General features: G+C 48.4%; 11 protein-coding genes, 3 long non-coding RNA genes and 2 pseudogenes across 32 annotated transcripts; 4 read left to right on the top strand and 12 right to left on the bottom strand.

The window, feature by feature from the left end:
* Positions 1-9,537: 9,537 nt before the first annotated feature.
* Positions 9,538-20,929, bottom strand: KLF17 (KLF transcription factor 17). 4 transcript variants are annotated; one of them, XR_008550177.1, is made up of 4 exons: positions 17,196-17,377; positions 11,039-11,897; positions 10,391-10,702; positions 9,538-9,757 (listed from the first exon to the last, which is right to left on the bottom strand). XR_008550177.1 is itself a non-coding variant. In XM_037499124.2 (3 exons), exons 1-3 carry the CDS (start codon positions 20,833-20,835, stop codon positions 10,458-10,460), a joined length of 1,155 nt encoding a protein of 384 aa, XP_037355021.1. In that variant the 5' UTR covers positions 20,836-20,929; the 3' UTR covers positions 9,538-10,457. The 4 variants fall into 4 exon arrangements, 3 of the variants coding, with proteins under 3 accessions (XP_037355021.1, XP_037355023.2, XP_054547019.1); XM_037499124.2 differs by lacking the exon at positions 17,196-17,377 and adding an exon at positions 20,785-20,929 and having other exon boundaries at positions 9,538-10,702; XM_037499126.2 differs by having other exon boundaries at positions 9,538-10,702.
* Positions 20,930-49,667: 28,738 nt separating this feature from the next.
* On the bottom strand, positions 49,668-56,248 carry LOC129145166 (uncharacterized). The gene is made up of 4 exons (XR_008550334.1): positions 55,982-56,248; positions 54,432-54,570; positions 51,674-51,734; positions 49,668-49,937 (listed from the first exon to the last, which is right to left on the bottom strand). It is a non-coding gene; the product is annotated as an uncharacterized LOC129145166 (long non-coding RNA).
* A 26,640-nt stretch (positions 56,249-82,888) lies between these two features.
* On the top strand, positions 82,889-131,098 carry SLC6A9 (solute carrier family 6 member 9). Of its 5 annotated transcripts, none has more exons than XM_054690983.1 (14): positions 82,889-82,907; positions 107,002-107,117; positions 118,456-118,612; positions 119,229-119,360; positions 119,696-119,966; positions 124,984-125,116; positions 125,335-125,469; positions 125,557-125,660; positions 126,021-126,258; positions 126,362-126,496; positions 126,605-126,704; positions 126,804-126,904; positions 129,482-129,652; positions 129,780-131,098. In XM_054690983.1, the coding sequence occupies exons 2-14, from the start codon at positions 107,088-107,090 to the stop codon at positions 129,972-129,974; spliced, it is 1,902 nt and encodes a 633-aa protein (XP_054546958.1). In that variant the 5' UTR covers positions 82,889-82,907; positions 107,002-107,087; the 3' UTR covers positions 129,975-131,098. The 5 variants fall into 5 exon arrangements, with proteins under 5 accessions (XP_054546958.1, XP_037354204.1, XP_037354206.1 ...); XM_037498307.2 differs by lacking the exon at positions 82,889-82,907 and adding an exon at positions 100,533-100,538; XM_037498309.1 differs by lacking the exon at positions 82,889-82,907 and adding an exon at positions 100,721-100,737.
* Positions 130,981-134,735, bottom strand: CCDC24 (coiled-coil domain containing 24). 4 transcript variants are annotated; one of them, XM_037498311.2, is made up of 9 exons: positions 134,621-134,714; positions 134,340-134,512; positions 133,941-134,128; positions 133,689-133,805; positions 132,863-132,988; positions 132,317-132,371; positions 131,839-131,908; positions 131,653-131,747; positions 130,981-131,567 (listed from the first exon to the last, which is right to left on the bottom strand). In XM_037498311.2, the coding sequence occupies exons 2-9, from the start codon at positions 134,463-134,465 to the stop codon at positions 130,995-130,997; spliced, it is 1,350 nt and encodes a 449-aa protein (XP_037354208.1). In that variant the 5' UTR covers positions 134,466-134,512; positions 134,621-134,714; the 3' UTR covers positions 130,981-130,994. The 4 variants fall into 4 exon arrangements, with proteins under 4 accessions (XP_037354208.1, XP_037354209.1, XP_037354210.1 ...); XM_037498312.2 differs by having other exon boundaries at positions 133,941-134,116; positions 134,621-134,713; XM_037498313.2 differs by having other exon boundaries at positions 131,294-131,567; positions 131,653-131,731; positions 134,621-134,735.
* A 439-nt stretch (positions 134,736-135,174) lies between these two features.
* B4GALT2 (beta-1,4-galactosyltransferase 2) lies at positions 135,175-144,149 on the bottom strand. Its single transcript, XM_037499609.2, has 7 exons — positions 143,881-144,149; positions 142,465-142,820; positions 142,024-142,259; positions 139,013-139,203; positions 138,738-138,860; positions 138,519-138,623; positions 135,175-136,047 (listed from the first exon to the last, which is right to left on the bottom strand). Exons 1-7 carry the CDS (start codon positions 143,913-143,915, stop codon positions 135,897-135,899), a joined length of 1,197 nt encoding a protein of 398 aa, XP_037355506.1. The 5' UTR covers positions 143,916-144,149; the 3' UTR covers positions 135,175-135,896.
* A 1,449-nt stretch (positions 144,150-145,598) lies between these two features.
* On the bottom strand, positions 145,599-148,842 carry ATP6V0B (ATPase H+ transporting V0 subunit b). Its single transcript, XM_037499381.2, has 8 exons — positions 148,672-148,842; positions 147,915-147,963; positions 147,643-147,726; positions 147,439-147,516; positions 147,171-147,240; positions 147,011-147,062; positions 146,619-146,809; positions 145,599-145,896 (listed from the first exon to the last, which is right to left on the bottom strand). Exons 1-8 carry the CDS (start codon positions 148,736-148,738, stop codon positions 145,870-145,872), a joined length of 618 nt encoding a protein of 205 aa, XP_037355278.1. The 5' UTR covers positions 148,739-148,842; the 3' UTR covers positions 145,599-145,869.
* A 1,003-nt stretch (positions 148,843-149,845) lies between these two features.
* DPH2 (diphthamide biosynthesis 2) lies at positions 149,846-153,727 on the bottom strand. Of its 3 annotated transcripts, XM_037499379.2 has the most exons (6): positions 153,368-153,727; positions 153,063-153,175; positions 152,592-152,815; positions 151,715-152,398; positions 151,456-151,632; positions 149,846-151,377 (listed from the first exon to the last, which is right to left on the bottom strand). In XM_037499379.2, the coding sequence occupies exons 1-6, from the start codon at positions 153,512-153,514 to the stop codon at positions 151,253-151,255; spliced, it is 1,470 nt and encodes a 489-aa protein (XP_037355276.1). In that variant the 5' UTR covers positions 153,515-153,727; the 3' UTR covers positions 149,846-151,252. The 3 variants fall into 3 exon arrangements, with proteins under 3 accessions (XP_037355276.1, XP_054546920.1, XP_037355277.1); XM_054690945.1 differs by lacking the exon at positions 151,715-152,398 and having other exon boundaries at positions 153,368-153,725; XM_037499380.2 differs by lacking the exons at positions 152,592-152,815; positions 153,368-153,727 and having other exon boundaries at positions 153,063-153,141.
* A 1,977-nt stretch (positions 153,728-155,704) lies between these two features.
* On the bottom strand, positions 155,705-176,268 carry IPO13 (importin 13). Its single transcript, XM_037499076.2, has 20 exons — positions 175,531-176,268; positions 173,085-173,821; positions 166,964-167,104; positions 166,714-166,855; positions 166,443-166,609; positions 166,110-166,230; positions 165,879-166,026; positions 165,269-165,450; positions 165,142-165,168; positions 164,846-164,980; positions 164,546-164,689; positions 163,142-163,222; positions 162,280-162,417; positions 161,993-162,089; positions 159,040-159,092; positions 156,837-156,903; positions 156,691-156,749; positions 156,455-156,544; positions 155,963-156,144; positions 155,705-155,872 (listed from the first exon to the last, which is right to left on the bottom strand). Exons 1-20 carry the CDS (start codon positions 175,612-175,614, stop codon positions 155,776-155,778), a joined length of 2,892 nt encoding a protein of 963 aa, XP_037354973.1. The 5' UTR covers positions 175,615-176,268; the 3' UTR covers positions 155,705-155,775.
* A 7,464-nt stretch (positions 176,269-183,732) lies between these two features.
* On the bottom strand, positions 183,733-186,557 carry ARTN (artemin). The gene is made up of 3 exons (XM_054691200.1): positions 186,519-186,557; positions 185,492-185,717; positions 183,733-185,423 (listed from the first exon to the last, which is right to left on the bottom strand). The coding sequence occupies exons 1-3, from the start codon at positions 186,555-186,557 to the stop codon at positions 184,936-184,938; spliced, it is 753 nt and encodes a 250-aa protein (XP_054547175.1). The 3' UTR covers positions 183,733-184,935.
* Positions 186,558-191,059: 4,502 nt separating this feature from the next.
* On the bottom strand, positions 191,060-378,240 carry ST3GAL3 (ST3 beta-galactoside alpha-2,3-sialyltransferase 3). 4 transcript variants are annotated; one of them, XM_037500212.2, is made up of 12 exons: positions 378,185-378,240; positions 355,497-355,641; positions 296,412-296,459; positions 283,054-283,096; positions 263,426-263,518; positions 220,946-221,040; positions 216,900-216,963; positions 216,001-216,096; positions 215,527-215,713; positions 197,524-197,670; positions 197,206-197,352; positions 191,061-192,112 (listed from the first exon to the last, which is right to left on the bottom strand). In XM_037500212.2, exons 2-12 carry the CDS (start codon positions 355,609-355,611, stop codon positions 192,023-192,025), a joined length of 1,125 nt encoding a protein of 374 aa, XP_037356109.1. In that variant the 5' UTR covers positions 355,612-355,641; positions 378,185-378,240; the 3' UTR covers positions 191,061-192,022. The 4 variants fall into 4 exon arrangements, with proteins under 4 accessions (XP_054547505.1, XP_054547506.1, XP_037356109.1 ...); XM_037500213.2 differs by lacking the exon at positions 296,412-296,459; XM_054691530.1 differs by lacking the exons at positions 197,206-197,352; positions 197,524-197,670 and having other exon boundaries at positions 191,060-192,112.
* LOC119236387 (uncharacterized) lies at positions 192,208-193,856 on the top strand. Its single transcript, XR_005123043.2, has 3 exons — positions 192,208-192,407; positions 193,460-193,563; positions 193,721-193,856. It is a non-coding gene; the product is annotated as an uncharacterized LOC119236387 (long non-coding RNA).
* LOC119236386 (60S ribosomal protein L26-like) lies at positions 266,092-266,528 on the top strand (annotated as a pseudogene).
* Positions 347,872-350,289, bottom strand: LOC119235815 (elongation factor 1-alpha 1-like; annotated as a pseudogene).
* Positions 378,241-378,571: 331 nt separating the features above from the next.
* On the top strand, positions 378,572-380,051 carry LOC129145136 (uncharacterized). The gene is made up of 3 exons (XR_008550242.1): positions 378,572-378,911; positions 379,082-379,154; positions 379,964-380,051. It is a non-coding gene; the product is annotated as an uncharacterized LOC129145136 (long non-coding RNA).
* A 1,747-nt stretch (positions 380,052-381,798) lies between these two features.
* Positions 381,799-425,253, bottom strand: KDM4A (lysine demethylase 4A). 2 transcript variants are annotated; one of them, XM_037501283.2, is made up of 22 exons: positions 425,141-425,253; positions 422,142-422,318; positions 420,833-421,008; positions 416,308-416,422; positions 414,301-414,494; positions 412,168-412,217; positions 410,258-410,361; positions 409,739-409,876; positions 408,857-409,101; positions 408,012-408,211; positions 406,879-407,252; positions 396,797-396,917; positions 393,250-393,431; positions 391,324-391,528; positions 390,780-390,856; positions 390,080-390,135; positions 388,317-388,425; positions 387,799-387,984; positions 385,854-386,024; positions 382,528-382,647; positions 382,208-382,300; positions 381,799-382,057 (listed from the first exon to the last, which is right to left on the bottom strand). In XM_037501283.2, the coding sequence occupies exons 2-22, from the start codon at positions 422,277-422,279 to the stop codon at positions 381,917-381,919; spliced, it is 3,195 nt and encodes a 1,064-aa protein (XP_037357180.1). In that variant the 5' UTR covers positions 422,280-422,318; positions 425,141-425,253; the 3' UTR covers positions 381,799-381,916. The 2 variants fall into 2 exon arrangements, with proteins under 2 accessions (XP_037357180.1, XP_037357181.1); XM_037501284.2 differs by lacking the exon at positions 425,141-425,253 and adding an exon at positions 424,852-424,928.
* Positions 425,254-439,784: 14,531 nt separating this feature from the next.
* PTPRF (protein tyrosine phosphatase receptor type F) lies at positions 439,785-522,275 on the bottom strand. Of its 3 annotated transcripts, none has more exons than XM_037500359.1 (33): positions 522,056-522,275; positions 515,522-515,601; positions 509,004-509,139; positions 500,654-500,799; positions 500,335-500,476; positions 488,341-488,529; positions 479,971-480,081; positions 470,523-470,792; positions 468,561-469,142; positions 468,174-468,310; positions 467,570-467,714; positions 463,466-463,771; positions 462,667-462,860; positions 458,372-458,489; positions 457,716-458,294; positions 456,970-457,067; positions 456,551-456,804; positions 456,371-456,464; positions 455,617-455,835; positions 455,119-455,273; positions 452,548-452,663; positions 448,407-448,504; positions 445,246-445,369; positions 444,916-445,091; positions 444,144-444,263; positions 443,700-443,854; positions 443,334-443,619; positions 443,062-443,240; positions 442,732-442,858; positions 442,441-442,566; positions 442,019-442,173; positions 441,795-441,930; positions 439,785-441,445 (listed from the first exon to the last, which is right to left on the bottom strand). In XM_037500359.1, the coding sequence occupies exons 3-33, from the start codon at positions 509,092-509,094 to the stop codon at positions 441,377-441,379; spliced, it is 5,697 nt and encodes a 1,898-aa protein (XP_037356256.1). In that variant the 5' UTR covers positions 509,095-509,139; positions 515,522-515,601; positions 522,056-522,275; the 3' UTR covers positions 439,785-441,376. The 3 variants fall into 3 exon arrangements, with proteins under 3 accessions (XP_037356256.1, XP_054547653.1, XP_037356257.1); XM_054691678.1 differs by lacking the exon at positions 522,056-522,275 and adding an exon at positions 521,293-521,310; XM_037500360.2 differs by lacking the exon at positions 463,466-463,771 and having other exon boundaries at positions 522,056-522,125.
* Between the last annotated feature and the right edge of the window lie 50,228 nt (positions 522,276-572,503).

The following is a 572,503-nucleotide window of genomic DNA, read 5'->3' as shown; positions in this document are numbered from 1 at the left end:
CTAATTATCTTGATATTGTATTAATCCGAGATCCTAAAGTCAGCTAGCAGTTAAAGTGATCATCATCACTACAGGATAATGCAGTCACTATCAACAACAAGAATCTGGCAGAGAAATATAACTCCTAAAACTTTATCCAGTTAGAATAGTTAGCATACTCCAAAGGTTCACATAATTTTCATTTTCGTCTGTGATTTACAAGGACAGAATTTAAAAGATACAAGTTACTTAAATTATGATTCAATTTAATTGTAAAAATGTTTACATTTAGAATTCTTAAGTATTAGTGTAAACAATAATAAACTATGACTCATAAAGCAATTTAAAGGAATTTAGGTGATTCTTAATTTAATCTTTTTATTTAAAACAAATCCTGAGTCTTACATAAGTTAAAATGACACACTTGCATGTTTATTATTCACAGTGGTAAAATCAAGAAGTCGCAGACAATTTTTTAAGTCCCATACTCCCCAAACAATTTAATTTATCAAAGGATTTACCTTGATTAGGTGCATATAATTAATTTTAATGAAATTTTAATTTCCTTGATTTAGTTTACTTTCTAAATCTCAGTAAAAAGTATTAGTACAAAAAGGTTTCTTCAAACCTTTTTTGTGACTATTAATTGTTGACCTGATATCAACTTGCAAGTCTTCATTTTTCATTCTTGGACTCAGCAGGGACATGAGAACCAACAGCCAAAGGTAGTTTTTCTTATCAAACAAACTCCGTAGGCAAAGGAATTATATTAGAGAAATACTATTTACAATTTTGCCAGTTACTTGGTTGTTTACATGTTTATTTACATGAAGTTCTAAACTTGTAGTAGCTTTCAAACAAAGCTTTAGAATTAATTCTAATCCATTCATTTTTTTTCTTTTTTTAAAGATTTATTTATTTATGCATACTAGAAGAGGGGTACAGGCCAGAGTTGTGGGGGGTGAAAGGATTCACCAGAGACAGAGTGGGGAACAGAACAGGCAGATTGACTGAAATACACTGCTGAGGGGAGCAGTGGGCAAGTCAGGAGAGGTCTGCTGCACCATGTGGGATGTTCCCTGGCTGGGGATCGAACTGATGCTGCAGTGGCAGCAGCGAGCTTCATAGGTTGCATCTTAACCCCTTGCACCACCAGGGAGGTCCATTCAATTTTTTTTCAGTTGGCAGGCACATTTGTTTTTCCAAAGAGAAAACCACCATAAAATCAGACTAATTTCCCTAACAGAAAAAAAGGCAAATTTCTTCAAAAATAAAAGCAAACTCTATTTACGGCGCCTATTCAACTGATCAATGTAATCAGTAACACTGAATTTGAGAGGTGTGAACCCTTCCTTCCTTACTCAAAGGTAACTTGGAGGGGAACCCATTTTCCTTTGCCCTGGAGATGTGTTTACACCCAGATGCTTCTGTGCTTGCCCTGCTTGGGAAGCAGAAGTCTGTCTCCAGGGCCTAGTCCTTGTGGAAGTGTTAGGGAGAAAGGATGTCCTGAGCTAATCCCATACAGGCTTTGTGGACTCCACCCCCACTCCAGACTAAAGCCATCAGGACATTGGGAAAGACAAATCCCATCACCACCAAAGGGAGGGTGGCTGGGACCTGAGGGTGGGCTTAAGCAGCCAGGTTGGGTATAAAAACCAAACATGTGGGCCTTGGGGGGCTGGCTATCGCTCGCCTCCCTGCTTCACGGCTCCTGGCCGGTGGCCAGCTCTCAGGGTGCCATTTTAGGATTCCTGATCCGCGGATCGGGTAGGACTCATTTTAAAACTTTGTCTCCCACTTTTCTCCCTGAGCTGTACATCTCCTCATTTCCCCTTCCCTTGTAAATAAACCTTTTATTAACCTTTCACGTGTGCCTGCAGTAGAGCATTGATAAGTCCTTTTAAGCGCGCGGGTGAGGACCCACAGTCAGGCACCCCGTTTTGTATCGGGGTTGCTCTACAACAGAAGATGCTCCTCATTCTCTACTCACACCAGAAATAAAGCCGCAGTTAAAGGGACTGTACTAATGCTTTATCCACATGACTCGCTCTCCGATGAAAAAGGCAAATTTCAGAATATGCTGAATGATGCTGCTTCTGGAATTTAAAACCACCAGAAAAAAAAATATTTCTCTATAGTTTGTCATTTATGTACATGTGGAATAGTGACAGAAAGCAGACCGAGGCTCACCTGGAGCTGGAGGGCCGACCGAGAGCAGTCTGGATTATAATTTTACCGCATGGAGCAGCTGCCTGGAAGGGTCTGGAAGGCCTGCGGTCCCACAAGGTTCCTCTGGAGAATCCCGCCTCACCCCTCAACGCATCGTGGGCCCCACATGGGGCATGGATAACTCGTGTTAAAAATGTCTATAGACTAGGGGGTGGGGAAGGAGGTGGCCCTCAGGAGGGACGTGGGGGGTGGGAACCCAGCCCAGGCCTGAAGCAGAATCAGAAGTAGGTCAGAAGTCACTCATGCTGGTCGCACTCTGCTGGGATGAAACTGTTTCTGGGATTTGTAGGCTGTGGGAGAGGAGATGGCCTTCAACACCTTCCATTTACTGCTTGAGCAAAAGATGTTTGAGTTCAAATCTAGAATCAGCAATTGACTCACTTTGTGACCGCTAGCAAATCAGTTAACCTCTCCGAGCCTCAACTCTCACATCCTATAAAATAAAATAAAAATCACGTCATTGGATTGGGGTGAGGATGAAATGCACTAATATGTGCACATCGGTTGAACTGCTTCCCTGCGTCGCGGGAACCCTGGAGAAACCGTAGTATTAAAGCCCTGAGGCACTTTGTCAGTAGGCAACCTGTTTCCAGGTAAAGGGATTAAAAAACGTGCACTAAGCTCCACCCTAAAGGCGTGGCCAGTTTAAGGCTTTGATCCTTGCACTTCCGGCCCAGCACTATATAAGCCAGGCGCTGCACCCAAGGGCTCAGTGCCTCCTGCCACGCTCTCTGCCGCAACACGGTTTCTGCCGCTGCGCCCGCCACAGGCTTGATTAACTAACATGGTAAGTGTACCTCCAAACGCGGGGGAAGGTGAGGGACTTGGGGTTGAAGATCCAACACTGCTGGTGAACAGTTGTGAATACTGGTAGGGGGGTCCATTTATGGGGTTCATTTCTTCCTGGCTATATTCACTGAGCACCTGCAGGTGCTTACCTGCCCAGAGCATGACCAACTCCAGACAGACGGGGCGGCAGGCCAGACAGTAGTGGGGCTGGTCCAGTCAATGCTGTCCTTGAAGGCTCTTTGGGGTGATGGCCACTGCCTGGCTAGCCCCCCAAATCCCCCAACACCACCTGGCCCTGGGCAACTGCCAACCTCTAGAAGGAAGGATGCTCAGTCAGTGAGGAGAAAAGATGGAGGGGCTTGGGCAAGTTGGGTTAAAAAGATATCAGCAGCCATTGAAACAGCCATTTATTGTTTTAGTGTTTATTTTATTTATTTAGCTTTTTTTATTGTGTATATTTAAAGTGTACCCCATGAGGGCTTGGTGTAAGGACAGTGGCCTTCCATGTCCCCAGGGTTTACTTTCTGTGGTTTCAGTTACCCTTGGAAAAATTTTGGTACAGTAAGATATTTTGAGCAGGAGAAAAAACACATTTATGTAAATTCTGTTACAGCATATTGTTATAATTGTTATACTTTATTATTTTAATCTCTTATTGTGCCTAATTTATAAACTTCATCATAGGTATCTGTGTACAGGAAAAGACATTATATACATAGGAGTCCATCCTATCCCCAGTTTTAGATTGTAAAATGATTACTATATTCGAGGTAATTAACACATCCATTACGTAACATGGCTATCTTTTTGTTTTTGGTGAGATTATTTAGGACCTCCATACTATTAGCAAATTTGAAGTGTACAATGCAGCATTATCGATTAGAATCACCACACTATACATCCCATCCTCAGAACTTCATCATTTATAACTGAAAATCTGAACCCTGTGACAAACATCCTCCACCTCCTCTCCCATCCCCACCCCACCCCCACTGCCTCCAGCTACCAGCAACCACCATTCTACTCTAATTGCATGAGTTCCACTTATTTTCAGATTCCACATACAAGTGATACCATACAGTTTTTGCCCACATCTCTAAGATAACAAAATCTGGGGCAGCAAAGAATCTTTGAAAAGTTTTCTGGGGAAAGATCTCTGCAAGAGGTGATGTGCATTCATGCATCCCTCTAGGTCCCCACCTCCCATGGTAGATAGAAGTAGCATAGAAATCTGCTACATTGGAATGTGCACTTTAGAAACGTTATCCTGGGCCTCCAGGGTGGCGCAAGGGGTTAAGTTTGCAGCATTATGGAGCTATCTGCCAGCCAGGTAGCTAACCCACTTGGTACAGCAGACCTCTCCTGTCTCACCCGCCCACTGCTCCCCACTCTTGTCTCTGGTGAATCCGCTCAACACTCCCCGCATCTCTGACCTGTACCCTGTTTCTTGTATGCATAAATACATTTTTTTTTTAAAGAAACGTTATCCTATATGGCAGGCACATTGGTTGGAATCAGGGAGGCTGATGAAGAGGTAATTGTAGATATTTAGGCAAGGGTGTATAGAACTGGGATTTGAGCAGGTAAGACCCTTGAATTTCTAACTTCCTTTTTTTATTTTGCAGGATCTTACTCAAGATCTACTTCAGTCATCAAGCAACAACAAAGAGACCACGAAACACTCCTTCCTTGAGCTATTAGAGGAAATTGAACTTCTTCAGGATCTCTTTGAGACACAGAAAAATACAGCAGAAACAGAAAAGGCTGTGCCAGAACCACAGCTCTGTATGCCTCTGACTGTCCATGATGAAGACAGCCAACAAGAGACAACCCAGAACTGGGTGAAAGCCCTTACTGTGCCCCCTGAAGACACAAGTGAGGCTTCTCCCACGAACCAGAAGGTGGTCTCCTCTGATCAGATTCATCCCACAGCAACCTCCTGGATGACAGATGTCACTGATATCCCGAAGACTTTCAGTGCATACCAGAACTTCACTGAGTGCCATGCAGTGGCTTCCAGTAGTGACCAGACCCTCAGTGGGAGCCAAATAATTGTCAGTGGTGACCAGATCCTCTGTGGGGGCCAGATGGTGAACCCCTGTGATGATCAGGCCCTGTATAGATGCCACATGACCAATGGGAACCAGACCTCTTTTGGGGACCCAATGAACTTCAGTGGTGGTCAAATAAAGCCCCTGAATATTGACCAGACCCATAATGGAGGCCAGATCACAGCTCTTACAGAAAGCACAATGACTTTCATTGGTGACCAGACCTTCCCTGAGGACCAGATGTTAACATACATTCATGACCAGACCTTCTATGGGGGCCAGATGATGACTTTCACTGGTGACCAGGTCCTTTGTGGGGACCCCCTTCTGGGGGGCCATATGACAATCTTCACCAATGGCCACAATCTCTATGGAGACTATATGAGGCCATATCAATTGTCATCTTACCCAGGATTCCTGTACTCTTCAAGTGCCCCTTTGATCCAAAGACAATCCCAAGAAAAGCAGAAGCAGAACCTCAAGAGTAAGAGATGTTGGTTCCAAAAGAATTCTGGTGCCTTGAAGCCCTACAAATGTACATACCAGGATTGTGGGAAATCATATTTAAAGTCCTCCCATCTCCGAGTCCATGAACGTAGCCATACTGGTGAGTGAGGGGCCAGGGATGGGGAGACTAATGATATATACATTTATAAAGCCTTGGGGTCATTTGAGATTGTTGCCACCTCCCTCTAAGCCTGGGTCCCCAGAAGGTCCCAGAAAAGGATGGCAAATTTGAAAGGGCGGATAAAGCTGTCCTAGGAACAGACTTGTTAAGGCCTAGAGCCAACCTGACTGCAGCCTTTTGCGGTGTTGTGTGGGGGTGGTGGGATAAGTAGAGGGATGTTTGCTCTCTCAGGATCCTGATCCTCTCTCTCCTGGGCCGTTACTCATGGCCATCCCCTTAGGCCCAACAGAAACCCCCTCCCTCATTCTCCCACTCACCCTCGCTTCTCCTATTTCTTTTTCTCTTCCTTTTCCTTCGGTTTTCCCTCACCTTTCCAGCTCTTTGCTGCTCTCCTTCTATTCTTTTACTTAACCTCTCCAGTGTCATGCCATGGCTCTCCCACTCCACATGCTCAAACCTTTTTCTTCTCCATTGTCCTGTGTTACCCTAAAGCATAAGTCTCTCTCTCTCTCTGTTCCAGGGGAGAAGCCTTATGTGTGCAATGTGGAAGGATGCTCATGGAAATTCTCCCGTTCAGATGAACTCAGCCGACACAAGAGAAAACACACCGGGGAGCGACCCTATGTGTGTATTACATGCAAGAAGGATTTTGCACGATCTGATCACTTAAAGCAGCATGCAAAAGTCCATAGATAATTTTTACCTGTGACTACGTACTTATTTGCTGAAGACTTTGCTTGGAACTTACACTGCGCCAACACATAGTAGGTAACTATTTGTAAACTTTTAAGAAGGGAGAGGAAAATGACCCTCTAACCTGGAGTGGAAATGCATAAACACAGATGGCCCACATTGCCCAGGAGGGGGCGCCTGGCTATTGCTCTTAATTCTCCTGGTCAAGCTTTGCCAGCTTGCCTTTGGCTGATTTTACAATGTCCAGGAACTTGTCAGTTCAGTCTTGAACTGTGTTGTGGGCCAGCTGAGTTAGCCTCACGAAGATCATGGGACCCCAGGACCAACAGCAGAGGCCTGCTGAGGACCAACAGGCAGGGTCTCTGACAGGTTTTGGTCCCATTGCTGAGGACCCAGAGCAGTGGCCAGGGAATGCCTGGAGCTTTCTCAGAGTCCCTTTGGATTTTTGACACACTGGGTGAGTTCAACCAGGGAGCTGAGGGCTAAAAAAATGTTCCCTCTTGCTGTTCAGAAGTTTCTGGAATAATCCGGTAGCAACGACAGAAGCATCCCGTGGTGCCCTCTACCTCTAATTCTTCCAGGATGTCTGTGTTCCCAGCACTGAGACTCCAGGGCACCCAGTACATTTTTGATGACCGAATGAGAATGTATAATGACGCTGAGCAGGCTCAGAGAGTGAAAGATCCTTGAAATGTCTTTTCCTCTCTCTAGGTCTCATTGAGGAACACCAGGTGAAAGAAACAACCTGTAGGATGAGAGTTGCCTATGTTCAAACAATTTGGCCCACCACACTGACCACAAGGCACTATGCTACTTGAAAAGCAATGGACCCTGACTCATGGGGAATTCTATGGCAAAGAAAAGGAACCAGTCTCCTGGGTGGATGGAGCTAGTAACTTTGTCTCATCCTCCCAGTTCCATCCCAAACTGCCATTGCACCATCTGGAACTTGTGCATAACCTGGGAACCACCCCACACCTTCCATCTCTGAGAAGCCCCTCTTCTGCCACGTCTCTGCCTTGTGGGAATCTTGGGTTGAGACCCCACCCTTGGGTCTCAACTACGATGCTACTTGGGCATTTCTTGGTTAATTTTGTCTTTTATTTTTATGATGAAAATATATGAGCCAGGTGGATCCAGTTTAAATGATCATAAGATAAAATTTACCTCTATGGAGGATGGGGGTGGAGATATGATCAATTATTATTGTACATATTTGTATTTTTACACTGTTTTTTGTATATGTATTAATTGTACATATTATAATAAAATAGCAAATACTGCACTTTGTCTGGTTCTTCCTTTAACACAATCTAGAAACCTGGAAGTTATCCTTAAATCCAAATCCTGTTCTCTGCCTTGACTACCACACCTAATCCAAGCCACCTTCCAGCTCACCTGGAGCACCAAAGTCCTGCTCTTCCTTAAGCCAATCAAACCATTTTAAAAAGGGGATTTATCCCATCTTCTGTTAAAATCTATCAGTTTTGCCCCATTTATTGTCTAAGCAACCAAGGGTAAACTGCCCAAGGCCAAATAGCCAGGAAAAGGTAGAGACAAGTTTCAAAAAGTCTAGTGATCTTACTGAGGGAGGGCCCACCAGGTCATCCACCCACTGGGAAATTCTTAGCCAGTGCCTGCAAAGAGTAATGACTGATAAAGGACAGACTGATCTCTTTTCCCATTCACCCCCTCACTCCTAGTTAACCCATAATTCTGAATTCAAGCCACACCATTTCCTCACACTTTGAACTTACTATCCTCCTCCATTAGAAGTGACCTCTACCACATGACACCCCCTCGCCCACTCTGTCCCCCTTCACCCTTGGGTGCAAGGGTAGGTCACCACCAGACTTCTTGCCTTGCTTTCCGTCAACATGCAAACTTTCTATCTACCCCACCCAAATGACTGCTTGCGAGGCAGGTGGGGCAGCAGGCACCAGGCTGGGCCACTGCCCTGCTCCGGAAAAGGGACTGAGTGCCCAGGTGGGAATAAGACTCAAGGTGACAGTGCCTGGGGCCAGTAATTGGCCACAAATGAGCATCCTGTGCCCCTATTATTTTAAAAATCATTTCTGCTTCCCTTAGAGTTTGGCTGCAAGGCACCTGGATGCCAAGTCCAGGTGTGCTAGAGTCACAGACCAAGGTGCCACGCAGCGGGTGGTGGAGAGGCAAGCACAGACAAGGTTTTAGATCTCCAGATGCTCAGACTAAGTTTGAACCCAGAAGTTCAGCTCCTCTCCCTGACATCACTGAAGCTTTCAGTTTTTGTCCGTGATCTTTCAGCCCTGAAGAAAGACACCATCAAGTTCTTAGCGGCTGGCACAGAGCGCAAGTGAGGGTAGACATCCGGGACCTGGCTGACACTTGGGAACCCTTTAGGGCTGATTCAGGGCCTCTAGGGGAGTCTTTCTTCCATGAAAGACCCTTTCCTTGTCTTTGTGACCCCATAGCCATGATGGCTGTCTGTATTGGGCGCTTGGCATCATTTGCCATGGACAGTAGAGCAGTCGCCAGGTCCAGCGTTCTCACTGTCTGGAGCACTGTGTCCTCTTCACTCACCTGCTCAGCTCATTTCATGGGGGCCACTGAATGTTACATGCACAGCTTGCTGAGTGCAGGCTGGTCTCCCCAAGAAAGCCTTTCTGGCCTTTCCTTTTCTCCTTTCCAGAGAGGAGTAGGTGCTCCTCTCTGGGGGCCACTGCATTAAAGTGGACCTCTCAGCTCCTAGACCAAGACGGCCCTTTGACCATGAGAACCAGACCTGATTCACCTCTCGCCAGTCCTCTCCTGTCAGTGCTGGCACCATACTGGGCTCAGGCAACACCCGCAGATGGCATCATCTCACACAGATGCTGCTTGAGATCCAGCTCTGCTACTTGACAACTTGGAGGAGTCGTTTTCTCTTAATGTGTTACCTAATAAAAACAGCTGGCAAAGAAGCCCAGAAAGGGGGTGCTGAACTACCTAGCTGAGTTATCAGGATGGTCATGTCCTTGGTGCCCTCACCCAAGGGAAGGAAAGACCTTGCTATTTGGTAGTCCAGGAAGCTGGCCTGGGGGGCTGGGGGTAAAGGAAATTACAATGAGATTCATCCTCTCCCCAACCTAACGTCCTCCACTACTAAGTCACCTGGAAAACAAGGGTTAAAACAAGAACTAAGTACTGATGTTTTATTTGGTAGGTACAAACCCAGGACACTGAGGGTGAGAAAAGGGAAGCAAGGCGGGGAAGAATGGGAGGTAAAGCAAGGGAACACCCGGTTGGGTCCTGCTTCACGACAAGCCTGGAAGCACTGCAGGTACGTCCACTGGCTACCTGGGAGTTCTTCGCAGTACTGGCTACGTGGGAGTTCTTCCCAGTGTGGTACTGCCTGGAGAAACGATGCCTTGTAGCAATTCAAGGAAGGGAAGGAAGAAAAGGGAATTTATCTGCCTGGCTCTCTCCCATTTCCCATTAGTCAAATTTTACCCAAGGGGGGAGCAACTCCCCCTCATTCTGGGCTATAATGGCTACCTGAGATACCAAATCCCAAGCCCTGTGGGGGAGTTCTGTCCAAGTCTCTACGTGGTAGGAGGAGACAGGAACTCTGGGCATGTGCTGGTGAGTGCCGGATAGAACCTGACTCAAAGACCTGTGTCCAAGACAGGCCAATATTTTTTTCTCATTTTCCATAAAAGGAAAGAAGGCAGAGTGATCAAAGTCTTTCCCCAAGATCACATGGCTAGTAAGTGGTAAATTCAGGAGTTGAACATAGTCTGGGCTCTGGAAACTGTGGAAGACTAAGATAAAGAACTTGGATTTTATGAAGTAGGCAAAGGAGAGTGACTAAAAGGTTTCAAGCTGGGGAGTGACATAAGAACAAGAGCTTTTTCCATAAAGATCCAATCTCTACTTTGCTCCATCCTCCCACGTGGCTAAACTCAAAAGACGGTGTTTAAGGAGTCCCTGGCTGGGTCCAGAGCTTCACATGGGCTTCAACCCTGCCTCATAATCTGTCTTCATCCAACCCTACACCTACCAAAGGGACTAGATGGTCAGAAGCAGGCAGGATCTGGGTGGAGAAGCCAAAATGAGGGGCAGACCGCCTAGAGGCCAGAAGCAGGAGGACCAGTCATGTGTCCACTGTTAGCCTGTGGATCTGGGGAACACGGCATGCGCAGATGAGTCCTTTGATGTTGCCTGAGATGGTCAGATCTCATGAACTGCCGGCCACACTGATCACATCTGTGTGGTCGGTATTTGGTGTGGATCCGAACATGTCGTCCAAGCTCATCGGAACGGAAGAAAGACCATGTACAGCCTTCCCAACTGCATTTATAGGGCCTCTGGCCTGTAGGGATGACAAGAGAGAGAAGGAATTAAGTAGAGGAATAGACCAGTAGGTGGGAAGGGAAGGGGCCTGAACTTATGAGGCACAGTAGTGAAGGCTGAGGAATCAAAAGAAAAAACTTAAGAAACCAGTGAGGAGACAACAATCACCAGTTCCCCATTATATCTTGACGCAGTTGTAACAGACTGAACATGCTAGTCAGTCGGGCCGGTATAGCTTGGTCCCAAGTTTGATGGAATAATGCCAAACCACGACAAAGCAGTGGTCCAGTGCAAATCTAAATCTCAGAGTCTCCCCACCCCCACTCCTGGCCCACTTGTCTGCTACCACATTCACCTGTGTGTTTGCGTTGGTGACTCACGAGGTGGGAGCGCTTAGTGTAAGCTTTTTCACAGTTCTCAAACTGGCAGAGGTAAGGCCTTGAAACCGGAGATCTCCTGGGAGCCCTTTCCTGGGGCCTGGAGTTCTGTTCTGCTCTCTGTGGTGCAGGTATGGGCTGCTCAGGTAGGAAGGGATCTGTCTGGGAGGCAGGTTGGCTTACAAGAGAGTTCTGGGATTCTAAAACCAGCAATGATGAAGTCCTAGCTGGGGGCATCCCAAGATCATGAGGATTTCTAGGGGGCAACATCTGAGTCAAACAGGGATGCATTGCCTGCCCCTCCGCAGAAGGCATGGTTGGGGTCATTAACATTTTAGGTGTTAAAGAGTCTCTGCTAGAGGGTACTACAGGGGTGCCACAATAAGGCATTGCTGGTGCACTGATGGGGGGCATCATTGGACTTCCAATGGGAGCTGAGATAGGTGGCACATTGGGGGTCATCCTTATATTCCCACCGTAAGTCATGGCCATCCCTGGAATATTGGCTTTTCCTGAAGGCATTGTCTGAGGGCCCTCAAAAATCATCATTTCAGGCTGGGAGGGAGCTACTCCCTGACAGTAAATATTCTGGGATGGAGTGAGAGTCACTTGGGGGCAGTAGTTCACACCATGCTCAGGCATTGGCATATTGAACTGTTGCCGCATTTCACCAGCATTAAGTCTGGCTGCCTCTGCAGAAGCCAAGGGGGTCTTCTCCAGCTCTGTACACTGAGGGAAGTTTTGAATGCCTTGTGGATCAGGATTCCAAGAGGTGTGCACGCCACTGTTTCCAGGACAGGTAGACGTGTCCAGGATGGACACTGACTTCTCGGTATCCTTGGAGAAAAAGAGTCAGACATAATTCATCCATCTCAAATTCCACTTCCATATGTCTTCCCCCACCCCATCTCCAAAAACCAATCTTAGTTCAGTCCTTCAAGCTATTCCAATCTGGGCTACAGTGTAGACCTAGCTGATAGGAACATGGAGGAAACCTATGTGACTCAAGCCACTTTTCCCCCTTGGTATGACTGTCTTTTATTTCATAAAAAGCAATCAAGAGCAGGGGCCTCCCTGGTGGTGCAAGGGGTTAAGACGCAACCAATGAAGCTAACCACAGCCACTGTAGTACGAGTTCAATCCCTGGCCAGCCAGGGAGCTACCCACATGGCATGGCAGACCTCTCCTGTCTCCCAGCCGCTCCCCTCAGCAGTGTACTTCAGTCAATCTGCCTGTTCTGTTCCCCACTCTGTCTCTGGTGAAACCTCTCACGCCCACACCTCTGGCCTGTGCCCCAGCTCTTGTATGCATAAATAAAGAAATCTTTTTTAAAAAAGCAATGAAGAGCAAATAAAATATTCCATTACCTACACCTTCAGGAAAAACTCTGAGAAAACACTTAAACTTAAGTATAGGATGAAAGAAACTCCCAAACCAACAAAATGGGTACAGAAAGCCATGAAGGAAGGAAGAACGGAGGCTTCAGATTGATCCTGGCTTTAGGAAAACTTACAAGCCAAATGTAATTATTAACATACAGAAGAGGGTCTAACAGTGGAAAATGGAACAGGTTACAGACATTGGAAAAGACAAGAAAAAGAGGCAGATAAGAAGTTAATAAGGATAAGGAAAATGAAATAAATAAGTATTAGAACCTTTGAAACAAGATAGAATCCAATAATCTTTTTTTAAAATGGCTGTCCACCATTGTAACATAGGAGCCCAGGAACTGAAAAATTGGCAAAGATATTCTATCATCTCCCACCTACTCCTCCACGGAGAGGGTCCAGAAAAGACTGAGCCATTCAAAAATGAAAACCAAAACAGGGTTGAGCAGAAGGTGCCATTGATATCCACAACATGGCCCAAACGATTCAATGTAAGGATCCCAAGAGCTGGGACATCTACTTAATGCTCTTGGTCAAGCTGTTCAGGTGTTTCTGGCCAGGCAAACCAACTCCACATCTGGGCCCTTTCCCAGATGATCCAGAAGATGCTACCTGGCTAGAAAGGGACTGTAACAGATGGCATGTGTGACCAGGAGGTGCCCAAACTGAACATATGCACCCTGCATGTGAGTACCTGCAACCACACCATCAAGGTGGGAGCAAGATCCTCACCTTCAACAGAAGACCCTATAGACCCCAAGGGCTGTGGAATCATCTGCTCTCTGGTCTGCACAAAGGCCAAGAGGTACATAGGCATTTCAGCAAGGTGCTGAGAACCCCACACAGCTATACCAAGCCCTAAGAGTTCTCCAAGGGTCATAAGTTCAAGTGTGCCAGAGGTCAACCAATCAGCTGTGACTACAAAAAACTAACTCCAGATTCTGCGTTGTGATTAAAAAGGTTTTGAATACTGAAAAAAGGGGAAAAAAAGAAATACAGTAACATGGAACATTCTCCAGGATAGAAAATGTTAGGGCACAAGACAAATTTAAAAAATTTATGACTGAAATTATATCAAGCATCTTTTCCAACCACAATAGTATGAAACTAGAAATCAATTACAAGAAGAAAACTGGAAAATTCACAAATATCTGTAGATTAAATATGCTATTGAACAATGAAACAAAAAAAAATTTTTTTTTTTAATAGAGGCATGCTTTATTTATTTGTTTGCTGGTTTGTTTGTTTGTTTTGTTTATACAAGCACGGGGTACAGTCAGAAGCGCGGGAGGGTGAGAGAATTCACCAGAGCCAGAGCAGGGAGCAGAGCAGGCAGAAGGACCGAAGTACACTGCTGAGGGGAGCAGCGGGCGGCAGGAGAGGTCTGCGCGCCATGTGGGACCCTCCTCCGGTGGCCGGGGATCAGCCGGGGATCGAACCGGCGCCACAGAGGCCGCGGAGCAGCTTCGCAACCCAGCGCTCAACTGCTGCGCCACCGGGGAGGCCCTGAAACAAAAAAAATTTAAAGAGAATTTTTTTTTATATATTTAAAGAACAGGTTTATTAGGGAAAGGGACAGGTTTGCTGAGAGAAGCCTGCATAGTTGCAGGCAGATGGCCTTGAGGAGAGCTGCCTCCATCGAGGGAGGTCAGTGAAGAGAAGTTCCAGCATGGTACAGGTCACCGGCAGGCAGCAAGGCTGATGCCCTGCAGAGGAGAGAGTTGGTAAAGAGAGCTACCTGCATAGTCACAGGTGGGCAGTGGGAGTGCTGCCTAAAGAGAAATTTTTAAAAAATCTGAGACAATGTACCAAAACATATGGGATGCAACAAAAGCAGTTCTAAGAGGAAAGTTCATTGCAAAAAATGTCTACCTTAAGAAATGAGAAAGAGCTCAAGTAAATCATCTAACTTTATACCCCAAAGAACTAGAAAAAGAAAAAAACCTGAAGTTAAAATGAAGGAAGCAACAAAGACCACAATGGAAATAAATGAAAAAGTCTAAGCAGACAGTAGAACAGATCGATGAAACTAGAGCTGTTTTTTGTTTTTGTTTTTTTTTTAAGATTTATTTATGCATACAAGAGCTGGGGTACAGGCCAGAGGTGTGGGGAGTGAGAGGATTCACCAGAGACAGAGTGGGGAACACGGCAGGGAGGTAGACCGAAGTACGCTACTGAGGGGAGCAGTGGGCGAGTCAGGAGACTCCATTAGGGTTGCTCCCTAGGTGGCCGAGAATCTTGCTGCAGTGGCTGCGGATTGCTTCATAAATTGCATCTTAACCCTTGCGCCACCAGGGAGGCCCAAAAACTGTTTTTTTTTTTTTTGAATAACAAAATAGACAAACCTTTAGCTAGACTTACTAGAAAAGACCATCATCACTGATACCAAAACTAAGCAAACACTACAAAAAAAAAGAAACTACAGTCGCCCCAAGATGAACAAAGATGCAGAAATCCTCAATAAAATGCCAGCAAATTAACAATAACTTAAAAAGGCCATATGTGGGCCTCCCTGGTGGCGCAGCGGTTGAGCGCTGGGTTGCGAAGCTGCCCACAGCCTCTGCGGCGCCGGTTCGATCCCCGGCTGCTCCCCGGCCACCAGAGGAGGGTCCCACATGGCGCGCAGACCTCTCCTGCCGCCCGCTGCTCCCCTCAGCAGTGTACTTCGGTCCTTCTGCCTGCTCTGCTCCCCGCTCTGGCTCTGGTGAATTCTCTCACCCTCCCACGCTTCTGACTGTACCCAGTGCTTGTATAAACAAAAACGAACAAACAAACAAACAAATAAATAAATAAAACATGCCTCTATTAAAAAAAAAAAAAAGCCATGTGATCAAATGGAGTGTTTTTCAGGGATACAAGGTTTGTTCAACACACACAAAATCAATGTGATACACCGCATTAACAAAATGAAATTTAAAAGTCATATGGTCATCTAATAGATACAGAAAAAAGCATTTGACAAGTCAACATCCTTTTAACAAAGTGGGTATAGAAGGAACATACCTGAGCATAATAAAAGCCAAATATGGCAAACACACTGCCTACATCATACTCAATGATAAAAAGCTGAAAGCGTTCCCTCTTAGGTCAGGAATGAGGCAACAACGTTCACTCTCGCCACTTTTACTCAACACAGTATTGAAAATCCTAGCCAGAACAATTAGGCAAGAATAAGAAATAAAAGGCATCTAAATCAAATTTATCAAAATCTAAGACTAATAAACTCATAGAAGAAAACATGGGGGTAAGCTTCATGACATTGGATTTGGCAGTGATTTCTCAGATATGATACCAAAGACATAGACAAAAGAAAAGATAGACAAAATTGTACTTGATCAAAATTAAAACCTTTTTTATAACAAAGGATACTATCAACAGAATAGAAAGACAACCTACACAATAGGAGAAAACATTTGCAAATCACATCTGATCAGGAGTAATAACCAAAATATAGATATAGTTATTATATTAACCTATAAAATTTAACAGAAAAACTTGATTCAAAAAGGAGCAAAGAGGGCCTCCCGGGTGGCGCAGCGGTTGAGCACTGGGTTGTGAAGCTGCCCGCAGCCTCTGTGGCGCCAGTTCGATCCCCAGCTGCTCCCCGGCCACCAGAGGAGGGTCCCACATGGCGCGCAGACCTCTCCTGCCTCCCGCTGCTCCCCTCAGCAGTGTACCTCGGTCCTTCTGCCTGCTCTGCTCCCTGCTCTGGCTCTGGTGAATTCTCTCACCCTCCCGCGCTTCTGACTGTACCCAGTGCATGTATAAACAAAACAAACAAATAAATAAATAAAATAAAACATGCCTCTATTAAATAAATAAATAAATCCTATTAAAAAAAAAAGGAGCAAAGAACTTGAACAGAAATTTCTCTTAAGACACACAAATAAATGACCAATAAGCAAGTAAAAAGATGTACATCACTCATCAGTAGGAAGTGCAAATCAAAATCACAAGATACCAATTCACACCCATTAGAATGACATTATCCAAAAAAGAGTGTTGACAAGATGTGGAGAACCTGGATTCCTGTTCACTGCTAGAGGAAATGGAAATAGCACAGTCACTATGGAAAACAGTATTGTTACAGGGCAGGGAGAGGGGCAGCCCAGACCCGGCAAAACTGCCTGCTCTAAAATAGGTTCTGCCATCCGCCATATTGACACAAAATATATGACTTTAATGGGAAGGAACTTTAATACAACTAGGAAACCGTACAGGAAAGGCAAAGAATATAGTTTCTAAATCAAGCACCCAAAGTTACCCGTCCCCTCGTGGGTAAAAGTCCATCCAAATGGGATTGGCCCAGAGCAAGGCCCCAAAGCCTGCCACAAGTCTAAAGCATCTTCCAGTGGGGATCCACAGAAAAGGATCAGAAACAACCAGATAAGTCTGGAAGGAAAAGAGCAAAATCAAAATCAAGACAAAAACCACCATTGTCAGGCCTCCCTGGTGGCGCAGCAGTTGAGCGCTGGGTTGCGAAGCTGCCAGCAGCCTCTGCAGCGCCGGTTCGATCCCCGGCTGATCCCCGGCTGCTCCCCGGCCACCGGTGGAGGGTCCCCCATGGCGCGCAGACCTCTCCTGCCGCCCGCTGCTCCCCTCAGCAGTGTACTTCGGTCCTTCTGCCTGCTCTGCTCCCCGCTCTGGCTCTGGTGAATTCTCTCACCCTCCCGCGCTTATGACTGTACCCAGTGCTTGTATAAATAAATAAATAAATCTTAAAAAAAAAAAAAAACACCATTGTCACCTCTCTCACCCACATCTGTGTCACCCAGTCCACAACCAAAAGGCAAGCGTAGTTTCTGCACGTGTCTCTCGGCTCCATGCACCTCCTCCAGGTCTCCTTCTGACTCTCCATCCTGCTTCCTTCCTTTCTCTGTCTCCTCTGCAGCTTCTTCTCTCCCGGCTCAGCTCCACCCTCCCTTGGGTGGGGCAGGAAACCTGGAACCTCCCCCTTTCCTGGGGACCACCTTGTTACAGTATGGCATTCCTAGCAAATTCAAGTAGGATCACCCTATCATGCAGCAATTCCATTTCAGGGCGCAAAACTATAGTTAAAGACGGGGACTGCAACAAATTTGTATACACATGTTCAAAGCAGCATATTCACAATAATCAAACTGTGGAAATGACCCAAGTGTCCGTCAACAAATGAATGGATAAACAAAATGTGGTATATAGGCACAGTGGAATATTATTTAGCTTTAAAAATAGAAGGAAATTCCCACACCTGCTTCAGCGTACACGAACCTTGAAAACATAATGCTAAATGAGATAAGCCAGTCACAAAAGACCACATGTTGTATGATCCCATTTACATGAGGTACTTGAGTCAGATTCAAAGAGCCACGAAGTAGAAAGGTAGTTACCTGGGAAGGAATGGGGAAGACCGGGAATTTAGTGTATGGTGGCTAAGGAGTTTTCAGTTTTGGAAGATGAAAGAAGTTGCGGAAATGGGTGGTGGTGATGGTTGCACAGAAAATTGAACATGCTCAATACCACTGCACTCTATGCTTAAAAGTGGTTAGAATATTTTTTTGCTACATAGATTTTACCAAATTTTTTTAATGTTTAAAAAAGGGCACAGTAAAGATTCCCATGGGCCAAATTTGTGACAATTGGAGAATCAAAAAGTATAATGATTAATTTTAATATTAATAGGTCGGAATCTATGAAAATTCACGAGCCCAAAGTGACAAAGATCAGCCATTATCTGAGCTAAGTGAAGTGAGAGAATTAAGCATTTATTTTGCCTTTCTGTAAGAAACCTACTTCAAAATCACCAAGTGATTCTAAGAAAATTTCTACTTTACAGAGCTCAAAGTAAAGAAGACTTGTAATTTCAAAGAGACTAATTACCAGATGCATGTAATGTGTGACCTTTAATTGGATCCTAGTTTGGACATTATCAGCTATAAGGGACATATTAGGGAAACTAGGTGAATTTGAATAAAAATTATATCTGAAATAATATTAAGAAATTAATTTTGATAGATTTATGTTTTGACTACTGACAAAAAATTAGTCCTAGAAAGACTGAGAAGATCAGGCCTCCCTGGTGGCGCAAGGGGTTGAGACGGAACCTATGAAGCTGTCCGCAGCCACTGCACCATGAGTTCGATCCCTGGCCAGGGAGCTACACTCATGGCGCAGCAGAACTCGCCTGTCTTGCCGCTGCTCCCCTCAGCAGTGTATTTCAGTCGATCTGCCTGTTCTGTTCCCCACTCTGTCTCTGGTGAATCCTCTTACCCCCCCCCACACACCTCTGGCTTGTACCCCAACTCTTCTATGCATAAATAAATAAATCTTAAAAAAAATATTGAGAATTTCCTGTTTTATTCATCACTATATATTCAGAAAGAAACAGAAAGCAGGCCCCCAAAAAGTGTTTACTGGATGAATATTTCCAGAGTATTCAGTCTCTTTTCCCTTCTTCTCAGTAATGAGCCTATTATTTTCCTCATGCTTCACAGCAGTCTTTTTATATGTTTAAACACTCCTTGAAACCATTGTGGTCTTTTCTGCTTATCTTGCAAGAACAGTAGCAAAGACTTTAACAACGTGACAAAAATACCCCCCCTACCCATTTTAAACAAGGAGGGAGGGGGGAATTCTGATTTTTCTTAAATTGACAAGCTGTTTCAAAAGCGCAGACCTATGAGTGTTTGCTGTCCTCCAAGTGACTGGAAGACAGAGCAAGACGCCAGACTCATGGTTAGATGGACAACATTCAGAAGGGGCGGGGTGCTCAACCTATTGCAGTTCTGGACCCAAATTTGAATTACATCATGATTTAGCAGAAAGCAGCCCATCAGAGTCTACCAGCTTGCATTGTTTATACTTGTTCTTCAGTGCCATAAAGATTGGCCAAAGGTCTGTCCTGTTTCTGAACACTTGCCTGACTCCTTGTTTGACTGGTCAAAAGTTTCTTACTCCTGGGCATAGTCTTTTTAGATGTTTCCTTCCTTTGGATTGAGTCACAGCCCCTTTCCTGGTTTTTCTCCTCTGTTCTCTCTAGCCCTCCTCCTCACTCAGTCTCCTTAGTGAGTTTCCCTAACTCTTCTCTCAGGGCCATCTTTCTCTTGCTAATGGAGCTATTTCTGTTTATATTCCAATCATTCTTAAATCAATAGCTCCAAGGCATACCTCTCCAGAAACTTCCAGCAGCCTAACATTCAATCCATTTGGATAGCCCACACGTACTTCAAAAGGACTAAGCACAAAACTCACAGGCAACCTTACCCACCCCCATTCACCTCCAGGGGAAAAAAAAAAACAAACAAAAACCACTCAGCTATTAATCTTGATCCTCCTCTTGTGCTCTCAGAAAATGTCAGCAGTATTCTCAACCAATTGTGTAGGCCAGAATTTTGGTAAGCCACCCTCACCTCCCAGATCCAAGTCATTACCAATTCTTACGTAATTCTACTAATTCTACTCCAAATGGAGCTATTTCTCCTCCAAACATCTACTCCAAACCAATTCTACTCCAAAAACCTCTCCAGAATTCATTCTATGTTTCCCATCTCCACTTGCATCGCTGCCAGTTTAATTACTGCCTCAATTATCACCATAGCTTTTCTAACTATTGCCTTAAATTTTGCCCACATCTGCCAGGACCCTCTTAAAAGTGACAGTTTAAAATGTGACTGATCATGTTGGAACTCATCGAGCACATTATAGACTCTTGGAATAACCAACTCAAGCCCTGCATGACTGCCATTGTGCCCCAGGTCCCGGCTTCCCCTCCTCTGGAGCCACTCTCTTGGCCTCAGCTTTAAGGTCCAATTTTCACTTCCTCCAAGATGTAGGTGTACCATCTCTGGCCTCAGGACCTGCAAGCCTTCAAATAATCTGTCTCTCCGGACCCAGACCAGATCTTCAGCTGTCTTCCTACCTTTGGAATCAGCTCTGCTATTTTTCTCATGGTCCCAATATTTTTCCTGCACAGCTGCTGTACACGTCAATCATTCAACTATTAATTAATAAAATGGTGAGTGTACTATCTTATAGAAAAGTCGCTGTTGTATTCTCAGGGCCTGGCAAAAGCCTACCACTTAGCGGGGCTCCACTTAATATTTAATTTTTCCTCCCAGCCCACTTTCCGCTGACTTCCTCACTTTGTCTTCTTTCCTCCCTGTTCGAGTCCCGCTCCTGGAAGTTACCTGAAACATTTCTACTTCCAGCGCCCAGCACAGGCATCAAAGTCTGGTGAATACAGCCCTCAGTGCCCTCCTCCACTCCTTCTAACCTGGCCCCTCCTCGAACTGCCAATACCCCAGAGACTGCCTCCCTCCACGCCCCGGACCCACGCCCAGCTCACACTCCGGACTCACCTCTGCCAGCAGGTGCTGAACCGCCTGCCACTGGCGCAGCGCCCGCTCCATCTCAGCCTGGGACCGGCTGTACTCGGGAATGTGCGCAGGTCCAGACCCACATCAGACCACAAGCGAGACCCGTCGCCGCGGGGTCGCAGGTCGGGTGTCCTGGCACCACCACGCCACAATCACCCGCTCAGCTTCGACCTCCAGCGGCGCCGGGGGGGCGGAGTCAAGGGCCGCACCCACCAACCCACCCTGCAGCGCTCCCCACCCCACCCCGCCCCACCCTGCCCCGCGCCAGCCAGCACCTTGGTCCTCAGCCTTCTTAGACGCTAAAGGGGTCACTAACTGGGGGCCTGAGACCTTTACCACTTCTGTTTTACATCTGCCGCATCCTGCCTACCACCTCCGCCCTTCAGTCTGAACATCTGTTTGTCCCAACTGGAGGTTGAGGACGGCAGGTTTGCAGTATCTGGCCTGGCCTGGTTGACCTCGGAGTGATGCACCCACCGCCAAAGAGGCAGGGGCTTAGGGTCTCTGCAGCCAGGAGACCCCACAATCCACACCCACCCTCCCAATTCCCACCACTAGGTCACGGCCAGTTAGCTCAGGGAGGCCTGGTTCTTCTGCTCTAAGCATGCACCTGTCCTTTTTGTATATAAGCCCTGGACCAGGAGATTCCCTGCACAGTCTCTGTTCCATGATACTTAGGGAGTTTAGGGGTCACTTTTTTTTAGAAGTGGGGATACAATAGCAAAGGAGACAGAACAAAATCCTTGCTCTCAAGAAATGTTCATGGTAACAGACAAGTGATTATAATGAATTCAATAATTAATATAGTACTTGATGGCGATGTGTGCTGTGGAGAAAACAAACTAGGAAAATGTGAGCTGAGAACTAGTGCCTGAAAGGTTCTAGTTAGGGGAAGACTGGGTCTGAGGTAAGAAGGGCCTTGGGATGCTGGTGGGGAGCTGGGCAGCCAGGTAACCTCTGTGAAGTGAGCAGGCGGGAGTGCAGAGATGAGGATGGAGGTAGGCAGGGTCCTGGAGACCCTGGAAAGTCACTTGGATTTTCTAGTATGGTTGGAGACCATTGAGGGATTGTCAGCAGGAAGTTGAAGTGATCTGTGTTTTAACAATAGTCCCTGGCCTCCTTTGAGGCTCATGGATTCTGGGAGACAAGATGGAAGTAGTGATACCTATAAGAGACCTCGGTGTTTGGTGATGGGTGGTGCCAGTGATTAGAGAATATTTTAGAATGAAAAAGAACAGGATTTGGTAATGGATTGAAATAGTAAACACTAGGAAGAAAAATCAGAAGTGCCTAGATTATTGGTGTGAGCAAATGATGAGGACGGCCCGCTGTGGTGACATGGGAAGAAGGGAAGGGGAACATATTTGGAGACAGTTGAAAGTGTTGATTTTGAGATGTCTATTAAATATGCTCAGGGAGAATTCAGGGTTATAAATATAAAGTAAGGTGTTCTCAGCATAGAGATGGTGATTAAAAGGCCATTTGTGTGAATGACATCAACTAGAGAGACAGATAAGAACTGAGGATAAAGCCTTAGGATTCCTACATTTGACCAATACTTAGCGCGTGTCTATTACAGGTAACTCCCTCTCGCTCAGGTTGGGGTCACTCCTTCCAGGAAACATTTGCTGCTTCTGCAACAGGGTGGTCCCCAGGAAAGGGGGAGGTTCCTTGCCCCACCCAAGGGAGGGTGGAGCTGAGCAGGAAGAGGAGAAGCGGAAGAAGGGACTGAGGAAGGAAGCAGGATGGAGCCAGAAGGAGACCTGGAGGAGGCGCATGGAGCCGAGAGACACGTGAAGAAACTGCGCTTGTCTTTTGGTCGTGGATGGGGTGACACAGATGTGGGTGAGACCCATGGGGAGGTGACAATGGCAGCTTTTATCTTGATGTTGATTTTGCTCTTTTCCTTCCGGGCTTGTCCAGTTGTTTGTGACCCTTTTCTGTGGGTCTCCACTGGAAGATGCTTTAGACTTGTGGCAGGCCTTGGGGCCTTGCTCTGGGCCAATCCCATTTGGATGGACTTTTACCCACGAGGGGATGGGTAACTTTGGGTGCTTGATCTAGAAACTAGATTCTTTGCCTTACCTGTATTGTTTCCTAGTTTTATTAAAGTTCCTTCCCATTAAAGTGTCATATGTTTTGTGTTGATGCGGCGGATGGCAGAACCCATTTAGAATAGGCAGGTTTGCGGGGTTTGGGCTGCCCCTCTCCCTGTCCTATAACACTTCCACATCCTTCTCCAGGGAGTGATTCTGGAGTGAATTTCAGCAACCAGTTGGAATTCATCCTTAAGTGGCCCCTGTGGCAGCCAAGTTTTCTAAAAGCATCATTTGGTTAAGAGGTGAGTCTGGAGTCAGGACCCGGTTGGAATCCCAGTATGCGTGAGCACACACACACACAAGGAATCCCAGCGCCAGCTCTGGTTAAGTAGGTTTTGGAATCTATGACTTTGCCTTATTGATTATCACTTTCCTCATTAGCAACCAACACCTGAGAGATTGAACTTTGTGATTTATGAGTGATCCCTTAAAGTTTTTATTCCCTCAACCCTCGGGGCAAAACAGGACAGATTAGCCAGCCCCACCCTTCACTTTTTAAAAACCATTTTTTCAGGTATCTCTGGAACACCGGGAGGCTAGAATAGCTTACTCTGTGGCCCTGCCTCCTGCCCCAACCTAAAATTATATCCCATCACTAAATGACCATCCAGAAAAACATGCCTGAAGTCTGGGAGTGATTTGGGAGCAGGTGTGTCCCTATCTTCCCTGACACCTCCCAGAATCTGGGTCTTCCCGCTTTTAAGGAAAAATTTCAGATCAGTCTGATTTGTCCAAGGACTAAAACATGCTTGAGTATATGCACTTGAATTTTTGCGTAAAAGTGCTTCTGAGCTAGCAGTTTCTGTGAGAAAGGGTTTTTGTTTTCTTTTATCCACTTAAAGAATTAGAAATTTAGCTTCTTTGTTTTCTAGGAGTTTTGACAATATTGGATTTATTTAAGCCCTTGATTGTCTCTAAAAGCCAATCAGTACATATCTCCTTTGAGTTGAAAGTCTTTCTAATCTCATTTGTTAATGTTCTGGACAAGCAGGGAAATATTCCACACTAACACAATGAGATTTACGGTCTTTCTCAGGTGTAGGCCTATGGGCTCTAGGAGTTTGCAGTTTGTTTTATAACTTCACTCGCCAGTCAGAGTAGACACAGAACCACAAAAACTCACCAGTCAGATCTCAAAGGGTTCTTCTCTTTACCCTTGGACACAAAATATTTTAAGTAACTTAATCTCACAAAAAACCAACCAGACAAACAAAAAATAAATAACAGACCAGGTTCTCTGCCATCTCTCCCCCAACAGAGAGAGATCCACCCACAGAGATCACCAATGATCCAACCATGAAATGAGGCTTCTAATCATTGCCACCACACATGGGGAAAACTATCTAAGCAAATCCACCCCTTGCCCACAACGACTGCCCTCCGTTCTGGTCTCATGGTCTGATATCCTCTGTTCATGACACAGCCCAAAGGAAAAGTTAGACAAATCACAGACAAACAGATCTGGCCAGTCACCAGAAACAAAAACAATGACACCAAGGGGGAAATAGAGTTAGCAAAAGTGAGGTCCCAGTGCCTCTTGTGTTCACCCTAGGAGTGAAAAGACATGGCTAAGTTTAAACAATCGTGCTGTTCCACTACGAGTCCTAACAGAAGGCAACTGGCTGGAGCTGCCACTGCTGAATTCCTAGCTCTAATACAAGAGAAGAAATTTTTTTGAAATATTCTCACTGTGACTCTGAGGAGGAAATTTTGTATGCAGGAACCATCAGTCTTAATAGTCCCTAATATCCTCCCAAACGTTTAGAATTCTTTATGAATAGTGCTCAGTTTTTACTCTGGAGGATGTGAGAGTGGAAAGGAGTTTCTACAAATCTCAGTAAGTAAATTTACTTATTCAATTTCACAGGGAAATCCAGGTTTTTAAAAAAGATTTGTATACTTATGCATGCAAGAACTGGGGTACAGACCAGAGGTGGAGGGGGTAAGAGGATTCACCAGAGGCAGAGTGTGGAACAGAACAGGTGGACTGACCAAAATACACTGCTGAGGAGAGTAGCGGGCAAGACAGGAGAGGTCTGCTAAGCCATGTGGGTCACCTCCCTGGCCAGGGATCGAACTGGTGCTGCAGTGGCTGCTGATAGCTCCATAGTGCTATGACTTAACCCCTTGTGCCACCAGGGAGGCCCCAGGAAATCCAATTTTTTAACATAAAGGGTAACTTAGCTTTTCTTCATCGTTTGGCACCTTGTGATTTTTTTTTAAAGAATAATTGTTAGTAATTTCAAACGACTATCATAACTTTCCCCCAAGTATACATTGCTGCAGTTTAGCTTAAGTAAACAGATTTTTTGAAGGCAGAGAGTAATAATCACTTGGCTGGTGGGTGAATTGGCTGGAGTTTCATTCATTCTTAAACTTTTCCTTCCTTCTTTTATCTGTGACTACACCTGGCAGCAATTACAGAGCCTCTGACATGGCCTAGATCTCACCAGCTCTAAGTCTTTGCTTATCTCAAAAGCAATAGAACTGGGAAGGGATTTTTTTATGTGGCATATACATACAATGGACTATCATTCAACCTTAAAATGTAGACTCTGATTCCCCAGATCCAGGGAGAGGTAGGGATTCTTCATTTCTAACCAACTTCCAGTAATACCTACATTGCTTGACACAAACCATACTTTGAGTAGCAGAGCTAGAGTATATCCATGTGGAAAGTCAGTATAAGGTTTTTGATGAATAGTACATGTTTGGGGGAGAGTTACAGCAAAAGTTAAGCATGCGGCAAAGTATTAGGACCAGTAGAAATTTTTGCTCTTCCAGAGATGAAAACTTCCCATTTTCCCACAATGGTCTATAATTATGCATCTCTGAAGTGGAACAAGGAATATATATATATATAAATCACAGCAGATTTACAAGCTACACAGAAATCAACCAGAGCGAGGGCAACAAGTTCAACGTCTGCGCACAATATATGAAAAGCCGAGGTGCTAGTGGGCAGATGAGGGGCCACACCAGGACACCCAAACTTGCATGTTTGCAATGGGCTCTGCCACCCGCCCCATAAAGACAAAGCATTCTCTAAGTGTGAAAGAACTTTAATGGAATTAGTGTTCAGAGAGAGAGAGAGAAGAAAAAGATATCAGTTATCAAATAAAAGGATATAGTTCCCAATGAAACACCCCAAGTTACCCATCTGCTGTGGGTAAATGCCCAGCTACATAGGTTGGCCCACAGCAAGGCCACCGAGGCCAAAAAGCCTGCCATGAGTCTGAGGATCTCCTGGCAGGGCCCCCATAGGAAAGGGGCAGAAGGGGCCAGGCAATTCTGGGGCAAAAGGAACAAAACCATAGTACAAATCAAGTTAAAAGTTGCCATTGTCAGCCACATGTCTCTTACCCGTGTCTCATCCAAGTGTCTCCGCATGTCTCGACTCCATGTGTCTCTTGCATGTCCCTCAATTCTCTGTGCTAAATCCCAAGCTGAGAAGCAAGTACAACTTCTTCACATGTCCCTTCAGGTGCTCCTCCAAGTCTCCTCGCCCAGTCTTCAGCTTCTCCCCACTCAGCTCCATCTTTCATTAGGCAGGACAGGGAATATGGACATCACACTGAACAAAAGGGCCCTTTTTACAAATCCCCACTGAAATCAAAACTTCCTATGTGGAACTTTCCTTGAGAACTTCAGAACCTGTTGGAGCTGGAAATAGATGGCATTTAAGAAGGGCAATTTTTTTTTTTTTTTTATAGAGGCATGTTTTTTTTTATTTATTTATTTGTTTGTTTGTTTGTTTGTTTATACAAGCACTGGGTACAGTCAGAAGCATGGGAGGGTGAGAGAATTCACCAGAGCCAGAGTGGGGAGCAGAGCAGGCAGAAGGACCGAAGCACACTGCTGAGGGGAGCAGCGGGCGGCAGGAGAGGTCTGCGCGCCATGTGGGACCCTCCTCTGGTGGCCGGGGAGCAGCCGGGGATTGAACCAGCACCACAGAGGCCACGGGCAGCTTCGCAACCCAGCGCTCAACCGCTGCGCCACTGGGGAGGCCCAAGAAGGGCAATTTTTAAGGAGCATATGATCAGAAGAGCTATTTCATATCTGATCTGCCAGTGCTGGAGAATGTTAGCTAGCACAGAAAAGGAAGGAGCCGCTGCACAGCAAGCTTCCATCACCGCAGCTGCTGAGCTAACCCACACACGCAGAATGGCACACCTAAGACCTGTGGGCTCTGCCAGACACCCAAGACAGACAGCTTCCAAGCTTGCACAAGTGTTTGCAGAACTAATGAAGAGGGAATATTCTTCACATCACTTTATGAGACCAACACTACCTGGACACCAAAACCTGACAAGGACGCTTTCAGCAGGAAAGTTATAGGTCAATCTCACCCATAAATATAGATACAAAAATCTTTTTTTTTAGATTTTTTTTTATATATGCATACAAGAGCTGGGGTACAGGCCAGTGGTGCAGAGGGTGAGAGAATTCACCAGCAACAGAGTGGGGTACAGAACAGGCAGATTGACCGAGGTACACTGCTGAGGGGAGCAACGGGTGAGTCAGGAGAGTTCTGCTGCTCATGTGGGTTGCTTCCTGGCCGAGGATCGAACTCATGCTGCAGTGGCTGCTGACAGCTTCATAAGTTGTGTCTTAACCCCTTGGGCCACCAGGGAGACCCTAGATATAAAAATCTTAAACACAGTATTAATATGTTGCATCTTTGCTCTCAATTATTGGTGTTTCACCCTATATGAGGAGTATACTCCTCTCTATGGCCATCAGGCTAGCTCCAAGGACATGCTTTAGCCAATAACATCGAAGCAAAAGTGACATGCCAATTTCAAGCAGAAGCTTCAGGAGCCATTGTGAGGTTCTGTCATTGTGCCTTCTGTGACATAACTAGGTTGTCCCAGGTACGGACTGTTTTACCTGGCAGAGTTCTGAAAGGATGGAAATGTGAATACTGCAGTCAAAAATTCACATAAAGAGAAATAAACCTTGTTACTTCAAACCACTAAGATCTGGGGTTGTTTGTTATTGCAGAATTGGAGAAAGCTCAAGAGAAAAATAAGCTACTCAGCCTGATGATCACTGGTCTGGGTGATGATGTCTTAGAGGACCATTTGCTTCCTCTGGGTAATATGAACCAAAAAGTCTTTGTGTAAGCCTGAAGAGCAGGCTAGAAAGGCTGCATGCCAACTGGTACAGCCACTATAGAAAGCTGTGTCAACGACCCTCAAAACTGAAAATGCATCTACTTATGATCCAGTGATTCCACTCCTAGGAATCTACCCAAAGGACACAAAAAAACACTAATTAAAAAGGAAACCTGCACTTCTTTCTTTTTTTTAAATATTTATTTATTTATGCATACAAGAGTTGGGGTATAGGCCAGAGGTGTGGGGGGTGAGAGGATTCACCGGAGACAGAGTGGGGAACACAACAGGCAGATTGATCGAAGTACACTGCTGAGGGGTAGCAGGTGAGTCAGGAGAGGTCTGCTGTGCCATGTGGGTAGCTCCCTGGCTAGCTGGGGATCGAACTTGTGCTGCAGAGGCTGCGGACAGCTTCACAGGTTGTGTCTTAACCCCTTGAACCACCAGGGAAGCCAAACCTGTACTTCTATGTTTATTGCAGCACTATTTACAATAGCTAAGATAAGAAATGACTTAAATGACCCAAAACAGGTGACTGGATCAAGAAGATGTGGTATTTATACACAATGGAATACTACTCAGCAATCAAAAAGATAAACTCATGCCATTTGCAGCAACACAGATGAAGCTGGAGGGGATTATGCTAAACTAAATAAGTCAGAAGGAAAAAGAAAAATATCAGATAGTTTCACTTCTAGGTAGAACATAAGAAAACCAAACAAAGGGTCAGGAAAAAGACAAAACTAGCAAGCTGATCATAGATTTGAGGCAAACAGCAGGGGAGGGAGAGGGATCAAAAAAAGGGAGGAAAGAGCACAAGAGACTGTGGTAATGGGGTCACTAGTATGGTGGTGGGAGAACTACAGGGACTACACCTGAAAGGAGAGCAATGATGTAAGAAAATAAATTTTTAAAAAATTAAAATTAAAAACATAAATAAAAAGGCTGCAAATCATTGTTCACATACACAGTCTCAGATGACAGAGAGTTATGATGGATAGTGGAATGACAAAGTAGGAAACTAAATTATTATAACAATGGGCACCCAGGCATCATTCCATCACTCTCAGCTTAGACACTGAACTTCTAATGAGGGGGCAAGAATGCCTCCCTCATTAGCTCCCAGTTCCTAGATGTGCTGTCCAGAAAAATGTCAGCTCCAGACGCGATGTGTGGATCCATGGGAGTTTTTGCTGCTGTTTCACGATGCCCTGTATAAACATCTATGGCAAATGACTGTGTTCTAGTACCCAGCTCTGCTCTCCCCTTCTTGGCATGTGCTGACCTAAATTGTATGCTGTAAACCTCAAAACAAACCAAAAAAAAAACCTCTTTCAGTGCAGTGACAAAAGTTCTTCAGAGCACAGGGTAGAATTAGTCATTCCTTGAAACTGATAGCATATCTGATATATTAGATAATGTTAAAAGAAAACCACATATACGCACACATACCACCTTAATAGCAGTTTTATATTCTTCTTTTTAATTACCAAAGGCATCCCAAAAAACCATGTAGACTTAATCAATCCCCTTTGCGTTTTCAAGTCAATTTTCCTTGATCGATTGAATTTGTAAAATAAAATTTTTCTTGGATGTAAATCAGGTCTTTTATTTCCAGAAGTTTTCTTGGAAAACTTATATATTAGTTCTATTCAACTTTTTTGTTTATTCTTCATGTATTCCAGTGATATGAGAGCTTTCTTCCTTGCCTGTCTTCCATCTCAGCTACTATTTTCATTTAGAAATAAAATAAAGAGACCAACAATCCACAAAACTAGTAGAGATCACTTCAAAGTGAAAACATCTGAAATACGTTAGATAAGACAGAAATCTTATCTGAACTTATCCTATCTGACTAAAGCAAAACTTTAAGAGAGACTGCTATCACAAAGTCTAGGGTCAGAGAGACACTGACCTTGGGCACCACAGCATTCCAAAAATAGTAAAAACAAGGCCCATCAGAACCTTCCAGAGCTCCAAGCTCCACCCCCCACTCCTTTATTAGGCTGGTATGTAAACCTTCATCCCTAATTATTCAGGGGATTCATTTCTCTATAGGGTACTTCTAAACCCCTAATACATTTTTCTCCTGTTAATATGTCTATTTCCACTTAATTTGCAGGCCTTTCCCAGTAAGACCTAGGTTTGCACAGTTTTTCCTTCCAATATTTCTGTATGTTATCATCATCCTTTTGGTTTTTCCTACCTTTCTTCAGTGTCCTTATTACATTTCCATTTGAGTCTACTTTCCCTTGGGCACCTCATAATTTAGTTTTCATTTCTGAGATAATTTTGTCTTTTTCTTCTGTCCCGAGTTTAACCAAATTTTTCCCCTTTATTTCTTTAGAGGGGGAAGTTGTTCATTTCTGTTTTTAAGTTTTGAATTTCTATTTCAAGGTGGATTTTTCATACTCCCAAATGCTTGTTTGAAGACAATTAAGTTTGGGGTATCACAGCTGTGCTACAGTTTTCTTCTCTGGGGAGTGGAGAGGGAGAGGTGTGGAAATATTCATCACCTAGACTATTTCAATTCTCATTTTTTCATTTCATTTCTTTTTTTTTTCAGGAGTTCAACTTTTTATTGGACCTGTTACAAAAACCTTTAAAAGAACAAAGTGTATGTCATCATCAGACTCCTCAGATTCTTTTTGTTGTTGTTGTTCCTTCTTGGCCTCAGCAGGAGCAGCAGGGTGGAAGTGTAACAGGGTGGTCCCGAGGAAAGTGGGGAGCAGCATCCCAAGCTGCTGGGCAGGCCCACCAGCCGCTACATCACAGACAGATCCCCAGTGTGTCTTAGGCCACGGCCTTTGCAAACAAGCCAGGCCAGAAAGGTTCAAACTACACCCACTGCTTTAATGAAAGCATTCATCTTATCCCTCCCCATGACTGGTGACTGTCACCATCATGCAAGATGAGGGTGGAGTGAATGCACGTAAACTTGGGGTCTATGGAATTGTGCCAGGGTGCTGGCACATCCAGGCCTGTCACTGCCAGGCTCAGAGCTATTGGCCCATGAAATGAGGTCTTCTTCCCAACCAGCTAAAGAAAGGAAGACATTTTCTAATTTTATTATAGAAACTTTGTGTTATTTTAATTTCATCTGTATGTATTTTGTATTGAAGGGTTTCCAAGATTGTTAGTTCAATGATACTCCCTTCTCGCAGTGAGTGAAATATACTTTCTTTTTTTTTTTAAGATTTATTTATTTATTTATTTATTTATTTATTTATACAAGCACTGGGTACAGTCAGAAGTGCAGGAGGGTGAGAGAATTCACCAGAGCCAGAGCAGGGAGCAGAGCAGGCAGAAGGACCGAAGTACACTGCTGAGGGGAGCAGCGGGCGGCAGGAGAGGTCTACGCGCCATGTGGGACCCTCCTCCAGTGGCCGGGGAGCAGCTGGGGATCGAACCGGTACTGCAGAGGCTGCGGGCAGCTTCGCAACCCAGCGCTCAACTGCTGCGCCACCCGGGAGGCCCGAGTGAAATATACTTTCTAAAACTCAGCGGTTCTCAAAGTGTGCCTCAGACCCCTAAAGGTCTCTAAAATCTTTCACCTCTCATCCCCCTCCCCGCATCTCTGGCCTACACCCCACTTCTTCTATGAATAAATAATGAATAAATATTTAAAAACTAATTGAGTTAAGTTAGCAAATGATGGATAAGCTTATAGTTGCTTTTAAATTAATTTCTAAAATATTTTAAATTCTCAGTTTTAATATCAAAAATAATAAATATTGAAAGATGTAATCCACAAATACAAAAGCTCTTCAAAGTAATGCAATATTGTGATGGATATGCTCACGTGCGTTTGGACAGGTGGAGACCTGTCCACAGTTTCACACTTCACAAAACCCACCAACTTACTAAGCGTGAAGTCAACCAAAGAATGTCTTGTTAATTATGTTACTGTTGGAAAACCCCTACAGTTGGGGGCTGGTAGCTGTAGCGCCAGTCACATGTGGCTAGATTAGCGAGTTGGAACTTAGTCCTGCTGCTACCACCTCCCCCTCCCCATGGGAGGGAAGAGGAGCTGGAAATTGAGTTCAGTTAGCAATGGCAGAAGTTAATCAATCATACTAGTGTAGTGAAGCCTCCGTGAAAACCCAAAAGGGCGGGGCTCGGAGCTTCTGGGTTGGGGAACACATGGAGACGTGAGAGGGCATAGAAGCCCACCCTACACAGTGCTTCCAACTGGATTGTCATCATCCTTTCAGTGGTCTTTCCATCCATCTACTGCAACCATTCATTCCCATGTTCAGAACCTAGACTTTGCCATTACAAATTACTGCAATTCCTCTAATAATCCCAATTCCATAAACCCCACTTTCCAATCAACTATATTTCCAGCTCACTTCAACCCCAAAGATCCTTAGGTCTGACCATTACCTACTATTTATTAATCATACCACCTTTACACTGTCCCCAAATCCCTCACGTACTTCCTCCTTCTTGTTTTGAACTGAACTGTGTCCCTCCAAAATTTACATGTTGAAATTCTCCAACATGACTGTATTTAGAGATAGGTCCTTTTCAGAGATAATGAAGATTAAATGAGGTCATAGGGGTGGAGCCCTTACCCAATGGGACTGGTGTCCTTGTAAGAAGAGGAAGAGCCACCAGAGAGCTCTTTTGTTAGCAGCAGGCACAGAGGAGAGGCCACATGAGAGGTAACTGCAAGTCAGGAAGAGAAGCTTTATTAGAAGCCAACCCTCCTGGCACTTTAATCTTAAACTTCCATCCTCCAAAACTGCAAAAGTAAATGCTGTGGGCCTTCCTGGTGGCTCAGGAGGTTAAGCACCGCACTATGAGATAATCCACAGCCTCTGCTGCGCGAGTTCAATCCCCCGGCTGGCCAGGGAGAAACCCACATGGCCAGGCAGACCTCTCCTGTCTCACCCGCTGCTCCCCTCAGCAGTGTATTTCATATGCCAGTTCTGTTCCCCACTCTGTCTCTGGTGGATCCTCTCACCCCCTGCATCTCTGGCCTGTACCCCAGCTCTTGTATGCATAAATAAATAAATCTTAAAAAAAAAAAAAGTAAATGTTGTTTGCCCAGGGGCAAAGCATGGGCGCGGGGGAGCGCGCCGCCTGGTGGCGAGGCGGGGAAATGCGGCCAACCCGGGAATAATGAGGAGGCGCCGGGTCGGAAAAGCCAGGGCTGGCGGAGCAGGACGCCCCTTCTCTCACTGTGGGGCAAGCAGTGGGTTTTGGGGGCCCTCTCGGGAAAACAATCCTGAGCGTGTTTTTAATACACATGGACACGATTTGCTGTTTTAATGGCTGCGGAAATTTTAGGGTAATAGTTTCAGAGATGTGGGATATTCGCCTCCAGTTCAGTTTGATTTTCTAAACTTAAGCTGCAGCAGGACTGGAGGGGGCGGCCCCGTGAGCACCCAGACTTTCCCCTCTGCCCTGCCCCTGCAGCCCCGCCCCCACACACCTGCAGCCCCTCCCCGGCCCTGCCCCGCAGCCCTGCCCACCGACCCTGCAGCCTCGCCCCCGTGCCTGGCTCCTGCCTCCCCAGAGGCTGGGGTCGCCTTGGCAGTCGCTTCCCAGGATTCGGGGTGAAATTCTTGCCTGCAGGAACCCGCTTTCTTCAGGAACCACCCCAAAGTGAGGAGAAGTTGAGGACATCTCCCTGCCGGTGGCTGACTGCAGAGCGGTGAGTCAGGGGACCCAGGGCTAGGCGGGCTGGCTGTGGAGAGCTCTGCGCGGGTCACTTTGGGTCCTGGAGGAACATGGGGGTCAGGTCATTCCTGAGTGTGACCCCGTGGGTGCCCAACGTCCCTGACGGGAAGCGCGTTCCCCCCACCCCCCTCCGTGTTTGCTCCCGGCTCCTCCCTGCTGCACTGATCACCACCTGGGGTTGGTTTTCTGGGCTCTCCGTTCTGTTCCATTGATCTGCGTGTTTTATTTCTGTAGACTTATAATTTCGGGAACGTATTGTAAACTTTTCTGGGGCTGACATCCCCCTCCCGCCCCAGGTCTAGCAGGCAGGAGGGCAGAGTCGCGTCCAGTCTCCCGGGGTGCAGGTTCTGACCAGTGGGCTGGGTGGCGTCTGGGGCTCTGCGTTTCTCGAGGGGTCTGAGATGCTGCCCGTGCTGGTCCTGGGCCCACATCTGAGCGCTGAGGCGTCACTTCCCTGTCGCGCAGCTGATGTGGCCATTCAGAGCCTGGAAGGGGGAGTTTAACACCGGAAAATGCCTCATGAGGCGACTTTAGACTCTCCCTTGAACACAATCCAGGCTTTCCTGAGCCTTGAGAGACCAGGAGCCACACTATTGCCACACTCTGGCTACAAGTCTCTGGTTTTCTAAAATGGCTCATTATTAACCAATTCAGTGTAGTATATCAGTGACCCTCTCTGCATCACCGAGGGACACACCCAAGAAACCCCATAGCAGGACATGTGGGCATTGTCACCAAGGGCAGGAGGGGGGTGGTGGTGGAAAGTTTCTTGATGGCGAATAATCTGACACACTGATGGGCCCTTTCCTAAGCTCTTGAGATCTTTTCTCTACTGATATCTGGTGCTAAAGGGATTCCTCCTATTTCAGGGATTGAATAAGCCACAATCACTTATTCACCTGGGAACTGGACATTTTGTAGATATTCTACTTTACTTTTTAACATTTATCATGTGTTAAACTGATTTTACCTCTCCTCCCAAATCCTTTTATGATTGCTTTGGTGAGAAGTTGGACTCTTCAGGGAAGGAGAAAGAAATCAATGTTTATTGAGCACATGCTGGAGATTACCTGACCCTGTGCAACAAATTTATTGCTTAAGTTAGGTGATCTCCATTTACAACACTATGAGATATCATTTCTACTCCGTAGTTGAGAATCCTTCCAAAAGAGACCATGAACTTATGTAAGATCATACAAATAAGGACAAAGGTCAGGTGTTTTTGGACTCCATATTTTTGGCTGAATCAGAGGTTGTCAGATGAGCCTCAACTGTAAAGCCCCTCAGAGGCCAGGGGGAAAGGAGGGGACTGGGCAACCTGTGCATCCTCAAAACAGCTCCAAGGGTGTTGGGCGTCCTCCTTCAAAACAGCTCCATGGGTGTTGGGCGTCCTCCTTCATAAGGAAGGAGGCTCAGGTTAAAACAAAGGTTTAATGTATCATTGTGTTACATGCAGATGCTGTCTTTACTGTTGCACATGATTTACTTAATAGTTTTAGAGTAGCTCTAATCCCAGATGTGATTGCTATTTGTAAGGGACTACATTTCAAAATAGCCTTTTCTGTAATTATTCCCATACAGTAGGCTTAGCTGCTGTACCTACTAGAGGGAATTCCTGGAGATCTAGAACAATTGATAAGAAAGGGATGCCTCAGCAGTGCCTGCAGTGTTATTTAGGATAACACCCCCCTTTAATTATTGTTTCGATTTATCTTATCTATACAAGTGGGAAACATACTAGAAGCAGTGACTAGTGTCCTTAGGATTTTGGTATTCATGTTGATTGTTTTGTTATTCATGTTTTTTCTGTTGACAGATTTCTCAATGAACTTGTGTTATTTGTGATTAGATTAAAAAAGATTATTTACATAGTTCTAAAAGATTCTTGCATATCGCTCTTAGTAATTCTCTTTCCAGTAGTGAAGAGCACACATCCATTGTCTGAAATGATATTGATTATTTTTATCATTACAACGAGCCGAATTTAAAGTTGAGTGTGCCATACATTTGATCTTCAACACCATGGAAATGGTGGCAAAAGTGAAAGGGGGGAATTGTTAGGGGAAAATAAAAAAAATTAAAAAATAAAATGTATAACAATTAAATAAATAAATAAATTTGAGTGTGAAGATGCATGTCCTACTTTGAACAAACACCCTGGAGATAGAGGTCCCTTTCCCGCTCACTTATGTCTGTGCAGGTGTTTCTTTTGACAGACCTTTTGTGTTCACAGCTCTTTCTGCCCACTGGTGTCTGTGCACTGTCCTTTACTTACCTTTGCCTTTGAATTGTCCTTTACATGAAGCAAAATACAAAAAATTCTCTGGAGATAAAAATAGTTCCATTTCATCATGACACATGTTCTTAAACATATTGTGACAGGTGTTTCTCTATCCAAGCCCCACCTGTGATCACCTCCTATCTCTATTAGGTTTGCCATAGTGGGTGTAGGGCCAGCTCCAAACAGCAGCCTTAGCAAAATACATGTCTTATCTTTAATCGGTGTACTTACACTGCACCAAATAAAAGCTGGTACAGGCACAACTTGGGGATATTATTGGTTCATTTCCAGAATACCACAACAAACCTAATATTGCATAAATTAAGTCACTACTTCTTTGCTGGTTTCCTGGTGTGAATAAAAATTGCTCGCCCTACAGTGTAGTCTACTAAGTGTGCAATAGTATTTTGTCTAACGACAACATACCCTAATTAGATATGACTGAAACATGAGGTAAGCATATACTTTTTCGAAAATAGTGCTGCTGGACTTATCCCAGTCCAGGTTGCCACACACCTTCAATTTGTGAAAAGCAGCATCTGACAGGTGTGCTAAAGTGACACAAGAAGGACGGGGTGTGCCTTTTATAGACACTTCTGAGAATGATCTTTTGGGTTTTTATAAAGTATACACATCTGGATAAGTGGACTCCAATTTAATGATGATATCTTTGCATAACTCTTTTTCAGCAGTTACATCAGCACTGGAGAGTGTGTATTCTTTTCCATGATAGAAAGGACTATGAACACTCAAAGTAGTGAACAAGGGTTTGCTAAGTGCATGCAGTCTGCCAGGGACTGGGCTATACACACACAGCCTTTTCAAAATTTATTGTGTTTTTTATAAAAATGTAAAAATCATATAGCTACCATTGGTTGAATGTCAGTTGTAAGTAGAAAATACAGACTTTAGTTTTTATGATGTTATTGAAGAGTGGCAGAGCAAGCAGAATGGGAAACACGTATGACTTGGCTTCTGGTACAGGTCTTCCCCAGGCTATAAATCCATGTGTCCACAGGGAGAGAGCCAGTACTTCCTGCCACACACGCTGATCCTTTCGCTCCCCAAACCAGACAATCGATATTTGGGATCATGATGCCATTGCTGTGCTTTGTTGCTTTGAGCCATTGTATTTTTTGGATTTATTTTCATTTATTTATGCATTTGTATTTATGCCTACAAGAACTCTCTACCAACTTCTAATTCAAGTTTGTTTTTCCTTTTGTTTAAATGTTTTATTTATTTATTTTTTGTGTAGAATAGCTGGGGTGCAGGCCAGAGGTGTGGGGGATGAAAGGATTCACCAGAAATAGAGTGGGGAGCAGAACAGATGGATCTACTGAAATACACTGCTCAGGGGAGCAGCAGGCAAGACAGGAGAGGTCTGCTGTGCCCTATGTGGGTCAGCTCCCTGGTTGGGGATCAAACTCAGGCTGTCTGGTAGGTCATTGTGGTGATAGCGCTGAGACTTAAGCCCTAGGATACCAGGGAGGCCCTCAAAGTTTGTTTTGATGTTGGATAAGCATAATTATTTGTTGAGCTCATTTAATGTTATGAAATACTAATATGAATGTTTAAAAGTTATTTTTGAAGATGCACTAAACATATTTTCATTATGAATCTGATTGTGGGTATTGTCTCAGAGGCTTGTGAATGTTCTGAGACCTGTGGAATTGGTCGCGTTCTTTAGATGCAGACTTTACAATTTGAGGCCGATTGAAAAATTGGCATCTTCGATATAATGGAAGATGTAGTAATCATTGTATTTTAGATTAAATAATTTAGAATATATAATAGCTAATATTCAGAATAATCTGGAACACAACTGGAGAGCTGAGTCTGTGTGGATTACTGTGGTATTATTTTCTCTCTGTGTCCAGGATAATCTATGTGCTATTGCTTGGACATCCACAGTGGCCACTTTGTTCTGGTGGGTTTAGAGTGAATCTCCTCTGTTGTTTGTTCCCAATATTTGGGGTTGAGCTTTCATGGTTTCCACATTGTGGAAAATAAGCTAAGGTCATACATGTACTGACACTAAAAGTAGACTTTCACTTGCGTCTGCAGTTAATGAATTTTATAGAGCAACTTGTAGGGTGCTTATTCATCATTAGTGTACATAGGAAGACTGTGACATTTGTAGTGACAAGTGCCTGTTTTCATTAAGCACTGGAAGCGCACAAGAAGAATTTTAACATTTCAAAGATTATAATTTTTGTATAAAGAATTTTTATATGAGCTAAGCAGGCTGAGGCCTGAGCTTCCCTAGACTTAGCTCAAATGAAAATTCTTTATACAAAAATTATAATCTTTGAAAGAAAAGATAGTCTTGTCTGTTAGCAGTGTATCTGGGTGTTTCTGTCAAAATGAATAAGTCTTATGTGGACCTATGTGAACCACAGATATTAAAGAATATGGAGAAGTTACTTTCGTTGAGATTGCAGGAAGATAGGGCCTCCCCTGGTGGCACAGGTGGTTGAGCACAGCGGTGTGAAGCTGTCCGCAGCCTCTGCAGCGCTGGTTTATCCAGGCTGGCTGGCGAGGGTCCCACATGGCAAGGCAGACCTCTTCTGTCTCTCCCGCTGCTCCCCTCAGCAGTGTATTTTGTCAGTCTGCCTGTTCTGTTCCCTGCTCGGTCTCTGGTGAATCCTCTCATCCTCTCGCACCTCTGGCCTGTACCTCAGTTCTTGTATAAATAAATAAATCTTTAAAAAAAATTGCAGGAAGATAATCAAAGGTTACATGGAGTGGCCATCGTGTATGGTTCACTTAAATGACTATGAAAGGAATCTTGCAGGTTTTACATCACTGATTGGGGATGAAGAAGGTTGTGCCTTACAACCCAGGCTGCCCAAACTGCTACAGCCTGTGTGCTCATGAACAAAAGGGCATTGAGAAGCCAGTGTCTTGTCCTGCATGCCTTCCTGTGCAGAACTCAGTACCCCAAGGAAAACTCAGGTGAGTGTCTGAGTTGATGCTTGGTGAGCAGCAGACCTGGTCAGCTTGCCAAGGAGTAGCCCTCAGCCGTGTTCCTCTTACTCCTTGGAATCACGGAGTTATAAGGATGAGGCAGCTTTGGAGTTGTGGCTGCCTAGTCCTTTCCCTATCAGAATAGCATTTGATAATCATATTATTTACCCTCTCAATGACATCTTTTTGAAGTGTACCTGCCTACTGTGCAGAAACTCTTTACTATGCTATGAAGGTGAGTGTGTACCTTGATTCTTCCATCTACTCAATAGATCAGGTGGGCACTGCTGACACCTCTCCCTGGAGGTGGCCACTTCCGTGACACTTCCTAGTCCTCCCAGTTGCTCTTCCTGCTGTTAGCTCAGGCTATCTCCAGAGCGTGCTGACTTAACACAGTTTTTTTTCATTAGGCCTATGCGTCTTCTCCTTTCTCGCTTGTTTGGAGTGCTACAAGAATATAGAAGTACCTTCCTCCAATCCTACACATTCTATCATCAAGACATTCTCAGTGGTGGCAGTAGTGACTGGAATAGGGTGAAAACTGATTGTTGGAGACAGAGGAAAGGTTTTATTTGTGTGTGTGTGTGTGCGCTTCAACAGATAATTATTTGTGGCATTAAAATTTCATGATGATTAGGAAAAAAACCTGCTTTTTATTTCTTTACCCTTGTATTTTACTTCCCAAACTTTGAGATAGTTTAATTTTTTCATTTGCTAGTACTACTGAGCTAATGTTCCTTTTTGAGAGTCTAAAGTATTTATTGCTTATATATGATGGATTTTTTTGTGTACTCGGTTCTAGTGCAAAGGTAACATCAAAATCTTGAAGAAGATTGATAGACAGAATGAAATGTTGGCAAGGGTGAGGTGAATTATGTCCTTTCATTCATTCCTGAGAAAAGAATAACTGTTCCAACATTCTGCAGAGAAATGTGAGCTTACACTATTTTTACTGCCTGTCATAGCAATTCTTTATTTTTGGGAAATGACCTAAGGAAATGCTGGAAATACTGATAAAAATCTTTACCTGTAAAAATGTTGACCAACACCTGCTTTATAGTAACAAATGTTTGGAAGCAATCTAAATGAAAACCCTGGGGAATGGGTGAATAATCACTATATGTCCACGTGATGAAGTGCAGCAGTTGGAGGGTAGATCCTCAACCCTGGAGGGTCCTGGAGGGGCAAAGGCAGCGAAACGGCGAGGGCGCCCCCTGGCGGCGAGGCCGTGAGCGGGCGCAGCGGAGAGTGTTGGCGGCGCCGGGGGCGGGGCGGGGCGCAGCGGGAGGAGCTGGACGAGGAGCGGGGAGGGGGCCGGGCGGCAGGACGAGCGCGGAGGGGCCCGTCGTGAGAGGCACGCAGGGACGTGACCGCAGGTCGGGGGACGGGGGGCGCGAGGGACCGAGAGCGGCGAAGGAAGGCGGGGCCGGTGGGCGCGGGCGGGGGTGTGGCGGAGGAGGGGCGGGGCTGCGGGCCTGGGCGTGGCCACGGGAGCCCCTGGGGGGCGGTCGCGCCCAGACCCACTGCGCCTGCGCGCCCGCCCCGCCCCGCCCCGCCCCCGGCGCTGGGCCCGCCCCGCCCTCACCTGGAGCCCCGCCCCCGGGCCCTGCGGAACCGCAAGCGGGGACAGGTGAGCCCCGAGCGGGGCGGGGGGCGGGCGGCGGGCGCGGGTCCGGCCGGTGCGCGCTGTGGGCGGCTCGGCGGCGGCTCGGCTGTGAGCGCCTCTAGCTGCGGTGAGGCGGGGTGCGGGGGGGCCGGGCTGCTCCCTGCTGGGGTGGCTGGGACAGCGCCATCTTGGACGAGCGGCCTTTCCCGTGGGCGTCCGGACACTGGACACTCTCGCGCCCACTTGTGCCTTAGAAACTGTGTTCCCCGGTTGGTGAATCACCCCATTGTTGTCCCCTGAGCCCGAGTGGTCTCTCACGAGTGCACTGAGGGGAGACCCACAGACGTGACCTGTCCCCTCCTGGGCGCTGGACGGTCTCCGGCTCCCCAGAGGCGGCCGCTCCGGCGGGACGTCGACCCTCCCCACAGCGGCCGCCCGCCAGGAGGAGGCCGTGTGGCCTTCAGGCAGGAGTCCAGGCTGGTCTTCTCCCCCCCAAACACTGCTAGTCTCTGGGCAGGGGAGTCTCACGGTAGACACGGACGCACAGCACCTTTATTACACGAAACACAGTGAACAGCAGTCTCACCTCGTCAGACATCTGGCCCTGTCCCTTAAGAGGAGCGTGAGGGGCCCCCTCGGAGCCGGGGTGGCGCTCATGGCTAACGGATGGTAAAAGTGGGGCTTTTTGCACCCCATGCCCTGACCCCTGAGCAGGGGCTGCTGGGCAGTGGTGGCGGAGCGGAGCCACCAGACCCAAAAAACCCAAACACAGGTGGGCCACTGTGTCCTTGTTGGTTTCTGGTTGCACCCACGTCTCCTCCTGATACTATGGCGGGGGAGGACAGACAGCACCCTCATTGCAAGGGGGGGGTTCCAGGCTCCCTGCCGCACCACCCACTAAAGGTGGAGCTGAGCTAGGAGGGGAAGCTGAAAGGAACTTGGGAGATGCGTCTGCCTCTTGGGGGCCTTGCCCTGGATTCTTCAGCATGTGGTGAGGACTCCTAACCTGGGTCAACCCTTTCCTTCAGGTTTGCCCTGTGACACCTTCTGGGGCCCGTTCTGTAAACTCCTCTGGGTATGCGCCAGGATCCTGGAAGGAGGAAAAGTAGTTTCCCCTCTATCCTGCAGGGTTCTTGATGGAGACCTTCCTGTAATAAAGGGCTAATAGTGGGAGAAAAATACATTTGAATGAACATGGATACCTCCTTGCACACCTGGGGAAGACCCAGGAAAACTGAGTAACTCGCCAACATGGGCTCAGCTCCCCCCTCAATAACATCTTAAAATACAAAGGGCAGAGGATGGAGGGTCAGCTCTGTGGGGGCACTGGGAAGCCCTGCAACAAGGGCATGGGTGATGCAGACAGAAGATGCCTCCTTCTCCTCTGATAAGGGATGTAGAGATTTGGTCAGTGTTCGGGAACATTTGTGCATAGGTTTTTCTATATATATTTGATGGTTTCAGGTCTTATATACAAGACTTTTAGCCATTTTGAGTTGATTTCCATGTGTGGTGTGAGATAATGGTCTAGTTTCATCATTTTACATGTGGCAGTCCAATTTTCCAGCACCATTTATTGAAGAGGCTTTTCTCATTCCAGTGTATTTTAAGAGGCTTTTCTCATTTCAGTGTGTTATAGAGCAGCCCCGATACTGAACGGGTTGCCTGGCTGTGGGTCCTCACCTGCGCCCTTACAAGGGACTTACTAATAATACTCCACTACAGGCATACACAAAAGGTTAATAAAAGGTTTATTTACAAGGGAAAAGGAAATAAGGAAAATGTACAACTCAGGGAGAAAATAGGGAAATAAAGTCTTTAATGCGTCCTACCCGATCCGCCGACCTGGAAACCCAAAAAGCACTCTCCGAGCTGGCTGGACTCTGCGAGCTGCGGAGAGTCAAAATGGGGGACCCCTCCAAAGCCCACGTGTCTGCCTTTATACCAACTTGGCTGCTTAACCCTGCCCTCAGGTCCCAGCCACCTTCCCTTTGGTGGTGATGGGATTTGGAGTTCCCAGTGTCTTTGGCTTTGGCCTGGGGTGGGGGTGGAGTCCACAAAGCCTGTATGGAATTAGCTTTAGGACATCCTTTCCCCCTAACAAGTGTACTTTAAAATTTTAAATCTTAATTAAAAGGTATCTGACACAAATATTGTGATGCCTGATTTTTAATGTTCTCATTCCTCTAAATCATATGAAAGATTTTCTTAATCTTGACTTTCAGCATCCTTTAGGTTTTGCTGTGTGCTATGTATTCACTCATGTGTACTCTCTCCTCAAGTGAATCCTTTCTCTCTTAAGTTTATTATATACAATATATATGTGTTTGTTTGACATCTTATTTTCATATTTTGTTTTTCCAGAATCCTTTCTGTATACTGTTATGCGTGTCCAATGTTACTAAAAATTAATTTTGACTTTTATAAACTAAGAGCTGTCTAGTCTGTTCTAATGGAAAATTGATCTACAAATATTAATCATATATATTTTTTCAATACCAATGCCTAGAAAGAAACATTAACAATGGCATTCTTTTTTTTTATGCAGAGAAAAATATTTTTTTAAATAAATTTTATTTTTGTATTCCCCATACAATTGCAACCCCCTTATTTTGATCCCAATCCCTCCCCTCGCTGCTCCCCACCCCTCATAGAGTGTCTCTGGTTGATAGTTTTTTGTTGATTTTGATTTTCACTTTCTTACACTTATTCATTTTCCTGGTCCCTTATTTAAGTTTTCTAGATTCCTGCTATGAGTGAGACCATCCGGTATTTTTCTTTTTCTTTCTGGCTTATTTCGCTGAGCATGATCCCTTCCAGCGCCATCCATGTTGCTGCAAATTGCATGTGTTTATCTTTTTTGAATGCTGAGTAATATTCCATGGTGTATATGTACCACATCTTCTTGATCCAGTCATCTATTTTTGGGCATTTGGGTTGTTTCCAAAGCTTAGCTATTGTAAACAGTGCTGCTATAAACATAGGGGTGCAGGTGCTCTTTGGAATTGATGTTTCTGTGTCCTTGAATTGCTGGATCATATGGAAGCTCTATGTTTAGTAGGTCCAGAAATCACACAGCTCTCCATAGTGGTTGGACCAGTTTGCACTCCCACCAACAGTGCAGGAGAGTTCCTTTTTCTCCACATCCTCGCCAACATTTGTTGTTGCTAGTTTTTTTAATATGTGCCATTCTCACTGGTATAAGATGGTATCTCATGGTAGTTTTGATTTGCATTTTCCCTGATGACAAGTGATGTTGAACATTTTTTCATATGCCTGTTGGCCATTTGCATTTCCTCTTCAGAGAAATTTCTTTTTAGCTCTTCTGCCCATTTTTTGACAGGATTATTTTCTTTGTTGTTGTTGAGTCTCATCAGCTCTTTGTAGATTTTTGTGATCAGTCCTTTATCATTAGTGTTGTGTGCAAAAATGTTCTCCCAGTCGGTGTGGTTTCTCTTTGTTTTGGTTATTGTCTCTTTTGCTGTGCAGAAGCTCTTTAATTTGATGTAGTCCCAGCTGTTTATCTTTGCCTTCACTATCACTGCTTTGGGTGATGTTTCTGTAAAGATGTCTTTGAGGTGCATATCACGTAGTGTTTCACCTATATTTCCTTCTATGTATTTTATGGTTTCAGGTCTTATGTTTAGTTCTTTAATCCATTTTGAGTTGATTTTTGTATATGGTGTGAGGTAGTGGTCAAGCTTCATTCTTTTGCATGTAGCAACCCAGTTTTCCCAGCACCATTTATTGAACAAACTTTCTTTGCTCCAATGCATAGTCTGCTCCTTTGTCAAAGATTAGTTGACCATAAATCTGTGGGTTTATTTCTGGATTTTCTATTTGATTCCATTGGTCTGTGTGTCTGTTCTTGTTCCAATACCATGCAGTTTTGATGATTATGGCTTTGTAGTATAGTTTGAAGTCTGGGAGTGTGATGAACAATGGCATTCTTAAAGGAAATGGGAAAAAGCTATCCCATAGTCTTCCAACCCCTCTTCAGCATCTCCAAACCCATCTAAATCTTCCTTGTTTCTTTGTTTGTATTATTTTTAGTAAATAATTGAATCATTATTTTTAGTAAATACTGAGTTTTGAAAGCAAAACATTGTAAATTATTTAAAAATTGTTCTATTTGTAAATTTATTGTACTCTAAGTTGCTTCACCATTTCTATTTTTATTATTGGGATGTACCAATCTTTAGGTAATGTTAAATTTCCAGTTAATTTTTAGAATTTTACTTTTTTTCTCTTTTTTCAGTCTTGAATAATAACTTGCTTCAGTATAGTCAATCTCAATCTTTCCTTCTTCAGAAATCTGCAGAACCTGTCCCTTTCACTTCTGCATCTAATATTTCCAAGAAGGTGTGACTTTATGTATTTCTTTACAAGTGAACAGAATTTTCTGAATGATTGCTGGAAATTTAGAAGATTCTTTCTAAACTTTACCAAATTCATCTATCTATATTCTATGTTTATCAATTGACCTATGATCGATGGATCGATAGATTGAGCTAACCATCCATCCCTCTGCCATCAATCAATCAATTATCTATTTAGTGTTTTCACTTTGCTTTTTGTTTTTCTTCTCTTGTACAGGCACAACAACAGTTTTTATGTTGATTTTCCATTGGTTATGTTCCCTAATTAAAAATTTGTTTTATGTCTTTAATTAATTTGTATTTTTTTAACTTTTTTTTAGATTTTATTTATTTATATAAGAACTGGAGTACAGGTCATAAGGCGCGGGATGGTGAGAGAATTCACCAGAGACAGATCGGGAACAGAACTGGCAGACTGACAAAATACACTGCTGAGGGGAGCAGTGGGCAAGTCAGGAGAGGTCTGCTGCGCCATGTGGGTTGCTCCCTGGCCGGCCAGGGGATCGAACTCGTGCTGCAGTGGTTGTGGACAGCTTCATAGGGTGCCTCTTAACCCCTTGCAACACCAGGGAGGCCCCAGTGACTTCTTTTATTTGGAAAAATTTAAATCTTTCACTCTCGTTTTTTTTTTGTTTTTTTTTTTTTTTTTTAAGCTATTCTCTGTCTTGGCCAGAAGATGGCGTAGATGTTCCATTTACAGCTCCCTGTGCTTTAGAAGAAATTCTTGTTGGAAAGAAATTGCTGGGTAAGTCAGAAGAGCCTCCGCCCAAACTGGGACGTGCAAGAAGAAACAGGAAAGAATTTTTAATAATGGGTGGTGTCAGGTGTCGCATCCCCATACAAATCTCTCTTCTCTAGGGAAAGACAAGTAGATTTTGGGTCGGTCCTCAGAACAAAATGGGCGCTGGCCCTTGGACCAGGGCAAGGCTTTGGGGTGGGAACAGCAGCCAGGGAAAAAATGGAGGAGCCAGCCCCAGGGTAAAAATGGAGGAGCCAGCCCCCGGGGCAGGCAGAGACGAGAGGAATGCTGCACAACCCCCTGTGAGTTCCACCTCTTCCTCACGGAGCCCTAGGTCAGGGGAAGATTCATCTGCTTGAAGGGAGAGTGGAGGGTCAGTGTTCTTGATCCAGCTTTTTCTCATGGTCTTTTCATGCACAGAATCAGTGGGCCACAGTGGCATATGGGTGGGGGCGTATTCTCCTCCCTTGCAGGTAGGTAGATGGTGCACGGACAGGGGTGCAGACTGCTGCGGTCCCTTTCCATATTCCCATGAAGACTCCCGTTCAGAAAACGCCCTTTTGGAGGGATGTTTGCACTTGGGCGATGTCCCCACAGTGAGTCCGGCCATCACTCTGTAGCACAGGAAAGACTGAAAGGTGTTGTGGGCGAGGAAGGGGGAAGACAAGAGACCCCTCATAGCTCAGGCAAGTTGTTCTGGCGGGTTCCAGGACAGACACATGTGGCGGTGGAGACTCCAACAAAGTCTCCTCAACTACTCAGAAGCCTGAGGACAGGTCAGGGGTGTCCTCTCCCCCTGCAGCCCCTGGTGGGGGCACTTGTACAGAGGACTCAGCAGGCGCTGCCCAAAGCCGGGAGGGGAGTCATCACTGTGGTGGTCACGGGACTGTGACCCCGTCCTGTTCTCCTCTTCGCCTTCTTCTCTGGCTTCTGCAGCTCATGTGATCTTGGCTGGATTCCTGAGGCTTGATCTGTGAGCCTCAAAGATAATGGGCTGTTGTGTCCCCTGTCCACCTCCTCATCAGGATGTGATCTCTGTTCCGCTCTTTGGAATTAGCAGGAGCACCTCTCTCCTCGGCTCCATGCATACAACCACAGCAGAACACCAGGCCTACCAAACACAGGAGGCGGCTATAACTTTTTGACAATAGATTTTGGGCCGTAGCTATTGTCACTGTCCTTTACTGAGCTGTACTGAGGATGAAGACAATGTAAATTGAACTTCTCTTAGATCAAGCTCCGGTAATATTGTAAACACCCTCAAATACTTGTTTTTTAAAATTCTTTCTTCTCTATGCTGTTTTGTTTTCTTTCTATTTTGTAGTCAATTTTTTAGATTCTTCCCATCACTTGCTATTAATGTGATCAAGCCCCTCTGCTGTATTTGTTCTTTATTTTTATTTATTGATACTTATCTCCTGACATCATTGTTCATTTTGTAGACTATTTGACTTCCCCCCTCAGGCGTAGTCCCCATAATTCTCCCCCCACCGCAGCACTTGTGTACTGTCAGCATAGTCCCTTGTGAGCTTCCCTCCCCAGATTTCACCCCCTCCACTGCTATATACCTCAGACCTATGGGTGCCTGCAAGTTCTGTCTCTTTTTTTCCTGACCCTTCACTCAGCTTCCCTATATTCCACCTATAAATGAAACCATCCGATATTTGTATATTTCCTCTGCTTTATCTCACTTAGCATCATCCATTCCAGCTCCAACCATGTTGCTGAGTGGCATGAGTTTATCTTTTTGAGTAGTAGTCCATTGTGTATATAGTCCACATTTTGATCCGTTCATCTGTTTGGAGGCATTTAGGCTGTTTCCATAATTTGGCTATTGTTAATGGTGCCGCAGTGAACATCGGAGCACAGGTTTCCTTTCAAATTAGTGTTTCTGGGTCCTAGGAGTGGGACCCTGGGTCATATGAGAGGTCCATGAAATATTATTTATTAATGGACAGAACAAGCTGAATACCGCATGGCCACTAAAGAAGTCAAATATTTAGGCCACTTGTCCTTGGGAACCTGGAGTCGCCGGGCATAAGCTTCGGGGAGCAAGGACACTTGGCCTTGGCCACCCCTGGGGTGGAGTCTGGAGGCTGAGTGCCCCCATCATTTATGGAATAATCTATCGAGTTCTACTTTCTGTTACAGACAGGAATGTGTTTTATGTTCTAAATTCTGGATAAGAATACCTGGGTCTATTTCTAGACCATCTGAAATGGAAGCCCTGTGGGGACTGGTCACTGCAGGTTTAGAGAGTGTTTCTAGTCAGGAGAGCCATGGCTGGCTGGCAGCTCACACATGGTCACGCGTGTGTGCTTGGCTCATATATTGTTCTGTGGGACCCCCATGTGTGTGTGCGGCACCCCACCTAGTGAGGGACACCCCTTCATTTAGACCAGGGGTGGTTGACCATGTTTGGGGACATCTGTGGGTGTCACAACTGGACGTAAAGTGAGGAGGCCACCGCCATCCAGGGGGAGAGACCAGGGACACTGTGAGACCCCAGTCATGCCCAGAACAGCTCCCTCCCGGCAAGCAGCCAGAGCAGTGGTGCGGGGCCTGGAGGCGGCAGCCATGCACCCTACCCATGGTAAAGCCTGGGTGCCCGTGGGAGGAGTCTCTGCATGGGGGCTGTGGGAGGCAGAACCTGCCCTGCGCCCCAGGGCCTGGCAGCCGTGGGCAAGGGGGGAGATGACAAGAGAGTGGGGGGGTGGGGGGAGGAAGGAAGGTCCATGCAGAGGGGGCAGCAGGAAGCGGGGAGTTTGTGAGGTCAGAGCCTTGGAGATGGGGAGAGAGAATGAAATGGAGGCAAGTAGCAGCTGACATAGGGATTCTTCTCTCAGAGACAAGAACAAATTTGTATGCCCTTCTGCGGGGAACTTTGAATTTAGAATCTTAGAATTGGGAAGTGTGTGTGTGTGTGTGTGTGTGTGTGTGTGCGCGCGCGGCACGCGCACGCGCGTATTGAGGAAATGACCTAAGCAAATGCTTTGAACACAAATACAAATATTTATTTGTAAAAATGCTAACCAGCACCTTCTTACACTAACAAATACTTGGAAACAAATTCAGTCAAAATCCCAGGAGACAAATATAGGACAATAAATGTAGCAACTAGGTACAATAATTCTGAATAGTTTTCAATGACTTGAAAAATACTTATAATGTTAAATGAAGACTGATACAAAATTGCAAAGATATTGTTATTCCAGCATGGAATAAGATATTAATGAAATAATATACTGTGCATGTAGAATAGAAGGGAGAAGTTACTTTGCATTAAGTAGAATATACAACAGTGAAACTACAGAGACTCTAGCTAAATCCAATTTGTGGGTCATCTTGCCTACATGTTGTTGAGTGAAAGAGTCAAGGCATAAAATGAACATTTTATGATTGATTTAAATTTTAAACACTCAAAATTGAAATCATGTGTTAAGTATACAGTTAGTGACACACACTTAGGTGATGAATTGTCATGATGGGCAAGGGAAATACTTATGACAGCCACATATTTGTCTTACTCAGAGAGGAAGATTATGATACAGTGTGGTCTTGTGTTTCTTCACCCAGTTAACAGAATTCATTTGGTAATTCTAAAATTTCCCATTTATACTATCTGCCCTTGCACACAGGTGTTTGAACAGTGAGTCTTCCCTTAACCCAGGAAGGGCAGCTCATCTCTTGTAATTACTCTCGTTACCTCAACTTTCTGACTGACGCTCAGCTGTCAGTGCCATCCTGCTTAATGTGCTGTTTACCCAGTTGCACACAATGGATACAGCACCCAGAGCAAACCTGGAAACTGCGTCCCCTTCCAACCACCTGCCCCTGCCCCATGGGAATCTTGTGATCACCCCATAGGAATAGAGGATATTACCACGCATGACACAGACACCCAGGAATAGGGACGCCCCAGACATACTGAAAGTGACAGATGGCCTGTTATTATCTTTTTTTAAAAAAAGATTTATTTATGCATACAATAGCTGGGGCACAAGCCAGAGGTGTTGGGGATGAGAGGATTCACTAGAGACAGAGGTGGGAACAGAACAGGCAGACTGACTGAAGTACGCTGCTGAGGGGACCAGCGGGTAAGGCAGAAGAGGTCTGCTGTACCATGTGGGTTTCTCCTTGGCCGGCCGGGGATTGAACTCGTGCTGCAGAGGCTGCAGATTGCTTCATGGTACGTTGCTTAACCCTTTGCACCACCAGGGAGGCCATTCTGGTGATTTCTTTTTCCTAAACACACACTAAAAATATGATGTAAGAAAAGAGAGCTATATTTTGGAGATGAGTTTGTTTGAAAAATTTTGTTTTATTTATCCTTTGTGCTGAGCTATAATTTATATAATCTTTTAAAAAGATTTAGTTTATTTATTTATGCTGCAAGAACTGAGATGTAAGCCAGAGTTACAGGGGGTGAGAAGATTCACCAGAGACAGAGAGGGGAGCAGAACAGGCAGATCTACTGAAATACACTGCTGAGGGGATCAGTGGGGAGTCAGGAGAGGTCTGTGCGCCATGTGGGACCCTCCTCCGGTGACTGGGGAGCAGCCAGGGATGGAACTGGCGCTGCAGAGGCTGCGGGCAGCTTCGCAACCCAGCGCTCAACTGCTGTGCCACCGGGGAGGCCCTCTAGAGGTTTTAAAATGATTTAAATGGGATACTTACTAGAACAGTAAGGACTTTAGTTTCCATCTCAAATTAGAAACCTCCTTAATTACCCAAACAAACAAACTTAAATGGCTGTATTGACTTAACTTGAAAAACTTAAGTTGTTTTAGGAATTAGTCTAGCTTTGTCTTGAAAAGGTATATCGTTTTGGTGAAACTGTCCACCCATCCAAAAATCTCTTCTAGGAATTTAAGGAAAAATATGGACTTAAAAAAACTCATATTTTTATGAATATTCATTTTATGAATATTCAAAAAATATGAATATTTTTATGAATAATTTTTATGAATATGAATTTTGGGGAATATTCTGCCCCACTTTCTTTAGAACCTAAGGGCATTCTTACATATAAAACTTGAGAAATGTTTTAGAAATGCGCCTCCCTGGTGGAGCAGCGGGCTGAGCACAGCACTGTGAAGCTGTCTACAGCCTTTGCAGCACCGGTTCGATTCCCTGCCAGCTAGGGAGATACCCACATGGTGCGGCAGACCTCTCCTGTCTCACCCGCTGCTCCCCTCAGCAATGCTTTCCATCCATCTGCCTGTTCTCTCCCCACTCTCTCTGGTGAATCCTCTCACCCTTCCGCGACTCTAGCCTGTACTCCAGCTATTGTATAAATAAATAAAATCTTAAAAATAAAAGCCAGGGCCTCCCCTGGTGGCACAGCAGCTAAGCGCTGGGCTGTGAGGGCCTCTGCAGCGCTGGTTCATTCCCCGGCCGCCGGCGAGGGTCCCACAAAAAAAAAAAAATAAAACAACTTCAAGCTCCATTTTTAAAAAAACAAAACTTGAGAAAAGTTTTCTTCTCTGAAGGAGTTAGTTAAAAATTATTATTTAAAAGTAAATAATTGTTGTCAGTGTTGTCACAAATATTGGTAGAATAACTCTCTATAAAAATTAGTGCAAATGGCCCAAATTCTCAATGAGAGATCTCGTGTCTTTGTTTTTGCCTTTGTGTTTTTTGTCTCCAGAGGGCTGCCTTGTTAAAATGGTGCCATTATACATTCTAATTGAAAAAACAAACAAACAAAATTTTGAGATCCTGATCTAAAAATTTCTGATAAACAAAAATGAGTTCAAAATGCAATGGTTTAATTAAAGCATAAATGTCTTAAATTTATAATGTTGGGAGTTAATTGTTTTATTGTATGTTTAAATGTGTTTAATTTAAAAAAAAAATGCTTGGAGTAGTCAAAAAGAGTTACTGACCTGGTCTATGTTAACAGGAATAAATGTGGTTTTGTTTATATCCAGACTTCTTTTCTTCTTTTGGTAAAATTCTTTTCTAAAAAGACTAACCCACTATTTCTTACCCGTAAAGAAGTACCTTTGTTCCTCTGGTAAACACCTTCATTGATTTTTCCTCCCCTTGTCCTAGCCAAAAAAAAAACAACAAAAACAATAAACAAAAACCTCTGGCATATGAAATTGTTTCATTTGTATCTCTGCAGTTTGAACTTCCTATCCTAAGAAAAACTAAAGCTACTTCTGGTATCTCTATCTTAAATCTGTTCTTTTTATCATTTTTTTTTTAATTATTTATTTATTTATGCAAGCACTGGGTACAGTCAGAAGCATGGGAGGGTGAGAGAATTCACCAGAGCCAGAGCGGGTAGCAGAACAGGCAGAAGGACCGAAGTACACTGCTGAGGGGAGCAGCGGGCGGCAGGAGAGGTCTGCGCGCCATGTGGGACCCTCCTCCGGTGGTTGGGGAGCAGCCGGGGATCGAACTAGCACTGCAGAGGCTGCGGGCAGCTTTGCAACCCAGCGCTCAACCGCTGCGCCACCGGGGAGGCCCTTTATCATTATTTAAATGGTGGTATATTTCTCCAATAAAACTAAGGCTCTACTAAGTTTAATAATGAAAATTTGTTGACTACTTAATGAGCTTTTGGTTTATATTTCTTACTAGACTAAAATGATATGACCCGGTGAACTCAAGAACTGTGATTTTTGAATGACACTGCACACAGATTCTTCTAGATATTTCCTAATTATGTTTATAAATGAGCTTGATCAATACACTTTACATGTTATTCAGAAGAAAATAGACTATATATATAAAATATACTTTTTATTAAACTATTAACTGTTCTTCCATCAACATTCAGCTAATCTTATTTATTAAATAAATTACATTCCCAAATATTTTGTTTTGTTTTATGCTTGTCAGGCAGAATTTTATGTTCATTTTTATTATATTCCTATGCATAATGCGAAAGTTCCTGCCAGAATGCAGAGGTAATTCATACGAGGGAAAGAGGTTTTTTTTGGTGGGGGGCAAGAAGTGAGACATTCTTAATTATTTAAAAAACAAGAAACTCTTAGTGTCATCCTGTAAATGCTGTGAAAGCTAACAACAAGGATTATGTCGATATCCATTATTCTAAGGACAAAGACTGAAATTTATCCCGGCCCACAGACCCTAGATTATCTGTTTTCCATCCTCCTTCCATTAAGTAAATAGAAAAATATACCCAGCTCATAGGTTGGAGGAATCAACATTGTCAAAATGGCCATCCAACCCAAAGCAATTTATAGCTTCGATGCAATCCCAATAAAAATCCCAATGGCATTCTTCAAAGAAATAGAACAAAGATTACTGAAGTTCATAAGAAAACACAAAAGACCCAAAATACCCAAAGCTTTCCTGATATAAAAGGGGGGGGAATGAAGGTATCACACTTCTGATTTCCAACTATACTATAAAGCCATAGTAGTTAAAGCAGCATGGTAATGGAAAAAAAGCAGACACACAGACTAATGGAATAGAATTGAGAGCCCAGAAATAAAACCACCTGTTTAAGGACAATTAATATACAGGGCAGGAGCAGAGTACATACACTGGAACAGGGAAAGCCTCTTCAATAAAGGGTGCTAGAAAATTGGAACTGCTACATGTAAAATAATGAAACTAGACCATCATCTCATGCCACACATGAAAATCAATTCAAAATGGATAAAAGACTTAGATATAAGACCTGAAACCATCAAATATATAGAGAGAAACCTATGCAAAATGCTCCCTAACATAAATCTCAGAAACATGTAAAGGAGAAAGTAAACAACAGATACTATATTAAAACTAAAAGTTTTCTGTACAGCAAAAAAGACAGTGACTAAAACAAAGAGACACCCTCTGAATGGGAGAAAATACCTGCACACCCTATATCTGATAAGGAATTAATATCAAAGACCTACAAAGTACTTATGCAACTCAACAAAATGAAAACAACCAAATCAAAAAATGGGAAAATCAGCTAAATAGTCACTTCTCCAAAGAAGACATACAGATGGCCATCAGGCACATGAAAAAATTCTATCATTTATCATCAGGGAAATGCAAACCAAACCATAATGAGACATGACCTCACAACTGTAAGAATGGCCCATAATTTAAAAAAAAAACAACACACAAACAAGAAGTGCTGGTGAGGATGTGGAGAAAAGGACCCTCTTACATTGTTAGTGGATGTGTAAACTAGACTGGGCACTATGGAAAGAAGTGTGGACATTCCTTAAAAGACTGAAAATGGATCTTCCACATGACCTAGCAAGTCTACTCCTAGGGATCTACCCAAAGAACACCCTGGTGGAGCAAGGGGTATAGTCTCAGCACTATGAAGGTGCTAAATGCAATCCCTGGCCAGGGAGCTGAGCTACATGGGGCAGCAGACCTCTCCTGTCTCCCTGATGCTCCCCTCAGCAGTGTATTTCAGTCAACTGACCTGTTCTACTGCCCCACTCTGTCTCTGGTGGATCCTCTCACCATCTACCCACATCCCATCCCCATCACTCACACACACACACACACACACACACCTCTGCCCTCCATCCCAGTTCTTGTGTGCATATATAAATATTTAAAAGAAATCTTGATTCATGAAAATGTCCCCTGGCTTGCTATTTACAAGGAGAAATGATTGGAAACCATCTCAATGAAAACCCCAGGAAACAGTCCACTCTATCTCACAGATATATCAAATGTGACCATGTTCAGTAAGAAAGTGGGATATAAAATCCTCAAGATAGTGTTATTCCAGCATGGATAGAAAACAGGAATGAACTCACCTAGTGTGCATGTGGACAAGAATGGACTTGGCGTCCAGTGGAATACGATACAACAGTGACAGCAGGAGGCTCTAGCTGCAGCCAATCCTGGGGATCACCTTGCCCACATCTGGTTAAAAGAGTCTCCATAGAAAACGAACTGAAAAGGATTGATTTCTATTTCACATACCAGACAAAATGAAAGCCATGTTTTCATGCTACATTTCATAATGCACCATTATGTGAGAACGTGTCGTAAAGAGCATGGGGAATTGTTATTGTAAAGTTCACCTATTGGTGCGAACTCAGAGAAGATGATGACATGTGATGGTATGTTTCTTCCCCCAGTTCATGGGAGTTCATGTTGTGATTCTGAAACTTTACATGGATACGAACTGCCCTGATACACAGGTGTTCTAGGTCATAATTCAAAATAATGGAAAGCACTGGGAAGAAAGTCAGCTAACTCATAAAAGTGTTTCTCTGTGCATGAAAGATCATCATTGGCCATAGGTCATTTTATTTTCATCTATGGCTGAAATTTCCTAGAATGTACACAGCTCTCTCTGGGCATCAGAACCAGTTGACTCTAGCTCGTGAAAACTCACCGGTGCACTTATATCCCCGATCCTTCGCAGGTGAAAAGGAACCAGTCAAATTATTTTCAAAGTGAATCATTCTACTGTGGTCATAGAAAAACTACTTTAAGGGTAAACTATGGCCTTCCTGCCAGTCAGGCAGGTTTGGGTAGAGCAGATTTACTTGGAGTGAATGTCAAGGTCACCTCACTGATGTTAGTGAGGGGGTTTGGGTTTCTGGCCCGAATCTAGGCCCCTGCTCGTTCGTAAATCCAAACAAACACATTTTGCCTTTTTTTTTTTTTTAATTTTTAAATTTAGAAATGTATTCTGCTTAACTCACAAGCTTTGTATTGCTTTGATTAAAAAAGAGAGACAATAGGAGACTCATTGAAAGTCCAGACCCTTCGAGCTTTCCAATACAAGAGTTCTGAAAGCTGTACATACCTATGGAAGGAAAAAGGCCAAATGACAAATGGAGCCATGATGTTTCATCAAACAAGATTTGAAGTAATTGAGAGATCATCCCTCTGCCTAGTTCATTGGCTTTACCAAAAAACAAACCACGAAAAAGAATAGGACAGTATAGAATGAAATTCCTGTGTTCCAAATCAACTCGCCCCACATTTACAGCCATCCCCAGGGTCCGGCCAATGGCACGCTGTCATTTTCTGTCTCTCCTAGAGCTCAGATTCTGATGATAGTAGCAGAAATTCCACAGTCAATAAGAAAGATGGTGGCAGCAACACAGAAAGTTCCGCTTTTGTGGAACTGCAGCTGTGGGCTGACTTCCAGGCAGGCTTGCCATCCCTACAGAGCCAGAAGCACTGTCAATATTTGGGTGCTAAGACTCCAATGAAGTAATGAGAAAGGGAAAACACATCTGGGAATAACCAGAGCCCTGTCAAGGAGCTGTAAACACGCCAACATTAGGGTTCCCCACCACAGAGTAGGAGTAACATCTCCATAGTGTCATTAATGGCGATCACTCACTTCAGTCATGCGTGCATTGCAGGGCCTCAGGTCACCTCCAGCAGGTGCTCAGTAAATGAAATTCCTTTCTCCTTCCCTGAGGAGCCCAACTTCTCCTCATAACAGGGGATTGCAAGGAAGGAGGTAACATCACTTTAACACATTAGAACAGTTAAGAGGCAAAGTGGATTATCTACAAAATGCCCAGTTCCCAGGTGAATGAGTCACTGTGGCTTATGCAGCTCCTGAAATAAGAGGAATCCTCTTGGCACCAGGTGTCACAGAGAAAAGATCTCCAGAGCTCAGGAAAGAGCCCTTCAGTGTCTCAGATTATCCCCTATGAAGAACTTGCCACACCCCATTGGTGACAGCCCCCAGCTCCACCTGCTGTGTTTTTCGGGTGGGCCCTTTATTGAAGCAGAGAAGGTCACTGCTTTCACTACACTGAGTCGGTTAATAACAACCCATTTTAGAAAACCAGAGACCGGCAGCCAGAGTGCGGAGGCCCTGTGGCTCCTGGTCACTCAAGGCTCAGGAAAGCCAGGAGTCTATTCAAGGGAGAGTCTAAAGTCGCCTCATGAGGCAGTTTCCAGGTGTCAAATTACCCCTTCCAGGCTCTGAATGGCCACATCAGCTGCGAGACAGGTAAGTGACGCCTCAGCCTTCAGATATGAGCCCAGGACCAGCACGGGCACATCGCAGACCCCTTGAGAAACGCAGAGCCCCAGATGCCATGCAGCCCGCTGGTCAGAACCTGCACCCCGGGAGACTGGGACGCGGCTCGGCCTCCTGCCTGCTGGACCAGGGGCGGGAAAGGGGATCGGCCCCAGGAAAGTGGAAAACCCGCCCCAAAGTACACTGTAAACCCGCGGGGATGAAAACGCACAGGCCGGCGTGGGGATCTGAGGGCCCAGGACCCGCCAGGGCGTCCTTGAGGGCCTCAGTCGGGAGCAAACGCCTCGTGCAGCAGCGGGGCCACGCGCAGGAGGGAACCGGACCCCTGCGTCCTGCCGACCCCAAAATGAACCCCCAAAGCCCCAGTTCTCCACATCAGCCCGCCGCGCTGGGGCCTCCCCGAGCCCTCGCAGTCGCCGCCGCCAGGAGATGCTCGCGCCTTCCCTGCGTCGGTCTCACCTGCCCGCTCAAAGGCCGCCGGTTCCCCAGATCAAAGGGCAGTGGCGCCCTCACTGGGTTCCTGAAGGACCAGGCTCACCCCAGCCGGAACCTCACCCCGAGTCCGGGGGCGAGTAGGGCCAGGGGGCGGGCCTTGGCTACGCGCACGCGCGGTAGCGGCGCAGGTGCAGCCAGGTGCGCTGGGCGGGCTGCGGGGGGCGGGAGCTGCCGGCGGCCACGCCCTCCCGGCCGCAGGCGTTGGCGGGACGGTTTGCAAATAAACACTGAGATGCAAATATGGCCCCTCCTCACCCAAAATACTGTGACCCTAAATTATCCGCTAGTCATTAAAAGGGCAAATAAGGTTGCTTGAATTTCTGGAAAAGACTATTTTTTTTACATCATTCTTAAAAATCCCCTTACCTGAAGCTGACTCGAAAGCATGACTAGGGGCCACCCTGGTGGTGCAGGGGTTAAGTACAGCACTATGAAGCCATCCGCAGCCTCTGCAGCAGGAGTTCGATCCCCAGCCAGGAAGGTGACCCACAGGGCGCTGCAGACCTCTCCTGTCTCCCCCACTGCTCCCCTCAGCAGTGTATTTTCGGTCAGTCTGCCTGTTCTGTTTCCTGCTCTGTCTCTGGTGCATCCTCTCACACTCCCGCGCATCTGGCCTGTACCCTGCTTCTTGTATGCATAAATAAATAAATCTTTAAAAAGAAAAACAAAGGAAATTAAAGGCCCGTTAGGTGGGTCACTTCACTGGGAATACCAACTGCCAGAAAGGAAGGGCCTGGGCACAGAGGGTCTGGGGCAGGTGGCACAGGCAGGGCTGGTGGCACAGGCAGGGCTGGGGCAGGCAATGCTGGCAGGGTTGGGGCCAGAGGGGCTGGGGCAGATGTGGCTGGGCCAGGTGGCACAGGCAGGACTTGGGCTGGAGGCACAGAAAGGGCTGGGTCAGGGGGCATTGGAGAGGTTGGGGCAGGCGGGGCTGAGGCAGGTGGCACAGTGGGGCTGGGGTAAGGAGCACAAGCTAGGTGGGGATGGTGGCACAGCTGTGTGGGGCAGGTGGCACAGGCTGGGCAGGGGGCACAGTTGGGGCTGGCGGCACAGAAAGGGCTGGGTCAGAGGGCACAGTGGGCTGTGGCAGGTGAGCTGGGGCAGGAGGCACAGGCAGGTCTGTTGCAGGCTCCGAGACTCCCAGTCTTTCACCGACAGTGTCCACCGCAAGTCATTAAAACAGCAAACAAGTTTGCTTAAATTTCTGGGAAAGATTTTTTTTAAATCATTGTTAAAAATCCCCTTACTTGAAGCTGACATAAAAGCATGACTTGGAGCCTCCCTGGTGGCACAGGAGTTTAGCACTGCACTGTGAAGCCATCTGCAGCCTCTGCAACAGGAGTTCGATCCCCAGCCAGGAAGGTGAACCACAGGGCACAGCAGAACTCTCCTGTCTCTCTGCTGCTCCCCTCAGCAGTGGATTTCAGTCACTCCACCTGTTCTGTTCCCCACTCTTTGGTGAATCCCCTAACCCCCCACCTCCACACCTCTGGCCTGCACCCCAGTTCTTGTACTCATAAGTAAATAAATCTGTAAAAAAAATAAATAAAATAAAATAAAAGCATGACTAAAACATCATTTACCTGCAGATCCTGAAATGGATCCTACTGCAAACATTAAAAAGCAGCTGTTATTCAAAATACATTATGAGAAAAATGAAGGCTCTCACTCCACATATAATGTTTCTCTTTGCAAATCATGGTGCAGTACAATACAGTGTGGCCCAGACTTTGACATCACTGAGTCTGTTCTGTGGTTTGGTGGTGCAGGGGTTGGAGTCAGGCCAAGCTGCAGAGACTGGGGGCAGGGTACTCTCCTGCTATCAACAGTGATGAAGAATGAGTCAAAAAAAAAAAAAAAAAAAAAGAACACACCCTTGCCAAACTGCAATTGAAAACATGTCTCAAATTTAGTTTCCTACCTTGGAAGAGTTGATGGAGGACAAGAGTGAAAAAACTGGAAAGATGGTGCCCCAAGACCAGAACCTGACTCACACAAGGAGGAGGGGGTAGAGGAAGTAAAACAACCATTAACCCAGCTGTAGAAATCAAGACCTTCAGGGGCAGTGCCTTATCACAAGGCATAAGGTCCAAACAGGATCAGACTGCTTTAGAGAGTGGAGCATAGGCCTGAGCGTAAAGATATGGAGATGGGTCCATCCTAGAACTTGTGGTCCCTTTCTAGTTTTGCCAAGTTATCCAACATCAGCAACAAACAGGCCACTCCACAAAGGAGTGACCCCTCCCAAAGAGAAAAGGACTATATCTATGCAGTCTCTGCCCTGGCAAGGGCAGCCATCCCTCTCCCCACCCATGACTATGCAGGTGATTCCTGTTACCAAACCTCTCCCTCTGCGAGGCAACAGCCTCATGCCTGCCCATGCCCTGTACCTGCCCGGACTTCTTCTTACTGACCTCCATCAGTGGAGGCGGCTCCCTTCAGGGCCCCCGCCTGCAACCATACAGGCCTCTCTCAGCAAACCTGTCCCTCTCGCGGCAGCTCTTCCTGCCCGCTGGTGTCTATGCAAGTATCTTTTTCTCTGCCGTCCCTAATAAACCTGCCTTTTAAATATAACTACCATCTGCCTCATGGAGAAACTTGCCTGGGAAACTCAACACGTGCCACTGAAAGGGGAGTTCTGGTGAAACCTTTCCCAGAGTGAACCCAAGGACCCTGCACTCCAAACCCACTAACTCCAAAAACCACATCATAATAAGTCCTGGGCATGAGCTATATTTGCAGCTGCCAAACACATCTTGTGGTGGAAAAGAACAGGTGTTGGTGCAGGACACCAAATGTTTGTAACAATATCACCCCATGGGGCTCCCTGGTGGCACAAGGGTTAAAATGCAGCCTGTGAAGCTGTTGCAGCCTCTGCAACACCATTTCCATCCTGGCCCACCAGGGAGCAACCCACATGGTGCATCAGACCTCTCCTGTTTTGCCTGCTGCTCCCTTCAGCAGTGTATTTCGTCAGTCTGCCTGTTCTGTTCCCCACTCTGTCTCTGGTGAATCCTCTCACCCCCCACACCTCGGGCTTGTACCCCAGCTCTTGTATGCATAAATAAATAAATCTTTTTTAAAAAATTGAGAAGGAAGGGATAATACCAAACACGTTTTATGAAGCCAACATTACACTAATACCAAAACTCAATAAGGACAACACACGAAAAGAAAACTACAGGGCAATCTGTCTAATGAACATGTATGCAAAAATCCTCCATAAAATTTTAGCCAACACAATCCAACAATGTATCCATAAAATAATTCACTGCAACCAAACAGGATTTATTCTAGGGATACAATGATAGTCAACATCCAAAAATCAATCAATGTAATCCAACATATCGACAAAAAGACATATAAAAACCATATGGTAATATCAATAGATGCTGAGAAAGCTTTTGACAAAGTACAACTCCCATTTATGATAAAGGCCCTTGAAATTCTCGGAATACAAGGAACATAAAGGCCATACATGACAAGCCCATAGCTAATATCATTCTCAATGGTGAAAAGTTGAAAGCATTTCCCTTAAGATTTAGAACAAGAGGGCCTCCCCGGTGGCGCAGCGGTTGAGCGCTGGGTTGCGAAGCTGCCCGCGGCCTCTGCGGCGCCGGTTCGATCCCCGGCTGCTCCCCGGCCACCGGAGGAGGGTCCCACATGGCGCGCAGACCTCTCCTGCCGCCCGCTGCTCCCCTCAGCAGTGTACTTCGGTCCTTCTGCCTGCTCTGCTCCCCGCTCTGGCTCTGGTGAATTCTCTCACCCTCCCGCGCTTCTGACTGTACCCAGTGCATGTATAAACAAAAAACAAACAAACCAGCAAAACAAATAAATAAAGCATGCCTCTATAAAAAAAAAAAAAAAAAAAAAAAAGATTTAGAACAAGAAAGGATGTCCACTCTCACCACTGCTTTTCAATATAATACTGGAAGTCCTAGCCAGAACAACAAGACAATAGAAAGACAGACAAGGACTCCAAATATGGAAGGAAGAAGTAAAACTATCACTATTTGCAGATGATATAATTATATTCATAGAGAACCCCAAAAACTCCACAGAAAAACTAATCAAACTAATCAACCAGTTTAGTAAAGTAGCAAGATACACAATCAACACACAAAAATCAGTAGCTTTCCTATATGAAACAATAAATCTGAAGCAGAAGAAATCAAGAAAACCATCCCTTTTATTATTGAAACAAAAAAAATCAAATACTTGGGAATAAACCTAACACAAGAGTAAAGGACCTATACAAAGAAAACTATAAAACACTGTTAAAAGAAATAGAAGACACAAAGAAATGGAAAGACATATCCTGCTCCTGGATTGGAAGAATTAACATTATCCAAATGGCCATCCTACCAAAAGCAATTGACAGGGCCTCCCTGGTGGCACAGCGGTTGAGCGCTGGGTTGCGAAGCTGCCCGCGACCTCTGCGGCGCCGGTTCGATCCCCGGCTGCTCCCCGGCCACCAGAGGAGGGTCCCACATGGCGCGCAGACCTCTCCTGCCGCCCGCTGCTCCCCTCAGCAGTGTACTTCGGTTCTTCTGCCTGCTCTGCTCCCCGCTCTGGCTCTGGTGAATTCTCTCACCCTCCCGCGCTTCTGACTGTACCCAGTGCATGTATAAACAAACAAACAAACAAATAAATAAATAAATAAAACATGCCTCTATTAAAAAAAAAAAAAAGCAATTGACAGAGTCGATGTTATTTCAATAAAAATTTCAATGACATTCTTCAAAGAAATAGAACAAATATTGATAAAATTCATATGGAGTCACCAAAAACCCCAAATAGCCAAAGCTCTGCTAAAAAAAAAAAAAAGGGAATGGAGGTATCTCACTCCAGACTTCAAATTATACTACAAAGCCATAATAATCAAAACTGCATGGTATTGGACTAAGAACAGACACACAGAACAATGGAATTGAATAGAAAACCCAGGGAAAAACCCCACAGATTTATAGTCAATTAATCTTTGACAAAGGAGCAAAAAATATGCAATGGAGCAAAGAAAGTCTGTTCAATAAATGGCTCTGGGAAAACTGGCTGCTACATGCAAAGGAATGAAGCTTGACTACTACCTCACACCATGCACAAAAACCAGAACTAGACATGACCTGAAACTATAAAATATATAAAGGAAATATAGGTGGAACACTACATGACATACACCTCAGTAACATCTTTAAAGACGTATCACCCAAAGCAGTGATAGTGAAGGAAAGGATAAACAGCTGGGACTACATCAAATTAAAGAGCTTCTGTACAGCGAAAGAGACAGTAACCCAAACAAAGAGACACCATACCGACTGTTAGCAAATTTTGCACACAACACTTATGATAAGGGACTGATCACAAAAATCTGCAAAGAGCTCACGAGACTCAACAAAAACAAAGTAAATAACCCAATCAAAAAATGGGCAGAAGAGCTAAAAAAAAAAAAACTTCTCCAAAGAGGAAATTCAAATAGCCAACAGGCACATGAAAAATGTTCAACATCACTTGTAATCGGGGAAATGCAAATCAAAACTACAGTGAGATACCATCTTACACCAGTGAGAATGGCACATATTAAAAAAACTAGCAACAACAAATGTTGGCGAGGATGTGGAGAAAAAGGAACTCTCCTGCACTGCTGGTGGGAGTGCAAACTGGTCCAACCACTATGGAGAGCTGTGTGGAGATTCCTCAACCTACTAAAAAGGGAGCTTCCATATAACCCAGCAATTCCACTTCTAGGACCCCAAAACATTAATTCAAAGGACACCTGCACCCCTATGGTTATTGCAGCACTATTTACAGTAGGGAAAACCTGGAAGCAACCTAAATGCCAAAAATAGATGACTGGATCAAGGAGATGTGGTACATATACACAATGGAATATTACTCAGCAATCAAAAAAGATAAACTCATGCAATTTGCAGCAACATGGATGGAGCTGGAAGGGATTGTGCTCAGTGAAATAAGCCAGAAAGAAAAAGAAAAATATTGGGTGGTCTCACTCATAGCAGGAATTTAGAAAACCCAAATAAGGAAAAAGACTGATTATAATAAAGTAGAAAGCAAAATCAACAGGTAACTATAAACCAGAGACACACTACAGCAGGGGGAGAAGGGAGTAGGATCAAAACAAGGGTGGTGGGAATTTTACGAGGACTATAACCAAGATGAAAATGCATAGTGTACAAAAATAAAAATGATGTAAAAATATATAAAATTTAAAAATTAAAAAAAACCTTCAATTTAGGCAAAAAAAAAAAAAAATTCCAGCGAAACACCCAGAGTCATCCCTACCCTGTGGGTAAATTCCCTCCCGACAGGGGTGGCCCAACAGGAGCTGCGGCAGTCTGAGGCCCCATCTGGCAGGGACCCTGAGAAAGGCGCAGGAGGGGCAGGATTGGCTGAAGGAAAAGGAGCAAAATCCAAGCACAAGCCCAGGGAAAAGCTGCCATGGCCGCCTCCCACGGCCCTCCCTGGAGGGCGCTGGCACAGGGGCCGGTGCGGGCCGGGCTCCCCCCGCCTCTCGCCGCGGCTCCCCAGCCAGGGGCTGCCCCTGCTCTGGGCGACCCTGCGCTGCGGCCAGGGGGGCCAGCCCGGGGTGTGGCCCGAACTCTGTCCCCTCAGCCCTGCTGCTGCGGGGGCTGCGCAGCCCGAGCGGAGGTGACTAATACAATTCCTTGCCCCGTTTACATTACACCATCAACCATAATCAACCAATGCAAGCCCCCTCAGCAACCTGGGCCAGATCTCACTTTGTATGAAAAGTGGAAAAACCCAAACCTTGGCAAAATCCAATTCTCCCAGTTACTCCGTCTGCAGTGATGCCACCAAAGAGGGCTGGAGAAAAGCCACTGTGTTGGCTGCACTGCTTTAAACTCGTGGCCATTGACCTCACGTGGGCACTTAGCTTCCTTGCAACTATTCTACATGTTTTTAGTCCATTAACTCTCCCACTCTCTTAATTATCTCACATCTCTTCCTCCCTCTTCATGCAGGTTCCATCCTAACTCCCCGCTGATGACCTTGCTCCTTGTTTCACCAATCGAGGCCACCAGGAGAGAATCTCCACAGCTCGCCTATCAAGTCCACCCACCTGCCAGCACCTGTCAGCTGCCTCTGCCTTCGCTGCAGGGCTGTGTGCTCATTCTGCTGCTGCAGTTTCCCTACCTCGCCCCAAGCATTGATGTTCACTCTGCTGGATAACTGCCCGCAGCCTTCTAAGATGCAGAATTCTCCCCCAATCCTGGAAAGGTCAGGAAACTAATAAACGAAGAGTTCCCTTCGCTTAGTTCCCTTTCTAACTATTCTGAGGTCTCTACACCCTCAAAGTCCCTCAAAATAATATTCTCTGCTCACCAATCTCTCCGCTTCTGTTTGCCTCTGGACCGCCTGGGTCAGGTTTTCACCTGTGGCTTGTCCAGAGCTGGCCCACGCTCCAACCTCACCTTACTCAACTCCCAGCAGTGTTCATGGGCTTGCTCACCCTCTCCTGTCAGAGTATATTTTCTTCACTTGGTTTCCAGAATAGTCTCCTGTTTATCCATAACCTCAGTGACGTTTTTACTGGTCCCTCATCTCTCAACCTCCAATAACAAGAACACACCAGACCATTTCTCTCCTTTTAAATAGACTTTGGGATACAGAATTTATTTTTCATGATTTTATCGTGCTCACCCCTCAGATTTCCACATGGCTCACTTTTACCTCCTTCTAGCTTTATTCAAAATCCTCTTCCCAGTGATGCCTTACCTGGCCACCCTCTCTAAAATTTCAATCCTCTTGCCACCGACCACATGCACACCTCTATCCCCTTCCATTGCTTTGCCATTCTCATTAGCACTGGGTACCACCTATCATGACCTATATTTTAATCCCGTGCTTTGTTCGTTTTCTATATTCCCAATAGAATGTGTACTCTATAAGGAAAGGAATTTTTGCCTTTTTAGTCACCACTTATCCCTAGGACCTAGACAAGTGCCTGTTATATAGAAGGTGCTCAATAAATATTCATTGACTGAATGGTCATGCCAACTTGCCCATAAATATGAGTAGCTCATTCATGATCACAAGGACATTTGTAAATATTCCGGTCGTTTCTACCTAGGCCAAGAAATGTTCATTTGCATGTGCCTGGGTAATTTGTTATGTTTTTTAAAACAGAAAGAAACTCAGCAATGAGCAAAGGCTTATCAGTCCCCATTCATCGAAGACTTACAAAGGACTTCACCCCAAGCTTAAGGAACTTTCTCCTTCAACAGTAATCAAGGCCCTTGATACTTAACAAAGGAAGCTGAGAGTTGACCAGTTTGTGAGCAAGGTAAGAAGTTGCATCTTTAAGAAGATTTCTGTCACTAGCCTCTCTTTTGCATCCCCATGGTCCCACTGCCCCTTCTGATTGCACAAGTTTGGTTTAGGGATTTGTTTCTGAAGTAACAAATGTAACAAGTAACAAAACAGAAAACATGCCATTCTGTCATAAAAGGATCCTCCACTTAGAAAGAAAAGGACTATCCAAAAGACTAGAAAAATCCAAAATGCTTGATGGGCCTCTGTCTGATTACTATTATATGGCTCTTGTGTGTATAAAATCCAGGGATTAAAAATATAACACTTTGGGGGTCTCCCCGGGTGGTGTAGGTGGTTGAGCGCCACGCTGTGAAGCTGTCCACAGCTTCTGCAGCGCAGGTTCGATCACTGCTACCCTCAGCAGTGTATTTCGTCAGTCTGCCTGTACTGTTCGCTGCTTTGTCTCTGGTGAATCCTCTCACCCTGCCGCGCATCTGGCCTGTACCCCGGTTCTTGTATAAACAAATAAGCAAATCTTTAAAAAAAATAACACTTTGCTGAAATTATTCCTTCTGTTCATAAAGAGCCTTCGTATGTGTTGCATCAATCTCAATGGGACACCAAAGATTCCAGACGCCCTCCTTTAGGAAGACATTTTTTGTTAAAAAAAAAAAATTATTTATACATACAAGAACTGAGGTGTAGGCCAGAGGTGCCAGGTGCAAGAGGACTCACCAGAGACAGAGTGGGGAGCAGAACAGGTAGATCTACTGAGGGGAGCAGCGGAAGAGATAGGAGAAGTCTGCTGCGCCTTGTGGGTAACTCCCTGCCCAGGGATCAAACTCATACTGCAGTGGCTGGTTATAGCTTCATAGTGCTGTGTCTTTAACCCCTGTGCCACCAGGGGTTCTTCCCTTCTAGGAAGACTTTTGCAGCCTCGTAAGGGAAAAATCCTCCAAATCCTGCAAAATCCCCAGTGTGAATTCCAGAACTTCCATTTTCTTTCCACAATTAGTCATGACCATTAAAGGGTTTTAATGTTTTATTTAACCTGGATTAATTCCTGGGCCAGTAGCCAATGTAATTGTGATTAAGTGATGTATTAATCCTTATGATATTTCCCTGAATTCAATATATTACTGTATCTTAATCTTCTCCTGTTCAGTTGCTCAATTGCCCACTTAGACTGTTGGTGACCATTTATGGGGACTTATTTCATCTGTGGTACATGAGCTAACTTTTGGCACCCAACAAATTGGTCTGGTGTGTGTGATTATGAGGACATTATTCTGGTTCTGCACCACTTCCAGTCTTTCCCCTAAGCAAAATTAAAGAATCGCAGAGAAATAAGTGAAACAGAAAGGATTTGGACATTAAATTTCTCAATATATGGTATTGCCAGGTCCATTAAGAAAAATTATTTAACATTTTAGAATAAGTTGGCAATGTCACATATAGTAACACCCTAGAGAAATTACAACAGAAAACCTTCTGCCCCCAGACATGTGGCTCAATAAAGATGCTGAAAGGCTGTCCTGCTTAAAAACTTATTAATACTGGATAAACTTGAACAAAGAGACATTTGTATTCTTTGCTAGGACCTCAAGACACTAAGGAAAACCTCCAAGGCCCTACCATAGACACAAAGTGGTAGAATCAGTGATACCCCAACATGGAAACCAGGCTGTCCTGGGGAGGTGCCAACACCATAACCTAGATATGGGGATAAAGAAATATGGGAACCAGGGGCTTCTAGTCCTGGGCCTACCCAATGCAGCGTTTTATGGTCTGTCTCTGCCATGATTTTGAGTGGAAGTAGTAATAATCACCTTCCCAGAGAAGTTTGAACTATGAGCAACCCCGTCATGAGTCTGGGGTTCAAATTTGTATGATCCTAATCTTACAGGTAATCTAGCCAGATAAAAGCAAACAATAAAAACAAAGATCGGGCCTCCCTGGTAGCGCAAGGGGTTAAGTCTCAGCACTATGAAGCTATCTGCAGCCACTGAAGCATGAGTTCCATCCCCAGCCAGAGAGCTGACCCCCATGGCACAGCAGACCTCTCCTATGTTCTCTGCTGCTCTCCTCAGCACTGTATTTCAGTATATCTGCCTGTTCTGCTCCCCACTGTCTCTGGTGAATCTTCTCACCATCACCCCACACTTCTGGCCTATAGCCCAGTTCTCGTAGGCATAAATAAATCTTAAAAAAAAAAAAAAAAGATGTGCCACATGAGACAGAGTCAGCAGAAATAGCAACAACAAAACATTTAACATATAAAAGCAATCTATATGATGTCTCATAGATTAAAGAAGAAAATAGACCATCTCATCAAAAGTAGAAAAAAAAATTTGGTAAAATCCAACATAATTTTAAAGAAAATGAAAATGGAAGAATGTGCTTTACTAGCTGTCAATACTTACTATGCCTTATGATAATTAATACACAAAGACTTTAGTGCAGATAAAGACAGATAGAAAAATGGGATAAAATATATATCCTAGAAGCTGACTCAGCATATATAATTGTTGATCTATGACAGAGGGAAAATTGGTCTTTTCACTGCATGGTGCTGAGACTATTTACTATCTATATGGAATCTCATAACATGTAAAATCATATGGTATCATATCATCATTCCAAGAATACAACATAAAGAAGTATTAACTAGTTACCTGGAGACTAACTAGTTAGAGGAGTAAAAAACTCCATATAGGGGTACATATTTGGAGTCTAAGCCCCCACCATGGCAAGGCAGAGTATCTGAGAAAGGAACAAATATGGAAGAGAGGTTGAGATGCAGTCCTCGTTGGAAACTGTGTAGCTGTGCTCCACTGGATGGGAGAGAGGGCACCATTGACCAGGGCTGGCAGGCGGAAAAGTACCCACTGGGGTGCTGGGGAAATGTGCTAGGAAACCTCCTGTCTGGTGCCAGCAGCACCCTCTGGGAAGCCACCTGATGTCAAGGAAGCCACTTATAGGCAGTCACGCCTAGAAGGAGAAAACATCAGCACTAGGAAAAGTATCTTCTTGCAGTGTCCCCCCAGCACCCTCTTCTGGCAAGACCCAGCATGTGTCAGCTGGCAAAGGGAAACCATTTACAAGGTCCAGATCCAGTATTACAAAGAGGACACAAAAGGGTGGGCTTGGAGCACAGCAGTTAAGAAATATACAACTGCAGGGCCTCCCTGGTAGCACAGGGGTTAAAGACAGCACTATCAAGTGCTATTAAGCTGTCACCGGGCCACTGCAGCACGAGTTTAATATCCCAGCCGGCCAAGGAGGTGACACACATCCCTAGCCTACACCCCAGTTCTTGTATGTATAAATAAATAATTAAAAAAAGAAATATATAACTGCATAATACCTAAATGTGACAGGCAAAATGATAAAGCTTTTTACACGATACTCTCAAAGAATAACTTCATGGCTTCATTATGTTTGTGACATCTACAGCCACCACGATAAAGGAAAAGATTGCTCTTTTAACTAAATTAAAATAACATTTTATTCCACAAAAGATATTATTAAGACAGTGAAAAAAAAGTGGCAGATCTATAATCTACAGCATATATAACCAAGGAAGGATTAGCATCCAAAAAAATATAGAGAACTCTTAATATGTGGCAGATGTGTTTTCCAAAGATGTGTCTTCCATTCTGACTTTGTACTCCTCCAAAGGAAAACCATTTACAGTGAACTGTTACAGTGAAATCCAAGAGTGAACTGGAACATCTAGCATATCAGTAAGAAAAAGAAAAAATACAATATAAATTGGGTTAAAATTTTAAACAGAGACTTCATAAATGAAGAAATCCGCGGCCAAAAAGCATATTAAAAGTTGGTCAACACACTAGTAATCAAGAAAATGCAAATTTAAACAACAGTGGGATACACCCAACAGAATGGCAAACTTTTTAAAATCTGCCAATCAGAAAAGTTGGTAAGTGAAGTAAGAGGAATTTTCTTAGCCCAGACCCTCTAGAAAGCAGAGCCTGAGACAAGGATTAAGATGCTAATGCTTTATTTGGAATCTGCCAGCAGAGGGCAGTAGAGTGAAGGAAAAAGAAGGAAAGCAAGAAAAGAGAACACAAAGCGATGTGTTATTGCACTGGTTATTGCTTTGCAACAGGATTCACACAAGTTTTTCGTTAAAGGTGACCATTCTTCATGGGGGCAGGGTTGCTTGAGTGCCTCCACTTCAGAAGAACGGAGGCTCCTGGCTCACTCCTTTTCCATTTCCAATAGCTGAGATTGATGTCACATGGAACTACTCTCCCACACTTCCAGACTGCTTCCCATGGGCCTCTGGTGATGTCCATGGTGTGGATTTCACCCCCGTCTGGAAGTGGTTAATGAGTAGGTGCAGTTCTGGTGCTCAGAAAGAGAAAGGGAGATGGGTGAGGGAATCCAGGAAAGCACATGGGGTCTGTGTCACCATAAAAGACATTCGCGGAGATGGGGTCCTGAGTTGGTGCAGCCACTTCAGGAAAAAGTTTGGCACATATGGTAAAGTTGAAGATGCACATACCCTACAATCTACCAATTTTACTTCTAGGCTCATATATTTTGGAAATCTCTGCACATATGAACCAAATCACAGGAATAAAAATGTTCATAGCAATTTTATTTGTGGTAGACAAAAGCTGGAAATAACCCAAATGCCCATCAACAGGAAAATGAACAAATAATTGTTTGTTCTTACTGAATTATTCTATACATGCTGAAAATGAACAAACTGCAATTATACACATAACCAAATGGATAAGGTCAAGAACCAAATGCTAATTGAAAAAACCCATATCACTGAAGCATATGTACATCATGAGACCCTTTATATAATACTCAAAGATACACAAAATTTAACAATATATTTTTTTTAAGATTTATTTATTTATGCATACAAGAGCTGGGGTGCAGGCCAGAGGTGTTGGGGGTGAGAGGATTCACCAGAGACAGAGTGGGGAACAGAACAGGCAGACTGACCAAAGTACACTGCTGAGGGGAGCAGCGGGTGAGACAGGAGAGGTCTGCTGCACCATGTGGGCTGCTCCCTGGCTGGTCAGGAATGGTACTTGTGCTGCAGTGGCTGAGGATAGCTTCATAGGTTGCATCTTAACCCCTTGTGCCACCAGGGAGGCCCCTTAACAATATATTTTTTAGGGTCATATACATTTTACAAAACTGTACTAGAATGATAAGAAAATCAAGGGAGAGTTAGAATCATTATTAACTTTGCTGAGGATTGCAATTGGGAAGGATCTTCCAGAGCTATAACTATTGGTGAGCTATAAACTTAACTCCCTGGTGGCACAGTAGTTAAGTCTCAGTGCTATCAAGCTATCACAAGCCACTGTGGCACGAGTTAGATCCCCAGCCAGGGAGCTGACCCACATAACGTAGCAGGCCTCTCCTGTCTTGCCTGCTGCTCCCCTCAGCAGTGTATATCAGTACATCTGTCTGTTCTGCTCCCCACTCTGTCTCTGGTGAATCCTCTCACTCCTTGCACTTCTGGCCTACACCCCAGTTCTTGTATGCATAAATGAAAATAAATCATTAAAAAAACCCAAAAATCTATTGGTGAGACTCTTCTTCCTTACCTGGAGGATGAGTTTTAGTGTTTGCTTATACATCATTTCCTTATATATTGTCATTCCATGTAGTATTGTTATTTGTTATATTACTCTTTGGAATGTCAAAAAAATTATTTCATGATTCATTGCAAAATAGAAAAAAAAATGTGTCACTCTAAAGGATCTCAGTAGTATGGACCTTGAACAAAAGAGGATTCTTAGAGGTGATTGGTAATTTGGCCATTTTCACCCAACCATTATATAGAAAGTGACTCTACATGCTTGTTCTCAAAGACAATGCATCCCTACTTTAAAAACCTATATTAGATCCCATTTCAAATAAACATTTTATTTTATTTTTAAAGATTTTATTTATTTTTGCATAGAAGAACTGGGCTACAGGTCAGAGGTACAGGGGGTGAGAGGATCCACTGGAGACAGAGTGGGGAGCAGAACAAGCAGATCTACTGAAATACACTACTGAGGAGAGCAGCAGGCGAGACAGGAGATGTCTGCTACGCCATGTGGGTCAGCTCCCTGGCCAGGGATTGGATTCGTGCCGCAGTGGCTGGCAATAGCTTGATAGTGCTGAGACTTAACACCTGCGCCACTAGGGAGGCCCCCAAAAAATTTTTATAAGTTAAATTTATACCCAACAGCAATGATAGCAAATTCATTGTAGTTATTACAAAATCATATGTCTCTTGAATTTATTCTAGCCAAGAAAAAAGGAGTTTTGCCCTTGTCGGGTGGCGCAGCGATTGAGCGCTGGGTTGAGAAGCTGCCCGCAGCCCCTCCCTGCAGCGCCAGTTCAATCCCCAGCTGCTCCCCGGCCACCGGAGGAGGGTCCCACGTGGCGCGCAGACCTCTCCTGCCACCTGCTGCTCCCCTCAGCAGTGTACTTCGGTCCTTCTGCCTGCTCTGCTCCCCGCTCTGGCTCTGGTGAATTCTCTCACCCTCCCGCGCTTCTGACTGTACCCAGTGCTTGTATAAATAAATAAATAAATCTTTTTAAAAAATAAAAAAAAAAGAACACTACTACACATTTCCAAAATTCCAAAGAAAAAGTATCAAATACTAGATTGAGAATTAAGACCTATGGTATTCTACCAAGAGAACTAGGAATTGTAATTAAGGAAGGATTCATAATTATATCAGGAAAATTATTTTGCTAATTTATGAGAGTAGCTAGTCATAGAGTAATTATAATAATGTCATTATTATAATATTTATTGTATCACTCATTCAGAGGTATACATATTCTTATGTAGCCTTGACTAGAAGTGATTTCTGGTAGATCTGCACAAATTGGTATGGCAGGGGGAGGGGAGGGCTTTAAAAAGAACAAAAACTCAAATAACTGAAAATACTTTGTTGATTCAGGTGCTGGGTTGATAATTTCACTGGGAGATAGGTAAGGAAAGATACAAGTACTTATAACCCTGTGAGAAATAAAGAGCCTTGTTAGCTAACCAGTCGGTCTGAACCAGAGAGCAGAATCCCAAGTGAGATTCAATTTGAGTTGCTCTGTTTTTTTTTTTTTTATCACTACGTACAAACACTCTCCCAGTGTTGCCTGACATCAGAAATTAAGAAGAGCAAGGCCCTCTGAGAAGTCAGAGTGTTTTTCCCACAGAAACTGTCTTAACCTCTCAGGCTCAGAACCCCTCATCCCAAGACTGTGATGATGCCAGTGTTTATAATGCATACTTTAGACAAGTTCAGAAAGTGATTTATTATGTCTAGCGCAGGGTATAGCACTGGTTTATAAAATACACTTGTTAGGCCTCCCTGGTGGCGCAAGGTGTTAAGACGCAACCTATGAAGCTGGCGGCAGCCACTGCAGCACGAGCTCGATCCCTGGCCAGGGAGCAACCCACATGGCGCGGCAGACCTCTCCTGACTCGCCCGCTGCTCCCCTCAGCAGTGTGTTTCTGTCGATCTTCCTCTTCTGTTCCCCACTCTGTCTCTGGGTGATCCTCTCACCGCCCCCACCCCTCTGGCCTGTACCCCAGCTCTTGTATGCTTAAATATATCTTTTTTAAAAAGCTCTTGTTAATGTTTACTTAAGCCACCATGAGCAGAAGCAGTTCCGTCTGTCTGTTTCCCGCAGCGGCCTGCACTGACCACGGCCCTGGCCATTTCTCGCCAACACACTGTGCAATACAGGGTGACGGGGAGATTGGCGGTGACGGCCATGGCAAAGGGAGTGGGGAAAGGACGATGCTGGAGATGGAGACTGCATGTTGGTGGCGAGAGGATGGAATGGGAATGGGAACAGGGTGGAGCAGGGACAGTATTGGCAGCAGAAATACGAATGAGGTAGCCATGGTGATGGGATCAGGATGGGGAGACAGCATGTTGGTGGAGGACAGGGCTGAGATCGGAGTTATCAAGGGAATTAAGATGGGGGATGCAGGAGATAAGACACGGATGAAGGGCCTCCCTGGTGGCGCAGGGGTTAAAGACAGTGTTATCAAGCTATGGCCAGCCACTGCAGCACGAGTTCGATTCCCCAGCCAGGGAGCTGACCCACCTGGCACAGCAGACCTCTCCTGTCTTGCCCACTGCTCTCCTCAGCAGTGTATTTCAGTTAATCTGCCTGTTATGTTTCCCACTCTGTCGCTGGTTAATCTTCTCACCCAGCTCTTACATAAATAAATAAATAAATAAATAAATAAATAAATAAATAAATAAATAAATAAATATTTTCTTGGGTAAATGGAGGAGAATGGAAAGAGGTGAGGGTTGTGGAAGAACAGAATAGAATAAGAACGGAATGGGACCTGAATGAATTACATGGGCCTGGGGGAAGGGTTCACAGATTCCTTCTTCCCAAAATATATGCTGAGTGGTTGCTGTGTGCCCAGCACCTTCTCCGAGTTGGGGAGAGAGACCACGTCTGTTCCCACACAGCACCTATACTCTAGTGAGGAAATCTGTTCTGTACTATGAATAAGAAGCGCTATGAGTGACATTAAAACAGGGCAAAAGGTTAGAGTGGTGGGCAGGAAAGATCCTCCCCAAGGGGCAGCGGCAGATGCCAAGCAGCTCCCAGGGCTGCTGCCCCGGCCAGACTCTGTGCTGGGAACAGGCCCTTCTTTTTTCTCAACCACTCACGCGTGCTGTTCTTCGAGTATTTCTTGTCTCTTGCTGTGCCAGTCTTCTCCTCTGGATCAATACCACAAATACACAGAAATAATCTGCTGTTATTGACTCCATTTAAAAAGAAAAACAACTTATGCCTTAACTCAGCCTCCGCTAGCACCCATTTTACTTCTCTTACCACTTCACCTTTTCACAGAAACGTTCCTGAAAGAATTGTCTCCCCGACTAACTCCCCTCTCTTTGTCCTTTTTCTCTTGGAAATACTCCCATCAGCCTTTGCCCGTGCCACTCTTGTTAACGCGAATGACCTTCCTGCTATTCAGTCTAGTGGCCGATTCGTAGACCTTAGCCTTTTTGCTCCTCGTGACAATGGACCATTTCTCCTCCATCAAATGCTTTTCCAGCATGTTCTCTGGGTGCTCCACCTTCCTGCTTTCCCTCCTACGTGGTGCCTTTCCCTTCTCAGTCTTATCTCCCAGCGCCTTAACATGGGAGGCTCTTGGCCTCGTCGACTTTCTTTTTTCTTTAATAATAAATTTTATTTTTATATTCCCCATACAATTGCAACCCCCCCTTTCTGATCCCAATCCCTCCCCTCCCGCCCCCCACCCCCCCAAAAGTGTCTCTGTTTCATAGTTTTTTTGTTGATTCTGATTTTTACTTTCTTATAGTTATTCTTTTTCCTGGTCCCTTATTTAAGTTTTCTAGATTCCTGCTATGAGTGAGACCATCCGGTATTTTTCTTTTTCTTTCTGGCTTATTTCGCTGAGCATGATCCCTTCCAGCGCCATCCATGTTGCTGCAAATTGCATGTGTTTACCTTTTTTGAATGCTGAGTAATATTCCATGGTGTGTATGTACCACATCTTCTTGATGCAGTCATCTATTTTTGGGCATTTGGGTTGTTTCCAAAGCTTAGCTATTGTAAATAGTGCTGCTATAAACATAGGGGTGCAGGTGCTCTTTGGAATTGATGTTTCTGTGTCCTTTGGGTAAATACCTAGGAGTGGAATTGCTGGATCATATGGAAGCTCTATGTTTAGTAGGTCCAGAAATCTCCACACAGCTCTCCACAGTGGTTGGACCAGTTTCTATTTACCCCCCTTCCCTCCATATTTTCACCCAGGCTCATGGCTTTAAATTCCACCTCCACACTGATGACTCACAAGTTTACAGCCTCAGCTCACTCAGTGCCGCGATCCAGACTCAGACGGAACTGGCTCTCTATCAGTTATGTCCGTTTACACATCCCAAATTGAACCTCTTATCTTCTCACCCCACCCCGCTCTTCCCACCATTGGTGGAACATGCTCTTCCCAGTTACTCAGCCAAAACCACGCACCTGGGGGTTCTCCTGGACGGCTTCCTTTTTCGCTCTCCCACTTGTAAATCCATCAACAAGTCCTGTTGTAGCTGCCTTCAAACTATGTTGAGAATCTCACCAATTCTTAGCACACCCACCGTCACCGCTCAAGTCCAAGTCACCATCACGTCTCATCCGGGCTACTGTTGTCTCAAAAAAGAAGCCTCGGAAGGGAGATGGAGATTTAGTTGGGAATTTTGGCTGAGTCCTGAGTTTTAGACTTATGGGGGGGGGGAGGGGAGATTATTTCACTTTCTTTTCCATATCACTGTTCGATATTACGATGAAGATATGTTTAATAAACAATTTCAGCCTTAAAAAAAAAAAAGGATCTGGTGGAGGGTGAGTAGAACTTGTGCACATATAGAAGAGTAAAAAAATGTAACCTGCCAAAAAATTTAAATAATAATAAAATTTAAAAAAAAGAAATCCTCAGCCAGGAGCAAGTGGGGGGAGGGGACAGAGGGAAACGCCATTAAATACCACTGGAGCAGAGAGTGGGCAGCAAATAGTGGGGAAAGCTAAGGTCGAGGTGGTGTCAGGAAGAAGAATGTGGAAAGTCTGGAATGGCACCCTAAGGAGCTTGGGTTTGCGGTTATCCTGAGCCAGAGTAGAATCCCTGGAAGAAACCTCATTAGATTGACATCAGCGAGGAAAATGCATTGAGCAAGTACATGCTGGAGAGACCGAACTGGAGGCCTCTCTTAAATATACTTGACAGATAATGGTGACCGGGGCTCGGCTGGTGGCTGTGAAAATGAAGAGAAGTAGGCAAATTCAAGATATTTAGGTGTGACCCAGAGCACAGGAGGGACAACTGAGGACCTCCTCTGGCCAAGTCCCTCCTCAGGAACATTCTGTCTCCCTGTTGAGACTCCCACCCAGCCGAGTCGCCCCCTGTCCATCAGCTGCAAAGACCGGAGAACTGAATGTCCTGAAATGTCTCCACTCAAGCCTGTTTCAGCCTCTGAAATTTTTCCACTAGGGTATGTGACTCTGAGCTCCTATCAGAGAGCTCAATAACATATAAATGTCTGCAGGGGTGCACTGGCCCCTAAGAGGACAAGGGAGTGTGTGCAGATGGCATCATGAAGTCGCCAGGCTAGTGATATCAACAGTGGGTACCCTAGAAAGTCTGGATTGAAGGGCAGAGACTGGCAATCATGTTATAAAGGGGGTGACCCAGGGACACACTATTTTTGTTCAGATTGTGCCTTGAAAGGTTTGGGGGACAATGTGGAAGTATACGCAGCCTCTAAAACCCTTCACGAGGATCCCTTTGGTGCCACCCTGGAGAAAACAATTTTTAGTACCCCTGGCTCTGGCCCTGGAGAGTCATGCTTGCAGTGCAGGGTTAATGCCTCCTGGTTTGTCCTCCTAGGAGGCCAGAATGTTCCACTCTAGAAAGGCAGGCCGCTTGGGAAAAAACTCCCCATCACCCAATGAATCAGACACCACATGGAAGAGAACACCCTCAGAGCCTGAGATCAAGGCCAAGGCCAGGGTGGAGGTGGGGCTGAGGGGGGGCGTGGGAGGGAGGGGAGTAGCTTGCTCAGAGAGAAGTCTCAGTTCTCTCAGCCCTGAGTAGCAGGGAGGGTGGCCCTGCTGACTGGGAGTGGGGAGATGAGGTGCTTGGCACCCACTGGAGTGAGACGCTAAGGGGAGGGCTTGGCCTGTCCTCTGCATGTCCGCAAAGGGAAGAGAGGTCACTGTGCAAAGCCCTCAGGGTCTCAAGGAACCCAGGCTTGTATTTCCAGGGTGCACAAACAACCCTATTTCTGCTCCCTCCAGCCTGTGTGCCTTCAACAGTCACCCCATACTGATCTGCTCATCCCCACCCTTCCCAGTGAGGTCAGTTTGGTTTGGGGTCACTGCCCTAATCAGTGTACCCAACCCCAGCCACTGCTCGTTACTCCTTCTTTAAACAGTATCTCTCAGCCACATGGGAATCCACTCCCCTGGGAGATTACACACTTGCCCAGAGCACAAAGGGCCAGCCTATCCCACTTGCCCAAAATGGGAATCTGTTTCATGGCACAATCCACGCTCTGGTGCTCAGTGTATAGTCAAGTTGGGGACAGTGTCCAGATGAGATCAATTCCACTTGCTTATCTTCCTACCCTGTCCTATTCTGCATCTCTCGCCCACCTCCTGTGTATACCCCTCCAATAAGTCATTTAAACAGGAATCTCCACAGCTCCAAAATCACCTCTCAAAATTTACCTCTACTCAGTACCTAATGCCTTGTAATACATCCTGTTCCACTTTATTGCAGATTCTGTGGTCTGCAACCAAGAACCTTGACCAATGTAATAATTCATACCAAACATGGGGGGAGAGCCACTAACCCTCAAGGCCCTGGAGTGGTGTCAGAGGAACAGAGAGGAGCAAACTCCAAGTCCTGAACAAACTCACCCCATCAACACACCAGCGAGCAAGATTTCAGGTGCCAGGATTACAACCCCCAGCATGTCATCGACCTGACTTCCTATGGGGGGCTGCTGGGGACTAGGAGCTGGAACTGAGCAGCCATTTTGAGCTTAAAAGACTGAATACACGCAAGCTCACTCTTTTGCTTTGGTAACTTCAACTTGTGCCCTGGTCTCAGCGCAGATGGCGCTGCTGGAGAGAGACTCAGTGTCCAGCCACATGCTGGCCAATTAATCTTCTCTCTCCTCCTCCTTCCTCTTTTTTATCTACACCCCCCCCACCCCTTGTAAATAAGTCTTTTCTATTTCCCTCTCCATGTCTGCCTTTGGGTCTTTTCCCAAGTTCTTAAGCATGCAGATGAGGACTCATAACCAGCTCACCCCATCCCTCCAGGGTTTCCCTGTAACAGTGGGATCGGTGATCTAACCTGGTTGTGTCTAAGGGCAAAATCTCCTATTAGTGAAGACTATTTATTGTTTTTAATTTTTTTTTTTTAGTTTTTTTTTTTTTTATAGAGGCATGTTTTTATTTATTTATTTATTATTATATTTGTTTGTTTTTGTTTATACATGCACTGGGTACAGTCAGAAGCGCGGGAGGGTGAGAGAATTCACCAGAGCCAGAGCGGGGAGCAGAGCAGGCAGAAGGACCGAAGTACACTGCTGAGGGGAGCAGCGGGCGGCAGGAGAGGTCTGCGCGCCATGTGGGACCCTCCTCCGGTGGCCCGGGAGCAGCCGGGGATCGAACCGGCGCCGCAGAGGCCGCGGGCAGCTTCGCAACCCAGCGCTCAACCGCTGCGCCACCGGGGAGGCCCAATTGTTTTTAATTTTTAACAATACAGTGCACACCCATGAGTCTGCCGTATTATCAGCATCGTTGGTCTCCCCATGTACTCCTCCCCTATAAAGCACTCAGGCCTTCCCAAGAGGTCACTGCTGTTTGAACATTTTATTACATGTAGAAGAAGTCTAATTAAATATTGTTTTGTTTGTTTTTGATCTTCATGAAAAGAGCAGTCTTTTTTTTTTTTAAAGATTTATTTTTATTTATACAAGAACTGGGATACAGCAGAGGCATGGGAGTTGTGAGAGAATTCACCAGAGACAAAGTGGGGAGCAGAACAGGCAGATGGACCGAGGACACTGCTGAGGGGAGCAGCGGGCAACGCAGGAGAGGTCTGTCATGCCATGTGGGATTCTCCCTGGCTGGCTGGGAATCGAGCCGGCGCTGCAGAGGCTATGGACAGCTTCACAGCGCGGCGCTTAACCCGCTGTGCCACCGGGGAGGCCCTGAAAAGAGCAGTCTTTTGAGGTTCCTCTCAAAATGATGTCCCTAAGATTTCCCATGTACGGCATGCCATGTAATAGCATTCATTTTTGCTGCAGGATAGATCTCCACGGTAAATAAACCACAGTCTATTCATTCTGTGGTCAAATCCATTTGACGTGTCCCATTTTTCTTTTCTTTTTGTTCTTACAGATAAAGCTACTGGTAACATGCTTGCCACATGTCTCCTGATGTACATGGCAAAAATTTCTTGGGTGTATAGCTAAGAGTCAAATTTCTGGGGATGTTATGATTCAATAGCATAAGATAATGTCAAGTTGTTTTCTGAAAAAAATTTGTTCAATTTGCACCTTCACCATTAATGTATGAGAAGTCTAAGTGATCAACGTTCTCTTCAGAAAGTATTATAGGACTTAATTTTTTCCAGTTGAATATAAAATGGTATTGCCTTCTTTTGATTTACATTTTCCTGATTCTAAATAAGTTAAGCATTTTCCATCAATTAATTGACCATACATGTTTCCTGGAATGCCTTTTGTCAACTTTTTTATTGAATTACTTCTTTTTTTATTGTTTTAAAGGAATTATTTACATGTAATAGACATTCATCCTTCCTTGGTTATCTATGCTGCAAATGCTTCTCCCTGGCTTGTATTTTTATTTCTTCTGAGATATCTTTAAATAAGCAAAAATAATATATCAATTCAAAATTATTTTATTTTATTTTATTTTTAAAGATTTATTTATTTATTTATACAAGAACCAGGGTACAGCCCACATGTGTGGGTGAGAGGATTCACCAGAGACAGAGTGGGGAACAGAACAGGCAGATTGACGAATACACTGCTGAGGGGAGCAGCGGGCGTGACAGGAGAGGTCTGCTGCGCCTTGTGGGACCCTCGCCCACCGGCCGGGATCATACCCACACTGCAGAGGCTGCGGACAGCCTGCACCACCAGGGGAGGCCCTCAAGATTATTTTAATTAGTGTTATGAGCATACTTACACCAAACAATTCTCCAAAACTGGAATTATGATAAAAATCTAATCACTTATTTGTACTATTTATATCTAAATAACTTAGCTCTAAATAAAGTTCTTGGGTCCTCCCTGGTGGCACATGAGTTAAAGTCTCAGCACTATCAACTGCAACTTGAATTCCATACCCAGACAGGGAGCAACCCACATGGCTAACCACCCCCCACTCTGGTGAATCCTCTCACCCCCCACATCTCTGGCTTGCATCCCAGTTCTTGTATGCATCAATAATTAAATCTTTTTTAAAAAATAAAGTTCATGACGTTAAAGAATATGAAGACCTTAAAACAGTACAAAGTTTTCCAAAAGTTACCTAGTTAACATGTCTTCTCCTTAAAATTGCATTAACTGTTCATCTTAATTATTAGAAAGTGTTTGATCATTATTTTATGGACTCAATTTGCAGTTTTCAAAAATTACATTAATTATTACTGCAGTTTACTCATAAAATATTAAACATATATTTACAGAACTCCAAATGACAAAGTTTTAGCATATAAAGAAAGGACTTTTTAAAAAAAGATTTATTGTATTTATTTATGCATACAAGAACTGGCATGTAAGCCAGAGGTGTGGGGGAGTGGGGCGAGAGGATTCACCAGAGAGAGAGTGGGGAGCAGAACAGGCATATCGACTAAAATTCACTGCTGACGGGAGCAGCGGGGGAGACAGGAGAGGTCTGCTGCACCATGTGGGTCAGCTCCCTGGCCTGGATCAGATGGCGCTCAGGCTGCAGTGGCTGTCCATAGTTTGATAGCATGAGACTTTAACCCCTGCACCACTAGGGAGGCCCCTAAAGACAGGACATTTTTACCAAGCTACATCTTGAAAGTGAATATTCAGATATTGGCAATAAATCCAAATAACATAGTTTGTTTCATTTCCTGATATTTTTAAGTTGATGAGATGTGATGGAAACCCACACAGATATGATCCTGGGCCACACACAACTCCAGAGATGTCAGAAATGATGCTGGAATAGGCATCTGGCTTTCAGCCTTCTAAGGGTTTGGGCCAAAATCGCAGTTGAATATTAGATGTGAGTGAAATACCAAGTCTGCACCTAAGCTTTGGCACTGCACCCTGTGAAATTATTTCACATTGCACATCATAAAATTCTTTCTCTCTAGCCTTCTCTGTATATTTGCATGGAAAGAGTCAAGAATGATGATCAAAGATAATTGTTCTGAGGGACATAGTGCCATTTGGGGCAACTAAAAAACACTTTTAGTACTTTGAGTATTAATTTTTATGATAAGCATATATTTTCTATGAGAATTGACCTGGGGATATTTCACAACGACAGTATCAAGGATTACACTGAAGCAATGCAATGTCTTTGTTTTGTTGCTCACTGCTGAGTTCCACATATCACGCCCTGTTTTTCAGCTGACTTTTCTCATTCATTTTTCCATTCAGCTGAAGTACTTCTTTACACTTGCTTTGGATAGTCTCCATGTGCCCCTTTTGGTCCACTTTCTGTTTTTTTCCACCTTATGCTGTGCCCGCCTGGAGGCTGACCTTTCAGAATGGCAAAAATTCTGCTGTGTCCCTGCTTCCTACAGCGTCCACTGCACAGTTTGCATCCCTAAGACCAAGTCCAAGTCTCCCTAACTGAGACAGTCCTCAGGTTTCTTTAGGGTACATTCTCCCTGCAGCAGTGAGCTCCCTCAGCACTTAAAGATTTTGGCAGCCTCTGCAGCACGAATTTGAACCCTGGCAAGGGAGCTGACCCACATGGCACAGCAGACCTCTCCTGTCTCGCCCGCTGCTCCCCTCAGCAGTGTGTTTCAGTCAGTCTACCTCTTCTGCTCCCCACTCTGTCCCTGGTGAATCTTCTCACCTACCCCATTCATGCAGCCTATACCCCAGTTCTTGGAAGCATAAATAAATATTAAAAAAAAAAGACCTTCAATAGAAAAGCACATTAATAGAATTAGTGTGCAAGAGAGAAGAGAAATAATATAGCTTCCAAATCAAGCACCCAAAGTTACCCATCCCTGCTTGGGTAAATGCCCAGCCAAACAGGGTTGGCCCAAAGCAAGGTCACTGAGGCCGGAAAGGCCGCCACAAATCTAAGGCTCCTTCTGGTGGGGACCCGTAGGAAAGGGCAGAAGGGGCCAGGCAAGTCTGGAAGCAAAAGAGCAAAATCAAAGTCCAAGTCAGGATAAGAGCTGCCATTGTCAGCCTCCCCACGAGGAGGTGTCTCCTGCCATGTCCCCAAGTTCCTGCGAACCAGTCCAAGGCAAGAAGCAAGAGTGGCTTCTTCTTCACAAGTCTTTCCCCAAGTCTTCTCTTTTCTTCATTTCCCAACCTTCTTCTCTCCCAAACTCTTTAAGTTTCCTGTCAATGCTCAGCTCCACCCTTCCTTAGGTGGGGCAGGGAACCTGGAACCTCCCCTTTCTTGAGGGATTACACTGTTCCAGCATTTCCTTGCTACACTGCAGAGGCAGCTCACACAGAAAGCAGAGAGGACAGCACCTGCGAAGCACTGACTCGGCGACATGGCTCTTAGTAACAGGCAGATGCATGATTTCCCCCTTTTATTGGGGTATAACTCAGATATGGTAAAACATAAAATAATTTACAATACATATACTCCAGTGTGATCACCAGCCAGGTGAAGAACCGAGAAACTCCAACTTCCAGAAGCCTTCCTCGTGTCCCTTGCGAGACAGTACCACGAGGTAAGCTCTATCTGGCCTGGACCACCGTACGGTGAGTTATGCTACCATTTAACTTTCTATAACTTAAGCCTGCAGTGTGGACTCTTGTGCCTGACTTCTTTCAGTCAAAATCATGTGCCCCTTACCTGTGCTGTAGCATCGGTGCTTTGTGACAACTGCGTAATAATCCATCTCATGACCACATCACAATGGATTCATCCATCCTACCCTTAATGGGCCACTGGGTCATTTCCAGCACAGATTATCACAAATTAAAGTTGTTGTGAACATCCTGGCCGGTGCCCTCTGGCAGACAGAAGCACCTGTTTCCAGGGGCTATACCTCTGGAGAGTGGGGGTGGGGGGGAACAGGTGATCACTGGGAATTGAGTGTATGTATCTTGGCTTTAGTAAATCCTGTGGAAGTTTTACAATGTGTTTGCACCAGTTTATGCTCTCACCAGCAATGTAAAGAGAGTCATGGTTTTTCCTTATTCCTGAGATTGAGATATATGATTTTTTAAAAGCTGAAAAATATCATCTTAAATTTTCTTATCATTTTAAAATTTGAGGATTGGATGTATAAAATAAGGGATGTTTGACTACCTGTCAGATTTGCCTCTAATGAAATAAAAATCATCTCTCTAAATGCTATCTTATGTTAGAATTAAAAATACGTTCCATTAAAATTTTGATCTTTTGGGCCTCCCCTGGTGGAACAGCGGTTGAGCGCTGGGCTGCGAGGCTGCCCACAGCCCCTGCAGCGCCGGTTCGTTTCCCAGGCACCGGTGAGGGTCCCACAAAAAAAAAAAAAAAAATTATCGTGATAGAAAACAGACAAACAATGGCAAGGAGTGGGAAGCAGGAACACTTGGAGTTTTTGTAGCAAATGAGTATGGGCAGTGACATGCTCTCTGAGAAAGAGGAACTGATTTACAGAAGTATCCTACTTCTATGATATTTTGCCTTGACTCAACATTGCTGGTGGGACTGTACATTGCTAGCACTTTAAAAAACTGTTCAGGAGGCCCCCCTGGTGGTGCAAGGGATTAAGATGTAGCCTATGAAGCTATCTACAGCCACTATAGCACAAGTTTGATCCCCAACCAGGGAGCTACCCACAGGGTGCAGCAGACCTCTCTTGTCTCACCCACTGCTCCCCTCAGCAGTGTATTTCGGTAGATCTGCCTATTCTGATTCACTCTGTCTCTGGTGAATCCTCTCACCACCTCCCTGCACCTCTGGCCTGTACCCCAGTTCTTGTATGCAGAAATAAATAAAATCTTAAATATATATATATAAAATAAAAAACTGTTCGATGATACCTGTAAAATTAAACATATCCATATGCCAGGAGACATCAACTCCACTCCTACTTCAGGTGTGTGCCCGAAAATATATATTATTTATAATAGACAAAAACTGAAAAACAACTTTCATAAATACTATAGTCATACAATAGAATATTATACAACAATGGGGCCTCCCCGGTGGTACAGCAGTTGAGCGCTGGGCTGCGAAGCTGCCCGCAGCCTCTGCAGCGCCAGTTCGATCCCCAGCAGAGGGTCCCACATGGCGCGCAGACCTCTCCTGCAGCGCCCGCTGCTCCCCTCAGCAGTGTACTTCGTCGGTCTGCCTGTTCTGTTCCCCGCTCTGGCTCTGGTGAATTCTCTCACCCTCCCACGCTTCTGACTGTACCCAGTGCTTGTATAAGCAAATAAATAAATCTTTTTTTAAAAAAGAATATTATACAACAATGAAAATAAATAAGTTGCTACTATGTACAACCACAAATGAAAACTAGATCTCACAAGCACAAAAGAGTATATACTATATAATTCTAACTATATAAAGTTCAAAAACAGACAAAGCTACTCTATGGAGTTAGAAGTCAAGGAGACAGTTACCTTTGAAGGACAGAGAGGTAGTGATTAGGAGGCATTTTTACTAAATGGTTATTGGATGGAGGAACAATTGTGTCCCTCCAGCTCAACCCCCCAGCTGAAATTCAATGCCAGGGTATTAGGAGGTAGGACTGCAAGGATGTGATTTGTCTTAGGTGAGGTCATGAGAATATCTGTCCTGATAATGGGTTCGTGCCCTATAAGAAGAGACCAAAAAGTAAGTAAATCAGGTAAAAGGAGTTATAGGTGACAGATGGAACCTAGACTTTTGTGGCAAACATAAGGTTGTACACCTGAAACCTATATAATGTTATAAACTGAAGTTACTTCAATAAAACTAACTTTCTACAAAGGTGAAATCTGACACCCCTCCCCCATATGAATGCACAAAGAGAACGCAACCTTCTGGAAGCCTGGCAGCAGGCTCTCATCAAGAACTGAATCGGCCAGCTCCTTGATCTTGAACTTCTCAGCCTTCAGAACTATGAGAAATAAATGCCTGAAGTTGAGCAACCCAGTCTATTTGGTTATAGCAGCCTGGGCAAACTAAAACAGTTATTTTTACAGAGATATGTTCAAATCATAATGATGCATTAAAGCTATCTATTTATGATTTACAAATTTTCTGCATGACTAATTTCAATTAAAAGTTTATTAAATAATGCATTCATGTATTATTTGCATACACAAAACTAACAAACAACATCATTTTCAGAATTAAAATTTCAACATCTGTAATTTATAGATAAATTTCACTGCATTCATAAATTAAATTATACCTTGGCCAGTCAAATACATAAAGACAATTTCACCAAGAGAAATTTAGGCTTATAATAAAGCAATTCATCTATATAATTGAGAAGTCTTTCAAGCAAAAAAAATTTTCTAAATCCCAAATGATATTTTTTAACCAACTCTAAATCTAATCATATCAAAAAAAAAAGTTTCAGACTCAAGAGACAAAGAGTATATGATCCCTTCTCAGAAAGAGACAAAGTGAAACATATTTTGAGACAAAAATTGATCATTAAGAAGAAATCTCCACATGGAAGATGGATGAATCAAAAAATTGGGTGTGGCCACACTGTAGAATATTATATAGCCCCAAAAAAGATGAATTCCCTTCAACAAAATGAAGGGAATTTGAGAGATCATATACAACAAATTAAGTCAGAATAATAAAAACAAACATTGGACATTCACATAACAGACAAATCAACAACCTAACACACTTTCAAAAGCTAGTAAGCAGCACTAAACATCCTGAGAAGCTGAGGTTAAGAGGCAGAGGAAGGGAAGGGACAGGGATGGAGTTGGGGAGAATCACAGAGCTATGGCTGTTCACTCTTGTGTGAAAAAAAAAATGAAGAAAAGAAATCTCTAGCTGATCTGCTAATACCCTGCTCTTTTCCAAAATCCTATTTCCTCATTTTGAGCAAAAATGCCCCTATCTTTCACTGTAGATATGATAGCTCTTGGTCCTGTGTCTGTTTCCAGGGGATCAGTGGATTCAGGATTTCTCAGCTCAACTGGAGATCCAGAACTACCAGAAGCACACATTCACTTCTGCTTAGAAAGTTACCTTCTCTTCTTATCAAAACCACCTATGTCATCTACTTAAAGATTGAGGGGATGTTCTTAGCTCCACAGCCTTTGACTTTGCCACATTTTAAAATAGAATTTGGGGACCTCCCTGGTGGCCTAGCAGTTAAGTCTCAGCACTATCACTGCTACCGCCTGAGTTGGATTTGATCCCTGCCAGTGAGCTGACATCTCCTGTCTCCCTGCTCCCCTCAGCAATGTATTTCAGTAGATCTGCCTGTTCCTCTCCCCACTCTGTCTCTGGTGAATCCTCTTCTCCTTTTCCCCACCTCTGACCTACACCCCAGTTCTTCTACACCAAAAAATAAAAGTGTTTGGACCATTGCCATTGACTACTCCCACATTTTGCCTCTCTAACCAGTTCCTCCAACTTCTTCAAGGTGAAGTTAAAATAACACACACACACACACACACACACACACACACACACACACACACATTCTCTTATGGGTCTGCTTTTCTTTTTCTTTTTTTAAGATTTATTTATTCATGCATACAAGAGCTGGGGTACAGGCCAGAGGTGTGGGGGGGTGAGAGGATTCACCAGAGACAGAGTGGGGAACAGAACAGGCAGATTGACCGAAATACACTGCTGAGGGGAGCAGCAGGCGCAACAGGAAAGGTCTGCTGCACCATGTGGGTTGCTCCCTGGCAGGCTGGGGATCGAATTCATGCTGCAGAGGCTGCGGATTGCTTCATAGTGCGGTGCTTAACCCTTGCACCACCAGGGAACCCCTGGGTCTGCTTTTCTAACTAACCCTCTGATAAACCATCTTGCCTTTGATAGAGTTAGATTTAGTTTACCCAATCCGGCACATCTAAAATTTGATGTTCTTAAAGTTTCCACTAGGGGACAGTATAACCCCATGTCTGACATCAATTTGCTGCATAATAGCGACTGAATTCCCAGGGGGATCATCCTCTGCCTACTTTACCCACCCACTTTTTAATCTGATTATTCCTTCTCCCAAGCACCTGAGAAGGAAGTAGGTGACATGAATAAGGAAGGAAGTAGCACTCCTAGCCATCCCCCTCTTCTCATGCCCCTGGCCCCAGAGCAGGATACTCTCACAATCCAGGCATTCTTTCCTTCAAGATGCATGTGACTGGTGGCAGATGTGTTATTAGTGACGTTGATTTGACTATGCTGGATCCTCCAATGCTCCAGGAATAGTCAAAGTGTTGAGTTGGGTCTTTGGGTCTTCATCCAAACAGTTGTCAGCCTTGGCAGCCTTATCTCATGACCAGGTGAGTCCTAGCTAGACCTGGTTCTTCTGGTCACCAATCCCTCCCTCTTCCTACCTCCTCTTCCCCCCACCCTCCACCTCAGAAGCAGCTCTTATTTGTTTTCTGTCCCCAAGGTTTTTATATCACATCTCTCATTAGCTGGTTCAGAGGAATGGGTGGCTTACTGCTATTAGTACAACTGCTTTGTCTTAGGCAAACAAAAGGGAGCAAACTTTCGTAATGAAAACATTTCTATGATTGAGCCTTGTTAGCTAATAAAACATCAATTCTTATTGTACATTTTAAAATCAGAACTCACCTATCCAAACATGTGACTTGAGAATATAAGATTTTGTTATTATATTATTTTCTTTTTTAAAAAAAGGTTTATTTTATTTATTTATGCATATAAAAACTGGGGTGTAGGCCAAAGTTTCTGGGGGGAAGTAGAGGATTCACCAGAGACAGAATGGGGAGCAGAACAGGCACATCTACTGAAATACACTGCTGAGGGGAGCAGCGGGCGAGACAGGAGAGGTCTGCTGCACCATGTGGGTAGCTCCCTGGCCGGCTAGGGAACTAACTCATGCTTCAGAGGCTGCTGATACCATCATAGTGCTGACACCTAACCCCATGCACCACCAGGGAGGTCCCTATTGTATTATTTTCTTATGTGAACTTGGAAAGTTACTTAACCTCTATGCATCAGTTTCCTAGGCTGTTAAAAAAGGAAAGTAAGAGTAACTACTCCGTCAGGTTGTTGTGAAGATTAGAAGAGTTGATATATAAAGTGAAACTGACCTGCCCCTCGTCAGCACTCAGTGAGTGTTGGTTATTACTGTCATCCTTCACCAAGCCTTGTGGAACATCCCCCAGCTGGCTGATGTCTGTTCTTATTTCCTCATATTCCAAGAAGCAAGAGTGATTCCGTGTTGTTGAGCATGTGTCTAGAGAATGTGAGATGGAAGTGACTGTGGAAAGTACATAGATTGGATGAAAATGGGTTCTGGTTAATTAAAGTGGGATTAAAATTATTTAACTTAGAACTACATGGGCTACGTGTACACTGGGCTGCAGCTGAGGAAGTAGCTGAATGACATAGCTTCTGGGCAAGAGAAAGACTAGATAGGACTGTTTTCATGACTAGGGTGTGGGCAGCAGTGTGCTAGTGACTATTATCTTTCCAGGGAAAAAAATAAACTCTGAGTTGTAGCCATTTCCATATGCTGTCGTGTCAAAATTCCCCATCACGGCAATTTCAGGCAGCAATGAGGTATCATGATGAGCCACTTGGGGCGCAGAGGAAAAGAAGGCCGTGTTCCTCGACATGCCTGGACTCGGTACTGTAGAAGAGAAGCAGTCTGGGAAGGAAGCTGGGAAATTGCTGCCAGAGGGGAAGGAGGGAAGTCAAGAGATTGTGCTGTCAAAAAAAGCCAGAGAAAGTTGTCATAGAGAGAGAGTGCTCAGTAGTGTTTCTGAGCGGGTGAAGTGAGATTAGCTCACAGCAGCCCCACCCTGGGGGGCAGTCCTGCCTCCTCAGTTCACCCTCTACACCCTGGCCTGCTGGGCTGCCCCTCCTCCTTGGGGGCAACATCCCCTTCTGCAGAAAACAGCTTTCTCTGACCACAGTCATGGCGCAAACTTGGACACGGTCCTAGTGAGACCAGTGGGAGCCGCTCCTTCACTCCCATAACACTGAGCGGCATGAGTTGAGGCAGGAACTGCCTTGGGCCCAGTGGTTTCCTGCCACCTGGAGCATAACTGCAGTGAGAGACAGAGGATGTTCCAGGCCCTGAATCCAGACCTACCCTTGTTCTCTCCAGGGCTGTGCTCACAAGCAGCTCCTAGGAGGGGCCATGCATATTCTAAACACTCAACAGTAACCGTAGAAGTCCTCTCCATGTTGGAGCTGAGGATATTTGCTTGAGCTCACGGGGTGCGAGAGCTGGGATTTCAACCCATACCCCTTCCGCGGGCTGGTCCTGCGTGAGAGTCGGCGTTTGACATTTGGGCCGGATCCTTCCATGTTGGGCTGTGTCCCGTGCTTTGCAGGTGTGGAGCAGCATCCCTGGCCTCACCCCACTACATGCCAGAAGCACCCCTTCCCCCTGTTTGTGAAAACTAAGCATGTCCCAGATACAGCCAAATGTCCCCGGAGCAGGGGGGAAATCACCCGGGTTGACAACAGTTTCTGCCGCTCTACTGCTCCCCAGATTCTTCATGAGTTACTAACATACTGTGTCCCCCAGATTCTGTGTTATCACAGTTCAAGATCACCCCATCTATGTGCCAGAATCAACCTGCTGTCCTTCAAGCCCTGAGTCACCCACAGCTCAGTGCCCCCCAGGCCCTGCTTTATCTAAAATCCCAAGTCACCTACCACACTGTGTCCCCAACATATGCAGTCACCCATAGTCCTGTCATTGAGAGCTGTGTCATTCATTACCCAGCGGGGTCCATGCCCTCTGTCACCAACATCCGTCAGGGCTGCAGAGCTCGTCACAGAGATAAGACATGAAGTCAGAAATCCAGACATGCAACTCAGAGGCAGGGAGGGGCAGAGAAGCCCACAGAAGCCAGGAGACACCAGCCCCAGGCCTCCCGGGTCATGGCTGGTTAAGCTAAATGGGTCACAGGGAACCCACCAAGACCCAAGCCTGGTCTGGTGCCTTCAGGGCTTCCCCCACCTCTGGATTAGACCCAGAGGTGAAGAGGCTAGAATTCTAAGGGTAAGGAGCTTAGACCCAACAGGGAAGCTAATCATCCACACAAGGCCTCTGTCTAGGTCACACAGCCCTGTTCAGGGTTCCCCCAGCCCCCAGCCCTGCTCCTCCCAGCAGGTGCTCCATGACCACCTCTCATCCTGATACCTGCAGCCCAGGGTTCAGACCTCCCAGCCTCCCCACTAGCTCTGCTCCAGTCTGCAAGAGGAGGTGGGCGGCAGCCACTAACATCTATTGTTGGTGGGAGCAGGGAGAGGGAGAGGACCCCGAATAGAGAACTAAAGTTTCCCCCTAGATTGTCTCAGGAAGGATCTCACTTAGGACCAGAAAAATGTCTTTTTCCGAGTTGAGAGACATGGTGGGAGTGGCTGGTTCCTTCCTTTCTGGATCCCCAATAGGGCCCCCAAGAATAACCAAGATGAGGGAATTAGGCCTATGTTTTGGGGCAATGAAAGACTTTAAAGCGCCACACACCCTCCCCCCCGCCCCCCACCCCCCCCACCCCCGCATGCCTGGCCTGGTTGTCACAGTGATGCCCCTTTTGCTCCAGAGGTGGCTGCTATTCCTTGAAGTGGAGGGAGGGGCTCAGTGGGTCCCTGAGCTGAGGCGGGTGGGGGTGAGAGGTCAGTGCCGTCTGGGAACATTCTTGACGGGTGGGCTAGGAGTGCTGAGGGCCTATGGTTCCTCCCACTCCTGCTCCTTTTAGCTCATACCCGTTCCCACCCCCGGCCATGCCTGAGCTCACGTCTAGGAACTGTCTCAGGGTCTGGTGTTCAGTGTGGGGTTCTGGTGTAGGGGCCGATGGGCGGGTACAGGGATGTAGGCTGAGGTGAGGAGCTCAAGCACATTGTCCAGGTAAGGGCTCAGGGATGTTCCACATGGCCTGGTGATAGGGTGTGAAGGCTCAGCATAAGAATTCTAGGCAAAAACATCCAGGCAAAGCTCTGGTGGAAGGCTCAGGTCTAGGGCAGACTCACCCTCTAGCAGCCTGGGGCTGAAGCAGGGCCTCAGGGGTGAGGACCTGAATGTGGTATCAGGTAGGGTTCAGGTGTTAATGCCTGGTGGTACAGGGGTTAAGTATCAGGGCTATTAAGCTATCACCAGCCACTGCTAACCCAAACAGCAGACCTCTCCTGTCTCGCCCCGCTGCTCCCCTCAGCAGTGTATTTCAGTAGATGTGTCTGTTCTCCCCACTCTGTCTCTAGTGAATCCTCTCACCCCCCCATACCTCTGACCTGCACCCAGTTCTTTTATACATAAATAAATAAAAATAAATCTTAAAAAAAAAAAACCACCAGACTTTAGATGAGTCACGTTTGTAATGCACACATTAAAAGAGAAGGAAGTTCAGTAACATTCTTTCAGGTTCCTCCTAACTGCTCTGAGTTTGAGTTTTCTTTTAAATTTTTTTTTTTTTTATTGCGGTAACATTGGTACACAACACCATATGTGACTTAGGGGAACAGGTCCACACCCACCACCAAGGCACCCAGAGTCCTCCACTATGATTCACTGGGGCCCTCCACACTTTGCTCCCCACCCCCAGCTGAATTTTCTTATCTGTAAAGAGAATAATAGCAGTATCTAGCTTGTAGGTGCATTGTGAGTCTTAAATGAGAAAGTGAATGTGAAGTTCTTAACACAGAAAGTTCTCAATAAATAATAGCTTTTAAAAAAAGAAAGGTGTGCCTGGAAACGGATGAGACAGAATGAAGCAAGAGGCCATCATTAGGCAGAGCCCAGCCAGCTGATTTTATCTTTGCAGAGGCAGGGGCTCTGGAGGGGTCAATTTTAACTTCTCATTAAAGGCAACCAGGTTTTATGGGAGAAGGTGATAAGGTGCACATCCTACCAGGCAGAGAGAATGCCACCCGCCTGGGAGGGTGCTTAAAATCAGTAGTTTCTTGATGTATTGTAATGCAGTCAGGAATGTAAGCTTATTCTTTAAGTACATTAACATTAACAAAGGTCTAAGGCAAAAAAAAAAAAAAAAAAGAAGAAGAAGAAGAAATAAAATTGACAAACATTATGCAAGCTTAAGGTGAACAACTTAGGGATTTGACACATCTATACTGCAATATGACCGCCTTTCTCAGCCAACCCTCCCATGGCCTCACATCATTTTGTTTTCTTCTAGTGGTGAAAACATCACAATCTAGTCTTTAGCAAGTTGAATCTTTAAAATACCATTTTGTTGTCTTTTTTACATAAAACTCTAATTGAGTGGTTCTGAAACTTTTTGATCTCAGCACCCCTTTACACTTTTTTTTAAAGATTTATTTATTCAATGTATACAAGAGCTGTGGTACAGGCCAGATACGTGGGAGGGTGAGAGGACCCATCAGAGACAGAGCAGGGAACAGAACAGGCAGACTGACGAAATACACTGCTGAGGGGAGCAGCAGGCGAGACAGGAGAGGTCTGCCGCACCATGTGTGACTCTCACCAGCCGGCCGGGATCAAACCCGCGCTGCAGAGGCTGCGGACAGCTTCACAGCAAGCACTGCACTCAACCGCCTGCGCCACCAGGGGAGGCCCACCCCTTTACACTTTTAAAAATAACTGAGGACCCAGAGTTTTGTTCAAGTGGGTATTATCTATTGATATTCTTTGTATTGGAGGTTGAAACTGAGGAATTTCTAATTTGTATTAATTTAAAATATATATATATGCATTATATTTTAACAGGGAAAAAGATATCTATACTTCTCTTCCAAAACAAAATTTCTGTTGAGATAGTGGCATGTTTTAGACTTTTGTAAGTCTCCTAGTTGTGTGACTTGATAAAGGCAGCTGAATTCTCATATCTGCTTCTGATTTAATGTGTCGCAAATGTGATTTTGGTTGAAGTATATGAAGGAACCCCAGCTTCAGAAAGCATGTGGTTAGAAAAAGGGGAAGGATTTCAATAAGCTAGTCTTATTCAAAAAGATAGTCTTCTTTGACAGTACACCAAAACTAAACAGGTGTATATTTTTTAAAACTTTATTTATTAATGCATATAAGAACTAGAGGTGCAGTGAGTGAGAGGATTCACCAGAGACAGAGTGGGGAGCAGAACAGGCGGATCTACTGAAATACACTGCTGAGGGGAGCCGCTGGTGAGACAGGTCAGCTGCGCCATGTGGGTCAGCTCCCTGGCCGGGATTGAACTAATAGGAGCTCATGCCAAAGTGGCTGGTGATAGCTTGATATCACTGTGACTTAACCCCTGTGCCACCAGGGAAGCCCAACAGGTGTAGTTTTGTAAAGACTAGTTTCAGGAGGAAATGACAACTCTATCAATGAACATTCCACACTGTTACATTAAAGCCCTCTCTCTTTCTCTTTGGATGGATCTTTTATCCATGATTTTGTAACATCATTATTGACCATCTGGAAAATATTGGTTATGCATATCTTCCAAACATCGACACATTTCATTATATGACACCAAGTCTTCAACCAACTAATAAAACAAACCCGCACGTTCATTAATGTCACTATCAATCTCACTGAAATTGGGAAGCTTTCAAACTCACCAGAGCAGGTAGAAGTCTTCCAATTCCAATTTTCACTGAAGAGCTCTACTTTGATCATGGGAAATAAACAATAATAGTTTTATTCCTTGATGTGATAGGCTCACTTCATTCACTTGCAAGAAATGTATGCTAAATACCCGAGTCTGCTTAACTATTTTTTGTCATTTGTTCTTTTAAGTAAAGCTCGTGTTCAGAGACAAAAGTACCTTTTGGCTCACAGTTCAGTCTCACAATTGAGATGACAATCCTACTTCTGCATGGAGCAGGCATACTTTATAATAACTTTCCATATTGTCACATGAAAATATTAAAAAGACACAAACCCCAAAATCAAAGGTAATCAAGTTAATAATTTTATGGCTTCATTGAGGACATGTTCAAACGAAACTGGACTTCTCCCTCCCTTGCTCCCACCCTCTTTTCTCTCTCTCTCTCTCTCTCTCTCTCTCTCTTTCCCATGTGTACACAGTACTGGAGAAAAATACAAAGACCACTGGCACTGTTAGTACAGTTGTGAGCCAGACCTTGATATTCCACTTGGAGTTTTACTCACCACCCCTCTTGTGTCTCCTGCGCAAATCCCAATGATGTGAAAATGGCAAATAACAGTGAGTGATTATTATGAAAATTAATTTTGTTTCGTGGATCCCCTGTAAATGTCTTGGGGGAGTAATCTGTGAGCACCACCTTGAGAATATCAGTCTGAACTGATATTCTCGTTCTAATTAAAGAACTAGAAGAGCCATACTTAACTTTTCTTTTTAAATGACTTGTGTTTTCCTGAACTATCACTCAAAGGTTTGTAAAATGCTCTCACAAATATCCCATGGAAAAATTGAAAACAACTCCATCTGTGGTACTATTTGCTTTACTTCCTCAAAAGGGGTGGCAGGGGGGAGAGATCTAGGAAGGAGGGCCCAAGGGAGCGCATCAGGCATGTGAGGTCATCCATCATGCGTGCCATGGTGACAGACACAGTCCTGGGGGCTCACAGCAAGGGCACTGGGAGCGCAGCCCCTCTGTCACCTTCCCTGCACAGGCTCACTAGCGACACACACACACACACACACACACACACACACACACACACTGCCATGGCTAACTGCACACGAGTGACAAGCCCAACCTGTTGGTTACACTCACACAATATAATCACATGGCCACACAAAAAGTGCCTATGGCCCAACATTCAACCTTATTGTGCTCAAAACCAATCCCCACTATTTAATATTCACAGGTGGAGAATTTCAATGGCCACACACCAGACCTTAGTTACACTCGAACTATCAGTACAGGCCAGAAAGCCTCTGTGGTCCTGGTGGTCACAAGCACACGCCCACAGTGGCCTGTGCCGATTGGGCACGAGGTGAGGGCATATTTTTAGAGACAGGCCAGCCTAGGTTAAAGTTCAAGTTCTGCCACTTACAGAGTTCTGTAACCTTGTGCAAATTATTTAATCTGCCAGAGCAGACTAGAGCCAATTCTAGAAAATGAAGATGATCCTCACTTTGTAAACTTGCTGTGAAGATGACATAAAATCACCAGATAAGGGAGAACACCTTGTCTGGCCAGATGTGCCCTACAAATCCAGCTGTCACTGCCATGTGTGGCTTTTGTCACCAGAGGGCATCAGGGCTCCAAGGCATCTGTGCCACTGCAGAAGGAAAGGTTTCCAGAAAGAAGAGAGCCCTGGTTTCTGGAGGTGAGTACCCAGTGGGAAGGAGGGGCTGCCACACCCCACAGCACAGCCTTAGCCTCTGGACACCCCAGCGAGGCCCAGGTCACTAGCATGTGCCGAAAGGGAAGCAGCAACTCCTGGGGAGAAGCCTGATCTCACTAGGAGGGAGGAGGTGTACTTACTGGGCTCTTCCATGCCCAGCCCACACATATGTGACCATTAAATCCTCATAAACATCTCTGATTGACGGTCACTGCAATTGTGTTCTTGCCGAGGCACATCGAGGACACAGGGGTCCCCATCCACCCAGGGATGAGCGGAAGACCCAGGGCATGAATGCACACAGCCTGGCTTCAGAATCCCCTCCCTAACCACCACCCCACACTCTCCCAGGAACACCTCACCCTCCTCCTGGGGCTCTGCCAGGACTCTCTGACCCCAGCTGTCAGCCTTGGCGCTTAGCCAGCCCCCCCACCCCCAACCCTTTCCCCTCTGCCAGTCTGCTCCCGGCCAGCTCCCCAGGCAGCCCTAGGTGAGAGGCTAATCAGGCATGTGCGGGGAGAGATAAGACAGGGACCCCAGCACAGCCTTATCCAGTCCTGCCATTTGCGGCTGCTGGGACCTGTGGAGAACTGCCTGCAGGCCCAGCCCCTCCAGTCCAGGCAACTGTATATCACCCATACCCAGAGTCTGGCATCATTCCCTGTGATGTCATGGCTCCAATGACATCATCCTTTATAGTGACATCATTATTCAGTCCCTCCTTCAGTCCAAATGGGTTGCCCAGTTGGGAGCTGGGGGAGTGGAGTCAGCCTGAGCCCTCCCAGGCTCTGGGTCAGCAGGCCGGGTTGGGCTGGACTGGGAAGAGGGGGTGGTGTCACAGGATCCTCCCCAGGGCGATGGTTATTTTTGGTGTTGGCTGCTCCACTTATAGCCACCCCTCTTCCTGTCTTCCAATCCAGAGGGGCTCTGGGCTCCGCGGAGCCAGGGGCAGTGGGAAGAATCTCCAAGCCCGCTGCAAGGTGGCCCGGGAGTTGCCACTAGCTCTGAACCAGCCCCTGCTCCCAACAGGGAGGCCTGCTCCTCAGCCTGGGGCTCTGAGGGAAGCAGAGCCTTACATCCCACTTCTTGGGAAAGCAGTGAGGCAGGGAAAGATTATAAGGATGGCTAGACAAGCAGACAGAATCAGACCCACAGTGACACATGTGATCTTGCCAACATAGTCTGTGCTCATAGCTTCACACCACACACACCAACAGCCATTCACTCTCACAGCCAGGCCCGTGGCCACACCTGGGCCACAGATGACAACACGCTGACCTAGGTGCGTTGTTACATGTCCTACTGAGAGAGCAGAGCTGTGCTACGCACAATCACATTACCCTGTGCATGATCCCCAGAACACAGTAGGCGTAACCCCACAAGTGGAGAGTAAAGAGACCTTTGGTTACACAGGTGCTGTGACAGGTACAGCTCCTCTTGCCTCTCCAGACTCAGGACAGGAGCATCAAGGCCGGTGTTCTGGATGTGGGATCCCCTGAGCTCCTTGGATGTTGGGCACTGGGGGCTCTGGGCCTTGGGAACCCTAGTTTTGGGTTCTCTACAGTGTTGAAAGTCCTGGCACCCTTTGCAGTGAGAATTCTGGACTTTGGAAGCTCTACAGTCTTTAGGAGGCTGGGCTTTAGATGCCCTGGACACTGGGGCTGCCTCTCAGGACAGGGTCAAAGTCAGTGCATCCAATTTGTGTGCCTAATTTCACTGGGAGCCCCTAGAACCCCACTCTGAGTCTCATGATAGTCCAGGCTGCCCTCTGGACTGGGGCCAGGGAAAGCACAACAGGATAGCCTGAGGGGTACACAGAACCCCAGAGACGGCTCTTGGATCTGGAACCAATCTAACCTGATCCTTTGCATGAACTGGATAGTGAAGGGGCCAGGCACTGACCCCTGGGCTCCAAGTTGAAGGGAGGAGGAATCTGAAAGCACAGCCCTGTGGTCAGCTCCCAATAATGCACCCCAGCTCCTGAGACTGGGGCCTCAAAGAGGTAGAGACCACAGGTCAGGCCAGGCTACCACTCAAAACAATATCCTCCCTTCCCCAACTTCTCAACAGCGACCCTCAGCACCCCACCACTAAGGACCCCAATGCTTCCATCTCCTACAGTGCCCTTCAGAAGCGACCCAAGTCTGGCCCTGTTTCCCCAGACACATGCCGAAGTCCACTCTGTGTGTCCCAACAGACGCCTTGAGCCTGCAGGCTGATGACCACAGACAGGGAAGCCAGCCAGCACTGGGGGTTCTGATGCTGGGTACAGTCCTCCCAGGAAACAGTACTGTAACTGGAGGCTCCTGAGACACGCCTTAGCCCACAGTGGGTGGGGCTCTCAAGGCCCAGGAAGGGGCAGGCCCGCCGGGCAGGGCTGCCTGACCCATCAGTCCTTCAGCCAGTCCTCAGGCTGGATCCTCCCACTTTCCCCACTGTGGCCCAGGCTGGCCATGCGCTTCCCACCCCGCAGGCCAACTGCCCAGGACCAGGAGCTCACAGCCAGGGACGAAGGCCATCCCAGTTCTGACCTGGGCTAGGCCCAAACCTGCCTCCCTTGGGGCCTCATTCTGGTTGGGAAAAAAAACAGCTGTTCTAGTCCAGACTTTCTCACAAGCTTCTCCTTGGGACTCCACTCACTGTGTGGCTGCCTGAAGCCCCTTCTGGATGAAGGTGGGTAAAATACACCCTCCATAAATCTATCTATATGCATGCAAATATACTTTGTGATAAGTCATCTGTTTGTCTAGTAAATCCCTCATGGGCAACATCTCCAACTTCCCCAAACACCCCAGGGAAATCTTCTCCCCACCCTGTGGGCTAGCGTGCTCTTTCCCAGCCCCAGAGGAATCCCAAAACTCTCTCTTCCTAGTAGGAACCCTGAGCACCCTCCCACCCTCTCTTCTTCCAACCCCTGCCTCTTCCCCACCCCCATCCCAGGCCTGGGGGCCTTCTGGGGTCTAACAGCGAATATGGAACTTGCCTCCCTCCACCAGAGATGAATCGTCAAGCAAGTGGGAAGTTCCACTTTCCCTGGGCCAAAGGATTCTCATCCCCTTCGCTGACACTCTCCGTGTCCTTCCCTCCAAAACCCGGTGTACTGTGTCCAAGGGCAGGAGGCCCCTGCCCCACTTTCCTAGCCTTGTCCTTGTCCCCCCCACTCCACTACCTAGGGATGGGCCTCTTTCAACAGCCTCCATCCTGCTTTTCCTGCTCAGTGGTCCTTTGTGAAAACCCTGGGAGAGGTAGAGAGAGACCAGAAACAGAATTTACGTCCTGGTGGGAGAGGCAAGGAGAGCTGGGCTCAGGCCTGCCCATTCCCCAAAGTCGTGCACACTCACACTCCTCCACAGACACCACCCACTGGTCAGGGACACAGACACGGTGGACTGCTCAGGCAGAAGCACACACCACACACACACAGAGCACCTGTAATTTGTTCACAGGAGGATATATATATATATCCCAAACATACTAGATTTGCTAGATTTGAGGACAAAGTAAAAATGAAAATAATCTTGCTGATGAGGCCAACACATCTTCCTAGTCTGATCAAGTCTCCACGTAAATAGTTGTAAATTCCTAGTGACGGTGGGGAAGCTTTGTGGGATCATGGGCTGTGTGTGGCCTGAGCTGCTCCCATGGCAGGAAGTGCCTGTGCCTGATACCTGTTATCTTGCTCCATGTCTCCAATTGTAAATTAATAAAAGGGATTGCACTCATCAATCAATCTTGTGAATGTGCTGCATGTGCATCAGCTTCTTGGAGGCCGTTTATCCCCTAAGGAACAAATAAAACTGGTTTTCCTGGGAAGAGGATGGTGAGGAAGGGACTGGGGTGCAGAGGGGAGACTACTGCTCCAACCTGGGCCCTCTCCCAAGCAGATGCTTTGCTCAGGATGGGCAACCACACTTCCTCTCATAGCAAGTGCTAACTGGCCCTTCTCCCTGAAAGCTGGTGTCTGTCACTAGGTGAGCAACCGTAGGAGCCCCTTTCTGCCAAGTGCAGGCAACGCCGCCTAAAGGCAGCCTACTTTAGCCTCATCCTCTCCATTTCTCAGGAGGAGGAAACTGATGAGACTCAGCGAAGCTCCTTTTGGCAAACTTCTAGCTGGGATTGGAATCCAGGTCCCAAGGAGTGAAGAGTGAGCCCAGGTTGGTGTCAGCAGCCCCTGCAACACAGGGGCCAGAGTCTGGCTGACCAGACCAGTGGTCAAGGGGGGCTCCCTGGGGAAATAATTGTCCCCAGTCCTCCAGTTCCAAAGGGTAGGACCTCAGGCCTTACCCAGCTGTGCCCAAAGTCCCTAGCAGCGCTGCTCCAAAGGGAATGGAATTTGCTTTGACTTCTCTCTAGGGGGAACGCAGGCGCAGAAGGCCGGGGGCCAGGCAGGCTAACTTCAGCCCCAGCCCCCCGAAGTGCCCCAGGCCTTCTGGCTACATTCCAGCATAGCCCAAAGGGAACAACGTCTGCTTCCTCCGAGGGCCGCAGCTGGGGGGGCAGCGAGCAGGCGTGGAGGAGGGGGCTCCTTTCTGGAGCCCACTTCCAGAGTTTAGTGGGGATCGATCATTTGAAAGCTGGAGTGACTTGTAATTTTATTCCCTGAGAGGAGGAGCTTGAGAAGTCGGCCAGAGGGGTGGGGATGAGACTGGGGCGGGTGGGGGAGAGGGGGGGAGTTGGGTGGGAGGAAGGCCGGCCAGGGGAGCTGTTCAGGGAGGGGAGGGACTTGGCTAGGTCTCTCAAGCCTTCTCCACTCTCCAAACTTTCACCAAACTCTTGGCCCCCGCCTCCCCGAAACCAAAACACAACAAGCTCTGGAGGAGCCGCGAGCGGCGCGGCGGGGCGGGCAGACTCGCAGCGGCACTGAGCCTCGGGAGGCTGATGCAACTTTCCCTTTAAGAAGCCACCTGGGCGCTCCGCGGTGCGGACCCAGCGCGCCTGGGCTGGGGCTGCAGCATGGTAAGGGGGTCGGGAGAAGGGGGTGCTGCGGCCCGCTTCTGTCAGTCCTGCCGTCGGTCCGGGTGTGTGGTGGCTGAGCCCCAGGACCAGCGCGCGCGTGTGTGTGCGTGTGTGTGTGTGATCGCGCATGCATGCGGGCATCTGTGGGGAGCGGTGTGGGCGCACGCACGGGGATGCCTGTCTCGCAGCGGAGGTCGGGGTAGGTGCGCGCGTCTGGGTGTCTCCCTGTCACCAAGGCGCCGGAGCGGGCGGGAACGGCGCGTGGGGGGGCGCTCCCCGGAGGGGGCAGCTGCGTGCAGACGCCGGCCGGGTCGGGGGCGGCGGGCGCCGGGCTGTGCCGGGAGCCCCGGAACCCGAGCGTGTCACGGTCCGTCTGGGGCGCCACTAGGGCTGCGCGCCGGGGGCCTGCGGAAGCCGGGAATCTGGGGCCGTGTCCGCGCCCCGAGCGCCGGCTCTCGCTCCATCTCCGCGCGCCGCCGGCCTGGCCGCCTATCTGGCCCCTCCAGCCGGCCGGCCTCGCTATCTGCCCGCCCACCCGCCGCCGGCCGCGGGTGCCCGCGCGCCCTCGGGTCCCGGGAGCCGCGCTGGGGAGCCCGGGTGCTCTCGGGCTCTTTGTCCGAGGCTCCCTTGGCCGCGGCTGTGGGAAAGGATGCGGACGGGGAGTTATTTTGGGGCTGCCTGGAAGAATCTGCGCCTCCCCAGCCCAGCCTCATCCCCGGAGCGCGCAGGGCGGGCCTAGGCGGCCGCAGGTGAAGGTAGGGGCCCGGAGCCCCGGGGTGCCCACCCCAGCTGGCGCCCCGCACCCCGCAGCCGCCGCCGGGCTGGAGAAGGCGGCGGGGCCGCGGCGGGCGGGAGGGGGGCTCGCCCGGAGGGTCGGGAGGGGCCGGGGCCGGCCCGGGGGCGGGGCAAGGGGGCGGGGCCCGGGCGCCCCGGTACTTTTCCACCGCAGGGGCCGGGGGCGGGGCCGCCGCCTCCACACCAGCTGAGAGGCCCACACGTGGCGGCTGATGTAACGCCGCCCCCCCGCATCTCGCACCCCGATCATAGCGGACGCACCCCGCTTCGAGGAATCGGGGCGCTCCGGGTGGGGCCGCAGCGGCGCAAGCGACCGCGCCCCTGCCCGCCGGTCCCGGGCCCCCTAGCAGTCGGCCGGCCGCTTCTTAAAGGAGCCGCGCCCCCTTTTGGGCCTGCTCTCCGCAGGCCACGCCCCCCTCGGTCACTCTTAAAGGAGCCGCGTCCCGCTCGCTGACAGCTGCCGCACAAAGCATGGGTTCATTTCTTTGCTGAAACAAGCCTGGTGCTGTGGTCGCTAAGAGATAAAGGCTGGGGTGCGAGCAGTGCAGAAAGAGGGGATTTGCGAGGTTAAAGAGGGAATATTAGAAGGTTGGAGAGTCGTGGGTGAGGGGATTTGTTCTAGGGACTCATGGGCGACACTGAGCATGCCCAAATGTTTACAAGGACCGCAGAGAAAACGCCCCCTTCCTCGGCCTCCTCCGTGACTGCAGTGAGACCCCCTCAGTGCTCAGCCCTGGAGACATGGAGGAATCACACCTCTGCTCTGGAAGATCTCTCCAGCAGGTGGGGAGCCAGACTTGGATACAAGTAACCTTGCCGCAGAGCTACGTGTGATGAGTGTTTTAACTAAATGTCCACAGCATGCGTTGAGGTGCAGGGAAGGTTGACTACAACTGAGAAGGGAGGGGGGAGACTTCTTGAAGATAATTATGTCGGGACAGGGTGTTGTTTTTTGTTTAAGATTTATTTATTTATGCACACAAGAACTGGGGTGCAGGCCAGAGGTGTGCGGTGAGAGGATTCACCAGAGACAGAGTGGGGAACAGAACAGGCAGACTGACTGAAATACACTGCTGAGGGGAGCAGTGGGCGAGTCAGGAGAGATCTCAGCGACACGTGGGTAGCTCCCTGGCCGGGGATCGAACTCGTGCTGCAGTGCCTGCGGATAGCTTCATAAGTTGCGTCTTAACCCCTTGCGCCGCCAGGGAGGCCCATGGGAAAGGTTTTGAAGATGGCTAGCATGATTATACAGATGGAAATGAGGACAAGGGTGCTCCAGGAACAGGGAGCATGGCGACAGGAGTCCTCTGGGAATGCTGAAGAGTTCCACTTGGCCACAGGTGACTATGGGTAGCACACTTGGGCTCCCTAGCAGAACTAAGGAACCTCTTCTCCTCCCACAGCCTTTCCACTCCCTTCATCACAGAGAATGGAGATTATGCATCTTCCTCTATCTTTCTATTAAACTGTGAGGTCCTTGGAGGCCGGGAGAGAGCCTGACACTTTTCAATCCCCAGTGACAACTCCAGAACTTGGTCTAGAGAGACCCCTAAAATCACTTGTCCTGACAGTCCTGTTTAAGTGAGAGGAAAGACGACAGCAATGAAACTGTAGTGGAGGGCTGGGTCCTGTGACTGCCCTGGGTGGATCACAGGCAACTCAAACCCAGCCCATGTTCTCCCTACTCCAAACTTATGGCATTCCCCTCATCCCTGACTCTGAAACAGGCAGCAGCAGAAATCAGAGACCCCTCCTGTTCCTCACCCCCGAATCCCATTCATCACCAAATCTGTGTGTCTCTCTTGTCCCCATCTCTGACCCAGCCTATAGCTAATTGTGTCCCCCACTTCTACGCTCCCTTCCTTCCAGTCCTTTCTCCACACTTAGAACAAAGAAAACCAAAATACAGCCCCCCAAATCCCTCGCCCTGCTAGTCTGTCCTCTTTCATCACTGGCCACATTCTCCCTGGCTCTCTGATCCCCAACCTCAGGGTTTTTCCACATATTACTTCATTTATTTGAATGTCTCTTCCTCTTCCCTTCTTCACTATTGCTGCATTACCTACTTAACTCCATCTTACTCTAAAACATCACTTCCTCAGAGACTCAGAGTGTTAGGGAAAAATGATGTCCTGAGCTAATCCCATACAGACTTTGTGGACTCCACCCCCACTCCAGACTAAAGCCATTAAGACACTGGGAAAGACAAATCCCATCACCACCAAGAGAGGGTGGCTGGGACCTGAGGGTGGACTTAAGCAGCCAGGTTGGGTATAAAAACCAAACACGTGGGCTTTGGGGGGCTCCCTGTCTCTCGCCTCCTGGCTTCAGGGCTCCTGGCTCGCGGCCAGCTCTCAGAGCGCCATTTGGGATTCCTGATCAGCGGATCGGGTAGGACTCATTTAAAAAACTTTGTCTCCCACTTTTCTCCCTGAGCTGTACATTTCCTCATTTCCCCTTCTCTTGTAAATAAACCTTTTATTAACCTTTTGCGTGTGCCTGCAGTAGAGCATTGATAAGTCCTTTTAAGCTCACGGGTGAGGACCCACAGTCAGGCACCCCGTTTTGTATTGGGGTTGCTCTACAACAAGAGGTGCCCTTTTTACTCTTGCTAAGGCCAGGGTTGTAGATTCTCATAAAAAGACGTTCCTCCTTCACACCCCTTCATCTCAGTCTTTAGCCATATACATTGGAGTTTCTGGTTTCATGCTCTCCCCTAGACTGTAAGGTGGGGCGGGGGCAGGGACCCATGAGTTTTTAGTGTCTAACACAGGTCTGGACCAGAGCAAGCCTGCAATAAATATTTGTGGAATAAATAAATCAAGTTGTGGCCAGTCTTAAAAGCCTACTAAGCAATGTAGGCCTTCTCCTGCTGGCTGTGGAGAACCTTTTGGAGGGAATTGGGGTTTTAGGGCTTTGGAAAGACTAATGGATTGAAGGGGAAGAAAGTATGGATGACTTGTAAGAGAATCAAAAATAAAACAGGAACTTCAGAATTTCTAAGGGAAGTATGATGACCATCTTCCATATTGAGAAAACTGAGACTCAGAAAGGTTAAGTAACTGGTGTGAAGTCACATATCTCGTGAGTGGTAGAGAGAATTCCAGTGCTCCACACCCACTCCCCACCCCCTCCCCAGAGCTCCAGCTCTTCCTCACGTTAACCTGACTGACCCATTATCAATGGATGCCTGTATATGAATTAAGGACCTATCTGATGCCTGGGTAATGTGGAGCCTCAATACCTAGAAGGCTGCATGGTGCCTCACAGGCGTTCAGTTGCTACTTTTTGAATGGATGGGTGGGGCCATTTAACAGAAATGACAAAGGCAGGAGAAATGAAAGCTTTATACCAGTCCTGGAAGCTGCCACTGAGCAGTCTTTTCCCCACCCCCTGTGAACTCCCTGGGGGCAAAAACTGGATTTGCATTGGATGCTGGGGGTAACCAGGGTGAGTACTTAAGTTCAAGGATCCTTTCCTCTGTTTATTCACCTAACCGGAGGGCAAAATAATTGCCAACCTATCAAATGACTTGTAATAATGCCACCTGCAGTGATTGACATCATTACTGTCATTATTATTCATTGCCTGAAGAAAACAGCTCTGGGGCAGTCAGATCTCCCATTTGCTGCCTGGAAAGAGGGTTTCAGTGAGTGAGGAGAACTAAGATCTGATCTTGGAAGGGAGTGCACCACCCCTCTTCTCCTGACTGCCCCCAGAAGATCAAAGCTATGAGTGGGAGCCTCTTTAGGAAGATACTTGAGAGTCCATCCTGCCCCTGCCCTGGGGAGAAGGGACTGCAGGAGACCTGTAGTGGCTGGGCAAAGGCCTACATACGGAAGCCAAGAGTTGATTTGCATAGGCAAAGAACTTCTTCCTCATCTCTCTGTAGTCTTCCAGTGACTTCCTGGGCCTGTGGGTAAGAGAGGGCCTTGAGCAGGTGACTGTGGGTGAGACAGAGTCACATATTGATAGAACAGCTTTTGAAATAATCTCTTCTCAGGAAAGTAGGGAAAGCCCCAAAGGAGGGCCCAGCCCTTCCTGAGACCAGGCCCTCACGCCTCTGATCCAGGGTTTTCCTCCCATGAGAGAGTTCTTTGGTGTTTCCTGAAGGTTCAATTCCTCTTCTGTAACTGTTAGGGGGGAAAGGATGTCCTAAAGCTAATTCCATACAGGCTTTGTGGACTCCACCCCCACCCCAGGCCAAAGCCAAAGACACTGGGAACTCCAAATCCCATCACCACCAAAGGAAAGGTGGCTGGGACCTGAGGGTGGGGTTAAGCAGCCAGGTTGGTATAAAGCCAGACACATGGGCTTTGGAGGGGGTCCCCCATTTTGGCTCTCCGCCAGCTCACAGCATCCGGCCAGCTGTGAGAGTGCCTTTGGGTTTCCAGGTCGGTGGATTGGGTAGGACGCATTAAAGACTTTATTTCCCAATTTTCTCCCTGAGTTGTACATTTTCCTTATTTCCTTTTCCCTTGTAAATAAACCTTTTATTAATCTTTTTTGTATGCCTGTAGTGGAGTATTAATAAGTCCCTTGTAAGCGCGCGGGTGAGGACCCACAGCCAGGCACCCCGTTCAATATCGGGGCTGCCCTATAACAACACCTCTCAAAACTACCTTCCTTCCGTGTTGCGTGAGCTTAGCTGTGTACTGCTCTTTCTGTTTGTCTGCTGCCCCTTCTACCTCACCAGCCCCCCATTGCCTTCAGATGAGATCAAATAGATCTTGAGCTGAACTAGACCCCCCCTTTCAGGATTTCAGCCTTGCCCACTTCAATTCCATTTTGCTGACACTTCTCGCAAGCAGAGCACTGTGCTAGGTGCTGGACACAGAGGGGTGAACCAAGCACAGACCTAAGCCCTCAGGGAACTCACTGGTGTGGCTGACAGGCTGCTAAGCAAATAAGTCTAGGAAGAGCTGATATGGGCACCAGTAGAAGTCCGCACAAAACAGAAAGGAGGAAGCTCTGTGTCTCTGCGTCAGGAAAGACTACGGGAAAGCAGTGCCATTTAGCAGGGCCCTAAGAATTTGAGATTTTCACCTGGTGACCAGGGGGGAAGGTGGAGTGGCGGGGACGGCCCGGGCAGGACCAGGGAGGCGTGCCCGCACATGGTATGTTGGGCGTGCCCAGAGCTCATGGTCCAAATTAGTAACATAACAACAAGCCAGCTGCCCTGGAGCCCAAGCTGAATGGCACCAAGATGGGGAAGGACCAGCTGGGTCTGCCTGGCTGGGGCGAGTTTGGGGAGCATGTGCTGATCCAAGCTGACTCCTCTTTAGGGGGAAAGGTTGAAGCCATTCACACAGATGATGAAGGAACTGGACCCTGTCCCAGTTTTGTGTTCATTTTTTATCTTGTATAGAATTGGGCATCTGGAGAGTCAAAAATAGACCTTTGCCCATTGGGACAGGAAGCCTGGAGACCAAGGGATCCAGGGGAAGGGTTGGGAGAAATGCTAGGGAGCAGCTGGGTGGAGGGAGGGTCATCCAGAAAGGAGCAGGATGGGAAAATGGCTGCGTCGAGGGGCCAACAGGGTGGGAGGGAAGCGGGACTTGCCAGCTTGTGGTCTGTTCTACTTGTTCTGGATGGCCCTGAAGGCTCCACGCATCCTGCCCCTGCCTCTGGGCCCAGGGCCTCAGGTTGCTCTCTGTTCTCTCCATAGCTCTTGAAGTCTGTGTTCTGAAAAGTGCTGGAAGCAAAGCCTGTGAGTGTGGTCCCAGACTCCAGAGCCCCCAACCCACTGCCGCCATGGTAGGAAAAGGTGCCAAAGGGATGCTGGTAAGTATGGGGACCAGATGTGGGAGGAAGGGGGATCCTGAGTGCTGACCCTCTGGGACCTCTGCCAGGGGCTCATCACAACAGGAGGGTCCAGGAGACTCCATGGAGGCCCAAGTCTGGTACTGCCAGAGCTCCTGAATGCCAGAGTAGCCCCAGTTCCTGGCAGCAGCCCCTCATCCTCCAGCCCCTTATCTGTGGTGGGGCAGAAGAGAAGGTGTTGAGGACCACGCATGTAAGCCAGTGGCACTTGGGCTGTGGTAATGTGTGGTTTCTATCACGCAGATATGGTTTCTGTCACGCAGATATGTAGCAAGTGGTCAGCCCTCATCCCCCAGGTCACCTGGCGCCGCCAAGCCCACAATGGGGCAGGTTCTGCCCGGGAGCCTGCAGAGACATGCCAGGAGGCGGGAGGCTCGTTTCCATCCTGTCACAGCAGATACCCTGGGGAGGAGGCCACGGCTTGTCCTGCCGGGGGGATGGCAGCAGGGCAAAGCTGGCACGTGGGCCCCCCATTGCTGTAAGCAGTGCTCAGTGTGTGCTGGTCAAGGAGTCCTCAGAACCTGCCTGGTGTTTCTCTACTTCTCTGGTTCCTTCTCACTCTGAAAAGTAACAAAGAACATTTCATTCTGTATCTTCTCCTGAAGCCTGTCTGCAAACCTCCCTGTCCCCCATCCCCAAGCCCTGACCCTTCCTTGCCCTCTGCCTCAGCACAAGGAGAGGTAAGGGTGAGGTGGAGTGAGAAGCCGAGGGCAAGAGCAGGGCCCGGGTAGAGCTGCAAGGAACCAGGGAAAAGGTGCCAGGTTGCACCCCAAGCGCAGCGGTTCTATTTCTTCCTTCAGGGTCTTACCCAGGGACAAGCTGGAAGGGGCACCTGCCGGGGGAGGAAGCCAGTGACTGAGGGTGGCCCCTCTCTTGCTCCTCCCGTGGCCTCACCCCTCTCAGAGAAGCCTTGACATTGGTGCGGCCTGTCGGCCTGTCACAGGAGGTGGGGGTGGCTCTGCCCCTTCCTTCTTGGAGATCCTGCCCCCCTCTGAGCCATGTGCCCCCTGGCTGCTCTTCTTTCTCTGGAGTGACCCTGAAAGGACTGTGGTGGGCGGGCTGGAGAGATATGGGCCCCACGTGGGCAGTGCTGAGAGGATGAATCACAGGGTCCCAGAGTTCCTGCTGGAGCCCAGCTTCCCGGCCTGCGCTCTGCCGCCGCCAGCCCGCCGTCTGTGGAAGGGAGCGCTGCCTTGGGACTGCTGTTCCCAGCACCAGGATGTGCCTAAAGATAGCAGGGGCTCCGCTTCCTCGTGCCCTCTGCCCTCTAGTTCTGACCGCGGCAGTGTTTGAGGCTTATAGCCTCTGTCCCCTGGGCACCCCCAGTGGTGGCTGGAGATTCTATTCCTGCCTATTTTTTCAGTTCTGCTGAGGACGTTGGGCTACTCTATTCTTGGGCCCCAGTTTGGAACTGAAGCCACCTCCACTCAGGGCTTGTCTCTAGGGTGCAGACTGAGGGGTGCCCTTCCTCCCTGACAACCCCAGCAGCTAAGTGGCACTAGCCTGGGTGCCACGTCCCCTTAAGGGCAAATGGCTAAGGACAGCCCTCCAGACCCCATCTCTGCAGCTGTGGTGGGGCAGAAGAGAGGTTGTTGAGGACCATGCATGTAAGCCAGTGGCACTTGGGCTGTCATATTGTGTGGTTTCTGTCACGCAGATATGTAGCAAATGGGCAGTAGGTGCCTCCTTGGGGCCCTCGCTGCCTCCCTGTTGACCTTAGGCATGTTATAAGGACTTAGGCCTCTTGTGTCTCTTTAGTGTTGACAGACGCCGTGTGTTATCCTTGGGGCCTCCGCAGGACCCTTCGTTTGGCTGGTGCTCTGTGGTGGAGCAAGCCACTTCCCACACGTGCCCAGGCCCACATGCCTGCTGCACACGCCCCTCCTCAACCCGCGGCCAAGATGGTCTCTGCCTGGCCAGCTCAACTGCCTCCCTCACGCCTCAGCAGCCTTGCAATAGCCCAGTTGGCCAGGGTGCCTTCAAGCCTGGGAGCAGCTGGGATGCTTGGGGGCACTGGGGTGGGTGAGGTGGTCCTTTCAGGGAGACATAGTGCCCCATAGTGTACACTGTGGGGCAGGACTGTCTGGACCTCCAGGGATCTGGAAAAGTGGAACCCAGGACAGGAAGCAAGAGAGCCTCCCTGGGCCAGCCTTAATTGCATGGCTGCAACCAAGCTCACAAGCTGCCACACCCCTTCCTTCCCCTGTGCTGCTCCTCCCTCACACAGCATCTTGGGCAGTAGATGCCCTGATGAGCCCTGTTGGCGTCACCCCTTGTCTCTGTGCACTCTGGTTGCTTCTATACTGGGGAACCTCATGATAAACAAAGGCAGAGTCACCCAAGTAGGACCCTGAGTGCCTAAGCATCTCAGTCCTCCCAGAAATCTGTGCAAGCCCCAGAGGCTGCCTGGGGCTGCCCCACCCTGATCCTGTCTGGTATGCGTTGACAAGAGGGTTTGGATACCTCTTATCTGCACAGGATCTGGCACACAGTGGGTGCTCATCCAGCCCAGGTCCTGGCATGCAGCAAAAGCTCAACTGGTATAGGCTTGGCACACACTGGGCACTCACCAAACAAAGGCCTGGCACACATTGGACACTCCCTTGGTAGAAAGCTCGTCACCTGCTAGGCACTCACCTAGCACTGGTCCCAGCATGTGGCAAACACTCGACTAGTACCAACTTGGTGCGCACTGGGTGCTCCCTTACCTAGAGCTTGTTGCACAGTGGGCCCTCAGCTGGTGCAAGCCAGGCATACCATGGGTGCTCACCCTGCTCAGAGCTGGGTACACAGTGGAATTGTCCGATTCCAGTCATCCTCACCTGGCACAGATTTTGGCATACATGGTCACCATTGCAGGACCATGGGGGCTTCCCAGTGTGGGACTGACACACAGTGGGTGCTCTCTTAACAAAGAGCCTAGCATAGACTACGAGCTCCCTGCATTAGACTTGGCATATAGTGGGCATTTGCTAATATAGGTCCCGGGGTGCCACTGTAGGTGTTTTCCTAACACAGGATGTGACACACAGTAGGTATTCTAGCTCAGGGACTGGCACACAGTGGGAATGCTTTATATAAAGCCTAGCATAGAGGAGGTGTTCTCCTGGCCAGGACAACTCAGACCATTTAGCCAAGACTCAAATGATCAACTAAGTGCTCCTAGATGACCCTAAATGTGCAGCCACCCCCACCCCAGTGAAGTAGACAACATCTACATCCAGAGGAAAGGCCTGATCTTCCTCAGGCTTTCTCTCTGGACCTAAGATCCTGGTCTCCCTTTCCCTTGGTCTTCTTCCCCTCCACACCGTCCCCGCAGCCCACCTCCCCAGTCCTGTACCCTGCTCTCCCCTCACACGGCTTCCCTATAGTCCCTTACCCCCAGCACATCTCAGTCCTAGCTCAGCAGGAGCTTTCCTCAGAGCCACAGGGCACAGCAAAGCCCCTAGACTCCTCGCCCCTCTGGAAGTGTGCCCACTCTTATTAGGAAAAGTCAGAGCAGGAGCTGGAGGAGTCGGTCTCCCTGAGTGGGGCTGGAGCAGCTGGATCCCACTAATGAGGCCTCATTACGGCCAGGGCCCAGCTGGGCTGCTGCCGCCTCCTGTCCCCATGGCCAGAGCCAGAGAAAGCCGTCCAGCCAGGGCTGCCTGTTCTGGGCACCCAGCCCAGGCCAGGGCAGCCAAAGCCCAGAGCCCACCCTGGGTGGAAGTGAGCATTTGGGCATCATGGGTGACTGGGCCTTCCTGAAGCCAGTGGCCCAGCCAGTGCCTTGGCCCTCAGTCTGTGCCCACAGGAAGTCAGCGGAGCGTGTCTGGGGACCTGACTGCATGAGGCTGGCCCAGGAGCTGCTGAGTCAGTAGGGTCTGAGGCCATTCCTAGGAGACTTGCATGAGCCAAAATGGTCCCCATTTTCCCCCCCAAATGGGGCTAGTAACACACCTACCTAAAGGAGTGGTTGGAAGGATTCAATGAACATATATGCATGTGTGTTTCTATGTCTATGTGTGTATACAACACACACACAAAGCATTTAGGGCAATGTCTCACTTGTAGGAAGCACTTGGTGCCTATTATTGCATTACTATTACTAACGCCCATTAAATTCAGGGGTGGGTGGATACTGTCTCCATTTCAGAGATAAAGAAACTGACCAGACATACTGTGTGGCCTGCCGAAGGTCATATGTGGCAAGATACTGGCAGAGCTGGGGTTTGAACCCATCAGGCCTGTCTGACTCTGAAGTCTTTATTTTACCCCTTTTTTTTAAAATGTCATCCACCATTTTCCTTTGGGGTCACCACGATGACGACCTCTCAGGAAAGCAGTTCTCTGCAGCAGAATGCACACGTGCTTCCACTTGAGGCGTGTTTACTTAGACCCTACCTCAGGCCAGGCCATCTGCCGACCTCTCACTTTCCCAAGGGAAAATGCTTTCCCGGGACCAGGCCCCTCCACCCACCTCCCCTCCATGGCCACTGTTTTGTGTCATCTCAACATCTGCGGGAGACTGACCAGCGTGTGTGGCCTCCAAGAAGGGGGATTGGATGGACATGGGTGACATCCCACTCCGGTCATGGTGACACAAGCTGGGCTGCCCCCGCCCCACGGCACATGTCCCCAGAGAGAGCACCTCAGGCTCCGGGCAATGCAGTTCAAATAGCCCAGGGTCTATGTCTGGACCCCAGGGTGACCACCCTCTAGGCTAAGGCCAACTTTCTTCACGCGGGTCACAGTGCTGTTCTCCAGACTAGAGCTTTCTGGCGCTGTCAGCCGCATTCTCCTGTTGGGGATGACATTCCCCCAGGCCCTATGTCCCCCAGGCCATACCACTCTGGGAAATCTGAGATGCTTGGGGGAGTGCTCTGTGGGCTGCACCCCCTCCTCCCTGCCCCTCACCACCTCCAGCGCTCAGTGGCACCCAGCCACCTGCCAGGAGTCCACCCAGCTCCGGAGGCCCAGCCCTGGCAGGAGAGGAGCCACCCTCTCCCTCGCTCCCATGCTCCCTCTGCCTCACTCTGTGGTTGTGAGCGCGTGTGTTTTTTGTTCCAATAACTTGCTGGGAACAAGGAAAAAAACACAACAAACCCCACGCCTCGCTCTCGCTCTGAGCACCGGCCTGGGCGGCAAGGGGACTGGCCCGAGGGGGAGGGCCAGGGGAGGGCCAGGCCGGCCGAGCCTCGGGAGGAGATGAGGTGAAAGTAATGGACGCTGCCCAGCCGGCAGTGGCGGCAGGGGATGCGGCAGTGTCCCTGGAGCTGGCAGAGGTGTGAATGAGCCGTGGAGACACGCGGGCTCCCGGTTGGCTCTGAGTGCTCACCCCTCACCCCGGGAAGGCCGGGATGGCTGCAGCTCGTGGGCCTGGGGTCCCCTCCTCCCCAGAGCAGGTCAGTCACCTTCCAGAAGGTCGAGCCCCCTCCCTGGTGCCAGGCAGGCCGGGAGGCTGGGCTGGGGGTGGGGAGAGGGGCTGAGTGGTCCGTGCCAGGGAGGGGCAGGCACAGGCAGTGAGCCAGCGAGACAGACACCAGCAAAAGTGACCCAGAAAGTTGTAACTGTGCAAAGGAGTGCAGGAAGAGTTAGCTGTGCGGTGGGGGTGCAGGGGAGGAGAGTGGGGGTGTGAGGGCTCCCCCAGCCCAAGGACCTGCTGAGAATCTGCTCAGTGTATCAAAGCTGCATTGTCCTGGCTCCCGGGGAGACGGGCCGGAGGTGCCCAGGAATTGTACTAATCAATACAGCCCCATTGTCTGTGCCACAGCAGTTACTCCTATGGGGAGAGTGGGTGAGGGGGCAGCGGAACGTGGTACAGGGGCTCGGTGGTGAGGGTGGGGGAAGGGGACGGGTGAGAGTCTCGGCTGGAAGGAGCGAGACCCCACAGAACATTGGCCAGTGTTGGGGCAAGTGCCCAGGTGGCGTGGGCCCCCGCATCCCTGGAAGCTGGGGACAGCAGGGATGTCAGACACAATGAGGCTGATGGCAACGAGGATGAGGGGGCCAGGAAAGCCACCCACCTCTCCTGTAGGGCATCCTGACTTGACCTTCAGAAGGCAAGAGAAGGAAAGTGCACCGGGAGTCGCGGGTTGAGTTTGGGAGAAGCATCAAGCAGGGGTGCCCTGAAACCTCAAGACTGCTAGGGCCAGAAACCAAAGTCACTTCCCAGAGCACCAGCCTGCTGCCAGCCGACTAGGGTAGAGACAGCCCATGACCGCTGCAGCGAGGGGCAGGGCTCCTGGCTTCTCCAGGGCAAAAGCAGGCCCACCCAACGTCTCCCATCATGGTCCCCAGGGCCTGGGGCGAAGCCTGGCGTGCCTGGGGGATGCAGCTTCTGTGCTTCATCCGCAGTGTTGGCATCAGGGCTCTGGCATAAAACAGCATGGGGCATGCCCTGCTATAGGAAGGCCTGAGCTCCTACAGGTGCCCAGAGGCCGCTCTGAGGTTGTCAGAGTGGGGAGCACTAGTAGCCCCTGTGTGCTTCTTAGACCCGGGGAGGTCCTCCCACCCTGGCCCTGACTCCCCCACGTCAGGAGGAGCGAGCCGGTGGAATGCAGGCCAGGTGCTACCTAACGCCAGTCTAGACCCTGGACTGATGGGAGAGAACTTGGGAGAACAGGAACTGAAGGGGTGGAGGGGTGTCCCAAGGCAACCACAGTTTACTCTAATGGCTGTTCTGCCTGCTGAATTCCCCGCTGGGGCTCAGAGAAAGTCGCCAATGATCTGGATTTGGCTCAAGGTCAGTCTGGGATGTGGGGTCTTGCTCGTTCTCCTCCATAAAGTTTGTCTTGGATGGGACTTCATCCCATGAGCAAACCCTGGGGCTGCAGAGTCCTGAGCGAGAAGGCTGCTGGATCCCAGAGGGGCGCCCCCAGCCAGGGCAGCTCCAGGATTCCTCCGTGTCCAGAGAGAGCAGGAGGAGGGAGCTCACAATTCACAAAAATAGCCAGGGGACACGGATCCGGGAGGGGCGGGGGTCAGCAGCTGGCGCAGTCAGAGAGAGCCAGGCTAGAAATCTGGGTTCTGCGTCTGTGATGAAGACGGGAGAGGCTCCATCCTGAGGGGGGGTGGCCCATTTGGAGAGCAGGCTTTGCAGCTCTGTTTCCTCTTTACACTCTACTGTGCTTTCCATTTTTTGTGTGTGATAAGCTTATAATGCTCTTGTAATCAGAAAAAAAAATACAAAACCACCTTTGAACAGGCAATCCAGAAAGCCTGTGGGAAATGCAGGGGGTGTCAGAAATGGCAAGTTCCGGACAAGGAGGAACCAGACTGCTGGGTGGGTCCAGGTTGCCCAGCGTCTTCATCTACCAGATCCCTCGGCGTTTTCTAGCCTGGCCCCTGATTTCGTAGGTGAGGCTGCTGAGAGGCTGAGAGTGGAAGTGACGTGTGCAGGCTCACTGGAGGAGCAGGCTCTAGAAGCCCTGCCCCGGCATAGTGGGAGCTCCAGATTCGGCCCTCAGAGCTGAGTAGCCCTAATTCCAGGAGTTCCTCTGGGGCAGTGAACAAGCCCGGCAGAGGGGGAAAGGCGAAGGACTTATATAAGCGATACTGGTCATCAGGGCTCACCCAGACAGGGCGGGAGTGGGAGGGGGTGGCTCTCCTAAGAATGGCCGCAAGTCTTGCGTGGGGATGGACACTGCTGTCTCCAGTGGCTTTCGGGAAAGGGGCGTCTGTGGGTCTGTGTACCTCAGGGGTCATGGGAGATGGTCAGCCAGTTCACCCTGCTCTCGCAGGGAAGGAGAGCCCCTCCGCCTTCATGCTGCCCAGCCCGGTGGAGCTCTGGCACAGGACAGGGCGGTCTCCAATCCAGAGACCAGCCCGTCATGGGGAGTCAGAGGTGAGGGTGGGGCTGTCTGTAAACCTGGGGAGGAGAGACTGACCCAGAGGGCTCCAGACCACTGTAGTTTAATTTTCCACCTAAGTGTGAGCAAGGGAAGGAGGGAGAGGGTGAGAGGCAGACTGTGGGTGATGGGCCATCGGCAGCAGAAGCCTGGAGCTCATCCAGCCCACAGGGCTGAGCTGGGTTAAGCAGACGGGTTGCCAGTCTGGGTCAAACTGTGAGCACAAAGGGGTTCTTTCGTGGCTACTGCAGAGCTAACGACCCCTGCAAGAACAGCTCATATCGGTGACTTACCCAGCAGATCAAGAAGACAAGAGACTTAGAACAGGGAAGGTTATGCAAGGAGGAAAAAAAAAAAAGCTATGTAACATTGAAAAGGCCTCCAGCCATGGGCTCAGCTGCCCAGTGAGGAAGCGGAGGGGAGCCCCCAGGGAGGGTGGGCTAGCGATGGAAGAGAATTGGAGCCCCCAGGAAGCCCACAGCACATTTGGAGGCCCCTGGGGAAAGTAGGTGTCCTCTGCCCTCCTGAGAGCTAAGGCCTAGGCAGCCAAGCTGCCTGTGCGAGCCTCTCACCGCGGGCTCCCACGGGCCACCCCAGCCACGGCTCCTGCAGTCAGCGCAATGGCCTGAGACCAGGCGCCCAGGAGCAGAAGGTGGCGCAGCTTCAGCACCACTTGCCAGGTGTCACTTCATTGACCTCCAGCACCTTCTGCACAGCAGACCTCTAGTGTCGGCAACTTCCTCCCAGAGCCCAGTCACCAAACGGTCCATCCCCGTCTGGGGAGTGCTCAGCCCACCTGGCTAGCACCTGGCTCAGGGGTGTGCCGCCCATCATCTGGCCCATGGGTCCAGTCAGGTCCCCTGGGGCATGTGGCAGGGGCTTCATCTCCCTCCCTGCCCCACTCATGCCAGGGATGGGGCAGACCTCTGAGATCCAAGTCTGGTTCTGGTGCGCTTGCGGGGACAGAGGTATCTGTCCCTGTTGCTGCCGGAGCCAGGAGAGAGGTCTCAGATGTCAAGCTTTGGGGACCTCTGTGCAAGGAGCCTTGCTTGCCCTCGGCCTACCCACGAGGCACCCTGGACCCGGGGTTGCCCCCTTAACAGCTTAACCCCTGCTCCGCGACCCCGCCCACATCCTCTGCAGCTGCCACAATCCCCCATTGTGCCCCTAAGTAAACAAGCCTCAGACAGAATAAAACTGTTATTGTGAAGTCCACGAACAGGAGGTCTCTGGCTGGGATTTGTTTGGGAATAGATAAACCACCCCAAATCGACCTCACACCCTCTGAAAAAATGCCCACTGGACCCTGCAGTATTCCTAGGCTGCCCCAAAGAAGGCCCGGGGGTGGTGACAGGCTTGGGCAGGACTCAGGGCACTGTGACAGGGCACACTTGGGCTTGAGCCACCCTCTCCCAGAACCAAGTTGACCTTCAAGCCCTTTCATCCTGGAAGCCTCCCCTGACTCACCCTCACCCCACCCCATCTCTTATCCTCTTTCTGTGCTCATGTAACATGAGAAATCCCCCTTTGTGGTCAGTGACGCTGCCATTAAGAATTATGTACCTTTTATTTCATGGATGGCTTGCTCGCCCACTGGACTTCAAGTTCTGAGGGACTGGGGTGTCTGTCTTCACTGCTGCGTTCCCAGTGCTGGGTGGGGGCCCAGCACACAGTAGGTTTCTGTAAATCTCAAGGTTGCATGTATGAATGAATTTGCTCTGAGTGCTCCTTGAAGGGACCTATGGTTTCTGGTGCTTTATCTTCACTCCTTCAGCCCCCCGAGGGTGAAAGGGTGAGCGTCTGCGTTGGGGGCAGTGCTGGATTGGGTGTGCCGGACGATCTCTCCACAGGGTCACTGCTGGACTGCCTGGGGTGCACAAGCCCAGAGAGGCCAAAACATGCCCCCCATGGGAGCAGGGGCGGCATGCTGGGGCTTCCACCAGGCGCTGGGTCCTCCTGGTCTTTATCCCAAAGGGCCTCTCCAGAAGGCCGTGGATCGAGGCCATTCCTCCCCTCTGTGGTTGCTGCCCACTGTCGGTCTGATGGCATTTCAGAGCCAGCCTCTTTGTTTGCCGGCCAGCGTGACTCTTGTCCTTCAACATTTCTCCTTAGGCCGAGGGTCAGCGTCACTACAGCATGGTCCCTTGGAGGCCATGCTGCTGTGACCCAGGTCACCTCTAGGGTCTTCTGTCCAGTTCTGTCTGGAGAACATCCCATATCTAGGAGGCTCTCTGTCACCCAGGAACTGTATGTTTCTTGGGGGTCCCGATATCTTTTAGGGACCCTTCTGAACCCCTTGGCTCTGGCTCTGGTGCCTGATCTCCTGCTGCCCTGGGAGGGGGTGGAAGGGGCTTGGTGCAAGGAAAGAGTGTTGAGCCAGTTCCAACTTCGGGGTTGGTGTTCTGAAAGGGGCTGCCCTCAACAGGGCCTCAGGCCACCCAGTTCAGCTCTGCAGCGCCCCCAAACAGGTCCAGTATCCTTCCCTGGGGGCAAATGCCCTCATCTGCCTCTCCGGCCCAGCCCCGCCCCCTCATCTGCAGCCCACCCTCTCTCAGCTGAGACCCTTTTCCGGGCCACGCCCTCTCTTTCCCCTAGCAGTCTGCCCTCCAACTTTGGCCTGGTGCCTACAACTCTGGCTCCTCTCCCCACCCACAGCCAGTACCACCCAGCCCAGGTCAGCTCCCCTGGGACCCTTCCCCAGCTATGGGCAATACAGATGACTCCCCTGGGTCCCCCATCCTAAGCCCCAGAATGCAAGCCCTCCAGGTCTGGCCCACTCTCCTGGCCCTCCTCCCCCCACCCCACAGCTCTGCCCACCCTGTGCCCCCAGAAAGAAGCCTGCAGCTGGGGGAGGGGTCAGCCGCCTGCCCGTGGGCAGCGTGCTCAGCCTGGCGATGTGGTAGGCGGCGGGTGGGGGGGCTGTCTGGACACAGGCCCCTTTGTGCCCAGCCTGACTTGGCTGCTTGGTGCAGGGAAAGGGTGCATTCACACTTAGAAGGGGATTTGCTGAGCCAATTCCAACTGTGGGGTTGGTGTTCTGAAAGGGGCTGCCCTCAACAGGGCCTCTGGCCACCCAGCCCAGCCCTGCAGCGCCCCCAAGCAGGTCCAGCTCCTCACCCAGAGGGGACAGGGGAGGCTTTGGAAGGGCTGGGGCTGGGGAGCTCTTGGGGCTAGATTCTTCTTGGTGTTCCGCCTCTCGGATGCTGCTAACGGTGCCTCAGGTGGGCCGGTGCACCTGGCCCGGGGCGCTGGGGGGCTAGTGAGGGAGGCCACGCTTGCCGCCCTCTGGCAGGGGCTCCTCCCCTTTCCTTTCCCCTGCCAAGCTGCCTGTGCTCCTGCCAGCCAAGGGGAAGACAGGGGGCAGGGGAGGGATTGGAGGGTCCATGGTTTGCCCTCTGGGGGAGGTCCCGAGGGTCAGGCACGGGAGCACAAATGCCTTGCTGATGGTGGCTTCTCTCCTGTCCCCACAGAATGGTGCTGTGCCCAGCGAGGCCACCAAGAGGGACCAGAACCTCAAACGGGGCAACTGGGGCAACCAGATCGAGTTTGTACTGACGAGCGTGGGCTATGCCGTGGGCCTGGGCAATGTCTGGCGCTTCCCATACCTCTGCTATCGCAACGGGGGAGGTACCCAGTGGGCACAGGGCAGGGACCACCCACTGGGATACAGCCCACCCACCAGGGCCTGGGCTGCCCCCTTCCTGGCACAGACCCCACTCCAGACAGGCTGGCCTCTGGCCCTGATCTCCTTTGCTCCCGGCCCTGGCATAGGTACCCTTTACCTGAGGCACAGACCACCCCTGACAGGCTGCTGTTTGGGCCTGAGCCTGCCAGCCTGCTCCCATGAGGCTAGGGGGGTAGAGGAAAGCACCCCGACCTCTTGAGGTTGTCTGCCTTATCCTCTACTGTTTTAACAGCACCCCAGTACCCACACAAATGGTTAGGGGACATTTGAGTATCCCAGGGGTTTATGTATGTGAAATGGCGTGGCTAAGCCATCAAATCCCACCAAATGTGGAGTCTTCTGGGGCCTGAGTTCTGCTCAGAGCAGACTTCTGGGAGCCTCTGTCAAGTTCGAAGACAGGCTGTGGGGGTGTGCCTCAGACCCCGGCTCCTGCTCAATGCATGGCACACCCTCCTCCAGTCCTAGCCAATTGCAGAGGTTTTGCTGTTGGGCTCTGAGCAGGAAAAGGGTGGGATCCCCCAAACCCACCTCTGAGCCAGACCTCTCCCTGCCTGCCAGGCGCCTTCATGTTCCCCTACTTCATCATGCTGATATTCTGCGGGATCCCCCTCTTCTTCATGGAGCTCTCCTTCGGCCAGTTTGCAAGTCAGGGCTGCCTGGGGGTCTGGAGGATCAGCCCCATGTTCAAAGGTGAGGCCTGGGTGGGGTACACACATACAGGCCTCTGGGGGCCAGGCTGACCCACCCATCTGTACAAACACTGCCAGCCCCATGGAGCCCTGGTGCTGACCCCAGGCCCACATCAGAGGCCAAGGCGATGGACACACGCCGGGATCCTTGTTTTCTTGCTCTCCGTCCTCCTCTTCCACCACGTGTATACACAAAGCCCCTCTGCTCGCCCCTGCCAAGGCCTTGACCTGTCTCTTCCGTGGCCTTCCCTGAAAGCCTATCCCTTGGGCCCTTTGACATTATCCGGGCCTCCTTCAGGCATGTGTGAGCTGTTGTCCGCCCCGCCCACCCCCCAGGTGTAGGCTATGGCATGATGGTGGTGTCTACGTACATCGGCATCTACTACAACGTGGTCATCTGCATCGCCTTCTACTACTTCTTCTCGTCCATGACGCACGTGCTGCCCTGGGCCTACTGCAATAACCCCTGGAATACGCAGGACTGCGCCGGGGTGCTGGATGCCTCCAACCTCACCAATGGCTCCCGGCCCCCCGCCCTGCCCAGCAACCTCTCCCACTTGCTTAACCACACCCTGCAGAGGACCAGCCCCAGCGAAGAGTACTGGAGGTAAGGCCCCCACCAGACCTGTGCTGGGGGACGCAGCCCCCGCAGGCTAGGCAGAGGTCAGGCCCGGAGGGGCGCAGAGGTTTGGGTAGAGGCACAAAGAGCTCACAGCGTGGTTCAAGGCAAGAGGCTGACACCCTAGGGAGCAATGGCAGGCAGGATGCTGAGTTGGGGAGTCCTTACAAAGTAGCAGTGAAGGAGGGCTTCAGCTGTCAGGCAGGTCCGCAGGGAGAGTCAGGGAAACGTGGCTTGAATCCTGGTGAGGAGAACAGTGTGAGCAAAGGCCTTGGGACCCAGATGAGCAGAGGCCAGTCCTGAGACTCGGGGAAATCTGTTCTGATGGGAGAAGCAGGTGTTTAGGGCGCTCATACCACAAGATGGTCTGGAGGGGCCCTGGCCTTCTTGGAGAACGTACCAGAATGGGCTTAGCCTGGCTGCGTGGTGCACGAGGAGCTGCTGCGTGGTAGACAGCCCGAGGTGAGAGGGACAGGGGCCTGGGAATATTTGAAGTCAAGGCAGGTCAGCATCTCCTAAGCTGGTTCCTGGGGCTCAAACCCCTCATGACCAATCCCCCCTGGGTCAACCTCTGTGCAGACCTAGCGTCATTCCAACATGGGGCTCACGGTATAGACAACAGAGCATTCGCCCGTGAGGAGTGAGCAGGTCGCCTCCAGGCATGCTCAGTCACTCAGCCCCAGGACACCTCATTTCTTGAGCACCTTGTAGGTGCTGGACATTGCACTCAGGGGTGAGGCCGAGCAGGAGACACCACCTCACATCCGGGGGAGAACTGAGCTAATATCTACTACACCCCAGGCCTAGTGTGGTTTGGGCAACTTGAACTAGGCTGGGGACGAACCTTCCTGGAAGCTCGCAAAAGCACAGCCTCCCCACCCCCACTCCCAACTGCATTCCCACTCACTTGGGGACCTTCTGTCCGGGGAACCCAGGCTGGTGGGACCACCCAGAGCAAAACTCTGATTTTATCCAGAGCAGTCAGAGGGCAAGAGCCCTCTGATGGGGTGGGGTGCCCACTGGGTGGCCAAATTCTGTTCCTCAGCACAGGCTGGAGCGTAACCCGCCCCTGTCCCAGGCAGGATGCCTTTCCTGCAGGATGGCTCCCTGCTGCCCCCTCCTGGAGAGCCTGGGGAAATGGCCCAGCGAGGGCTGCCCAGGCTGACTTCAGCAAGGCAGTGGAGGGAAGGAGCGAGCCAGTTTCTGGCCACCTACTGTGTGCCAGCCGTGCTATCTCTTATAGTTCCTAGTTCTCAGATTCGGAGACTGACGTGCAGAGGATAAGGAGCTGGGCCGCAATGGAGGCGCCCATGTTGGTCTCTCTTGCCCCACAGTCCTCCCCTTCCGCATCCGCCTTCCTAATCTTGTTTCGCAGCCTCTGTGTGCTGGCCCCCTTCTTGCTCCAAGGTCCCAAGCTCGGGACCTTGCTGTGCTCTCTCACCTCCACAGCCTCCATGTTCCCAGCACAGCGCGTAACACCCAGGGAGACTTGGACCCCAGCACCCCTCTCCCAGGGTCTGCTTGGCAGCTCTGGGGCCACACAGACCCTGCTCGTTTTACAAGTTCTGTGGTCTTGGGAGGTCACCCGGCCGCTCTAAGTCTCATACACTGGTGGTGGCTACGGCACCTTGCTTATTGTTATCAAGATGACATGAGGCAACGCAGCAGAAACCCTGGGTGCTCGGTGAGCACCCTGAAGGCCGCCGCCGAAGACACAAAGAAAGAGATCAAGGCATCCTCTTGTCAAGGCATTTACTGTCTGGTTGAAGAAATGAAAAAATAACACAGAATAATTTCAGAGAAGTTATGAATCAAGGGCCAACTTGTAAATACGTTAGTTCCAAAACTTCTTGAAAAAAAAAAAGATTTTATTTATTTATGCATACAAGAACTGGGGTGTAGGCCAGAGGTTGAAGGGGATGAGAGGATTCACCAGAGACAGAGTGGGGAACAAAACCAGCAGATCTATTGAAACACACTGCTGAGAGGAGCAGCAGGTGAGATAGGAGAGGTCTGCTGCGCCATGTGGGTCAGCTCCCTGGCCAGGGATCGAACTCAGGCCCTAGCAGTGGGCTATTGTGGTGGTAGCGCTGAGACTTAACCCCTAGCCACCAGGGAGGCCCTAAGCCTTCTTAGTTATTTGTTTGATCTCAAAGTTACATGGTCCCAAAACAAAATACAGCACCACAAAAAGAGAGGCCAGGTGAATCATCCAGTTCCCGGATTTGCCCTCCCTGCTCTTCAGTCCCTAGTCCTGGAGGGCTGTACTCTTGCAAGGAAAACTATTACTAAACACCACCAGCTTCACATATGCATTTAGGTAAAGTTTTAAAAAATCTTTTTTGAACAAGAGGTGATTTCTTTACCTTGAATGCTCGTGCTGGGAGGAAGGCAGCTACGGGTCCCAGCAGAAGGGCCCTGTGACTATCCTGGCGGCCTGAGCTTTCCAGCTCTAGGGAGCCTTGAGTAGATGTGCCTGGTCAGGTGGGCCTGGGTAGCCCACACCTCCTGCCCAGTTACCTTCAGATGTGAGTGTCCTTGTCAATTTTTACCCCCACAGACCAAAAACATCTCGTTTTTAAAAATCGAAGTAACATCGGTTTATGTGTAGGTTTCAGGTGAACAAATGTGTATCAACATCTGTATATACTACATTATGCTCATTACTTAAAGTCTGGTTGCCATGCACCACCACCACTGGACCCCTCTTAACCACATTACTACCTCTCCCCCGCCCCTGCAAATTTTGGGGTGCCATGAAGAAAAAAAATGGAAGTACTGCTGATGGGGGTCAGGAGCCTCTCCTCCATGGTCCCACAGCTCCAGAGCTTCTCCCATTGACTAAGTCCAGGGGGTTTCTAGCCCTGACCTAGGCTGAGAAGCCCCGCAATCAGGGGTAAGGGTTGGGTAGCGGAGGGTGGTATGGGGCAGCGCCCTCTGCAGGTCATGGCTTGAAAGGGATCCTGGGAGGAAGATTTGAGGCTCAGAGGAGGCAGGTGAAGGTGTTTCCAAGTCGAATGGTCAGGCCCACAGGCCAAGCAAATACTGATTTCTAAGACTGCAACATTGTCCCATGCAGGTCCAGAGTAACATCCCATCACAGGATATTAAAAATGTTGCCGTGAGGTTTGAGAACTGATTTGGGGGAAAAAGAGGTGAAAACAGCAAAGAGTAATAACTGATAGCTTATGGATGGGAGCTATGCTGAGAATCCTAGCTGTAAGAGGGTAAAGAAGGGAACCCGCGTTTACTTAAATTTATCTACAAAATATTCCAGATTAGTGTTACAATCCCTACTTTACAAATTAGGAAACTGAGGCACAAGAATTTATCTCTCTTTTTTTTTTTAAAGATTTATTTATTTATTTATACATGCACTGGGTACAGTCAGAAGCGCGGGAGGGTGAGAGAATTCACCAGAGCCAGAGCGGGGAGCAGAGCAGGCAGAAGGACCGAAGTACACTGCTGAGGGGAGCAGCGGGCGGCAGGAGAGGTCTGTGCGCCATGCGGGACCCTCCTCCGGTGGCCGGGGAGCAGCCAGGGATCGAACCAGCACTGCAAAGGCTGAGGGCAGCTTCGCAACCCAGCGCTCAACCGCTGCGCCACTGGGGAGGCCTAAGGGACTGCAATTTTAAACAGGGTTGCCAAAAAAGTCCCCTTTGAGAGGAGGATGCATGAATAAAAGCCTAAAGGCAATGAGGACAGAGGGAGCCATGTTGACAAGCCCAGCTACATAATTCTTGGGTCCCAGTGCAAAATGAAAAGATATGACCCCCTTGTTCAACTGCAGTAAGAATTTCAAGATGGCAACAGCAGAGCTTTAAACCAAACACAAGGCCCTTTTAAGAGTGGGGCCTTTTGTGACAGCACAGGTGCCACTGTCATGTGTACTCCTGGCTACTTGGGGAAAGAGCACTCCAGACAGAGGAAAAGTGTGTGCAAAAGCCCTGGGGTTGGGGCGTGCCTGGCATATCTAAGGAACCCCAGGGAGCCCAGTGCCACTGGAGCAGTGAGCAAGGGGAAGAGCAGGAGGTCAGAGAGACAGAGGGTAGGGGGCAGTCCATCACATTACGTCCTTATAGGCACCATAAGGGTTTGGCTTTTCCATGGCAAGAGACAGGAGCTATTGCAAGGTTGTGAGCCATGAGAAATCCTGAGGGGGCTCTGATAAAAGCCCTGCAGAGGCTTCCCATTGCTTTCAGGATGAACGTCAAATTTCTCAACCTTGACATTGTGTCTTCTTATGATCTGATCCTTTCCTAACCCTCATCCTCTCATCCCTTTACCGTCTCTTCCAGCCTTCCCCAGCTACTGACATGGCCAGGCTGGGCTGGGCTCTCCTGCTGCCTGTTGTTTCCTCAGCTGGGCACACACTTCCCCTCATCTTCACCTGCCTCCTCCCTCTTCCTCAAACCTGAGTTCAAGCTTCATCTCTTCTGGGAAGCCTTCCATGTCCCTCCCCATGTTGCTGAGGCATCCTTTTGGCAAGGCCCACAATACCTGCTCCACATCTATATGCCTAGGACTAGCCAAGACCTGGCATATAAAGGTCCAGGTGCTTGGAAGAGCACAGCTGGTATGGTGTAGAGCTCCAGAGAACCTCCATCTCTGGGCTTCAGAGCCTCCAGCCTTTACTCAGCACTCCACTGCCTCCCTATGTTCATCAAAGATGAGTGCAGGCGCAAAGCCCCCAGGCTTCCTGGAGGAGGAGACACTTGACAGGACATATCCAGCATGGCTGAAGGAGAAAGGCACAAGCAAAGTCTGGGGTGGTCTTGAATGGGAGGATAAGGAGATTGGTCCAGGCTAGGGTGTGGCCTCCAGCTGCCCTGGGAGGTCCTGGGAGAGGTGGCAAGCAGTGGACTCCTGGGCGCAGCGGGCAGAGGGGCCCCCACGGCAGCTCCCCTCTGCTCAAGCGGATGCTAAGATGTCAAAAGGAAGGAGGGAGCGGCCGTGGGGATCTGTCAGCAGGGACTGGCCTCAGTGACTGTCTCCTTGCCCCCAGGCTCTATGTGCTGAAGCTGTCAGATGACATCGGCAACTTCGGGGAGGTGCGGCTACCCCTTCTCGGCTGCCTCGGTGTCTCCTGGGTGGTGGTCTTTCTCTGCCTCATCCGAGGGGTCAAGTCTTCAGGGAAAGTAAGTATCCTCTCTTGGCAAGGTCTGTGCCAGCCCAGAAAGATCCTGCCTTCCCTACCTGCTGTGTGTGGGGGGGTTAGTGGTTGGGGGAGGGGGTTTGATGAAGGGACACCGGACAGGGAGAGAGACCAGAGAGCTGGTGGTGTTGGGGCCAGGGAGGTGACCCCAGGGTGAGGAGGGTCCAGAGGAGAGTCAGGTGGAGCCCATCTCACCCTCAGGTGGTGTACTTCACGGCCACGTTCCCCTACGTGGTGCTCACCATCCTGTTCATCCGCGGCGTGAGCCTGGAGGGGGCCTTCACCGGCATCATGTACTACCTGACCCCACAGTGGGACAAGATCCTGGAGGCCAAGGTGGGATGCCAAGACCACCTGGAAGAGACGGTGGGGGCAGGGAGGTGCCTCCTCTGACCACAGCTCCTCACCCCACCCCTCCCACAGGTGTGGGGGGATGCAGCCTCCCAGATCTTCTACTCGCTGGGCTGCGCGTGGGGAGGCCTCATCACCATGGCTTCCTATAACAAGTTCCACAACAACTGTTACCGGTGAGACTCCCGGCCGGCCCTGGGGCTGCCCCTGCTCCCTGCCCTCTCTGTGGCCTGGCCCACCGGGGCATCCCCTGGCACACACAGCCTGAGGTCCTGGGAGTGCTGGTTCTGGATCAAGGAATTGGAGAAGGGAGAAGGAAGCTTTGGCAGGAGAGGGCAGGGGGAGGGGGACAGAGGTGCCGCAGGAGTGCCTGGGGGCACTTAGAAAGGCTGGGGCACCCCGGTGAAGCAGGGGTGGGCGCCTTTGCTCCCGGAACTGTCCCTGTCTCCAAGTCTTCCCTGGGCCCAAGTGGACTGGGGGATGGGGGGAGGAATAAGCTGCCGGTCCTCAACGCCCCCTCTGGGTACCCCTGCCAGGGACAGCGTCATCATCAGCATCACTAACTGCGCCACCAGCGTCTATGCTGGCTTTGTCATCTTCTCCATCCTCGGCTTCATGGCCAAGCACCTGGGTGTGGACGTGTCCCGCGTGGCCGACCATGGCCCTGGCCTGGCCTTCGTGGCTTACCCCGAGGCCCTCACGCTGCTGCCCATCTCCCCGGTCTGGTCACTGCTCTTCTTCTTCATGCTCATCCTGTTGGGACTGGGCACTCAGGTACGGGCTGCAGCACACGCGCCAGAGGCTGGGGGCGGCGGGGCCGGGCGGGAGGAGGCAGGGTGGGGAGAGTTAGGCCCCTGCTTGACGCCGTATCCCGCAGTTCTGCCTCCTGGAGACTCTGGTCACGGCCATTGTGGATGAGGTGGGGAACGAGTGGATCCTGCAGAGGAAGACCTATGTGACCCTGGGCGTGGCTGTCGCCGGCTTCCTGTTGGGCATCCCCCTCACCAGCCAGGTAAGAATAAGGAAAAGGCTGGGCTGGAGTTTCCAGGGTAGGTGGGGATAATGGGGAGGGGACCCCAGCCTCAGCACCCCCCTAACTTAGCCACCCGCTGGCCCGTAGGCAGGCATCTACTGGCTGCTGCTGATGGACAACTACGCGGCCAGCTTCTCCTTGGTCATCATCTCCTGCATCATGTGTGTGTCCATCATGTACATCTACGGTGAGTGCCCGAGCCCCCGGCCTCCGCGTCCCACCCCCCGCCTGCTCCCCCGGCCTGCTCCCCCTGGCCTGCGGGCCCACTGACCTCCCCTGTCTCCAGGGCACCGGAACTACTTCCAGGACATTCAGATGATGCTGGGATTCCCTCCGCCCCTCTTCTTCCAGATCTGCTGGCGCTTTGTCTCTCCAGCGATCATCTTCGTGAGTTCCTAGGCGGGCCCTTCCCTTCCCCGGCTGCCCCTTGTCAAGTGTCCTTCTCTTGAGAACCAGCAGAGGACGAGCCCCTGCCCCCCAATCCAGCTGGCAGGGCTGCTCCTGCTGAGGAAGGGGAGCGCTGGCGGGCAGCGGCTGACCGTGTCCCTGCCTCCCTGGCTTCCCTGCCTTGATCCCCAGAGGGGCCTCAGGAGCATCCATCTCCAATCCCTCACAGCCCGGTGCTCTGGGTGGCTGAGGTACATGGTGTGTGGGCATTCCAGAAATAGTTTGCAAGTCAGATGTCAGTTCAGGATAATGGGTAACTTTGTAGCCCTTCCAGGTATGGGAGTGGGGTGGGGACAGGGAGATTTGGTTTTCACACTACTCCACCCCAGGGAAATGTCCATGAGGGGGCTGAGCCCGTGGAGGTAATGCCTGCCATGGCAAGGAACCAGGTGCTTTCTGCTCGCTGCCATAGGTCAGCTCCCATACTACAGTTCTCCAAGGTATCATTATTCCCCGCTATCCAGAGGAGGAAACTGAGGCACAGAGCTGTTAGGTAACTGACCTGCATAGCTAGCGAGAAGCAGAGCACCATTCAGAATACTAGTCCAATCTGCAGGCTGTGTCCAGCCAGCGCTGCCACAGAAGCCGCCACCGGAGAGAGGGATGGTCCGCGGGCTAAAGCCCATCTGATTTGGCTCCTTTATGCTGAGGGAGGGAAGGTACACAAGACATTGAATGGTGTTGTGGTCACACCCCAGAGAAGCAGCAGGACCACCTCGAGGTAGAGGGGCCACTTGCAGGGCAGCAGGGCAATGTGGAGTCGCTCCTCTCATGCCCAGGGCCTCTGGCCACGGGGAGTTCAGCACCGGATTTCCACTTTGGCTCATGTTCCTGGAAAAAAAAAAAAAGGCCCCTGAGGGCTGAGGCCTGCACCACATGGGGTGTGGGATCTTCCCCGAGCCTGGCACGGGCACTACCTCTGGCCACTGGCCCAGCCTTGAAACAGGAGGAGCGGAAGTCTCCTGTAAGTGGTGGGAGGCCGGGGAGGGAAGGTGCTCTGCCAAGTGCTGTGCCCCCTGGGGGTGTTGCTGAGCCCCAACTCCCCACCCCCAGAAGAGTCAGTCTCCACAGCTCCCAGGAGAGACCTGGGCACTAGCCACATAGGGCAAGAGTCAGGAAGGAGGGGCACAGGAGGGGGCTGTGGGAAGAGCCCCAGCCTCGGTCCCATATCTGTGGGAGATTTGAGGCAAAGTGGGCAGTTTTCCTCTCTGTGCTCAGAAAACCAGCTAGAGTTACTACAAGGTGTGGACTCGGGCTCTGTGGACACAGGCTTCTAAGCTGTCGTGTTTACTTTGGAGGCTTTACCTCTTTATATTTCTGAAAAGATCTTTTGACAAACTCCATCTTTTTGCCAGCTCAAGTTAATGACTTGTCCACACCTAGACCAGGATCTAATTCCATTCAGGAAACCTGTTACAAAAGCTTACTATGTGCAGCATCACAGGAGGAGCCCCTGATGGATGTGGGTCTTGTCCCCAAGAATTTGGCCCCTGGGAAGGCTGGAGCGGCTGCGCTCTGGAGCAGCTGAGGCCTTAGGAGGCAGGTGTGGAGCCCTCCTGGCCAGCCGCAGTGCACACCCAGCACCTCCAGCACCCCCCAGCCCACCAGGTGGCCAATGAGACACCGGCCCATCTCTCTGTTTCCTTTACTTTTTTTGTAAAGTAAAAAGCTGCTGCAACCCCAGGCTTTATCTCTTATCTCACTCTTCTTCCAAAGCAAATCCCTCGAGCACCCCAGCCTGGAACTCACCATTTATTTCTAGGCTGTCACTATCCCCACAGCCATAGATAGGCAGGGCTTTCCCCTCTCCTCTCCCCTACTGTTCCTATTTTTCTGCACAGGTCAGTTCAAATCAGCAAATAAGATTGTGCCAGGCACTGGAGACCCAGAGTCGATACAATCCCAGGAGCTCCAGGTCTACAGGAAACATCGAATAGATGCTTAACAGATGGGAAATGCTATTGAGAGCCCTTTTAGGAGGAGATGAGAAATCTCGACAGGCTTCTTGGAGGAGGTGGCATTTGCATAGGGTTTGATAGAGGAACATGTGGAAGATTCTCCAGAATAAATATAAAGGGTAGAAAACAATAGCTGTAGCTGAGACATTGAAACAGGGGTAACAGTGCCAGAAAGCTCGGTAGGGTGCTGAAAGCCTTGAGACTAGGGTAGTGACCTTGCTTCACGAGGTAACAGAGAGCCACTGCAAGTCACTGCAAGTCACTGCAAGTCAGGTGCCTAACTTCCACATGTGACAGCAGCTGGGCAGTGCCCTGGTGGCTCAGGACTGTGGTGAAGACAGACCTCTCCCTTCCACAGTGCCCTTCTGACCACCATGGCCCAGACCCCTGCTTCCATCTGCTTCTTCTGCCCAAACCTTGGCATTCCCCTGCCTTTCTCAAAATGCCTTTCTCTTTTGGGGAACTGGAGAAGAAGGGAAGGGGTGCTGATAGGAGGGACAACCTGAGGGCTGGCAGGGCTGGCAGGCCTCACACTCACTCCTGCCCCCACCCTCTGCAGTTCATCCTCATCTTCACCGTGATTCAGTACCGGCCAATCACCTACAACCACTACCAATACCCAGGCTGGGCCGTGGCCATCGGCTTCCTCATGGCACTGTCCTCGGTCATCTGTATCCCACTCTATGCCTTGTTCCAGCTCTGCCGCACAGATGGGGACACCCTCCTCCAGGTGAGGGGTGGGGCCAGGAGGCAGCCAGGTGAAATGGGGAGGGAGGCTGGGTGGGGCTTAAGGGCTGCTCTTCTAACGTGCACGACCGACCTCCACCCACCCACCCACGTATCTACCTTTTTTGCAGCGTTTGAAAAATGCCACAAAGCCAAGCAGAGACTGGGGCCCTGCCCTCCTGGAACACCGGACTGGGCGCTATGCCCCCACCATGCCACCCTCTCCTGAAGATGGGCTTGAGGTCCAGCCACTGCACCCGGACAAGGCCCAGATCCCCATCGTGGGCAGTAATGGCTCCAACCGTCTGCAGGACTCCCGGATATGAGCACAGTCGCCAGGGGAGCATCCCAGCCCCACCCCGTGCTCCCACCACAGAGACTGGGGAGGCAGTGGACAGGTGTCACCACCTGCCCTTGTCACGCCCTAGCCGGGGCGGCTGCTGTCACCTTGGCCACCACTGCTAGCTCGGTCATTCGTGCTCGTGTCCCCAGTGTTTACAGGTCCTTTGGATGTCAAGATGGCAGCTGGGGGTGGTATGGATGACGGGAGGGCTGATGGGGGTCCCAAAGCACTTTGGAGGGGACTGGGTCAGGTCCCCAGAGGCCTGCGGGGCTTTACATGACCTGTGATGCCCCCACACTCTGCCCCGAGCTGAGGGTCTGGATGGGCCCCCCACCTGTCCCCATCCTGGGCCTCCAGCCCCTTGACCAGTGTTCCTGCCCTTAAAGCAGGTCCCAGCCTCTGCCCAGGCAAATTTGGATCTTCCCACTCAGAGGCTGGAGGGTGTGTCGTGTTACTGTCAGGCTGTGCTGCCCAGCCCTGTTTGTCTGTGTAATTATTTTTGTAAAAACTGTATTATCTGTGGTTGCCACTCCCTTGTCACCAGCCTTGGGCTCCATCTGTCTTCCAGGCCTGCCTGCACCTTATTTGGTGGCTTGGGGTCTCTGCACCTCATTCTAGCCCTGGCTGTCAGGCCTAGCAATAGAGGCCCATGATCCAGTAGCCTGCCCAAAGCGCTAGTTTGGGGGCAGGGAGGGGAGCACAGGGGTGGGGTGCTGCTCACAGGAGGCTTGCACCCAGAGCCCTGGGGAGGGGACTCCACATGACCCAACCTTGCCCTCCCTCCACCAGGCTAAAGGCCCAGTCTTCCCAAATTGGGCTGACCTTATTCATGTGCCAAATGGCCCCAGCCCGCGTGCCCCATCCCTCTCCCGAGCCCTGCAGTGTCTGTTTGTCTATCCTCTGTGCCCCTCTGTGCAGTGACAGCCCTGACCAAGCCGCCTCTAATCCTCTGTAGCAATAACGGTGCACCACCCACCCGCACCACCCGTGCACCACTAGGATTTTAAAGTCCATAGATTTTAATGAAATTTCTATTCCTGTCTCTGAGCTGCTGCTGTGCTTTGTCTGAATCCCCCAGGGGGACAAGAGTCAGGGCTGGGATGAGACCTCTGCCTGCCAGGTCTTTGTGGAGGCCTGGGAGGAGAAAGGCCACAGGCTTTGATGGTCTGGCCAGAAGCTGGGCTTGGGGCTGGGGTGAGGGCCTGATACAATGAGTCTTGGAGTCCCGGTGAGAATCCACCCAAGGCTGGATATGAGGGGGCTGGGCCATAGCAGCTGAGAGGGCAGCAGCAGATGGGGTGAGTTCCGGCAGAAATTGGAGACTGCTCCATGGCCAGCCCCTCAGCTTGGGGCCTGGGGCACGACACTGGACATTGGAGTAGAAGTTGGCCTTGTCCTGGGGCTGCACTGAAGCCTCCGTCCCCAGCGGCAGGTGGCAGATGGGCCTCTGGGGCGGGGGCAGCTCTCCAGAGGAGGAGCGGGCAGGTGGCCCTGGAGTGGCCCAGCCCAAACTCCCGCAGTCCCACGGAGACAGGGCAAGGGTCTGAGGCTCTGGCTGGGCCCGGACGGCTGCCACCTGGACACAAAGGAGTTGATGTGAGGGGGCTTTGGACTGCTCCTCTGCCTGCTCTGTCCACCTCTGTCCACCTGCCTTGGCTTACCTGTGGCTGGGGGACATGCGGGATGGCATCAGAGGCGCCTGCAGCTCCTGTTGCATGGCTGCCTTCTGCTCCTTTAGCTCTGAAGAAGGCAGTTTCTAAGACACAGCACCCAGCTCTGCTAGGTATGAGCAAGTTGGGGTGGGGAGCAGAAGGCTGAGTGTTCTAGGGCTTGCCCAAGGTCCTCACCTGCCAGGGTGGGCTCTACGGTTGCCTCAGAGGACTGGGGTGGCCCCGTGTACTCCTCCTCCAGGCAGCGCTGCAGAGGGAGCTGGCTTAGTGCCCCAGTTGGGGAGGGGTGGGGCAGGGCAGGATGCAGAGGCCAGATCCCCAGGGCAGGGCCCAGGAACCAGCCCATGTGGTCCCCTTACCATAACCACCTCAGGGCAGCCCCTGGGCAGTCCCCCTGAAAAGCTGAGTTTGGAAAAGTAGCCTGGGCTAAGAGAAGGGAAGGAGGTGAGATCCAGCAGGTTAATCTGGACATAAGGGCTCAGCATAAAACCTCACACTTCTAGGGCTCACACATGAGGCTTGCACATGACACACAGGGCTCACAAGCTTTACACGCATGTACACAAACGTGTGTGGGGGTCTCATACCAGGTTAGAGGCAGGTGCGCCCACATGCAGCAGAAAGGCACTGAGGGGAGGCCTGGGGTGCAGCTCACCTGCAGGACCGGGATCTCCCTCTCCAAGGTGCGACACTCCTCCTCCAGGAGGCCCCTGGGACACAAGGGGTGTGGCACCCAGAGCCAGTGCCACAGAACAGAGTCTCAGCTGAGGCCTCCGCACAGCTCCAAATGCACAGCAGCCTCACTGGGCACCCTCTCCAGGCCCCCCAGCCTCCGCCGCCCCAGCACAGCCTTCCAGTCCTGCCATCCTCCTCCTGGGCAGGATATAACTTCTCCTTGCCCAGGTCACGGCATCCAGGCACCCACCTGGGCAGAGACCAGTCTCCCTCTGCACTACCGCACTGGGCTGATTCTGAGGTCTCCCTCCTGCCCCCACCCCCATCAGGATAAAGCTCCTCCCTGGTGGCATCTGTACTCAGCTCCTTTCTTGGCAGCAACCTTAGCAGCCCTGAAGGCCCTGCCCTCTTAGCCTTACCCTCACAGGTCTGCCCCCAGGTCTCCTGTCTCCTCCCACAGTGCCAGACTCCAAGATTCCACCCCAGCGCCACCCCGCTGCCCCGAAAATACACTCAGGGGCCTCACCGCAGGTGCCCGGCAACTTGGTCAATGTCAGACACGTTCAGTTGGTCCTTCATGGTGCTGAGGTCCCTGAGATGGCTGCTGTCAGCTGAAGTGGCCATCACTCTCCTCGCGTCGCCTCCCCCATGCCTTCAGAACACAAAGGCCCTCCTCCTAGACAAGTCTGTGGCTTTCCCCACAAACTTTGTAACACAACATTGTGCCAAGAGGAAGAGTGCTGGAGCCTGGGTGTGCAGAGGGGTTCTGCCACACGCTTGGGTGTGGCCAATCAGCGATCCCTTCTGAATTTTACTTCCCTCATCTGCAAAATGGGGACATCATCTACCTCGCAGGGATGTGTGAGAACTGGAGAAGCGTTGCTACCATCCACTTAGGAACATGCACCTGCTCACTGACCTCATTCAGTCCCCGGATGTGAATACCACCTGCTCCCTCTACCCTCAGCTCTCCCCGCCTCTCTAGCCGAGCCCTCACTTCTGTTCTCCAGGCCCAAGGAACAACACTGACCAGTGAACAGGCTACTTTTCCCACAGATGCTTGCATATGGTGATCTTCTTCCTGCAAATCTCTCATCTGGCTGGAAATCTGTTCCTCATCTCCAAAACCCAGCTCAAACCTGTCGCTTTCTCCAGGAAGCCTTGCCAGCCCTTAGGCCGGGCAGGTGTCCCCTGGGCTCCTGCAGTCCTCATGGACTGATTCCTACCACAAATGGCTGCAGAAGGTCCAGCCCCCAGCCAGGAGCTCCTCCACGGAGCTGGGACGGGCCCACCAGTTGGTGTGGCCTTCTGCCAAGCAAGGGCAGAACCCTTTTCTCCTGCCACCACTTTACCTGGATTCACCAGTTTTCATCGGGAGTATCTCCTGTTCTGGCACATCCCACCTGGGCGCCTCCAAGGCAAAGTGCAGGACACTGGGGCTGTACTGGACCCAAGCCTGGGTTGTGTCCCTGTGTTCGGTGCACAAGAGGGAAGCTCAGGCATCCTTCCAGGGAGCCACAGGACAAACGGGGCGCTTGTCCGGTGCAAGTCAGGCCCATTTGAGTTATGAGGAAGGGACCCAACCCCAGGTCTGGGGTTCCCACCTGCCCTCGCAGATGGCCTTCTGGTGGAGACCCTGGAGCAGCTGCCGGAGTTCCTGGCGCACTAAGTCCCTTAGGAGAGGCGGAGGTGCCAGGAGGGACCAGGGGTCGGAGGTGGGGCGGGAGCTCTGGGTGTGGGAGGCCCGAGTCTCCTGAAGCAATGACCGCAGCGTCGCCACCTGCAATGAGAACTGGGACACCTTGCGACTGCGGAGGGAAGAGTAAGGAGTGAGGGGAGCTGGGGCCGTGAGGGGCAGTTCCGAGTCAGAATGGAGGGGGCTGGGCGGACAGTGAGGCCGGGGAAGACCCGGGCGGTTGCTGGGCTGGGCCGCAGAGGGCGCGGGGAAGTCTCCCGCATCGTAGGGCTGTCCGGGGGGTGTAGCCCACCTTCCCATGCCCCACCTCTGCCCGCAGCTCCCGACTCAGTTCCACCGTGGTCTCCCCCAGAATCCGCTTCACTTCGAGCCGCTCTGGGAGCGGAACATGCTCCTCCACCAGCTCCCACAGCGACGGGGCGTCCCGGGGCATGGCCTGCCCGCGCTGCCCTGCGCCGTCACCAGGCACCAGGCTCGGAGCTGCGGGACGGCGGGTCGAGGCGCTGAACCCCCCGGAGCCCGCGGGTCCCCAGCGTCGGGCCCGACCCGCGCGCCCCGCCCGCCCCGGTTTCACCGGCCACGCCCCACCTCGTCGCCCTCGCCGGCCTCTCCCAAGCCCCTCGGCAGAATTCACACGGTCCAGAGCCGCCGAAGCCTGGCGCCCCCTCCGGCCCGGCTCCTGGGAGGCTCTCGGGGGCCGCGGGTCCGGGTCACGGCCCCCGGGAGCCGGGCGGTGGGAACCAGGGGCCCGGCCCGGCCCGGCCCGCGCGCCGTCACCCGGGAGACCGCGCCGCCCCCCCAGGCCCCGCCCCGCATTCCAGGTCGGGAGGGCGGCGCCGGCTCGCGGGGAATCCGAACCATTCACGGAACCCCGGCCCAAGGCTCTTGGGCTCTGGCCCGGCCACCACTTGGCCTCGGGGCCGGGAAGAGACACCCGAGTGCACTGGGCTTATTACTCCGTTGCCTCTTCTGACCGGTAGGTCAGCGGCCGGGTACAAGAAGCCCCGTGCCCGCCGCTGCGCTTGGGGGGCCTGGCAGTCAGGACAGACCCCGGCTGGTAGGTCAGACGCCCTTCCACCACGCAGTCAGAGACCTGGGCTCAGGGACCCAGATTCCCATCCCCAGACACACACGGGGGCTGCTCCATTCACGTTTTTTACTAAAGCACCCACACAAGTTTCTGTGCAATGTACAAATACCAGCCAGCCCCGGGGCTACTGCCTTTTCTCTGAGACAGGGAGGCAGAAACAGACTGATCCAAGCTTCACCTGCCCCCCCATGCAAACCCCAACCCCAAGATCCCAGGCAGCAACACAGCACCCCCTCTGGTCCCCTCCTGGGGCTGCTCCTCAGTAAGGGGCACACCAGAATTTGCCCCCTACAATGCTGAATGAAAAAGGTTTCCCCTCCCCTGGGAGCGTGGGGGATCCCTAGGTCTGAGAATTCCCCCTGGAAGAGACACTGCCCCCTAGTTATGACTTCCCACCCTTCCAGGCCCTAGGGGACTCAAGGGGGGAAACTGAGGCACAGAGAGGTGGAGTGACCTAGCCCAGGCCACTCGGTGAGGCAGTGCAGGGGCTGGCCCAACCCTGAAGGTGAGGGAGGTTGGACTGGGGAGGGAGGGGCAGGTAGGAGGGCTGACCCCAGAGAGGGTCACACTTGAGAGGCCTGCCCAGGACGCAAGCCCCCCAAAGTAGGTTCTGAAACTTCCAGGTGCAGCTGAGGGGCCTATCAAAGATCCTTGGAAAACAGAGCCTACAGTCTTGGTCCTGGGGGGGTTCCCCCAAAGAGCAGTCACCAGCCAGGCTGTAGGTCAGTCCTCTGGCAGGCAATCCTTGGCAACAGGAGCCTTTGTCCATGAGTGTTAGCCCCGAGGGGGCCACGACGGGGGCCGCCCAATGTCCACCGTGATGTTGGTGAAAAGTGGTTGCCGAGACACCTCCAAGACCTGGTAGCGTACTGAGCCGATGCCGTCTCGTTTCATGGTCAGCTTCGTGTTTTGAATCTTGGTAAACCTAGACAGGATGGAAGTGGGTCCAGATCAGGGCTAACCACCAAAATCAATACGGGATCTCTGGGACCAAGCCTCAAGCCATCCGGGCATCTTCCAAGGATGACATGGTTTTCTTTGCCACTCCTGCCACCCCCCCCCCACCTACCTAGAACCCTCTGACTCTTGCACCTGCCCTCAAAACAAAGAGCTCACCCCTCTTTAGTCAGCAAACAGGATTGTGACACCTCACAAATCTCTCGGCTCAGACCATTCTGAGCCTCAGACCCAGACATCGGTGTCTGTCCCATGGCACCTCAAACACGATGTCCTCTATCAGATGCATCATTTTTACCCCCTAAATCCATCATCCGTATTCCACATCCTTCAGTCACTCCTTCACCTTCTATCGAGGAGGCCTCCTGTGCCAGCAAGGTCATTCTTCACTAGGGAGGTCAGGAAGAGAGAGGAGAAACCTCTAAGGGTAAAGGGAGACCATGCTGGCCATGGGATAGGGTGAGTCCGTGGCATGAAGCTGACAGCAGGGGAAGAGCAATCCAGGCAGAGGTACCAGCACAAGCTGACCTTAAACCAGGGCTGCACACTAAGCCAGAGCTTCATGGGCCAAGGGAAAAAACAGAGTAAGATCAGCTCGGGGGTTAGAGCATGTATGGGCAGGGCTCTGTAAGTCAGAGTAAGCAGTTCTTATTTTTATTCAGGGAGTGAGAAAACACTGAGGGATTTTTAGCCCAGTGTGGGGGAGGGAGGGGGCAGGGGCATACACTGTAAGTGGGGAAACCCGTGAAAGGCCACCGCAGTCATCAGGTGAAAAGTGGATGGGCTCAGATATATTTTGGGGGTGGCACTAACATAACTAGATAGTTTGGACACATGGGGCAAAGGAAAGAATCCAGGAGAACGCCTAGCTTTGAGGTAAAGAAGCAGGTAGATGGAACCACCATCCATAGAGTTCCTTAAGCCGGAAATTTGAAATTTCTGACCCTCCTGCTACTTCCCCACCCAAGGCACACATCACTAATTGATGACGGCACTAGCATGCCACTGTTCAGACAGACCTAGGCTGGTGGTATGTGCTTCCAGAGCTCCGCTCCCACCCTTATGCCCCAATTGTTTGGATCATCCTCCCCTGAGCCATCCAGCGCTGAGCACTCTCTAGATGCCAGCCTGCAGGCCCCTCCCCTGCTCACATGGGTCTTTAACTCAGCTGCTTTTTCCTCCGTTCCTGGTGCTCCTGGTGTGGCTTCATGCTTCTGCCAAACCACCACCCTACATCAGCAGGGTAGCCCATGTAGCTACTCTCACGCTGGCTCAGGGCAGAGAAACCTTATAGTCTATCTGTCCAAGCTGGGGGCACAGCAGCTCCCTAGGTCCTCACCCCAGCACACCCCCAGGCCCTGTCAATTCCTTTAGGCCCAGTTGGCTTCCCTCCTGCTCCACCCAGCATCTCTGCCAGGCCTTCGTCTTCAAACCCAAAGGATGATCCCTCCAAACACAAATCTGAGCCTACCTTTTCCCTGCTTAAAGTCCTTCTGTGACCCCCCCAGTGCCCCCAGAACAAAGTGATGTTCCCAACCTGGCATTTGAGAACTCTAACACCCAGCATTGACCCCAGCCTTCAGAGATTTTACTACCAAAGTGCTCAGACTCTTAGCACAACCGTGCATGCTCACATACCAGACTCTTACAAACACTATTTCTTTTATCCAAACTGGCCTCCTCCATAGCCTGGTGAATATAGCACTGTGCCCAAAGTGGGCACGTGACAAATGTTTGTTGAACGACTGACTCTTCACAAACCCCAGGTGATTCCCACCTCCTCCAAGAGGCTTCCTACGACCACTCCCTTTTCTGCCCGGGGAGCACCTTGCCCTGATCACCTGGTGCTGTAGCTGCTGACCCCTCCCTAGAAAGAGCTTCATGTGGCATAACCAGGACTGAGGATGAATGCTCTGAGTCCCCCCTCCCCAAAAGGTTTGGCACCAGACAGGGTAAGAGCAATGCCAGCAGCCCTGTTTACATTTCACATGCCCTTGGTGACTATTCCCAGCCAGCATTCCCGGTCACCAAATATTGCCATCTCCTCAGAGACTCAGTCTACTCCAACCCCAGAGAAGTCAGCACTGTCTCCCTTCTTCCCAGGCCTGGAGCTGCGCCTGGAGTCTGTTCTCTCCAACGCTAAGTGGTCCAGCACATGAGAGGTCTATGAGGGCATCAGTAGAAACTCAATCCACTCGCTAACAACTGGAGCCCTTTCCTTTAAATTAGTTACCCCCAGGAATCAGGCTAGGGATGAGATGTCGGGTGAGGCTAAGCTGGGGGTAGGGGCACAGGGATTGGGGACGCTGGAGTCATCTCCAAGAGCTGAGGGCCAGTGGCCTTGGGACCTCCTCTGGGGATTAGTGGCACTGGGAAGTCACCTCTAAGGAGTCAGGGGTTAGGTTAGGGACACTGGGGGCGAAGGGTACTGGGGGTCACCTCTGAGGATTGGGCTCGTTATGCTTGTCCCGGTCGTGCTTGATCATGCGGTAGCGGCCTATGCGGATGTCTGGGCGCGAGATCTTCATCCCAGTCAGGGAGATCCTGGGGACGGGGACAGACGGACTGGAGCAGGCACCAGGAAGGGCAAGGAGCCCCACCCAGTCTGTGCCACACCCTCACAGGCCCCCATTCTACTCCCACACGGTCCCTACTCACCGGTTGAAGATGTCGTCATCCTCACCGCCCCAGCCCCAGTACTCGTTGGGGAAGCCATTGATTCTCAGAAACTGGGCTTTACTCAGGCCCGACACACCTCCAAAGTAGCCAGCATATGGCAGCCTATGGAAAAGGAGGCCAGGCATCAGAGTGGGTCCTGCGGGGACACCAGATGGAGGACCAGGGATGGGGTGGGGGTGAGTGAACCACAGGGGTAAGGTGTGGGGGGACAGGTGTGGTGCAGAGGCAGGGATGGGTGCTAAGGGGGCCCTCACCGAAAGCCAAACTTGTCCATGGCAATGGCAAAGTGGCGGGGCTGGTCACCGCAGCGGTACAGGTTGCGGTCATCCATGGGGACCAGGTCCACGTCGCTGAAGATGAAGCAGTCGTAGGCGGCGTCCTCCTTGAGAGCTTCTAGGAAACCCACATTAAGTAGCTTGGCCCGGTTGAAGGTGTCCTCACCATGCTGGGGGCGGGGAGGAGCACAGGTCAGCTCTAGCCCTGTGACCAGAGGCACCTGCACTACACCACTGTCCAGAGCAGTCCCCAGGGGCTACCCTCACTACACCCTCACTACAGCTCCCCCAGATTCTCACCAGCAATCCAGATTCTCTGCCTGGACCTGGCCTCCCAAGGTCTTTCATGATTGGCTCCTCTCTGGCCACTGCCCACTGCCCCCAAGACCCAGCACCACTACATTCCTCTGCAGCCCCAGAATATGCCAGGTTTGTTCTTGCCTCTCGGCATTGGTGTTAGCAGTTCCTCCTCAGCTTGTCACACTCACGCCTGGAGATGTTTCCCCACCCAGCATAGCTGTGCATTCCCTCCCGTGTGCCTCAGTAGGCCAGTGTACACTCAGACTGTGATTCAGATCTCTCGCTCTCACCCGTTCATTCAAATACACCCTGTGGCCCTCTCCTTTGTGCCTTCTCCGTGCTAGTGGGGGTCCTAGAGATCAGCAGCCCTGGCCCCTATTCCTACTGAGCACACTGTCACTAAGCGAGGCGAACCACGAATGCCACGAAAGAGCATGCCTGAGATGCAGGAGTCACAGACGCAGCGCTGGGCCTCGGGCACTGGCCCTCCTGCTCCTCTGCATCACCAGCCCACGGCCTCTCCCTGGGCCGTCTCTGAGGCCAAAACAGGACAGAGCTACATTCACTGTCCAACCCTCAAGCCCCCCCAAAAAAGACAAACACAGGGTCCATAGGCAGTTCTGGCCTAGGTGCCTGGGGTCCCCTGAGAAATGGGGCTGCAGGGCCAGGACTCCTTGAGGCTGGGCTCCTGGTCGTGTAGGCCCAACTGCCAAATTCCGGCCAGAGCAGAATTCCACAGTAGGAGCAAGTCCCGGAGTGCCTGCCCTGAGCCGTGATCTCCAGGCCGGAGCCGGAGAGGTTCCTGGGGCGGGAGGTGTGTGAGTGGGCCCGCCTGCAAGCAGAGGAATAGAGGACCTGCCCCTCCACCAGCCACGCTGCTCTGCTGACCCCGAATGCCTAGGCCTGTGCGCTCTCCTCCCCTTCCCCGGCCCGTTTCTCCCCCACCTGCCCTCCGAGCGACGTCCATTTTCTCTGGCTCAACAGCACTCTTTCTAGCCCCTCACCAGCCAGGAGCCCTAGGTTTCTCCCACATCAACATGCTCAATTCTCGTCCATTTGAAAAACAAAAACAAAACCTCCCTCTCGCCACCACCCTACCTTTTGTCTTCCCTCCTCAGCAAAGATTTTTTGTAAAAAAGAGTTGTCTCCATTTGGCTATTTCCATTTTGACAAATCTGATTCCTTCTTCAACCCACTGCAATCTGCTTCCGCCCCCACCCTGCCCCTGAAATGGCTCTTACTAGGCCCACCTTGTTGCTAAATCCACTGGACGCTTCTTGGTCCTCGTCCTTCCTCACTCCCCCGGCAGTGCTACGCAGCTGCCATGCTTCCTTCTGGACACTTATTCCAGGGCTTCTGGACACCACACTCTCCAGGATGCCCTCCAACCCTTTGGGCCAACCTTCGCAGCCTCTGTTCTCTCTCCTCCCTCTCTCCATGGCCCCTGCCGTGCCGGCTTTCTCCTCCCTGGCCAGGCTGGACAGGACCATGCACATAGGGGTGGCTCCCAACCCCCCTCTTCACTGCCCACCTCACTCGGCATTCACTTATTTGTCCAACACTTCCCACTTCCCAGCCACTCAGACTCATCAGGGGCAAAAAACAATTCCGAGTCACAGTCACGTCCCCATCTCGCTCAGAGGAGCAGACACGTACTCTGCAAGCAGCCAAGACAGAACCCCTCGAGGTGTCCTGGCATCTCTCCCCTTACTCTCCACAACTCGCCTCACATTTCTCCCTCATCCCCACAACTACTTCCCACCACGCCTGCATCTTCACATCTCTCCCAACATCACAGCTTCTCCCCACTGGCCACCCTGCCTCTGCTCCCTGCTTCCAGCCCCTTCTCCACATGCACTCACAGCCAGGTTTCTAATCCGCAAACATACCTGTTACTACCTCCTTAAAGCCCCCACCCCCATGCTGCCCTGCTGCTTTTAGTTCAGATCTCCCCACTTTCAGGCAGTTATTCAACCACTTAATGTGCCTCCTCAGGCCTTCTTGATTTGGCTTCTATCACCTCCTCCTCCTTGTCCTGCCCACTCCAGCCAACAGTTCTTGAACATGGGAGAGCAGTTCTCCTGCCGGGCCCTGGTTCCTCCAGGTCCTCTGATCTCAGGACCCATCTCAACGATCGCGTCCCAACCCCAGCGCTGCCCAGGGACTGCCCTGTCATGCACCACCATACTGGAGTCTGTAGGAACGCATGTCCAAGTCTGAGAGTCCTCTGTGCGGAGGACCCGTGTCAGATCCTTTCCAGCCCCAGCGGCCAGCTCTAGTCAGCCCACCGCAGGCTCTCACACTGAGCCAAGTCCCTGCACCTCAGCTGTGGCCAGCACCTGACCTGAGGTAGACGTCACCCTCTCTCCAGCTCTAATTCTCCCTGTCCTTGGGTGCTCACTATCTTGTCAGAGCCCGCACACCCCAGGCCTCTACCACCATGAGCTGGGGCCTGCCAAGGACAGACAACGGGCTCATCCTTCCTGACACTAAGCATCCTCCCACCAGTGTGCTGCCAACATCCGCACGTCCACACAGCCCTGGCCACACACCCCAGCCCACCTGTATGCGTGCCGATACACACAGCCTGCATCCACACAACCATAGGCAGACAAGAACCCACGGATGCCTCAACTCTACACACATGCCCATGTGCACATGGGCCCCCCTGGGATCCACAGGCAGTGCACCTGGTTGATGACGTAGATGCCGTAGCGCAGCCGCTGTCGCCTCAGGATGGGGTGCAGATAATGGAGCCAGTAGCGTAGGTGGTGCTCCCGGTGTCGAAAGGGGATGATGACTGCCACAGTCTGGGCTGGGATGCAGTCGGGTGGTGTGTAGCGGCCGCCCAGGAGCACGCCGGGGTTCTCCCGCTGCACCCGCTCCAGTGGCATGGGTGAGGTGAACTCAATCAGCAGTCGGCCCACTGCAGGTAAGATGGTGGCAGGCATCAGGCCTTCGTCACAATCCAGGGACACCAGCCCTCTCCCTCAGCCTGGGGCGGGTAAGGAAACTCCAGGAATAGCCTTCTCACAACAGACACGGACCCCTGGTACTCCCATGGGTCAAGTCTCAGTTCCGCAAGAGCCACTCTGCCCACCCCACAGGGAGGCCCTACCCCGTGGGCTCACCAAGGCCAGGCGGTAAGTCAGGACAGGGTGGCAGGGCAGGAGCCGTGGGGCCAGGCCGGGCACTGGGGGCCTCGGGCTGCCCGGAGCTGGGGGCAGTGGCGTTGGGCCGAGAGCAGTTGGAGCTGCTGCTGGCAGCTGGGTGCAGGGCACGGGCAGGGCCACGGGCACTGAAGCGGCTGAAGAAGGCCAGGTGCTGAGCGTAGACGTCAAAGTAGAGGATGACGGCCACGAGGAAGTGCAGCAAGCAGAGGAGGAGCACAGCCTTGCAGACGCGCTCCAGCGTCCCCCCCAGCAGTCTGCTCATCCCGCAGGCGGCCGCCGGCCCGCCCAATGGGCCCGGGCATCCGGCTGCCGGCCTGAGCAGGGAAAGGAGAGAAAAGCCCAGCAGGTCAGGGTTAGTTGGCCAAGGCTACCCACCCACATCCTGCCTACTGCTCACGCTCACAGACCCGCATCCTCACGCTGACGTGCTCCCACTGACCGACATTCAGGGACTCACATTCTACCTGGAAATCTACACAGACACAATCCCTGGCAACTCAGTACTCACATATCTTCACTCACCTAAGCAGTAAACTGACATTTTTTTGTCCTCAACGACACACACCCACACATAGGCACAGCCTCACACCCTCACACCACTGCTGCACAGCTTTACACACAGTTATAGGTTCCCAGGAATGTGGCCAGGTGACCTCGGATAACACTATTCATACCTAAACACAGAAATATGTTTCCCTACAGACTCGCACATGCACCTGCGCTCCAAGAACAGACCCCTGGGCAGGACCCGTGGCTTGCGGGGGTGAGGGGAACACCATCCACTCAGTACATGCCACGCAGGAGCACCCATACTCGAGACTTCATTGAAGTCCTCCCAGGAGCATGCTGGGTAGTGGTTTGGTCAGACAGGCCAGCTCAGGCCAGACTGGGAAGTGGCCCTCAGCATCCAGGTGCCCCAAACCATAGATGGTCCAAATACAGCCTAGAAGTTTATGGGATCCCTCTTACTCCCTCTGGAGTAAGAGGTTAAAATACAGGATGGGGCAGGGAATACAGGGTGGGGCAGGGAATACAGGGTGGGGCAGGGGACACCTCTCTCTAAAGACCTCAGTGACAGGGATTTACTCTCTGGGGCCTGCCCAGCACGGCTGGTTCTGACTCCCAGAGTGGGCCCCTGGAGACAGAGTGCAGCACTCCGCATGGCAGGAAAGGGGCCCCAGCTGTGGTTCCAACAGGGCAGCACTTCTGGCAGTGCTTCAAGGAGCTGGGTGAGTCTCACTCACAGATACACAGTACCGCCCCGCAAGCCCCACTCCCTTATCCCAGCTACCTTCACCCACACTCAGACACAGAGAAAGCTACATATAGTCAGACACACCCGGCTGACAGCAGAGCACAGAGTGACACACTCACAAACAAAGCCGCTGGTCCTGGACTTGCACAGCCATACATACAGGCTCCCGGGCCACTCACAACAGCTGGACCCACGTGCAAATATCCCCTCCTCTCCCTCGGGGCAGGGGTTCTGGGTCAGGCTGACCGCCAGGCTGCGAGGGGCCAGGCTGCGAGATGCTTTTGGGCAGGGCTGAAAGGGGTCAGTGGCCTGAACACGTGGCACCCCGGGACGGGGGAGGCAGCACAGAGCGGGTGGGTGTGGATCGGGGGTGGGGGGGGCGTGGATTGGGGGAGTGGATGTGGGGCGGGGGGCTGAGGCCAAGGGGAAACGTGAGTGGAGCGCCTCCCGGCGCCACGAGGCCGGGGCGAGCGAGGACAATAAGGGAAGCTGGCCGGGGGCGGGTGGAGGAGCCCGCGGCGGGGCTGTGGGGCGGGGAGGGGGGAAGCCGAATGATGGGGGTGGGGTGGGGTAACGCCAGGCCGGGGGTAGCGGCCAACGACTCCAACGACTCTCACCCGGTCCTGGGCGGGGATCTCGGGGCCGCGCTCGGGGCGCCCCTCTCGGGGCGGCTCTGGAATCTAGGGGCCCTGGGCTGGGAGCCGCGCGCGCCCCTCTCTCACCCGGCGCTCGGGGCTCAGCAGGGGGCGCCGCTCCGGTTCTGGCTGGGTTCCGGGCTCCGGCGGCTGCGGACCGCTCCGTCCCCCATGGCCGGGCCCCGCCGCCTCCCGCCGCCCGGTCAATGGCCCCCGCGGCCCCCGGCCGCCTCCCGCCGCCGCCGCGGGCCATGGAGCCGAGCCGCCCCGGGGGGCAGGGCGGGGCCGGGCGGCCGGGCAGACCCACAGACCCGCGGACAGGCGGACCACAGTGCGGCCGCCTCCCTCCCGCGCTACGGCGCCTCGGAGGGGCAGGCCAGGCCGGCGCGCCCGCGCGCGCGCTCCCGCGGCCCCCGCCTCCAGCGCGCCCGCACCCGCTGCGCGCCTCCGAAGCCGCCCCAGCCAGCGGCCAGACACAGCGGCGAGGGGACAGAGGTGGCACAGGACCGGGCGGGCGGACAAGAAAGTGCGGCTTATCTAAGGCGTTGGATTCGAGGTGGGTCACAATACGGGGCAGGGGGGTCTGGGTTGACGCGCGAACCCAGCCAAGGGGCCCGAAGACGGGCAGACTGGTGATGGATTCGTCAGCTCGGGCAGCCAGAGCATCATTAAGGCTGGTCAGCGGCCGGCAACCAGCTGAGAGGGCTGCTAGTGGGGCAGGACCCTTAAAGGTTGCGGCAGAAATACGTGGCAGGGAGCTGGAGTGGCAGGACCTTCTAGACTAATAGAAGGTTGGGGAAAAGACTGGACAGGAGTGGGAAGAGCTGGACAGGGCCATGGGAACCCCAGGAATCAAACTAGTTACTGGAAGGGGATGGCGCTGGGATAAGCAGAGGCAAATGAACAGGCTCCAAGCCCCACAGGATGTGCACTATGGCTGCCTGAAGGTCCTGTGGCAAGTAGGTGTGGCTAGGAGGATCCCTCCCCACCTCCAACAAATACCTGGGCCCACACCCCTAGACTCCTCTCCCTTCAACAAAGATGATCAGCACTACAGTATCATTACCTCCCCACCCAGGAGGGAGCTCTGTCCAGAGAAGAGACAGTGTGTGTCAGAAAGTTGCCAAGAGGCTGGCATGAGGTTGAGGCCAGCAGGCTTACTGGCCTCTGAAAGGAGGTGAAGAGGGCAACAGAAGTAGCACTGACCCAGACAAATACCATGTTTATTTCACAAACACTGGGAAGATGAGCTGGGGGTGGAGGTGGGATACAGCTGCACAATCATCAGGGGCCCACTTTCCACAATGAGGATCCAGCCAGGCAGTGCCTCCAAGTCAACAGGCAGCAAAGACTGAGTCCAGGGAGGGCCCTGAACACCAAGCCCCCCTGACAGGCTAAATGGCACAGCTCCAGCTGTCCTGGGGAAACCACAAATAAATAAGAGTAGGGCACGGCCCCACCCACACAGATCATCTAGTCACCCATCTTCACTCTGGAGGTCTGCAAAAGAACAAGAAAAACCAGGTAGGAACAGAGAAACAGATAAAACGGTAACAAATGACAGAAAACCACACCTAGCAAACCCAATGGCTGGATGGACAGACCACAACAGAGAGGTTACTGGACCACAGTGGACATGCTATGATAGGCACAGATGAACAGGGACAGTTGAACAACCACAGAATTATGCTGTGGGACAGAGAGATGGAGGGAAGTGGCATATGGACAGTGCCAGTCACCAGGAGCCAACCTGAACATAGGCAGGCACCCACAGTCACACTCAGACCCTCAGCTGATTCTTAGCCAGAAACACACACTGTCAGACATGAATCAGACATGCTGTCCTACTGACAGAACAAATACACACACAGGCCCTGAGAAGCCCAAACACACCAAGACAGACTGATACGGACAAAGACGAGATCCCAACCCAGTTGAGACAACATATAAACAGAAAAACAGAGTATGAGACAGAACATAAAGGGAAAGACTAAATAAAGATACACAGACACAAAGCAACAGAGAGAAAAAAAAATGAGACAGTGCAGTGATACCAGATTGGAGACAAAAATGAAAGTTTCAAAAGGGGAAAACCAGAAGATGGGAATGAGGTAGTGGAAGCTGGTCAGGGATTCTATGGTTATGATAGAGAATACTGTGGATCCTTAGGAAGGAGGGTAAGGCTGGGTTGGGGACAAGAGGATCCCAGGGAGATTGAGCACCTGAAGGATTGCAACGATGACCCCAAAGAGGCCGATGGCGCTGCCAAAGATCTCCACGATGAGAATCTTCACAAAGAGGCTGGGGTTCTGTGCGTCAGCCAGGGCGGCTCCACTGCCCACGATGCCCACACAGACTCCACAGAAGAGGTTAGACAAGCCCACTGTGAGGCCAGCCCCAAACATGGAGTAGCCTGGGGGAATGGAAAGGGAATGCTGAGGCCAATCCAGGTAGTGAGAGGAGAACAACATGAACTGATGGGGTCAAACACCTCTGAGCTCTGCAGAGCTGGCCCAAGTAGACGAGAGAATATCACAATGAGAAAACTAAGCTGGGGTGTGGGAGGGGGAGTAGGTGTGAAGCCCCAGCTCTTTGTCTTCACACATCTACCTACCTGCATGGTAGTTTCGATGGCCAATGGCCTGGGGGTCAGTGGCAGTGAAAGGCTAGGGGAAACAGAAAAGTAATTAAAAACTACCTCCTACCACCCAACATCAATAAATCAATATATGTAACATGCTGGACTATATATACCCCACCCTCGCCTTCCATACCTCAGCCATGTTGCTAATGACAATTGCCATGATGATGCCATAGATGGCCACAGCCTCACAGAAGATGATGCTGGTGGTTGAAGTAAAGGAATAGGGTGGAAAGAAAAAGAGTTAAAAAACCAAGCTTCCTCTCAAGCACTCCTTACCCTCACTGACATCCCCCAACCCCAATGAAGGTGGTCAGGAACAGCAAGTCATGTCAGGTGAAACATACAGGCAGTTCCCAACACAGGTGGTTCTGACAACCTTCCAAGGGCTCTATACTTACCTGACCAGATTCTTGGTCTTGATCCTAGGGGCCTTCACCCCTCCCCCAATGATGGATGAGCCCGTAATATAGATGCCCCTGTTAGAACGGACAAGAAACTGAATGGCAGAGCCCAAGCTTGACCCTGCCCCCCAGATGACTAAGGACCCAATGACACCACCTGCTATGATTCAGTCCCCCCCCTTGGTTCCACCATCCACTCACCATGCTGCCCCAACCACGGACAGAGAGATAGCTAGGCCAATGCCCAGGTTCGACCACATGAAGGGGGAGGTTTCCGTCAGGAACCTGAGGTGGAGAGAGGGAGGAAAGCAATTCAGCCCTGGTGGAAAAGTGGGGACAGCCCCAACCCCCATCCCCACCTCTCTCCAGCCCCACCAGTTCTAGATGGCGAAACAGACTTCATATCTCCCAAAGAAGTACCAAGGCCACAGGGAGGCAGTTCCTAAGGGAATCCTCTCCCAGCCCTCCCTTACCATGCCACATCAAAGCGGAAGCCCAAGTCAAAAATGGTGTAGCAGATTCCTGCAGCAATGAGAGAAAAAAAGGTTAGCAGTTGCTCTCTAGAGAAACTCCCTAACTTAGACAAGAACTTGCTCCCCAGCTGATGGGCCACTTTCCCATATACACTTCGTTCAAGGGAGAGTCCTCAGGCCGGCCCCCACGTGAAAGCACAGCTGTCCAGATCCCTCTGCTCAGGCCTCCATTTTCTGCCACTCCCTCAGTAACATCTCCCTCAGTGACACGTCCTCCCAGAGCAAGCCCCTCGGCTAGCAGCCACCCCGGCCTAAATACCCTGAAGGGGACAAGAGCTCGGGCCCGGCCCCACCAGATCCCGCCAGCCCAGTCCGAGTCGCTGTTTACCCAACAAGCTGTGGGTGGGGGGAGGGCAAAACGACCGGGAAAAGAGGAACTGAAGCGGCCTGTCCGTGACCCAAGGAGGTCGGTCAGGAGCAAGGGCAGGAGGAGAGCTGAGAGACCAAGGTGTGCGACTGCAGCGACAGAATGGGACGAGGGCTACTCCCGCAGGTCCCACCTACGCCACCCCCCCCCCCGCATGCAGCTGGAAATCTAGGTCTCGGGGGATTAGAGGCCCGAAAAGGCCTGAGGCAAGCCCCGGAGACCAGGGTACAGAGCCCGCGCTGGGAGCCATTAATTCCCAGACCTCACTTTCCCCGCTCGGACCCCACCTCGGTAGGGTTGGTGACCCCGCCCGCCAGGGCCCGGCCTCACCCACGACGACCATGCAGGCCCAGAAGGCCACGAAGACCCCGGAGTACAGCAGCGCTAGCCCCGTCATGGTGGCGACGACGGCGGGGGGTCCCGGGCGGTGGGGGCCAGACCTAACACGGCGTCCCGGCGTCCACTGTCCGCCCCGCAGTCTGTCCGCCCGCCCCGCAGCGTCACCTGACCACCCACGTGACGCGCGCCCTCACGTGACCTCACGCCAGGTCCGGCGCTGGGTCGTTGCGTCGCTGCGGGTCCAGAAGGGCGTCGCGGGAACCGCAGGCGCTGGGGATTGTGGTGGTTGTAGTCCCGCGCCTCGGAAGCGGCTGCGGCGGGCTTCTGCCCACCTCCAGCTCTGCCCTCTCCGGGGGCGCTGCTTCTCAGCCCCGGCACCCACCCCGCTTTGGCCCCCTAGTTCTGCTCGGGTGTAAAACCCGAGCCTGGCATGCAGCCCTACCCAGTCCCAGGAGGGTGTGATGCTCTTCACTTTGCTTATGCTGTTTCCTCTGCCTGAAGCGGGCTTCGTGCTCACCCCATACCCGGCTAACCCCTATCAGTCTTTTTTTTTTTTAAGATTTACTTATTTACACATACAAGAACTGGGTTACAGGTCAGAAGTGCGAGGGAGGGGGTGAGAGGCTGCGGATTGCTTCATTGCTTAACCCCTTGTGCCACCAGGGAGGCCCCTAACCCTTATCAGTCTTTAGAAACTATTCTTCCAAGAAGCCTCCCCTACCTGGGGTGGCGTGCCTTAAGAAACTTCAACATCACGTCATTCCCTTCTAAAATGCTCCCTGGGTTCCACTTCATTGGGAATAAAATCCCAAGTACTTACATTGGCCTCTACTGATGTGGCTTCCCATGCCCCTTACCTGACTTTATCGAATACTCCCCCACTGTCTCTCCAACTGCACTGACCTCCTTGAACTTTCCTGAACATACCAGCCCTGTCCCCACCACACTGCCCTTGTACTTGCTCCCTCTGCTTCTAATTGATTCACTTACAACTTCCTTTTAGGTCTTTGCTCACCTCCTTCAAAGGGCCTTCCTTGACCACCCCGTTTAATATTGCACTCCCTCACCCCTACATCCCTTCCCAGCTACATTTCTTCGTAATATTTACTTATGACCATTTGACATACTAAGTATTATATTCTACTCCCCTGGCCTCCCCACCCACCCAACATAAAAAGAATTTTTCAGTGCTGCATTTCCAGTGCCTGGCACACAGTGGGTCCTCAATACATATTTACAGAATACATGACTGGTGCCTACCTTGTCCCAGTTACTATGGTCAGTTTATAGATCTACCTTTGCCTGTAGCCTGGGCACTCCTTGAGGGCAGAGGCCACATCTCCCCTGTTCACCTGCTTCTTCAACAGCTTGGACAATGCCATTATGTCAACATTCTTAGTAAATGTGGGGCAGGATGAGGTGATCATTTCACTTCACCCCTTCTGATCTTCAGGGTCCATCAACTCCACTTTGCTTCCAGTACCCACCATGCTGATGTGCCCTTTGCTCAGATATCCTTTTCACTTCTTTTCTCCTGCCAATTTTTCTCAAGAGATTAAGTTTAGGTATCATCCCCCCAAACCACCTCTGGACTCCAACTGCCCCTGTGGGTGTCCCCCCTCTCAGAGAATACTGTTGCACTGAATGGTAATTGCCTATTTAACTGTCCCTCTACCCAAATTCACTGTGAGGACAAAAATCCTGTCAAATATAACTCAGCTCTCCATCTAGAGAATCTGTGCAGGACCTGCAGTGTTTGATGAATAAAAAGAAACAAAGGAGAAAAAGTCTCTGGTTTATTCAAGTTTTCTGTGATCTCCCTGAGAACAAATCAAAGTCAGTGTAGACCAACACTATTCCAACAGAACTTTCTGAGATGGACATGTCTGACAGCTGCGCTGCCCTTCATGTGGCTGTTTGAGCACTGAAATGTGACTAGTGTGGCTGAGAAACTGAGTTTTCAATCTTAGTGTAAATTTATTTAAAAAGAGCCACATGTATCTTGTGGCTACTACACAGGATAACAGGTCTAGACCAATGGTTCCAAATGGGGGCAATTTTGTCTCCACAGAGAACATTGTCAATGTCTGGAAACATTTTTGGTTATCATGACTGGGGAGGAGTATAATATTGGCATCTAGTACATATGCACAGGACAGCCCCTCATAACAAAGAATCATTTGGCCCCAAATGTCAATAATACCAAGGTTGAGAAACTATGGTCAAGACCTTCTAGAACCTGCCTTTCAAAGGACAGACCCTTAATTGCACATCAGGAACTGTAACTGGCCAGGGGCTCGGGCTGCTCCCAGGAAGACAGACGGGCCCAAGTGGCTTCAAGAAAGATCCAAGTCAATCTCCATCACTCAAATAACAGGCATTCACTAAGCACAGCTTTGTGCCAGTGCCAGGACAGCACAGAGCTGGATCCTATCCTCAGTGAAGGGCTGCCTGCCCTCCCTTCATCCAGGCTCCTTCAAGGATCCTGGCAGAGGAGTGAAGTTGGTGCAGGGGACACTAAAGGTCTTAGCAGTGATTCTAAGTCCACCTGTGTCTCTGCCCCTACATGGTATCAGCTGCTTCCTTCATCCTCATAGGCGATGGCAATCCCCCGTCTTCCTCTCACAGCTCCTATCACTGGCGTCTGACCCAGGCAGGGTTGCAGCCCTTGCCAGCTCCGGGAACTAAGGAATGAGGCTGCCAAGAAAGGGAGTTGAGACTAAGTAGGCTGAATTTGGGGGGAGAATTAGCTGGGAGTAGAGTTTGCACATTTACCTGCAGGGCTGCTCTCAATCATTTCCAGCTGAGGTCTCTGGGTCAGGGCTGAGCATCCAGGATCCTTTAATGGCTTCCAGGCAGGTGGGGGTCGGAGCTCCCCAGTAATGAGCGACACATCTGGGGTGTCCCACAGTTCTGAGTCAGGTGGCGGCAAGGGCACATGGAAGGGAGAACCTGAGAGGGAGAAAAAGGATCCATGCTGGTCCCAATTCCACATCCCTAGCGTTCTGGGTTCAGGCAGTGGCCCCCAACTCACCAGGCAGTAAGTCGGCATAATGTGTGAGGTAGGGAGCCAGGCCTGGAGGTGGCCAGGCAGGGTTGCAGGCAGCTTCCAGCTCACAGGGTGCCAGTACAGGCCGGAAGAAGCCACCAGAAGACTGGGGGGCTAGGGCACCCAGAGGACAGGCTAACAGCACAAAGACATCCACCTCAGGAAAGTTAGCAAGTTTGGCAGGTGTGGGCCGCCCCAGGGCCAACACATAGCTACGTTTGCCAGCAGCCTGAGTCAGCTTCTGCAAGTGTGCCAGTGCCTCACGGTGTCGGGCCACACCTAATGTGCCTGCCAGCAGCCCAACCACACGGGCATCTCTGGCCTTCTCCACAAGATAGTGTCTACGTGCTCTTAGGCGCCCAGCTCGGGCCCCCTCATCCTGAGCCCGCCCTGTGTCTGGGCAGCATGAAGAGAAGGGTTGGCCTGGTGCCCAGCCCAAGAGCAGCTGGATCAGGTCAGGGGTGAGGTCAGGGTCAGGGCTGGCCTCAGAGCCCCCCACATAGAAGGCCCCATACTCTTCCAGACGCCTCCCTGGAGCCAGTGGGAAGCGACGTCCAAAACGCTCCAGGGGCTCAGGCTCTGGATTGAGGGAGCCCACTGGCAGGGGAAGAGCTGGGCTGGAGACAAGCAGGTCCTGGTACTGTGGACGCAGGAGAGTGGCCAAGGCCTCTGGAAGAAGGAGGTGGTGTCAGCTTTGAAAGTTGCAAGGCAGGAGTCCCTCCGTCCCCAAGAGACCAACTATGAACCAAATGCAAAGACTAGACTCAAGCCCGTTACAAGAGCTCTATGCCAGTGTACCAGAATGGGGAAATTAGGGCACAATTGGTCCACCCTTCCAGCATGCACAGGCAAAACCCCTCACCCAGGGCATGGGCGCAGGCCGGCTCACTCAGCAGCACCACAGGGGCAGTGGGGTCTGGGTTCTGGGCCTCAAAGGCCTTGGCGCAGAGCTCCAAGGCCACAGAACGCTGACCAAGGACGAAGGCCACAGGGAGTGGACGGGCTGGAGGACTTAAGCAGGCAGGGCCAAAATGCACGAGGGCCTGAACTCCAGCTTGCTCAGCACCCAGCACGTCCACACAGCAGCTGCAAAGGAAATACCACCAATGAGAGAGGTTCTCCTCAAGAGTTACTGTCATCAATGGCAAATATGGTCAGTGAAGAAAATGATGTTATAAAAAGACAGTCCATTAACGGAGCTAGTTATCAGGAAAGGCGTCATCATGAGAAAGAACAAATGGATTGGGGACAGATACCATCAGAGAGGGGAAACACCATGAGCCCTGGACCCCTCGACTTATGCCACCCTCCACCCTCAAGCTCAAGTTCACACCTGCCATAAGCCGTGTCCCCCAGAATGAACATCTTCGACCCCGTGATCTCCTCCAGTCGTGCAGCCACGGTCCCAGCATCGCCCAGGAGCTGATCAGGGAACTGCAAGGCTACCTATACGTAGAAGCCACGGAGTCAGGGACACTCCCCCACGGAGAGCCTCTTCAGGAAAGCCTTCCGGGAGTCGCCACATAACCTTCAAGGCCCTCGTCCAACTCAGCCCTCCCCAAATTCTCCTTGGGAGAATTTGGGAGTCCCCCTGGGAGGCCTAGGAAGGTGGGCCAACCCTCCCTAACCTGCCCTCACCCGTTGACAGCCCAGGTCGCGCACGAATACAGCGACTCGCTCCAGCTCGTACACTTGGTCCAGGTCTGCGAGAGGGGTGGGCAGCCCCGCGGCGCCCGCCTCCCGCTGCATCGCCGCCTCCGCGGGGCTGCTGAACGTGGACTCCATGAGGCGCTGATTGGGGGGGGCGGGAAACAGAAGGGACGCCCTCGGCTAGCCGCAGGTCCCGGCTGCTCCAAAGCTGCCCTCAACGGGTCCGAGCGGGCTCCGAAGCGCGGTCCGAAGCCGGCTGGGCAGTCCAAGGCCGGCGGGCCAGAGGAGCACGAAACCAAACCCGTGTTTTTCCGCCACCCACGAGCCTGCTGGCAAGAGTACTTCCGGGCCTTTGAGGCGTGGCCGGTGGCAACCTAGCCAATCCCAAACCAGCACAACACTCTCGCCCTCCAATCCTCGACAAGTCTTCCAGAGGACCAATGGTCTGCCGGAGCCCGACCGGAAATGCCTCAGGAAGGCGCGAAGGCTTTTGGGTGTTGTAGTTTCCCCAGCCCCCACCCCCACCCCCAGGAGGTTCTTCGATTCACCGCACCACCAAGAGCGTTCTCAGAAGCCCTGACACCCAGAAAGGTACTCCAGTTTGAGCAGCTCCTCTCCGCTGGATACTGTTAAGGACTTCATGCGCATTCTTATCATCTGGCAGGTAGCTTTATGTAATTTTTAATTCAGGTGCCAAATTGCCTGGGTATGAATATTAAGCTCAGTCACTTGAGTACTTGCTGAGAATCTTAGGAAAGTCACCTAAGGTCGCCACGACCATTTCCTCATCTCCAAACTGGAGTCCTAACAATAGTACTCCTAATAGGATTGCTGGGTGACATCAATTTAGATCTAAGATTTGCATATCACATGTACTGGAACATTCACCATTATCCTCACAAGCAATCTGCTCAATCAGGCAAACACTGAGCACTGACTGTTGACCAGCCGCCATGCTCTTAGAGTAGTTTACAGTCTTTGAAGTAAGAATTGCCCATTTTACAGTTCAGGAAACAGGTTCAAAGAGGTTAAACAGCTAAGGAGACACAGCAAGTCAGTGGAAAATCAGTAACAGAAGATATTGTCTGATATCAGAAGTTGGGCTCTAGGACCTTCCTTCTCCTAGCTTATATGTTACATTTAGTTACAGGAGTGGGGAAGCCATCTGGGGACACCATATAGGAAGACTAAAAGTATGTGACCCATCGCCACATACCCAGAAGTGGGAAATCAACAAGGTGAGAATGAGACTAAGGAGGAGTAGGAGAAGGGGAACAGGGTGACCTCAGATGACTGATGAGAGCGGGATGATGTTGGTTGTCATGGGAAGAGATTGAACAAGGAGGGAAAACATAGGACACAGAATTTGTGCAAAGACTGGGGAAAAACAGGATGGAAACAGTGGAACTAACGTGGCAGCAACTAATTTTCCTATCATCTCCAAGGAGAGTCATGGACGCACACGGATGGAAGTGAGGAGCGCCCACTCCTGCTTCAGCTCTTACTAAGGGGAAGACTGGGGTGCGTGGGAGCCAGTCCAGTGCAGCTATGGAGGAAGAACAGAAAGGAAGGGAATCACACTAAGGGAGGAGAGCAACTGCAGGAGGGGCGCTGTCCCTGGTCCTGACCAGGCCCCGACCATCCTGTGCTGGTCAGGTACCACAGAGGTGGGGAGCTACGGGTTCACAGACAACACTAGGTAGCACCGTCCTCTTCCTCTGGGAGCTGCAATACCTCTTTCCACACACACTTAACCCTTGTTTCTATACCTCTCTACAATCATGTGAAGTTTAGGCGCCTCCATAAGTTCACACCAGAAACCCATCCTGGAACTTAAAGCCACACTCCATTTCTCCCCTCACAACTGGACCCAAACCCAGCTCCCTTTCCTGCCCAAGGTCCCCTGCCTAGAAGTCTCCCAATCCCATTAGCAATGAAACTTTATCCAGCCACTTCCCTCACTCTCCTCATGCTCCCAGCTTAGCATGGTAAGTTTACCTTTGTTCAGACAAAACAAGGCATGGCAGAGCTAGAGGCCCAGTAGTCAAGACTGTTGATTAAATACATGCATGCTTTCATGCATGTTGGGGTGGGATGGGGACATAGAAATCCACATTCTCACCTCAAGGGCAATGGAAGCATTCTGCATCAGCCCAGATGGCACGGTTACCACAGTGCCCCTTCCATCACAGGAACCAGAAATTGCCCCCACTGCTCCCTTCCAAAGCCTGGCTCCAAGTATCCTCCCATCCTTCCCCAAGGCCTGCTGGGGTCACCCAGTTAGGTGGTGTTAGCAGTGGAAAGGAAACAGAGACAGTGTTGTAGTGAGGGTGTAGGTTTACTCTTTGGGGAGAAGAAGGGGAGAGGAGGCGGCATGGGTGGGACAGGGATGCCCCTCAGTAGTCAGCTGTGTAATCTGTGCCATGCAGCCCCCTGCACAGCAGTGTGAACTCCTTCACCATCTCCTTCACCCGCCTCTTGTTCACTCGCTCACTGAGGAGGGAAGGGAGAGCCAGTTAGCACCACTTACCATCACTGCCTCCTCCTCCCCACCCAAGCCTAGGCCCTGCCAGCTCTGCTCACCGAAGGATCTGCTGGCTGAAGGTGTCCTTCTGTTCAGGGCTGAGGCGGGCAGAGGGAAAACCAGGGGGCTGCAGTGCCTCCTTGATCCACATGCTCAGGAGGCTGAAGCAGTGTTTGTTCAGGGCAAACAGGATGTCGGCAAAGCAGTCCATGAGGCTGCGAGAGGCCTGGCCCCCAATGGCCTGAAGGAGACAAGTTCTTAGCACACCAGGGCTTTTCCCCTTCTGCAATAAGGGTGCCTAGCCAACCCGTCCCCCGCAACACCCCCCAACCCAAGTTCCTCGGCCAAACCATATATCACAAGTGAGTACTGCTTTTTGAAAGCCAGCTGATCTTCAAGCAACCCTACAACTTTTGGACATTTAATTGAGGAAGAAACAGAATTAGAGAGCTAGGGAATCAAAGGTTCAAGCTTCCTAGTAGGGCAACTGCCTCAGCAAGGAGAGTGACCCCCCCCCCCCCCGGCTCCCAAACACCACCTGAGCATCTCACCTCCAGCACTGCTATGAGCAATACACGGCCATCTTCCTGCACCACTTTTCCCACAGGCTCTACTTCCCCACACCGAGGCAGCAGCTCTGTCTACAAAGAATAGAGAGGCCCTTCAGCCCCAGCTCCTTCCCCACTTCCCCCTAGAGATAAGATCTGTACCCCATTACTCCTACCCTCAAGTGCAGGGGGAGGATAGGGCTAAGTAGGGGGTAGCAGGGGGTCAGCATGGGACTCACAAAAAAGCCACAGGAGGCCTTGACAGTAGGTGCCTCGGGGAACTTGAGGGCCAGCACAGCTGTGGAAGAGGCAGAGGCATATCAGATGGGGCCTAAGGATCCCCCCAAGAGGGCCCAGGCCCACCTGTCCATCTAGCCCCACTTACCACACTGGAACACAGCTTTGACATCCAATCGTTCACACAGGAACAAATCTGGCTTCCGCTTCAGAGCCTGCAGGAGGTGGAGCTGATAAGCCCAGCCCCAGCCAGCTCCAAGGACCATCCCCCCACTCACCTGCCACCCCATCCCCCAACCTCAACCCCAACCTCACGCACCACAGGTAGAGGCTGCCAAATTCAGCAACCCAGACATCTCTTGGGGACCCAGATCACCCCAGAGTTCAGCAGGTCAGAAGAGGAGCAACCAAGTGATATTATGTACATATATGTGCACATGGACGCACAGTGTATTTGAGAGAGGTTGGAGGCTCATGATGCAGAAAGCTTGGGTCCCAGGTCACTCCCTGAGCAAATACTTTCCCCTGTCCCCTCCATCAGGGCCAGACTTCCTGCAGGCTCCAGGTAGCCAGCAGTGACTTTACTTTGATTCACAGAAGTAGTTGAAGTCCCCGGATTTGTTAACAGGGCAGTTGGAAGAAGTGATGACAGCTGGATGTGGAGCCCAGTCCAACAGCCCCCCTTCATTTCCCGCTTGCATTCCTCAGATGCCCTCCAGCTCAGGAAGAGGGAAAGTAGGGTAGAAACCTTGGAACCACGACCCCATATCCAGTCCTTCTCAGTCACACCCCGCCCACAAGCCAGTGCTGCCATGGTGGGGGGTGTTAGGTGGAGTACAGGGGCAGACAGTCTACCCCAAGTGGTACCAGGACATGACTGGCACCTCCTCAGGTCACAGGAGATGCTCTACATGGCAGCCTCACACACTGCTGTTCCCCAGAAGCCTCCCAGCGCACACCACAGACCCAATCCCTCCAGCCCCTTATACAACTTCCACTTCCCCAAGTTCACTCAGGTATAAACACCCACATGCACTTCACTTCAAACACCCTTTTTACTCTCAAACACACCTCTACCACATCCCTTACACATACACTCCACATCAGCAATGCACCCTCACTGCATATTCACACCCCACACATCCCAAACCATGTCCACATACCCACAGCCTCATCCTCCCAAGTCCTCTAGCACATGTACTCTCCCAACACACCCACCCTCAAATACACACTCAAATGACCTCACCCCCCAAAGATACAACCCCCACACATCTATCCAAGCTCAGAATACACTCCGCATCTCCCACTCCTGCACCTCCCCACCTTACTACTAGAAGGTAAGTTCCAAGAGAGTAAGAACTGTACCTAGCACAGTTGCAAGCATATATTACACACTTAATACATATTTGTGGATTAAGCCAAGAAACATATTTACCTCAACTCACAGGATTCCCCCAACCCACATGAACCCCTTAATGCACAGAAACCCCCATCACACTAACCCCATGTTCCCAAAGCACAAAACACACGGCCCTCATATAGACATAGCTAAACACAGTATCCACTCCACCACTCCACAACACGCACTCCCACAGCCCACACACGCCTCCACACATGCTTATCAACACACCAGATGCCTGTCACACATCAGCATACAGCACAGCATGCATCAGTGCCCAACTTCAACTACACATGTATCCCAACGCCCAACATGGAACATACTACTTTGAGCGGCTACGTGATTTCTGTTCCCTTCCCAAACCAAGATCAAAGCATACAACACACACCAGACACAAACACATCCCGACACCTTGTCACAATGGAGCCAACACCCCACCTCCCACAGCACAGCGGCACAACCTGTCCGGCAGCCCGACTCAGGGCTCCACCGCAGCACATTCCTCTTCAGCCCTCCCTCTGGGGCCATCCCAGCCCACCTCTCAACAGCAGGCCGGGGGCACTGAAACAGGTCGTTCCCGGCAGGAGCACGGGGACAATGAACCCCAGGCTCTTCAACTCCAGTCCTACCCCCGAATTTCTTGGGCACCCCAACTGCATAGGAGCTGCTGGGCACAGCCCCCACCCCCTCCCTCCTGGCCACACCCAGCTCCCTCCCTTTGGGACCAGCCTCTCCCTGGTCTTTGGAGAGGACTGAGCTAGTTGAGGCAAGGGGGCGCTAAAGGAGGATGTTGGGTTGTCAACTTCCACGGAAACAGATGAAGAAACTCTATTCAACTGAACAGAAAAAAAATTTGTCAACAGAAAGCTAAAAATAGGCTTAAATTGAATTTCAACATAAGAGAAAGAGAAAGAGAGAGAACAGAACGTGAATGAATAAAACTAAAACACACCTGTGCCAGGAGTTGCATAAATGAATCAACAATATCAGGATGATCCCTGGGCCCTAAAATATAATAAAGATGGAACTTAAGAAAAAATTATACAAACAGCAACTCAACCTCATATAGTTATGTGGGACTGAGAGCCTGCAGGGAGACAGCGTGGGGGCACATGAGCAGCAGGAAGCAAGATAAAGAAACAAAACATACAAAAACCATGAACTGGGAGAAGCCCAACAGAAAGAGACGGCAAAGTGAAGGACGGGCCTGCCCCAGCTCCCTCCCAAGGGGCCTTCCACCTACTCCCCACTCCTCCTCAGGCCAGTCTCCCAAGTGATCCTTCGGTGCTCGAGCAATGCTGGACTCCACGTAGCTGAAGAAACAGCCCCCACACTCCTGCTGTGGTCTCCAGCAGGCTGAGGTGGCACTACACTGCATCCCACACGTCCCTCCCCATCATTAGCCATGGAAGAGAAGGGCAGAGCTGGTGGGAGTTCAGTCTGTGGTACCTCCTTTGGAGGCTTGGCTGAGGCCCTGAAATGGCCGTGGTATCAGGGCCTGAGCAGGTGTCCCCTCAATTTGATGCCCTTATGGTCTGGCCAAGGAAAGGAATCTATTGGGTCTACTGAAACCAAAGCACTTGTCTTGGGTAAGGCAGTGCCCAATTTACTGTGGGGATGCCTGGGCAAGCCACTGGCAGGGTCTTGAAAACTGCATCATGAGGCCAAAAATGAGATCCCCACCCAGCAAAGCCCCTCCACATGGACACCGACTCAGCAGATTGCCAGGCTGATGACCAGCTCCCACCATCTGGACACATGAAGAAAGAGGGAAACCAGTCAATGTGTCACCCCATGGTGCAGTGGGAAGGCAGAGCCCAGGGAAGGGGTGGCAAGACTGGGACAGCATAGCAGGTCAGGGGGCCATCCTGTCCAGCAAGACAACCGACAAGCCCAACAAATATGCTCTTGGCCCTATTCAGCCTCCAGGTCTGATGACACCTGTGGTAAGGACAAGGCATGCACCTGGAGCTCCTGCCCGGCCGCTTCCCTCCCAGGACAAGGTGCTGCAGGAACATGTGCCTGAGACACCACTTAGGAGCTGTGTGATCTTGCGCAAGCCACAAACAATTTCCTGAATGTAAAGTATATGGCAATTGTCCCTGCTTCCTTCTCCAGGCTATGAGGAGCCACTGATAAAGCCCATCCCTTTCAGATCTGAGCCCCAAGTTATTTGAGTCCTGGAAAGTGAGGCCCAATGTGCCCCACGCCCGGGTGCCACTGTAACAGCAGGTTTTACATTCAGCAGTTGCTCTGCTAGCAGTTGCCAAACAGTGAGGAAGGAAGGTTGTGAGGGCAGGAGGAAAGGGAAAGCCTGCCTCTCTTCAACAGCATCTGATGCCTGTGCTATGCTAGCTTTCTCTGAGCACTGGGGATGCAGAGAGGAGAGCCAACCCTGCCTTTGAGGGGCTTAGTGTAGGGAGACAGACAGACATTAAATCTGACTACTGTTTGTGATCAGTGCTGTATCAGCAATGTGTGCACAATGCAGCTTCAGCACAAAGTTAGAAGCACCCTATTCTGCCTCAGAGGAGCTTCTGCAAACCACTGCGTAGGTAAGGTGTGAAGGAATGAAAGGGCACAAAGCATTCTAGTCAGAGTACTAGGGCACAGGGGCAAACGGGGCATGGTTAGGAAAAAGTCAGGGTAGCTGCACAGCCAGAGTCATGAGGACAGTGGCAGGAGAGGACAATGAGAAGTATGCAGGAGCTACATCATGAGCGGGACAATAACCTGAGGTGGTGGGATGCGGCAATGAAAGGGTTATAAGCCAGGGAGGGAAAATACTCAGATTTGTGTTTTATAAAGAACATTACGTCTGCAGGGTACAGAATGCACAGGAAAGAAGGGAATCTGTCAGCCAAACCAGTGAGAAGATTATTGAGGTAATCCAGGTGACACCTTACACTGAAGCAGTTGCCATGGAGGGGGGTCACTCTGAGGGATAATCGGGAGACAAGACCACCAGGACTTGTCCCTACCTGAATATGAGGAGTGGGAGGGCAGAGTTGAGAAGGACCACACCTAGGTTTCTGGCTCAGGTTTCTCCCTACTTGGGACCAACCCATGGCCAGCAATACGGGACCAAACACTAAGGATGTAACAGGGAGCACTAGGGCTTCAGCTGAGACCCTGGCTGAGCCTCAGATCAGCTATAGCCATAAATCCAGGCAGGACTCCTGAGGTTGGAGGAGCCGTGCTATTTCTTTTCCAAATTAGAAGCCTGGATTTGACAGCCGGGAAAACTGGCATCCCTGCTCCCAACTGCAAGGTAGAGGGCCACCGTAAGTAGGGGGGCTGCAGCAATACTCAAAGGCTTTTGGCCTAGAAAGAAATAAGCCTCAATGCAGGGAAAGGAAGCAACACTGTATACTGAATACATCATGTACAAAAACCCCAAGCCGGGGGGGCCAAAAGATGCTACTTAAATACTGATAACAATCCTAGCATATATATGAAATCTCCATGTCACAGATGTGGGTTCTGGAAAGGTAAGTGACTTGCCCAAGGTCACACAACTAGTTGGTGGTGATGAGCTTAGAATCTAAGTTCATCTAGCTTCAAGGCCCATGCTCTTTCCACTTTTTATTATATACCAAAGAAAAGGAGCTAGCCTGGTGCCCCATAACCCTCAGAGCTTCAGGCCCCACCTTCCTCCACATCCAGACTGGCCCTGAGCCCAGCAGGCCAGTAGAAGACATCATTCACTCTCTTATCCACTGCAACCTAAGGTGTCAACTATTTGTAAGGTGACAATTGCACTGTGCTTAATCCCATAAATTTCCCATCAAGTCCCATATGCAACTCAGGGGACAGAGGAGAACAGAGTGGGCAGCTTTGGCTCCCCAATTGGGGTAGCAGAGGCAGTGGCAGCAGCAGCAGCAGAGCCCCAGGTCAGGACCTACCTTGCTGGAAGAGAGTGAGTGTGACGGAAGTGACGAGCAGGAAGAGGGCCTCGATTGGGGGAAAGTGGGCAGGCTCATGAGCAAAGATGTGGACCAGCTATAATAAAGCAGGGAATGTGGTCAGTTGAACCCCTGCCTCACCAGGACGAGCCAGCTTACCTGGAATGCAAGTGAGGACCCCTGCCAGGGCAGCCATCCACCCTACTCAACCTCCCCACCCCACCCCTGGGTCAGATCTCTGTACAGGATGAAACCTAAAACACTGCTGCCCCAGTGAGAAGGCCTACCTGTCGAGTGAGATCAAGAGCGGAGGCCTGGGGGATGGTGCTATACATCCGACCCAGCATCTCACACAGCTGTGGCACCATGGGGGCAAAGTCATCCAGCAATGTCTTAACAGACTTCTCAAAGATAGCACACACCGCCTTGGAAAGAAAGCAGAGAGGTCCATGAAATAGACATTTACCGTAATCATCAAACTTGCTAAGAATCTTAGCACTTCCAACCACTGACTGATGTGATGCCTGCTCACTACAATGGCAATTGTACTGCTTAAATTTATACAATGTTATATGCTGAATACATTTCCATTAAAAAAAAAAAAAAAGGAACAAAAGCAAAGGGGCCCTAATCAGCAGATCCATTGGCTGGAGTAGAACTGAGACCCTGCACAGAGAAGGCCCAAAATGGGGCCCTTACCTATAAGCCTTGCCTGATACTGTGAAGAAAAACAGGTCAACAAATCTGACCCTTGCCTTGCAAGGCAGGAGGTAAAAAGGTCCTTCTCAGAGGCACAGGATGGAACTTTGTAACTTAACTCTTGCTACTTACTTCCATCTCCACCATTTCCTCTCAGGGGGCAACAACAGCAACAAAGTCCTGAATTGAAAAGGGGTCAAAGGCAAGTCTGACGCTGAAGCAGATCCCTATCCCTGACTGTCATTCAGCCCCATCCTCACAGTCCTCTGGTTGGCCACCTAGGGCCCTGGGGATTCTGAATGTCTTCCCAAAAGGTCCCTTGTACCTATGGGGCAGGATTCACCTCGTGTGTCTCCTCCAGACCACTGCAAGCTTAAGTGGGCAGCAACACCTTCCTCCTGCCTCTGAGCAAAGTCACCAGGGGGCCGGAAAGCAAGGGATGGGGCTCACCTCTACCACCTGAGCATCATTCAGCCATTTGCTCAGCACCTTCTGGATAAGCTGGAAGACCTGCTGCAGCACCACTACCACCTGAAGACACAGAAAGAAGTGAGGTGCCCCCACCACCACTGTCACTCACCCAGGAAGGACCTCTTAATAGAGTATAGGCCAGGAATTCAAACTTCTTACCCCAGAGTGCACACTGATGGGACACTGAGTGGAAGGAATGACTTGCTGTACCTGTGCCTGCCCCTCCCCTCGCCCCGCCCCAAAACAAGATATCCTGAATTCTAGGGATCATCTCAGAGGAAACCTCAAACTGCAAATCAGGGATATCATGAGTGCCTTATGAGATTATTAAGATGTAACATTTAAAAAAATTACTCCCTATATATATCTGCTCAAAAAAGCCCATCTAGTGCCCAAAGCCTATGGGCCCGTCCCTGTAGAAGCGGAGATGCTGCCTCTCCAACCAGGCTTAGGTTAGAAAGCCCCAATGGAGGCATGATCACAGGCAGCTTATGGTGCAGCAGGGAGCAGATGAGGGTGCTGGGAAGTGGGGAGGGTAGGATAATGACTACTGAAGGAGAGTGGTGGGACAGTGGCAGCCCAGGCTTGGTCTGGGGTCAGAAGGGTAATGCAAATGGGGTGGGGAGTTGAACAGAGATTCCAAGATACTGTGGTTTCCTTTTCTCCAGAGAAACCCTGGAGGGTACTGAGAACAATGATCAAAGCAGTCCCACATATTAGTACAGAACTTTACAGTGTGCAAAGCACTTTCACTCGAGGCCACATGTACTACCCAGCACAGCTGTATGAAATGAATGAGCCAGACACTTTGGTGTTCATAGTTTCAAATGAGGTGAAGGGCGTGTCCCGGGTCAAACAGCTTATAAGTGGTCATTTCAACGCCCTGGGCCAGAGCTTACCATATTACTTATCATACTGCCTTGCAACAATCTGTTTATATGCATGTCCTCTAGACTGGGAGCAACTCGAAGGCAGAACTATCATTACATGGGGAGCATGGAAGCCTCCTCTGTTCCCACAGGGAATGCTAAAGTAGAAGGTTCCATAGTGTTAGTGGTTAAACAGGGACACATCATTGTATCACTTAATAGTTGAAGGATAATGTCAGTGTCCCCCCATGGGGCAGAGGAACCACAATGACATCACCCCAGTTGGGTTGGGAGAAAAGACACTATCACCCAAGGGCTTAAATAAAACAATGACATCACTCCCTACAGAGTGGGGGACAATGATAAGGTCATTCATGGGGGCAGAGGACCAAATGTAGCATGTCCCATGGGTACAGGGCAACAATGGCAGTATTACTCTTAGAGCTGGGAGTGGGGTGACAATGACATTCCCACAGGGTTTAGGGGTGGCAATGACAATGACAACATCACCCACGGGGTTGGGTCCCTGCGGCACTGGTAACTTCCGGAACTCAGAGCCTTCATGATCATCCTCATGATGACTGACATCCAGCGTGGTGAAGAGGTTGGAGAGAAGCCCCAAGATATGGACAATGGCCAGCTTGTTGGAGGGATTAGGCTAAGGGGAGAAGAGAACCAAGCTGTAGATCTCTCAGCCCCAGCTTGCTCCCCCAACCCTAGCCTTCAGCAGCTAGAGCCCATAGAAAGGGGAACTGCAGAATCCCACCCATGTTCCATGCCCCCCAACACCACCACACACAATCAATTCACTCACTATTTCCTCTGCCAGCTTCTCCAGTTGCTGGATATAGGGCGAGATGAGTGAGTGTAGGTTCTTAAGGATCTCTTCCACCTGCAGAGCTGATAGCAGGAAGCCCAGTGCCTGCATCAGCCACATGCACTGGCTTGTCTGTAGGACAGAACAATAAAGGGTCAGTTTTGGACTTATCTAGTTGAGGAAGCTTCCAGGATCGGAGAGTAAAGGACAAGAGGTAGGGGAAGACAGAACATAGGATTTCTACAGATTCCCACAATACCACCAAGGAGCCCCCTAGAAACTTGTGAGCTCACCTTGTGGATCTGTTTCATCAGCACATCCTGGGGATAAGAGGAAGGAACAGGTGTCAAGAATATGGTATATTTCAGTGCAGTGCAGAGCGTACCCTGAGGCCAAGCTCTATTCAGGACACCTGCATACCTGGGAGACAGCCACGATGTTAGCAGCATAGGGAGGCAGGTCATACTTGCATTCTCGGCAGATCTTCTTAAGGGTGGACACAGAAGAGACAGAGAGCTCAGGGTTGCCTAAGGCATGCAGTACGAGGGGGAGAACGCTGTTGATCATGACGGGGTGGTCAGCCAGCCACTCAGAAAGAGCTCCTAGGAGAAGAAGAGAGAGGGAGGATATCTGAGGCCAGTCAGGCTGGCTTTGAACCAGGTCCCTGTGAGGCAGACAGACAGACTTCTTGGCAGAGTAGAGTTGCAGCTCCAGTACAGAGCACTGCTCATTCAGAAGACTGATGGCAAATATGCACACAGATGCTCAAACATGAGCCTTGCAGCTGAGAAGCAGGAGGAAGGTATTCAGCAGAGGCCTAGAATTGCTGTCCCACTGACAGTGAAGTAGCCTCACCAAACTGCAACTCAGTACACTATGTGGGCCAAGACAGTCGGTTGATTATAATGCTGACATGTGTATAGGGAGGTGTGTCTCTCTCATTTTGGAAAGAACCCAGCAGGCTGGCTGTGGCTGTGGCTGGGTCCCTGTGGCTCTGGGAGTATATTGATGGGTGTGTGCCAGGTCTCACCAATGGTGAACATGACAGTATCCGCCAGCTGCACGTTGCTGATGCTGATCCGTGGGATGAGGCCAATGAGCCCAGGCACCACATCAGAATAGTTGACATCGATGGTCTCTGCGATGGATTGGAAGCCATAGAGCAGGGCTTCTGTGTGCTGGGGAAAGAAGGTACTACTGGCTTGGCTGAGGAGAGTGGGATGGGTCTGGGAGGGCTGAGGGACTCAGGCTTGGGAGGTACCTGCCAGGAGTAGGGCTCCTCTGAGCTGGTGAGCAAACGGCCCAGCTTGTCATAGAGGTTGCTGAGCAGCTCGGCCCCCAGCATCTCATAGACATACATGAGCGTGTCTGAAATGTCCACCCTGAGAAGCAGATGAAGGCCTTACACACTACCTGAATCCTGCAACCCAGCCCAGGAGCCCACCCCAGTACCCTCACAACCCTGCAAAAGTGCCTAGGGAATAGAGAAAGGTGGCCCAGGATTCGGTAAGCCTGGCTTTGGGCCCCTCCCCCTCACTGTCGTCATTATTTCAGGACTCCATTTAGAGCTGGAATTGGCCTGTGCCACCATCACCTGTAAATTCGGAACTGCTCCTTCTCATCTGAGGACCAGAATCCATATTCCTCATCAGAAGGGAACTGGGCCTTGTGTAGAAGCACATCCACCAGCTGGAAGTAGACTGGCCGGTACACCTGCTGGTACACAGCCTGTTTCTCTGCCTCAAAGGACAGAATGTCATCCTGAGAGAGTCAAGGAAGAGAGTTAGTCACCTTGCTAGCCACAGAAGCCCATGATCCACTTACTTCCTCATGGCCCAGTCCTACAGGAGGTCATGCAGACACACCTGCAGTGTGTACCAGAAGGTGAGGGTCAGGGAGCTGGTGGTCTCATTGACAGGATAGTGGCCAGGGATGCCCGTGCAGAACATGATCATGTTGACAAGGGCCAGGAAGCTCTGCCAGTGCTCCACTTGGTCCAGCAGGGCCCTGAGAGGGAGATGACCGAACAAGGTCATTCTGCCTCCCCCGGGAGGGCTCCATAAGCCCACCCCTTAGAGAGCCCTGCTATCCACTCCCACCTGTCCCTCTCCTCACCGGGAGTGGTTCTCTCCGAGGGCCACAGCAATGCGACAGATGCCATGGGAGGTCTCCATGTCCCCATTCTGCACTGCCTGTCGCAGTTGATCCTGTAGTCCTAGCACGAGTGGGATGAGTTTCAGGAGTGTGTTCACGTACCTGGGGACGTGAGGTGAGATCCATCAGAACTGTCTACCCATTCCCCACCAGCTTTCAGAGAAAGATACATTCTCCCTGTTTTCTATCAAAATACCCCCTCCACACATCAAGTCCAAAACAGGTCAAGGTCTACATGGCAGGTTTGATGATGTCTATGTTATGAAGAATCTGAGGTCAGAGATCTTCAGAACTTTGGGAAGGAGTGTGAGGTTAGTGCTATGGGTTTAATTGTGTACCCCAGTTGGACTCAAGAGTCAATACTAGAATTAGTTAAAACTTTGAGGGAGGTTGGAATGACATGAATGTATTCTGCATGTGGGAAGGACATATTGGAAGAGAAGGATACCAGAGAGCAGACTGTTATGGGTTACATCGTCTCCCCTAAAAGATAGTTGAAGTCCTAACTGCCAATATCTGAGAACATGACCTCATTTTGAAATAGGGTCATTACTGATGAGGTCATAGAGTTGGGGGGCGCTAATACATATGACTGAGATCCTTATAAGAAGACACCCATGTAAAGACAGGCCTACAGGGAGAAAAAAGCGTGATGATAAAAGCAGGGATTGTAGTCATGCAACTGCAAGTAAAAGGCTGCGTCAAACCACCAGAAGCAGAGGTTTCAGAAGGAACCGATAACTTGATTTTGGATCTCTGGCCTCCACAGCTAGGAGACAACAAATTTCTGTTGTTTAAAGCTCTTCATATACATACGCCACATAAAGTAGCAGCTTTAGGAAATAAGAACAGTCAGTGTGAGAGAATAAAAAAGGATGTGAGACAGAAAAGCTAACACAGGCTCCACAGCCTTGTTAAAGACTTTCAGTGGCCACAGCTTCTGAGAGCATCAGTCCCCAACTTCCACTCCATTCCCTTCCACCAATCTTAATGCCTCCCTGTGACTATAGGAAGGGAGAGAAATAAACGATGAACTGAGACTGCTACGGGGAAAATGGACAGGACTTGATGACTGACTAGGTGTGAGGATGGGGACACGTCAAGGGCAACTCTCAGGTTACTAGCTAAATAACTACATGTAGATGGTGGAGCTGTGTGAGGAGACCTGGAGGGAGAGAGTAACAAACTGGATGGGAGGTTGGAAGGTGATCAGTATCATCAAAGTTCAGTATCTTCTTGAATCAAAGGTATCTGGTGAGATGTGCAAGTAGAATTGTCCAGAGAGTTGGGTATAAAAACCCAAAGCCCAGCAGAGGTTAGAGCAGGAGACAGAGATTTTTGGAGTCATCAGTAAATAGCTAGTAATTGAAGCTATGGGAATAGATGCGACTTGCCAAGGAAGGAAATGCTGAACAAGAGAAAAAAGAAAGCTCAGGTCAGAGCCCTGAAGCACAGTGGTCCCTAAAGGAGGAGCAGAGGAAGCACAGTACACAAAGGGGGTGGAGAGGCTGGCTCCTTTCCACCAGCCCTGCCACGGCAGCCTGCTTTGTGGGGGTCAGACTAAGTAGAAGTGATACTCTCAGGGGGATCAGATGCTTGAGGACCCTCTGCTGTCAATCAGCATCACCACAGCAATCTGTGGAGGAATCTGTGAAGGACGGGAGGTCTGAGGGTCCGGTGGAGAACAATGTAGACTTGCCCCAAGCAGGCTGCTAGACAGGTATCATCATAACCTTAGGAGGAGGGGGAGGCAACCAGTCCAGGATATTGGCCTTCCCAACATCTCTAATCTGCTGGGACAAGGCGTTCATACCCGGATACCCCCAGCTCAGAGACAGCTCCAGAGGGTGCTGCCTGGAGACAGCTGGATAGCTTCAGTCTCATGACCCTGACACAGGCTGCACCACCAGACAATGGGCACCTTCAGGCCAGACTCTGGGACAGCGAACAGGGGCAGGGCCAGGGGCCATGGCCTGAAAGCTCCCAAGCAGCTGAAAGTTCCCTACTCCCAAAGCATTCCCACTATATTCTGAGGTTTCTTCACACCTGCGATAGTTCAAGTACACAGCAGGGATTCGATGAAAGTTCTTAATATGTCTTATCTGAGCCCCACAGTAGGCTAAATCCAGAAGGACTCAGAGTATTACTCAAGGTTAGACAGAAACTTAGAGATAGATTTCGGGTTGAGAGAGACAGCCCCTTATACTGCTATAGGCCTGTTTCTTTTTTTCATGACCAAACCTGAATGTCCCCAAAGGATCTATGCAAATCTCAGCCCATATCTCAAGTCCTAACTAATAGGAGGTCCTAAGAGCATGTCTAATTCACCTTCTCTCTCTTGCCCCTGTCCCTAATGAAAAGCTTTTCCAGGATTAAGAACGTATTTCAGAAAAGAAAGCTTTATTTTCAAAGGAGCAAGAGCCAGGAAGACAATAGCAGTTGTGGAGGAGCGGGGCAAAAAGCTGACTTGAGCGGAAGCTCAGGCAAGGGGAGGGCACATGTAAGGACACCTGGGAAAGGCAGTGACTGGATGACCTACGAGTGAAAACCACTTCAGGTCACTTTCTCAAGTCAAAGTAGACTAGACAGAGCAAGACCTAAACTGATGCTGGCCTAGTGCAACCCATCCACCGGGGAACTCTTGCCAAACCAATTTATACCAGAAATCTCATTGTGCATTTTCTCTGCTTAAAATCCCATAATATCCTACTACCTGGCACCTATGCCTGAGTTCTGTGGTAGACAGAAGATGTCTGAGGTCCCAGAGGTTTCTAGGTTTGGGGAGGAAGACAGAAAGGATGCGTTTAGGACCTGGCTAAGACTGGGTTCAGGAGACCTGGCCCTAGTTGGTCAGTTCAAACAGCTGGGGCAGGGCTGCTGGGACTCACTGGCTGCCACTCACAGTGAGCTCAGCCCAGACCTGCAATTAGAGCTCAGGGAGCAGAGCTGAGAAAATGGGGAGAGTTGCTAAGCAACAAAAGGGGGCTGCAGCCAATGGGCGCCGAGGAGGCTGTGGATTCCCTCACTGACTCCTTGCAAGCCTGCTCATTCGTACAGAGAAGAGGCATCAATTACCTACCAAAGCCCTTGAGACTGGCTGGGAGGGCAGACCTGGGTGTACCCAGGGATACCCCACATCACCTACCCACTGGCCCTTGCCAATTCCCTTAGCCACAAACTGTACACCCCTAGCCAGAACTGAAGCTTCAGGTTACCAAGAAAGGCCTTGACCTGGGCCTTGGTACCCACCCTAAGTTAGGAAACCAGGGAAAAGGGATCACACTAATTCCCCATGCAACTGACACCAAATAATAGTAAGCACTTTTGTGGAGTGCTTAAGAGCCATGTCGAACCTTTCGCACAAATTGTTATATTTAATTCTTATACCAAAATATTCTTTATAGAATGGTAGGGGCAAGCCCTGGGCATGTTATATTGTTTAAACCTCTACAACTCTGTAAGGTTAATATATCAGACCCATTTCACTGATGAGGAAATTGAGGTTTAAAAGTGGCTTATTCAAAAATCTCAGGTCTAGTGAGTGGAATATCTGGGATTCAAATTAAGATGTGACTAGCGCTAAAGATAGAACCTTAACCACACCCCATGTGATCTCTTTCAGTGTTTTTTCCCTCTCCAGCTCTGTCTAGTGTTCCTATCCCTGAAATGTCAGTGTCAGCCCTCCATTCTTAACCTTGACAATCCAATTGATATCATAAATCACATCGTGCCATTTTCTCTGCTTAAAATCCCTTAATATCTTTAAATCAAGCTTCAGGATGAAGACCAACATTTTAAGCCTGATCAACAGATCCTGCATGATCTGAGCTCAGATCCCCAACAACTGGCCCTTAGATCCTGCTCTCTAATCATACCTACTCACCAGACTTTCTCACACCCTTTCTTTGCTCATGCTCTTAGGCCTGCCTGGTATATCCTTCTCATATCCATCACCTCAATTCTTAACCAACTTTCAAGAACAGCTCAGTTGTTACCTCCTCTGGAAAGCTTTCTTCAGCCTTCTGCTTTCTCTCTGAGAACATTCATCACGTTGACTATATTTGCCTATTCATGTGTCTAGTAGATTATGAGCTTCTGACTTACAAAAGTGAACCCATTTACCTTTATGTTCCCTCTTCTCAGCACAGGGCCTGGCACACAAGTAGACACTCCACAAGCGCACTGAACAGCACGAACAGAACTTCACTACACTCACCTTCTTTTGAGTCTTTGGATGTACCATGGTGCTGCCCACCACAGGCCTTTGCACCTGCTGTAGATCCTGAAGCCTGGGACCTCTCTCCTTCTGCAACTCCTACTTTTCATCCATTCAAAAACTACTGAATGTTACCAAGTGCTGCCCAACACAATGTGACAAAATAAAACGACAGTCCCTGTCTTCACAGAGCTGAGGGACTAACAGGAGAGATATACATTTACTTAAAATGAAACTGTATTATAGGCTACAATGGGAAAACACCGGGAGCTCTGACACAGACCAAACTGAGTCTCAAAAATCATGAAGACTGGGCCTCCCTGGTGGCGCAAGGGGTTAAGCACCGCACTATGAAGTAATCCCCAGCCTCTGCAGCACAAGTTCGATCCCCGGCAGGCCAGGGAGCAATACACGTGGCACAGCAGACCTCTCCTGTCTCACCCGCTGCTCCCCTCAGCAGTGTATTTCAGTCAGTCTGCCTGTTCTGTTCCCCACTCTGTCTCTGGTGAATCCTCTCACCCCCCGCATCTCTGGCCTGTACTCCAGCTCTTGATGCATAAATAAATAAATCTTTAAAAAAAAAAAAAAATCACGGAAACTTTGGGCCTCCCTGGTGGCGCAAGGGGTTAAGTCTCAGCACTATGAAGTTATCACCAGCCACTGCAAAATGAGTTCAATGCCCGACCAGGGAGCTGACCCACATGGCACAGCAGACCTCTCATGTATCACCCGCTGCTCCCCTCAGCAGTGTATTTCAGTAGATCTGCCTGTTCTGCTCCCCACTCTGTTTCTGGTGAGTCCTCTCAACCCACCCCTCTCCCAAATTCTCTGGCCTATACACCAGTTCTTGTATGCATAAATAAATAAATCTTGAAAAAAAAAAATAATGGGGGCCTCCCTGATGGCGCAAGGGATTAAGACACAACCTATGAAGTTGTCCGCAGCCTCTGCAGCAGGAGGTCAATCCCCGGCTGGCCAGGGAGTAACTCACATGGCGCAGCAGACCTCTCCTGTCTCACCTGCTGTTCCCTTCAGCAGTGTACTTCCGTCAATCTGCCTGTTCCCCACTCTGTCTCTGGTGAATCCTCTCACCCCCGCACCTCTGGCCTGCTTCCCAGCTCTTGTATGCATAAATAAATAAATCTTAAAAAAAAATCATGGAGACTTCCCCAGGGATCTGAAGTTTAAGCTGAAGCAAAGGTGATGTGTTAAATGCATGTGGTGTTAAATGTATGCATGAGGCTGAAAGGACATACCAGAACTGTGAAGTCTGTGAGAGTAAGAGAGCAAGGAATATAGCACGAGACGAGGTTGGAAATGCCATATTGTGAGGCACCTGTGTGAATCACACTCAGGATCCTGAACTTGATACTAAGAGCAGTGAGGAGGTCACTGAAGGGTTTTGAGAAGAAAGGGAAGATTAGACTCTCATTTTCAAAAGATCACATTGGTTGCTGAGTAGACAATGAAGGGTACAAGAGCAAAATCCAGTAAGCTCTGCAATAACAAGGGGAGAAAGATGATGACAGCTTGGGCTAGGGTGGAGGCAGGGGAAATGGAAAAAATAGATTTGCAATATGGTCAGGAGCAGAACAGCCAGGACTTGATGACTGATTGGTTGATAGAAAAAGAGTCAAATATTTTAACTGAATAATTTGTTGGATGATTAGTTGTTTAATGTCTGTCTCCCTCTCTGAACCGAAAGGACAGGGGCCACGTCTTATTTGATTCCTTGCTGTATCTCCAGCATAGGACCAGGCATGCAGCAGGCACTCAATTAGTGTTTACTGAATAAATGGATGAATGGATGGATGTGTAGCTGGCCAAGCAGACTGTCCCTCTCTGGGAAGGTAGGGACCAGCTCACCTCTGGGCATCAGGCTGTGAGATGGCATTGACTATGGCCTCCACACTGCTGTCAAAGAGCTCCGAGTCCTGCAGAGCAGCGAAGGCAGCCTGAATGAGCGCCTCACAGTCCTGCAGCGGCACCTCCAGCTGTACCCAGCTGGAAAAGCACTTGAGCACCTTCTGACGCACACAGCTGGGTGAGCTGGGCTGCTGTAGCAGCTGCTCCAGCAATGGGAAGACAGCCCCACACTCCACTGCCAGGCTGGCCCGCACCAGGCCTTTGCGATACTGGGGCAGGCGGCTGGTCTGAAACTCTTCCGGTAGCACTGTGAGCAGCTCTAGCAGAGCCAGGCAGCGGCCCTGGCCATCCACTGGTGAATCTTCAGCCTGGAAGAGCCGTACCATATCTGCCACAGCACATGGCCAAGCGTCAGGCATCATGCTGAGAGCCAGTGAGGCCAGAGCTACACACAGTCGAGTCAGCACAATCTTGGAGCCACTGGCAAAGTGGGTGATTTGGGTGAAGAGTTGGGCCTTTAGACTTTCATACTGGTCAGTGGGGATATCACTCCAGTATCGAGATATCTTGATGTGCAGGGCACTGGCCCCAAAGTACTGGATCTCGGGCACCTTGTCAGGCTGCAATAGCTGCCAGCTGAAGTGCCAGGCCTGTGGGGACACCTGGGCCTGCATCAGCCACTTCTGAGCCAGGTTCTTGTTCTCGATGTTGGGGTCGTAGTAGAGTTGGTGCAGCGCCTGCAGGACAGTACAGGACTGAGCAGATGCTGGCCACTCTGGATCCTTCCAGAGCCCAGAACAGAGGATGAGACTTGGTCTTTCTGACTCAGGGGCTGAACAGAAAGTGAGAGCTCAGGACTCTGCAGTGCTTCCTGGGCCCCGGATCCTGATGTTGTCTTGAGAACCTACTACCCCCTGCCCTTGTTCTACCATATCCTTTTCTCTTTATAGCAAAATATTGAGGGTTCAGAGAGTCAAACCTCCATAGGAAAGCAGAAAAAGAGGAGGCTGAGCTCCTCAAAGGGGACATACTTGCGGTAAAGGGCAAGGCCCAGGTGGAAGGAAAGACTCCTCAGGGATGAAGCTAAGCCTGAGAAGAGCATGCAACAACCTGAGTTGATCCTTCCAGGCACAGCTGCTCCCATCAACTCCTATAGTTCCATTCAGCTCCCCCCAAGATCATCCCTAGGTCACTCCAGATGCTGGCACCAAAGCCAGTGTGAAATCTGAGCAGGACTAAGACTCTGCCAGGAAGCGCTGAGGCAGAGACATACGAGAGGGGAGGGTAAGAACATGTGAGGGTCTAAAATGCTGGTTCAGAGACGTCTTAGCCTGCAGCCTTGACAAATGCCTACTCTAAAGCATTCTACTAGCTGAATCCCTATGGTCCCAATTCCACTGGGACTTTACACAGTAAGAAAACAGTGGTTTATCTCCCCGGCAGCACATGGAACGTGTGCAACCATGCCAACATTGCCTGGTCCTGAGGGCTGGAAAAGTGAGGCCAGGACTCTGACCCCCTACGCAGGCACCATACAAGCAGATTTAGCTCTGTCTGCACCCCTGACAGACAGTTATGGCCGCTGTCCCCAACAACCAGCTTGGCCCTTCAAGAAGCTAAGGGCAGGCGGCAAATAGAAGCAGAAGGGATGCATCCTCACCACTTGGTATGGCAAATAGGAGTAAAGAATAACAAATGAATATCTGGAACCATTCCCTGCTTTCCAGCAGGGTAGCCACATCTCCCCATGCATCCCCCGGGCATGCATTTCTGCATTCCAAGCCTCTGGGGACAGAATCCAGAAAAGAGCCAGAGAAAGACAGACTGGGCAGTGTGGAAGCCTGGGAGGGCCATGGCAGGAAGATTTATGGGCAGGTGAGTATGCCAGCTATGAGGCTGCCAGCAGGACCTGGCCCTGTAGACCCAGGATAAAACAAAGAGGGCCAACCCTACTTCTGACTGCCCAGGACCGGTTTGTCTTCTGTCCAATGAAGGACCCTGCTCCAAGGAAGAGTGGAATGATAACCCAGATTGTTTTAGTTCCAGATTATTTTCTGAGACCCTGGCTCAATGAAACAGGTCATCTGGTTCATGGAGACTGAGCTGCAGGTCTCCTGAGTTCCTGGTTTCTCATTGCACACTCATGCAGTTCCTATGGAGCTGGAAAATAGCGAATTTGGCTGGAGGTCTAAGCCATCACCATCTTGAGGGATGATCCCAAGACCCTAGAGTATCTATCTACAGAGAACATATGTCTAAGGATGACCAAAAATAGCCCATTAGGACATCGTAGCACTCCTGTCCTGCCTACCCAGAGATAGCAAATGCCAGGTGCTCTAGGGCACCATCCCAGCAGGCACCCAGCCCAGGCCTGGGCTCTGCCATTAGTGTCAGTCCCCAGAACTTCTGCTCTGTCACTGGAGTGCCCACCCCAGGGCCCTCATACCTTCTCCACGTTCTCCACAGTGAAGTCCAAGGCTGGTGTTGCTCCAGCCCCTGCAGCCCCCGGCTGCTCCTCCCGCCGCTCCATCTTTGCTCCCTCCCCAGCAGGGAGGTGGACCCTGACCTGACTCCTGCCCCAGCCCTTTGGCTGCTGGCCCCCTGCTAGACCCCGGCTTGAGTGCCCAGGGAGTGGTGGTGTGAGAGGGCGCCCAGGGCGGGCATGGTTGCGGAGGCCTCCCCACCTCGGTTGGGGTGGGGAGCTCGCCAGAGAGCAAAAGGGGTGCTCTTAGGAGACCCACAGGCGGACTGGGAGGAGGGATCGTCAGTGAGGAGTGCTCAGGCGGGGATCCTAGTGGTAGGTCACGGCTCTGTTCCCAGAATCTGTGAGGAGGGAGTCATAGGGGAGGGAGGCCTGTGGGGAATACCGCGTCCCTGGCCCGTGAAGGGTCACAGGGTGGATGGCCTGTACCCACACACCCTCGTCTGGGTGAGTTCTCCTGGTCCTATGAGGAGGTCAAGGGGTGGGGAGTGACAAGGGGAGAGAGCGCTTAGCGGGTTACGGAGGCGTCCAACGAAGCGCGGGGGCGCAGCTTTGCGATTCTGGGGCGAAGAGTCCGGAAAGTTGAGGGCTGTGGCAGATCCCCTCCTCTCGGCTAGGCCCGCGCTCTTCTCACCGCCGGGAACCGGCCCCGCTACCGCCGCTGCCTCCGCCCCAGTGACTGACAGGCCAGCCGGCCCGGCCGGAACGGGGCGGGGACCTCAGCGAGGCACGGGCTGCCCGGAGCGCCTGTCCCCAGCACCGCCGACTCGGGCGCCGTGGTTCCCCCCTCAGTGCCTGCCCTGGCCCGACCCGGCCGGCACAGCCCGGCACGGCTCAGCGGAACTGCGCGGAAACTCATTCCGGGTCCCTGGTCTTGTCCTCGCGCCAGCCTGCGCGCCCCCGAGCAGGCTACGGAGCGGTGCGCCGCTCTAGGCCCCTACCGACCCAAGGCCCCGCCGCTCTGCACTCTGGGAAATGTAGTCCTCATTGCGCCTCGCTAGAGGGCGGTGCCTTGCGGTGGAGACCGGGAGCACGTGGACTGGGGGGGGGGGCGGTGATCGGCGGAGCGCCGCAGAGCGGGCCTACCTGGGCCAACGGCCCTCGGGTCAGACGTGGGGGTTCGCTGCGGGCCAGCTTCCGAGGCGCACTTGACTCAAGGGCCGGTGAATGGAGGTGGAGTCCAGGCTGACAGATAAGGTTTGTGTGCTGAGGTGGGGGTAGGAGAAACAGGTCACTCTTCTGCCCTGCTAAGGGTGCATCCCGGGGCCCACTAGAGGAGCTGTCTGCGGAGAAGGCATCAGCGCCACTTCTCTCTGAGAAGAGAGAGGGCTTGGCGCGCCTCGGGAATGAAAAAGACTGGCCTTCGGGACCATCGAGTGAGCAACCAGGAAACCACATACCATGGACAGTGCTCAGAGAATTTCCTATGGTTCTTGGAAGCAACTTCTCTTTGTGAGTAAGTAGGACAGGAAGGGCTTACATTTAAGTGCTAGGAACAGTATTTTGCATATCTTGGGGCCAGTTCTCTCGACAGCTCTGAGGTGGGCATTTTTATTTACCATTCTCAGATGAGGAAACCAAAGTTGGGGGGAAATGGCGTTTATCTTGTTCCTGGGATATCTGGTCAGGTCCCTTGGGTTGTCCTTTATTCATTTTGGCCAGCATAGCAGCAGGGAGGAAAATCATCATCAAAAGGGAAAGGACTTCTGTATTTGTGTTCAATGGATGAAATTGGCAATAGCCTCTGAGGCCTGAGAAAGTGGCTGAAAGCTTACCCGAGGGGAAACTTTATCTGAATATAAAAAGAATAGAGAGACTGGGGAGGAGGGGGGCTTGATTTCCTGGCAAGCAAAGTCCAGTGGGAATCTAGTGAAACTTTTATCAAGAAAGTGTTTGAAGCTGGTAATTTGTGTTTAGTGTAAGGGGATGTGTGTAGGGTGAAGAAGGGGAAGGGATGAGTAACAGGTTGAAAGACAAGTTAAGAGCAGTAGATCTTTTTTTTTTTTTTTAAGATTTATTTACTTATTTATTCATACAAGCACTGAGTACAGTCAGAAGCGCGGGAGGGTGACAGAATTCACCAGAGACAGAGTGGGGAGCAGAGCAGGCAGATCAACGAAATACACTGCTGAGGGGAGCAGCAGGTGCAGCAAGAGAGGTCTGCGTGCCATGTGGGACCCTCGCTGGGGGCTGGGGATCGAACCGGCACTGCAGAGGCTGCGTGCAGCTTCGCAGCCCAGCGCTCAACCGCTGTGCCACCAGGGGAGGCCCAGGAGCAGTAGATCTTGAAGGAGTTTGGAATGGGATGGGATTTCAAGTGAGCAGTGATGTTTAGATTTGTATTTTACAAAATCTGTAGTTTATAGGACACATTGAAGGAAGAAAGCGTAGAGGCAGAAGACATGTGGAAGAAGAGAAAGCCAAAATGAAGTCACTGATTCCCAGTCAGTGCTTGGGTGTGTGAAATGTCCTGGCCTTGAAACAGACTGGAGATGGCAATGCGGAAGTGGGAAGGGGAGCAAGGAGGGTTAAGACTTAGCACTGGACTAAAGACTGTGTTCAAAACCCATCTCTGCTATCAGACCTTGACTTCTTCTGAAGCTCACTTAAAAAAAAAAAAGAGCTAGAGAACAAACTGAGATGATATATGAATAGGGCTGGGCCCAGAGGCTACAACTTGGACAGTGTGAATTTTCTTTCTACTTCTAATCCAGAGCTGCTTCTCATGGCTGGGGGTTCCCCTGAAAAAGAAACAATCCAAGTCTCACCAACAATGGCTCCTGAACTTGCTTTATAAACATCACCTCCGACCTACAAATTGAAATAGGCTCTGGAAAGGGACAGGGTAAGAGATAGAGGGGGCAGAACCTGTGACAACCCTGGAGAGGTCCCCAGATTCAGGAGAGAGCATTCCGAAGCCCAGAAAAGGAGGAGAGGGAACTTTGGTTGGTCCCCAGGAACCACTAGCAGTCCATGTCCACCACAAATTGACTTCTCAGTTTTCCATTTTTAGCCTACTAGAATGGTGTGAATTTGGTCTGCAAAACCAGAGGAGGGCCTGCTTATTGTTGAGAATTGTCAGGGGAGGTTTCCCCTTCCACTTAGCACCAATGTTAAATGGAGGCAGTTTTCTTTTCAGTCCCCTGGATTGAGGGAAAGAGGTTAGGTATGAAGGTGGCAGGATGGGGTGGAGAGTCTATTTATACTTCACTCTTTGGGGTGCTGGCCTTATGGGGGAAATCCAAGTTAACTCCCCACCATATGTTTAGGGATCCCTCACAAACCAGTGGTCACATTCATCAGGTAAAATGAAAACCAACTACCGAGTCTTGCTTACTTTGTGGCTTCCTGCAGTCACATATTTGGGGGGGTGCCTGAATATTTCTTATGTGTTTGCCAGCTCATGGATGCATTTATTTTTATTTTTTATTTTTATAAATATAGATTGTATCTATGTATCATTTTATTGTATGCTTAATAGGGACTTTTCAATAGACTTTTTTTTAAAGATTTATTTATACAAGAACGAAATCTTTTTTAAAGATTTATTTATTTATACAGAGATGCGGGAGGGTGAGAGAATTCACCAGAGAGAGCAGGGAGCAGAACAGGCAGACAGACCGAAGAAGCCGCTGAGGGGAGCAGCGGGCGAGGCAGGAGAGGTCTGCTGTGCCATGTGGGAATCTCCCTGGCTGGCTGGGAATTGAACCCGCGCTGCAGAGGCTGCGGACAGCTTCACAGTGCAGCGCTCAGCCTGCTGAGCCACCGGGGAAGGCCCTGATGCATTTACTTTTAAAAGCACATTTTTTTTTCAGTCTTCTTCATAGACCTGTCTCTCTCCTACCTATTCCTGAAGTGTTGGTTCTCCATGCCCCAGCCTCTGCTTCTCATCTTATCCCTCAGAATCTCACCACTTTGGCTTTGCGCTGTGACTCCTAGATCTCTCACCCAGACTGTCCTGAGTTCCAGCTGCCACCAGCCTCCCCTGCCCTCTGAAGGTGTCACAGGCACCTCAAGTTGAACATGGAAAAAACCAGACTCATGACCAGTAAAGGCCCTTTGTCCCTCCTCCACCTATTTTAAAATGCAAAAATAAATGCATCCATGAGCTGGCAAACATGTAAAAAATATTCAGGCCCCCCCCCCAAAAAAATGTGACTGCAGGAAGCCAGAAAGATTTCATTTTCCAGAATAAATAAATAAATAAAAAGATTTCATTTTCCGAGGCTCAGTGCATGTGCCATCTCCTCCACAGACTTTCCTGGCTCTGCCTTTCCAACCAGGTAAAACTGATTTCTCCCCTTTTGTGAGAGTGGGATCCTCCCTTACCCTGACACGCAGAACCACCCCAGGCATACTTCTAATGGAAGACTTCTGACGGTTGATTGCATTATTTTTCTTTGTTTACCCCACCTCGATTTGCCAAAAAAAAAAAGAACATCCAATTAAATCTGAATATCAGATCAAAAACAACAAAAATGTTATTCTTTTTAAATTGAGGTAATGTTTGTTTGTATAATTGTTTGTATTCTGAACAAAAATATTTTAATTATGTCCCAGTTATTACATGAGACATACTTACTAAAAAGAAGGATTGTTATCTGAAATTCAAATTAAATTGTCTGTCCTGTGTTTTTATTAGCTCAATCTGACATCCTGCCCCACCCCCAAGGTAGTTAGTGGTAGGTAGTGCCCAGTCACTGTTAAGAGAGTAGTGATTTCTCTGGCTGCAGGGTTGAAAATGACTGGAAGAAGTTGAGACTGGAGACAAAGACAACGGTTGGGAGGATGAGCAATAAATCATTCCAGAAATCATGAAGGCTTCAAGAGGATAGCAGGAAATAGAGAAAGGGGTGGTCCTGCAAGCTCCAAGTGTTTGAGGATAAATGGATGAAATAAGTGACCGAGCTCAAGGCGTCTAGGATGCTGCCCGCATTTCTAGCTTGTGTCACAGGATGCAGGTTGGTGCCATTTACTCGGGAGGAAACACTGAAGGTGTGGAAACTGGAGAGCAGGGAATCTACTTGATTCCGAGAGTAGAGAGTGGGTCTGAAGGAGAAAATAAATGTATCCAGGGCAGATATGTTAAGTTTGGGTTTTGAAGCATATACAGATCGAAGTGATAGAAGTACAGATTTGGAGCTTAGGAGAAAGGTCTAGGCCAGACATAAAATGTGTATGTCATCAGCATGGCGGTGGTACCTTGGAAGGAGATAATGTTGCTCTGGTTGAAGGTAGAACTGGAAGAGAAGACAGCCTGTAGCTGAGCCCCAGAGATGCTTAAGAAGCAAAGAGAGGAAAAGGAACACAAAAGTAGCCTGAGAATGAGCAGCTGGAGGGGTGGAAGAAACACCAAGACAGCGTGGGATCCAATCAAGGGCTGGGCAGGTTTCCAAGGAGGCTTGACAACGTTGAGGACTTCTGGGAGCTCAGCGGATTAAAGGTTGAGAAGTAGCCTTTTTTTTTTTTTTTTTTTAAAGAGGCATGTATTTTTATTTATTTATTTGTTTGTTTGTTTGTACATGCACTGGGTACAGTCAGAAGCGCGGGAGGGTGAGAGAATTCACCAGAGCCAGAGCGGGGAGCAGAGCAGGCAGAAGGACCAAAGTACACTGCTGAGGGGAGCAGCGGGCGGCAGGAGAGGTCTGCGCGCCATGTGGGACCCTCCTCCGGATGGCCGGGGAGCAGCCGGGGATCGAACCGGCGCCGCAGAGGCCGCGGGCAGTTTCGCAACCCAGCGCTCAACCGCTGCGCCACCGGGGAGGCCCGAGAAGTAGCCTTTGACTTAGTAACGAGGAGGCCACTAGTGACCTCAGCAAGAACTCTCTTAGTGAAGCAGAGATGCATGTATTGGCGACTGCAGTGTCTATGTTTTTAATGATGTTATATATTTGCGCAAATGTAAATGCAGAGGGCAAAGGTTGAAGAACGGGAGGCATGTGAACAATGGAGGCAGGGAACCCTCCTGATTCGGAACCCTGAGTGCAGATGGAGGAGTCAGCTAGTCATGGGGGACATTACTAATAGTGTGGAGAACAGAGCATCATACTTGAAGCCATGGCTCCTCGAGCATCTCTGAATGAGCTTCAGGAAGACTGTGGACTCCCTTAAGCTGTTTACCAGATTTATATTTCAGTGGATTTTGTAGGATATTCTTTGGGGTGTGGGGAGAGGATCCTTGGCTTTTATCAGATTCTCTTGAGGACTCTAAAGCTCCAAAACAGAACAGCTTCTGTGAAGGAGATCTCACATGGCCTGAGATCTTTGATCTAGAACTTTGATCTCTTGGCTTCCTCTCCTTTTCAAGATGAGCACTCCGTTGGTCAGCCAGTCCACACACACTGTGCTGCAGGGTGCCCAGCCGGGGAGATCAGAAGCCCTGGACTAGAGATGAGGAAGGCGAGCACATGGAACCCTGCACTGTGATTGCTGGCTGAAGCAAATTGAGAGGAAAGTATTGGGAATTCACTGAGCCATCTTCAAAGCTACCTGAGTTTTTTCTATCTTGTAAGATGTAATACCCTTTTGGAGGAGACCAGCCCTTAGTTCTGAGACCACTCAGTACAGTTTAGCAAATTGATGATTACAGTAAAAATGGACGGACCAGAGCCACCTGTGGCCCCAGGAGCTCCAGTGCTCTGCCCAGTGGGGTCACAGCATTTACCTCTGCAGAACAGTAGGCAGAGAAGCGAAGCTGTGCACCTTGTTTCCTTTGGGGGGAAATAGCTTTATTATTGTTATTTTTAAAATAGGAATTTGGGTTGTCTTAAACGGCAACCTGAAGCCAATTCCTATAGGAAGCTGTTTCTCTTGGAGAAGTGGCTGTGAGATGAGGTTGGGTGCAGTCTCTCCAGAATGCAGCCTTGAGTTGGGGGTGCAGGCTCCTCCCTCCAGTACTGGCAATTTGGGGAGTGTTGAGAGCCAGCACTTTAGCTCAGGCTCCTATCTGGTCCTCTCGCTGTGAGCACTGTCAGGGATGACTTCCACCCATCTCCTTTAAGTGGTCCTGAGAGCAGAGGTATTTACGGGGAGGCTGGACTTGGAGGATTTGGGAACTTGGCCAAGCTTCCAGTTCTTCTTCTTCTTTTTAAGATTTATTTTATTTATTTATGCATACAAGAGCTGGGGTACAGGCCAGAGGTGTGTGGGGGGTGAGAGGATTCACCAGAGACAGAGTAGGGAACAGAACAGGCAGACTGACTGAAATACACTGCTGAGGGGAGCAGTGGGCAAGACAGGAGAGGTCTGCTGCGCCTTGTGGGTCAGCTCCCTGGCCGGGGATCAAACTTGTGCTGTGTAGTGGCATGTGGTGGCTGCTGATGGCTTCATAGTGCTGACACTAATCCCTTGCGCCACCAGGATACCCCAGGCTTCCAGTTCTTTCCAGCAGGAGGCTTCTCGGCCCCAGTGACTGAACCTCTACCCTCAACCATGGCCAGGGCCTAGGCCTTCATGTAGTGTGTACAAACTGTATGACATTGGTGCTGTTTTCTTTAGAGAGAGGGAGGGAGAGAAGTTGGAGACTAAAGATCCTGAGTTGGTTTGGGGCCAGAAAGAGGGCCTAAGGGGGTGCTTGAGATCAGCACAAGAGCACCAAAGTTTTGGGAGCACCTAGAACTCCTTCTTGACTGAGAATGAGCACAGCTTTCCGAAAACTCTTGTCAACTTCACCCTCTAGCCTGGGCCAAGGACGATCTTTGCCAAAGCAGGTAGACACATGGACAATCTAGAAGGAATTTCGATGAGATGCCCAAGGGATCCTACCCTGAACCTGCCTTGTTCTTGTGCACCCCTGGCTAGGGCTTCTGCCCCTGTGCTCACAAATGCCAAGTCCAGTTGCCCAGCACTCTCTCCTCAGCTCCAGGCCATGGTGTCCCACTGCCTCCTGACAGCCCCTCTCAGTGTACTACGGTTCCTCAGACTCCGTCTCCTCTCCAAATATACCTTTTTCCAAAGAAGAAAATCATACAAAACAAATCCATAGGGCTGAGGAGACAGTTTCCCAGGACATGTAGAAGGCTCAGGAGGGTTGCAGTGACTCTTTGGAGATGACTCAGGGACAGTCCTAACCTCTCCTCCCTGCCAGAAGAAAGTACCTCTTAGATTCTTGTCACTTTTTCATACTATTTGCCAAATTGAATTTAAATATTTATGTAATGATTTATTTATTGTGTATCTCATGGTTTAAGCTTAAGGGCAGGGGTTGTGTCCCTTTCACTCTATCTCTGGTGTCTCCACAATCTCTGACATGTAATAGATGCTTAATAAATGTGTGTTGAATGAATACATGAGTATCTTTGTTTATCACCAAAGATGCAGATCCCTCTGGGGACCCTCAGTCCATTCCTGCCATCTTATTCCCATGATGTTCTGTGCTTCATCCCCCAGGTCAGCCTCCCACTGCACCATCTTCCCCATCCTCAGCCTTCTCAAATGTTCTCTTGGCCTGGATGGCTTCGTGGAATATGGGGGCCGAGGTCCACATGCTGGACCCTTCAGTACAGGCAGAACAGGCAGTATATGCACCTGTCGGGGGTCCTGGAGAGCAGGTCACTGATTAGTGACATTGGGATGGGGCAATGTGTGGCTCTCCATGCCTTTACCAACAACGCCAGGCCCCAGGGATGCCTGAAGTCACAAGGGTAGGTAGACTTTCTCCACTGGTCACCCAGGGCCCCAGTGCTGGTGACTGTACAGGAGACTGAGACCTGGTCTGCAAGGACTGGTGGGTGTACCTTTGCCCCCCACTCCATCTGTGTTCCACACCCCTGAGCTGCTGGATGGGGTCAAGCAGTTGGAGATCCAGAACAGGCCCTTGACTGCTGAGTCACCTGAGGCTGTGAGCGGCATTGTCAGGGCAGGATCCCCCTGCAGCTTCTTCTACCCTTCTAGCCCCCGCTGCTCAGGAAAGAAGCTGACAAGCCACAGAAGTAAATAAATAACTTAGAAATAATAAATAGGGGTCCAGCTTCCAGGAGGGAGTACAAGGTGCGCTCCAGCACAAGGCACTTCGGCAGGGTAAATGCAATGTCTCCTCCAAATTCTGTCCCCCCAGGGTCTGGGCTGACGCTGAGACTTCAGAGCTGCCGGGTTGTCTCGGAGGCCTGGGTCCGCGACCTGGTCTGTGCCAGAACCTGGGAGAAGTGCATCCTATGGTCTCCACCGCCGAGGGCGCGAGTCTGTAGGCCTGGGACTCGCAGGGCGAGGGCCAGGGCGGCCGCCGGCTGGTGCTTCCCTCCATCTCTCCAGAGCTGGTGTCCGTCACTCACCGGGCGGCCGGGGCCTCCATCTCTGGCTGAGGCCCCAGGCGCATTCCTGGCGGGCAGCACCGCGGGTAGGGTCCAGTCTGCAGGGCCTCGGGGAGCGCTCTCAGCCCAGGCAGCCGCAGGCGGTGGCGGAGAGGCGGTCCACAGTCCTCCAGGTGCTGTTGACGTCCATGAAGGAGACCGCCTCGTAGCGCGTGGGGCGGCAGCAGGGCTGGCTGACCGGCCGGGCGCCGGGGGGCAGCGGCAGGACCCCGGCGTCCAGCAGGCGGGCCAGGCTGAGGTCGTGCGAGGTGCGCGCGCGGCGGCAGGAGCCGCTGCAGAAGCGGAAGCGCACCAGCTCCTCGGAGCGGTGGCCCAGGCCGAGCGCGCTCACCGGCACCAGCTGAGCGTGCAGGCTGCAGCCCCGCGCCCCCGTCCCCGCGGTCCGAGCGCGGCTCCCCGCGCCGGCGCGGCCCCCCCGGCCCCCCGCGCGCGCCGCGCGGCCCCCACGGGGCGAGGCGGGAGAGGGCGCGGGCGGCGGGGGCGCGGGTCGCGGAGGCTGGGGCGCCGGGCGCCGGGCTCTTCCGCCGCACGGACGGGCGGCGCGGCCCCCTGGAAGGAGACGGCGTCACAGAGGGGGCCGGGGCCAGGCCCGGCTTCCCCTTCGCCGGGTCACTTACCGGGCAGGTGGCCGGCGGGGGGCGCCCGGGTGGGCGCGGGGCCTTCGCGGGTGGCCGGGCTGCGGGGCGCGGGGCCCAGGGAGGCCTCAGCGATGCTGCTCAGCAGGGCCAGAGCGACCAGGGTGGGCCACAGCGCGGGCTGCGGGGAGGCGGAGGGAGCCTCAGGGAGGAAGAGGGCGCCGGTGGGCTCAGGGTGCGGGAGATCAGAGAGAGGATGGGCTTCCAGCTGGGCGGGGGCAGCTCAGGAGGGCTGAGGCGGAGGGCTGGCAGCTCAGGAAGGGCTGAGGCGGGAGGGCTGGGAGCTCAGGAAGGCTGAGGCGGGAGGGCTGGGAGCTCAGGAGGGCTGAGGCAGGAGGGCTGGCAGCTCAGGAGGGCTGGGAGCTCAGGAGGGCTGGGAGCTCAGGAAGGCTGAGGCGGGAGGGCTGGGAGCTCAGGAGGGCTGAGGCGGGAGGGCTGGGAGCTCAGGAAGGGCTGAGGCGGGAGGGCTGGCAGCTCAGGAAGGGCTGAGGCGGGAGGGCTGGCAGCTCAGGAAGGGCTGAGGCGGGAGGGCTGGGAGCTCAGGAAGGGCTGAGGCGGGAGGGCTGGGAGCTCAGGAAGGCTGAGGCGGGAGGGCTGGGAGCTCAGGAGGGCTGAGGCAGGAGGGCTGGCAGCTCAGGAGGGCTGAGGCGGGAGGGCTGGCAGCTCAGGAGGGCTGGGAGCTCAGGAGGGCTGGGAGCTCAGGAGGGCTGAGGCGGGAGGGCTGGGAGCTCAGGAGGGCTGAGGCGGGAGGGCTGGGAGCTCAGGAAGGCTGAGGCGGAGGGCTGGGAGCTCAGGAAGGGCTGAGGCGGGAGGGCTGGGAGCTCAGGAAGGGCTGAGGCGGGAGGGCTGGGAGCTCAGGAAGGGCTGAGGAGGGAGGGCTGGGAGCTCAGGAAGGGCTGAGGCGGGAGGGCTGGGAGCTCAGGAAGGCTGAGGCAGGAGGCTCAGACCTGATGGACCTGATTTTGCAGCCTCAGTAAGTGGAGGGGAGAGATCCCCTGAGGACAATGACCTTCCGCCTGGACAAGGGCTCCGGGTCCGCCCAGACCATTTCCCCCTCCCACTTCCAACCCTGATCAGGCCAAGCGGTCCAAGCCCTCTTTCCTCAATACCAGGTGGGAGACACCGCAAGAACCACTCACCTGCCGCCTATGTCGGCGCCCGTGGGGCAGCACAGAAGGGCCTCCAGGGCCAGGCTCCATCTCTGTCAACACCAGGAGCTCCCATCAAGGGCTGTTGATGTGTTCCCCCACCCTTCTCTCGAGGCCACTTAGAACATTGAGAGATGCGTTGAGCAAATCATCTCTCCAGTGTGGTTCCTCCAGGCGGGAAACAAGTTTTGTGTCTTGGATAGCTACACCCCCGGGAGGAAGCTGTCTCACTGCCTTGCACCTGTTCCCTCTTTCCGTCCTCATGACTCCGGGGAGTAAATGGTATAGCCCCCCTTTCGAGATGAGCAGACCAGGCTGAGGGAAGCTCAGTGACGGTCTATAGTCACAAGGCCAGACCCACACGATCTGGGGCAGGGGGAGGTGCTGGAGGGGTTGTCTCTTTTCCCAGGACCTTCCTGCTCTGTGCTAAAGGGCTGGAGCTGCCAGGACTGGCTGCAGAAGGGGGCAGTTGGACACAGGTGTGGTCTGGGGAAGATTTAGGGTGCTTGCTGGTTGACCTGAGAGTTGTCTGGTGACAGTGAGGCCCAGGTTTCATCCTGCTGCACCCTGTTCTCCAGTGTTCTCTCTAGATGTCTCTCCAGAGCCAGCATTTGGTGGGGGTTGAGAACTTGGGCCCTGGGCCATGGCTTCCTATGGCCGCCAGGGGGCAGCATCCGATAAGTGTGCAGACTCAAAGAGCGGGTGGGCTTTTCCCTACCCTAAGCCAGACTCAGGCCTGTGCATCAACCAGGAGGGTGGGCCTCCACACCAGCCTGGTCTATAGAAGCTGAGCCATCCTGCACTGGTCCAGGCCTGACCCCCTTGTTGCCTGGCATCCTAGCCCTGTGCGTAGAAGTTTTCCCCGTAAACCATCATTCCAGAACCCAGGCAGCCTTTCTGAGCCCCATCAGACTTGGTGATCCCATCTTGGTTGGCACTCCCAAACACCCTCTGGGTCCTTCGATCCCTCCTCCTCCCCCAGCCCTCATGAGCTCTCACTAACTGGCCTGCTCTTGGGTGCCAGCTGTTACCTCTGTCCCACCGAGCAACGCACAGAACGCTTGCATACCAGTAGGCCAGACCTCCTTAGGACAACTTGGTGTGGTCAGCCAAGGCCAGATGTGCCTGATACGCTCAGCTAACTGCGTAGGAGGACCGAGGGGCCAGGCTAGTGACTCTTCTCAAGGATGGAGAGAAGGCTGGACTAGGTAGCCTTAAGGCCCCCTGCACTAGGGGGAGCCCAGGAGCAGGGCCCTCCAGGGCAGCTCAGGCCCCATCTCCCCTCCTGGCAGGCAGTCTAGGCAGCCCCATCTCCCCACCCATGCGCCAGTCCACTACTCACCACAGGGGTCCAGAGCTCTGTCCTAGGCACCTTTCCTGGGACCAGTGCTGGGCTCCCGCGCCACTCAAAAGGTTCATGCCCAGAGCTGTGCACCTGGTGGCACCTCTTTAGCCAAAAGCCTGGCCTTGGCAGCCAGTCTGCACCCTGCAGTGGCAGCAGCAGCCTCACGTTACACTGGGCCAGCAGGGCTCTGCAGTCCGATAAGCAACAAGAGGGACTGAGGGGGCTGGGAGGGGCGGAGAGCTGAGCAGCGGGCCCAGGAGAGGGAGGATGTGATGAAGGAGGGGAGGGGGGGGCCATCCTGTGTACTCCCCGTCGCCCCGGGACTGGGGCGGGGTGGGCAAAAGGGTCCGCTTACCGAGGGTGCGGGGCTCTGGGTCCTGGATGCAGCAAGGACTGGGGCCCGAGGGACCTGCTGCTGGCCGAGCCCGTGGGCCGCGTCTGGGGGCCGGGCCCAACTCCATCCCTCAGCAGCCTCATGCCAGCGCCGTCCGGTGTCAAATTCCAGCCCCCGCGTCACCGGATCCTGGGGTGGGGCCCCGAGCGCCCCCGCCCCGCCCCACCTTTCAGGGCTCACCTGGCTGCTCCACCCGCCAGGATCCCGTACCCCCTGCCTTGGCTAGGTCCCCCAAGGTAGGGTAGGGAGGAGTCACTGGGAAGGAACCCCGGGACACGGAATAGAGAACCGGGGCAGAGAGGCGAGGAAACTAGGCGTTCAGTCTGTAGACACTCCAAGTAGGGAGTTGGGAGGCTGGGCTGAGGGCGGGAGAGGGAGGCTGGGGAGGGAGGGGAAAGGCCAGTCCCTGGCTCGGGCTGCCGGCCCCCCGGGCTCCAGCCGTCTTCAGGGTCGGCCGGCGGCCCTGCAGGGACTGCTCTCTGCTCCGCCACTAGTTTCTCCTCTCGACAGACCCGTCGAACTCAGATCCATCAGGCTCTGCGCTGGGGCTTTCAAGGTCTGAGCCTCCGCTGGCCGTCCGCGCTCCCCTCCGCCAGGCCTAGGGCAGAGACTCCCCTGCAAACACCACCGCTCACCCTGCCCAGCACCCTGAGGGCAGTGCTGGTAGGAGTGGGTGCTGAGAGCTGATGCAGGGGAAGACGGGGAGGGTCACAGAGCAGGAACATTTGCTCTGATCTTGAGGTCAGAGCAGGAGGCTGTATTTCTGATGCCTACTTTCTGGCAGTTGGGCAGGTGGGATGGCGGGTGGGTGGGTGACAGGGATAGAGGGACGGAAAGGTCGGATCCTTGTGTCATACTAGTAAGTCTGTGCTTCATCCCAAAGACACAGGGCCCGCTGAGGCGTTTCAGGCAGGGGGGTGGTGTGATGGTGTGATGGCATGATGGCATTCGGGCACTCACTCTGGCTGCAGTAGCGAGGTGTGGGCAGGACCGGGGTGGCCAGGGGGCTGCTGTGGGGAGGGGTTGTGGGGCATGCATGGGGCTACACGGGCTCTTCCAGGACTACACCTTTGTGAAAACTCAGTAGATGCCTGATTGGGGGGGGGTGAGCAGGTGGGGTGGACGACGGCGTGTCTGGCCCGCGCGCCCCGGTGGAGGGGACGCTTTCTGGGAGCTGGGCCTCTCTGTCGGGGTAGGAGTTCATGAGGTCATTGTTGGGCATGTTGAGTGGGAAGTGCTGTGGCTAATGCTGGTGGAAATGTTCAGGAAGCAATTGACTTGTAGCCTGGAGCTAAGTGGAGAGAGCTGGGCTGGAGATGGCAATTTGGGAATTATCCACCAGTTGACAGTTGGGAGCCGTGGGTGGGGTGAGTGCTCAGGGAACGTGTGTGGACCAGCTAATCCCTGGCTGTGCATCACAGCCACCTGTGGACCTTTTAAAACCACCCACAACCCGGCCCCACCCCAGACCTGAAGCACAATCTAGGGGTGGGCATGTGCAGTTTCTGAATCTGCACAGGTGATTCTGGTAGACAGCCAGGGCTGAGAACCACAGCTTTGGGCAAGCAGGTCCCTGCAGTTGTGTGTGTGTGTGTGTGTGTGTGTGCACATGTGCAGGGAAGTACTGGTGGTGGTGGAAGTTGTCCGCAGGCTTGACAGGGTCCCTGTGGGACAGGAGGCCAAGTAGCAAGCTGCTCTCCACCCTCTGTTGCCCCCACGACCACTGCCTAGTGAGGGTGGCTTCCCTGGCCTCGCAGCCTGTGCCTCTTATGGTCACTGCAGTGGGTGCCATTCCCTGGGCTGCAATGAGGAGCGGGGCACCAGGGCAGTCCTGCTTCAGAATCCCAGCGGAGCCCTTGAGTTACCTGGCCCTCAGTCAAGGCTGCGTTCCCCCCTCAGCTGAGAAGGCTTCCGCCCGAGGACACACTGCAGCAGTCGGGGGCAGGCGGGAAGCCAGTGGTCCTCGCGATGGCCAGGACTGTCCTACTGGCTCCCTAGTGGAGGGCCCAGGGCTGCTAGCACTCTGGGATTGGGACGGTAGGTGGGGCCGGGCAGCCCCACTTTCGGCCCGGTGGAGCTCTGGCAGGAAGCTCACTCTACTGGCTGCAGGTGCATTTGTGTTGGACCCATTCTCCGGCCTGTTGAGGTGCTGGGGAAAAGAGGGCTCAATTCCAGGGCTCTGAGGGGGTGAGTGGCAGGAGAGTCCTTTCTGAAGTCTGCCAGCTGGTGCCCAGAGCCGGGCTTGTGTGCTGAGGGTGGGGGCAGGGCTGTCCCCGCGAGGGCTGAGCCAGGAGTGGGGAAGGTCTGCGGGCCTGGGTCGGGAGCTTGGCGGTGACTTTCCCATGCTGGCAGGAATCTCTGGCCCTTGCCCAGCTGGGGCCATGCTGACGCGGGGACTGAGCTAGGGCTGTGGGCTTCAGTCCCCTACCCTCTGGCTCCTTTAAGAGGCACCAGGGTAAACTCAGGCACACTGCACACCACATCTGCCTCTGTGAAGGCAAAGTGATGCAAGGCTGCATGGGGCAGGACAGGCTCCAGAAGGTTCGTATGGCTACCCAGGCCTTGCCGTTGACTCTCATAAAAGAACCTAGGAATTTGTGGGCCAGGGAGATCGCCCTTGGGTGTAGCTGAGGCCCCAGACTACTGTTTCTTACAGGAAAGTCAGAGAAAGCAAGAGGAGGCCAGGTTCAGGGAAGAGCTTTATTGCTTCCATGATGGCTGCCCAGCCTGGGTAAGTGTCTTGAGCCTCACTTCCCTCAGGTCCAGGCTGAAGGCAGACCTGGCAATCTCACTCCTGAACCTCAGAGGAGCTGCCAAGTTGGTCAGCCTGGGCCTAGGGCATTGTCCTGTGGATCAGCTGCAGCTGGAGAGCGAGGCAGTTCCCACTGGGACAGGCCAGGCCTCCCCTCCTGATTCTGAAGTTCACTCTGCTCCAGCCCAGGGGCCATCTTATTGACTTAAAGAATGGCTGCAGAGTTCCCCTGTGGGGCAGCTAGGGACCGCTGAGTGGGAATACCTCATCATCTCTCCAAGAAAGATCAAGAGTGTCATGAGCGGGCAGGGCCTGTTGTGAGATCCTGCCCCCTCCCTGTAGCCCGGAGTAGGGTACAGGCTAATCCTGGCACCTCCACCCCACGGGGAGACCACTGGAACCACTGCCTGATTGGCCTCGAGGGGGCCTCCTTCTGCGTGGCCAGTGGACCAATTGACATCTAGAACCTTATTTAAAAATAAATTATCCCTCCCCTCCCTCCCACCTCCCAATTCACAAAATGATAATACACCAAACACTGATTGCAGAAATGATTTTGGCAGCAGCCTTACTGCCAAGCGTCCCACCTCCTGCATGCTGGGCCTGCGGGGCACAGCCAGAGGCCTCCGGGCCCTCTGGCTTCAAGGGCCCGGCTGAGCGGGAGGCCCAATGCTGGTGCCTGAGCAGACACAGCTCTGGCTGCTCCCCAAGGCCTTGCCACCCCTGGGGTCACTTGGCACTGTCCTTCTCTGGGCCTGAAGATTCCCGTGCCTCTCAGGAGGAGCCAGGCCATGGTCAATGAAATGGCAGATGGTGGTGACTGCTGCTTGCTCCTGGTGGTGCCTGGACTCTGTGGCCGCGTGCTGGGCCCCCCTCAGATGCCACTGGTTAGATCAGTGATGACACGCGCTTTCACCAGCTTCCGCAGAAACTCTTTCTCTCGCTGAATATTGTGCGTCCAGGACTGGAAGGGGAGAGAGGGAGAAGCCGTCAGATGGGCAGCTGGGCCATTGCCCTGCTGCAAGCTTTAATGCACCTTCTCCCCGGGCTTCACAGGCACCTCCTGACCACCTCCCTTCGATGTTCTGTGACCATGGGAAATCAGACACTTGTTAGTTGTGCCAACAATGATGATGATGCTCTAGAAGTGCCTCGGCTCATCACCCTCCCTGCCCAGGATTTGGAGAAAGTAACTCTCTAGCCCCTTTCCCCATCCCAGAGGGACTGTGCCTCTTCGCTTCTTCCAAGTCTTAGGAGATGTAAGCTTTCCAGACTTGTTCCTACAGACTCCAGCTCCCCAACCCCCATGGGGCACCTAGGTCCTAGGCACCTGAGGACAGGCAATGTGAGTCACTGAGGTCCAGCCCCGGCCCAGGGTGGGGTGGCTTAGTCACACTCTGTCCTGATGCAATGCACTGTCAGGCCTGGGGCAGCTGATGAAACCCTGCCTTGCAGATCAGAGCCAGGGGCCTGAGGACAAGAGGCTAGTCTTACTATTTGGTAGAAATGACAGGGAAGATGCTGCCTTCCAGGGCTTTCCTGGGGAAGGCTGTGCCCAGGCCCAGCTTCTTTTCTATCCTAGTGCTCTCACCAGGAAGTGCTGATGACTAAGTCTTTCAGAGAATGAAAGAGGATCGAGAGAATGAAGGAAAGCCAACAGCCTTATCATAGTTTGTGTTCAACTGACATTTACCAGCGCTATTTACTGATGTAGAATTTTAGGGCTCTGTCAGCAACTTATCCTGATCTAGTCAACTCTTTCCAACCTTCCAAATCTTTTCTATCTGAAACTCAGGCAAAATTCCCTCTATTTCTATCCTCTGACCATTCCCTTCAACTTTTCATGCTAACCACAAACCTGGCTGCCCCTGGGGACTGTATCCCCCAGACACACACGCTCCCAGTGGCAACTCTAATCCCCCCGCCCGGCTCTTCCTCAGAGTACCCAGCCCCTAGAGGTGCCTCCCACCATTGCGGCACTACACAACTATCCCTGCAGGCTCTCTGGAACCTCCAGCTCCTTTGGGGTTCCTGTACTCAGACCCTGCCACCTGTGAACTGCCCCTCCCTCTTACAGACCCCCAGGTGATTTGCACTCATTCCTTCAAGAGTCAAGCATCTGGCTCACTGTCTCTTTGAAGTGTTAAAAAAATAAACAGGTCTGAAGAATTTTTTTGTAGTGCCTTTCCACTTGCTTTATTTAATAAAGCCAATTAGATCTTTAAAACTAACTTGGTTGGATTTTTATTTAACAGAAGGGGCTACCTATTTAATAGTAGGTGTTCCCCAACTTTACACTGAATGAAATTAGATTTTACAGGCAAGAAAATGAAGGTTTGGCTAAAGGCAAGCACCGGCTGGGTGGCTGTCACTGGAGGGACTCTCTGGCTCTCAAGAAATACTCCTCCTTTTCAGGTGAGTGATCTTGGTGGATCTCCATGGAGCTTATTCACTTGGGGAACAAATAAAACAGGACAAAAAAATGGAGGTTTGCAGGAACAGCAGGGCCAAGATTCAAGCAAATGTGGAAACTCATACAACTCTTTACTCCTCCCTCCTTCATCATCTCCAGGGAGAAATAACCAGTCTAAGGGGCCAGTTTCAGCAATGCCCACTGGCAGCCTCTGAGAATCAAAAGGACGGCAGGCGGCTGGCTATTTGATGACATTAAGGAATTACTGTTCATGTTTTTTGGTATGACAATAAAAACATAGCCCTTCTCGTTTAGAGAAACTTGTTGAAATGTTTATGGCTGGAATGATATGCTATCTGAGACTTGCTTCCAAATAAATCAGTGAGAAGGGAGAGCATGAGAGCATGAGAAGAAGAAGAGGAGCGACAACTAGCCACCTGTTGATAATTGGGGGTGGGGTGTCCCAGAAGTGGGAGTTCACTGTATTATTCACCATACTGATGAATATGTTTAGCAATTCTCATTAAAAAAAAAAAAAAAAAGAGTAAACAAAAAAAGCCAAACCTGGGAGGTAGCTCTCTCTCTGGTGCACTTTCCCTGATTCCTCCTCCCATGCAGACAGCATAGGTGCCTTCCAGAGCCCTCAGCACTCTGCTGTCCATGCTGGCTTCAGGCCGGGACCAGATTCTCATAGTCCTGGGCCCTGGTCTCACTGGAACCCGATTCTGGAGGGTTCCTACTTCTTCACCTTCTCATTAAGCAAGGGCACCCCCAGGTCTCCCTGGGAAATCTCCCCCATGTCTGCTTGCCCTGAATCAGCCAGCGGCTGTGCTCATAACTCCCAGCTCCCTTTGCCAGCACTCCCACGGGACCCTCCCCCCCCCCCCCCCCCCCGGCTGCCTGCCACTCAGTTCCTCTCCTCCCTTCCGTCTCAACTTCCCCACATGGCCTGGACTCCTGTTCACATATGAGCCCCTGGGTGCTGTGCCACCTTTCCTTTGACACCACTCTCACCAGGGGCAGTGGGGTCTCCTAACTGCTGCATCTCAGTCACTTCCCAGCCCTCACCTTACTCGACTCCTCTGAGGCACCTGAGGGGGAGACACTGTCTCCTTGAAATAGGGCTCCTTTGGGCTCCATGACCTGGAGTCTTCCTACTTCTTCTCTATTTTCACTTGTCTCCTTGCTGAATTCCTTTGACATCCCTTACATACCCCCTCCTCCTTGCATTCCATCCTTGCTCTATTGTCCTCGCAGCCCACACGCTTACACGCTCTCTCAGGGCCAGAGAAGATGCTGGTCAGTCAAGTGGAAGGGACACTCCACTTGAGGCCAGGGTGCTGAATGACTCACTTGCCTATTGAGGACACCAAGGTGACGGCAGGGATTCTAAACCCAGACACCAGCACTAACACCTATGAGTGCTTACTAGATGCTAGGCTTTAGCTCGAATCTTTCCCAATCTAGAAGGCATCATTACCCCTATCAGGGATAAGGAAAGGAAGGCACAGAGATTTGACTTCACACCTGTGCTCTTTAGCCCTCTGGATGGAGGCAGCACAGCACTTCCCATGAACCTCAGAGCCAAGAGCTTCTGCAGGACAAGGGGGGCAGTCGCTTGAAAATGGAGATAAGGCAGGTGGAGTCCTTCTACCTCATTCTTGCATGGAGGCAATCCCCAGGCTGTGTCCATTTAGAGTCCTGTTTCTTACCTGTCTTCCTAACATCACTGAACAATTCCGGTCCGCAGTCTTCCTCTCTCGCCTAGACTGCTGGGACAGCCTCCCAGGTAGCTTCTCTTCTTGCCTTGCTCCCTTCTCTTTCACACGGGGTCACAGTGACCCTACCACATGATACTCCCAGCCTAAAGTTCTCCTGTGGCTCCCTAGGGCCTTCAGAGTGAAGTTCAAGTCCCTTATGGCAGAGAAAACCCTTCATGATCTGGCTACTGTCTAGGTAGGACCTACAGTTTCTCACCCTCAGGCTCAAACTTCCACAAAGTTTACATACAAAAAACATAGGAGACTCAAGATATAAGTAAACAGAAGGCAGGTAAAAGCTACGAGTGCAGCCTGGAGGGGTTGCTGGGGGAGGGGGTGGGACCAAAGAGGCAAGAAGATACATGGGGAGTGGGGGGAGTGAAAAGCCCTACAGGATCCCAGTAATAAGGAGGGAGGCTGGGCCAGGTGGAGGGAGATGGACAATTCTGGAACTTTCCTAGACCTAGGATGATCTTCCCACGTCGGAACCTCATTCCAGGCAGCAGGAGGTCCAGCTGTAAGGCTGTTTCTGTGTTCCTTAGGGATCCCCAACTCTCTCTTATATCTTTGAACTAACTCCTAATCCCTAATTCCATGGTCTCGTGAATGAGCCAAAAAAGTGTAAAATAACACAGACGGTCACTGAAGTCATGGATGGGGATGCAGAGCTCCCGGAGAACACGTAGCGCGAGAAGAAGCTTGTCCAGACTGGAGGCTTAGCTAATGCTGATTCTTAAGGGGTGGGTTGAAATCAAGGACACGGAGAAAGAGAATGGCTAGTGCAAGAAGAGGAACACTGGGGTCACCGCCTCGGAAGTCTAAGTCAGAGGGTTTTGGAGAGGAAGAATGGGCAACATAGAAAGCGTTACTGAGAGATCAGGAAGGGGAGACTTATGTGTGTCCATTGGATCTGGCAGGCTTGAGGTAATCCCTGGGAGCTTGGTGGAATCATGTCAGGCAAAGGGAGGGTCAGGCTGTGAGGGATGAAGTGCCACGTGGGAGAAAGGAGTGCTGGGAGAGGGCCCAGCAGGCATGGAAGTTTTCTCACTAGAGAGAGGTGGGAGCTTTCAGGAAGTGGAAGGCTCTGGAACAGTGTGTGGGGTTAGTGAGGGCATATAAAAAGACGGCAAAGCAGGAATGAGGGCTAGCTGGGATCAGAACCCCTGCATTTATAGAACTATGACTCAGCACAGCTGGGTGAGCCACCCAGATGTAGGAGTGGAGAGGCTACTGAAAGCTCTAGTCCAGACTGCCAGGCGCCAGCAAGTGGCCGAAGCCAAGGTATTGTAAAAGGGCTTCAGGCCTCCCCATGGGCTCTGGGATATGAAGGGAGAGAAGTTGGGAGAATCTAAAATCTGGGGGGAACTTCAATGTCTCTTGAGCTTTAAGGGACCTGGATCTATGGACCACCTGAAAGCAACTGTGGGTGATAAAACGCCTCAGTGCTTGGCCACAGTGAAGGGCGGTAGAGGGGGTGTGCTGAGACTGAAAGGCAAAGTTTGCAGATTTTCTGAGGGGGCCAGGAAGTTCCCTGGGGAAAGGGAGCATTGTGGTAGAAAGGATGGTTCTGGGTTGGGGAGAGTGAGGAGGCAGGTACAGGGCCAGGGCCAGGGCAGGAAGAGCACGGGCCGTGGAGAAGGTCGAGAAGAAGGGGGCACCAGGTTCAGAGGCGCCCTGGGGAGAGAAGCACAGGGGCCGCTTGGTGGTGAGAACTGCAGGAGGCAGGGCCCTCCAATGACTCAGCTGAGAGTAGGGCAGGGCCTTCTTGGGGAGCTCTGGGCAGCCAGACCAGCCAGTGGCTCATCCCTTTAAATCCGGTTGTGCTCACTCAGCCAGAGCCTGTCCTGTGCCTGAAGCGCGCCCTCCCTCTGCCCAGCCCCGCACCTCTTTGATGGCGGCCATGCGCACGGTCTCGTAATAGTGCAGGGGTGCATTGGGTGTGCTCATGTCGTAGCCAAAGCCTGCAACTGCCACCTCATCACAGCCGTGTAGTGCCATGGTCACTGCCACACTGCCAAGGGTCGGGATATTCTGGAGGAGGGAGGGGGAAAGGGAGGGCTGAGTGAAGCTGAGACCCTTGCCTAAGCTTCCCAGAGCGCTCTTTCCAAGCCCTCTGCCCCCACCCTGCTGCCCTGGCCTTCCTTCCCCAGGCACTTCTGACCCAGGTACCCTCCCCCCTCTCCCAGGGCCTAGCTCTCTCACCCCTCGGCCCATGAGGCCATTGTTGAAAGGCAGTCCGATGAGGGTGAAGGCGGCCTCCTGGATGAAATATGGGTTGAGGATGCGAATCTCAGGGGGCTCCTTGGGCACTCGAGTGGCCACAGATTTCCAGAAGCCATCCGATGCACTCTGTGGACACAGCATAAGTGGGCATGAGCAGGGCACACAGCTTGTGATGGGACTGGGTGAGTGGCAGGGACCCAAAGTGTGTACAGGTGAATGGGGTGGGGGGCAGAAGGGGGGTGTGGTGGTACATGAGGCCTACATGTGGAATAAACACGGCAGGTGGACTTGTGTGTGGTGGGGACCACTGAGAATTTAGTGGGGCCACAGATTATAATAGAGGACACAAAAGGACACAAAGGGTGGGGGCCCAGGAAGTGGGACTGGAGTGTGCTGCTCCGGCCTGAGGGGGTTCTTAGGTCAGTCCGAAGATACAAAGACCCAGTTGCCTCTCCTCCCCTTTGAAAGCTACTGAAGGGCCCAGGAGGATCCTCTCTTTCTCTCCTATCTGCTCTGCTGGGCTTGCCTCCTTTCCTTTCTGCTCTCTCCTTGCTCTCTCAGTCAACTGTTCTAACGGGAACCTGAAAAATAAAGACAGAATGTGAGCTAGTAAAAATCCTACAATTCCTTACTGAGACATAGAAAAGGATGACTTTAAAGAAATGGGAGACAAACCATACTCTTGAAAGTGAAGGATGAATAACACAAAGCCAATCCTCCCCAGATTAACGCGGACCTTAGACGAAGAAAAATCCCAGTGGAATTGCTGAAATTTACCAAAAGGATTCTAAACACCCATCCAAAAGATTTAACAGATAAAAATAGCCCTCCAATAAAAATTATTAAAGTATACTATGAGGGCCTCCCCGGTGGCGCAGCGGTTGAGCGCTGGGTTGCGAGGCTGCCCTCAGCCTCTGCAGCGTCGGTTCGATCCCAGGCTGCTCCCCGGCCACCGGAGGAGGGTCCCACATGGCGCGCAGACCTCTCCTGCCGCCCGCTGCGCCCCTCAGCAGTGTACTTTGGTCCTTCTGCCTGCTCTGCTCCCCGCTCTGGCTCTGGTGAATTCTCTCACCCTCCCGCGCCTCTGACTGTACCCAGTGCATGTATAAATAAATAAATAAATAAATAAATAAATAAATAAATAAATAAATCTTTAAAAAAAAAAAGTATACTATGAATTTGCAATTAAACAGTGATAGATGTATAAGAATAAACACAAAGATCAATGAAATAAGAGCCTAGAAGCAGATCCCCATCCACCCATCCATCCACCCACCCATCCAGCCAGCCAGCTAGCCAGCCCCTCATCCATGCACCCATCCATCCACCCATTCACACATCCATCTTTCCAGTTATGCTGGAGGAAGCTTTACTGTCAATGGGAACAAGAAGTCTTTCTCAGCAAGTAACATTTAAAAGTTTGCTAATTAGAAAAAAAAGATCCATTTACTTTCTCTCCTCCCACCATCCACAAAATAACTAAATGCTAGAAAATACAACTCTGAAAATAAGTAAAAAAGAAAATTTAGCTGTATATTTTATCACTGAACTTCCTAACATTAACGCAAAATTAATGTTTGACTTTTTAACATTTTAAATGCTTTGCTACATCAAAAATATTAAAAAGCAAAAGAGAAAAAAATAAGTGGGAAAATTTTGTAACAAATAGTAAATATATACTTTTAAAAATGATGAAAAATCAATGAAATTCCATAAGAACGGGAAAAACAAAAAAGTTATGTAGACAAACAGGATTACATCAACTAAAAAAGGTTTTGTATCGTGAAAGAAACCTTATAAAAACAAAAAAGACAACCTACTGACTGGGAGAAGATATTTTGCACATCACATTTCTGACAAGGGATTAACTTCCAAAATATACAAGGAATCCATATAACTCAACAAAACAACCCAATTAAAAAACGGGCAAGAGACCCAAATAGGCACTGCTCCAAAGAAGACATGCGATGGCCTACAGGCACACAAAAAAATGTTTCAACATCATTTATAAGGGAAATGCAAATAAAACCACAATGAGATCTCACACCTGTAGGAAAGGCTCCTATCGAGGGAAACAAGTGTTGGTCAGAGTGTGGAGAAAAGGAACTCTCGTTCACTATTGGTGGGAATGTAAATTGCTTCAGCCTCTATGGAAAACAGCATGGAGATTCCTTAAAAAACTCAAAGTGGAGCTTCCCTAGTACCCCTAGGAACCCTTGGCTATCACTGCTACAGTCTGAGTTTGATGTCCCGCCAGGGAGGTGACCCACATGGCAACAGCAGACCTCTCCAGTCTCTCCCACTGCTCCCCTCAGCAGTGTATTTCAGGAGATCTGCCTGTTCTGCTCCCCACTCTGTCTCTGGTGAATCCTCTCACTCCCCCCTGCCCCGGCACCTCTGGCCTACACCCCAGTTCTTCTATAAATAAATAAATAAATAAATAAATAAATAAATAAATAAATAATTAAAAAACCCCTCAAAATGGAAATACTGTATGACCCAGCAATGCCGCTTCTAGGTATTTATGCAAACAATATGAAAAGGCTAATACAAAAAGATTTATGCACCCCTATTTCATAGTAGCATTATTCACAAGACATGGAAACAACCAAAATGCCTACTGACTATTAATAGGTGAACTCTTGCCTTTTTCAACATTACCGATGAGGTGATTATTCCAAGTGAAGTAAGTCAGAAAATGAAAGACAATTACTGGATAGTTTCACTCATTTGTGGAATATAAATAATCAAGGCAAATGAACTGGCAAGCAATTAGACATAGAATCTAAAATAATTTAGACTCCATGAAAAGTAGTTATCAGAGGGGAATGGGGAGGGGGACGAGAGGAAAGGTCAGGGAGTCAGCATGATGGTGTAAATGACACTAGATCCTGGGGGCAGGGGAGTGAAGTATACACAGATTTGGAGACACGAAGATGTGCTCCTACACTCTAGTTTTGTAAATGAATGGCCAACCAATAACATTTAAAAAACAAATTTATAAGCATGAAAAACTCATTTGATATTGCCAAGAAATGCAAATTAAAATCAGATACTGTTTTTAATCTCTAAAACGTGTGTGTGTGCGCGTGCGCGCGCGCGTGTGTATCCTAGCACTGATGGTGGCACAGGGAGGCAGAATGCTATGCTGTTATAAGTGTCAAATGGTCAACCGTCCTAAAATGTCACTTGACAATATGTATCAAATGCTTCAAAGTTGTTTATACTTAGTGACTCTAACGTTTCTCTTCTAAATGTAATTAGGATGGTGAAATGCTTTGTAAAAAGTGGTTTATTACATTATTATAGAAGTGAAAAGCCAGGGAAAAAAATCCTTAAATTTAGAGGTTTGGTTAAGTGGTACATTTATATAATGAAATATTACAAATAATAAAATTAGGTTTTCTAAGAATTTTATCACAGGGGTATCCTGTAATTTATTTGACCAATCCTCTGCTGTTCAACATCTAAATTATTTCTAGTTTCCCCAGATCTGCTCTTCCTCCTGAGTTCTTATCTTCTACTGTCCATCTAATTTCCCAAACCAGAAACCTAGGAATCGACATTTGATTCTTCTTCATTTCTCCAGCCCATCCTCTCCTACCTACCAGTCATTTAGTTCTTTTTGCGCTTCTTCGGATCCCACAGATTAAGCCCTTCTGCCCAAACTCATGCTCCGGCTCCCGCCACACTCAGAGCATCTGTTCTACTGCCTGCCAAACACCCCGAGCCCAGCAGAGTGACTGGGATATAAAGGCACAAAAGAGTGGAGGCATATTCATTCACTCAACAATGTAATGAGCGCCTAGAGAGGGCATCTCTGCCTCCCTAGCCACTCTGCCCAAATGATCTTTGTAGACACGTCAGCTCACGTGAGCACTGCCCGGTCAGCGCCTGCCACTTCACTCGCACCGGAGCGTATCTGCAGTCCCCACTTGCTAATTCATGCTCCACGCTCCTGGTGCTCCTCCATCCCTTGTGGCTTTCCATCTCTCACCACCTGGCCCATCCAACTTGTTTAATCAAGACTTACTTGTTTAAAAAAGACATCTCCTAGTTCCTCGTGTCTTTCCTGACCTGATGCCCAAGGAGAAGGCATCAGGAGATGGGGCCTTTGGGAAGTGATTGGGTCATAAGGGCAGAGCCCACAAGAATGGCTCTGGTGCCCAAGAAAGACCCCTGGCCCCTTCCCACATGAAGAGGACACCATGGAAAATGGTCATCTATGAACCAGGAAGGCCTCACCAAACACCTTGATCTTGGACTTGCCAGTTTCTGGAGAGGTGAGAAATAAATTTCTGTTGTTTATAAGCTACCCAGTCTATGGTGTTTTGTTACAGAGCCCAAAGGAACTGAGACAGAAGATACAAGGCCTGGCTTCAGCTTCAGTTCTGGTGGCTCAGAGCGGAGATCCAGGGCAAGGAACTTTCTGTTTCCGGATGGATAAACCAGGGATGCTAACAGTATTTACCTCATCGGCTATTGTGAGTATTAAATGAGATAATTTAGGTGGAGTTACCTGGTCAGCTTTAGGGGTGTTTTGTAAGCCTCCACCCCAAGGGCCGGGGCTCACATCTGATTCATTGCCATAGCCCAGCCCTGCAGCAGAGCTCCCCAGTGGCCAGCTCCTCTCAAGTTTATCTGAGGCCTTCAATGGATTCTCTCTGTTCCAGCCCTCCCTCCTCATGTCTCCCCACCTCCATGGCAATTTTTCTCTTTCTGGCAAATTCCACCTATCTTCCAAGGGTCAATTCAAGTGACAGATCCTCAGGCAAATTTCTGAGTCCCAGTGAGACCCACAGCAGACCCCAGTCCATCACTCTCCTATGTCCCTGTGTCCAGAAAGGGTGCATGTAGGGCAAGTCAGGTGGGGGTAACAGTACCCAGTAAGAAAGGTGGCTAAATAGGCAAGCTCTGTGCAGAACTGGGGAGGGGTCCCTCCTGGGTGGGCCTGCTGTGGAGTGAGAGGAAGGTGAAGCACAGCCCCTTCCCCTCTACAGAGCTTGGCAGGCCCCAACAGTTCCCCAGCCAGGGCTCCTGCCCACACATGTCTAGAGAGGAGAGGTGCAGGGGCGGCTTGGGAGGGGTAGGGAGAGCCAGGAACGGGCGAAGTTGGGGCTGTGTGTGAAGCTCCAGGCTGATTTTCAGACTCTGCTTTATTTAACGCCCTTCAACTTTCACCCACTTCACAGATGCAGCAGCCAAGATGAAGCAACATGCTTGAGGTCATGCACATGGCAGTGACAAGAACCGAACCTGAGCGCTGTGACTCCAATGCGGGTGTTCCTCCTGCCACACCACTACCACCACACAACTGTGCACACCCAGGCGTCCGGGGACCGCAGCCAAGGGGATGGCGAGCTCTCCTCTGCCTTCAGGAGATCCAAGGCCAGTGAGGGGTCACTCTGGTTGGTGCCTCGCATCCCATTTCATGGTGGGGACAGAAATGCTCAGCACACGGCAAGCGGGGCAGGGACTGCTGGATCCAACTTCAGAATCCAGTTCTTTCCAGCCACGAACCGCCACCTCTGAAACAATGTCACTTGGCTTTTCCCATGAGCTAAAAGTCCCATGTGTGACTCTATGTGAAGCTGCAGGAAACAGCTCATTATCTGGAATCTGACAAAAGCCCCAGCGGAGAGGGGAAAGCTTCTGCCTCTCCCCATCTTCATTCTCTCTTGGGCACTAAAACGACTCACCTGACTGCTCAGAACTAAGGATAATGAGTCTGTCCCATCTACTGGGGTGAAACACACACACAGCTCTTTTTGACGCCTTGCTCCTTGGGGCTATGGGTAAACTGAGGCAGAGTCTGCCTCCTTAGACCAAGCCCAGCACCCCAGTCCCTGCCTCTGCTCCCCGTGTGCTGAGCACTGAAGCCCTCACTGTCCTGGGGCCAGCAGTCAGCAGCGGGGAGAGCAACGACGAGGCTCTGGGGGAAAGGAGTGCTGAGTTGGGGTCTCGAACCCCAGAGAGCCCTGCATTTGCTCACTGGGACCCACACATAAACAATTCAGTGCTCCTGTTTAATTTTTCCCATCTGTCATTGTCTTGATGCAGAGCCCCCTTAGGAATTTCAGAGAAAGGAGGAATAATAAGATCAAGATATGATTTGGGCATTGCCACTTCCCAGTCATAAAAATATCAAGTACCAACAAAACCCCAGCCTGTCTCCTAAATAAAAGTTATGGTTTCTGTTTCTGTAAAAACATACACAGGCACATACACATGACGTTTTGCATACCATCGCAGGTCACAGAAACCCTGAAGTCAAGGCAATTTGCTGGCTTCAGATTAAGGGTGGAAGAGACGAGAACCTTCACAGAACCCTGCGAACACCAGCACGGAAGGGGGGGTGGAAACACAGGGTCCGGGAGGAGGGAGAGGGAACAGTGAGACCTAGGGAGCATGTGAAGCAGTGGCAGATCGTGGGCCTTGGAGCCTGGACCACTGGGGTCCTCATCTGGGTCCACATCCCAAGTCCTTACTGGGTGACTTAGGGCCTGCCACATCATCTCTTTGAAGTAGCAGATTCCTCACATGTAAAATAGAGAGAAGACCTATTTTCCTGAGGATTAAATGAGAAGATGCATGTTTTAAAGGTCCTGGCACAGGGATTGGCATATAGCAAAAGCTCCATAAATCTTATCTGTTATGTTAATGAGAGCCACGGAAGCCAAGGCAGGGACACAGAGGGTGTGGTCAGCAAAGTCAGATCCAAGAGGGACCAGTACTCAGACAGACATCAAATAGGGGAGCCAGCTTCCCCTCTGGTCCCTCCAGAAGGGCAGTGGGCACCATAGACCTTCTGCTCCTGAGCGACACTGCCAAGCCTGCCGCCAGAATATAGCCCTTCCCAGAAGGCCTCTCCAAATCTGGCCCAAGACTCTCATTTCCCTGACCCAAAGGACCCAACACAGAGCCTACGAAGTCAGTCAATGGAGCTGGCCCAGGGATGGTCGAAGCACTCTTCAAGGCCAGCCCGGGCTGCATTCTTTGTTGAATCCCTCCTCCTCCAGGAATGTCCCTGCCTCAGTCAAGTCTGGACCCAGCTCATCTGTGCGGAGCTGACAATCTCCTGCTGATGCAATTTGCTCTGTACTCATCTAAACAGCTGGGAGCCAATGGGGGAGAAGCGTTAGGGAAGAAGTTCCTTCCCAACCAGCTCCTGCGGTGGCTTCACTGCACCCTTGCGGGGTTCTTCTGCAGCCCTTTCCTCCCACTGTTTGGCGAGCAGCAGTCAACGTGCCAAGACGAGTTTGGGAGCAGAGACTGACCACGGACGGGCCTTGGGCAGCCAAGGGGAGGGCAGGTGTGTCCACTCCTGCTCTCTGTACTACTGCTTTAGGACAGGTCATTGACTCTCACAGGGTCACTGAACGGCCACTAGTCCCCCTGCCTCCACCTTGCCTTCCGGCAGCCCCTGCACTTGCACACATCTGATCTTGACACTCTCAGGGCTCAAATCTTCAGTGGCTTCTCACTGCCCACTCAGATGGCTTGTTTTGGTTTTGTTTTCCTTACCCATGTATACATAGGAGACATATCCAAAAAATATTGCATGCATAGTACATAAAATAAGAGGGTGAGAGAGGTGACATACTAAGAGAACTATAAGCAAAATGAAGAAGAGTTCAAAAGAAGGCTATTTTACAGATGTAAATATTTCAGAGCTAGTGATTAATCCGGACCAGCCAGTCAACAGATACAAGAGTGCCTGTTAAATATAAACCATTTACTTTTTGTACAAATACATTTTATATTTTAGACAACCAACAGTCCACAAAACATTAATTGTAACCAAACAAAGAGATTTTTAAGAGCATCTGGAGCCGTCCCCTACCACTTCCCCTTCCCCATCAGCCCTAGGGGCCAAGCAACCACCAAACCTTTCGCTTCACATAGGCCCACTGCACAGCTTTGTCCTTCTCACTAGATTGCTGTGACTATTCCACAGGTCTGTTTTGAACCCTGACACCCTATCTTCTGTGTCTCTCAGCAAGTTCTGTATGCCTTTGTCTGCTTATCTGCATCTATTAAATTAGAGAACGAAGACCAGTTCTCACTTCTTAGTATTTTGTGCTTTGGGAGTTAAAAGTCAGGCACATAAAACATCTGGTACAAAGTTGGCTTATTAGCTTGTGCTATTATTACTCCTCAGAATAAAGTCCAAGCTCTGTGATGTGACCGGCTCACAATCGGTCCCCTGCTTGCCCAGCTTCAGAACCAGCCATTGCCACTATATCCACGCATTGCCACTATGTCTACATTCGTGGGAGTCGGGGGCAACATTCCCAGTGGATGTCCACATACATGTCTACACTTTAGATTCTAAATATCTGAAGTTATAACTCATGGTATCAAGCCATTAAATAAATTATATCCCACCCTCCCTTGAAAAAATGTCCTAGAAGGCCAGGTTTTAATTTAGAATTCGGACTCCTGGCGATGGGCTGGACCATAGTGGTGGAGGGAAAGCTGGCCCTTGCCTGGCTCCCTGCCCTTCCATGCCTGGTCCCACCCCACTGTGAGAAGTACTGTGCACACGTGTGGTCCCCTAGCCTGCACATCCAAACTCTGGAATAGCCTCTGCAACAGCCCTCCCCTGGCTTGGGGGCAAGCACAGGGGGTGTAGTCTACCCTGAAGAGGATGGAGATGGACTTGGCACTGCTAGGGCAAGAAATTCTGCAGTCCCTGGTCATGGTCTGACAGGCCATGTTTTATGTGCCAGGATGGGTCTGGGGTAGGTAATCCTTCTTGACCTTGCATATTCCTCTTCACTCCATGGCAAAGGGTGTGGTTGGAGGACAGAAAGGCACCCCTCTTGCCCAGGCCTAAGGGCTGTACCATACCCAGGCCACACACATTATAGTAATCATCTTCAATTCACTTAATGTATCATAATTGTTGTCAATGCTGCTTTCTGAGTCCCAAACTTCATCTTCACCTGGCCAAACTTCATAGAAAGTCAGTTAGGGTTCAGGGTTTAGTGTCCTGGAGCCAAGAAATGGCGTAGTAGACCTTTTTATTTTCTTTTCAGATATGCAAAATTTTATTTTTTAAAAATTGCCTTTATTACAAATTTAAAAGTCTGGGGAAGCTTCTTTTTTCCCCACCCAGAGTTAATGAACATACATGCACAGGAGAACGAACTCATTTTGAAAAGAACATTATTAAAAAGGTAAAAGGCCTCCCTAGTGGTGCAAGGGGTTAAGCACTGCACTATGAAGCAATCCGCAGCCTCTGTAGCACCAGTTCGATCCCCTGCCAGCCAGGGAGCAACCCACATGGCGCAGATCACTCCTGTCTTGCCCGCTGCTCCCCTCAGCAGTGTATTTCAGTCAGTCTGCCTGTTCTGTTCCCCGCTCTGTCTCTGGTGAATCCTCTCTCACACGCACACCCCCTTCACACCTCTGGCCTGTACCCCAGCTCTTATATGCATAAATAAATCTTTAAAAAAAAAAAAAAAGGTAAAAGATGATGGCCACAGCCACTAGTCCAGTTCTTAGAGGCAGTGCAGTCGGTGCTTAGGTAGCCAGAGTACCAAGGCTAGTAAGGTTGCCTGACCCTCTAGAATTTACAGCTTAATTTCTTAAGACCAGGGATAAAAGAATTATAATATATAGCCCAACGAGGGAAGACCTGTTCCTATATGACCTTCTTGGATGGGTTCCCAAGTTTTCTACTTGAGATGATGCAGTATTTTTTTGAGCCACTGGCCCTTTGAATGTACAACTATTACTATCTATGACTTTTTTGCATAAATGTGAATGAATGCTTTCTTTGATTAGAGTATGGTATTGGCCTGTTACCTCTACTATGTAAAAACACTGGCTCATACATACGTGATTAAACTTTTAAGGAGAATGCCCTGCTGGCGTATGTAATTCCTGATGCCACAGAAATAAATATGTAGAGGAACTCAAAGTAATCAAGCAGCACCCTGTTTCCAAGATAGCCAGTTCCTGGATGCATCTCATAAATCTGGGGGTGCATGTCAGCTATAAACGATGCTCATTCAACTATGACCTGAGCCAGCACTCAGTATATGTTACAGACACACCTCTGATACCACAACACAACACAAAAAGCAGGCACCCTCTTCACACCAGGTCTGCATGCTGCAGCTCTCAAGGGTGGTGGACCTCGAGCAGGTGGCATCTGCCACCCTGTGCACAGGCCCTGCTGCTCTCCCTGACTTGTTTGTACCTGGCCCCCCAGGCCTGGGCTTCCTGCCCAGTAGGCAGGCAAGACTTGCCACTGAGCCTCACTTGGCAGAGGTGCTCCTGGCCTGCAATGAACACAGCATGTCAAGCTCTGTCGTGTGCAGGTCTCACTCCTTCCAACAGGGAGCCATGCAGGGGAGCTTGTACGAGTCCTCTGGGCTTCTGTATAATCTTACTCACTTGAGGAAAATGAAACTTGAAGATGTGGGCTGAGGCACTGGCTAGTTTTTGCTCCTAACACTGAATCAGGTGCTGCTTCCCCGACCTCACCTCCACAGCAGGAGAGCACTGAGAGCCGTGAGGGTTCCAAGCGCCCACACCTCTGCAGGGTCACTGGGTGGCGCTTTCCAGTCCATCAAGTGGTTGAACCATAATTCACATAATAAACCCTGAGGTTATATTTGGATTTGGCTAATTAAAGATAATAAAAATCTATGTGCAGATTTCCCTTTTCTTGGATGATGATGGATCTTGAAGTGGGGCATCATTGCCTTTTTAGAGAGCTTCCCCCTTCGAGGGCACCTGTCACCCGCTCTTGCCAGAGTTGGGTATTAGAATTGAAACTCATTTTCTAGGGGTGGGCCTAAACTGGAGCTAAATGGCACCCCTTTACCTCCACCTGAGTCCCCCTGACTGCTAAGAAGGCTAACCATGTTTCTGTTGGTTACTAGTCATACTCCTTTCTGTGTGACTGGCTTGGTCTCCTGTCCATTATCTACTAGGGCCCTAATGGTTTTCTTATCAACATTTATGATAGTAATAATTTGTTTGTCATATTTCCTAAATAAACTTTTCAAAGTTTTGTGGTATCCAGGGTGTTTCTTTTTTTTTTTTTTTGTGGTGGCTAATTTAAGTTTTCATATGTTATCAAATCTGATTTCTTCTAGCACTTCCATCCCTTGAAAGTTATTTTCTCTCCAGGGATCTGATTTTTATTCTACTTTCTTCAAAATTTCCTTTGGCTGTATTTTTATATTTTGCTTTTTAGTCCACTTGGAATCTATTTTGATGTATGATATGAGGAGAGGGTCAAAAAACCTTTTTGAGAGCTATATTTGGAAAAAGCAATGAACAAAGATGAGTCGGCGTGGGGCCGACTGTGAGATGCTGACAGACAACTGGGAGAGGCAGAGAGCCAGGGACTGTTTAGTTTTCATTTCTTTATCACTGACAATGATCTTGGAATTGTAGAAAGATCAAAAATGGCTAAGAGGAAAGAGATGCCCAGGAAAGGCCAGAGGAGACCAAAGGGCACCAGGGCAGAATCTGAAAGAATGCTCTCCCAGGGCAAGAAGAGGGAGGTGGCTCGCCGCGAGGAGGAGCCCTGGGCTGAGGGTCAGAAGATTTGGGTTGGAATCCTGACGCTGTCGGAAGATTCCACCTTCCTCTGTGACTCTCTTTCCACATTTATTCATATGCCAGCTGGTTCCAAACACTGTGGACGATGGACCGAGAAATAAACAGGACATTTCCTGCCCGGGGGCATAGGAGTGGGCAGAGATGTAAACCCTCACCTGTGCTGAGGGGAGTATCAGAAAAGCCCCCAGTGGCGCCTTGGGAGGGGAGCGGGCAGGATGGGGAGGTGTAAGCGAGGCTCCATCTGCCAGCACAGTCAGAGTGCAGAGCACAGGCCCGGTGAGAGAAAGAGTGGCAAGGACAAGGGAGATGCTGGAAGGGGCCAGATCAGAGAGTCCTATGCTAAGGGTCTGGGATTTTTTTTTTTTTAGAGGCATGTTTTATTTATTTATTTATTGGTTTGTTTGTTTGTTTGTTTTCTTTATACATGCACTGGGTATAGTCAGAATCACGGGAGGGTGAGAGAATTCACCAGAGCCAGAGCGGGGAGCAGAGCAGGCAGAAGGACCGAAGTACACTGCTGAGGGGAGCAGCGGGCGGCAGGAGAGGTCTGCACGCCATGTGGGACCCTCCTCCGGTGGCTGGGGAGCAGCTGGGGATCGAACCGGCGCTGCAGAGGCCGCGGGCAGCTTCGCAACCCAGCGCTCAACCGCTGCACCACCAGGGAGGCCCGGGTCTAGGATTTTATCCTGCAGGTCAGTGGTTCTCACACCTGAGCCAATACCAAGTACCTGCCCTGTTCAGAGGAAATGCCCCCCTCCCTCGATGTGTGCTGTTCCTCCAAGGGGAGGCCAAAGGCTGGACGTGGGAGCCAGAAGGTCATTGGTGATAGAAGGACAGGCTTAGAAAGGTTTCAAAATAGAAGGTGAAAACATGGAGATGCACCAGCCACAGACATGACTCTTTCCAGAAACTTGAAGGAGAAGGGAAGGAGGGTGAGCCTAAGCTAAAGTGGGGTTTCTTATATTTATTTATTTATTTACTTACTTACTTACTTATTTACTTATTTATTTATACAAGCACTGGGTACAGTCGGAAGCGCGGGAGGGTGAGAGAATTCACCAGAGCCAGAGCAGGGAGCAGAGCAGGCAGAAGGACCGAAGTACACTGCTGAGGGGAGCAGCGGGAGGCAGGAGAGGTCTGCGCGCCATGCGGGACCCTCCTCCTGTGGCCGGGGAGCAGCCAGGGATCGAACCGTCGCTGCAGAGGCTGCAGGCAGCTTCGCAACCCAGCGCTCAACCGCTGCGCCACCAGGGAGGCCATGGGCTTCTTATTTTTAAGGTGAGAGGGAACTGAACAAATATGTAGATGTGAGAGGATAGTTTTGCCAGAGAGTAAAAAGGTGAGAAAGGAGAAAAATGAGAGAAGACAGTTCCCAGGAGATGGGAGAAGGTGCCTTGAGGACCAGAGGAAAGAGCAGCCGAGAGGGGCGCAGGGAGGCAGGTGGCGGAGGCCAGCAGAGGGGATGCAGGTCTGTCTGTAGACCAGAAGTCTGTTAGGTGAGAGCGCCTGACCAGTAACCACCTTTATTTCCCCTGCAGAGCTAGACAGGAGCTTTCTGCTTAGAATAGGGAGGGAAGTAGAGCAGAAATGAAGATAATGGTGGGAGCAAGGTCTGAGAACAACAAAGAGGGGTAGGACAAGGGAGTGGCCAGTGGCATCAAGTGGCTAGTAAGGTAAGGTCACCATGGTCTCCACCCAGCTCTGTGAATGCTGGCTGGACTGGCTGCACGTGGAGGAAGTGGGGGAGCAGGGGCTCTGGAGGGAGGCAATGTTTGAAGCACAGGCTCCCTGCGATTTTGGTGATTGATCTGGAGTTGATGAGTGAATGAATCATGAACAAGTGAGTCAGAGCTGGGTCTGAATTTAGCTTTACCATTTAGCTAATTGTGTGATCCGAGCAAGTAATGCATCCACTCTGTGCCTCAGTTTCCGAATCTCCAAAATGGGGTTCTAATAGTACTGACCAATAAGGTCATTATGAGAACTGAATGAAAGAATTCAAAGGAACTGGCACTGGAGGGCTGAGTAAATGACAGCTATGCGGATGCCGGAAGGAGGAGGAAGAGGAAAAGGAAGAAGAAAAGAAGTCAAAGAAAGGCGAGGAGGAAGAACAGAGAGGCAGGAAGAGATGACAATGTCCAGGATTATGAGGCAGAGTAACCAGAGGTCAGAGGTGACAGTAATGGAAGAGCAGAGGGTGGTGATGACATGAGCAATGAGGGTGGAGGGGCAAGGGCTAGGGTGTCATAGCAGGGAGAGCGTGGATACTTCCTGGGCCTCACAGAGGATAAGAGCTTGCTGGACAGCTGGGTCTACGGGAGATGGCTGCAAAAGAAATGGCAGAGCTTGTCTCAGAGTTTTGGAAAGGAGCCTGGAGGTAGGGACCATGAAGCGGCTTAGTGGAGGTCTCATCAAGCAGCAGGAAGCCATAGTAGCACCCTGCCACCCTTCTGAGGTGCCCTGCACTGTCTCCCAAGGTGAGGTGGTATTCCCCTGAGTTCCTTCTGCTCAGAGCCTTAGGGCCCCACATCCCTTGCAGGCCTGGCACAGAGCACAGGGCATCTAATCCCCATCCTGGGCATAAGGACCTGGTGGCCCTGTTTGTCCTGTGGACATCTAGACTGTGAGCTCACCCCTGCTGCCTTACCCAGGAGGCCCATCGCTCTGCTTCCTCCAGGCCTGGCCTCTGACCCCTGCTTTTAGGTCACTTCCTAGGTCAGACCCTACTGTCTGGACAAATACTTCACCCCCTCGTGTAACTGAGTTCTCCAGCAGGACTGCCATCTGCAGCAATACAACAATAAATAGCATTATCGTCAGGACAGACCAATAAACAGCCTTATCATTATGAAGTATCAAGCACTATGCTAGGTCCCTCTGTTTTTTTTTTTTTCTCTTGGTTAATTTTTAAAACTACCCTGAAGGATGAAACTATAGATGAGACTTTATAGATGAGACTAAATCTAAGAGGTCTAGTAATTTGCCTGAGGTAATGCAGCTAAAAAGTCAGTCTAAACTTAAGCCCAAGTCTGTATGATTCCAAGGTCTCAGCTGCTCTTAAACCATTTGGCCTCTCCCAAACCCAGTGGCCCAGCACCCCAGTGCATGATTGTGGGGCCCTGGCGAGCCCCCTTAGATCCCTCCTTCCTTCCCCAAGGACTGAATTACAGCTGGACAGTCAGGCTGTCCAGAACAACTCCCAGCCCTGTCTTCTCCCTTCCCTGTGCCCGGCTCGGACCACACCCACACCAGCTCGCCCAGGCCTCCCTGAACTGAGCACCAGCAGCAGGCCAGCTCTCCAGCTTCAGGGGCAGGGGGGAAAGGGGGGAGCAGGAGAAAGAGGCAGTCAAGGGTATTGGGAAGGCATCTCCTGGGGTCTCTGAAGCCCTGGGTTACCAGGCATCATGAGCAATGCAAGAGGATGACCAAGGTAGAGGGGATGGGGCCTGAGTGACTGCAGGGGATATTTTGTGGCTCTCACATATAACCCAGGCCCAGGCTCTTGCCTTAGGACAATGGAGGGGGCGTCTCCGGCCTTCATCAAACACCAGGAAGATGCTCCAGCCCTAGCCCTACCACATTACATCACAATTCCAATTTCAGGCCTGTCTTTCCCGCTAGCCTGTGAGCAGTTCAGGGTCAGGAACGGTGTTTAATTCATCCATGTGTGCACAGGGAGCAGCCGACTGCCAGCACAGAAAACACTCAGGGATACCTGGCGAATGCATGACTACAAGGAGGGATGGAGCCAGGGGTGCCTCTGAGAAGCATCTGCAAGGGCTAGAGGTTGCCCCCTCTCACCAGACACTCAGCTACTGCCATAGCTCCATGTCCCTAGCACCATCCTCAGTCCAGCCTGTTTCCCCACTGGTGCTCTTCTGAGCTGCGTGGGTACATGCACTTACTGCCCACAAGGTAAGTGACAGGCCAAAGCCACGCTGAATTCCAGTCCTGTCCAGCCCTGGCTCCTGAACACAGAGCTGGTCCTGCTAGAATTCTGCAGATGAGGCTGCAGACAGGGCAGAGAGCAGCCCAGAAGCTGCAGGGTGAGAAAGAGTGCTGTAGGGACAGGACAACCCTGTGGCAAGGAACCAGACAGGAGGCCTGGAGAGCAGCCTCTCCCACACTGGCCTGGGTGTCAGATGCCAGAGGAGTGAACAGAGCTCAGGAGAAGTGGTGAGAACGCATTTGGTCCAGGGCATGGGGTAGAGAAGAGCACTAAACAAGAGGTTTCTGGGGTAGCCAAAAGGGCCTGTGCAGGACCTAGCCGGCAGCAGGGGGAAAGAGGCCAGGGCATGACTGCCTCTCCTCTGGCAGCCCATTCTGGAGACCTAAATTATCTTTGACTTTGGAGTCAGTCAGATGGGACTTCCAAGGACTCCTCTCCGTCTCTTCCCTCCTCCTCCCATTCACTTACCAACCCTGAGAAGTCCTCACTGACACAGGGCTAGATCTGGTTCTAGAACCCTGGCGGGACCATGATGGTGAGCGCGCCCAAGCACAGCCCACACTTCCTCATCCAACTGCTTTGGTGTCTTTGATCAGACTGTCGCCAAGGCGAGGCCAGTCAGTGAGCAACTCAGAGTCCCCCTGGGAAAAATGAGGTCCTGCTGTCTGCTCCCCGAGTGCCCATGTCTTCAGACTCTTTGGTTTCTTTCCTTTTCTTCTTTTTCTCCTTATTCCCTTGGATGAACTGTAAGAACGCTGGAGGAACTGACCTGGGTGTTCCTGGAAGGAGCATGCACCACCATCCAACTGGCTGCCCTGACCACCCCATGGCCTGGCCTCCCCAATTGGAATGCCTGTGCCACCCCAGTGCCAGGTAGGAACTTGTGTTTGAGCTGATTCCAAATCATTTATGATAACTGGACTCTGTAGAGTAAAAAAAGTCTATGGGATCAGGTCCTGCCCTCTGGGCACTCCTTTGACAGGTGTCCAGGGGCAGAGGAACAATGTGATAGACAAGGTGGGCAGATGGGCAGAGGCCAGGGTGAGAAAGCAGCCCCCAGCTCCCTGGTGCTCACCCGGGCAGATCCAATTCCCTCCCCTCTCTCTGTGAAAAGCGCCTAGCTGGGATGCCGATTTTACCGCCTTCAAAGCAAAGAGAAGATCTCAGAAGACATTGGACCCCAGCACTCTGAAAACACTGGGGTGCTCCCTCAGCCCCAGTTCTCTGCCTGATTTGTGTGGGCAGTGGGCCTGCTGACAGCTGCGGGGGGCTGAAACCCCCTCCTCCCCTCTGGGGAGTCAGGCTGGTCCCAGTAGAGCCGAGCTGCTTCATCCAGCCTGATTCTGAGGCGGGCTCCCCTTTCCCACTGTGCCACCTACCTGCATTTCGGGACCTGACTTCTGTCTTCTCTCTTGCTCGCTACCTACTTGAGACTGCCTGCCTTTGGCCTGGCTTGGGAAAGGGCTGTGGAGTTAAATCAAATTGCACTGAGACCTCCAGAGGCAGGTTAAGCTGTTCCCACCCCCAACCTCTCCTCTAAGCCTCCAGAAGGAACAACCAGCTGACTGTAGATGGGGGCTGTCTGTCACCATTCTCCTCTGGTGAAAGGCTTGGCGAGGGAAGATGAATGGCCTGAACTCCACTGCAGCCCTCCCTTGAGGTGGCTGGTGACAGCTGGGCAGGGGGCAGGGGGGTGGGTCTGGACAAGTTGGCAGGTGTCCCTGTAGGCCCAGAGCTGAGAACTAGAGGACCTAGGAGGGGACTTGGTGGGTGGTCCACTAAAGAGCAGTCTGACGCTAGTCGGTCACACAAGCTCCCTAAAAGAACCATCTAGATCTCTGCCTGCCTAGAACAATAAGCACAGACTCTGATCATTCCCAAAGGGTAGACCCAGACTCAGTGGCAGGTAGAGGACCCCGACAGGTCAATGGTACAAAGTGGAGAGAAGTGAGGACTCTGAGTTTAAGAACTGGCACCCTCAGGTTGAGGGGTCCTGCTGTCCCTGCAGAACAGCCCCAAGATCCAAGGGACTTCCTTCCCTGGCTGAGCATGAGGGCGGACCCACAAAACCAGTCAGGAAGACAGGCTTGTGGAGGGAAGTGCAAAGTTAAGACAGGAGTTTTGCTTACAGGATCCAAAGCCAGAGAGGGGCCCCCAGGGGCTGTTGGGGAGGGACTGGGGTCTGCCAGAGGAGGCTGAGGAGGAGTCTGCAGCGGGGTTCCGGAGGCAGGCAGTAGTAACATCTCCAGGAGCCTGGGCCAGAGACCCTTGCCATCTGCTGGTCTCTTGTCCCTTGGTTGCATTTGGGAATCTTTCAGCTTTGAGTTATTAATATTCCTTTTAAAAAGTTCCCACCGGTTTCTTGCTGGGATGAGGGGCAAGGGCTGTCTTAGAAGCTGGGCGAGGCTGGGGAAAGAAGGGAAGGAGCTGGTGCACAGGGTGCTTACCACTCTCTCTTTGTAGACGATGTACTTCAACCACTTGAAGTCCTGCCACTTGAAGCCAGCGAGGACAAAGAGAGAATCCCGCTCGTATTGCTCAGGCCGCTGCATGGCACCTTCCGGGTAGGTGATGCGCAGTGTGGTTTTGCTGCCCACGTCCTTCTCAAAGCCTTTCACTGGTGCCGAGTTCAGTCTACAGAGAGCAGGTGTCAGAGCCTGCTCTGGGCTCACTGCAGGACCTTGGGTCTATGTATGGGGAGGCACCATGACCCCAGAGTACCCCAGGGGCAGAGAATGGGGAGCCCAGGTCACTCAGTGCCACCTAGCTTTCCAGTCTAAAGCCCTCCAACCCAGAGTTGTTCTTGAGGCTTCTGTTGACCTCCAGCTTAGCTGGCCAGATGGACAGACCATTCTCAGGTTCAGGGACCAGGGCTTGGACCAGAACACACAGGCGCCTGAGGCACCGTTTGGGAAGCTCACCTGACCACAATATCATAGTCATCAATTCGTGACCCCAGAGACTTGTTGGCAAGGACACCTCCATTGCCCACGATGATGCAGCGGCGACAGCTGAGGCTGAGGGGAGAGAAAGCAGAGACCTCCAGAGAGCTGTCCATCATGTCTCCTAGCCCTGCCCCTTCGGTCCTTAACCACGTGCCCTTGGCCAGACCCAGGCTGGGAGAGGAAGAAGACCAAAGGACTTCTGGCAGCATTTCTGCAAGGAGGCCAGAGCCATACTGTGGCTATCTGGGCCACTTGGGACTGACAGATAACCCTAGTTCCTGACAGTTGTCCAGGAAAACATGGCTGTGGAAGAGTCTGGCACTAGCTCTGGTGGTGAGGAGAGAGGCTCTGGGTTAAAGATTCCCCAGGGGCAGGTGGGGTTTAGGCAGCTTTCAGGAGAGAGGGAAGAGTGGGGTGAGCTTTAGGGTTATACCAGAAAAGCGAGAACAGGGGGATGGATTGGAGGGTTGGGCTTATTTCCAATTCAGAAGCCCCCATGCTTCCATAGGCACTAGGGAACCCAATGCATTATTTTTCCTGCCCTTGACCCACTGCTGTCTCTGTCTCCGGATTTAAGCCCTGGCCCTTCAGCTCACCCACCACCCAGACCTGCTGGATCAACCCAGCACAGTGCTTTCCACTCTTACCCGCCCCTCAGATGTCTGTGGTGTCTTGCCAAGTGCTTATAGCCCACAGGGGTACAAGCCCTGTGGGATGGTCTCATTTATCTGCTCACCCGAACCAGTGTGTCCCGTGCATGCAGGTGTGTGTATGCCGGAGAATCTGCCTGTGGCCAGGAGAGGCCTGCTGGGCTTGGATAACTCTGCACATACCAGGCAGGCGAGGGGCAGGAGGCTGGGCAGCAAGTGGCTCACCTGTCCAAGGCAGGGGTCAGGCGGTACTCTTTGGTGACTGACAAGATGGCTTTGATCAGATTGTCTGCAGACAGAGGAAGAGGTCACCATTAGAGGTCACTTAAGTTCTCATGTAAGGTTTGCCAATCTGATTTGAAGGTACATGTTCCTGTGGCTGGGTGGGGGTGGGAGGGGACCTATGGACATAAGGCTGGGCTGAGCCACTGACCTAACTTCACCCTGAGAAAGAGAGAGCGAGGAGAGAAGCAGGCATGCCCAGTTCTGCCTGCAGCCCACCCCAGCACTGGCCTGCAGTGCTGCCCCAGCCCTTCCTGGGAGTTGCATCTGGTTTTCAGCAGCTCAACAGTTAGGGCCTCAGGGCATGCACCCCCAGACCTGGGATTTGCCCAGTGGTGCCGGCACCTGGGACTCCCACCTGAATGGGATTATCTGCTCAGAGAACACACCACCTTTGCTCACCCCTGTGCCCTCGCAGGCAGACCCTGGAAGCAAACCAGAGACAACCTAGAACTGAAGAGCTACAGTGGTGCTGGCCAGCTTCTACCCTGCAAGATCAGGCAGCCTCATTTTCTCATACAGTCTTCTTCTTACTTCTTCTCTCTAATACTGCCAAGGCTTAATCCTGCAGGCTAAGCTGTCTCTCCCTCCCGACCTCCTCACTTCTCCATCCCTGGCAGCCTGGCATTTGCCCACCTGATGCCACACAGGCTGCCCTCAGTCAAGACGCATGACCTCTGTGCTCTCAGACCCTGTCACCACTATTCAGACCTCATTCTTCTTGGCCTCTCTCTGGCTTTGGCAATGACAACTGCTCTCCTTTCAAGCTCTGTTACAAAGAGAGCATTATAAAAATGTGTAATATACAGTGACATTGGTTTGGGAGTAAAATCCTAACTCTTGGGCTCTAAGCTCTGTAACCTTAGAGTTGAGCTTTAATCTCTGGTTTCCCTAACTTTACAATGAAGATGTGGACTCTGTCACCATCCTGCTGCTCTGCCCAGGCCACAGAACAGGCTGGTCATGGAGGAGGGGCAGTGCCCACCTCTTAGCCCACAGCACCTGCCCCGCATGCACATCACCTTGAGGCAACAAATGGAAGCTGAAGGAAGTGGTGATGTGATTGGGGAGCAGCTGCCTGGGTGAACAGTGACTCTGCCGCAGAGATGTGCCCCACATGCAATCATCCTCAGGCTGACGTCATGCAGTTGCAGACCCGCTCTCGACAAGTGCTAGGGTGCCCGGTGTGGGCACTGCGGGAGGGACTAGGGCCAGGCTGCCCCAATGGTGTCAGCGCCTGCTACTTTTCCCCCAGAGTGGAATCGCAGCCGTGAGAGTGAACGCTGTCTCCTGGGGGGGTCTTTGCTGGTGTGTCAGATGGCTAACCCTTTCAACATGGCCAGCCAGAGTGTCAGGAAATGGAGCCCCTCTGACAGTTAGTGGGTGAACTCACTGATGTCCAGGGAGGTGAGCGTGTGGAGCTAAGCACGCTCTGTGTTGGGTCCTGTTTATTTACCTTTCACATTTATTGGGCAACTGACCAAAATAAAATGAAGATAGTAATTCCTACTCTGCAAAGTTGCTGGAAGATAAAAAAGATATGTACATACAGACCTGAAGGTAAAAGTAAATAAACTGGTACAAACAAAGGGGAGAGCATTTTAATAACAACAAGTAAAGATGTGACTGTGCATAGAATCAGACCTTACAACTCTACTCCTAGGTGTATAACAACAACAAAAAAAACCCCATACATTTGTTTAAGGAGCTGGTGTAAGAATGTTTATGACAAAATACTGGAGGCAACCTACATGTTCACCAAAGAAAAACAGATTAAATGTAGATGACAAGGAATATTACACAGCTGTTAAAAAGATCAATGACCTAGAGCTCCATGTACCAGAATGTAGAAACTGCAAAAGCAAAATAATCAATTTGAAAACACACATAAACACACACACACACATATACAATGCCACTGTAAAATTTAAAGATACGCAAAAACAATACCACATTTGAATGAACATAGAAATATGTTATAGGAATATTAGCAGGTATTGGAAACATAACACTAAAACCTGGAGAACAGTGTCCTGGGAAGGAGGCAAAGGGACTGGAAGGGGTATCTAGAGCTTAAAGTATCTTATGTTTTATTTTTTTAACTTGGGTGGACATGGGTGCTCATGATATTACTTTTCATGTTTTTTTAAGTCTGAAATATTTCATGTATAAAAATGATTTTTTTTTAATTTAAATTTTAAAATTTTGTAAAAAGATGGGCTGGAAACCACTGTCAGGTGGGGCTGAGAGGTCAGGCTGAGGACTGGAACATATCCTCTGGATTTCATGGGGGCGACTGAACAATTTCACTGGAATGGCAAGGGGAGAAGATAAACTCTTGCAGTAAATGGCGAGAAAGAGGAAATAGTAGGCACAGCTAAACTTTCCAGAAGTTGAGTGAGAGTGGGGTAGAAAACAAACCTGTAAGGAATGTTCTATATTAAGAGCTTTCAGATATACCTTTTGGTGGACCTCAGAGAAGGCCACAGATCCCCTCCCTTCTCACTTCCAATTTCACCTCTAAGGAAAAGCAAATTACTGCTAATTGGCTAAGGTCAAGAACATAGATTGAGGGCCTCCCCGGTGGCACAGCGGTTAAGCGCTGGGTTGTAAAGCTGCCCGCAGCCTCTGCGGCGCCGGTTCGATCCCCGGCTGCTCCCTGGCCACCGGAGGAGGGTCCCACATGGCGCGCAGACCTCTCCTGCCGCCCGCTGCTCCCCTCAGCAGTGTACTTCGGTCCTTCTGCCTGCTCTGCTCCCCGCTCTGGCTCTGGTGAATTCTCTCACCCTCCCGCGCTTCTGACTGTGCCCAGTGCATGTATAAACAAACAAGCAAACAAACAAAAACAAACAAATAAATAAATAAAACATGCCTCTATTTAAAAAAAAAAAAAAAGAACATAGATTGAGTTTTGGTTTTCTTGGAGGGGAAACTTAGCAGAAAGCATAAATGGTCTCCCTGTGGGCCAATGGGCTCTGTATTGGCCTTTGTAGTTTAGTAGGATCAAGTCTCCAGTGAGGACGAGGCTGCTTGGCTACCTGAGCCCAGGTAACAGGAGTTCTTCATGTGATTCAGCCCAAGCCATAGACTTGCCCTTGGAAATTTGGGGTCAGAGCTCGAGCTCAGGAGTGCTTTTATTGGCTGCTGCCTTTTTTTTCAGGGACAGGTAAGCCAGCTTAGTTTTGAGGTACTGAGCCCTTGGTCAAATAATTTATTTAATTCTGATCACAATCTAATACAAAGTCCTATTTTCTCTATTTAACTGATGAAGAAACTACAGGTTAAGTAATTTATCCAAGGTTACAGCTAGTCAAAAGGTAATACTAGGACTCCGATCCTTCTATGTTTGACCCCACAGTCTAAATTCTATCATGCCAGGAAACAGTGTAGGCACTTGACAAGTAAACAGAATTGTTACAGTATAAGGGATGAGAAAGTCTTAAGTTGGAAGGGAACAGCCTGTGTCCCGAAGGCAAGGAAATATACTCTTGAGAGTACGGGGGAAAGGTTAGCCTGGAACAGGATAAGAAAGGACTGGAGGGAAGGGGCCCAGGTAAAGGTGAAAAATATCAGAGGGGATGATGGAAAAGACTAGGATTATTTGTGGGGGATGATCTCTATTCTCTGTGGGGTTTTCCCTCATACCTGGCCCTCTAAGGGAATGTCTCTGGCACTCCTTTTCTGGGATTTCACAGCATGTGATGTTCTGTCATTAGAGAGCCTTGCAATCTAAGGATCTATTTCCACTAGACAGAAGTTTTTGGAGGAAAAGCACCGTATCTGTCTACTCCACTGCTGCATACCTAGTCCCTGCTTCTGAGTAAATACTCCATTAGAGCAGGAAAAAAGGCAGGAAAAGAGCGAGACGAAGTAGGCATAGTTAGGCATGCATGGCAATTTCTGAGGGCACAGCTTTGCCTTGAAGTGCAGGGAGACAGTCTCTAGGGGATGAGATGCTAATGTTGAGTGAGTCGAGGTTCCCAACATACCTTGACCTTTGATTCCAAAAGGCGGCACAAATTCCCGGATCCTAGCCCACTTGCGGAAGGAGTCATCCAGGAACATGGGTGCTGGCTTGGAGAACCTGGAATACAACAGAACTGGTGAGCATCCCCAGATGCAACAGGCCGGAGCGCTGTTGGGTGCTTCTGTACATCTGTATTGGCCATGGGTCTGCTGGACGTCACCCTCCACATTCCAGCCCACCCTCCCCACCCAGGCCTGTTCTCTGGATAGCTCTGTCAGTGGGGTCTGACACAGCCTGCTCGGTGGCGCCTGAGTGTGAAGGAGTGGGCCTGGCCAGCCCTAGTGTGGCCAGCTGTGGGAGAGCAGAGACAAGATCCCCAGGGTGAGGATCAGCATCTCAGAGCTGGCAGGTTATATGTGGACACATCCATCAAATAGTCACTTGTTGTCCACACTGTTCCTGCAATCTGAGAACACTGAGATGAGAAACTGTCCTTTTTGAGCAGAAAAATATCCCCAAATACAGGCAGTGCAGGGAGACAGACTTTCGGGAGGTGGACCACCCAGGCTGAGGTGGAAGGAGAATTCATGAGCAGAGGGAAAAGTAGGTGAGAGCCATAGTGGAGAGAGCTTTGGTAGAGAAGCTTTGGCAGAGCAGGGCAGAGGGGAGCTTAGAGGAAGAGGAGCCTGAGCCAGGGACCTGGTGGCAGAGGGCAATACAGTGGGGACGTGTGCTGCCCAGGAGGTGGGGGAGGGGTGAACCATAGGGGAAGGGGTATTTTTGGCCTAGAGGAAAGAAGAGGAACAAGGATAGGGAAGGTAGGGTGCAGGAGTGGGCAGGGCAGGGTGCAGTATGGGGAGGAGAGGACAAAGGGATGCAAGAGAGTGAGGGCAGAATGAGAAGAAGCAGGAGGAACCAAGCTCTGTGAGATGTTTGGACAGAACTTCACATGGAATCCAGCACCTTGGTTTCTTTCTTTTTTTTTTAAAATATTTATTTATTTATTTATACAAGCACTGGGTACAGTCAGAAGCACAGGAGGGTGAGAGAATTCACCAGAGCCAGAGTGGGGAGCAGAACAGGGAGACTGACAGAGGACACTGCTGAGGGGAGCAGCGGGCAGGGCAGGAGAGGTCTGCACGCCATGTGGGACCCTTGCCCAGCGGCCAGGGATCAAACTGGTGCTGCAGAGGCTGTGGGCAGCTTTGCAGCCCAGCGCTCAACCACTGTGCCACCGGGGAGGCCCAATCCAGCACCCTGGTTTCAAGACATTTCAGGGCCCCGGCAGCCTGGATGGCCAGCCCAGCAGCTTACTGGGTATTGAGTCTTGCTGCAGGCCTGCTGAGGGCCCTGCTGGGCAAAAATGCATGTGAGGAGACCTAAGCCTCTGTAGGTCTGATTTTATTTTTTTTGGGGGGGAAACTTTGATTTGTCATTGGTTTACAAATCATTCTTGATTTCTAACTCAACCCAAATCAGCCCAGAAGCAGGAACTTACCTCTAATGTACTCTAACCACAGCACACATTTCTCATTCTCACCCCATCACTAACATTACAATCACCATACCTAGGAGGAGTAATTTCAGCAACAGTTTGGCAGTTCAATATTTTTAGAGGTTATGAAGTGAACTTGAGAGAGGCAGAAAATCTTCAAGGCAGAAAACCACTCCCTCCCCGTAATGGGCTGTGAGGAAGAAACTGTCAACACTTGGTAGCATGGAAATGTCGTTGGTTCCTGCACAGCGGCTCTCCTTTGGACTTCTGAGTTAGCACGCTTCCTTTCTGTGCATAAGGGCCATGCATATTTTTCATACCGAGCATATAAAACCTGTTAATTAATATGCTTAATGTTTTACTGGAGGCACTGAGGCTCCTGGCTGGAGTCTCTGTGTTACAGAAAAGGAAACAAGGTCCCGGGATAAGCCTGCGGCAAGACTATGTGTTGGGACTGAGCTTATAAAATATTTGCAAAGTTTCTCAGTTAGGCTTGGACAGGGTTTTATCTGCTTCCCAATGTGTACTGGATATCATATGCTAATAAAATCTCCTAAGATCTAGCCAAATAGTCTTTTGATATATTTTTCTCTGTTCCTCTCCCTTCTCCCTTTCCCTCTGCCGATTAAAAAGTTCATTATTGTTCACTTTTGCTTTTTAAAGAACCTTGTTTTTTGGTGTTATTTATAATGTGTTAATTTTTTAAAAGAAGATTTATTTATGCATACAAGAATGGGTATATGCCAGAGATGGGGGGGAAAGAGGATTTACCAGAGACAGAGTGGGGAGCAGAACAGGCAGATCTACTGAAATACACTGCTGAGGGGAGCAGCGGGTGAGACAGGAGAGTCTGCTGCACCATGTGTGTTAGCTCCCTGGCTGGGGATCAAACTCATGCTGTAGTGGTTGCGGATAGCTTCATAATGCTGAGACTTAACCCCTTGTGCCACCAGGAAGGCCCAATATGTTAATTTTTGGGAAAAAATATATAGGGACACAAATAAATAAAAAATACCTGTAATCCCACAATACACAACCCTTCAGGATATATCTGTATTGGTTTTCTTTTCCCATTATTTTTTTTTAAATATTTATTTTACACAAGAGTTGGGGTACAGGTCAGAGGTGCAGGAGAGTGAGAGGATTCACCAGAGACAGAGTGGGGAGCAGAACAGGCAGACAGACCAAAAGCACTGCTGAGGGGAGCAGTGGGTGAGAAAGGAGAGGTCTGCTGCACCATGTGGGTATCTCCCTGGCAGCCCGGGAATTGAACCCGCACTGCAGAGGCTGCGGACAGCTTCATAGCACTCATAGTGCTCAACCCGCTGCGCCACCAGGGAGGCCCCCATTATTATTTTTCAGACTATGCTGTAGACCAATTTTTTTCACCTTATGACATATTGCTATGCAAGTGGACACAACTTTCTCCTAATACACAGAAATTGGGCCTCAAAACAAAAACCATAAACTTCTGGTAACATGACACCAATCAGAGCCCCAAAATTACAGGTACAAGAAAGACAAATGAAAATATGAACAGCTGGGCCTCCCCTGGTGGCGCAGCAGTTGAGCACTAGGCTGTGAAGCTGCAGTGCTGGCTCAATCCCCGGCTGCCGGCGAGGGTCCCACATGGCACGCAGACCTCTCCTGCCGCCCGCTGCTCCCCTCAGCAGTGTATTTCATCGGTCTGTCTGTTCTGCTTCCTGCTCTGGCTCTGGCGAATTCTCTCACCCTCCCGCGCTTCTGACTGTACCCAGTGCTTGTATGGATAAATAAATAAATCTTTAAAAAAAAAAATAAGAAAATACGAACAGCTGTGCTGGGCTGTGTACCCACCATTCTTAAATTGAAAGTTCATCCCCACTGTGATGGCATTTGGAAGTGGGGCCCCCTCAGGAGGTAATTTGTGGGATTAGTGCTCTTCCAAGAAGAGGCCCAAGAACTAGCTTGCTCTTTCTGTCATATGGGGATGTAAGAAGTCAGCCATACCTGTGCAACCTGGAACCCAACCTTGCTGTCACCATGACCTTGAAACTCCAGTCTGTAGAATTTTGAGAAATAAATTTCTGTTGTTCACAACACACTCAATTTATGGTATTGTTGTTATAGAAATGAGAGTTAAAACAGTAAGTAATGGGCAAAAAAAAAAAAAAAAAATACATGAAGAGGATTATGGCAAAAAGCACTAAATGGGCCAGATAATGGTTTCTTAAAAATCTCTGCCTATGGTGTGTAATGTTTATTTCTTGTATTATATCTTCAAACATTCTCCAGTTCCCCTCCTTCTTCATGGGCCCTGCCTGTTTCAGTGCTTGCTGTGCAAGCTCGCTGTACATCCTTGAAAGGTGGTACCAGTCCTCCTCTATCATGTCATTCTGCTAGTTGGGTGCATCTTTGTGCAGAGAATACTAATTTCCTCCTATGTAAAAATTAAAAAATGTTTACCAAAGTAAAAATCAAACAATAATAAATAGTGATACCTCCACGGGCACATCACCCAGGCTCAGCAATGATCACAACCACGGCCACTGTGTTTCTCTTATAGTCCATTACTTTCTTCCTATATTATTTTTGAAAATCCCAGAAAACAGGCCATTCATCCATAAGATTTCAGCACTGGTTTCTACAAAACAAGGACACCTTAAAAACCACAACTGCACCTGAACAACTCTTAAAATCATTATCATGCCTAAAAATTTAACTGTAATTTCACAACATCAACAAATACCCAGTTTGCAGATTTCTCCTATTATTTCATTCATATTTGTGGTGGTTGTTTAATGATTGGTTTATTTAGAGCCAATGAAAGCATGGTCCACGCATTCTACCTGGCTGCTCTCTACTCTTTTAAATTCACAAGTTTCTTCTTCTCTCTTTTCCCTTTTGGTCTTGGCTCCTGAATCCTTCTGACACACCCCAGTAACCTTAGATAATGTCCTTGCTTTCTAGTAAAAAAGATGTTCCACAAGAACAGACATACAGACCAATGGAATCGAATAGAAAATCCAGAAATAAACCCACAGATTTATGGTCAACTAATCTTTGACAAAGGAGCAAAGACTATGCATTGGAGCAAAGAAAGTTTGTTCAATAAATGGTGCTGGGAAAACTGGGTCGCTACATGCAAAAGAATGAAGCTTGACCACTACCTCACACCATACACAAAAATCAACTCAAAATGGATTAAAGAACTAGACATAAGACCTGAAACCATAAAATACATAGAAGGAAATATAGGCAAAACACTACGGGATTTGCACATCAAAGACATCTTTACAGACACATCACCCAAAGCAGTGATAGTGAAGACAAAGATAAACAGCTGGGACTACATCAAATTAAAGAGCTTCTGCACAGCAAAAGAGACAATAACAAAAACAAAGAGAAACCCCACCAACTGGGAGAACATTTTTGCACCCAACACTAATGATAAAGGACTGATCACAAAAATCTGCAAAGAGCTGATGAGACTCAGCAACAACAAAGAAAATAATCCAGTCAAAAAATGGGCAGAAGAGCTAAAAAGAAACTTCTCTGAAGAGGAAATGCAAATGGCCAACAGACATATGAAAAAATGTTCAACATCACTTGTAATCAGGGAAATGCAAATCAAAACTACCATGAGATACCATCTCACACAGGTGAGAATGGCACATATTAAAAAAACTAGCAACAACAAATGTTGGCGAGGATGTGGAGAAAAAGGAACTCGTCTGTACTGTTGGTGGGAGTGCAAACCACTATGGAGAGCTGTGTGGAGATTTCTGGATCTACTAAACATAGAGCTTCCATATGATCCAGCAATTCCACTCCTAGGTATTTACCCAAAGGACACAGAAACATCAATTCCAAAGAGCACCTGCACCCCTATGTTTATAGCAGCACTATTTACAATAGCTAAGCTTTGGAAACAACCCAAATGCCCAAAAATAGATGACTGGATCAAGAAGATGTGGTACATATATACCATGGAATATTACTCAGCATTCAAAAAAGATAAACACATGCAATTTGCAGCAACATGGATGGCGCTGGAAGGGATCATGCTCAGCGAAATAAGCCAAAAAGAAAAAGAAAAATACCGGATGGTCTCACTCATAGCAGGAATCTAGAAAACTTAAATAAGGGACCAGGAAAATGAATATAATAAAGTGAAAATCAAAATCAACAAAAAACTATGAACCAGAGACACTTTTTGGGGGGTGGGGGGCGGGAGGGAAGGATTGGGGTCAGAATGGGGCGTTTGCAATTGTATGGGGGAATATAAAAATAAAATTTAATATTAAAAAAAAAAAAAAAAAGATGTTCCAGGCTTGTCTTGTACATTTCTTGTCTCCACCTGGAATCAGTCATTTCCAAAGGAATTCTGGTTTCTGTTAACTGAAAATGAATTCAGACACCACCACCTGGGTGGCCAGGGATGCTTGTATTGTGTGGCTTAGTCATCATTTCCAGGCCTTTGCAGGGGCAAAGCTGGGAAGCAATGTTTTAAAGAGGAAAATACATCATGTGTTTATCCTGGCATTCTCAATTCAATTCAAAATTACAAGGTTTGTATTTACCTTCTTTCTCTTTATTAATAGTTTTACTGAGAAATAATCCACATACTATGAAAGTCATCCGTTTACTTTCTCTGATTTTATATTGGTATCTCTTTCCTCTTAAGTTGGCATCCTTGTTTATTGTGACATCAACACTGATTTATTTGCTTTATTCTAGCATACATATAGAAATGTACATAAAGAACATCTTTATGTTCAAATATATGATAATTTGAGAGTAACAATGCCATTACATTGCTAACACCCTCAACACTAAAAACAATTTAAAGTCTCTTTGCAGTTCTTTTTGCCTTAGGGTATACCATCCTAGAAAAACACAAATTACTTTGCTTTTGCCATTTGAAATAATCCTCCTGAGTTTAATTCACCAACAATACATAGTGAGGTTCATTTGTTTCATTCTGCTTTTGCTTTTTAGGGATCACTTATCCTTCATTTTAATTTAATTTTGTTTTATGATGATATAAAACTTTACATACTTCCAAAATTAAATTCTCATAAAACAAGATAAATTCAGAGAAGTCTAATTTTCAAGTCTATGTCTGACTCCTATTACTTCCATTCCATTTAATGTTCACTTTTAATACTTTTATTTTATCCTTCGTTGGTTTTTTGATGTAAGTAAACATGTACTCTTATTCCCTTCTTTATTCAATAAAAAGGTTATGTTCTATATGTACTGTTTCACTTACAAATTTTTTAACTGTACAAAACTGGTGCTCACTCCACAGTAGTATATAGAGAACTACTTTAAAGTATTATAGTTATACACTCCAGGACATTCCATTATGATTCTAGACCGTATATTATTCAATCAGTTCTCTGGGTTGTTTCCAGTCCTTTGTAAAATAGGTTCCACCAACAGTAGTTACGATGAGTAATTCATGCACGTCCTTTCTATTAGCAATGCAATTTTGGAAGATTCCTAGAAGTGGGTTAGTCAAAGGGATCAAAGGGAAAGTACATACATGTAATGAGCTTCGTATTGCCAAATGCCTCTTCACAGGGACTGTACCATTGAAATATCCAACAGCAAAAATATGGAAGAGCCGTTTCCCCACATCATCCCAACAGAACACACTGTCAAACATTTCAATGTTGCTAATTCAATGTTCAATGTTTCAAGGAGAGAAATAGTATCTCAGTATGATTTTTATTTGCATTCCTTTTAGTGGAATTGAACATTGTTTTATGTATGGAAGGTCAAGTGCAGTTCTTTTCCATGAACTTTGTTCAGATACTTACCTAGTTTTCTAGACAGTTATTGGTCTTTATTTTTCTTCCCCTACTCCAGCTTTATTGAGGTATAACTGACATATAAGATTATGTGTTTAAGGTGCACAGTGTTGATTTGATACACTTAGACACTACAATATTACTACCACAAATACTACCTAACAATCTTTTCTAGTTCATAAAGCTCTTCAGGTATTAAATATATAATCCCAAGAGATGCAATTACAAATATTTCTCCCAATTTATTTATTTATTTGGTCTAGTTGTTTTCTTGTGTTCCCCCCCCCCTTTTTTGTAATAAATTTTAAAAATGTAGCTAAATTTATTAATTTTTTTTCCTGATTTGCTTCCGAATTTTGAGTGATAGAAAGTTTTCTTCATTCCCAGGTTTTATCTCCTTCCTGGGTGGAATCCCATCCATTTATCTTTGCTGGCACGCTTACCTCCTGATTCCATCGTCTTTCTGTCTCATCATTCAGGCAAAACCCAATAAGAGATTAATCTAATCCTATACTATTGTACTTTTTATACCTGAAGTGTGCCAGAGTGTGGGCGTGCACACACACACACACACTACTCTCTTTCTCTCTCTCTCTCTCTCACCTCCCCCCCCCCGCCCCCATCCCTCTCTCTCTCACGTGGACTGATACAACTACAAATTCACGGACTTGGTTGGTTGAACCAACCTTAGTTGTTTCCTCAGCTTTGCTCGGTAGCCATTCCAGACCTCCTCCATTCTCCATAAACTCTTTCCAACTTTCCAGCTTTCTCTAAGCAGACAATTCTTCACATATTATCACTCCTGTATATATTTCCCCTCAAGCAGATAATCGAGTCCAGGTCTGTTAGGTAAAAAAAACGTTCCTGACCGTGTACCCCGCTTTCTCTCCTTTCATTGCAAAACTTCTGGGAAGAGCAGTGGATATCATCTCAACTTCCCCATCTTCTTTTCACCCTTGACCTGATACAATCTGGAGTTGACTCCTCAGAGACTACCAGGTCCCACCAATCAGGGAGAAGTGTGTCTCCCTGAAAGCAGGTTAGGTCGTCATGCATTTACACATGCAGTCTCTGCCTGAGATGTGGCGCCCCACCCAACTCCCTGAGGATCTATTCCCGCCCCCCCTTCCTTATTTGCCTGGAAAATCACTTATTTTTAAATTCAAATGCTACTTCCTCTGCACAGCCTGCCCTGGCTCCCCAGGTAGACATGTACTCTTCTCCAGGGATTCCACTGCACTTTGTTCAGCCCCCATGAGGTGGCTTAGCGCTGGCAGAGGCCTCAGAAGCTGAGCCGGGGGCCATAAAGAACAGGAAATGGGGTGGGGTGATGGATGGTAGAGGTGGTATATGTGTGTGTGCTTGTTGATTCTGCCGGTAGCATGGCAGGCTACACCTGGAATAGAATCCAGGGGCTGCTATACAGAGACCAGTGTGGGGGCCTAGCCAGGGTGGAGGTGGCCCTTGAGGTACAGAATGACTGGTCATACTTGAAGGGGGGGGGTAAAGGAGTGGGTAGGATGCCTGACCTGTTTGCCCTGGCCTAGGGGGTAGCAGGGCAGGGTGGGGCAGGCTCCAGCAGACAGGCCTCAGCCCGCCAGCCCTGCAGAAAACCCAGCACGCGAGGCAGCTTCAGGATTAGGTTTCAGTAGGGTGTGTGAGTGCGTGAGAAGGAACAGGGGGAGGAGGGGAACGGAAGTTGCCTTGGGACCTGCCTATCTTTTCTTCTTAGATCCTACAGTACAATAGTTTGGGGGCTTGAGGCTCTAGGAGGGAATCTGTTGAGGGTGGGTTAGACCCCTGTACCTCTCATAACAAGTCTGGGACCCCAGAAGTCATAAGACTTCCTCACCCAAAGACTCTCAGCTGCCAGGATGGGCAACCTGGGACCCTCTGAAGGGATCTTCCACCTCAGTTAGTACCCAGTAGTGTAGCTGAGGTGCAGGTGAGGCTGAATGTCCCTGACTCTGGCTGATGGACCCACACTATTTCCTCAGGCCTCAAATATCAGTCCATGCCCAGACACCTGACTGGGGCTGGAAAGCTGACTGGGGCTGGAAAGCTGACTGGGGTTTATTGGGGAGGGAGCAGTTGTATGTGGGCACCAGCAGACCCAGAGCAGGATCTTCCTCCAAGTTCCTATGAGCTAACTGAAAAAGGTACCTCCAGATTTGGGGTTGCTGGAGCATGGCAATATACATCTGTGTCTGTGTGGTTGGTGGCTAGCCTTTTGGCCACTTTTTCAGTAAATGTGAAGAGTCCCGGGGGCCCAGGAGACAAAAGGAAGGCACAGGCTGGAATTCGTTACATGACCAGGAACCATGGTACATCTGTCTGTTACATTCAGCCACAGGCCTCAGCACCCAAAAAGTGAGGTTGTCATGCAGCTGGGTGAAAGACAAATCCACAGATCCACCTTTCTGGAACCTGCTCTGGGAAGTAGTGGGTGGACAAGGCAAGGGGACATGGTCCCAGAATATAACTGGTCTGGTTTGGGACCTTGCTGTGGTAGCCCTGTCATAACAACCCTGCACAATAAGGCCTTGGATAGGCGTAAGCATGCAGATGAGCACTCCCTAAATGCCTTGTCAAGCTTATGTCTTACTGTCACTTCCCTTGCTGACCACAAGATTGGATCCCATGGGAGAGGAGGAGTCTGAGGAGAAAGGGTAGTAAATCTGCAGGGTAGGTGGGCATATTTCCAGGGAGAAGAAGCCCACAAGTAGAGAAGACATACAGCAGGTACCAACCAACAAGTACTGTTCCACGCATCAGCACAAAGCTCTTGCCTCCATGTCCTATGTGGGCCTAGACAGGGCTGGAAAACGCAGCCATCTTCAACAACTACTTCCCTACTCAGTGCCAGGCTCTGTGCCACGCAATGACTGGGGACCCAAAGATAAATTTGCTCTGGTCCCTCCCTTAGGGAGCGAGTGGAAGATACTGGTAAATAATCATAAGACAATCTATTTTAGAATAGGGAGGGGTACAAAAGTCTTCGATTGGCTTAGTGGTATAGGAAACTCTTCTTGGAGAGAAAGACAGTGAATGTGAGCCTGATGGAGAATGCTGGTAAGGGTAGTAGAAGAGATGGGCAGCCCACACAAAGGCACAGGATGGAAGAATGCTCCCTTCAAGTCAGGGAGAGATACTCTGAGGCTAGACAGAGTGAAGCAGTGCACATCGAGGACAGAGGTGCTCTGGCCAGGCACCCCCACCTAGCAGATCAGCCCTCCAGTCCCACCCAGGAAGGTGGGTGGGGCAAAGTGTGAGGAAGGGATGAGTGAGCAAGGGAGCGCATTCTGGCTAGGTGTAAACAAAGCAGCTGAGGTGCAAACACTGCATGGAGGGAAAAGGCTGGGCAGGGCATGCGTCAGCACTGCCAGGTTGGCCTGGTGCCCTGAGGCTATGTCAGACCAATTTCAAGCTGGATCACCACTGGTAACTTTGGGCACTCAGTTTATGCTCTTTCTTGTTGGCACCTCAAGGTGGGTATCCATATTCTCCCCCCTTCTTCTGTAACACCCACCTTTTCATTTCCTGTCACCCTAGTTGAGTTGGCTGCCACCACTGCTACTGCCCATGTCCCATGTCAGAGGCTTAATATCTGGACACGGGATGATGGGGGTGTCTTTCCTCACCTATGCTAGTGAGCTGTAATGACTCCGTGACCCTAGAACAGGGCTGTGTAAACTACATGCCCAAGGTTGGCTGCCTATTCTAGAAATAAAGCTAATTTATTAAAACACAGCCACGCTTATTCAATCACCTCAGTCTATGGCTGCTTCACACTGTAACAACAGAGCTGAGTAGCAGTGAGAGAGAATATCTGGCCTGCACTGATGAAAATATCCATTATCTGGACTTTTAGGAAAAATCTGCCAACCTCTAGTAAGCCTAGAACTCCTGGAGCCATCTTCTGTGGCTACACAGAGAAGCTGTCCACTGAACAGTCGAACTCAGAGGAAAGCGGAGCCAAGATGTGGGAAGAAAGACCCTGAGTCTCAGATTCCAGTGGGTATGAAAATAGCTCAGCACTGAACTTAAAACCAATGAGTTATATTAACCAATCCATTTCCTTTTTGTTTGAATTCGTTGACTGCAGGTTACTTAGAGGATCAAGTTTTAGAGCTTTAGTCTGGTTTACAAAGCCCTGTCACCTGGCTCCTGGCTGCCTTTCCTGCTCCAGGTACCCCCTCTCTTCTGCAACCATCTCCAAGTAAGTAGAATTTCCGACATTGCAGGTCCTTTTGCACCCCCACGCCTTTACGCTCACTGTTCCTTTGGCCTGGAGTCCCCTACTGTTTTCATTCACCTGCTGGATTTCTGCTCATTCTTCAAAGACCTGACTCCAGCATCTCCACCTCTCTATAAGCAGACGTCTTCCCTGAGCCACACAGGACAGAGCGGGCCCCCTCCACTGGTGTCCCTGCACTTTGTCCTCATGGTACTTACCACACCCTAATTATAATCGCCTGTTCCCCCCACCAGACTGTGTGGCACCCCCAGCACACAGCCGATTGCACAGCAGGTGTGCCCTGGAAGCAGGAGAGGCCACTGGGCATGGCAGGCTGCACAGCATGGATTAGCCCAGACCGAATTTTACCTCACCTGTGTTGGTCTGGGGGCTGCCTTTTTGTGGCACCTCATAGATCCTTTGGTCTCCCTGCAACAAAGGGTCAGGCTTCCAGTGGTGTCTCTACCATTCACAGCAAACCCCTCCCGGATCTGAAATGCTGCCAGTTACTGGCCCTCTGCCTGCTTAGGGACTGTGGTCACATCTGTGTCCAGACAGGCTGGAGCCACATGCATGACATGTATGACAGCAGAGAGGTCTGTGTTGAGGGAGGAGAGGAGAGGCCGAACCAGAGGCCCCCCAGGGGGTAGTGCCTGGGCTCCTACTGACAGGGCTCCCACAGACTCTGCTGACAGCCTGGGACCAAGCGGGGAGGAAAGGGGCCTGTACTTCCTAGAAAGGGGAGAAAAATATGGGGATGTGGAGGAGGGAACTGTGAGCTGAGAAGTTGCTATGACAGGCAGGCGTCCTTCCCCCAGTGAGAGACTGGATGATGTCCAGACTGTCTACACACAGCCCAGAGCCCCCCGGCACAGTCCCATCTGTCCTCGATGTCCACCATCCATTTCTCCAACATGTGCTAAGATCCAGCTTATCCCAGGAGCTATTAGTCATTGGGCTATGACAATGAACAGCACAGAATCCCTGGCTTGGTGGGTAAATGGCTGAGGCAATCAAGTACAGAGGTGAGTGTGGAATAGACTGTGCTATAATAATAGTACTAGCAAGTCACAGTTACCGAGCTCTTCCTATGCTCTAGACAAGGTTCTAAGTGTTCTAGGCACACTACCTTATTTCCGCCTCACAGCAACCTCCTGTTCATGTCCATATCACATTCCCTTTGGACACACAAAAGCCACTGGTTCCTTCAGGAAGTGCACTATCAGGGACAGCGAGAGGACAGAAACAGACAGCAGGGGTTTGAGGAGGGAGAGAAGTGAGAAGCGTCCAAGAGACATCAGACAATCTCTAAAGAAACTGGGAGTGAAGGAGAGGACAGAAACAGAATGGAAGCTGGAGGATGCAGTGGGACAGGGAAGAACTGAGCATGTTCGTATTTGTGCAGGAAGGAGACACGCAGAAAGGCGAGGAAGGGGCACCAGAGACAGGGGTAAGAGTGGAACAAGGCCGGAGGCGGGACGGGGATGAGATGCAGACTACAAGAGGGGTGCAGACGGCCTCTTTCCCCTGGAAGAAGTGGGGGTGAGGGTGTGGAGATGGTTGCTCTGACAGGTGGGGGAACCAGAGACAACCCTCACCAGACTTCTCTGGGAAATTTCTGAGTTTGGGGTTAGGGGGTCTCGTGGGCTGCAGTGACATAGAAATGGGAAAGGGTTTGGAAATGTCACCAGGGCAAGTCAGCAAGGGATGGGACTGCCCAGCACTGCTAAGCACGGGGCAGAGGCTGCAGGCTGTGAAGCCACAGTGGGTGATGCACGTGTTTGCATCCTCTGTCAACAGTCCAGCAGCCCAGAAGCAGAAACCACAGAAGTGGCTGGCTGGCTTCCACCAAGTCAGAGTGTTACTGTATCGGGTTTGTGGGAAGACAGGAGTGTGATGGTGCCCAAGGAAGTGGCGAGAACATCAGTGAGGCACACGACTGTGTACAGGCGGGAGCTCTGGCTTTGATGGAACAGAAGCAAGGTCAGGCTAATGTAGTTGATTAAGCAAAACAGCCTAAGAGTTATTCTTTTTCTTGTTTAGTCCCATTCACCCAGGATCATCACATTCTACAAAGAGCTACAATTTCCAGCTTGCCAATTAGATGGTATCCCTCAAAGTCATTTCTGACTCATATTTTTCTTGAATACCCCTGGTCCACTTCATCAGCAAATCCTATTAATCTTTAAATATCCTAAATCCAATCACGTCTCTATCCCAGCGCCACCAGCCAGGTTGAGATGATCACTTCTGGAATATCGCAATGGCCAGTGGCCAGCTGCCACTCTTGCCCTCCACCCATTCTCTAGAAAACAGCCAGAATGACACTTCTAAATCATTAACCATGTTCTACTCCTATCCTTAAAACCTTCCCACTGCCCTCTGAATACCAAGCCACAGGTCACGAGGCCTGATCCTCCCCTGGCTCTACCTCGCCAGATCCCACAGTACAATGGCTTTCTGTCCAGCTCTTGAATACAACAAACTTTCTCTGCATCTGGGCCTTTTCAGAACAGGCCAGTTCTTCCTATTTCACACAGGTCTCTATTCAAATGTTACCTCCTTAGAAAAGTCTTCTCCGACTCCTCTGTTGAGACTGGGTCTCCTCCTGTCAGGGTCATACCTGCCTCCCACCACATCTACAAAATCACCTGCATCTGCTCTCAGTCATCCTCCTTCCCTCTGGATAAACATCTATCTGTGATCACCGACACCTCCTCCCCACTTCCTCTCCTGCTAGTGTCTCCCTGCTCCTGGGTCACAGCCACCGACTTGCTACCTGAGGGCTATTACTTGAGTTGTTTCTCTTCACTGGATGCCAGCAGCCCCCAGAAATGCAATGAGGACAGGAATGGACAATCTCCCAGAGCATCATAAAGGGAATTGGCTCTGCTGACATCTTGATGTCAGCCCAGGGACAAATTTTGGACTCTGGCTTCCAGAACTGTCAGAGAATAACTTGTTATACAGCTACAGGAACTAATACAGATACCTTATTTTCTCAGCCCCACAGGTAAATAGGATTCCCAGAAGAAGGTCTCAGCCATTCTGTCCCTCTGCTCATGAATGAGACAACATGACAGTGAAAGAGCCAAAGCTGACCTGCACCTTCAGAAGAAAGGGCCGGGAGGCAGCCGGGGGAGGGCACAAGGCCAGTGACTGCCAACTACCACCTGCCTGCATCCTATCGCTGCTCACAGTCCTAGGAAGGACTGGAAAGAAAAGACTGGAACATGTGATGGCTCAGGAGGATGAGGTTCCAAACATCCCCATGTCTGTGCCCAACCAGAGGCTGCTAAATCATCTCAGATTCAGACCTGCATCCTGAAATCAAAACTTACATGTTCAACAGCATCTGGAACATCTTGCCCACCATAACCCACTGACACCTACGTATTTTTTTAAAATACAAGTTCATAATCTTCCCCTAAACCTAATTTTCCTTTCTTTTTTCCTTTAGTGAAGAGCACCCAATCACAGACGAAGGGGCAACCTACCTAGCTGTTCATTGTCTTTGGGGCCTGAGTGTGGCCTGGTGCTTCTCCCTTCAGGGCAATGCAAAGAGTGTGCAACTGTGCTGGCCAGGGAAGCCTGAAGTCCCGAGCCCAGGGTGGATTATAGCACACAATTTTTCATTGCCCCAACCTGGGCAATGCGCTGACATAGACTGCTCTTAGAATTTCCCATGCACACTCCTCTTGGCCCTACAAATCCTCCAGCTGCTCTCTTTGGTCCAGGGGCTACAGCATTGTTTTTGACAGTGGAGACCTGGGATAAGGCTGCACAGAATTCTCTCTCCTCAAACAACTGATCAATTGCCAAACAGAATGGGTCAAACTAGTGATAGATGGGAAACACACCCACTGTCAAGACCCATCAGGAGAAGTGTCTCACAGTAAGAGTTAAGTAGACCTGTTAGACAGTAAGAATTATTCCAATAGAGGCTGCTACTGTCTTAACTTCTGCCATCTGTCACACTACACCGATGTCCTGTCCCTGCACCCAAGAGGTCCTGTGTCTGAACTCAGACAAGCTGAGAGGTGCTCTGAGAGGTGGATTGTCTTATCACTGTCTTATCTTTACCACCACATTCTTAAGACTTAGAACAGTCCCAAAACATTATAGGTAACAGATGAGCAAATGAATGAACAGCCACAACAATGGGCCTTTCTGACCTCTGTCAGCCTTGATGCGCGCCATAGACTGCTAATGACCTCTACTTCTGATGAAGTCCAGCACCACCTGCCTTAGCAATTCTCTTTCCACAAGCTCTGTTCTCTCACCTGTCTGCACTTAGGCCTGCATCCTCCTTCCTTTTCTATTTAAACTCATAATAACGAAGGCTAACTTTTGTCCCCAAGACCTTATACCATCTCATTTATGAAAGGACATCACTCCAGGAAGTCTTCACTCTGTAGCATCTCATTTCTGGAATTCTCCGATTAGGATACAAATATGCTCTGGCTCTCTCTTTAAAGCTTTGGCTCTTTCACTTTCCCAATTCTATATCATGAAAAAAATTCAAACCTACATGAAAGTTGAAAGGATAGTACCATAATCACCTACACACCTACCACCAAGATCCGGCGGCCCCCTATTCACTTTTTTTTTAAAGGTTTATTTATTGATTGCTTTATGCATAGAAGAACTGGGGTGTAGGCCAGAGGTGCAGGGGGTGAGAGGATTCACCAGAGACAGAGCAGGGAGCAGAACAAGCAGATCTACTGAAATACACTGCTGAGGAGAGCAGCAGGTGAGACAGGAGAGGTCTGCTGCACCATGTGGGTCAGCTCCTTGCCGGGGATAAACTCAGTCCATGGTGATTGATAGCACTGAGACTTAACCCCGAGTGTTGGGTGGCCCAACATCCGAAATCAGCGCACTCCGGGGGGTTGGGTAGCCCAACCCCGAGTGTTGGGAGGCCCCACATCCACCTTTTTTAATGGGAGCACACTTTTACAGAGATATAGACACTCACCATCTCCAACCCCTCCCTGCTGTATGCTCGTATCCATTCAATGACTCCTTAACAGATCCTTCAAGGTCACCAATTACTTTCATGTTGCTAAATCCAATGGTCAGTTCCTACTGATCTATCAGTAAAGACACTATATAATACTCAGACTATGTTGGATGATGTGTCTTATCTTACACTAATTATTATTTTTTAAAGATTTATTTTATTTGTACAAGAACCGGGGTACAGGCCAGATGCACGGGAGGGTGAGAGGATTCACCAGCGACAGAGTGGGGAACAGAACAGGCAGACTGACTGGAATACACTGCTGAGGGGAGCAGCAGGTGAGGCAGGAGAGGTCTGCCGCACCATGTGGGTTTCTCTCTGGCTGGCCACGGATCGAACCGGCACTGCAGAGGCTGCAGACTGCTTCACAGCGCTGCGCTCAACCGCCTGCGCCACCAGGGAGGCCCCCTACAGTAATTATTAACAGTGCTCTCTTTCACTCTCGAAAGTCTGGGCAATGAAATACTTTAACTTGGTTTCCAAAATACCACACTTTCCCGGTATTGATAACACTGGACATTCCTCCTCCTCATTCTCCTTCATAGGTTCCGAACGCCTCCTCTCCCACATCACTAAATGCTGGTATGCCCCCAGACTCCCCACCCACCTCCACTCACATATTTGGCCCCCTCTTCCATTTTCATAGCTTGGACGTCTCCCCTGAGTACCAGCCTTGTACATTCTTCCTGCCCTCCTGATACCTCTATTTGGATGTCTAAGAGGCATCTCAAACTTTCCATGTTTAAACTTGAGTTCCTAATACTTCTCCTAAAACCCTGTCCTTTTTGCAGTCATTTCTCCATCTCATAAATGGCACCTTCATTCTTCCAGTTGTTCAGGGTAAACACCTGAAATCAACTTAGATTCTCCTCTTTCCCTCATTCCCACATCTGAGCTGTCAGCAGAGCTGTCAACACTATCTTCAGAATCTACCCTGAATGCAACAATTTCTTCACCGTGGCTCCTACCGCGGTCTGAGTCACCATGGTCTCTCCTGCAGACTATTACGGAAGCCTCCTAACTGAACTTCCTGCCTCACAACCGTCTATTTCCATCAAGGCAGCCAGAGTCATCCTTTAAACCCTCTATCTGTATAACTGCCTACAATGTCCCCACGTGTTCGAGTCTCCTAACTCTCTGTCTCACCTTTCATTATTTCCCACTCTGGCTACACAGGCCCCTTCGTGTTTTTTATTTCCACCTCAGCTTTACACTGGCTATTTCAGCTTGGAAGGCTCTTCCTCCAGATATTTGCACAGCACCTCCCTAACTTCTTTCAGGTTTTGCTTAAGTGTCACCTTCCCAGGGAGGTCTTTCCCACCTTATCTAAAATGGTCACCCTTCCTTAACTGATATTCCCTGTTCCTGCTTTATTATTTCCCAGCACTGACACTATCTAATGCAGTACACATTTTATTTGTAGATTTGGAATTTTTTTTTTTGCCCAGAATATAAAAGCACCATGAAGGTAAAGTGTTCATCTGTTTGGCTCACTGAGAGGTCTCTGGTACCTAGAGCAGCACCTGTGGTACTCAGTAAGTAATTGTTGAATGAATGAATGTAAAATGGGGTTAATACTACCTCTCCGCACAGATAATTTTAAGATGAACTGAGATAAGGAATGCAGTTGCCTTACACCAAAACATGGCATACCATGTTGCCAAATAAACATCAGTTTCCTTCACCACCCTCCCTCCGCTCCCAGTTTTGGTATCAGCCATGCCCTCTTTCTCCCTCAGGGAGTGTCGGGTCAGAGATCAAGTTGATGGCGGTAGCTGCCATACCAGGTGCCACCACCAGCACTGGGCCAGGCTTGGCCCTGCTCCCAGACTGGTGAGCAGTCTCTACCACTCTCCATAGTGGCCTTACAGACATTCTCCACTGTTCTCCAACTATTATCCTAGAGCACCCTTCATATTCAGCACATGGTCTCATCTCCTGCTTTCTAGAGAAAAATCAAAAGGCAATCCCTTCACCTTTATACTGTATTTACAAGCCCATCTGGATTGCCTCCCCTGCTGTAAACTCAAGAAGTAGCCCTCTTGAGATTAAAGGCCAATTCTTATGCTCACTGTCCTTGGGGCCCTTATTGTGTCACTTACCCCATCATTCCATTTCCTCTTCTCTCTGTACAGGAGCCTTCCCATTGGCAGTAAAGACACTTTCTTCTTCACCCTCACAGCTGCACCCTCCCTAGCTTCAAGCCACCTTCCTCCTCCCTTCACAGGCACAGTCTCCAGGGAACAGTCCACACGCACTGCCACCGGCCGCACTGGCCACAGGTCCTCGCCTCATGATGGAGCTGTGCTGCCCCCATCCCCAACCAACATTCCAGAGACACAGCTGTCACCAGGACCTTCTGTGTCCCTAGTTGCAGCCTCTGAGGTTCCATTCACACCTTGTCTCCTGCTGGCTTCAAGCCTCTTATTCTCAACACTTGTCTTGATACTGAACAAGACTAGTGAAGGTTGAGGGTTCTCAGCCTGATTCTGGACCCTCCTGGGAAGCCCTTCTCTGCCTTGCCCAGGGTCGCTGAGTGCTGATACCCCTGCCCCCGGTCTGCCTCCCTTGTCCCTGGCACAGCCTGTGACTGCTATGGGCTATGGTATATCCAAACCTACTTCTGGATCAAAATTAACAGAATTCATGAGACTCCTGTTTATATATTGCTAGATTTGCTTTTTGGTTTTTTTTTAAAGAGACCTTTAAAAAAAAAAATTTTTAAGGTTTTATATTCATGCCCCATGATGTTCTACAAATGTTTTTGTGTGTATATTGCAAGCATCCTCACACCAGTGAGAATGGCACATTTTAAAAAAACTAGCAACAACAAATGTTGGCAAGGGATCTGGAGAAAAAGGAACACTCCTGCACTGCTGATGGGAGTGCAAACTGGTCCAACCACTATGGAAAGCTGTGTGGAGATTCCTCAACCTACTAAAGATAGAGCTTCCATATGATCCAGCAATTCCACTCCTAGGCATTTACACAAAGGACACAGAAACATTAATTCCAAAGAGCACCTGCACCCCTATGTTTATAGCAGCACTGTTTACAATAGCTAAGCTTTGGAAACAGCCCAAATGCCCAAAAATAGATGACTGGATCAAGAAGATGTGGTACATATACACCATGGAATATTACTCAGCATTCAAAAGAAAAAGAAAACTACCAGATGGTCTCATCATAGTAGGAATCTAGAAAACTGAAATAAGGGACCAGGAAAAAGAATAACTATAAGAAAGAAAAAATCAAAATCAACAAACAACTATGACCCAGAGACACACTATGGGGGGCGGGGGGCGGGAAAAGGAGGGGTTGGGGTCAAAATAAGGGGGTTGTAATTGTATGGGGAATATAAAAATAAAATTAAAAAAAAAGACGGGAATAAGTATCAGGCCTGTAAATGTTAGTGTAACCTGATTGAATGTATTAACAGATCCAAATAAAGAAAGTGTCAATCAAAACAAAATAAATAATTGCAAGCATCTATCCCCACAAAGCCAATTTCTTCTTAGATCAATGTAGTATTTCTAAAACAAAACAAAAAAACCTGATCTAGGCTCTAAAAACTAAAATGTTTAATATAAAATCAAGAGCAAAATACACAGAGTGAGGGAGAACCCAAGAGTCTTTTCAGTTTAAAAATGGTGGGAAATAGGCAAAACTTTGACAGTTTGGGGAGTTCCGGACATCTCTGGGCCACTTCATGAAAACCACTAACAATCCCCGGGGCACTGTGAGAGACTGCAATCTGAGCATGACCAGAGGTGAGATTCAACCTAACGCACACGTCTCAGACGGGAGTGCCACAGACACGGCTCAGACGGGAGTGGACTGATTTCAGTGTCCCCTGCTCTAAGGTATTCACAGAAGCAGGGAAAGTTTTTTTATTCACCCTCTCTCTTCTCTCCCTCCTCCTCACAGTCTTGGTCTTCCACTTCCACCTTTTTCCTGGCAACTTTCAAGAGACCCTTTGGGCCATCAAATTTCCCTTTCCATTTTAGAGTCCACAGTATCCTTCTTGTATTCCTTTAGCTTTGCTGCTTTATTGTTGTTAGGCTTCTTTTCTCTGTCACTTGTTATTCCACATCTCACCCAGCTTCTTTGCCATGGCTCCAGCAGAGATGTCAGGGGTGGAATTCTGAGCATTTTTCTTTCCTCCCATAGCTGGCCCATAATCCTTTATTTCCCGATCATAAACGCCTTTGCCATTCCATCAACCTTAAACTTCTTCCACCTCTCTGAGCACTTCTTGGAAAATTCTGTAAAACTGACAGGGACCTCGTGGTTTTTCTTCCTATGTTCCTCTCTGCACGCCTTCATGAAGAAGGCAAAAGCAGACATGTGCGCTTTGGTTCACTGGGGTCACTTTAGCCATCCTGACTGGAAGGTCCACCAGTCTGACCTGCACAGGTCCCTCACCTCCTTAACTTAGGTAAATTCCAGAACATTTTATTCTTTTTGAGGCAATTGTCAATGGAGTGGTTTTCTTTTTCTTTTTTTTTTAAAGATTTATTTATTTATTTATAAACGCACTGGGTACAGTCAGAAGAGTTAGAGGGTGAGAGGATTCACCAGAGCCGGAGCAGGGAACAGAACAGGCAGACTGACGAAGTACACTGCTGAGGGGAGCAGTGAATGGCAGGAAAGGTCTGCACGCCATGTGGGACCCTCACCCGGCAGCCGGGGATCGAACCAGTGCTGCAGAGGCTGCGGGCAGCTTTGCAGCCCAGCGCTCAACCATTGCACCACCAGCGGAGGCCCTGGAGTGGTTTTCTTGATTTCTTTTTCTTCTGTTCGTTGTATGTTAAAATGCTATGGATTTTTGTATGTTGATTCTGTAACTGAAACTTTGCTGTATTCATCTACTTTAGGCTTTTCTCTATATATCATCTATGGATGGTGAGTTTCACTTCTCTCCTGACTTGGATTCCCTTTATTTCCTGTTTTGTCTGATAGCACTGGCCAGTCTCTCATACTAAGCTAAACAGAAGTAGTGACTGTGGGCATTTTTGTCTTGTTCCTGATCTTAAGGGGCAAGCTTTCTATTTTTCACCATTAGGCATTAGATTGGTTGTTGGCTTATAACACAGGCTTTTATTATGTTGAGGCAGCTTTCTTCTGTTACCGTCTTTTTTTTTTTTTAAAGATTTATTTATTTTTTAAAGATTTATTTTTTTTTATACAATAGCTGGGGTACAGGCCAGAGGCACAGGAGGGTGAGAGGATTCACCAGCAATAGAATGGGGAGCAGAACAGGCAGACAGACAGCAAGCACTGCTGAGGGGAACAGCGGGCATGACAGGAGAGGTCTGCCATGCCATGTGGGAATCTCCCTGGCCAGCTGGGAATCAAACCCGCGCTGCAGAGGCTGCGGAAAGCTTCACAGCGCTGTGTTCAACCCACTACGCCACAGGGGAGGCCCCCTATTACCATCTTATTTAAAGTTTTTATCATGAATGAGTGCTGAATCTTACCAAGGCTTTCTTTGCATCCACTGATATCATCATATGATTTTTACCTTTACTTTTGTGAATAGTTGACAGATTTTCAATAAAGGTTTATAAAATGATTACTATTACCTTACTTTTACTTACTATTTTTCTTTATACTACACTCTTTACCCTCAAAAGCCACACAAAATGAGTAGGGTAGGCATTTCACCTAATTCCCAGATGAAAAAGGCTGCAATTCAAGAAATAAGTGATTTGTCCAAGGTGAGAGGGATTGAGCTAGATCTAAAATTGGGATTTCTGATTTCAAAGTCAGTTCTCCTTCTAGAAATCCTCAGTGCTTATTTAAAAGGCGAGACATATGCATGGAACCCTCAGACAGCAGATATAAACTGTGATAAGGCTCCAGAAGAGCCTGGTATGAGAGGGGAGCAGTGTGGACGAGAAGACAGGGTGGTGTGAGAGTTTTGAATCTGTTGGATGATTCTGTGCACTGCTTACAGGGCAGTGGCAAGAGTCTGCTTTAGGCTCATCTTGGTCATTTTTTTTTTTAAGATTTATTTATTTATGCATATAAGAACTGGGGTGTAGGCCAGAGATGCGGGGGTGAGAGGATTCACCAGAGACAGTGTGGGGAATAGAACAGGCAGACTGACTGAAATACACTACTGAGGGGAGCAGCAGGCAAGACAGGAGTGGTCTGCTGTGCCATGTGGGCCAGCTCCCTGGCCGGCTGGGGATGGAACTCGTGCTGCAGAGGCTGCCGATAGCTTCATAGTGTTGTGCTTAATCCCTTGCGCCACCAGGGAGGCCCCTTGGTCACTGTTTTTATTACAGTTGACCCTTGAACAACTCAGGGGTTAAGGGCACTAATAACCATCTCTCTAACCCCACCACCAAAAATCTCAAAAATCCTCATAACTTTTTATCTTTTTACTACATAGACGTGATTAGCATCACATGGAACTTTTTTTAATTTATTTATTTTTCTTTTTTTTAATTTAAATTTTATTTTTATATTCCCCACACAATTACAACCCCCTTATTTTGACCCCAATCCCTCCTTTCCCCACCCCCCACCCCCCATAGAGTGTCTCTGGTTCATAGTTGTTTGTTGATTTTGATATTTTCTTTCTTACAGTTATTCTTTTTCCTGGTCCCTTATTTCAGTTTTCTAGATTCCTGCTATGAGTGAGACCATCCGGTATTTTTCTTTTTCTTTCTGGCTTATTTCGCTGAGCATGATCCCTTCCAGCTCCATCCATGTTGCTGCAAATTGCATGTGTTTATCTTTTTTGATTGCTGAGTAATATTCCATGGTATATATGTATCACATCTTCTTGATCCAGTCATCTATTTTTGGGCATTTGGGTTGTTTCCAAAGCTTAGCTATTGTAAATAGTTAAGCAGACACTTAAAGTACTTGAGCTCACCACAAAAGCAACAGGAAGTGAGAACAAAATTATTACAAATATTATTACAAAAGTAGTATAAAATGCAGCACAATAGTCAATTTTATGGTTATTATTTACATATATTTATGCATTCATGACATACCTAAGTTTTCCTTTTTTTTTCGCTATTTCTAGGTTAAGCAGTTAGTAAGTTTTTTCAAATTGTCACAAATCCCCCCCAAAATTTTCCAATATATTTATTGAAAATAATCTGCATATGGGTGGACTCACGCAGTTCAAAATCCTGTTATTCAAGGCTCAACTGAATATTGTTTGGACAAGGCTAAAATTACTTAATCACCAAACTTATGGAAGACAGAAAGGAAAGATAAAATTTTTGTCGAAGTCGAAGGAAGACCAAAAAAGATCCAGCAGCTACGTGGCCAGTCCTGATGCGAGGCCAGAGGTCTCCTTACCCATGCTGAGCAAGAAGGGGACAGCGACTTGGCAGCAGCATGTCTAGTATGGGCTGAGGTCAGTGTGACATCATCACTAAAGTAGTGGCTCTTGGATATCAGTCATGACCAGGAGCATCAAAAATGGGGAGATGCTGATCCTGTTGTCCTTTCAGGCCACCTCTAAGAAAGCCTAAACTCCACTCTGGGTGCCTCCTAAAGGAAACAATAATAAAGCAGAACTGACCCCAAGAGAACCCCATTGAGAGGGAGGCCCTATGGCGCCCCCTGAGAACAGAGAGAACAGAGAGAACCTGAGGATACACAGTCACCAGCTCCAAGTCTCTGGACATCTGACAGAGAAGAGGGATTAGACTTACTCTGGGTGGCCTGGCAGGCAGAAGTAGGAGGAAGCTACAGAATGGCAGATTTGGCTTTCTTAGTTAAAACACTGCAGTCACTGAGTATCTTAAAATGGATGGGCCTCCTTTGGAGGTTAAAAGCCTCTGGCTACTGGAATGAGGGACGGACTGGGGAATCCCATGATTCTGAGACACAGGGGTTCTAGACCCACCGAGCCATGGCATACGCTCAGTCACTTGGATGTCTTGTTTTCTCTCTTTAAAAGGAAAAACTTTAGAAAGGGGAGAGGTTGTGGGAGACTATTTCCATCTCGGGTGTCCATCCAAAGTCCTGGTGTTTTGCCAGGATTTAAGCATGGTATACACAACACTGTTAAAAATAGCTCCTTGATTGAACAGAAGGCATGGGAAGGGGATGGCCATGCAATGTTGCTAGGGGTGGGGGAGGTGGGGAAGAAGAGGAAACTTATGTCCAGAGACCCTGGGAAGGCTTCAGAAGAGTTAAGTAGACTCAAAGGGACTAGGGACCAGGCAAACACTGTCCCTAACTGCTCCTTTGCAGGAACTGCCAGTAAGTGCCCTTCTTTGGGTATGCCAGGATATAAACAAGCTGTTAGTTTTGAAGGGTTCTCCCAGGATTGAGTATGCCATTTTTCAGTCCTGAGTGCCAGTCTACAGGTCAAAGGTCAGGGAAAGACAGCAAAGAACAGATGCCAAGAAAGGTTAACAATGTCAAAAACCATGGAAAGGTCAAAAGCACAGAGGCCAGAGAAAGGTCTACTAGATTTAGCTATTGGGAGGTTCTTGTGATTTGTGTGTGAAAGCTTCCAGACTTTTCTGTCAATAACTAGATATTTAACATAAATGGGATCATATATATATATACTGTTTCATAACTTGCTTTTGAAAAATTTAACGATAAATTCTGGTGTCACATCAGTAAATATAATCTGACTATATTTTCATCATTCTTTATGATTACATATTATTTTACCACATGGACACACTATATTTAATCATTCTCAACTAAGAAACATTTATGTTGTTTCCAGATTTATGCTATTATAAACAAACTTCAACAAGCATCATATTATAATAACTTTCATGAATAGATATGATTATTTCCTTATGTTAAATATTGGGAAGTGGAATTGTTGGATCAAATGGAATCCACATTTTATACTTTGTTACACATTGTTTACATTGCTTCCCACAATTTGAGAGAGAATAAAACACTGTTCTTGTGATTTCCTCCAATCTCTTTGGCCATTCTTTCCCACTGTCCTTCATTCTTTCCATTCATCCCTCATGACTTGATATTCCCTAGAGTTATGCCCTTCTACTTTCTTCTTTTTTCCTTCAAAAAGTACAAACTTAAATGCTTACAAGAGCCAAGAAGGTACCATAAACACATGGATTGGGCCAGATGTAAAACAAGAAGTGGCAGGGTTACATAGCACGACAGAGTGGACACACCACCTGAGAATTCACATTATTTGAAAACAGTACCAGCCACACAAAGTATGTCGGCAGGCGGATTAGGCTTATATGATGCCAGTGTGGGGCCCACTGGGCAGGCTGGTGCTGTTGCCCAAGCCACTTCATCTGCATGCTGATACCTCCCACTGCTTCATCTTTTTTTTTTTTTTTAAATATTTATTTATTTATTTATTCAAGCACTGGGTACAGTCAGAAGCGCGGGAGGGTGAGAGAATTCACCAGAGCCAGAGCGGGGAGCAGAACAGGCAGAAGGACCGAAGTACACTGCTGAGGGGAGCAGCGGGTGGCAGGAGAGGTCTGTGCGCCATGTGGGACCCTCCTCCGGTGGCCGGGGAGCAGCCGGGGATCGAACCGGCGCTGCAGAGGCAGCTTCGCAACCCAGCGCTCAACACTGCACCACTGGGGAGGCCCCCACTGCTTCATCTTTAAGCTGACTTCCTGCACTCCCACATGCAAATGGCTACTCTACATCTCTCCTTAAGTGTCCCAGAGGAATCTCAAACTCTTTATGTCCTCAACCAAATTCAAGATCACTGCCCTGTCCTCCCCCACTGACAGAAGTCTTAAGTTTAAAACCTGAAACAACTGAAGAGGCTCTTGGGTTCCCTCCCTAACTCAAAGAACAGCATCCTCATTTTTCCTATCTTTGGAGCTAGAAACTTGGGAGTCATTCCAGATCCTGTCCTCTCCCAAGCCTTCCATACTGTTAATCATCAAATCAATTTGTTAGGCACAATAAACACTTTCTAAGTACCTAATCAGTGCCAGGTACCATGAGGGGTAAGAGTTGGCCACAAAGAACCCCACGCAGTGCCCGTCCTGGAGGAGGAGACCGGTAACAACGTTAAGATTAAGATCAGATAGGGTGGTGGTGGGAGAAATGCCACACCAGATGTTCTGGGAGGAGAGGGGAGACACTTTGATTCTATTTCCTAAGTGTTCATCTCTTTGCTCTGTTCTCATGGGACTGCCTTCAGCAGTTACTGAGTCTTCTAGCTGATCTTCATGTTTCCAAGCTCCTTCCTCCAATACCTCTTCTGTATGGGTTAGAATAATCTTCCCAGACAGTAAATCTGACCATGTCATTTTCTTGTCTCCTGCTTAAAACATGTCAATAATTCCCCTTGTCAATAGGTCCTTCAGGATAAAATAAGAATCTTTCTAGAATGATCTGTAAGTTCTTCCAGGATCTGGCTCTGGATGACTTCTCCAGCTTTGTCTTCCAGCATTTTAGGAAAGACCACTATGCCCCAGATATGCTAAAGTACTTACAGTTCTCTGGATGTTATTGTGTATCTGTTCTTGGTTTACACATTCCCTCTATCTGGAACACCTGCCCTGTCAGTTTTCAACTGTCCAATTCCTATACACTCTTCAAGACTTAGGCAAGGCAACTTCTTTCAAAAGTCATTCTCTGACCACTTCACCCAAAAAAGATGGCTTCTTCAGGTGTCCTCTGTCGCACACCTCCCAGTGCAGCAGGCTTGGAGAGGGAGAGAGAAAAGAACTTTTACGGCCCTTTTGCCCAGGCTGTGGAAAGAGGCCATGACGTGTCTTTTGAGAACAGGTAGTACTGAGAAAATCTAGGGGTGTGGGACAGACCGTGAATGATTCCAGAGAAGGTCAGAAACCCAGGAAAAGCACAACTCTTTGGTTCTGGTTGACTGTGGCCTTGAAGGCAAGGGGTGGTCCATGAAAATTTTAGGTCCATAGACAACCTGTTTTGCGGAATGACAGAAATGATCTAATCTACCCACTCATTCCTGCCAATATACAGGGGCGGGAGGGAGAAAATTTTTAACTGAATAACAGTAGGAAAGCACTCATCAATGGATCAATGAGAAGATCTTCTTAACAGCTTCTAGCTTTTAAGTGCTAGAAGCAAATTATTAGAATAAGGGCCAAGAGATACTGTAAATAATGGCAGGAGAGGAGTGAACCCAGAAGTCCACCAGACATCTATGCCTCCCTTAATTTAATTGGGTGTCTGCTTCCTGTATGTCCATGGTATCCTATACTTTCATTCAGCATGCCATCAACACTCTAGATTCCAATTTTCTTTTCTTGTTTGGTACTCCTTTAAACTGAAGTTTTGTGGTTGGGACTGCGTATTATTCCACATGCTTAGTGTCCAGCATGGTACCCCAGTATATGGAAATGCTTAAAAGATAAATAATGAGAAAAGGAATGGGAAGGAAGTTTAGACAAAAAAGATCTCAAGTTGAGAAATCTGTTGGGACAAATACAACAAATCAGTGTGATATCAAGAATAATTTTTTCACTAGGTCAGAGACATAAGGAAATTTCCAAGGAATTGCATAAAGACTTGTTTATAAGATCATTTTTCATAGCAATGTGGTTTATAACAGAAAGAAATTGGCAAAACTAAGAGGCCATTGGTGTTTCACATCCCCACCAGATGCTCCACAGGAACTTTAAGCTCACCATTTCTCCAAACGAACTAAGAGCTGCCCCTAGACCTGCCAGTCTTCTCCCTGTGCTCCTTAGGTTAGGAAATGGAGCCACCATCTCCCCAGATGCCCCAAACAGAACTGGGGATCTGTTTTCACTCCTCCCTCCCCCTCATTCCTACACAGATCACCTACTGTCATTTCTCCTCTCCTACAATCTCACCATTAATGCCCTTGCAACCCACCGCTGCCCCCTAGGAGTCTCCCGCCTCCGTCTACCCTCTAGTCCTGTCCCCTACTCCAGGCAATGACCTTGCGAAAGCACAGACCTTGCATCTGAAGTCTTGCTAACCTCACAGTAAAGAGCCACCTTCTCAACCTTTCAAGGGCTCATCCCATGTCCCCTGGGCCCAAGCTACTTGCCAGCGCATCTCCTCTCCTCAGCGTGAGTGCTTCTCCTAGATTCTTTTCCTGGTCAGTTTCTCAGCCTTCCAATAGTCAGCACAGGTGGCACCCCCTCGAGGACGCTTTCCTCACTGCCCCTAGCTTGGTTAGGTGTCCCAGTCCGTGTGTGCTCAACTCCTTGGCTTGCTCTATTGTTGCAGTCACACGTCACTGGTCTTGCTCCCCTAACCACTGTTATCTTGGGAGGTGGAAATGGTTCCTTATTTATTGCTGTCCCTTCAAAGCTTTACACAGGCTTGCAGAGATGGGTTGACCTGGGCTAGAGAAAGAGCAGGATCTACCTTAGGTCCCTGGCACTCAGTTCCCACAGCAGGGTCCAGATGGAAATCTGTGAGTCCTGGTCTGGCCCCACAAGGTGGAGGTTGGGGCAGCAACCACTCCGGTGCCCTGCCCTGCACTGCCCTGCGGGGGGGTTCTGCGGATTAAGGCTGCATGCTGTGCAGACCTTCCCAATTCTACTTGGAAGACACTGGCTTACTGATGGAGCCATGCTTTCCCCAAACTATGCTTCATTCTTTATGGTCTCTGAATTGCAGAAATAGAAATTGCTCACCCTCCTTCTGAAGCTTTTCATGACTTATGCAGAAGAAATGTCATCAACAGTCTTTTGTTTGGGCTTGACTTGGGTGAACATGCCAAGAAGTCTCGCTCAGAAGAGTCTTTTCAGATGTCATTTCTGCCTTTTGAAAACCTGCTCCATGGAAGCTATTCATAGCCAGCTTTTCTGCAGCTACAAAGCTGTCATCCTTTCAGTCCTGTGGCAGCCCACAGAACTACTGTGTGATGTTCACTCACAACAGCGTGGAGTCAGCCAGGGCCATGCACTGAGATGCCGCCCACAGTGAGGGTCTCTCACTTTTCAACTTGGCCAAAATATCACTGGAACCCTCAGTACAGCTTCAACTTTTGTCCCCCAGATGGTGATCTGGTACCATGTCTTCATTTCTCAAAACCATTTCCCCAGTGCCCAACGGCGGCACTCAATAAAGATGCATTCAAAGAGAACTGAAGTAATTCTCAATTATTTGAGCTAATCAAGGGAGATTATCAAACTTAATGAATCAAGAGAAGAATTATCTAGAACTTAATATAGTCTCTGAATCATCTTAGACTCTTCCCAGTGTTGATGCAGGTGGTGTGGCTGCTGGGAAGGAAGTCCAAAGTGAATGAGAAGGTCAAAGTCAGCTGTGATGGGGTGCTGACGACAGAGAGAAGCAAGGGCAATGGGGCTGTCCCCCATTCATCTCAAGTAAGTGGTGACACAGGGTTGGGGGGAAAGGGGAAAATAAACTAGGATTAGTGGCGGACCCAGGCAGGAGCTATGTTGCAATGTGTGAAGCAGCACAGAGAGGCACAGGCTAACTGCTGGGGGACCAGGAAAAAGCTTCACAGAGGAGGTGACAGCTGAGTTGGAGACTTCAAGGTGGAGAATGTGGGGGACACTACAGACAGCACATTCATGTGGCCAGCCCCCCAATTTGAAGGAGGTCCTCGTTCAGGCCCCTGCTGAGGGAGAGGCTACCACTAACAGCTCTCAGCACAGAGCCTGCTGTGCTTCGTGCCAGGTGACACCCAAGTTGCCTGTAGAAGTAGCAGCTCTAAAGCAGAGGATTTTGAGAGCATTCTGGGATGGGGGATGAGTACGAGTACCTGCATGGCACCCAGGTGTAAAAGACCATCACTCAGTATGGCCAGACCCTGGTTAGGGCACCGGTTGGCATCATCACGGCTGCTCTGACAGCTCTGTCAGGTGGTCAGAAGCCTTTTTAGTAATTACAAGTTATCAGTTGAGTCCTGTGTGACTGGAATTGCCAAAAGCCACACTTCCCGATATGTGGAAGCATTCCTGTATCAACAAATGCCAATCACCTGCGTGCACAGCTGTGCAAGTCCCGACGGCTCCCAGCCGAGACACATACCGGAAGGTCCCAGTGACAGGGAGGCAGGAGGGTGTGAGGACTGAACAGCCACTGCAGGCCAGTGCCAGGCCACACGCCTTGCAGAATCCTCACGACTGCCCACAAGGTAGTGACTGTGCAGACGAGGAGATAAAGCTGGGCATGTCTCAGGAACCCTTTCAAGGTCACACAGCTAGTAAATGAGTAGAGCTGGGATTCAGTCCAGGTTCGCCTGACTCCAAAACTCAAGCCTTTTTCACTTGCTCAGACTGAGGAGGGAGAGCCCCTGGCCCCACACCATTTGAGCGGAGGTAGCAAGAACGAGCCGCTGTGGACCTGGCATGGTCACAGCAAGGCCCGGCCCTCAAGGTGAGGTGAAGTTGGGTGGTAAAGGTGATCTCTCCCCTCCTCCCCTCAGCACCAAGTGATGACAGTGAATACGCTGGACCTCTGGTACCCCGGCTGCAAAGCGTTCCATTTCCTGAAATCAGGTCTCAGAAAAGGGCTGAAATGTAGGCAGGGATGAGGCCCCATCATGGCCTGGCAGAAAACAAGCAATGTCCCACCAGAGGGCACGTGTGGCAGGAGCCAAGGAGCTGCATCTGGGCCCTTCCTCCCTGCACCCAGTGACCAAGCTCTGCCTGTGGAGGGCTCGCCCTGGACAGGAGGTCGGCCCTAGACATGCAGACGCAGGACAGAGAATGACTGCCCCTTTCTTTCTTCCCAGCAAACACGCCCCACGGTGTGAGTCCTTGCATGAGCCATAACACAGACAACAGAGCCAGGCTCACCCCTAAATCTGCACCGTGTGTAGTTGGGCCTGAGCTCACGGCTCTCCTTGGCCAGACTGTAGGCCCTGAACTCTTTGTTTTTTCTGAGCAGTTTTGAGTGGCAGCCAAGGAATGTATCTCCATGAGGGTCAGTGGCTCTGCTGGATCCCAGTAGCCCCTACTGCCTCGAGCCCAGGTCACGGGCTTAGCTGTGCTGCTCTTCATTCTTCCTGAAGGCTTGGAACCAGCAAAACTGGCTACCCTGGAGGCAGCTGCTGACCATATTTGAAAAAGGTCATTTCTTCTAAAGAAGAATTCTTCCCATGGGGAACCACTTGGTCTCATAGTACCTAGGCAAACAAGCGGTCATTTCCCTGCATCTCCCTCTGGGCCGGGGAGGGACTAGGTATCAGGAGCATCTGAACGCCAGCAGCCTCTGCCCCAGAAGAGAGGCAGAGGAGAACAAGCCGTGACCTAGAGAGGTAAAAAGACCCAAAGGGCAAACACAGAGAGAGTTCTGCCCTCACCCCTTCTGGCTAGTCCCCAGGAAGTGCAGGAGGATGGAAGGTGAGATGGGGAGGAGATGGCCCTTTACTCCGCCAGAGCCTCACTGACAGTAGCCACCTTGGCTGCATGGGTGCAGGACCAGTGGAGAGAGCAGGCACAGAGCTTTCCTGATCAGACCCCGCAGAACCGGCTTCCAAGCCCAGGCCCCATGCGTATGCCTGGCCTTATTTGGGGATCTTGCTCTGCTTGGGGCTACCCTTCTTGGTGCCTCTGGGACAGACTCTCTTTCTTGAGAGGCTGAGGAACAGAATAAAAGGTATCCTTTTATTTTTCCAAACAGTGTTTTTTCAAGTTGTTCTGATGCAAGAAACTTCCCATGCCAAGCTTTCGAACACAGGGAAGGTGAGGGGTCTGTTCCATCACCAAGATGTCACAAGGTCAGCTGTCAACAGGCCTGCCTTCGTGATGCTGCCAGCAGTCAGTGACACTCCCATGAGGGGCTCTCATGAGCAGAAGCCATGTTGCCCCCTGCCTTCCAATCCTCATTGCCCTAAATGATGCCACCCATTTGCTAGGGGTTATATATGGGTTATCTCCACTGCATCCCCCACTCCAACCCAGATCTCTCTTGACTCACTGAACCCAGGTTCCCTGGGTGGGGCTGTGGCTTCTACTTCATTTGCCTGGGCCTGGGCTCTTTGCACAGTGTGGGGGCAGAGAATAGAATGTTTTCATGATGGCGGGGTTGGGGACAGGCAGGGACTAGTGCTCTGCCTCCACCTGGAGGAGGAACAGCTTCACCTTTGCTTTTCCCCTTGAGCTCTGGCGATTTATTTGGGGAGTCCATCATATGGTGACCACCTCTCAGACCGCCAGGTGCAAACAAAGTAGGCAGAGCAGGAATAAGTCCTGAAACTGCCAGCATCCTCCTCTGCAGAGCTTCTGCCTCAGTCTATGACTTGTGTGGGTGGGTCAGACTTGGGCCCTCCCTTTCACTGAGGAGGGGAGCACGGCTGCTCCTGGCCTGGAGCCTCACACAACTTGGGAGAAGGGCCAGGATCACGTCCTGTGCTTTCACCAGCTTTTGCTCTTCACAAGCAGCAGAGCTCCCCACGTGGGGATCTTGTACCTGAACCAAAAAAAGCAAAGCTGCTAATCTGACAAAATCAACCTACAAATACCACAGGAATGCAGTCTGCCTGCCTGCCTGCTCTCACTGGGGAGCACGCTTCCATGCACCTCCAGGTTCCTGCTCTCTGGTATAGCCTAGAGCTGGGTCTGCCAGGAAAGAAAGTGCTCCCCACTAGGGTGTCTGACCTCACTCCTCAAGTCCCCTCATTCCTGGAATAGCCCAGGTTATCACCTTCCCCACAAATCCCCCAATCTATCTCTCATGCTCCTCCCCCTGTGCCTGCCCCCCAGTACTGATAGTCCTCTGTCTTCACCCCTTATGGAGCACATTTATCTGGCTGTGTGTCTGTCTCCATGTGCTGCTTCCTTAACCCTGAGGTCAGTAGGTATGGAACAGAAAAGGGAGGTCCAGAGGGGTTAAGCCAACCCAGCCCTATTCACTTCCAAAGTCTATGCTCTTATCACTACAGTCCAATGTTTCTCAAACTATCTGTGAAGGACCAGTTTGTTTTACTAAATATCAATTCTATCACAGAATGATACTTTTATAAAATATAATGAAGGCCTCCCTGGTGGTCTCAGAGCAATCACCACTACAGTCTGAGTTCAATCCCTGGCCAGGGAGCTAACCCACATGGTGCAGCAGACCTCGCCTGTCTCACCCACTGCTCCCCTCAGCAGTGTATTTCAGTAGTTCTGCCTCTTCTGTTCCCCACACTGTCTCTGGTGAATCCTCTCACCTCCTGTACCTCTGGCCTACACCCCAGTTCTTCTATGCAAAAATAAATAAAATATTTAAATATATATATATAATGAAAGTGAATCAGAAAAATTATGATTCATAAAATAGAAAAATTAAAACACACACACAAAATACAAGCTTCATTTAAAATTATCAGATTTCCCAGTGATGACAATGAATGAACGGATAAAGATGTGATAGAAATACCTAATACGATTCAGCCATAAAAAATGAAATCTTGCCATTTGCAACAACATGGATGGACTTGGAGGGGATTATGCTAAAAAAAATAAGCCAAAATGAGAAAAACAAATATTGTATGATCTCACTCATGTAGAAGATAAAGAAAAACAAAAACAAAAACCCTTAGACTCTGACAATAGAAAGGTAGTTACCAACAGAGAAGAAGTGGGTTGGGAATGAGTAGAAAGGGCTGATTTGTTGGTGGTACATAGTGGCTGGACATTTGGTGGTGAAAAGGTGTACTCCTAGGACCCATACAGTGCTGCAAGCTAACGTTACCTCAATAATATATAAATCTACATATAAATAAAAAAGCAGTCATCAGATTTAACAAATATAAACTTACTCTAATTGTTGTAATCATTTCTAAAACTTTATTCTCCAGTTCTCAAAAAGCCTGCTGCAGACCAGTTCATGTCACTTTTTTTTAAAGATTTATTTTATTTATGCATACAAGAACTGGGGTACAGGCCAGAGGTACGGGAGATGAGAAGATTCACCAGAGACAGAGTGGGGAACAGAACAGACAAACTGACTAAAATATACTGCTGAGGGGAGCAGTGGGTGAGACAGGCGAGGTCTGCTGCACCATGTGGGTAGCTCCCTGGCTGGGGATCTAACTCACACTGCAGTGGCCACGGGTAGCTTCATAGGTTGCGTCTTAACTCCTCGCGCCACCAGGGAGGCCCTTTTGAGTCTACAGCACATAACAGGTTCCCAGCTGACTGAAGCCCTGCTGGAGCCCTCCTCCACCAAGGGTTCTGCCTGGCACCCATCTTCAGGAGCAGTCAGCAAGAGAATAAGATATAACCCATCAGGTCTGGAACTGAGGAATGCGAAAAGACACACTGTTACCATCAGGAACAGTGAGCTAACTGAAACTTAGCACTTTACCTGCAGCAGATAAATTTATAACCAAGCAAAGCCCAACAGTATAGGTGTGAAACATTCACCTGTGCAAAGATGTGTGGTTTTCTAGGGAAGATTTTTCCAAAGAAAACCCAACTTCCAGCCAGCTACTGCAGACCTACTGACAAGGGCTTCAAGACAGAGTGAAGAGGAAGGGGATGGGTGCACAGCTCTAGGACCCTGGAGAATGGGGTCCTATTGTCCTTGAACAATGGAGGAAGTAGAAGAGTAGAAGCAGAGACAAGAAGTGGAGATAATTTAAAAACAGGATATGGATTAGTTCCCAGAGGAGGTCAGAACAACTGACACTGAAATGCACATGAGAAAAAAAATGATGGCAGAAAAACCCAAAGGTCACAAATGGCAAGTCCTCCAGCTTCAAGCTGGACTCCAGGTGAAGGACATCCCTTTGGTCTGTCCAGCCCAGGCACAGCTGTCAACCCTTGCACACAGTAGAGAAGCTTTAGGTCCTGAGATCTCTGCTCTTCCCAGAAAGGCTCAGCTCCCAAGAATTTCACCATAGCAGGTACCTACTAAAAGTAATTAAAACATTTCCAATCAAAGTAATCTGCATTCCCTTACAGATTCATGGTATTCATGGTTGAGAGACAAAATTCAGGACATCAGATGGGATTGGTGGGTTGGATTTCTGGCTCTGTGCTACTGTGACCTTTAGTAAGTTACAGCATTTTCATTTTTAAAATGGACATAACAAAATTTATTCCAGACAATGGTTATAAAGACTAAATGGGGGGCCTCCCTGGTGGCACAGTGGTTGAGTGCTGGGTTGCGAAGCTGCCCACAGCCTCTGCAGCACTGGTTTGATCCCTGGCTGCTCCCCGGCCATGGGAGGAGGGTCCCACATGGCGCGCAGACCTCTCCTGCCGCCCGCTGCTCCCCTCAGCAGTGTACTTCGGTCCTTCTGCCTGCTCTGCTCCCCGCTCTGGCTCTGGTGAATTCTCTCACCCTCCCGCGCTTCTGACTGTACCCAGTGCTTGTATAAACAAAACAAACAAACAAACAAATAAATAAAAACATGCCTCCATTAAAGAAAGAGAGAGAGAGAGAGAAGAAGGAAGGAAGGAAGGAAGGAAGGAAGGGAGGGAGGGAGGGAGGGAGGGAGGGAGGAGGGAGGGAGGGAGGAGGGAGGGGAAGGAAGGAAGGAAGGAGGAAGGAAGAAAGGAAGGAAGAAGGAAGGAAGGAAGGAAGGAAGGAAGGAAGGAAGGAAGGAAGGAAGGAAAGAAGGAAGGAAGGAAAGAAGGAAAGAAGGAAAGAAGGAAAGAAGAAAGAAAGAAAGAAAGAAAGAAAGAAAGAAAGAAAGAAAGAAAGAAAGAAAGAAAGAAAGAAAGAAAGAAAGAAAGAAAGAAAGAAAGAAAGAAAGAAAGAAAGAAAGAAAGAAAGGAATAATGAATATAAAGTGCTTAGCAGTGACTGGCACACAGTAAGTGCTGTGACGAGGATATTTACACACACAGGCTGCCTGTGTTTATCAATGGGATGGCTGCAGGGAGAGTTATTGTGCATCTTATATAACGCTGTATAGCATTCTAGTGCCCAGAAAAAGGGGTTGGTATATAATAGGAATGTAATAAAGATTTGTTGAATGAACAGAATGGTAGCTATTTTCTTTAGTTTATAGTACAGTAGTCAATGTAACAACTTTTTAAGGAATGGGGGAAACTTGAGTATGATTAAATAGTGATATGAAGAAGTCAGTGAAGAGACTGAAGATCCAGGTCCCTGAGTCTTCAGCTCCAAAATCCAGGAGAAGTTGGGGAATCAGGGCACAGCCAAAGGGACTGACATCAGATAAGAGATATTTTGGAGGATAGAAGTGCCAGGACATGACAACTAATTGAACATCTGGTGAGAGAGGAAGGAGAAACAATAACTCCAGGATTTCTGGCTCAGATGATATAGAGAACAGTGGTATTATTCACTGAAATCAGCAATGTGGGCTCATTAGATTCGTAAGAGATTCAGTAACATTGAGTTTGAGATGTTTGAGTCATCAAGTGGAGCTGTCCAGCAGGATGATGCGGAGAGAATGGACTGCAAATAGACTTAAGAGTCATCAGCACACATATAGGTGACTGAAGCAATGAAGTGCAAAGAGGGCCATAACTGAACTCTGGTAGTTTTTTTTTGGACATCCACATTTAAGGGTGGTTATGGGAAAAGGAGATTGCTTGTGAAACAGACTGAGAAGGGGAAATCAGAAGAACTGGAAGGGAGTTTGGACAAAGAATTAAAAAGAGAAGAGTTTCAAAACAGAGGAAGAGATCAATATTGTTGAAGGCTTGAAAAAGGTCACTGCACTCATTGGTCCTTTTGAGTGATCTGGAAAAGGCATTTCAGAGAAGGGAGGGACAAAAGTGAAAGTCAGAGCACAGAGATTCAGAGTTAGGAGGACATGAGGAAGTGGATAAAGCAACTGTAAGGATTTCTGTGCACACTCCTGGGTGGCAGTGGCTCAGTGTAGAAGGACAGTGATTCTGCAGAAGCGGATAGAGCTCTATTCTCCTCTGTAATTTATGATATAGGACAAAGCTTAGCAAGGATGCCTCTCAAACTTACACCCCTCCCTGGTGTTTTTAGTGATGAAAGTCCCAGGATCTTTCTCTGGAAGGGCAGAAAGGGAGGGGCTTTGGAATGTGGGGATACCAGATACCCAGCTACCCTGGCCAGGAGCCCACAAGCTTTCAAAATCCCCAGGGCAGTGCAATAGGCCTCTGTACCTTCTCACGCAAGGATCCTAAAACAAGCAGCTGGGACTCTGTCCATACTCCAGACTTCCTGCCTCAGAGTGCCCAGCAAGGTTTCAAAGGCCATCCTTGAGCTCTGGGGAACTGTCAGCTTGGACCACAGCAATGATTCATCAGCAGTATGAGAATCACAGACACACACAGTCACAGATCCACACCACATACCCTGGCCTTCCTAAAGCAAAGCATGTCTCAAGAGAGGTGTGGTTTTCCCCTCCAGAGCTGAGCAAGGAGGCAATTTCTATACCAGTGCCTCATTAGCCGCACCAGGCATCTGGTAGACCTCTGTACTTTGGCCACTGGCCAGTCTTTCCATGAAACAGAAGCTGTGAGAGGAAGCAGAATGTGGTTGTTAAGCATGTGGCTGAGTGCTTGCGTTTAAAACCCAGCTTCATCATTTCCTATCTGTGTGACCCCAGGCAAATGGCTTGACTTCCTTATGCCTCCATTTCCTTATATTTAAAACTGGAATCATAACAATACCTGCCTTATACAATTCAAGTTGGGAAGATTAAAACAGAAAAAGTAGGGAAAGGTCTTAGCACAGGACCTGATACATCTCTATCTACATAGCAATAAGTTTAGCTGTCACCATTGCATCTGCTGCTGTTACTGCTCTGCAGTGTGGCCACAGCCTGGATCTGGGTTGTGCTTTCTGCTGAATTACCTGCCACAGGCTTGGTGTGCGTATGCCACAATCACCCCCAATGCTGAATGGCTCCACTGCCCACCACCTACACAGGTGTGACACTCAGCTTTTCACCAAAGCAAAAGAAGCCACTCATATGTAGGTAGCAAAGTGGTGCCAGGAAATTTCATGGGGCGTGTCATTTAAGGTTTAATGAGTTATATTTTTTCTTTAAACCTACACTTTAAATGTCTGCCATAATATGCCATAATCTATTCTGGGATCTTTATTTCTTCCTGAAGAAACTTATCTAATTATAATGCAAGTCATTGAGAAAACAGAATTCACTTAGTGTCTAACATTAAATTTTGCTGGAATGATCTAATGTTTATAGCTCCAAGATACATCATGTTCTTGATGAATGAGTTAAGTAATGCTTAGACTTTTCCAGGTTCACACAGCCTTTTTAAGCAAAGAAGCTATGAGAACTTTCTTTCTCCAAATCTCATCTCTTTCTAATCTCTCATGTATTGGTATATATCAAAATAGTTATTTTTCTTCAGTGACTCTCCTCACTGAAAAGCGCATTTTATCAACATTTCTCATACCCTCTGACTCTCAGTCTCCTGAGGACAGAAATTAATACCCATTCATAAAACAAACATTATGTGCCAACTATGTGGCTGAAGTCTCCACTGAGTATTGGCAATGGTGATACAAGACCATGTCTCCATGCAAAAAAAGGTCACAGCCTATTGTGGGAGAAGAAACAGCAACATATAACTACGAGCACAACAACAGGGGCATTAGTGTGGTGCTATGGTGGAACAGGCCAAGGAGAGAGTAACTGGGTGTGCAAGGGGGTGGACGTCAGAAAAGACTTTCCATCCATGAGACCAACAGAGAAAAGGCCCTAATCTGATGTCTGAAGTACAGCAGGTGCCTGATAAATTTGCATTCCTCTGGGCCCAATGCTAACTCCTCCCCATCTTTCTCACTAGAGGGAGATGTATACAGGCAGGCAATTCTTGAGGAAGGAAGGGAGGCTTTCCCAGCAGATAGTACAAATGCTGGCTTCCAGAGAGGAACAGGATTCTGCGGCATGGACAGGTTGTCACACCAGCACCCTTAGGGTAGAGTGAGCACGCGTGCTTTACGTAACACTTGGTGACAAAAATAAAAAGACAAGAAAAAGGACTATAAAGCATTCAGATTGGAAATAAATAAATGATATTAATAGAAGACACAATTATCTATATATGTTTGAGTGCAAGGACAGAGAGGAATCAATGAAAAAGGACAGAGGGAATCTAGAAACAGACACACATATGTATGATTAACTGGTTTTCAACAGACATGCCAAGGTAATTCAAGGGAAATGGATAGTCATCAACAAATGGTTCTGGAAAAATTGAATATCCAAATGCAAAAAATGAACTTCAACTTTCACTTCTCATTATATAGAAAAAATTATTTCAAATAGGTAACAGATCCAGATGTATGTTAACCTATAAAAAAAACTAGAAGAAAACATATGGGAAAAAAAATCTTTTGTTCTCAGATTAGGGAAAGATTCCTTAGGTAAAACACCAAAAACAATTCAAAAAAGAAAAAAAAAATCGATGAATTGGCCTTCATCAAGATTAAAGACTACCACTATGTGAAAGACACTGTTAACAGAAAGAAAAGATAAGACCTACACTGGAAGAAAATATTTGCAAATGACCTATCTGATAAAGGGTTTCTATCCAGAATATGTAAAGAAGCCTTATTAACTCATTAAGAAGACAAATCACCAACTACAAAAATGACAACAGATTTGAACAGTTCCCCCAAAATGAAAGAATGCCAAATAAGCACATGAAAATGATACTTAACATCATAAGTCATTAGTAAAATGCAAATTCAAACCACAAACTAGAACTACAAATCAACCAGAATAGCTAAAATTAAAAAGACTGATGGCAGGGATATCGAGCAACTGGAACTCTTAAACACTGCTGGTGGGAAAGCAAAATAGTACAGTTGCTTTGGAAAACAATTTGACAGTTTCTTATAAAGTGAAAAATATAGTACACAAATGTCTATAATGGCTTTATTTATAATCACTAAAAACTGAAAGTAACCCAGATGTCTTTCTTTTTTTTAATTTTTTAAATTTTTTTATATGTTTTATATCATAACCCAGATGTCTTTCAGCTGCTGAGCAGATAGACTCTTACTTCAACACAGTAGAATAGTATGCAGCAACAAGAAGAACAAATAAGGCACACAACACATATGAATCTCTAATGTACTACATGAAATAAAGGTAACAGACTCAAAAGTCTATATACTATATGATTTCACTTACATGACATTAAAGGAATAGTACAGGGACAGAAAACTGAAAGGTGGTTATTAGGGGCTGAGGGCTACAGGGGAAGATTAGCTGCAAGAACCTTAACTGCCTGAGGGAACTTTTGGGGTGAAATAGTCAATTGATTGCTATGGTAGTTACTCAAAGATATGCATTTATTAAAACTCATAGAATTATACTAAAAAGTAAATTTTATGTATATAAATTAAAGTTCAATAAACCTTTTAATAAAATTATAACATATCCATATAATTTTATATTATGCAATCATTTAATAAATATGATTTCCATATATGCCAGTAATAAGATAATCTATAACATACATTGCTAGGGGTAGGTAGGAAGGTTTTAAAATAGGCCAAAATAGAGTATGCTCTCTGGAGAAGGGATCTGAATTCATACCCTTTTGTATTGTTTGGGTGTTTTTGTTATTTTTTTAAAGATTTATTTATTTATACAAGAACCGGGTACAGGCCAGATGTGCGGGAAGGTGAGAGAATCACCAAAGACAGAATGGGGAACAGAACAGGCAGAGGGACTGAAATACACTACTGAGGGGAGCAGTGGGCGAGACAGGAGAGGTTTGCTCGCCATGTGGGTATCTCCACAGCTGGCCGGGATCGAACCGGCACTGCAGAGGCTGCAGACAGCTTCACAGCACTGCGCTCAACTGCCTGCACCACCAGGGAGGCCCTGTTTTGTTTTGTTTTGAACCCAATTTGTATTACCTTCAATTAGAAAAAGTAAAGGAAACCTATGTACAGGTCAATGAAAACCCACATGTATCTGGCCCCAGGTACTGAGAGGTGCAGGCCTGAGAAAACGTGTAAGAACACTGACACTTAAGAGGCACTGAACAAATCACTGGGGAAGCAAAATATGTGGGATCAGTTCAGAACAGAGACCCTGGACAACGAGGTCTCCAGGTGAACACCAGATATTCAGTCCGCAGTTTTATACATGGAGCTTGGATTGCTCATGTTAGAAAAAGTAAAAGAAAAGGAGCATGAAAACCCAATCTCCTGGATCCACTTTTGGGCAAGCTGCTCTCAGCATTCCTTTGCAAGCACACCACGTGCCCTAACCTCAGCCTTCTAAGGGAGAAGACACGAGCCCTTCCTCCAGTGAGCAGGGCCCACCGCAAGAGACCACCCTAGGGCTCCTCTGGTGGTCCAAGTGCTCCGTCCCACCTTTTACAGGGTGGGATGCTTTTCCACCTGCCCTCACAAGTCAAGACACTCCACTAACTTAAGGAAGGAACAAAATGACCTTGACGGTCTCACTGCACAACTGTGGACAAGACAACCTCAGTCTTTTTCCACACTGAGGCTTTAGGAGAAAACCCCAGCGGAAAAGGAAGATACACAAGTAAAGCCTCTTGTTGGAATTTGGTAAAAGAAACTCTCAGGGTTTGGCACAGTCTCTTCAGTGAGCCTGTTATGGAAATCAGAACTCCAGAATGCAAAATGGACAAAGAGGGAAGGTGCTAAAACTCAGCCAGCCCCAGAAACTGCTCTTTGTTCCTGCATTATTTGGATATGCTTCCCTGAAGCCAGCTAGTTGATCCTAGCTTCCAAAAAAGCTAGGCCTGACACTATGACTAGGAGCTTCTGTGCTTTGTAGCTTTGTTGGGCTGCCTCAAGAGACCTGGTTTCCATGGGCAACCACACAGGCTCTAGGTTCTCCCTCCCACCACAGATACAAGTCATGCAGGCAGGTGCACACACCAAGAGGCAGGACACGTAAGGTGTCGCGAGGGCACAGAGTGGAGTTGGGGTAGCAACCAACTAAAAGCAAAGTCCTTCCTGTGGACCCACAGATTCGAGGGCACGTGCGGGATGTTACAACAGAATCCTGTATTCCCAGAAGCACATCAATTGCCACCAGGACATGGGTTCTGACTCCTGGGTCATGGACCAGGTGGAGTACGTGGTGGGAAGAAATGGGCACTTACCGGGGGAAGATGGCAGTCATCAAGGCTGAAGCATAGCCGGGCTTGCAAGTTCCCTCTGAAAAGTTTGCGTACTTGGTGGCTAATTCAGCAGGCCTGTGGGAAGAGAAGGAAAGTCACAGTTTGCCAGACACTGAGTAGTCAGTGCCTATTAATTCATCAAGGGCTGTCGGTGTTTAAATTTTGAATAAAACTTCATCCCTATGATCAGCACTTCAGCTCCTTTTCCGCATCAAGGCATCCAGGGGGAAAAGCAAAACAGAACAAAAACTCTAAGGGAACAGGTAAGTAAATAAACAAAGCCCCTCAATAGAATATGGTATCTGCCCAATCCAGTATGGGTGCTGCAGATTCTATGCAGTAAGCCTGATACCAAGAAAATCAGAAACACCATCCAGGCTCCCAGACTAGGAAAGTGGAGCCTGGAGACCTACAGGAGAAGATGCTCAGGCTTGAAATAAAATCATTAGTCTTCCTTGCAATGTTCCTATATACCCAGGCTTACCTGCCCTGTCTCTGCACACACACTATGACCCAGCCAGCAGAGCCACTCACAGTGCCTGGATACAGGTCACATGGATGTGGTAGGGATTACTGTAGCCATCAAGAATTTAGTTGAGGGCCTCCCTGGTGGCGCAGCGGTTGAGCGCTGGGTTGCGAAGCTGCCCGCAGCCTCTGCGGCGCTGGTTCGATCCCCGGCTGCTCCCCGGCCACCGGAGGAGGGTCCCACATGGCGCGCAGACCTCTCCTGCCGCCCGCTGCTCCCCTCAGCAGTGTACTTCGGTCCTTCTGCCTGCTCTGCTCCCCCCTGTGGCTCTGGTGAATTCTCTCACCCTCCCGAGCTTCTGACTGTACCCAGTGCTTGTATAAACGAAACAAACAAATAAGTAAATAAATAAAACATGCCTCTATAAAAAAAAAAAAAAAAAAAAGGAATTTAGTTGAGGATGCTCTCCTTAACTCTCTGCCTGGAATGTTCTTCCTTGTCCTTCTCCACCTGGCTATGCCGACTGGTCCTTCACAAATGGGCTCAGTAGTCAATCTCACTACTGAGATTGGGCAAAGTGCCCCCTCTGTGCTCCCACAGTCATGCCCTGCCACCTGCAAGACGTGCCTATCCCCATCAGCACCTGCCATACTGTGCTGAGGTTGCTGGTAGTATCTCCCCCTCTTTTTATGGAGGGAGTCTGGTTTAGAGTCTGGTTTATCCCTGCACAGGGATGGGTACATAGAAGACCCCTATAACCTCTGAAGGACCATGATGACCCTGAAAGTCTCACTGCACTTGGCCTGGAAACAGGCGAATCTCTGGAACCCACAAGTTAGAGATTACTGAATATTTTCCTAAAGACATGCATGTTCTAGCCCTGGCTTTGCTGTGTGACTGCAGTCTAGTCACCTTGCATCTTTGGGTTTCAATGTCCTTGTGTCTTTACTATGAGGCTGGAGTCACCACCTTGCCACCAAAAGCCAATGCAATCCAAGGAAAACCTCAAGGGAAGAACAGGACACGCTAACTGGCTGCCAGGAGGCCCGCATGCTGGGGCACCCAAGTGAGCCCTGGCAGTTCGCCAATTTCCAGTCCCAACCTCCTCTGCCTCCACCCTTGGGCCCAATGCCAGCACACTGATGCCCAGCTGCTCTGCTGTGCTGGGGCCTGTGGCAAGCCTTCCCTTGGGGCTGCCGTGGGCAGGGACTAGGTGAGGTGGGGGAGGGGCGGGGTAGCCATCTCTGTATGAGATAGCCGATGATGTCACTGCTAGCATGTGTCATGCGTGATTCATCCATGTGCCCCGGTGGGTCTTACATGGAGTGGCTGCTCACTGAATTTTGACAAACTCATCTGTATCCATATGCAATTTCGTCTAGAAATCTACATTTATTTTAGTCTTCTATACAATGAAATGGAAAGTCTGCTATGCAAAAGAAGATGCTGACTGACAAGTTAGACTTGGGACTTTCTTTGGTAAGCAAAAGAAAGTCAAAGATTTAACAAGAGAATTTATATAATAATATTTTCTATGTAAAGAACTACATTTTAGAAATAAAATATAAACTCCAGTGTAATTACTAAACTTACTGGGACCTTTTGTACTAGGCACAGTGATTAAAATACTATAGATTTTTTTCAATTACTTCTCTATTAATTAATCAGTCTACACATGAGGCTCAGAGAGATGAAGAGAGACTACCCAAGGGCAGACTGCCAGCACAGATACTGGACTTGAACTTGCTAACAGCGGTACAGGACACTACCCTGGTGTGGGCCCCAGTGAGAGCTGCCACAGAGCGAGCAGGGATGGCACACAGTGGTTGTGTGGCTGGAGATGGATGCAGAAAAGGGTAAGGCCACATACAGTTCTTTGAAATATGTACACAAGCAGGGAGGCATTTTGAGGCCCTTATATCCTTGTCTCTCAATCCCCACCCTCTGCTCAGCTGGCCTTGTACTGAGGGTTCCTGAGGTCTTTCTAAATCCCAGAAAGTTTCACAAAGAAGATGAAAGATGGTTGATCTTTTAACACAGTGCATTGCTGAAATACGTGTGGCAAATGTTGAGCAATATCTTTCCTCTCTCTGGTTCACACCATCAACATCTGGCAAGGTGCTTTAAGAACAAGGGCTGTGCTCTTCCCTTTTGCGGCCATTGCTGAAGCCCAGTGACCAAAATGAGGTTCAATCACTTTGGGACTTCTCACAGGAGCAAGAACTGTCAAAGGCATTTCAATGCACCCTCCCACATTTGTAGGATGCTCATGTCTTCCCCTCTTCCTAAAGAGCTGAGGCAGAAGCCCAGAGTCTGATCCATGCCCATCCAGAAGGATGAGGAAGTTCAGGCTGTTGGAGGACACTATAACGGGCAGCAAATCAACCTAGTATCCAAGTTTAGAGGAAGAAACATGTCACCTACATTGAACGAGTGCAGAGGGAGAAGGCCAGTGGCACAGGCAATCATGGGGGCGTTCACCCCCCCAGAGGTGGTCATCACTAGACTGAAACTGGACGGAGACGGCAAAAGGTTCTAAAATGCAAAGCCAGACCTCACCAAGTAGGAAAGGAAAAGCTCAAACACAAGGAAGAAACATTTGAGAAGATGCAGGAATAAAGTAGTGTTATATACAACTTTCATTACTAAAATGAAAAAAAAAAAAAAGAATAAGGACTGTGGACAGCCCAGGATCCCTGGGTTCAGGGGACATTTTGTGGAGGAGAGGCTGCCCTGATAGCTGGAGCACCTGGGAGGCCAGAACCCAGTAGGAAGGCTCTCCCCAGGCTGAACAAGGCAGGGAGACATCAAAGATGAGCAGCTCTCACTCAACACCCATCTAGACAGCAACAGTGACTTCTACAATACGCAGCTCCAGGACAGTGGGCCAGTCAAGTTATTACCAAATTAAAATGCCTTAGAAATGGCCTCCTGACTATCCCAGTGAGAGAAGAATAGGGGGAGTGTTGGGGATTCTGAGTCATACAGCAAGCTGGGACCTCTGGGGCAGTCAGCGGTCAAAATCACCAAGATTAACAGTCGCCAATTCCCTGAGGCCAGAATAGTTAGTTTCTCTAAGGCACTCACACTCCAAATGCCAGGAGGCCCCACAGATGTCTGATCAAATCATTCAGCCCTTGTTCTTCTCATACTCTGCAGATGGCCTTTCATTTGGGGAGATTTAGTATTTCAACCCGTAAGAGCCTCCATTGTCCTGCAGACGTGACCACCACGTCCCTGGGGCGAAGCGAGGAATAAACGACTGCACTCTCAAGAGGAAACCCAGATGGAAGACTGGAAGCCAAAAGGAGTCAGACTAACACCCTCCCGCTTCACCCAGAGCACTTAAGTTGAAGCAACCAGGCCCGGCGAGGGGTGGTAAATGGGAGGAGCGAGGATCTGGAAGCAGAAACTTTGACAGAGGATATCTGCCTCCTTTGTGCTCCTGCGCAAGAGATGGAAAATCTGACTCTCAGGCTCCTCTGCTGCAAATGGGAACCACCAATTCCCAGGGAGCTGGGAGGATGTGGTGGGACAGCACAGTTGGAGGGCTGGCTGTCCTCGAGAGCACCACCCACAATGGCATGAAAGACAGGGCAGCAGGGGCAGGCAGGCTTTGCCCACTTGGCTCAAGTATGGATTTGGTCGGAGTGGGGCAGGGGCAGGAGCGGTGGGGAGCTGGGGAGGGAAATCACTTAAGTATTTCCAGGGACTATGCCCTGATGGGTGTCACTGTAAAGATCAACACTTGGGTGGTGAGGTGCATCACTGCAGGAGGCTCACAGGAGCTTGGGACAGAAAATCCGCAGGAGAGAGTGATGCCTCAGTTCCCAAGGGAAGGCAGTGTCCGAGAAGGATGCGGGGACAGGCTGTGCCGAGCACTGCGGTGGCCTGGTAAGGCGAGAGGATCCAGTGACAGGGACTTCATTCCTTGACGAGAGCCATGTCACTGGAGTGTGGTGATGAGATTTTACTGGATTTAGGAAAAAAACAGAAAAACTGGTGTCATGGAATATAGACTGTTCTTAGGAGTTTTGCTATAAAGGGAGACAGGAATGGGGCAACAGTTGGAGGGAGAATGAAGGGAAAGATAACGTACTTCAGGTTGGGAAATATCTTGGCAAGTTTATAAACAGGCTGGACAAAGAAGAAGACTCAGATGCAGTGGAGATGGGGTAGTTGTACAACTGTCCTGAGTAGGCAAGGGCGGGGGGGAGGGGGAGTGGTGGTGTCCAGCATGAAAGCAGCAGGGCTCGCTTATCTGCCTGCCCAGCCTCCCCCCACCGACGACTACCTGTTCATTTCACAACATTCACTTTAGGCACCTCTTGGTTTATGGACACTTTTCACAGTTGCTTCCTCTCCTCAGTAGAACCAACCTCTGAGCTCCAGTTCACCTAGAGCTAATTTTTACCTTATTTGGGCACACTTGTTTCCATACTTTCTCTTTCTCCTCCTTCCCCTCTTCCCTCTCATTCATTCACTCACTCACTCGCCAAAATATTTAGAAGCAACAGGGTCACTCTGCTTGGAATTGTACCCTGGCTCTATCCCTGACTAGCTGTGTCACTTTGACATGTCATTTAATTGTTCTCTGCCTTAATTTCCATATTTTAAAAACAGGGATCATACTAGTACTCAGTAAGTTGTAGTGAGGATTATGTTGAGAATAAAGAACTGAGTAATATATCCCTCGACACATGCCAATTGCTAGTCTGTTGCCATGTGGACACTGGTTGGGATTAGGGTAGAATGATGACCAGGATGTGATTAAGGCCTAGCACTTGTTAACTCAGAGAATAGCTGTGCATTTAACTATCTTTCTAACCTAGACCATGAAAGCTGAGCCTAATGCACAGGAGAGTACACAACTACCCAAAAAAATATTCATTGGACTGAATTCAATTGATTACCTTGACTTGGAGTGACTGACAGAAAGTGTAGAGAAGTGGTGATAGCTGGGAAAATGAAGAAGGGACTTTGAAGGTTATTCCTGAGGACTTTATAGAGCAATGATGAGCATCACGTGGTCAGAGGTCTAATTTCTAGAACCCTCTCAAAGGGACTCAACTCAGCCCCCCTATGAGGCCCTGTTCCTCATTCCATGTGCTAATTTAGTGATAGGGTCAGAATTCAAGGCACTTGTGAGAATGAAATAAGACCATGTATGCAATACCTGGTATGCTGCCTGACAAGAAATAGTCAATAAGTATTAGTTTCCTTTCAAGTGAATACAGCAATTTAAAGCTAGCTATTATTACTGAGTCAGGAGGCTATGCAGGAACACAGAGATGAGAACCATAGCACAGAGCTCACCCTTGCTTCTTCAGTTCTGTCCTCTTAAGCGTTCTGATAAAGATGCTTTTCTCCAATTATAAGAGGCTTGTCTCTGGGACAATGACATGACTTGGGAAGTGGAAGCAGTAACTTCAATTACCTTAAACAATCCTTTTCAGTCATTAAAGATTTTATTTTTTAAAAAAAATTTTTTAAATTTATTTATTTATTCAAGCATTGGGTACAGTCAGAAGTGCGGGAGGGTGAGAGAATTCACCAGAGCCAGAGTGGAGAACAGAACAGGCAGACTGATGAAATACACTGCTGAGGGGAGCAGCGGGCAGCAGGAGAGGTCTGCACGCCATGTGGGACCCTCGGCGGGGGCCGGGGATCAAACCAGCACTGCAGAGGCTGTGGGCAGCTTCGCAGCCCAGCACTCAACCACTGTGCCACGAGGGGAGAACCCCATTTTTCATTTTTTATTTCCACCCAGCCCCATTATTGTAAGTCTGCTGGCTCTTGCTTTATCTTCAGTGTCTTCATTCACCCTTGGTGGTAGGGAGCTGCTGATCCATTCTGCCTGGAGCATCAGTGGCCCTTTGCTCTCTGTGGACTCCAAAGCTGACTTGGGTTTCAGTGCAGTCTTTGCTCCACTTAGAGCAATCTATGACAAACCCAACAGCACTGTCAAATGTCTTCTTCCATCACTGTAAGAGGGACTGCTTGATCTGAACCATCTGGCATTTGTCATATTTCTCAGCTCTGGAGGCCCTGCCTTTCAGCTTTTGCTCTGGGGCACTGCAATATCTTTTCCACAAACCAGCACCCTGCCGTTTGATCGGCAATTCCACAGCCGACATCACTGCAGCTTATCTTTGTCTCCAAGCCTTATAATTTACTTCAACTTGGCTCAAAGGATGTATTCCAGTAAGCTCTTGAAAAGACTTAGCCTCAGCTGCATAGGCAATCTCAGTGGCTCTCAACCAGAAATCTGCTTCAATTCAATGTTTCTATACTTTAAAAAAAAAAATCCTTTTTCTGGTGGTAGTGAAAAGAACAAGAGAACTACCATTTATTGAGCATAAGTCATATGTCAGATAGTTAATTAGACAGTTATCTAATTTAGTTTTAGAGTAAACCTCTAAAGCAGGACAGCCCTGAAACCCAAACATGCAGGGCATAAGGAGCCCAAGAGAATACATGGTTGGGAGATGTGTTGTTCTAGGTTTACATCCTAAAACCTCAAACAATAAGTTCTGATAGGGATTGCTTTGAATCTATGGATAGTTCTGATAGTAGATTTCTTTTGGACATTTTAACAATATTAATTCTTCCACTTCAAAACCATGAAATATCCTTCCATTTATTTGTATCTTCAATTTCTTTCATCAATGTCTTATAGTTTTCACCTTATGGGTCTTTCAACAAATTTGGTTAAATTTAACTCCTTGGTTAAATTCCTAGGTATTTTTGAAGCAATAACGAATGGAATTTTTTTTTTCCTGTTAGTTCATTTTAGTATATAGAAATGCAACTTGATTCTGGGTGTCAATTTTAAAACCAGCAATTTTACTGAATTTATGTACTAGTTCTAACCATTTTTTGGTGGAGTCTTCAGTTTCCTACATATAATATCATGTCAACTACAAATACACAGTATTACATCTTCCTTTCCAATTTGGATGCGTTTTATTTCTTTCTTTGCCCTAACTGCTTTGGCTAGAACTTCGAGTACTATGGTAAACAAAAGTGGGGAAAGTGGGCATCCCTGTCTTGCTCCATATCTCAGCACTGAGTACAAGGTTAGCTGTGATATGGGCTTTACTACGCTGATGTATAGGGTTCTCTCTACATCCACATCATAGAGAGTTTTTTCATGAATAAATGTTGAATTTTATTCAACATTTTGTTGAGAATTTATATTTATCAGCAATACTTGCTGGCAATTTTCTTTACCTGTAGTAACCTTCTTTGGTTGTGGTATCAGGATAATCTCGGCCTCATAAAATGAATTTGTGTTTATTTTATGAGCAAAAAAAGTGTTCCCTTCTAATTTTTTGGAAAAGTTTGAGAATTGTAATTATTCTTTGAATATTTGATAGAATTTACCAGTGAAGCCTGCTAGCCCTGTACTTTTGTTTGTTGGGAGGTTTCTGATTAATGATTCAACCTCCTTGCTAATGACTGGGTTATTCAAATTTTTTATTTCTTCGTCACTCAATCTTGGTAGTTTATTTTTTTTTAAGATTTATTTATTTATGCATACAACAGCTGGGGTACAGGCCAGAGATGCGGGGGGTGAGAGGATTCACCAGAGACAGAGTGGGGAACAGAACAGACAGACTGACTGAAACACACTGCTGAGGGGAGCAGGGGGCGAGACAGGAGAGGTCTGTTGTGCCATGTTGTTGTTCCCTGGCCGGCCGGGGATCAAACTCGTGCTGCAGAGGCTACAAATTGCTTCATAGTGCAATATTTAACCCCTTGTGCCACCAGGGAGGCCGAATCTTGGTAGTTTAAATGATCATTTTAATATGACCAGAAAACTAGTTACCATTCACATTTCCCTGCCTATCCTGTGGGAAGCCTGGTGTTTGTGATCATCACCAACAAAGCAGAGTCACAACCCCTAAGAGTCGCTGGAACCAGTACTGCTGGGTGGTCTGTGGAGAAGTCTATGTGGTGTCATGAGAAATGAGGTAACAGCATGAAATAAATGGTACTGGAGGGCTGAAGAGACAAGAGAGATATTGTTTCTGTAAGACAGGGTCCAGGGAGCCACGGCACTGTGATTAATAGTGGTATTGCCACCTTTATCTCATGGTGGGAGATGTGAAATTAAGAATGATGCGCTCGACAATAAAAAACATGAAGAGATGCTTCATGAACAGAAAGTGATGGCTTCTGGATGCTATGACGAACCTTCACAACACTGACTGGATAATAAGCAAATACATCAGTATCTTTTCTTTCCCTGTTGTTCTAAATCCTCACCAATAAATCACTGTATCTCACACAGCCCTACCAACGTGCTTATACAGCAGAGGCTGAAATATATTTGTCTGGGGCTTGGCACATCCTTGGAGTGGCCTTACTCCAAAGGAGTACCATCTCTTTCTGGCCAGAGAAACTGACTCTAAACTATCCTGTTCTCACCAAAGCCCTGCCTTCTTTGGCAGAAAGAATAATGGATATAAAGGTAAAAAGACCAGAGTTTAAGTGACAAGCTCTTCCACTTACTAGTTATGTAACTACAAATAGGAGATCATCAGTTTCCTCTTAACTCTTAAAATTGTTACAATAATACATATTTTAATAATCTTTTTTTTTAATAGAGGCTTTTTTTAAATTTATTTATTCATTTGTTTGTTTGTTTTGTTTTGTTTATACATGCACTGGGCACAGTCAGAAGCGCGGGAGGGTGAGAGAATTCACCAGAGCCAGAGCGGGGAGCAGAGCAGGCAGAAGGACCGAAGTACACTGCTGAGGGGAGCAGCGGGCGGCAGGAGAGGTCTGCACGCCATGTGGGTCCCTCCTCCGGTGGCCGGGGAGCAGCCGGGGATCGAACTGGCGCCACAGAGGCTGCGGGCAGCCTCGCAACCCAGCGCTCAACCGCTGCGCCACTGGGGAGGCCCAATAATACATATTTTATAGGACTGCAACACTGTTATATCAGAGGCAGTTTTGAAGATATGCAATTACTCTTTCTACTGTTTTAAACTTTGATTTATGCTTTTATCACTTCCAGATTCCTCTACTTTAAGGAGAAAAAAATTGGTTCTTTTCATTTTTCCTACTTGGACTATTCTCTCCAAACTCCTCATTGGCCAGGAGGCCAGTACTTGTTGTTGGGGTCTTTTTAATGTGTCATTCTCATGGGTGTGAAATGCTATTTCATTATGGTTTTAACCTGCACCTCTTTTGGAAGCAATGACAAACATTTTTTCATATATCTATTTACCTTTCTGGATATCCTCTTTGGTAAATTGTTCAGAGAGCTGCTGCCCATTTATTAATTGGGTTGTTTGCTTTTCTGGGGTTGAACTGTATGAGTTTTTATAATGTATCTTGAATATTAACCCCTTGTTGGTTACATGTTATGTGAATATTTTCTTCCATTCAATAGGATGCCTTTTTTTTTTTTTTTAAAGATTTATTTATTTGGGCCTCCCCAGTGGCACAGCAGGTTGAGCGCAGTGCTATAAAGCTGTCCGCAGCCATTGCAGCACAGGTTCGATTCCCGGCTGGCCAGGGAGATTCCCACGTGGTGTGGCAGACCTCTCCTGTCATGCCCACTGCTCCCCTCAGCAGTGTATTTCGGTCATCTGCCTGTTCTGCTCCCTGCTCTGTCGCTGGTGAACCCTCTCCCCCTCCTGCACCTCTGGCCTATACCCCAGCTCTTGCATAAAAATAAATCTTTTAAAAAATTTTATTTATTTATGCATATGAGAGCTGGGGTACAGGCCAGAGATGCTGGGGGTGGTGAGAGAATTCACCAGAGACAGAGTGAGGAACAGAACAGGCAGACTGACTGAGATACACTGCTGAGGGGAGCAGTGGGCGAGATAGGAGAGGTCTGCTGCGCCATGTGGGTTGCTCCCTGGCCGGCCAGGGATGGAACTTGTGCTGCAGAGGCTGCCGATTGCTTCATAGTGTATTGCTTAACCCCTTGTGCTACCAGGGAGGCCCTCAATAGGATGCCTTTTTAACCTTTTTGTTTTTCCTGCTACATGAAAATTTTTGAACTTGAGGTAATTATTATGTAATGTCCATCTCTATCTCTTATTACCTTGTTTAATTGGAAATCTATTTTATCGGATATAAATACAGCTGTTGCTGACTTTTTTGATTACCATTTGTTTGCAGGACTGTCTTCCAGTTTTTAACAATAAGTCTGTGCTTGTCTTTGTTGGTAAGATGGATTTCTTGTAAACAGCAGAAGGTTGGGCTTTGTTTTGAAATCTATTCAGCCACTCTACACCTTTTGACAAATGAATTCTAAAATCATGTTTGAATTGTATCAAATGCTGTTTCTACACCTATAGATATGATTATTTTCTTCTTTAGTCTACTGAAATGATGGGTTACATTCATTGATTTTCTAATGTTGACCGGACTTGTAAACCTGGAACAAATCCCGCAGAGTTGTGGTGTATACTTATTTTTATACTCTCAAGAACCCTGGGAGTATAAAATTTCCTGTTGTCCTCCTTTTAATTGTTAGTAAAATAATTTTAGTTTTGCTTAAAGGAACCAAGAGAAACGGCAGGATTTTTTTTTTCTTGTTTGTTTTGGTTTGGGTCTCTCTCTCTCTCTCTCTCTCTCTCTCTCTTATGGTGGCAGTAATTCTTGAAAAGACAAAGCCTCCAGGAGACGTGAACTCAAGACCCCAAGGGCCGGGGCCACTCTGTCATCCTCATCACCATATTTCCCATTCCCCAAACTCTTCCACTATCAATACTTGGAGGATCTGGGTTTTTATGAGTGGCACTATTCTCTCATCTTCTCTTCCTCTGTGCTTAGTTGATTTAATGAACATTTACTATGCATCACAAACACTACTATTCTGGAAATAAACCTGTGAGCACGACATTCATAGTTCCTTACCTTATAATATAGTTGTTTAAACTTAGTGTGAATTTGGGAAAGACAGTGTGAATTTGGGAAAGATAAGGGTTAAAATACTGGTTTATTCACAGGAAGTTCTGGGAATATAGGTAAATTAATTATTGCTCCTATGGTAATTTTCTCATTTGTTAAAATGCATTAAAATACCATCTACTTCATGGAGTTGCCCAGCATTCATTCATTCAACAAACATTTATGAGTGATCACTAAGTACTAGGCATTGTTTTAGATGTTAGCAAATAGTAGTAAACAAAATAGACAGTCCCTTCTGCTCTCCCTCTAGTTGGGAAGATAGATAATCCTCAAACAAGTAAAACATGGGATATCCAACAATGATAAATAATCCAGAAAGGGGAACAGAGGCTGCCAATGGAAGGTGGGATTTTAAATGGCATGGGCTGGGATGACTTATGTAAGAGATGGCATTTGAGCTAAGGTCTGAAAAGGTGGGAGAATGTGCAGTCTCTGCAGGTATTTAGGGAAGAACATTTCAAACGAATGAGCAAATGTCAGGAGTCTGAAGCAGGAACAGACCTGGCATATTTAGAACACAGCAAGAAATCCACTATGGAATAAACAAGGAAAGTAGTAAAGACTAGGGGTGTAGACTGTGTAGGGCTCCAGTGCACGTGACAAAAACTCTGGCTCTTACTCTAAAAGCAATGAGGAGCAGTCAGAGGTCTGATCAGAGGAGTAACAAGACCTACCTCGTATTTTAACAGACCCACTTTGGCTTTAGTGTGGAAGTAAACCATAGGGCAGCACCATGATAAACAGGAGCATAACAACAAGGAGGCAGATGATGGTAATTTGGTCTGAGTGATAGTCGTGAAGGTAGAAAGAAGTCATAGGATCTGAAGATATTGAAGTAAAGGGTTTGTGGATGACCAGCTTGGTGTCAAAGAGTTTTTGACCTGAGCAACTGGAAGGATGAGGTTCCCACTTACTAGGGTAAGGAAGATTCTGTAAAGTGAGGTATGTGAATGAGAAATTTGGTTTTGGACACATTAAGCGTGTGATACCCAATATACATGCAAGTGAAGGCGGTAACTGGATAAACAGTGTGGAGTGCAGGGAAAGAGGAGTGGACTTGAACTCTAAATCTAGGAGTCATTTGCATGTGGATGGCCTTAAAAGTTATGAGACTGGGGCCTCTCTGGTGGCCTAAGGGTTAAGTCTCAGTGCTGTCACCACAACGGTCTGAGTTTGATTCCTGGCCAGGGAGCCAACCCACATATGGGAGTTCTCCTGTCTTGCCTGCTGTAGAGCTCTCCTGTCTTGCCTGCTGCTCCCCTCAGCAGTGTATTTCAGTCAATCCTTCTGCTCTGCTCCCCACTCTGCCTCTGGTGAATCGTCTCACCCCTCACACCTCTGGCCTATACCCTAGTTCTTCTATTCAAAAGTAAGTAAATAAAATCTAAAAAAAAAAAAAACAAAAAAAACCCCATGAGACTGGATGAGATGATCTAAGTGGCTGCTGTGAGGAACAGGTAACATAGAAAGTGTCCAGTATGCACTGGGCATGCTAGGTGTTCTACACTTTCCACTTGCAGCCCAGGGAACAAGGCAGGGTGTCCTGGAAACAACAAGTGTGCCTCAGGGGATGCAATCTATAGCCCCACGTCTACAGACCTTTCGTAACTGGCTTAGGTTTCACAAGTGTCTGTGGGTTTTGGCTTCTTATCTTCCTGTCTTCCATGGAACTCTTTATGAAACAATCTGAGCATTAAAGCTCCGTCCTCTCCTGGCTGGCTCCACAGGGCGACTGTACAATGTAGTCTGGTGGCACCAGACAGGTGTTTGCCCACAGCACAGAGCAAATGCATGGAACACATACCAACCCCAACACAAACAGATGACACCTCCCCTTAATAAAATCGGCTCCCAGAAGCCTGACGTCAGCTCAGGAAACACACCTGTCCACCACGGTCTGGTTCCTGCAGGCCTCCAGATGGAGTCTCTCTGCGGGATGAATGGGCATTTTCCTGGATCACAGTATCAGTCCTCATAACTGGGACAAAGATTTCCCTGGGGTTCTGTCAGAAATGCTTCGCCTCCAGAGAATGGCAGAGCTGCTACACCTTCTGTTCCTTCAAGCCTCTCGATCTCAAATGTCAGCTTCCCTATGAGGCTTATCCCATGTCTCCCATTTAAACTTGCAATCTCCTCTCAGAAGCATTCTCTGCTCGATTTTCTTCCATCACATATAATTTCCACAACACTGAAAACTTTAGTTATTACACTTTGTTTATTTCCTACTTCCTTAGATCATAGAATACTGCCTGACACATAGCAGCTGCTCAAGAATTTACTGAATGAACAAGGAAGTGCTCATCTTGATATTGGGGCAGCAGCCTTTATCCCTGAATCTCCCCCCAAGACCCTCAACTTTAAACACCACCACCCCCCCTCCCCACCAAATTCTGTTCATTGCTTGTATCAAGAATACTATCTTGGAATATTCTCACTACCCCACCCCACTCACTACCTTATAAAGATCCTTTCTACCTTTATAGATCCTTTCAGAGAACCAGAGCCTACCAGGGACCACACTTAACCCCCAGGAGGTACCACTGAGCCAGGCTGTGTGGCTGAGTGCACTGAACAGCCTGAGTGCCCACCCCCAGGGCACACAAGATTGAGTCTTAGGTAACCTTCACGCCAGCAATCAACATCTTACCAGCCTCACAACCTGTTACTCTTTTCTCTCCCTCAATTATAGCCTCATCAGCTTTGTTACCTTTAAGTTACTCTGCCTGTTCTGGGTTCTCCTCCCCGTTTTCTCAAGTATATTGACTATACCTAACTTTCTACTATATCCCACGAAGACTTGTTCCTTTATAGCTTCGCCTTCTTCAGTGAATGTTCCTCCAGTCTTCTGCTTTCATAGAGACCGGAGTCTCCCCTGAAAACAGCCCTGGGCAGTGCAGACTGCTCTTTCTTCTATACCACATAGACTTGAGGATCTCTTCTCTCCTCTTTGTACTCCATGTATGCTTCCAAGGCCTCAGTATGGCATTGTTACTTAAAACAACCCCCCCCCACCCTCCGCCAAATTCTGCTCATTGCTTGTATCAAGAATACTATCTTGTAATATTCTCACTACCCCATCCCACTCACCACCTTAGCTCACAAGACATCCTTTCCAGCCAAGCTTATAGACTGTTCATATGGCTTTGAATTTTCAGTTTTATCCCAATTACAAACACATAGGTGGTACACAAGAAATATTAGCTAAGTGGGCGAGTAAAGAAATGAAATCTAGGGCTCGGAACAGGAAGGGAGCTAAGTTCCAAACTGCATTTTGGGGTTATATCTTCACATACTGAGAAGGGTACAGGATAGATTGACTCTCATCCTTGGGCAATTACAATTATCCCTACTTTATAGTGGGGACAGGCTTAGCATTTAAATAACTTGAAATTATAACTAGTAAGACATGGAACTAGACTTTAAAATCCATCCCAGACTCCCTCAAAATACCGCCCTTCTGAACAAGAACCTGCAGTTAAAAGAAAAGGTTTTTATATCTCACTTCATGTAAGCATTCTGAATAATTTTCACAGCACTGGCAAGAGACTTTGTTATGTAGATACAAGCAGCAGGGAATAAAATAAAATTTCAGTGTCTATAAATAAAGTTTTATTGGAATACAGACTACTCACTCATCTATGTGCTGTCTGACTACTTTTACACTATGACAGCAGAGATGAGCAGTAACAACAGAGATAAAAAAGACCCCCCAAAATACCGTAATATTACTCATCCAGCCCTTTACAGAAACATCTGCCAACCCTTGCTATAGATTTTTTTAAATCATTTAAATATATATATAAAACATCATTGTTCTTTTTTTATTTTAAACAGTTTGCTTTTTTAAAAAATTTATTTATTTGAAATTTTATTTATTTATTTATTTATTTATTTATACAAGCACTGGGTACAGTCAGAAGCGCGGGAGGGCGAGAGAATTCACCAGAGCCAGAGGAGGGAGCAGAGCAGGCAGAAGGACCTAAGTACACTGCTGAGGGGAGCAGCGGGCAGCAGGAGAGGTCTGCACGCCATGTGGGACCCACGCCATGTGGGTCTGGCCAGAGAGCAGCCTCAGATTGAAGCAGTGCTGCAGAGGCTGCGGGCAGCTTTGCAACCAAGCGCTCAACCGCTGCGCCACTGAGGAGGCCCTGCTTTTTTTCTTTTTCTTTTTCTTTTTTTTTAAGATTTATTTATTTTATACAAGAACCGGAGTACAGGCCAGATATGCAGGAGGGTGAGAGGATTCACCAGAGACAGAGCGGGGAACAGAACAGGCAGACTGATGAAATACACTGCTGAGGGGAGTAGCAGGCAAGACAGGAGAGGTCTGCTGCGCCATGTGGGATTCTCACTGGCTGGCAAGGATCAAACCCACGCTGCAGAGGCTGCGGACAGCTTCACAGTGCAGTGCTCAACTGCCTGCACCACCAGGGAGGCCCAACAGTGTTTGCTTTCTTTTCTCAGGTGTAGTCCCCATAGAATTTATACCACCAATTCACCCATGCACCATCACCATAGTCCCTTGTGCTCTTATAGATCATTTCTTTTTACTTATCTTTCAGTTCACTAACTCTATCTTCAGTTGTATCTAGTCTATTGCTAAATCCTTTGATTGAGTTTTGAATTTGAGTCACTGAATATTTTTAATTCCAGAAGTTCTTTGTCTTTCCAATCTTTTTTTTTGTCTTTCCCGTCTTTTACATTTTATACTTCCCTATGCCATGCATATAGTTCAATTTGTCTTTTATTTTCTCAGATACAGTATATATGATTGCTTTAAAAACTGTCTGGTAATTCAAATTTCAGAAGTCTTTGTGGGTTCCTCTCTGTTGTCTGTTGTTTTTCATGGTTCTCACCAATGCAGTCTCTTTTCTTTGTATGCTTGGTTATTCTCCACGCATTGCTCATGTTATTTGTGAGGAATTCATGTCTTCTTTCAGAGAGGATCTGCATCTGCTTCTGCTGGAAGCTTGGAGACACTGCTAGCCTGGAATACCTTCAAATGAGTTCATAGATCACTTGAGTGACAAGGACCCTAGCTGTAAAAATTAAATGGTTCTGCTTCATTAACTTATTGCCCAGATCCACCCTAAATTCTGGCAACCTTTCCTACAGACCTGGTTTGAGGTGCAGGTTTAATTCTAGTTTATCCTTATGAGAGTCTTTTCATTCCAGTTTAATGTGGAAAGGATCAAAATGGAAAATATGGAAGAGAAATTAATAGATCTGGAGGCCAAAATGAGAGGCTGGAGTCTAATATTTAATCAGAGTTTCCGAAGCAGAACAGGGAGACAAAGTAATATGAAGGCACTATGTAAAGAGATAATGGCTGAAAATTTTCCAGAATCTATGAATCCACTCAAAACAAAAATAAATTCTTATTATTTGTATACTTACACTTTATAGATTCTTTTTTTATTCTTCATAAAACCTCAAGAAGTATTATTATCTACCTTTTTCATAAAATTGGGATTCAGAGAGGTAAAGTGAACTATCTAAGGTCATGTAATTCTAAGCACAGGTAGAATTCAAACCCAGGTCTTCGGATCCAAATTCAGGTCACATACACCAGAAACAGAACACAATTCAAGCAGAACACAATTCAAACAGAACACAATTCAAGCAGCTCAAGGGGAGCTGATCTCTGAATACGGCTAAGGAACTCCCCCATAAAAAAGAATCCTTAATTTGGAAACTTTTCCCTGGAAGCAAGTCAAAACTTTCCCCTCATATCTGTGCTTTCTTCTGAAGATAGCATTGGACTGGAAAACTCTTTGCAGTAACAGTAAATTGTGAGTTAAATCAAATAAGGCCAAACCAGTTCCCCAGGCTAAAGACCAAGTTGACTCAAATGGCTCATGGAACCTGCATGGTATACAAAAGCCTACTGTGGCCCACCCAACCAGAACAGCAGAGTAGCAATGTCCTAATTCTTCTCCTTATGCTGCTGAAGATAGCTTAAAAACTGTAGTTAACATATTCTGTATAACATGTCTTTTGTTCATCAGTGTGATTCAACTTGGTAATTGCTATATCTCTTCTGTTCTGGTGGCATTTCACTTGCCTAGAACTTACCCTTGATTTGTTTTCTTCTCAGAACACTAAATTAAGGATTTTCTAAAAGTAAAGTCCGTGACGTACTAGCATAATCAAGTCCCATACCACCAATGTAAACATGTGGCTGATAACTCTCTAAAGCTTGATAAAGAGAACATCATTCTTCTCTCATAATCATCATTCTATGGTGTATAAAACCTAGGAGAATGACAACACCTGAACTCACAGAATGAGGCACCAAAGCCAAGAGGTCAGATGCCAGGAAAAGGGGCTAGATGCCAGACAATTTGGTGAGAAAGGCAAAAAGCCCCAGGTTTTACATCTTATATGGAGGTGGCCATCACCATCAGAAGTGATTCAAGGGCCTCCCCGGTGGCGCAGCGGTTGAGCGCTGGGTTGCGAGGCTGCGCGCGCGGCCTCTGCGGCGCCGGTTCGATCCCCGGCTGCTCCCCGGCCACCGGAGGAGGGTCCCACATGGCGCGCAGACCTCTCCTGCCGCCCGCTGCTCCCCTCAGCAGTGTGCTTCGGTCCTTCTGCCTGCTCTGCTCCCCGCTCTGGCTCTCGTGAATTCTCTCGCCCTCCCGCGCTTCTGACTGTACCCAGTGCATGTATAAACAAAAAAAAAAAACAAACAAAGAAACCAGCAAACAAATAAATAAAAGCATGCCTCTATATAAAAAAAAAAAAAAAAAAAAAAAACAAAAACAAAAACAAAAAAAAACAAAAAAAAAAAAAGAAGTGATTCAAGGCATCAAGCAAGAGAGGAAAGAAAGGAGGGGCCTCCCTGGTGGCGCAGGCAGTTGAGCGCTGCACAGTGATGCTGTCCGCAGCCTCTGCAGCACGGGTTCGATCCCAGCCGGCCAGCGAGAATCTCACATGGCGTGGCAGACCTTTCCTGTCTCACCCGCTGCTCCCCTCAGCAGTGGGTCTACCCTCAGCAGACTATTTTGTCAGTCTGCCTGTTCTGTTCCCCGCTCTGTCTCTGGTGAATCCTCTCACCCTCCCGTGCATCTGACCTGTAACCCAGTTCTTGTATAAATAAATAAATCTTTAAAAAAAAAGAGAGAGAGGAAAGAAAGGAGACACAAATCTGATCTTCAAGTGTGTCTGGTACATGACAGGGGTACAGGCATATAAAGATGACTAACAGCAAAAAGGCTCACAGGTAGTTTTGTGATCACTTATTGCACATTTGTTATGTGAGAGATCCTGTGTTGAGTATGAACACAGAGAGGGAATGGATCTTAAAGCATCTTAATCTAATGGGGAAGTATACAGTCATCCATGCATCCATCCATTCAACCATCCATGTGTCCATCTATCATACATCCACGTGTTCAGTGTTTACTGAGCACTTAATAGTATTGACTAGGAGGTAGGAACAGCAAGAAGGCCAGAACAGGAAAGGATTCTGGGAGAAATAGAGAGCCTACGCCCCTATAAATCAATCAACTGAAATAAATCCTTACAATAAACCTGTGAGGTAAGTAGGCTCAGAGTGATTAAGTAGTTTGTTTCAAATCACAAGGAAAGTAAATGGCAATGTGGGATTTGAATCAAGCTTTGTCTAGATCTGAGTCTGTATTCTTAATAAACTAATAATTATTACATAGTCAATTATAGTATAGTGAGATAATTGATGATGGAGGTAGAAAATTTATAGGAAGCATAGAGGAAGAGGAGGTGGCCTGAGTTTTCCTAGAATATAAGCTAGGAAAGGAAATTTTAGCAAAGCTAGAGAAACAAAGAGGATTTACCTGTGGGAGTGACAGGAATTAAATTGAGAGAAGACAGGGGCCTGATCATAGAAGGCTTTGCATGCTAGGCTGCAAAGCACCTTTGAGAGACCACTGCTTCCTGTGACTCAACCATCTTCTACTGAAGCCTTTCCTGGGGCCACACTGTCCCCCAAACGCCTCACAATGGCTCCTTCTATAATGAGCTATATGTGTGAGTCAAATCTACGGCCTTATGTTTGTACCCACAATTCCATCCTCTCCAGGATCCTGTAGACTGTAACAGGCTCCACAATATTGTTGAGATATTGAGGACAGAGGCCCCAGTGAATAAGAGCTGATCCTTCAAAGTTGGAACCCAGGTCTCACAGACATGTCTATCACAGAGTCAAGCATGTTCTCACTTTACTCACAGTTTAGAGTCCAGCTTCAGGAGGAAGCCCAGACGATCATACTCTGAAAAAGAAAAGCAGAAAATGTCACCAAGGTCAAGTCACTGTCGACACTAGCAGATTGCATACCCTGGACCTAGACAGCGGGGACAGATGCTGCTTCAAAGAGCAGAGCCAAATACATAAACCTTAACTAAATTAAGTCATAATACTCTCACTGAACACCGATTTTGTAAAGCATCAGGTTCAAAGCCAGGTATTCTCCAGGCCTTCTAGGCCAACCAGGCCTGTGCTTCTATGCAACTGCCTTCCTGTATTAATGTAGTACTTGAAACTGAAATACAGTAACCCACACACTGGATCCCTGGAGAAGTGAGAGGGTGGGAAGCAATCGCTGCTTCCTCTGAGCTCTAAGCATAATTTTTCTAAATCAGCCATGTTAACTATGGAGTGAAGATGTGGCCTCAAATCCATGGCAATGATCCTTTTGTGGCAATGACAAGGAATTGACAGACAGGAGATTTAAAATAAAATTTAAAAACAAACTGGCAAGACAATTGCAACAAGTGATAAATCATTGAAATTTTTTTAAGTTCTTCATAGCTTGCTTCTTCATATATTCACAAAGGTGAAGCAGTTTTACAAAATTGTATGAAGAACTAGAATTTTAAAAAGAAGAAACCTGGAAAACAGCATGGGGAATAATAACATGTAGCCAGGAGAAGAACAAAAGTGATGTCCAAAGGTCCCATGGACTTGCTGGTGGGAAATTACAATAAACAGAATTTGAAAAAAAAAAAAAATACAGATCTATCCCCAAGATTTCTCACAGCTAACACTAAGTGCAAAGCACTGATTTAACACTTTACAGCATCCTCAAAATAAAGCAGGATAATCACAGCTATTCCTGCATAAGGAAAATGATAGGAAGTGTCGTGGAATTGTTGCTTACAGTCTGTTCAACTACTGGAGAAGGGAGGAGAAGGGGAAGTGAGTGTGTGTGTAGTTGTTATTCCAAAATGGTCTATGAATGCAGCTCTCAGCTGGATTAATCTGAAGATAAAACAGAATACCAAGACCAAACAACTGGTTAGAAAAGACCAGGCAGCAGGGATCTTGAGGAACTCAGTCTTGATAAGCACAAATGGCCAAGACAGGGAAGTTCCATGTACTGACAAGCACTTCATAGAGCTCATTCTGCAAGGCTCGCTAAGGCCAGACGTGTGCACTTCACAAGCAGTGAAGTGCAGTGAGATTAACTCCTCCCCTTAAAATTGAAGATGCCAACTGGGTCACACAACGCAACAGAAGATTCGTCTCCCTAGAGAATGGGGAAAAGGAAGTCTTTCCTCAAAACAATTCTGGTTTTGCTTTAACTCAGATAAATGGATGAGAGACTTTCTTTAAGATAGCAGGAACTTTTAAAAATCAATACAAAAAAAAAAAAGGCTTCCATTTAAAAACCAAATGTAAAAAATTTACAAAAATTACTTCCACCGTTTAATACTCCTTGAACAGTCCTGTTTCATCATTCCATGAAAAAGAAAACCTCATTAGCTTGCCAAACACCTGTCGATTCCCCCCCATGTGGTCGTAACCACAGGCATTCCTGCTACTGCTTAGAGACAGTCAAGACTGCTTTGCACATAAACCCATGTTTTGGTGGGTTCCTCCCAGAGAAGTCAGAGATTGTTTTCTCCTTGCTGCAAACACAAATGTCAGAGGCCAAGCAAGAACATAACATTGATGAGGGAAGTAAAAGAATGTAATGCCCTCTCACAGGCGCTCACGCTACTTATTAAAACTAAAACAAAACAAAAAAACTAAAACAAAAGTTGTATTAAAAACAGATCCTTTTGAACTGCCTTGTTTTCATCACATATGTCCAGTAGAATTATCATAATTATATGTGTGGGTTATTTTCCAATGACATCTTAAGTTTTGGTAATCATACATACAACATGTTAAACATGTAAGAATGCTTTGCATTTTTAAAGAAATTATATCTCCCTTCCATGGCTCTTTTGGACTAACTGCTGTTTTCATTCTTTTGTTAAAAGATCCAAGTAGCAGGAATATTTCACTTTACTCTGTAAGAAAAGGTAACTGTGTGAGTCTGAGGATGATAAATGGCAACTGACTGAGTGCCCTCTTTGTCAGCGCCCAGAGGGGATGGTGTCCATCTGGAGACCATGCTCCGTGGTGGAGGGCCGGCCTCCAGCTAATGATCTGGAACAGTGAGGCAGGCCCTGTGTTGCCATGTCTTTTGATTTTTTGCAAGGCAAGAATCTGAGTCTTTTAAGTTAAATTTCCCCAATTTGTAAATATTGGCAACAAGTTTAAGAAAACTTTAAAGATTAGGAGGATCAACCAAAATATGTCTATGGAGTCGGCTAGCAGCTTCAAGAGTTCATTGAGTCTGTCTCTTTTGTGGCTGCGCAAAGTAAATATTAAGTAAATATGTGTTTACTGCTGTTACCAGGATTATTTGGTCAAAATGGTCATAAATCCAAATTAAATTGGTCTACCAGGATGCTAAAAGAGAATGTTTTTGTCACACCTCTAAGTGATAAATTTCAGGTGCTAAAAGTGTGGTGCTAGACTAAGATGCAGATTTTCAAAGGAAATATCTGAAAGTGCATGTTACATAATAAAGGTCTCTCTACATCAACTATAGAAGTTAACTGTAATACGAGATTATGGGAGAGATGATTTGAAAAATTTCCTTGGGGATAGCTGTGTTACGAACCCACCTCCCTGTAGGGGAAGAACAGGCAGTAGCTGTCTCTCAGGCAAGCCTGGTGAAGCAAGTTCAACACATAGCCCTTAAACTATAGGGACACGGTGGATGGCCCATGGGCCCCTTCTCCTGACCTCTCTAACCACAACAGAGGTTGGTCACAGGAAGCAGCTGCACTGGAACTGGCCTGCACTCCGGAAACTGTTGCAGAAGATGAATGAATGAATTCATAGGAGGCTGTTTCAGGTGTTCCAGAGATGTGCCCAGGAGGCAGACAGGCCCTCGGCAGGGAGGCCCAGCGTAAGCTTTGGGAGTCCCACAAGCTGAAGAGATAGTGAGGGGCCAGGCTTAGGTGACCTAAGCTTACATGACCCACATCAGGGGAACTTCAGAGGATGTGTCCAAAACACTCCCAAGAGCACCCCACAAGCTTTAAACACTTGCCAGTTTAGAGTGCCAACAAGATCTTTTGTCTTTTCTGCTCACATTCTCTCCCCCACCTTTTTCATCAATTCCAGAAAGTCCAGAAATGGCACCAGCAACTGGAGAAAAACCAAAGCAGGCACACGCCCTGCCCTGGTCAGGCTCTCACTGGTAAAGCCCTAATATGGGGAGGGGAAGTTACTGTAGCTTTGAATGAAGTGAAAGCTATGCCTATTACATAAGGCTGGACACTCTAATTTTGGAATCGGTGATTCAATGTGACCGTAGGACTCTTATTACCTCAGACATATCAAAAAATGCCCAATTTCCAACACAGAAAATATTTTAAGGGGACAGAGGGAGACAGATGAAGGTGTCTGATATTAACCCAATGTTTCCTGCATGTTCACTATACTGGTTGCACTAACTTAGCTGCAAATAAGACAATTTAAGGCTTCACCGAAGCAGGAAAGGCCCAGGGTGCAGACTGCTTCCGGCACAATCAGAACTGACAGGAATGGGCCTCCCCAGTGGCGCAGCAGTTGAGCGCTGGGTTGCGAAGCTGCCCGCGGCCTCTGCGGCGCCGGTTCGATTCCCGGCTGCTCCCCGGCCACCGGAGGAGGATCCCACATGGCGCGCAGACCTCTCCTGCCGCCCGCTGCTCCCCTCAGCAGTGTACTTCAGTCCTTCTGCCTGCTCTGCTCCCCACTCTGGCTCTGGTGAATTCTCTCACCCTCCCGCGCTTGTGACTGTACCCAGTGCATGTATAAACAAAACAAACAAACAAATAAAATAAATAAATAAATAAATAAAAACATGCCTCTATAAAAAAAAAAAAAAACTGACAGGAATGTGTATGGCCTCTTACTCTCCCTGACTAACTTTCCTTCCAAGTTGGGAAACATGGCCACAGTAACTTTCAGACACACATCACCTACCACTGTATGGGGGTCAAGAAGTAGCCTCTATACTAATGGCAAAACTCTGAGGGAAGAACCCTGGCCTGGCTTATATCAGCATCTCACCCCTTCATACTCAGTGAGCAAGGAGATGGGTTTTTACGTTAACCAGGGCCAGTTTGTCCTGCTCACACAATCCTAACCTATAATTATCAGTCTCTCTCGCACCAAGTGCAGGGTCTGGCACAGAGTTGGTGTTCTATAACTGTGCTGAATGAAAGAACAGATGGCGTGACTAACTAATCAATGGAGCCTGACAAGTAGCCCCAGACCTGATTGTTTGTCTTCCTCCATGCCTTGCTGCAATGAGACGATGCTGGCGACAGTAGCCACAGCTGGACCACCCTCCACAGTGGTGCTTCCCTTGCTCTGGCCATTCCTGGCTCCCAGGCGTCCAGTGACTACATCGCAGCTGCCAGCCTACAGAAAGTCTGCCCTGCTCTCCTGAGGAACTCCTCCTCAAGTCAGTTTCTGTTTTTTACTTCAGAGATCCCTTTTGATGACTCCAAATTTGCCAAGGTAATTCCCTTCTGTCATTTACCAAAGCCTAAAATGCAACCTTCTCTACAGAGTCTTCTTAAAGCTCTTGAGTAACTATGATAGCCCCACCTCCCACCCAGTCAGGGATCATACCTGAAAATCACTCTACTCTCAGGCCCAGCTACACATTCCTGAGCTGTTACTGCTGGTCTAATCCGTGCTCACTGTCTCATGGAGATCCCTGACTAGCAGACAAGCTCGAGCATAATTTTTAGCAAACAGCTTTGTCTGGGGCCCAAGAAGGGAAGCTTCAGCAAAGCAGGATCTGAAGGGACACTCTCTGGTCCCCAGAAGCTGTGAGTGTGTGACATCTACTTAAGCACCTCACTGCTCATGGACACACAGAAGCCTGTGAGGCAGCTGGAAGAGTATGACTCCCCAGTGCTGCTGGAGCAGAGTCACCCAAGATGCTGTGATCCGGGCATGGCTCCAGGTGGAGCCCAAAACACCTGTGCTCAGCTATCTCCATGACCTCTGTATATCTGCAGCTAATGGCCTTTTACAGTCACCAAGCTGCTCTAAAAAATGTGCATTCTGTAACAGAGCATCACACTATTTTGAAATACTTGATATTAAAAAAATGAGACTAGATTTGAAATCCATTTGTTCTATTGCAAGAAATTTCAACACTGCAATTTTGATAACGAAAAGGAAGCACCATTGGATATTGCAAACATAGTTTCAACCGTTGTAAGCTTTTGAATGAGTGTGAAAATGCTTTTACACTTTTTATCAGTTACTTGTGTGGACAGTATTTCTCTTTGATGCAACTAAGCATTTTTTATTTGTTTGTTTTTTTTGTTGTTGTTGTTTTTATATAGAGGCATGTTTTCTTTCTCTCTCTCTCTCTCTCTCTCTCTCTCTCTCTCTCTCTCTCTCTCTCTCGCTTATACATGCACTGGGTACAGTCAGAAGCGCGGGAGGGTGAGAGAATTCACCAGAGCCAGAGCGGGGAGCAGAGCAGGCAGAAGGACCGAAGCACACTGCTGAGGGGAGCAGCGGGCGGCAGGAGAGGTCTGCGCGCCATGTGGAACCCTCCTCCGGTGGCCGGGGAGCAGCCGGGAATCGAACCGGCGCCGCAGAGGCCGCGGGCAGCTTCGCAACCCAGCGCTCAACCGCTGCGCCACCGGGGAGGCTCCAACTAAGCATTTTTTAAAAGTGCATCATTAAGAAGTCTTACCTGGAGTTACATAAAGTCTTTTCAGGCATAACACTGATAGACTGGGCTGTTGGAAAAATCATGATATATTTTTTTCTTTGAAGAACACAGAAAAAAAATGTGTCATGATTTTTCCAACAGCCCACTAAAAATTTATGAACATAAAAACAAGTTTAAGTTTTTAACTACAAATCTTAATATATTTATTTTTGTTTTGTTTTAGTCTCCATTTATATTCCGTAATACTCTGTATTTCATTTTGCTCATAATTCTCTGATATAAAGGAAATTATATTTTTATAAGCACTATTTAGATACCCTAATTCCCCTCATGTTTATCTTAGCATACATACAAATGCTGTCACTTTCTACCTCCGCTCCCAAGTGTAAACAGCCCACACTGCTGTGACAGTTTCAGTATGAAGAGTGACCTCCCTGAAAGCTCTCCAAGCCAGGGCCACTCAGCCCATAAGGAATGTCAGGGAACAGAGCTGCCCTGTGTGAGCCAGCCCTGTCACTGGCATTTCCAGGCACCAGTGAAAACCACTGCAAACTCCCATCCACCATCACTGCGCTTTGCACAGAACAGATGCTTATTAAACATCTGCTGATGCTGAGAGTGAACACTTCCCACGAAGACCAGTTGGAGGAGTATTTTTAATATCTATAAAGCTTAGCATTTTGTAAAAGTTGTGGCATTTCATATCGGAGCGTACATCTGTGCGGGACAGGCCACTGGGCAGGAAACCCCACCCCAGCAAGAGAGGTCCCGCTGCCAGCGGTCTTGAGAGGGGTCTTTGGTGCCACTCTCTGAGCCACAGTGAACTACTAAGTACAAAGGACACGGGGGTACATGGAATGAGGACCTGTCCCAACTAAAATAGGCCACTCATTGCTGAAGAAATGGCCCTGCAGAGTCTTCAATAATAGTCATGCGGGCCTCCCCGGTGGCGCAGCGGTTGAGCGCTGGGTTGCGAAGCTGCCCGCAGCCTCTGCAGCGCCGGTTCGATCCCCAGCTGCTCCCCGGCCACCGGAGGAGGGTCCCACATGGCATGCAGACCTCTCCTGCCGCCCACTGCTCCCCTCAGCAGTGTACTTCGGTCCTTCTGCCTGCTCTGCTCCCCGCTCTGGCTCTGGTGAGTTCTCTCACCCTCCCGTGCTTCTGACTGTACCCAGTGCTTGTATAAATAAAAAAATAAAATAGTTAAGCATATTAAAAAAAAAAGAGACACAGATTTAAAAATAAATAATAATAATAATAGTCATGGGCTGGCGGAGACATAAGTTATACATCAGGGTGGGTAGAGGAGATGTTGGCAGCAGTCCCCAGCGTCAGACATGCCAGACGGGGGGAAACCTGAGGGAATCACTATTTATTCTGCATCCAGTGCTGCTCTCAGGATTCTTACCTACACCCTTGATTTCATTCTTACAACTCTTTAAGGTCAGCATCTCCATTTTATAGAGGCCCAGGAAGGGAAATAACACGTCTGGCTCCTCAGCTCACATGTGGAATTGCTGGGTGGTGTTGGAGTAGTCCGGGCCTAACTCTGAAGCTTTGGGCCACACTGAGGCACTGAGGAAATGAGATGAAGCCGACCCTCATCTAAGGAGAAAGGCAGCCATGAGGGCCAGCATCCCAATCACCATCTACCTCCCACCCAGGGGCATGTCAAAGGCCTCCCATGAATCCCGGGAATCTTCAGAAGCCAAGGGGGCTGGTCAAAGTGCAAACAACTCCCACATCATCTCAAGGCAGAGAAATAAATCATATCATGGGCTCAATTAATCAATGACAAACTAAAATAGGAAAAGCCATTTTATAAAATAAACACAGAAAAATTCACTGACCTAAACTAAATTAACTGACCCAGTAAAATAACTAAGAAGTTTATAAACTAAGAAGTTTATCACAAATGGGTGTATGCTGGCACAGCAAGAAGCTCCAGATGAGGGCCTCCCTGGTGGCGCAAAGTGTTTAAGGCACAACCTGTGAAGCTATCCGCAGCCACTATGGCACGAGTTCGATTCCCAGACAGCCAGGGAGCTACCCACATAGCGCAGCAGACCTCTCCTGACTCACCCACTGCTCCCCTCAGCAGTGTGCTTCCGTTGATCTGCCTTTTCTGTTCCCTGTTCTGTCTCTGGTGAATTCTCTCATCCCCCACACCTCTGGCCTGTACCCCTGCTCTTGTATGCATAAGTAAATAAATCTTAAAAAAAAAGAAGCTCCAGATGAGAACCCATGACTATGAGCCCTCCACCAAGTGCAGCTCAGCTCTTCCCTATGGGACACCCGGACCCATGGAGACAGGAACCTCCTTTGGTAGGTGACATCCCATCCCCATCAGGCAAATGGTCATGCACAACTTTCCTTCTACCCTGGGAAAATAGCAGATGCCTCAAGCTGAACACGCAGTGCATTCAATTCTATACATGATATTGAGTGCGTAGAGACCATGCCAGGGTATCTTGCAAAAAGTTGCAGAAGGATTCCAAGGCACAGCTGCCAAAGGAGCAGCTGGGACAGGGACATAGAACAAAAAGGCTCAGTTACTGTTTGTATCTTTAACTTTATGGAGCGTACCACCTAGTAGAGTATGTAGGTACAAATTACTACCAGATAATCATTACATGAAACAGAGTCCCTCTCTCCAAACAGAATTAATTTATTTTTTCCTATTGTAGAAATAACAGGTTTACTATAAAAATTCAAATGAAGAAATCTTATAAAGAATTAAGTAAAAATCATTCAAAAATCCCATCATCTAAAGTTTATCACTATAAACATCTTAGTGACTAGTTTTCCACCGATCTCTCTCTCCATAGTGTTATGTGTAGATGTACATATATTATAATTTTACTTACTTGTGACCTCCATCTACATGCTGTTTGTTCCTGTCTCGTGTACTCAACAATATCCTGGACATCTTCTGTGTCAGTAAAGATACATCATCAATTCTAATTACCACACAGTATTCCACTGTATGGGTACACCATTATTTACGTGACCCTTAGGTGTCCATTAAGTGATGGACAACACTATTTCTAATTTTTTACTCTTCATTTAACAAACTAAGCACCTATTACTGTTCTAAGTACCAGCAACATAGCAGTGAACAAGAGAGACAAGGTCCCTGGCCAAAGGAAGCCTAAAGTAGGGGAGACCAACAGTTCCCAAGTAAAAAAGCAGGTAAATAAGAGTGCTGAGAAGGAATAAAGAAAGACATAGCTTCTTTTTTTTTTTTTTAAAGATTCATTTATTTATGCATATAAGAGGTAGGGTATAGGCCAGAGGTGTGGGGGACGAGAGGACTCACCAGAGACAGAGCGGGGAACAGAACAGGCAGACTGACTGAAATACTTGCTGAGGGGGGGCAGCGGGCGAGTCAGGGAGAGGTCTGCCTCGCCATGTGGGTTTCTCCCTGGCCGGCCGGGAACCAAACGCATGCTGCAGAGGCTGCAGACTGCTTCATAGTGCGGTGCTTCACCCCTTGAGCCACCAGGGAGGCCCCAAGACCTATCTTCTTGGTGAAGGACTGCTTGTCAAGGGAATAGACTACTTCAGATAAAGTAGCTTGGGTGCAGAGGTAACATGTGAACAGACCTGACATTAGTGCAGAGCAGGAGGTAAGAGCACTCCAGATGGAGGGAGCAGTGAGTACAAAGGCCCAGGGACCAGGTCTATTGATGAGTAGCAGGGATGCCCATGTGACTTGAGGCCAGTGAGGGGAAATGCAATAAAGTGTTGAGATAATTCCAGAGAAAGTGTAGTAGAAGCCACAACAAGGACCCAGCAGATCATGGAGTTTGGATGTTAGTTTAAGTGCACCATGAAGTCAATGAAGAAACTTTTGTCGGAACAAGATATGATCTGTTTTACATCTTTAATATGGTCACCACATCTGGCACTCCTTCAAACATTTCTTCTGTTCTGCAGTCTTTGTCTTCTGGGACTACAATGACAAAGACTGTAAACCTTCTGGTATCGTCCCACAAGTCACTAAGCTTTGTTTAACTTTTAAATCTTTTTTCTTCTGCTGTCCGACATAAAGCTCCTATGACTTTATTTTAAAGTGCCTTGATTCTTTCCTCTGTCATCTCAGTATTGGCAAATTTGCAAGTTAAGATTTTCCTGGTTCCTTGTGTGATTAATTTTGTATTGTGTCTTGAAGATTTTAAATATTATATTATGAAACTCTAGGTCTTGCTAACATTCAATGGAAAATATTGATATCTTTGTTTTACCAGACAATCAACAAGACTGGGTTAATGTGGCAAGTTCTGACTGGCCTCGTGTGAGCTGTGGTTTCAATGCCAGCTCCATTGTCAAAGCCTATTCAAAGGCATTCCTGGTGTGTGCCTACCCTGTACCCACTGTGGGACTTAAGGGGAGGCTGCCCCTGAGTTCAGTTCTCAGAGTCTTTGGTATGCTGCTGTTATATGGTACAAAAGAAACGTGGACACCAGGGCTAATAAGAAGCAGGTTTAATGTACCGGTACTGACTCGCATCCCAAGGCTGAGCTCCATTTATACAAGTCAGGGGCTTACATACACTTTCAGCTTCTAGAAGGTTCCAGGTAGGTTTGCACTGGCAGCTGTACAAGGTCAGATATGATGTGGCCACACACCAAGAGGTGAGTTGTATAGCTGCATACCAAGGAGTAAGGGGTCAGTCGTCATGGGATCCCCCTCTTGGCAGTACATGGTTTAACATGAAGCAAGATTCATACCAGGGACTAAAGTGCATACCAGGAACTAAGCAAAAGGTTACTAAGCCCCCCAGGCTCCTTATCTTAGGTCACCATGCTTCACTGCTAGAATCAGGTGCACACATCCACAGCTTGGGGTTGGCCCAAGCATTCACAGCAACTTCATGGAACAGCTGTCCTGAGATTCTCTGCTTTCTTCTTGTACTTTCCCTTCTCCATCCTCTGGTCAAAAACCTTGGGATTTAGTTACACATTCTGGAATATATATATATTTTTTTAACAGCATCTTTTTTTTTTTTAAAGATTTTATTTATTTATGCATATAAGAGCTGGGGTACAGGCCAGAGGTGCGTGGAGGGGATGAGAGTATTCACCAGAGACAGAGTGGGGAACAGAACAGGCAGACTGACTGAAACACACTGCCGAGGGGAGCAGTGGGCGATTCAGGAGAGGTTTGCAGCTCCACATGGGCTGCCCCCTGGCCGGCCAGGGATTGAACCCGTGATGCAGTGGCTGCTGTTAGCTTCACAGGTTGCATCTCAACCCCTTGCACCACCAGGGAGGCCCCTGGAATATATTTCTTGAACTGAACCCAAATCTGGGACCAAGTAGCAGGAAGACAGAGAGAAAAAAAAAAGCAACCAAATTTCACCTTCCCCTCTTTGGATGACAGTTCCTCTGACCAGAGGTGAGGGTTCCCCTCCTCAGTTTTAGGTGCTTGAGACCCCATAGCTGTTGTTTGAGACTCCACAGCTGCCACTGTCATTACACCAGCCTGGAGACTGGGGCACCAGGGAGGAAAAGAAAACAATCTTTGGGATATACCCATCTACTTGAGCCATAGAGGCCATTTCTCACCCCAGAGCCATAACTAGAGATCTTCTTCTGGAATTATCTGTTTGTGCCCTGGTATCCACTGCTAGATTCCTTCTGCTTGAATGCAAGGCAGAAGATACCAGAGAAAAAGTGAGAAAGTCACAGCCAATGCAGTAGGACTTTCAATTCTGCCATCTTTCCCAATCGGATTGCTACTTATATTTTAGGCCATGTATTCTGTGCATATATCCTAGAATAAATATTCATGCTGGGAATATAGCTAGGGGAGGATCTGCCAGGTTGGGGATATGTGTAGATTCAAACTTAGCTAGATTCTACCATGTTCCTCCCCAGTGGTTGAAAACAACTTATCCTCTGACCAGAAGAGACACAAAGTTTTCACTGTACCCCATATTCACCAACACTATCAGGCTTCTCAAACGTTGTGATTTTGGTAGTTGAGCTGTGGTAGCTCACTGCCACCATGCTCTGCAGTTCCCCAGGTATTAACACATCAAATACCTTCTCGTGGTATACTGACCAAGTGGATTTCCTTTTTTGTGATGTGCCTATTCAGCATTTTGCTTGTTTCTATACTGGGTTGTTTCTTGATTCCTACTGATTTTTATAGTTCTTTGCTCTGGACACAAGCCTTTCTTGCTTATTTGGGTTGTAAGTATCTTTCTTGTCACCCTGAGTTGCCTTTTCATTTCTCTTAATGGTATCTTTTGACTAACAGGAGTTCTAACTTTAATGTTGTATCACTGATAAATCTCTTCCTATATGAAGATACAAATGTAAATTTATTTAACAAGTCTATCTTAATAGATGACCTCTCCTGACTCAGCATGTTGGTGAGGGATGCTTCAAACACACAGAGCCTAAGACAGCAGGACAACAAGGTAGAGAGTGGCCTTGAGAGCTGTACAGAGGTGATTGCCCTGTGCCTATTATTTCCTCTCTTCGAACATTCTGTATCTATAATCAACGATACACTATTCACCTGGCAAGATGTGTGTAAAGTTCTCAGCATGATGTTGGCACACAGTAGGCTCTCAATAAACAGTGGTAGCGGTGGTCTTTTCTGAACATCTTTCCCTTGCCTCACTACCACAACTGCCTGAACTTCAAGGCTGCTTTGTCAAACCTCACTCTCTCGCATTCAAGCACAGCAAAATGCATGAACTGCCCTCAAGAGGTCAGCAAAGTCTCCCTGTCACTCACAGGTAGCACCCACAGTGCAAGAAGCACCGCCTTCAATGAAAAACAAATTGTGAAAGTTAAGTCATTCTGGGCTCCCAAAGGGAAGCAAGGCAGTAAGCTAAAGAGTCACAGTAACCTCTCTTTCTGCTCACCACCAAGAGGCATAGCAGTGTGGAGTGGGAAGACTTCCTTTAGACAAAGGAGAGTCAAGCACCACTGAGCTTGGGAGATTTGATGTCAGGAAGGCGGGTGTGCCAATTTGAGTGGAAGTGTGTTGGTCCACATACATTCGCACAAGTGTACAGCAAAGGGCACCTCCTGGAGGAGTTGTGTTTTGAATATACAGGATGTGTGTGCAAACATGGAAAGAGGTGTATGTCCTCAGAAAGCCGTGATGTTCTCGCCAGCCTGGCACTCTGCTCGACAGCCCTGATGGTCATATACTCTAACAGGCCAAGAGCTTGGGGTGTCTCAATTCCTCTCTCTGCCTCAATCGTCTGAAAAGGATATGTACACAGCAAATAGATATCCTTTTATGTGAACCTAGACCACTCTGGAAGAGGAAGGAGCACCTACTGCAGACGCCGCAGTGCAAGCTTTGAAAGCATCTGGCAAAGTCTTCAGATATTGTATCCCACTATTACTTCCTAGGTCAAGAGACCCTAGAAAAGTCTTCCCAGGATACTGAGATATTGCACTGACCTCCCCAGATGCCTTCTAACTCATTAGGCTCCACTTCAGATGTGGCCAATGTTGAGTGCTGAAAGGACGATGTGGGGGTGGGAGGGGTTGTTGGGGGTTGGGGGATAGAGAAGGGAGATTGGTACCTGAGCCTAGTGTCTGTCCAGCGGAGTCAAAGGAAAGAACCACTGAATCTGTAACACAAGAGGACAAGTTCATTTCTTTCTCCTTATAGGAAAAATAAAATAAAATAAAATAAAATAAAATAAAATAAAATAAAAACAAGCTCCCACTAGCTCTGCCCAAATCCTCCCACAATGAAAAGTCAACTGGAGTAGACATCAGCTGCATTGACAGCCTCTGCAGGTCACACCCACCCATCCACTGGGCTTGGAGGCCCCGCCCAGCCAGCCCCCCAAGACTCCAGCCAATGGGAAGAACATCTAGGGGCATGGATAAGCCCCAAAATTCTTCATAGGCATTTCCTGACAAATTAAAGGCAAATTTATTTCCTTTTCCTTCCCATAATGAAAATAAAACTAAAATAAAGCAAAAGAAAACTTTCCTCCTTTATCTGGTAAAAGGCACTAACATTTCCCTTTGACTTCTCCCTTTCTTCTCCTACCCATGGCCTATTATTCTCCCTCCAAATGTGTTAAAGTAAATTAAAGGGTACACAATGGAATTTAAATAATGAAGAAGTCAAGGAGAGAAGACATATTATGCAGTCAGGGGAATGTTAGTGCACAAAACGCATGCCATGAGGACTGACACAGATGCTACAGAAGATTCCAGAAGGGCTTGCGCTTCCAAACAGTCAAATGAAAAAAGAAAGTAAGCAGCTACAAGATTCAGTGCATTCATTCATTCATTCATTCTCCCTTCAGCAAGTATTTATTGGGCATCTACTATGTGCAAGATATTATACTATGACTCTGAGATTCAATAGCAAACAAAAAAAGCATGGTCTCCCTGTCATCAATCTAAGAGAGGAAAAAAGTTACTAAACCAAAAATTATTCAACTAAAAGCTAATTAAGTGAGAAGGAAGAGTGCTATAAAGCTTATTTTAGGAAGACCTAGTTTAGAAAGGGAATAGGTATTGGTTACGGAAAGCTTTCCTAAAGAAGTAGCACTTGAACAAATAGCAGAAGGGTAAGTAAGGGTTAAACCTGACAGGTAAGGAATGGGGGCCATTCCAGGCAGAGAGAATTCCACATGTAGAGACCTGAAGCAAGAAGGGGCTGGGTGCTTCAGGGCAAGTAGAAGACCAAAATATAAAAGCAAATACCATACAGTGATCATAAAGACATTTTCCTTGTGGTCTTAATAAAGGACGATGCTGTATGGAGTTGACTGTGCCTCCTGCAACATTTCTACAATAAGCAGTTGTGAATCTTGTCTGGCTATTTCTTAGAACATGAGCCAACACAAACTGATGGCATAACGCCAATGAACAGCTCAACAAAAGCAATTATAAGGAACAGGAAGATAATATAAGACTCAGGATAACCTAAGAGACCCCAGATGCAGAAAGGGATCATATTCAAAAGACTCACACACTACAAAAGAATGCCAGCTGGATGCAGAGCACCAGTGCCTAGAGCCATGTCCTTCAGACCTAGAAGTCCAACACAATGGTTAGTACAACACAGAGTCATAAATAACATCCATCCCCACTGCTAGACTAAGGCGGACACTCTATCTGCTGTATTCACTACTTTATTACCAGCATAACACCTGGCACGCAATCACTCTTTGCTGAGTAATAGTGCCTAGAGAAATGAATGGACCACAAATCCTTCAGGCAATCCTTCATAAATATTTTTCTCACAGCAAGTGTTTGCTAAGAACAGGATGGTGAGAGCTAGAGAATATGATTTTGGATCAGGACCCAGAGGCAGAAATTCTGTACCGCCAGTTAAAGGGAGTCCCTATGCTTTGAAACCCACTGAGTAAGGGGTATGGTTGACTTTTTTTTTATATATACAAAAATGTATTAGGACAACAGGACACTTCACTGAACACACAAGTGACCATACTATCTCATATAAGATACAAGCAAAATCTCACTCTTATAAATTCTTTATCAGCATTTCTTACATGTGTCTCCTCTCAATCCTATTACCCTTTGAGAATAGAAATCTCTCTCTTTCTCTGAAAGAGCCTTATATAGGCTTAATTCACATACTATAAATTCACTCATTTTAAGGGTACTGCTCAATGACTTTTTAGAAAATGCCCAGAGCCAGAAGAGCTAAAAAGAAACTTCTCTGAAAAGGAAATGCAAATGGCCAACAGACATATGAAAAAATGTTCAACATCACTTGTAATCAGGGAAATGTAAATCAAAACTACCATGAGATACCATCTCACACCAGTGAGAATGGCACATATTAAAAAAACTAGCAACAACAAATGTTGGCGAGGGTGTGGAGAAAAAGGAACTCTTCTACACTGTTGGTGGGAATGCAAACTGGTCCAACCACTATGGAGAGCTGTGTGGAAATTTCTGGACCTACTAAACATAGAGCTTCCATAGGATCCAGCAATTCCACTCCTAGGTATTTACCCAAAGGACACAGAAACATCAATTCCAAAGAACACCTGCACCCCTATGTTTATAGCAGCACTATTTACAATAGCTAAGCTTTGGAAACAGCCCAAATGCCCAAAAATAGATGACTGGATCAAGAAGATGTGGTACATATACACCATGGAATATTACTCAGCATTCAAAAAAGATAAACACATGCAATTTGCAGCAACATGGATGGCGTTGGAAGGGATCATGCTCAGCGAAATAAGCCAAAAAGAAAAAGAAAAATACCGGATGGTCTCACTCATAGCAGGAATCTAGAAAACTTAAATAAGGGACCAGGAAAATGAATATAAGAAAGTGAAAATCAAAATCAACAAAAAACTATGAACCAGAGACACTTTTTGGGGGGTGGGGGGCGGGAGGGGAGGGATTGGGGTCAGAATGGGGCGTTTGCAATTGTATGGGGGAATATAAAATAAAATTTATTATTTAAAAAAAAAAAAAAGAAAATGCCCAGAGCTCTGCAACCATTGCCATATGCAGTATTATATTTCCATTACCCAAAAAAGATATCTTGTGTCCATTTTTAGTTACACCCTATCATGGCCTCTAGTCCCAGACAACCCCTAATTTACTTCCCCTCTCTATAGATTTGAATTTTCTGAATATCTGCCTTTTTTCTTTTCTTTTCTCTTCTTTTTTGCTGGTACTGTTCTATTAGCCCCCTAACCAGACGCCTGCCTGCAACTTAGTCCACTTCCACCATCCTTTACATTGCTGTATAGTTTTTCTAAAGAATATACCTGACTATGTCTTTGCTTTTGATTAAAATCTTTCAGTGGCTTCCTGTAATCTGTATGAGAAATCCAAACTCTGTCATTCAAAGTTTTCATCACTTTGCCTAATATGCTGCCTTTAATTTACCTCATGTTCCAGATATTCCAAACTACTTCCATTTCCCCAAAGAGATAGGAGTCTTTGTGTCTTCAGATAGCAGACATAGTGTTGCCTGTTTGGATGAACAATTCCCACTGTTTCATTAAGACCCAACTCCATCATCCCTCTTCTGGAAGCTTCTCTGATCAATTCTGCTTACTTCTTAGGCTGCCACTGATGCTCTGGTGGCATTTACTATACTGCATTACAATTTTTTTAAAAGATTTATTTATTTATTTATACAAGCACAGGGTACAGTCAGAAACACAGGACGGTGAGAGAATTCACCAGAGCCAAAGCAGGGAGCAGAACAGGCAGATTATGAAATACACTGCTGAGGGGAGGTCTGCGCGCCATGTGGGACCCTCGCCCGGCGGCCGGGGATCAAACCAGCACTGCAGAGGCTGCAGGCAGCTTCACAAGCCAGCACTCAACAGCTGCGCCACCAGGGAGGGCCTGCAATGCAATTTTTTTTTTTTTTTACTTCTCTTTTTCTCTTATTAAACTACACGTTCCTTTTAGGACAAGGAATATCTATTATTTTGAACTTTGCATGCTAGTGCAGTAGCCAACACACGGAAAGTGGGCAAGCTGTTTATTAAAGGAATAAATTAGTAACGTCCTTGCTTCCTTTCAAAGGTGCTGTTATGTGAGTGATATTTTAGAGAGTTGGGGCAGGCGTAGGGGGATGCATTCTATGTATAGATTCTCATCATTTCAAGTCAACCTTGATTTGTCCTTGTATATAGAAACTTCAGAAGTTCAAGCCTGGCTTCATCCTAGGCAGATAAAATCATTCCCACAAATCAGAACAGGGGAAATAAGAAAAGTGCCCAAGGAGCTTTCTAGGTGAGAGATCACATTCCCCTGGAGATTAGGAAGGGCATTCTAAGGCGCTGACTGCCTAGATGAGCAACAATAAAAACAGCATCTCAAATTTCTATTGTAGTTGACAAGTATTTTTCCAATTGCAATTTACCTTCTTTGTATTCACAAGCAATTCTGAAATAATTTCTTTTAAATTTCTTAATCTGAATGAAAAGGAAAAAAAGGCTAAGAGTATAACCAAAACATTTCTGGGTGAAATACTTATAGATGATGTTTATTTTCTGTGTTTTTGTAATATTTCTGCAGTGAACATATATTACTTGTATCACCAAAGACAAAAACCAAAGTTAAAAAAGGAATTCTCTAATCCAGCTCTAGGATTTTGTCAGCAGAATCAATACAAAAGGAAGGAAGGCTCTTGATTGTCTTCATTACGCACTGTTCATGATGAAAGCTGTTCAGCTTTTCCCTTTAGTTACTGCAGTCACTTTATATTTCATACTTCAACTACATTAATTCCTACACAGACTGGGACTTTTTTTTTCTTTTATCTTCTTTCCTTCTCACAAAGATTATCAAGTGCCTAGTGGTGCCAGGCTCTGTGCTATTATAGATAGCAGAGATAGGAAGCCAAATTAAGAGACAGCTTTTGCCTTCTAGCCAAAGAAGACAGACAAGTTAATAGGCACTTAAAATAAAAATAAAGTATGATAAGGGTAAGCAAGGGGTAAGCACCAGAGGACAGTCTGACTGGAAAGAAAAAGTGAGCGTTTTTGCAAGCAGTGTCTGCAGTGGTGGTGGGGTGTTCCCTGGGGCACATGGTTGTAAACTGCAGAAGACTGCAGCAAGAGGGTAGACGTTTCAGGAGTAAATTAGCAACATAATCATGTTTTATGTAAGTTTTGATAGATTTGGCTTTGCACTTTAAGGCACAGCCTGGAGAATCAGCTTGGCCATTCATTATTTGTGTTTACTCCAAAGGATGTAAGACCATTTTAGTTATAAACCACTTTGACAGGTCAAGGGAAAATTCAGTATTCAACAAATTGAGAAGTTTGCTTTGTAAGAAACAGAGGGAGAAAATCCAGACTGCTCCTTCTTAGGCTAACAAATGGGTCATTTTTATTTCAAGCAGCCCGGGCTCCAGCTGTTCCTGGCTCCCAGGCCAGAGACAGCCATGTGGTATGCTGCACGAGTGCCCCGACAGAATTCCAGACCAAAGTGGAGAGCAGCATTGCTGCACGTGACTTTCTTCAATGAGGAAATCTAGAATTTACTGGAAATCTTTTATTATGGTCAGATGTTTCCTGTGTCTGGCTTCTCAGGTGGATAAAAGGAATACAACAAGAGTATTAAGAATAGGGCTCAGTCTCTCCAGCCACTGGACAGGCTTCCAAAACTCAGATTATGCAGTGAACCAGCTACACCTTTGCTACTACCTGTTGGGGCACACGCTCAACACCTCTCTTTGCCATCTACCAGGTGGCAGCCCTAGAAGTGCAAGAATAAATTTGAAAAGAAATTGTTCCCTCAAGGAGTACGCAACCTACCAAAATAAAAACCCTAATGAAACTAAGCATTCTACAGGTAACAATACTGCGTCGCATACTTGAAGTTTGCTAAGAGAGATCTTAAATGTTCTCACCACTCACATAAGTAAAAAAGCATATCTGTGTGAGGTGATAGAAATGCTAACTTACTACAGTAACCATTTCACAATCCTAAATACATACTGCAAACCATTATGTTGTACACCTTAAACTTACACAATGCTGTCTGTCAATCACATCTAAATAAAGCTGGGAGGGGGAAGCTAAGAGCTGGAAATAAGAGTAATTAAAGGAGATATTGCACTGGTCAATAACAATATAGCAATGAGGCAATACTACACAGGGTGCTTCAGGAAGGCTTTTCTGACCCAGGCTGAAACCTGAAGACAAAAGTCAGCTAAGAAAAGAGCAAGAGTAAGAATAGGCCCAGTCAGAAGGAAAAGCAGGACGAACACCCTTAGGAGTGGGGAGAAGGCCTGTGCTGCTGGAGCACAGAGTAGGGCAAACTCAAGCAAGGTGGGAAACTGAGGCAAAAGCCAGACAAGGCCCATGTGTGTAGGCAGCTTGTGGTGGAGGCCACAGAAAGATGCCTGCATTGTATTTCAATAGTAGTGAGACACTCCTGCTTAAAACCAGGAAAGTAACGTGATCAGATTTATATTTTTTAACATAAATTTTGACTGCTGTTTGTAAATTGACTATTCTAACAACAGAATAAAAGTAGGTTGGGGAGAGACTGAAGGCGGGAGACTGATAAGGAGGAGAATGCAACATTTCAGATAAGAGGTGATGGTGGCCTGAACCAAGACAGTGACAACAGAGAAAAAAGGATGGATGCTAAAAATGGTTAAAAGGGAAAATCGACAGGACTAGCGACTAGCGGGACATAATTACCAGATTCTGAAGAAAAACTGTATCAACATTTGGGCTTAGGAAAACAGATGCTAAGTGTTTTTGCTTAGGAGTGGCCTTCATTTCAACCCGCCTCTCCTCTGATGAGTGGCCCTCAGATGGGGCAAGGGAAGGGAATCAACAGACTTATCATCCAGTCATCTATAAAGAAGACAGACTCCAGCTTTTGGAAACTTGAATTGGGAGGTAGAAAGAATTGGGGCTATTGGTCACAAGCAGAGGAAGGTAGGACAGGGAGGGAGGAGAGTAAGGAGGGAGGGAGGAAGGGTGGGGATGGAGAGGTTATCGGCTGACCTTGGTGCTAAGCCCTGGGCCCCACAATGATGTCAGAGCATCAGAATAAAGAGCCACAACCCTGAAGTTGAACACAAGACAGCTTGAAGAGCTTGAAAAGCTACTTTAAGTCCAGAATGTTCTTCCAGTGCCAGTCTCTGTGGATCATCTTTCCATCAGATCTTCGAGTTTATTTTTTCCTCAATTCCCTGATATTTGACCTATAAATGAGATTCTCTCTTTCATGACTCTTGCCATCTTACGCTGTCTATAGTTGGAGTGGGCTGACTTCTTCTCTCTCCCAGTGCTCAGGTGTAATACTCGGGCGCAGGCACTCTCTGCCTTCCTAATGACAGGATCTGAGTAACGGACCTCATCCAGGCTGAATCTTCTTCCAGCACAACTCACCCTCAGAGTCTGAGTCGCAGAAGTATAAGGCCCTGCCTGCACTGGGCCTCATCTATGTTCTCCACCCAAACTTATGACAGAGCCCTCGACTTTGGGGATTTCTTGGTCCAACAGCAGAATTGATACTTTAATGGTCACAAGGCTACCTGTGCGTTGTTCTAGTTTCTCCATTGTTTAAATTCTGGAGGGAGAACCTCTAGTCTTAGCCCCTCAGTTTCTTCCCTCTAGCTTTAATTCCAAGCAAACAAAACCTAAGTAAATAAGATTCTGAAGACAGAGTGGGGGGAAAGTTTGAACACAGAATAAAATATAGACATTAATTTAAGGGGATGTGGTGCTATCTCCAACAATGAGGTATATAGGGGAAAAAAATCAGTGAAAATACAGAGGCAAAGAGAGACAGAGGAAGCGAGAAGAGTTAAGAATTAACTACAGGAAGGAGTATCCAAACGTGGTACAGAGGTGAAAGAAGCTGATGGTAGAAACGATCCGGCAGAATTATTCACTGGGAAGGCATTTGTAACTTTAGTGGGAAAAATTTCTGTACAATGATTAGATTGCATAGACTCAGCTGTGAATGACTAAGTGAATAGTCATTTTTCATATAGCAGACTTATTTCAAGAAGTTTTTCCCCAGATTTATTTCATTAATTTAACTTACCAAATATATAGAGAGTTCTTACAAAGCTCAAAAGGCAGAATGAAAAGATTAGATATCGTTCCGGACATGGAAGTGTTTATGAACCATTGGAAGGATAATATAAATACATGAATAAACATATTACACGCCTCTGGAGAAGTGACTTTAGGAGTTGGGATGCAAGAGGGAGAGTTTTTGCTAGGAGAACCTGGGGAGTCGTGGTGCGGATATTTGAGCTGGTATAAGTCAACCTTAGAAGACAGGCTATGCTGATAGGGTGGGAACAGCTGAGGAAAAGCACTGAAGCATGAAAACTGAGGGGTGTGTGGTTTCAGGAAGGTAAAATCATACCTAATTAATATATTAGGGTTTCTTTCAGGAGGTAAAAATACATGTGACTAAAAGGGAACTAGTCAATACATCTGTTTAGACTTTCAAAAAAGGCTTGACACATCAAAGACTATTTTTAAAAAGTGAGTCACTATGAAATTGAGGAAGAAACTGCTATGTCATCCAGGAGACAAAAGGCACTTGGCTGTGGATCAGGGGCAGGCCACCCCCCAGGGCATCAGCACCCACAGGGAGACCAGGAAGTCTGGGAGTAGCCTCTGCCCTCTAGAGGGTGGGGGAAGGAAGGGTGGCACCTTACAAACACCTGTGTGTGCAACAGAAGAAGCTGGAATAAAAATGAAATTAAGCATATGCTGAAACTGGCAAGTGTGATGTTGGCATGAGGTTTGGAACTTCAGGGACAGAGGAAAGTTTGGCCCTGGGGACTCAGGAAAAGGAGACAAAAGGCAAGAACAACAACAACAAAAAGGCAATATTGTCAAGCACTAATTAGGGCACAACCTGAAATTGACAGATCATTGTGATTAGCCAGCCACTGAGTCCAAAAGCAGAAGCTGAGAGACAAGTGAGCAGATTTGGTCAGAGCTGGGTATTAGTGGGACATTTTCAGGACAAGGGGATAAAGGAATTGAGTTCCTATTGAAAGAACCCAGCCTGGATGGGAAGGGCTGGAAGGGAAATCAGCAAGGGGCTAAATACTGAAAGAACAGGCAGCAAGGCCAAAGTGGCCAATGGCAGGGAAGGTGGCAGAGGGTGAGAGGTCTGAGTCTGGCTGCCCCAGTCCTAATCATGGTTCCAGCATAGTCTCCCCTGAATGACTTTGAGTAAACTGCCTGATCTACTGAGCCTTGGTTTTCTTATCAATAACAAAGATACTACAAGTCCAAAATCTCTACTCTGAATCCTTTGAAATTATAAGTATTGGAAGTTGGGGCCTCCCTGGTGGTGCAAAGGGTTAAGACGCAGCCTGTGAAGCTGTCCGTAGCCTCTGCAGCATGAGTTTGATCCCCGGCCAGGGAGCAACCCACATGGCACAGCAGACCTCTCCTGACTCGCCCACTGCTCCCTTCAGCAGTGTACTTTGGTCAGTCTGCCTGTTCTGTTCCCCACTCTGTCTCTAGTGAATCCTCTCACCCCCCACACCGCTGGCCTGTACCCCCGCTCTTGCATGCATAAATAAATAAATCTTTAAAAAAAATAAGTACTGGAAGTCAAAATGTAGGGAAGGCTATATGCTGCGCCAACCCCTGTCACAAAGTCCCCTCCCCAGTGAGGTTTGGGGTAGCATCCTATCATTAAATGTGAATGTTTCTACTACAAAATGAATAGATTTTACGCTAAGTGGGATTATAAATAAATTCACATCATTTCAGGTCAGATTTTGCTGCCAAGTGAGTTCTGACATGAACATGATGGTGAAAAGTGATTTAAAAATAGATCTGGAGTTCCTATTTGCGGTGGTGGTGGATCTCTAACAGAACCCACCTGATGGACTGTTATGAGGACTAATTCATTCACATACAGCACTCAATACATGCTGCTGTTGGTGATTTTAACTTCATCACTGTCATCATCAACATCATTGATTTGGCGGAAGTGAAAAGGGGAGTAAGAGTGGGGAAAGACAGTAAAGCAGAAAAGGGGTTAGTAAACAGATTGGCAAGGCAGGCCAGATCAGATGTGCCTGAGGAATTTGGATTTTACTGAGAGAGTAGAGAGAGTATAAAAGAGGCACATTAAGATTTTCAGAAAGGTGTCAATATCAAGAAATTTGTTTTGGAGCATCTGGCGGTGAAGGCCCACAGGTTCTGGGAGCAGGGCCCTTATCACTGAGCATCCTCTGATCCCATTGTCACTGCCACTTGGGACCTTTCTGACCTTGTGACCCAGAGCCCCCAACCAGGAATAGCTCATCCCCAACCTTGCCATGAAAGAGGTCATCCATGCCTTCATCTCTGAGAACGGCTAGCTGGAGGGCCACTGACCACTTTGCCTGGCACCCCAGTCCAGGAGGCCCTTGGGGCAGTAGCTCCCAGCCCTGTACATAGTTTGTTGTGCCTCCCCACCCCCAATCAGTTCTGTTGCTGGGCCACAAGCCTCCCCTTTCCCCCTTCTAGGCCAAAAACAGCAGGCAACGGTGGGCTGGGCTGAGGCCACCACTGACACTGTTGTCCTGTAACAAAATCTGTGAGTGTGGCAAAAAAAAAAAAAAAAGCGGGGGGTGGGGGGGAAGAGACATTTGTTTTGGGAAAACGACTGTAGTGGCAATGTGAAGACGGAAATAAGGAGGCTAAAACTTGTCAGGAGGGCTGTATATAAACCAGTACGAGATGATGAAGGTTTAACACAAGACTGTGATGGAGGGAATGGAAAGAGGGGATGAAACGTCAGAGGAAGAATGGGCAGGATTTGGAAATTGATGAGATGTGAGGTAATGAGGACCAAGAGAAAATGGTATCACAGAATACAAAGGAGTAGAGATTCTCCAGAAATAGATGGACAGAAATAATGTTAAATATAACCAAAAAAGGTCAGGTTTGAAAAGTATTCTCTGGATTTGGCAATTAGGATAATACTGGTGATCTCAAGAAGAACAGGCGCAAGTAAATTAGTTAGAATGGAAGCCAAACAATATAAATGCCATAATGGAGCCAGGTCAAATGCTAAGTAAGAAAACAGAATAGTTATGAGTTTAGTAATAAAAAGATCTTCAGTGACCTGCATCATTCACTGCAACTTGACTTAAAGAAGTGGTATTGGTAACCTATAAAACTGCAGTGGTTTACAGGGACAAGAAAGTGAACGGTGGATGCCTGCTTTATTTTCTCTATAAAACAGCATGCAGTCATTGGCTGTGAGCTAGGGAGGGAAAGACTCCTCTTCCAAATAAATCTTTTTCAGTGAGCGGCCAGTAAATAGTTTAGGCACTGTGAATGGCTTATAAACTGTCACATACCACCCCAGGTGGTGTTGTTTTGTTTTATTTTGCCTAACAATCCTCTAAAAATGTAAAACCATTTTTAACTCAAACCATCCAAAACCTGCTGTGGGCTGGGTCTGGCACAGGATCCAGTTTACCAAACCCTGAGTTAGGTGATACAAACACCATTGCACCCTTCCAAACTCTCCCCGAAAGGACAGAAAAGATTGTTATAAAGCAGAACAAAGACCAAGACAAAGAAAGTGGGAGAGGAGACACCAGCAACAAAAATTTGGAAGCTTGATCCATATGATCCAGCAATTCCACTACTAGGCATTTACCCAAAGGACACAGAAACATCAATTCCAAAGAGCATCTGCACCCCTGTGTTTATAGCAGCACTGTTTACAATAGCTAAGCTTTGGAAACAACCCAAATGCCCAAAAATAGATGACTGGATCAAGAAGATGTGATACATATACACCATGGAATATTACTCAGCATTCAAAAAAAATAAACACATTCAATTTGCAGCAACATGGATGGCGCTGGAAGGGATCATGCTCAGCGAAATAAGCCAGAAAGAAAAAGAAAAACACTGGATGGTCTCACTCATAGCAGGAATCTAGAGAACTTAAATAAGGGACCAGGAAAATGAATAACTATAAGAAAGTGAAAATCAAAATCAACAAACAACTATGAACCAGAGACACTCTATGGGGGGGGGGGGGCGGGGAGGGGAGGGATTGTGGTCAAAATAAGGGGGTCGCAATTGTATGGGGAATATAAAAATAAAATTTATAATAAAAAAATTTGGAAGCTTGAAAGCTAATAAACAAGTGGAACCAATTCCACAAAAGCCAAGAAATCTGATTCCTACACCAATGGTGACAAAAGTTGAAATGTTATCTAAAATATACAACAGAAACCCCAAAAACTCAGCACCATGGACCACTGGAGCAGGGGTAAGACACTAAAAACTAGACACCACATCCTTAAATATGGGCTGACAGCCAAGGGAGCCAGCCAAGACCACAGGGCATTAGAGTAAAGAAACTAATGTAAAGAGCGAGAACAAAATAAATGAAAAATAAATGCAACCTGGATAAATAAAATAGATATGGAGGTGAAAACTTAGGGGAAAATCATCAAAATACTCAAAGAGAATAAACAAGTAGGAGATGACATTTTTATTTTATTTTATTTTATTATTTTTTTTAAAGATTTATTTATTTTTATACAAGAACCGGGGTACAGGCCAGATGCGTGGGAGGGTGAAAAGATTCACCAGTGACAGAGCGGGGGAGCACAACAGGCAGACCGTCAAAATGCACTGCTGAGGGGAGCAGCAGGCGAGACAGTAGAGGTCTGCCCCACCATGTGGGACTCTTGCTGGCGGGCCGGGATCAAACCCACGCTGCAGAGGCTGCGGACAGCTTCACAGTGCGGCATTCAACCTGCGGCCTGCGCCCACCAGGGAGGCCCAAGGAGATGACATTTTTAAAGTACACTTAGTGAATAAAAATCAAAAATATGATAGCAGAAATGAACTGGAAAATAAATCAAGAAAATCTTAGAATAGAAAGGAATAGAAATAGAAACCCTAGGGTTGGTTAGGGTTAGGGTTAGGGTCAGGGTCAGGGTCAGGGTCAGGGTCAGGGTCAGGGTCAGGGTTAGGGTTTCTATTCTATCTTAGAATAGAAAATCTCAGAATAGAAAGGAAAAGTCAGAAATGGGAAATGAGAGAGAAAAAACATTTTAAAATTAGAGAGCCAGTCTAAGAAACATAACTGAATAGAAATTCTAGGGAGACAGGAGAAGGGAAAAAAAAAATGAGAAAATATTCAAAAAAGTATTTCAATAAAATGCCTACTTAACTAAAGGGCTTGTTATTGTGAGTTTGAAAGAGGCCACAAAGTGTCCATCACAATATGAAAACAACCTTCCACCAAAGCACATCATCATAAAATTACTGAAATTTTCTGAAAACTTCCAGGAAGAACTGAAACAGGATCCCCAAGGCTGCTACCTGGGGGTGTGATCAGGTTTAAGGGCTGACAGCTTTAGCAGTTTACAGTCAGCCCCAAGGTCATGGGCACCAGCCTGGTTCAGGGCAGCTCTGACAAGCATCCTGCCCTGCTGAAGGGCTCCAGCCTGGCCTCCCGCTGAGGAGACCACCTCACTGTAGGCTGGAGATTCACTCTTGAGACTATTAAGGATCATCAATGGACCGGTCTGATTAGAGTTTGACAGGCTTCAATCAGACAGAAGAAGTTGTCAACAGACTAATCAGGCTTGAAAGGTAGGAGATTAAGCCGAGGTTCCAGGGGGCTAGGGATTCAGACCCATCCAGACCTTCTCCCTGGAAGACCTTTGCAATCTCACTTGTCAGGAAGAGTCGTTCAGTCCTCCTGGCAAGAACTGAGAACTTCATTGACTTCATAGAACTTCATAGACTGCTCCTGCCTCTAGCCCTGACTTCAACCTCACCTGCTGACTGGCATCCCTGGCCTGTGCCCATTGGTCTCTGCCCTGTGTCTCTGAACGGACTATCTTCTGACTAGATCAAGAAGATGTGGTACATATACACAATGGAATATTACTCAGCAGTCAAAAAAGATAAACTCATGCAATTTGCAGCAACATGGTTGGAGCTGGAAGGGATCATGCTCAGCGAAATAAGCCAGAAAGAAAAAGAAAAATACCAGATGGTCTCACTCACTAAATTCCTCATTCATAGCAGGAATTTAGAAAACCTAAATAAGGACCAAGAAAAAAAGACTACTTATAATAAAGATCAAAATCAACAAGCAATTATAAACCAGAGACACACTACGGGGGAGGGGGTAGGGGGGGAGGGAGTAGGATCAAAACAAGGGGGGTGGGAATTGTATGGGGACTATAACCAAGATGACAATGCATATATTGTGCAAAAATGAAAAATGATGTAAAAAATATTCAAAAATTAAATTAAATTTAAAAAATAATAAAAGGACTATCTTTGATTGGTTTATGTCAACAGCTCTCAAAGGGATGTAACACTAGTGTCTGTACTCTGGCACCAGCAGAACTGTTGCTGTGTGTCTGGCTCCCAGTGAGAGCTGTCCACCACTTCTGATCCTCTGGCACTGCTTCCGAGCACTGCTGTCTCTAGCACTGGCCAGTCCAGCCTTCTAACAGGTATTGCTGGTTGCTGTGGTGCCACCTCAGCAGCACCACCTGTGAACATCTCCAGCTACTGCTGTGGTTGGATCCTGGTCCACCATCTACCAATATGTCACCAGCTCCAGGCTCTCATCTCAACATCATCTAGCATGAGCAGCCTTTGGTTTGGACTATTGGACACTGTGGACACTATCTGGGGTAGGGCAGCTGGTCATTTGTGGCCTCAGAAACTCTTTCCTTTTCCCCAATTACCTCCTTCTTAAGAAACCCCATTGTTGTTGCACCCTGAGCATTTGTGGTGTTTTGCAGTTGTAAGTATATGGGTGAGAACCCACAGTGACCTGTCCCCCAGCCTTGGCAATGTTTTAGTTAGCACTGTTTTAGAATAACAAGAAGCATATTCTTTTTTTTTTTTAATTTTATAGGACAGATTTATTAGGAAAAGGGGGGAAAAAGAGGCACCTGCATAATCACAGGCAGGCAAGAGAGCTGCAACAACAAGCAGATTTTATACAAATAAATAAATAAATAACAGAATGGCATGAAATTCCTCAACAGGAAAAATAAAATAGAATACAGTGAGGCAGTATTTTTAAAACTTTGAGGGAAGGTAGGGGCCTTGTTCTCCACCTTTCTCTTCTTTCTGCTGATGCTACCCAGCTGTCATCAGCCTGTGGTCTTCCACCACGCTGAGACCAAGCACCATGCTCTCAGTTAAGTTTCAGAATTCTGATGGAGAGATATTTGAAATTTATGTAGAAATTGCCAAACAATCCATGACAATCAAGACAGTGTTGGAAGACTTGGAAATGGATGATCAGTCCCTCTACCAAAGTTTATGCAGTAATATTTAAAATATCATTCAGCGGGGTACCCACTGTAGAATGAGACCTCCTCATGAGGATGATGAGAACAAAATAAAGTGGACAGACATTATCCCTGTTTGGACCAAGAATTCCTAAAAGTTGACCAAGGAACTTTTTGAACTTGTTCTGGCTGCAGACTACTTAGACATCAAAGGTTTGCTTGATGTTACATGCAGGACTATTGACAGTATGATCAAGGGGAAAACTCCTGAGGAAACTGGCAAGACCATTAGAATCAAAGATGACTTTGATTCACTGAAGCAGCAGCAGCCCCGGTAGGAAAAGAGAACCAGTGATGTACAGAGAAATGAAATGTTGTACCTGACAAATACTGGTCGCACTATTCTGTTTATAATTGTTAATATTAGACAGACAAATGTAGCAGCAAATCAACTGTATCAGCAGAATACTGTCCTCATTGCTGTGTAGTTTAAGTACAATTCCAGACCTATGGTTGAGTTTCTTCTAGTATGATCAAGTTACTTTTTTCTTTGTTCTGAATAAAAGTGAACTGAACTTAACTCTATAGAAAGTGACACTTTGGGTTTTCCCTCTTTTTTTATAAAGTGATTCTGTCTAACTTACTGTCCAATTAACTTTAGTGACCTTTTTAAAGTTAGTATTGTACAAAATCAACACACAAAAATCAGTAGCCTTCCTATACACAAACAATAAATCTGAAGAAGAAATCAAGAAAACCATTCCTTTTATTATTGAAACAAAAAAAAATCAGATACTTCGGAATAAACCTAACAAAAGAAGCACAGGACCTATACAAAGAAAACTCTAAAACACTGTTAAAAGAAATAGAAGTAGACACAAAGAAATGGAAAGACATCCCCTGCTCATGGATCGGAAGAATTAACATTATCAAAATGGCCATCCTACCAAAAGCAATCTACAGATTCAATGCTATTCCAATTAAAATTTCAATGTCATTCTTCAAATAAATAGAAAAAATATTGATGAAATTCATATGGAGCCACCAAAAACCCCGAATAGCCAAAACCCTCCTGAAAAAAAAAAAAAAGAAAGGAATGGAGGCCTCACTCTCCCAGATTTCAAACTATACTACAAAGCCATAATAATCAAAATTGCATGGTATTGGAACCAGAACAGACACATGGACCAATGGAACCTAACAGAAAACCCAGAAATAAACCCACAGATTTATGGTCAACTAATCTTTGACAAAGGAGCAAAGAATATGCACTGGAGCAAAGAAAGTTTGTTCAATAAATGGTGCTGGGAAAACTGGGTCGCTATATGCAAAAGAATGAAACTTGACTACTACCTCACACCATGCACAAAAACCAATTCAAAATGGATTAAAGAACTAGACATAAGACCTGAAACCATAAAATATATAGAAGGAAATATAGGCGAAACGCTACATGACATGCACCTCAAAGATATCTTTACAGACACATCACCCAAAGCAGTGATAGTGAAGGCAAAGATAAACAGCTGGGGGCCTCCCCGGTGGCGCAGCGGTTGAGCTCTGGGTTGCGAAGCTGCCCGCGAACTCTGCGGCGCCAGTTCGATCCCCAGCTGCTCCCCGGCCACCGGAGGAGGGTCCCGCATGGCGCGCAGACCTCTCCTGCCGCCCGCTGCTCCCCTCAGCAGTGTCCTTCGGTCCTTCTGCCTGCTCTGCTCCCCGCTCTGGCTCTGGTGAATTCTCTCACCCTCCCGTGCTTCTGACTGTACCCAGTGCATGTATAAACAAAAACAAACAAATAAATAAATAAAACATGCCTCTATTAAAAAAAAAAAAAGATAAACAGCTGGGACTACTTCTGCACAGCAGAAGAGCTTAAATTAAAGAGCTTCTGCACAGCAAAAGAGACAACAACCAAAACAAGCGAAACCCCACTGACTGGGAGAAAATTTTTGCACACAACACTAATGATAAAGGACTGATGACAAAAATCTACAAAGAACTGATGAGACTCAACAAAAACAAAGAAAATAATCCAGTCAGAAAATGGGCAGAAGAGCTAAAAAGAAACTTCTCCAAAGAAGAAATGCAAATGGCCAACAGGCATATGAAAAAATGTTCAACATCATTTGTAATCAGGGAAATGCAAATCAAAACTACAATGAGATATCATCTCACACCAGTGAGACTGGCACATATTAAAATAACTTGCAACAACAAATATTGGTGAGAATCTGGAGAAAAAGGAACTCTCCTGCACTGCTGGTGGGAGTGCAAACTGGTCCAAACACTATGGAAAGCTGTGTGGAGATTCCTCAACCTACTAAAGATAGAGCTTCTATATGATCCATCAATTTCACTCCTAGGTATTTACCCAAAGGAACAGAAACATTAATTCCAAAGGGCATCTGCACCCCTATTTTTATAGCAGCATTGTTTACAATAGCTAAGCTTTGGAAACAACCCAAATGCCCAAAAATAGATGACTGAATCAAGAAGATGTGGTACATATACACCATGGAATATTACTCAGCAATCAAAAAAGATAAACACATGCAATTTGCAGCAACATGGATGGAGCTGGAAGGGATCATGCTCAGCGAAATAAGCCAGAAAGAAAAAGAAAAATACCGGATGGTCTCACTCATAGCAGGAATATAGAAAACCTAAATAAGGGACCAGGAAAAAGAATAACTATAAGAAAGAAAAAATCAACAATCAACTATGAACCAGGGACACACTATGGAGGGGAGGGAGACAGGATTGGGGTGAAAATAAGGGGGTTGCAATTGAATGGGGAATGTAAAAATTTAAAAAATTAAAAAATACATTTAGTATTATAAATAAAAGCAACTTTCTTTTTTTTTTAAATATTTATTTTTTTTATACAAGAACTGGGGTACAGGCCAGCTGCGCTGTAGGGTGAGAGGATTCACCAGAGACAGAGCGGGGAACAGAACAGGCAGACCAATGAAATATACTGCTGAGGGGAGCAGCAGGCGAAACAGGAGAGGTCTGCCCACCATGTGGGACCCTCGCTGTCCGGCCGGGATCGAACCGGTGCTGCAGAGGCTGCGGACAGCTTGGCAGTGCGGTGCTCATCCACCTGTGATACCAGGGGAGGCCCAATAAAAGCAACTTTCAAAAGCTTTCTGAAATAGAATTAAAATGTATTATCTTTACTTATAAATACCCTGGAAAAAGGTTATTCAAGGTAAATGTCATGAGTGGAGTTATGAGAATGGCTTTGAGCTTCCTGGAGTGAAGGAGTACCAACCCAATATATAGACCTGATTAGCCTGTGTTGAATGGGGCTACCTTAATTGGATCTGAGGGTTTGTTTTGCACATTTAATCCTCTCAGCTTTGAATACATTGGCTAAAGACTCTATTCCTACTCTGTGGGGTTTTTGGCAGAAACATAACTAGACAGTTTGTTAGGTTTACAATTAAAAAGGATACTCAAGCCATATGATACGTCATCTTTTTATAATCAGTGATCCCATGTGGAAAAAATTATTTTTACTGCTTACATGTAAAAAGTAATTCAACCTTTAACATTAAAATGTGTGTGGCAAAACACAGAAAGCATCCATCGTGAAAGCAAGATACTTTTGATAAAAGGTAAGTTATGTAGGGGGCCTCCCCTGGTGGTGCAGGCGGTTGAGCGCAGCACTGTGAAGCTGTCCGTGGCCTCTGCAGTGTGGGTTCAATCCTGGCTGGCCGGCAAGAATCCACATGGCGCAGCAGACGTCTCCTGCCTCGCCCGCTGCTCCCCTCAGCAGTGTATTTCAGTCAGTCTGCTTGTTCTGTTCCCCACTCTGTCTCTGGTGAATTCTCTTACCCTCCCACACAATTGGCCTTTGCCTGGTTCTTGTATGCATGAATAAATAAATCTTTAAAAAAAATTAAGTTATATAATAGGTAGTAAAAAAGGGGGAGGGTGATTTCCTACCAAGAATTCTGTACCCAGCCAGGCAATCATTTAGTGTAATTAAGAATGAAGACATCTTCACACAGCAAAATCTCAAAAACTTACCTCTCAAGCATCTTTTCTTTTCTTTTAAAGGTTTATTTTATTACATGCATACAAGAACTGGGGTAGAGGCCAGAGGTATGGTGGGGTGGTGGGGTGGTGCGAGGATTCACCAGAGACAGAGTGGGGAACAGAACAGGCAGATCTACTGAAAATATACTGCTGAGGGGAACAGCAGGCAAGTCAGGAGAGGTCTGCTGCACCATGTGCTGCAGAGGCTGCCCACAGCTTTATAGGTTACGTCTTAACCCCTTGCGCCACCAGGGAGGCTCCCTCTCAAGCATCATTTCTCAGGAAGTTAATAGGGAGATGTATTCCATTAAATGAGGAATAAAATTAAAACAAACAAACAAAAACCCCAAGGGATCCAGGAAATGAGGTATACCAGAAGAGGATGATGGTGAAGGAAGACTCCAAGACCACAGCTCAACAGCAGGGTTAGAGAGCAAACAGTCCAACAAGAACATGTCAGAAGACTGCTAAAGAGATTTCTTCGGGCCTCCCCTGGTGGCGCAGCGGTTGAGGGCTGGGCTGCGAAGCTGCCTGCAGTCTCTGCAACACCGGTTCGATCCCCGGCCGCCGGGGAGGGTCCCACATGTCGCGCAGACCTCTCCTGCCGCCCGCTGCTCCCCTCAGCAGTGTACTTCGGTCCTTCTGCCTGCTCTGCTCCCGGCTCTGGCTCTGGTGAATTTTCTCACCCTCCCGCGCTTCTGACTGTACCCAGTGCTTGTATAAATAAATAAATCTTTAAAAAAAAAAAAAAGAGATTTCTTCAAAAAACTGAAACTGACAGATTATCTAATATGTCTGAACATATGGTAAGATTTATACAACTGGGAAAGAGTTTAGGGTTGAATTAGTGATAAATACATAGAAAACCAAGCAAAACAAAACTACTACTAATTTCAAGAAAAACAAAATGTACAGTTAAAAAAAAAAAACAAAAAACACAATCATGGCATCTATGACCAGCATTTTCATGGGCATAACATAGAGTCTGAATATTCTAACTATACCAGGAGGCCGGAAGGATAGACTTCAGATCTATGGCAGTTGAAAATGGATGCCTCCTGGAGATAGAAAATCAAGCAAATGGGTGGTTTTTGTTGTTCTTTTTTATTGGTAACAAGTCTTACATATTTGTCTTTTTTATTTTTTTTTTTAATTTTTTTTTTTTTAATAGAGGCATGTTTTTTATTTATTTATTTATTTGTTTGTTTGTTTTTGTTTATACATGCACTGGGTACAGTCAGAAGCGCGGGAGGGTGAGAGAATTCACCAGAGCCAGAGCGGGGAGCAGAGCAGGCAGAAGGACCGAAGTACACTGCTGAGGGGAGCAGCGGGCGGCAGGAGGGGTCTGCGCGCCATGTGGGACCCTCCTCTGGTGGCCGGGGAGCAGCCGGGGATCGAACTGGCGCCGCAGAGACCGCGGGCAGCTTCGCAACCCAGCGCTCAACCGCTGCGCCACCGGGGAGGCCCCATATTTGTCTTTTTTAACTATACACACATATAACTTTAGTAAGGACAAACACTAATTAATTTGCACAAGATTATACAACTACAGTGGCAGGGCTAGGTGTTCAAATCTAGTTGATCTGGTTACCTCACCTATATATCATGTATCTACAAACAAGCCAAACAAAGAGTCTGTTAGAAACCTAGATGCCTCACATTTGTTCTTATCCTACTTAATGACTTACTAAATACTATTACTTTGTGATTACTTATCTAAATATGATCTACCAAAAAGAATTAACCTATAATAAAAGATAATTAAAAGACAAGACAACCAGATGTATAGACCTGTTTAGATCCAGGTATTTAAAAATCCAACTGTGAAAAAGCATCTTTAAAATAATTTGGGTGCAAAGGACACAGAAACATCCATTCCAAAGAGCACCTGCACACCTATGTTTATAGCAGCACTATTTACAATAGCTAAGCTTTGGAAACAGCCCAAATGCCCAAAAATAGATGACTGGATCAAGAAGATGTGGTACATATATACCATGGAATATTACTCAGCATTCAAAAAAGATAAACACATGCAATTTGCAGCAACATGGATGGCGCTGGAAGGGATCATGCTCAGCGAAATAAGCCAGAAAGAAAAAGAAAAATACCGGATGGTCTCACTCATAGCAGGAATCTAGAGAACTTAAATAAGGGACCAGGAAAATGAATAACTATAAGAAAGTGAAAATCAAAATCAACAAAAAACTATGAACCAGAGACACTTTTTGGGGGTGGGGGGTGGGAGGGGAGGGATTGGGGTCAGAATGGGGGGGTTTGCAATTGTATGGGGAATATAAAAATAAAATTTATTATAAAAAATAAATAAATAAATAAAATAATTTGGGTGCAAACCTCTCCTGTTGCGCCCACTGCTCCCCTCAGCAGTGTTTCAGTCAGTCCGCCTGTTCTACTCCCCTCTTTGACTCTGGTGAATCCTCTCACCCCCTGCACCTCTGGCCTGTACCCCAGCTCTTGTATGCATAAATAAATAAATCTTTCAAAAAATAAATAAAAATAAAATAAAATAATTTGGGACATCTATATATGGACTGGGCATTAGAAAATATTAAGGAATCCTATTTAATGGGAGATAACATAATGGGTATATTACAAAAAATTCCTATCTGTTAGAGATCATGTATCACTGAAGTATTTATGGGTAAAATGACATGATGTCTAAAATTTCATGTAAAATCCAATACAGGGCCTACCTGGTAGAGCAAAGGGTGAAGCACTGCACTATGAAGCAATCCACAGCCCCTGCAGCATGAGTTCAATCCCCGGCCGGCCAGGGAGCAACCCACATGGCGAGGTAGACCTCTCCTGTCTCACCCGCTGCTCCCCTCAGCAGTGTTTTCACTGCCTGTTCTGTTCCCGACTCTGTCTCTGGTGGATCCTCTCACCCCCGGCATCTCTGGCCTGTACCCCAGCTCTTGCATGCATAAATGAATAAATCTTTAAAAATAAATAAATAAAATACAATATAGTTTTTAAAATCCAAGTAATAAAAAAGATGTGACTCTCTGTGACAGCAGGGATTCACATATGTCAGAGACACTTGGACAGGAGGAGACTCTTAAGTTCTCTGCCACATTCTTTCATCTGGGAAAAAGATGTGCTTAATAAGCTGTCATTAAAAAAGCATTGTGCCATTCCATTCTCAAGAGGTAATTGAGTTAAAAAAGAAGGAACAAAATGCAAGGTTGCTCAATAAAGTTTTTCTATTTTGTCATGAGAAATTTCATATACCTATCATCTTGTAATATTTCTATTAAAAAAGAGAGGACACCCACCTCTCAGTACTTCCACTGAGAAGTGCAAAGTTGTTAGTGGTTGTCATCACTGTCATTCATCTTAAGTACGATGAGTGGAAGGCATGGGGAGAAAAGGAATACATCACCAGTGGGAACATAACATTGCACAAAGGAAAGGAGTACTGATATGTGCTTCAACATGGGTGAATCTAGAAACATGCTAAGTGAAAGAAGCAAGTCATAAAAGACTACATACTGTATGACTCCGTTCACACACATAAAATTTCCATGTTAGACAAATCTATACACACAAAAAGTATATTAGTAGCCACCAAGGGCTAGGGGTGGTTGGGGAGAAAATGGAACACGAATGTAGCTGGGTATAGGATTCCTTTAGGGGTAATGAAAATGTAAAATTAATTATGGTGAGGTTTGCACACTATGTGAACATACTGAAAAAACACTGATTGTACATCTTCAATGGGTGAATTATATGGTATGTAAATACATCTCAAGCAGGTATTTATCCAAAGAACTTGAAAATACTAGTATGAAAAGATATATGCACCCCTATGTTCAGAGTATATGCACAGTAGTCAAGACATGGAATCAACCTGAATACCCATTGACAGATAACTGGATGAAGCAGTTGTGGTACATCTACTCAATGGAATATTACTGATATTAAAAAAAAAATAGATGAGATCATGCCTTTTACAACAATATGGATGGACTGTGAGATGATTATGCTAAGTGAAATTAAAAAAAGTAACAATTACCAAATGGTTTCACTCACTGTTTATATAAATAAACAAAGAAAACAAACTGGCAAAACACAGCAAAAATAACTCTTAGGCTCTATGAAGAATACAGAGGTTACCAGAAGGGGGGAGAAGGGAGCACAGTGCAGGGGCACTAGATCCTGGGCAGGGGATGAGTGAAGCATGTGTGCATGTTCAGGTGTGAAGTACTCCTGAAATTATGTCATTTTGTAAACAATGGCAAATCAATAAAATCTGATTTGAAAAAAGAAAGCAAGCTGTTATATTAAAAAAAAAAAAGGGAGCAAAAGGCAGGTTACCTCAGCTGCAGGAAAACGGACTGACTGTGGTCTGAGAGGCTGACTGTCAGTAAGTTTCCTTTGCCCTTAGCAAAGCAGAGGGAACTTGATTGTTGGCATTTCCTTTTATAAGAAGGAAAGAAACCCACCAGCAGAAGACTATAAAAATCTTAGTGAGGGCAGTAGTATTCATTACTTAATATCACTGAAGAGAAAACATGGGACTTGGTTTTTAAAAAACTCTTTTGGTTTCTGTCTTTGGTATTCCGAATCTTTAACTCAGTAACTTCTTTTTTTTTTTTTTTTTTAAGATTTATTTATTTGTTTATTTATTTATTTATTTATGCATACAAGAGCTGGGGTGCAGGCCAGAGATGTGGGGGGTGAGAGGATTCACCAGAGATAGAATGGGGAGCAGAACAGGCAGATCTACTGAAATATACTACTGAGGGGAGCAGCAGGCAAGACAGCAGAGGTCTGCTGCACCATTGAGTTACCTCCCTGGCCGGGGATCGAATTTGTGCTGCAGTGGCTGTGGATAGCTTCATAGTGCTGCTTCTTAACCACTTGCACCACCAGGGAGGCCCACTTCTTTTTTTTTTTTTTTTTTTTAAAATGATCACTTAGGGCTGGACAAGAAGGGAGCATTGACTAATCCTTAACTTAGAATTCTCCCATGTCTGTTCTTCTGTATCTCCTCAAGCAGATGTTGCTCAGAGATGTGTTATGTTTGGCCCACAAATTATATGAGGACACATGGATTTGTTAACATTTATAAATCTGGAGATTTCACACAGCTTCTCTTGAAAAATAGAGGAATTCTAATAGAAAAAAATGCTCTTTTATTCAGCAAGGGTAACAAACTAACTTTATAAGCTGACATCCAAAGTACTTAAGGATGAAGTTAGCTGGTTCTCACATTCAAACCAGGTAAAAGAATCAGGCAGAGAAGAACTGGATAATAATCAGAGGCAGAGGATGGATGTGTAGGAGTAAACATCGGTAGAGCTATACTTTGAGATGACATCTCAGGTGGGACAGTATTCATGTTATTCCCTTTCCTGACACCTCTATCTTTTCTTTGGCGCACTTATCACAAATGTAACTGATCACTTACTTGTGTTAGTGTTGGTTTCCCCACCTAGATTACAAACTCCAGATGACACAATACTGCTCACTTAGCACCATACTTAGCATTTAATAAATATTTATTGAATGATAAATGAAGGAATGAATGGGAAAAGGAACAGATGGTGTGGAAAGGGATATGGAGATAGGTAGCCTTTACCAAAATCTTACCACTTTTTTTTTAACTGAAGTGAAAGGGTCAAATTCTACATAGTTACCACAGTTTTAGAAGTCTGTATTTTAAAACATCCACAGGGCTGGAGATGTTTGGTTCTACTTCCATCAAAGAGATGAGTATTTTATTCCTTTATTAAGGGTTTTCCCATACTCAGTCCTTTCTCTGGCATGTATTCTAAAAGCTCCGCACATAGACCCTGACTCTGCCAGAGAGGGGAGTGTATTCAGTGGCCCTCACAACAACCGTGCATATAGCAAGTTGTGGTCTTCTGGAAACAGGCACTGCAACACTCTACATAAGGGGATGGCACAGCTTCCATCTTTATTACAATATATTATGAGACATACAGTTCCACTTGTTCAGTGAGAAAAAAATAAAACATAAAGAAAATAAACAAGTTAGAATGGGACCTCCCTGGTGGCACAAGGGGTTAAACACGGTACTATGAATCTGTCCGCAGCCTCTGTAACACGAGTTTGATCCCCCCGCCAGCCAGGAGCAACCCACATGGCGCAGCAGACCTTTCCTGTCTCACCCGCTGTTCCCTCAGCAGTGTATTTCAGTAGATCTGCCTGTTCTGCTCCCCACTCTGTCTCTAGTGAATCCTTTCACCCTCCTGCACCTTAGGCCTGCACCCCAGTTCTTATATGCATAAATAAATCTTTTTATAAAAAAAACAAGTTAGAATGGAAACATAAGTATACTAATTCTGTTTGATAGATGAACAACGAAGATTCAACATCATCATATACAATCCATATTAAAATTGACTGAGCTGCCTCCCAGATGTTTTTTTAATGCCATTTTCCCTCATATCTAGGTTCTAATCATATTTCACCTATTGCATTTGGCTAGTTTGTCTCTTTAGCCTCTTTTAATTGGGACTAGCCCACCTCCTTCATTTTCTTACCCATATCACTGCCTTTTTTTTTTTTTAAGAGTCCAGGTCAACTGGAATATAGCATATCCTATGCGTATCTGTCTAATTACTTCCTCATGATCAGGTTCAGGTTAAACATCTGTGGCACAAAAACTATGTAGGTGGTGTATATTTCTTACTTCGTTGTATCAGGAGACATATAATATCAAACTATCTTTTTGGTGATGTTAAATTAATCTGGTTAGGATGTTGAGCATCAGAACATTTCCCCCTTGTGACTAATAAATTAATTAGTAAGTAATTTGCATGAGAATTAATGTCAATTGTTCTCAGTGTAATAATGTGCCTGTGGTTATGTAGGAAAATATCCATATTTTTAGGAGATGCAAGATGAGATACTTAAGACAAAGTGTCAAAAACTTATTTTGAAATGAAGAAATACTATGATCAACTCCTTACTCATAAATTTGATAACCTAAATGACATGAACCAATTCCTTTAAAGACAATTTGCCAAAACTCAAAAAAAAATCAATGCCCTGAATAAGTCTGTATCTATTAAAGTAATTGAGTCAATAATTAATAATCTTCCCAAACAAAAAGCATTAGGTCCAGATGGGTTCACTGGTGAGTTCTAACAACAAATTAAACCATCTCTTTCAGAAGATACAAGCAGAGGGAATACTCCCTAATCCATTTCATTAGATTAGCATCACCCTAATACTGAAACTAGATAAACACATTACAAGAAAACTACAAACCATTATCACTCATGCACATAGATGCAAAAACCTTACCAAAATATTTGCTAATATTTTAACTCCTATTTCAACTCTTATGTTTATTGCAGCACAATTTACAGTAGCGAAGATATGGAAACAACCTAAAAGCCCAAAGACAAATGAGCAGATCAAGAAGATGTGGAATACATACACAATGGAATACTACTCAGCAATCCAAAAAGATAAACTTATGCTATTCACAGCAACATGGATAGAGCTGGAAGGGATTATGCTGAGCGAAATAAGTCAGAAGGAAAAAGAAAAATGTCAGATGGCTTCACTTATAGGAGGAATATAAGGAACAAAGGGTAAAGGAAAAAAAAACACAAAATTTACAGGCAAACTATAGAGCTAAGACTATATACAGTAGAAGGGGAGGGAGAGGGATCAAAACAGGGGAGGGAAGAGCACAAGGGACTATGGTGATGGTTCATGGGTGCTATGGAAGTGGGAGAATTGTGGGGACTACAGCTGAGGGGAGAAATCAAATATTGTACAAAATGAACAATGATGTAAGAAAATAAAAAAAGTATAAAATCATTCAAAAAAACCCCCAAAATATTAGCAAATCACATAACCACATAAAATCACATAACCACATAAAAAAGCAGAAACAGCACTGGACAAACTCCAGTATCATAAAAACAACAAAAACCTTTCAATAACTAGGAAAAGAGCAAAACTTCCTTAACTTCATAAAGAATAGCTACTAAAAACCGACTACTAACATCAATGAATGTGAGAAACTAGCAGCTTTCCTGCTAAGATCAGGAATATGGCAAGGACATGTCCTCTTACCTGTGTCCTCTTCCACATTGTGAGGAAAGGCCTAGTTTATACAATAAAACAAGAAAAGGAAATAGAAGGTATACTGATAAGGAAGGAAGAACTAAAACTATCTTGGTTCACAGACAACATGAATATCTACATACAAAATCCAAAAGAATTAACAAAAACTCCTGGAACTAATAACAAATTATAACAAGGTTGAAGGATCAGAGACTAACAGGCAAATTCAGTTACTTTCCTACAAAACAGCAGTGAACAGTGGAATACAAAATGTAGAACACAGCACCACTTACACTGGCATCTCTAAAAATGAAATACTTAGGTATAAACCTGACAAATTATGTACAAGATCTATGAGGAAAATGAAAAAAATTCTGATGAATAAAATCAAAGAACTAAATAGAGATATTTATCTATGCCCCATAGAAAAACTCAGTATGATCAAGTTGTCAGGTCTTCCTGATTCGACCTATAGATTCAAGGCAATCCTAATCAAAATTCTATCAAGTTATTTTGCACATATCAATAACTGATTCAAAAGTTTATATGGAGAAACAAAAGACCCAGAATGGCCAACACAATATTGTAGAAGAAGAATATTGGAAGACTGGCATTAACTTACTTGAAGATGAAATAAAAAGCAACAGTAATCAAGACAGTGTGTTATTGGCAAAAGAATAGACAAATTAATGGAACAGAATAGAGTCCAGAAATAGACTCACATAAATATAATCAACTGATCTTTCAAAGAGGAGCAATGGCAATAGAGTGGAGCAAAGATGGTCTTCAGCAAATGGTGTTAAGAGCCACATGCAAAACTGAACATCTATATTCAAAGAAATGAATCTTTTCATAAAAATAAACTCAAAATGAGTCACACTTAAATGTAAAACATAAATCTATAGAATTTTTAGAAGCTAGGGAGGAAATCTAGATGACCTTGGATTTGGAGATGACTTTTTTAAAGAGAACACCAAAGCAAAGATGGATGAAAGAAAGAACTGATAAAATGGACTTAATGAAAATATTTTGCTTTGTGAAGAAACGAAAAGGCAAGCCACATGTAAATTAAAGTTAGCTCAGTAAATACAATTAAAAAAAAAATCCACAATTTGGGAAAAACTGACACATTTGTAAAAGACTCAAATAACTTTTATTTAAAATATACAAAAAAGGGCCTCCCCAGAGGCGCAATGGTTGAGCGCTGGGTTGCGAAGCTGCCCGCAGCCTCTGCAGCGCCAGTTCCATCCCCGGCTGCTGGGCGAGGGTCCCATATGGCACGCAGACCTCTCCTGCCGCCCGCTGCTCCCCTCAGCAGTGTACTTCGGTCCTTCTGCCTGCTCTGCTCTCCCCTCTGCCTCTGGTGAATTCTCTCACTGTCCCGCGCCTCTGACTGTACCCAGTGTTTGTATAAATAAATAAATCTTTAAAAAAAAAATACAAAAACATGGGAGAAAATATTTGCATATCAGATAGCCAGCAAGGGGTTAATATTCAAGATAAAGAATTCATATAACTGAATAACACAAAAATAACTCAATTTTAAAAATGGGCAGAAAATCTAAATAGACACTTCTCCAGAGAAGACATACAGATGGCCAACAGGCACATGGAAAATGCTCGTCATCACTTATTATTAGGGAAATGCAATTAAAGCCACCATGAGCTATCACCTCACACCTGTGAGGATGGCCCATATCAAAAAGCCCAGAGGGCCTCCCCTGGTGGTAGCGGTTGAGCGCTGGGCTGCGAAGCTTCCCACAGCCTCTGCAGTGCCAGTTCCACCCCTGGCCGCTAGCGAGGGTACCACACGGCGTGGCAGACCTCTCCTGTCTCACCCACTGCTCCCCTCAGCAGTGCATTTCGTCGTTGTGCCTGTTCTGTTGCCCGCTCTGGCTCTGGTGAATTCTCTCACCCTCCTGTGCTTCTGACTGTACCCAGTGCTTGTATAAATTAATTAATTAATTAATTAATTAGACCAGAAACAACAAGTATTCTTGTTGAGGAAGAGGTGTGTGGAGAAAAAGGAACCCTCACACACTACTGGTGGGAATGTAAATTGGGAAAAACATATGGCGGCTCCTCAAAAAATTAAAAATAGATCTACCATATGATTCAGCAATTCCACTTCTAAGTATCTATCCAAAAACATAAACACACTAATTTGTTTTTTTTTTTTTTTTTTTTTTTTATAAATTTTATTGTTATATTCCCCATACAATTGCAGCCCCCCATTCTGACCCCAATCCCTCCCCTCCAGCCCCCGCCCGCCTAAAAGTGACTCTGGTTCATAGTTTTTTGTTGATTTTGATTTTCACTTTCTTATAGTTATTCATTTTCCTGGTCCCTTATTTAAGTTTTCTAGATTCCTGCTATGAGTGAGACCATCCGGTATTTTTCTTTTTCTTTTTGGCTTATTTCGCTGAGCATGATCCCTTCCAGCGCCATCCATGTTGCTGCAAATTGCATGTGTTTATCTTTTTTGAATGCTGAGTAATATTCCATGGTATATATGTACCACATCTTCTTGATCCAGTCATCTATTTTTGGGCATTTGGGCTGTTTCCAAAGCTTAGCTATTGTAAACAGTGCTGCTATAAACATAGGGGTGCAGGTGTTCTTTGGAATTGATGTTTCTGTGTCCTTTGGGTAAATACCTAGGAGTGGAATTGCTGGATCATATGGAAGCTCTATTAAACACACTAATTTGAAAAGATAGATGTATCACTGCTCACTGCAGCACTATTCACAACAGCCAACATATAGAAACAACCCAGCACCCATCCATATATACAACTATATACACATTTACACACACGCAAGTGTGCACACACACACATTGTAGTTGAAATATTACTCAGCAATAAAATAAATTTTGACATTTGTGGCACAATGGATGGAACTAGAAGTGATTATGCTAGGCAAAATAAGTGAGAAAGACAAATACCAGATGATTTCACTCACATGTGGGATATAAAGAAACAAAGCAGAGGAACAGACAAAACCAAACCAAAACAAACCCTTGCACTCTGCCTACAGATCTGAGGTTCCCAGAGGGGGAAAGCAGGTGGGTCAACGGGTGAAGGGGGTCTAGTGGGCTGTGGTGGAAGGTTATTGGGCCTTTCATGGTGGGCACGTGTGGCAATACACATTTAAAGAGGCGTGAACCGGGCCTCCCCAGTGGCGCAGCGGTTGAGCGCTGGGTTGCGAAGCTGCCCTTGGCCTCTGCGGCGCCAGTTCGATCCCCGGCTGCTCCCCGGCCACCGGAGGAGGATCCCACATGGCGACCGGAGGAGGGTCCCACATGGCGCGCAGACCTCTCCTGCCGCCCGCTGCTCCCCTCAGCAGTGTACTTCGGTCCTTCTGCCTGCTCTGCTCCCCGCTCTGGCTCTGGTGAATTCTCTCACCCTCCTGCGCTTCTGACTGTACCCAGTGCATGTATAAAAACAAAACAAACAAACAATCAAATAAATAAATAAATAAATAACATGTGTCTATTAAAAAAAAAAAAAAAAAAAGAGGCGTGAACCTCCCCAGTGGCGCAGTGGTTGAGCGCTGGGTTGCGAAGCTGCCCGCAGCCTCTGCAGTGCCCGTTCGATCCCCGGCTGCTCCCCGGCCACCGCAGGAGGGTCCCACATGGCACGCAGACCTCTCCTGCCGCCCACTGCTCCCCTCAGCAGTGTACTTCGGTCCTTCTGCCTGCTCTGCTCCCCACTCTGGCTCTGGTGAATTCTCTCACCCTCCCGCGCTTCTGACTGTACCCAGTGCTTGTATAAACAAAAAACAAACAAACAAATAAATAAATAAAACATGCCTCTATAAAAAATAAATAAATAAATAAAATAAAGAGGCGTGAACCTGTACTCCTAAAACATACAGTGTTGTAAACCAATGTTACCTCAATTAAAAGAAAGAAAAAAATATACAAACACCCTTAAAACCATGAGAAGACAAACAACCCAACTGAAATATAGGCTAAAGGCCTTAACAGATACCTCACCAACAAGATACCTAGATAGACAATAAGCACATAAAAGATGTTCTGCACCATGTCAACAGGAAAGTGCATATAAAAATACCAATGAGCTACTATTACAGCCCTATCAGAGTGACCCAAACCTGACACAGTAATGCCACCAAATACTGCTGAGGACGTGGAGCAACAGGAAGTCTCCTTCACTGCCAGTGGGGATGCAAAATGACAGCTACTTTACAAGATGATGTGGCAGGTTCATACAAAATTAAACAGGCTCTTACTATATAATCCAGCAATCACATTCTTTGGTATTTACCCAAAGGAACCAAAAACTATGTCACAAAAATGAGCATATGGCTGGTTATAGCAGCTTTATTCATAATTGCCAAAATGTGGAAGCAACCAAGATGTGCTTTAGTGGGTATATGGATAAATAAACTGTGGTGAGCCAGACAGTGAATATTACTCAGTGCTAAAAAGAAATGAGCTATCAAGACATGAAAAGACCTGGTGGAACCTTAAATGCATATCACTATGTGAAAGCAGCCCATCTAAAAAGGCCAAACACAGTATGAATGCAACTCTGTGACACTCCGAAAAAGGGAAACTATGGAGACAGTAGAAAGACCAGTGGTCGCCAGGGGCAAATGGGGAGGAAAGAATACATGGAGTAGAAAAGGTTTTTAGGGCAAAGACACTATTCTGTGACTCATGTCATCATATATTTCTCCAAAGCCACAGGATGTATAATATCCAGGGTAAGTCCTAATGTAAACTTGGACCTTTCAGTGATAATGTGTCAGTGTAGGTTTATCACCGTAACAAGTACCAACCTTGTGGGGGTGTGGATAATGAGGGAGGCTGTCCAGGTAAGGAGACAGGGCATCAATTTTGCTGTGAATCCAAAAATGCTCTAAAAATGAAGTCTTAACAATAAAAACTCTAAAACTTACTTTAAAATAGTACTGGACAGAACAAATGTGATGGAACAATAAGATATTAACTGGGGAACCTAGTTTAAAGGATTCTGGCCTTCACTATTCTTTCAACTTTTCTACTGGTGTTTTCCTAAAACAAAATGTTGAGGGGAAACATACATGAAGAGGATTAGCAACTGAAGCCCAAAGCCTAGAGCCTGCAGTCCCTTCTATGGGGCAGCACTTAGGCCAAAGAAGGACTTCTTAGGCCAGAACCTCTCCACTCTTGGGGAAAAATAAAAAATAAAACTCAGGTCAAATATCAACTGGAGCCAAAACTATAGTCACCTGAGCTGGTTAGAAGTAGAGCTATAGGGCCTCCCTGATGGCGCAGCGGGTTGAGCACCGTGCTGTGAAGCTGTCCGCAGGCTCTGCAGTGCAGGTTCGATTCCCGGCCAGCCACGGGGAAACCCACGTGGCTCAGCAGACCTCTCCTGCCTCGCCCGCTGGTCCCCTCAGCAGTGTCTTCCATCTGTCTGCCTGTTCTGCTCCCTGCTCTGTCTCTGGTGGGTTCTCTCACCCTCCCACGCCTCTAACTGTACCCCAGTTCTCGTATAAATTAATAAATCTTTAAAAAAAAAAAAAGAAGTGGAGCTATAGATGGAGGTCACTGAGAATGCATGCACCTACAGTTACAACACTCCAACCCCGCTACCTCTGCTATCCTGCTTGTGAGAGCAAACGCTAGCAAAGAGCTCATTAATATAGTAAGCTTTCAGAAGATTTGTAAACAACAGAAAAAAATGTGTCCCTATTTTATTCAATTTATTGAACAACTGTACTGAGTTAAGATAAAAATCTTTCTTCAAAAAAATCACACGGGATAGGAAAAGGCAACAAGAATGTAGAAGGAGAGGGCCTCCCCTGGTGGCGCAGGCAGTTGAATGCTCGCTGTGAAACTGTCCACAGCCTCTGCAGCGCTGGTTCGATCCTGGCCGGCAGGAAGGGTCCCCCATGGTGCAGCAGAACTCTCCTGCTGCGCCCACTGCTCCCCTCAGCAGCATATTTCGTCGGTCTGCCTGTTCTGTTCCCCACTCTGTCTCTGGTGAATCCTTTCACCCTCCCGCGCATCTGGCCTGTATCCCAGTTCTTGTATAAATAAACCAATCTTAAAAAAAAAAAAAAGAATGTAGAAGGAGAGATCAAGACTCCAGCAATGTGATGGGGAAGGGGCACTTCTGACAGAGAGCTCTGGGTTTTAGGGAAAATGTACATCATTATTGGGCCTCCTCTGCTGGATATGTTCAGTTTCAAGTCAGCAGACTTCTAATATTCCATCTTTTCTTATTGTTTCTCTTAACTTCCAAGCTCCCAGCAGAGAGAAAAATTGATGCCCCAAAGTCAGGAGCAGACATCTTTTAAGTAGATAATCTTCCATAAAAAAAGAAGTGGATAATTTTACACATACGTAGAATACAGAGGAAACAAACAAGCAAGCAAGACACACAAAGGAACAGACAAAACCAAACCAAAATGAACCTGAGAAATAGGACTACAGAGTTGAAGCCCCCAGAGGGGAGAGGGGATGGTGGTGGGAACACAGGAGGGAGGAGGCCCAGTGGTCTATGGTGAAGGACGATGGGAGCTTGGGCGGTGGTGGGTGTGGTGGTAAAATACACCTGAGAGTAGCAAACCTACCCCCTAAACCATACTCAGTGTTGTAAACCAACGTTACCTTAATCAAGGAAAAAAGGTGTCCATTTGGGGAAATTTACCTTCCTGAGGTTAACAGTATAAGCATCACAACTGTACCCACCACAGACTGGAAGATACAAATACTGCACACTCGTATGTGCATGCATGAGCATAAAACACATGCATTTAAGGACCTAGGAAATACACACCAAAGCTTTAAGATTGGTATTTCTGATGCAGATGTCTTTTTATTGCTTTACTGTATACCTGCTTGTTGAAGTTACTTAATTAATGCTATATACGTGTTTAACATGCATGATTAATTTAGTTGCATAAGGCCATGTAATCTAAGAATTTCAGATTACTAATACTATGTGAGTAATAAGTATTAGACACTTAAAAACTTTTTAAAATGTATGGCACCTCTACACCAATGTAATTAATTATAAACAACTAGGAAAATGAGATCAAAGGGAAAAATCTGAAAGAAAATAAAATAAAGGGCTTCCCTGGTGGTGCAGGCAGTTGAGCGCCACACTGTGAAGCTGTCCGCAGCCTCTGCAGTGCGGGTTCGATCCTGGCCAGCCAGCGAGAACCCCACATGGTGCGGCAGACCTCTCCTGTCTTGTCCGCTGCTCCCCTCAGCAGTGTATTTCGTCAGTCTGCCTGTTCTGTTTCCCACTTTGTCTCTGGTGAATCCTCTCACCCTCCCACACATCTGCCTGTACCCCAGGTTCTTGTATAAGTAAATAAATCTTTAAAAAAAAAAAAGAATCGAAAAAATTACCTCAGATTGGCTCTGAATAATGACACTATAGGTATTTATTCTAAAACGAGCTTGATTTTTAAATGGCTCAAGTACACACATAAACAATTTTCTTAAAAATAATCCTGAGTTCTGGTCTAATTTTTAGATCACTGAATCAAAAGTGGCTTCCAAAAAGATGTCACCCAAGTCTCATTTGTTTAAATATAAATAGTGATTTCCAAGAACCTCTTTTATAGTGTATAAAGGTCTCCAATTTCATGTTTTCTAAGCCAGTCAATCTATTTATTACAGATATATTCAAGTACTGGTTTTGGATATAAGAATATTCACATTTTGGTGCATTTGTAAATAAGTGAGCACATTCATCGCCCAAATGGAAAGAGCCAGGACAAAGTGGAGGACAGAAATGTCAGAGAAGAAGTGCAGTGAGACAACTGATAAGGGACAAAAGAATTCCACTGGACTTGGCAACCGGAATTAACTGAAAAAGGGGGGGCAGATGAGAATATGAAGCACTGAGAGGCAATGAATGATAGCTATCTTTGTTTTTGTGGGAGATGAAGCTGCAAAGAAAGTGGGAGGTGATAACCTCAACAGCTTTGTACACCATGAAAGGAAGTTTTGGACACTTCCTGCAAGAGATCAGGGTTCAGAGCTCCCTTCCAGCTCAGAGATTGAGCTTCATTTGATTTAATATTCTAGGCACTTGGCAAAGTATCTGGCATGCATCATGAATTCAGAAATGTTTGCTAAATTGAATAATTTCTTCTTCCTTCTAAGCAATGAAAAGATTTTATCAGACACTTTGTTTTTAGTATTAACAACCAGTCAATAACTGTCCAAGTAATTTTCAACACTAAACTTCCAGGACAGTGTGTTTCTTTTTCTCTAGTAAAGGTGGTCTTTGAAGAGGCTATACCTGTTCATTATGTTTTTGTCACCAGTTCTACATTAGCAAGTCATAATGAGGTTGTACCCCCTCCAAATGTTAGTACTTTAAAAGTCTGCTCTGTTTGTTGTTAGCTCATCTATACACATAGCTGAGGGCTGTGCAACCACCTGTGACTGGGGCTCCCATGTCCCTCCTTTCTCCCCTACTTCCTCCCCCTCGCCCACCCCTCCATCCTCTTGTAGTCTTACAGAGTCTTCACTATAGAACATTCCCTATGATTATTTCAATCATGCTTTTAAGGCCCCAGCATATTTCCATCTCAAAAATCCTGTGATTGTGGGCCTCCTTTATGGCGCAGGCGGTTGAGCGCTGCACTGTGAAGCTGTCCACAGCCTCTGCAGCATAGATTCAATCCCAGCCGACCAGGGAGATACCCACATGGCGCAGCAGACCTCTCCTGTCTCACCCACTGTTCCCCTCAGCAGTGTATTTTATCAGTCTGCCTGTTCTCTTCCCTGATTTGTCTCTGGTGAATCCTCTCACCCTCCCGCACCTCTGGTCTGTACCCTGGTTCTTATATAAATGAATAAATCTTTAAAAAAAAAATCCTGTGATTGTGTGTTTTCAACTTATAGTTTATGTTCCCTAGAGTGAAAGACTGAAATCTGGGCCCATAGTAACAATGAGTTCATTAGTGTCCCTTTATATTTGCTTCTTCATTTTTCAGAAAGTAAGCTGCATTATCATTTATAACAACATAAGAAAGATCATTTGCCAGACTTCATTCTACCTCAAAGACCTATCATATGGATTAAAATGGGAGGAAAAAAAATTAAAAATATATACTCTTAATACCTAAATATGAACTTGAACAATATCTGACAATGGGAATTAATTTACCAAATATAGTAAATTTCCTTTTTCTCATCTATTGACAGTTTCCCTAATTATCATCTGCATGAATTTTTAAGAGACTAGAGAAAATATATGAATTAAATAAACTTAAATATGTGAAAGAGCTTTCACAGCATAGATTGAATGAAAATTAGTTTCCTTCCTTTGTTTCCAACTCCTCCTACTTCCTCCTATTAGCATACAATGTATTTAATCAACAAAAGAAATAATGACATGAACCCAAGAACCAGCAAAGATTCCTAAATTTCTCTCAAACCCATTTTCTTCCTTCCCTCCTACAGAGTTTCATTATTGTTTTCTGCAGTGGTGTCTGGGAACATCTTTGTCTTGTTTCTCATTTTTTAAAAAGATTTAATTATTTATGCATACAAGAACTGGGGTAAAGGCCAGAGGTGCAGTGGGTGAGAGGATTCACCAGAGAGAGTGGGGAACAGAACATGCAGAACTTCTGAAATACACTGCTTAGGGGAGCAGCGGGTGAGACGGGAGAGGTCTGCTGAGCCATGTGGGTCACCTCCCTGGCTGGGGATCGAACTCGTGCTTCAGAGGCTGGGGACAGCTTCACAGTGCTGTGCTTAACCCCTTGCACCACCAGGGAGGCCCTTGTTTCTGATTTTTAAGGGGAAACATTCAACATTTCACCAGTAAATAAGATGTTTACGTAGAGTGTTTATGGACAGGTACCCTTTTCTCTTTCAGATCGGTTCTCCACTAGTTCGGTGCTAAGTAGTCCTAACTGGAGTGAATGCTCTTGTCTGGATTGACTGAAATGATACGGTTTTTCTTCTAATCTGCTAAAATCTATTCAACTTATTACTGTGATTAATAACACTGATGATTGGACCTCCCTGGTGGCGCAGGTGGTTGAGCCCTGTGCTGTGAGGCTGTCCGCAGCCTCTGCAGTGCCGGTTCAATCCCCACCGGCCCGAGCAACCCACATGGCGGGGCAGACCTCTCCTGTCTGTCTCGCCCACTGCTCCCCTCAGCAGTGTATTTCAGTCAGTCTGCCTGTTCTGTTCCCCACTCTGTCTCTGGTGAATTCTCTCACCCTCCCCCGCATCTGGCCCGTACCCTGGTTCTTATATAATCTTAAAAAAAAACCAAAAAAAAACCACTGATGATTTTTATAATCTTAGGTTGAGCCCAACTAGATCATGATATATTACCTTTTTATATATTGTGAGATCGGCTAAAACTCTGTTCAGGAATTTTACATACAAGTTTTGAGTGGTTTGGCCTGTGATTTTCCTTTCTTGAGTTATCTTGGTTGGGTTTGGGTAGGATATGCTAGCCTCAAAAAATGTATAAGGAGTGTAGCTCTTTTTCTGTTCTCTGGAAAAGTTTATATGAGGTTATTTGTTCTTTTAAAGAAATCCCCTGCGAAGCCATCTGGGCTTGGGTTTTTCTTTGTGGAAACATTTTAAATTATTAATTTATTTTGTGTGGGTGCACGTGTATGTTTTCTTATGCTGAAACCCAAGATTATTAATTTCATTGGTTTAACGTCTATAGGATTTTAAGGTTTTTCCACCAATTCTTGAGTCCATTTTGGCTAGTTGTATTAGTCTAGAAACTGATCCACTTTTACAAAATTCTCAAAATGTTTGACATGAATTGCTCATAATATCCTCTTTTTATCTCTTTAATGCCCGCAGGTTCTCTAGTGCCGTCCCTTTTGTTGCCCTGGCCTGGTTTGTTTGGCACGGATGCTCCCCAGTTCCCTCTTTTGCACCCCACTCCAGCTCCTCCACAATCAGTCTTGCCAGAGGTTTGCTAATTTTATCATTCTCTTGAAAAAACAAAGTGTTGACTCCAATAATCCTTCATACTATAAATTTGACTTTTTTTTTATTAAACTGTTTTGTTATTTTCTGAATTCCTTCTTTGCATTTAATTTGCTATACATTTTCAAACTTCTTGAAATAGATGTTTAGATGATTAATTTCTAACATTTGTTTGGGTTTTATTGTGATAGATGCACTTAGTTCTATAAATTTCCCTCTAAGCTTGGTTTTAGTAGCATTACACCAATTCTGTCATGTAATATTTTCAGTATCATTCAAAATATTTTCCAATTTCCATAATTTTTTTCTTTGACCCAATGATTATTTACAAGTTTCTCTCTTAATTTGTAAGTAAACAGTGATTTTCAAGCTGTTATTGATTTCATAATTCCACTATGGTTAGAGAATTTATTCTATATGCTATCCATCTTTAAAGATTTGTTGAGACCTGCCTTATGTATGGTCTGTGGCTTCATCTTCATTTACCTAATAAAATCTTACTTTTTTTTTAAAGATTTATTTATTTGTTTGTTTATTTATACAAGCACTGGGTACAGTCAGAAACACGGGAGGGTGAGAGAATTCACCAGAGCCAGAGCGGGGAGCAGAGCAGGCAGAAGGACCGAAGCACACTGCTGGGGGGAGCAGCGGGCGGCAGGAGAGGTCTGCGCGCCATGTGGGACCCTCCTCCAGTGGCCGGGGAGCAGCCGGGGATCGAACGGGCACTGCAGAGGCTGCGAGCAGCTTCGCAACCCAGCGCTCAACCACTGCGCCACCGGGGAGGCCCTAAAATCTTACTCTTTAATGTGGCCTGAATCATCACCCAGTGAGAACCATCCTCTCCATTTAAACCCTAGGTGCCAGCCAGGTTAATTTTTCCATTGTCTTCCCAACATGTCATGCACTTCCACTTTGTGCCTTTGCCCATAATCTCCTCTTTGCTAGACATGCTGTCACTCCTGTTCTCTGCTCCTCCTTAGCCTTCTAGATTCAGCTCAGCTACCCCTCCACCCGCAATCTTCTAGGCATTCTCTCCATCCCCGGACTTCCCCAGTTGGTAAAGCGTGTGCAGGTGGAATGCCGACCTCCTACCTTTCTCCCTCAGTCTCCCTCCACACTGCTGCTAGTTTCTCATCCTAAAATGTAAAGCAACCACCTTTCTTCCCTCTTAAAATCCATTCCACACAAGACTCTCCTAGCCCTTCCCCAGGCCCCTATACTTTTACTCATAGAGTCCTCTCTGCCGAAGATGCAGTTCTCCCTACTCATTCATCTTTCAAGTCCTAACTTGTGGGTCCTGTCTACCCTTCCCCCAGGTCCAATTAATCACTCCCTGGATAACCGGGATAATCAAGGGGAGTACAGTGGTAGGGCAGGAGAACTTCATTAATTTTCAACTATGGTATTTATTTTATTTTTAAATATCAATTAAGGGAGATTGTGAGATTTTAACGTTTTCACAGGGGAGTGTGGGCTTTTTAGAAGATTGGCAAACACTGTAAGCACAGCTCCACACCCCTCCACTTCAGCATACAGAACACCTTGCATGCTTAAAAATGTTTTGTACCTAACCAGACTATAATTTCCTCAAAAGCAATAACGGGGTTTATTTAATTTTGTTCTTTAGAAACTGATACAGTCACTAGCTTAATAGTTACTATTAAATGACTATGGAATGAAGTTCAATAAGGGAATAAAGGAAGACAATTTTAAATTCTAGGTACTCAAGTAGAAATTCTGTTCTGTTAATCCCCTTCACACCAAAGTCCAACACACCACGTTTCCACCAGGTGTTTCATTAAATGGAAGGTCTTTAATGACCCACTGCATCAGGTCTACATGCCATGCTCAACCCTAGATCTCGCTATAATCTGGTTCTGCTCCTTCTCTAATCTGTTGTCTCACTGCTCCTCAACCCTCCCCACCATTCTTCACACCTCTTTCAACAATCGCTGTTGCTTCAGAAATACTGCTAATGTTCTACTCACCTGAGCACTTTTTCTAGATCCCCAGATGTCTTGCCCCACCAGACTGGGCCTCTGCTTGAGAGACCATCTCTTTCTCAAAGTTTTCCTTGATTCCACTTCCTTTTCATCTCTGAAACACTTAATGGGGCCCTGTCTTATTCCTGGTTCCTTTCCATGAGCTTCAACTTTCCTTCTGTAAATTTCTCAGGCCTCAAACCTCTCTTCTTATGTGCCCCATGCTACCTAGAACAAAGCTGAGTATGTAACCAACTGTCACGCAGCAGTAATACTTGTTGACTGACACAAAAAGTCATTGATATCTCCACCTTGGCTTTTCTCCCAAGATGGTATTCATGCGATCCCTACAAGAAGCTATCAGTGCAATTTGCCCAACTATTTCCTTGTAATCCTACCTTCTGCATGTTGCTATGCAGAAGACATTCCTACTCTAGCTGAGGGAGAAGGAAGAGCTTGTTATCATAGCTCTATGACAGGAGCTGCGGCTTTTCAATTTTCTTTTGTTACCATTCAAAATATGTCCATGTGCACACACATACCTGAAATGATTTTGCATCTTTTTGTCTTTTCAGAGCAAGCAACTCTATATCTCAACTCTGTATTACTCTGTTCTAAACCTTCTCTTTGGTTAAATTTTGCTTTCCTGGGCCTTTTAAAATACCCCCAGGTAGAAAGAAAAGAAGAAAAATAAAGGTATCTCACACTCTGATTTCAAACTATACTAGTGATAGTAATCACAACAGGATGGTATTGGAACAAAAACAGAAACACAGACCAATGAGGTAGATTAGAGAGCCCAGAATAAACCACACAAATATGGGGCAGTTAATCTCTGACAAAGAAGCCAAGGCCATTCAATGGATAAAGGAAAGTCTCTTTAACAAAAGGTGCTGGGAAACTTGGACAACCACATGCAAAAAACTGAAATTACATCATTACCTAATTCTATACACAAAAATTAATTCAAGATGGATTAAAGACCTGGATATAAGACCTGAAACAATAAGATACATAAAAGAAAACATAGATGAGGGGCCTCCCTGGTGGCGCAAGAGATTGGGATGTAACCTACGAAGCTGCCCGCAGCCACTGCAGTACTAGTTCGATCCCCAGCCAGGGAGCTACCCACATGGCGCAGCAGACCTCTCCTGACTCGCCCACTGTTCTCCTCAGCAGTGTGTTTCGGTCCATCTGCCTGTTCTCTTCCCCACTCTGTCTCTGGTGAATCCCCCCCACCCCCCACACCTATGGCCTGTGCCCCAGATTTTGTATGCATAAATAAATAAATCTTTAAAAACAAAAAGAAAGAAAACACAGGTGATACACTTATGGACATCAACTGCAGAGCTGTATTTGGGGATGTAGCTTCAATGGCAAGAGAAACAAAAGCAAAAATAAACAAGAGGGACTACATCAAATCAAAAACACTTTTGTACCAAGAAAGAAAGCAGCACTAAAACAAAAAGACAACCTATGGACTGGGAGAAGATCTTTGTGTATCATATATCTGACAAGGGCTTGATTTCCAAAATATATAAAGTATTTATACAATCTAAAAACAGAATCAAAAACAACCCAATCAAAAAAATGGGCAAAAGATTAAATAGACACTTCTCCAAAGACAACATTCAGATGACCCATAAGCACATGAAAGAATGGCCAACATCACTTATTATAAAGGAAATGCAAACCACAATGAGGCATCCCCCCACCCTTATGAGAATGGCCTATATCAAAAAGACTAGAAACAAAGCATTTGGAGAGGATGTGGAGAAAAGGAACTCTCATACACTGCTGGTGAGAATGCAAGTCGGTGCATTCTCTATGGAAAACAGTACGGAGATTCCTCAAAAAAAAAAAAAAAATGAAAATTCCACATGACCTAGTCATACCACTGCTAGTTACCCACAGAATAATATAAAGAGGGTCATCGCATCTATGTTCACATTGGATTCCTCACAGCGTACATCAGCTCCATCCCTAGCGCCTCGAGGCCTTCTGCACCACCACCCTCTGTGAGCTGGATCAAAGGGCCCAGTGAAGGACTCCAAGGCCTCCCAGGCTGACAGCATCACTAGATGGAAGGAATCCGAGTCCTGGATGAGGATAGAACAAAACTCCTCCCCTAGCCCTCAGAGGCCTGTACTACCCATGACAGCAGGGAAATAAACCTTTATTGTGCTGTCTCTGAAATTTGGGGGAAGTCTGTATACAACAGGAGAGATGCACCTTGATAAAATGATATGATCCTGAATTTTTAAAGTTAAGACTAGCAATTATTCCTAAGCAATTATTATTATAAGCAACTCTGCCTAAAGCTATTTTTTGTTACAATGCACTCGCCATATTACCAGTTTTCCTTTCAGATGAAGCAAGCATTGGTGGAAGCTGTATTCGTACCCCCTCAAGCAATGAAGGACTAGTCGCCAGCAGCTGGGATCACAGTGGGCAGAAAGGCCCCAGCTGTCAGCCCTCTTCAGGAGATGCCTTCCCAAGGCCACACCCTCCTGGCAGCCTCATCCAACTACTAGTCTATGCGCAACTACAAAGACACAACCCCTTCACTCCTGCCCAGCAGGGGCATCCCAATTGCACAGTCCCTATGGGGTCAGCAGCACTTTCTGGGGACTGAATCGCAGCTCAGGTTCTCCCTCTGACTATCCTGCTTCCTTCTCCTCCCTCTCCTTTTCCTTTTCAGGGTCTTGATCCCAAAATCACTCCTTAAAAACAAGTTTTCACGTGCTCATCTCTTTATCTCAGAGTCACTTTCCGTGACCCAAGCTGAGACAGCCACTGAATTCTTGACCCAGTGTCAAACTGCCTGACTACCTCAGTATATGGCTCACACACCACATCTTCCAGTCAAAAATGAAAATACACACAATCACAATGGGGTGGAAGCATTAAAACAGACAGTCCAGAAAAACTCAAAATGTACTATACTTTTAAACGACTATGTCTTTCAACAAAATGAATGAGACAACAAATATTTTGAAAGTCCCTCTGAGAACCAAAACTTTAAAACTGTCCAAAAGAAAATATTATCACTCTGCTTATAATCAAACAAGGAAATCATCAAATACATAACAAAGTCACATAATGAAAATTAAGAATCTATTATCCATCTGTGCTGCAACCTGGTATTATTATAAGTATAGTAAATATTTCTTGAGTGCTAAGAATTTAATATGCATTATTTTACTGAATCCTTAACTCACTCTGCAGGAGAAAAGACACAGTTTCAGAAAATAAATAAATGATGCAAAGATATAGAACTGGGACTCAAAGTCAGGCCAGGATCAGCCAGAAGCCTCAACTCTCTCATTGTCTTCTAGGTTCTTGCATACTGCATATATGCCCTGCATATTCAAGCCCTCTGAGACTAAGTACTCTAACTAGTTCACTAAGTAATTTGCAAAGGAGAAGGGAGCCCAAAAGGCAGGTATATGGGACTCCATAACCTCTCCTCTTACCCTTCCATGGCCTCTCCTGGTGACAGGCAGAGGCTCCACGTTCTAGGTGCACACATTGTAATGAATGAGTTAAAGAATTAGTCCAGGCACATTTTGCAGGAGGAAGATACCCAGTACAAGGCTGTCCCGTAGCAATTGAAAGGTTCTTCTGCCCTCTTGTGGCTCAGGGAGACAGTTACCACGCAAAGTGCCACTAAAGCTAAAATACCATATAAAGGCAGTTGGCAGTCAGACACAAAACAGGAGGCAACGGTGATTGGCTCAAAGTGGAGATTTAATAACTAAAAAGTTTGATTTTATCACTTTTCCATGCCAACTACTGCGCATAACAAGACAGCTTATAAGAATAACAAAAGGACTTGCAATGAAAATAAAGAATGACTACCAGCTACATCCATTCAAAAACAATGACAAAACTTAAAACCATTCTAAACCCCAAACAAAACTCCTTGCTTTTCACACTTAACAATGTATTTCAGAATTTTTTCTAAGTCAACATATACAGATGGAGCCTCTTCATTCTCAGGTGCAGAGACTCCAACTGGGGCCTCTACTGGTGACACAAGCAGTCTCCAACTTTTGCTACTAAAAATGATGAAGCAAAAAACAACAAAAAATGATGCAGCGAATAATCTTGTAAGCAGATCATTTTCCAAATGCACAAGAATAACTAGATGAACCCCTAGAAGGGGGAAAAGAGTGGGTCACAGGGCACATGCCTACCTTTGTACTACTTTCTTTTTGAAAAGCTTTTCTTCCTCTGACTTTCCCTCCTATCTCTCTGGCTGCTCCTTCTCAGGCTCCTTCCCATGTTTTCTTAAAAACTAGGACCAGTGGGCCTCCTCTGGTGGCGCAGCGGTTGAGCGCTGGGCTGCAAAGCTGCCCGCAGCCTCTGCAGCACCGGTTCGATCCCCGGCCACCGGGCGAGGGTCCCACATGATGCGCAGACCTCTTCTGCCACCCACTGCTCCCCTCAGCAGTGTACTTTGGTCCTTCTGCCTGCTCTGCTCCCCGCTCTGGCTCTGGTGAATCCTCTCACCCTCCCGTGCTTCTGACTGTACCCAGTGCTTGTATAAATAAATAAAGAAATCTTTAAAAAATAAAAAATAAACCAGTTTGCATTCCCCCCCCAAAAAAAAAAACTAGGACCACTGTTCGTTTATCCAGGGTGACTTTATAAAGGGTGACCACCTTCTGCTCACCCTTCAGTTGTTAGTTCCCCCAGAATTTGATCCTTGGTCTTTTATCCCATACCCTCTCCCAACCAAAAGTTTTCTGTCCTGAAAGCAACCAAAATTAGTTATCTCTGTGTTTTATGCTCCAGTGTTATTTTTTATGTGTTCGTATGCAAATCTGTATGTGATGCCTATGCCTGTATGTGTATAACTATGAACATACCTGGACAAACCCTTTCTTTATCAATGATTCCCCCAAATTAAAACACTTTTAAGGGAATACTACAAGCACCAAATTTTGTAGGAGAAAGAAAACTGGTTCCAAGAATTTTTCATCTACCGCTATGTGCCAGACAATTGGAGAGAACCCACAGGGAAGAGCAGATTAAAAGCACTATCTCTTACCCTGGCCTATTGTTTCAAAAGATCTCACTAAGTAGCCACATATTAACACAAAAGCTTGAGAGGAATACAGCACAGAGCCCCAAAGTAGAAGATCAGATTCTAAATAAAGATCTTTGGCAGCTGTGATTACTTACCTTACTTACAAAAGATTTTCTGTCTACTTTTCAATGAAAGTTTTTTAACTACACAATTGTAGAAAGTATAATCAGCTCCAGCCTACAGGTTAAAGAATAAAAACATTTTGCTGCTGACTTCCTGGTTTCATTTGTTCCTTCCTTGCCTTCCATGTCCAGACCCTCTTTCTCTACTCTTTCTCTTTTTTTGATAGCATTATTTTAAAATAGGCCCCGACCTCATGTGCTTTCATCCTTGAATGAAGGTTGGATATAATCTAGACATAATTATTAAACACAAGGCATTTCCTTACATGACCACATTATCACATCTAATAAAATTAGCAATTTCTTAATATCAGCTAATGCCTAGTCCAGATTCATAGTTCCACAATTTTCTCAAAATGATCTTTTCACAGTTAGTTGGTTAGTTAGGTATAGAGGGAATTGTATAGTTAGTCAAAGAAATTCCAAACTCAGCCTGCAAAAGACTGTGACTACTAAATCTTAAAAGAATTCCTGGGTTCCCAAACCCCCACCAATAGGAAGTGAACAGCTAAAGTCATACAACTCCCAGGAAGCACAATATACCCTTCAGTTAACATTCTCTAAATCCACCCCCCCATCTTTCTCTACAGTTCTGCCTATTTTGGACATTTCATACAATATGTGGTCATTTGTGATGAGCTTCTTTCACGTAACATAATGTTTTAAAGGTTCATCAGGTTGTAGGATATATCAGTACTTCATTTCTTTTTGTTGCTGAATAATATTCCAGTGTATGGATATGACACAATTATCCATTCATCAGTTAATGGATATTGTTGATGTATCCACTTTTTGGTTATTATGAATAATGCTGCGATGAAACTTGTTTGCGTACAAATTTTAATGTGGATATATGTTTTCATTCCCCCTGAGGATATTCCTAGGAGTACAACAGCTAGATCAAATTGTAGTTCTGTGTTTAATTTTTTTTTTAAACTATTCTTTTTTTTTTTTTAAAGAGACATGTATTTTTATTTATTTATGATTTATTATTTGTTTGTTTGTTTGTTTGTTTATACATGTACTGGGTACAGTCAGAAGCGCGGGAGGGCGAGAGAATTCACCAGAGCCAGAGCGGGGAGCAGAGCAGGCAGAAGGACCGAAGTACACTGCTGAGGGGAGCAGCGGGCGGCAGGAGGGGTCTGCGCGCCATGTGGGACCCTCCTCCGGTGGCCGGGGAGCAGCCGGGAATTGAACCGGCGCCACAGAGGCCGCGGGCAGCTTCGCAACCCAGCGCTCAACCGCTGCGCCACCGGGGAGGCCCCTGTGTTTAATTGAAACTGCCTGACTATTTTCCAAAGAGACTAGATCATTTTACTTTGGATGCCTAAGGGCTCCAACTTCTTCAGATCCTCACCAAAACAAGTTGTTATTGATCAGTTTGATTATAGCCATTTAGTGGGTGTTAAGCGGTATCTCATGATTTTGATTTGCATTTTTCTAGTGATTAATAATGTGCTTTTCATGTGCTTATTGACTATCTGTTTATCTTCTTTGGAAAAAAGGCTATGCAACAGACCCATTTTAAAAATTAGGTTACCTGTCTTTTTTTTTTATTATTGAGTTACAAGAGTTGTACTTTTTAATTATTCCCATCTGTTCCATTAATAATGGATGTGCCTGAGCATCCTCCAACCACCTAGCAGAGTAATTGTTCTTTTTTTTTTTTTTTTTTTTTTTTTTTTTTAAAGATTTTTTTTTTTTTTTTTTTTTTTTTTTAATAGAGGCATGTTTTATTTCTTTCTTTCTTTATTTGTTTGTTTGTTTGTTTATACATGCACTGGGTACAGTCAGAAGCACGGGAGGGTGAGAGAATTCACCAGAGCCAGATCGGGAAGCAGAGCAGGCAGAAGGACCGAAGTACACTGCTGAGGGGAGCAGCGGGCGGCAGGAGAGGTCTGCGCGCCATGTGGGACCCTCCTCTGGTGGCTGGGGAGCAGCCGGGGATCGAACCGGCGCCGCAGAGGCCGCGGGCAGCTTCGCAACCCAGCGCTCAACCGCTGCGCCACCGGGGAGGCCCAGCAGAGTAATTGTTCTTAAACTAGTTTTAAATGCAGCCAAATCAATTAATGACAATTTCTATTATGCAAGGTTATATAATCAGCAATAGTTTCACATCAATGACCATGCCTCTGAGTGGCATCCAATCAACAACAGTCTTACTCAGGTAGGTAACTGTTAGTCCACAGCAAAAGTTCAACCAATTCCTATATATTCTTACTTCTGAAAGTTCACCAATTACTGAACACTACTCTTTTAAATATTTTTTTTAATAGAGGCATGTTTTTATTTTTTTTTTAATTTATTTATTTGTTTGTTTTGTTTATACAAGCACTGGGTACAGTCAGAAGCGCGGGAGGGTGAGAGAATTCACCAGAGCCAGAGCAGGGAGCAGAGCAGGCAGAAGGACCGAAGTACACTGCTGAGGGGAGCAGCGGGCGGCAGGAGAGGTCTGCGCGCCATATGGGACCCTCCTCTGGTGGCCGGGGAGCAGCCGGGGATCGAGCCGGCGCCGCAGAGGCGGTGGGCAGCTTCGCAACCCAGCGCTCAACCACTGCGCCACCGGGGAGGCCCAGAACACTACTCTTTTAAAGACTAGAATAAATAATAGCTCTTAAACTTTGGGTATCAGAATACTTTTACACTGTTAATTTATAAGGATGCAAAAGGGTGTTTACACGTAGGTTAATAATTATATTAATATTTGTTATATTGGAAATTAATACTATGAAACTTTTAAAATATGTATTCATTTAAAATTAACAATAGGGCCTCCCCGGTGGCGCAGCGGTTGAGTGCAGGGTTGCGAAGTTGGCCGCAGCCTCTGCAGCGCCGGTTCGATCCCCAGCTGCTCCCCGGCCACCGCAGGAGGGTCCCACATGGCGCGCAGACCTCTCCAGCCGCCCGCTGCTCCCCTCAGCAGTGTACTTCGGTCCTTCTGCCTGCTCTGCTCCCCGCTCTGGCTCTGGTGAATTCTCTCACCCTCCCACACTTCTGACTGTATCCAGTGCTTTTATAAATAAATAAATCTTAAAAAAAAAAAAAAAAGAATATCATTTAAAAAATAAATAAATAAATAAAATTAGCAATAAATCCATTAACTTTTATGAAAAAAGAACTATACTTTCCAAACCCCCCCAAAAAAAATTTTAGGGGGCCTCCCTGGTGGTACAAGGGGTTAAGCACCGCACTGTGAAACAATCCGCAGCCTCTGCAGCACGACTTCGATCCCCGGCCAGCCAGGGAGCAACCCACACGGTGCAGCAGACCTCTCCTGTCTCGCCCGCTGCTCCCCTCAGCAGTGTACTTTGGTCAATCTGCCTGTTCTATTCCCCACTCTGTCTCTGGTGAATCCTCTCACCGCCCCCCCCACGCCACCACATCTCTGGCCTGTACCCCAGCTCTTGTATTTATAAATAAATAAAAATCTTTTTAAAAAATTTTTTAGTAGGAAGAATGGCATTATTTTACATTTAAAAAAAAATCTCATTTACAATATCATAAAAGAAATGTAGACTGGTTCAGTCCCTATGGAAAAGAGTATGGAGGTTTCTCAAATTATTATAAATTCACAGTATGATTCAGCAATCCCACCCCCACATAGCTACAAAGAATATAAAAACACTAATTCAAAGGGATATATGCACTCCTATATTTGCTGCAGCACTATTTACAGTAGCCAAGTAAATGGAAGCAATCTTAAGTGCCCAAGGACAGATGAGCAGATTAAGAAAAGGGTGTGTGTGTGTGTGTCCAGAGGGGATTATGCTAAAATTTTAAACAAGTCAGAAAGAGAAAGACAATGGTTGGCTGGTTTCACTCATGTGGAATACAAAGAAACAAAACTAAGGAGTAGAAACACCACACCAAAACAAGCCCTAGTAACCTGAATGTAGAACTGAAGCTACCAGAGAGGGAGAGCCTAAGTCCTTTCTGTTTAGATTTGTGCATGTCACTTTCATACACCATCAGAGTCTATGTGTGAGGGGTTCTGTAGTCCCAGGCATAGGATGAAGATGTGTCTGAGCATCTTCCAACCCACCTGCAACCCTCCTAACCCAGGGATTGTGTATATCCGGAGAATATTGTTTTAAAACAGAAAAACTAGGTTACCAAGAGGCTCAGCTGGGGGAGTCCCTTCAGAAAGAACAGCTCATTTGACTCAGGAAGAGCTTTCATCAAGCCAGAGAAAGACAATGACAAAGGTCAGCAGTCGAGAGGAAACTACCTTTTTATCATGAATTTACAATATGAGATGAACAACGGAGGCAGAAGTAGTAAATAGCAGAAGAGAATGAGATATTTGCATGCCTCCATAACCTCATACACTAGTGATTCTCAAACTATGTCTGTGGCCTACTAATGGATTCTTCTGATAGTTTATAAAGTGAGCCAAAAATGCAGCCCTTTCTTTGTGACACAGGAGTTCCATACATTTTTCTTTTTATTTACAAATAGGCTTTACTGAGTTACCACAAACTCACAAAGTAGATTACTGAGTTATAAAAATGTGACATGGGGGCCTCCCCGGTGGCGCAGCGGTTGAGCGCTGGGTTGCGAAGCTGCCCGCGGCCTCTGCGGCGCCGGTTCGATCCCCGGCTGCTCCCCGGCCAAGGGAGGAGGGTCCCACATGGCGTGCAGACCTCTCCTGCCGCCCACTGCTCCCCTCAGCAGTGTACTTCGGTCCTTCTGCCTGCTCTGCTCCCCGCTCTGGCTCTGGTGAATTCTCTCACCCTCCCGCGCTTCTGACTGTACCCAGTGCATGTATAAACAAAACAAACAAACAAACAAGCAAATAAATAAATAAATAAAAACATGCCTCTATTAAAAAAAAAAAAAAATGTGACATGGGTAAAACCAAAATTAGCATTTTACTGGTGTTTACTATGAATTCTCAATCAGTATTCCATTGAGAAGTCTGGCTCTCACTCAATATTCAACTGTACTGCGTGCCCACTGCCACTGCTGCCAGCACATAGAGAATTCCTGTAATTCTCTGAAATACACTCTATTATCAGCATGTCATCAGTGATGTCCTGAATTGGACATGGCATGCAATCACTGTTATTCTTGTTTCTGCATTATAAGTCTGTTAGCTTAGCCATTAATTCAGTTTGTTGTTAGTTGTTTCGTTAACAACTATAATGAGTATTGATGCATATTTACATCAATAAGATTTCTGGCATAAATTTCCAAAAACAAAGTCTCTATGCATATATGGGTTACTGTTCAAATACGAATAATCTTACAGATTTACACAGCCCCCCCCAAAATTTGCTTATAAATATGTTCCAACCATACCACCCAGTTCTTTTTCCACTGAAAATTGGAACTAGATGGAATAAGTGGACCATGAGGTCTCTTGCCCTAACTTTGCTATGGTCAAAAAAAGTTTGTGAGGAAATAAAAGACTTACTAGATCAAACAAGTAGCAGAATCAAAGCATTCCGATATCAAGTATTGCTAGTAAAAATACAAACTCTGAAGACAGGAAAACTTTCACTTAAGCACTATCTCCACAAATGACCGGCTCACTTAAAATTGTTTTCCCATCTGTAAAATGGTACATTAATAGTCCAGATTCTACCGGTTTGTTTTTATGATCTCAAACAAGGCATTACCTTGCTGAGCCTTACTAGTCTCACCTGTAAAATGTGGAAATACTACCAAATATATCCAGAAGGGGAGTTAAACAAAATGATGATTTCAAAGCACTTTAAAACAGTGAAAGTTCAAAGCACAGTTAAGAGCTGGGACATGGTATCTAATACAGCCTCATAGGGTCACTAAGTCATAAACACTTTAAGAGCAGGACAGCATCATATTCATCTTTGTATCCTATAGATCCGACATAAAGCCAGACATGCATATTCTAAGAGATCATGAATGTTCTATTTTTTTTTTAAGATTTATTTATTTATTTATACAAGCACTGGGTACAGTCAGAAGCGCGGGAGGGTGAGAGAATTCACCAGAGCCAGAGCAGGTTGCAGAACAGACAGACAAAACACACTGCTGAGGGGAGCAGCGGGCGGCAGGAGAGGTCTGCGTGCCATATGGGACCCTCACCCAGTGGCCGGGGATAAAACCGGCGCTGCAGAGGCTGCGGGCAGCTTCGCAACCCAGCACTCAACCACTGCACCACTGGGGAGGCCCTCATGAATGTTCTATTGCTGTTGATTTTGAGCTTCCTGCAAATGAAGTCTAAGATTGACTTGTATGTATATGTGTGTGTGCATTTGAATGTCCATGTGTGCATGTGAAAATATCACCTTTATATACATTCCATGTCAGGACATAAAGATCTATTTAGCCATTTCAGTAGTTGTACAATGTCCATCAAATGCACATACCATAATTTATTCACTCAATCCTTTATAAGCTATTTAGATTGTTTCCATCTTTTTCTAATAAACAATGCTGCAATATGCACACAAATGGTCCACAAAACATCTTTCTGGTCTTCTGAAGAGTTTATGATTTATTATCATTGACCAATCTTTTACTGTTAAACTTAAGTGACCAATTGAGACTACCGCTCTGAGACCATTCCTCCACCTGATTCAGACTGGGGTGGCAGGTTCTGGGGAGAACATTCATTTAGCCTTCTGCTCTTTCAGGGCAGACTTGGTGAGTCTGGCAGCTCCAGCTGCTTTCCTGTCCACCGCTTTGATGATGCCCCAGCAATGGCTGCCTCATGTCCCAAACAGCAAAACAGCAAAACAGCCCAGAAGAGGATAGTCACAGAAGCTCTCAACACACACAGGCTTGCCAAGAGCCATATCAACCATGGCAGCTTCACCACGTTTCAAGAATTTAGGGCCATCTTCCAGCTTTTTCTCAGATCAATCTTCTTCAGTTCAGTAAACTTGCAAGCAGTATGAGCTGTGTGCCAACCCAGCCCAGGGGCACATGGAGCACTGATCTGGCTGGTTCAGAATAATCACCTGAACTGCGAAGCCAGCTGCTTCCAATTTTGGTGGGTCACTTTTGCTGTCACAATGCCACCAGAACATCTTTGAAAAACACATTCTTGACACTGAGCTCACATCGTCCCCGGGAAGAGCTTCCCTCAAAGCTTTATGGTGCATTTCAAGGCTTTACTTCAGTTTTAAAGCTGACTGGAGCCAAGGGCCACCTTCCCAGTCTCAACTTGGCCCACAGGGTCAGCCCCAGCCCCAATAATTTTGCAGAATGTCCAGAGGGGCAGGTGCAGGGCTTGTCTGTTGGCTGCGCTGGGAGCAGGATACATGCCAGAGCTTCAAGCAGCGTGGTTCTGCAGACATTGCCATCTTCATGGGTGACTTTCCATCCTTTGAAGCAAGGCATGTTAGCACTTGGCTCCAGCATGCTGTCACCATTCCAACCAGAACTGGCACAAATGCTACCGTGTCAGGATTGAAGCCAATTTTCTTAAAGTAGGTGCTGACTTCCTTAGCGATTTCCTCGTACTTCTCCTGGCTGTCGAGTGGCCTGTGCGTTCCATCTCACACCCAAAGCATGGGCCTAAGGGTGTGCTCATGGGTCCCAATTCTTGGAAATGCCAGTTTCAAATTCACCCACAGCAGCAGCCACAATCAGAATTGCACGGCAGCCTGAGATGTGCCTATAATCGCGTTTTGATAAAGTATCTGTGTCCTGGGGCATCAACGATGCTCACATAATACTTGCTGGTTTTGAATGTCCATGGAGAGACTGGGATGGTGACGCCATGCTCCTGTTCAGCTTTCAGGTTACCCAAGACCAGGCAGACTTGAGGGAGTCCTTTCCCATCTCAGCAGCAACTCCTGGAATTTTTTGATGCTTCTTAGGTGGATCCCAACACATTTGTAGGTCAGATGACAGTTGTGGTGGACTTGCTCTGATTGACGTGTCCAGTGATGACCATGTTGATGAGTCTTCTCCTTTCCTATTCTGGCTTAGATTAGCTATGGCTTTCCACACACCTGTGTTCCAGTTGCAAACCCATTGCAAAAAAGATCTTTGCATGCTTGTGTTCTATTACATAGGATGTAAAAACTGCCAGATCAAAGTTACATATATCTGAACTTTAGAAAACACATTATTTTATTACCTTCCAGAAACCCACTTACAGTATATAAGAATAATGGCTTGGGGCCTCTCTGCTAGCGCAGAGGTTAAAGTATCAGTGCTATCAAGCTATCACCATCCACTGCAACAGGAGTTCAATCCCCAGCGAGGAAGCTAACCCATATGGCACAGCAGACCTCTCCTGTCTCACCAGCTGCTCCCCTCAGCAGTGTATTTTAGTCAATCCGCCTGTTCTGTTCCCCACTCTGTCCCTGGTGAATCCTCTCACCCCCCATACCTCTGCCCTGTATCCCAGTTCTTGCATGCATAAACAAATAAAAATAAATCTTTCAAAAAAAAGAAGAGTATGGCTTACTAGCTCCTGTGCAGGACCACATCACTCTAAATTATTTGTCAATATGGAAGATAAAAATAATGTAATTATTTATACTTTGCATTTCTCTAAAAATTAGTGAGAATAAACATTAAAAATACGATCATTGGCAATTTGTAAATTTTCCTACTGTGAAATTATCTGTTCGTGCATTTTGTCAAATTTTCTACAGTGTTCATTTTTATTCAAACTTATGTGAGCTCTCTCTATATATTAAGAGTATAATTTCTTTTTTTTTTTTTTTAAGATTTATTTACTCATACATACAAGATCCCGGGTACAGGTCAGACATGCAGGAGGATGAGAGAATCCACCAGAGACACAGTGGGGAACAGAACAGGCAGACAGACTGAAATACACTGCTGAGGAGAGCAGCGGGTGAGACAGGAGAGGTCTGCCGTACCATGTGGGTATCTCCCCGGCCAGCCGGGATGGAACCTGTGCTGCAGAGGCTGCGGACAGCTTCACAGCACTGCGCTCAACCACCTACACCACCAGGGGAGGCCCGAGAGTATAATTTCTTTATCATATATACTGAAAATATCTTTGTTGTCTTTCAACTTTGCTTAAAATTTTTTCTCCAAAGAGAAGCTTTCTATAAAAGTTAGAACTTCTTAAACTTTTTTTTGGTTTCTTGGTATCAAGCTAATAAAATTTTTCTCAACCCAAATGTAACGTTTTTTTCCTAGTATTTTAATTTCTGCAATTAAATGTTACTCTGAAATTTATTTTTGTGTAATATGTATAAAAGGGGCCTAACATATTTTCTAAATAGATAATTGTCTCAAAATTAAATAAAACAGTCCATCTTTTCCATCTTTATCCAAAGATCACATTTTATTCCTGCATTCCAAATAACAAACCTATTGATTTCTTCCTGTACTAGTATGACAGCTTTAATTATAGCTTTATAACAGATTTTAGTATGTTGTAAGTACTCTTTCTTTAATCAACTTTAATGGGGTATAATTAAAAACAGAATTCACATATTTATTCCTAACATTTGCAAAGATCTTTTTTAGTTTTTTTTTTTTATTTTTAATTGAGGTAATATCTGGAGCACAGATCTTTTGACTTTTGACAAAAGTATACACCCGTGTAACCTCAAACTCAACCAAGATAGATGATGGCATTTCCATCAATATAGTAATAAGTTCCTTCAAGATTCCACCATCCCCGACCTGGACAACTACTGGGCTATTCTAGAATTTCATATAAATGGAATCCTACAACATATCTCCCTTTCTACCTGGCTTCTTTCTCCCAGCATGTCTGTGGGATTGATCCATGATGTCACATGAACCATTAGTTTGCTCCCTTTTTTTTTTAATCACCTGGCAGTGATTCAAAAACTGAAAAGAAGATTTGAACTTGTGCCCTTTAAAGGGATTGCCTCACACCAGCATGATCAAACTTGGGCAAGGATGAGACCAGATTACACAGAATAAGGGTGAAAGGCTTCAGGTCACAGCCTGAAGGGCTGGGTTATAGAAAGTCACCAATGGGTAACAGGCAGCAGAAGAGGGGCCTGGAGGACAGAGCGAGGCTGCCGGATCATGCGCACCCTGAAATGCTTCTCGATGGTTAACCAGTTTCCACTTTTAATTATATTTCAATGTGATCAATATAATCAGGTTTAAGTCAATGGTCTTACCACCTGTTTAGCATTTTCTCCTCCTGCTTTTTGTTTATCTGTTGCTGTTTTTCTGCTTTCTATTGTGGTTGACAAATAGTTTTTTAGGAATATACATCCTTAAGTTGTCAGAGTTTACTATGAGTCAGTTTTATGTATCTTTACATCTGTCGTTTCCAACCCTTTGCTCACTGTATACACATTGCTACTTTCTACTTATTTCCTTTTCACAAATGTAATAATCTTACAACATTAAAATTCTACTTATCCACCCTCCATTCCCTATACAAGTATTGTCATATCTCTTTTCTACATATGTAAACCTCACTTTGCAGGGTTATTACTTTCACTTTAAACAATCAGTTGTCTCTTAACCAAGTTATGATAAAAGAGTCTTTTATATTTGCCATGTTCAGTGACACTCATTTTTTCCAGTAGAGCCAAGTTTCCTTCTGGTATCACTTCCCATTATTCTAAAGGATATCCTTTAGCATTCTTTTGTAACACAATTCTGCTAGCAACAAATTTTCTTGTCTTTATTTGAAAATGTATTTCATCCTCATTTTATTTTATTTTTTTTTTAATAGAGGCATGTTTTATTTATTTATTTGTTTTTGTTTGTTTGTTTGTTTATACATGCACTGGGTACAGTCAGAAGCGCGGGAGGGTGAGAGAATTCACCAGAGCCAGAGCGGGGAGCAGAGCAGGCAGAAGGACCGAAGTACACTGCTGAGGGGAGCAGCGGGCGGCAGGAGAGGTCTGCGCGCCATGTGGGACCCTCCTCCGGTGGCCGGGGAGCAGCCGGGAATCGAACCGGTGCCGCAGAGGCCGCAGGCAGCTTCGCAACCCAGCGCTCAACCTCTGCGCCACCGGGGAGGCCCTCATCCTCATTTTAAAGGCTATTCTCATTAGATGAACAATTCCAGGAAGACAGACTTCTGGTATTTTTCTTTCAAACTATAAAACTCTTTCATTGTGTTTTAAGCGGGATTTGTTACTGCATATATAAGGCTTCCTTTTCTCTGTCTGCTTTCAAGATTTTCACCTCATTTTTAGATTTTGTAAGTCTAACTGTAATGTAGTTATTGACAGATCCTCCCACAAATTGTAATCCTTTTTAGAGTTTAGTTTCTTAGATCTGTAAGTGAATGCTTTTTTAAAATCAAACTTTTTCATCCATTATTTCTTCACATATTTTTTGCTCTTTTCTTGTATATAATATAAATGATTATATATTACACACGCACACACACATATATATACACATAAATGAGGTTCTTTTCATTTTATTGAGTAGTTTTTCTTTCTGTGGCTCAAACTAGGTAATTTCTATTACTCTTCAAGTTTACTGATTTCTGTTAAATACAATCTATGTTACATGAAATCTTCATTTCATTCCTATACTTTTCAGTTGAAGAAATTGCATTTGGTTCTTTTCATAGTTTTCATTTCTCTCTGAAACTATTTATTGCTCACTGTGTTTTCCTTTAATTCTTTAACTTATTTATAATAGTACTTCGTCTGCTAAGTCCAACATCTGGGCCATTTCATCTTAGACTTGTTTTTTTCCTTGAATATGAACCAGATTTCCCATCTTGGACTTGGCAGGCCATCCAGGATGGGCATATTACTCTGTTCTCTGATATTACGCACAGAAGATAATAGGCTACCGTACAAAAGTTTCAGCAACCTATTCAAGGACAAATATCTAAAAGGCTTGAGAGTCAGAATAACGGAAAGAATGGGAAGCAGTTACTCAACTAATAATTAACTAAAGGACACAGATAATCAGCAATAAACAATCAAGCCTCCAGCATTGCCACCTCCAATGGAAAAACCCATTTGTGGTCTGGAGGGCCTCCTCCTTCTCCCTCCTTTCCCCTTCTCCACCCCCCTCCCTATACTCTCTACTATTTCTTCTTTGAGTCCCTCTTCTCTCTTTAACAATTAGAATACAAAACTAAATCCCACTTTTAGTAGTTATTATATTTTTCAATAAAATAATGAACACAGATTGTAAAGACAGAAAACCAGGATTCAATTCCAGTTCTAAAAATTAAGTAACTTTGGCAAACTAATTGAACTAAATACTTCAGTTTGTTCAACTGGAAAATAAGGATAATAATAGCATTTTCACATGATTATAGTGAGAAGCAAATTAAATTTGTAAACTGTCTAACCTAAAACCTGATACATAATAGTTTCTCCATGAATTTCCTTTCTAACCTCTCTAGGAAAATGCTGTCTAATCTTGGTCATGTCTTCTACAAGTCAGTGGCTCTCAAAAGAAAAGCAGACTCCCATCCCTTGCATATAGTCATCTGTTTTATAGATACATGTGAATTCATTCATTACAGATACAGATAATGTCCCCAACTATGTACTTCCACACTGCACTGATAAATATTCCCTATCCTGGGTAGTCTCCAAGATTTAAAAAATAACTTGGTACAGAGAAATTTAAATAAACTTGGGAAACATAAATTAGTGGTAATTACAAGGTAAGCATGTAAAAGGCATTTAAACATTCCATGTAAGACAATAAATTAAAGATACAACACTACATTGTATCTTGGCTTGAAACTGCTCAGTAATTTAGTCTACATGAGAAATAAGTGAACTCTTCACAGAAATAGTTTCCATGTTAAAGTGTCAACACAGTAATAGGCCAATTGTCAGTTGTCTCTTCCAACTCATTCTAACTCATTTTACTCTCACAACTAGAGACTGTCTACTCTCAAATTCTACATTGGTTTCCAACAGATGTTCATAAAAATAAAATCTCTTTGAGAAGACACACAGGAGAATCAGAAAAGATTTTTCTGAGTATCTCCGGCACCGAGCTCAGTCAGTCATCGGACAAAAGAACCACAAGGAAAACTATGGTCACTGTGTGATACTTCAAGCCATGGCAGGAAGAGAAGGTGCCATGGACGGTACCACTGGCGCTAGCCCTTCCCCTGTGAGCCTAAAACCAAAACTTGAGCACCACTGGGTGACTGGGAACCAGTCAGGGGGTCCAGACAGCCATGTAGAAAGTGCTGAGTCACACAGGACACCAAAAGTACAAGTGAAGAAAGGGATCAGGGGCTCCCGGTGGGACAGCAGCAGGGTTCTATTCAGGTGCAAGTTCAGTAGCGGGAAGGGCTGAAAAGATTAAGTTCCTTGAGGGAAAACAAAACAGACAATAAAAAAGTGAAAACAGAAAATTTAAGGAAAAGGTAAAGAATGTTTTAAGGGCAGAAGAAAATCAACTTCAATACAATGCCCCAAGGCAATAAATGGCAAAAAGGAACACAATTAAGAATAGTAATTAAAAAGAACAACAACATTAAACTAGAAGAACTAGAAGTACTGGTAGAGTTTGGGTTTTTATTAAAGAATAGCATGTTTTCGCTGGGGTCACTGGAGGACGTGTCATGGCATGCAGCTTCACAAGGCAGACAGGCACTCAGCCCACAGCAGCCCAGTGGCAGGAAGCGCCCCCAGTCCCAGCTGAAGAACAGGGCAGCACCGTGGCCACACAAGAGCTTATCTGCAAGGGCTTTTCCTGAGGCAGGTGTGGTGACTGTACTTACTGGAGTCCTCCCACTGGAGAAAATGCAGCTTCCACGCAGAATAATACAAAAATCCCAGTACCAGAAAAAGGCAGAGGGCTAGCAGCAGGTTGCGCACAAATACCAAGAGGCCCATCTTCACATGATTTACGATTCTCTACATGACCTAAAAAAAAAAGAACAATAAACAATTTAGGTTTTCAAAGATAAAGCATTCATCTCACTGACAGGCTCTACTTTGAAGTAAGTCTTTATAGAGAGAATTCCCAAATGAAGAACAACCAAGAATTACACTGAGTTCATGGCATAGCACCCTCCAAGCTGCTCGCCTTTTTCTCAAAGAGCCACTTCACCAGTCCCTCAGCAACCATGTCCGAAATCAACAGCCATCCTGCGTCCTTCCACTGCCTCAGTCCCGACATCCAGTCACCAAACCCTGGCAATTCCAACATCCCAAATCAATCTCAAATCGTATCCCCTTTCCTAGTCCAGTCCACCACCGTATTTCCACATCAACATTCCCTGCCTCCAAATTTGCACTCTCCCAAATCCACTTTCTACACAGCATAGCAAGTGGGCTATTAATAACACAAAATCTGAAATTACTTCCCTGCTTAAACCCCTCTGTATTGAGTTTTTTATTGCTGCTATAGCAAAGAACCACAAACTTAGTAACTTAAAACACCAATTTATTATCTCAGAATTCTGAAGGCCAAGAGTACAGGTACAGTACTCACCTGGAATTCCGCATAGAATTCCATAAGGTGAAAACTAAAGGGGCTTCTGGGCCATATCCACAAACCTAATTTCATCTGCAAAGTCCTAACGCAAAATAACATATTTATAGATTCTAGGGATTTGGGCATGGAATGTTTGGGAGGTCATTTTGCTTCACACACCTATCACTAAATTCTAAATTCCTTTAGAATAAACTAACTGAGGGCCTCCCCGGTGGCGCAGCGGTTGAGCGCTGGGTTGCGAAGCTGCCCGCGGCCTCTGCGGCGCCAGTTCGATCCCCGGCTGCTCCCTGGCCACCGGAGGAGGGTCCCACATTGCGTGCAGACCTCTCCTGCTGCCCGCTGCTCCCCTCAGCAGTGTACTTCGGTCCTTCTGCCTGCTCTGCTTCCTGCTCTGACTCTGGTGAATTCTCTCACCCTCCCACGCTTCTGACTGTATCCAGTGCATGTATAAATAAAACAAACAAACAAACAAAACAAATAAATAAATAAAACATGCCTCTATTTAAAAAAAAAAAAAAGAATAAACTGATACTTCAAAGTTTTGCAGCTTCTGGTCATGCCCCTACTTACTCTGTAGCCCATCTCTTCATCCAACACTCGCCTCTGCTCCCTGTCCATCCCTTTAATAAGCTGATTCCAACTGGAAGCCAGAAGACAAAGTGGCCCAGATGGTGCAGTCTGTAGAGGTCAGCCACCATGCAAGAGGAAGTGGACTGACTGGGGAGGATGAGGAATAGAGAATCCATACCAGTTAGAAAGAATGAGCACATCTGCATGGCCTGCCATGGAAAAATGTCTACAATAAACCACCAAGTAGAAAACACCTAACTGTAGAATAGAGCGTACATGAAAGCCTGTGTGATCCACACTGTTGGTAACGAACAAGGACAACAAGGGTAACTGTCCAATTCATACGGAAAAGAATATGCACCAAACTATTGACAGTAATTATCTCTGAAAAGTGGGTTTGGAGGTGTTTTTCGTAATCTATTTATTTAAATATTTATTTTTAATTTAATTTTTATATTTATGTAAGCAATGAATGCACAAAGTGTTTAAAGTGAAACAGAAATCAGGAACATGCAATTCCAGCAGCACAAAAATCTACTTTATCCAGACCTCCCTGGTGGTGCAAGGGGTTAAGCAACACACTATGAAGCAATCTGCAGCCCGAGTTTGATCCAAGCAGACCTCTCCTGCCTTGCCCGCTGCTCCTCTCAGTCAGGTGTTTCAGTCAATCTGCCTGTTCTGTTCCCCACTCTGTCTCTGGTGGATCCTCTCACCCCCCACACCTCTGGCCTGTACCCCAGCTCTTGTATGAATAAATAAATCTTATTTAAAAAATCTACATTATGGGGGCCTCCCCGGTGGCGCAGAGGTTGAGCGCTGGGTTGCGAAGCTGCCCGCGGCCTCTGCGACGCCGGTTCTATCCCCGGCTGCTCCCCGGCCACCGGAGGAGGGTCCCACATGGCGCGCAGACCTCTCCTGCCACCCACTGCTCCCCTCAGCAGTGTACTTCGGTCCTTCTGCCTGCTCTGCTCCCCGCTCTGGCTCTGGTGAATTCTCTCACCCTCCCGCGCTTCTGACTGTACCCAGTGCATGTATAAACAAAACAAATAAATAAATAAATAAAACATGCCTCTATTAAAAAAAAAAAAAAAAACATTTAAAAAATCTACATTATCCTGTCCAATCCTCCCAGTGGGGGGGGGGAAACCTTCAAGCAGCCTGCCTACAAAAGGCAAAAAGTGTTCTTAGAAAACTTCTTTTGGGGGGGGGGCCTCCCCTGGTGGCGCAGCGGTTGAGTGCTGGGCTGCCAGGTTGCCCACAGCCTCTGCAGCGCCGGCTCAATCCCCGGCCACTGGCGAGGGTCCCACATGGTGCGCAGATCTCTCCTGGTGCCCGCTACTCCCCTTAGCAGTGTATTTTGGTCCATTTGGTCCACTCTGGTTCTGATGAATTCTCTCACCCTCCTGCGCTTCTGACTGTACCCAGTGCTTATATAAATAAATAAATCTTAAAAAAAAAAAGAAAACTTTTTTTTTAAAGATTTATTAATTTATACAAGAACCAGGGTATAGACCAGATGTGTGGAGGGTGAGAGGATTCACCAGAGACAGAGGAGGGAGCAGAACCGGCAGACTGATTGAAATACACGCCTGAGGGGAGCAGCAGGAGGGACAGGAGATGTCTGCCACACCATGGAAAACTTCTTTTCCTTTTAGAAGAGGGCCAAAGCGACAGGGCCCGGCTCTCCCTATTTCTGTCCTGGGTACAGCAGTGCTATCTGAACTGCCACAGATGAACCACAGCACAAGTCAGGACGCCGCAGACACACCACAGCCCTGAGTCAACAGGCTCACGCATTCATCCAACAAATGTGACAGTGACAAGGCTAGCCTAGTGAGCTGTTTTATGTCTCTTTTCCACTAAGGAAAATGATCTTCAAATGAAGAAGAAAAACATCCAAAGAGGAAACTGATTGCCAAAAGTGGATGACATATAAGGAAGCAAAAAAGAGCTTAAAATGAATCAAAAGTTCCAAGGCAAGACGGAGGGAGAACATTTTAAGATTCTGAGAGAGATGGAATTTCACTGCTAGGATAAAAATTTGACAACACATTCTAATGGTGAGGCTGTGTGGGGACAGAAACAGACACTTTCATACATTGCTGGTGATAGAAAGGATTTGGAAACATCAGACAAAATTACATACTTTTACCCTTTATCCTGATACTCTTATTTCTAAAAAAATGATCTCCAGGATAATAATAACGAAAATAAAAAGGATTTATGCAAATGGTTATCTATTGCAGCACTACTGATTGTCTACATGATAGAATAAGACTGAATATACCCCAAATGTCCTTCAATAGGAATTGAATAAACTATGGAAGATTATGTAATCATAAAAAGGAATTCTCACCCTCTCTTCCTTTCTGAAAAATTTAACCTAAAAGCCATTAGCTTTAGGGGCCAAGCACAGCACATATACCTGGAGTGAAGGGGGAATAGGAGCATCAGTTCATCATGGGGCGGGGGGGGGGGGGGGGGGGGGGGAGGTGGCAACAGGTGATATGGGGGAGGGAAATATTTTGAGGCTAACAGGTGTCAGATTTCTCAAATGATGGAGAAGAGAAATGCAAGTATGGAAAGGGAAAAACTAAATATTGTGGTTTGCACTGGAATTGGAGCAATCAGCATGAACTGATGTTTTCAATATATAGATATAAAAATATATTACATACACACAAACATGAAATTTATGTTATAATGCAATATTACTTCAAATAAGAAAAGAAGGGGGAGGGAGGGAGGCAGGGAGATGGGGAGGGAGGGAGGGAGGAAGGGAGAGAAGAGAGGGCAGAAGGAAGCCATGGCCAGGGTGTGGTGCTCTGTGGACATCCACGTGTGCATCCCAAGCCCTGCCCACTGGAAGGGGGCAGATGTGTGGAAGAGTGAGAGGATTCACCAGAGACAGAGGAGGGAGCAGAACAGGCAGACTGATTGAAATACACTGCTGAGGGGAGCAGCAGGCGCTGCTCTCCCAACAGCACTGAGCACATCTAGCACCTAGATCCTGACCGTTCAATATGATTCTCCACTAACAGGAACCAGTGGTCCTTGAAGGAAAAAGCCTGGATCATCTTGTGGCTGAACATAGGGAAATATTCAGCGAGAACATGTCAAAAGGAAAAAGAAGCCAGCTTGAGGGACTCCTGTTGGCCAGATCTGGAGCAATTTAGCATCAAGAATAAGACTGATAATACAGCCCGTTAAATAAGAGTCCAATAAATGAGGAGAGGAGAAAGCTCTCCCTTAGAGTGGAACATCAAATGGTGAATGCAGAAGGAATAATGTAATTAGGAAACCACTGCTTAGCAACCATTTCAGTAAATCATTCAGCTAAGAAACAGCAAAGGCTGGGTCTCCCTGGTGGTTTAGGGGTTAAGTCTCAGGCTATCACTGCTGCGGTCTGAGTTCGATCCCCAGCCTGGGAGCTACCCACATGGCACAGCAGACCTCTCCTGTCTTGCCCACTGCTCCCCTCAGCAGTGTGTTTCAGTAGATCTGCCTGTTCTGCTCCCCACTCTGTCTCTGGTAAATCCTCTCACCCCCAACACATCTGGTCTACACTCTAATTCTTCTACGCAAAAATAATAAAATCTTTTTAAAAAGAAAATGCAAAGAATGCTAAATTTATATTTTTTAAAGATTTATCTATTTATATAAGAACAGGGTACAGGCCAGATATGTGGGACGGTGAGAGGATTCACCAGAGACAGAGTGGGGAACAGAACAGGCAGACTGACTGAAATACTCTACTAAGGGGAGCAGCGGGCAAGACAGGAGAAGTCTGCTGCACCATGTGGGTTTCTCTCTGTCCGGCCGGGGATCGAGCTGGCACTGCAGAGGCTGCGGACAGCTTCACAGCGCTGCGCTCAACTGCCTGCGCCATCAGTGAGGCCCTCCTATTTATTCTTTAAGGCTCAACTTAAAAGATTAATTATACAGAGAAACCTTACCTGTCAGATTAGTTCTCCCTGCACATATTCCACAGTTCCTGTATATCCTCATGCCATTACACAGCACACTTAGAATCGTATGAGTGTTTACATTCATTTGTTTAACATTCGTATTCTGGCAAGAAATATATCTATGGGAAGAACTCAAAAACTACCTGCTGTTGATTGAATATTCTATTAGTTATACTCAAAAAACGGTGCAAAGGTACAGAAAATACACAGACTGTTTTAACCAGCTATAAAAAGGAAAGTATATAAAAATCTGAATTTGCTGAACAAACTGCACCAAACTCTTGGTTTCTAAAACATCCTATAATATGACTATTTTCTGAACTATTTCTGGCAATAACTCTTAGCCTGAAATTTCAGTTTTGCTGACCTTCAAATATCAGCAAAAATGGATATAAACTCAATTGTGACAAAATTACATGGAGTAAACACCATAAAATATTTCCTGAGCATGTCTCCTGTGTGAAGTTTACATACTACTTATTATGCAGCTCCCCAAACAAGTTACTAAAAAACTCATCAATTTTTTAAAAACATTTTTGCTGAATGTACCCCTCCTATTCACTTTGCATGACTTAAGCAGATTAAAGTAGTTAATTAACATGCAATATAGTCAATTATTCCATGAAGAAGAACTGCCTACTTTCTGACTGCAAGCCAATGTGCGGGATAAAATAATTAATATTCTAATACTCATACAGCACTTACTGCAGACCAGCTACAATCCTAAGAGTTTCACATGATTTAGCTCACAGAATCGTCTGAATAATCCTATGAGGTTATCATTCCCATTTCACAGAAAAAAAGCTGAGCCACAAAGAGGTTAAATTATCTTGTCTAAAATCAAAGAGGTGGTGGCCTCCCCAGTGGAGCAGCGGTTGAGCGCTGGGTTGCGAAGCTTCCCGCAGCCTCTGCAGCGCCGGTTCAATCCCCGGCTGCTCCCCAGCCACCGGAGGAGGGTCCCACATGGCGCGCAGACCTCTCCTGCCACCCGCTGCTCCCCTCAGCAGTGTACTTCGGTCCTTCTGCCTGCTCTGCTCCCCACTCTGGCTCTGGTGAATTCTCTCACCCTCCCGCGCTTCTGACTGTACCCAGTGCATGTATAAATAAACAAACAAACAAACAAACAAATAAATAAATAAAATCAAAAAGGTGGTAACTGTTAGGATTTAAATCCAAATGGGGCCTCCCCGGTGGCGCAGCGGTTGAGCGCTGGGTTGCGAAGCTGCCCGCAGCCTCTGCGGCACCGGTTCGATCCCCGGCTGCTCCCCGGCCACCGGAGGAGGGTCCCACATGGCGCGCAGACCTCTCCTGCCGCCCGCTGCTCCCCTCAGCAGTGCGCTTCGGTCCTTCTGCCTGCTCTGCTCCCTGCTCTGGCTCTGGTGAATTCTCTCACCCTCCCGCGCTTCTGACTGTACCCAGTGCATGTGTAAACAAACAAACAAACAAATAAATAAATAAATAAATAAATAAAAATTAAAAAAATAAAAAAAAAATAAATCCAAATGACCTGTCTTTAATCATATACATATATTGCCTCTTCGAATGAGAAAAGTTACATCAGAACAGTAATAAAAAGGAGCCAGTATAGATGTATGAAAAAATACTGAAACAAAAGTGGAAGGAATAGAAAGAGTCAGATGGAAAAGTATGGAAGGTGAAGATCATACAACAGAAAAAATTTTGTCCCAGAACAGAGAAAGATTAACAAAGATTCTCCCAGTCCTGCCCACTCGCAAATAAAACAAGAGGTAACTAAGAACAGAGATTAAAGAGCTCGGGTAAAAAAAGTAGTAAATCAATAATGCTTTCAAAATTAAATAAAATTAGCACTCAAGAGACATAAAAAAAAATATAAGACATCACAAAAATGAAAGTCTCAACAGAAGAGACTTAAGTCAACACTACCAAAGATAAAAGGTAAATCAGAGACCATGGTGGGTAATAAATAGGCAAGATAGAGTAAAAAGAATAAAGAGCTTAAAAGATCACTAAAACAAACACAAACAAAACAAAACACATATCAATAGAAGTAATAGAGCAAAAAAGATATGCAAATCTGGACAGTTTAGAGAAAGCTGGATGGAGGGCACGTTAGCCAAAGTTACAATTCCCTGGCTTCTCCAAACCACTGTGATCTGAAGCTCGCTAAAGGGCCTTAAAAAGCTAAGCACTCCCACCAACAGTGCAGAAGAGTTCCTTTTTCTCCACACCCTCGCCAACATTTGTTGTTGCTAGTTTTTTTAATATGTGCCATTCTCACTGGTGTGAGATGGTATCTCATGGTAGTTTTGATTTGCATTTCCCTGATTACAAGTGATGTTGAACATTTTTTCATACGTCTGTTGGCCATTTGCATTTCCTCTTCAGAGAAGTTTCTTTTTAGCTCTTCTGCCCATTTTTTGACTGGATTATTTTCTTTGTTGTTAAACTGGTCCAACCACTATGGAGAGCTGTGTGGAGATTTCTGGACCTACTAAACATAGAGCTTCCATATGATCCAGCAATTCCACTCCTAGGTATTTACCCAAAGGACACAGAAACATCAATTCCAAAGAGCACCTGCACCCCTATGTTTATAGCAGCACTGTTTACAATAGCTAAGCTTTGGAAACAACCCAAATGCCCAAAAATAGATGACTGGATCAAGAAGATGTGGTACATATATACCATGGAATATTACTCAGCATTCAAAAAAGATAAACACATGCAATTTGCAGCAACATGGATGGCGCTGGAAGGGATCATGCTCAGTGAAATAAGCCAAAAAGAAAAAGAAAAATACCGGATGGTCTCACTCATAGCAGGAATCTAGAAAACTTAAATAAGGGACCAGGAAAATGAATATAAGAAAGTGAAAATCAAAATCAACAAAAAACTATGAACCAGAGACACTTTTTGGGGGGTGGGGGGTGGGAGGGGAAGGATTGGGGTCAGAATGGGGCGTTTGCAATTGTATGGGGGAATATAAAAATAAAATTTATTATTAAAAAAAAAAAAAAAAAAGCTAAGCACGTACTAACCCACTGCGTGGGTTACCAGATTGACTCCTCTCAACTCCAAGTCCATCCTATTTGCTTGCTCTGTGAAAAACGATCCAAGTCCTTTAAATATTTTCCTTCTGCCAAATAATATGTCAAATTTTGTCAGTAGAGACACTGCAGGAGGAAAGGGGTTTTGCTTCTGAGTCCCAGTGTGTTCCCCTTTGTAGGTTCCTTGCTGAGGCACACAGGCTTTTCCAGTGCCCGGTGGTCAGGAGCGAGCAGCAGCCAATAGCTTCCCTGACTAAATACCTCTCGGGGTAGCAGAGGGCCTCTAGTGCAATGCTTCCTGTAAGGAGTGTCCTAAAGGGCAGACTTCCAGCCAGGTCCATCATGCTGCATCACAGTGACTACTGGCCACCCAAAGGGTCATGCTTATGTCCCCTACCAAAGTCTGGGTAACACCCTGTGGCAGAAGCAAGTGGAAGGGGCTCTTTGTTGAGCACTGTGTCTCAGCCTGGGTTGGTGGCTCTCCTATGGCTGCTATTTCTATATTCTCTAGAGTTCTCTTTACTTCTTTTTTAGTGGCTTTACTGAAATATCATCCACATACCATACCATTCACCCATTCAAAGTATACATTTCAACAGTCAGTTGTGTAAACATCACTTGTCAGTTTTAGAACATTCCCTGGCACCCTTTAAACGTCATTACCCAAACCTCCCACTAATCTACTTTCTGTGTTTACAGAGTTAGGCAAATGCCCACAGACATTTCATATAAGTGGAATCATACAATATGTGACCCTTTGTGATGAGCTTCTTAGCATATTTTCAATACAATCATTGTATTGTAGTATAACTGGATTCCTGCAGCCCCATGAGGCTACAGAGCAAGATGGTTTTTTGGGGGCCGAGGCATATAGGCCTCAGCCAGCCTGCCTATGATGGACATTCCCCCTCCTGTAATGTGTCCCCCTCCCCCAGCCCCAGTGAGGCCAGCTCCAGCCATGGCTCCTTGGAGTCAACAGGCCTATGAGCCTACCTTGACCTGAGTGCAGGCAGGGCTGGGCTTTTCCCCCTTTTATATCTGGCTCTAGGATTCTAAAATGGACCAAGGGGGTCTCCCTGGTAGCCCAGGGGTTAGGTCTCAGTGCTATCACCACTACAGCCTGAGTTCGATCACTGGCCAGGCAGCTAACCCACATATGGCGCAGCAGACCTCTCACCTGCTGCTCCCCTCAGCAGTGTATTTCAATAGATCCACCTGTTCTGCTCTCCACTCTGTCTCTGGTGAATCCTCTCACCCCCTGGACCTCTGGCCTATACTCCAGTTCCTCTACACAAAAATAAATAAAATTTAAATAAATAAATAAAATGGACCAATAGATGCAAACTAAATAGACCAATCAAGTACAAGCTACATGGACCAATCAGGTTCAAGTTCACTTTCTTAGTTATTTATTCGAATTGAAAATGACCTAATCAGGTTCGTAAGGTCAGGGGCCCTAAAGTGGATATAAGGCAGAGCGAGCTTGAAGTAGTGTGCAGCCAGCCTCCAAAGAGAAGGATTCAGTGTACCACCTTTGAAGAAGTAATCAGCAGCCTGCCTTCGAGAAGGAAGCATTCATCAGACCACCTTCTAAGAAGGATTCTACTACAAGCTGTTAAGGGAGAGACACATCAAGCAGTCAACCTCCGATGGGATCACCAGAACTTCATAAACTTCATAGACTTCATAGACCTCCACACTCCACAGACGTTCGCAGAGACTCAGCCACTGCACCTGGTCTCTGGTCCTGCTTGCAAGAATCACCATCGGACTTGGCCCAGCATCACAAAGAGCTGACCACAGTCTCTGGTTCTCCAGCACCACCTCCTGGTGCTGTTGAGTCCATTGCTGTTTGGGCTGACATCCAGCCCAGCCCACACTGCTGCCATGGACTGCTGCAGTGTCACCTCATCTTCCATGAGTGGTCTTTATGGCCTGGACACTGCAGACACTATCTGGGGTGAGAAAGCCAGCCACATGTGGACTTAGAAACTCTCCTTTTCCCAATCTCCTTCTTAAATAAACTCCATTGTGTGGACCCTGAACCTAAGTGGTTTTGCAATTGTGCATGCAGGTGATAACCCTGTAACAGCGACCTGCCCCCTACCTTGGTCACTGTCCCTTAGCACTGTTCAAACACTGAGCACTCTCTTAAGAGTCTTCTGTACTGTTTCTGTACTGTTTCAGTAGGATATATCAGTACTTCATTTCTTTTTATTGACAACATCCCATTAGATGAACACAACACATTTTATTTGTCCACTAGTTAGCTAATGGACATTTGGATTGTTTCCACTTTGGGGACTGAATAGCACTGCTATGAACATTCATGTGTAAATTTCATTTGAAGATAAGTTTTCATTTCTGTTGGGCATATGCCTAGGAGGGCAACTGGGTATATACCCAGAAGTGAAACCTAACTGGATCACATGGTAACTCTATGTTTAACTATTTGAGGAAACGCCAGACTGCCTTTAAGCAGCTGTACCATCTGACATTCCTGAGAGCAGTGCATGAGAGTTTTGATTTCCCAATCTGTGCCAACACTTATTATCTTTTTGATGGCCATCCATTGGGTATGAAGTGGTACCTTATAGTGGTTTTGATTTGCCTTCCCTTGATGGCTAATAATATCAAGCAACTATCCATGTGCTTTTTTCTTTACTTCTCACTAGCTATTTTCAGTTAGTCCAATTTCCTGTTATAGTCAATAATTCTTACCTGTTCAAAGTACAATGTAGTTTTTCTCTCCTGACTAGACCCAGACTTCTGTAACATGGGTAGTCAGTGACTTCCTGAGTAGAAAATAGACATCTACCAGGGTTTTAAAGACACAACAGTAAAGTTGAAAATATCTTGTCCCTCATCCAATGGTCCCCCCCCCTTTTTTTTAATTTATACAAGAACTGGGGTATAGGCCAGATGCACGGGAAAGTGAGAGAATTCACCAGAGACAGAGCAGGGAACAGAACAGGCAGATTGACAAAATACACTGCTGAGGGGAGCAGCAGGTGAGACAGGAGAGGCCATGTGGGACCCTCGCCGCCCGGCCAGGATCGAATCAACACTGCAGAGGCTGTGGACAGCTTCACAGCCCTGCGCTTGATCAACCGCCTGTGCCACCAGGGGAGACCCCAATGGTCCCTTTTGAAGGAGCTGGGGAGAGCTTGGGGAGGGGGACAAAAAAATCCAGAACAACGCTTTCAGTTTGGTATGTTTGAGTTCATCTGTTTTTATCCAAAAAAAAAATCTGGATAGGAGTTGTTAAGGTTTGATCTGGTTGAGGTTTTGCTCATTTGTTTTAATGGTGTTCAGACATAATTTTTTATTTGAAAAAGGTGACTCCCCTATGGAAGTTTGAAAATGCTGAATGCAATCAATCTTCAGAAAAATTAACAGCAATGTTTGAAAAGATAGCCTTCCTTTGCCTGGCCCAACCAAGGTAAAAGCATGGGACCGGTATTGAAAGGGGCTAGAAGATGGCAAGATGCCCAGAAAAGTGAAAACAGAAAACAGTAGCCAGCAGACAGTCAAGAACAATACCTAAACAAATGGCAGGACTGTGTTCCAATAGAGCCTGCAGTTCAGCCTGCCAGCCTCTGTGTATTGTATGAGAACACACAACACGTAGCAGGCCAGAGACATGTATGGAAATTTAAAAACTTTACATTCAAGATAGTGTTCTCTCTGATGAAAGCGGGAGATGAGGGGAAAATACAGAGGAGGCATCTACCCGGAAAATGTAATGTTCTCTTTCTTTACGAAAACAAAGAGTGAAGCAACATGGCAAATTAAGATTTAGTAATGGGTATCACTATTTGTTCTGTTCTGGTACATGTAAAACACCATCATTAGAAAATTTGAGATAAATTGGGCCTCCCTGGCGGCGCAAGGGGTTAAGCACTGCACTATGAAGCAATGCACAGCCTCTGCAGCATGAGTTCGATCCCTGGCCAGCCAGAGAGCACTCCACATGGCAAAGGGGACCTCTCCTGTCTCACCCGCTGCTCCCCTCAGCAGTGTATTTCAGTCTGCCTGTTCTGTTCCCCACTCTGTCTCTGGTGAATCCTCTCACCCCCCACATCTCTGGCCTCTACCCCAGATCTTGTATGCATAAATAAATAAATCTTTAAAAAATATGAGATAAATCATCCTTTTTATTGCTCTTAATTTTTGAGACTTTAGATGTCGTAGGCCCATGTAGAAATTCCTTATTGGTTATCGGCCCATATTTTTTTTAAAGCAAGGAAAGTACTACATTGTGGAACATCTGTGGTAGAAGCTACATTTCCTCTCAGGCCAGGCAGAAGTCATTGTGACGCCCCTGTGGAAAGCAGCCCAGAGTGGTACCTGCCCTCGAGGGCAGCCTGATGCAGGCAGTAAAGCGTAAACACCGCACAGATGTAAGATGGTGGAAATAAATGTCTGTGTGCTTTAGGGAAAGTCTCAGCAAGGTGATGCCTGACCTAACAGCCCCAGGAGGAAGCTGAAGCAGGGAAAAGGCAGGAGAGGCCTTAGATGCCTGAGTGCATCATGCTGGTCAAGCATGTAAGGGAGTAAGCAGAGAAAGGACATACTAGAAAGATCACTTGAGTAGCAAAATGGAGAACAGGCTGGAGGAGGCCCAGTCATAGCAAGAGGTTTCTGCTATGATAACCCAGGTCATTCACCTTCAAAGAGAGGACGTACATGTTAAAGGGAACTCAAAATGATTCACCAGGGTGTGGAAAGACAACACCCGAACTCCTATATATAAACTTATGATTTCAGCTGACACTGGCCTCCTCACACAATCCCTTTGTCAGATGTCTTGTTGGACATGAGGTTTAGGAAGAATCCTCAAAGGCAATAAAGTTCCACAGTAGAGAGGTCAGCAGTGTCATCACTTACTCATTCGTGTCAGAGCAGCCTATGTGTTGCAGAACAACATCTACAGGGTTAATTTCATAAAAATTGGATCTTTTATATAAGATGACCAAACACGACAATAAGAGGTGAGTAAGCATCTCCTGTACTTCAAGCAAGTTTTCTGGTTATTATCTGGCCAACTACATATATGATTTCTAGAATCTGAAGAGCAATTGCATATTTTTCTTTTACAAAAATACCAGTGTTGGGGCCTCCCTGGTGGCACAAGAGGTTAAGATGCAACCTATGAAGCTCTCCGCAGCCACTGCAGCATGAGTTCAATCCCGGGCCAGGGAGCAACCCACATGGCACAGCAGACCTCTCCTGGCTCACCTGCTGTTCCCCTCAGCAGTGTATTTCAGTCAGTCTGCCTGTTCTGTTCCCCACTCTGTCTCTAGTGAATCCTCTCATCCCCACACCTCTGGCCTGTACCCCAGCTCTTATATGCATAAATAAATAAATCCTTTTAAAAAATACCAGTGTTTCAAAAGTTTGCTGACCTTCTCTGGTGGCGAACATCTGTCAGCAATGTGGTACCACCAGATATTTCAAAACTGCACACATGTGTCTGCTCAAAGTAAAGAACATATCTTAGAAGCAAACTGCTTCTGCTAGAAGCAAACTGCTTTTTTTTTTTTTTTTTAAGATTTATTTATTTATGCATATAAGAACTGAGGTACAGGCCAGAGGTGCGGGGAGTGAAAGGATTTGCCAGAGAAAGAGTGGGTAACAGAACAGGCAGATCGATGGAAATACACTAATGAAGGGAGCAGCGGGTGAGAAAGGAGAGGTCTGCTGCGCCACGTGGGCTGTTCCCTGGCCAGGGATAGAACTTGTGCTGCAGTGGCTGCCTCATAGGTTGCTTCTTAACCCCTTGTGCCACCGGGAGGTCCTGTTTTGTTTTTGAAAAGAAACCACTGGGTGCATTTTGAAAATAAATGTTCAGCAGAGTTGTGGGTTCCTATGAGCTGGCTACTAGCTGGCCACTCATGGGCAACTGTGCCCTATTTGCTCTCTACAAATCACAGCAGAGCACTCCTTGACTACCTACGGAGTATAGCCGGTACTATGAGGCAGGCCCCGGATGCCGAGGACACTGTTGATCTATTACGTGACTATCTCCAGGGTGGTCTCGGGATAATGCTGCCTGTGATAACATCAAATACTTTGCTGACACAAATGTCTCTTGACAAGTACAGTCCCGATATCCCCTTCCCTGTCCCTCGTAAAACTTTGTCCCCCATTCCTATCCCACCCTCCGGACCTTACTCCTCATACCACTGTTGCATGATCACCTTTTACTAGCCTGTGTGCTTTCAATAAATGGCACAAGGACATCCGCTCAAGTAGCAGAGTCTTGCCTTGCAAACCTGCTCCATGACTGCTGTGTCCCTGTGTCCCTCATTGCCTTCCCTCAGCAAAGAGGCAACCAAGTTCCTGTCGCAACATGTCCTTAGGTTATTTTGTTGCCAAAAAGATGTGAAAAGTGTCACTTATAGAAAGTGTCACATATCAATATGTCAGCAATTCTCAAACTGTGGCCCAAAGACCCTTGAGGTTTCCCAAGGCCCTTCCAGCAGATCCAGGAGCTTCAGGCTTCCTTCACTGAACCTTTCAGACCATTCACCTCATTCACACTCAGGTCTCAGAAGGGTCCAGTCAAGTCTCCAGAGGCTGTATAACACATGCTGAGATGTGACTCCATGGTGCTGCAGTTAGTGGAACATGTGCTTGTGTATCCTTGTGATTTAGACTTTTCACAGTAATTATAAGTATCAATAGACAAGACCCACAAAGAAAGTTCTTTTGAGAGAACTTATAAAGAGTCCTGAGTCCAGAAGGTCTGCGAATCACTGCTATCTACTTTGAAACTCAGTAATAGAATATCCTAACCTGCTTAACACATTTCAAGCAAAATGTTTCAGTGGATTTTTAAGTCATGTTAGTGATACATAAACATGTTATCTTTCAATTATTTTGTAAGAAAAACTGGGCCTCCCTGGTGGCGCAAGGGATTAAGCACAGCACTATGAAGCAATCCGCAGCCTCTACAGCACGAGTTCAATCCCCGGCCAGCCAGGGAGCAACCCACATGGCGCAGCAGACCTCTCCTGACTCGCCCGCTGCTTCCCTCAGCAGTGTACTTCAGTCAATCTGCCTGTTCTGTTCCCCGCTCTGTCTCAGGTGGATCCTCTCACACCCCGCATCTCTGGCATGTACCCCAGCTCTTATATGCATAAATAAATAAATCTTTAAAAAAAAGAAAAACTGACATCAAGGAAAAGGGAAATTTACTAACATATAGATAAATAATAATCAGGTGAGGAAGTAGAAGTAGATGACAGTTAATCAGAATAACATAAATGAAGTTGTAGAGGCCTTCAGAGGGAAGGAATTCCCCTCAAGGATGGAAGGAACCTTCAGAACAAATCTGAATTGAACTCCCATTATCATCTTTGAAAGCAAGCTTAGCAGACTGAAGAGGAGCAAAATTTCTAGGTGAAGCAGTCAACAACAAAAGGTCAAGGAGACATGTGTACACTTTAGCAACCCACATGAGTGCATGTGACAGTAACATCAGTGGCAGGTCACACACGCACACATGTCACACTTTCAGGAGAGGCCTGTGAGCAGCTGAAGAGCCATACGTGATTTGAAGGCATTTAGAGAATGCTGAAGTTGGTATATTGATATCAATTCCTTCTCGACTGCAGAGTAATTCCTTTATGCCTCACACTCCCAACCCAGCATCGCCAACCTCTTAAGATGTGCAAATAAAACCCGTGCTGCCCACTATTTACAATAGCTAAGCTTTGGAAACAACCCAAATGCCCAAAAATAGATGACTGGATCAAGAAGATGTGGAATATTACCATGGAATATTACTCAGCATTCAAAAAAGATAAACACATGCAATTTGCAGCAACATGGATGGCGCTGGAAGGGATCATGCTCAGCGAAATAAGCCAGAAAGAAAAAAAAATACCGATGGTCTCACTCATAGCAGGAATCTAGAAAACTTAAATAAGGGACCAGGAAAATGAAGAACTATAAGAAAGTGAAAATCAAAATCAACAAAAAACTATGAACCAGAGACACTTTTTGGGGGGTGGGGGGCGGGAGGGGAGGGATTGGGGTCAGAATGGGGGGGTTGCAATTGTATGGGGAATATAAAAATAAAATTTATTATTTAAAAAAAAAAAAAAAAAAAAACCGTGCTGCCGGCAGTTATCTCTAGCTGTTGGGACTTGAGACTCATGATCACATCCCATGTACTAGGTAGTGCACTAAACATTAGGCATCCTACAACTAGTGTATTTGTTATATGAGACCCCTCTGTGTCTAATTGCACTGAACCAGACTTTTCACATCTCTTTGCTCTCGTCCTCACAGCAACCTTGCCAGGTACAAACTTGAAAATCAAGAAGACACAAAGGCCCTGAGCCTGCCCAGGGACCTGGAGCTGGGGAAGCCATGCGTGAAAGCCTGGTCTGCGGACCCTTGTGTATGGCACCCTCCTCTACAACCATGAGGGCGGGGACAGGCCCCCTCACTTTACTGCAACAGCCTAACAGGTATCCTTCCCTCCAGTTTCACCGCATTCCAATCTCTCCTCATACATAAATATTTTATGATGCTTGTATAGCGGGCACAGCACTATGGTTGCAAACCTCAGAACTTCTCTATTTCAGGGAAACAGGATATTCTCTACTCTGCTGCTTCTACTATGCTGCTTGTGAATTTTCTCTAAGGCAAAGCTAATACAGCCATTTCTTCTCTTTCAATCCCTCAGTGGCTCCTACTCATCTTCAGGATGAAGTTTCAACTCCTGAACTCACAAAGCCTTCGCAGCCTGACTTTGCACTTTCCACCCTCCTCACCAACATACCTTGTTCTGCCATATGAGGGTACTGAGGATCTAGCCACTCTCTTGTGTTTCGAGGCACTGCACACAATGTTTCCTGCCTGAAACTTTTTTTCAACCCACCTTCACTCAGCTAATAATCACTGATCCTTTAAGACTTAGGTGTGAACTTCTCTGGAAAAACACTGCTTTTATACCAAACACATGGGGAACCTCTTTCAGGAGATTCCCATGGGGCCTTCAAACACAGCTCTTGTTACCATGTGTTACTGTGTATTCTACATGCTGGTTTACTGGCTTCTGGTCCTAACAAACTATAGACTCTTTGAGGCCAGGGCTACATCTCAAATCTTAAGGCCATGGCTAAGCACAGAGCCTGGCAAGAGCTCATGTTCAGTAGCTACTTGTGAAATGAGTGCTTAGGCCAGTGGGAGACACAGACACGTACACAACTAAGCAAAATAAAACAGGACAAATGCACAAACAGGAAAGGCGTGGCAGGAACTGAGGAAGAGGGAGAAGAGGTAACAAAATCTGGAGGAACCCTCTACCTATATCCCTGAGTTTTCCTTACCTGATTTCTCAGTTTCCTCAAATCTTACTGCTGCTGCTGCTGCTGCTATTTATGAAGGCTTACTTTCAACCAGCTACCATGAAAGCACTTTATACAAACTCACTCACTAATCCCCACAAACATGCATTTCACTGGGAAGGAAACCTGGGCTCAAGAATATGACAGTTGGGGCCTCCCTGGTGGTGCAGGGGTTTGAGCACAGTGCTGTGAAGCTGTCCGTAGCCTCTGTAGCATGAGTTCAATTCCAGGCCGCAGGGAGATACCCACATGGTATGGCAGACCTCTCCTGTCTCGCCCGCTGCTCCCCTCAGCTGTGTATTTCCATCACTTTGCCTGTTCTCCCCCCGACTCTGTCTCTGGTAAATCCTCTCACCCTCCACACCTCTGGCCTGTACCTCAGTTCTTGTATGCATAAATAAATCTTTAAATAAATAGATTGTTTAAAAAAAAAGAAAGAAGACAAGTGCTCCATCCAGACGAGTTAAAGTGAAATCTGCCGTCCCTCCATCCCCACCAAGTACCAAAGCTTGAAAACCTCAAATAAGCCCAATTCAGCCAATCAGCCAATAAGGCTAAACTGATTCCTTTTCATTTTAACTATTTATATGAAGTTATACCCCCAGCTATTACACACTTCCTGGCTTTCTTAAATGGAATATCTTGAGCATAACTAAGCTTTTTTTTAGATAACTCCTGCAGTTCCAGAGGATGCTGTACAACGAGATATATCTCTAGGAATGACTGTGCTATGACTAGGCACAGTCGATGGCACATGAGTATTTACAGGGCTTGCAATAGAGTGCTGACTTCCCAATTCACCCTCACTGCAAGCCTAAAGCGGTTATTTCTTGCTACTCTCAACATGCTTATCTCTAGCAGCCCCTCTGACATTGCTGCCTCTGATCTTCTACAGGGCATGACACTCACAGAAGATGTAATACTCATTAGTGCAGTCACAAATTTATGGCTCTTTGCTTTCCTTGAACATGCTATCTGCAAGTCCCTGTCTTTTGAAGTTAGGCATGTCCAACTGACTTGCTTTAGCCAATGAAATGTGAATGAAAGTGACGTGTGCTGCTTTGGGACAAAAACTTTTTTTTTTTAATATTTATTTATTTATTTATGCATACAAGAGCTGGGGTACAGGCCAGAGGTGCAGGGGTGAGAGGATTCACCAGAGACAGAGTGGGGAACAGAACAGGCAGATTGACTGTAATACACTGCTGAGGGGAGCAGTGGGCGAGACAGGAGAGGTCTGCCTCGCCATATGGGTTTCTCCCTGGCCGGCCAGGGATCCAACTTGTGCTGCAGAGGCTGCAGATTGCTTCATAGTGCAGTGCTTAACCCCCAGCGCCACCAGGGAGGTCCAGGGACAAAAACTTTCAGAGCCAATGTCCCCTGACCACCATCTTTCACCCAATCAAAACTATCATGAAGGGCTTCCCTGGTGGTGCAAAGGGTTAAGTCTCAGCACTATCAAGCAGCCACTGCAACGAACTCAACCCCCAGGCTGGAGCTGACAGAGTTCAACCCCCAGGCTGGAGCTGACAGTGCAGCAGACCTCTCCTGTCCCACCCGCTGCTTCCATTGTACTTCAGTCAATCTGCCTATTCTGTTCCCCACTCTGTCTCTGGTAAATCCTCTCAGCCCCCACACCTCTGTCCTATACCCCAGCTCTTGTATGCATAAATAAATCTTTAAAAAGAAATTATCATGGAAATATCATGTTAAGATGGAGTTTCCATCAGCCTGGTCATTGAGTGGCTGGGAGAAGCAGCATTCCTTGTGCATTCATACTGTACATGTGGCATGGATGAGAAGTCAACTTTTATTCTGTTAAGCCACTGAAGTCATTAAGGTTTTTGTTAATTCATCCTTATCTAAGCTATTCAGACCAAAACACCAGATTTCTCAGTAAGGAATTCTCTCACATAAGTTTATTTTTACAGAATAATATGATGAACATTTTGTTTGCAAAAAGAATTTTCTTTGCATCCATCTGGTTCAAAGCTATGTTCAACATAAAATACATTTACCAAGGACCTACTATGTACAAAACCCTGTATAGATGAAGATAGTCCATGTATTAAAAAAGTTTCATTCTTATGTGGGTAGTTATGACTAAAAAGCAGACTTAAGTGTCGCAACGGTTTACAGAGACAAGTTCCATCTAGATGGGGAGGAAAAAACAGAAAAATTCACAAAGGAAGTTTCATATCAAACGGCCATAGAGCACAGGTAAGAACCAACTATTAGAGACTCAAAGGTGTTATTACAAATGAAAAAAAGCAACATGAGCAAAGATATGGCACACAAACAACAGAGCACAATATAATAAAATGCAAGGGGATGGCAAGAAATGAGTTTACCCATACTGCTGATGACAGGTTGGCCTGTACTTAAGTTCAATCAACTGTGGAGAACCACTAAGTTTTGGCTGGGGGAAGATTTGGATGGTAGTATGAAAGACAGATGGGAGGAAAGGAAACTGTTGGGGGGGGGGTTTGCACTAAATAAAGAGAATGATATCAATGGCCTCAGGTCAGTGTGATAACTGTAGGAATGGAAAGAAGTAGACGCCAGAAATAGCATGGGGGTCATATCTACAAGAGCTGGCAACTAACTAAACACAGAGGGGTAAAGAAAAGCAAGTGCAGATCCTGGGCAGCTGAGAAAACTGTTACTCCAAATAGCTGAGGTTAATCAGAAAAATTTACAAGGAAAACATTAACCAAAAAAGTTTTATTTTGTATATCTTTTATAATAGTTCCAGTTTCATCTGGAGTAAATACTACTACTTGTTTACACTTAGCTCACAACAGGGGCAAATTACTTCTTGATCAGATGCCATAAAACCTACCTATTACATACAACATTATTTTCTGCTTTTTCTTGTAAAAACCCATGAGCATTTCACGTTTTTCCCTGCCAACTTACCATCCTCACTTTCTCATTTCTTCCCTTTTCCTTTCCCTTTATCTATCCCTTTATAGCTCAACCCAAGCCTCAGCTCCCCTATGAAACATTCCCCAAACACATGGCTTCTTTTCCCAAATGCTCACAGTACCGTCTTAGAATTCTAAAGACTGTATCCTTAGTTATCATTTTCCTGTGTGCCCTTCAATCCCACCACAATTTTATAAGCCCATTAGAACCATCCTCATACTTTGCACACTGAATTCCCTACAGTCATATTGCCTTGCACATAGTATTTATTCAACAGACACTTGCTGATAGATCCAAAGTTAGACTCTAAGACTATGAACAGGGCCTCCCCGGTGGCGCAGCGGTTGAGCGCTGGGCTGTGAAGCTGCCCGCAGCCTCTGCAGCGCCGGTTCGATCCCCGGCCACTGGCGTGGGTCCCACATGGCTCGCAGACCTCTCCTGCCACGCCCACTGCTCCCCTCAGCAGTGTACTTCATCATTCTGCCTGTTCTGCTCCCCGCTCTGGCTCTGGTGAATTCTCTCACCCTCCCACGCTTCTGACTGTACCCAGTTCTTGTATAAATAAATAAATAAATAAATAAATAAATAAATCTTAAAAAAAAAAAAAAAAAGACTATGAACAACTTTTTCCCTCTTTAATAACTTACTTTCATTGAACTAGCGTTAGACATTTAGACACATGCAATGGGAGAGTCATCACTTAATGTGGAGTCATCCCTTCAAAATACTCTTAAGCTAAGAAGCTTTGATTGTCAAAGCTCCTACGGTCTTAAGAAATTACTTGAAAATACCAGTTAGTCTTAAACTTTTTTTTTTTTTTTTTAATTTTCTAGAGGCATGTCTTATTTATCTATTTGTTTGTTTGTTTGGTTTATACATGCACTGGGTACAGTCAGAAGCCGGGAGGGCGAGAGAATTCACCAGAGCCAGAGCGGGGAGCAGAGCAGGCAGAAGGACTGAAGTACACTGCTGAGGGGAGCAGCGGGCGGCAGGAGAGGTCTGCGCGCCATGTGGGACCCTCCTTCGGTGGCCGGGGAGCAGCCGGGGATCGAACCGGCGCCGCAGAGGCCGCGGGTAGCTTCGCAACCCAGCGCTCAACCGCTGCGCCACCTGGGAGGCCCAGTCTTAAACTTTTATGCCAGCTTTCTTTTAATCCTTTTAACTTGAAAATACAGCAAACAGTTCAATGACCATGGTCCAAGGTGATTCTGACACAGAAATAACCTAACTGTACATGACATTCTACTTTCAGACACCTAATAAAAGTGCTTTGTTCTACCTTCATGTTCAATTAGCTCTTGAATAGATTATCCCAAGGATATCCACAGAAACGTTTAGATGTATTTTTTTAATTAGCTGCCTTCATTGGTGCCTCTCAATTAATGACCGTGTTTCAGTTCACACGTTTCACTCCTTGCTCACGTGTGAGGAAAACACAGAAATAAGGAATCATAAAAAATGGGCACTTTTGTAAAAATGAATCCAAAATATTCACGGGACACTAACCTAACCAAATCTCACCTCAGCACTAAGATATTTATGTTCTTTTGCAAGAAAGATCACCCGGTAAACAAAGGGAAGAGGTGCCAGAACAAAAGGAAGCAAAAGCGACGTGCTTGGCCAGTGAAGCTGACCGGGCTCCCTGAAGGGACATCTGGACATCGCCTGGGGCAGCGCGCGATGCCAACCGCGATCCGCACGTTGCAGATTCCCGCTCAGATTTTCCCTGGACTTTCTTTCTCCTCTTCCCACAGAGGACGCCCGCCCGGCCGTGTCCTTTCTCTGCGCCGGCATGCGCGGCCCGCGGGGTCTGGCACTCCAGTGACCTCAGCTGTGTTCCGGGGAGCAGCGGTCTCCCCGCGGCCCGGCGGCCCCCACCCCGTCGGACCACGCAGGGGCCGACGCGCCGGCCCGACCCGGCCCGGGCCTGACTTCATCACTCGGGGGCGGCCGGGCCGTGCCCCGACCTCTCCATCCCCGGAGGGAGCCCGCGCCGGCTGCGCGCCCCGCGAGGACCCGGGGCCGCGGGCGCGGGGGAGGGGACGGACGCGGCCGCGACCGTTAGCCGCAGCGGCTGCCGCGCCCGGAGCGCGCCAGGCCGGTCCTTACCGCAGCGGAGAGGGAGGCAGGGGGGCGGCGGCGCCCGGCCCGACGCGGGCGGGAAGGCGGAGGCGGCGGCGCAGGCGGCGGCGGCAGCCGCGGGGGACCCCGGCGGGCGCCCACGACGCGGTGGGCTGCATGGGCGCCGCCATAGTGGGGACGCAGCGGCGGGCGGGGCTCGCTGCCGCGACCCGGGCCGCGGGACCACCAATCCGGCTCTGCGCCGCTGCGCCTTCGGCCGGGAGGCGGCCCGCGGCCAATCGGCGCGAGGGAGCGGGGCGGGGCCCCGGCGCGGCCAATGCGGAGCCGCGCTGCAGAAGGGGGCGGGGCGAGCCCCGGGGCCCAGTGCGCTCGGCGGCCCGTTTTCCTCGGGTTTCGCGAGCGCCCGGGCGGAGAGCTGGGCGCCCACAGTGCGGGGTCGAGCTTGCAGTTTCAGAGGGGACTCCTTCACCTCGGCTCCCCCCTCTGCCCAGCGTGTCCGCTTCCATGAGTAATCCCTCTCCCGACTTCACGCCCCACAGATGTTCCAGACGATGACATCGCAGCGAGGCCTCCGGGTCCGCTGCGATGACCCCAGCCCTGGAGAGCTGGTTTTCTCACCTGGGGATGCGGAACCTCTTCAAGCACAGAGTGCAGGGTGATCAAGGCCAATTCGCACAAAAGGATGCAAGCATCTGCCCACAGCCCGCTGAGTTCCGTTACTTGCCACCTTTGGCTTTGTGCCACAGGATGCCAGGTAACAATGCTCAGATCTGTGGGATAAGGGGCAAAGGTTCCAGGCTGCTATTCTGTATAAATAGGGCACCAGGGCCTTCCCTACCCCCCAAGCTCCAAGTCTGTTTTATCTGGTGGAAGTATGGCTACCCCTTTACCAGGGTTCTTCATAACCATGTGTAAATTTCTTAGGGTACAGAATCATTCTGTCTAGTCTTCGCGTCTCTGAGGTCCCAGCTCTCACCTTACTTCCTCACTCCCCCAGGTGAGTACCAACATTAACTGCCTGGGGTACAAAATTAAATAGGAGGGCATAGTAACCCTCAGGATGCCAACCCTTAAATCCCACCTAATTTCAAGGAGAGCAGGTTGCCCTGCAAAAAATCTTCTAAAAGGAAACACAAACAAGCTAACATTACTTCTCTGAAGTCAGTGCTCTGCTCCGGAGCAGGTTTGACTGCTCCAGCAGCGAGGAACAAGTGGAACTGTTGGGTGTTAAGTCTCATCTACTCTTTAAACGTCAGTTCCCCAAAGTTATTACATCGACTATAACTGAGAATGCAACTTTCCGAAAGAAAAAAAAATTAACTACTTGGAATTGACCTGGTACCCTAGGACTGCAGGTCCTTCATTAGGACTGGGATGATCACCTCACTGAGAGTAGTGAGGTCTGGGAACTTGCAGAGTCTGGGGAAGTGTCCCTACCCTCCAAACATGTGTGCTCCCAATCCATTAAGGCCTGGGCTCTGCCCCAGCTCCCCAACTGTATCCTATGGGAATCCTTGGGTGCTGAACAAAAGTTCACTTCCCTTTCTTGGTCCCCAGAGGAAACTGGCATAGAAGTCTCTTTGAAACCTGTTTCTCCCTTCCCCCAAATCCAATACCAGGTAGCAGCCAGCTCCCAAGCTCCAGACACAAAACAGTATTGAAAGCTGCTCCAAGTCTCTCCCACAACTCCACACCCATAAAACAGGAAGTGCCCTGGCTGCCCAAAGGCCAGCTGGAGCATTCTGCCCAATCCTGCACCTATTCATGGGCTGTTCCCTGTTCTATCCTTGTCCTTCTGGAGCTCAGGAACCCACCAGGCAAAGGAAATAATGGGTCTTTCTCCAGTGAAGCTTCAGAGCAACTTCAGAAACCTCTCTTCAAGAACTTACAACGGGGCCTCCCTGGTGGCGCAGTGGTTGAGCGCTGGGTTGCGAAGCTGCCCGCAGCCTCTGCAGCACTGGTTCGATCCCCGGCCGCCGGGCGAGGGTCCCACATGGTGCGCAGACCTCTCCTGCCGCCCGCTGCTCCCCTCAGCAGTGTACTTCGTCAGTCTGCCTGTTCTGTTCCCCGCTCTGGCTCTGGTGAATTCTCTCACCCTCCCGCTTCTGACTGTACCCAGTGCTTGTACAAATAAATAAATAAATCTTAAAAAAAAAAAAAAATAAATAAAATAAAAATAAAAATACTTTAAAAAAAAAAAAAAAAAAGAACTTACAACGCACTCCCCACTTTCAAACTGGCTCCACATGAGCACTAGCTCAGTGATGACAACTGAATGGGACAAAGTGAGCCCAAACTCAATTCTACAGACTGAAAACAGTCTGGCCCTTTATATTATCTCCCCCTTCCTGTCTCCAAGACAAGGGAAGCAAAATTATGTGCTCGTGGTCAGTGGTGCCCCACCTGCCCAGGCCCCTGTTCCTCCATACTTGGCCTGATACAGAATCACAGGACCAGAACTTGACATGAAGCCCATCTCATTAGGGTGATTTCCACCATCTACTGGAGTCTTAAAATATGTGGCTCTGCTCCCTAGCCTGAGACCCTCAATATACCCTCAGCCTGACCCTGGGCCTCTAGGGCTCCTTGGGGCAGACACAGCCAATCCTCTGCTCAACACACTTTATTGCTAAAGACAAGGTAATGCACCGGTTTTCAAAATAATTTGGTTTATAGCGTTCATACGTAACAAAAAACAGGGAGTATTATAAATCTGATTCTTGTATACACAGGATATAGGTGTGAAGCCCTTCAATCCTGGGCCCAGGCAAACAAATTTATGAGGAGCAAAAACCTGTTTAACCCCTTCAGTATTGCCCTCCAGTCCCACCCCCCCTCCCCATAACAGCCCCTCCCTCAAGACCAGGGTTCTAGCTAAACCTGCCCCTGGCCTCCAGTGGCCCCAAATTCATCCTAACCCTCCCAGCCCCTGCATGATTGCAATTTTCTGTTAAAAGAATCACCCACCAGGCTCTGCCTGCTTCCATCATTAAGATCCATCCGTCAGGGTGTTCCCACCCACACCCTATAATACTGTGCCACGGGGGCTCTGTGCCTAGAGTGATGTGGGCACATATCCATGTTACCCCTACCTTCTCCTTTATGAGAGGATAGAAGTAGCATTGACTCCTTACAATCTCAATACTGCAGCTTTGCCAGCACTCCCTCAAGATAGTTCCAGGGAGAGACAGATGCTACACCCACCTCCAGCCTACCTGTAGGGGCCCTTACTCAGCTCAGCTGAGGGCAGAATTTCACATTTTGTTTGGCCCGGATAGGCAAGGAAGTAGAGGCCAGGGGCAGGCAGAAGCTGGTCCAGACCAAACACACACGCACACACGCACTCACGCACGCAAACACACACATAAATACAAAAGGGGAGGGGACAAGCACCAGCACCTCTGCCTAGTCAGTGCAGGTGATCGTTTGGAAGCCAAGTCCTAGGCCAGAACAGGGCATCCAGCCCAGCTGGCAGTCGACCCTGCTAGAGACTGGGGCCAGTGCAGCCACAGCATTCCAGTGCTCAGCCCCTCAGCTGGGAGTTCGGCTGCTGCCACGTGTCCAAGAACAGCTTGTCCTTTCACTACAGTGGAATGCAATGAGGGTGGGATGAGAAGATGATGGGGTCGGTTATTTCATTCTTTTTCTTTTTACAGCTTCGCCTGTAGAGACTTCAGAGTTCCAAGTGTCTGCTGTGCTGTGGAATCCCCGGAGTGCTCTTGCCTCAATGGCTGGAAATCTCTCGGCCTCTGGAAGCGCCTACTCCATGATGGCCCGGTACAGTGCAGGCTCGATGTAATCTTCCCGGTATCTTGAGTTGATAACTCGCTGTCGTTTCTTTTCCTGCTTAACCTCTTTTTCTGTGAAAATTTCATTGAAGCGCATGTCTGAGGCTACTGACTAAAGAAGAAGAAGCAAACCAAATGAGCACTTTGTGGTCAACACCCCACTTCCCACCCCCCAAAAAAAGTAACAACAAAAGGACACATCCTTGCCTTGTGCCCTCCCACCCAGATTAAGGAATTAAGGACACCCAGAAAATGCACTCACCAGTCTCGACTTGACTCTCTTGGGAAGCTCTTCATCCAGCGTGTACACATCATCTCTCTTAACCACAAGCTGTGAGCCATCTTCAAACTCCACCTACCCAGGAAACAAAGGCCTTTGGCTGAGATATCCCTGACTGTCTCCCTGGTCTACCACATGCAGTGTTTTCTGAAGTCACAGGAAGGTCAGAAACCTTACCTGGCAGGCAGAACCCAGGTAGTCCCTAGTTCTGAGAAGGGTGTTACTGAAACCCTAGCTCTCCCAAGGCAAAGACTCACCTCGGCCCAAGAGGAAATACATCCCCAGCAAAAACCCTTGGCTACCTGGTACATCTGGATGGGGTGAGAGGTCACAAACTTGGCTCCGTAGACTTGACCATCTGTCCATCTCACTTGGACCACTTCCCCTTCAGCAGGAGGACCCAACTGGAGACAGTCCTGACTCTGAGGAAACAGAAAGAGAGAAGTTTCCCTGAGCACACTGAGGGAAGAATGGACTTCTACCTCAGGGAAGAATGGACCAGGACAGAGTCCTGTTCAACACCCAAGTAAGGCGCGCTGTCTTTGGGCTGAAAGACAATAACTTAAGACCTGCTTGCCATGTCTGCTCTCTAGTTCTGCCCCTGCTGCTTTGAGTGACAGAAAAGAACATCTATAAGAAACTTATAGCTGAATTTACAGTTTACTTACTTGAGCTAAATTTAAACTTCATAAACTTAACATAGAACACAGTTCCCAGACTAAGAGTTCTTCTCATGTTCCTTCAACTACCCCTCTAAGGGACAAGGGACAGGCCTCTGCCACAAAGACTAAAACTGTATTTAACTATTTTACGAAATGTGTTCTTAACAGGAAAGTTAAGAAAAGATCACCTACCATGGGGCTTAGTAAGGTATGTTAGAACTTCTACCCCCTCCAGAGTCTCACAGGATTCCTGGCAGAGCTTGGCATACAGTGGAGGTCAGTGTATGAGCATGTTGGCTGAATGAATGGTCTGCAGGGATGACCTACTCATTTACTCAGCAAAAATGGTTCTACACAGCATTTCCAACTCATTGTTAGAATGTTCAATTAATAAATGTATTAGATATAAATTCACTGATTAAGCAGAAAAAAATCACCCACAGAGAAACCATGGTCACTCAGACTTAGGTACTGGTAAACATCTTCTTGAAAATAGGGGGTCCTCCCTGATGGCGCGAGGGTTAAGACGCGACCTATGAAGCAATTTGCAGCCACTGCAGCATGAGTTTGATTCCCAGCTGGCCAGGGAGCAACCCACATGGCGCAGAAGTCTCCTGACTCACCCGCCCACTGCTCCCCTCAGCAGTGTACTTCGGTCAATCTGCCTGTTCTGCTCCCTACTCTGTCTCTGGTGAATCCTTTCATCCCCCCACACACACACACCTCTGGCCTGTACCCCAGCTCTTGTAGGCATAAATAAATCTTAAAAAAAGAAAAATGAAGTGAGTCTGTTACTTCAAGAAAAACAACTGACTGTATTGCCAATAATAAACTTTAACCTTTCAAGGAAAAGAAAAGAAAACAAAACAAAACAAATGCTTCAAACTGCAGAACTGACGCTACCAAAAGGGGAAGGCAGGGATGGTGGAATCAAAAGGGAAGGGGCACAATAGACTTTCCTGAAGATCTGTTGGGGCTTTGGCAGGATTCATGCATGATAAACATTTGTAGAGGTGTGACCCTCCTAAACATACAGTGTTTAAACCAGGTTTAAACCTGGTTTTGCAACATAACTTTTTTTTTTTTTAATTTTTTTTTTTTTTAATAGAGGCATGTTTTATTTATTTATTTATTTATTTGTGTGTTTTGTTTATACATGCACTGGGTACAGTCAGAAGCACGGGAGGGTGAGAGGATTCACCAGAGCCGGAGTGGGGAGCAGAGCAGGCAGAAGGACCGAAGTACACTGCTGAGGGAAGCAGCGGGCGGCAGGAGAGGTCTGCGCGCCATGTGGGACCCTCCTCTGGTGGCCGGGGAGCAGCCGGGGATCGAACCGGCGCCGCAGAGGCCGCAGGCAGCTTCACAACCCAGCGCTCAACTGCTGCGCCACCGGGGAGGCCCTGCAACATAACTTTTAATTAAGTTGCGAAATCTAAGCTTTCACTAACATCACTATGAGTTTCGAAGCATACAAAATTTAAAGATTTTTCTGAGATTAATGATACAAATCAATGTGATATTTTGATACTGCATTCAACAACATCTGGAAGATCTGCATGACCCAAAGCACCAACCTTTTCTAAATGACACATGTATATGACGTTATAAAGTCACACACAGGTGAAACAGCCCTCCCAAGTTGCAATGGTGTAAGTAAACAAAGCAGAAATAAACAAAGCAAGTGAAGTTCAGTGACCTGCCTTCAGATTCCACATTGTAACTACGTTTTAAGAAACTAACACTCACTGAGTTTTGGTGTGGTATCAAATAATAGCCATGATTGTCTAAACGCCATTAAAAAAAAAATTCCTTGCCTTTCCAATTACAGATCTGTGTGAGGCTGTATTTTGTTCATATACTTTCCCCAAAACCATGTATCACAACAGACTAACTGGAAACATGACATTAAAGACACTTGAAAAATTGTAGAAAAATGGCATTCTTCTCACTAATCTTTTTCAATGAAGTTACTTTTCATAAAACATTATTTCAAATCAATTCAGCTCAGTTTTAGTTTCCAAGAGTAAATATTAGAATAAATATCGATAGAAAGAACCCAAACACATAAGTTCTTCGGGTTCTCAGTAACTTTCAGAAGAGTCCTAAAATGACAGAGATAAGACGCCTACTTCTAAAGAGAAATGAAAGATATACTTAATTTAAGTCACTTAGCACAGTGCTGACAAGAATTAAATAAATCATAACTATTCCAGTGCCACAAATATTAACAGCATCTCTACTATGATGTACATATGTAACTAATCACTGTGCTTTTAGCAACTGAGTTGCTAATATGGTGTAAACTGGGAAATACCTTATCTTTTTAGAGGAAGAAAAAGCTTCATCCCACCAACCTGGGGCTTTACTCTGCCACTTGAAAAGGCAGGGTGGGGAAAGGGGAACCCTGAACTAAGTTCTGAGAGCTAAGCCAGGAAACCTGGGATTGGGTCCAGGAAGGGCCTCCAGGGTCTTCGGTGCTGATAACATAATCAGACCAGCAGGGTATCTCCAAGCAGCTTCTACTGAACCCCAAAGTCTTTGACTATAATGAAACAAAATCAATTTCTATGCATGTACTAGAAAGGGCACGGTGGAGAGTTAGAGAATTCTCCTCTCACACAAGCTACTGAGCAATGAGGCTAGTACTGGCATACTGGCTAGATTCCAGAGCTCAGGCCACTGCACTAAAATGCCTTCAAGGAGAGTTTTGACTGAAATATAAGCCTGTTTCAAATAACTGCAGAAAACGCTGACTCCCACAAGCCTCTAGAGGAAGCTGGGTATCCTAACAGCACAGTTTTCTTTGCTGTGAGAAAGACAGGTACAAATGCTTCTTTCTATTTAGGACCTGACTGATGGGGCTGTAGGTCTGGCTAGAAAAAGCAGGCAGATCCACAGCCAGTATACCAGCCAGACAAAGCAATACCCTGGCCCAAGGTGCCCGTGAAGCCATTTGCAGACATTACCACTATGTCCTCAGGATAGAGATTGTCGCTGAAGGAGCCATCATCAAAGTTGACTTCATAGAAGGTCTCAGTGGTGAGCGTGACAACCTCACACTGGTAGAAGCGCCCATTCTTGTGCTTGCTAATGACCTTCTGGCCTGCAGTGATGCTCTGCAAAGCCCCCTTGGCACGCTGGGAAAAAAAAAAGCCTTGGTTACTCCCACACTGACAGGTCTGGCAAATAAATGGGGACCAAGAAAAATTGGTTCCTCTTTACCAGGGAAAGATGAGCACAGAAATGGAAAAGTAGAAGGTAGGTAAGACATGGGAACTAGAACAAGACTTTCTAGATATACACGCCAGCCAGCACACTGAAATAAATGAGCGTCACACTTTCCTCCATAAAGGTGGTTCCTTCCCAGGTTCCCAGACCACAATAGGCCCTTGTATCACTTGCCCTTGCCCTGAACTACCAGAACAGACTGTGACTTCACTGTAGTTGTCAGGAAATGAGCAAAACAGCACCCCCTAGAACACACAACTCAAACACAAATCAACATAGATACTCAACACATAATTTGAGCCCAGGGGCCCCAAACAACACACCACGAAGATCACCACAAAGATCGCAGCACTGGCTCTGCCCTCAGGGCACAAACTGAGGTTTCCTAGCTGTCCTCAGCTGAGTACTCATTACAAGGGCCCTACATCTCCAGTGCCCTTCTCATTTTGAACTTGCCCTTGATAAATGTGGGATCACAGGGCCTCCCTGGTGGCGCAGGGGTTAAAATCTCAGTGCAATCAAGCTATCCCCAACCACTGTGGCACAAGTTCGATGAGGGAGCAGACTCTCCTGTCTTGCCCGCTATTCCCCTCAGCAGTGGATTTCAATAGATCTGCCTGTTCTGCTCCCCATTCTGTCTCTGGTGAATCCTCTCACCTCTCCACACCAATGGCCTACACCCCAGCTCTTCCAGGCATAAATAAATCTTAAAAAAAAATTATGGTTTATAATCATAATATTCAAAAAGTTCTCCTCTAGTGGAAGAGAGCCCAACCGCTACCTGGGACAGGCCTTCATCCTCTGTGCCACTTGCTCTCTTGTATCACCCCTGCCACATTTCCAGAACCAGCCTCACACATTCAATCTTGAGACCTGCTCTTTCTGCTTCCGAAGGCTTGAATGTTCTCCTGTTCACAACTTACACTTTTTGTCTAGTGCTCATTCAAATGCCACCTCCACCCAAACCCTTTCATAACTCCCCTAGCTAAAGTTACAGGTATCGGGCCTCCCTGGTGGCGCAAGGGTTAAGACGCAACCTATGAAGCAATCCGGAGCCTCTGCAGCACAAGTTCGATTCCATTCCCGGCCGGCCAGGGAGCAACCCACATGGCACACCAGACCTCCTGACTCATCCACTGCTACCCTCAGCATTGTATGTCAGTCAGTCTGCCTGTTCTGTTCCCCACTCTGTCTCTGGTGGATCCTCTCACCACCACCCCCCCACCTCTGGCCTGTGCCCCAGCTCTTGTATGCATAAATAAATAAATCTTAAGAAAAAAAAAAAATAAAGTTACAGGTATCTTTCTCTGAGCTGTTTATAGAGGAGTGCAAAATTTCCTACTGTATGATGGTTAAAAGTTAACTGTTGGGAGTTCTTCCCATGAGTTCCCAATATACATACAGCTTCCCTAACACTGTGAAAAGTAATAGGCACAGCCAGAAGCAAACAAATACAGTACTCAAAAGGACCCGACCACCAGCAGTTTGGCCCCACTGGATTAGGAATGACAAGGTGGGAGGCAGAGATGGACAGGGCGGCGATCGCTCAGCCCTCTCCCTCACTGGCTCTCTCCACAAAGCATGCTTCAGGAAACACCTGTTGGCATGGTAAATGGAAAGCCTGCAGAAAAAAACAGCCCTGGAAACTGTCAAGAGGATTCTAAAACATTCCTCCCGCCTCACCTCCAAATTTGGAATCTTGTGCCGAAAGCAGGTAATGAAGACAACAAAAGGCCAGTCATCCGGCTGCATCATCACGCCAGCAGCCTGGGCACAGCTCACATGGAAGGCGGTTGGGCAGCGGCCATGGGAGCACTGCACGCAGCAGCCAGCAGCTCTTTTCCTCCGCTTCTTACAGAAGACACATTTCTACAACACAGGGGAGAAAGCCGATGAGGCTGGAAATAACAGCACAGGCTCCGCTGTCATCCCCTCACCCAAATCCTCAAGCCAAAAAAGCAAGCAGCAACTCCCTTCTCAAAACACAAAGGCACATACACCCTCTTTTAATCCCAAGTGCTTGTAGGTGTCCTTATTAAGTAGTTTTAACCACAGTTGAGAATTACCAACCCTGACCAAAACCAAAGGCTAAAAGGATGGCCACCAGTTCAGCAGAAGATGCCCTCAGAAGAGCTATGTTCTCCACCGAGAGACTTAGCAGCAGGGTAACTACAGAGACAAATCTATCTCTTCTTTCTTACCAATTTGAAGCGAGGCAGGGGAATTTTGCTCACATCCACTGGACTTCTTTCTGCAATGTTGACAAACCTTGCTTCCAGAATTGCCACAGCACAGGCGACATGGACCCACCTGCCAAAAGGCAAAGGCTACTTCAGTCACCTCTGGCTCCAAGGACCCATGGTCCTCTCACCTAGCATGGGCCTGGCAGGAGCGCTCCTCCCTTACCCCACATGGCACCGACTCAACCATCAAATTCTTGGGACCCAGTGAGGCAAGAGCCAGAGGTAACTCCACACTGATTATATGGAAACCAGTGCCTGGCACAATGCCTCAGCGAGCACAGGGCCATGCTTCTTATACCACTAACTCGCAATGTTTCAGAGGAGCAGAACCACATCAAATGGAGTGTGGCAGGTTTCAGAGAGTGAGAATCAAGCAGAAAGCTCTATACACACCTCTTTTGCAAGAGGGCCTGGGCGCCTCCTCAAAATATCTCTAACTGTGCCCCGACCTGCTGGTAATCACAGCTCTCCCTCCATATGCTTGGCCAAGCCTTCCCCCAGGCTGAAATGACTACTCTCTTGGTCCACACAAGATTCACACTGTACGGTCTGGCCCAAGCTCCACTTACCCTGACAGGTCTAGTCAATAGACATTCTTAGAGAATAAAGTAAATTCTGGACATTTTTGGAAATTGACATACCCCAAAACATAAGTTGCGATACTGAAAGCTCTTAAAACCAGGCCAGTGAAACCTGCAATAGCCATTGCTAGGACAGCACAGCTGCTGTCTCCGATATTGCCAGGGCTGTTATGTGAAGATGGGAACAGGTTTGTTTTGTGTGGCCCTAGATGGCAGAATGAGGATGACTAGATAAAGGTGGGAGGCTCAGAGCCATTTCCACTCCAAATAAGAGAGAACTAACTTCAACAGTGCTCACTAGCAATTGTGAGGAACACAATGACCTCAAGCAATGGCAGCAATGCCTTTAAAGGAGTGGAAAGAGCAAACAGAAGGGTCACAGACATGGAACAACATAAAGGTGTTCTCTGAGTCATGAGGCTGGATGGTACATGTGCTTCAAGTCCCTACAGGATTCTAGGGGAAGCATGATTGCCGCCATGGGGTGCCCACCAAGCTGTGTACTATCCCCTCAAAAGCCAGCTCTTGCAGGACAAAAATTGTCCACCTTTCGTTTTTAACACAGAACAACTAAGTCCAAGACCACACAACACTCAGCTCAGTGAAAATGAGGCACCTTCCAGCTGAGAAGCCCTGCTGTGGACTAAGATGCCCAAACCTTCCGTAGATTTGATCACTGGGCAGGCTCGGCTGAGCTCTTGAGATCCCACTGTCTTATTGGAGGACACTCGCCTGCACACCAAAGAGCAGGTCTGAACCAAGGAGCGACAGCCTGTGTGAGTGCTCACTGGACTGTGGCTGTGGCCAGCTTTGCACCAGCCCCAGCTGTAAGAAGGTAACTCCTCACTTGCAGCCCAGTCCCTGCATCATCTTCATGGCATCTTCACAATCATGAGATTCCAATGTGGCACCCTCAAAGGAGGACTTGTATCTTACAGCTCGTCCTGGGATGGGAAGCTGAAGTTGGAGAGGTCTGAAACTGCTTGGTTCCCTTGAATCTCATTTTAAAAAATCAGTCTTGGAGATGCTACTCCAACTCCAAAAATCATGCTTCCCAATTCCTCATCAGTCATGAGCAAACCATGGCCCTCTTAGTGCTTCTGCAGCTGCCTGCTCAAAACAGAAAGCTCAAATACTCACCTGTCATCATTTGCTCTCTGCAGGGCTCCTCCTCGTAACGAGCACAAACAGCAGTCCTGCCAAGAAGAGAGGGGGATAAGGGGTTACCACCAGTGTGCTCTCCTTGACTTTCTCTGGGCAACTCTAGCCTAAATAAAAGACAGCAGCCTAAGGGTACGTGGGCTTAGCCCGTGCAGCCCCTGTAATGAGCACTGCCGTCAAAGGAAGGTTCTCAGGGTTAAGGTGCACGAGAGGCTACTTGACTTAATCCTCTTCACTGCTGCTGTTAATAACCACAACACAAACACTCTGCACAACCTGAAGGCATCACAGAATTCAGACTGCCTCCTTGCAAGGTATGCCAGGTTCAGGGGAGGGAGTGCAATTGAAGAGAAAGCTGAGAAATGAACCACCCTGAGCCCCATTCTGTTACTCCAACCCCAATGGTTAAGCTATTTAAAGGGGGTTGTGGCTCATCCATGGGAGGCCCTCTACTAGCTCCTGACACAATGGCACTAACACAGCATCCAGTGCAAGCCCTGCCACAGGCCAGGCAGCGAGCCCTCTCGTTGTCACGGGAGTTACTCTACAACACTCATGCTGATCTCACTGTGCACCAGGCCCTATGAAACTGCCAGGGATATAGAATCCACGAGCAACAGTCTGACCCTGAGCAAACTCCACATCTCATGGGCAGACGGTAACAGTGGGATGCACTCACCTCCTCCAGGGCATTGGCTGAACACCGAGAACACAACCAGTTTTCAGAAGCTTTTGCAGGGGGGATCCCATAGCAACCTAACAGAAACACCAAGATAAGCAAATGAAACTCACAGGCCAGAGTCAGAATGGAGACTTGTAAGGCTTTCCCATATACTCCCTCCCACACCTATAACCAAATCCTACAGGAACCCCTGAATTACAGTGTTAGGGTCCCTAGGGCTAAGCCATACAGCAAAGCCCAAAGTCCCAAAAAGTTATAAACTGTAGACTGATACCCAGTGAGCAGCGGGTACTAATGCCCTCCTGGTATTTTGCAGCAAGAGGACAGCACAGAGCTCCATGTGGAAGCCTGCACCCTGGGGTCATGTGGAGCTCAGACTCAGTTCACAACTAGGACTCATACACAGTCTGCCCCAGGGGACTGGGGCAGCTACTGGGAGGCTGTTGGGGATGGGGGTGGGGGGCCTATGGGAGTGAGGACATGCAGCGAGAAGGCTCACACCCCCAGGACAGGACACAGGACCAAAGTGGGAGGCACTCACTAGCGTGGACACGGACACTGCACTTCTTGCAGGAAACAAGAATGCTGGTGCCATCCTCCTCAAGGTATGGGGTAGAAAGGTTGATGTCAGTGCTGCAGCCAGTCGAAGTGAAGCACATTTCTGGAATCAATGGTTTGGTCCTCTGCTTCTGAGGGGCTAAATCTGGAGCCTTTCCACAGTTCTGACTAAGGCCTCCAAACTCCACCTAAGGCAAGAGACAGGGCACACCTCAGTGAGCACGCGCCTGTGTTTTCAGCTTCCCACCTGCTCCAGCAGCACAAAGCTGGCTTGTACTGCTCCTGGCTCCCGGGTGCACAGCCATTATCCCAGAGCTGCTAATTGAAGTTACCTCTAATGACTCAAATTCAATTTCTCACAGCAGCATCAAACAATGGCCCCTGGGGGACAACCAAGAAAAGGGAGCGAGGTAAGAGGCAACTGGGATTTCCATCTTCCCAAACCAAGTGGTAATAAAATGCACTGAGATGTTAGCTGAGAGGCTGCTGTTGTGGGCTGCGCAATGTGCTGTGCTGCAGGGTGGCCCCACCTGGGGAGAGCACCCGGAGCAGATACTCCCCAAGGGCCGGCACCAACTTCCACTGGGCACCAAGCAGCAGGTCACCTGAGGTGCAGTGCTGTCACACGGCAGGAGCCCCACCTGGGCCCCTGAAGGAAGAACACTTGTTTACCAACTTCCCTTGGCAAATATCCTGACAACGAACTCCACCGGCTCTGCCGCTGAATGGCACCATCACCCCTCATTCCAAGACAGACCCAGAAACACAGCAACCCAAAGCCTATGCCAGTGATGAAACTCTGAGTCCCCGAATAGATCTGCTAACAGTGCAAACAAGCCATTACTGCCCACACAGGCACACAGAGATCTCTGGTTTTGCTCTTTGTCAAGGGAAACAAGTAGTGAGTTACTAATTCAGTGTGCTGGTGTGAAGTTCCATACTTTCGCAAACATGAACATGGGCCCTTCCAGGCTCAGCACCGGGGGATGGGGAGTGGGGGGTGGTGCAGGGAGGTGAGGACGGACTGGCTATCTATATGCCACCCTGTGCAGTTCCCCGCTGGGAGTGAGCTGGCCTCCTAGAGTTCAACCCAAAGAGAGGCTGGATGTTGAAACCATCAAATGCCCAGGATTGGGAGGGCACAGTTGAGCTCAGGCCCTCTGTTCCTCCGCCTCCTGAGTCACTCTCAACTGCCAATACCCACGGAGGCAACAGGAAAGGATAGAAGATGCAACATAAGCAGGCGGGAGCTTCATCTGAAGTTCAGATGGTAGCAAAGAAATTCACAGTCCTCCAAATTGGCCAGGACTACAAGTCACCTGGAAGAAATAATCACTGACTAGAATGGTAACAGATGAGCAGATTCTGGACCTCCCTGGTAGCCTAGGGGTCAAGTCTCAGTGCTATCACTGCTATGGCCTGAGTTTGATCCCTGGCCAGAGCTAACCCACATATGGCACAGCAGACCTCTCCTGTCACGCCCGCTACTCCCCTCAGCAGTGTATTTCAGTGGATCTGCCTGTTCTGCTCCCTGTTCTGTCTCTGGTGAATCCTCTCACCCTCCCACGCCTCTGGCGTGTACCCCAGCTATTATATAAACAAAAAATAAATCTTTAAAAAAAAAAAAAAAAAAAAAGAAGAAAAATTTAAAAAAAGAAAAATGAGCAGATTCTTCTGTCAACAGTGTGTGTACCAAGGACAGCAAGGAACCCCCGAGAGCCTAAGCTGGGCACTCAGTTCTTCTCAAAGCCTTCCTCAGTACAAAGCTGAGTTGCTGGGTTATCTGCCTGGAGAAACTTGGCCAGTACTCTTAGGGGACAGTAGAGAAACATACCTTTCTCAAGACAACTACTGACAGGCTATACACCCATAATTCAACCAGGGGGTGTATTGGGGAGGGGGTGCTTACCTGATGGTAAGTCTGAAAGATCATACACACAGCACAGTGAGGAGCCTGCTGGGCCATAGTCTCATTGAATTCCTTTTCGGCCTCAAAGTTTGGGGGTCGGTTCTGCCACAACTGGCTCAGGGGTTTGGCCCAGGCCTCTGTCTCCTCAGCCTCCTCCTCAGGGGTCAGCTGTTCAGGTGTCTCTAGAAGAAGATACAGAATATGAGTCAGCACCAGCCCTGCACATCAATGGCCCCGTCTGGAGAGCAAACGAGCTCAGCCAGGATTTTGGGGGCTAGTCAGGAGTGATGAGAGCAGAGAGATTCCTTTAACACTTGGATGATATTGTGGGGGGTCCTAACTACAACCTTGCTCTGACCGTACCGACACTCCCTCTGTTCCTCCTCCTTGCCCCAGGAGTTCAGCCTGCGCTCCCCTCCTTCACAGCTCCCAGCACTCAACTCCCTGCCACCCAGAGGCAGTACAGTGAAACAGAACCATGCTGTTTGCCCCCTCCAAAGGTTACTAAGTCCTAGACTTTTAAGAGTTTTCTTTTTGGTTGTACTGAAGGGAAGCAAAAAGAAACACAACAAGGAAATGGCACAGTCCTTGGTTCAAAGTTCTAAAACTTCCCTCCAGAAGGTTGGCGGGTATCTGCCCTTTCAGACAGGGGTCACCAACACTCAGAGGAAGACAGAGCCGTGTGTGTCTGTGATGAACCCTCTTCCCAGGAACAGGATGTAATGCCAGGTCTAGACCAGGGGCTGGCACACAATGGCCACGTCCAAATCCAGCCATTCAGCTAAGAATTGCTCTTATGTATTTTAAAGGGTTGGGGGGCAAGAGAGGGGAGAAGTAGAAAGAAGAGTATGTGACAGAAACATGAGGCCTATAAAGTCTCAATATTTACTATTTGGTCCTTTACAGACCCCTGATCTAGATGGCATTTTTTAAAAAAAAAAAAAAAATGACTGATTGATTTTTTTTTTTTTTTTTTTTGTGGGACCCTCACCGGTGGCTGGGGATCGAACTGGCACTGCAGAGGCTGCGGGCAGCCTCGCAACCCAGCGCTCAACCACTGCACCACCAGGGGAGGCCCAAGACATTTATTTATGCATACAAGAGCTGGAGTATAGGCCAGAGGTACAGGGGGTGAGAGGATCCACCAGAGACATAGTGGGGAACAGAACAGGCAGACTGACTGAAATACACAAGAGAGGTCTGCTGTGCCATGTGGTTTCTCCCTGGCCAGGCAGGGATCGAACTCATGCTGCAGAGGCTGCGGATTGCTTCACAGTGCTGTGTTTAACCCCTTGTGCCACCAGGGAGGCCTAGATGGCATTTATAGCTTAAGTTATTCTAGACAACAGAGCATGTAATTCAAGGGGACAAAAATCCCCTGGGGGAGCGTCTTCTCAGGAGGACAAACTGCTAAATGGGAAACAACTTGGCTCACAAAACAATATGGAAGTGGGCCTCCCTGGTGGCGCAGGTGTTTGAGCGCAGCACTGTGAAGCTGTCCCAAACCTCTGCAGTGCAGGTTCAATCCTGGCCGGCCCGCGAGAATCCCACATGGCAGCAGACCTCTCCTGTCTCACCCGCTGCTCCCCTCAGCAGTGTATTTCAGTCAGTCTGCTGTTCTGTTCCCCTCTCTGTCTCTGGTGAATCCTTTCACCCTTTAGCGCATCTGGCCTGTACCCTAGTAATTGTATGCATGAATAAACAAATCTTTTTTTAAAAAAGGGCCTCCCCGGTGGCCACCAGGTTGAGCACAACCTCTGCAACGTGGGTTCGATTCTTGGCCAGCCCGGACAATTCCCACATGGTGTGGCAGACCTCTCCTGTCCCTCTGCTGCTCCCCTTAGCAGTGTATTTTGCTCATTTGCCTGTTCTGCTCTTGGCTCTGTCTCTGGTGAATCCTCTCAACCCTCCCGCTCCTCTGGCCTGTACCCCAGCTCTTGTATAAAAATAAATTAAAAAATCTGGTCCTTCCCTGGTGGCGTAGGCGGTTGAGCACAGCGCTGTGAGGCTGTCCGCAGCCTCTGCAGCACCAGTTCGATCCCGGCAGGCCGGTGAGGGTCCCACATGGCGTGGCAGACCTCTCCTGTCGCGCCCACTGCTCCCCTCAGGAGTGTATTTCGTCAGTCTGCCTGTTACCTTCCCCACTCTGTCTCTGGTGAATCCTCTCACCTTCCCGTATATCTGGCCTGTACCCCGGTTCATGTATAAATGAATAAATAAATCTTAAAAAAAAAAATCTTTAAAAAAAAAAATGGACATGATAAAGGTATACTTTCCAATCCCCCTGCATGAGAGAAGGGCAGAGAACCAAGCTCCAGAGAATCAAGATCGAGGAGATAAGCCCCGTAATTCTAAGGCTTTTATGGGTTAATGAGGGTGATCTTTGGTAGAAGTAAAAGCAAACATCAAAATAAATGGATGCCCACTCTAACCAGATGTGCCCTCCCCACCTGCCCAAGTAAAGGCAGTATGAGAAGTTACATCTGTGATGTCCTTTGGCAAGTGTACTCAAAGAAAGGCCTCACCACGGAGTACCTGAAGGTGACCAGCCCTGTGCCAAGCTGCCACACCAGGCATCTCCAGGGATCACTGCAACCAGCTGTGTGTGGTCAGCAGCATTCTCCCAAGTACGTGCCTCCAACAATCTGCATGCTTCCTCCCAGACAGAAGTGCTTTTCAAAAGGCTCTGAAATCTACACAGAAGCAGTTACAGGATAGCTATGGAACACATGCATAGGAGGTGGCCATTTTTTGTTTATTTCTGACAACTCAAACTCAGTGGCAACAGTTTTCTACTCTGCCTCCCCAGCCATGTTTAATCCAAAGGGACAAAGCCACTGTCACTGTGCGTGAAATCGTGAAGGGAAGTGTAGCACAGTGAGGCCAGTGTAGACCATTGCAATCAAGCCCTATAAATCTATCCATCAGGCCCAATTGGGAGCCAGGGTGCCAAATCCCAAGCCGAGCTTTTTATGTCTCCTGGTCAAAACATGAGCAGCCAAAATAGGAGCCAAGAAAGAAACAGACCGCCTCCCAGTCACAACTGAAAAATTAACACACTGACATCTGTTCCATTCACAAACCTAAAAGTGGCCAGAAATCATTCCACTCACAAATACTGGGTGAACGAGGAGGAAAAATATTCACTATGTTTAGTGAAAACTGCAAAAATCAAAATTTAGTCTCCATACATGAAACTCCACTGAGCTGTACGGTGAGATGTGCACACTTCACTAAATGAAATTGAAATGAAAACACATTTGAGGTGGGGAGAGGCATACTTTGCTATCTTGAAAAAAATCGGTCTTATAGCTCCCTGAGTGAACAAAGAACCTGCAAGCAATTATCCTATATGCTAAGACATTCAAACATATAATGAAATCTGAGTATAAATTAGATACCAAGGGAAACCTTGCCCTATTTATGGAGTATCTGGGCAAACAGCTAAGCCACAGGCCTCCCCGTCCCTGGGCTGGGCTACATGCTATCAGAGCAAGTCCTGATGTGCAAGCTGCTTTCTTCCATGCAGAGAGAAGACGGCACTTACCATCATCGCTGACGCAATCCTGCAACACAAGAGGATGGTGGCGGGGGAGCTTGCTGAGGGGCTGGCGACGGCCCTTGGACTTCTTATTTTCCTCCAGGGAAAACATGTATTCATCTGCAACCTGGGAAAGCCATAAGGAAAGAAATCAAGTTGGTCTGCCCCAACTTGGGGACACAGGAGAAGTCTGTCTTACAATGAATACCAAGGGATAGAATGGACAGAGAGACACAAAGAAATATAAAAACAGAGAAAACACCTGTTTTTTTTTTTTTTTTAAGTGAGCAAATGCAGCCTTTTTAATTAAATAAAACATATGAAACACAACATGGAAATACCCGGAAAACACCTGTCTTATATAAAGTCAAAATGGCAATACAATGCCCACTAGTTTAAACTAGATTATGTAAAAAATTTTAGGACAAAACCGGTGTCTAGTAAGTGTGGGTCCTGGTCTTCCCAGAAGCAGCCAAACTAAAGGTACCAAAAGTAAACCTGCTCCAGGGCCTCCCCGGTGGCGCAGCGGTTGAGCGCTGGGTTGCGAAGCTGCCTGCGGCCTCTGCGGCACCAGTTCGATCCCCGGCTGCTCCCCGGCCACCGGAGGAGGGTCCCACATGGCGCGCAGACCTCTCCTGCCGCCCGCTGCTCCCCTCAGCAGTGTACTTCGGTCCTTCTGCCTGCTCTGCTCCCCGCTCTGGCTCTGGTGAATTCTCTCACCCTCCCGCGCTTCTGTCTGTACCCAGTGCATGTATAAACAAAACAAACAAACCAGCAAACAAATAAATAAAGCATGCCTCTAAAAAAAAAAAAAAAAAAAAAAAAAAGTAAACCTGCTCCAGCTCTAAAAGAGAGCCAGGCACCTTCCCTATGCTCACTGTCCTGAGGCTGAGTCTCAAAGACCAGAGAAGCCCAGGTGACCTTTCCTTGGACCAGAGGCCAGAAGCATCCAAGTTTCAAAGGCTAGGACACTTGAAGGGGTGAGGAATAACTACCCATTAAAGTAAAATAGGCCAACTTTCCCTGACATACTGTCAAGGCCTCAGCTTTAGTTGATACTATGCATTCATCAGTAAGTTTCCTTCCTGCCAGGAAAAAAAGAACACCAGCCAGACAAGAGAGCATATCTAAAACTGGCCTAGATGCAAAAGGAAAGGTTGATTTAATGCTGCATTTACATAACATCAGTGCAAATGTAATTAGGTTTAAGATGTACAGGATTGAATCAGTAATACCACATAAAGTTTCTTTCTAATCAACACAGTCAAAACTTAGTTACACTGTCATTAGGAGATATGGGGCTAGCAAAATCCATTAAGCAAGGAAATGAGGCCTGGAAGAGAGCCACTTTGCAACTCTGACAAAAGCCAGGGCCCCAGAGCTGCATAAGTGTAGCACTGCAGTGCATCTTGAGACCTAACACCAGGAGGCCCACAGGCTCAGTCTGCAAGAGCACAGAAGCCCAGGACTTAAGGACCACACTTAGAATGTCAAGGAACAGCACATTCTGAGCAGCCCACACAGACAAGAATACAGCTTGCTCTCCCAAACTTAAGTTCCAGTGTTCATTTGTCCATTCATTCAACAAGTATGTGCAGAAACTCCCAAGTTCCAGGGCCTGCCTAGGAAAGGAAGAAGGCAGAAAGGAAAGGACTTAGAGAACGTGGGCCTTGCTTCCCCGAGTGAGTGATGCTGACAGCTGTGTAGAGGAACAGGTGGAGGGGGAAGTTGAGCGTTCCTTTACTACTGATGTCCAGAGACTTAAATGATCAAACTTTTAACAGAGCTGAACTACAATGACAGTCTAAATCAGTTTTTATGAAAAGTACATCAGAAGAAGGCCCTCTCAAAACCTCCCATTACAGTGAACAGACAGAACCCCAGGCCTCAGCTCCATTCCAACCATAACAGCCTACTTCAGCTTTATACTTCTTTAACGAGTAAGAATGCACCTATAGAAAGGGTCTTTTGGGGCCTCCCTGGTGGCGCAAGGGGTTAAGGTGCAACCTATAAAGCTATCTGCAGTCACTGCAGCACGAGTTCAATCCCCAAGCCAGGGAACTGCCCACATGGCACAGCAGACCTCTCTTGGCTTGCCCACTGCTCCCCTCAACAGTGTATTTCAGTCAATCCACCTGTTCTGTTCCCCACTCTGTCTCTGGTGAATCCTCTCACCCACTGCATCTCTGGCCTGTACCTCAGCTCTTGTATGAATAAATAAATACATCTTAAAAAAAGGAAAAAGGGGCCTCCCCGGTGGTGCAGCGGTTGAGCGCTGGGTTGGGAAGCTGCCCGCAGCCTCTGCAGCGCCGGTTCATTCCCCGGCTGCTCCCCGGCCATCGGAGGAGGGTCCACATGGCGCGCAGACCTCTCCTGCCGCCCGCTGCTCCCCTCAGCAGTGTACTTCGGTCCTTCTGCCTGCTCTGCTCCCCGCTCTGGCTCTGGTGAATTCTCTCACTCTCCTGTGATTCTGACTGTACCCAGTGCTTGTATAAATAAATAAATCTTTAAAAAAAAAAAAAAAAGCATGTACATTAAAAAAAAAAAAAAAGAAAAAGAAAAAAGCACAATTATCCTGGGTTATCCAGTCAGTCACAACGTAACCCAACAGTACTTAGTGGAAGCAGGAAGCAGCAGAGTGAGTATCAAAAGACTTGGCTGGATGGTCCGACTTTCAAGACCAAAGAAGAGGAGACTCAGGAACGTGGTGGCCGGAGAAACTGGGAAGGGTAAGGGAAGAGTCCCCTGGAGCCCATGAGAAGGTCACCTTGCAGACCCAAGGCCCTGCGGACACTCTGACTCTGGCACTGAGAGACCCATGTCAGGCTTTCAAATTGAAGAACTAAAAGATAATAAATGTGTGTCATTTTAAGAGTTCCAGTCAGTGATGACTTGCTAAAGCAGCGACAAAGTTAATACAGGAGGTAGGGACAGGTCCCAGGTACCTGAGAAGCAGATGTCAAGACCCAGAACGCAGCTGTGGGAATCTGGTGTGCAGAGGCTCCCCTCCATGAGCTAGCGTCTCCAACCTCGAAGAGCTCAGGACCCAGACAAGGGAGACTTGGTGTCCAAGTCTCAAGTCTATGGTATTCCCACTACCACCAGGCTGCCTCTGACCAAAACCTTCAGCGCTATTCAAGTATTTGACTATCTTTTCACATTGTTTCACCATCTGGCTAAAGAGCTCTCCTGCTCCAGGGGAGCCACACCCTTCCCCATAGAGCTGCTTCTCCCTGCGCTGTGCTCCAACCTTTCCATTTCTTCAAAGGGCTGGATTCAAACTCCAATTCAAACTACTCTCCTCAGCAGTATATTTCAGTAGACCCAGTTCTGCTCCCCACTGTCTCTGGTAAATACTCTCATCCCCCACACCTCTGGCCTGTACCCCAGCTCTTCTACAAAATATTAAAAAAAAAAAAAAAGTGACCTGCATGGGGATGGCTCCTAGAAGTTGATGTTCCTCACCAGCCTATGACAACTGAGAACCAATAAAAAGTGTCATAAAAAAGGTACAAAGACTATACAAGGAAGCAGACAGGAAGCAATGAAAGGCTCTGGCAGCAGTAATTTCTAAAAAGGGCTGGGCTCCAGGTAGCAGATGCAGGTACCAAATTCCAGGACAGATCCACAAAGATAAAGCCCTGTCTCCTCCCACCTTAACACCATCTGCAGCCTGCCATGGCTGGACAACACACAAACACTGGTCAGTGTAAGATGATGTGGGCCAAGTGGTAGGCTTTATGTGGAGAATGTTCTGCAGTCATCTATTCCTCTGTCTGCACCTGTGCTGGAGACACTCTCCCCTCCAGGATCTGGTCACTCCCCCACCTGTGTCAGAGTCAGGGTCCCTGCGCTCAGTGCCCTTCAATATGGGCATGTTCGGCCTATCTCTCTCCGTCCTCCATCCTTCTCCTCTGGCTCTGGATACACTGCTCTCTCCTAGCTCCCCAAAACCTCTGGCTGCCCATCTCAACCTCCTCCTCCCTAGGCCCTCTACCTCCATCCACACCGTGAAATTATTCTTCATGCTCCACAAGTGTGGCTGTCCCATGCCCACCAGGACCCTCTTGGTGACTCCCAAACCGGAGATTCCTCCAGATCTCACAGGTAAGTGTACACACATCTCCACAGCCTACCTCACAAGCAGATCCCATGACCACAACCCGACTGAACTCATCTCCCGAATCACTCATATACCCTTCACTATTCTTGTCCCTGTCCTCCACCAAGTGCCCCCATCTGTCTGGTAACTCAAGCCAGAATCCTGAGCCAACCCCCCTCTGCCCTCTCTCACCCCATAGCCAGTACCACAGTCTTATGCTTCAACCTTCGACAGAGCATACACACAGCTCACTCTTTCAGACTAAAGGAACAAGCTTCCTGGGCCTCCCTGGTGGCACAAGGGGTTAAGGAAACCTATGAAGCTATCCGCAGCCTCTGCAGCACAAGTTCAATCCCAGCAGACCTCTCCTGACTCTCCCACTGCTCCCCTCAGCAGTGTATTTCAGTCAATCTGCCTATTCTATTCCCTACTCCGCCTGTGGTGAATCCTCTCATCCCCCACACCTCTGGCCTATACCCCAGTTCTTGTATGCACAAATAAATAAATCTTTAAAAAAATAAAGGAACAAGACCTCCCCAGTGGCGCAGCGGTTGAGCGCTGGGTTGCAAAGCTGCCCGCAGCCTCTGTAACGCCAGTTCGATCCCTGGCTGCTCCCTGGCCACCGGAGGTGGGTCCCACATGGTGTGAGACCTCTCCTGCCGCCCGCTGCTGCCTCTCAGCAGTGTACTTTGATCCTTCTGCCTGCTCTGCTCCCCGCTCTGGCTCTGGTGAATTCTCTCACCCTCCCGCGCTTCTGACTGTACCCAGTGCTTGTATAAATAAATAAATAAATCTTTAAAATAAAATAAAATAAAGGAACAGGATCCTAATTGATTTTTTACAAACTTTCTTTTCTTTCTGTCCTTAAGTGAAGGTATTTGATTACAAAAATAACAAATTATAGGGGGACTCCCTGTTAGCACAAGGGATTAAGCACAGCACTTTGAAGCTGACACCAGTCACTGCAGCACAAGTTCAATGCCCGGACCTCTCCTGACTCACCCACTGCTCCCCTTAGCAGTATATTTCAGTCAATCTGCCTGTTCTGCTCTCCACTCTGTCTCTGGTGAATCCTCTCACCTCCTGCACCTCTGGTCTGTACCCCAGTACTTGTATGCATCAATAAATAGATCTTTAAAAAAATAATAAATTATAAAAAATATTAAAATCACTTAAAAATAAGTGTAGGAAATGAAAATCTTAATTCCACCTTCAAGGTAAATATCTGCTGTTTCTATTTTTTTTTTAAGATTTTTTTAAAAATAGGGCCTCCCTGGTGGTGCAAGGGGTTAAGATACAGCCTTGTATGCATAAATAAAAATAAATCTTAAAAAAAAAAAATTTCTTGAGTAAATTTATGGTGAGGATAAAACAGAGGGCCTCCCAGGGGCGCAGCGGTTAAGCGCTGGGTTGCAAAGCTGCCCGCAGCCTCTGCAGCGCCGGTTCGATCCCCAGCTGCTCCCTGGCCACCAGAGGAGGGTCCCGCATGGCGCGCAGACCTCTCCTGCCGCCCGCTGCTCCCCTCAGCAGTGTACTTCGGTCTTTCTGCCTGCTCTGCTCCCCGCTCTGGCTCGGTGAATTCTCTCACCCTCCCGCGCTTCTGACTATACCCAGTGCTTGTATAAATAAATAAATAAATCTTTAAAAAAAAAAATAGAGGTGGGCACTGCCCTTAAGATACATTTAATAAACAACTATAAAGTGTGAAACTAGATTAAGTCCTGATTCAAACAAACCTACATAAAATAAATCTTGTTTAGACAACTGTAAATTTGATTATGAGCTGGGTATTAGAAGACACTACAGCATTTCTGAAATTTTGTTAGATAAATAATGCTTAGCAATTATCTAAGAAAAGACCCATTTTTGAGATACACACTGAAGCACATCAGAAACAGCATGATGCCTGGGATTTGCCTTAAAATATTTCAGCAAATAAAAAAGGACAGAGGAAGCAAGTGTGACAAGATGTCTCCAACTTAGATCTAGGTGATGAGCAGTTGCGGGCTCACTGAATCATCCCATCTGCATCTCTGTTTGCATTTTTAAAAACGGATTATGGAAATCGTCTATCTCCAAATACACATGGGCAAGCTTCCAAGGCTCCCTGCACCTTTAAAATCAGACTGCTCCACCGAGCAGGCAGGCCTCCTTGATCCAACTCCATAAACGCTCTTCTAACACCTCCCCAGATCCATATGCTGAGACATTCAAGTCCATGCAGACCCCCCAGGAGTTTCTACCTTGGCACAAGCACCAGCACCCCTGAGAACACATTCCAAGATTCCCACTCTAATTTCATTCTGTCTACCTGGCACACTCCTGTTAACCTCAGGCCAGATGAAGAAAATGCTTCCTTCTCTGCGATCTCCCTAATGCCTCACCCCAGCCCCAGGCTGAGCTGCTAACTCTATACCACTTGTGCTACAACACTTACCACTAAGCACTAAAATTATTTGCTCACATCTGTCTACCCGTCTTGGCTAAAAGCTCTTTGAAGACATAGACCCAGCCCAGAGCAGCAATGCCATAAACAAAGCAAGGAGGAAAAACAGTCAAGATATATTTAGTCAATCTGAAGTGTTCCAAGATGCCAGTGTGTGGTCCAGTCCGTATCAAAAACAGTATGGAGGTTTCCCAAAATTTTAAATAAACAGATCTACCTTATGACCCAGCAATTCCACTCCTAGGTAGTCATCCAAAAGAGGCAAAACAGGCCCTCCCTGATGGCACAGGGGGTTAAGTCTCAGCACTATGAAGCTATCAGCAGCCACTGCACCATGAGTTGTATCCCTGGCCAGGGAGTTGAACCACATGGCCCAGCAGACTTCTCTCCTGTCTCTCCGCTGCTCCCCTCAGCAGTGTATTTCAGTCAATCCACCTGTTCTGCTCCCTACTGTCTTTGGAGAATCCTCTTAGCCCCCTCACCTCTGGTTTACACCCCAGCTCTTATAGAAGCAATCCATAGCCTCTGCAGCATAAGCTCGATCCCTGGCCAGCCAGAGAGAAACCCACATGGCAAAGCAGACCTCTCCTGTATCGCCCGCTCCTCCCCTCAGCAGTGTATTTCAGTCCGTCTGCCTGTTCTGTTCCCCACTTTGTCTCTGGTGAATCCTCTCACCCCACCCTGCATCTCTGGCCTGTACCCCAGCTCTTGTATGCATAAATAAATAAATAAATCTTAAGTAAAAAAAAAGAACTACTTAACAAAAAAGGGTGCAAAACACTAATTTGAAGGGATATATGGTCATTGCAGACTACTTACAATAGCCAAGCTATGGAAATGACCTAAGTGCCCAACAACAGATGAGTAGATTATTAAGATATGGTATGTATATACAATGTAGAATTACTGAGCTATTTAAAAAAACCCAACATGAAATCCTGCCATTTGCAACAACATGGATGGAACTAGAGGGGTTTATGCTGCACAAAACAAGTCAAAAGGAGAAAAACAAATACCAGATGTTCCCCTATATGTGTAATAGAGAGAAACAAAACAAAGGAACAGAAAAACTAAACCCAAACCAACCCTAAAAATCTGACTCTAGAACTGAAGCTACCAGAGGGGAGGGTGGAAGGTGGGAAGAAGGAAGCATGGGGGCAGGGGGTTCAATGGACTGTGATGGAGGATTATGGGTGCTTTGATGGTAGACGTGCTGGTGCAACACATACCTCAAGAGCTTGAACGCATACCCCCAAATTATATAGATGTTGTAGAACACTGTTACATCAATAAAAATACAATTTTAAAAAGTTAAATAAATAAGCCAATAGACATCAGCATTGCAGGTGGTGGGGAGGGATGGCTGGTGATGAAGTGCAGAAGGTACTCCCACATTACAGGTGACAGCCCTATGGGGGTGAGAGATAGGAAGAGCCAGAAAGATACTCAATGGTTTCCAGCAGAAAACAATGTTAAAGAATAGCCTCATTCTCTGCATATTTCCACCTCACATGATTCCTGGACCTTCCCCCAATGCCTCATCTCCTGGATGTTAGTGAGGTGCACTCAGCCAGTTTCTGCCTTTCACAGAGGGAACATTGTGCTCTGCGTCCACACCACATGGAAGGCTAATTGGGGAAAACTCTGCCCCTCACAGGGGCCCACATGGTCTCAGCCTATTCCCAGGAACACAGAGGGCACTTTAAAAGTCATTTTCCAGGTCTCCCTGATGGCGCAAGGGGTTAAGCACCACACTATGAAGCAATCTACAGCCTCTGCAGCACGAGTTCTATCCCCAGCAGGCTAGGGAGCAACCCACATGGCACAGCAGTCCACTCCTGTCTTGCCCGCTGCTCCCCTCAGCAGTGTATTTCAGTCAGTCTGCCTGTTCTGTTCTCCACTCTGTCTCTGGTGAGTCCTCTCACCAATCCCCTCCCCACATCTCTGGCCTGTACCCCAGCTCTTATATGCATAAATAAAAAAATCTTTTTAAAAAAAAAGTCATTTTCCTCCAGTCACTTTTAACTGGTAACAAAGCAACATTTTGAGCTCCACAGGCCTAACTCCTGTATCTTTTCTTAATATGCTCTCATTTGGGAGAAAGAAAGATGGGTATCTTCAAAAAACTTGACTCTGCAAGATTAACTCGGTGGTAGTATACAGTCTACCCAATTGCACATAATATATTCAGTATTTAGTAACTCCTTGTAATTGCTGGCTGCCTCTGTACCTGCAAGTAAGGGTGGTGCAGGTCAGTGTGAGCTGGCAGGGTAAAGGAGAGGCATGAGGCTTTGTGAAAACAGAAGGGCTCAGATGCAGCAACTAGGAGTAGAAGGGAACACGGTTTCCAAGCTGCAAAGCCCTCAAATGGGAGCTGTCATGGGAGGCAAGACAGCAGCAACCAGAGGGAGCAAGGAGGAAAAACAGTGGAATCAACACACTGGCCTGCTCCTGCAGTGAACAGGACAGTCACCCGTAAAAGGAATCTATTGAAACAGTCCTGACATTCAGAGAAAACAGACATAAAAAGACAAGAAAACAACCCAAACAGAAAAAGGCACTACTGCAAAAGTGGACGGACCTGAACATAGACTAGGTGTTAGCACTGTGGTCAAAGAGAAAATAAAGCAAGAGCCATGTGTTACTAATATAGATATGACAACACACACAGAGGCTCATGATATTCTATCCATACATACTGTAGAAATCTTTCATGATACTTTCAGCCCATAAATTTTAAAGATGAAGGCAGGAGAATGGTAAATCAAGAAGACCTTCAGCCAGCCTTCTACTTTTCCCCCCAACCCAACTCCCCACCCTCTCCCTCAAGAATACAACTTGACCCACAAAAGCCCGTAAGCTGGGAAGTCAGAGCAGATCATGTTGGTGAGCAGGAGTCTAGCTGCATCCCAATCAGCTCTGCTACATCCCACTCAGGCCCACCGAGCCTTTTTACACAAAGCAAAGCAAACACAGCTTTTGGTGACAGTGTGTGCTCCAGGAGGAAGTGCGAACAAACAGGTTCACATTTACAGCTTTGGGAATTCACCCTGGTCTCCAAAAGGGTGCGCTCTCTGGGCGAGAATGCCTGGGGAAAGGGGGAGGGGTGGATGCTCATGGGTCTCTACGAGACAGACCAGACAGCCAAGACTTAGAAGAAAGCCCCAGAACTTAAGTTAAGAGAGACCGTCTCACCCCCGGCCCTCACACAAGGGCTGCCATCACCACGTTAACCCTGTGGCTTCGGGGCAAGGAGGCTCAGAGGATACACCCAACTCTGTCACTGCGGCAGGAATACAGTTCTTGGGATAAAAAGTCACCCAGAGAGAAAGGAACTCCCAGCAAAAAACAAGCTGGAAGAGAGCCAAGGCCACCTAGTTTTCTGCTTGACACAGTGACTACAGACTGAAGGTCTCAGCCTCTGAACTCTGAAGGTCTCTCCTGCCAACCACACCCACAGGGTATCCCCACAAATCCACTCTCCCTCCACAGATGCCCTTCCAAGGCACTCCCGCCCCAGCCACTGCCCAGGGCCCATACCTCAGCCAGTACCCGTTCACTAATGCTCCTAGGGGCACTGCCCTTCTTCCTCATGCACGGCTCTCCAACGGTGACCTTGCCGTCCCCTTTGGCATAGCTGTGCACAGTGAGAACTCCCGTCTGCCCTTGGGCTCGGCATGACAGAGGATCACTGGTTTCTGAATCAGAAGAAACAGAATCCCGTGAAGAACCAGAGCCCAAGCTAGAAGACGATTTCTTTTTGGAGCCTGGAAAGACAAGGCGTCCCCCTACAGAAGCAGGATTCACAGAAAGATCCAAGGCAGCTGCTTCTTGTTCCTCCTCCTCTTCATCCTCCTCTTCCAGCTTGACATTTTTAAGCTCTTCAAATTTGACTTCAGTGGAGTCAGAATAATCTGAAACACACGTGCACATCAGACAGAGCCAGCTTGCTCCTGCACAGCTGATCATGGGGAAGGGAAGGTGGTGACTCACTAACACAGGCAGTGAGTGGGGCCCGGCTGTGAACGCTGGCTCTACCAGATCCACAGTGTTGTCAGAAGACACACCAAGGCCAGATCTGGGACCGACGCAAGGTCCTCCCCAACAAATGTACCCTCGACCACCATCCTAATGACTGCTCTGCAAGGTCTGCTACACACTCCCTCCTGGAAACACAGCAGCTCCTCAGAGCCCTGAGAGAGCAAACTCGTAAGCCAACGCAGTCCCTATGCCCTCTCACTCCTGTTTCACTAGTCTCCACAGCGTCTCCCATCCTTCCCACCCCAATATCTGCATTACAGGAAATTACTACCAGGGTCCCCACAAAGCTCATGCTGTGGCCCATTGCCACGCCTCTGCCCCTGCTCCTCTCAGGGATGCCCTTTCTACGTCCTTCCACTGTCTGTCTAGTTAGTTCACCTCTCTCATCACCGGAACCTTCACTGATAGTTTCCCTGACCCCTCACCAGGCAGAGGGAAGGGGCTTTTCCTCCACACTCCTTACCCGCCGTGTGTGTCCCCAACCAAAGCTCTGCCCCAAAAGCAACTACACTACTGGCTTAGGTTTGTCTCTTCCCTTTTCCAGTTATCTGGGACCCTGTACTTAATGTGGCATCTAAGGAAACAGACAGCATTAGTCAGAGTTGTAGGAACAAACAGCACGATCCACTAACCTGGGAAGGTGAGACCATCCTCGACCTGCCGCACAGAGCTATGGGTGGGCCTCACGGGCGCGAGGGCAGCCTGGCACTCGGTCATGTCGTACTGTCCAGAACTCAGCTCCTCCTTGGGGAAGAGCTCGCTCTGACTCACCTCCTGCGGTATTTCAAGACAAACTCGGTGCCTCTTTGTCCCTATACGGTGCTTGGCTAGGCTGCAAGGAGGAGGGCAAACTTTTTAAGAGCCCGTGTATACACCCCACTTACACAAACACATTCACATCCACAACAACCCAAAAGGAATGGCCAGAGCCTGTCAGGCTGCCTCACACTTCGGTGCTGCCTCTTATCTGTGGGACCTAAGACTGTGGACTTGTCTTGGACCCCATCCCATCAAATAGAAATTATGGACATCATCCCACCTCACAGACTAGATGTGAAGCTTAATTACAGTATGCAGGGGTACCACAGAGTAGCACCCCATTGTTTCTCCTTTCTTCCCAACGTGGCCCAGGACAAACTACTCTCCCCAGGAGAGACCCTCAGGTTTAGGCACCGATGACACTGGCTGGCTTCAATGACACCACCCCTGTCCCGGCGGGCCTCACCATCCTTGCATTTATGCGGCCCTCACTCCAGTAAACTAGAGGCCTGCCATTAGCGCTGTCATTTCTGGACAACAGCCATGAGGAAGGGCCTGCACACCCTCACTCAGAGGATTCTGGAGCCTTCACGGAAAAGGAAATTCTCAGCTGGGGCTCAAGCACCTCACTCACTCAGAAACAGCCTGTCGGGAGGTTGTGGGAGCTGCCCAGACTTCCCTCCCTCACAGAGTTGGATCCAGCAGGCTGCCGGGTTACCTCCTCTTCAGGTCGCCCTCCTCGCCCTCCTCAGCCCCTTCCATGTGCTCCTCTGCACACTCCTCATTTGTGGCTCTCAGGAGTCTTTCACTCTCCTTAAGAAATTCTGCTGCTTCTGGTGTGGGGAGAGTATGGTCAATAACTGTGACGTCCTTCCCAGCTTTCCAGAGTTTGTATCTTTCTGGCTGGAACTTCCTCACAAACACATCCATGGAGATCTTCACCATGTCCTTCCTACAGGAGCACTATCAAAGAAACCAGAGGCGCTCTGGGTGTGCACGTGCTAATGGGTGGCATCCCTCTTACCCCCCCAGTCCCTCCTCCTCCTTCCAGGTGGAATGACACAAGGTGGCATAATGCCAGACTGCCTAGGTTCACAGGCTGAGCACACACTGCAGAGCCCTCAAATACAAAGGAAAGGAGGGGAAAGGAGCCAAGAATACATGGCATTGGGGCGAGTCCAGCAAGCACTGTCTCGGGTACCTGGAGAATCCGGAGAGAGGAAGCTCTGCATTAGATCCCGCAATGGCCAATGGCTCCTTTCCTCTGACATCAAGCCAAGCTGGACCATACAGTGAGGCCACTCTGGATCAAAGGTCCAGCCCTATTGCTATCCGCTAAGAATTACTCAACAGAAAAATCCCAGAGCGGCCGAACAGATATTTCAATATGTTTGAGTGTGGTTTCAATGCCCAAAGGAACTGACTTTTCCCATACTAAACAAGTTTTTAAAAGTTCCTTATGCACTTTCCCAGACACTTTGGTTCTGAACTCAAGCAGTGCAAAGAACTCTTCTAACCACCAGCTGTTGCATCTAAAGAGAATTTGCCTGATCAGACATTTCTAGTCACAGTGCTACAAAAAGAAATCAAGCAGACTTACCAGCACAGCTTGTTTGCCATACTCAATCCACCGCCGAGTAGCAAAATTGGTCGACTCCGCACAGTTGAAGCCATGGTTAAAGCCGGCATGGTAACCATAAGGGAACGTAATCATGAATTCTCCAGCCTCTTGGGTCACCTGAACAAGAGCAGACCTGGAGCGGCTGCACCATGTGGCAGGACGCTACAGAACCGGGCTGAGAGCCAATGCCGCACAAGTGACTAGAGTAACCAGGGCAAGTCACAAAACCACAGGTGTGTCTTGGTGTTTTCTACAAAACACAAAGCCTGAATACATCAGACACCAAGACTGTAAGTCACCATTCCTGCAATTTAACACTGTTGGTGGGATTTAACTCTCTTCTGGCATCAGGAAGACAGAGCAGCCCCTTTAATCCCCTTGGAGCAAAGTGTCACAAATGGCATAGCTTAGCTTAGGTCCACACTGTACAGGGTGACAAACTAGGACACTCTTCTGTGACCACAGAGGATGGTTTCCACATAAACAACATCAGCTTACCTTGTCAAAGGGAATTCCATATTTCTTCAGCATTAAAGGAGAAATTAAGGTCATTTTATGGCGGAGAAAAGCCTCACAGCTTTGAGCACTTCCTGGGAAAAAACCTGTTTAATTGAAAATGGGCAGGGATTAGCACACTGTGCGTCCTGAAGGGGCTTCACACCCGTGCGTGTCATCAGGGCAATAGAGGGATGATTCCCCAACCTGACCTCCATAGATCCCACCAGCTTGAAACCAATTATAAGACCCTACAATGAGCGTCTGGACTCGCTCCCAGTTGGGTGTCCCAAGGGTAATCAGATACTGTTTGAGGAACTAAGATCACCCAAGCTGTCTCTGTTCTTTTTTTTTTTATTTTTTATTTTATTTTTTTTTTTTCATGTTTTATTTATTTATTTATTTGTTTGTTTGTTTTGTTTATACATGCACTGGGTACAGTCAGAAGCGCGGGAGGGTGAGAGAATTCACCAGAGCCAGAGCGGGGAGCAGAGCAGGCAGAAGGACCGAAGCACACTGCTGAGGGGAGCAGCGGGTGGCAGGAGAGGTCTGCGCGCCATGTGGGACCCTCCTCTGGTGGCCGGGGAGCAGCTGGGGATTGAACCGGCGCCGAATAGGCCGCGGGCAGCTTCGCAACCCAGCGCTCAACCTCTGCGCCACCGGGGAGGCCCTGTCTCTGTTCTTATAAAGAATTCTGGAACTAGGGGCCTTCTTGGTGGCTCAATGAATTAAGACACAACCTATGAAGCTATCCCTAGTCTCTGCAGCACGAGTTCAATCCCCCAGCCCATCAGGGAGCTACCCACATGGCGCAGCAGCCCTTTCCTGTCTCTTCAGCAGTGTATTTCAGTTGATCTGCCTGTTCTGTTCCCCCACTGTCTCTGGTGAATCCTCTCACCCCCCACACCTCTGGTCTAAACCCCAGCTTTTGCATGCATAAATAATCTTTAAAAAAAAAATTCAAAGCATTAGGGGGACTCCCTGGTGGCATAGGGGTTAAGTTTCAGCACTATCACAGCTCAGGCCTTAGTTCGATCCCCAGCCAAGGAGCTAACCCACATATGGTGCAGCAGACCTCTCCTGTCTCACCCACTGCACCCTTCAGCAGTGTATTTCAGTAGATCTGCCTGTTCTGCTCCCCACTCTGTCTCTGGTGTATCCTCTCACCCCCCAACCTCTGGCCTGTATCATAGTTCTACACAAAAATTAAAAAAAAAAATCCAAAGTAGTAAAAAATTCAATTTTGGCTTTAACACTTGGGTTTTTAAAGAACCAGACCCAGGGCCTCCCGGGTGGCGCAGCGGTTGAGCGCTGGTTTGCGAACCTGCCCGCAGCCTCTGCGGCACCGGTTCGATCCCCGGCTGCTCCCCGGCCACCAGAGGAGGGTCCCACATGGCGCGCAGACCTCTCCTGCGGCCCGCTGCTCCCCTCAGCAGTGTACTTCGGTCCTTCTGCCTGCTCTGCTCCCTGCTCTGGCTCTGGTGAATTCTCTCACCCTCCCGCGCTTCTGACTGTACCCAGTGCATGTATAAACAAAACAAGCAAATAAATAAATACATAAATAAATAAACATGCCTCTATAAAAAAATTTAAAAAAAAAAAAAAAACTTTAAAAAAAAAATTAAAAAAAAAAAAAAAAAAAAAAAAAAACCAGACCCAATATGACTGATAAACTAGCCCTGGTGAAATAATATCTATGCTTGATAAAACAGAGGCAAAGACAATCTGAGAAGGAATTACTAAATCTCTAATGTGGGGAAGAGGCTCTGACTTTAGTGGCTCTGTAAGGGTAACTAACCTGGCAATCTGGCTCACCACCCCCCTTTGCAGGCCTGAGAAAGCACACGTGAGAATGGGCATTTCAAAGCAGCGCATCACAGGAGGGCCTGGTTGAGCACCAGGAGACACAGTACCTTTGGCAAGGCGCTCCAACCGCTTCCCGTGCTCGGGGGGGACAGAGTACCTGCAATCACATAAGAGTATTGGAAGCTGAGCAACAGGAGCTGAGACACAGCTCCAAGTATGAGATTTTTCAACTTCCCAACCACAAAATGTAGAAAGAAATCTGGAGAAACGAAATATTGAACTGTTTGGACAGAAGAGTGGGGAGCCCACAGAGAAATGGGATGAATTTCTTTCTTTTACCTCATTCATTTAAACTAGGCCTTTTCTAATATTTACCAAGAGCCAGGATTTATGATAGGTACTCAATGTTGTACGCTGTTACACTGTTGCTCATGCAATAAAATAATAATTAAAAAAAGAGATGGCACTAACATGCTCCTGGTGGAGCCTGAAAGGACTAACTGGGATAGGATGAAGAAGAATGGAAAATACGGTGAGAGAGCATGAAATACTTAGTGACCTGCCCCCAGCTTCTGAGCCCATTTTCCCTTCATCTCTGCAACAGCTATAATAATTACCCAGTAATTAATTACTCCTCTACCCAATAGGGTACCTTAATGCCACAGAAACTGCTTTTCATTTAAAAAAAAAAAGGGGGGGGGGAAGTAAGGCTATTTTAAACTGCTAAAACTTTATAATCCCAAAGTGACAGTTTCGATTTTAGCCCTTATAATTGATTCTAAATATTTTTCCACAGTAACAAAAACTTCCCATCCCAAATAGTCATTATGAAACAAAACAGAGGAGGAGTTGAGGAAAATGTTTGTCACCTAAAGGACTTTGGGATCCATCAGGCAACCTTGCACAGAAGTCTCTGGAGGTCCCACTTCAGATGACCTAAAGAGTGTATGTAATAACTAGAGAACCTTCTCTTGACATGAGAATGGAAATCCCATTTCAGAGAACTTTTAAACATGGTGAAGACAAAATAGCTACATTTACAGATTCTAGAAGTCTAGCCATCTAAGAAAGGAAATAGGACAGTAGTTAGGGGGTCATTACAGGCTTAAAATGTTTTTTTACCCACCCCCCCAAGATTAGAAACCAGAAAACATTTGAAAGAAGAAAGGAAAATCCCTGGGGAAAAGACATGGTTGAAGATGCTGGAAAAGGAAATGAAGATGGATCCAGTATCCACCTCTTGTCATGATCCAGCCCTCGATGCCCCTCCACCCACCTGTGCAGCTGTGTGTGGCACCCAAACCGCAATGGACTTCCAGTTATTAAAGACACAGTGCTCTGTCTCAACTCAGGACCTCTGTGTGTGCTGTCCCAACCACCTACACACATGCCCTCATCTCCCCTCCCCTCAATCTACCACCCAGCACCCCTCCAGCGCCATCTTCCCATTTGTTAGGTCTCAGTTTAGTTGTCACCTCTTCCAGGGAAGCTTTCTCTAATCCCAGCCCCATCCCTCAAGTGCCCTCCTCACATGGCCTGACTGAACTCACTATTCCCCATCAGAGCTGTTCTCACACTGTCTAATTATGTTCTCACCCTCTCATCTGCCCAGTGTCCTTTCTGGGTGAGAATAGGTGCCTCACGTCTTGCTCAGTGCTGTTGCTCGAAGCACCTTCACTGAAATGCTGAGACCTAGACACAGATCGGCGCATGGAGAGAAGAGACAACAAATCTTTGTTTCTCCCCAAATGACTGATGGTTAACACCCTGGAGAGCAGGAAGCTTATGCCGAGTAGCCTCGAATCCCCTTTTGGGTTAAGCACACACTGCTGCTCACCAAGTATTTTTTCCATGAGGAAAAGAAAGCTTTCTATCATCTGAAGAAGTGACTCCAGTCTTGGAAGTCTGCCTCTAAGAAATGCCTCAGGCCTGTTCAGAAAAAGAAATTAGAAAGCAGTGGGGTAGCCTGGAACAGCCTCCGTGATCCTCAGTAACTCAGCCAACTTCTGCTTTATGCCCAATGGTGTTCAGTGCCCTGCTCTTCAAAGTCTTGCTACTCAGGATGGTCTGAACACAAGAGCTCCAACACCTCTGATTATTCGGAATTCCACTTAAAATCCAAAATGTCAGTCCCACCCCAAGCCTACTGAACCAGAATCCACATATAAACAAGACCCCAAGACAGTTCCCAAGCACACTGAAGTTTAGAAGCCCCAGTGCCAACTGCAGGCTGACTTTACCAGGACTTTGGCTCCCCGAAGTGCAGATAATTAATGCTGTACAAGTCCATGTCTTCAGTGTGCCAGGCAAAGGACGTCTTCCACATGCCAAAGTACAGGTAGGGGGTGTTCACACCCTCAATGGTGATCCCACTCTCCTTTTCCACCAAGTCTAGAATTGTTTTCAGTCGGCCAATATTCCACTCATCAACATGCTACAAAGAAAATTAGAAAGTTGAGGCAAATTATACTGACTATAAACTGGGGCTCAACCTACAAATCAGAGTAGGTCATAAGTGAACTGTCACCTCATAACAAGGAGGTAGAATAACATCAAAACTTCACAGACATGAAGACTACAGTGTGCATCACCTTTCACAGCCACCCTTAGAACAGACGCCGTTAGACGTGGGTGGATGGGTGGAGGGCAAAACTACTTAGTGGGCACCGGTATGTGAATGACCACTAAGGAAGGAGAGGACCACCACCTGCTCTAGACCCCAGAAGGAAGGGTTTGGACTGAAACTAAAGAAACTTAGGTCCAAACAGAAAGAGCTCTTAAGCCATAAAAAAATACAAACATAAGTAAATAGTCACACAATGAAAGACTACTCAGCCATAAGGTAAGAGAAATGTCATTTACAGCAAAATGGAAGGACTCTGAAAGAATTATGTGTAGTAAAGCAAGTCAGAATGACAAAGACAAATACAGAACACTTATATAGTAGACAATCTGATGGGAAAAATACATATACAAAGTAGCAGACAATAATAAATGGAGTGAAGTTTCTGAGGCTAAGGAGGGAGGCAAGAGACAAATGGGTATAGTGGATGGTGGGGATTAAAGAAAAATACATGGTGTTAACTACACTAAATTATGACTTCTGGCCCCTATTACCACTGTGTCTTCAGTAGAAAGTCTACAGTGTTACCCAAGCCCTTCTTCTGAGTTACAAAGATCAGCCAGGAGGGCCTCCCAGGTGGCGCAGCAGGTTGAGCACAGTGCTGTGAAGCTGACGCAAGCCTCTGCAGCGCGGGTTCGATTCCAGGCCGGCCAGGGAGAGACCCACATGGCACAGCAGACCTCTCCTGTCTCGCCCACTGCTCCCCTCAGCAGTGTATTTTGGTCTGCCTGTTCTGCTCCCCACTCTGTCTCTGGTGAATTCACTCACCCTCCCGCGCCTCTGGCCTGTACCCCAGCTATTGTATAAGTTAAAAAAAAAAAAAATTATCAGCCGGGAGCCCACCTCTTGTAAGTATGTTCTGTATTTTTATGCCCTGCTTTTTCGTATTTCCCCATCCCAGACCATCATAATTACCTTCCAGCCATTAATGTCTATAAGCTTCACTTCCTACTATGCAGAAAAACTGTCATCAACAAACCTGGAATCCACTTTTTAAAGTCCCTCCTTTCAATAATAACATACAAAAACATTATAATTAATATAAGTGTTAAGTCCTAAAATGCCCTACAGATTTTTTAATCATCCAAAACGGTCCCAAATATTCTTTTTTTCTACCATACCTAAAGCAGTTCTTCATGCCAAAAAGAGCTATATCCCAAGCCGATGCAATCTGTTCAAACAGCTTTCATTACAGAATCTAGTTTGAGGGCTCTGAAAATCTAAATACGTTTATCTTCTTAAATATACATACCCCTTTCATTAGATTAGTCAGTGATCTTTTTTCTGCAGAAACCGCACTGCCTCTCCCCCAACATTTCATTTACTGTGATCCCACCCTTTCAAGAACTCATCACCTACCACCCACAGACTATTCTAACAGCCCTTGCAAAGAACACCATATCATCCAATTTACATGTAGAGTGGGAGAAATAAAATTCAGTCACATGCAAAAAAACCCCACAATTAAGTGAGCACAGCACATCAGCTGGTGGTGGAGCAGTCCTTTCTTCATCCACCCATTCAGCAATCAGCTTTTAGGTGACTACTACATGCTGGGCAGATGAAAATTGTATTACATTACAAAACCACAAAAATGCTGCCCAGAGTTTGCAGTGAGTCTCACCTTTTCATAGAGTGTGCCATTCACATCTGCACCATAAATTGGAGGATTGAATGTGAGATTTTTCCAGTATTTCCGCTCAAGTTCTTCAAACTCACTGTAGCGTGGGGTACAGTACCTTTTAAAAGTAAAACAAGTGTTAAGCAACTTAGAAGAGACTAAATTAACTGGGAATTATGAACAGCAGAAGTCAAAATTCTGTTCCCAGGGACAGCAAGACATTTGGAATGCGTTAAGACATAACCTTGACTCTCAAGGCTAGAAACACTGCAACTCACCCAACATACACAGGCAAATGTGAACACATCTTCCTTAATAGCCCTGAAATCTTTCAAGAGACTCTACTAAAACTAAATCCCACTACTGACAGAAGGGCCCTGGACATCCAGGGAAAAAATAGGCTTACAAACTAGTGAGAACCAAAAACTACAATTTCAGGGCCTCCCCGGTGGCGCAGCGGTTGAGCGCTGGGTTGCGAAGCTGCCCGCAGCCTCTGCAGCGCCGGTTCGATTCCCGGCTGCTCCCCGGCCACTGGAGGAGGGTCCCACATGGCGCGCAGACCTCTCCTGCCGCCCGCTGCTCCCCTCAGCAGTGTACTTCGGTCCTTCTGCCTGCTCTGCTCCCCGCTCTGGTGAATTCTCTCACCCTCCCGTGCTTCTGACTGTACCCAGTGCATGTATAAACAAACAAATAAATAAATGAACATGCCTCTATAAAAATAAATAAATAAAATAAAACAAAAGGGTGCATTCTCCACTTCGAAAAAAAAAATTAAAAAAAAAAAAACAAAAACTACAATTTCATCTAAATCCACAGACAACTGAAGGCAGGTTAAGGTCCTTGGGAGCACTCCTTTTCTGGCTCCAATGGAAGGGAAGAGCATCCAAGAGAGCTCATGGGTGTCACTGCCACACTTCCAGAAGTGGCCTACACTCAACAATAATCATGCCTAGGGGCCTCCCTGCTGGCACAAGGGTTAAGCATCAGCACTATCCACAGCCACTGCAGCATGAGTTCCATCCCCAGGCAGGGAGCTGACCCACATGGCGTAGCAGACCTCTCTGGTCTTGCCCACTGCTCCCCTCAGCAGCATATTTCAGGGGATCTGCCTGTTCTGCTCCCCACTCCGTCTCTGGTGAATGCTCTCACTGCCCCCCACACTGCCTCTCCGCTCTGTACCCTGGCTCTTGTATGCATAAACAAATAAAATCTTCTTAAAAAAAAAAAAAAAAGCTATGCTCTTTAGTTTAATAATCACATACTAAGAGTTTATTAAAAAAAAAAAAACTAAAAATTTCGGGCCTGCCCAGTGGCGCAGCGGTTGAACGCTGGGTTGTGAAGCTGCCCACAGCCTCTGCAGCGCCGGTTCGATCCCCGCTATCAGGCGAGGGTCCCACATGGCGCGCAGACCTCTCCTGCTGCCCGCTGCTCCCCTCAGCAGTGTACTTCAGTCATTCTGTCTGTTCTGCTCCCCACTCTGGCTCTGGTAAATTCTCTCACCCTCCCGCGCTTCTGACTGTACCCAGTGCTTGTATAAATACATAAATAAATCTTTAAAAAAAAATTATTGGGCCTCCCCGGTGGCGCAGCGGTTGAGCGCTGGGTTGCGAAGCTGCCTGCAGCCTCTGCGGCGCCGGTTCGATTCCCGGCTGCTCCCCGGCCACCGGAGGAGGGTCCCACATGGCGCGCAGACCTCTCCTGCCGCCCGCTGCTCCCCTCAGCAGTGTACTTCGTCGGTCTGCCTGTTCTGCTCCCTGCTCTGGCTCTGGTGAATTCTCTCACCCTCCCGCGCTTCTGACTGTACCCAGTGCATGTATAAACGAAACAAACAAACAAATAAATAAATAAATAAAACATGCCTCTATAAAAAAAAAAGAAAAAAAAAATTATTACACAGCAATTAAAGAATACTGTATAAAACTAAGATATAGGAAAACATACACTATAACTAGAAAAACTAATACACACTGTAACTCAAATGCCAAAAAAAATATTATGAATACATGAAGGGTGGAAGACCAAAATGAAAGTGTGTGCAGAGAATGGGATAAAACAATGTACTGCAAAGAATGGGATAAAAAATGCACTGCCTTACATTTTAATGTCAACCTAATAAATAATAAAATTTAGATCCCTTTGAACTATAAACAACTCTTCAACCACTAACTGATCTGCTTTATAAACTTAGATTTTTATTTTCTGGGTTTTCTTAAAGCTGACTGACCCAGCAAACAGAAATCAAAGGTAAGACCATTGTATTTTGGATGAAGGACAAAAACACAGGACTGATTATTTGAAAGGAAAAGAGGTCTCCTGAAAGAAGAGAAGGCCTAGCACTTGCTGACAAGAAATGCAGACACACAGGAACCCAGGATGAAACAGAAAGCGGGGTGCTAAGCCCCAGTGCATAGTGAGAAATCAGACCTGAAAGATGACACAGCCTTTCACCCACAGAGCATATCACACTTCAACATGCCTTCCACGGAGCCTAGAGAGCAGATTGGCCAGCAATATAAGATGCTTTTAAAGAGTAAAAAGTGGTTAATAAAATTAGATGACCAGTTAATACTGATAAGTCAAAGGAAAAGAAGGCAAAAGTGTATAAAAAGAAAGCGCATAACCTGAAAATGAGAGGTGACAGGGCATGAGGTGATGCCACCAGAAGTATGAAGACTCGCAAACGATTAAGTTGGAGCTCTGGGCTTTTGCAATGTACCTGACTGGCTGAAGTCAAGACATGTACAGATCAAAAAGACTCAGGAATAAAAGAGAAGGAGGGCTTCCCTGGTGGTGCAGGATTAAAGACAGCGCTATCAAGCTGTCCCCAGCCACTGCGCAAGAGTTCTATCCCCCACATGGCACAGCAGACCTCTCCTGTCTCGCCTGCTGCTCCCCACTCTGTCTCTGGTAAATCCTCTCACCCCGCCCCCACACTTCTGGCCTACACCCCAGTTCTTTTTTTTTTTTTTTTTTTTTTTTTTTAGTATTTATTTATTTAGGGCCTCTCTGGTGGCGCAAGGGTTAAGATGCAACCTATGAAGCAATCTGCAGCCACTGCAGCATGAGTTCGATTCCCAGCCAGCCAAGGAGCAACCCTCATGGCGCAGCAGACCTCTTCTAACTCACCCCGCTGCTCCCCTCAGCAGTGTACTTTGGTCAGTCTGCCTGTTCTGTTCCCCACTGTCTCTGGTCAATCCTCTTACCCCCCACACCTCTGGCCTGTACCCCAGCTCTTATATGAATAAAGAAATCAATCTTAAAAAAAAAAAACTAAAGATTTATTTATTTATGCATACAAGAGCTGGGTACAGGCCAGAGGTACAGGGGGTGAGAGGATCCACCAGAGACAGAGTGAAGAACAGAGCAGGCAGACTGACCAAAGTACACTGCTGAGGGGAGCAGCGGGAGAGCCAGGAGAGGTCTGCTGCACCATGTGGGTTGCTCCCTGCAGTAGCTGCAGATAGCTTCATAGGTTGTGGCTTAATCCTTGCACCACCAGGGAGGCCCCATCCCAGATCTTATATGCATAAATGGATAAATCTTTTTTAAAAGAGGGGTGGGGAGGAAAAATAAGGAACCCCTTGTGGAAATGTAAAACGAAGGCGGAATGTGGCAAGGCAGAAGACCCAAGAAAGAGGATTAAAAAGGAGCAATCAGACTCTAATGAAGGAAACACAAAATTCACTCTCCAAATCTGAGCTAATATGAGAGTTCAACACTAAAAACAGTAGGCCTGAACAAATAGGTTTCTAAAAGACAAGATCATGTATATACAGATGTTTCCATGCTGACAGAAAACAGCAACCAGCCTGGTCCCTTATTCACATTTTGCTCATGTTAAAACAGACACCGGAGAGAGCAGCTTGGTGGGCAGCGAGGAGTATGAACATGAGTCAAGACCAAATGACCCAGAAGGAAGAGATTAAACTACCATAGTCACTTTTTTTTAATAATTAAAAAAAAGATTTATTTTTACAAGATCTGGGGTATAGGCCAGAGGGGTGGGAGGGTGAAAGGATTCACCAGAAACAGAGCAGGGAGAAAAACAGGCAGAAGGACTGAAAACACTGCTGAGGGGAGCAGCGGGCGAGACAGAAGAGGTCTGCTGCGCCATGTGGGTCTCTCCCTGGCCAGCTGGGAATCAAACTGGCACTAGAGAGGCTGCGGACAGCCTCATAGCACTGCGCTCAACTCACTGCGCCACTGGGGAAGCCCCACAGTCACTTTTTGATAAGCAGGTGGTATTGATATATCTAGTAAAGCTCCTTTTGGACCATCTCCAACTTTATCCTTCACAACTTGCCAACTTATCCAAATCAGAAAATGATTCCATTTTTGTTGGAAAAACAACAGGATTACTTTAAGCAAGAGTGTGGACAAGTTCAGACTGTGACAGTACTGACAGGAGAAATGCTTCTATTAAAAGGGCAGAGAGGGAGATAGCAGCAGCACTGGAGGTGGCTGTGAGGATGAGATGTTGGGTCCACGATGCTATGACAGATAAAGGAAGGAAAGTGTTTGCACTCACTTGTCACTATTGGCTATCTTGCGGAACTCTCGAACTGTCATGGCTTTCTTCTGTATGTTGTACTGAGTGAAGAGGCCAGACTGTCCAGTCACGAGTTGCTGGATGGGGGCAGGAATGACCAAATCATCAATATCATCATAGGATGCTCGGGGCTTCCATTCCCTCGGAGGAACAACCTGTAAATATCACAGGAAACACAGAGATCAGAAATCTGGCCAGCTGGTCAGTCCATGAGGTGTGGAGACTGCTATACAACCTATCAGTCAATTGCATTAAAAAGTGACTTTGAAATAACCATGAGCCCGGTCCTCCCAGGTGGCGCAAGGGGTTAAGCACCTCACTATGAAGCAATCCACAGCCTCTGCAGCATGAGTTCGATCACCGACCCGCCAGGGAGAAACCCACATGGCGAGGCACACCTCTCCTGCCTCGCCCACTGCTCCCCTCAGCAGTGTATTTCTGTCAGTCTGACTGTTTCTGTCCCCCACTCTGTCTCTGGTGGATCCTCTCACTCCCCGCATCTCTGGCCTGTACCCCAGTTCTTGTATGCACAAATAAATAAATCTTTAAAAAAAAAAAAAAGAAAAGAAAGAACCATGAGCCCCCTAAACACAACAAACCCCCTGTCACCCCAACCTTGACCTAGTTCTGCCACTAACTAAATGCCCAGCTGCAATGACCTCTGGTAAGGATTATTTATCCTCAGCCTCAGTATCTCATCCGGGTGCCAAGGAAGGAAGGTGGCTTAAGCACTGATTCTCTTTCAGTGTAACAGAGACTTCACCTGAGAAGCCAAATTATTCAGTGCTGGGAAAGACTAAAATGCAAAGTAGGATGGCATAAGCACTTAGTGACAGAGGAAAACACTAAGGCACCACCTTTTCTCGATCACCCCCCCCTTTTTACTTCCCTTTTATAGACTCCAAGCAGCTCTCCTTCCTACCTAAAAGATGCTTCAGAGGGAGCCTCCCTGGTGGTGCAAGGGGTTAAGATGCAGCATTATGGGCTATCACCAGTCACTGCAGCATAAGATCCCCAGCCAGGGGGCTAGCCCACATGGTACAGCAGACTTCTGGCTCACCCACTCCTCTGGCCTGTACCCCAGTTCTTGTATGCATAAATAAATAAATAAATCTTTTTAAAAAAAACGCTTCAGAGGATAATGAAAGGCATTAACTTGCAATACACTCTATACTCATCACTCTGTCTGGCGTTCAGTAAAACTCATGTAAGTTATCAGCCTTCATTAGGAAAACTCTCACTGCTGCCTTTAGTCACAAAAGCCTTGTCCCCGCCCCTTGCTTCTCACCTTTGCCAGTCCAGCCCTATGAGCTCCTTGGGATTCAATGTAGGCAATGTAGCGACTGAAGTTCCGGAACTCCTCCATGGTAGGATAAAATGTCATTATGCGAGCACTGGGATTCAAGGTTTCAGATTCAGAAGCCATTTTCCCTCCTTTTTGGGGACCCTTTGGTCAGAGTGGAATCTGAAGAAATACATTAAGAACACAAGATTACAGGGCCTCCGTGGTGGTGCAAGGGGTTAAGTCTAAGCACTATCAAGCAATTAGCAGCCACTGAAGCATGAGATCAATGCCTTGCCAGGGAGCTACCCACATGGCCCAGCAGACCTCTCCTGTCTTGCCTGTTGCTCCCTTCAGCAGTGGATTTCAACAGATCTGCCTGTCCTGCTCCCCACTCTGTCTCCGGTGAATCCTCTCACCAATCCCCCCATACCTCTGGCCTGTACCCAGTTCTTGTATACATAAATAAAGAAATCTTAAAAAAACAAAAACACAAGATTACACAAGCTATAGCTTAACTAAAATGCTGGAAATGTCAGTGCTGAAAATAGTAAAAGGATGGTATAGAAATTCTGACGAAGCATTAAGACCTCACACCTGGAATATACCTCTAGGTGAGCTATTTAAATGAACTAGAAATGCAGATAGAAAGGTTTGAAAGAACCGGATATATCAACAGTGTGTATTCAAACCTCATTTAATGGAGACATTGTTTCAGCTAAGAAAGGAAACTGTAATTATCAGGTCCTAGGTCCTCCCTAACAATACAGTTGCCCCGCCCATATTTTACTCTTATCTTTTCAAGTTGCTCTTTATTCACACCTGACGAATTGCTTCTCCCAGTATTAAACAAAATATGCTACAGCCAGATTTAAAAAGCTACCCAGAGATCCCCCACAGGGCACAACTTTAAAACAGGATTTTAGATTCCTAAGAAGAGTTACCTGACCACAAGATTACAAAGCTTAAGTAAAAAGTACTGATAGTAGTAGAATTAAGGTTTTTTTTAAAACCCCCAAGTGAAATTATTCTCCTATCTAAACTAGTACGTAGTTTCAGGGCCACCAGGGAGGCCCAAGGGGTTGAGCACTGCACTATGAAGCAGTCCGCAGCCTTTGCAGCATGAGTTCCATCCCCGACCATCCAGGGAGCAACCTACATGGCAGACCTCTCCTGAAGTGCCCGCTGCTCCCCTCTCAGCAGTGTATTTCAGTCAGTCTGCCTATTCTGTTCCCCACTCTGTCTCTGGTGAATCCTCTCACACACACCCCATCTCTGGCCTGTACCCCAGCTCTTGTATGCATAAATAAATAAGTCTTTAAAAAAAAAAAAAGGTAATATGTAGTTTCAGCAGTCAACCTACAGAGTAGTTCAGTTACACTGTACCTAGAACTCAAAGGACAAAATTGAAACAAGCAAACTGGCAAGATAGGGCAAACTTTATAACTGATTGTAGCACGTAAAATAAAATTGCTGGCTTTTAGCTGAGGTCCTCAACTAAATGCATGCATACCCAATGCCCGACAACACAATAGATCAGCTAAGCTGAATGAAGACCAAACATACCACCTAAACGGGCCACTTTAGAAACAAAAAAGGGCTTTTCTCTACTAAACTTCATCATGAGGCCCAATAATTCTCCCCACTCTGGGCCCCAAAGCCATAGCAGTTCAACTCCAAGAGTTCCCTTAAGAGGTGGAGAGTTCAGAAGGGAGGAAATTGCTTCCAACCTCCCAGCAATCAATTACTAACAGTTTGGGAAGACAGCATGGAGCAGAGCTTTCTAAGGTGTAAAAGCAAAGACAAGCAAAAATAAAGTATGTTTCTGGTCAGGGGTTTTCATGCACGTTGCCAAAACTTTGCATGACAGATATACTGTTATGACTGTTTTACATACCAGTAAATTTGCCCACAGCCCTGTAACATACTCCCTCCATCTCTATGCTGTCTTGTATAATAATCTACACCTAGAAAAGTTCTTTGCAAGAGCAGATCCAAATGAAGAAACCTGAAGCTTGTGCAATTTTAAGGACCCTCTTTTAAAATAATACAAAATATCTTACTTTTGCAAATTTTACAAAAGCATTTAACCATGTGACTATAAAGTTTGGGCCATACCATGGCCTTGATACACCCGATGAGGCTTCATCGCCTCTGGCCTTATTCATCTTTGCATGCCTAAAACCTAGAACAATGCACGACAGAATACGCACTCAGTAACTTGACTGATTTCCTCGCCCTCACTTAAAATTGTTCATTCCCTTTCTGCAAGTCTGTTGATTCCCTTCCCCCAATCCATTCCCTGGGGACAGCTCCGGTTCCCTGACACCTTCCTTCCCCCATCCAGCAACAAAGCCAAGTGGCTGAAGAGCACCGGCTCCGGAGTCAAAACAACTCTGAACACGGACCCGCTCTCTGCCATTTATTGACTGTGTGACCTTGGCTTTGTGAGCAGCCCGAGCCTCAGTTTCCCCACCTGTGAAGTGGGGATGCAACCTCCTTGCCTCCCAGGGTTGCTGTAATTAACTCAGATGATGCAAGCGAAACACTCAGCACCAGGCCGGGTACTAACCCACTCCAGAAAGGCAGGTGTCGCTAACAACCACCTCAAACTCCCGCCCCCGCCCCTCCCCAGCCGCTCCCGCGGGTACCGCTCCAAAGGTGGCGCCTCTCCCCCGCCCCGCCCCCCGCCGCCCGCCAGGTCCCCGAAACTCACCGTTGGGAGACCAGCCCCTCCCGGCCCCGCCGCCCAGGCGAGTGAGGCCCGACCGCAGGAAGAAGAAAATAAGGCCCAGTGGACCTGCCCCCCTTCCCGACGTCCATTGGCAGGAAGGGATTGGAACGGCCCTATCTCGGGAACCATTTTAGAAGCCCCGCTCCCATTGGCCCAGAACCATGCCTATCACTCACCTGAAGGCACCCCCCCGCCCCTCCCCCACCGGAGCTCACGGTCACGGCCACAGCAGTAATAAATCTAAAGGATTCCAAAATCCCGTGGTCCTTACGTAAAGTCCACCGCCCCGGCAGGGCTGAGGCCCTACTTCGGCTGTCGCCACCAGCCGCTCCTACTGCTTTTCAGGCCGGCGAAGGACGAAACTCCGCCTCCTCTAACTCTGCCTCTGCGCAGCCGCAGAGTGCCACAGAATTAACCAATCTGCGGGCCGCCCTGGGCCCTCCAACAACCAATGAGCAGGCGCCGCAGCCGCCCAAAGTCCGAGAGACCCATCTGCTTAGCCAATGAGCGTCGGCCCGGGCTGTTGCCAGGAGGAAACGCGGTAGCGCTCGGGGCCGGGGCCACTGAGCAGCTCCGCAGTCCGCGGGCCTGGCCAATCACAGGCCGGCTTCTGGCCGCCCTTGGCTAATTAGTATTGAAAGAGGGGCGCACCCAGCCATGGGCTGGTCGGGGAGAGCGAGGGTGAGGAGATTATTGTAGGATGTTTCCACGGAGCTAGTGGGGCAAAGACTTTCGGGGGTGAGTGGGGCCCTCGCCTAAGGGAGAAGGGCTGAGGGGCTCTTCGGGCAGCTCCGCAGCGGCAGGAGCTCCTGATGAGGCGGCCAGCTTGTCCCGCTTTGCGCGCACTGTCTGTTTTTAAAACTAAAAGTCACGTGTCCCGGGAACCCCCCCCCCAACACACACACACACACACACCCCCTTCGCTGGCTGTCTGGCGGGACTTGTCTTGAAGGGAGCAGCTCCTGAAGGGGAGCGAGCTCTGAGGGTCATTAGGACAGGTCCTGGAGGGGAGGGTGTCCTTAGGGTCATTAAAAAGCAGTTCCTCAGTGAGCGGGGATTTGGGGTCATTAGGGGCAGCTCTTGGGGCGCTGAGAAGAAATCCTGGAAGTCATTAGACTCAAGTCTGGAGGGCTAGGGGGTTCCTAGGAGTTATTAGGGGCGGCTCCTGAGGGATGTGGGTCCCCTGAAGGCACTTCCTATTGTCAAGGGTGATGAGAAAGGATGTACACAGGACGCTTTTATAAGTCAAATGCAAAGCTAAAATTCCAAAGCCAAAGTAATATAAAATGTACATAACTGGGCCTCCCTGGTGGCGCAGGGGTTAAAGACAGAGCTATCAAGCTACTGCCAGCCACAGCCACTGCAGCACAGTGGTTAAGCTCCTCACTATGAAGCAAGGGGTTAAGCACCACACTATGAAGCCTCTGCAGCACAAGTTCGATCCCCGGCCAGCCAGAGAGAAACCCACATGGCGCAGCAGACCTTTCCTGTCTCGCCCGTCTCGCCCGCTGCTCCCCTCAGGAGTGTATTTCAGTCAGTCTGCCTGTTCTGTTCCCCATCCCACTCTGTCTCTGGTGAATCCTCTCACCCTTCACACCTTTGGCCTGTAACCCAGTTCTTGTATGTATAAATAAATAAATCTTTAAAAAAATAAATATTTTAAATTTTTTTTTTTTAAAAAGGGGAGGATTAGGGGCCCTTGGGTAGACAACAAATAGTTACAAGATTTTCTTCTCTTGATCTAGTAAGGTAATATATTAGATAATAGATATTGGTTAGGGTCCTCCCCCGTGGCACAGCGGGTTGAGGGCAGCGCTGTGAAGTTGTCCGCAGCCTCTGCAGCACGGGTTCGATTCCCCGGCGGCCAGGGAGAAAGCCACATGGGGAGGCAGACCTCTCCTGTCTCTCCCGCTGCTCCCTTCAGCAGTGTTTTCTGTCTGTTCTGCTCCTGGCTCTGTCTCTGGTAAAATCTCTCACCCTCCCACGCCTCAGGCCTGTACCCCAGTTCTTGTATAAATAAATAAATCTTTAAAAAAAAATAGATATTGGGTAACTCACAAATTGGCTAAGCATCTGAAGAACCAAACTTGGAAGATCACAAGGAAAACCAATCAAATCATGCCACAGAATTCATCCTCCACTTTCCTTGCTGCTGTCACCAAGCTCATTGTACTGTGAGCTTGCCTCACAGACTCCACTGGCCTAGACATGGATTCTTTGCAAGCACTTGCTGTCACTACCAGCCTCTCTGTGAAATTGGTCTTGCTACATACATTTTCCAACGGTGGCAGAGGGGCTTTTCTAAGATTGCTGCTACTTTGTATCACCAGCTTTCCATTTGCTTTATGCATGTAATAGGTGGAGCCTAGCTCAAGTTCTCTCATCCTCCCATTTATACAACCAGTATCTGTCAGACACCTTTTCAATTTTTTTAAATCATATATTCTCTTTTTTTTTAAAGATTTATTTTTATTTATTTATGCATGTAAGAACTGGGGTGTAGGTCAGAAGTGCAGAGGGTGACAGGATTCACCAGTGACAGAGTGGGGAGCAGAACAGGAGGATCTGGGCCTCCCTGGTGGCGCAAGGGGTTAAGCACAGCACTGTGAAGCTATCTGCAGCCTCTACAGCACGAATTAGATCCCTGAACCCTATCCCAGGCTGGCACAGCTGGCCAGGGAGCTACCCACATGGTGCAGCAGACCTCTGCTGTCTCACCTGCTGCTCCCCTAAGCAGTGTATTTCAGTTGATCTGCCTGTTCTGTTCCCCATTCTGTCTCTGGTGAATTCTCTCCCCCCTGCACCTCTGTACAGGTGCAGTTCTTATATGCATAAACCAGTTCTTGTATGCATAAACAAGTAAATCTTAAAAAAGAACAGGCGGATCTATGAAATACATTGCTGAGGACAGCAGCAGGCAGGGATCAAACTCATGCCTCAGTGGCTGTCATAGCTTGAGAGAGCCAAGATTTTAACCCCTGCACCACCAGGGAGGGCCATTTTAACATTATCTTGTAAGAACAATGTCATTGAGGTGTAATTTACAAACCATAAAATTTTCCCAATTTAAAGACATCATTTTAATGATTAAAAAAAAAAACAAGTATCAAGTTATGCAGCCATCACCCAATCTAGTTTGTTTTTTTTTAAAGATTTATTTATTATGCAGGAGTATAAAGTATAGGCCTGAGGTGGGGTATAGGCCAGAGGTGCAGGGGGTGAGAGGATTTGCCAGAGACAGTGGGGTGCAGAACAGACAGACTGACTGAAATACACTGCTGAGGGGAGCAGCGGGCGAGACAGGAGAAGTCTGCCTCACCATGTGGATTTCTCCCTGGTAACCCCGGGGATCGAACTCGTGCTACAGAAGCTACAGATTGCTTCATTGTGCGGTGCTTAACCCCTTGCGCCACCAGGGAGGCCCCCAATTGTTTTAGAACATGCCCTTTACCTTAACAAAATCTACTATTTTGACAAGATTCCTCATGCCCGGTTACAACCACTCTCTGTCTCCACTTCCAGCCCCAGGCAACCACTAATCTACTTTCTGTCTAGATCTGCCTTTTCTGAACATTCCATATAAATAGAACCATACGATATGTGGATATGTGATATTTTGTGTCTGACTCTTTTCATGTAGCATAATTTTTTTGAGATGCAGCCATATTGTAGACTGCATCAGTATTTTGTTCCTTTTTGATATTGAATAGTATCCCATTGTCATATTGAGTGACATTTGGGTTGTTTTCACTTTGGGGCTCTTATGAATAGGGCTTCTGTCAACATTTATGTGCAAGTCTTTGTGTGAACATATGCTGTCATTTCTCTTAGGCAGATAATTAGGAGTGGAATTTCTGGATCCTATAGTCAATTTGTTTCTTTTTAAGAAACTGCCAAACTGTTTTCCAAAGTGGCTTCCCCATTCTACATTCCCATCAACAATATATGCGTGTTCCTATTACTCCACAACTTTGCCATCATTTGTTATTGTCTATCTTGTGGTGATAGCCATTCTAATCGGTATAAAGTGGTCTCCCATTGGGCTTTAATGTGCATCTTTTTATGTGCCTATTGGCCACTCATGTATTTTCTTTGATGAAATGTCTATTCAAAATTTTGTTCACTTTTGGGGCCTCCTGGTGGCCCAAGGGTTAAGGCGCAGCCTGTGAAACTGCCCACAGCCACTGCAGCACTAGTTCCATACCCGGCCAGGGAGATACCCACATGGTGCAGCAGACCACTCCTGACTCACCCGCTACTCCCCTCAGCAGTGTACTTCAGTCCATCTGCCTGTTCCCTGCTCTGTCTCTGGTGAATCCTCTCACGCCCCACATCTCTGGCCTGTACCCCAGCTCTTGTATGCATAATAAATAAATCTTTTTGAAAAATTTTTGTTCACTTTTTACTTAGGTTTTTACATATTAAGTTGTAAGAGTTCTTCATATATTACGGATTTGCCAATTCCTTTATCAGACACAGACCTTGTAAATATATTCTCTCATTCCATGACTTGTCTTTTCATTTTAATAATGTCTTTTGAGGTGCAAGAGTTTTAATTTTTGGTGAAGTCTAATTTATCAATGTTTTCATTTATGAATTGTGCTTTTTTTTATGCATCAACATTGACAGGCAATCACTAATCTACTTTCTGTCTAGATCTGCCTTTTCTGAACATTGACATTTACATAGCTCTACTCTGCCTCCAAAATATATCCAGAACACAGTACTTCCCTCTACCTCAACTGCCAGCACACTGATTCAAGTCAACTGTAACTGTAGCCCAATCAGAATAATTCTCCTTGCTAAAAAAGAAAAGAAAAAAAGAATAATTCTCCTTGCTTCTGCCTTTGCTCTCTGCAGTCTCAACGCTGCAGACAGTGATCCTTTAATTCTAGAAGCCATATCATATTACTCTTTCTCTTAAAACCACCAAATGACTTCCCATCTCATTCTGGAGAGAAACCAAGTCCTATTATGGCCTACAATCTTCCCTCTTTCTCTTCCTCTATAACTTCTTTCCCAGCTCACTCCATCAGTGGCCTGTCCCCTCCCCCAACTGCCTGAAAGCTTCACTCCTTCACCTCCTTCAAAATCTGGCTGACATGTCACCTCCTCCATGAAGTCTTTCCTGACTACCACTATATGCTCTATTTGTTTTTCTATTGCTTAACTCTCTCCATCAGAATTTCTCCTTCACTTTTTTAAGGATTTATTTATCTTTGCATACAAGAGCTGGGTGCATATCAGTGGTGCAGGGGGTGAGAGGATTCATCAGAGACAGAGTGGGGAACAGAAGAGGTGGATCCACTGAAACACACTGCTGAGGGGAGCAGAGGGTAAGGCAGAAGAGGTCTGCTACGCCTTGTGGGTCAGCTTCCTGCTGGGGATTGAATTCATGCTGCAGTGGCTGTGGATAGCTTCACAGTGTTGTGACTTAATCCCTTGTGCCATCAGGGAGGTTCTATTTAAAGATTTTTTTTAAATTTTAATATTTATTTTATTTTAATCCAAAGGGGCAAATTTGTTATAAATAGGGAGAGAAGAATAAAGGACACTTGAATGGACTCAAGTGGGCAGAAAGATCTGACTAAAGATTTATTTATTTATTTATTTATACAAGAGTTGGGGTACAGGCCAGAGATGCAGGGGGTGAGAGGATTCACCAGAGACAGAGTGGGGAACAGAACAGGCAGATTGACAGAAGTACACTGCTGAGGGGAGCAGCGGGTGAGTCAGGAGAGATCTGCTGCACCATGTGGGTAGCTCCCTGGCTGGCTGGGGATCAAACTCTTGCTGCAGAGGCTGCAGATTGCTCCACAGTGCGGTACTAAAGATTTTTTTTAAATAAGCAGTTACTTTGTGCTTTCTTTGGTGATACAGAGATTAAAAACAACTTTATCAGGCCTCCCTAGTGGCGCAAGGGGTTAAGCACAGCACTGTGAAGTTGTCTGCGGCCTCTACAGCATGAGTTTGATCCCAGGCAGGCCAGGGAGCAACCCACATGGTGCAGCAGACCTCTCCTGTATCTCCCGCTGCTCCCCTCAGCAGTGTATTTCAGTAGATCCATCTGTTCTGCTCCCCATTCTGTCTCTTGTGAATCCTCTCACCCCCTGTACCTCTGGCCTACACCCCAGTTCTTGTATGCATAAATAAAGCTAAATCTTTAAAAATAAATAAAAATATTGTTGCCTGATAAACCTCTATCTGAGCCATTCCTATTGCTGGTGTGTGGTATGGGGAGAAAAGTCACTCATTAGGGAAGGAGGTGCAGGCCGGTTAGTTGAGGTGGCTGGGAGATGAGAAATCCCTCTCTTACTTAACCTGGGCATGTGCTGGGAAGGGAGTCCCAGCCATAATTCCTCCAATCAGATTTACTTCTTATCTCAGGTCCAGATGAAACACCTGTCCCTTCTTACATTTAGCAAACATTTGTTGTGTCCCTACTTTGGGCCAGACTAAGCTGGGAGGGATGTTTCTTGCCTTCAAGTAGTTCACAGTCCAGTGGAGGAGACAAAAAAATAAAAAAAACTGTAATTATAATGTCAATTTGCATTTCATTTCTGCACTGCAGCCTGGATAATTTTTACAGTTCTTATCCCCTCTTTTAGTATGTGAGCAGCTGAAAAAGCAGTGCTATGGTTACTGGACCAACAACCCAGCTGATGTGAGGCTGTTTGGTGGAGGGTTGGGAGGAAGGTGCTGAGATGGAGCTCCCGGAGGACTGGTCTTGGCTGAGGGGTCATGAGGGGCACGAGGGCATGTGCCACACAACTGGGTGTCTCTCACTATGGGTGTGTCCTCACGACAAAATTGCACATCAGAGGTAAGAAAAACTGAAATGCATTTAAAATAGAGAGCACCGGGCTTCCCTGGTGGTGCAGGGGTTAAAGTCTCAGCACTATCAATTATAGTGCATGAGTTTGACCCCAGGCTAGGGAGCTGACCCACAGGGGTTAGCAGACCTCTCCTGTCTTGCCTGCTGCTCCCCTCAGCAGTGTATTTCAGTCGATCTGCCTGTTCTGCTCCCCACTCTCTGGTGAATCCTCTTACCCTCCTGCACCTCTGGCCTACACCCCAGTTCTTGTATGCATGAATAAAATAAATCTTTAAAAAAATAAATAAATTAGGGCCTCCCTGGTGGCGCAGCGGTTGAGCGCTGGGTTGCGAAGCTGCCCGCGGCCTCTGCGGCGCTGGTTCGATCCCCGGCTGCTCCCCGGCCACCGGAGGAGGGTCCCACATGGCGCGCAGACCTCTCCTGCCGCCCGCTGCTCCCCTCAGCAGTGTACTTTGGTCCTTCTGCCTGCTCTGCTCCCCGCTCTGGCTCTGGTGAATTCTCTCACCCTCCCGCGCTTCTGACTGTACCCAGTGCATGTATAAACAAAACAAACAAAACAAACAAATAAATAAATAAAAACATGCCTCTATAAAAAAAAAATAAATAAATAAATTAGAGAGCACCACCACTGGGAAAATCACCACTAACGTTTTAGATATACATCCTTACCAGTGCTCCTCTAATTTAATGCTCATACAAATGCCCTAAGGAATTGCCAAAATACAAATTACTGTTCAGTAGGTCTGGGATGGGGCCCAAAGGTCTGCATTTCTAAGAAGATGCGGTTGGTCTCCAGATTCACTTGAGCAAAATTGTGGACAAATAGACACACTTATATATTTGGGGTGTTTTCAGTTTTTCAGTATTGTGAACAATGCTGAAGTCAATCTTTGCATGGAGATTTAAGAAGTATTTCTGATAGTTTCCTTTTCAGAAATTCCTAAAGATGTATTGCTGGGTCAAAGGTAAAGCATATTTTAAGGCTTTTGATAGATGTTGCAAATTTTCCTCCCAAAAGAACAAGCTTAATCCCCCGCTAGCATACTTTTGCCAATTTGAATAGTCAAACAATAGTACCTCCTTGTTTAATTTACATTTCTTTGACTAATGGTGAGGTTGAGTATCTTCTCTATTTTTATTAGATTTTGTGTATCTTGTTTTGTAAATTGCGTATTTGTGTCCATACCATTTTTCTACTAGGCTCTTTGTTCACGTTTGGAAGCAGTTTTATTTATTAGGGATTTAATCCTTTCATTGTTACCAAGTTTAGTGAGGCTTAAGAAACCACATAGGGTCCTCCCTGGTGGTGCAAGGGGTTAAGTCTAAGCACTATGAAGCTATCAACAGCCACTGCAGCATGGGTTGGATGCTGGCCAGGGAGCTGACTCATTTGGCACAGCAGACCTCTCCTGTCTTGCCTGCTGCTCCCCTCAGCAGTGTATTTCAGTAGCTCTGCCTGTTCTGCTCCCCACTCTGTCTCTGGTGGATCCTCTAACACCCTGTGCCTCTGTCTTACAACCCAGCTCTTCTGTGCATAAATAAACCTTAAAAAAAAAAAAAAACACACACACACATAATTTAGATAGAGCTGGCGTAGTGGGTTCTGGGAGATATAGGCTAAGTATTGAAGGAGAGCAGGACGGGTCTCATGGCCAGGCTGTGCTCACCAGGGCCGTGGGGAGGCCTGGCCCAGTGTCACAGAGTCTGTTATCACTCGGGCTCCAGCCTGGGGTGGCTGCACACACAGAGGCTTCCTTCCTTCCTTTAAATGGCCCGGTAAGAGCACAGTTTACTTTTGACTCCAAATTTTAGGCTTCATTTTAGACTCCAACCCAGTTTTTCTTTCTTTCATGTTAACACAGACTCTTCAGATACAGATTGTCAGTTTTATTGAGGTACATTAAAGTATGCAACTAAAGCTGAGGGGAGTTTTCCAAAAATATCTAATATCCAGGTGGATATAAAAATAGGAAGAGCACTAATTAATTTTGAAAAAAATAAAGCAATCATGGGGGACTTGCTGTGGCACAAAAATTAAATGAGTGTGGTTTTAGCTTAGATTAGACAAAGAAACAGACTCGATGGCCCAGAAGTAGAATCTGTACTTGCAGCAACTTCATAGGTGAGATAACAACAAAAAAGAGGCATTACAAATCAGTGCAGGGGGAAAGGTGACATAACAAATTTTTGGGAAAACTAGTTAGATACTTACATAACTATACTTCAAAATATTTTTCCAACTGGGCCTCCCCGGTGGCACAGCGGTTGAGTGCTGGGCTATGAAGCTGCCCGCAGCCTCTGCAGCACCAGTTTAATCCCTGGCTGCCAGGGAGGGTCCCACATGGCACGCAGACCTCTCTTGCCATGCCCGCTGCTCCCCTCAGCAGTGTACTTTGGTCCTTCTGCCTGTTCTGCTCCCTGCTCTGGCTCTGGTGAATTCTCTCACCCTCCCACGCTTCTGACTGTACCCAGTGCTTGTATAAATAAATAATCTTAAATAAATAAATAAATGCATAAATAAATAAATAAAACAACAGGAGTCATATTTTCAAAAAAAATTTTTTCCAACTAAAATTTTATTTTAATTTTTTTAATTATAAAGAGGTGGGATCAGATTAATGGAAAAATCAGAGCTGAGAAATCCACAGCTCTTCAAGATCCCCCAGTCTAGGGTTAGTCTTCCTAAGAAGAGCACAGATAGGTTTTAAAGCTCAGAGTACACACACACAAACAGATAAAACGGGCAAAGGGGCAAGCACTCAGGTAATTTGATAGAGAAATTCACGAGTAAGCCTCCACCTTCAACAATTGGTTAATACAGAATTAGATGGAGTATCTTGAAAATTTCTTGGGAATTTTATGTATAAATAAGTTCATACAGGGCCTCCCTGGTGGCGCAAGGGCTTAAACACCGCATTATGAAACAATTCACAGCTTCTGCAGCACGAGTTCGATCCCCTGCCATCCAGGGAGAAACTCACATGGCGAGGCAGACCTCTCCTGTCTTGCCCTCTGCTCCCCTCAGCAGTGTATTTAGGTAGATCTGCCTGTCCTATTCCCCACTCTGTCTCTCACCAACCCCCCCACCCCCCGCCCCGCCCTGCCGCCACCCCCCCCCCCCCCCCCCCCCCCGCATTTCTGGCCTGTACTCCAACTCTTGTATGCATAAATAAATAAATCTTAAAAAAAAGTTCATAGCAGGCAAAGTTAAAATTGAGAATTCATATGAAATAAATATATTTTCAGATATGCAAAAATTGTAAGTTTATAATTCTATGTGAAAAAATTTCATCAGGAAGCACCCCAGCAAAGTAGAGATTAACATGCTGCATAAGAGGCAGGTGAATGTGACCCACAAGTGAACACAATAAAGAAAAAACAAAACTTACTTGAAATTGATGCTTGAAAGATTTTTTCATAAACTTTACAATTAAAATGCTATTTATTGGTTTCCAGTTTTTAGAGTGGAAGACTTAATTATGTTAATAGACCAGAAGGTATTATAAACCTTGACAACATGAAATAATGAAAAGGGGAGGGATAGTCAAGGAAAGTGAACTGATTTCCTCATTCTTCACAGAGGATAATCAATAGATGTTGCTAAAGGTGATAAATTAAGAAATTGATGTTTAAATATATTGTTAAAGGGATAGAGGAGCTCCAAAAGAATTAACGGTAATAACTTATCTAACAAAACCAGAGAGAGGAGGTGGGAGGCTGCATGAATGGACTAAGTCCCACACATTTCACACTGGGAAGTCAACAGATGTTAGCTACTCAGAACTAAATCTCCCGGGACTGAGTCTGGATTTGGGGACAAGAAGGAGGAAAGCTTACCTTTGATTCTGTATCCTCAAGACTGAATTATTTTAATCTGCTTTATCTTTAATACAAAATTTATATGGATAACCATTTAAATATTATGGTGCATCTATAACACTAGTATTATAATTAAAAAAAAAGTGAGGTATTGAGATGGAAAGACATCCATTTAAAATGAAAAGAGCAGGGGCCTCCCCAGTGGTGCAGAGGGTTGAGCACTGTGCTGTGAAGCTGTCTGCAGCCTCTGCAGCGCGGGCTCGATTCCCGGCCAACCAGGGAGAAACTCACATAGTGAGACAGACCTCTCCTGCCTCGCCCACTGCTCCCCTCAGCAGTGTCTTCGGTCCATCTGCCTGTTCTGCTCCCCGCTCTGTCTCCGGTGAATTCTCTCACCCTCCAGTGCTTCTGACCTGTGCCCCAGTTCTTGTAAAAATAAATAAATAAATCGTTAAAAAAATAATAAAATGCAAAGAGCAAGCAGCTTTTCCTGCCTGCTTGTGTCTATGCAAGTGTACTTCACTTTTCTGTCCCTTTTCCTAATAAACCTGCCCTTTAAATATAAAAAATAAAATAAAATAAAACAAAATGAAGAGCAATTTGCAGACAGATGTGAATGATTCTAATTGTATAAAAAAATAAAGTCTATATACATTTTTGTATATTCATAGAAAATGCTTCAACTGTGACTCCCTCCAGGGAGTTGAGGGGCGGGGAGAGATTGAGGACTTTCCCATTTTATACTTCTATTTGGAAGGTTTTTGTTCTTTCTTAAGTAAGGAATTATTAATTGCAGAATTTCAAAAGTTTGTCTTTTTAAAATTTAAAGCAATATTCTTTACGAAGAATTGGAAAATTACCAAAAAAAATAAAAATCACCCAACTTCACAAATCTTTTTTAAGTTTATTTCTCAGAAAATTCGTTTCTGGCTAAAGGTAGTGTAGAAAGAGCCACAGAGGAGGACCTGGCAGTCATACTGTATCCACCAAATTCCAGTTTGGAGCCTTGAGAAGTTACCTGACTCTTGATTACAGCCTTCCCCATCTCAATGAACAGGCAAGGTCATCCTTCCAGTTGCCCAGGTCAAAACCATGTGGTCAACCATGACACTTCTCTCATTCAGTCCATAAGCAAGTCCTTTTAGCTTCACCCTCAAGATATAACCAGTATCTGGCCACTTTTCCCCACACCTGGATTTATGCCAGAGCCCCCCCCCCAATGACCTAGGAGCTGCCCCTTATTTCTGTGTGACCTCATTCCACACTACTCTTGCCCCTTGCTTAGTGTCACACACCAGCTGGAAAGCATCGGGCAAATTCCTGCCCTTATTCCAGCTGTTCTTGTTGCCTGGATGCGCATCCATTTCAGAGGTTCAAGTACAACCTCACCAGCTTCAGGACTCAACCCCCATCTTTTCAGCTACACTTCTGGTCACCTTATCAAGCTTTGCCCAGTGCCTGGCCCCTCCTATTCTAATTCCCCCTTGCCCTCAGGCATGAATCACTTCCTAACCAACTATATATACATTTACATTTGCATATGTATCATGTTTCATCCTATTAGCGTGTAAATACACAAGGATCTAAGCCTTCATTCTATTCATTGATGACTAGTACAGCCAATGCTCATTCAGAATTTGCTGAATAAGGGGACTCCCTGGTGGCGCAGGGGTTAAAGACAGCACTATCAAGCTATTGCCAACCACTGCAGCAGGAGCTCAATTTCCAGGCTGGCCAGGGACATGACCCACATGGCATAGCAGACCTCTCCTGTCTCGCCCACTGCTCCCTTCAGCAGTGTATTTCAGTTGATCTGCCTGCTCTGCTCCCCACTCTGTCTCTGGTGAATCTTCTCACTCCCTCCCCACACCTCTGGCCTACACCCCAACCCTTGTATGCTTGCATAAATACATTTGAAAAAAATTGCTGAATAAATGAATGAGACCTATTTTCTCACCTACAAATGGGCATAATAGGATAGAGCTGATACTATTGTGAGGTTTATATGCAAAAAGTGTATTTCAATTACTTGCATAGCAGGGTCACCTAACCTCATTAGGATGATTAAGGATGGCTAAGGAAGGAAATATTTCTGCGGAGACCCACTGAGCAGGATTAGCCAGTGAAAGGGTGGCTGGGTGGGAGAATATCCCAGAATGGCTGTGGGAAGGTCTGGAGCTAAGAAAATGGTAAGACAGACACAAAACCTAGTGAACTTCACCATGGCTGGGGAGAGGGGAGTGGAGGAAGGCTGAGGCTGCAGCGCCTTAGGAAGCCATGGAGCCGGGGTGGCTATGAGGCTGGTGCCAAGTCTACCCACAGGAAGTCACTCTGGCTGCTGAGTGGGTCAGTTGGGCAGGGCTGAGGACAAGCATACCAGACAGGGGATGTGACAGCAGGAGGGTGGTTTGGGACAGAGGTGAAGAGAACCAAGAAGGTATGAGAGAGGAAGTCAAATGGGCAGAGCTTGGTGGCTGAATGGGTGAGGAAGTGATGCCCGGTTGAAAACCAGGTGAATGAGGTGTCATGCACTGTGACGGGGCCCTGGGAGGAGTGGGTTTGCAGGGAGGGGAGGGAAGGGGGGCTGGTATTAGCTGATGGAAAGGGCAGGGACTCAGCAGATTAAGTAGGTATGGGTCCTAGGTCTGGCACTTACCTGTCCTGTGGTCTCTGACAAAGGAACCCCTAAGCCTCGGCCTCCTGATCTTGGCGGAGGGAAGGGGATGCTCAGCTGGGTTCTCCTGAGTAGTGATTATGTCCTTGTCCACAAAGCACCTGCCTGGTGTGGTTCTCATGCTCTCACTCAAGTGACAATCTAATATTTATCCCTTGCTTGAAAATGTTTAACTTTTTGTTAGCAAACAACTACTCAAATTTAATACTCTCAAGGATGCACTGATGGCATCATTTTTCTAAAAAAATAAATACTGTCAGGGCCTCCCCGGTGGCGCAGCGGTTGAGCGCTGGGTTGCGAAGCTGCCCGTGGCCTCTGCGGCGCAGGTTCGATCCCCGGCTGCTCCCCGGCCACCGGAGGAGGGACCCACATGGCGCGCAGACCTCTCCTGCCACCCGCTGCTCCCCTCAGCGGTGTGCTTCGGTCCTTCTGCATGCTCTGCTCTCCGCTCTGGCTCTGTTGAGTTCGCTCACCCTCCCGCGCTTCTGACTGTACCCAGTGCATGTATAAACAAAAAACAAAGAAAGAAAGAAAGAAAGAAAGAAAACATGCCTCTATAAAATAAATAAATAAATAAATAAATAAATAAATAAATAAATAAATAAATACTGTCAGACACTGAACTAGATGCTGGGGAAACCATCAAGAGCCCGAGCCCAGGCTCACAGCCCCTGAGGTGCCAGCCTTGAAGTTCAGGGACAGCTGCACATGGTAAGAGGTCCTTCACGTGCCAGGGACACCTGCATTTGATTTACAACCTACTCCAATCCCTTAGCTGCTTTGTCTGCCTCCTAGCCCAGTATCTCACTGCTTAGCCAAGCTGCGATCCTTGTAGTTTGCCATTATTTGTTGGTCTGTTGCATGCCTTCAAGCTTTTGGACAGTTGCTTTTCCCCCGCTTTGGCCACGACTCACCCTAGGAAATAGAATTAAGCTTCTGTACCCCCATCCAAGTCATCTCCTGCCTTGGAGTCAGGAGCTGCCCCAATGTGCCCACCACACCCGTGCTGGGTTCAGCACTACCTGTTGCCAGTCTGACCACTGCTGACTTAGTGCTTTTCTCTCGACCTGACCTGGGCACATTCATCTGTATCTTCATGGCTTGACCACCCTCTGACACCAGTGGGGGGGCCGTAGGGTTCAAAGAGCAATGCTGCTATGTCCAGGTGCCAAGTGTCCACCTTTGTTTCAGGTGTCCAGTACCCACACTGCAAGAACTACGAGTCCTTGCTGCCCAAACCCCATGCTGTCACAGTGCCATCCCTCACCTGACAGCAGGGGAGGGTGGAGAGGAGGTGATGGGGCGGGTAGCCTGGAGCTAGGAGTCTCATAAAAGTGAGACTCAGCACATCCTGCGGGTGAGGCGAGGCACAGGCAGGTTCCAGCCCATGAAGCCGGGGTCCACGTGGGGTGCGCTTCATGCACACTGGTGGTTGTCTTCAGTGTTTCTCTGCATGTGGGCAGCATGCTGGGAGCCCATCTTGTCAGAAACACTCAGGAGCAGGAAATCTCCAGAACCTACCCCTGGGTACTGACTGAATGGAGCCCAGACTCTCTAGTTGCAGAAAGAGCTGAGACAGAGGCCTGGTTTGTAAGAAATCTGATTATTCAAATTTATTACCATCAAGAATTATGCAATGATGCTGTAGTTTTCTTAACAAATAGAAAACAGACTGTGTACAACAGTGAACTCTACAGCACTAGCATCCACAAGGTAAAAATGAATGTTTCATCCAACATTACCAACCCTGGATTGTTGATCTTGACTGAGCCTAGCTAGTTCTGGGGACGTCTGCATCACGTCCCTTGGCTAAAACAGCTATGCACCCTTCCCCGCCCCCACTTACCTACCTAGATAGTGCTGCCCAGAGGAAGAGGCCCTCTCCCTGCCCCTCAGCAAGCCGAGATAATAAGGATTGATTATAGTACCATTGAGAGAAATCCAGTAGTCTTGCCACATTGGTTTATGAGGGCATCTTGAAGGAGTGGAAAAGAGCGATTCTTAGGGGCTTTGAAACAGCTGCAAACCAGGGAGGGAAATCACCTGTCCTTTCTTCTGAGGACAGACATGTGCTTCCAGGCCCACTGGCCTGGACCTGAAGGGCCAGCCTTGCCCCTGCTTGGTCCTGAGGTGTGCAGGGCATGGCGCCCCGACCTGTGCCAATCACCTTGGCCACACGATCAGACCCACAACCTACCAACGCCACGCCATACTGCAATGCTGGGGACGAGAGGTCAGCTGGCATCTCCCTTGGGAACCCCAGGCACTTGGAGCCGCGGCCCCTCTTGGGGCCCGGGGCAGAGGCTGGGGGACGACTTTTTTTTCTTTTTCTTTTTGTGGATTTTTTTGTTTGTTTTTTGTCTTTGCTTTTTTTAACCTTTGCAAACACTATGGTGATGAGGAACGCCTTGCCAGGCTCCCCCAGACACGCCTGTGGTTCTGGGCTGTGAATGTTAAACACACACTGGAATAGACAACTGGGGATGAGTGTTTCCTATCTCCTCCCCGCCCACCACTGTCTGTGGGGCCTAAAAAAAGGCTCGTAAGGAAAAACAAAACAAACTTTAAAAAAAAATTGTGTTTCCCTGCATTTGGCTGAAATAGGATCTTGTCTGAACAGCCGATCAGTGAGGCCTCCGCTTGGGCTGGTGACCCCAGTTCCACACATGCGAGGAGGCATGTTCTGTGTCCTTCAGCAGTTAAAGTCGTACAAAAAAGGATCCAAAGTCAACTCAAAAAGAGAAAACAAACTAAACCCCTGGCCCCAGAGGCCCACTCTGCAGTGACAGATTTGCAAAAGGAAAGATCAGAGGGAAGAGGCGAGAACCCTCAGTCTACCCCACCTACTGTATAAAAAAGGAGGCTTTGCCCCATTCCCACCCCATGAGAAGAAGCATGAGAAACGCGGCAGCGGGACAGAGAGCCGAAGCGGGCTGGGGCGGCCTGTGGATAGAAACAGGCCACGGTGCCTGCCTGCCGGCCCACCCGCTTGCCCAGGGACCTTCTGGGCTCTCCATGTGGTGTGGCGATGTTCCTGAAACACTGTGATCCCAGTGGGCTGTGCTCTGCCAGCAACAGCGTCCGTGCAGGAGGGCTGGACGATGGTCGGTATGGCTCAGAGGAGCTGGGTCCCCTCCGGAGCCCCCAGGTGGGGGCACCGGAGGAGAGGGGAGCGGTAGTTACGTTGCATAGTGGTCAAAGCTGCCGAGGTACTCCAGGGCCGCACGGTAGCACAGCTGGTACTGGTCCTGTGGGGACAGTGGTGGGTCAGCCTGGGCAGAACAGCGGATCCCCCAACGCTGCCAAGGGCATGCACTGTAGCCGGTAAGCCATGGTATTAGCCTCTGGTGGCCAGGGCAGGTGCTGGGCCCAGGCATCTGTTCCCCGCAATGTCCAGAGAGCCTCAGAGAACCCCTGAAGGCTCACCTCTCCTTTTCCCACTGCCCCAAAGCTACTGATTTTCCTTTTGCCACCCCAGTGAGTACCCTGTAAGGACTGCTGTGTCTAACCCTAGCAGGGAGCCTGGCACACTGTGGGTGTCCAGTGTCCAGCTGCCAACTGAGGAACTGAGCCTCTGCAGCAACTGGGCCTGCATACCTCCGTCTGCACCATGGCGGGGCGCTGTGTGCGCAGGGTCTTCACGGTCTGGAACATGTCCACCACGCCCTCGTAGCGCATCCGCTCCAGGACGATGCTTAAGGTGATGAACACCCCGGTGCGCCCCACGCCAGCACTGCTCAGGGACAGCGTTGAGTCAGGGGCCTGCCCCCCCAGGGTGTGCTGTGCCCCGCCCCCTGCCCTCCTCCCGGGGTCAGTCCCACCTGCAGTGCACTGTGATGGGTCCATCTTGTCCAAACTGCTCCTTGGTCTTGTGCACCTGGCCGATGAAGTCAATGAAGCCCTCTCCAGTCTTGGGGACACCCTGCTCCGGCCAGTCCGTGAACTGGAACTGCCGGATTGTCCGTGACTGCCCATCCTGGGAAAGGCAGGTGGGGGACAGGTTAAGGCTTGTACCTCGGGCTGTGGCCCCAATGGACCAGGCTGAGAGGTACAATGACAAAAGGAAGCACCCACGGAGTCATTACACCCAAGGCCACCCTGGGAAATGTGCTCATGTGCCCACATCTGCGCCTCCATCCCAGATCCCTGCAGCTTGAGACGACACAATGCAGGTAGAGCCCCCCACAGTGTGTTCAGGCAGTGTCAGACACGCCGTCGTGCAATACCCCTGGTCCACACTCACCCGGGCGTCTGTGACCTTGAACTCACGCAGGATATACTGGGGCATGTTGTACTCAGCCATTGGGTCAACAACAAAGTACTGGTAGCGAGCAGAGCGCTCTGCTGGCCAGTACTGGTGGCATTTCTCCTGTGGACAAAGGACCCCACGGTTAGGCGGGGAGGACTGGGGAAGGGGTTCCCCAGGTTTCAGAGGATTCTGGGAAGGATGCCTCAGGTGGTGGTGACAGGGGTCTGAGGCTCTGCTGATGGGAGGCTAGGAGAGAGGAATGAGGGGTGGCTGGAGGGGGCTCACCCGGCCCATCTCCCGAAGCCTGGTCAGCATGACGATGATGGTGGAGTTGTGCTCCCAGAGCATGCGCCAGAAGTCCTCGGTGCTCTCCGACAGAGGCCCCTGTGTGGCTATGTAAGCCTTCTGCTGCCTGGGGTGGACAGAAGATTGGAGATACTGGAGGTGCTGCTGACCTCAGTCTCCCCAAGACTGCCTAGTCCCTTGGGGACCTGGCTCATCACCCCTCCTCCTCCAGGAAGCCCACTCTGGTCTTCTGTGCTCTGTTCCGCCCCCAGCCAGTCAGGCGCTGGCCCAGGCCAGTATAGGTGTGGCGGCAGTCACAATTGCGCTGACCTGTAACCATCCAGGAAGCTGGCATTGATGTAGTCGGAACCCTCCACACCACGGATGGGCTGCAGACACACCCGGGTCAATTCGTAGGGCATGATGTTCACCAGGCGGTTCTTGAACTTGTTGCAGGGCAGGTTGGCGCTGATGAAGCGGGATGTATGGGCCTTGGAGCTGGCCAGCAACTGGTGAGAGGGAGGGTTTGGTCAGGCCTGCTTCCTGGGGGTTCATCCTCATGACCCAGCCCAGGCCCCTGGAGCCAAGCAGGTGCACCCCACCTTGAACTCGAGTTCCATGGCAGTCACACTCTCCCCAGGAGGCACTTGGCCCAGCTTCTGGATGTGGGCGTAGAGGTTGCGGGCGGGCACCTCCGTGTGTCCACAGGTGGCGGCCTCCAGCAGCGCCTCGTGGATGAATACGTACTGGTCCTCTGTCTGCACCATGTAGTTCCTCTGTGATCTCATGCATGTCACGTGGCCATAGATGTCCACTGTCTTCTCATGCTTCATCCGCTCCAGCATGGCGTCAATAACGATGAAGCAGCCTGTGCGGCCCACACCCGCGCTGCAGGACACGGGTTCAGCTTGGGCAGAAGTCCATCCCCTAAAGCCCCCCACCCCTTGTATGGTGCTGCAGCCCCTCACCTGCAGTGCACCACCATGGGCCCTGCATCTAGGGGGTTGCAGGCCTTGACTCGCCGTAGGAAGGCCAAGATGGGGGTTGGGTACTCAGGGACCCCGTGGTCTGGCCAGGCCATGAACTGGAACTGACGCAGCTCCCGTTTCTCACTGGAGCCACTCTGGGGGGAGACGTGGGGAGAGAAGGTATGGCCAGGCACTACATGCAGGGCAGGATGACCTGCCACGGAGGGGAGACCCACCACCCCATGATCAGACTCAGAAGCCACCTGGGGCAGCCCGAGGGAGCTTCCCATTCATTCCACCCACGCCACTGGCTGCCATGGTGTCCTCCCACACCTCCAAGTCCCCGACCTCCCACCCGAGGTCCACTTGCCCACCACAGCACACTACACTCAGGCCACGGTCCTTATAGGGCTGGTCGGGGGCAAGCAATGGGCAGATCCATACCTTGTGGAGTGCGAAGGTGCGCACGGTGTATGTGGCCAGCTCCACTGTGTCCAGCAGGGTGACCTGAATGAGGCCGTAGGTCTCTGTGCCACGGGCTGGCCAGTACTGGTCGCACTTTACCTGCATGAGGGTGTTTGGAGGCTTGTCTAAAGTCTCAGATGGGCAGGGCCTCCAGGGCAAAGATGGGGGGAAGGTCTAGCTTGCCTGGCTGCAAGGCTCCCCTTGTCCCAAACTCTTGGACCCATAATGCCACTGCCCTCACCGCATCAGGTTTTCATGCCACTTCGCCACCTTTGCCCTGGCTGGGAGGACGAGGGCCTTAATTGAAAATTATTTATTCATGACCAGATCGCACCAGGCACATTTTCTGCCAAATTTACCCATTATGTTTATGCACCATTTTCAAGCTCTGTAAATTTTACGTTCCAGTCAATGCTTTGCAGTGCAAAAGCAGATAACAGCAGCTCTTTCCACTAATTAACTTAGGAGATGTGTTAATGCCCCAGGAAGACTCCAGCAGCTGGGGAACATGTGAATATCCCGGGAACATGCCAGCAACCGGGGAACATATTAACATTCCTGGAAAATGACAGCACCTGGTACAATACATTAATAAACCCACTAGTATCTGGGGATCCCGCCACACCCCAGGAAAATAGCATTTGGGAAATCCCCCAAGGAACTTCTCTCACAGGGATAGAACAGGTGCCCTAAGTCACCTGGTGGTCGAGCATTCCCCCACCCACCTCCGCAGGGTCCCCCACAGTCCTACCCGGGACTTTTCCTCCAGCCGCGTCATCATGACCACAGTGGCCGTGCGCTGCTCCCACACCATCCGCCAGAAATCGCCCATGGTCTCAGGCAGTGGGCCCTGCGTGGCAATGTAGGCATTCTGCTTGCGGTAGCCATCGATGTAGTTGGCATTAATGTAATCACTCCCCGGGACACCTGTGGAAGGAGGGGACATGGGGGAGCATAACAGCAAACTGTACTCTTCTGCATCTCTGGGACTCATGGGCTTCCCTGCTGGAAGAAATGTTACCCGAGTCCGAACCAGCGAGAGGGAAGAGAGCAGGAGCGGGAGGGGCCCACCCTGGCTCACCATCAATGGAAGTGAGGATGACTCGAGAGTGGTCGTAGGCGATGACATTGGCATATCGGTTCTTGGGCTTGTTCACCTCCAGGTTGGAATTCTCCCATGTGAACTGTTGTCCAGGGTCAATGGACTGCAGGGAAAGGAGGTGGCAGATGAAGAGGGGTAAGGTCTGTTGCATCCAAGGGGGGCCCCGCCTTCTGGATGGTGCCACATTCTGCCTCTGCACGGAGCCGCAGCCAGGCCTTCCATACCATTGCTTTTACTGGCTGGTACCGGTGAAAGGGGGCACCAGCTTGCCCAGCCATGAAGCTCAGAAGCTCCCTTATCACTTGTCAGGAAGGCCATGGACCAGACTCCTGACCATGGTACCAACCCCCCTTGCCTGGTAGATAGAGCGGCTCAGGATAGGAGGGGCACCCAACTGAAGAAATGAGCTAGTGCAGAGCAAGCTGGAAACTATTGTAGTCAGCTCTGCAGCACCCACTCTGGGAAATCTCTTTGTCCAATTCTCCTCCCACCTCTCTGGCTGTTCCTTGTTTCCTCCTCTTCCACTTGTCCTTCCTGCAGGCAGGACGCAGAGCCCTCCAGGGGTCATTCCAAGGCCTTCTTTATAACTACACCTCCGAGTTTCCCGGAGCTCCTGATGGGAACAGCCACCTCCTGGACATGCCCACCTGGAGGCCCCTCATGTCCCTCCATCTCAACCCTTGTCAAGCTGAGTTCCTCAGCTTCCCCTCCAAACCAGGCTCTGCTGCCATGATGCCATCTCTGAAAGGTATCACCACCTGTTTACCCAAAAGCCCTGGTCAGGACCTACAGACCCATGAAACCCTTCTGTGCCCCAATCCTGTCAGTCACAATGTCTTGGGGCTGCCCCCCGCCGAGGTTCTCTCCAACCTGCCTTCAGGGGCCTCGTCCAGGCCGCCCAAATGCAGACTTGGCATCTCCCTGCTTCTCCGTTTCTGCCCTATTCTATCCTGCAGCCAGAACAATCCTTACAAAACACAGATCCGATGATCAATTTCCTGCCTAAATGCCTCCCATGGTTCCTCACCACCTCAGCTGATAATGCTAATAACTGATTCTTTGTGAGAACTTACTTACTGTGTGCCTGGCACTCTTCTAAGCACTATGTGTATTCCCTCATCTAATCCTCCCATGAAACAGGTTCTATTATTATCCTCCTTGTACAGATGGATACAATCCAGAGTTCTCAGCACAGCACACAGCACCCTCCAGGTTTTGGGGCCAGCTCGCCACTCTGCAGGTCAGGAAGACCACACACAGCTTCCGGGAGACCCAAGCTCACCCACTCCCCAGCCTGCTTCAGTGCTATCAGTCTGCTCTCCTTCTCCATATGTCTGTCATCTTTAATACTAGGGCATACTGTCACATTCACTTGTCTCCCCACTGACTGAGCTCCCTGAGGGCATTTCTCTCTATACCCCCAACACCCAGCAAGGGACCGGCACCTAGTAAGTGCTCAACAAACGTGTGATGACTGACTGACCATAAAGTGGGCAGAGTTGTGGGCTCCTGGCTGAGAGAAAGCCATGTCAGTCCTGGGTGACCAGAGCACCCAGGTTTGGGGCTCCCAAGGAGAACTCAGACTGGAGGATAGAAGTAGGTGAAATGTAAGGGGAAGCTCTCTGAGCTACACAGGAGGCATGGAGCCTCGCTAGAGGGAAAGTAGGTATGGGACCTGGGGCTGGATGGGTATGGGCAGAAGGGCATGGAGGCCTTCTTCCTGGCCAAATAGCTGAAGGCTGGGAGCCCAACTCTCTGCACAGCCATATGCAAAGCAGAGCCCTGTGAGTACTCCATAGGTCGAGGCAGCACGCTTTCTCCACAATGGACAAGCTCATCAATTTGCCTGCCAAGCTCAATTTCCTCTGCAGAAACCTGGTCCACAGCCTTTGGAAGGGAGATTTTGGTACCCCAGGATACTGGGCATCAGACTAGAAGGGGGGCAAACTCATAGGTTATGATAAGCCAGCCCATCAGTCACCTATCCATCTGTCATTAAGGGGTGAATCCTGAGGCCAGGCCTGCACCCTGGGGAAACAACAGGGGTCAAGACATAGCAACATCTCTGTATGTGATCCTTAGAGGAGGCGGGATCTTCTTTATCACCCTCTTGAATAAGATCCCTCTGGAGCTGGGTGGCTTGGAAGCCCTCAGACCCCAGGCCAGGAGAATAGCCCTCTGAAGTCAGAGGCCCCAGAAAACAGGTAGGAGTCAAGGCCAGAGTGAAGTGAGCATGTGGAGGACACCGAGCAAGAAACTTTGTGTAGCCCAGCAGCAAGCTGGTGTCCTGACGCCTAGTCTCTGTGATGTGTGTTGCTCTGAGAAGACATGTGTGCATGTGCAAGGCACAGGCTGTCAAGCAGGCCTGGGTTTGAGTCTTGGCAATACGACTTTTTTTTTTTTTTATAGAGGCATGTTATTTATTTATTTGTTTGTTTGTTTGTTTTTTGTTTATATAAGCACTGGGTACAGTCAGAAGCGCAGGAGGGTGAGAGAATTCACCAGAGCCAGAGCGGGGAGCAGAGCAGGCAGAAGGACCGAAGTACACTGCTGAGGGGAGCAGCGGGCGGCAGGAGAGGTCTGCGCGCCATGTGGGACCCTCCTCTGGTGGCCGGGGAGCAGCCAGGGATCGAACCAGTGCCGCAGAGGCCACGGGCAGCTTTGCAACCCAGCGCTCATCCGCTGCGCCACCAGGGAGGCCCGGCAATACGACTTTTCAGCTGTTTGACCTTGGGCAAGTCACTTCCCACCCTTGAGCCTTAGCATCTTCATCTGTAAGATGGGATAACGATAGTACCCATTTTATACAGCTGTGGGGAGACCGGAAAAAGATAACACATATATATAGCCCCTCGCCTGGTACTGGTCAGCAACAAATGCTCCATAAATGCCAGGATTATAGATCTGTGTGTGCATGTGACCTTCTGTCTGCTTCAGTTCACATCTGGGCCTGAGTCTGAATGTCTAGACCTGGGGTGTGTGGAAGGGGCTCAGTACCTGAGAAGTCAAGTTCTCCCTTCTTTAGCCGGCACTGACTCCTCCATTTGTGTTCTGGGGCAGACTGGAGTACTCCCCATCCTGAGGTAGGGCAAGGCTGGCAGGGGCTCGGTCAGACCAGGCAGGGAGTGGAGGGAGCTTACCTCATATTCCTGGGAGAACTTGAGGCCATCATTGGCTTTGAGGCGCTCGATGTTGTCTGCCAGGTCAGTGATGGGGATGGGTGGGTGGTCTCGCATACCTGGGGGAGGCGGGAGACATAGAGTCAGGTGAGGCCCGGCCAGGGAGGTGGAGACAGCCCCAGCGCATGTATATGCACATGTGGACATGTGTGACCATGGAGCACTTGGCACCAGTGGCATGGAGAAGGCAGCACATGCGGCGACAGAGATGGCGGAGCACACGGTGGCTGGAGGCGGGACGGGACAGGGCGGGAGTGTGCGCCGTGAGCCCGAATAAGCATATCTGGGACACAGCGCTGAGCTGGGAGTGGGTCCTTAAAAGAAGGAGTGGTTTCCTTTACCCAGGCCAGGGCAGGGTGATAAGGATGGGGCTCAGAGCTTCTTTAGCTGGCAGAGTGGGCACGGGCTACGCCTGTACGCAGCCCTATTCCCCTCACTGGCGCCAGTCACCACGGGAGACTCAGTGACAGCATCGTCCCAGCACCGAGTGCGTGGATGGAGTGGTCACAAAGTACAAGGATGTGCAGTGACATGGAAGAACTCAGAGAGAAGCAGAGATGAAGAAGGAGAAGCGGAGACAGAGATGAGAGAGGAAAGGCACCCAGACAGGTGTCAGCCAAAGACTGGAGGTGGAGGACAGCGAGACAGACAGACCAGCAGGAGGGAAAGGACTGGAGAAGCAAGTTGGGGAGAGTGGAGGGTGGAAAAGGAAGACGACAAGGAGAGAGCAAGAAGGGAGAAAAGAGAAAGTAAATGGGGCACAAGAATTCAGGGAAGGAGGGAGGTGATGGATGAAGTGAGAAAAAGTAGAAGGAACAGACACAGAAGCCAAAGGAGCCCCCAAAAATGGGAACTTGGAAAACTAACTTGAGATATTCGGGCAACTGGGGACACTGGAACCTGCAGAGAAAAGAAAACAGAAGTGGGGCAAGAGAAGAAGCCTGTTAGCTTTTTTTTGCTTACGTTGCTATCAGACACAGTGGAGGGTGGCAAAGGGGCTGGCAGGAGCCAGGGGGCGGCGGGGGCCCTGGGCTGTGGGGAGGTCCCGCACAGCTGCCCCTGCCTCCCAGAAATAGACGGAACTTGCACCCCAGAGTCGAGTGTTCCCAACCTTTGGGCCTGGGCAGCCTTGGAGGAATCTTTTTTTATGACTAAGTTCTAGGTCCAAACCAACCTTCATTCCCTCTGGTGTCAAAATTTGACCTTGGATATTTTCAGAGCACTTGGCAAAAGACAAGAATGCTTTTATAGAGACATGATGCATGTATGGCAAGAAACGAAGGGCCCAGCATGCACGAGGCTGTGCAGATGATGACTGTTCTTTCAGCTTTTCCGTGGGTTTGAAAAATTTTCAGAATAAAAATTAAATTATAAGAGGAAAAATGTTTACTGAACTGAAAAATGAAAAAAAGAACCCCGAAGAAACCCTCAGCTGTGGAGAGAGCCACCAGCTCCAAGGCTGCTCCTGTGTCCTTCTCAGGCTTCACTCAACTCTCACAGCACTGCTGTCACCTGGGCCCGCGTGCACACCAGCCTGACCCCAGTTATGGCCTTGACACCACTGAAGACTGCCTATTCTTCATCCTGCCTTTCCCCTCAGATGCCTACTATTTGCAGTAGGTCCTAGCAGCCACAGGGGTTCAGATGCCACTGGGCCCTCACCTTGTTCAGTAGCCCCCCAAGCACACCTGCTCAGTGCACACCACCAGCCAGGCTCTCAGGACCTTGCTCTACAAACCTGCTCCTGTTCTTCCAGAGATAACAGGCCATCAGGCGAGAGCTCCAGCAACTGTTCCCTTCCCACTGACTTGACTGTCTCCCAATCTCTCGGTGACCTGGAACTCACAGTGAGGAGCCCCACACCCTAACCCCCGGGCTTCCAGGCCAATGAAGACCAAGCCGTGCTTCACACGTCCCACACTGGTCCCCCCAGCCCAGGTCCTCAGCACAGCTCACTTACCCCAGGGCCTTCTGAATAGCCCCCCAACCCCCATTTCTCAATCTCCACAAGGTGGTCAGAGCTATTTCTTCTTTTTTTCTTTTCTCTTTTTCTTTTTTATCTTTTTTTAATAGAGGCATGCTTTTATTTACTTATTTGTTTGCTTGTTTTGTTTATACATGCACTGGGCACAGTCAGAAGCACGGGAGGGTGGGACAATCCACCAGAGCCAGAGCGGGGAGCAGAGCAGGCAGAAGGACTGAAGTACACTGCTGAGGGGAGCAGCGGGCGGCAGGGGAGGTCTGCGCGCCAAGCGGGACCCTCCTCCGGTGGCCGGGGAGCAGCCGGGGATCGAACCGGCGCTGCAGAGGCCGCGGGCAGCTTCACAACCCAGTGCTCAACCGCTGCGCCACCGGGGAGGCCCCAGAGCTATTTCTTAAGTCCAATTCTGACCAAACAGTCACGCTGCTGAAAACCTTTAATGATTCCCTGGCCCTTTCATGGTGAGTCCAAGCCCCTGAGCCTGGTACTCGGGGTCCTCTGACTGGACCTCTGCCTAACTCTCCAGTGTCCTCTCAGCATGCCAATACCCCAACTCCAGTGCTGCAGAACACAGCCACTTCTGGAACGCCATTTCCAAGCACGGAAGCATCCTCCCACCCCGATTCATCTGACTAATGCCCGCATGGCTTGGCATTCCTTCTTGGAGGAGGCTGCAATGCCCTCAGACCCCCCGCATCCTGGAGCTGATTCCTCACAGATCTGAAAATGCCAGGTTGTACCAGCCTGTCAGATTTGCCTGGCTCACTGTCTCCCCTAAGATATGTGCCCCTGAACTCAGTCACCATGTATGAGGAAGCATAGCCTCATGTGGTTGTCACAGCTGACAGCCCTAGCTGACTGCAGCATTGGCCATCAGATACATGAATGAATGAGTGTTCAGAATTCAGGGGTCAGCACACTGTTTTTATAAAAGGTCAGATAGCAAATTTTTTAGGTTACATGGACATACAGTATCTGTCACATCAACTCTGTAGCATGCAAATAGCCATACATTATACATAAATGAGGGGGCATGGCTGTGTTCCAATAAAACTTTATTTGCAAAATCAAGTGGTGGGCTGTATTTGGCCATGGGCCATAGTTTGTTCACCCCTAATTTAAATGATTTTAACTCACAGCCTGCTTCAAATCTTCTGGCTGAGGGCTCAGACATTCAGAAATAGAGACAAGCTGTTCCTGCTGTGCTCCTGTCTGAATTTCTAACTCACAAAAACCGTGAGAGATAATACATAATTATTGTTGCTTTAAGTCATTAAGTTTTGGGGTAATTTAATATGCAGTAATAACTAGCTCACAACTCTGTGTGTCTGTGATATCACTCATTCATTCAGCAGTCTGTGATGTTCCATGGGTATTTAGCATGAACCTGCCCTGTGCACAACTCAGAGGTGAGGGGAACAAGATGCAGCTCCTGGAGCTTCAGAGTGCAATCTGTTATGGAGGCAACTCCAGCCCAGGGCGAGAGGCATCATAATGGAAGAAACAGAGATCCTGGGAGATAAGGGGAGACGCCCAGGCCAGTGGGGTGTCTAGAGGGCCTGGGTGCTTCACCCAGGGGAGAGGTCTGTGTTGCATCTGTTCGAGCATGGTAGGTGAGTGACACTTCAAGTAGAAGGAACAGAGAGCCACGAGAGGGGCTGGGAAGGCAGGAGAGGCATCAAGTCCTATGCTGCTGCCTGTGCTCACATGGGGGCATCCCTGAGGAAGGGTGAGATGTAGGGATCCCAGCCCCCACCAACGCCTGCTGAGGCATTCCCAGAAACATGCCCCTCTTTTGTGAGGAGGGGCCAGAGTGTGAGCACAGATGCTGGCCACCCTGTGGCTTGGATGTAGGCTCCGTGAGGGTCCTTAGCCCATATTCAGAGGCCCTGCCCCAGATGTGGAAAGAACTAAGCAGCCGGGCCTTCCCCAAGAGGCCCAGGGGAGACCATCCAGCTGTCCAGGTAGATGTTCCTTACATCAACAGAGTGAATAGAGACACGAAGAAGGGCAAATAGGCAGAACAGGAAATGGGGGCATGAGGCCAGGGCCCCTTGGTGGAGACCCTAGGGTCCCTCTTGGCCTTGGCTGGGGGCAAGCAGGTAGTGCAAGCCGCCCTACCTGGCGTCTGGTAGTTGAGCCTCCGCATCTCTACAGGGTCGGAGGAGTGGGCCAGTAGAGAGTCCTTCAGTCCGATTGACTGCTCATCCTTGGATGATGGGGAGTGGGTCCTTTTCCTAAAGAGGCAGAAGGGAGGTTAGTGAGGACTTGAGAGGTTGGAGCAGCAGACAGAGAAGCCTGGTATGGAGAATTGCCACAGAGCCCTGTCCCCCTAACCCACCTACGGGTCTTTGCACATGAGGGAGCCAGAAGCAGAGCAGCTTCATCATGAGGTAACACAGGACGGGGAGTGGGGAGGCAGCAGGAGTGGGGAGTGGACAGAGGGCAGGTACAGCAAGGGCAGGAGTGGCAGAGGCTGATGGCTCCTTTGGATAGAGGGCAAGTCACTGCTGGGCAATGGCTGCTGTTCCCAGGGGCAGCAGGAGCCACCAAGAATAAACATGCAAATGACACATAGATACGCAAACATTACAGGGAGCTGAGCCCCAGCTGTCTGGCTCTCAGGGTATCAGGGCAAATGTCCAGACAGCAGGGAAGGGACAGGGAAGGCATCATCCTAGCTGGATAGTCCTCCTCCCTTACTGGCTCAGTCCCCCTGTCTGTAAGGACAGGGTCAGCTGTATGGGGTCCAGCTGCTGGTAAGTGTCTGGGGGCTGCATCAGCTTGGAGAACATGTGTTTGGGGAGGAAGCTGTGTGAGTGTGCATGTGTGTAGCAGCACACACTTCACTGCTCTAGAGTCAATGTTTTTTGCACATAAGCAAGATTCCATCTCTTACAGCCCTCAGTAATCTCAGCGGACTGGGAGCCTGGTGGAAGGCTCCGGTGAGCTCGATCTGTGCACACAGGGAGGCAGTGCAAATCTGCACTGTGGCTGAGGTCGAGAGTGTCAGAGCCTGCCCTGGAGCCAGCTGAGCTGACTGGACACCACAGGCCAAGAGCCTCTGGGTCAAAGCACCGCCCCTCCCTGCTGGCCCAAAATGCACGCAGGAATAAGTGAAGGGGGAGGCGTGTGAAGAGAGAAGAAGGACTCCTACCTTTCTTGTTTACTAGGTCCCGAAAGATAGGCAAGGACAGAAGAAAGGATCGGTCACTGTTTCCGCCGAGCACTCAGGCCCTCTTGGGCATGGTGGATACTGTGGGACCCACCAACGATTCAGAGAGGATATGCCTCTCCTGACAGACACCCGGACCCAGGTGGGAGTGGAAGGAGGATGAGCGGTTGTGTGGGGCACCCTCAGTCTCCCCACCCTCAGGTCTCCATACTCTGGGCCAGGTGAGCGGGCCCCCACTCTAGGAGGAAGATGCTCCTGTACCTGGAGGGAAGGAGCTACCTGCAGGCAGGAGGCTCTGGGTCTGGGGCAGGGGCAGGGAAGGGGCACAGGAACCCATTATGAGGAGATGTGTTCAAGCACACGGACCCGCACGTGTTCACTGACAAGTCGGTGGCTTGAGCTGGGTGCTAGGAACGCAGGCCCAGCTGTTTTCCTATGTCTCTGGGGAAGATGGAGGACAGTGTGTGGAAGTGTGGGAGCAGGGAGAGCTTCACGGGTGAGCCTGGAAGAGTCTTAAGGGATGAGATGTCAATTGCCAGGTGGGCAGGAAGAGGGAGAGCTACAGGGCAGAGGGGGCACAGCCCAAGCCAGCTAAGGAACTGCATTAGTTCAGCATGACAACACCAGGGTGGTGGAAGGGGCCAACTACCTGGGCTTCTGATTATCAGGCTAAGGAGTTGGGGCTTGATCTTGAGAGCCATGAAGAATTTCAAATGGAAGACGACAAAGTTAAATTTTTGGAAACACTTTTTAGGCAGAGAGGTGAACAAAGAAGAAGAGAGACTCCAAGAGCCGGTGGCTAAACCGCCTGAGGGAGGGGACTAAGGTCTGCTGTGTGCCAGGTTCCCAGCTACACCTACATGTGTTATCTTGTGGGGAGCCCGCTTGGGACAGGGAGGGGGAGCAGGTCTGGCAATAGGTAGGACAGGACTTGCAGGAGACTGGGTGGAGCAAGAGGGAGGCAGAGGGTGAGGGGACACGTGGGTTTCTGGTTGATAACTGGGTAGATGGGCCGCTGTGATAAGGACTTTGGGGCAGAGGGGTGCAGGAAGGTTCCAGACACACTGAGTCTGGAATAGCTATGGATGCTGTGGTCCTAGCAGCACTCAGTAAGCATCTGCCAGGTGTGTCCATGGGCACGTGGACCTGCAGATGGGTCTGGACTCTCTAGGCCTAAGCAGGAGAGCCAAGCTGGGATCTAGAACTGGGAGAGAAAGTGTTGACGGGAAACCAGGAGAGGGCGGTGTGTTAAAGCTGAGAGACAGACACACTCATTGAAATAGAGACGGACAGACAGAGGCGCCCCAGGATGCATGAAGCAGCCCTCAGTGACGCTGTGGCTCCTTATCACACCCAGGCTCAATACGCATATGCACATACAATGCTGCTGCCCTTCCTGGCTTCCCACTGAGACCACACTCAGCCCTCAGCCCTACGGGGCTGCCCATGCCTCATGCACTGTGGGCCTAAGGCAAGGGGTAGCTGGCCATCCCTGGAGGCCTGTGGGCAGTGCTCACCTCTTGAACAGGAGGATGGCGATTACGATGAGGATGATGAGGATGACCGCCAGGACGGGGCCAGTCACCCACAGCATCTCGGGCTCTTCCTGCTGCTGGGCTGTTGTCACCTGGACCACGATCTCATCAGAGTAGGGGCTTGAGGCATAGCGCTTCTGCGGCCCAGTGGAGGAACACAGCATGGGCAGTGAGCTCAGTTGAGATTCCCCCACCTACTGCCCACCACATTTGCAGAAAGGGCTCTGGGGCTGGGTTATACAGGGGTGGCCAGGCCTGGTCTCCAGACTCCAAGAGGCTGACCTGAGCCAAGTTAGCTTACTGGGTCGCTAGGGCTGGATTAGGCCTGGTCCTGTGGGGACTGGTGAATGGAGTCTAGAGATCCCTAGGGTGGTTCTGAGGCCTGCTCCAGGACTAGGATAGCACAGCGTTTGAGACTGGCTAGTCTCAGGCCAGGCCTAGGGTCTCAGGGTGCTAAGAGCCCAGGCAGCTCAGGCAGACCTGATCCACAGGTTCCTTGAGGGAGGCGAGCACGAAGCACTGATAGCTCAGGTCCGGAGAGAGGGGCCGGTTGTAGAAACCCTGGTAATTCTTCTTGTCCCCAAGGGTGAAGGTCTCGGGGAGCACGTCCACCTGAGCAGCCACGTATGGCTTCAGCCGCTCTGTCTGTCGCCGCTGCCGCTGATGCTCCCCGCCGCCCTGCTCGATGGCCTCCAAAAGCTGATGGGGCAGACAAGGGAGTCACATGGAGCCCTGGCACAGAGGTCTCCAGGCCCATAGCCTAGAACACTGGCTAGCTGGGCTGAGGCAGACTCAAGTCCAGTAAGAGGCCCAAGTCTCAGAATAATGCTGGACTTGACATTATTCTGTCAAGTGACCTGAGACGTGACACCGCACTCTTCTCTACCAACCTGTTCAGTCAAGGCCCTCTGGGCAACCTGCCCCTCACTTGAACCAGAGAGGGCTAGTCCCACACCTCTGTGAGAAGGGAATGGGATCAATATCCTAGGGGCTCCACGCTAGCCCCTTATGACTCTAAATTTATAGATTCTTAATTCTCTAGATGCCCAGAGCTGTCTCTGCTTCTTCACACCCCAGGGAACCCTCAGCACACCGTCTCCAGGGGATTCTCTGTAAGCCCTGCAGTAGTTTTCTAAAAACTCTCCAGGGGCCAGTCAGAGTTTGTCTCTAGAGAAGGGGCAGGCTGCCAGCCAGGGTGATTCCAGCTTGGGGAGAGCTGTCCCATCCCGGTCACCTCGTCCAGCTCCAGCTCCTCGGGTGTGCTCCATCGGGGTGCCAGCATGCTCCCAGCCACACGGTCAATGGGTACCACCACGATGTAGAACCACCTGGATGGGCAGGGCAAGAACCAGGATGTCACTGCTTGTGCCCACTCAGCACCCCTGCCCACCTCCCTGGGGCCTCATCTGCACACCGGATGAGTGAGAGATCTTGCACGTGGGGCATGGAGAGTGTGAAGCGGCCATCCTCTATGTAGGCAGAGGCTGGCAATGGCTTGTTTGGCAGGAGATCGGGGGCTGTGCGGATGGACACCAGGTGCTGCAGGCCCCCTGCGCTGTTGCCACGGTTCATGAGCACGAACGAGTACTCTGTGTTTGGCTGCAGGTCTGCGATCAGCTTCCGCATCGAGTGCCCATCTACCTCCACGCTCTGCCCGTTGTACAGGATCTGTGGGGGAGGGGGCACAGCAGTGCAGCTGGGTGAGGTTCGCCTTCAAGGGCAGGTGTTCATGCACACCCAGCCAAGACCCCACTGCACAAACACGTGCACTGGACTGAGGGCATGTGGCCTCCCGACATGTGCTGGGCTCCGCTGGCCACGACCCTCACCCACCTTGAATGGTACAGCCGACTTGTAGGAGTCAGGGACCTCCCAGCTGAGCAGCACAGATGTTTTCATTGCGGCAGCCACACGGAAGTTCTTGGCAAACACTATGGAACACAGGAAGGGTCGGTCAGCTCTGGCCATGTAACTGGGGTGAATGGGCCTAAAGGGTTCTTTGCCCTTCAGAGACGCGGGTCAGGGCTCGGGGGTTGGGGATGGCTACAGAGGATCTGTACCCCTCTCCCAGCCAGCTTCAGCTCACACGCTTCAGTTCTCAGCCCTGTTCAACCATGACACCAGGCAGGGGCAGATGCCACAGGACCCACGTTCAAAGTCCCCTGCAGGGCTTGGGTAAAGGCTGGAGTTCTTGACACCAGGTCAGAACGACCAGGAAGGCAGTGGGATTTGGCTATGAGAAGCATATGGCTGCACACCAGGGCACAGTGGAGCTGAGGTCAGTGGGTCGCGGTCCCAAGAAATTAGTGTCGCACACCCAGAACGGAGTAGTCAAGAGAGATCAGTGGGTTAAGGTCACGAGAGAGTGGAAACTCGCACAGCAGAGGTCAGTAGGTCAAGGACAGCAGAGGTCAGGGGTCACACACCAAGAACATGGCACCCATTCACTAGAGGTTAGAGGTCACAGTCATGAGAGATTGGAGGGTCACACACCAGAGGCTGGCAGAGCAGTCGCCAGAGGTGAGTGGGTCAAGGAGAGCAGAGATCCCCAGGCGCCGCCACGTGCCCACAGCACACACCTTGCTCCACGGGCACGGTCCGGGACTGGATGCTGGGGCTGAGCGGGCCAGCGCCTTTGCTGGTGTGTGCACGGACCTTGACATCATAAGTGGTATCCGGCTTGAGGCCGGAGAGTGTAAAGTGGGTGTCGGCAGTGACATTCTGCAGCTCCTGCTGGCTATTGATGTCACGGTACACCACGGTGTAGGTGGTGATGCGTCCGTTCCTCTCCGCCAGCACCGGGGGGTCCCAGGTCAGTTCTGTGGTGGACGTGGTCAGCCCTACCACTTGCAGGTTTTGGGGGAAGCCGCTGGGTGCGTCCTCAGGAGTTGTGATCTCCTTCTCAAACTCTTCCCCTGGGCCAGCCCGGTTCTTGGCAGCAAGCCGGAAGATGTAGGTGGCCCCCTTGTGCAGGCCGGTGACTGTGAAGTGCTGGTCGTCCTTGCCAAAATCTATGGTGTTGGGCCGCGCCTCATCCGCCCGGCGGTACTGCAGCCGGTAGCCCACCAGCTCGCCGGGCAGCTCCTTGGGTGGGTGCCACTGGAGCAGCGCGGTGTTCATGGCTGTGGTGCTGACCATCATGGTAGGCCGGCCTGGGACTGAACAACCACGCACGGGGCTCTGGCGCTGCCCTCCTTGCTGCCCGCCCTCAGCTCTGCCCTGACCCCTCACTCACCTGCCCCGGTTGTTGTGACAATTTTGGGCTTGCTTCGTGCACCATCCCCTTTGGTGGTGTAGGCGGCGACAGTAATGGAGTAGGTGGTCTCTGGTGTCAGGCCGCTGATGGTGGTTTCCTAAGGGAGAAGCAGGAGGTCCATTCCCATCACAGGAAGGCAAGGGACAGAGCGATATGGCAGCCATCTCAGGGCCTGAGTTTCTATAAGGGGTGGCTGGGCAATCTGGACTCTGCTGGAGGCAGGGCTGGCAGGTGGGGTGTGTGCCCAGGAGGACCAAGCCTGTCCCAGGAGCTGCCTGCCTGGGGCAGACAGCTTCCTTTCAGACAAGAACAAAGGGCACACTGTTCCCTGCTCCAGCGTACTGTGAGTGACACCTCGGAGGCACACACACGGCGCAGAGCCTCGCACGCACAGAGCGCCTTGCATGGCTCTCAGCACGCACATGCACACAGCCTGCAGATCCGTCTCCATAAGCAGGTGGAAGGCCACCTGTAGACACGAGTCACACACACATAAAGGTGGAGGGAGACCAAGGTACCACCACAGGAGCAAGTCAAGATCCCATCTGACTCCCACCTAGGCACTGGCTCCATAAATGCTTTCTGCCCTGTGATACCTCCTGACACGGGGAAGAGAAGCAAGGAGCACAGGGAACCCCAACCCCGGGAATGCATCTTTACAATGTCCGCGGCAATGGCTAAGAAGTCAGCTAGGGCAGCAATCCCCCCTGCCTTGGCAGACTGCGCCCATATGCCCATCTGTAGCCAAAGTATCATTTCTGGACATGCGGAGAAACACCATGGAGGCCAAGCCACACCACACAGAGGGAGAGTGGGAAGGAGAAAGGGGACCACCGTGCAGTGGGAACAGAACTGTCACCACCAACCCTGGAGTCCCTCCAGCTCTGAGTCTTGGGTAGGGGCCGCTGCCATCACCAGCCCCTTGCAGGCCCCCTCCTCTTCTAGCTGGAGGGTCTCCCAGGGCCAGGGCTCCAGAATCACCAATGCCGGAACCCGTCTCCCCAGACGCCCCTCTCAGCCTGGGCCCAGAAGTAGATGATTTTTCACTCCAGGGATCAATAAGGCCTAACGATCAGGATTGGATTTAACTCCAAGCCCGTCTGGCCAGAGCAGGGGCCAGGCCCTGGTCGATCATGAACATTGGACTCAAATTGCTGCTCGACAGGCGAGAAGTAAGGATTAAAGGAAATGCCAATCGCTGCTCAGCTCAGTGCTCGAGTCTGAACGCCAATTTTCTCGGGATGTGGCTGGTGCCCCGTGGATCTTGGTGGCTCAGGCTGGGAGGAAAGGCGGGAAGGGGGAGTGTCCCAGGAGCCCAGCCTGACCCAGGCCCTGTCCGCATTCGCACACCTGTCCGCGTTCGCACACCTGTTACTTACATAGTCCTCGGACTCCTCTGGCCGCCACTGAGCGCGGGGGAGGGAGAGAAAGGGAGACAGGAGGTGAAGAACTCTGGTCTGGCGGGGGCCTGGCCTGGGAAGGGCAGATGGAGGGCATGGGCCTCCAGAGATGCCAGGGGTAGCACCCCTGAACCACTCACTGTCTGAAGTGTGTGTGCCCTGCCGAGCAGGGGAGACCTGGAGGGCAGACAGCTGTGGGGGGGGGGGGTGCCCTGACACTGAGGGAGCAGACAGCACTGCCTAGAGAGGCTTTAAGGGAGAGACAACCAGACATGGGAGGGGGGCTGCAGCTCTGGAGGAGGTGGTGACATGAGGTGATTGTACACCCCGGTTTGCTGGGGCTGTCCTGGCCTAAGCTTATCATGGTGTATTCGCTCAGCGTCTCTGCTCTGGTTGGAACTAAAGATTATACAGCCGGATGGCGGATGGGGCAGGGGTGGGAGGCAGGACAGGCTGGTCAGTAAGATGATGAAGGCTGGGAATGCCCAGCTGAGCCTGGGCCCTGCCCCACAGGCACAAGGAATCACTCAGATACCTGTGTCTTCTTGGAGTTGCTGAGAATTAAGGCAGGAAGGCATGTTTCAGGGCTGACAATGTTATTTCCTTAGACCCTGGTGCACGGAGGTGCACCAGCTGGAAGGTGAGGAGAGCGAGGTCTCCCACAGTCCTGGGCACTGGAAGGGTGTTGGCCAATGTCCAGTATAGCACTGGGAGATGGTTTTGACGTCCCCAGGCTAGCTCTACCACAGAGTCCTCCGGTCTAACCACCCTCTCAGAGCTGGTCTGCTCCATCGGCCCCTGTTCCTGTTCTAGTAAGCTCTGTGGGGAAGTCCTTGCAAGGAGTGTGAAACAAGATGCGGGAGGCCATCGGCGATGCCGAGCAGCCACCGCCACTTTCTAGGGTGTGGCCTGGCCCACCTCTGCCCTGAGTATCTTGACTGTCAGAAGACTGGCACTGTCCAAGCCAGGCCTGAGTATGGAGGCCCTTGTGGGCACCTCTCCTTTGTCAGGCAGAGTGAGGAAGAAGAGAAAGACAAAGAGGGTGAAGCAACATGGAGGGAAAGAGGACTGAAGGGATCAGAGGACAGGAGAGAGGAGAATGAGACAAAAGAGGGAGGGAGCCAGTGAGAGGAAAAGACAGAAGGATGTGAAAAGAGATGGAGGGCAGGGAGATGGAGGCATATGCTGAACGGGCCAGGTCTGGCTGTACACTTGCAAGGGGCACGCACCCCATGGTTCTCCGAACTGAGGGAGCCCTGAGCTAAGTAGATGGTACTGCTGGGTAAAGAACAGGCTGTGGTGTCCTTGACATGGGGCTCAGTGGACAGCTGAGCCCCACCGCCAGGTTGAGGATCAGGCCCCATCTGCTCCCCTATGGCTTAGAGCAGAATGACTCAGTCCCAAGGGGCCACAAGGGCAGGCCCTCCCACTTCAACTGACTTTCCTAGAGCCCAGGCTCATGCTTACCCCAGCATCATGGGATGTCTGGGGCTAAGAGGGCAACGCCCCTCATCCCAGCCCAGCTCCCCTCAAACCACCTGGGACCAGAAGGGGGCATCCAAAGCGATTTCTTTGTAATGCCACTGGCTGCAGCTGTGCTGCTGGCCCCCGTGGACGGGAGGGGCCAGAGGGAGTCCATTCCCGGCATGTTCTGGGTGGGTGTGTCTACTGAGGAGCCCTCAACCTGCCCGAGGAATGCAGTGGGTAGACATGTCGGCCTCCTCCACCCCTTGATCTCTCAGCACTGGGTAGGCTGAGAGGACGAGAAGAGCACCCTCTGGCTAGAAAGGAATTTGGCTTCAGAGGGCCGAGCCCAGCTGGAGGCAGGAAGGCCCCGTCTGTGTGGGTGAGTCCACTACTGAACAGCATAGAGAACATGGGAATGTGCTTGTACTTCTGACCCCAGTCCAGGCTGGTGTGAAAAACTGGAAGGTAGATGGGTTCTGGAGGGGATCTGAGCTCTGTCCCCCAGGGCTGGCTTAGCTGTTCCCTGTGGGCCCCCCAAGGCTCTGATTGGATGGGGAGAACTTCAGAGCAGACCACATACTAGCTGACTCTTCAGCTGACTATTTTGAGAGAGAACTTACAATTACAGCCTTTCCCAGGCACCCAGAGACTTGGCTTCTTATCCTAGGTCAGTCCCCCACTTCCTGGAAAATTGTGGACCACTCATATAACATCTTGGTACACCAAGTTCATCATCTGAAGAGCAAACCAGTGCTCAGAATCCCCCAGGGACCTCAGCCCAAGGACAGAAGTGCACAAAGGGAGACATGAGGCTGGCAGGCACGTCTACCCTAGAATAAACACTAGGGGCTGGGCCATCTCCTGGGGACCAGGCACAGAGGAACACGCCAGCATGGTCATTTACGGAACTGTGCAATGGCCAAGGGCCACGCAGGGAGAGATAACAGTCCAGAAGTCCCGTCTTTGGCCGTGGAGAACTGACTACCCAGCCCAAAGAAGTCACGTCTCGCAGGCCCAGCCTAACTGTGAAGGTGAATGCACTTCCTGTACCAGGAAGTTACAGGAGGACACAGGAGGGCTGATACCTGGGAAGGAGGTGATAGTGGAAGCCGGATTGATTTAGACAGCACTCACTGCTAATGCTGGTGGCTGAGGCACACAGGTAAGTGCCAGATGGGATTGCCACCAGGGCAGATGAGGCTGGCAGGGTTGGGGGACCACTCACGTAGACCCAAGACAGAGGGAGGGTTCCCGAAACACCTGACCCCAAACTCCTGGTCTCTGTGCCTCCCCACAATGCAGCAGGATATCTCAGTGTCCCCTCTGAGGACAGAAGAGGACTCCAAAGAGAACAGAATGTGCTGGGGCCCCCCACCCCTCCCACCCCACCACCTCCAGGTGGCACACCTGGGCCTCAGCCAGCATGACGTCCTGGATGACGGGTGGGCCACGGGGCTCGCCATTCTCTAGCCGCACATAGGTGACCTGGTAGCCACGGATCTGGCCATGCTGCTTGCTGGGAACGGGCAGCTTCCAGGAAACACGCACGGCAGTGGAGTTCACCGGCTCCACTTCCACCTTCCGCGGTGGCCCGCTGGGCACTGGGGACCAGGTAGAGAAGGAAGTCAGGCCTGGGGCACGGGTCGGGGCTCAGGTGGACACAGCACACCCCAGGGTCTTGCCTCTCTAGCCCACTCTCCCGGGAAAGGCCCTGACATGGTTTCTTAAGACTGTCCCTGAAGATGAGCTGGGCGGGCTCCCTGTCTGTCATGGGAAGAGCCCAGGACTGGCCTGCCAACCAACCCCTCAGATCCAGGGCTACCTCATTCAGTGGGGGAACAAGCGGCCAACCAGCCCAGAGTCAACATGACCAGGCCTCTCTCCTCCTGGGCCCCAAGGCCACACCAATGTGTAGCCAGGGTGGGATCTTCTTGAATCTATTTTGTGCATCTCTTGCACCTTCCAGTCTTGACCTTTCTAATTCTAGTTGGAGTCACTTGCTTCACTTGGGGTTTTTAAATTTCTTGTTGCACCAGGCTAGGACGTGGGCCTAGGCTGTCCCCAAAACTACATCTCTCTAGTTGGGGTCATTAGCCTGCAGTAGGAAGATGCGTCCTTCTGGGCTCATGGGAGGCAAAGGCCCTGGGGCAGGAGGTGGGTGGTGTCCGGCAGGGCGCCTCCCCTCCCCGGCCTCCCAGCTGCCTACCGTCTTCATCTGTGCGCACCAGCACCGGGCTGCTCTCTGGGCCGGGGCCAACGTCCGTGTGCGCCCGCACCCACACCCGGTACTCCGTCCACTTCTCCAGGCCCACCAGGTCCCAGCTGGAGTACTCGCGACTGATGCCGTCCACCACATGACGTGCCCGGTCCTCGCCGTCCACTGCCTCGTAGGCCACCGAGTACTGGGTGATAATGCCGTTGCGGCTGTCGGCCGGTGGCGGGACCCAACTTACCCGGATGATGGTGGAGCCCGCACTCACACAGGTCACCTTCTGGGGAGGGGCGGAGGGGGCTGGGAAGACAAATGAGGGGAAGCAAGCAGATGGAGGGTGGGGGCCACAGGTATGGTGAACAGTCACAAAGGATGGACACTCACCCAGGTAGGCTGCTCCCTGAGAGTGAAGGGCTCCCCCAGGGTCCCCCCAAGGCAGGCTGCTGCCACTGGCGCCAGACAGCCCGGCTTCCTCTGGACTACAGGCTCGCCTCACATACACACACAGTCTCCCACACACATATGGTGTCTCTCACACTTAGGGGACTCCAACAACGTTTCACACACACGCACAAAACACACGTGCCATCAGATCACATAGACCAAGGGCTGCACCACTCCCGCCCTCCACCCGGCCGCACACACACAAGCACACACAAGCTCTCCGGTGGCATTGCCGACCTCTCTTCTCAGGACAAACGGTCCCAGTGGCACTCCCAGGGCAAGTCTGCTGCGACCTGTGCCTGACCGAAGGCATCTGTGCCTGAGCCACAGGGACCCACGGAGGTGGGAGGCCAGACAGGATGGGGCAGGTGGCCCCCGGGGCAGTTAAGAGAAAGGTGCCCAACAGAGGTGTTCTCATTCAACAGGCCCCTCGGGGTTAGCTTAGGGCCTGCGCCCTCCTTTTCCAGGTGACATTTCTGGATCCCATTCCCACTTAGGGCTGTGTTGCTGTCTCTGGTTCCACCACCAACCTTGCTTGAGTGACTTCAGACACTGCTCAACCCACTGGCCTCAGAGCCCCTCACCTCCAAGTCTTTCTCCTCTGATACAATGCTGAGACCATGGCCTGGATGTCACCACTACAGGAATGGTCCTACCTCCCAAACCATGGCCCCCAACACCCCCTCACAGAGCTTTCCCTCCAGTCCCAGCTCAGTTGCCTCAAGCCCCTGGCACTGCACCTGCCTCCCTGGACATCTGTCTGTCTGTCGCCCTACCATCCTTCCCACCCTCCATATTCAACTGAGATACCAAGGGTCATATCTCAGCACTCTTCTCAACACCCCAAACACCCTCAACCACCTCGTTCCATTCTTCTGGCCAGCCCCCATCAGCTCTCAAACAATCCAAGTCCCTACCCTCACAAGGTGGCACCAGGGCAGGCTGACAGGCTGTGAGCACATGCCCCGTGCCTCACCTGGGCCTTGTGCTGCCTGCTGGGCTCTGGGCCCTGCCCAGCTCATCGGCCACTTGCCACAATGCTAGCCTCCTCCTCCATGCTCCTCAGACTTCCAGCTTCCCTCCAGGACCCTCCCCGTAGCACATGCCCCTGCCTCCCACTTTGCTGAGACAACCGAAGTCCCCAGTAGCAAATGCCTCCATTTCTTGCTACCAACCCACCTGCATGTGCACCGATGCTTTTCTGCCTCCAGCGGGCAGGGAGAGGTGTGTCCTCTTGTCCAAGGCTCTCTCCCCATGGCTAGTGTTCCACCCTGTCCCCCAACACCTGAGCCTCCAATTATCCTCTCTTTTCCATATTTTCTGCTTCTCCCTATTGACTCATTCCCAGTAGCATTTAAATATGCTCAAGATTTTCCCATTGGTAAATGGGAATTTGACAAAAGACACATCTTGTCCTCAGTACCCTTTCCCTCGCAGCTAAACTTCTGACCATAGGGATTTCTGTCTCTCCTCTTCACCTCCATACAAGCCTCCACTTGGCTTCAGTCCCTTGCAGCGCCTAAACTCCCACCTGGGTGCGCTGCTGTGCTCTCTGCCCTGGCCACTCAGCAACAGCCTCTGGCCTATGAAACTCTCTTCTTTAGACACTGCCAAGACACCCCCTTTCCTGGACTTCCTACCACCCCACTCATTCATCTCAGAGTCCTCCACCTCCAGTATGGCAGCGTGCCAAGCATCATCACAGCACATGGTGTCTTGAACCTGGGTGCCTGCTAGGTCCTTCATACTGGTTTCCTGTCCAAGGATGGGAGCCACCACTCTTCTCCCGAGTTTACACACCAGAAAGTGTTCACCTTCTTCCTCGCCACCACCCCCACCCCCACCCTTCACCATGTCCCTGCCAGTCGGCACCTCAGAAGCCCTCAAATCCACTAGCTCTGTCTCATCTGAGCCACCTTTTGCTGAAATTGCTGCAAAAGGATTGCTGGTTTCCAGCATCCTCTCGGGCTGCTCTATTCAGTCTTACATGGCAGCTCCCTGTCCCCGGTCCCTGAGGTCCTGACTGCTGTGTTCTGGTGGCTACTCCAGCCACACTGGCCTACTATTACCCAGACTGAGCATCTCCCGCTTCAGGGTCTTTGCACCTCTGCCTGAGGCCTCCGTGCCATCCTCCCTGGCTTCTCAAACTAGATGAGGCTCTTGCCCGATCACCTTGACAAAATGGGTATCCTCACAGCACTTTACACAAATGTAAATAAAAAGGTCATTTGTATTATTGCAAGTTTAATGGTGTTTGCGCCCCCTGGGGCATAGAATGCCCAAGGGCAGAGGTTGTGTAGGATGCCCATGTCAGGGTTGTGCTGCCCGTGTTGCCCTATGCATGGGCCTGGCACTGGGCAGGAGTATACTAGGTGCTGATGGAAGGACCCATGAATGTCAGATCACACGTGGCCTCCTGAAGTCACTGGAACATGTGCACACACTCCCATGTCACATGGACAACCTCAGTTACTACGGTGTCTAAGGTCACCCACACGTGGTCACTACCTTGAAGCTAAGACACAGTACTCACATACCCAAGGCCCTGATATCCCACAGACACAGACAGTGGCTGATGTGGCTGTGACACAGCCTGTGGGCTTATGGCAAGCTGCAGAGGCTATAGAAAGGGTCATAGGTGAGAAACACTTGCTGGTGTCCATACCAAGAACAGTCTTACAGGGCCTCCCTGGGGTCGCAAGGAGTTAAGATGCAGCCTGTGAAGCTGTCCACAGCCTCTGTAGCACAAGTTCGATCCCTGGCCACCCAGGGAGCAATCCACATGGTGCAGCAGACCTCTCCTGACTCGTCCACTGCTCCCCTCAGCAGTGTATTTCAGTCAGTCTGCCTGTTCTGTTCCCCACTCTGTCTCTGGTGAATCCTCTCACCCCCGGCACCTCTGACATGTACCCCAGCTCTTGTATGATAAATAAATCTTAAAAAAAAAAAGAGAAGTCTTAACAAATCCAACCAGGGACTCGCTGCCATACACAGGTGCCACACGCCAGGGGGTGAGACGTGGTCACACACAAGCTCATGGCATTAGTCTCTCACACACAGTAACACACACACCACTAGGCTGTCATATGCAGGACCTCACAGACGGTTCCATGCATGGACATGTAGTCCCAACATGGGTATGTGGCCACGTTTGCTCACAAGGTTGAATTTTCATGGATGTGTCCCTGTGCGTGGCCAGCTCAGGGTGATTACACAGCCCACTTATACATCTCATGATGGGGGCATGAGGCAGGGGACATGGGTGACAGGTGACATGAGATGTGGAGGTATGGGGAGGGAAGACAGCTGCCAAAGCAGGTCTGGGACGTGACAGTCCCACCACTGAGGATGGCCCAGTCGGCTAGTGCGACCAGAACAGGGGGGGGGGCGGAGGGAGGAGATGAGCCACAACACAGAACTTACCTGGGGGAGAGGGGAGGGGCATGGGGGAGGGGCATAAGTCAGGCAGGAAGCAGCGAGGGCAGCAGCCACCTGGACACAGTTTAGAGGGCACTTACCTGTCCCTCTCTTGGGGTCCAGACCTGGAGCCCAGACCAGAGTGCCCAGCAGACCTGACCTCCCACCTGCTCTGGGCAGGGGTCATGTGTGTCTGTCTCAGCCCAGCTGTAGCAGGTGGCCTCAGGAGACACTTACTGGACTGTGCTGTGCGGGCCTCAATGGTGGGGGTGAAGACGCCCACCCCCATGTCGGAGCGGGCAGCCAGCTGGAAGTGGTACAGCGTATCAGGCTTCAGGTCCTCTAGGGTGTAGGAGGAGGTGGGGTCGAAGGTCACCTTGTGCTGGAAGAGCAGGGAGCACTGACTGACTATGCTGACCTCAAAGGTCACTCAACGTCGTTCCCCACCGTGGGCTGTGGCGGACCCTCCAGGCCCAGGGTGGCTCTATGCCACATGGCCAGGCCATCTCGACCACACAGGGACTCATGGCCAGAGGCACCTCATAGGTCACATGCCACAGAACACCTGGGACCTGTGGCCTGAAGGGGATCATTGGTGCTCTGCTGGTGCCTCATGCACCAGAGCCTACGAGAACCAAGAACAGACCTGGGGACTCTGTATCTGGCACAAGGGTGACAAGACTATAGGATCGTACTGGCCACAAGAGCGCCAAAGCCCCAGTGAGAACCCCTGGAGCTGTACCCGCAGAGAATCCAGAACGGCTGCCTGGTAAGCCAGTCACAGACCATTAGGGACCAGGAGGGGGCCTCCTCCCTTTTCCTGCCCCTGCCAGGCACCCACCTGCTGGTCTTCGTCCTCTGCTGCCCAGTACACCAGCTCATACTTGACGATCCGCTCCTGAGGGGGTAGCAGCCACGAGAGCTGGATTCTGGTGTCCGACTCCGCCTCGGCCTGAAAGTCCGCGGGCTGGGCGGGAACTGCAACAGCCCCGCCAGGTACTGTCAGCTGCATCAGCATCCCGAGGGCAGAGGCATCCAGGAAAGGAGGCGGGGGAGGCAGACACTCACCCCCACACCCATCCTGCATCCCAACTGACCTGAATCTGGAATATTGGCCCTCATGCTCCCAGAGCCCCTCCTCCCCATGGCCTCAGGGAGGTGGTGTCCCCACTGCCTTGCCCACCCTGGCTCTGCTCAGCTGCGGTGCAAGGATGCTGCCTGCACCTACCTCCCTGTTGTGTCTTGACCTGGATGGTGGGACTGGGTGGGCCATCACCCACAGCGGTGAAAGCCAAGACGCGCAGGCTGTAGGTGATGCCGGGCAGCAGGCTACCCACGGTGGTGAGGAGCCCTGCGTCCGTGTTGTGCTTGTGCCAGGCACTCAGGGGGCGGCGGGCATCAGGTGTGTAGTAGACGCGGTAGCCCCGCACCAGGCCATTGGGCTCCTCAGGTGGCTCCCACTGCACCAGCATGGTGCTGGCACTCAGCATGCGTGCCTGGACACGGCGGGGTGGGCTGGAGGGTGCCTGTTCCCCTGTGCGTGCCCGCACTGCCTCGCTGGGGGGTCCTCGCCCAATGCTGTTGACCGCCAACACACGGAAGGCATACTCCGAAAAAGGGCTGAGGCCGCCAATGCTGTAGCGGGTGGTGGCCACGCCATCCACCTCCTGGAAGGCACCGTCCGTGCCCGCAGCACGGTACTGAATGCCGTAGTAGGACACAGGTTCCGAGTTCCCCGAGTCCCAGGTCAGGGTGACGCTGGTGGCAGTCGTCTCTGTCACCACAAGGTCAATTGGAGGCTTTGGTAGAGCTGGAAACAAAGAGGAATGCTTGGGGGTGGCCCAAGGTCGTGAGCCCAGGAACCAGCCATGCCCTTGTGGCCAGCCTGAGTGTGGCTGACTCCACAGTCCACCTTGAAGAATAGGCTAGAAAGCACATGGTGACCTCAGAGGGCACCTGGTGGGGGATGGTGGCTGGGCCCACAGGGCCCTGGCTCATCTAGTGTCTGTACACATCACTGTGGGACTCGTCAGAACCTACTGACATCAACCTGTGACTTGTCCACAAGCAGACCCAGAGGTGGTGACCCTGCCTGGGTTCCCTGCAGATGGAAAGCAGATGGGAGGAGAGACCTGGCCCTGCAGTTCACTACCTCACCTGTCGGTGACTTAACAGGGTAGGGAGGGAGGAGGTGTCTTGTGAAGAAATAGCCCTAGGCTTCAGGAAGACAGGGCTGCTGGCCACACAAACCCTGTGGCATGACTCAAGTGTCAAGTGTCCACTGAGGGCCAGGCACTGTGCTAGATCCAACTGTCACAACCACGTTCCTGCTCTCCTGGAGTTTATATTCCAGAGAGAGATGGATCAGTGAGTGAGGGTCATGACTGTGCTATGTGCGAGGACAGCAGAAAGGAGGGTGCCGAGATGAGAAAAGTCTAGGGAATCCCCGTAGGCAGAGTGACCGGGAGGTCTCACAGAGCTGAGATACAGCCAGTGGTGGCAAAGGGCTGCATGAGGAGCATGGGGCTGCAGCCTGGTGTGGGAGGGAGGGAGAGAGGGAGGCAGTAGTTGGGACCCTGGTCTTTCCCCTACAGTGGTGGGAAACCACTTTGTTAAAAGGCAGTGACATGATCCATCTTAAAAAGCCCATGTGAGTGTGGAGTGGAGGCAGGAAGAGGGAGCAGAGGAATCAGGGAGCCTAGAGGCATCTGCTACATATGCATGTCTATCCCCCCACCCCACCCTAGGCTGCTATTTCGCCACGCCCTTCTTACCAGGAGTCTGGCAAATCTATTGGTCTGTACTCCAGTGGGGACAGGGCATGCTGCGCAATCAGACCACCCAGGGCTTTCGCCTCTGCTCATTGTTTACTTCTGTGTGACCCTGGGCCTCAGTTCTCTTGCTTGTAAAATGGGCCTAACGAGTTCATCTGTCTCCCAGGGTGACAAGAAGACTGAAGAAAACAATCCGTGCTTACTGGTATGATACGTGCCCCTGAACTCCGCACATGCCAGCTAGTACATGTCTAACAGTCACCGACCGAAACCCCTCCCCACACTCCTAAAGGCCTGGACCCTGAGCAAGGGCACGGAAGAGAGAACAAGGGTTCCCTGGCTCGCCTTCCAGGGATGCTGGGACCTCCTCTTGCCCTCTGTGACGGAGCAGGGCCACACCACGCCCTGGCACGCACCTTTGACCGTGACCTGGGCTGTGGCCTCTATCATGCCCAGCGAGGAGATGGCCACGCAGGTGTAGTTGGCAGAGCGCACCACATTGCTGAGCTCTAGCACATTGCGGCCGACTGGCATCTCATCTTCCTTGGTGAGCTCCTCAGCTCCCATCATCCACTTCACGTAGGGCATGGGCGCGCCCACGGCCACACATGTCAGGTTCACGCTGCCGCCTGGCATCACCTCCTGGCTGCTGGGAGGGATGGAGAAACGAGGAGCCACACGGCGCACTGTGGGAGGAGGGAGAGAGGCGCTCATAGGCCGGGCAGGACACGCAGGAGGATGGAAGGGCAGGGGCCCCTCATCCAGGAAGCCCTCTCGTCAGAGCCACACCCATCTCAGACACAGGAGGGGTGGAGTCCCTGGGCCCGGCTCATCATCTCCCACCCACGTCTGGGCTAGAGGTAGCCCCACACTCAGGGACAGTCTGGAACATGACTGCAACCAAGCTCCGGTTTTATAACTGGGAACTCAGCCTCAGAAAGGTCCTTCTGCCCAAGGTCACATAGGACTCAGTACAAGGTCCAGACTTCAGGTGTACACTGCAGGCTTACCCAGGCCCTCATCCCAGGTCGCCTTCCAGTGCCTACCCCTCCCTGCTCCTGAACCTCCTTCCCACAGGGCCTTCCAAGGCACTAGCTAGGGCACCAGTGAGAAAAGTTCAGGTACTCTTGGGTGAAGGGACCTCAGGGCATGGCTGGGGCAGGGCAGAGGGTGAGTCCAGGAGGGACATGGTCACCTTCTCTGGAGTCACACCTCCACTTCCAGGTAGTGGCTGAGGGAAGACGCTGACCACCAGTCGGGACCTCAGTTGTGCCCAAGGCACAGCCTGGGATCCCAAAAAGGAGGGGCTGGGCAGGGGTGAGTGGTTAGGGCGGGCCAGGGACGTGGTCCGCGGGCAGGATGGGCATGACGATGGCAGTAACATGATGAGGGCGCCGAACAGACGGCTTTCCACGCCAATGAACAAGGGTCTCAAGGGGAAGGTGGCTGTGCCTGGCCACAACCTCCAGCCTTGGGTTCCCTGGGTCAGAAGCTGTTCTGAGCTTCTTAGTCCAAGGTGCAGCCTCGCAACCCCCATGTCCACCTCCCCAAAGATGCAAGTTTGGCACATTCAGAACATGCAGGGAAGGAAGGTGGCAAGATCAAGCCACGGGCAGGCATGCTTGGCATGCAGACAGGCCATGCAGCTGGTGGGCAGAGGCTGGGGTGTGTCCTTCATGGGCACCACCACAGCCAGGGCGGGAGGAGGCAGGCAGCAAGGCTAAGTGACCAGAGGGCACCACCGATGACAGTGTGGGTCTCCAGGGCCCTTGCTAGGGAGCCTGGGCATGCAAGACCCATGGTGCTACAACAGGGACAACTCCAATGTGGGCACTAGACTCCGCCGCTCGCAGAGCACAAAACCACAAATTCAGCTGGAAGTCACTGCAGAGATCACTGGGTCCAACCTCTGACCTCACTGCAGAGGTCAAAGCTATGGCCCAGGGAACAGCGAGTCAGCAAATTACTGAGTCCTGCTAATGCACTGCCTAAGTTATCTTTCAAATCCACTAATTTTCTCCAAGTCCACAGGCAGCTGGCAAGGCCAAAGTTCGAGCCAGCACCACCATTCCCTACCTCGGTGTCCTATAGCCCTGCTTCCATAACTGGCCCTCCACAAACAGCCAGCACTGACCAGCTCACATCACTCCCCTGTGAAAAACTCCTGCGTGGTTCCCTGAGGACTACAGAGACCAGACTATAGGACCCTGCTGACTGATCCCCTGCCTCCACTCTGGCCACATCTCACTCTAAGGCCTCCGGACAAAACAAAACACCGGCATCTTGATTGAGCCAGAAATGACCTGTGCAAAGGGCTGGGTCTCCGGGTGTCTCATGGACATTTACTGTTCTGCCTTCCAGAATTGGCCTCCTCACTTTCTGTAGGGGAACCAGCTCTCCCTCTATTCTTGGTACATGGGGGCTGTGGCCCAGATCTGGCCAATGAGCTACCACTCTGGACTTTTGCAAAAACTATTAGGAAAGGAATTTTTTCTCTCTAGGATGATGGCTAACCTTAGAGGGGCTGGGGCCCAACTTTCACAACACAGGAGAGAAACTGCCTGAGAGTCAAGTCAGACGGGGGCAGCACTCAGAGACCAAAACACAAGCCTGCCACATCAGTGGCCAAAATCTATATCAACGTTTTTTAGTTTGACAAGATAAGAGTTTCCCTGCCTTGCGCACACTGACAGAAGAAGGTTCCCATCATCTGTCCTAAGGCTGGGTGTCTCCATCCTGCGAAGAAGCACTTCGTAGGACACCTCTGTGTGGCAGAGAACAGGGCGGGTGCAGGGGCACGGCTGGCAGGAGGAAGCCATGACAAAGAGCCCCTTTAGAGCACTGCTCCCAAATGATGAAAGGGCCAGTCCAGGTCCGGAGGCATGGAGAGAAGCACTGTCTGGTGGTGTGGGCACTTTCTGTTGGTGGTGAGCCTGGGAGGTGAGGGGTGAGCCTGGGAGGCGAGTACAGCCTAGCCCCAGGTCTGCTGATGGAGGGAAGGGTTGGCTTGGACAGAAAGACACAGGGGAACAGCCTTAACTGACCAAGTCTCTCCTGTATGCTCAGTCAATGGTTGCCCCAAAGTCTCCTCCTTCATGGGCATCCAAATGGGCTCAGGGAAGAAAAACCATGCTTGAGCATCTGCTATATGAGTTTCTGCGCTAGAGATGCTATTGGATCCTGATTACAGACAAGGGAAGTGACTCAAGAATGATGCTTTAGGGCCTCCCTGGTGGCGCAAGGGGTTAAGATGCAACCTATTAAGTTCTCCGCAGCCACCGCAGCCTGAGTTCTATCCCTGGCCAGGGAGCAACCCACATGGCACAGCAGACCTCTCCTGACTCGCCCGCTGCTCCCCTCAGCAGCGTGTACTTCAGTCAGTCTGCCTGTTCTGTTCCCTACTCTGTCTCTGATGAATCCTCTCACCCCCCTGCACCTCTGGCCTGTACCCCAGTTCTTGTATGCATAAATAAATAAATATTAAAAAAAAAAAATGATGCTTTAAGTGACCTGACCAAGCATACATACTGGCAGTAGATCTATGTGATGAAAAGCTTTTGAGCCCTGGCTGATAGGGTTGAAAAAGAATCTCGAGAACCACAGGGAGAAACTTCTAGAGCTTCTTGGCTTCTGGATTACTCAAGGCTGGCAGAAAAGGCTGCTCCAGGGTCAGAAGGATGGGACTTGGAAAGGCAGTGGCAGGGAAGAGGCCACAGTTGTAAGTTTGACCCTTGGGCCAAGCCTGGTGGAACCTTGGGCCTGGACCACAGAGCAGACTCCCAGGAAGAGGAAGTAGTTCCTTGGCCAATTAACCTTGGGTCCTAGCCTGTCAGCCCAGAAACTTGACTGGACTTTTACCCAAATAGTTCCTGGAAAATAGGTTCATTTGTTCCACTGTCAAGACCTAACATTGAGAGCAGTTTTATTGTTACTGTATTTCCCCCTTCTAGGTGCAGGGGAAGGGGAGAAGTCTAGGGGCTAAGGATGGGCTGAGAGGGCAGATGTGGCCTTTAGGGTTATCCCTAACACCAGGCAAGGGCCTTCTCAAAGACATGGGCTTTGGCTGCCCATGGGGAGTCCTGGAGGACAGTTTCCTGCAGCTCAGACACACCTTCCGGGCAGTGCGAGGGGGCGAGGGGGCAGAGAACCTCCAGTGACCCAGTGTCAGTGGGGCCCAGTCCCCTGGACCTGCCCGGACAGCCACCCCCACCCCAATGGCAAGGAGGGGCTGGCACCTTGCTGCAGCAGCCCCGCCATCACTCCTCCTGCTGTCACAGGCGCAAGCCCTCAAAAGGGGCAGGACTCTCCTTGGACTCAGTCTATTGACAGAAGCAACAGCAGGGAAGGAAAAACCAGTGCCGGGAAAAATGCACTTAGGGTCTAATCTTGGGCTCCAACAATGCTGGTCTATTACCGTTCCCTGTGCATCCTTAGTACTGACATTTTATAGACAATTTCCAAAACAGGGCCCTGCCATTTCTGGATTATATTTCAGCTGTAACTTTTAAGTCTAATTATTTGCGCTGACAACCCCCTATAATAGGGCGGCGCGGCGCCCGGAGGCATCAGCATTCAGTGGAGTGACAGCCTAATCGCAGGGGGCGGTAGCCCCGCAATCTGCATTCACTCGCGGAAATTTCTCTGATGAAAATAACACAACATTAAGGAGGGGATAAGGGGCAGGATCCACTGTATCAAGATAAAATAACTCTTTAATAAATAACCTTGTGGCTGCCGCAGAGCAGTAATTAAATGCCGGCATACTCGGCACACAGTTTTAAGTAAAGCTGGAAAAATGTAAGATGTAATTATCAGCGCCAAACAAATTACCAGCCCGGCAAATCCCCCTGGAATATTTAGAAACTCATTGCTGCCTTCCCGTTAAATATTTGTGTACAAGCTTTTTTTTCGTGGGACCACAGAAAGGGAGCAGAAAGGTCAAGGGACCAGGATAGGGTGAGGGGAGGTGGCTCCAGCCTAGGCTGTCTCTGCTGATGACTCTTTTCTGAATGCCCACAGATCTGCCTGGTCAGCGAAATGGTGTAAGGAGATGCCCCAGAGCTCAGGAGTGCAGTGGATGGATGCTCAAGGCTGATACCTGAGCTGAGGTCATAGCCCTGCTCCCGACTGGCTCCCACTCCCTCCTGAAGGAAACTCAAGTCATGGAGGATGCAAAAGAGACTAGGTGGCCCTGGTCTGCTTTCTGGGGCCTCGTTCAAAGTCCTGTGGACAGGTGAGCTTCCTCTGACCACCCAGTCTGTGTGACAAGAATGTCTGTGGGGTCTTGCTTGCTAGCCCTGGTTTGGAGCGAGGGGTCTGTCCTGAGGATGGGGCTGAGAACAGATCCCCAGGTGAGATTGCTCTGGAGGGGCTTGAAGGGAGCTTTTTCCAACCCATGTGGGGCGCTGCAGCCTCTTCTGGGCTCACACGTAGGTCTAAGTCACAGCCCAGCATGGGGCTGAGGAAAAGTTAGCTGGCTGGGATGCCAAATTAATCCCACCCTCAGAGTGACATGGGAGCTGGTGAGGAGAATAAACAGTGTGTGGCCTGAGCATACTGAAAGGTCACCTGGATCTGGTGGGAGATGGGAGATAAGAGTGTGAGAGACTTCCTCGAAGAGCCAAGATGATGTCTCCCACCCCGTGCCATCCACACCAAGCTCCATGAACACTAAGCTGTCCTGCGGAGCCTATGAGGGCCTCAAGGACAGGGCAGACCCTGCAGGACTTCTGCCTGTGCTTCAGGATCTTGAGGTGAGCCCATTGTTGATTAGCCTTTTCTCTCCCTCTTCTCAGAGGTTTCAGAGCCCAAGAAAACTTGGAAATTTAAGTGAGTGGGGGACATGGCAGGTCCCCAAGGTATGCATAAAGCACTACAGTTTTTACAACTCCGAGTACCACCTGGAACAGACAGCTTGTCTGGCCCAGGCACAAAGGTGGGGTGTGGTTTCGTGCCATGCACCATGCCTGACCAACCGACCACCCAGCAAAGAAGCCCAGCTAGGGGACATGCAGACACATGGTGCATCAGGAACCCAAGCAGCATGCGGGGCAGGGGGGCCTGCCCATCCTCCCCTGGTCCTGCCCGCCTGCTGGCCCAAACAACAGAGAGCGGATCCGACTGGCAACTGGCGGGCAGGCCTGGCTGGAGAGAGCCTGAGGGAGCTGCCCGAGCCCGCTGGTCCCTACTGATGGGAGCATCCCATCGACGGGCGAACTGTAGATGGATAAGAAGTGAAAAGGACCAACCTTCTCGCTGATCTGAGAGATGAGAGTTTGGGTTGATGGCAGAGTGCGATGAGGATGAGGAGGGAATAAAAAAAAGACAAGGAGAAACACAGAGAGAGTAAAACAGGCCAACCTTCATCTGCCCACACAGCACGGAAACAAGACAAGACTCTTGTGCCCCACGCACACACACGTGCACGCAAGTGCGCGCGGACCACGCCGCTCACGAAAGACTCAGGACTCATGGAGGACACAGTGGACGGGGCTGGGTCCTGCCGCAGGTGCCAAGGCGCCAAGGGCAGGACAGGGAGGGGTGGAAGTGGGGCACAGGCAGGTCCTCATGCCTCACATGACCCCACAGCTTGGACAGACCCAGTGAGCTGTGCTCTGGGGTCAGGGCCCATCCAGCCCACAAACCCACCAAGGCACAGGGGCCTCTAGAACCCTGCCACCTCGAGGAAGCCCCATGCTGCCTGGCACCGCAGTGTGAGGAGCTGGTCTGGGTCCCTGTGGGGAAAAATGCTGAGGAGACATCATCACCCTGCTGAGAGACAGCTGTGGGCCGGGCCTGGCCCTCCAGAGGAGGGGGAGGCTGGGGGGCAGGTAGCCTGGGTTCAGTGGAGGGTGTGGCTCCGCCCTGGCCCCTGGCAGCAGGAGGAGAGAGAGGCTGTGGATGGAAGGAGAGAGTGAGTCACACAGGGAGGGAGGCTGGTCCACCCAGCATGCCTGGGCCTGCTAGACTGTGGGTGGAGTTGCAGGCAACTGTGAGCAAAGTCAGACGTAACTGGATGATGCATCCCCAAAAGTGTTAACCCTCCAGCAGCAGCAGCAGCAGCAGCAGCAGGACTGACTGCCCGACACTTCCTGTGTGCCAAGGGCAGGCCAGGAGTTTTACATGCACTGTTCCATTAAGGGCAGTGACTGCAGGGCCTCAAAGAGGCAGTGGAGCCGAGTCTGGGGGACGATAAGGCACGTGAGGCTTGTGCCTTCAAGGAGGGAGTGTGGCCTCTGGGACAGTGGACATGGTTATAGAGAGTGAGAGACGACTATCCATCCAGAGCAGTGGTTCTCTGGGGAGGATTCCTCCAAGTAACACTGGGCAAGGTCTGGAGACATGCTGGGTTGTCATGACCAGGGGTACTGGTGGCATTTAATGGGCCAGGGATGCTGCTAAACATCGTACAGGACAGCCCCACACAACAAGAATTACCCAGCCTGAAATGCCAACAGAGCCAAGGCAGAGAAACCCTGGGCTAGAATCCACACAAAGCAGGATGCAGAGGTCAGGTCCTCAGCTCCTCAGGGCCCAGGGGCTCCCACCGGTCTGGAGCGCAGCAGCAGCCCACTGTGGAAGCAAGCCTCACATAAGCTCAGCTGGCAGGTGGCAGGCCAGCAGGCAGGGCTCTGTGGGTGGTCCACCCACAAGCAGGTTCAGGACACAGAGTTGGGGACCAGCAGAGCAGGCTATCTCAGAAGAATGAAGGCTGATGGGACCCCAGCACTGCTGGTGGCAGGAAGCAGGGGCTCTGAAGGCCTGAGATGGGGGAGGCGGGGACACCAGAGGCAGGGGTCCTGAGGCAGGACTTCCCAAGTATCTATAAGCTGGGTCAGTGGGGCGCTAGGGTGTCACTCTCAGCAGAGCAGGCCTGAAAACACACTCAGGCCCAGTCCTCAGACACAGGATCCACAGGAAATGTGTGTGCCCGATAAAGAGCGGGAGAGACAACCCAAACCTGTCTTAGGATCTGGCAAGTGTATCTACAACTTAGAATAGAAGCCCCACATTCGCTCCTAAAGGGCCTAAAGAAAAGGAGCCGGGAATGTGACTGCCCTGTGAGGACAGGGGGGCCCCGCAGATAGGAATGCTCCAAGGAGCTGCAGCTTCCAGCTCCCCAGTCAGGGCCAGAGCCACCAGCTGCAATAGCTGAGCTCAATCGTCTCCAAAGAGACTCACAACCCCACCTCAGGACTGAGGCAGTTTCGTGGTGACTTTGGAGAACACCGCTCGCCCGAGATGCTGATACGGGGTCCACCGGCCTGGGGCCTGGCCACCACGTGCCTCAGAGTGGCCTGCCTGGGAATCACCCATGCAGTTCGCTTGGGATTTGCGGTGGCACTACCTGGGCTTGCCTTTCCCAGAGCAGCCCCACACAGCAAAGGGCTTTCCTGCTGAAGCCCGAGACCTTTACCCTCTTGCCTCTGTGGTCCATCAGAACCGCAGAGCGGTGGAATGGTCCAGGGAGGGGGCTGTTCTGTGAGAAAGGTCCTTCCAGCTACTTCTGCAGAGGGGACTTGTCAGAACTGTGCTTATCAGAAGTTCTGCATGGAGCATGTAGGGTGAAAGCTGTGTAGCTGGCAACATCGTGGTCATATGGGGGTGGCTCTCAGACTCCTGGCCTCCTTGCCCGACACTGGTTCCTTAAGATAGGTCAGCCAGCTCATGTGAGCCCTGATGTCAGGATACCTGGTAAGGGGGTCGTAGGCACCACCATCTCACACTCCTAATTCCAACGAAGCACATTTGCCCATCACTAAATGGGCTGGCAGCCTGGGGCCTCCCAGCCACCCGTGCTCTGATACACCCCTCAGTAGGTACATGGCTGACGGCTAATTCTCTGCCTTGTCTAAGTGAGTGAGTCTGACCACGTGGCCCAGAAGAGTGGGACAGGCTGCAGCCGTCGCCCAGCCCTGAGCGTGGGGCTGGGTGTGCAGGTAGACACCACGCCTCTCGAAGCTGCATCAAGCACTCAGTGTGATGAATCATCGTTGCAAGTCGCATCGACTGTCCTTTACGAATCCCCAGAGAGGACACGGTTTCGCTTTTAATGACACCCATCTGTGCATGAGGACTAAGTGAGGGGATGCTGGGGGGTAGAGGAGCTCCCAGGGCACACCAGACCCAGCATGCCTGGTAAGGATGACAGGTGGCCAGCTTTCACTGCTGTAGGGCTGTGAGCACGTATCAGAGACTAGACACCCCTAAACAGTCTCCAGGCCCTTTGTGCTTGGTATCTGGATTAGAGGAAATGCACAGCCTGCTCAATACAGCAAGGAGCACCTGGAACACAGCGGGTGCTCACACGCCAGGGTTCACAGCTGCCTCAGTCTGACCCTCCACACAAGGGTCCCGGCTGCTGACAGAGTCCAGCTGGCACCTCTCCAGGAAGATCTGGTCTGGCCTGTTTCTGAGGCCTGACTGCTCCAAGGTCTGGAGTCATAGTGGACCTGGAGCCCATCCTTCTGGGGAAGGCAGGATAGACTCCAGGAAGGTCAGCCTGGTGTGTACATGTTCACACATAAATCTGTGCCTGCTCACTCATGTGTATACACACACACACACACACACACACAACTGCTTGGAAGACTAGATTCCCGTGGGCCTCTGGGCCCACGTGGCAGGACCTACAAGAGATACAAATGCTCTCAAGAGTGGCTGCTTCCCAAAGGACCTGCAGGGGAGAAAGGCAAAGGAGCGGCGGACATTAGGAGCCGGCCTAGTGGGAGCTGGTTGCTGCTGCAGAAAGAGGACAGACTGGGCCACGGCAGCCCCGTGTGTCATACCAGGGATTCTGGCACAACACCCGGCAGCGGCAGCTCAGTTCGGTGGACACAGGACGGGCACTGCTGGAATCCTTACCTCGAACATACAGATTGGCGGGGGCCGAGTAGCGCGTGCCTGCGGAGTTGGTCGCCACACATTCGTACTTGCCTTGGTCCGACTCCTCACTGCTCTCAATCTGCAAGGCCCCTGTAGGGACACAAAGACAGAGGTCAGGCCTGGGGCATGGGCACTTGTGGCTTGTGATGACCAGATGTTGCAGACATGGGGGCCACACCCCAGTGCTGCTGCTGTTTCCTGGATCTCTCCCAAGGAGCCCAGTGGCTTACTGGCTGGAGCCAAGGGCTGCACTCTGGCGCACTTGCAGCCCAACAGTCCAGTTGGGTCTGTTGGCTCTGTCAGGGGCTCTACCCACTGCCCACTGCTCCACGGAGTGTCCACCCCTCCAAGCAGAGCTGAGGGGAGTGGGAAGAACCAGTGAACATTCCCATTGATGCTCCAGGCCCTACTGGCCCAGTCTGGCATTTACAAAGCATGCAATGTCCTCAGGCACAAGAGCCTGGAAGTCTGTGCCCCACGAGAACCTCACAGGAAGCAAGGGGCTTGCCCTGGTGCCCAGCAGCCTCTGCTCACAGCCCCAATCCCACCCCACTCCCCACCCCGCTGGCCCCACCCATTTTGTTTCCCCTTCCTAGGCTGGTCGCGCTAAAGTGCTTCGACCCACCACAGCTTCTGCATAATTCAGGAGGCTAATGGAGGCTGGAGCGCCCACTAGGGCCAGCGCCCTGAGGGGCTGCTCTGGCCGCAGACGGACAGACAGGAGCCAGGACTGGGAGGGCAGCTGAAAAGGACCCTCACAGAGAGTGGAGGAAACTTGGGCTCACAACCAGTCCTGACAGGTCCAGCCGGGGAAACCCAAGATGGGGGCGAAGCGGGAGGTGAAACCATTCGACTGCCAGCCCCGACAATAAACCCTTGAAAAAACTGCTTACGAGAGCATACCGGGCGAGCTGTCTGTGACAGTAACACCCTGAGGCACAAGCAACACTCCCCACCCCTGCCACAAGCTAAAAGACAATCACACCCACACAAGACAGTCCAACCGACAGTTAGTTAGCCCACAGGACACAGCCTGGAAACCACCTCAGAATGGAACAGCCAGAGACCCTCATCCCCCACCACTCCCAGGGCCCAGACTGCCTGCTGGTCACACCCACACAGGACAGACAGAACCTGCCACACCCCCCTGACTGGACAGGACAGGCGCCACAGAAGAGTTCCAAGCCATGCGCTCACGACCTGGGCCCCAGGGGAGGGACACTACAGGTCCAAGCTGCCTCATGTCCCTCTTCCAGCATCCAGACCCAGGTGGGAAGGACCATGAACATCGGGGAGCTGGAGGTGGGTGAAGGGGATACACAGGCTCCATCCCAAGGAGAGAACAAAGGACTGAGCTGCTCTGTAGTCCTGGCCTCAGCCCTCCCCATGGGGCATCAAGGCACATGCCAAATACCCATCTCCTGTGAGAGCAGCCCTGATGGGCACCCAACAGGACATGTTCATGGGATGGATGGAGACTGTTACAGATAATGTTTGTTCAAATAGGTGGGGGTCAGCCCCTCGCTGGGGTGGGGGGTGGTGGTGGCATTTAGTCAGCTCAGATCAGGGGTGTAAGGAAACCTGATGGCAGGTGCCATGAGCGGGAGCAGGAAGTGGTGAGTAGGATTCCTGTCCTGAGCAGAGGCGCTCCTGTGCTGAAAGTCAGAAATGGTCAGGGCACCCAACAGACGCTGTGTAGAGACCTACCTGTATACAAACCCCCCAATTACCAAAACCCAGCAGCAGGGGCATGAAGAGTTAGAACAGGCTGAGAGCACAGGTGGGCCATCTAGAGGGCTGGTTCTATCCTCAGAGACGGACAAGGTGCCCCAGAGGAAGAGCTGTTCCTACTAACCCCAACTTTTACCCTGAGACCACCCTGGCCCTCAACTCTGAGGTCTAACATGCCCAAAAACACTGACAGGAGGGGAGAAAATGATGTCAATAAAACATTACAGGAGCAACCATTTTTACAGGGTATCTGCTGTGCCAGACTGCTCAAACCCTCATTCTCAGCACCTATGAAGTGGGGCTGTGCCCACAACTGAAAGAGGAGAAAACAGACTTCTGAAAAATCAATCAATTTTTTGAAGGTAACACAGATTGTGAGTCACTCTTGAACCTGGATCTTTTGAGTCCAGAGTCTGGCTTTGAAGTCCCAGCTACTGTGCTTTGCTGCATGAAAGCAGCAAGAGGCTGATGAGCCAGGGAGCCAGTTACACAGGATCCTGTTTATTTCTCTGTTGTCATCTGGGATCTACACTAAGGTCTTAACTGAATGTTCCTCCTAGTGTTTGATGGGCTGAGGGATTTATGGGATGGTCCTCATTCTATTCTAGGGTCAGGATGTTAAGGGGAAGTCAAATAGTAATTGAGGGCCCCCAGAGGAGTTTCTCAGGAAGAAAGGTAAAGCTTGGGCTTGCTCCCCCACTTCACGTGAAGTGGCCAGTCTTGGAGACTAGGGCTTGGCTTCACAGTGGGGTCCCCACATTGTGGGGCTGGCCTGGAAAGAGGGAAGGGGGAGCTGATTGTCCCCCAGGTGGGGCTCTGCTGAGATCTCCAAAATCCAGACTGGCAATGGATGAGTCCACAGGAGGGAATGACCGAAAGTGGATGTGTGTGGTGGTCGGTGGTGTTGAAGGAGCTGGAGCTGGAGATGAGGAGGCTGGACAGGTCAGGATGGGGATGGGGGAGGTGACGGACTGGACGGGATGGAGTGGTGGTGACGGCGGTGGCGAGGTGTGGTGTGGCGTGGCGTGGCGAGATGCACGGACAGCATTCTTACCTCTGATTGGTGAACCACCTGGCGAGGTAATTTGAATGCAAATAAGATCAGAGAGAAGCATTAGTACAAAAGGAAAGAAAGCCACAAAAAGCCAAATCAGATAAACTAAAACATGGAGAAAGGGTCTTAAATACATGGAGAAACTGAGGCCTGGGTTAGGCCGACACAGGCTATGTGTGAGCAAGCACCAGACTGAGCCCGGCTGAGTGAGGCTGTGACTCCCAGGTCACGGGCACTGCTCCAAGGAGGGGGAGGGGAGGCAGGGGTCAGCAGGGCTAGAGGGACCAGGAAGGTGAGTCAAAGCTCCTGCAGACCCTGCCGGCTGAAGCCAATGGAGGGGAATGTGAAGAAAGAGAGTAGCCCCACCTTGGAGGGCCACACAAATTCCACAGGTGCTTAAGATTTCAAAGCAAAGCACTTACCAAAACAAACCAGGGCATGTAAGCAGACAGAAGAAAGACTAGAGGGAGAAGTGCTTGTCACAGGCTGCCGCCAGATCAGGTCTCCTGACAAATACCCTAGCCCAGTGCCACTGTGGATTTGGGGTGAACTCAAAACCCAATGGCAGATGGTGGAGGAACCCCCCTCATTCCTGCTAAAACCAAGTTGACTGCTGAGCTGCCCCCCAACCTGAATGGGAGAGTCAGAGGCCAGTGCCCACCCCTTGCCCATTCAGTGCTTTGTAACCTTGGGTCTCTGCAGCCCAGAGGGAGGGTTTAAAGAGGCTCCCTTCCCAACAGGTGCCTCCTCTGAACTTGTGCCCATGTCCCCTCTCCTACCACAGCCTTATCCAGAGGAGTGAGGGCCTGTGGACAGGTCCAGTCCAGAGCTAGACACCCTGTCCCTCTCTTGCCCACTTCTGGGGAGTGGAGGAGTATGTCAAGAGACAAACATCAATTGCTATCTGACTGAAAGTGAAGACGCCTGCTGGGAGGAAATACCCATCTCCACATGTGGATGAGCACACAGGAGCTGAGGAACATTGAGTGAGTTGTCCAAAGTCCAAGGACACGTAACTTGGGAGGTGGCAGGCACTAACCAGGTCTGTCTGTATCACAGCCTTTCCATGGGATGGGCTGCCTCCCGCACACCCAGAGACTGGAATGCCAAAGGCAGCTGTCAGGACATGGGCTGTGTGTGAGGCGCAGGCTGCTGGGAAGAATCATCACCGTCCAGGCAAGGTCCCTGAGACCCTTTCATCATGAGGTCAAAATCATGTTCATAAAACTAAGAAATAACTTGCCTTTCTCACTCTCACTCCCTCATGAACATTCAGTGGAGTTTTCCAGAGGCTCCATGATATGTGACATTGCAATAAACGCAACACAGAAGCAGCTATGAGAATCCAGCTGTCTTCTATTAAGCCCCAAATTAAAGAGATTTGTAAAAGTATGAAACAATGCTGCTCTTCTCACTGTTTTAGAAAATAAAATCATTTTTCATTAAAAATATTATTTATGCTTACTTGTAATGGGCTTTAAAAATAATTTTAAAGTGGATTAATAAAATATTTAAATTATTCCATCTTAATAGCTAATATGGCAAATATTGATAGACAGACCCCACACAAACAAAAGCTCTAAGGCCCTCTGCTTACTACGAAAGGTCTTGAGACCAAAGTCAACACAGCTGGTCTATTCCACGTCTGGACGTGGCCTGGGAGGGGAGGCAGTGTAGATGGTCCGGGATGTCGAGCTCTGGCCTCAGTTCTTCCAAAACCTGACATGGACCTCTCAGGGGAGTAATACCCACCAAACTAAAAGAAGCATTTGCCTTTTTCATTTCACAAGTGTGGGAGGCTGAAGGGGGTTCTAGGAGTTGGCATTTTCATGCATCTGAGAGGTGCCAGTGAGCTCAGGCCAAAGGGACATCATGACCACACCCTGCCAGGATGCCCTCTGGGCCCGCCCAGCCGATGGTGGGGCAGAGAGCAGGGGACAGACTGACTTTTCCACTCTGGGCTAGGGCCGCCCGCAGTGTGGGAGACTGTACATCCTTCGGCTTGCCCTGGAGACTTGCTGCATTCCCCTCTGGTTCTGTTCACAGGGTTCAGTGCATCCCTCCAGCAGCCAGATGCTGCATCTCTTCTTGAGGCCCCGCAGTCTCAGTTCAGGTGTCTTGGGTTGTGGAAGGAGACCATGTTCTGGAGTGGAGGGGGCGTGGACATGGCAAATTAGGTTGTCCTCTGTGTTGAAGGCGATGGCGGTGCGAATGCTTGGGCACTGGATGAGCCAAGCACAGGAGGTCTCTGCAGGCACCTGTCCAGGCTTGGCAAAGCTTACAGCTCAGCAGCTCTTCTCAGGATCTTGCAGGGGGCTCTGAGCCCCACTTGGAGTCGGTTCCCACTTGCTCCAGCAACAGTGGTTGCCTCTGACTTGATTTCCACTCTCCCTGAGCTTCCCCATTCTAGGTCTCAAGTTCAAGTTCCCCAACAGACTCTTGAAGTTGTGGCAGCCAGCCTCGTCATTTTGGTGAGGAAGTGCCTGTTGAGCAGGGCTCCTGGGCCCTGGTTGCATGTGCCATGGCTTGGCCTGCAGATGCTTGAGGAGGCTGTATACTTGTCAGGGAGGGGCTGAGGTCTGGAAAGGATGGAACTGTGGGCCCCAGCAGGGTCCAGCCATTCCCCAGCCCCCAGTTTCGCATATATAATACCAGAAGGCCCCAGGGTGACCTCACAGGGGAACTCCCAGGTCCTGGATCTCCAGGTGTGACCCCCTTAACTCAGATGTAAAGTGGGCACGATAATCACAGCCTGTCCTACTTCATTGGGTTGTAGCAGAATCAACTGCAATAAAAGGCAGGAAAGCACTTTGTAAAATGTCAGTGATGTGTAAACTGATGATCCTGTAAACAGCCAAGTGCTTGGGGTCTACTCCACTCTATGAAGGCATGGCCCTTAAAATGTGAATGAATGGCCCAGCATCCTTCTAAAGGGTAGCAGGGGAGAGGCAGCAGTTACTGTGGTCAAGCCCAGGGGCCAGGGTCACGCAAGATGGGGGAGAAAGTCCGTCTGTTATTGCAGAGGTGGGCTATTGAGGACCCTAAGGTGCCATCTGGATCACACTTCCAGGCGGCAGCAGAGGTCAAACAAGGAAGTTTTCCTTGGACCCGGGAAGCAGGAACTGTACAGGACAAGTCAAAGATCACAGTCACGATGAGGGCTCAAGATACCTGCCCTATACCTGCCCTATAGCTGGGCTTGTGCTGGGCACCGGTAGGAGTGCTGCAAAGGGGAGCTGGAGGCAGGCCCGACCTACAAAGAGTGCCCAGCTTAACTGAGCACAAGTGGAGCTGACAATGACAACATAAAGCTGTCTAACGAGTAAGCCTCAGGCCTGGTGACCATAAGCAGAGGACCAGGATAGCATCAGGGTGGCTCAGTGCAAGTGGGGGAAAGGCAGGAGGTAAGAAGGACCTTGTTCAAGGCACCCTTCCCAATGCCAGACAGGAAACTAAAGCTCTGACACCTCACAGTAACTCCTTTTCAAAGACAAGAAAACCAAAGCGCAAAAGTTAAATAACTTAACAAAGGCCACAGAGCCATTGAGTGGTGTAGCTGAACCTGATGAGATAAAGGTGGCGCAGGGACCTGTGTGCCCTGTTCAGGAGCATGCACTTGACCATGGAGACAATGAGATGCCACTGAGGTTTGCAGAGCCTGAGGAATATGAGGAAGAAACTCTGCCAGGGCTGGAGGATGGATTCAAAGGAGAACCTGTAGTGAGGGAGGGCTGTGCTTGGTGACCTGGGATTACAGCCTCAGCAGGTGACAAATCAGGAGGATCTGGTGGTTCCCTATTGCAGAAGGAGTTGGGTATGTCCCAGGTTTCAGGAAGGGGGACTGTCACTCACAGAGAGAGGATCAAAGCAGATGGGCACGGCTGCCTATGATGGTCAGGATACAAGAAAATTTTTTAGTCTAGAGCTAGGTAAGGTGTGTGGGTTGGAGAGATGGAACTGGGAGTTGCAGGTGTGGCGTGGATACCTGAAACTAAGAGAGGGTGAGCTGGCCAAGGAAAGGCTCCACGTATGGATGAGGGCAGGGCTCACAGTTTCCTGCAGGGAAGTCAGGGAGCAGTGGGAAAGAGTGTGTGATCGAGAAGGTGGGAGGGTGTTGACTGCTGCTCGGAGTACAAAGAGGCTGAACAGCCTTTAGTGGAGTGACGGGCAGGGGCAGATATACAGGGCATTGAATGGGTGGCACGGGGCCCGGCACACGGCAAGTCCCACATGAATACTTGATGAGCGAGTGCGCGAGACAGCGTGCCTTCCCAGAACTGCTGCCACGAACAGTAATGCCATCCCAGGGCGGAGGTCAGGCCTGCGGGGAAGGCCATCTGGCTGCTTGGGGAGTCTGCCTGGGGGATTGTGGGGAAACTCAGAGGAGCCGAGCTATGCTGACTGCTGTGCCGCGCTGGGCAGCGGCCACCAATGCTGCCGGACCGTTTCCTGCCTTGATTATGGCTGTTTTAATTAACTGCGCTACAGCTGCCTCCATCTTGTTGAGTTTTAATTAAATTAAATGAGCTAACACTTCGTAGGCTGTCTCAGGCGGCCGTGGCTGGGGCCAGAATCCTGCCCCTGCTGAGAGGCTCATCTCTCCCTCCTCCCCTGGGCACCACAGGGGCAACTACCTGGAGGGTGTTGTGGGGAGAGGCTGGCGCCCCAGGGAGGGGCAGGGGTTCTTCTGAAGCCTGCAGGGGCCTAAGCGAGGCGGAGTCCAGTCCTCCTTTGGGGTTGACAACACAGCTGGTGGGCAGCTGGGTCAGCAGGGGTCCGGCCAGTGTAGTCTGTCCCAGCCCACCATCCCACAGCTAGCAGGAGGGCTTTTGGACCAGTCTGTAGGTCCAACCTGTGCTGGTGGCAGATGCAGAATGCAGTCAAACGGACTCCAAGCCTCCTTTCCTGCCTGCACCATTTCCACAAAACGGAATCAATTATCTTGGCGGGAGTCTCGCAGGCAGATCGATCAACGGGGCGACACATCCCGCCTGGTCACGACAGCATCCTTGCTCCTGGGGCTCCGAGCTGGCTTGACTGAGATATCCAAAGGAGACAGGTGGCTCTGACGGCCGAGGGACAGCAGCACGTCCCCCAGTTCCAAGCCCCAGAGGCCCAGTCTTTTGAAGTCTGATGAATCAGGCATCTTTGGCCTGTTTTCACTAGCCAAGCCCTGCTGTCTGGAGGAGCAAAGAGAAGTGGCACCCAGGCCTCCTCTTGGGCCAGGCTACAGGGAAGGTGGAGGGTGAATGCCCACAGAGCACTGTGGCCAGCCCAATACCACGCTGGGCACCACACTCATACAAGAAGCAGGGCTGGATTGTGACAATTCAGGAAGGTGAAAGACTCGTGGATGACTAGCCCTTGCTGCCAAGCTCTCCTTCTGGATCATGTGGGCTGGTGGCGCCACTGGGTGCCCTCTGTTCAGCCCTGGCAGGTGGGCCCCAGGCTGAGGCCTCATGTGGTTCCCAAGCACCCGGGCCCAAGAGGGCAGGCCGAGCCGGGTTCTGGTAGACACCTTTCCTGAAGTCCGAGCAGTCCCTTCACCCTTGCCCTCTGCTCACCTGAACGCAGCTGCTTGATGCGGCCGTTGCTTGTGGCAGGATCCACTGGGAGAAAATCCTTGAACCAAGAGATCTCGGGGTCCGGATTCCCACCTGCGGCACACAGCATAGTGGCTGTGCGTGCCTTCTCCACCACTTTCAGCTGAGGCCCCATGTCGATGGAGGGGAACCCGGGGGGCAACTGTTCCTCTGTAGATAAAGAGCAGATGGACACTTTAGGGATGGCACTGTCAGCCCACTAGTACCCCCTCATGGGAGCTTCCCCAGACCCCCAGGTTGGGTGGGACCATCAAGACTCTTCTTCCTGATCCCTGACATCTACCTAAGCATGACGCCTGTCCCCATCTGAGGAACTGAGTACCACTGCCTGGGTTTGCCATTTTGCAGGGCTAGGGGTCTGCAGGGGACCCACCCTGCCCTGTTAGGCATTTCCAGGTCTGCGAAGCAATGCCTCAGACTTGAAGATGTCAGCATTATCTCTGGGTCCTGAGAAAAAAAGAGGATGGATGCTCTGCTGGCTGCAGCAGAAAATGCTAAATGGACACTGGGCTGTGGGGTCCCACAGCTCACATGGCAGCATCAACAGCCACGACTCTGCCTGGAGGCTTCCATGCTATCTGGCCCCTTTTCCTTGTCTGGGCTGTGGCATCCATCCACTGAGTGCATCAGCCTTCCGCTCCACTGCATGGCACACCCCATGTCTTGGGTTACCCCTCTTCTACCGTTGACCCACCTTGACCCCCTGTCCTGACCCTGACCCATTCTCTACTGCAGCCTTGACCCTGACTCTCCTTCTTCCCTCAGTCCTGGCCCTATGAGAACACTCAGGCCTGGGGACCATGTCTGAGAATGTGGAGGCTAAGAAGATAAAAAAAGCTCATGAGGACACCTAAGTTGATGAGCGGAGGTAAAACTCCTCCCTGGCAGTCTTCTTCCAGCTTGCCAGCAGTTGGCAGCTCACGGAGGAGTCACTTCCACAGGAGCAAGCGAAACAGACATCAGCAGCACACCCCCACTCCTACTGCACATGGACTCCTGAGTCAGCCCTGCGGGGCTGGGGTCTGGGGCAAGGCCTACTCCTCACCCTTGGAAGCACGAGGGGCTGGACTAGCACAGGCCAAGCAGGGCCCCTACCTTCAGCACTAACTAGCTCTGTGGGTGCGGTACTAATCCTCTCCATGTCTCCCTTGTTATCTGTAAACAGGGTTCAAGTGTCCACCCTGTAAAGCCATTATGAGAACCACATCTGATAATGCACGTAGGTGCAGGAGAGCACCTGACAAAGAATCAACACCCAGTGAAAATGAGCTGAGGTTATTAAGACTAGCAAGGGCTGTACCACTGGGGCAGACAGGTACCATACTGACAATGTGTATGAGCACCTGGCAGAGCCTCTCCACCAGTGTGGATGCCAGACCCGACCCCTGGTGACGGGAACAGTCCTCTGGAAGGAGAGCGGACCTCCATGGTGGGGGAGACCAGGAGTCTCCCTCCTGAAAGCCCAGCACAAACAGGCATGTGGGAACATTTGCTGAAATCAGGCTCCTGTGCCAGGGAAAGACAAATAGCTCCTCAGAAGGGAAGAACATATAAGCTGGCAGGACTGGTCTTCTCTCGAAACACCCAGAGATGCAGGGGGACTGACTGGGGGCGGGGGTAGACAAGAGAGGAAGTTGAACGGAGCCCTAAAAGGAAGGACCAGACATCCCTCTGTTGCCTGATCGCGGGGAAGGCTCTGACAAGGCCCCAGCTGCCAGGGACACCCCAAAGGGACAGTGGCTCCATCGAGACAGGGGGTCTTGGACTAGGGAGCGGCAAGATTGCCAGCTCAGTCTCACCTGCCCAGGCTTTCCTGGTAGCTGGCAGTACATCCCTCTACCTTCATCCCTATAAATTCTGGACATGAACACAGCATCTCCTTGGCTGTAAATATGATTCCACAGTACCCTGACTTTCAGCTCTGATTTTTAAAAGGGAAAATGTGTAATCACCAGAAAGAAAAGGGAGGATGGAAATGAAGCATGACTTGGGATGCACCGCGCAGGGAGAAACTTCCTTTGGCCTTGCTGCCTCTTGCCTTCACAGGATGGCCAGGTAGGGCCTGACACCCAGGTTCCCCTCTGGCCTCCCCAGCAGCTGGGGGGTGGCACTCAGGGCTGCTGGAGTTATCCCAGTCCACCACAGCACCAGTCTAGTTCTTCCTATACCTCAGTCCTACCTGCTCAGCTCCCCTGACCAAGGGCGGGGGGAGGAAGAGAAGAACCTGGCAGATAAGGGTACAGGAGTCAACTGGCCCCCATCTCCAGCAGCAAGGTACTGATCAAGGAGAAGGGGAGGAGTACAAACATTTGCAGCCCCATGTCCCGAGAATCTATTCTGAATTCCTAACACGGGGAAGGTCTTTGGGATTTATGCCAAATTAAGGACAATTAATTTTCCTCCCTCAATTATCAGGCCCTCAGTGGCTCCGTCCTTGGCTCAGATCATCCCTCAGGCACTGCTGCCAGAGCCTCAAACTGGCATGTGTGAAGAGCTGTCCATAAAACAGCGGGACCCAAAAGCCAGTCCCTCGTGCCAAGTAGGTTTCTAGGCAGAGTGGGGAAGGCTGTATTTCTGCTCCTCTCGGAGGGGAAGTGTGTCTCACAGGAGGGCTCCAGACCCTCAAGAGTGACCTGCTGCTGTCTCTTCCTTCTACACTCACTCCAGGGCCTTCAGCACATTCAAAATTAGCCAAGGACAGCAGACTTCTTGGAAGCCCGCCGCGAGTCTGGCCAGGCCGAGCACTGGGCATGCTGGTGCAGTGACCTAAGGTGCCCACTGAAATGGCACAAGCATCCCCTTCACTGACCGATACACAGAGGAGCTGGGTCGGACGGGGTCTGACCACTCAGGCTAAACAAGGCCAAGGCAAACTCCTTAGGCTGACGTCACATGATCATGCCAAACTCCTCAACAATGGGAGAAAGTGAGGCATGGAAGTGAGGATAAAAGGTCATGTTCACAGAGCACTGCATAGACAGTCCGGATACTGCATAGAATACCTTACAAAATGATTTAATTTTCACCCAAACCCTCTGAGTCTATGAGCAAGGAGGTAGGGGGGCTTAGAAAACTCTAGAAATCTGCCCAAGGTCACACAGCTAAATGAGAGGTGGGGCTGGGATCATCAGGCGGTGATGGGAACCCATGCCAGGTGGGGTTAGTGGAGGTGAGGAAGGGCTGGTCCTGGGAAAGCCCCCCCACCATCCCAGAAAGGCGCACCCCAACACCACGCCCTCTGTCGGTTCGAGGGGGCTCAGCAGCTCCACCGCAGACCACCGCACACAAACCGCGGCGTTTTTATTTGCAGCAAAATGATCCCAATTGCCCCCCACACGTGCACACCCGCAGGCACGCACCCACGTCCCCGCATCGGAAGGTACCGGTCACGCCGTATTTCCCCTCAAAACCTATTCTGTGGGTGGAGGGGCCGCAGAGCGGGAGGGGAGCGGCCCCTCCCCCGGCGGGGGGCGGTAACCGTGGCAACGCGGTGAGGCGGGCGCCCGGCGGAAGGCTGCGCGTGGCCGAGTCCTCGCGGCGCGCAGCTGCCGGTGAAGCGCAGCCGCCCCTCCCACCCTGGCCTGGGTGGAGCCGCCGCACTCCCTCCCAGGACCCCAGTCCCCAACTCCTGGGAACCCTTTGTCCTAGGTTTCCTTTTCTCTCAACTGACAAGCATCTGGCATCCCCTGCCCCACTGCCACCCCCACCTCCCCCGGTGTCTCCAGCAGCACCGTCTGGGCAGATCCTACACCTGCCTAGCAGGCATCTGCAGTGTCTGTCTCCTGGGGATAGGTCTCTCCATCCTCTGCTAAGAGGTTCTCTGGGATGTATGGGGGCTTAAAGGACTTGGGGAGCCCAAGATTTTACAGCTGTTTGGTGGATCTGATCAGCACATACACCTAGGATGCACACATATCCCAGGGTCTGCCTGCGCGAAGTGTGCTGGCCTGTGGGGTGCCCACCAGCACTGCCCGCATACGAATGGCTCCTGCAGTGAACTGCATTTGCATACCTCAGTGGAGATACCTGACCCCTTCCCTACCTCCCTGCTGAGCAGAGGAAGATGACAGGTGTGTGTGTGGGGCGGGGGCAACAGCTTAGAAGCCGAAGGCTCAGAGAGGGTAGGAGCTTGGCTGAGGTCCCACAGCAGTGGAGGAGCGGTATCAGCTCAACCCCACAGCTCACTGGCTATTTTGGTGGCTTCCTGGAGGAGGGAGATGCAAGAGTAGGATACACTTGAGCATGGGGGGCAGGGAAAGCTCGCCAGAGAAGGGGAGGACTGTCTGAGTAAAGGTTGTGGGAGGAGAGGGGGCGACAGTAGGAAGGAATGTCTGCCTGGAGCTAATAAGGCAAATGGTGGGGTTCTAATAGATGAGGCTAGGGTCAGGGCAGACGGGGTCTGGGAGGACTGATTTAGGCTGGCTGCAATGATGGGGGAGGGAGGCTGCTGAGGTCCACTAAAAAAGCACACACAGGTCTCTTTGTCCAACTCAGCCTGGGATGCCTGAGGCGGAGTCTGGGCCACAGGGAGGGGGCTGCACCAGGGAAGTTGACAGATGGAGACGCCTTGCAGGGTCCTGGGGCAGGCAGCACCGGCTGTCAGTGCGACCTTCTCACCCATGTTTACCCAGCTTCATGGTGTTGCTGTGTGCACGCAGGCATACACTGGCACACACATACACAGACTCCCTGGGGTGGCGCCGTCTGTAGCCAACACCCCCTCCCCCCTAACCTGTGTGAGTGCTGGCCTGTCTCTGAACAGATACCTAGAAACATGCACAGCCAGGGAGCACAGAGATAAACATGGAGAAAGACAGGTGCAGAAATAGAAACCTACATGTGCGTGTGAGGGGCACCTGCAGTGACAGGCACCTGTGGAAACACACGCAGATCCAGAGGCAATGCACATGGACGTGGAAACACAGGTAGAGACCTGCATTCAGACACGCACGTATGCTGAGAAACATGCACCTGGGGGCACACACAGGAAACATGTAGGGACCCATGAAGGCTCCTTGGGGTGATGAGGCTGCCCGCCCCCAGCCCCACCGCTGCACACAACCAGGGCCTGTCACAGGCAGCTTCATCCTTAGCAGGGTCAGGTCTAAGACACCCCTACCCCCCACACTCTTCAGAGAGCCCAGCCCTCCCCCCAGCCCCCAGGCTTCCAGGCAGTAAGTGGGGCCTGGGGAGACTTGAGCCCATCTCCCTTTGCAGCTTTCAGTCTCGATTTTCAGTTTTTTCTGAGAAAACTCCCACCTCTTCCAGCACTCAGATTTCATCAAACTTGGCATCTTAAAAGCCTGTTTTGTTTTTGAATCTGAGCTGTTTGGGGCCTGTCGGCAGGGAGAGCCGAAGCAGTGGCAGTCCCCCTCCCAGTCCCCTCACCGCCCCCCAACCCCAGGGCTTCCCTGGCGCCTCACACACTGGCCAACTCAACCTGGATGGTGAGGCCTCCCTGCTACACACAACCACACACACAAATGAACCGAGGGCCATTCTCTGGGCAAACACCCATACGCTGGTGTCCAGGCCCTGGCCCATGTTCAACTCTCCTCCTGGGGTTCCCCCATCTCAGTCCTATTCCAGGAAGATTCTTTTGATCCATTTATCCCCCCAGGTTCAGGGCTAATCACTCCGGACCACTGACAGCCTCCCACTCACTCCTCAGGCCCCTGCAGCCTAGTGCCACCCCCTCGGCTTCCTGCCAGCATGCTCACCAAGGTCAAGTGTGACTCTGTGGAGCCAAATCCAAAGGACACTTCTCAGCACTCATCTTGCCTGACCTCTTAGCACCCCATCCTGCTGACCATTCCCCCCTCCTTCACACGTCATTTCTCTTGACTTCCATTGCTTCACACTCAATTTCCCTAAGGGAGTGCACTCAGGAATGGCCTCACCAGAATCCTGTGCACCATCCCCCAACACAGAGAGCACACAGGTTTCAGCCATGTCCTCTTCCTTCCCGCTTATCTCCTACTCCCTGACATTTGCCCTTTCTGGGCCCTCAAAACTCCATCTCCAGGCATCCCTTGGAGAGCCAGGAGAATCTGAACAAGGCCTCCTAGGCACGTCTCCTGGGTGCCAACCCATGCTAGATACAACAAATTTCTAACTGGACGCATCAACTTGCTCCCTCAAACATGGCCTCCTCCACCTGAATTTTAGAAAATGAGCACCACCATCTTCCTAACCCAGTCTCCCCTCGCCAGCCCCACAGGTAGTCAGATAGGCCGCCACTTTCTAAACCGCCTGTAACACATTCTCCTTCCCTCCCTTGCCTACTGCCTGGCCTTGGGCCACTGCCACCTCTCCTGGGCTATGAGGCTGCTCCAACCTCAGTTGTCTCTCTCCGCTCCACTCTGTACCCCTAGAGACCTTTCTTAAGCATAAATTTGATCATGTCACTGCCCTGATTAAAATCCTCTCTCCCCTGGCAACCAGAGGGAGGGGGCACCTTACCAAAGATGGAGAATGTGAACAGATGGGGGCATTTAAAACCTCCAACTTGACCAATTGTTCCCAGAGCTTCACTGTAGTCATGAGGCCAGGGAGAGGGGAGTAAGCAAAGGAATCAGACAAACAGCAAGACTTGTATACAGAGGCCAGAAGCCAGGCTGGGCACCAGGGAGGTGCCCAGTATCTATGGCTGGCAAAGGAGGCAGCGTACTACCCACACCACAGGAGGGCCATTGGGCCCTTGGAGACAGATCCAAACCAGAAAAAATGGGGGATTCCAGATACCCAGAATCCCAGTTAATTTTGGGACCTTTTGTGAACTTTATGGACCTTTTGGCATTACCCACCTACCTGACATGCCTCCCTGCCCATTCCCCAGAGCTCCCCAACTTCCTATCTGCATGGTCCTGAATGGCACTGTGGTCATGGTGGGGGTGCAAGGACAGCTCACGGAGACCACAGTCACTGGAAGAGAGGTAGGAAGGTCATGGGTCAGCTATAAGGGAAGAGAAGTCGGCCTGGGTCCTAGGTGCTAGGAGAAGCAGGCGTTCCGTGCAGGCACCTAGGTTCCTGGTACAGACTCAGAAGCCAGGTGGGAACAGGTGAGAGGGAACCTGCGCTTGGGGGATGGGAGCAGGGAGGCAAGAAGATCCCAAGGTCTGGGTCGGACCCTTCTCTGGTGCACCTCCCTCCTGGTCGGGCACAGAAGAACTGCTGAGGGGCCACTGCAAGCAATGAGAACAGCTCAGCCAGCCGCTATGTACCATGTCCATCCCTGTCAGCTGTCCTGGTGGCCAACAGCTCTGAGCAGGGAGCCTGTGGAATCTCAGACAATGAACACAGATTGTTTCTCTCACTTCCCACAGCGCCAGACTGACCCCACACATTCAGCTCAAGGGTACGTCTGTACACCCCCCTTGATGGACACACAGTCCAAAATGGATACACCACCTGCTGTAGACCACACCCACACTGCCTGCTGCGCTTACACACACACCCTCCATGGTGCACACCACCTGCTGCACACACGTCCACACTGCCTGCTGCACACACACATTATAGGCTACACACCAACTGCTATATATACCACACACACCCTCCCACAGTCTGCTGCACACACATACACGCGCTGCACAATGCACACCACCTGCTGTATACACCACACACATCCACATTGCCTGCTGCACACACACAACGTGCACCGCCTGCCGTACACCCATGCCCTCATACACGGCTCCTGTGAGCACACACGCCTGCATGATGTGCACCACACGTTGCCTGAAATGCACACACCCCTGGCTGCACAGCGAGCCCCCAAGGCACACTCCCTAGATACACACCTCCCACTGCACTCATACCACCTTACCCCTGGCACACGGGGTGCCCACACCACGGAGCACATGTATTCACTCCATCCATGACCACAAGCAAATGCCGCGACCTGCGTGTGAAGCCCTCAGAGCTGCAGCCGCCAGGACAACATCAGAGATTCCTCATCCCTACTCTGGCCCTTTTCCTTTCCCCACCCCCCTTTCTGGTCCCATCCAGAAACTACCCAAAGCACCAGCGCTCTGCCCACACCGCTGCAATCTAGCCTCCTTTCAGGGGCTTTCCTGACCACCGTCCTGCCTGGCGTGGAACCCGCTGACCCAGGTGAAACCATGACTTCCAGACAGCTCCAAGACCCTCACTGGCCCCACCTTCTGGAGGGAAAGGCCAAAAAGCAAGGCCTGCCTGCCTCTCCTCCCCCTTCCTCCCCCTCCCTCTAAAGGGAAAATGTCAGATTCCCTGTCTCAGTGGCGGCAGGGCGGGTTGGAGGGGGAGTGATTCAGCTGCCGCCTCAAGAGTGCAGAGCGAGAAGAGCTTTTCCTGCCATTACCCAGGGAGGGAGAGGCTGGTGCGCTAATGGCTTCAATTACCACTCAGACAGGAACGCAGGGTGGTGGGGCCCTGCACTCCTCACAGCCCTGGACAGGCTCACCCCCAGCCAGCCTGTGCTGGGCACCCAGCCCTGTATCCAGCCTGGGGCTGGGAGCTGGTGAGGCAGATGGCTGGGCATCCCAGGGCAGCCAGGGATCTCTGGAACACTGGGAGGAGCAGTCCAGTCTGGGGAACTGGGTGCAAAGGCCATGAGGAGGGAGCGGCTCCCAGGGGTTCCAGTGTGAGTGTGAGGGAGGGCGGCCTGGTGCTCTGGGGACAGGCAGGGCAGGGGGCGTGGGATGGACCTCTACACTGGGGGTCCCCTTTTGGGATCCACTGACCCCTCAGCTGCACCCTAAACCCAGCATGTGGTGAGCATGTGTCTGCAACTCACAGGTTTGGGGGCAAGAGCACTGTGTGACCTGGTCAGGGACTCAACTCTTATTCCCAGCCCCCCAAACAGCTTTATCCTTTCCCCACCCTCCCGAGAGCCTGTAGAGGCCTCCTAGGAATGGCCCTGGCTCTCCATGGCCCCAGCCCACGGCTCTGGTCAAAACATCCTTTCACCCTGTTCCTACACACATGCCAGCTTCTCTGGCCTCCACAGGAGGGTGGAGCTGGGGGCAGGGTGGGAGTGGTCACAGGCTGGGCTGCTGTCCTGGGGCCCCACCTCCTGGAACCTTTGAGGCCTCCCACTCCACTCCTTTCTGCCAAGCCCAGTGCTGGTCAAGGTTACACAGACCAAGAGTCTAAGTCAGCACTTCATCTTCCCGGAGCTGTGGAGCTGTGTTCTGAGAGCAGGCGGGGCTCACACAGGCCCCCAGCCCCACCCCCAGCAGGCAAGGAGCTGCCCCACTCTCCCCAGGCTCATCAGATACCTCTCAAACCCCAGGAGCATAAACATATCTCCAAAGCCCCTCCAGATAGAGAGATCACCCTGATATATGAGTCCCCCTCACCCCAGGCACTAAAAGATCATCTTTACCCTCCTCAATCCTTTATTTTTTATTTATTTATTTTTAAAAAAGATTTATTTATTTATGTCCACAAGAGCTGGGGTATAGGCCAGAAGTGTGGGGTGGGGGGTGGGGATGGTGAGAGGATTCGCCAGAGACAGAGTGGGGAGCAGAACAGGCAGATCTACTGAAATACATGCTGAGGGGAGCAGCTAGTGAGACAGGAGGTCTGCTGCACCATGTGGGTGCTGAGACTTAACCCCTTGAGCGACCAGGGAGGCCACCTCCTCAAGTCGTTAAAAGATAAAGCTGTCCAGGTCCCTGGTGGGGGCTGATGAGCCCACAGATGATTTGAAGAGGGAACGAGGGCCAGAGTTGGGGGGTAGGGGTTTTCCTCAACATTAATAGGGTCCCTCTTTCCCTAATCTGAGAACCTGCACAGGTGCCCTCTAGGGCAGGAGCCACAATTCTGGCCCTTCAGTCACCTCCCAACCAAAGGCAGGGCAGATGGCTCCCTGCGGGGGCAGATGCCAAGGGGGGGCGGGAGGGAAGAAGGACAGTGATAAAAGACTTGTCTCCAAGTCATTAGTGGGGAAACTGAAGCTGGGGTGGCGGGTGGAGCCTGAGAGCACTTAGCAACTGGTGCGCCTGGCCCAGCGCCTGTCCTCTGGACCTCACTCCAAAGATAAGAACCCCCTGTACCACCCCAACAACTCCAGGCAGCATGGAACCCAGCTACTGACAGCTCACACATCTGGCCCTCAGGATGTGCAGCTGCCATTCACCCTGGAATCCTGCAGTTAGTGCTTAACTAACGACATCATATTTAATCCTCCAAACCAGCTTCGGCAGTAGGTATTATATCCCTGTTTAGTGATAGAGCAAAGGAGGCCCAGAGGCATAGTTACATGCCCAAGGCCACCAGGCGACAGAGTAAGTAGTCCAGAGGCCCTACTCTTAACCACTGTCCTCCACTGCCCCTGCAAGCTGGAGGACCCCAGACACAGACGAAAAGTAGTGACCAAACGGATGTGTGTATGAACATAAAGCCAGAGTAGAAAACGGCCAATGTGGAAAGATGCTCAACTGTTCCTGTAATCAAAGAAATGCAAATTAAATTGAAATGCCGTTTTTTGCCTATTAACTTGGCAAAAATATTTTTTTAATGATAATTCCCGCTGCTGGTGAGGATGTGCAGAAAAGAGACCCTTTTCTGCCCTGCTTGGCGGGAGTATAAACTGACACAATTTTCTGGCAATACCAAAAGGCTTAAAAGCGCAGGTGACCTTTGATAGAGCAATCCTACATCCATGATCTAGAGTAAGGAGTAACGAGGCAGGAGAGCATACCCTCTCTCTGAGGACATATAGAGCCTCATTTATAAAAGCAAAAAACTGGGAGCAACATATGCATCTGACAATAAGGGAATGGCTAAATAAATTAGGATATTTCCAGGTGACACTTACCCACAGGCATTAAAAATAATGATGCAAAAGAGTATTTAATGGTGAGAAAGATGTTCACGACAATTTTTTAAAAAGCAGCCTGGAAATCATGGGCAGAATGTGGTCTCATTTTTGTTATAATGCATGCACAGGAAATGAATAAGGAAACAGCCAATGTTAATAATAAAAGTAAGATAACAAGTAATTTTAATTTTTCCCTATGTGCTATTTTATACTTATCAAATTTTCATCAGCGAACAGGTATTGTTACTGTATTAAAAAAAAAAAAAAAGCAACAATCAATGCCGGATTTTGAAAATGCACACAGACACCTTCAGAATGATGGATTCATCATGGCTGGGGTCTGATCATGTCACTCCTCAACCAGTTCACGGTGTCCTATGTCCCGGGGAAATGTTTATTTCTCAGCTGAGTCCTGTGCAATCTCCAGGTTCATGCCTAATTGTTCTCCCTCCCTTCTCTCTGTTCCTCCAGTTCCACTCCTGCCCAAAACCAAACTGAACTACTCAGAAGTCCCCGAGAGCTACCTTCTCTCCTGCCTGTGAGCCTAGCATATGCTGATGCTCTTCCTTCTGCCTGGACCTCGCCTGAATTCCCACGTCATCAGCATTTGGTTTAGGCAACACCTCCTTCAGGTCTGTACTCCCCAAACCCCTGGTTGGGGCTGGGTCAGATGACCCTCTGCCTTTAAGGCAGCATTAGGGAGTGTTTGTGGGGAAACAGAAGAGCCACCAAGAGAGAAAAAGACACTAAAATCCACATATGGAGCCTGGAACCCGAGCCTCCAGCCTAGGGCCCTAGCTCATAAAGGGAAATAGGGAAGACACCGCCCTGAAGCCAACCACCAGGCTCCACATAAAAGCCAGATACACTGCCACAACCACAGAAGCCAAGGCATACACCCCACACCTCAAGTGAGAAAGTGAGATCCTGACTGCCTGGGCAATGCCCCAGCTCAGCAGAATACAAAGACACCACATTGCACACAGCTGGCCTCAGGACAAGCCACATGATGCAGGTCAGATCCAATGACACCCCCATTCACTGCTGACCTTCACTGACCCCACAATGGCCAAGAGCACACCAGCCATGGCAGGGACACAGTGGGCTGGCTCTCGCCACACATCAGTCTAGCTGCCCACCACGCCACGTACCTTCAAGCACCGAGAGTTTGGCACTGGTGTTGATCTCTCCCAGACTGTTGGTGGCGGTGCACTCGTAGATGGCTTCGTCCCGCTGTACCCGCAACGGCTGGATCCGCAGCACAGATCCTGCCCCATCGTCAAACTCAATTACCTGCCAGAGGACAGACATGAGGTCACAGCCTGCTGAGAATCAGGTGCCTGCTCAGGGTCAGTCAGCCTCCCGTCTCCAGAGGGGCCCCAGGGAGAGAGACCAAAGGACAGGATGCAGGACCAGATGCTGGAGTAGACAGATCTCAGCACAGCCTGCCCCTCCCACCCTAGGACCTACCTCGAAGCGCTGGGAGCTGACTTTCTTCCCCTTCTTCATCCATGTGATGCGTGGCTTGGGCTCCCCGGTGGCTTGGCACACGAAGGATGCCACCCCTCCTGACAGCCCAGTTTGGTCCTCAGGGACCTTAATGAAGACAGGTTTGCCTGGAGAAATGGAGACACTCAGTTACCCCAGTGTGGTCACTACATGGCAGCGTGGGAGAGGGGCGCAGAGAACAATCTATAGCGGAAATGACAGCAATGCCTTACCCTTACCCAGTGCTGCCATTCACAGAGCTGTAGACAAATGAGGTGAGTGCTGTAATTACCTCCATTTGTAGAAAAGAAAATCAGGCACAGAGAGATCGAGGGATTTGCCCAACATAACACGACTGGTTAGTGGCAGAGGCAAGATTTGAAGGCAGGTGGTCCTAGTCTGGAATGCATGCTTTAACCACTGCACTCCCTGGCCTCCCATACCCCAATCAATTCTAAGACAAAAGCATGCGGAGGGCTGCCAGGCACAGCCCCAGTATCTCCCCCAGATGTGTCCCTCCCCCACTGCTCTCCATTTAAGTGGTGGTACTTTCATCTACCCAAGGCTCAAGCCAGCGACCAGGACTCCTCCTCTTCCCTGCCTCCACATACCAGCAGCCCCAAGGCCTAGACATTCCACCTCCTAAGTATCTCTGGACGTCTTCCCAGGTGAATGCTTTACTGTAAATCTGCCCCTCCCCCAGCCCACCCCGCAGACTTGATGACTGCCTTCTGACAGCCTGGATGTCTCCCCAAGGTGTCCACGGGGATGCAGGGGGAGGAGGGGGCTCAGACATGGTGCTGCCATGCCCACATCACCTTGACATACACACTCCAGGGCCAACCTGCAGCACCTGTCCCCAGGAATCCCACTACCCAGGGTCACAAGACTAGAGAAACCCAGACTTCATTAAGACATAGCGACGCCTCGTTAATCCCGACAGCGGATTCATTTCCTATTAATCAGGCCGATGAACAGCTCCAGGAAGGCTAGTACCGTGAGAAATGACCTTTCAGACCACCTGTCGGGCCGATGAGGCCAGGCCTGGCCTGGTCCCTTAACACAAGCCAGCGCGTGCGATGGCGGCAGCCTCTGCTGAGCGACCGCTCCATGCCAGGTGCTTTCTTCGTCTCCTTTCTCCTCACTGCTCACAGAGGTCACGTCGCCACTTAGTGGCACATCTGAGACCTGAATGCGGGCCTGTCTGACTCTAATACACCCAGCACAAAACAGTCCACAGGGCATTATCGGGAGGCTTGTAAAAAGCAGGATCAGTGGCATGGCGGGGGCCTCGGCCAGGCCGGGGAACGGATGGGAAAAGTGCAGAGACCAGTTCGAGAGGATGGTGAAGAGGGGGACAGGGAAGATGCTGCTGGAGGGGATGAGGGCTGGAGGGAGATTTTCAATGTTTCCTTTTCCTCCTGAGATGTGAGTGTTTAAATGCTGAAGGGAAGGAGCCAGCAGAGAGGAAGCAGGTGCCCAGCCAGCAGTGAGAGGAGGGACAGGAGATGGGGCAGAGTTTCCAAGGAGATTAGGGTCCAGGGGTCCCCAAGGTCAGGAGCAACGGCAGCAGATATGGAGAGCAGGGTGGGTTTGGCTTGCAGGGAGCTGGGGGGGGCCACCTTCTTGAGCACCCCCCAGGGTGTTACAGGGCAGGGAGAGGGGCAGCCCAAACCCCGCAAACCTGCCTATTCTATATAGGGTTCTGCCATCTGCCGCATTAACACAAAACATGAGACTTTACCTTTCCTGGGGACCACCCTGTTACAAGGGCTCAGCGGGCTTTCGAGTCTTTTATAATTTTTTTTTTCCTGTGGGACCCTCGCCGGTGGCCGAACCGGCGCTGCAGTGGCTGCAGGCAGCCTCGCAGCCCAAGCGCTCAACCGCTGCACCACCAGGGGAGGCCCTCTTTTATAATTTTTAAGCAAGTCACCGACCATCTCTGAACAGACACTTTCTCCTCTGCAAAATGGTGCTAGCGAGACAGGGTCTGTACGGGCGAAAGTCATGATTTCTATAAACAGCCTGCACAGGCTTGACAAGTGGTGGACTCCGTGAGGGTAGCCATCCCTCATTAACATGCTCAGTCTTGAAACAATCCTGTAAGGTGGGTGTTATTAGCATTCCCATTTTAAGAGGTGGGGAAACAGAGGCTCAGAAGGTTAAGTAGTGGGGAAGTACAGAGTGACTGGGATGGAGGCAACTCTGGGACCTAGCTGACTGCTCCTGAGGGTTCTTAGAGGAGCTGAAGGCTGCCTCAGTGGGGAAATACACAACCTGGTGGGGACCAAGGGTGGCATGGGGACAAGCAGAGGGTCTGGGAGCCTGTTTGCCTCATTTACCAACCCCCCACCCACCTTTGAAGGGGGCTCTGGACTCTCCCAATCTTCAGGGCTCTGGCCTTATCAGATAGGACCAGGCCCAGTGGGGGTGGGGTTGGTCTTCTACCCGCACACTTGAGGCCCTCCAGGCAGCAGCTCCCCACCCTCCTTCAGCACCACTACCACCTTAAGTCCAGACACCACTGTCCCTCGACTAGACACTCCACCAACTGAACAAGCTCCAGTCTGCCCTTCCCAGGATCCCCCCCCAATTCCAATTCCAAGCCAGAATCAACTGGTAGTGTCTCTCCCCTACTCACAACCCACAAAAGGCCTTCTGCTGCTCTCAAAACAAAATTTGCACTCATCATGGCCAACAGTCTACCACTCTTCCCCCAGCCCTGGTTCCCTGCCCCGAGGATAAACAGTGTTCCTGGCAGCCTCAGGGCCTTTGCATAAGTTGTCCCTTCAGTGGAGCAGGTCTTAGCCTTTACCTACTAACTCTGATTCACCTTCTGAGCTCAATTTAAACATTTCCTCAGATAATCTTCCTTGGGCCCTCTGTCATCACCCCCACCTTCATTAGCTCAGTTCCTGGTGCTTAACTCTGGTAGCTTCCTGTCTCTCACAGTGCTGCTCATGTTTGCTGCGTATGTGTGAGATTATTACTTTTTCCACATTTGTGGGAGTATTTGATTCATAGCTGCTTCCTAGAACAGTAACCTGGGGCTGGGCAGACACCATGCCTGCTTTGCTTCCTGCCCCGTCCTAGTGCCTGACCCGGGCCCCGACACAAAGGAGGGGCTGGCCATCCAAAGAGGGCCCTGACAAGGGAACACGAAGCGTGGAGACCGAAACCCTCACACACCAAGGGAAGCCCCCTCCACAGGGGTGGGTGGGCCGCAAGAAACCTGGGTAGAAACCCTCTAGCTCCTGCCTCAACCCGTCCCCACAGAAACAGAGGCTGGAACCTGTTGAACCGGAATGGCCAGCGAGTCCCTGGGGGCGGGGGCAGGCGGGGCCTCTACACCAAACAAAGAACTAGAAAAGAGGGAAGAGAGCCAGGTATGGGTCACCTGAGAGCAGCCAGAAGGGAAAAGCCCAAGTGCTGTGTGGAGGCTGGGCCGGGCCAACGCCTGGGGCCCTGGAGAAGGCAGAACCCCCCACTTGTTGGCTGGAAAGGAGCCAGGGCCCGCCCAGCCCACCCACCTGACTCAACTGGCAGTGCCGCCCAAACGCCATGACTGTGAGGCCCTTCCCTCAATCTGGCCCCTGCTCTGCTTCCCTCAAACCCAATCCCACCCCACCTCACACAGCACGGAGCCCCCAAAGCCCTGCCAAACAAGCCCTTGCCCCTTTTGTTTACCAGAAAGGCTCTCCAGGGCTTTGGGGAGCACGAACCTGACCTTCAACTCCACCAGCTACAAGCTCTGTCAGTGTTCCCACTCCCCTGCCCCCCTCTTGTGCAGTTCACTTCTCTGGGTTCACTTTTCTTCACTCTCAAAAAGCAGCACCTCCCAAGGACCAAACGCTGAACATGGCTGAGGCCACTGGACTCGCCCCTTCCCCAGGCCTGCTCTGACAGGCCAGGCCCATGGGCACCTACTTGCCCCCATGCTTTGCGGGGGCCCCGCCCCTCGCATGGGCCCCACCCCCCAAGCCTGTGGGAGCCTCTTCTGTGTGGGCAGTGCCTGGGTTTCCCCCCCAGCACCGGTTACCCACTGCAGTGACTGGTCAGGCCCCCAGCCAGGTGGCAAAATCAGGCAACCTGACTGCTCTACCAGGTGTGACCCAGAGCTGGTGTTCAGTGGGTCTGGAGAGAACTCCTGAGGCCACGTGGCAGGAGGCTTTTTGCCCCACTTGCATGTGCCTCCACCTCCCCTCCTTGCCTGGCCCCACATATACACAGAAGTCTGGGCACCACAGCCCTTTGGGCAGCTCTTAGGGGCATGTCCTGGGTCACAGCCAGTCAGCAGACCACTGAACCCTTACAAGGTGGGGGGAAGAGGCCAAAGAAAGGAACAAATGGAGTTGGGGGAGCAGGTGCCAGTGGATGCACCCACCAGGTCCAGCCCCTGGGACAGCCAAACTCCAAACCGGGCCACCTGCAAGTTCACTCCGCAGAGAGACTGCTATTTTGTGCCTCCCCTGTGGAGCACGCACACACACGTACACAAACAGCACGCGGAAGCAGAGAGCAGACACGCAGTCAGGAACTGAAAGGCAGGGGAGGGAGCTCTCCCAACTGCCTAATGAGCTGGGGACTCATTAATGCTGGCTCCGGTGACTGCTCCTGTGGTCTCCCCAGAGGGAAGCCCCCCAGGGCCAACCTTGGATTCCACAGGGAAACACAGGGAGCCCTAGGTCATGGCTTCGGATGTGGGGAACTCACGTTAGGTGCCAGGTGCCTTGTCCACATGACCTCAGTTAACCTTTCCAGGTAGGAGTGATTACCCTCATTGTGCAATAGGAAAACAGGCCCAAAGAGAGAAAGCAACCTCCCAGAAGTTCCACAGAGGGCAGAGTCTAGTCAGGCCACTGGGTCCTGCCTACCCATAAGGATGAGGGGAAGGGCACTGCAGTGCTGTGTGCAGCGCTCCACCAGCCACAGCCCAGGTCCACGGGCTCCACAGTGGGGTGTGTGTGCATGTGTTGGGGCAGGATGGGGCTGGGATACAGACGGAGCCTCAGACACTCAAGTCCCTGCCCACCACAGAGCTATAGCCCCTGCCCACCACCTACCCCTCCAGCTCTCAGGCATCCTGCTCTGGGTTCCTAGACTCCAAGTGGGCCATAACTCAGGCCGAAACTCTGTCCCACGCTGTCTGGGGCAAAAGGAGGAAGATTCTCACCGAGGCTCTCCCTTGAGCTCCATGGAGAAAACCAGGCCAGTTCTGGCTTCTTCCCCCCAATCTCATCTGATTATACAACATGTCCCAACCCCCACATTAGAAAATGCCCACTCACTCTTCAGGTCTCCTCTCTTCCAGGAAGCCCCCAGACCCCTGCATGAAGTTCGCTCAGGTCACTGCCTCTGTACCAGTGCTGCCTCCAACACACTCCAGCTGTGGATGTCTGCTTTGGATCCGCAGGAGTGTCTTCCTCCGCACAGGACCACCTCTGGCTCCGCAAAACCTCTGAGAGGCCGCAAAGCCCTGGGCTGGGGGAAGCTGCCCAAACCCCGAATGCCCAGGTCTCCATCGAGCTGACTCGGCGTTGATGCCTGGGGCCTCTGGGCTAACTCTTGGCAGCTGCTCCTCCACCCCCACTTCCCTCCACTCCCCTCAGAGGCCAGGGCCCCCATTCATTTGTCTCGTTAAGAGGCCTATAGAAACACATTTGTCCGCTCTGCGCCTCACTGCTCCAGTCGTCAATTCTCTGGGGCACCTGCCCTACCTTTCACAGAAGCTCTGTCCAAGGTCTGTGTGTGCCGGCTTGCCCCAGGCTGGAAGTATCCCAGGCCCAGCCCAAGCCAGCCATGGGGAGCAAGGGCTGGAGGGAAGGGGGCAGAACATGTCTGAAAGTGCCTAAAAGTGCGCGTGGTGTAGGGCAGCCTGTGACCTGCCTCCTCGGCCAGGCCACCACTGGATGAGAGCCCAGCTCACTGATTTCAGCTTCTATAGCCGGTTCCCGCCTTCAAGACCCCAGTCTTTTGGCTCTGGTCCTTGAGGGACCAGCATGTGGAGACCCTTGGATTAAGCTCTAAACACTGTTCTACCCTGCCCCACTAATTCCTGCTGGGGGTCCAGGCCTGACTCCACCCCTTCACTCTCTCGCCTGCCACACTCCAGGCTCCGAGCTGGACAAAGTTATCTGAACCCCCAGGACTCAAGGGAGTGAGGCCTGCAACAGGCAGTCACAATCAGGCGATGTGAGGGGAGCAGAAAGGACGCGCAGGGGGAAGTGAAGGCTCATGAGTAGGAACAGGTCAGGTGAAGGGATGGGGCAGTGCTCCAAACAGAGGAAACAGAAGGAACCGAGGCTTGGACAGCACTTGAACAACTGAGAAGTCAGGATGGTGGGGGGCATGATGAAGGATGAGGTGGGCAGAGGCTTGACAGTGCAGAGCCTGGAGAGGGGTGAGGCCCCTAGGCTTGATGCCGAGGTACCAGGGGAGGAGAGAGGACTTTTAAATGGAGGGGGGCAGCGACTGGGTTTTCATTTTGCAACATGACTCTTACTTTGGAAAGGAGAATGGATTATGAAGGAAGAAACTGGAGGCAGGGAAGCTATCAGGAGGCTGTTGCATGCAAAAGCCCAAAAGAGAGCTGAGGGTGGCTTGGATGAAGGCAGTGGAGCGAGAAGTGGATACATCCCAAAGACACTTAGGAGGCAGAAACAACAGAACTTGGTGATGGATGAGATGTGGGGTGCAGAGAGGGAGGAGGCTGGAGGAAGCCCAGGTTTCTGACTTGGGCGGCTGGGTGGGTGGTAATGCCATTCACCAGGCGAGAGAACACAGGAAGACAAGCAGGTCTGGGGGGATGAGAGTGAGGGGGGCAGGTTGGGGCATGTTGGGTCTGGAGTAGAAGGGGCAGGCAGTTATTCTCCTGGGAAGTGTTGTTTGAAAGCCCAGCCAGGCAGTGTTCCCGCTGCCTCAAGCTTCCAGAGTGTACAGGGTGGGGGACAAGGACAGTACTTCAGTGTCCAAGGGCTGGTGACCACGCCTGACTCTTGATGAGCCTTTGCCTTCCCGCCAACATTGGAGTCACACTCGACTTTTGCCCCAACCTGTCCCCACAGGCTGAAGTTCTAGCCCAGCAGCCCCAACCAGACTTGGAGGCAACTCCCATCCCCTCACCCTATCCTGCTCCCATCACCCCCTCAACCATGCCACCCCTTCCCCTTTCCCTTCTAGCCCTGTGAAGGCGCAGCTTGGGAGGACAGAGGGGGGCAGCACATTCCAGTCCTGCCCTGCTCCAGGATCTGGTTCTGAATAGTGAGCCATTAGGAGAAAGAGCTGGGTGGGGCAAGGAGTGAGATCTTCGCCCAGAGACTTGGAGAGGGGAGTGGGGGAAGCCCTATGGCCTGCTGACCCCAGGCTGACCGCTGAGTTGGCCCTTGGCCACCTCTGGGCTCCAGACAGGCTGGGAACGGCCCCTTCCCCCAGGGACCTTGGCTTCAGCCTTGCCCCTCCCCCTCAGTTTGCAGATTGGCTAAATCTGCCCTGTGCCCCGCCTCCCACCAGTAACCAAGCAGTGGTAACCATGGCGACAGGGCGGGCTGCGGCCAGTCTTTAGTGCCAGGCAGGGGGAAGGGAGACAGGAGAGGGACCAAAGTTCGGAGTTGCATCTGGGCAGGGGACAATCCCACCTTCCTCCAAAACACACACACACACACACACACACACACACACACGCACGCGCGCCAGCTTCTTGCCAGACAAACGTGATCTTTCCCACTTCCCAGGGTTGAAGGGGCTGGGCAAGGAGGATGCCCCTTTGCCTTGAAGGTCCCTGGGGAAAGGGGGAGGAGGGGCTCAGTGTCTCCACCCTTGGAGCCTCTGGTTCCTGTCCAGGGAGGAGCTCTGATGGCTCCAGCTTCTTTCTGAGCCCGCCCTGGACCTGAGGACACAGCTGGCATCCCATTCACATGTGCACACATTCCTTGTAGGGCGCCCCCCTATTCCCACATTAGGCCCCACCCCCCCAGCTCACACGGTGCTGTCTACACAGATCTGCAATGGTCCACACAGCACACGCCTGAGCACGTCACACAGTGACCACATGAATCCATGACATGTCTCACCCTCACCATAAAATAAGGTCACGTTTAGACCTGCCCCACCCTGCAGTGCCTCAGGGGACATGCCAGCATTCCCTGGGATGCTTCTGGAACACATGGGGCAGGGGTACACCTTGGAGGGGAGCTCTGAGTTGGGGGGGTCTCTCTAGAACAGAAGGAGCTATCCCATTTCCCCTAAGTAGCTGGTGCTGTCCCCCAAGAGCCCTACTAGGAGACAAATCACCTTTCAACTGGGGAGAGCCCACACCTTGAGGGGTCAGACTTACTGTCACCATGGGCGCCCGCCACCAAACCAAGCATCACAAGTGCAGGCACAAGGGGCACCATCGTCCTCCCTGGGGCTGGCTCAGGGGCCATCCAGGGCTCCAGCACCACGGCCAGCCACAGCCCAGGACAATCTACCTGTGATGGAGAGAAGGGCAGAGTCAATCAGCTGGTATCTGCCAATGTCTCTATTGCCCACCCATGCCACCTCCTGGCTCCTGCTCACCACCACACCCCCGCTCACCCTCAATGACCATCCATCCAGGATCTAGATCAACCACCCACCCCTTGGACTGTGCAATGACCACTCAGACCATCTGACCCCCAGGACCGTCCACACTCCTCATTGATTCCCCAGTGACCCCAAGAGTAATCCAAAAGCCACACTGTAGAGAGAGCACAAGAGGCCTTTAGGTCATTTTCTAAACCTGAGTGGAGGGGTTCCTGAGATCAGAGAATGCACAGGGATGGTCCATCCCATACTCTGAATTTCTAACTCACCTCCATAAGGGACAGGGACAGTGACATGGGGTCAGAGAGACAGAGACACACAGACACACAGGTGGAGGCAGAGAGACCAGACAAAGACAAGACAGAGACAGAAAGCAGCAAGAAGTCAGCAGACTCACACAGACCAGGGACTCCAGAGTCCAGCAGAGAGGGGAGGCACAGCCAGACCCCCCATGCCAAGCACAGGCTTCAGAGCACAGCCTTTTTGTGGCAGACAGTATCCAGGTATCAGAGGCTTGAAGCCAAAGCCACAGCCCGTCTGGGCTCGCCAGGACGTGCTCTCGACAAGTTGAAGCTGCCTAGCCTGGCCACTCTCATCCTACCCAATTCCCATGGCATCTTCCCACTCTAAAGGGAAACCACAAGGAGGCCCTAGTGACCAGGAATGGGGGTGTTGGACCCTAAGATTCACCCCTACACCTCCTCTGCTCTTGCCCTAGCTGCCTAGTGCAAATCAAGGGTGGGAGAGGTGGATGCAAACTTCAGGGAGCCACTGGCTAGAAACTGCCATCTAGGCAGGAACCTGGGGGGAGGAGAGGGGAGGCTGGGATGAGCTGAACGCCTCCAGGCCTTTGCTCACAGGGCTCCTTGCCTGATGTGCCATCCCCTCCCCCCAACTATGCCAGACACCTGTGTGATGCCTTCAGCATGGACACACCACACAGTACATACTGCTATCACCCCCAGTCCGATGGTGGGCTCCCAAGGGTCTCTCTTATGTCCCCCACCCAGGGCCCAAATGAGTGCCCAGTGCTCAGCTCACATCAATGCTCTGAAAACACAACAGGGCACAGAGGGGCGTCAACGACAGTGAACACACCTTGGGGTTCTGCAGTGGCACCATGGACTCTGGTGGGAGTCGTGCTCAGCCCCAGGTGCCTGCTGACCCACAATGATAAGAGAATTTGCAAGGTGATAGGGCAGGCGAACATGAAGAGGTAAAGATGGCTCTGCCCCTTCCTGGAACTTGAACCCCAGTCTCTACCAGGACAGTCAAAGGTCTGAGGTCAGAAGAGGGCAGGTGAGTAAAGTGCTGAAACAAAGCAGGTAGTACTGCGCCCAAGAAGCAGGTGCTGAGCACAAAGGAAAAGGTGGGAGATAGTCTTCGTCCTGGAATATCTGAAAGAGGAGCTGAGCGGCCAAGCCAGCAAGCAGAAATTACGGCGGACATCCAGCCCCAATTACGCCACGCCTGGGGTTCTGGCCGGGACCACACAGGCAGCTGAGACCAGGAGAGAGGCTCCCAGGAAGATGCCCTGCACGGCACATCTCTCCAGCCCTGTCTGCACTTGGTCGTCATGGCACTGGGGTGCAGCACTGGTGTTTTCTACTTCCCAGAAGACATCAGGTGTGACCTGCCCAGCCAGGTTGTCATGGGGTAGGGTCTGCTGACACAGCCCCATCCTAGAGGCCCTGGTTCAAAGATCATGGGTTTATCGCTCAGAAGCATATTATGCCAAAGGACGGGGCAGGGGGCGCCTATTACTGGCACCATGGGGTGCAAGAAGATAATATTCAGAGGTCTAATTCCTAGGTACAAGCATTCCAGTGTGTACCCCCCAGTGCAGTCCTCCTAGGGACATAACCTCAGCCCTACCACACATCAGGGAGGAGGCATATCTCCGTGGTATGGATGTGAGGGGATGAAGCGAAACAGGCCTTACGGAGGCACATGTGCACAGCACAATCATCATGGGATCACAGAGGCTTAACCCCTGTAGCCACCTGGTACAGTAATCACAGCGGTGCGACTCCCAGGTGCAGACGTGGAGGTGTTGCCATCTGGCCCAGACGTCACGTGTGTGCAGATGAGGATATGGACGTCGTGGGGGTGTGGCTGCCTGATAGACACTGTAGGGGTATACCTCCCCTGTTTGTCATCATTGAGGTGTGACCGCTGTAGTAGATATCACAGGGGCGTTAGTCCCTGGCCCTGATATTAAAGGGGTGTGAGTTCCCAAACAGACACCATGGGCTACAATCTGGGATGAGATTCTGACCAGGGGTTCTGGTAAACCCACCCTGAATGTGGCCAAAATGAATGGCCCTTCCTTGGGGACTCTGAGGGCCCTGTGGATCTGGTCGGAGAGATCAGGATTGTTCTGGTGCACAAAGCAGGACAGAGCTGGAGAAAGTGAAAACAAAGCATCTCCTTCCCTGAATGCTTCTCCAGCAGCCCACGGACCCAGGGACACAGAGACCCAGAGAGTGGGCAGACATTAGGGACACACAATCACCATCACATTCTTAGAGAGCCCCTCCGGCAACAACACAGCTGTCCAAGCCAGGACCTGACTCCCTGACTCCCTCCTCGCGTGAGCAAGCTGCCTCCCGTTCCCACAGCGGTGCAGGCTGTTCCCGGCTCTAGGGCCTCCTTGTTGGTGCAGAGCAACCTTGGATCCACACCCTCAGTCCCCCAACCTCAGTCTAGACCTTGGTCCTGTCCCCACCCCTGAGTGTTTAGAGTGAGGAGACGTAGGAGAACAGCACCAGGTGGGACCTGTGCTAGCCTGGCTGGGGTTGCCGAGAACCTTCCTGGGCACTGGTGTTAAGAGCAAAGCATTCAATTCCGCCAGCATGGCTGGGCTTTCAAACGACTGAGACGAAAACAAGGCCTAAGCGCTCACACTCAGGCTCAGCTCTGAATTGCACTGTGGACCATCAGTCCTAAAAAACTGACACACTTGGGCAAAAAAACAATTCTATACTGTATGATATTGTGGAATATAATTGGATGCAATTTTTCTACATTCAGAATGGTTTTAATACATCTTTTTTCTTTGCTACGTCAGTGCAAAGCTGCCGACTGCCCTTTCTTAGGAAGAACTGTCCTTTATTCTCAAATTTTGTCCTTGGTGTTAAAATGTCCTTTCTTGTATGAAATGATGGAGATAGCAGATAGCAGTTATATTTTATAATGTCCTTACTTGGCAAAATAAGAAATTGCCAACCCCATGTCTGGCCCCCAATTACTTTTGGAAACTCTTCTGGTATGTGAAATCGAAGACCCTGGGAATCACTGAGGGAGAGGCAAGGAGCAGGCACCACACCAAACCACAGGATTTGAAGACCAGTGTCATGGAAACGTGTGCTGCATGGAGGCCATGTCACCCCCATGTGGTCCACCCTAACCACCCCTGCCTCCCTCAGTGGAGAGCCCCTGAAAGATAGTGTGACGCCACAGATGGGGGGTTCCCTGGCTGAAGAACAGCTGGGATCATGCCTGAGTCCTTCTCATGAATATGCAAACACAGAATGATTCGTTTCCCTTGGGCAGGTGCTATTATTCACAAATATTAATTAGTCTCCAAATACCACCTGTTCCCACAGCCTCCTCCCCAGGTCAGGACCCCGGTTCCAGCACTCAGGGGCCCCTGAAATGGACATCAGCAGGAGCAGTCTCATGGGGCAGCCCGCTAAGGGGCGAGGCATGCACTAGGGCTGCGAGGAGCCTGAAGGGGTGGGGGGTGCCGTGCTCATCTTCCAACCAGCGGGCAGCTAACCGAGCCCTTTGTCATGTGCTGGACAGTTCACCGCGTGGCACTGTAGCAGCGGCCACGGAGGCGGAAACAGGCCTTGTTACACTTGGGAAGGGGAAACCAACATGTTTCCAGCTCTCACCAAACCAACCACCCGATTATGACTGGAATAAATCAGTCTCAGCCACGACCCTAGCCCCTGGGCAGGAGGTGGCCAGCAGCAGCTTGTGGGTCAATCTGTGAGCCCAGCCAGGTATAGCCTACCCACTCAGCCTCTGGCCTCGGTGTCCCCTAGCCTCTTGCAGCCCTCAGCTTCTCAGTCTCCCCTGGGAGTGGAAGAGATTAGGAAGAGGGTCCCAGAATCTCTGGGGTTGGCACAAGGTCCAGTAGAGGCTTAGCTCCAGGGGCCAGCTGAGGTACCTACCTACAGCTACAGCTCCTCTCACCAGCCCTCAGCCTCCTTCCTTGGGGAAGTGGAGCCCCCCTTGAGTTAACACTTGCTAGTGAGGCTCCCTGCAGGCCTCTGCACTTGCTGTGCTCTCCACTGGGAACAGTGCCCTTCTCTGGCCCCAGTCACCTATTCAACCTGGAGAACTCAGCCCTGGTGGCCCACAGCTGGCAGTCTTTGCTGACTGACCCTCCCATTTTCCAGATGTGCAAGACAGAGTGAAGGCAACAAGAAGCAGTGTTGACCAGTGGTTCTCAACCTAGGGTAATTCTGTCTCCTGTAGGACATTAGGCAGTGCCTGGAAATATTTTTGATTGTCAAGAATGAGGGGAAGAGGGATTTGCTCTGGGCAGCTAGTGGGAAGAAACAAGGAATACTGCTAGACATCCTATACAACAAGCCAACCCCTTCCCCCCAAGGACTATCTGGTCTGAAATATCAATAGCACTGAATGTGAAAAGACCCTGCTATAGACAGAGATCCTTTGCTGATGCACCCAGGGTCTGCCTGGCCCCTGCTCCAGATGCCCATCCCCTGTGAGCACCCTGGGCTGTCCCCAAGGAGGTCCTCCTCAAGCTTAACTCTTGTATTGCTGCCCCTGGGCCTCAGGATCTCAGAGCATTTGCCTCTCCCCTCCCCACCAGTCTTGCCTTAGCAGCCAGGCTTCAAAGCATACCCCACCCACAACCCTTCAGACATGCCTTCAACTACTGGTTTCCCCAGAGGACAAAGGACTCCACATTGAGGCACCTATTCAGATGAGAATGGCCTCCCAGTCCCGTCATCTGAGGATTGACAGGTGAAGGGACACATGGCATGCCCACACCCACCCTCCCCACCTGACCTTCTCATGCATGGAGCACCGTCTACATAACCCCAGCACCCAACTCGCCTTGTGCAAGGACCAGCGCCCCCAAGCAGATACCTGATACATGCCCATTTCCTTTCCCTGCCTAGGCCAGAACCATCTTTCACAGCCTTCGTCGTTCAACTGTCAGTTCATAACTGTTCAGTGGGCCCTACTGGGCCCTGAACCATCAAGACACTCAGGAGCTCAGCCTTCCGGTTTATGGAGGACGGCCCTATAGAACTTATCCTTCCCAGTTCCGCTTCTCCCCCAGGTTCCCATCTCAGTGACAGCACCATCATCTGGTCACCCATTGAGGGTCCATCTCAGATTCTCCCTCACACACACTCAGTTGGTAACTCTGAACCTATCCTGCCCATGCCTGCCACCATATTAGGAGGGCTCAACACTGCTCACTTCTTCTGTGGGCTTCCTGCCTCTGGTCACCCCCTACTGATCCATTCTACAAACAAACCAACACCCCCAAGTACCTTACCAAATGCTAATCTGACCATGGCCCTCACGTGAGCTTTGCTGCTTTGTTCCACAGCAGACATACAGATAATGTTCACGAGTGAATGACCGGGTGAGCAATGCTTCCATATTAACTCTCAGGAAAAAGGTTAGTCTTTAGCCTGAAATCCAAAGCTCATCATGCTTTGACTTCAACCTAATTCTCCAACCGTGTCCCTATACCTCCAACCCATCGCTCTGTGTTTCAGAGGAAAGGAAGACAAGTGGACCTCAAGGACAGGAGGAGGGATGTGGCCCGGATCCCATGGGCACCCTGTTCCTTCTACCGCTAGTGGGTGGAACAGTCTTTTCCACAGAAACCTGGGAAATGGAAAAGCAGACCGATCCTGGTGTAAATCCCAGGATGTCATCCGGAAGCCTATTTCACACCTACAGCAGCTGATGAGCTGTATATCATTCCCCACCCACCGCCATCATACATTCTGGCCAGAAACCCAGGCACCATCCTTGACACCTCCCCTCCCGCATGCCCCACATTCAATCCTTCATCGTGTCCTGTCTACTCCACCTCCCTAAATAGAACTCAAATCCCTTCTCTCCACCCCCATCACCGCCTTCCTGGTCCAGCCCTCCATCATCTCTCAGACATACACATACACCCACACCCGACACACAGGGCCCATGCCACGGTCCTACTGGGCCGTCTCACATCCAAGTGGCTCAGCATGGCTCTGCCTTGGCCACACCTCAGGGCACACTCACCAGGTCTTTGCTTGCTCACGCCAGTCACTCTTGCTGGACAACCAGCACTGAGGGCAGGGCACCCGGGCCTCCGCTCCTTCCTAGGGAGAAAGAGAGATGGGGAAAAGGATGAGAAAACATCAAGAATTCCACCATGGAAAACTGGTTTGTATGTACTGACATACACAGACATTCAAAATTTGCTATTTATGCAAGAAAAAAGAGCACGTTACAGAAATGTTTGTTGAGGACGATTCCCATTTAGTTAAAAACTTCCATCACTTCACTTATTCACTCACTACTCTTAAGCACCTACTACGTGCTGGGCTTTCTTCCAGGCAGCAGGCATACAGCCTTAAACACAGAGCAAGTGCCTGACCTCAGCAGTAAAACTTGTGTCCAAACTCCTTAGCAGAGCAGTGGTGCCCCGCCCCAGGCAGCCCTACCTGGCCAAGCTCCTGCCTACCCAAGTTACTTCCTCTTCTGATCCACAATGGGCCACCTTCCTTCCATCGCCCGTTGCCTGGCCTTGCCTGCGCCGTGCACACTGCATGCAACGCACTATCTACAGTCTTCTGGCCCATGATCCCTTTGGGTCTCAGTGCCAACGGTACTTCCTCAGGTACGCCTGCCTACGTGCCTGGACCCAGTCTTGGAGCGGTGACCCAAGACGGGAGGTTTATTCATTCACACGACTACAAGTTGGTCGCTGAGTCACCACCATAAGCTCAGTGTGTGTCAGGCTCAGCTTCGTATCCCCTGACACCCCAGTGTAGAGTTGCACATAGTAGGCGCTCAAGCAGGATATGCTGAATGAGTGGATGAATGGATGAATGAATTCACAGGGAACAGCCCAGCCTGGAAGAACCCACCGGCATACATGCAGCCTTCAAAGCAGCTTCAGAAGCAATATTTATTTTTGACTTTCTGCTTCTCTATAATTTTTTAAATGAAGGCGTGCCCCTGGGTGCCTCCTCCGCTGGCATGCACACAGTCTCAGAGGCCGGCCCCTTCCTTCTAGAATCATTACTGAGCTCACACTGGCACAGGAACTGTTCCTGGGTGGGGGAAGGGGCTGGACACGCCCATACATCTATGTCATCACCACCTCGCCACAACTCAGCAGCTTGGCACCAGGGGTGCCCACTCGACCCAGCCTGTGCTCACTGTAGGCTTCTCCTAAGCTCAGGTCCCCACTTGCACATCGATCCCTGCCTTGTCACTTTGCTTCCTGCCAACTCAGGGAGCAGCCTCAACAGCCCAAGGCCAACCTCCCCCTCCTGGGAACTGTCATCACTTGAGACTGACCACCTTTGCCAATAGGAAGGACATCCTTGCCCACCGAAGGCTCGATGTGATGGGACCTGTCAAGATGAAGACAGGTCTGGACGACCCAGTGCCATCTGCACCGACCCGGTAGCTCACACCATCTCCAGCTCCACTGCCCCTCTGGCCCCACAGCATCAACAACAGGAGGGCCGCCAGCTTCCCTCCCCCATCCCACTTTTCTCCGCAAAGTTTCCTGTGGCCGCTGCTCCCAGCATACAGGCTGCTGGGCAGGTCTGGCCTGACAAACCAGCTCCAGTGTCCCAAACTCAAAGACCCGTTTGTCTGAGGACGCCCACTGGGACCTTTCAGTGCCAAATGGAAGGCTGTTGGTTCCACCGCTGCTCAGGGACCCTGGGGCAGAGGTGCAGAGTCCACGGCGGAGATCCAGGAGGGTCCCCCATGCCAGCTGGCACTATGGCCTTACTCCAGGTCACATCAGGAGCACCAGGCCTGGTGCCCGGAGACTGGACCTTTACTGAGCAGAAGCAGCACCTGGAAAGATGTTGTGCCCCAAATGGCCTTGACACGGTCAGAGAACAGACAAAGCAGGCACAGGACCTTGTACTAGAAGAGCACATAGAACACCACCAGGGCAGCGTTCTAGAACAGCACCTGGACACACACCAGTCCGGGATCAAACTGGCTTCAAAACAACCTCCAGGCAACTAGAATAACCCTCAGATGCACCACCAGCAGCAGTGCCCAGATCCACTGCAGGCCCTTAGACCTGCCCAGAGCACTCAGGACTGCTGGGAATACCCAGAGGACCAACTGGAAACAACTCAGAGAGCCTGGCAGGGTCAACACCTGATTAGGAATCATTCAGTGGCTCCAAAAAAGGCCTCAGAAGGGGCAAGGTTGGCAGCCATGATCAGGATCAGGTAAGAAGGCCTGGTCACCCCGTCACCAAGCAGGGCTCTCGGTCATCTGCCTCCTGGCTGCTGGACCAGGAGCAAGCTGCAATCCAGAGGAAGAGGCACAGAGGCAGGCCCTATGTCTGCACCAGTAACAGCCCCCCAAAGCAGCAGCTACAACACTGCCGAGGAGCCAAAATCATGGTCCACACATCTGGAGGTCGGGGATACATGCAGAGTGGGAGCATCGGGCCTTGGGAGGGTGAAACCAGGGCCTGTGTAGGGTAGGGAAAAGCAGGAAAGTAAACTCATCGAAGCTCCCATAATAGAATCCCTTTCCACCTTCCCCCAACCCGGTGTCATCCTTTAGCCTCACACCAGCCCATCTGCAGGGCAAATTCCCTGAATGACACACATAAGCCCATCCACCACGGTGAGGAATGGGGGTTGGGTTTGTTGTTAGGGGAGCTTAACAAATGGAGTTTGCCAATCTCAGCTCAAAGTTACAGCTACTTTACGGACACAGGTGCCCTAACCATAACAATGTAGTCTTTAAAGCTGCCCCCCTATTCTGATGGGGATGGGCTTGCACCCTCCCTGTTGAAAATGAGGAAGAGGGTAACCACTACTTACTGGATGCCAGGCCCTGGTTGATGTTAACTTAAACCTTCATGGGGTTGTTACCCCACGAGGCATGGGATTTTATTTGACAACTGAGAAAACTGATTCAGAGATGTTAAGCAACTTGCTCAAGGTCACACTGCTAAGAAGTGGAATAAAGTCAAAGCAGCGTGAAACTAGAATTTGGTCTTTTCATCACCGAAGCCCGCTTTCTTTTGGTGAAATGGCTCAACACTCATGGATTCTTGTCCTGTCTCAGACCTAAATTTCTTTCAAAGGTCAGATCCTCACACCTACCCACCTCCTGGGGTATTCCCACCCCCAGAGAACCTCAAATGCCTCAAGATTCTCAAAGGCAATGATATGTACAACCAGGAGTTCATTATTGGTTCCCCAAATCTACCTTCCCTCCCTAAGTCTCTAGCTCAGTGAAAATATGTGGCCTTCAGAAAAGGCCTCACTCCATAACTCCCAGGAATCTGGGTCACTTTCTCTTCTTCTCCCCTGTCCCTATAGCCAATAAATCATCCTGTCCTGATAAACATGCCTTCTAAAGGCTCCCAAACACCACCTTATCCAAGGCACCATCATCTCTCATGTGACTTCATTGTACCTCCCTCCTCCTGTCTCCATACACTTCTCATAGCCACAGAATTCTCTTCCAGAAACATAAATCCCATCAATGCATATGCCACACACCCCAGGCAAACTTTAAACTTTTGATTTCTCCCTTCTGCTCCTTAGTAAGGCATTCAAGGCCCTTTGTGATCTACTATATCTTTGAATATCCCACAAATGACAATATCCGAGTTTTTCTGATGCTGCACAGGGCATCCTTCAACTGGCAAACTCTTATTCATCCCTCAAAACCCAATTCATAAAGCCCCTGCCTCAGTCTCCTCTGGGAGGCATTTCCCCCTAAACTCTCCCCTGGCCCATGGCGTACTCCTCTAATCTTCCAACATTAGCTCAAAACTGGAGATACTTTAGGTGAGCTAATGCAGAACTCAATCTCAGCAGCTCCTCAGGGGTGAAATGCCACTTCTACACAGCTGTTAGTCTCACAGGAAACAAGGCAGCCTGCCTGAAAGAGCCTAGCCCAGTGTCTGGCACACAATCAGCAATCAATAAGGTTACTGAATTGCTCTGCATTCCCAAGATGCACTCTGCTTCCCCAGAGACCATGAGTTTCTCAAGGGCAGGGCCGGGGCTGCAAGTTTGGCCCAAGCACACAGCAGCGTCAGTCACAAAGTTCTCTCGGACGCTCACAAAAGCCTTGAGATCAGGCTGGGACTAGGTTAGGTGTCCCATTTTATGGGGGGTGAAACTGACACTCATGGAGGAAGGACCTCAAGTTCTCAAGCTGAAAATTGGAGGAGCTGTGTGTGTCCCACCTCCCCCTCACAGGGCCCCCCACAAGGACTCCCACAGTGAGGGCTGAGGGGATAAAGCTAGGGAGCACAGGCTGCTGTGTATATATTGATACAATTCTCAAGGAAAGGTTTTAGCCAGTCTGCTCTTACTGTAGCCAGCCCTCCCCACCCCCCAAACTACTTCACCAGTACGAAAACCTAACCTCCTCTCCAGCACACCCACCCTCACTGTGTTCACAGGCTTAACAGAGGGGAGGGCAAGAGCTACAGGGGGCAGGAAAAGAGGGGAGGGACTTATTTTGAAACAATTTCCTTGTTAAAGGAATGAGAGAGGGAAAAAGAAGATCCAATGGAAAAGAAAACAAAACTACAGACCTTTCAAATGGTAACGGAAAAACTCTGCAAGCAAAAATACTCAACAAAGTCTGTGCAAGACCCCTCCCCAGATGTGCACAAGGGTGCTGGGAGAGCACAGAAGTGGTGCATGGGTGTGCAAGCACAGCAGGTTTCTGAGCTCTGGCTGGTCTGCAGGCCAAGTGTGCAAGCGTGAGGGCAAGAATCCTGGGGGAGGGGGAGGGGGACTGAGTGTGGGAATGAAGGGGAGGGTGTTGAGAGTATGAGAGTGTGTGGCCTGTGCCTGGGGCTGCAGATGTGGGGGCTGTGCTTGGAGAGTTACACCTGCTCCTTCTGGAAGCCTTAGGCTTCATTCACATCATCAGTGAAAAACAGGGATTTTCTTGCTCCCTGAAGCAAGAGTTAATAAGGAGCCAAGCATAGAATTTCCTAAGGTTTCCTGTCAGATAACTCTCCTCTGGATCCCATCAGATTCCTGATGCCGCCCAAAGGACCCCGCAGCAGGCTTCCCTCTTCAGGGGATGCCTCACCATTGAGGATCCCTCTGGAACTCCCGGGTGCTTTTCCAGGCCTCCCACCCTAAAGCAATTCCCTGGATTCTCCTGGTCAGATCCCAGATCCCACACCAGGTCACTCTGATCCCAGCCCTTGTCTGTTCAGAAGCCAAAGCGGGGCCCTCATTACCATCACGCAGCAGCCCAGCCTCCCAGGCCTTGCCTCGCTGCCCCCCCATCTCCCAGGCTGGCAGCCTCGCGTCCATTTCCCAGCTCAGGCAGGTACAGTGTCCTCACCCAGCAGCCTGCTCCAACGGAGGGGCCCAGCAAGGAGGGGGGATTTGAAAAAGGGGGAGAAAGGCTGGCCCCTCCCCCACCCTGGGGTGGAAGGACCAGAGGGGCAGCATTCCAGAGAAACGGGGAGGGGGGCTGGTGGGGGGGCAGGGACTCTGGTCAGTGGGAGACAGACTCGAGGAGACCAGGGAGCAACACGGAGCGGGGGCGGGGAGGGCACAGAGATGGTGGAGGGATCAGAGACCCGGGAGACCCGAGAGACGGGGAAAGCACAGGGCCCGGGGAGCAGGCAGAGCGCCCGGGAAGGCGCCCGGAGGCCCGGGAGCGGGCACAGAGCGCCCGGGAGGCGGCGCGGGGCGGGCGGGAGACCCCGGGATGGCAGGGCGGAGGGCCTGGGACGCCGCGACAAAGGGAGACCGAGAAACAGAGACCCTGAAGGGCACCGGGACCGAGGCGCGGGCGCGGGGCGCGACCTGGGCAGAAGCGCGGCTCGGCGACGGGGACCGGGCGCTCACGCCGGCGCGGGACGGGACGCGGCGGCGACTGCGCGAACTTTCCGGAGCGGGTCCGAGCGGACACGTCCTCGCGGGACAGGCGCTCCGGGCCGTCGGGCCGCGGCCCGGGGCTGGGGGGGCACGGCCCCCCGGCCCCTCCGCCCCCCGGCCCCCCGGGCGGCGGGGGCGGGCACCCGCGGGGCGCACCGGGACCACACGTGCGCGGGGCGGCGAGCGAGCCCCGGCGCGGCGGTGCGGATCCCGCCGGCGGGGAGGGGGCGCCCGCGCGGCGGGGGCGGGGGCGCGGCCTGGACCCGCCCGGAGCCGGGGCGGCGGTGGGAGGCTGCGGGCCGCCCCCGGAGCGCGCGCGCCGGCGGCGGGGAGAGGCGAGGCGGGACCGGGAGGAGGGGAGCAAAATGCAAAAGGGAAACTTTGCGCCGGGGGGCGCGGGCTGCGGCTCAGGTGCGGCGGGGGGGGGCGCGGGGGCTGCGAGCTGCGAGCCGGCCCGCGGCGCTGGAGGGGGGCGTCTGCCGCCGGGCGAGCGCGAGGAGGCGCCGCCGGGTTGGGGGGGGGCTTAGCCGAGGCTGCGGGCGCGGCAGGTGGGGGCGCGGCCCGGCCTAAGCGGCGCCCCCAGCCCCCCGGGACCGCCTCCGGCCCGGCTGAGTGGACGCGGGGAGAGGGCGGGGGGGGTGGGAGAGGAGCGGACGCGGGGGGGCTGCAGGGGGGCCCGGGGGTCACTCACCGCCTATCCAGGGGCCGTCGGTCCGCATGTCCCCCCCAAGCCGCCGGGGCCGCCGCTCCCGCTCCTCTGCCGTCGCCGCCGCCACCGGGACCTGCTCCCGCCACCGCCGCCCGAGCCGGAGCCGGAGCCGGAGCCGGAGCCCGAGCCGGAGCCGGAGCCGGAGCTGGAGCCGCCGCCTCTCCGCCGCCGCTCCCGCCGCTCCCGCGCCAGCTCCCGCCGCGCGCCCCCGCGCGCGCCCGCGCGCCCGCGCCCCCGCCCCTGCCGTGCGCGCGCCCGCCGCGCCCCTCCCCTCGTGCACTCGCCGGCGGAGCCGCGGAGCCGCGCAGGCCTGGCGAGACCACAGCCCAACGCCGACTTCAACGCGGCTGCAACTCCGGGAGCGTTGAGCCAGAACCCCGATAAATAAGCAGGGCAGACCCAAACTCCCACACGAAGTGCAGATCCGTTTAGTAGTTCCCAGGTATAATATGGGCCCTATGCTATTCTAGGACCTCATTTCCTCCCCGTAGGATCCGATGTTGAGCCCAGACCTCCCCAAATTCATTGTTGAGCCCAAACCCCCAAACCGACCCCAAGTTGATGAAAGTAATCATTTCAATCTGAACCTCTATGTTGATCCCAACTACCAGTTCTGACTAAACCACATTAGCACCTCTGCTAGTGACGCACTAGAACCAACACTGGTCCTTAAAAAGACCTCAACACTGATGTTGAGTGCTTGATCCCTACACGAACCCTAATTTCCAAGAACTACCTTGCAATGGAACCAGCATTCTCTCTTCTGAACCCTGAGTCTTACCTAAAATTCCAACACTGCACTTCTGGTCCCAGGTCAACACCAACACACTTTCTAAATTGGGATTCCCAATGGCAACATTGGGGTTGAGTCACCAGAAAAGGACTCTAATAGATATTGATGTCAAACCCCAGCCACCAATGGGCCATTGAGGACCATAACTTGACCCAACTCTAATAAATCATCTTAGAACCCAAGGCTGATGAGACTGACTTTGCAGAAACTCCACACAAATCCCTTTCATCCCCATTCTAACCTTTCACTTCTCTGGACCCATGTTAGCCCCAACTTTAGGCCGGTGGACACTCCAACATCTGTACCAATTTCAGCTGTGAACCTGAATCAAGTCTTGAATTGGCCCCTAAGTTCAAGATTTGATGACGTCCCCCAAGCCTAATATGAAGCTTGGTGTTGAGTTTGTGACTCCTGGTTCCAAACTCAAATGCTGACCCTGTAAGTTTCCAGGCTAGACCAATAACTTGATTCCTATCAAGTCCTAATCATAGGGACCTGGTAAGTTCCAAAGCAAGAGCTACACCTGGGCACCAAAGCCCTTGACTCCGTGCCCTCCCTTCTCCAGTCTATGATGCCACCACTTAATAGTCAGACCACAGCAGCTCCCGTCCTCTCTTGGCTGCCCCCCTCATGAAAGAAGGGGGTACATATCCCAATTGCCCAAGGTTAGATGAGGACCCCTGTAGAGCCTATGATCTCTGTGGAGTCTCCTTGATACCTTGATGAGCTTGGGGATCAGTGAGAAATAAAGTCTTGGGATTGTTGGGGACCCCTGGATTCAGGGATTACAGAGGTAATGTTCTAGGGCAGAGGTAGAGGTGGAGTCTAGGGGTCAACTTTTGGTTATTACCTAATTTACAGCCTGCTTTTGCACTGGACTTGGATTCAGAAACAGTGCATGTGCGCCCCCTGGTGTTTGAAAAAGGGACGAGACTGGCTCCAGTGATTCTGGGCAAACAATTAGATCTGGATGACAAATGCATCAAACATGATTACCAGTCAGTGGTTTTTTACCCACTGGTAATTTTGGTGGACTGGAGGGGGAGGTAAGCAAATTTTATGCATCTTCAGACATTTTTGCCTGTTTTTCAAAATTGGGGAAGAGGTTTAGGTTTAGATTTTTTCCCCCCAAATTAAAAAAAAGTATGCTTTCTAGCCAATTATGCCTGCTCTTTGCTGACCTGTGAAAACAGTTCCTCCCCTTGGCTCTGATGGCCTACATTCTCCTCGCTGGCTAAACTTTCTCAGTCCTCTCAATTCCCTGCTTCTCCTGGGCACCTCCCAGACTGCCCTATCTACCCCGGCCCTTCTTCCTGGGCAACCATATGCTGATGACTTCCGCATCTCTATCTCCACCACCCCCCCTGCCCTCTGCAAAAAAACCCTCTCCAGAGCCTTTCTTCTAAGCTCAGACCCACATAACCAAGAGCCATCCTCATACCACTCCCTGACGCTCCCTCTAACTTCCTCTCTGTCCCAGCCCCGATCTGTGGCCTTTGGTGGCCCCCTCTCAGCAGAAGCACCCTCTTCACTCAGTCACGGGATGCCTGCTTCCCTGTAGCCCCCCTAGTCTGTCACCAGTCTAACTAGAGACCTGAAAAATAGAGGCTGGAGACCCTGTGACTACTCCTTGAAGGGAAGGGGGTTGAGGGCAGGGAAGAGGAAGAAGGTGGAGAGGGGGTGGGAGAGAGAGTAAGGGGAGAGACTGAGAGAGAGAGGGAATTTCTGATCTTCCAGTTTTGGTCCACACAAAGCCAAGTTGTTCGTAAAACCTCTTGTGCATTGTTAGAAACAGCACCCTTGGGACTTGCTGTGCCTTGAGTGCGTTTTGGTGCAGATTTCTGTCAATAGTTACCTATTTAGAACCACCTCTTCCTCTAGGAAGCCATCCATGATGCCTGGCCCTGTTGGGCTCTTACCTCCCACTGCCCTAAGCACCTGGTGTCATCACTGTCTGCGTGTGAGCCCCCAAGCCACACATTGTGGGTTCCTTCAGGGCAGGAGAGATGAGCCTGCCTCGTTGCAGTGGCCAGACTGGGGCCTGATGCACTCTAGGTCCTCTGTACGTATTTCTTAAAGGAATGAAAATACAGTGTTCCCTCTTCTGTGCTCAGGGACCCATCAGACTAAGTGAGCAGCTGGGGTCACCAAGCTGGGGGCTGGTCCCCACTTGGAGCTTCTGTGGGCCTGGCATGCGCTGACAAGGGGTTCGTGGGGTTTGTCCCCTTGCTCCCAGGCCCATAGCTCTGACAGCCCAACCCTTCTGCCCACCATGCCCCCATGGGCTACCAGCTTGATCCTTTGGTAACCCAACTTGCAATGCCATAAGACCTAGTTCTGGCCAAGGTCAAGATCATGAAACTAGAGGCCCAGGCCACAGGGCCATGAACTTCAGGTGGCCAAGTCTGTGAGTGTGCACAGGCCTGGAAGGAGAGGAGCCAAGGCTCTGTTTGTGCTGCCAAACTCTGAGCCCAGGGTCCACGTGAGAGGGCCCTGCTGCCCACTCCTGGGCCCAGTGGAGAGGGATGTCCTTGTGCTCATCTGTGAAGGCTGAGTGGTACCACATGGCAGCCTGTGTCTGCTGGGTTCCAGCCCCAGGGTGCAGGAGGACGAGGAGCCAGATGTCAGCTCCCATTCACTATTCACCCTTTGTCTGGATCCTGGGCCCACTGGACACTCCTCAAGCTCCTGACGTAAATGCATCTCTTAGCTGATCTAAATCAAATTAAAGTCAGCTTGAGTCCCTATCCAGATAGTGAGGATTCCAAACCACTGCTCTTCTTCACAACTAATCACACGAAGGTGCCAGAGGCCTGCACAGCAGAGATGGTGTCTGGGCTCCACAGCTTGCAGGAAAACTCTGCAGGCCACCTTCAGACACAGACTTTAGCCCCACTGTCATGGCCCCTCTCTGTCCCCCATCCGAGGTACTTCTTTTGTCCCACCTGGGTCTTGGGAAGGAACCCACAATCCCTCTATTCCAGGTTCTTTCAAGGAGGGCCTCCTCTGAAGACCCTCCAAGTTGCAGCCCTTAGTCTTGGCATTTTCAGTAACGTGACCACCTTCCTAAGGGACTGGTCAGAGTGGGAGGGGCCCGCCTAGTCTCCTGCCCTGCTTCCATCTCAGAGAATCAACTCCCAAACGCACAGGGTCTTCTCTCTCTTAGCCCACCAGAAAGAGCTCAGACACCAGAACTGCAGAATAGACCTTTTCAGGTGTGGGGTGGGAGAAAAAGGGCCAGGCCTTAGGCCACAGAAGCCTGGTGAAAGTCTTTCATTCCTTCCTGGTGAGTCACTTTGGGGGAAAATGAGAAAGGAGCTAATTTCTCAATAGCGCCCTCTCCTCAAGACTTCACCTCCAGGGTATCTGAGAAAACAGAAGCCACCAGAAGACTCCCTCATCCAAATCTACAAGCCCAGTCTCCTCCTTGGTTCCAAGGGGTGTGCACCCCACTATAGCAGGGACTGATCACCACCTGTACTCAGGATGCTTTGGCTCCCCCAGTGCTTATCTTCCCCCAACGCCTCCCCCCACCCTCTGCACCCTCTTTACTGTATTGTTCCCATCTGCTCACAGTCTTGCTCGTTTCTCCCATCCCCCAAAAGAACTTGACTCCATGTCCCCTTCCAGACGGGAAGAGATCAAGCATGTCCCCTGCAATTCCTCCAGAGCTGTTTATACAGGGAGCCCCCACTCGCTGTCTCCTGCTCACACTCAGCTCACTACAACCTGGCTTTGGGGATCAACACTCCACTGCAGTTGCTCTTGACATTATGACTATTCACCTCCATTTTGCCAGTTCCAACATCTGTGCCTGTTTTCAGCTCAGCGTACTTCTCCATGGACTGTGCTCCTTCCTGCCACCCGCTTGGGTTGCTTCAGTGCAGTGTGGACAGTCCAGCTCCTGGAGCTCCGCTTTACAGCAGCCATGCCCTATGGGCCGCTCAGGTCACCCATCATGCTGGGCCTGATCCCCATCCGGAACTGCACCTCCGTGCATCTGACTCCCCACGAGACCTGGAGAGCACGGTCCACTTTTGACTTCTGTTCTCCCGGTGTACTGTGCTCTTCTCCTTCACTTCTTCTTGTCCAAGTTAGACGCTAAGGGCCAATATTTTACTCATGCTCTTGTCAACATGGCAGCTCCTCTGCCTTTTGCCAGCCCCCAACCCCAGATGAGCCCTCCTGTCTGCCTCCTTGGGTCGTACCCAGGCAACCAAGTGACAGATCAGTGTTCACATAAATTAGAGCCACTGACAGCGAGTTTTCCCAGTCGGCTCAGAACCCCACTCTTGGCAAAGGCCATTTCCAACCTTCCCCATTTTCATTAAACCTCCAGCCAGCCCATTTCCTCCTTGATGGCAGATGGGACCTTCCTTCCTCCTTTATCAAAAGGGTTAAAGCCACAGGACAGGAACTCCCCTGGTTTCTCACTAGCGCATCCCCACATCTCCCTATCTGTGCCCTCTGCTCCCCCTATCCTCCTCCTGTCCTATCCAGAGTTTCTGCCCACCCCTGATTCCCCGGCCCCTCCTGTTCCCCAGACACCTCTCTCTGTCCATCATCCCTCCGCTCTCAGAACACTCGGTTCTACCCTCTCAACCGGCTCTTCCCCATCAACCCCCTCAACCTTCTCCGTGTTCCACTACACCCTACTGTTCAGTCAAATCTGGCTTTCCCTCCCCACCAGCCTCCCAAAATATATTTGAGCTATGTCTCAAAATTGGATGGGCATTTTTCCCAGTATTTGTTTTATTAGACCTCTAAATTACTGCATTGTTAAAACACTGGTTTTCTTTAATTCCCTTGACACCATACTCTCCTGGTTTGTCTCCTCAGTTTCTGGTCTCCTCACTCTCCTTTGCAGGGTCACCCTCTTCCAAGAGCCAGTCAATGCTCGTGTTCTGCCAGGCCCACCTCTAGACCTTTCCCCCTCTCACTGAGGACTCTCCCTGGTGATCTCATGCATGTTTACAGCTTCAATTACTGTCCCTCTGCTCATGATTCACACCTTTATGTCTCCAGCCTGGAGAAACTTGTGTCTAAGCTTCTGACCGCCAGGAACCTAGCCTGCTGTCTCGTCAACATCACCACCTCGATGTCTCAAAGGCACCTCCACCCAAAAACATCCAAACCCCAACTCACAATCGCACTCCCCGATACCTTTCCAGCGTTCTCTATCTCGGTGAACGGTGCCATTGCGCATCTAATAAGCGCACCAGAATCTTAAGAGTCATTCACCTGTGAATTTGACCTCAAGCCATCTCTCCCCTCTACTCCTATTTCTTCATCTCTGCAGATACCTGCCTGGTTCAAGCCACTGTTACCTCTTACCTGGGCTGCTACAATGGCTCCTAGCTGATCTCCCAGCATCTACTCTGCCCTTCTTCAGTCTTATCCTGTCATCCCCTATTAAAACCTTCCAGTGGCTTCCCACTGCCCCTGGGTTGGAGAGCTGGCTCCTTAACATGTCTGAATGCCTTCTCCTTGCCCATCTCCCTGCCTCATCTGCATCATGTTCCTCCAGCTCAGCTCTCTCAGCTGCACTGGCTTCCTTTCAATTTCTCAAACACACGTGTCCCCCTCCCCTCCAGCCAATCACCAGACCTTTGTCCATTCTAGTTAGAGGGTTTTCTAGTCCCACTTGCTTCACCTTTCAGCTCATTCTTCACTCTTGACTCAAGCATTACTTCCCTGGGGAAGCTTTCTCTGCCCTCAGTCTAGATCAAGCTTGTTTGTTAGACATTTTTACTGCCCTGTGTCTTCCTCATGGAGTTATATGTCCAGAGAACTCTGGGAAGCCAGCTCTATGTGGAAGGTGGGTGGAGCCCCCGGGGATTCCAGGCAATGTGGTCAATGGGATTAAAAGTGTAGAGGGACTGAGGGCCTGTTGCTGCATAGGCATACATCATGGGCACCTCCAGGTTTTCAAGAGTTCCCCACGTGCCACCAACACCTCAGGCTGTGCTGCTTCAGTCTGGAGAGCCCAGCTGCTGGGGGCCGCCTGGCACTTGGAGACACGCAGGCCTGGTCTGAACCACACCCATGGCGATTATCAGCCATCTGATCTTAGAGCAATTACTGCTCTTCTTCAAACCTCAGTTTCCTCTTCTGTGACAAGGGAATGCTATGTAGTTAACTTTGCAGCACTGTAAGAGTGACGTGAAGTTGTGTTTATGAAGGACTTCGCCAGAGTTTCACATCACAGCTTCTTGAAAATAGAAGCTATCTGACTGTTATTAGAATTAGCATAATCGAGTCTCTAATAGTGCTGGTTTGGAGAACCATGTAAAAGCTAATTCCACTGGGCCCCATATCCCAGTAATCCTCAACTCTTGTCTGAAGAGAACCTGCTTCACCAACTACCAGCCCTCTATCTTCCTTCCTCTCTCCTGATCTAACCCCACCGCTCCCTCCCCAACTTCCCTTAACCCTCCAGGAGACCACAGTGCCCTCTGAGGCACCTCCTCCAGTTCCTTCTAACTGAGGACACAGCAGGGTTACTGTGGGTCTCCACAACTAGAGAGTGAGGAAGCAGAGGCAGGGCCATCCTCCTCTCAAAGCTCTCTCAGGTCATTATCCCTCAGCCTCATGGAAAGATGCCTGCTCATTTAGGGCTCCTGCCATCTGGCCCTTGCAATTCGTTCATTCAACCAAGATTTATCGAGTACTTTTGCTTCTCTTTCTCTACCTTACTTTCTTTCAGAGAAGATTTAGGTGATTTATAAAAATCAGGTAATATAAGATGCCAGGTATATAGTAGGATATAGCAGAACTCTCTCTATTTGTGACTAAATGAGTACATTTTAAAATGGTACATAGAGGTTCACTTCGCCACAGCTCCCATTCAGAGTTGAGTTTCATCTAACATAAACAGAGAAGTGGAAGATTCCATCTTAGACCTCCGCAGAGTTGTTTGATCTGGGCCGACCCCCACGTTCTTCTCAGTTCTATGGAGATCATGCCTGGGCACCACCTGGAGCCTGGCTGTAGCTACCTCAAGAGACACTTCCTCCCTCCCCTTTGCACGAGCAAAGACGAGTTCAGGGGCGGAGCAGGCTCCTTGCTTCTTCACTGTGTCACCTTTTTCTTCTCCCCAAGACCATGATAATGAGCCCAGGCTGCCATATGTGACAGGCTGTCATGGACAGCTTAAGGGAGAGTTGCAATGCAGAAAGAGAAAGGTGCAGCTTTCCCAGAGAAAGCTGGGAAAGAGAAAAGTTACTTACAAATCAAATGTTTCTGCACAGGGCCTCCCCGGTGGCGCAGCGGTTAAGAGCGGTTAAGAGCTGGGCTGCGAAGCTGCCTGCAGCCTGTAGAGCGCCAGTTCGATCCCTGGCCACCGGCAAGGGTCCCACACGGTGTGGCAGACCTCTCCTTCCTCGCCTGCTGCTCCCCTCGGCAGTGCATTTTGTCAGTCTGCCTGTTCTGTTCCCCGCTCTGGCTCTGGTGAATTCTCTCACCCTCCCACGCTTCTGACTGTACCCAGTTCTTGTATGAATAAATAAATAAATCTTTAAAAAAAAAAAGTTTCTGCACAGCAAAGGAAACCCATTAACAAAAATGAAAAAGACAAACTACCAGATGGGAAAACATATTTGCAAATCATATATCTGATGAGGGATGAATGTCCAAAATAAATAAAGAACTAGACTCAATAACAAAAATAATTCAGTTAAAAATGGGCAGAAGAGCCAAACAGACATTTTCCCAAAGAAGACAGACAAATGGCCAACAGGTTTGAGGAAAGGCACTCAACACTGTTAATGATGGTGGTGGGGGAGGTGTAAATCAAAACCACAATCACACCTAACATTATCTGAAAGATAGAAGTAAGGGAACTCCCGTGTACTGTTGGTGGGAGTATAAATTAGTGCAGTCACCACAGAAAACATCATGGAGTTTCCTCAGAAAATTAAAATGGAATTACCCTGTGATATAGCAATTCTACTTCTGGCTATTGATTTAATGGGAACAAAAACGAAAATTCAAGAAGATACAGGCATTCTCATGTTCACTGCAGCATTACTGCTAATAGCCAAAACGTGGCAGACCCATGTCCATAGATAAATAGAGAGGTAAATATGTAAATAGATATGGATAGAGAATAAATAAACAAAATGTAGTATACACTCAGGTGCCACATCACAAGGTGTGGTGGTTCCTTCATACAGGTGTGCGGTTGGCGCCACCATCTAGGGTCATGACGGTGAACTTTATGCCAGCCACACAGTGCTGACTTGGATGCATTTCCAGAGTGTATTCATTCCCATTGCTAATGCATGCATATATGTGTGCATTGTATAATGTATGCACTGCATATATGTATATAATGTATAAATATATACACATTATATATAAATATGATATATTGTGTATATCCATTACACAATGGAATATTTTTGGCCAAAGAAAAGAATGAAATTTTATCATTTGCAACCACATGGATAGACCTTGAGGGGCATTATGTTAAGTGAAGCAAGTCAGAGAGAGAAAGACAAAGACTGTATGATCTCACTTATATGAACAATAAAAAAAAAAAACCCAAACAAATAAAAAGTTCATAGATACCAAAAATAGATTGGTGGTTGCCAGAGGCAGCAGTTGGGGGTGAGTGAGATGGGTGAAGAGGGTCAGAAGGTACAAACTTTTAGTTATCAAAGAAATAAGTCACAATATGGTGATTGCAGTTAACAAAACATTGCATATTTGCAGGTTGCTAAAATAGTAGCTAGTAAAAGTTTTCATCACAAGAAAAAATACTGTGTATGTTTGTTTATATCTGTGTATGATGATGGATATTAACTAGACTTATGGTGAACATTTCACTATATATATAGATATATACATGCATTCATAACAAATATCAAATAATTAAGTTGATCACTCGAAACTAACAATGTTATATATCAATGATATATCTATTTTTAAAAAATGCATCCGTAGGTTAGCAACTAAGGAAAGAATATCCAGAAGAAAAAAAAAAAGAAAAACATTGTACTAAAAATGAGAATTCAGAAGGTAAGCAAAGTACAAAAATTGGCTATCCCCCTGAGTCCTTTACCCAAATACTTAAATTTTACCACCTCTAGGAGTGCAGAAAGATCCATTTTTGAGATGCAAGCTTAAGTATTGAGAATTTAAATGTCATGAAATCTAGGATTGTTTAAAATATTTCAATATACACTTGAAAAGAGTTGGGGCAGATAAAGCAAGCATGACCAACTACTGACAGAAACCCCCAACAAATCCATGTATAAATGGATGCTTAATTTGTATCAGAAATAGCACTGCAGATCAATGGGGAGATGAGAGACTCATTGCTGGGAATAAATGAGTAAAAAAAAGAATCAAATGCTAACTTCACTCTCCTGTTCTCCATTATACAACTTGTGTCTAGATTGCATCTTCACCACTCTCCCTTGCAACCCACTTTCAGAAAGTCCCTTCCTTCCCCACCAGGATGGAGACTCTCCCTGGATCCCTTCCCTCCCCCCATTCAGTTCCCCAGGTCACTACAACTCACCAGTCGTGCCTGCAGGCTTCAGGTTATTCAGGGATGCTCAAATTGACATTGCTTCCCTAAGATCATTCATGTGGGAAAGGTGTTGGCATCCTCCAGTCTGTGCTTCAAGATGGGTTTTATTTTCTTCAAAGATTTTCTTTTCAACATTCATTTGAATATGGGTTTCTAAACAAAATACATTCATACCCATAGCTCTAAGACAGACGTTACTACTTAGGTCTAGTACATTCTAAAGCCATGTTAAGAAAGGAAATAATTCTTTAACTGCCTTGTAATTAGCAGTGTGCCTTTTCTTTTCCCTGGGAATTCATAAATCCGATTATTGTGGCAAGGGTAGAATGTCTGTTCCTTTCCTGATCCCCTTTGGGATTTGTTCGAATAAGAATATAGACATAGTCCTTTTAATGACTCCTCAATGATTCTCACAAGAGAGGCTTTGATGGCTTGATTTTTAGGAAGCCTCAATTACATTCTTGTTAAGAGCTAACATCATTTTGGGAAGAGAGAAAGGGGATGACCTGTTCTTCCAGTTAAATAAAATCAAATGTGTGAAGAAACTGAGAAAAGACAAAAACAGTAACCTAGACAGGGTGGTACTGGCACCGGATAGACATGCAAGTAAATCAATAGAACAGAACTGGGAGTTCAGAAATAAACCTTTACATTTATGGTCAATTGATTTTTAACAAAGGTGCCAAGGCAATTCAGTGGGACAAAGGACAAGTTTTTAAAGCAAACGGTTCTAGGACAATTGTATATCCACATGTGAAAGTATTAATTTTGACTCTTTTCTCATGTCATGCTGAAAAATTAACTCAAAGTGGGTCATGGACCTAAAAGAAAGAGCTAAAACTGTAAAACTCTTAGAAGAAAATGTAAGAATGCATCTTCATGACCTTGGGTTCAGAAGAGTAAGACATGACATGAAAGCACAGGTAAAAGGAAATACGATAATGCTCCGGTTTCTATTGAGATAGGAGAAATATTTTGCCTTTTACTATAAAAGGGAAAAAGAAAGAAAAAAAAATGATAGATTGGACTTCCTAAAATGAAAAGCTTTCAGTTCAAAAATCACTATTTAGAAAGTGAAAACAAATCAGGCACCAGGAGGAAATATTTGTAGATCTTATGTCTGATAAAAAGATTTGTGTCCAGAATATATGAAGAACTCTTATACTCAATGATAAGACAAACACTCAATTTAAAAATGGGCAAAAGGGGCCTCCCTGGTGGCGCAGTGGTTGAGCGCTGGGTTGTGAAGCTGCCCGCAGCCTCTGCAGCGCTGGTTCTATCCCCGGCTGCTCCCCGGCCACCGGAGGAGGGTCCCACATGGGGCAAAGACCTCTCCTGCTGCCCGCTGCTCCCCTCAGCAGTGTACTTCGGCCCTTCTGCCTGTTCTGCTCCCCACCCTGGCTCTGGTAAATTCTCTTACCCTCCCGCGCTTCTGACTGTACCCAGTGCTTGTATAAATAAATAAATCTTTAATAAAAAAAATGGGCAAAAGGATTAAATATACCTAAATTTAACCAAAGAATAGATATTTTGCCAAAGAATATATAGGAACATAGGAAAAGATGCTCATCAATAATAGTCAGGGGAATGCAAATTAAAACCACAAAGAGATAACACTACACACCTGGTAGAATGACTGTAATAAAAAAGACAGGCAATAGCAAGTGTTGATGAGGATGTGGAGTAACTGGAGCCTTTATACATTGCTTGTGGGAATGTGAAATGGTGTAGCACTTGGGAAAACAGTTTGGCAGATTTGAAACATAAATTTACCATGTGACCCAGCAATTTCACTTCTAGGTATCTGCCCCTGATAAATGAAAACATATGTCTACAGAAGAACTTATATTTGGAAGTTCATAGCAGCATTTGGTTATTCATAATAACCAAAAAGTGAGAACAACTCAAAAGCTGACAAACTGGTGAATGAATAAACAATATGTAGTATATTCGTATGATAGAAGACTATTTGGCAATAAAAAGGAACGAAGTGCTGATAGCTCCTACAGATGAACTAAAAAAACATTATGCTCAGTAAAAGAAACCAAACATGAAGAATCACATATTGTAAGATTCCGTTTAGATAAGCTGTCCAGAAAAAGCAAATTTACAGAAACAGAAAGTAGATTTGTGGTTGCCTGTGGGAATATGAACCGACTAGAAATGAGCTAGATTCTTTTTGGGGTGATGAGAATGTTTTGTGGTGATAGTTGCACAACTCTGTACATTTACTAAAAATCATTAAATAATACCCTAGGCGGGAAAAAAAGACAACCGAGTAGAAAAGAGATAAATGGAACTGAGAATGCTATTTGTATCCAAGGGTTTAACACATGTTAAAGTGGCCTGTAAATTTGGCTGAGCTTCCTGCTAGCCAAAGGAAAAAAGGAAACAAGATTGAGTATGCAAATCATGGTGTCTAAGACTCAAAACTAAGTGCTGTTTAAGAGCAGCTTTTCTTTTTCAGGTTTTAGACTTGAGAAAAATTTTCCTAGTGAGAGGATGATATATGAACTAGGTAACATCCTGAATAATCTCCTGCAGCCAATTTAATTTTGAGTTTTCTTTGACAAGTTCACATAATGTCCCTTGTTGTCACTGGTGGAATTTCACCAGCATTGCATTGCCCATGGGGGTAGTTGCAGGTGGCCATTGAAATGAAAAGTAATTGAAACTAAATAAAATTAGAAATTTAATTTCTAGGTATTCACATCCCTGGAGTTCCACAGTCACATGGACTGAGAAAATTTCCACCATTGCAGAAAGTTCTGTAGGCTAGTGCTAGACTAGAGGATCGTTTGTGAAAACAAACTTTTGGAGCTTGGATTATTGGCGTGTGAGTGATTCTTGGTTAGGGCAGAATTTTTCAATCTGCTTTTATAACTTTGCACATTGAGAACAGAGGCAGAAAGATGCGTTGAAGATAGGAATAGGAAACTTAATTTCAAAAAATAGAACAAGGTTTAACATAGCTCTCTTTCTGTTTTTTCTAATTCTTGTACAAAGCATGGTAGAATAAATTGGGGCCCACCAGGGCACGCTCCAGAAACAACTTTTGGTTCATTTAGCTGCTTAGCTAATGACTGGGCTTTTGTTGTGAGAAGTGCCCTTTGGCTGGCTTCTCTGTCGTTGAGTGGTATTTTCAGGCTGGCGGGATTTTGATCTATAAAGCGGAGGAGGGCCAGAGCCAGCCTGGCAGGGAGAGGCTGCAGGGCGGCAGGCACATGGGGAAATGGGGAGAGTGTGGTTTCTGCCTTGGGGAGAAGTGCTGAAGGCTCATGGGTCAGAAGGGAATCCTGTGGCTCTGCAAGACCTTTTTGGTCTAATGGCAGTTGGGGTCACCTCTGGTTGGGATTTCGAAAGTATTGAAGTAGTGGCTTAAGGTAATGCAACCTGTGTGGGTTAAAGGCTGGGCCTTGTGGGGGATTTCTCACCTAATGGTAGTACTCAACTTCCTTTTGGAGTCAATCTTTCTTTTCAAACTCCAGAGTATAACCTCAGCATGACTGCCAAGCCTGCAGATTCATGGCAGAAAGAAATGAAGATTGATCAGGCTTGGGATGTAATGATTTTGGGATCCATCTCAAAGTCAGGGAGGAAATTGTGGAAACGACTCTGAGATGGAAGTGATGGCTCTGATGGTACAAGGTCCCCTTGAGACCTGTGTCCACCTTCCAGAGCTTGGGATATACAAGGAACAGAATGATGATCGGGGCATGTGGCCTTGAGAATCTTGACTGAAGAGACGCCAGCTCTTTACGTGTCGTCACACACAGGCCAGATGTCAAGAGATCAGTGTTGGTTGTATGGTTGAAGAGATCAGTGTTGATTGTATGGTTGGTGCCTTTCTTGAAATTATTCTACCAACCAACAGCGCCCTCCCCACCCTGCCCCTCCTTACCCTGAATGAAACCAGATGGAGCTGAAAAATGGGGCTGGTATCAGAGCCCCAGGGGGAGGCACCTGTGTGAAGGAAGGGAAGGGATTGTAGGGCACAGAAGGGTGGAGCTGAGAAAGAAAGCAAGAGGGTTCCTGGAGAGAGTTGTTTTCTTCCACTGCCAAGCGGGTGGTCATTTCGGGTGCAGAAAAACCCTGGCTGACGAGGTGCTGTTGGAGTTCAGCCATTCCTGAAAACCTGGATACACCATAGGTTGGAGGAAGAACTCAAGTCAGAAGGCAACAGTGATTTGACCCATTTCCCTGCACGTTGGGTGTGTGAAATCCACCAGGAGAATCCACGAGCTGACGCTAGATCTTTCCTGTGACAAAAGCTCTTAATCCACACAGGTCAGGGTGGTTGATTCTAAACTTCCCCCTCCCCTACAGTGTATTGTGTAGTACTGAAGTGGACTATACAACAGTATGGACAAGGTTGGTGTCTGCTGTGACCAGACTCCACCCTCACCCTGAGGGGAGCCAGAGAGCTCCGTCAGGCCAGCAGAATGGTAAGGACGGTGTGGGGGAGCAGAGGGAATCTGGCATGAGAAGGGGCAAGAAGAGAGACAAGGTGGAGGCCTCTGTCATACCTGGCTCTGGAGTTGCCAGTGACTGTTGAGAACTGTCTGTTCAACCAGAGAACCACAGGCGGGGTGGGGGGAGTAACCCCACACAGGGAGCTATGTGGACACCTATGCTCTGATCCAATCTGGAATGACAGCTGCAAAACAGTCACTGTTAAAGAAGCAAGTGATGTGGGGTCTCCCCAGTGGCGCAGCGGTTGAGCGCTGGGTTGCGAAGCTGTCCACAGTCACTGCAGCACCGGTTCGATCCCCGGCTGCTCCCCGGCCACCAGAGGAGGGTCCCGCATGGCGCGCAGACCTCTCCTGCCGCCCGCTGCTCCCCTCAGCAGTGTACTTCGGTCCTTCTGCCTGCTCTGCTCCCCGCTCTGGCTCTGGTGAATTCTCTTACCCTCCCGCGCTTCTGACTGTACCCAGTGCTTGTGTAAATAAATAAATCTTAAAAAAAAAAAAAAAAGAAGCATGTGATGGTTCATGGCATTCTCCAAGGCTGTCCTCTTTGGTTGTGTCCAAAACAATGGGAGACTTAGTTGGAATGTGTTGTGAATCACTTATTCTGTGTTTTAATCACTGACATCTGTGATGGTCCCAGGGATGTATTGATAGCATGCTTTTGTTAAGATGGAGAAGAATCCATGAGCTCACACTAGGTCTCTCCAATGACATAAGTTTTTTTTTTTTAATTTTAAAAATATTTATTTATTTATGCATACAACAGCTGGGGTGTAGGCCAGAGGTGCAGAGGGTGAGAGGATTTACCAGAGACAGACTAGGGAGCAGAACAGGCTGATCTACTGAAATATATTGCTGAGGGGAGCAGTGGGTGAGATAGGAGAGGTCTGCTGCGCCATGTGGGTTAGCTCCCTTCCTGGGGGTCGAACTCGTGCTTCACTGACTGCTTCATAGTGTTGAGACTTAACCCCTTGCACCACCAGGGAGGCCCATAACAGAAGTTCTTAATCCATCCTGGTCAGGGACCTGGGTGGGCACCAGGAGCTGCTGGTGCTATGGTTCCGGCCGTAGTTCAGGAACTAGAAATGACTGCAGGATAGGACTGGGGTCTCCCTGGGCCTTCTGTGGGGGTAGAATGGGGGTCCATTTGACCTCCCACCCCATGTACTCCTATTCTAACCAGGGGCCCTAGTGGCATCCTAGAGCTCTAGCAGTCCAGAATGACAGTGCTGGCACCCAGTGGCCTGGAGGATGTCTGGGGTATTCACGGACCCTGAAAGAGGGTAGAGTGTTCACCCCAGTATCAGCTCATCCGTGCTCCTGTGCTAACTGCCAACTCCTCTGGCCTTCACCCCAATCCCACCCCCGCCCCCAGCAAGATGTCTTAGGGAGAATTCTTTTTATTACATGTGTCAGAGAAAGGACAATACATTGGTTTACATAACTGAGAAGTCCACGATGTGGAAGAAGAAGTTCATATTCTGCATTGTGTTTTTAATGGAGTCTGCTATAATATGAGTTTTCCTTGCATAACATCTGCAAGGGAGAAGAAACTTACAAATTCCTTTTCCAAATGCCAAGAAATTCTATGACTCTTCTCTTTCTGATTGGTTTAAATCAACCAAGAGCACTGAAGTCATACTCAGCAGGTTAAATATTGCAATGTTGATGGAAAGTTCAATTTCCTATAACAAACTTGCAATGAGTAAATACAATTTTCTACAATAAACAAACATCATCGTCTCAAGGTTAAGGGTTATAAAACAATAAACCATTGTAGTTAGAGTAGAGTATTACAGGAGCGCTTTTTGCATACAAACTACTCGATATCATCATGACAAGATACAAAATAAGAATAAATGTAATTTGAAATAAGATCTTAACTCCATATGGTTAATATTCATTCTCTCTCTCTTTTTCTCTCTCCCCCTTTCAATTTACTCCTAATCTTTGCCACACACAAAATTATATTCAGTCCAATGCTTTGCATGTTCAGAAGCCCTCATGCCAATAATTTCTCATTCTCTCAAGATTCCTTATTTATTATTATTGAAACCTCTGGTTTCAACTGCAATTTACACAAAGATAAGAAATATCTTACAAATGAAGATAAGAAGTAAGAGATTGGGGGCTTATACTATCTTGTTTCATGAAAGGGTAGATACTCAGAAATGACTTTTCAGGCTCTCAAATAATGGTCCTCAAAATGATCTGTCTCTGTCTTCTCTTTCTGTCTCTGGTTCACTGTCTCTCTGGTTCACCTCTAATCTCTGGTTCACTTTTGCCTTCCTTCTCATCATAAAATGGCCAAAGGCAGGTACAGTTCGTGCTTCCAGAGAATGAAAGAACATTTTGTTTTTCTTTATTATTTTTTTTAAATTGCAGTGACACTGCGTTATAACATCATGTAAGTTTCGGGTGTGCATCACTATAAACCAACACCTGTGTATACTGCAGTAAGTCCACCACTGAAAGTCTAAGTCCACTCTTGACCATACAGTTGACCCCTTTATTATTTTTTTATTTTTAAAAAATTTATCTGTCTATCTATCTATCTATCTATCTATCTATCTATCTATCTATCTATCTATCTATCTATCTATCCAAGAACTGGGGCACAGGTCAGAAGCGCGGGAAGGGGAGAGAACTCACCAGAGCCAGAGTGGGAAGCAGAACAGGCAGACAGACCGAAGACAATGCTGAGGGGAGCAGCGGGTGAGACAGGAGAGGTCTGCAGCACCATGTGGGGTTCTTCCCGGCTGGCAGGGAATCGAACTGGCGCTGCACAGGCTGTAGACAGCCTCGGAGTGTGGCGCTCGACCTCTGCGCCACCAGGGAGGCCCACAATTGACCCCTTTAATTGAACTTATATATTCCCCTTCCCCCTTCTCTTCTGGTACCCACAAGTTGGTCTCGTGGTCTAAATGTTTATCTTTGTTTTATTTGGTTCACGTGTTTGTTTGATTTCCCTACTACCTATGAATGAAATTGGATTGTTTGTCTTTCTCCATCTGAATTATTTCACCAAGTATAATACCTTCTAGGGCCATCCTCGTCGCAAATGGCGGGATCTCATTTCCCTTTATAATTGAGTAGTATTCCACTGTGTATATACCACATCTCTTACAAAAATGGTGTTTATTGAGGTAATGTTGATTTACAACACTTTATGTTTTAGGGGTATATTTCCACACCTCCATAAATGTGTGCCATCACACCACACCCTCCACCAAAGTACCAATAATCATCCACCACAGCCTATTGCGCCCCCTGTCCCCCCTTATCCTTACCCCCTCCCCTTCTGGTAGATTCAGTTCTACAGTCAAATTTCAAGAGTTTGTGTCTGTTCCTTTGCCTTATTTTTTAACATTCCACATATGAGTGAAATCATTTGGTATTTGTCTTACTCCTTCGGACTTATTTCACTTAGCATAATCCCCTAAGCATAATTCCATCCATGTTGTAGCAAATGGCAAGATTTCATCTTTTTCTTTTAATAGCTGAGTAGTATTCCACTGTGTATATACACACCACTTCTTTTTTTTTTTTTTTTTTAATGAATGATCTCGACTCACTTTTATTTTTTTTTATTTTTTTTTTTAGAGGCATGTTTATTTATTTATTTATTTATTTGTTTGTTTGTTTGTTTTGTTTATACATGCACTGGGTACAGTCAGAAGCGCGGGAGGGTGAGAGAATCCACCAGAGCCAGAGCGGGGAGCAGAGCAGGCAGAAGGACCGAAGTACACTGCTGAGGGGAGCAGCGGGCGGCAGGAGAGGTCCGCGCACCATGTGGGACCCTCCTCCGGTGGCCGGGGAGCAGCCGGGGATCGAACTGGCGCCGCAGAGGCCGCGGGCAGCCCCGCAACCCAACGCTCAACCGCTGCGCCACCGGGGAGGCCCTACACACCACTTCTTATCCATCTGTCTGTCATTGGGCACTTAGGTTGTTTCCATAGCTTGGCTATTGTAAACAGAGCTTCAATGTATCACTTCAAGTCAGTGTTTTTATGTTCCTTGGGTAGGTATCTAGGAATGGGATCGCTGGATCATAGAGTGGGTAGATCTATTTTTAATGTTTTAAGAAACATCCATACTGTTTTCCAGAGTGATTGGACCAGTCTCCATCCCCACCAACAGTGCACAACTCTTCATCCTCTCCAACACTTGTTGCTTCTGGTCTTTTTGCTATGGACCTTTCTCACAGGTGTGAGGTGGCATCTCATTGTGGTTTTGATTTCCATTTCTCAGATGATAAATGATGTTGAGCTTTAACATCTCTTCATTATCCATTTACCTGCCAGTGGGTACTTATTGTTTCCAAGTCTTGGCTCTTGTAAATAACTCTGTGTGTGTGTGTGGGGGGGGTGTTGCATCTATTTCCTGAGTGTTTTTGTATTATTTGGGTAAACGTCCAGCAGTGGGATAACTGAATGGCATGGAATTACAATTTCTGACTTTTTGAGCAACCTCCATACTGTTTTCCATAGTGGCTGCCATCAATTTACATTCTCACCAAGAGAAGGACTTCCGGGCCTCCCTGGTGGTGCAGGGGTTAAAGACAGTGCTATCAAGCTATCGCCAGCCACTGCAGCACGAGTTCGAACTCTGGCTGGCCAGGGAGCTACCCACATGGCACAGCAGACCTCTCCTGTCTCGCCTGCTGCTCCCCTCAGCAGTGTATTTCAGTCAGTCTGCCTGTTCTGTTCCCCACTCTGTCTCTGGTGAATCCTCTCACCCCCCCTGCACCTCTGGTTTACACCCCAGTTCTTGTATGCATAAATAAATAAGTCTTAAAAGAAAGAGAGAGAGAGAGAGAGAGAGAAGGATTCCCTTCTTCCCAGGGCCTCGCCAACACTTGTTGTTTCTTGTCTTTTGGATCCTAGCCATCTCACAAGTGTGAGGTGCTAGCTCATTACACTTTTGATTTGCATTTCACTAGTAATAAGAGATGATAAGCACCTTTTCATGTGCCTGTTGATCATCTCTATGTCTTTAAGAGTCTATTCAGATTCTCTGCCTATTTTTTAACCAGGTTGTTTGTTTTGTTGTTGCCTTGTATGAGTTCTTTATATATTTTAGATATTAACCCCTTGTCAGATACATAATTTGCAAATATTCTTCCAGTCAGTAGGATGCCTTTCCATTTGGATGATGATTCCTTTCACTGAGAGAGCATTTTCTTGATGGGTCTTGATGGAAAACTCCCAGGGAAGAGTCAGGTTGGCCCAGTTTTAGTCACATGCCCATCCCTGGACTAATCACCATGGCTACAGAAATGGAATGATCTGCAGTCTGTGTCACAAAATCACCTTTGGGCTCAGGGGTGGGACTGAATGGGGATCAGTGCCATCTAAATCACACAAACGAAGGAAAGATGGTTCCCTAAAGGAAAGGATGCCAGGCAGACAAACATCCTTAGTCTATGACAAAAGGATGGAAGGTGGTGTTATGTTAGGTCAACAGGGATAAGAAAAGTGTGATATCTGCTCATCAGAGTCCACCTGAGAGTGAGACCCAGCACCCCATTAACACACTAGAGTTTTTAATGCTCCGGTGGATTATCAGAATGCATTTAAGAAATACAAGCGTGGGGCACTGTTGCAGGTGTGGGCTGGACTGCCTCACTTGCCAGCAGTGAACTTGACATTAACAGCATGCTGGAGGAAGCGCCAGTGACTCCAGCATTGTTCTCATCTGTGCTGAAGGCACAGCAGCTATGTAACAAAGATCACATCCTCGGGTCACTGAGACCATCTTTAATGAGGGAGTGCAGGCCATGAGGAATGGCAAAGGGTCTGAAACAGAGCTTGAATGACAGCCTAGAGCAACCCTCTCACCTTTGAATTACAGGACCCAATCTACCTCCCACTCCGATAGAGGTGGGGCATTGGCAAAGCGCTTAACCAGGAAATATACTGTGGTTGTTGGAGGAGGGGGAGAAGTAGACCCTTCTAGGCTTGGACTTGATGCTCTGAGATGACAGAGATATCCTGATCACGGGAACTGTACAAGGTCCTGTGGGCATTGTATATGGGCTGTGGCAGCAGTTGGTAGGCTGCCCTCAGCACTGAGGTCCACGCATGATGATCTCAAGCCTTGGGGAGGGAACAGATGCTGAGGATAATTAGGACACAGTTCCTCTGACCCACGATGCAGAGGACATCCAATAAAATGGGGCACCTGCACCCAGTGCATTGCGTGGACAGCACTGCTCCCCAACCAGCCTCTCCGGAGGGTGGCACACCTTAGAAATGGTGTGGCTTGATTGTTGTCTTCTGAAACCAGACAGTCAAAGATGGGATGGCACGGTGCCCTCTGCCTGTGCGGGAGGCGTGGCCAGCCCCCGAGGGATCAGGAAGCATCCATGGTGGCATGGATGTGGGAGAGGTACCCAGTTGAAGGGTTCCTGTTTTCACACATCCTCCCCAAGCGTTCATGAGAAGTAGAGGATTATTTCACTAACAGAATTATAATTGGCAAGACTAGGACCACTCCCCAAAGGACCCCAACCCAAGGAACTTCACAGAACTTTATTAAATGTGTGTGAAATGCAGGAATGACGTTTCTCGCTGTCCCCCGCCCCCTCTTTTGTTACATGGGGATCATGGCCATGTATTGATCTCATTTTAGACTTGCCAAGGGGACCCACAGGGACAGTCTCTCTCCGAATGCCACCAGGCTGAAGGATAAACTGCAGGTGGCTCAGGCATGTGTCTGCATCAGCTCTGTGTGGCAACACACAGAAAACAAGCGCAGAACCTGCAGAGCAGACGTCTGTTGCTCTGGCTTGTTTGAAGCCATATCCTTTGCCTGGTGACCGCACCCTGGTGCTCACTCGGGGAGCCACACCCGAGCCTCTCTCTGGCTAGGCAGTTTAGGTACAGGCTCAGGGGAGCTCACCACAACCTTCAGCAGGAGATCAAGGTGGACTCATGACCATACTATTCAAGCCAGGGCTGGCTGAGGTTTGCTATGCAGGACCAGGGATAATTATTTTCAGCTTTGTTGAAACAGCAGTCTCTGTTGCAATTGCTCAACTCTGTGGTTGTAGAGTGAAAGCAGCAGAGACAATATGTAAACATGGTGACGTGCCAGTGGAAAGTTATTTATGAAACAGGTGGCAGGCTAGATTTGGCTCAGAGGCTGTAGTTGAGCAATGCTTTGTTTATGCACCTGGATCGAGCTGAGCCTGAAGCTAACTTCTCTCAGGACTTTTCAACTAGCCAACCCATTTTCACTTAAAACAATCGAGTTGGTGTTCTTGTCAAAACAATGGAGCAGTTTCTTACTCATTTATCCAGGTACAGAGCCACGGTTGCAGACTAGAGACTGGCTTTCACAATGGATTTGGTGACCCCAGGCAGGCAGGAGACAGCTTAACCCTAAAGGAAACCCCCTGATTGATAGGAGACTGGCAGGATTCCTGACAGTTTAACATGCAGCCAGAGGCCAGGGCTGTTGAGAAATATAGTTTTTCACCTGAGGGATACCGGAAGGGGTGGGAAGACACTCACCTTCACTTCTATGACCACCTGAATAGGAAGTGCCCGATGAGGTCAAGGTGAAGCCAGTCCTCTCTCCTGATGGTGAGTGGTGGGAAATGGACAGTGAGGAAGAGCACAGAGAGGTGATGCCTGGTGACCTTTTGGAGTGGGAGCCCAGTAGTGCAAGTTCACTGGTTAGGATGAAGTGGGTGGCCTGGATGTCCATCTGGATGGCCACTTCCTTCTCCATGGGGTTGCTGGGAGTTCTCTACATAATGTTTAACCACAGACGGCAGAGGATGAGGGAGAAGAGTATCATCCCAGGAGGGAGGGTGGGTGAAGAACCTGGAGCAGAAGGGCACATTTCAGCACCCTTGGGTTCAGGACATCTACCTGTCACTCAGTTGACAGGTTAGAGGGGGGTTTTGCCCAAGGTGAACACCCTCATTCCTCTAGAGATCTAGAGGCTCCCTGCCCTTTGGGGCTGGTGCTGTGCCTGAGGGGCCTTTCATGTAGAAAGGATTTATACCCTGCCTTCTGTGAGGAAATAGGAAACTCCAACCTCAACAAACTTACCATTCCTTAAGAAGTTGGCTTGTCCTGGAGGAGAGGCGCTTGGAGATGTAACTGGACTGCTGTGGGGCCCAGGCCTTCTTCACCTGCTGGCTGAACAGATGGTAGGCCATGGAGTGACAAGGCACTCTGTTCCCAGAGGGGAGATGACTGAGTGGAGGCTAGAACACGCCAGAGAAGTGAGACGCGGTAGGCCTCAGACACTGAGTTTGCATTAAGAAGCAGTAGCTGAACTGGCAGTTCTTTGCCCATTGTCCCCTGGAGTGTTGGTTTTTGCACAGCAGCTCCTGGGGGTCTATTGCACCCAACAACCTTCACACCATCTTAGAGATTGAGCTCAGGTAAAGACTTGGAATGGATGTGTGGCCCGGGCAGCTCTCACTGGTGTTAAGGGTTCCCTGCTCCCAGGTCAGGACAAGCCTGTGTGTGGCCTGCACCACCCTCAAAACCCTCTTGTGGGGTGGAGTCAGCTACCCTCCAAGGGACTTTATTCAATATTCCATTCTTAAGCAGCTCCTGGAAGGTCTGGAAGAAGAATTGAGGGCCTCTACTGAAGCCCCTTTCTCCCCTTCCCCCCACTGCTTTCCTGGGGACTCTTAAATCAGCCTGCATGTAAGTCCTTTCAGGGTTCTCTTCTGGGGAGGCAACACAAGTCAGAGTCGCAGCTGCCCAAGCTGTCACCTCTGCAGCTGTGTGAGCAGATGGCTCTGCCAGCGCAGAGCAAGGAGCCAGGCACCCAGTTCCAGCATTGAGCTGGTAACCCCAGATTGCCAGGAGTGGAAGGACATCCTGTGTGCATGGCTCCAGAAACATTTGGGGTGAGCTGTTTGACAAGGTACACAAGCACATCTTTGAGAATTAGAAGCGACTGAAGCTACTCGGTGTGGGAACTATTTAGCCAGGTTTTCCTGAACAATCTCAGACCCTCTAGAATCTGGATGGCCACTTGCATTCCAGATCTTAGTGAGGGGGCAGGGGAGGAATGGGAGGTTGGGATCGGGGCCGGGATCAGAGGGGAAAAGGCAGGGCAGTGCAGGTGATGTAGCTCAAGTTCTCGGCAGATGGGGCCTCAGGAGGACCCCTCGATAGCCCTGGATCTGTTTGGTGCCACACCCTTGTTTGTCTTTGGGATGATCTATTGGGATTACTGGGTTTCTTGGCACCCCATAGGCCTCAGCAAAGGCCAGACAGCCTCAGGGACAAGTTATGAGGCCCACCACCCCCTCTGCCCTGAGTGTAAGATTTGTGAAAATGCAGGCACCTTGTAGCAGGCAGGCCCAGGAGAAAAGAGCTTGGCGGGTGCCCTCCTGGGGTGCGAGGACTGAAGTGGGCAGAACAGCTGCCTAGGCTCCTCTTTTTGAATATTTTTTTTTTTAATAGAGGCATGTTTTATTTATTTATTTATTTGTTTGTTCATTTGTTTTGTTTATACATGCACTGGGTACAGTCAGAAGCGCGGGAGGGTGAGAGAATTCACCAGAGCCAGAGCGGGGAGCAGAACAGGCAGAAGGACCGAAGTACACTGCTGAGGGGAGCAGCGGGCGGCAGGAGAGGTCTGCGCACCATGTGGGACCCTCCTCCGGTGGCCGGGGAGCAGCCGGGAATCGAACCGGCGCCGCAGAGGCTGCGGGCAGCTTCGCAACCCAGCGCTCTACCGCTGCGCCACCGGGGAGGCCCTAGGCTCCTCTTTTTGGAGTGAGGGAGTGAGAAACATGGAGTGGTGGGCCGAGAAGAATGGGTACTAGGAGGCCCGGCAGGAGGTCCAGCTGGCTGGCTCAGTTCCCAGTGAATGCCAGGACCTGTGGGTTTCCTCCATGTGAGTCACTCATTCCTTAACTCCAGGGCATCGCCAACGGCTTTGGTGACCACTGAGGGCCCTGTGCGGGCCAGCCTGGGCCTGAGGAGGGGCCCTGGGGCGAGAGTAGCTGAAGAGCCAGGCTGGGGCTGGCATTCACATCCCCTGGGCTTCAGAGATAAAGACAAGGATGGGGGGCAGTGGCTGGAGTGGAGCCAGAACAGAAGACACGCCAGGACACAAGCAAATAGCACACTCTGTCTCTTTGCTAAGACCAGAAGCATTTCCCCAGCAGGAGAGTGTGGAGGGATGAGCCACGCCCCCAGGGGATGCTGGGTGAACAGCCGTGGGCCTCTGTCTGGTTGAGGACGCTGGGGTTTTACATGCTGATTTCAAGAGTGTAGAGAGGAGGTTGGAGCCACATGGGAATGAGAGACTGGGAGAAAAGTGGGAGAGGGGAGGGGTGCTGTGGGCAGAAGGACTTGGGGAAGGAACTTGCGGGGAACATTATGACTGTCGCCATAATGCTCTTCGGAAAATCCATCTTATCCATTGCCACTTTACAGCTGGAATTCTGTTTATCTAGGATGCAGGAACATGTGGGGTCTGACAAGGTTGTCCGAGGGAGAGCCTCTGTGTGGCCCCCTCACACGCAGGCTACATGATAAGCCAGCAAAATCCAGAGAAGGTTCAAGTGGAGGCGTGAAAGAGGCCCCTGTGCTCAGAATCCAAATGAAGTCCTGTTTCTGCTCCTCCATTTTCCAAGACAAACACGACTCCATGCAGCCCAAGAGAGAGCAGTGAGTGGAAGAATGGCTTCCGGACTCTGAGGAGGCGCCCTGTGCACCCCTCCTCTGGCAGGATGGAGAAGGAAGGTTTGGTGACTCTGCAGACCAGCTGCAGACCAGCTGCAGCTGGTCAGCAGTCAGTGATCTGACCTGGGGTATTCCAGGGGACACATACCTGGGGAGATGGTGAGGGGCCCACAGTGGCTGCCTTGAATTTGATCCTAGGCCCATGAAGCGTGAGTCCCTCAAAACTACAGGGGCTTCCTGGGAAAACTGAGGTCTTGGTGAGAGCCTAGGAATAATAGTCAGCCTGAGTGACAGGCCATTGTGGAGAGGAGATGGGCCCTCTCTCCAAGCCTGTGTGAGGGGTCACTGCTGGCCATCTCTGTCACTGTCACTCCCTATCTCCAGGGCTGGGCATAAGGGGAGCTGGTGGACAAGTCTGAGTTACAGCTGTTCTGAAGACCCAGTAGTATGAAAGGCTGGTAAGCCTGGGGAAAGAGAGGTTATATAGATCCTTTACTATGGGTCTGTCATTAAGGAAAATAAGATAGTTCTGATCAGAAAATGACTCCTTCTTGTTAACATCTGCAAATCTTCTTGACCTGTCATTCTGAACTCCATTACACCCAACACATATTTATAATGATTATTTTTGTAGCATCTCTTTTACTCTTCTGAAATAAATGCACAGGTAATATTATCTACCCTCTACAGTTTCAAATGTCCAAAATGCTCACATAAAGCCCCAACAGCAGCATAAAGGAGAGATCAAGGAAGGATGCTGCAGGATGCATTGTTGGTGGTTCAGGATGTGAGGGCTGGGGGCAGGGCTGCGTGCCGGCTGCTTGTATGTGAACATGGTATCGCTGTGCATGACACAGGCACTGTGTTGGGCATGAGGAGACCCAGAGGCACTTGCTGTCAGTGTTTTTTCAAAATGGAGAGCAGTTTTTGGAAAAGTTCTCTGCAAAACAAGTCAAACTTCCCTCCTGCTCTGGGGTTACTGCCCTCCGGGAGGGGTTCCCTGTGAGGGTAGGTTTTCACTCAGGAGGCTGGTAGAACTTGGGGATGTAGGGAGCAGGCAAGCCATGAATCAAGTCTTCAAAAGAGGAGGAACATGTGGAAAGTCGCCAAAGAGGTGTTTAGAAAATCAGGGGGCACTGTTTGATTGTACTAGTGACCAAGGGGTATCCTTGGCATTTAGTGGTCAGGGACTTAGGATGCTGAATGTGTTGAGAATTCTGGACAGTCCCACATGGAGAAAATTGTTCTATACCACTGGATGGTAGTGCCAGCATATAACTGATTTATAATGATCTGAACTCAGGCCCTAACTCTGTCATGACAAGAAGGCATATGTGCTCGACCAATGGTGTGTCCCTGTGAGTTGTAGGCTCTAAACTTTTGCAGCAAATGCTCAGGGATGTGCACATGCACAAAGGGGAACTTAGTTCTGGGTCTGGTCCTTGAACTTGGCCATGGAGCTAAACTTCTAGGCAGCCTGACCCTAAATGAAGATCAAGCTCCCCAGCACATGCAATCAGACTGGGACTTCTCTCAATCTGGTCTTCAGAACTGGTCTGCAGAGGTGCAAAATGATTTGGCTAAGGTCATGTGGCACTTCTCCAATAAAACATTACAATGGAGCTACCCAAAGTACAAGAGAGCCATCTAAAGTCACTGTCCTCAAAAGGCAGTTTGGTGCACAGAAGACACAAGGTTCCCTAGACATCTCCATCACCTACCTTGACATGAGGCCAACATCTTCAGGATATAGCTGATGACAAGCCAAAAGGAACAGGATGAGAGGGATATAGAAAGCACTGGCTGCAGAAAGTAGAGAATTCTAGAAAAACCTAACCTCCAATAATGAGACAATCATTGTATTTAGGCAAGGTCTTCTTTTCCTGTTAGAGACACCTGTTATTCCTTTGGGGAATACTTCCAGAGCTCAGATATTCTGGTATGAAGGGAATAGTGTCCTATCCACCTGACTGCCCCCAGCCCCTTGGAGAGAGGCATCTAGCCAGTCCTGGCCTGTCAGAATGCCCTTCCTCTTGGATGCAGCGATGGGTCTGGGGGCCCTTGTGATCTCAGCTGGACCAGTCAGCAGTTGTCTGCACCCTGCAAACATACAGATGCTGAGAGAAACAAATGCTTTTTCTCCTGGTGTTGCTAGGCTGAGAAGATGTGAATATGCCCATCTCCCCTGGCAACATGGAGGAAATCCATCTAGAGCTGAGAGGATAAGATCAGAACACGGTGGCGAGCAGAGGGAACCCTGTTGGCAGCAAGCAAGATTCTGGACCCAGCTGTTCACAGAGCTGGAGTTGCTCGTGGACTTCTCATTGGAGTGAGTGCACACCCCTGCCCTGTCTTTTATTGCTGTAGCTGGTTTGAGGTGGATTGTGACCGAAGAGTCCCGATTACTACAGATAGCATTCATCCATGAAGCAAACACGTATTGTCTATGCTATGCCAGCCAATGCTTGGAATTGCAAGAATAAACAAGTGGATCTGAGCCCTGCCCTCAGAGAATAAAAACAACTCCACAGTCACTTATATGATCATTCTAGAAGGATTGCCTTATAGCATTAGGCTTCACGAGGGCAGGGGTCTTTGTCTCTTTTGTTTACACATGTGCCTGCTCTAGAATAGTATCTGGCACGTAATGGATGCTCAAGAAATACTTATGGGGCTTCTCTGGTGGTGCAGGAGGTTGAGGGCTGTGCTGTGAAGCTGTTCACAGCCTCTGCAGTGTGGGTTTGATCCCGGCTGGCCAGTGAGGGTCCCACATGGCGAGGCAGACCTCTCCTGTCTCGCCCGCTGCTCCCCTCAGCAGTGTATTTCATCAGTCTGCCTGTTCTGTTCCCCACTCTGTCTCTGGTGGGTCCTCTCGCCCTCCCGCACATCTGGCCTGTACCCCGGTTTTTGTATACATGAATAAGTCTTTAAATAAAAAAAAAAAGAAATACTTATAGAAAAAAAAAGAATGAACAGAAGACAAAGTTCAGATATAACAAAATGGGGATAAGAAAATTCGGGAGATTTTCTCTAAAGAAGCAAAATAAAAGCTGAGATCTAAAGAACATGGAGTTTGGCCAGGCCACGGGTAGAGGGGAAGGAAAGTGTGAAGGTAGGTTGGAGAAGCAGACAGAGCCAGTGTGGCTGGAGCACTCGGAGCGAGGGGGTGTGTCCTGGGAGAGGAGGAAGGGTTGAGGAGCACTCCCAGGGTGCTGGCCACACTTAGGACTCAGGTGGTATTAGGAGAGCAGCAAGGTGCTGGTGTCCACAGCAGTGAGCAAAGCCGGCAGGGTCCTCTTCTCATGCTGAAAGGTGGCAAATGGAAGTAGAAAATGGTAAGGAAATAGGGGCTGAGTGAAAGCAGAGAGACTTGTTTGACAGTTGTTGTATCCACCCTGGTGAGAGATGATGGAGAGGAGGGCAGAGCCAAGAGACATTTATAATCATTACCATCAAATGAATGGAAGTAATATCCACATACCCAATAGAAAATGACTTCCTGAACTGAAAAATGATTAGATAAATAAATCAATGAGTTCCAGGGAAAGTTAATAAAGAATTATATACCAGAACATATCATGGCAATGAAAAAATAACCTTTTTTTCCTAAGGTGAAAGAAAATTATTACATGGTTATATACATTAAATCGCATTACAAAGAGGCACATTTAGGCTAGTCCTAGGCATGCCCTCCGCATTTCTAAATGCTAAAAGATAGGGAGAAATGGTTATAGTTTTGAATGAAAAAGATTGTGACACAAGAACTCTGTACCCAGCAAATTATCATTCATGTGTGAAAACAACAGAAATATATTCCACATTTACAAAGAAGGATGTAGAAAATGCACCACTCATGTGGTCTCCTAAGTAAACAACCTGAAGACATACTCAGCTGTTCGACAGATGAATTAAAATGAAGACCTTGAAAATGGGAACATTATAATATAAAAGATTTGGTTTCAAACCTTAAAACCAACTAAATATGTCATAAGAACTGAGCAAAAAAATCTATTCTCAAATAAAAAGATATATATGGTTGAAATACAAGTTGGATTTATTTATTTATTAAAGATTTATTTATTTATTTATGCATACAGGAGCTGGGGTGTAGGCCAGAGGTGTGAGGGGTGAGAGGATTCACCACAGACAGAGTGGGGACCAAAACAGGCAGATTGACAGAAATATTCTGCTGAGGGGAGCAGCAGGTGAGTCAGGAGAGGTCTGCTGTGCCATATGGGTCAGCTCCCTGTCTGGGGATTGAACTCATACAGCAGTGGCTGCGGATAGCTTCATATTGCTGAGACTTAACCCGTTGCGCCACCAGGGAGGCCCACAAGTTGGATTTATGAACCCACCTGGGAGTAAGGGAGGTGAGTACAAGCCAGGTTAAAGCACACTAAAATCTTCATTTGATATAAAGTAAGGAAGTTAGGAAATATTGATTGTTCCTAACTTTCCTAATCAGATAAAATAGAGGTTTAAGAATATATTTGGTAAATATAAAAGTCGATCACTAGCAAAATTAAAAACAGGATTACTACCTTTTAAATCATGGGAGGTGACAAAAGAAAACAGAACAGACGATAAAATAAAAAGCAAAAAGGAAAGGATTCCTAAGTAACAGCGATGCAATGTGAAAAAAGATGAAAAAAATCTGGTACTAAGATTTCAAATGACTTCAATAAGACAAGGACATGAGGGATGAAGAGAATATTAATGATCACCTAGGTATATTAATGATCTTATCTTGTTGGGGTAGAAGTTATTAATGATTTGATTCTTGATGTTGATAGAAACATTTGTTTTCAGATTTAACAAATATGCAAGGACAACCACTATATGTGTGGAGACAGAATGCAAAACTTCTAGACCACAAAAGAAAGAAAGAAATGCTGTCAAACCTCAAAAGGCAGGAAGGGGAAAAGGAAATTCAAAAGCATGATCAATAGAAAACATAGACTGAAAATACAGAGCTAAGTCCAAATACAGCAGTCATCACAATAAAACATTATTTGCAAATGATATGATGTTCTCCCTAGGAAAGAAATGACAATTGACTGTAAAACTGTTAAAATAAAGAAATGTTCAACAGGGATGCCAGAGAGAAGGCCAATGTATCAAAATCAATAGCTTTTCTATTCATTTGTAGTAATCAATTAACAACAAATACTTAGGAATAAACTTAAAACAGTGTGTGCAAGATAAGGAAATGACAAACTATCCAATAGAAAAGTAATCAAAGGTTATGAACACACAGTTCACAAAGGACAATGGAAAATTAGCATAAGAACATGTTCAACCTCATTAGTAATCAGATGTGGAAATCAAAACAACATTAATATCGAAAGTGAAAAAGTGATTCTTAATATATAATGGTGGTGATGGAATGGGGAAACGCACATTCTCATAGGAATAAAAATCGATAAAGCATTTTTGTAGGGCACTTTGGAAATGTTTTAAATTTAAATGCCTATGTCTTTTGACCCAGCAATTCTGCTTTCAAGAATCTATGATACAGAAATAGCTGTACTCATGCCAAGATATGCTGCAAAATTATCTGTAATAATATAAAAGGGAGGAAACAAATATCCCAAAGTAGAGGAATGATCTATTAAATTACAATATACCCACGTGGAAGAGAATGCCAGGCAGTTGCCTCTTTCTCTGTGTAAGTACATTCTTTCTCTGTGTAAGTACATATTAAATGTTTGTTTCACCTTGAAACAAACCTCCATTCACAGAGGGTAACTTTACTGGTGCTCATCACTCACGGCAGTGTATGTAATATAGGCAGTGCTGCCCTTGAGAGTGGCAATATGGCCTATTCCGTGGCTTCATCAAAGCAGGGTTCTTACATGGGCCCTTGGCATGTGGAGACTTGGTCTCTGAGAAGGTAAACTGACTTGCATTAGAAGATCCTCATCCTTCTTGTCTGATATTTGCCATTAGGAAGACCTGGTCAGGTAGCACCAAAGTCCTGGTTTCCAGTGGAGAAAAGGATGCAAAGGAAGGTGGAATCTGGGCTTGAAACAAGTGTCTATGAGATCCTAGGGAAAGTTGTGCTTTAAGGCTAGAGCACCTCAACATGGTATTGCTTTGGGGAAACTACAGCTGAGTTGCAGCTCTACTAAGAAAGACCCAGTCCAGCAATTCCATCACTAGACAAGAAAAGCATTCCTTGGATTGCAGGGACCAGGTTCCTATTGTAATAGGAATACCACGTGGCATTAACTGAAGAAAAAAAATAGTAGTGGACCAAGGGGATCAAACTGACCCTTTTCTGTAGAATGCCATATAGAAATAGATAACTATAGTGATCCACAAGGCTTACCTGACCCTCAAATGATCTGACTCCATTTCTTATTATCATCCTCTCCCTTTTCTTCAGATGTTCTTTATTGTTCCCAGAACATGCTAACATGTTCCCGTGAAGTCTTTGTTCTCATTCTGCCTAGAAAGTTCTTTCCTCATATTGCCTTACTTCCCACAACCCTGCTCAAACATCACTTATGAGTGAGGCCTTCCTCATTCATCATTTGATATTGCAAACCTCTTCCCTCTCCCCACAAATAGTCAGCACTTTGTATTGCTGTATTTCTCCACAGCACTTAACATTTTCATTTTATTATTTGTTTCCAATCCATCTTCTGCCACCCTCAGCAGAATGTAACCCCCTACAAAGGCAAGTTTTTTGTATCATGGGTTCAATGATTTGTCCCCAGTACCCAAAACAGTGCTTGATATGTAACAAGTACTTTACGACTGTTTGATGAGAGAATATGTACTCTCAGAAAAACTCTAAAATACATAGTAAGTGGGAAAAAAAAGATTGCCAAATAACATGTGCAGTATCATACCACTTATGTAAAAATAACACATATGTGTTTGTGTGAGTTTATGGAGAGGGGAGGGGAATGGGGTGATTAAAGTGGTTTAATTTAAATGTATTTATATTTTAATTACTTTAATTTTTCTTTAATACTTATATATATTTGGCATTTTTTTTAAAGATTTATTTATTCATTTACACAAGAACCGGGGTACAGGCCAGATGTGCGGAGGGTGAGAGGATTCACCAGAGACAGAGCAGGGAACAGAACAGGCAGACTAACAAAATACACTGCTGAGGGGAGCCGCGGGCGCAACAGGAGAAGTCTGCCTCGCCATGTGGGCCCTCGCTGGCTGGCCGGGATCGAACCAGTGCTACAGAGACTGTGGACAGCTTTACAGCGCTGTGCTCAACTGTCTGCACCACCAGGGAGGTCCTATTTGGCATTTTTTACATGAGAATTTATTTTACAAAAAAAGATAATGCATACGTTTATAACTAATGTTTAGAGGTACAGTTCTGGTCCTGACTTTTGGGATTGGCACAGTAGCTTATATCAGATTAGTCCTCTTACAGATAAAAATTATAAAATTCCAAATATTAAAATAAATGACTTGAAGTTACTAAAGAATGTCAAAATGTAGGCAGAAACTTGAAGGCATTTCATTCTTGAAAGAAGAGAACCATAGTGGGTGAGATCCATATTTTATATGCTTTTTCCCAGTTCTTGCAGAACTTGTGGATGGAGAACAAAGAAAGATGCAGCTCAAAGAGTCAGAGGAAGGAGTTTGGGACTGTCTAAACTGCAGGAAATTGAGGAGGGAAAATGAGAAAGGAGAGAGCAAAAGAAGGTGGGAGCACCAAATCTATGTATACATTTTTCTCAAATCTTTGAACGACCCTTAAACTATATGAGTGGTGAGACTCTGAAGGGTTTGGGGGGAAAGAACAGCTAGAAGTCTGAAAGAGATGAGCAAAGACTTCAGTAGCTGCTTACTTCAAAGGAAAATACTGGAATTTGAGGGTTATCATGTTAGGGAATTTATAAACACCTCAATTTTCCTTTGAAATTCTAGACAAATCATGCCCACTATCAAGGAATTCTTTTTTTTTTTTTTTTTTGTTTTTATTCATTTATTTATTTATTTATTTATTTGTTTGTTTTTGTTTATACATGCACTGGGTACAGTCAGAAGCACGGGAGGGTGAGAGAATTCACCAGAGCCAGAGCGGGGAGCAGAGCAGGCAGAAGGACCAAAGTACACTGCTGAGGGGAGCAGCGGGCGGCAGGAGAGGTCTGCGAGCCATGTGGGACCCTCCTCCGGTGGCCGGGGAGCAGCCGGGGATGGAACCGGCGCCGCAGAGGCCGTGGGCAGCTTCGCAAGCCAGCGCTCAACCGCTGCGCCACCGGGGAGGCCCTATCAAGGAATTCTTATTAGGAATAAGGACAAAATTAAATGCATTCTAACAAATCACTAAACTAGGTTGTAAACAAGATCAAGGTATTCTACCAGTAATTTAATTGTCTGTTAGAACAAAACTCAACCCTCTTCAGAAGAAGATAACAGAATTTAGAATCTCTACAAAGTTATATCTGTAACGTCCAGTATATAATAAAGCATTATTAGACAGTCAAAGAAACAGGAAAATGTGACTCTTAGCTAAGGAAAAACAGATAATAGACAAAAACTCTCAGATAATCTAATGTTGGAATTAGCTGACAATATAACTGACAAATATGTTAAAGAACTCACAAGAAAAGATAAAAATAATATGCTATGAGATGAGGAATTTTAGTAGCAATATAAAAACTGTAAAAAAGAGCTACAACTCTGTGATTATATTATTACTTTGTGAATGTAAATTAAATTGTATGTTTTAACTGGGTAAATTATATGTTATACAAATTATATCCGAATAAAATTGTTACATATATTTTAAACACCCAATGAAGATCTTTGAACTGAAAAATATACTAACTCAAATAAAAAGCAGACTGGGGAAATGGCAGAGGAAGATCCTCCAAAAATTCACTCCTTCATAAGAGCAACAACAACAAAAAAAAAAAAGGGCAAAAAATTGGGACTTCCCTGATGGCACAAGGGTTAAGACACAGCCTATGATGTTATCTGCAGCCACTGCAACATGAGTTTGATCCCCGGCCAGGGAGCTACCCACATGGAGCAGCAGACCTCTCCTGACTCACCCGCTACTCCCCTCAGCAGTGTATTTCAGTCAATCTGCCTGTTCTGCTCCCTGCTCTGTCTCTGGTGAATCCTCTCACCCCCCATACCTTTGACCTGTACCCCAGTTTGTGTATGTGTAAATAAATAAATCTTTTTTTAAAAAGGGGAAAAATTGATAGTATTAATTTTGCATAGATCTGAATATTAACCAAAAGTTTGTAAAAACCTAGGGAGTGTATATTCAAGGAAAAAAAGTAGCTGAAGTTCAGAAAGAATAGCAGCATTTGTGACAGTATAACTGCCTTCGTCAACTCCCACTATCCAGTTCATCAGTAGCCTTAAAAAAGAACAGTCCACATTTCCTCTTGGGAAGCCTTGGTAGTCACTGGAGGGAGCAAAATGGAGTGGAGTTCGTCCAAAGTCTTGTTACCAAACAAATGTCATTACTTTGTCTGTGTGGTGGTACCCTGAAAAACTGCAATAAAAAAAGGCTGGCTTAAAGGTAGCCCAGTGTGAATAGCTTCCTCCTTAGAGAAAGAGAGGTGTTTATTGAAAACAATCACAGGCAAGTGTTTTAACTTCATGGTTACTTGAGGCAATGGATAACAATTGGTGCAGAAAAGTAGACTCACCGAAAAGCTGAAGAGGAAAAATTGGAGAATGAGTTATCTTGGGGCCTTGAAAAGTTCTCTTTTTCGTGGGAATCTATAAGGCTGTACACATGTACAATTTGACCTAATTGACATTTATGAAACACTGATCCAATAATTTCAGAACATACTTTCTTTTCAAATGCACAAGGAACACTTACTTAGGTAGACCACATGCTGGACAGTAAGACAAATCTCAATTAATTTCAAAGGATTGAAACCATATCATCTGTGTTCTAATGTGTTCTGCTCTAATCTAATCATGTGTTCTAATCACCACAGAATTAAATTAGAGAGAAACAAAAATTAATTTTTAAAAGAAGAAAATCCCCCACAATTTGAATATCAAATAATCTGTGGATCAACAAGAAATTATCAGGAACATTAAAAAAATTTCTAAACTGAATGAAATTATATCAAAATTTGGGAGATGTGGCTAAAGTGATACTTTGCAGGAAATTTATAGGTTTTTTTTTTTTTTAAAGATTTATTTTTATTTATACAAGCACTGGGTACAGTCAGAAGCGCGGGAGGGTGAGAGGATTCACCAGAGCCAGAGCGGGGAGCAGATCAGGCAGAAGGACCAAAGTACACTGCTGAGGGGAGCAGCGGGCGGCAGGAGAGGTCTGCGCGCCATGTGGGACCCTCCTCAGTGGCCGGGGAGCAGCCGGGGATCGAACCAGCGCTGCAGAGGCTGCAGGCAGCTTTGCAACCCAGCGCTCAACTGCTGTGCCACCAGGGGAGGCCCAGGAAATTTATAGGTTTAAATGTTAATATTAGAAAAGAGAAATCTTTAAAATAATGATCTAAGCTTCCACCCTAAAATGCTAGAAAAATAACAGCAAATTAAACTCAAAGCAAGGAGGATAAAGGAAATGCTAAAGAGTAAACACAAATGAAAAGCAGACAAATACAGAAAAACCAACAAAACCAAAATAAAGAAAACTATTGGCGCATGTGATAACATGGATTGAATCTTAAAAGCATATGAAATGAAAGAAGCCAGACCAAAAGAGGACATATCTTGTGATTCCATTTATATGGTGTTCTAGATCTTGGTCCATTGGTCAAATCTGGCCCCTTGTTTTCGTGTGACCTTGAGTTAGGATGGTATTTAACTTTTTAGTTGTAAAGGAGGAGAGGAAGGAGTAGGCAAGTGACAGAAATTCCATGTGGCCTGCAAAGTAAAATATTTACTGTTTGTCCCTTTATAGAAAAGTTTCCAGTATGTCTCCAGTAAGACAGAGACAATACTAAACTACAGCAATAGAGTATAGTGTCCCCTCTGGGGCTAAGTTGGGGGCATGACTGGAATAGAGCATGAAGGAACTTGTATAATGGAAATGTTTAATTTTTTGTTGTGGTGAATACTTGGATGTAAATTCTTGTCACAACTCATTAAAACATGAGCATTTTATGTATATAAAATTTTTACTTAACAAAAGAACCAGGAGGTCTTTTTTTTTTTCATGAGTTATATTCACTGATAAAAATTTTAAAAATCTTAAAAAAAATGCTTATCTTATCTTTCTTCTAAGTAGGGTTGATATTTTGAATAAGGAGCTTTGTTCTAGATGTCTTCTTTGATATTTTTAGCTTGATTGAAAGCTAATCAAATAAAAAACAGTGTTTATAGGGCTTTGGAAATTATTGTTTCCTTGGGATTCTGCTTCCTAAGTGACAATTTAACATGATTGAAAATACAAATTTATGTTGTGAAAACTGCAACAGATGTTTTCTTTCTAATGTTTGTCTGTCTATATGTGAATGGGGCTGAGCTGTGTATTTGTTCCACTTACATTAAAATTTATGAAAAACACACGGTAAATTGTTTTGCGACACATCCTGTTTTTCATCCATTGGTATAAATTTGGCTGATTGAAAGTTGACTTGGTTTTGATATTACTCTCTGCTCCAGTATAATTTTTAGTTTTGAAAATCTAAAGTTATGAATTTTCCTTCTTTCAAAGTTATGAATTTTTAATGCAAAATGCTGTTGACCTGTGTTTTCTCATCTGCATGTCAGGAAAACACCTACCTCCTTTCCCTCTGATCAAATGATAAAATTGGATTGTTAGAAAAAAATTTTGTTATATAGATTTTGAGACATTTTTGATTTATTCATAAAGCAATACACAGGAGCAGAAAACCCAGAGCCATCATGGGAGCCTGTAGTGTAGTTTTTATTTTAGGGATATTTCACTGAAAAGTAGGTTTCTATGACTCTTTTAGATATACAGTTGGCAATGAGATATACAGAAGATAGGTGGTGGGGCTGGGGGAATGTTGTTCTAAAAGTTGATCTAAAGATTCCACTTTGAGGGAAAAGGAGGAATGGTTAACATGGTGGCAGGGCTCTTAGACCACTGCCTCACACCGTATATAAAAATAAATTCCAGATGGGTAAAAAATATAAATAGTCTATCTCCAGCATTAGCTGTCTGGAGAAACTCTCCCAGGATAGAGCACTTAAAATGCTGGATGAAATACAAAAAGCATCTTTCTTTTTAAAGGCACGGCAAAAATGTTGTCAGAAAGGGAAGAGAAATAATCAGAAACCAGAAGACAGCTACACCCCAGAAAAGTTCCAGATGGAGTGGGTGTTTGCCTGGGAATATCTGCCAGTCTCTCACAGCCAGTCAAGTGCAGAGGGCAGGAGTTGAAGCTTGAGGCCCCGGGCACAGGGAGGTTTGGAAATCTCAGAAGCTGGGATTCCCTGAGGGTGAACTAGAAAAATGATTGAACTGGAAAACTGCCACCAGTAGAAAAAGACAATGAGACAACCCCCTCTAAACCCTGGGGCTATGCTCACTTGAAAGCTGTACTCATTACTTCCCCCAAGCCCTTCAAACCTAAAACTCAGTGTAGCAATGCCATACCTGTAGTGCCCCCAAGTACTTGGCAAAAGCAAACGTGGAAGGTTTTTCCATAGAAGTACACATTTTCACCCAGACCCAAGTCCCATAGATAAATTTGCAAAGAACATGAATTTGCACACATTTGAAAAAAAAATCCCAAACATAGGAGGTAATAAGATACTGTATGTGTGAATCAGTATTAATGACACACAGAAGAACCAGACCTGCACCTATGATAGCTATTAGAATGACCCAATACAGAATATGAACTATGTATTTATTATGTTTAGATAAACACAAAGTTTTGACAAGAAGCAACAGACCATCAAGAGGGACTAGGCAGAGTTCACAAGAAGCCAAATAGGACTTGTGGCAATTAAATATAAAATAGAAAAAAATAGAAGGCTTAATGGATCGATTATACACAGGAGGAAAGAGTAGCTTAATCTAGGAAATTTGATTTAACCTAGAAAGCTTTAAGAAGAGACACAGATTGTGAGAATCTGAAAGGTTAAGGGATGAGAATGAATGAGATCTAACAGACATAACAGGAGTCCTAGAAGGAAGAGCAGCTGCAACATGCAGAGATTGTGCCTGAGAATTGCCAAAACAGATGAGAGATGTCAATTACACAAGTATGAGACTCAAAAAGACAAACAGTTCCCAAACAGGACAAATTAAAACAAATGCACATCTGTATGAGCTGAAGAAAGAGAAAAACAGATCATCATGGGAGGACAGAATTAGACAGAAAGTTGTCTTTTCAGAAGCCACAATGGGAGTAAAAGATGGGAAAATATTTGCAAAGTGCTGGGAGAAATCACATGTTGTTTAATTATATGCTCAGCCATATTTTAAAATGAAGGCAAAATAGAGGTATTTCTGGACAAATGAAACAGAGTAATTTATTTTCAATTGACTAAAGAAATTGCTAAAAATAAGCACACAAAATGCTCATCTTTAGTAGTTTTTAGGGAAATGAAAATTAAAGCGATAGTGACACTGACTGGAAGGGCTAAAACTTAAAAAGACTGACCATATTAAGTGTTGGTGAGAATATGGAGACACTGACTCTCTCTGCAGTATGTAAAATGTAAATTTGTGTAACCACCTGAGAGTTTCTTAAAAAGTTAAACACACACCTACCATATAGCCCAGTCATTCCTCTCCTTGGCATTTACATAGAAGAAAACATATGTCCTTACAAAGACTTGTGCTAGTGTTTATGGCAGTTTTGATTGAAATAGCAAAAAACTGGAAATAATTCAAAGATCATATAGTTGAATGGATAGATAATGGTGGATAGCCACATAAGGGAATACTATTTATCAATGAAAAAGAACGAACTATTGATGTACACAGGATGGAGTGCACAAAATTATTGAGATGAAAGTAACCAGACTCAAGAATACATACTTTCAGCGACAGGAAACAGATCAGTTGTTGCCTGGGGATGGTGGGGGGGCAGGGAGGAACAGGAAGGAGTGATTTTTCAAGGAACATGAGGAAACTTTTGTGGGTGATGGACATGTTCATTATCTTGATTGTGATAATGATATCAGAACCTGTCAAATTGCACATTTTAAATATATATGGTTTATTGCATATCAGTTATACCTCAATAAAGCTAAAAAAATATAAAAAACCCTGAATTCAGGGGTATCCTAAACTTGTAAGATTTGACTGTCTCTTCTCACATCCACATTCAGAGAAGCTATACTGGTAGCATGGAGTATGCCATGGTGAGAATATATTTATGTCAAAAAAATTGACTACAGATGAGGGTCTCTGCACCCCCAGTCAGTTTACTGCTCACCACTGGACCTACTGGATATCCATCAGGTAGAAGGAAATTGATCCCAGAAGAAGCTTTTTGAATGCAAGAAAAAAAAATGTGAAGAAAAGGAGAAATGCAAATAAATTTAAAAATAAACATTGTCAAAGTTTATTCATCTCTGGGAGGAGGGCAGTTTGAAGATGACAAGGGAGATCTAACAAACAGGACAATAGCACATACATAGGTCTGATGAGACTGGACTTCAAATGTCCCAAGATCTATGAATTAATTGGGAAGATGATACAGATAATAACAACTTTTTTAGGATAAATAAAATATTTAAAGTAACACTAAAAACATATAAAGCAAGTGTGTACTTTCAAAACTAGTTGGGGAAAAAGTAATGAGGGAAAACCCTTAATTAATTCCAAAAGATGATAAGAAATGCTGTGCTGAAGTCCTCTTCTCCTGGAAGTTAATTGTCAAATTTTCAGGGATTCGGGCCTCCCTTGTGGCTCAAGGGGGTAAGCACAGCACTGTGAAGCTATCGCAGCCTCTGCGGCATGAGGATCCCGGGCAGGCCAGGGATCTACCCACATGGTGTAGCAGACCTCTCCTGTCTCGCCCGCTGTTCCCCTCAGCAGTATATTTCAGTCAGTCTGCCTGTTCTGCTCCTCAGTCCATCTCTAGTGAATCCGCTCACTTCCTGTACCTCTGGCCTATACCCAGTTCTTGTATGCATAAATAAATAAATCTTTAAAAAAATTTTTCAGGAATTCTGTGAACCAGTTGCTAAACATAGCCATCATTAGATTACTCACAAACACATGAAGCATATTGAAAATAAAGGTAATCAATATTCAAAATTCTTCACTTTATTTCATAATTACTTTGCTATTATCTGTGCTCTTGAGATTATTTTCATCTATTCTATCCATCTGGTAGAAAGACTACATAAGGGTGTGCTACTGCCATTTCTTCTAAACTTCTGTGTTCAGTGATATCACATTGGTAGCTTTGAATGTGGCACATTAGGAGTAATTACACCTGGAAATTGGGAAATAATACAAATCAGAACTTGACTGTTTTGTTGATTATCTAGACTTAAAGTGATAGAGAAAAATGTTGATGCAGCAGGGTAAGCTTAGAAGTATGCTGTGTCCATAGTCACTATGTTGTGACTTGCACAAAAGTATTGAGGAAATATCCTTCCCGTATTTGAAACAACTATGTAGTTCAGCAAAGAAGATGTTCTCCTTAATGTAATGAAAATATTAACAACCAACATTTGTGGCTGGACTATGCTTAGAAAGCTGGTGGTTGAATTTTAACCAGCACACCAAGGTAAGAAGAGGTGTGTGTGGGGCCTCCCCGGTGGCGCTGTGGTTGAGCGCGGGGTTGCGAGGTTGCCCGCAGCCTCTGCAGTGCAAGTTTGATCCCCGGCCACCAGAGGAGGGTCCCACATGGTGCGCAGACCTCTCCTGCTGCCCGCTGCTCCCCTCAGCGGTGTATTTCGTTGGTCTGCCTGTTCTGCTCCCCGTTCTGGCTCTGGTGAATTCTCTCCCCTTCCCGTGCTTCTGACTGTACCCAGTACTTGTATAAATAAATAAATAAATCTTTAAAAAAAAAAAAAAGGAAGAGGGGTGTGTGTGTGTGTGTATGAAAAGTGAAAGTACAAGATGAGTAGAAATTATTTCAAACATTTCTGTCATCCCAATAAAAGTAAATGATTACACGATCTATATTAAGAAACAAACAAAACCCAATAAAACTCAGTTACACGCTGTTCATAAGAGACACACCTAAAACATAAGGACAAAAAGAGGCTGGAAGTTAGATGGAAAAACACATAACAAACACTAATGAAAAGAAGCTGATATAGCTAGATTAATATCAGACACAACAGACCTTAAGGCAAAAGAACATGCTAAGGATAAATACGATCAAATAAAGATAATGAAAGGTTAAAGTCACCAGAGAGAGAACTTCTCTAAATACACATGAATTTAATAACGTAACTTTAAGTTATATTAGGAAAAAATTGACAAAACTACAAGGAAGAATTGATAAATCCATGGCTGTTGTGGAGGAAAAATTTTGAAAAACATACTTTTTTTAAGGATAGTTTTAGATTCACAGAATACTTGAGAAGATAGTGTAGATTTCCCAAACACCCCCCCTCAGTTTTTCCAATTATTAACATCTTATATTAGCATGATATACTTGTTGTAACTGATGACTCAATATCAATTATTTATTTTTTGTGTAGAAGATCTGGGGTATAGGCCAGAGGTGTGGGGGGTGGGGGTGAGAGGATTCACCAGAGACAGAGTGGGGAGCAGAACAGGTGGATTAACTAAAACACTGCTGAGGGGAGCAGCAGGCGAGACAGGAGAGGTCTGCTACGCTATGTGGGTAGCTCCCTGACCTGGGATCAAACTCAAGCCAAAGCAGTGATAGTGCTGAGACTTAGGCCCTAGGCCACCAGGGAGGCCCCAATACCAATTATTATAATTTTTTCCCAATACTGATTATTATTAAGTAAAGCCTATACCTCATTCAGATTTCCTTAGTTTAAAGTACTTTTTCTGTTCTGGGACCTTGTCCAGGATAGCACATTACATTTAGCTGTGCTGTTTCTTTAGGTTCCTAGTGACTGTGAGACAGTTTCTCAGACTTTCCTTGTTTTTGATGACCTTGACAGTTTTTTTTTTTTTTTTAGATTTATTTATTTATACAAGCACTGGGTACAGTCAGAAGCACGGGAGGGTGAGAGAATTCACCAGAGCCAGAGGGGAGAGCAGAGCAGGCAGACTGATGAAGTACACTGCTGAGGGGAGCAGCGGGCGCAGCAGGAGAGGTCTGCATGCCATGTGGGACCCTCACCCGGTGGCTAAGGATCAAACCGGTGCTGCAGAGGCTGCGGGCAGCTTCGCAACCCAGTGCTCAACCACTGCGTCACCCGGGGAGGCCAGACCTTGATAGTTTTAAGCAGACTGATCAAGTACTTAATAGGTTGCTCCTCTTTTGGAATCTGGCTAATGTTTCCTTATGATTAGACTGGTAAGGAAGAGGGCAGAGGTGAAGTGCCATCCTCATCACATCAGGGTGTATACTACTATCATGATTTACTGTTGACCTTGATGACCTTGTTGACTTTGATCATTGAGCTGAGGTAGTGTCTTTGGGTTTCTTCACAGTAAAATTATTCTTTTCCCCTTCTTTTTATACTATAGTGTTTGGAAGGAAGTCACTTTGCACAGTCTAAGTTTAAGGACTAGGGAATTATGCTTCCCTTTCTTGAGGGGAAATTATCTGCATAAATTATTTAGAATTTGGCAAGGGAGGTTTCTCTATTCTATCCTATTTAGTCAATCACTTATTTATATCAAAGAATAAATACATATTTATTCTTTGGACTGCATAATAAAATACTACTGCATTTTGTTGTTCTCGTGAAAGATTTTTAACATGATGTTTTGAGATTTTCAAAACTGAGTAGTCAGAAAGTCAGTAAGGATATAGAAAATTTAAATCTAATAAAACTAATAGTTGGATCTTATGGACACAATTAGAATAATACACCCAACAACTGGAAGATAAAAATATATAAATTATTTTGAAGCATACATGTATAAAACTGGTTGATCATGTGACAAATTATAAATTAAGTCTCAATGAATTTCAGAGAATTAATACCATTCAAATCACATTCTTTGATCATAATTCAATTATACCACCAAAATATAAAAGCCCATAAACTTGCAAATTTAATGCATGTTTCTATATAATTCTTGAGCCAGAGAAGAAGTTAAAAAGTGAATAAAGAAATTCTGAGATTAAAAACAAGCAAGCAAGCAAAAAAGCACAACATCAAAACTTATGGGATGCTGCGAAAGAGAAACTGGAAGAAACATTTATAGCTTGTATAAAAAAAGAAAGAAAACTAAGAACAAATGAGCTAACCATATAACTTAGAAATTAGAAAAAGAACAACATAATAAGTTCAATGAAAAGAATGAAATAATAAGGAAAAAGCCATAATTACTGAAATAAAAACAATACAATTGAGAAAATCAAGAAGGCTACAGTATCATTCTATAAAAGCAAGTGTGAAATGCAAGCTGGAGGACTCCATTGTCTCATTTAAAAACTTAATACAAAGCTACTGTAATCAAGATAGCTTAGTAGGATAAAAAAAAATAGACATATAAATCAATGGAACAGGATAGATTCTGGAAATTGACCTGCACATGTGTTCAAATTATTTTGTATAAAGATACAAATAAAAATTTGGAGAAAGGATTCTCTTTTCAATAAATAGTGCTGGAACTATTGGCAATTCTCATGTAAAAAATGAATTGACATATACCTAACATTTTACACAAAAATTATCTCAAAGTGAGCCACAGACTAAATATAAAACCTAAGGCTATAAAACTTCTTGAAGAAAACATAAAAGAAAATCATTGTCCACTGAGTATGCACAGACATTTTATATATCATATCAAAACATGATTTATTATTAAAAAAGATAAATTAGATTTTATCAAAATTAAAATTTTCTGCTCTGAGAAATACATTACTGGAGAATGAAAACAGACAGGGATAAACATGTCTGACAAACGATATTTTTAAAAGACTCTCAAAACTCTCAAAAGTCAGTAATAAGAAAGAGCCCAATTGTAAAATAGGCAAACATATCTGATAGATACTTCATCCAAAAACCAGTTGAATAGGAAATAAGCACATGAAAAGATGCTCACACTATTAAATGGTAGAGATGTACAGATTAAAATTACAATGTGACATCATTACACAGTGATTGGAATGGTCAAGCAAACAAGAACTGACAACACGAAGTGTTGATGAGGATTTGGAGCAATTGGAACTCTCCTACATGGATGGGGAGGCAAAAATGGAACAATCACTTTGGGAAATAGTTTTTCAGTTTACTATAAAGTTAAACATACACTTAAAATATGGATCCAGAAATCATACTCCTATTTACCCAAGGAAAATGAAATTTATGTTTGCACTAAAACCTATACAAATGTTTACAGCAACTTCACTTGTAATTGCATAAAATTGGAAACCCAAATATCCATCTGTTGGTGAATAAACAACAGGCAATACATAATACAGTAATGAAAATGAACTAGCAACACCCATTAACAAAAATGAATCTCAAATATTAATGTTGAGAACAGAAAACAAATCACAGAAGAAAACACATATCATTTCACTTATATTAGGGTAAAACACAGGACTCACCAAACAATATATAGCATGCATGTACATGATAAAGCTAAAAGGAAAAGCAATGAAATAAACACCAACTTGGGATAGTGGTCACCCCTGGGTTCAGGGAGGAGGATGTATTTACATTTGAAGAGAGGCACATCACTTCGAAAGTTCTGTTATTCTATGATAACCTCACTATTATATTTTATTATGTATTTAAGTTGTTAAAATATTTTCCATTATTCTTAAAAAATACATATATATATTTAGGGCCTCCCTGGTGGCACAGGGGTTAAAATAGAGCCTGTGAAGCTATCCACAGCTACTGCAGCAAGAGTTCGATTCCTGGCCAGGGAGCAACACACATGGCACAGCAGACCTCTCCTGACTTGCCAGCTGCTCCCCTCAGCAGTGTATTTCAGTACATCTGCCTGTTCTGTTCCCCACTCTGTCTCTGGTGAATCCTGTCTCTGTGAATCCCCACACCTCTGGCTTGTACCCCAGTTCTTGTATGTATAAATAAATAAATCTTTAAAAAATACATATATATTTAGATACTCTTTTGAATATATTAGCTATTCCATAATTTAACAAAGAAGAACATCTAAATGTATTACAAGGCAATGAACAGAGGGTGATTGTATTGAACTAGCTTGCCTCCTGAAAACAACTATAAAAATTGGGCAGAATATATAAAACAGCAGTTTGGCAGCATTGGAGTGCAACAAACACAGGCCCAGACTACAATCCTTGAGAAAGGGAAGCACATGAAGTTTGACCCATGTTGGGCTTCACCTGGCCTTTACCCCCACCAAGGACATGGCATAGAGCACGGAACACAGGAGAAATGGTGTCTTACCAGGTAGAGGAGATAGAATTTGGAATTTATTGAAAACAAAACAATTGACACATATGAGGCAAAATCTCACAAAGCAGGGAAGCTCAGAGAAGTAGGCTCCCCAAATCTGCATCTAATACCTCTTTTGATCTTGGCTGGCTCCTAAGTTATATACATAGTGAGATTCCAAGAAACTGAGCAGAAGAGTAGCTGATAGAGTAAAGAGCAGTTTTTTATGACCTAGGAACAAGGGCTGCGCTCCAGGGGTAAAGCCAGCCCATGACAGGATCTAGGTATTTGTGCAGTATGCTACTGCCCAGTAGAAATTGAATCCTCTTTTTAGGAAGACCATATCATCTGAAGACTCAGCAATTTTTCATATGCAATGACAGGCATGCAATAAAAAGGATGAAATATGCTTGAAACAGAACTAAAGCTTAAAAACCAAGAGAAAAATCGACCCCCACATGAGTCTTACTTTGACTCTCGTGTTCTTTTGACATAACCTCATCATTTTTTAAAAGTAATTCTTGGCACCACAAGGTGACAGGTTCATCTTGTATATTTTTTGTTTCAATTTTAGTCAGTCACTTCTCCAAGGAGTCCCACTTTCTTTGAGTATGGTAGTAGCAACCAAGGTTTCTTTGACAGAAGGAGAAAATCTATGTATACTAGCCTGTGTACACACACACACACGTATGTGCACATATATAAAAATATCTGTCTATATACATTGATTTTTTAAAAGATGTATTTATTTTTGCATATAAGAACTGGGGTACAGGCCAGAGGTGTGGGGTGTGTGTGAGAGGATTCACCAGAGACAGAGTGGGGAGCAGAACAGGCAGATTGACTGAAATATGCTGCTGAGGGGAGCAGTGGGTGATCCAGGAGAGGTCTGCTGTGCCATGTGGGTCACCTCTTTGGCTGGGGATGGAAGTCGTGCTGCAGTGGCTGCAGATTGCTTCATAGTGCTGTGTCTTAACCCCTTGCGCCACCAGGGAGGCCCTGTGTTGCTATTTCTATATGTAACCATCTATATATAATAAGCTAAATAGGAGTTCAAATCAATGTAAGGAATTAGATGCAATCTCTATGGTAACCACTAATGACTAAGAAAAGAATGTAAAACTAAAGGAAATGGAGGAGAAAATGGAATAATGAAAATAATTTAGTCTCAGAGAGGAAAAATAAAGGAACAAAAAGTAGACAAGGCAAATAGAAAACAAAGATGGTAGATTGAAATGTAAAGAAAATTAACATTAAGGATATCAGAAAAAAAATGAGGGCCACTCATCATTCCAGATCCACTCTCTAGCCTTGCCTTTTGCCTCTCAGCTGACTGGTGTGGGCTCATGTCAACACACCTTCTCTGTCAAGAAACCTTCTGGTTTCTTTTTGGGTTCAGTCAACGAAGATCGCCAGCAAGACATCACCCCAGAGGTCCACTTGGTCTGGCTGTGTCCTTCGACCAAAGTCACTGCTTCTCTCCAATTAGTCCACTCCATAGGAATTTCCTTCCGGGTTCTAGAAACCATGCCCTTTCTTCATCTCTTCAGGCCTACGGGTGTTAATAGTTCTGCTGTTATTAGTTTTGGATTATCACACTGTCCTGCGTGGGCCCCTATCCCCTGCCCAAACCTTAATAAATGGTCCCTTCATAATACCCTCCTTGAATTAATCTAATTTCAGTGTGCCATCTGTTTCCTATTTGGACTCGGACTGATATAGTAATTGTGGAATCAGGAAATAATCCCTCAAAATAGGATTCTGAAATTCAGTTGCTCATGTATTTGAAGAACACGGTCATAACCTTGCTGGGGAAGAATTAGGAAATGGGTAATCCATGGCATGTGGTGGCATCATCATTACCCAAGTTATCAATGTGATAATTTGTGATGTGATGAAATGCAGATGGAGGGCAAGGCGTTAAGAGATCAAGTGGTGCTGACACTTAATTGCTATGGCAACAAGAGTGATTATAAAATAGTGAGACCAACTGGATTTTTTTTACTACCCTAAAAGGTATTATGCATAGGGAAACAGAAAATAAAAGCTATGGAAATACAATTTAAAAGATGCTTGGGAAACCAGAATACTTGCATGGTGACGTTGGAGGAATCCCTTGTTTCCAGTAACTACAGAGCAAATATGGCTAAGAACCAAGTCTAGGACCTGATTGTAAGGGTTGTAGATTGGCAACACCAATTAAATGCTTAGCCCTTGGAAGTCTCTTACATCCAGGCAAGGTTATTGGTAGGGGGAGTGGAACTCTGAGATAAGGGAAGTGGATAATGATGCCCAAAGGGCACACATGCTGAGGCTGAGAATTTGAACCTCCTTACTCCTGCAAACCTCTTCTTCTGGCTGAAGGAACTGGCTCTCCTCTGCAGAAGAACTTCACAGTAATTGCATCCAGGGCAGTTTCCTCATAAGCTGAGACCAATTCTCCTTAGATGCTATCTCCTTAACTTTCTCACCTTTGGGAGGATAAAAAGACCCAGATGGAGAGATATAATTTCTGCTCCAGAAGATGGCTCACTCAAAGAGTTACAAATGCTTGCCAAGGAGAAGTGTCCAGAATCAAAGGAAAATGTGTGGAACTGGATTGTAAGGATGGTAGACAAGTGCTTCTCAAAGTGTGGTCCCTGGACCAGGAATATTAACATCACTTGTGAATGCGGAGGGAAATGCAGATTCTTGGGTCCCACATCAGATCTAGATAATCACAAGCTCTGGGAGAGGACCCCAAAAATCTGTTAAAATTTTTTTCCTAAAGATTTATTTTTATTTATGTATACAAGAGCTGGGGTACAGGCCAGAGACGGGGGAGGAGGTTTGAGAGGATCCACCAGAGACAGAACAGGGAACAGAACAGGCAGATTGACTGAAGTGCACTGCTGAGGGGAGCAGCGGGCGAGTCAGGAGAGGTCTGCATCGCCATGTGGGTTGCTCCCTGGCCGGCTGGACATCAAACTTGTGCTGTAGAGGCTGTGGATTGTTTCATAGGTTGCGTCTTAACCCTTTGTGCCACCAGGGAGGCCCTGCTAAATTTTTTTAATGATGCACCTTGAAGTTTGAGAACCACGGATGTAATAGATCCATTATATTCCCATTTCCTGAGCTTTCAGATACCCTCCTCTGTCACATTAGTGCTGAAAGCCCTGGCATCATCCAGGAGATGGTAGGGAAACATTTACTCCTGGGCCCCACCCCAGACTTACCGAATCAGATTTTGCAGTGCACATTAAATGCACATTTTGTATCCACATTAAAGTTTGAGAAAGTCAGTTGTAGTGCTAGCAATTGGGTACAGGACGGCCAAGTGGGGGTGGGGGTGCAAGGGGAGGGGCCCTGGGAGGCAGGCAGGCAACCAAATCCCCCAACCCTGAAAGAATCTTTATGCTTTTTCTCTGGGCTTACTCTGGTTTTCCCTCTCTTATATCATCTTGTGGTCTCACCTCTTTCGTAGTCTCGCCGCTGGTCCTCTGGGAGCCCTCCTTCTATCCCTGACCTCTACGCTCAGATATGCACACTTACGCATGCGTGGGCACCCACATGCCAGGTGTCCCCAATTAGGCACACATGCCCCAGCCCAAGTGCCTCCTGCATTAGCTCAATCAAGGCTGCGGGTGATAGCCACGGAGGCAAATGGCGTAAAAAGCCGGACCAGTTTACTTACCTTACAGTCGCATAGCAGTGGGTCTCAAACTTCAGCAGGTATCAGAATCACCACTCTGAGACCTCCTGTACTGCGTAAACCTGTCCCCTTTCCCTGTCTTTGTCCTCAGGAAGGCCTGGGGGTACCCTCTGCAGTGACTGTCATCTAGAGACTACAAGTGGTTGTTGGGGATAATGCAAAGGAATTGGGTTCCTTGATCTTGTTGAAAGCAATGGGATCCCAAAGTAAAAAGGCAAGTGGCCACACTTAGCTGTGAGAGGTGAGGCAGGCTCACAGTTGGTTACAGGTGCAGGATGACAGAATGCTCTGGGGGTGGTGACACACATTTACAGGAATGAAGCAATTGGGCTGACGATGAAGGTGTTTCTTGACAAACACAGATAAGAATTCTCGGTTTCTGGGTAGAAACTGGAGGACTACTCATGACCTGCCAAAACTCATTTCCAGACCAAAACAAGTCAACTCACTGACTCAGGTCTCCTCAACTTAGGCCGTACCCTGCAGTGTGGCCACAAGTGTGTACTGCGTGTCTTCCCTAAAACCTTCGCCCCATCTGGGCTGCGGCCATTTACAGGGTCACCGTGTACCCATGAAAGGGAAGTACTAGATCTTCCTGAGGTTAGTAGATAGTGGCTTTAAATTCACTCTGATCTCCAGATCCCCAAAGTGCCACCATGATCCCCCAGTGAGACTGGGAACTCAAAAAAGCCAGGTGACATATGGAGTCTGTCTTATGAATGTCATGGGCAAATCCTGTTGTTTCATAAGTTGCGTCTTAACCCCACCACCATTCCCAGAATATACTGTGAAAAGAGAAATATGTATTAACTGGAGATTTATTGGTCCTTTGACTCATGGAAGGAAGCCTACTTCATAGAGAGAAGGGCAAAGTGGGA

Source organism: Talpa occidentalis, unplaced genomic scaffold (genome assembly GCF_014898055.3).
Source record: "Talpa occidentalis isolate TD23 unplaced genomic scaffold, MPIMG_talOcc4v2.1 talOcc4.9, whole genome shotgun sequence".
Taxonomy (NCBI): Eukaryota; Metazoa; Chordata; class Mammalia; order Eulipotyphla; family Talpidae; genus Talpa; species Talpa occidentalis.
The sequence above is the reverse complement of the archived record's forward strand: the minus strand, read 5'-3'. Positions and strand labels throughout refer to the sequence as shown.

Excerpts from the sequence above, each read along its gene's own strand:
- KLF17 (XM_037499126.2), bottom strand. The coding sequence starts at position 17,306 with ATGGAGAGTCAGAAGGAGACCTGGAGGAGGTGCATGGAGCCGAGAGAC. Across the intron at positions 11,898-17,195 it reads CACAGATGTGGGTGAGAGAG|GATACCGAGAAGTCAGTGTC; the intron begins GTGACAATGGTG and ends TTTTTCTCCAAG. Across the intron at positions 10,703-11,038 it reads TCACCAACGCAAACACACAG|GCCAGAGGCCCTATAAATGC; the intron begins GTGAATGTGGTA and ends TCATCCCTACAG.
- SLC6A9 (XM_054690983.1), top strand. The coding sequence starts at position 107,088 with ATGGTAGGAAAAGGTGCCAAAGGGATGCTG. Across the intron at positions 125,661-126,020 it reads TTCCACAACAACTGTTACCG|GGACAGCGTCATCATCAGCA; the intron begins GTGAGACTCCCG and ends TACCCCTGCCAG. Across the intron at positions 126,259-126,361 it reads TGTTGGGACTGGGCACTCAG|TTCTGCCTCCTGGAGACTCT; the intron begins GTACGGGCTGCA and ends CGTATCCCGCAG.
- CCDC24 (XM_037498311.2), bottom strand. The coding sequence starts at position 134,465 with ATGCCCCGGGACGCCCCGTCGCTGTGGGAGCTGGTGGAGGAGCATGTT. Across the intron at positions 131,909-132,316 it reads GGGAGATCCCGGTCCTGCAG|CGCTGCCTGGAGGAGGAGTA; the intron begins GTGAGCTGCACC and ends CTCCCTCTGCAG. Across the intron at positions 131,568-131,652 it reads CGCATGTCCCCCAGCCACAG|GTGGCAGCCGTCCGGGCCCA; the intron begins GTAAGCCAAGGC and ends CTTTGTGTCCAG.
- B4GALT2 (XM_037499609.2), bottom strand. The coding sequence starts at position 143,915 with ATGGCTGTGCAAGTCCAGGACCAGCGGCTTTGTTT. Across the intron at positions 139,204-142,023 it reads GCATCTACGTCATCAACCAG|CATGGTGAGGACACCTTCAA; the intron begins GTGCACTGCCTG and ends CCCCGCCCCCAG. Across the intron at positions 138,624-138,737 it reads GATGACGACATCTTCAACCG|GATCTCCCTGACTGGGATGA; the intron begins GTGAGTAGGGAC and ends CCCCGTCCCCAG.
- ATP6V0B (XM_037499381.2), bottom strand. The coding sequence starts at position 148,738 with ATGACGGGGCTAGCGCTGCTGTACTCCGGGGTCTTCGTGGCCTTCTGG. Across the intron at positions 147,964-148,671 it reads GGCCTGCATGGTCGTCGTGG|GAATCTGCTACACCATTTTT; the intron begins GTGAGGCCGGGC and ends TCATTGCTGCAG. Across the intron at positions 147,517-147,642 it reads TCCGTGGTTGGGGCAGCATG|GGGCATCTATATTACGGGCT; the intron begins GTGAGTGGATGG and ends CCGTTCTAACAG.
- DPH2 (XM_037499379.2), bottom strand. The coding sequence starts at position 153,514 with ATGGAGTCCACGTTCAGCAGCCCCGCGGAGGCGGCGATGCAGCGGGAG. Across the intron at positions 153,176-153,367 it reads GCGACCTGGGCTGTCAACGG|GTAGCCTTGCAGTTCCCTGA; the intron begins GTGAGGGCAGGT and ends TTCTACGTATAG. Across the intron at positions 151,378-151,455 it reads GATTGAGAGCAGCCCTGCAG|CCTCATTCCTTAGTTCCCGG; the intron begins GTAAATGTGCAA and ends CTTTCTTGGCAG.
- IPO13 (XM_037499076.2), bottom strand. The coding sequence starts at position 175,614 with ATGGAGCGGCGGGAGGAGCAGCCGGGGGCTGCAGGGGCTGGAGCAACA. Across the intron at positions 165,169-165,268 it reads ACATCGTGGCTGTCTCCCAG|GATGTGCTGATGAAACAGAT; the intron begins GTATGCAGGTGT and ends TCTTATCCCCAG. Across the intron at positions 163,223-164,545 it reads TGCCGCAGGGACCCAACCCC|GTGGTAGTGGTGCTGCAGCA; the intron begins GTGGGTGATGTT and ends CTGTGTCTTCAG.
- ARTN (XM_054691200.1), bottom strand. The coding sequence starts at position 186,557 with ATGGTCTGGGCGGACCCGGAGCCCTTGTCCAGGCGGAAG. Across the intron at positions 185,718-186,518 it reads AGCCCTTGTCCAGGCGGAAG|CTGGAAGCCCATCCTCTCTC; the intron begins GTCATTGTCCTC and ends GCCCCCGCCCAG. Across the intron at positions 185,424-185,491 it reads CCCCGCCGGCCACCTGCCCG|GGGGCCGCGCCGCCCGTCCG; the intron begins GTAAGTGACCCG and ends GTCTCCTTCCAG.
- ST3GAL3 (XM_037500212.2), bottom strand. The coding sequence starts at position 355,611 with ATGGGCCTCTTGGTATTTGTGCGCAACCTGCTGCTAGCCCTCTGCCTT. Across the intron at positions 283,097-296,411 it reads TGGACAGACACTAGGCTCAG|AGTATGATCGTCTGGGCTTC; the intron begins GTACCAATCTCC and ends TTTCTTTTTCAG. Across the intron at positions 197,671-215,526 it reads TCGTCTACAAAGAGAGAGTG|AGTGCATCGGATGGCTTCTG; the intron begins GTAAGCACCCTG and ends CTGTGTCCACAG.
- KDM4A (XM_037501283.2), bottom strand. The coding sequence starts at position 422,279 with ATGGCTTCTGAATCTGAAACCTTGAATCCCAGTGCTCGCATAATGACA. Across the intron at positions 421,009-422,141 it reads ATAGGGCTGGACTGGCAAAG|GTTGTTCCTCCGAGGGAATG; the intron begins GTGAGAAGCAAG and ends TGATATTTACAG. Across the intron at positions 393,432-396,796 it reads GGATTGCGTCAGCGATGATG|AGACACCTGAACAGCTGACC; the intron begins GTAAGTGCCGTC and ends ATCTTCTTCTAG.
- PTPRF (XM_037500359.1), bottom strand. The coding sequence starts at position 509,094 with ATGGCCCCTGAGCCAGCCCCAGGGAGGACGATGGTGCCCCTTGTGCCT. Across the intron at positions 480,082-488,340 it reads CATCAAGCAGCTGCGTTCAG|GGGCCTTGCAGATTGAGAGC; the intron begins GTGAGCAGAGGG and ends GTGTCCCTACAG. Across the intron at positions 445,370-448,406 it reads AGTTCTCCCAGGAATATGAG|TCCATTGACCCTGGACAACA; the intron begins GTAAGCTCCCTC and ends CTTTCCCTGCAG.